Source organism: Perissodus microlepis, chromosome 23 (assembly GCF_051167445.1).
Source record: "Perissodus microlepis isolate ML-2025 ecotype Zambia chromosome 23, ASM5116744v1, whole genome shotgun sequence".
Classification (NCBI taxonomy): domain Eukaryota; kingdom Metazoa; phylum Chordata; class Actinopteri; order Cichliformes; family Cichlidae; genus Perissodus; species Perissodus microlepis.
This window is the reverse complement of record NC_140482.1, coordinates 13,547,973-14,086,261: the sequence shown is the minus strand read 5'-3', so window position 1 is coordinate 14,086,261 and position 538,289 is coordinate 13,547,973. Positions and strand designations below refer to the sequence as shown.

The window sequence follows — 538,289 nt, the reverse complement described above, 5'->3', positions numbered from 1 at the left end:
CTTTATCAGTTAATACTAGCAAGCTTGGTTAGCATAATGCTTTCATAAACTGTGGTTGCAATGCAGACACAACAACTCAGCCATTTAGTGCTAAATAACTGAGTAATAACATGGGGACATTTGACTCAAACATTTAACACAAATGTTTTGAATAGTCGCTACCACACAATAAGCTAGCTTCAGGGATCACCCGAAATCTTGTAAAGCATCGTGTAAACCTTGCTTTACAAGGAAGGATCCAGGCCTAACTACGTGCTTTATCAAAAGGGAATGTTTTAAGCCTGATCTTGAAAGTAGAGATGGTGTTTGCTTCCAGAATACAAACTGGAAGCAGATTCTATTATTTTGTGGGGATTTCAGCCCGCATTGTCTGTAGTGGGTGTTGACCTCATTCTAGGCCAGGGGTGTCCAACTCCAGACCCTGAGTGCTCGAGGGTGTCCCCCAGGTTTTAGATGTGTCCTTGATCCAACACAGCTGATTTAAATGGCTAAATTACATCCTCAACATGTCTTGAAGTTCTCCAGAGGCCTGGTAATGAACTAATCATTCGATTCAGGTGTGTTGACCCAGGGTGAGATCTAAAACCTGCAGGACACCGGCACTTGAGGCCTGGAGTGGGACACTCCTGTTCTAGGCAATGATTTTGCATGCAGTTGTGTTTGGGCAAACGTGTCATCATCAAACGTGGTTGCTTTTCAGCTCAGATCAGGTAGAAAGTGTAGTCTGTCCTTACACTTAGCTGGCCTGTGCTGTTACTCAGGCAATGAGTAGAATGAGTCCAAAGGGGGTGAGTGGGGTCAAATCTTTTGTACCAGTGCTTCTTGATTATGCATTATCTGTGTCCTATGGTGAGTTAAGGAATGAGCTGACCCGTCTCTCAAACAGCTGTTTCAGACTGTGCTCTATGCTGGGGGAGGTGAGAAGTCTTGTTAATGGATATTTACTTTGTATTTTTATATTTATTTTATATATTTTTTTTTGGAGCTCCAGTTTTTCAGCTAGTGATTCTGTAGAATCATGCTCATGATGGGTCAGGACACCACGGTTTCTGTAAAATGTATGGTAGGATTTTGCAGCACTTTTTCTGGCCATGTGTGAAGAAAGACACCTTTGTGGGACTTGTCAGCTGACTGGAAAGCCAAATATGGTTTTTAAACCTGGTACCCTCTAGCGATTTAAGCTATTAGTCAGCTGTTTTAGTATTTGCTCATTGACTGTGTAAGTCCTCTGTCCCATGCAAAGTCTGGTGGCATGAACTTTTGAGTGTGATATGTAGTTAAGGCCATGAAAAAGTTCATTAGGCATCCTCAGAGTGATCGGGGATCCAATTCTTCATCCTACTTGTTGGCCTGAGTTTTGAAACTGTTGGGGGTCAGGAGTAATCGGTCACCACCTTTTTATCCACAGAGTTAAGGTGTTTTGGAGTGTTTTCACAAAATGACTGGGAAGAGGCCCTGCTGTTCTTGCTTTTAGCTGTGGGAGTGATGATGTAGGAAAGCCTAAGTTTTAGCCCAAATGATCTGGTGTTTGGCCATGCCGTCAGGGATCCATTGTCTGTGTTTAAGATGGGTAGAATGAGACAGATACTCAAACAAATTTAATTGACTATGTGAATGGGTTTAAGCACTGGTTAAATATTGCAGGTGAGCTAGCAAGGGAAACACTGGCTGCGTCCCAGCCTAAAATGAAAGAGAGATATGATTCCCGAGCCGAGTTGCTTGAGTTTATTCCTGGTGACAAAGTCTTAGCTCTTGGCCCACTTGTTCGTTCACCTTTCCAATTTGTTAATTTGTTAAGACTTTATTATGAGGAGTCTCCTGGTTTGTCTTGTCCTATTTGTCAAGAAAGAGGTGTAGTTGTCAGTCCCGTTTTGGTATTTGGCAAAATGAAGGCCATCTCAAGTGAATGTACCAATGCTGTTCTTGTTCTAGATGAGGAGTTGCTGTCTGAATACCTGAAGAATTCAGAGACCCTTAAGAATTTAAGGTGTCTTCTGGTCCATTTATCAGAAACTCAGGCCTGGGAGTTTGAAGAACCCATTCTCCACCCAGCCCTGTTGCACAGAGTGTGTGGAGCATGACACTGAAGTAGCCTTTTTGCCAGTATTATTATAGTTTCTCCTGGAAGGCATGAATGTCTAGATACTGAGGCAGACTCCATGCTTAAGCGCAGTATTTTGGTGCCTTTGTCAATGAGTTTGACATCGGATTTAACCGAAGGGTTAGCACCAACAAACGCCCAGGTTCTGTTCTGATTTTTCAAGGGTTGAGAGTGTCACAAAGTCAGACTCTTGTCCTTTACCCCACATGGCATACTGTGTAGACCAGGGTGGTCCTGCCAGTTTGATGTGTTAAAAGGTTACTGACAGATTCCCTTGTCGAAAAGAGCACAGGAAGTGGCAGATTTATTTCCTCCATCTTGGCTGTATTCCTATAAAATAATGCCATTTGATTTGAGAAATGCATCAGCCACGTTTCAGCACCTTATGAGTCATGTTGTGGCTGGGTTGACAAGTTGTGCAGTATATTTAGATGATTTGGTGGTCTGTAGTGACTTGGTTTACTCACATGCAGAGGTTTAGAGTGCTGTTTGACTGCTTGTCAAAGAAAAAGCTGAATGTGAATTTACTTAGGCAACTGTGACATACCTGTGCTGAGGGCTGGGCCAGGGGTGTGTTGCTCCTGTGCAGGTCAAAGTAGTGGCTACTTGAGCAGTTTCCACAACAAAGGAATGGTGGGATATTATCTTGGCTTCTGAAAAAATGTCTCCACCATGGTTGTGCCACTCACTAACCTGGCCAAGATTCCGTTTATGTGGTCAATTGATTGCCAAGAAGCTTTTGATAATGGTAAGTCTCTGTTGTGCTCAGCACCTGTTTGACCATCTTTTTGTTTTACAGGTAGTTGCAAGTTCATGTGGGGGCAGGAGCTGTATTAATACAGGCAAATGAGCAGGGAGTTGACAGTCCAGTCAGTTTCTTTTCAAAGGACAAAGCAAACTTTGATTAGTATGTTTCATTTCTTGATTTGTTTGGTTTGCTTAAACCCTTCTTTGTTTAGGGGACAGAGATCCTATGGAGGACTGCGGTCTTAAGGGGGTGGTGTGATGACCCATGGCACCTGGTTTTCTTTTCCAGCTTGTTGGTGTGGCAGGTCTCGTTTGTAGGCACTGGAGAGCTGGTGTAGCTCGTTTCCATCAGTAGCACTGGCAACAACTGGGACTATTGTGTCAGTGTACTATAAAAGCCCTCAGAGCTGGGTGTGGTGACTCTCTTCCCTGAGAAACTTTTTTGGATTTTGGTTTGGGTTTTTGCACCAAACAACATTACATTCACCATTTATTCTCTCATGCACTCACCTACACCACTTATTATACTGATGCACACATGCCAAGGTTAGAAATTATTTAACTGTGGAAGTAGAGTCATACTTAGAGCTTTCAGGAGATACGATGGAGGAGGGGCAGATATAGGACATACCAGATTTTGAGGAGCCAGTGCAAAATGGGCAAAATAATGACACCACAAATCCATTATGGATTGCCGGTGTCTGCCATACAAGACACCTGCCTACGAAAGGAATCTTCTTTCCATGGTATCTTTTTAGGAGTTTATTTCTTTCCCACTTCTCAGAGACATCAAGATAATTTGTTACTTTGATGGCCTACCTAGTCTTGAAGAATCTATTTCAACTTACTGAATTTTGGCCAGAACTACAAACCAGTTAACTCAGATACTAGGTTATCTAACCAAAGATGTGCTGAATGTTTCACTTCCAGAATGTTGTCAGTTTTAATGCTACGTCCACTTATAAGCATCTCTCTTGTTTGTGTTCTGATTATTTTTCTCTAAAACCTGATTACCTGTTTTCTGTTTGATGTAATTAGTAGGGGTGCAACAATACTCGTATCGATATTGAACCGTTCGATACAGTGCTTTCGGTTCGGTACGCATATGTATCGAACAATACAAAATTTTTAATTTATTTTATCAACTTTCCTTCTGACGATTCTGACGATTCTGACGATTTGCCATGTTGCAACTAGCTTTGCGCTCAGTGGATCTGCGCTCCACAGTGCAGCCTAGGCGGAGTGGTCGAACGCAGATTCACTGAGCGCAAAGCTAGTTGCAACATGGCAAATTGAACCTCCCCCACCCTAATTCAGATCTGGCGTTTGGAACTATTTTGGTTTTCATGTGACGTATGTATGGTGTACGGTGGCCCCTAGAGACAAAGCACGTACAAACTCCAAAACACTTGCAAACTCCAAAACACATGCAAACTCCAAAACACTTGCAAACTCCAAAACACATGCAAACTCCAAAACACTTGCAAACTCCAAAACACATGCAAACTCCAAAACACATGCAAACTCCAAAACACATGCAAACTCCAAAACACATGCAAACTCCAAAACACATGCAAACTCCAAAACACTTGCAAACTCCAAAACACATGCAAACTCCAAAACACATGCAAACTCCAAAACACATGCAAACTCCAAAACACATGCAAACTCCAAAACACTTGCAAAATCCAAAACACTTGCAAAATCCAAAACACAACAGAAGTGCTCCAGGACGCTAGGGGCAGTGTTGAGCTCGATTTGCAAAATAAACGGCAAGTTTGTCTGTATGGGACGGTCTAGTCTCCGTCTCGCTTCCCAGGTTGCCTAGCAACCATGATACTAACCGCTGGAAACGTGTCATACAACTTTGTTTGACAGAAATGAAGGAGAACATATTTTGTTAATTTGTTTGTTTGTTTCTACAAGAGCTTTGTGTGATTTGATAAGTATCTGAGGCTGAGACCACAGGACAGTAAAACATGATTTTTGGGCTTCATTTCTGTACTGAACAGTCATTTAAGATTAGTTAGTAAATAACAATTAGCTAATGTTGTTCATGAGACTAAAGTCATATCACTTTGGTAATGTAAATATAATATGGCCAATATTATAGTTATTATATTAATCATTATTAGCTATTACAGCAGTGAACATGAACTCTGTGTCAAATACTGAGCCTCAGTACAGATTCAAGTTGCAGTTATTTATATGTCTTATCACCTTAAATCTTCACTCAAAGACAAGTATCTTTGACAGTGCATATATAGGTGTATCATATATAAGAGACAAATGTTGTTCCTTCAGTATGTTAGCATTACTAAATTTGACTCATTGCTTACATATATTTATAAAAAGAAAATGTACAAGCTGTGATAACTGTTTCTGATAAAATGAAGAGTAGACTGATATATTGAATATTCCTTTATTGGGTGAGAAAATCAGACCATGTCATAACTGCTTTAAGTCATACAGAATAGATATCAGAGCCTTAAACAGGCTGGCTTCTGCTAAATGGGTCAAACTGGGCAGAAAGTATACAAACACATAACATCCTTATAAAATATGATGTAACACTATAGATCAACTTACCTCAGAATATATAAAGCATATAAACAATTACAGCAATATGATGCAACAAACACAGCAGTGCTACTAATGCAAAATACTCAAAGCTTCATAGAAGTGAAACAAACATTTATTTTTAGGTCCATTCTGCTGCTGATACATACTTTAGGTTTCTGAATGTTAAACTTGTTGCTGCCTTTCATAGTGTGTAACCTGAAGGCCCTGAGTACTTTCTCCCACACTGAAAACACTGGGAGGATAAAATTATTTGAACATTACCTAATAAGACTGATTCAGGACAGACAATTAGTGATTCTAAACTTTTCTAGCAGTCCTTCACAAACAGGGAACAGTCTGTCTATTCTCTCCATCTGTCAGCTGCTGCTGGCTCTTCCTCCTCCTCTTCCTCACACACTGCTGAGTTTGTCCTGGTCAACCATCAGGGGTGCAAAGCCTCACAGATGATGTGCAGCAGTGGGTCCCTCAGTCTGTCCTCACTCTGGACAGTTGTCTGTGCAGTTGTCACACATGGAAATCAAATGTGTGATAAGCTGCAGGATTCAAACACAAGTGTAACTTATAAATGAATGTTCATACTTTTATTACACAATCAGAGAGAAAGAAAAAGAGAGAGAGTGCAGGACAGACAGACAGGTGACAGTCTCAGGTGTACACACTGCTACAAAACAGCACAAAAGAAGGAGGATTTAGTGTTTGTGTTATTACGAAACAAGAAGAGTTCCCAGATGGTACAGTGGACACATGTGTGACTCCTGTGATTAAAGCATCTTTCGTTCAGCTTAACGAGTGAACCGTCAGCTCGTTCAGACACACGTTAAAGTCCGTTTGGCTCGACACCACCGAACAGAGGCAGCAATATAACATAGCTAACATTAACAGTGCAGTGGATCCTGTTTGTGCCGTGATATTCAGGACTGCAAACCGAACAGCATCACTGACTTTCAGCTTGTTGTGTTTGTGGATATATGACTGACTTAAATTATCCATAAAATCATCACATTCTCTGTAAGATTAAAGTCAACTATTGAACGGCGTATATTTTGAAGTAAAGGCTTTAAAACCAAGTTAGTACAAACATCGCTAATGTCACATAACTTTCCCGACATGTGGCCAACATGTTTTAATGATCTTCATTATAAAAACATTTGCGCATAAATAAGTGACATAATATTCAGTACTTACTTCTGAAAGTTTACTCTTCGGCGGCTCCGCTTCCGCCGTTTTTTTCGGCAAAATTATCCACACCACCGCTGCGCTATGAAATCTGGGATATGTTGGGCCATGAAGGCTACACCGACCCATCCTTAAAATTCAGGGAAATGAAGGACGCATTTGAGGGCCGCATTTCGAGCAGCCTTTGAATTGGGACAGCCTTCGTCGTGTCGCTGTGACGTAATCGGCCTTAAAATGCGGCCTTTAAGGCTGCAGACCCTGAATTGGGATACAACCCAAATCCGGTCATTGGTACTTCCTGGCTTGTGTAGTTACTAGGTAACCAAAGCTCAACACTGCCCCTAGCGTCCTGGAGCACTTCCGTTGTGTTTTGGAGTTTGCAAGTGTTTTGGTGTTTGCAAGTGTTTTGGAGTTTGTACGTGCTTTGTCTCTAGGGGCCACCGTAAGTGGGAACACAACGAATATGACTGCACATTTACTCCGACATCATCCTAGTGCAAAGACAAGTGGAAGCAGACAAAAACAACAAGCAGGCATGCTACAAACTTTACCCGAGTCATTTAGACAGCCGTTAGCACATGATTCTCCTTATGGGGACCTGATATGTTTAATATGCTGCTGAGAATATAGCCCAGAAGAAGCGTATAGTATAGCTTTTATTTTGGAAAGAGCCATTTCTCTGTAATAAACTCTCTTTTCCAAAGATGAGTGATTCCTCAATCAGATAGATTTATTTTTTTATTACTTTGTTGTTGCAGCAACATTAAATTTAAAAACTGTACTTATGAGTTAAAATATATATTTATAATTTTAATAAATGACAAATTAAAAAGGCATGAACATTTTTTTTTTATCGAAAAAATATCGAACCGTGACACCAAAGTATCGAACCGAACCGAACCGTGAATTTTGTGTATCGTTGCACCCCTAGTAATTAGGGGAACACCCATTTGGTGGTTGCAGCAATGTTGTCCTGTGTTCATCTTTCATGGTAAAAAAAACAATTTCAACCCAATTTCAGTATACCATAATGCTACTTTCCATTCAGAGATGAGCACCACCGTATGTTTTGTGAGCTCTGACATGTTTTATAATTCTATAATCCAGTTGCCCATTTTCTGTTCGATGTAATCAGAGGATCACCCAGTTGATGTTTGTGGGCAGCATTGTCCTATTTTCATGTTTCATCATTTTCAAAAAAATTATCAGCCCAGTTTCAGCATGATTGAAATTGAATTGATAAAGACAGGAGAGGTATGGTTTAATGCATTTTTAGCATTAATCTAATTGCATAAATTGACAGCTGGTGTGTGTGTGTGTGTGTGTGTGTGTGAGAGAGAGAGAGAGAGAGAGAGAATTCAACTTAAAAGGTTCCCATTTCCCGTTCTAGATATCTTAATTTACAAAACTTAAGAGCCCCACATTCTTATTATTATTGGCGGTAGGTGCCGTGACTCTGTACCTGCTCCTACCTGCTCTGATGTCTGGCCCTCTACAGTAAGACTGACTCCCATAATCCTGAGTAAAATCAGTAAAATCATAAAATCTGCCACATCCTGGTCCCTAATTCCTGAAGTATGGACATTGGTTGAAAATGCAAGGTTGTAAGTCCTGCTCATGACTACAAAAGACACTGAATAAGTTATTATTATTATTTTTTTACAAGGGGTAAAATTACTGTACATTTCTGAAATCCTAATACATCAATTTTAAGTTTAAGTAAGAAACAATTAGAGCTCAAGCAATAGAATCATGTCTGCAAAAAAGTATCACTAGACCTCCATTTTGGCTATAAATATGGAATCTGTCTATGTGCTGTGCTTGCCCAGCACACACAAATGTCAAATCAATAGAAGGCCATGTATGTCCCCTTAATAGTAGAGTAGGAGTCATATATCTCTGGGAATTTGAAAACACCAGAACTTTTTGTTGAGCTGAATGCCCTGGCAATTTCAGTGATCAGGTGATCAGATGATGATCATATGATCAGTTCACCTATTGATGATGGTTATTATATGTCAGAAAAGTCAATTTATTTATAAATTTTATTGCTATGTTAATCTTTTCACTGATAATGATACGGTAACTGTTAGCAAGCATATTAAATGCCTCCCCACAGACAAGTGAGACCCGAGAATTTCAATTGGCATTTCATTCAATGAGTTCGAGTATGACCGGTACTCTTTCCTGTAGTGAGGAGCTCGAACAAGGAGTAAGACAATGCTCTACTCATACACAAAAAGATGTGAGTGGGGAGACTTTAACTTAGGTTTGACTCCATTAACAACAAACATCCACCCTCTTGAGCCTCCCAGAGCATGAGAAGATAATGAATTCCCATCTATAGACAAACTTTTTCATCAATAGAAAAAATAATTTCCCCCTTCACTGTTAGAAGTAAATTATTTTAAAGCAGCTTTGTCATGGAAAAATTAGGGATGCTGTCCACCTTTAAATAGCCCCCTTTCACTTTATGTGACACCAGATTGAAAGGTTAGGGTCTACACGGGGTTTATTTTCCATCTTTTGTGAGTCTAAGAAAGCTGACATGGGTTAATTACATGGACCACCAAGAAATTGGCAGTAATTTCCCCTGATGGTTGTAAAAGATCTCTATTACTATGAGATGGGGTTTTTTAAACCTCATCCCATAAGCTCTAGCTGCTGTAGCTGGTTCAGCAGTTATTAAATTAACCCAGAGCATCCTAATCCACTCAGTGTATGAACATTTATTTGTAAAGTATGCCACTCTACTTTGTCTCGATCCTTCTATTGGATATTATTACACAACAAGAAGAAGCAACATGTTTTGGGTTCTACACGTTCTTTATTACATTACATTCTTCTTCCTCTTCTTCTTTCAGCAGTCCCCTTTAAGAGGGTTCCCACATTGGATCTTCCTCCATCTCCACCCTATTTCTTGCAACCTATTCTGTCACCCCAACCCTTTGCACGTCCTTCTTCACTACTACTCTAACCTGGCAGCTCCACAGTCAGCATCCTTTGCACACTATATCCACTATTCCTCCCCTAACAAGAAGAAGAAAATAAGCTGTTCAGAAATTTAAAAAATGAGATGCACATGTGTTAACAAGAATATCTGCTATGGGTTTTTTGAAACATCAATCTGATGTTAGGGGGACTTGGGAAGGAGACATTAGAGAAAATGGCTGGGCTTTACAAACTGTGGCAGCATTCTTTAATGCACAGAACTTGCAATACTATAGTATTTATGTATGTATGTATGTGCAGATGTATATACGTGCATTTATTTGTCTGGGGTTTTTTTGTTTCCCTTTTTTTTCTTTTTTCTGTATAAAAATGTTTCTAAATAAAAAGTATCAAAATAATATCTGCTCATGTTTTATAATAGTTGTTCTGGAAAAAATTACAGAAAAATTGTTGCCTTTACTTGATTGCATTGTTGCCCTAAGTTAATTATATTAAAGAAGAAATAGATATAGTGAATGCAATTGAATAATAAAACCTTTTAAACGCTAAGGTGGCCTGTGCACATTTATGTTTTTGAGATAAATGCTAAAATTAGATGTAAACATTGGAAAAGAAGTTTGGGGAACCTCCTAAATGTTTTGAAGCGCACGAATGATTGAACCAGATGTAATCCAGCAGTTGTCAGGACACTGGACAAACGATGCAGCACAGGGAAATTCTGGCCAAAGAGGCATCTTGGTTGCACAAAGAAAGAGTGTATGAGTATTTATCTATCTGCATTGTGACTAAACTACAATAATTCAAAAAATGGACACAATTTGACATTTCCAAGTTTGTTGTCAAGCTAAACAAAGACCTATTTTGATAATAGATGATATTATTAATGTTAAATCAATGCCACTGATGAGGATATAATTGGGACAGTCCTATTTGTGTTTTCTTCTGTGAGAAAAAACATTCTTCTTTGTGTTAATCTCCCATCAAAACTTGCATCAAGATATAGCCTCCTAGTGCCGCCACTGGAGCTTAGGCCTGACTATCAGCTCAGTTGGCCCATTCATTTGTAGCTTAATCTTTTCAGTATGTGGAGCAATTTAGATCGGGCAGCTAGGCCTTGGCCCCTAATCCACAGATCACTCCAGGGCAAATGACTGCCTACATCCAAGAATGACCCTATCTCTTCCTATTCTCTTGTGATTTACCTCTGCCCATTTTTGTTTTTGTTGGCTCTTCTCTGTTCTGGCTGGCAGCCAGGTGAAGACATGGGGACAGTCAGAAAAATCCAAAGCAAATTAATTCAGACACAGTAAAGCAGAATAGAAGAATGCATGGCAGTAAGGTTAAGTAGGTAATGAAGCATTGCATTGGTTTTTGCTATGATCACCCATCCACCTTTTGTCACAGACTTTTTCCACAGCTGGCCCCATGCACAGATACATTTCTCACCTTTCCTCTCTACTATCTTGCTATCATTTGGTAACTGTGCAGTCCACCTTTGAGGTTCATGGGAAATACATACTTAGGATGTAGTGTGGGCATTACAACGATAACCCACATGTCACTCCAAGATACCCCTGACAGCTCTCTATAAACCCACAGTTTTGTTTTCTGTCAGTGTCACCATCCTAACTAAATGCCTGTGATTGCACAGCTCATTGCCAAAGAGAGGTGTCATCCCAGAGATTTATCACCCTACACATGACCCAGTCTCCTTGGTAGTCCACTTGAGGTTCCAAAGTGGACTGACTGTGACTCAGGGCTGTGTATATATCCATTTGTGAGTGTAATGCTGTGGCTGTCCTTGTAAGAGCAGATTTGAGTTTGAGGCAATTTTCATAAAAAGAAATGATTTTAGTGTGCTTTAACTGCACTTTATGGACTCATTGCTTGGTTCACCTGAGATCCCAGGGGCAGAGATTTGTGCCTCAAAGCTGCGAGAGTACAGACACCACATTTTAGATTGCAGTTATTTTGTTTTCCACCCATAAAACCATTCAAACAAACAATACTACTGGCTTTCTTTGTTTTATGCCTCTGTTTGTTTTATGTTGTGTGATTAACTTTTTTTTTTGTATAAAGCATTATGTTAGCAAAATAAAAAAGACAAAGACAAAGCACCCCATAGAAAAAAGAGCCTGGGTTTAAATCCACTGACCAGCTGGGGACTTTCTACGTGGAATTTGCATGTTTTGCACCAGATGACTGCCCCTCCCTGAGACCTGGTTCTACTAGATGTTTCTTGATGATTGATGAGGAACAACAGAAATGCTACAGCAAGGGGTGCCAGGACCTCAGGTCAGGAGGGAGATATCATCATCCCAATCCAAGATTGAGTCTACTAGAAGATTTGAATGCACCACAGGCCTTCAAGATGGCAGCAGTTTAGCCATTACTTAAAAAGCCATCTCTAGACCCAGCGGTCTTAGCTAATTATAGGCCAATCTCCAACCTTCCTTTCATATCAAAAATTCCTGAAAGAGTAGTTGTCAAACAGCTAACAGATCATCTGCAGAGGAATGGTTTACTTGAAGAATTTCAGTCAGGTTTCAGAGCTCATCACAGCTTTAGTGAAGGTTACAAATGATCTTCTTATGGCCGCTGACAGTGGACTCGTCTCTGTGCTTGTCCTGCTTGACCTCAGTGCAGCGTTGGATGCTGTTGACCATAATATGATTAGAGCATGCTGCAGGTATTACAGGTACTGCACCGCTGTGGTTTGTATCATATTTATCTAATAGACTCCAATTTGTTCCTGTAAATGGAGAGTCCTCTTCATACACTGAGGTTAATTATGGAGTTCCACAGGGCTCAGTGCTAGGACCAATTCTGTTCACATTATACATGCTTCCCTTAGGCCAGGGGTGTCAAACTCAAATACACAGTGGGCCAAAATTCAAAACTGGAACAAAGTCGCGGGCTAACGTTAATATTTATTGAAATATATTTATTCCTCCAGATATAAGAATGAATCTTTTCTTATGGACTCAAACACGCTTTGCTGAAAAACTGAATATGGAACAAGCAAAGCTTAATACTAAACAATATATATATTAGCAGTATAATACCAGTAGGCCAGCTCTAATAGTAATTTGGTATGGCTTCGCGGGCCAAATGTAATTAGGCTGCGGGCCAAATTTGGCCCGCGGGCCAGAGTTTGACACCTATGCCTTAGGCAGTATCATCAGAAGACATATTCACATTTTCACTGCTATGCAGATGACACCCAGCTCTATCTGTCCATGAAGCCAGATAACACACACCAATTAGTTAAACTACAGGAATGTCTTTTGTTTTTTTTGCTAGGATGATTGACTGATAAATACCTAACTGCTGTATGTTAATGTCTGTCTGTCTGTTCAACAAAGTATGCTGTAAAACGTGATATGCCTTAGATCTTTGTAGATAAATAATAATTAAGTTCATAAATGGGAAGGATTAATTGTTTACAGTCCATCATTAACACAGATCCCGATTCAAGTCTCAGATCAGCTTCTTGTGCCAATTCTTAGAACCAAATCCATGAGCATGGCAGTTTTGTTACTGCTTTTTGAATTTTTTGCCCTATAATGACGTCTGCTTTTGTAGTCATTTGTGAAATAACGAATATTTTCTTGTTCTTAGACTTAGCTCATCCTGTAAACACTCACTCATCCTACATGTATGGGTGAATTAAATGAAGCAGTGACTGCTGTTACAATTAGTGACAACTGCATCCATTTGTGATTGTAGCTGGATACTTCCCAGCTGCAGAATCGCAAACAAGTCACATTAGTCATCTTAATGGCAACAATAGTGGGCTGGTATTTGCATTGGAGAAATGATATTGGAACAAAGTCATATAAAAATATCACTCACTTGGCAGCAGAACTGGACAACATTTACTTTCAAATATAGCCTACTTTCAGTAAAGAAACAAGAATTGATTCAGAAATATGAACTTTAGGCTGCCAGTTTAGCTCACAGGGTGAGGAGGCAACCATATGCTGTAAGGCTCAATGCAGCGGCCTGGATTTAACTCTGACCTGAGGTCCTTTGCTGTTTGTCTTCCCTCACTTTCTCTCCCCGCTTTCCTGTCCTCTCTTCTCTATGCTATCAAGTAAAGGCAAAAAGAAGTGTGAAATTATACAGCAGTTTTACCCTGGTTTCAGTTTGTACTTGACATTGAAAACAAAATTATTCATGTCTATGCAGCTTAGAAAGTGCTTTTCTTAAAATGAGATGTATAGACGCATTACAGATAGAATGGGGATATTCAGCTGTGTACAATTTGTGCCTATATGTCTGGGAAATTAAAATACAGATCATTGTGCAGCTCAGTACAATGCATATCACATAGTAACAAATTAGACCAGCGGCATGATGTTTTGTGATTAATGTTGACAGAACAAACAGAGGCTGAGGTATTTTTAGACTTTGTTTACAAGCTAAATTACTTTTCTAATTTTTTACATTTCCTTTTTTCCCCATTATTATTAGGTTCATAATTTGGTGGACAGACAGCTTTTTTAATAGATTTGGCTCTAGTATACATTTTAAATGGACTTTAAATTAAAAAAAAATGTGATTGAAGTGCAGACTTCAATTAAAACTTTAATTCAAGGTGATTAGCAAAAAAATAGTACATTAACTGCTTGGGAATTACAGACATCATCTGTTTAGCCAATTTAATTAAAAACTTACACATAACATCTTTTTTCATAGTGTAATCTTTATGTTCTGGGTGCTGCTCACGTGATGGTGATGAATGGTAAATGGCGCTTTACTTAGTCCCTAAGGACCCCAAAGCGCTTTACACTACATTCAGTCATCCACCCATTCACACACTGGTGATGGCAAGCTACATTGTAGCCACAGCTGCCCTGGGGCGCACTGACAGAGGCAAGGCTGTCAGACACTGGCGCCACCGGGCCCTCTGACCACCACCAGTGGGCAGAGGGCCCTGGGGCGCACTGACAGAGGCAAGGCTGTCAGACACTGGCGCCACCGGGCCCTCTGACCACCACCAGTGGGCAACGGGTGAAGTGTCTTGCCCAAGGACACAACGACTGAGACTGTCGGAGCCGGGGCTCGAACCGGCAACCTTCTGATTATAAGACAAACTGCCTACTCTTGAACCACGATCGATGAGGAAGCCTAGCTCTAAACAGAAAGCCCGGTCCACCACTAACCCATTTATGTTTCTAACTGTTTTCCACGCTTGGCAACACACCCACTGAGGAACAAACTCTGGTAATTGTCATCTAGAACATCTTACTATTCATGACTGATAGAAAAAAATATGAACAACCCTAGGTTTCTCTTCAGTACTGTAGCCAGGCTGACAAAAAGTCAGAGCTCTGTTGAGCCAACCAATCCATAAAGTACTCTTCACACACAAAGGTTACCAATTATGTTTACAGGCAGTATCATGAGAAGGCATAGCATACATTTTCACTGCTATGCAGATGACACCCAAATTTATCTATCCATCAAAACACATGATAACACACACCAATTAGTTAAACTGCAGGAATGTCTTAAAGACATAAAGACCTTGACAGCCTCAAGGCATTACCTTGGCCTCCAGTAACACTGTGAGAAACCTTGGAGTAATTTTTGACCTGGATATGTCCTTCAGTGCACATACTAAACAAATATGTAGGACTGCTTTCTTTCATTTGTGCAACATCTCTAAAATTAGAAACATCCTGTTTTAGAATGATGCTGAAAAACTAGTTCATGCATTTATTACTTCTAGGCTGGACTACTGTAATTCATTATTATCAGGATGTCCTAAAAACTCCTCGAAAAGCCTTCAGTTAATCGAAAATTAGAGCACTTAGCTCTCGCACTGAAGGCTTACTTGTTGTTCCTAGAGTATTTAAAAGTAGAATGGGAGGCAGAGCCTTCAGTTTTTAGGCACCTCTTCTGTGGAACCAGCTTCCAGTTTGGATTCGGGAGACAGACACTATCTCTACTTTTAAGATTAGGCTTAAAACTTACCTTTTTGCTAAAGCATATAGTTAGGGCTGGACCAGGTGACCCTGAATCCTCCCTTCCTGAGTGAAAAAAGTGACTGAAGAAGAAACACTCAATGAATCATGGGGATCCCCCAGCAGCCTAGGCATAAGCAGCATAATTATGTGTTTATAAACCTCTCCACATTCAGTTGCTAGTTATTATCAATCCCTGTCTTTCTTTCACACAGTGTCTTTGTCCTGCTTTTCATCCCTCACCCGAACCGGTGGTGGCAGATGGCCGCGTCTCCCTGAACCTGGTTCTGCTGGAGGTTTCTTCCTGCTTAAAGGGAGTTTTTTCTTCCCACTGTCACCAAAGTGCCAAAGCAATTGCTCATATGGGGTCATAAGATTGTTGGGGTTTTCTCTGTTTTCTTTGAATTGTTGTAGGGTCTTTACCTTTCAATATAAACTAATCCGAGGACACTGTTGTTGTAGTTAGGTGATGCATAATTAAGACTGAACTGAATTGAAAAAAACTGAATTTAACAACATCTAACCAAGTAAAAAAAAAAACACTCTAGAAATGCCTTCATGAATGGAAAAAGCAAACAGCTATTTCGAGAAAAAAGTAAATGTATATTTCATCCATAGCCTTACAGACATTAAGCATCTACTCATGAACACTTTGCTCTGTTGGGCTAAACACTCAATTGAGGGTGAGACCAGAAGGCTGCATAAAGTCTTAAGGGTGGAGATGGACAGTCCACATACAATAACAGAGGAAAGCATGTCAAAACTCCAGAATTGATAAAGTCTCCTAAGGTTCAGCAAAAAAGAGAATCCAAATGCAGGACTAACAGGAAAGGCAAGTAGGAGTCCACGAGAGGGAAAAAACAATGTAAAACAACAAAAGTTTATTAAATTTCAATAACTTACAAAACATGAACTGACAGACACTAGGGACCTCAAACTGACACCACACATTCAAACATTGAAGGAAGACCAAGGCTATAAATACACGTGAAGCAATCAAAGAGTTTCAGGGAGAAACACCAGCGAAACAAGACAGAACTGAAACTAATCAAGGAAATAACAAAAGAAAGTAAAATTAAATACACACAAACAAACAAATGACTACCAAAATAAATCTGGTAAGGAAAACTGAAACACTGAATATGTAGAACTTGACTGGCAGGGAAAACAAAGGGAACAAGTCCTGGAACTGATAGAGTACAATAAAATAAACACTCGAAAATAAGGAGCCACCAATAATCCAAACTCAATTCTGCTCGATATTAGCTTTATCTCTTTATAAGCGTATTGGTGCAACCCTCCACAACAGTCCCAGTTTCATATGTGGCTCCTTGGGGGAAATTAATTGCCCACCCCTACCATAGAGTCTGGTGAATAAAAGAGAATACAACCCTGAGGAACAATTATACTCTAATAGAAATAGTATAAGTATATAAGTATAAGTATAAGACAAAAGACCATATGAAATTCAAAATCTTCAAAAAAAGAAAATAAAAACAGTATAAACTTTAAAAAATATTGAGAATTCCACACTCAACAATCTGAATCCAAAGTATAATTTGACTACAGCACATAGTTTCTGGATCAATGGCAGCAGCTGAGAACTTCAGAAATTACATATGTTCATCATTATCAAACCAATAGTTTGAAACTAATAGACAAGAATGTGTTTGGGTGACACATACATAAGGGTGTGTGTGTGTGTGTGTTTCTTTAATCTTACTATTTCTGATATACTGGAATTTGTTCTGAAAATGCATCTGTGGATATTTGTCTGTGTGTTGTCAGTCTTGTCACTGAATAATGGTTTCAGATGGCCTAACCATTAAGAGGTTATCCCTCTGGAGACCCCCGTGCGATGACTCCATCCCTCCTGTTCATTACTGCACTGCTGTCAAAACCTCTGGCAGCACTTCAGCTGACCGAAGGCACCCCACCTCCTCCATTCCTTCTTTCACCTCCAGTGTGACTCTTGCTTGCTCTCACTTTCTGTCAGCTCCAGTCGGTCTGACAGATCAGGAGGTAAGGTTGCCATGGCAACTTATCCATCCATGGATTGTTCCCTACTACCGCAAACTCTTTGGAATACAGAAAAACAGAAACAAATGCCAAGACAAAATAAACTTCAGTAAATTCCTTGTTTAAGCTGAACTATAGGAACAGACGTGTCTCTGTCAGATTTTGCATCATGCTTCTTTTGTTGGCAAAGTATTATAGGCTAGCAATAATGAAATTCTGCAGGGAAGAAGTGACATCTTCAGGTTTTTAGGCTATAGACGAGAGGAAGGGAAGGATTGTTTCCAGTGTTGTCAGTGTGTGACAGCACACACATGCAGAGAGAGTCAAATGTTCATGCAAAACTGCTGACATATATTACAGGCAGATCAGTTTTAGACATCTCTGAGGGAGAGACTTTCACTCAAAGCAGAGATACTACATTAGCCAAACCATTTATATTATTCACTTTATTCTCTGCTCTTGGCATTCAGGTTTGATCCCTGCAATTCAGTAACTGAGGTTCGTCCTGTCCCCAGAACAGGACTTTTAAATTTCGAAGAAAATATGGCTCTTGGCTGATCAAACAGCCATAAGTTGCCAGGTGATGTTATTCATTTACACAGTAATACATTTGTGGCAGTGAACGGCTTTTCAAAGGACAGACAGTGCTACCAGGTATATTAAAAGCGCTGTGATCACCACATCGCTTTGGTTTAGACATGAGAGGACAAGTGTACGTGCACTGGAGTTAACTCTATCAATTTACCACAACACGCTTTGGGAGTCAAGACACTCCTCCCCACAGTCCAAACTAAAACAGATAAGTTTGTGCTTGTTTTTCTGCCGACATACCAATTCACCTGGGGTGCCTAAAAAGTTCCTAAATCTGGAGAGTTTCCCTTCTTTGGAAAATATTTGCATTAGCCAGGACTAATTACACACAGGTTCACACCCCTATAATCACTGACTTTGTCTAATATCTTGACAGGACAATTAGTTAAAAAAAGATGTCATACAAGGTGAAGTTGGCCACTGATCAATCTCCTTCTAATCGATTTATGGATAACGACGTTGACTGATGACTGCAAAAAGCTCTTACAGGTAGCTTATTGACATGCTGTACTGAGTGAGTGACTGCTTACTGAGAATCATTTTCTAGGATAATCAACCTGCTTGCCGGCTTATTGATAGTATAAAGGGCTAAATATAGAATATAGCTGTAATGAATAGGGGTAATTAAAGCATGGCTACTGAGTGTCTCATAAAAAACAAAACAAAACAAACAAAAAACAAAGAGTGATTGTGACTTCTGTGTTACCAAACAATGAGGTGAGCTGGGATGGGAGCCTGTCGTTCAGCCAAATCAAATTTTTAAGTTCTCACAGTGAATATTTTAGCTTTAGCTCAGACGCATGAACACTTGTAAAGTGTTACACTGGTCACAGTGTAAAGAGAGTAAAGAAAAAACAACATTTACACCAGGTTTTAGTTCATTAAAGTTAAATAATTAAAATCAATTAATCAGAGCTGTCAGCAACTGATGGTGTCGAGCAATAAGTGGAGCTCATTTAGAGAGAGTATAACAGGAGCCTACACTTCTGTCGATGCCTATTGAGTGCAAGAGAAGCTAGAGATGGGCAACATCTAATACTAATTTTGAGCTTTGTCATATTTAATTTCATATATATATATATATATATATACATATATATATAAATATGGCATTTCATAAAACAAACAGATAAGTCTCTATCGCCCTCTTTTGGTGATGTTATTTAAACACACATCAAAAGTTGTATGGAACACTGAAACACAGTTTGCCATGGCAGCCACAAATGCAGGTTAAGGCTTTATCGTTCAAAGAAGAAACAATAGTAGTCCATCCATCTTCTCTGTTTCAAAGCTAATTTAACATGGGCTGGAGGAAGAAGAAAACTATTCTGTAGTCAGATGAAATAAAATTAGAAATTATTTTTGGAAAAGAGTAAGTTAAAAAGGGACCATCTGGAATTTTATCAGGACTCATATCAGGTCTGCATTTGCAGTCTAAGCAGCCTTTTTTAATACCTAATAATATATAGGTATAGGTAGGTAGATTTAGGCTGCCATAGCCTGTAGAAGTCTGCATGGATAAGCCTCACCAGACCATCACTGATCCACCACCAAACTGGTCGTGCTTAATGATGTGACAGACAGCATAATGTTCTCTATGAATCTCCAAAACCTTTTAGTTCGCTAGTGGTAGATTTTCCAATTCTGGTATTCACTGCAAATGTCATTCAGGTTTCACGGTGCCAGGCAGATAGCACAGATCTACTAGAGGACATCAGGCCCTCAGACCACCCTCATTAAGACTGTTTCTGATTGGTGAGAGACATTCACACCAGTGCTAGAGGCCATTTTGTAGGGCCCTGGCAATGATCATCCTGTTCCTGCTTGGATAAAAGGAGAAGATACCCGTTCCTCCGAGGACCTTAAGGTCCTTTGTCCAGTGTGAGTTAACACACTCAGTTGGACTTTTTGTGGTGCAGACTGCTGTCAGCCTGGCAAGTGAGAGTTCCTCTCCAGCCTGTGAAGAGAGCCCAATGTGAGTTTACACACTCAGTGCTTTCTAAAGTTTGTGTATGTAGACTATAAATATATTTATATATAAAAAATTCACATCCATTTAACTGCTACAGCCAATAGTAGTGGTTTTAATGCTCATTCCCTGTTATGAATTTAGCAAAGTAAAGTTCAGCACACGTTTTTTCCTGACCCTAAAGAGTACTGTTCTAGAAGCACACTCAACACTAGCATTCAGTAACTTGAACAGGACTAATTTCATTAATTGGAATCATTTATGAGTCTTGTTTTCGGGGGAGAACACAATAAGCTGTAATGAGGCCCGTTTGAAAGGAGACCCATGACTTTCATGCTGTCTGGAAGGGCAGGCTGTGTGAATACACAATCACAGGTGTAGGCTGACCCTCACTGTAAGGTCATGACTGAGCTTGGTTTCATGATATGACTCGTGTCTCGATCAATCATTTAGCACATCTTGTCAACTTAAACCTGGTGTTGACCTGGGCTCTCAGCCAGCGTAGCAGAGTATCACTCGCTCTCATTAACTCTATAACAACTAAAGTAAGAGCAGGAGTGGAATGAAACTGGAGGAGCGAACTTCACCAACAGAGTATAATCCCTGCTCGTTTGGCAGTCTATCTCTCTCTTTCTTCATCTTCTCCATTACAGAGCCTGAATCTCATGTGTGTCCAAGTGTCTGCATCACAGACCCCAACCAGGACTCAATATAAGAGAAGCTTTGTCACGTCTGAACCACTTAGAGGATGAGCAATAACCTCAGCTCCCTTAAGACATAGCATTCGACTGAGAATAAGATTTGGGAGCAGGCCTGTTTAGCCACAAGTAGCATCTCCACCTCTTCAACCCGGATTCCCAAGAGCCTCTTAAAAGATGTTGCACAGTTTTCTCTCTCTTAAAAACAGCTGAGTTTAGCATGTAGCAGTGGCTGGCAATTGTTGGGAATATATTTTTTAATTCTATCACCAGCTGCTGTAAAAAGGAACCACAGCACAACAGCAGATACCACACAAAGGAGTGCATTTTAGTAAAATGCTAAACCGTGTAATTACCACAGCAGCACAAAATATAAACAATCCCTGTCAACATAATTTCCCCCAGAGTCAAATGTTCAGTCATTATATCTGGTTATTTGTAACAGCGGCCATAGTAGGAGTTAAATTTGGCAAATTTTTGGTCCTTGAATTTACTCAGATGGGAATTCTAAGAGAGGATCTTTCCTAACAAGTTTATCCTGCTGTTATGCCAAAGCGCTGTTTCCAGCCAAGAAGTGATTTCTAGTCTTATAGTGTTATAAATGACTTGTTGGCCAATAACCTGTCAAACAAATCTCATGAATGATTTCACGTTATTTAGAGCCAAAAGAAACATTCCTATTACACGTTAGAAGCTATGAATAGTTTTAGGCAATGTCACTTTTCTATCCTTTGTTTATCCAGTACTTGTTCTTTTATCTCATTGGGATTAAAAACATGTCTTTCAAGAGACCTGAACAAGCAAAATATTAGAAATATTAGTCTTTTTGGCCACTGATCACTTTTTGACGCAACACTTATTTTCTGATGTTGCCTCTCATTTCAAAAGAGAAGTGGTAGATGCTATCAAGGCGCTGGGTAAACAATTGTCACCCAGCGCCTTGAACAGTTGTTTAATACTTTACAATCAATCCATGCTAAACTACCATCTGCTCCTTCCACAGGCTCCTCCACTCCTGCTTAGTCAGCTGTTCCAGTATCCACGACAACCTCTTGCTCTTGGAGCTATTTGGTGGGGGGTAGGTTGCTGTGGTGTTTTATTGCTCCACTGCTGGGGTGGAAGGGGTTCTGTTCTGCATTTGGAGCTAAGGTACATCTAAGCTCTGGGATCACAGAAAAAGATTGAATAAGGAGTTGGAGACTGCCATTCATTGTGTCATTGCCACTTCATTCTGGAGTTGACAGTTGTGCTGACAATGCCCATAACACATTGATGTCCTTTTGCTACTGGGCTGTTCAAGTTGACGCCATTTTCAGAGGTGCAGGCACACCTAGGAACAGACTAAGTTTGCCTTAATTCCACTGCTGACTACAACTGCTGCTTGGCTAACCAAGGCACTTTCTATTGTAAGGTAGAGATGCTACAATAATACAGAGAAACCCCCCCAACAATCAGATGATCTCGTAGGGATGGGAATCGAGAACTGGTTCTTGGAGAGTACTGGTTCCTAGTAGTCCAATTCCTCAGAATTATTAGTTTGCTTGCCTATCGATCAGGCTAATTGGTTCTTGCACTCATGGTACATTTAGCTGGTTTCAGTTTATTTGTCTGAGGAGGGAAATCGTGGCACAGTTGCTCAAAAAAAAAAAGAGTGCGATGGTAAAGTGCATCCAGGCCAGAAACAACTGCATAATGCTGCTAAGACAACTTTGGCTCATTGCAACTACCTGCACAGCTCTCTTGCACAGCATGTGGAGAAACATGCTAATGCTTAGCTAGCCAAGAGCCCAGAGTGATGTTAAAGCTCACTGTATGCTGACCCCAGTCCAGCAGCCAGACCCTGTTCATGTTTCTACAGTAGAATCACTGTGCCATCACTTTAAAGTCTCTTTGTGCTTTTGTGCTGGTTTTCATCTTTGGTTTGTGCTGTCAGCTTTGTGTTCTACTTGTGTAATACTAAGAGAAAGATCGTGTGTTTCATCATTAGGATAGGGATCTGTGTTTGTGCGTAGGACTGTAGCCCATAGCTTTATATCGCTGAATGGTTATTATGACACAATGCTTTCAGGTCATTTCACCGAGTAACACGAAAGTAATGTAATGAGTAGTATAACAAATTAATATCTCCTGGGAGTAACAATGTACTGCATTACTTTTAAGAAAAAGTACTCTGTTTAATATGTGTAACACTGATCACAACAAAGAGGGGAAATACTGCCAACATGAACAAACATTTGATTAATTAATTTCAAAATGTAATGTCTAAATTCTTATCAGTTCCCATCCCTACCTATGAGCAAGTGCTTTGGCGATAGTGGGAAGAAGAAACTCCCTTTTAACCAGAATAACCTCAGGGAGGAACGGCCGTCAGCTGCAAGTGGTTGAGGATGAGCGGTGGAAGAAAAACAGTCTTCAGTCCCAACACTCCCTTTCTCCATGAGAATGCATCACACATTTTATGTATAACAGAAAGAAAAAACCTTTCCAGCCCACTGTGGCCTCCATCCAATCACCCTCATCTTGATGTTTTGTCATCAGACAGGCATACCCCTGCTAAATGGCATCACAATGTACCAAATGAACATCAGGTTCTCTTCCGTAACATCTCAAACTAGTGACTGAGTCAATAAACTCATAACGAAAGTTGTTAAGGCACATCTTTAATTATTGGTTTCACCTTTGGACCCTCTATCTTTTATTAATAGTTTCTGCACTCAAAAAAATAACTCTTTGAATAAACATGAACATGATTAAATTGCTTTATTTTAGCGTTATGCAATTCTTTTATTCCAACTTAATGTACTTGAGTTGGACCAACTTAATTAATTAATGATGAATCAACTTATTTACTGCAGTTGAGTCCAACTTAATTTGACTGAATTGATCCAACCCATGCAAATTACGTTAGTCTGATAAAGATACTTAAGGCTAATAGAAAGCCATTCATTAATGTGGAAATCCTTTCCATGATTATTGTAAGTTTATTTAAAGAGTTATTTTTTGGAGTGTTCAACAAAGTCTAGAGTCTGGTTAACATAAAAAGCTGATGGATTCATCCATCCGATGGAGGGGTGCAGGGGCCTATCCCAGATGTGATAGTAAGGTGTGTCTATCACAGAGAGACAGATTACGCTTACATTCACACTTATGGGTAATTTAGAAAGAACCTAACCCTGATAACCGCATGATTTTTGACTGTGAGAGGAAACCCAGGACCCAGAGAGAACGCACACAAACTCAGCCAGCCTGTAGATTTGAACCCAGGAATTAGCTGCTTGCTAAGACTGAAAGTAAGAGAAATGTTAATATTACACGAACTGTGCTGTGTGCCGCAGGATCAACATGCTCTTCTCCGTGCAAGTCTCCTCACATAGTTCAACCTTATATGGGCTATAGGTTTACTGACACTAATACCTCTGGTTTATATTGAAACACCAGCGGCGTAATGATCTCAGGAAGAATGCTTATTGTACCACACTTTGTAGCATCTCTATTTTCAGAGACGGCTCGATTCAAAGGCACACAGAGCTTACCTGTCAGTCAGACTCACACAAGAACGATTTCTTTTCAGCTGACCTGAGGTAGCAGGAGTCACTTTCAAGTAAATGGAGCAGGAACTGTACTGGAGCAGCTGGTGAAAGGCAACCCAATCTGTTCTCTGGCTGGCCATGTGGTGTTGTTTGGGTTTCCTTGGGAATCTCATAATGAGGCTATAGTTAATGAGAAAAACCTTTAGGGAAGACATTTTAGTAGTTGAACAACTTAATGTACTTAGGTTTAGGTTTGCAGGTTTAACTCCTGCTTTCTATTGTACAAATTGGAAAATCTATACAAACTATAAATGGTATATTAATCAGATATTTTCAGTTCCATAGTTTAGTTTTTTAATATTTATATTGTGTACACTACTAGGGTGAAATCTAGAATGGACAAGCCTCCTTTTTAATCAAATTATAGCTGCTAGTTATGCAGAGTACAGCAGCATTTTTAACCCATTGTAGGACTGCCACAGTCTGTTATAGCCTGCATATCAGAAATGCACCTTTTCTTTTTTGCACCACATGTCTAAGTTTAAAATGATCGACATAGTCATGAATCATGGGAAATGATGAAATGTGTTGATAAAAGCAAAAATAGAACAGAGCATAGAACAGTGCAGGAAACACTGAATACATTAAAGGCATGTAAAACCATGTCAAAACAAACATATTGCATCTAATATTAGCACAACACTACAACTCATGTCTTAACATTTGCTTCTTTTAGTAAATATTCATCTTTCACAAACAGATTCCTTCCCGTATCCATGTTATGTAAGCTGCAAGTAAATATGAATTACATGGGTTTTAAACCTGACGTTGCTCATAGTGTTCAGTGCCAGTAGGTGGCAGTGTTTTTATATAAATGGTCAATCCACACAATTAATGATTCCATCTGTTAACAGGCAAAACCACTTTTATTTTCATTAATTTGTTACAAAAAATAAATATTTTAACAAATGAAATAATTTTATTCCCATCAGAATTTAAATTGAAAAAATAAATAAATAAATAAAATACATGTTCTCTGCGCTGTTGAAATGAATTCCTCACATTGTTTTAAACATACTAACAGCATCATTTAAAATAAATGCAAAAATGTGTAATTCCCTGTTACTAACATGTACACTACTTCTTATTTAATTAACACTCAATTATGAAAAGTAAGCTGAGATTTTTCACACTTACAATTATCTGTATTTACATTATTTTTCATTATTTATATATACTTTTTGGCTATATTTCTGTTACCACATTGTGCTTTGAATCATTTGGTAACATCCATTTGATAATAGCATCATATAGTCATTTTTTTAGTTTCTTCTTCGTGACACTGTCTAGTGAATAAATTTAGATATTCATAATTCAGGCACATTGAATTATGAATATAATTCATATCACTAAATGCAGCATACTTAAAAGTAGTTTATAGGTGGATTTCAGTGTTTTTTGTTTTTTTTTAAATATGTTTTAAATGTTCCAGTTTTGACATCAGTCATGTTCCAATTGCACATTGGATTACAACTGGCTCCAGGCTAGTTGTGACGTCACAAGTCCTGTAAGTAAGTCAAGGTTTTAAACCCAGTCTGACTTGTTGATGTAAGAACATTACTGTACTTTAGAGAAAAAAAAAACATCAAGTAACACAGATATTAAGATGACATTCAAAATGTAGAAGAGGATTGATGATGATGTGCCATTTATTAAGAAATTAATATTTTTTTGCATCAACTGTGCAATCACATTATTAAAATGATTATTATTATTGCCATGTGATTTACCTTTCATATATTGGATAAGTGAAGATCAGCTTTAATCTGATTGTTGGCAACAAAATATTATCAAATGATTTCCTATTTAGGTTGGTATTTAGTTTAAGGTGCTTTTTAAAATTACATTCATTTTCATGTTTTTGAAGCTGTGAATACATAAACATTCAATGTGCAAAGTGGATATGAGTGGCAGAAAATTAAATACAGATGGAGTAAGCAGTTACAGAGCCATTGTTCTATCTATCTGTGCTAACACATTTAACACCTTCATTTACTTATTGGCTCATAATACAGAAAACATAATATTTAATATTATGGGTGCCATAAATAGTGAATGAATTGATCACAAAACTACTTTCAGTAACCAAGCAGTCATCATTTCCCCCACAGAGCAAATGTAAAACAAGGATTTTTCCAGATCCTTCTTGTTAATGTTTATTTGGTAAACAGTTTTAATTTGGAATATTTTGGAGTAATATGATAAAACAGTATAACTATGTTTAGGATATATTAGTGTACATTATGTAAAGAAAACAATTCATGTTCCTATAATTGTTCCTATAATTCAACAATTCATCTTCCTATAAAGTCATAAAAATTTTGGATGAATAAATTAAATTTGTTAAATTTGTTCACTGAGGAAAAATTTATGATTTTAGTACTTGTTTTTAAAACGTCCTACATTTATTTGATATAAAGCATATAAAACTATCACTGTCAGTTGTTTTCTTTTTTCTTGGCTTTGTTTCTTTGTTTTTAGAGCATGGAGGTTGGTTATTGCACACTGAGCTCCTGCAGCATAATGAACTAGCTGTCTTAGTTCTCCAACAATTGTCTTTTCTGGTGACTTTTTTTGGTGGTGGTGGTGGGGGTGGGGGGGTGGGGGTGGGGGGCTACCAGCATCTATCCATATGTTTATAAACAATTTTTAAAACCAAGGGCTTTATATGTATTTATAATAATAATAATAATAATGGATTGCATTTATATAGCGCTTTTCGGGCCCTCAAAGCGCTGTACAATTCCACTATTCATTCACACACTGGTGGAGGCAGCTACAGTTGTAGCCACAGCTTCCCTTTGGCAGACTGACAGAAGCGAGGCTGCCATATCGTGCCATCGGCCCCTCTGGCCATCACCAGTAGGCGGTAGGTGAAGTGTCTTGCCCAAGGACACAACGACAGAGACTGTCCGAGCCGGGGCTCAAACCGGCAACTTTCCGGTTACAAGACGAACTGCCAACTCTTTGAGCCACTATCGCCCCACGATTTGTCTCCTCCTAAAAAAGATAACCTGTAATTTCCAACTTGACATTAACTTATCTCCAGATGAGACTGCTACAGCTTCTTTTTTTTAAGACTGATGCTCTGCTATACAGAATTAATTGAACAGTTAACTGTTCAGTGTAGTATTCTCATAATCTGCTGTGTAGTGTCCTCTTTACCCACCACCAGCCCCACCCTGACAGTGACTTACAGTGACCTGCAGTGCTTCATTTATCCATGCCAAATGATCCTATTTTAAGTATTGAAAAGGCCTTTCTCTACCACAACTAATGTCTTACCCAGCACGTCCACTAGGTGATGATGAAGCTCAGGAGACAAGACTCCACAAATAAGGCTGTTTCATTTGTGTTATATATAATACAGAAAAAAAAAAAAATCAGGCCTGATCCCTCTTCCTGTGTGATTAAGGAGTGGATGAAATAAGGAGCTGTTAATACTAGAGGCAAATTATACCTTTTTAATTCCTCCTTAAACTGTAGTCTGGTGTAAGGAAAAGGCCAACGAATTTAGCAGTGGTTACATTTGAATTATAAGGCAGGATGAATGTTCATGAAGAATATTTAATCAGATGAATTTGGTTTAAAGTTGAGATTTTACAGTGCAAATATGCATATTTCACATTTTCCCATTCAAAGATGCCATTAAACCTTTTTTTTAACCTTATGATGTGAAATCATCACTATTATGTTACGTATAATTATCATCACCTTAATGATGACCCTTCCACATCTTTCTTGATGGTATGGTGGTAGGTGCATTTTCAAGAATCGTCATATTTGTGCTGATTGCAGCGTCTTTGTATTTGCATTATGTGCCAGGGAAAGCAAGAACCTACAGGTGGGCTTCCTCTCCCAGAGTGCGGGAGTGAAGTAGGAAGTAAGGTAACTAAATCAATATCATGTGAATTATTAAGAGCTTCCTCCTCTGTCACGCAAGGTGGATCTCAAGCTCAGAGATTTACTCTCTCTCTCTTGCTCTCCTTCCTTCTCTTATTTTCTTTCTCTCTTCCTTCATTTCCCCTTGTAAGTATCTTCTTTAAATAATGCTGTATGCTCTGTACGACACATGCGTATGGCTACACCATTTACACACACGTGCACGCTCGCAGACTGGTCTTTAAGTTCACCCTTGTTGGAGTGCTCATTAGTCAGTGCAGTGATGCAGAGTAGCCCTGTCATTAACTGAGAGCTCTCTGTCCTCCACTCCCTTCCCTCTGTTTTGTTCTCCTTCCTCTACTAAGGATTTGTCTTCATTTTATCTTGGACACCAGGGGCATTCCAGAGATCTACATGACAAAGATCTTCCTAATCCCACTGAAGTCTAAATACCCTCTGCAGACAGTCTTTATTAGCAGAATTGAGATCAGGTATCCTAATTGCCTTTGCCATACATGTCACTTGTTACTGCTGAAGTCAAAACTGTTAAGGCAAAGAGTTTGTTCCACTCTGCCTTTGTTTTCTCCCTTTGGATGGTCAAAAAACAAAATCACACAATTATCTGTTATGATACAAATTTTTTCACCCTTCACATGCTGGTTACATGAACATATTTGGAAAACTACATTTACACAAAGACGTTATAAGAGAGTGACATGAGAAAATCTCAGATTTAAATCTTTGGTAAATCCCTAATTTCCTTAGGAATTAATAAAGTATTCTCATTCTTTGTCTGTTTCTGGTGGAAAATAGCAAAGAGGGTAGTAGAAGTAACTTCATCAAACTGTTTAAACATTGCTTTTCTAATATTAGATTTGTCTGTGGATTCTATGCATGTCCTAAACACGCTGAAAACTATGCTCACTATCAACTTCATTAGTAACACGTACAGGTGTGGACTTCTTTTGCCTTTAGAGCTTTCTTAATTTTTCAATGCACAGAATTAAAAAGGTCCAGGAAATATTGCTCAGAGATGTTGATTCATATTGAGGTGATAGCAACTACAAACTCATGATGCGAATCTTCCATTCCACCACATTACAAAGGTGCTGTAGCTGAGTCCTGTTAAAGACCAGTTTGAGTTTATCATAGCTTGGTGACATAACACTTTATCTGCTAGAAGCAGCCACTGTAAGATGGGTGCATTGTGGTGTACACATCTTCCAATAGCATTATTGCTAACCATGTCCCATGGCTAGCAATAATACTCAGGTAGGCTGTGATGTTTTATGATTATGATTATGATTTATGATTTGGTATTAAAGGACCCAAAGTGTGCAACATCCATCTACACCATCATCACCAGGAGCCTCAACTGTTGTTACAGGGTAAAAATTATCCATGCATGTTGTTTATGCCAAATTCAGAAATCAAGACTCACCAGACCAGGCTATGTTTTTCTTCTGCTGCTCATTGGATCTCACAGTCAGATCCATCCCATTCTCCTGATATGTTCTTTCAAAAACACAAGATAGCAAGGCTGAAGATGCTAGCAACAGGACTTTGCTAAACCATGTGTAACATGTGTGGTAGCTCCTTCTATATTTTCAGTAAAGTACGCTTCAAGCTAGCATCTACTCATTATTGCAGATAAATAACAGTTCACAAAATAAGGATTATCCCTCAGAATGTAATTTTATATTTGCCTACAGAAACTAGCAGTGTTTGCTGATGATTGTAAAAACACAATATGCATGTAATCTATCCAAGAAAATAATGTTAGGGCTTTGGAATAACTCTACAATCTCATTATTCAAATGCTGTGTGAGTGAATTTATCAGCAGCCTTAACATGTTTTGATGTAGTTGGAAATGCACTCTTTTTAAAGAAATAGATAAACTTACTGTATGGAATCAATTTCTTGCTTGAGTGGAGACCCTGGAACCGCTTCACACAACCTCAACATTTATTATTGTATATTCAAGCTTGCATTGAAAGAGCTGTGTACAGGTATATAGGTATTACATTATTCATTATTACAATTTCATTTTTGAAATGCTGAATACATTTCCCTGTCCAGGTGTGAAGTGTAACAATGAGATTGGTGATAACTGTTGGGGAAATTTTATAGCTAAGAGTGCTGTAGTACCATTTTCAAACCTCTTTCCCTTTGTCATGGTTTTATTTAAAGTGGACCTGTGCTTTTCTAGATTTTCTGTCATAAATATATATACAGATATAATTGTGCATGCTTGCATTAAACATAGGCAAAGTTTCAAATAATGAGTTCAGCATATTTCACATATTTCACGTAATCACCAAAAGCCCAGATTTCCAATTGCTTCAAGCAACAGAGATTCCAAAGACCGTAATACGCTCATTTCAGTTATGGCTATGAGCTAAAGGCCCAGTATAAGATACAGTGGTGTGAAAAAGAGTTTCCTATTTTTTTTGTGTATGTTTGTCACACTGTTGCAGACCATCAGACAATTTTAAATATGCAATATGTCGTTTCTAAATGAATGTGTTTACTATTGAGGGGGAAAATCCATTTATTCTATTCTCTATGTTTTCTATGACTTTTATGAAAATACTCTGTGGACTGAAGAGAAAAAAATGGAACTTGGAAAGTGTGTATGTCCCATTATATGTGGCATAAAAAATAACACAACATTTCAGAAAAGGAACATCATACCAACAGTAAAATAAGGTGGTGGTAGTGTGTTGGCCTGGGGTTGTTTTGCTGCCTCAGCACCTGGAATGGAACCATGAACTCTGGTGTCGAGCAAAACATCCTGAACAAGAATGTCCGGCCATCTGTTCGTGACCTGAAGATGAAGTGTATTTGGGTTCCGCAGAAGGACAATGATCCCAAACACACCAGCTAGTCCACCTCTGAATAGCTTATTGAAAACAAAATGAAGAGTGGCCTAGTCAAAGTCCTGACCTCAGTCCGATTGAGATGCTGTGGCATGGCCTTAAAAAGGCGACTGATGCTCGAAAACCCCGTGGCTGAATTACAACAATTCTGCAAATTTGGCCAAAATTCCTCCACAGCGCTGTAAACGTCTCATTGCCAGTTATTGCAAATGTAATCAACTGCAGTTGTTGCTGCTAAGGGTGGCCCAACCAGTCAATAGGTTTAGGAGGCAATCACTTTTTCATGCAGGGCCATGTAGGTGGATTTTAATTAAGTGCAAGTATACCATCAACACTGACATAAATACAAGAAAACGGCCTTTGAATAGCTGTCCACTGTAGTGACCACCATGCGTGAAAGGGTTAAATGTGACAAACATATTAAAAGAACAGGAAATCAGGAAGGGGACAAACACTTTTTTCACACCTGTAAATTCAATTTTCAAACTGTAAATGAATAATGAAATGTAAATATACTCCCATACATTTAGATTTATTTCAAGAATAATGATATGGAGCTAAATCAAATAACTTTGAATCAGCTGAACAGTCATCAGAGCAAATCTTTTTTGTTGACAATTAAGCTGCTTAAAGATACTTAAATGTCTGACTGCGTTCTACATTGTCAGTTAATACAATTTTGTCAAAGCCCTTGTGTGGCTCATTTACACATAAGGTGAACATTGCCATCTCTGACCCGAGGCACTGGTTTATAGCATTAATAAGATTTGTCATTTTTTTAATGTGCAGGATTTTCCCCCACTATGGCCTTTTCCTAACCAAGTGCCCAACCCTAACCATGCAACCTTTTCTTGCCAAAACTAAAAAACAAGCATCAAATATGATTCAGTTCAATTCAATTTTATTTATACAGTGCCAATTCATAACAAGTCACCTCAAGATGCTTTATATTGTCAGGTAGATCCTACAATAATACATACAGAGAAAGTCCAACAATCATATGACCCCCTATGAGCAAACACTTTGGCGACAGTGGGAAAGAAAAATTCCCTTTCAACTGGAAGGGGCTCTAATGGGATGTATAAGATACAGTGATATGAAAAAGCATTTCACCCCATGTTTGTCACACTTAAATGTTTCAGATCATCAGACACATTTAAATATTGGACAAAGACAACAAGTATACACAAAATGCAAACTTCCATGCCCCCCACCCCCTATTATAAATGAACTGTGGTGTATCACATCTTTGGAAGGCTGAGTTCTTCCAAAGACCTGACTGATAAATTTAAAACTTATGACACGACTACCAAACCTTGTAATGAGGATTTTTTTTTAATGTATCTAAAATGGGAACCACTCAGCAGCCAGCCATGCCACGCCCATTGATACACTGATGCCAAAGGACAACTTCTGTATAAGAGAGTGATGCAGGTGACATCTGGAAACTAAATTTTATTGGACACTAGGGAATATGAGGTTAGAATATCTTGAATACACTCATATAAAGGTTTAAATGTGATTAATAAAAATGACCCTGTAATAGATTAAATGAAACATGATCTTCTTCCTTACATAAATTTAAAAGTAAGAGGAATGAAGTTCTGGCTACATTTGCTGATTTTTCTTATTCCCACAGACATCTGACCTTGAGATATTTCCAGCGCTGCTATGATGTTTTAGTGTCAGTCCTTCACAATCAAAGACTAATGGCCTCTTTCATCATCTTTCCAGCAACATTCAGCAATCATACACTGAGAAATACATACACTAGAATGGAAGACATTAGTTACTGAATGTGATTATTGTATTGTATTTTATTATATGTGTGGTCCAGATCTAAATTGTTGGCAATATGTTGCTTGATTATCATGAACACACACACACACACACACACACACACACACACACACACACACACACACACACACACACACACACACACACACCTTTATGGGCAAAAAAGGGAGAACATAAGCAGAGCAAGCAGAGTAAGACAATAAAACAAACAAAAACTACCAGAGATTCAACAGTGGGACAAAGAGAGATACAGGGCTACACGCACAGAAAAGTTAGGAGGACATAGGAGGAAACAATTCATGGCAGGTAAAAACATATAATGATGAGACACTGAAGACTAACGCCATTGTGAAGGCTCACGCACGTAGGTGAACACAGAGGGGGACACTCGGATAATAATTCAAGAAAGCCAAACACGCTAATAACAGAAATAAACAAAGATGAGATTACTGTAGCTTAAAGGGGTTTCCTACTTTTTTCCATATGGATATGGCCTCTTCATCATTATGGTTACAATAATAACTTCTTTGTGAGGGAAAGAGAAGAGTGCTGGTTATGGGTCACTTCTCTACTCGCTCATCTCTTGTAAAGGAGAATTTTAGGAATTAAACATTTTGCATGGTTAGATCAGTTTCCGGGTCACATTGAGGAGGAATGGCATAGACTCTGCTTCTAGTCTATTAGATAGTCGTAATAGTATAGACTTTTAGTAAAGTCTGTAAACCTCCTTTCACTTGTAAGGACGCTGTTAGCTGTGGGAGAGACAAAAGAACAAAACGTAACAAAAACAAAGGTTACGTTCAAGCTCTCAATGGCACCAAAACAATTGAGCACAACTATTTCTCTGTTGAGGAGGAGAACGATGCTGATGCTAGAGCTCAAAAATCACAACAGCTATCTTTTAATTTGGCTAAAGCTTTGAGGGAAATAAGGATGCTAGTTTTGTGGAGGAGAAGATGCTATCATTATCACTGCACTATACAATGAGATAAACTTAATGCACTGTAAATGTGAAGTAGGCTCTGGTTATATAACTCTCTGGTTATATAACCAACAAACACATCTAAATTTAAAGCGGCGTGTATTTTTTTGGCAATGCAAATGTACTGCACTGTAATTTAATATAGTAGGTTACCTATAAATTGCACTTTTAAAAGTAAAAATAATCATCAACAACAATAAAAGAAAAAGGTAAACATGACTTCCTAATTTCAAACCATCTGATAGACTGATGACTTCATTATAATGACCACACAATGTTTCAAGAACAGCTACTTAGTGTGTTCTAAAAACGTGACTCGAAATAATGAATTTATCGGTGAACTTATCATGTAGCATATAGACACACTGTGAAAAAAATTAAGTCAACATCAAGTGATGATGAGCTAATCCTAATGTTTCTAAATGTGATAAGCAAGAAACAGAGATTGGTTTCATCCAATTCACAAGAAAAGGCAGCAGCAGGAAAAATTTTGAAGCCATATCATGTTATTAAGTTATCATTTCTATATTCAGTACCAGTTTACGTTTTGAGCTACAGTGCACTTGTGGCCAAATGCAGTAGCCTGATTGGTCAGATTTATTTATTTGTATCAAAAAAATGGGAAAAATTGATGTTCGAAAAAATAAAATGTTGCAAATCCATCCAGTGAAATTAGCGGTTGGTGTGAATGGCTGCATTATGAATAGAGTCCAAAAAATATTTTTAATGCAAAGGATATTTACATGGATTTCCAATGGTCTGTAAAGGCCTTTACTTGGTAATATGGGTATAGTCATGTCTTGTAGTCAAGTTTGTGTCTGATAACACAGGGCAGCTTCAGAGGTCCTATAGAATCCATGTGGCACACGGAGGATGAACAGCAGGGCAGGGTATAAGGTCGAGCTGGTCATAATGTTTTGGCTCATTAGTGGATTCCTGCAAAATAGAAACCTACCCAGTTCTACCCAGTTCAAAAAAAAGAAAGAAAATTACATGATCACAACAAAAAAAACAAACAGATTTATTCTCTCACATTGGGCACCCTGGGAGAGAATAAATCTACAACCTGAGACTGACGTGTCACACAGAAGGATGGGATACACTCATGCAGTAGTATCAGTCTTCTTCTATTTCTTCTGCTGCTGTTTCTTATCTTGGAATTGGCCTCTTGTTTACAGACACCATCAGTTAAGCACAACATCCTCTAATATCTGTTCAGCTAATGACTGGGTTGTAAAACCTATCAATCTGCAGGAAGTACAGGCACCCGGGGAGATGTTGAGGAATGAAACTGTTAAGACTAAACTGTAAAGTTGTTAGAAAACATGCCAGGTAAATTTCCCAACAGGCATTCTTTAACAAGTATGAGTTTCAATTCCTAGCAAAACCATATTTACCAGAATGTGGGCTATTTCTGTCGAATAAACACTCATCACATTCAACCTGCTGTGTTACCAGCTAGCCATCAACAATGCAATTAATGAACACAATGATGATAGCGCCAGGAGGACATTCCTCATTGCTCATCGTGCATTCCGCGCTGCATGCTATTACAAATGACCAAACACTCCATATAATAGCACATCATTTAGCCGATGTCCTTCGCTGGCTTTGCTCCCCACATACTCCAGACTGGCCATCAAAATCTCTCTGATAGAGCACATTAATTACACCCATCCAGAGACAGCTATGATTACAATTTCACACGTTTGAATGGACTACAGCCATTTGCAACAAAACTGCAGAGGCAGAGCAATGACTTTAGTGCGGGGGGGGGGGGTTTATTCGTAATTCTCAGACGAGATGCAGGATGCGTGGATGCATGGATGCTGACAGTTTTGGCGTTCAAGCAATGTTCTGTAATCTCATGCAAATAGACCTGAATCTCTATCTTAACACATCTTCATTAGCCAGTTCACAAGTGTCTGCAGCATAGATTGAGGGACAATGGAGGGTGGAAGTTAATGCGTAGTAGGCTGTCTCTGTTTTCATATTGGACAACTTTAATTAAGCGATAGATTAAGTTTTGAAGGGATGGTTTAATGCACTGAATCCCATGAGTGCTCTAATAAACAGCAGAATAGAACCAGTCAGTGGATCTCTAATGGGGCTGAAAATAGACACAGACATCTATATTTCTGCAAGTAAGTCACTTATTTAAATAGAGATGTTATATTTAATAATTAAAGGGGTTTGCATACAAACAGTATATATGTACTCGATGGAGTTTCTAAGGTCTCTAATAGACACATTTAATGTGATCCACAGAATTGTGTGCTTTACATGTTTTTGTCCACAGTAAACAAAGTGAATTTAGAACAGAGAAAGGCAGCTGTTATCAGTGAAAGTAGAAAGTTAGATTTAAAAAGAGCCAAGTGAAAAGCTGGGTGAGTTTAATTTAATTACTAAAGCAAAACTTTAAGACATTTAAGCTATGCACGCTTACATGTCTATTTACACATTATACTAATACACTGTTAATCTAACATTAAACTAGTGTAACTTTGTTGGCCCTATTCACACGTCTAACATGACCTTGAATTGTAGGCTGGATGTGTAATAATTGTTGATAGGAATTCTGTTTGTGGCAGCACATGTGATAATCATTCTCTACAGTAAAGCGTATGCACTGTTTATTTTTTTCCTTTCTTGTGTCTGGAATCATTTTGACCTGTAATCCCCAAGATTATAGTGGCTAAACTGCCCACTGTGTGTTTTCATGCTCTTTATCAACTCCTAGCATGCTAGGCTGAGATGACTGCTGGCCTCTGGGTGCCCTTAGCCTGACATTCAGGGATCACAGAGGTAGCTCACTGTGCGTGCGTGTGCGCACGTGCACGTGCCTGCATGAGCACAGGCGTCTCCAATGCCCTTGGGTCAGAGACCAACCCCTAGGAGGTAACAGTGGGTCAGGGGGCACAGCAATTAGGAAGCAGTTGGAACCATTAATTAGCTGATATATCACCTATACTTTTGTTTATATAGACTGTGTACTGGAAATAACCTCTGGAAAACTTTTCCTCCTCATCATATCCCTGTTAGGCTTAATTCATAAACATTATTACCGCTCATACTTTTAGTCCTCCACCTTAACTAACCCAAAAGCTAGACAATATGATGCAGCAGTCATAGAAATGATAATGGCAGGGAATAGCAAATAAGTAAGTGAACCTCAAAGATGATGTCTGGCATTGAGAAAGACTCTTGTGCCCCGTCTTCGGGCAACATGTCTCCTGAATTCACATCAAGATTTTTTTTCCTTTCTGAGGGTTTCACCTGTGATCCAAGCCTGCCTTGAGCAGTTTGATTTTCCTCTCTGTGCCTCCAAGCCAGACTGTGAACTTTCAAAGGCTGCGAGTGAAGTCGTGGTGAAAATTCAGAGAGGGGGTAAGTTAAGCCTGTGAGCTCCAGAGCTGTGCAGCTGAAAGGGATGCTGGATGGGAGGATGCTGCAGTTGTTTTAGAAACCATAGAAATGCGGGTAGTAATGGGGATTGACAAGGCCACCCACGTGAGGGAAAGACAGTGTGCTAAGACAGACATGAGCGGATGCGTGAGAAGAAAATGATGCTCACAAGTGTGATTGTGTGAGAAGACCCTTTCAGAGAAAGGGTCTTCATCAAACGCCCCGTGTGTGGTATGTTGGGGTGATATCCTTGTGAGCAACACACAGCCAACACTTCAGTTCAGTGATAAGGCTTTTCCTGCCATTGCTGCACCTCTCTAACCCACAACCAAAGGATAAGCGAGAACACAGCAGAGCTCCTCAGGAGCAGCAGAGGCCATTTTGCCAAGCCGCCGAGTGATTGACAGGGGCTGACGATAAAGGGAGAGAGGAGGGGCGTTGAAGGATAGCGGCCTAGGTGATGGAGTGCTCATAGGGAAGAGCAGCTATTGAATCCTCTTTTTAATCTGTCTGTCAAGGTTATTGAAAGTGCTGTCTTCGTTATTGCATAGCAGCCTTGGACTTGAATGGACCGTAAGTATAAGAGCGTGCCGTGTTCTGGCAAGCAAATAAACAAGCTGTAAGCAAATACATACAGACCAATAAATGTACAGAATATAAAAGCAAATAAAAGCAATAGAGGCTAATATGCATGGCTGAATTTGTAAATGTTCCCAAGTGGACAGATCTCATCCAGACCTGCTCTCTCACTTTGAGGTGCACTCTCATCCAACCAACGGCTATTCTTTTTGCCCTCAGTCAAAATCCACCCCCCCACCACCACCATGCTGCTGTTTGAGCTCCGGTTAGACCGAGGGGGCTCCACTCCAAACTGGACCCCTTTTTCAATCGATGTTCATCAGCAGGGCTAGCAATAAGTTGTCAATGGGATTCTCATTAGAATTCAAGTATGCTTTTGAATAATATTGTATAGTACTGAATCACACTGACAGATGACTTGGTGAGTGGCAGTTGAGAGCTAGTCATGGAGTGAATTTTAATCAAAAGAGGCGATAGTGTCAGGCTGAAATTGATGTGTCTGTATCAAACCACTTATACTGCATGTTCCTGTTTTGTTGAATAATCTTTAGAAGAACAGGGTTTACATAACTTATCGTACCCTCGCAGTAGTTTGAAAGGTTAAGACTTTCATTATTCTATACGTTTTTTGTATTGTTGATCTATCTAAAATATCTCCTCTTAGTTTCTACTCGAGATGTAAATTTTTGACAGTGTGTCAATCATAAAGTATCTGAAGTTTTACATGGTTAAGGTTCCCTGCTGTGCTTAGAGCGCTAATACTGGATTTTTGTTCATGGTTTCAGGTTTCCATGAGATATTAGGGACTTGGAGGCTGGTTGTAGCTTGTAACCACAATAAAAATAAATCAGAACACATTAAATATTTAAGAGGGTAATGATTTGAAAGCAGAGGAATCATAAAGTCACAGGAACCAACAAACAAACAAAAAAAATTCACACACTTGAAAAGCAGCAAAATCCAAAATACTTCAGGCCCTGTACTATAAAGCAAGTTTAGCATATCCAGGATATCTTTGTTTTCTGGCTTCACTTACTCGAAAACTGTAAATCAGGCTAAACAGTTACACAAATTTGGCTTTCAACTCAATACGTCAGCTCAGAGTGTGTGTGTGTGTGTGTGTGTGTGTGTGTGTGTGTGTGTGTGTGTGTGTGTGAGACAGAGGTCTGAGGCAGCTTCCCGCAATGGTGACGCTATCCGGTCTTTAAGTCTGACATCATTATCCATTTCCGGGTCTAAACTTCAGGTCCCAAAGTCAAACGAACACTGAGGCATCACTGAGAGTTAAAACTGTCTAAATTCTTTCATCTTTAATAAAATGATCAGCGTTGCTGCTTTACCAGGTAAAACAATTAAGTTTAACATCCAGGCATCCATGAAAACAGAATTTATGAAATTTCACAGAGTTAGAAGTTAGCAGGGAATTAGCTCGCTAGTTTCCACCTAAACATGATATACCATATTCTGACTGAGGGATTTCTGAAAAATTAAAATGTACAGCTCTGCTATCACTTCAGACATAAATGAAGACAGGAAACTAAACAGCAGTGACTTTTGTAGGTTTACTGAAGTTGGGCTAGCTGGTATATAATGATGTGCTATGTGGTGGCTAGCTACGCAGCTATGCATAATATAAACACAGTGAAGGTGGAGGACGAACGCAAACTTTTTTCCACTCGATGAAAGTTAACGCGAGGGTTCCCGATGGTTAGGGACAAATGTAATCGGGCAGGATCCTGTAAATGGACCAAACTTTAGTCGGGAGAACAACTGAGATAATCCATCCACAATAAGAGGTCAGTGCTGCATGGGCTGGGCTGTAGTTACATCGTAAGGTTTTAAAAAGTGAGAGAGGCTGACAGTGATCACTGACTTTTTTAAGGGGCTTGTTCAGATTAAATAGAACAAGATACAAAACATTAAAACATTATAAAAACACAATAGTCTTAATAAATGCAGAGTAGTTTGGACCCGGAAGCAGGGTCCATATGTCATCACTTAAAGACTGGATAGAAGAACTATTGACTAGAAAGAGGTGTTTTAACCTGCTCCAGAGCAGGTAAGGTTTACAGCATAAGTTGCCATGGTAATGTTCTCTAGTACAAACTGAACAACCTTCATATTTGTGAAAACCCAGGATTAGCGCTGAAGCTAACTGGATAAGTCTAAATCCCGCTTCATAGTACTGAGGGGTGTATTGCGAAGGGAGATTAATGGCTTAGTGAGCTATGTGAAACTTAAAAGTCAGAGCTTTCTGTGTCACTACAGTGGTTCTCTTGTTACCTGGCTAAATCACCATGGTAACTTATGCTGAACACATAACCTGGTTGAAAGCAGGTTATAATATAATAGTTATGAATACACTAGTTTGAGAGCAAACTATTGTTGTTGATTTTCATGTTATCGTTGATGGATTAATACTTTATGGCCAATTTAGTGTGTGTTCATGAGCGCAGGATGGTGTGTAATTGTATATTTGATACACACACGCTACTTAGCAGTTATACACATTATACAAAATAACATAACAACCCTTGTGTTTAAGGACATATTTATATAATGTTAGCTTGGAGTGGAAAATAAACTTTGTTGTAAGAAAAATGATCCCTACGTTCATCCGTAACATCCTGAGATGTGTGAAATGCATGACCAACCAAACGGAACTAAATGTAATTAAGATGTACTCAAGGTTAATTTGGTCAGTAATGGTAATACGTACGTATGGGGTAGCCCTTTTCTAAATACCAGCCCATTCAATCTGTGTTATTAAAAGCCAACGGTAAAATGAGACCAAGCATATACACATTAAAAATAATTAGTTTGTTCTGTATGTTTTCCTCCAGAGAAAAATGAGTGTAACTAAGGTAGGGTTTTAATGTTTATTATCAGTTCTCTTTTCTTCACTCATGCATGTTTTTTCCTCACAATTCCTTTTCCTCGTCATTCTGCGTGGAGTGCGTTATTCATGCGCTTTGGTTCAAATCGATTGGATGTCGTCCACTCATTTGAGCTCCTTTCAAATTACAAATAAAAGACAGCCTTTTTAAATGGAGCTACTTGAAAACAGGGATCTATCCAAGAGAAATAACCTTCTATTCTCTTACCCATTTCATTAGAAAACTTGGTCACAGATTGCCCTCATACAGAACAACTTTCATATGGCAAAAGTGTTGCTTTGTTATCACTGCAAGGCTAGCTTCTATCAACAAACTAGCCTGAAATTAACAAATAATCCATCAAGAGCCACTGGATTTCAGAGAGCTCTGCCTTGTATCAAAGGGTTACCTTGCCTTGTATTCAAATTTTCCTGCATTATTTGATTATTCCATTCTTTAGAATATTAAATACGAAATATTTATTCTGGTGCAGTTAAATCAGTTATTTACTCAGGGGAAGCCAGTAATTTTGCTGTCCCTGAACCATCCATGGCCATGAAGAAAGACATGACAAAGGGAGCCAGATATGAATACACTCTTACTCTATACAGCTCTTTAATCTGTCCTTTAGTAATATAATTTATTAATCTGCTGTTGACTGTTTAGAAATTATAATATTAAGCACACATGCATGGGGATGTTTGCTTAAAAGAGAGATTTTTATGACCATAACATTATCAGCTACAGTTTACACTCCAGCCACAATCAAAAGGCTGGTTTGTGTGTGTGTGTGCATGTGTGTAGGTGTGTGTGTGTATGTGTGTGTGTGTGTGTACACAGCCAAGCACTGGTGTGAATACAGTATGTGTGAGCACAGTCACAACATATGCTGGAGCCAGTTGGGAATAGTTTTCCCCAGAGAGTAGTCCACACAGCCCTCTAGTCAGTGCCTCAAATTAGTGAGAGCAGCAGCATAGCTGTGCCTCATCCACTTTAATAGCATTTTAACTGTTATTGGAGCTCTTATATATGAGCATTCAGTGATGCTGGTCATGCCGGCACGCCTATGAAAAGGACAGTGCCACAATAGCCTCCAACTGAACTATGACGGGCCAATTAATGAGCCTTCATTGGGAAACAGTCGTTACACAGGTCACCTAAGAAGTGTAATTAGAATGCATTGTAGATTCCTATTTTTATTGAGAGCGTTAAATTGAAAGAGGGAGCGCAATCAATGGCAAGTCGTTATAACTATGTGGGCTGATAGATTTGGGTGAAAAGTAAAAAAAAAAGGTGACTGTTTATGAGATGCAAAGCAGCTCACATGCAAGAGTGAGCACACACACACACACACAAACACACATAAATGTCGCCCACGAGGCTTGATAGATGTGTCACAGTGGGGATGTGAATGGGAGCCAATTACATTTATAATGTCAAACGTGGTGCAGAAATTAGCTCCAGTATTATTATGTGAAAGCTAATTGCAAGGAAATGCTAAAATGATTTAAATCACCAGGGCTATTTCAAGACACTAAGACATTCTGAAGATAGCAGCAGCACTAACAATTTGTACAACCCATTTTATAATTACATTTAATAGGTTGTCTTATCAGTACTCTAAAAGTGGATTCGGATTATCACAGGGTGGACCAGACCGACAGCACAAAATTGTATTTTTTTTTTTTCAGTGATGAGTGCTGCCCATTCTGCTCATAGAAGGGAGAGAGATAATATTCTGGGGGTTAAAGTCTTGGATTGCCTCTTCAAAAGGCAAAGTGGAGCAGAACATCACTGGCGAGGCCATGCTTTGTATTTTCGAGAAGGCAGACCGGAAGGTCTACTATTGGCATTCACCGCCACTTAACTTCCCACCGCAATAGATTTCCTACAGTATGCAAAGACACATGCAGAGCATGTTGCCCAGCCGTCCACAGAATTGACCCCATCCAGCGGCACTGACCTCACCATTGTTGGCGCTCTCAGCATTCAGATTGTATGCTAATAAGGGCGGTGAATCGAGGAAAGGGGAGCAGCAGACACGCTCTGTTATTAAGCATACGCAACACTTGAGTCGCTGTTGCTTATTAATGTTCAGGGTCCAACACTTTAGCAGCATTATGAATTGTTGTCGGGAATGTTGGAATGCCGCTCCAGAGGAGTATAATAATGTTCGAACATTATAAAAAATGTCAAAAGGAATGAAAGTCGTCTTTAAGGAAAAGCTTGACTTTTGTATATAAACGTTTTTCCACTTAAATAATTGTTCACAGTGCAGATCAGTTTGAAGGATACACATGTTAAACTAGAGCAGTTCACTTTCTCCAGGTTAGCTGTACGTTTGTTAGGTACACAGTTTAAACTGTGGCTTGGACTCACGAAATGAGCTACTAGAGCTGCTGAATTACAGCAAAGACCAACTGGCGAATAAAGGACAAATGATCAGGAAAGTTTGAAAGGAACCTGGAGGGGATGTAGATCTGTATTCTGTAAGCGTGGGCCACTGCAGGCTTAGGGCTCTCTGTCCACAGCACCTGAAAGCCTTATCCACAGGTGTATAATCAGCAACATAAGCAATAGACCCCTTTACCCTAAGACCACATCATCCACAGGCCAGCCGCACAGACCCAGGGTGCTGCTTGGAGCTTAGAGGGAGATTAAGTTGTGGATTTCATGAAGGAGGAAATGTATCATTCATAAAGCAACATTTCCTAATCGTGTATGATATCTAAAGCATGTCTTAAACATTTAACCTGTGGCTCGCATTACACATATTCCAAACATATTCACTATAAAAAGCCATATTTGAATCTTACCTCGTTGCTTTGGTGGACCACAGCTATATGGACCCATGGTGTCTTTCATTCAAACGTTAGCTGTCAGGCACATGACTGTGAATTACAACGATCTGGGCATCAGTAAAATGTGCTCTGATCTCAGTTACAGGGATTTTTATGTTTTTATGGAACACGCATTTACAGTACAAAACATCATAAAACCATCTTCAAGTGTCACCTATGTAGATGCTCTGGTGAGACGGAGCAGCAGGGACTTTGGTGGGGAAAACCAAGGGCTGGAAATGTGTTGGCCTAATCAAGCTGTATGTGCAGTTAATTCTATGATCCATCATGCGCTTACACGCATGGGCACATGGTGAATGATTGTGCTCATGTACACACACACACACACACCGAACAGATAGAGCTCTGCATGTGAAGCATCTCTGTCTCTCTGCCTCACTGTGAGTCATTAGCCATTCCAGACGAAGGGTGATCAGCAGAGCCAGCCTGGCCTGAGACAATTAGAGACCCCAGAGGTGGCTGCACATCACAATGAGCCCTGCGGCCATGATTAAAACATCAGCTGCTTTCTATGCAACGCTGACGGGAAGAGAAAGAAAGGGAGGGAAGAGATCACAAAAAAGATGAAGGAATTGAGAGTTTAGCTCTATCAGCTGTCTATGTTAATGGTTAAAAGAGTGGTTTGTTCATTTTATAAGCTCAAAAACGAGGGGTGGGTCTTCATTTATTTTTCTTATATATACATGCTTAATATCCCCCTACCCTCATTTACCACCACAAATATACCGCACACCCAATTTTCTATTATTACACCTGTTTCTATAATGACCTCGTTCTTTAAGAGATGTGAAAATTCATAGAGCTCAAACCCACAGACACACTTGCATAAGACTACAACAGCCAGTGGATTACCACTGCTGCAATGGTGCTATCTTCTTTGACATTTGTGGCTTTGATATGTATCTCAGTGAAGGCAGATTTAGAAAAATCCTTCAAGTGCTTCATTGAGCTGAGGTGCACACCATTCAAAAAGCTTGCAGACAACCAAAATAACTGGAACAACAGATGAAATAAGGCCAGTGCTTTAAAGCACCCAACAACAAAGGCAAATAAAGCTATATTTAATACCAGTTATTGACATTCTTAATTCCTTTAAAGGTTTAAAGTAAAGAAAAGTTATGTCATTTGATGTATTTATTCGTTTTGCTTTCTTTTCACCTAATTACATTTCAAAATATAAGTTGAGAAATGTGCTTATTTGGAGAAATTATCAAAGTAAACTGAGCTTACTACTTGTGACAGCTACCTCAACAGTGGTCACTGTCACATAACATTACAACACATTTCTTTATGGGTTTTTTTTATTTTTATTTTGATACCTAACTGAGTGCAGGTGGAAAGGAGCAGTAAATCATTTCTAAACTGTCTTTTGTCGATATAGAAGTGGATAGTGTTAAGTGCTTTGAGTGCTTTGAAAAGTCCTGTATAAGAACCTGTCATGGCACTGGGTCTGTGACCCAGTGCTTTTGTATTTGGACTCTTTGGATTCTGGTTTATTTAATAATCTAAGATTTAATGTATATCCCTGGTTCTGGTTCTTTTAGTTGTTTTTTCTGCTTTGTGTTATATTTGTAGTTTCTGGTCTTTAGGTTTTGTTTTGTGGGTTCCATGTTGCATGCTTTGTCAGCCTTGTCTTCATGTTTGCTTAACTGTTGTTTTCACGTTACCTTTCAGTCTCCCCATCTAGTCTTGTTTCCATGTCTGTTCCTCCTCCCCACCCAATCTGAGTTTCAAGCCTGTGTGTCTTAGTCTTTGTGTTATCGTACCACCTGTTTTATGTTGACAGTCTCTCGTCCTGTGTTCATTGTGTTCAGTTTTGCTTCCTTGTTGTTCTGTTAGTCATGATTGGTTCCAGCAAATTATGGTGTGATGAAGCTCCGTGAATGAGTTGAATCTTTCCAGCCACATAAAGCCCCGTTTAACAGCTCATTTGGAAGTGCTGACATCTGATGGCCATTCGATACACAGCAGCCCTTCTGTGATAATACATGTGGGCTACATACAAGTGGATATGGAAACATAATGATGTATCAAATGCAGTTACCCATATGAGGTCCTGTATAATATAAATATATATTATCTGTCTGAGGCAAAGATCTGTTCTCAGCAGCCTCCTGGTCAGCCTCCCAAGTGCCGCTGCCTGTGCCACCGGCCTACAGAGCTCCACCGTCTGCGCCGCTGGCCACCCGCCAGCCTTCTGAACTGCTAGTTCTTTTATTTTGGACTGTTGTGCTCCTGTTGCTCATGATCCAAAAAACAGCAGGATGTTGTTCTCATGTTTTGTCATCTGCTCATTAGGTTCTATTTCCATGCCTCCCCTGTGTTCCACATTCCATGTTTTGTCAGCACTGTCTTAGTCTTAAGCTGTGTCCCAAAACGTCGGCTGCATCCTTCAGAAGCCGTATTTGAAGGCCGATTACGTCACAGCCAGGCGACGAAGGCTGTCCCAATTCGTCGACTCCTTCAAATGCGGCCGACAAATGCTACTCAGGTTAAACATGATATATAAGTCACTTGGATAACTTAAAAATGTAATTGTTTGTCTTTTTTCGGTGTTTTATTTGTTCTGGAGTAAATAGGTTTGGCTGAGATCAAAGTTATTAGATTAGATTAGATTAGATTAGATTAGATTAGATTAAATAAAACTTTATTAATCCATCGGGTGGGTTCCTCTGGGAATTTTTCACACAGCTGAATAACCGTCAAACAGAAAACTGGTTAAACAGAAGTGTGAGATGGTCGAGAATTTATGCCAGTGTCCTGTTATATTTTAGATAGCAAGGGGCAGACGGCTGAGTTTATTAAACTCCACCGAGACAGCAGTGACGCAAATCTGAGGGCTAGACTGTCCCATTTCACAGCCTCGCACTTCCGGCCTTCTCGGTCTTTGAAGGACCCGGCCCACGTAGACCGCAAAGGCCGGGTCCTCCGAAGGATGGCCTACGTTTTGGAACACAGCTTTAGTCTCTGTGTTATCGTACTTTTATTTTGACAGTCTCTTGTCCTGTGTTCAGTTTTGCTTCCCCTGTCCTGTTAAGTCTGTATTAGTTCCAGCTGTGTTCCCTCCTGATTCCACACCTCTCATTATCCTGTGATAAGTGTTCCTGTGCTCATGATGTGTCATCCCGGTTTGCTGTGTGTTTCCTCGTGCTCCTCTTTTCCGTCGCAACTCCTCTTAGTTTCTGAGTTTTTTAATCTTGTATTTCTTTGTGTTACAGAGTGTCGTGTTGCAGCTAATAATGCTGCCTACCGTACTTTTTCCCTTTTGTGTCCGAGTCCTTCATTTGGGTCCTACCTCTGCCTGCCACACAGCACAACATGACAGAACCAGTCCATTTATCATTTACATTGGTTTAATGATTCAGAAGACACACACACACAAAATTTGGTTCCAACAATTCCCACAATACCCGACCCTCAGCTCCCCCACCACCCAGCTTCTGCCTATTGATTGCTACCGTGCCACCCTTCTCTGTCGCCCCTCAAGAGTCTGAACGTCCTCTGATCTGAAGCGACACCACCACTTACCCAAAGCAGCAGTCCTCCCAGAAAAGGCTGAGCTATCCCAGAGTCCCTGTGGTGGGCAGCCCTCTGTCCCTCTGTTCTTATGGTTCAGTCACCATTGAGCAAAACCACATGGGAGCTCCACTCCTGTGCCGGCCTCACCCACAGTGGTTCCACTGAAATCCCTAAACACCAACTGTGCAGTGTTTTGCTCATGTCTCTCTCTCTCTTTTTTTGCCTGCAAATCATGAAATAAGAGACATTACTCAACTGTGCAAAAAATTTGAGTTTTCATGGAATTCACTTTTTCAACACCTTGAAAAAACAATAAGATATTCCTAATTAGACGGCCGTTTTCTGATTAAACTCGAATGAAGGAAAAATAACGCTTGTCTAATGCAACGCCTTATCTAACGGGTTCAAGTTGTGTTGCTGATGCTGTCTCATTGCATTTGAGATGTTGCTGCATTCCCTTCCTGTTCTGACACATGCTATAACGGCTAATTAAATGTGATGGCTGATATTATTCAATTCGGAAACAGTCGTACCTCAAAGAGCAAAGAAAATTACAAAATTGATTTGATGACAGCTAAATTGCAAGAGAAGGCCTTGATTTAACCAGCCAATGTAAATGAGTCTAATTTAGAATCGTGTAATGTGGCCAGGAGAACGTGGCGGAAAATGATCAGGCTGGCCAGTCACAGATATTAAAATGAATTATATCTAATCGGAATTTTAGTCACGCTACATTAACTAATAGAAAGTTATTAACATTTCAAGAGTGTGGGGAGGGGAAAAAAAGCTTTTGCCTGCAAAATTAACAGTGGCTGGGCTGACCCGTGGGCCTGCCGATGTGAACACTGTAATGACAGCATAATGGCATATTTACATTTAAAACCTCGCTGGCTAATATTCCGATTCCGAATTAGACGTGAAGTCGAGGAATATTTGGTTTGGCCTTCTGGCCTTTCTGCAGAGGGTTTCTCCGATTTCAATAGTAAAGTCTAACTTTTAATTTCTTTCGCCATTTCTGCCTAATCTCTTTATTTTTATGCACCCTCCCGTCTTTGGTTTGGTTATAGTATGTCTTTTATCTGGCATGTTACGGGAAAGTGCCAACTCCTTCTCTTGTTGCCTTTATTCCTGCTTTCATCCTTTCATAAGAGTATATCTATAGAAATATTGTGTTTCTCTACCTGTGTCGTCTTTGTTCCCTCTCTCGTGACGAGCCCAGCATGTCTTTAGGCTAGAAGGCCATCCCTGACAGCTATTTTACCTCTGGCAACTGAGTTTTGTATTTTAAGTGTTTTACTTTTATATTAATTTTCTTTGCTCACCAATATCACTTCAGTCTCTTGTGCGTCTTCAATCCGCCTGGTTTTTTTAAGTTCAAGGACTGCTAAGAACACAGAGGAGTGCTTAAAGATGCACCTTTTGAGGCTGTTGATACCTGCCAGGTTTTGCTAATTTTCAAAGGACAGTGAATATCCATAATGAAACGGCGCCCACTAGTCAGCCAAGGACAACTTAGGCATTCAAAGATGTTTCATCACTTATCACACACACTGCCCACTAAGCCATTAGTATTCACAACACATTAGAAGTTTCATGGACATCATACAAGCCTATTCAGATTAACTCAAAGCATAGTCAATCCTTAATAAAGGCATCAAAATCTTTCAGTATTCACAAAGTTTGTTTTCATGACTGGGAGGTTATTCAAATTCCAGTGTTTTTCAGTAAGTGAATAGAACAATTTACAAGCACACAATGTGTATATGTGTCTGCATATGTGTGTGTATCTCCAAGTGTGTGTCTGTTATTGTTTCTGGGTTTCGCCAGAGTTGGGCTGACCTCTGGCTCGACACGTTCAGCGCCAGACATCACCGGTCCTCTGCTCTCCTCATTTCCACTCCTCCGCTCGTCTGCAACAACTCTGTTCATCCGCAGCAAGCGATGAAATTTTTACACTGAACAGACTGTCTTTTTTTTATAATTTAGCATGGCACAGGGATGAGCAGGAGTAGAATAGCTAGTGCGGCGTAGTGATGTGGGTTTAATGTTTGATAAAAAAAAATAAAGAGAGAACATCATTCAACAAGGTTTGTCATTGCGGATTTAAAAGCACTCTGGTTTCAGAAAGGGTTAGCTTGAATGCGTGCATCTGTGTTTGCATGAGGGAGAGATACATGAGGAGAGACAATACTGGGTTCATGCATGTCAGGGTCCAATCGTAAAATGTTCCCTGTGCAAAATGTACGATGGTATTTGAGAAAAACATGAATGCTCGCTTCTCTGTGTCCTTTTAGGTTGACACTTTTAGCTTTTGACATTCATATGGTACTCGTGTGTGTGTGTGTGTGTGTGTATACCTTGTTCGTGGCAGTGGTGGACTGTTTAAAAGGGAAAAAAAAGCAACAAAGAGCATCTTGGGCTCTGACGTCCAGCCAGCAGACCTTCCTCTCAGCCCACCATCTGCTCCCCAGGTCAACCCCCCCACCACCACCAAACACACACGCACCATTCTTGGTGCCTGTGAGCTTAGTAGCTGCTTTAGAATGCACTGATGTGTGAAGCACTAAGAGAGCAAGCTTGGATTTTCTGTCTACTACAACTTCCCCCAGCAGCCACTTTTAAACACCTCTTTTAAAACAGGAAATTCTACTGCCCGGCCAGTTTTCACACTTTAATGCAGAAACACCTCGCACTAACCTTGAAAGCAACCATTTGACTTTATTTTAGTCCTGCCCAAAAAAGCCAAAAACCCAAGAGACAAAGAGATCAGCAGCATCTTCAAGGGTCTGGATAATATTAGTCCCTTAAGGCCCTGATTTCTTGGCAAGTTTCCAATCACGAATTTGCAATAATGTTTCATTTAAAGTACCAGTTTACTGCCTTTTTGTGCAGTACCCGAATCACTACATCAGAAAGTTTTGCTTATCAAGGTGAAAAAGACTTGTGTTTTTATACTAGATTTAGCCATTAATGAAGCTGATAAAGTTTTAAGACATATATTTAACAAAAGTATAACTTATTTTTCCAACCTTTTTTGGCTTTTTATTTGAAATTTTTTGAAATTTGCTTTTTAAAAAAAAAAAAACTAATTCAATAGTTCTTCTGTGCATATGTTTGTTTGTTTTTTAATGCTCCAAAGACCACTGAAATGAAATGGCTTCATACTCATTGCGATAGGGGCTTCAAAGTAACCACTCGTAGACATAGATGGGAGTGGTTGTATTTACCATGCTGTTAACACTAAAATAGGGATTGCGATCTCATAAGTTTGGAGATATTTTGTTTTCAGAAACACATTTTTGAGCCTGTGGCTTGATAACATGTGTCTTCATGTTCCAATTCAATTGGTTAACAGAGTTCTTGAGAACCAACAACTCATTCTCTTCCACTTATCCTTGTCAGGGTCACAGGGGGGGCTGTAGCTCATCCAGTCTAACAGAGAGACAGACAGCCATTCACACCTATTTGTCAATTTAGAATTGCCAATTAACCTATCCCCACTAACTTCAGTCAGAGTATCCGGGAGAACATGCAAACTCCACACGGAAAGGCCCCGGCCAGGTGGTGGAATCAAATGCAGGACCTTCTTGCTGGGAGGCAACAGTGCTAATGCCTGTGCTACTACAGCAACTAAAATCACAAATGTAAAGTTCATGGTGTCACTAAAGGAGAAGTTATCCTTAGAAGTTATCATTAGAAATGACCACATATTGTGTGGGATGTAAAATTTCACCAATGATAAAATGGTAAATGGACTGGATCTTACATAGCGCTTTTCTACTCTAGCTGAGCACTCAAAATGCTTACCTACAAGCCAGGATGGATCCATACTTTTATGTTGTTTCCAAATACTGACCGTAGCAACTGAATGTTGCAGCCCAAATCAAGATCAAAGACCTGCCGACATTTTTCTAAACTATTATCCATTTTTGAGGAGCCAAAATTGTCGCTGATCGCTGTGGTCCTCTGATGCTCTATCCCATCTGCTTCAAGGGTTGACCTGCACTCAGAAATGGTCTTTTGCATAGTTTGGTTTTCACAAATGACTATTTGAGTTGCATTTCTATCAGCTCAGTCTGGCCATTCTTGGCATTTTTTGTGCCAAGAGAAGTGATTGTTTTCTCTTTTTCAGAGCATTCTCTATAAATCCTGGAGACGGTTATCCGGGGAAAACCCTGGTAGATCAGCAGCTTTTGAAATACTCAAACCAGCCTGTCTGGCACCCACAAGCATGCCATGTTCAGAGTCACTTAAATCCCTTTTGTTCCCCATTCTGATGCTCGGTTTGAACTTTAGCAAGTTTTCTTGACCATGTCTCCTTGCTGAATTGAGTTGCTGTTGATTAAATATATATATTAACAAGCAGCTAAACAGGTATACCTAATAAAGGGGCAGTGAGTATAATTTCTTTTTAGTGAATTATACATGCATTTTCTAGCGCACGTCACAAAGTAGCAGAAACCCTGTATAATTACCGTAAGAACCATAACTCATGCTTTGTGAGAGACAGCTGACAAGTAAAAAATAGCTACTTGTCATTGAAAGGACAAGACCTGACTATGACTATGAATCAGTACTACTGGTTACGTGATTGCAGAATGTGTATGCTATGCTATGTGTTAAATGCTCTTATATTTTGCTACAGTTGTCAAGCCAGCAGAGGACAGTGAAACTGCAGTAATGTTAAGTGTTAAATATGTGCTTCCCTGTGTCCTTCAAGCAACTGCCTGCATCAGTCTAAACTTACCAGCAAACACCTCTGAGATCTTCAAAGTAAATGTGTGTTTTTGTGCAGTCTCCAAGGTATGCCAAGCAATTTAATTGTTGTTTTCTTGATTTTCACGCTTTTAGACTGCATCGAAGACTCCAATAATTTTCTTTTACTACCTACCGAGTTAGTTTGATGTATGCACTATGCTGGCCTTGCTTTATATAATTAGGCTCATGGTGATGGTCAGTTAAGGGTCTGCATGAAAAAGACTAAGAGAAAGTCAACGAGAGTGCAGACATCTGCTGATCTTGTTTTTTATGTTTATGTATGGAGATATGCATCATAGAGACAGCATGCTTGTATGTGTTGAATTGGAGATCTGCATCTATGTACGTTAGTACATGTACATGTGGATAAAAACAAAACAAAACAAAACAAAAAAAACCAAAACAAAACAAAACAAAACAAAACAAAACAAAACAAAACAAAACAAAACAAAACAAAACAAAACAAAACAAAACAAAACAAAACAAACTAAAAAAAATTTTTCTCCCCCTACCACTTTACAAATGAAATCAGTGCTGTGAGGCGGTGGATTAATATCATAAGGAAGGCCAGAGTGGGCCATTAGAGTGGTGTAATGTTGCTCTGGGGCCTTCTGATGGATGGCCATCGGCGCTACGGCCCTATTTGCACACAGTCACCTCTGTGGTAGCTGCTATTAGCAGGACATGGGAGGTAAGGGCTAAGGGATGGTGGTGAGGTTGCTGTACCAAGGTTTTATTATTAGAGAGGTGTATGTGTTTGTTTTCCACTGTATGTGCCGGTGTGAGTATGCGAGTGTGTTCAGATTTGTGTATTTGTGAGCATGTGTTACTGCAATTATGAATGAGTGTGCGCGCGCATGTGTGTGTGTGTGCTTTGACTCTTTAACAGACAGATGTTGCGCTCCCCACTCTCCACTCTATCTAACGTGTCTGTCTCTCTCAGTGGACGGCGGTAGTAGGCAGCAAACACACTCAGTGTAATTAAGACAAATTAGCCCGGATGGCAGCTTTCAATAACACCAACATATGTTAGGAGGTTTTTACAGAAGAATACAATCAAAATCATCATTAGCTAATCAATTATAGAAAACAGAGTCAAATTTTCCACCTTGAAGCTCTTGTGGATTAATAAGACGCATTTATATTTTAAATAGGTTTATCTAATCCCTCTCTCCTTCGTGCTACTTTCATAACTCTTTCTTTCTTTTTTTTATTTGGCTGAAAAACGGCAAATTGGAATCAGAAAGCCTTTATTGTTATTGTACTTGGCAATACAATTTAATTAGGAGTTTTATGCCTATGTGCTGCTTTAAAATAAATAAACACATACAAGCATAAAGTGCAATATAAATTTTACAGATAAAATGACACATGTTAAGTTCATGTTTTGGTGCATGGTAGGAAACAAACAACTACTAACAGCCCTGACAGTATAAAATGTTTCTTCCAGGTCTGAAAAATGTTGACGTCTGTGGTTGTAAAAACACTTCAGATCTTATAGAAGTCTTCGGGAAAATAACTTTCTGGCTTGACTTCTGATTCTTCTGATTGCCTAATGAGTTTTCAGCCAAGTTGTTAGGTAGTGTCAGACCCACCCGGTGAAGACTCCCAATGTGAGTATTCAAAACAGGAATTCAGATATCACTGAATAGCATCCTGGTACCTGGATCCATCTTTCATACTGTCTATGATTAAAACACTATAGTTGCCTATGCCGCCTCCATACTTGGCTTCCGGTTACCAACTTTCTTAGAAACAACACGTTTCCAAACATCGAATAAACAATCCTGCTTAATTAGACATAGGGTTTTAAAAACTGCACAATAACATTCCTAACTAAAACTGCAGTCAGTTTACAGTGTTGCAAGTTGTTTTTGTTGTTGTTTAAAAACGCAAATCCTCCCATAAAATGCTGATTGTATAAACTGGAGGTGCACAGTACATAATGTAATGTTAAATGACTGACTCAGTTAACTAAACTTACTGGAGGCCTTAATTCTCTTCATGTCAGCCCTCCTTTGTGCTTTCTTTTTTGCCATTTTCTCTGATTATCTTCACTTTTACCCCCTCCCCATGTTTTCACTTTCGAAACTTTTTGTTCAGATACGCAGCTTACAGTACTACAAACAGTTAACAGTAAGTTCTGAACAATGGGTGCTTGATTTCAGACAAAAGCAGCTCATCATTTGTATTTGACCCTTGTGAAATGAAATGAAACAAATACATTGTATCATGTTGTCACTAGGTAAACTAATAACTAGTTGTTTGAAAGCTCTTGTTTAATAGATACTGTAATCCTAGAAGAGTAAAACTAAACAGTTTCATCCCTTAAGATTCTTTTAAATTTGCTCAAATTCACCTCTTTTTCCTCTTAGTGCCCCTTTTTTCAATGCTCTCTATCTCTTTGTTTCTTTTGCCTCGTTCTCTCTCCTTATTCTCCATCTCTCTGTCTTGCTCTATCACTCTCTATGTCACTCGCCTTCTCCTCACATCTCTCTCCATCTCCCGCATCATTTCAAAAGAATGAATTACTTTGGGCTGTCACTTGGCCCTGGCCGAGAATTCATTTTTGTGGGTCAAGTGTTTCAAACTGTCATTTTTGACAGGAACCTTCTCATATAATAACTACATGGATGGACCTTGACTTGTGGTGTTTTAGTTTCTCTCTCACCCTCTCTCACTCACTCTCGTCTCTCTCTCTCTCTTCTCTTCATATGCATTCCAAAAAGATCTCATTGTTGGTGCCAAAAGAAGGAGCTGGAGAGACGGGGAACGTGGAGAGTGAAGTCTTGAAAAATGTGGTGTCGGAGAGATCAGTGCCAGTATTTAACTATGGCAAGGTCTACAACATAAGTAAGTCATGGAAGAAAAGGAAAGTGCATAAAAACATTATGCTCACATGTGTGAAGTCAAGTAAAGATGGAATTGAATGAATTTAAAGCCTGTGTGTGTGTGTGTGTGCCTGTGTGTGTGTGTTTAGACATCTTTGTGAGGACAGAAAATTGGAAGTTTACTATACTTGTGGGGACCAACAGTCACTTATTGAGACAATATACCTGTCCCCACAAGATTGAAGGCACTTTGAGGCTCAAAATGTGGTTTTAGTGTCAGGGTTACAGTTAGGTTATAGTTAGGGTTAGGCTAAGGGTTAAGATTAGGCATTCATCTTTTATGGTTAGGGTTAGGGTAATTGGCTAGGGAAAGCATTATGTCATATAGATGTCCTCACTAAGATAGGAAAATTTGTGTGTGTGTGTGTGTGTGTGTGTATTTGGGTGTGTGCGTAGGTGTTTGGGCGTGTGTGTGTGTGTGTTTGCTGGGGACAGCAGGGCTTCAATGGCATTGGACTTGAGCAGACAATCTATTTACAGTGTGCTCAGGGGAGCTTATAAACAAATGTTGAGTAATTTCAGCCAGGAGTAATTACCCTTGCTGCTGACAAGGAGAGTGTGTTAGCACTCCCCTTCACCCTCTGCCCTGTCCAGAAGGCTCCAAGCTTATGTGCAAACACACACACATGCACACACACACATGCACACACATGCACACACAGAAACTTGCACAGATATGCACATTAGAACTTCCTTGCACATGTGTGGCGTTGTTGCAGCAGTTAACATGGAAAGCACCCACTCAGGCTCTTGGTTTATCCACCTGCATTCTTAGAAAAAGTACTTTTATTTTCCACTCTTGAGCCTGAATATTTCAAATTAATAAATTGTGAACTATATGCTCACATTAAGCAAGGCCAATATTTCAACCAGTAAGGTCAAGTATGTAAAGGTAATTCCAGTTACTGTATTTCCACAAAAAAAATTCTATATATAAGCATCATAATTTTTGCTGCTACGAATTTGTGTCATTTCCACTGAAGAACAAGAAGTCATTTAATGCAGTAGATTTCAAGCTTTCTTTAGATTCCTTTACACTGGCTACCACAGTGCTTTGAGAATCACAAAAATGGGCTTGTATTTGACATTTCTTTCCCTAGAATTACAATTCTCAAAGTCTGTGCTAATAAGACAGGGAAAGAAAACACAATTGCACATTTTATACGTCTGCAATTTATGTTACTATACAACCCAGTGGCATTTTGTCAGGACAAGCAAGGAAAGCAGTGCTTAAATTTTCAAATCTAAAAGCAGACAGAAATTAAATGTACCATAGTTTTGGATTGTTTGCCACATTTACATGTTTCAGAACAAATTACAACAAAGCTAACCCATGTAAATACTAAATGCAATTTTTGAATGATGATTTTCTTTATCGAGCGGAAATAAAATATCTGATTGTACCACCTTTGGCAGCAAGAACTACAATCAAGCATTTGCATGATCTGGCATAAGTATTTCATGTAGTTGTGAAGAAATTTTGCCCCACCTCATTTTCGCAGAGTTGTTTTGATTCAGCCAAAATAGAGGGTTTTTGAAGATGTCTGGCCTGTTGTCATGCCAAACCAACTAAATTGGATTTCAATCCTGACTCTGACTCCGCCAAAACCTTGTTTTTTGAGCAATTCAGTGGTTGACTTGCTGGTGTGTTTTGCATCATTGTACTGCTGCATAACCAGTGTCCCTAAGCTTCAGGACACAAACTGGTGGCTGGACATTTTCTTTCTGGATTTTCTGATAGAGAAGCAAATTTAAAGTTCCATTAATCATGGCAAGTCATCCAGGTATGAAAGCAGGAGACCCATACCATATTTGACTGTTGGCATGATGCTCTTTTTTATGAAATTCTGTGTTAGTTCGTGTGTTAGACATAACAGTCCACAGACTTTTTCCCCAGGTCATGGTGATCATCAAGATGTTTTGTAGCAGATGTGGGATGATCCTTTGTATTCTTTTTGGTCAGCAGTGGTTTTTACCTTGGAACTCTCCCTTCAGTGCAAGTTTTGCCAAGCCTCTTTCTCATTGTTGAATCATAAAAACAGATCTTAACTGAGGCTTCCAAATCTTTAGAAGTTCTGGGTTCTTTTGTGACCTCTTGGATGAGTCATTGATGTGCTCTCTGAGTAATTTTGATTGACCAGACATTCCTAGGTTCACATCAGGTCTTGCCCTGCATCACTTTGTAAGAGAGAGGTTCAATTTTTGTGACTTCTTGATTCTTGCTTGATGATTTGAAACATGTAAGTATAACAAAAATACCAAAAAGTAAGAAATCAAGAAGGGGACAAGTGCTTTTTCAAAGCACTGTATGTATGTTGAAACATCTATCCTAATTGGGCACAGGATAAATATGTTTAATGAGCATGAAAATTATGTGAATAAATCCTATAAAGTCACCAGATTTTACCAAATTCCCATCCAAAATCACACATGGTAAAATTTGGATGGCCATGTAACTGTGGAAATTCACTGGGTGTCTTAACATTTCTGTGACACTTGGATCACTGGGATGCACTGACACAGACAACAGTTCTAGGATGCTTCTGAAATGCACTGCAGTGGCTCTAGTGAAATCACAAGCACTGTCTTAGATGTGCATGATTGACTCAGGCGGTCCCATTGTGGTTGCAACATGACAGCTGGAGTGCTCTCTACCAATCATTAAAAACTCAAATTAAGAATATTTTATTGCAGCCATTCGGCAGAATTCCAGAGTTTGGGATAATCAATGCAAAGGTACGTTTTTGTAGTGGTGCATGGTGGCCCAACACTTGACTAAGACACACTACTTGTTTATTCCTTGTATTTAGCACTTTCCTGCTTCAATGGACACTTAATGTTAGCTTAAGAAAAAGATGACTCAAATTCAGATGAAATTCCTTATATTAGAAAAGTAAAATATTGGAAGCTAACTTCTCATCTGAGAAATGTTATTCCACAGAATACAAAGGAGATAAAAGAAATAAGAGTAATTTAGCTTTTTACAAAAATATATTAAACTAAATTCCTTTGTTAACACACAGTCCCTAGGTTTATGAAATTTAATATTTTGCCTGCAGACCTCTGTTAAATATGATTTATTTGAGAAAACCTTTACATACTATGAACACATCAGCTTGCTTTTGTTGATTAGAATTCTGCAGGCCTGGTCATCAGGCCAACAGATCATGTTATTGAATAAAAAAATAAAAAAGCAATCAAAGTCACATTCATTGTTCTATTGTTTTACATTTTAATCATTTGAAAGACTTAATTAAAGGATTGAAATGTAAATAGCAAACAGGCAAATTAATTTTCACCTTAACCTTTGAAAGTCAAGCAGGCTAGATACAGGCTTTATCCTGTCTGATCAATTACAAACTCTCAGCTCGCATGGAATAGATTCCCATGCAGATTGAGCTGGATCAATCTGCATTCCTCATCAATCGACGCAACAGCTTTTCCAGACCTTTGAGAGACAATGTATGATTAGGAGATAAGAAGATAATGACTGGAGGAATAACACACAGTCAAAACCGACAATTATGAATCAGAATGGGGCAAATATAACCAGTTCTGAGTCAAGAAAAGAAAATACACCACATGGTGAAGCGAAGCAAGAGAAAAGGTACTTCTGGTATTCAGCGTTTAAAATTCCAATCACTGGAGCTTTAAGGGCAATAGAGGAAGTCTTTTCCTCCTTCATCCGTTTCTCTACTCCCCCAACCTTTGATTCCCTTTTGATGTGAGAAAGGTGACTGCTTAGGTTTGGTCTCACGACAACTGAGCGTCACTTGTATTCTGGTGTAACAATTAAGCACGGTGTTGTGTGAAATAAATTGAGCCAAACCCAGTTGTGAAAATCATAAAAAAATATTGCTGTGTGCAAGTTCAATTCAATTAAATTTATACAGCGCCAAATCACAACAACACTTTATATCGTAAGGTAGACCCTACAATAATACATACAGAGAAAAACCCAACAATCGTATGACCCCCTATGAGCAAGCACTTTGGCGACACTGAGAAGGAAAAACTCCCTTTTAACAGGAAGAAACCTCCAGCAGAACCAGGCTCAGGGAGGGGCGGGGCCATCTGCTGCGACCGGTTGGGGAGAGAGAAGGAAGTGGTCAATTTTTGGTTTGGTCAAATCAGTTGTAATAAATGACGCTTTTTCCAGGATTCCTAAATTTGACGCCTTTCCACAAGGACATGCTGAAATTAGGATTACAACCAACATTTTTATGTTTTGTTTTGTTTTTTAATACCCTCACAAAGCAGTTGCTATGGTCCTGTATACATTTTTAGCAATGGAAACAAAATTTAACTGACAAGTGGGAACTGCAGGATATTCAATCAGTGTTAGATAATCACAATAATAAAGTTCGATTTTGGTCCAGTACAAGTCTTGAGAAATATATATGGGTAATTCAAGGCAATTTCACATTCCACATATATATTTAATGTAATAATTGATTATATCAGCTTTAACAATATTTTCCTGATATCAATAATATCTGTCTCAAAACTTTTTTCTTTGAGACAGATGCTTACCTAACAAATAGTTAAAGCATCCATATAGGCATCAAACATTGTTGACTGCCTACTAATGATTGCCTACTGACATATTTATTTATTCATTTTCAGTGTTAACAATTGAATATGGAAAATAGCTTCACCAGTGTATATATATATATATATATATATATATATATATATATATATATATATATATATATATATATATATATATATATGACTGGTGTGTCACTGTACAGTGTAAAGCTTTGTTCATGGCAGCAAACCTACATCCTTTATCTCTGCTGGGAATGAAAGTGGAGGTTATTGGAAGGAAAGTCACATTTTCACATTCCACTGAACCATTTCAATGTCAGACTTCTCTGCTGCATCCTTCACTTTATATATGGTGGAGAAATACATTCTATGTTTTTTGCTTTCCACTTATGGAATGCATCATTTGCATTTTAACACACTCTGCTCAATTGACATATCCAGCAGACGTGCACATTTGTGAGACTCTGCATGTATATCCTGCACCAGTATATCTTGCTGTAAAATACAATCTGTACTTCTTTGTCCTGTCTTTGAACATTTTTTCCCCCAGCTGATATAATATGCTGGGAGGGTGGTGGGCTACGTTAGGTGCCATTGTGTTGCTTTGGCTGCGGACTGCAAGAAGTTGTGCTTGGCATGAGGCCCAGAAGCAAGGTGAGGACAAACACTCCCAACAAACACTCAATGACGTCCACAAATTTATAGACGCAGCTACAGATTATGCAGTTAGTCTGTGTGTGCGTGTTAGTTTGTGTGGGTGGTTGGGTGGGTCGGTAGTAGGGATGAGTGTTGTGACACCTGTGAGCATGTGTTTGAGTGTGTGCACACATGTCTGAGCAGGTCCACCTTTCGTCTGAGCTGAGATTTGGAAAGGCTTCACTTTGCACAGGCTCCTTAATTCTCCCTTAATTCATTTGTGCTCCAGATTCACTTGGCTGCTGGGATAACCTGGGAATGATAATGAAGCGGGAGGGAAAAAAAGAGATAGAATGGGGCAGAGAGAAAGACAGAGAGAGAGTGAGGGACGTGAAAACATCACAGCACAAGGCACTTCCTTCAGTTCCCCCTTTGAATGTGTTCAGAATGGATTTAGGGCTTTTCACTGAGTCTTTTAAGAGAAGATGAATCTTATTAGTGTTGATTGCTAGTCATAGGATGCTTTCTGCCTCGGGAAACCACTTAACTTAACCCTTTCACAGATGCCCACAGACTGCAACATTAGTGGGGTTGGGGTTTGATAGCATTTTATCAAATATGAATCTCATTTAGACTCCATGTGTCAATTTCTTTCAAATGCCTTATCTAATGTATTATAATTAGGTACCACACATGGATGTTGGCAGTGTGTAACACCTCAGATTTTATACATTATTATATTATTAATTACCTCATGTAAATACTTGATGCCTTAGTTTAAAGATTTTACTCGTCAAATCAAATTAATTCATAAAGCACATTTAAAGACAATGTGCTATACAAAAGATGGAATATAATACATAAAAAATAAGTAAAATACATGTTAGTAAATGTTAAACAGATACAGTCATGGCTAAAAAAAACACAGAAGACACAATAAACAAATGAGACAGACTTAACTAAAACAATAATAATAATAGAATAAAAAATCATTTTTAAGTCTAGTTTTAAAAGACTCACTGCGGAGCAGATTTGACTGTTAGAGGAATGCTCTTCCACAGTTTGAGGGCCAAGACAGAGAACACCTCTGAGTTTAAATCTAGAGTGGGGGGCAGTGGAGGGACTGGGAAGCAAAGTAGGAAATCTAAGAAGGAGCCACACCATAAAGGGCTTTACTGAAGATCTTTAAATCAATTCTAAACCTCATGGGACGGACAGGATTGACTGTAAAATAAGTACATAAAGTAAATAAGATCATGGACGACAATTTTCAGATCTATCACAGAAAGAAAAGGCAGGATTTTTAGTATAGCGTATAACTAAGTATAACTAAAATTTCATAGTATGATGAAGCATTCGGAGGTCCTGTTTGAAACTAAGGGGCTGAGCCCAACTCCTGAAAAACAACCCCCATAATTCTGCCTCCAATAAACTTTATGTTTGTCACAATGCAGTCCGATAAGTACGGTTCTCTTGGCAACTCATGCATCGGAATGCCAGACAAAGAAGCATAATTTGTTATTCAAGTCCTGTCCAGTGGTGGTATGCTTTACACCACAGCATCTGACGCTTTGAATTAGACTTGGTAATGTAAGGATTGAATGCAACTGCTTGGCCATGGAAACCCATTCCATGAAGCTCTCTAGACACTATTCTTGAGGTAATCCCAAGTCCACGTGAAACTGGGAGGTCTGTAGCGACTGACTCCCCAGAAAGTTGGTGACCTCTGCACAATATGCAACTCAGCATCTTCTGACATTGTTCTGTGATTTTACATGGCCTACTACTAGCTGAGTTGCTGTTGTTCCCAACTGCTTCCATTTGGCTATATTACAACTAAGATTTGACTATGGAATATTTGGCCATGAGGAACTTTCACAACTGGACTGGACTTATAATAACAATCTGCAATTCACTGAACTCCTGAGGGTGTGACCTGTTCTTTTACAAATGTTTGTAGAAGCAGTCTGCATGCTTATGTGCTTGATTTTAGGAACCTGTGGCCACAGAAGAGATCGAAATACCTGAATTTAGTGATTTGGATGGGCGAGTGAATACTTTTGGTAGTATAGGGTAGGTTGGCTGCTGTTGGGTAAGGTCTTGGTCTCGGTACAAGGAGTGGCAGTGAATGAGTTGACAAGTCAGATCCATCTTTCTCAAGATGAAACCGGTAGGGTTATGTTGACTGAGGACACGTTTTCTCAGAATTAGATCCTTCCCAAATTCCCTGGAACCTTCTCTCTGGTGACAGGCAGAGGTGTTAACCCAGGGACCTTTAGTGTACTGAGGAGTAGGGAACGGAAAGGGCCATTTCTGACCAAATTCAAAAGTGTAGGAGTACATGAGAGACAATCATAGATTCAAGAGAGTTTGGTGGTCATAAACTATGACAACTCATACATCATTCTTCAAAATGTTGAATGAAAAGCAACAGAGGCAGCAGGCGGTGGCAGGCAGCCAGACACAGAGACCGGCCATCATCTGGTGGCTGTCTCATTAGGATGTTTGTTCGTTTAAAATCAACGAAAATCAAGCTGTGCCACAGACTGTGTTGAATGACAAAAACACACTATCCAGCAGGACTGGACTGAAACAAAAGTTCAGGCCAGGAATTTGACATCATCCCAGAACACTGTTAACTCAAATAACAAAGTGTCAATTTTATAGGCTAACCGTTTGTGTTGTTTGGGGATTGTGACTTCCAATTTTTGGATATTGCTTCATTTTACCACTGTCATTCCTCTTTTTTTTAAAGAGGCACAGGCAGCTGTTTTCTGCTTTAAAGGCAAAACTTATTTTCATATGTGTTGGTATAGGAAAAATCCACATACATTTAAACAAAACAATTTATCTATTATCCATCCACCAACTCATATTCATATGCCAGTGTCAATGCAGTTCCATTAGCCTGGAGTTCAGGGGTGGAAGAACACTGAACTGCCAGACCTGGAATTAACTGACAGCCTCCACCTGCTGAGGTAACATTGATTAGTCTAGAGCTCGTATAGCTATGAAAGACCTGATATACATATCATCAGCATTGTAGTTTATCCATAACTTAACTGACTTGATATGAGTACAACTGAGAAGAGATGGCATAGAATGCACTCTTTATGTCTAATATGGACCAAAAATTAGATTCATTTATTTCACTTGCACTCTTTAATTATGTTGGTTGGTATTTTGTGAAAATATAGATTCTCTGTCTCAGTATTTTCCATTTCTTTAAATCTTTAAATTGATTTTATCTTAAATACAAAGTAATTCATTTGAATTTAAAAGTCAATTATTTTGGGATGAATGTCCTGTCTAACAGCAAATCACCCAGAATTTTCAGGCTTTGCTTAATTGAGCTATATGCATGTCTTGGATAAATAAGTATTCCAAATTGGTTCACTTACCTCTCTGTAACTAATTGATCTTGCCTGAAACAATGGCACTAATAGAGTAGTCCCAGCAGGACACAGGCTTCCCGTCCAGGAAAGCAAATGCAAAATGCTGCCACTAATTGAAATCATTTCGATTAATATGAAGCCTAATCGAGGCTAACAATGTAGCATCACAACGGGTCATGCAGTTAGAATGTATTCCTGTTCGCTCTGTCTCTTTACTGTTTTGAACCTGCACCTCTGTTTTGACAGTCTCGCCCTCCTCAATGCACAAAGCAACAATTCATCCTGTAGAGAAGAATGAGCAGACGGGGCGGGGGAGCTCGGAACAGGGCCGATCGATAAGCAGAGTCGGAGCTGTGATTTATTTACCGTTGTGTGTTATGTTGAGGCGAGAGGAGGGAGAAGAAAAGCCTTCTGATATGGCCACGGGCAGCCATCATAATAGGGCCCTCTCAATCTTCAGTGAGTTGCTTGTTGCATTGTCAGGCAGGTTTCCGCCGCTGTTCAAAAGCGGTATCCGATCAAACCCATGAGACGTGAGCGACCAGACAGATGATTACTCACTGTAAACGATCCAGGAGGGGAAAAAAAAGAGAAATAACTACAGCGGATATTGATGACTCAATAGACTCAATGACAGACGATTCCATTTGTGTCTAGATAAAGTGTTGACTGTCTTGGATCAATCATAATACAGACCTGTTATTGAGCATAAAAACCATGTTTAATATCATTAAATCCAGATCAAGCTTTTCCCTCCCTCTGCCTCCTCCTCTGGCTTTCCCTTTCCTCCTTTCCTAGAAGCTTACACATATCTGGCAGCCTGCCTTCTACAGTACAACCATGTGAGCACGAGACGTGGGGGATGGGGATATTAGTTGTGTTGTTGGTGGTGAAGGCGGAGGAGGGTGTTCGTTTGTGTGTGTGTGTGTGTGTGTGTGTGTGTGGGGGGGGGGGGGGCATGGGTGCACAAGAAGAGATGGGAGAAAAAAAAAAACCTCCGAGGCAATCATTTCTGGAAGAGTGGTGGCAGTCAGTTTGGGTGTATGTGTTCTCTCTCTCCCTCCCTCCCCGTCTCTCTTATTTATTTATTTTGTAATTTCAGACAGTTCAGACATGGCCAACACTCAGCTAAGGCCAATAACAGTTTATAGACTGCTAATGTCATCACATTTTGACAAACTTCTCAATCTGAAGTGACCTTGTGGTGCATGCTCACCTCTGTTCTGCATCTTCTCTATACTCCCCCTCATTTCTGAGCAGGTCGCCAATAGCAGAGGTTATTTGTGTTTATTGCTGAGATTTGAGTATGAAAACTATGCTTTTTACATAACAGCCTGCTTTTCTATAGTAATGAGGAATATAGGTTCTTAGATAGCCTGTCGAATATAGTGAAGATGAAAACAAAGCAGAGAAGCTGTTTTGTGTGGTAACTTAAGCAAATAAATTCAAACTGAAGATGTGTGTATTAACTGTTTTCTTTTTCGTAGTCAAAGGAGCTTCCAAAATTCCAAATTCACTGTTTTTTTTGCATTTGTTAGTAAGTAACTTTTGTCCACTTCTTTTTAAAAAAATTTTGTATTTACTGTTTAAGCCATGTGAGTGACTCAAAGATTGCTTACTTTTCAAATCATGTATATTACATTATATATACATTATATTCAGTTCAATTCAATTTTATTCATACAGCGCCAAATCACAACAACAGTCGCCTCAAAGCGCTTTATATTGTAAGGTAGACCCTACAATAATACATACAGAGAAAAACCCAACAATCATATGACCCCCTATGAGCAAGCACTTTGGCGACAGTGGGAAGGAAAAACTCCCTTTTAACAGGAAGAAACCTCCGGCAGAACCAGGCTCAGGGAGGGGCGGGGCCATCTGCTGCGACCGGTTGGGGTGAGAGAAGGAAGACAGGATAAAAGACATGCTGTGGAAGAGAGACAGAGATTAATAACAAGTATGATTCCATGCAGAGAGGTCTATTAACACATAGTGAGTGAGAAAGGTGACTGAAGAAGAAATACTCAGTGCATCATTGGAATCCCCTGGCAGCCTATGCGTATTGCAGCATAACTAAGGGAGGATTCAGGGTCACCTGGTCCAGCCCTAACTATTTGCTTTACCAAAAAGGAAAGTTTTAAGCCTAATCTTAAAAGCAGAGATAGTGTCTGTCTCCTGAATCCAAACTGGAAGCTGGTTCCACAGAAGAGGGGCCTGAAAACTGAAGGCTCTGCCTCCCATTCTACTTTTAAATACTCTAGGAACAACAAGTAAGCTTGCAGTGCGAGGGCAAAGTGCTCTAATGGGGTGATATGGTACTACAAGGTCATTAAGATAAGATGGGGCCTGATTATTTAAGACCTTGTATGTGAGGAGCAGGATTTTGAATTCAATTCTGGATTTAACAGGGAGCCAAAGAAGGGGAGAAATATAGGAGGAATATAAGAATATAGGAGAAATATGCTCTCTCTTTCTAGTCCTGTAAGTACTCTTCCTGCAGCATTTTGTATTATAATTATTATATTATTATATATATATTATATTACTTATATGTTTTATATGTAGTATCTTACACCTCTATAATTCTGTATGAGTAAAAATTCATATGGAAGGTAGATCTAATCCTCAGACTGTTGGATGGTTTGCAGTTGCCTTGTGTTTTAAGGGTTTGCACTCCATCGTCACATATGTTGAGCCAGCAGTTCTTAAATCCTACAACTTGTAGAAAAAGATTCCTTTTACAAAGAAAACAAGGAAGTTTAAACAGTGTGCTACATAAGCTTGAAATAGATAGCTAAATGAAATACTGTTAAAATATTTTCTTAAATATTCTTAGTGAACAATAAAAACTACTAAAAGTAAGTCAAATTAGAGCATATATGGTTTTTAAAAAAGGGCTGAAAAGGTTAGTTTGCTGTTAAAGCTCATGGATAATTATTCAAATATGTAGCTAGAAATGAAACTTATGCAGAAGCTCAATAAGGAAGATCTGCAGTCACTCATCTGGCTGCTTTCCTGCATTAAGGATTTACATGATTAATGCTTTCTTAGCTGTCAACTGACATCACTACTTTAGTCCTAACATCTTCTCACCCGCGTTGTTTGAGCGAATCAGCCTGCGCTTTACATGGTTGAAATCTTTTGCTCTGTCATTTTCCCTTTAGACTCTGTTTCATGCAACCCACCTCTTCCCCATCTCGACATCAGCTCTATTGAAACCTCAGTCTTCATCTTTGCTACCACCAGCTTCTAGACTGGGGAGGGTGGTGTCCTAAGTCCTATCACCACTGGAATTCCTTTTTTAAATCTCCAAATACATTAATCCCTCTATCACAATAAATCATGTTTACTTCTTCCAAGTGATCTCTCCTTATTGAACTAATGCATAAATGGTTAGCTTAATGGATCAACTGTTTAAAAAATATGAAAGTTTTGGTTTGTCATTTGGAATGACTTCTTATTTCTTCTGTGATTGCTAAGACTTGGGACAGCAATTTTTTAAAAAAAAGTCTGATTGCCCAAGTTAAATAGGTTAATTAGGCTGATTGCCTAAGTTATGGTTAATTATCGCCAATGACAAATTTGACCTTACTGGGTTACTGAGATCTTATACATGCTAAAAGTAATCAAAGGGGAGGTAAAACAAAAATGAAAATGAAACAGGTAAATTGTTAAAATTTTTAACTAAAAGTGTCAAATTAACCTAATAACCTAATCGTAATGAAACAAACAGTGATAAAAGTCATATTAAGTTCATAGATGAAACCAGCTTTTAAGTAGCTTAAAAATGATAAAAAGCTAATGCAAATCCACTAAATCAATGTGTGTAAACCAGGAAACGATGTGATAAACCTGTGGAAAAACCCTGGGTTGACACTCAGCTCATCAGTCAGACCTTGTCCTTGCAAGCCCCCACGTTCCCTGTCATCTTTTCCCCATCCATCCAACCACCCCCACTGCTGGAGGCCTTTGCCCTGGGGCCCATCTGACTGGCAACTGTTGATTTGGATCTCTCCATCACTTGCCAGATAAAAGAAGGATTCAGGATTTATTCCAGCTTCTCTCTCCACTCCTTCCTTCCCTCTAGTCGCCACCATAAACACAATTCCCAGGCACCAGGTTTCTACAGGCCCTCCTAATGAAGTCATTCCCACTACTCATGATTTGGTGAGATTGCCACCACGACCATACCGCTCCCACTGTTGCTGCCACCATGATCTCCTCTTTTCCCCTCACACACCTCAGGTTTCCCATCCCCCATTCCCAATGAGTGCACTCATGTGGAAACAGCAAGTGGTTATATGCATTTTCTTGGTCCATTCCTTCCCTGCATGCATGTCTCTCTGTGTTTGTACATTTATGACGTGTTTGTGTGTATGTGTACATATATGGTCTTAACTAAGCTAACATAACCTGAGTGCTACTAATTGGATGTTTCCAACAGCAGTTATGCATGATGTGGTATTATGGCCAAAATAAAAATCACATAAGAAACTACATACTGTGGTGAAACAAAATGATTGCAGCAGTTATAAATTCTACCCAAAGTAAAGAAAAACACAAGATGATGAACAGATCACAGTTCTTGTACAGTATGTGCTGTGATAAAATCTGCCAGAGAGGTAGAAATCAAGTTATTTCAACCTGTCAATCACTGTCTGGAAAGATGAAACCCTTTGATGAGTAATGATCAGAAAAAAACAGTAGACAGCTAATGAATCTCTCATAATGTCAGCCACACAAAAAAAATCTCTTTGTGGAGGTCTCTTGCACAGCCTAATGCACATCACAGTCTCTGATAGTTCACTCAGCGACACCTCCTCAGTAGGAATCCTCCAGAGACAGCCTCACTGGCTGTCAGTTGGTCGGTCTGCCACTCACCACTATGCGCTCGTCCCCAAGTTCCTGTGAACATTCCACAAGCGCCGCCAATCTGACAACAACATAAAAAAAGCAAAAGAGTGTTTCTGAAGGTATTCTCCTGTGACGCTGGCAAAAGCTCGTTTTAAGTTTTTCTGCTAAGGGAAGCGGGCATTGGAGTGAGGATGACTCACATCTTACTCCCTGTTAGCAAGGGGGCCATGCGATCAAATGGATCAGATTTTGGCTTTTGAAAGTCGATGATGGCTGCTCAGGAAGCTTGTAAGAGAAGAACTGGACTGGTAACAGCCAGCTGTTAAAATTAACAAAGATCTATGATGTTGAATAGTGAATCATATCATAAGACACACAGGCCTAAAAGAAAGACTGAAAAAAGTATGGATAAACAGCCTACTCATTATTAACCAAAGTAAGGAATATCTGATAAGTGCCAATTAATATGCTTCTGACCTAGAATTTGCATGACAATAAATGCAATGCATTATCAGTATGCCAACATCATGCATTATTAAAGTTGGACACCATTAACATAATAATATATTTGCATAATCAAGACCAACATTTGCATGGAAGATGTTGTAGTGAACCATTGCAGAATCTCCATACTTCAGCGAAAGGTGAAGTTGTTTCTACTACATGTCCTTCTTCAGTCAATTCAGAGTTTTGTGACATCTCACATTAGTTCCAGTCCCATCAGAAGGACTTGTTGCTCTAATTCAGTGCCTCAGATAAGTCTACATTGCATACCACTTCACTTATCTGATGACAGCAGTTGTACAGTGGTTAGTTCCTTTCAAACCAACTACTGTATTAAAACACAGTCCTGCTATTTCTATTCTTATATATTTTAATATAATAATAATCATACATAGAATAAAAGATGGAAGTAGGTAGTACCTTAAACCTGGATTATATCTGAAGGCCACCAGATGCTGTGATTGCAAAAATACTTCTGGTCCTATCAAAGTGCTCAGAGACTGCAGATGAAAATTAGCATGTAGCTAAATCTGGTATAAAGCATTAGTGTGATTAATGTATTTTGTACAAAGAAATAACAAAAAAAAAAAAAACAACAACAAAAAAACCCAATAAATCAAACGGTTCACTGAATAACCCCTATAAACATTTACCATTGAGTTTATGGGCTTGTTCATTTTGGGTGAATAGAAAATTGTCAAATTGTTCATCTTGGTCATTCTATGTTTCAAAATGAGGGATTATCTGTAGTATGAAACTACATGCTCACACCTGTTAATCACAACTCGTCAGTTAAAGAGTGTCTGGTTTCACGCTCAAACCCACTCCTACTTCTCATATCTACTTGATGGTAATGGCGTAAACTGTTATTTTGAGGCTTAAAAACAGGACTTCAAAGACCAACAGATGGCATCGCAGTCACCATGTCCATCTGTTATACCATCTACGATGCTGTCATGCTTGGGAAAAAGGCAAATCCAAAGAGCAGACCCAGGGAAAAGTTGGAAAATTTAAATTGTTAACTGTTGAGGAGTGAATGGCTTGCTGATAGAGAGTAGTTGGTGGGAAGACTTAGCAGCACTACAGCTTTGCATATGGGAGCTCTGCTAGTTGTTGATGCTCACAAACCTAGAGATGGGTATACAAAGTTATCACAGTTTTTCCAAGTGTCAACCACTGGAGTGAGTACTATCACCAAAAAACTCAGAGTCACACATTACAGAACAAGCCTGAAAAGTAAAATAGTGTGAGATGTGTCTAAAGACACCAGGACAACTGCCAAGACAGTAGTGCATGACTTAGCCAAGTGAGGAATTGTGGTCACCAAGAAGACAATCACTAAAAACCTATACAGGAATAAACTGTGTTGTTGCAGACCAAGAAAAACTCTGTCTGAAAGTTCAAGCCAGACTCAAGTATGCTAAGGGCAACCTGGACAAACATTACGTGTAGTGGAAGCAAGACCTTTGGTAAGATTATGCAAAGCTAAAGCGCTTTGGCCATAGAGATATTGCATGTATTTGGAGGAAGAAGAGAGAGGGATTCCAGCCAAAAAACACTATCCTCACAGTGAGACCATGTGGGAGTATCATGCTGCAGGGATGCTTCAGTGCGTCTGGAACTGGAAGTCTTGTCAAAGTGGAAGGAATCATGAAGAAATAAGGATATGTGAAGATTTTGAAAGGAACTGGATCTGGGTCATCAATTTGTCTTCCAAAAAGACCCAAAACATATGTCGCTCCTGATGAAGAACTACCTCTAGAAGACCAAAGTAAATTTTATTGAATGGCCTTCACAAAGCTTTGACTTGGTTCTCATTAAAAATCTGTGGGATGAACTGAAGACCAAGGTTCATGCCAGAAGACCATTGAATGTGAAGGTGCTTGAGAGATTTACCAAAGAAGAATGGGCTGGGATTTCTCAGAAGAGGTGTGTGAGGCATCAAATGACTGTAGGCTGTTATCTAGCAAAAAGGATACATAATTGACTATCAGATTCAGGGACCTACAATCTGTAATAATTTTGACCTTGGTAGGTCTTTTGTTTTATTTTTGTGAAATTATTTTGTTTCTGTGTTTAAAATAGGATGTTTGGAAAAGCTGTCTACAGTGCAAATTCCTTGCACTGTTTAACAGCACTTTGGATATACTTTTAAAAAATGATATATAGGCTAATGATTCTGTACTCCACACTTGATTATCAGATGCAAGCACCTGCATCAAGGACTGCTCAAACTGAGAAATTCCACCCAGGCACAGACCCAGAGAGAAGAGCCAGCCCACTAACACCATCTGATACTCAATAGTAAAACGAGTTTAATAAAGAAGAAAAACAGATTTCCAGTCCATCCAGCTGCCCCACAATAGTGATCGCCTTTAAAGCTCTTGCTGGCTTGTCTAGGTGCACCCTGTAGAAGTCTTCAATTAAGAGATGGATCCAACAGGAATGACCAGGGAATACAACATCTATCTTCTGTTCCATATGCCTCCCAGTCCACTAGATAATGGAGTCCCCAACCCCGCCAGTGGATATCCAAGATCTTGTGGATTGTATATACTGCTTCCCCACACATGTACATGTTTGTTGGAGGATCTGTAGGGGGACAAAGTCAGTTGTAATTTGTCTGCAAAAGTTTAGACAATGGGAAAAGAAGGTTGATGTACTGCCACTCCGAAGTCTAAAGCAGCCACCTTGACTGCAAAGAGCTTATGAGGATCAGGTAACCAGGACAAGTGTAGACTTGACAGTCTCTTGAGCTCAGCGAAGGCTTTTTTGGCTTTGGGATTCTATTTAAACGACCTGGAGAATGAGATGAGAGAGGTTAATTGTGAAACAAACTGGCTTCAGTTTCTTATAAAAGATCTGTCTGCAACTGTCTACATGCCATTTCAAGACAGCTTTAACTTTCCCCGGGTCAGTCTTTATCTGCCCACCCTCAGGAATGTAGCCCAGAAAAGACACTTTTGTGACATGGAATTTGCTTTTGCTTTTTGTCACACATAGATGCTCTAATACTTTCATTACATTTTCTTTATGTTGTATGAGATCTCTGGAGAAAATTAGAAAATTGTAAAAATAGACAAATACAAAGTTGTTCAGAAAAACCCTCAGCATATCATTGACTAAACCCTGGAGAACTGCTGGTGCAATGATTAACCTAAAAGGCTTTATAAGATATTTAAAATGACCCGGAGGAGCACTGAATGCAACCTACACTCATCAGCTTCCCTTTTGTGCACCAGACAGTAAGCGTTGAGCAAATCGAGCTTAGTGAACACGGTTACATCATTCAACGGCACAGGTGATGTATCTTTAATGATGATCTAATTCATGTACTCAATAAACGGTCTCAGTGTTGTATTCTTTTTCTCAACAAAAATATAAGATGACCATATAATACTGATAGCAAGTGAGTCCTTGATGCAGGTTTCCATGGCTTCTCTTTCAGGACTTGAGAATTTGTAGAACCAGGTTGAAGGCAGAGGAGCTTCAAGCAACAGATCAGTGGCACATTCGTAAGGTCGGTTGGGAGGGAAAGAGCATTTTCTCCTTACAAAAAAACTTGTCCCAGGTCATAGTATTTGGGGCGCACCAATGACAAATCTGGCAGAGAATTGGCTGAATGGAAGTGAATTGGCAGGAGGCATAATCTAAGCAATGAGAAAGGCAGAAAAAACTCCAACTCTCAATTCTCCTGTCAGTCCAATTTATGTGAAGGTCATGAGTTTCTAACCAGGTACAACCAAAAACGATTGGAGTTTGTGGTGTGGAGAATCTATGAAACTCCAGGTACTCACAGTCATTTCCTGATAGCATGAGATGAACTCGCTTTGTTCGGTACAAAATCCTGATCAGCAACTGACCGTTTAATGGAGACACAGAGGGGTGAGGAGAGTGGTTCCAAGGGAATTCCTAACTGAAATGGCAACTGATCACCTAATATTACTCAATTTTTATCAGTTCCAGAGTAAAGTAATGTCTACAAAGGCAGGCTAGTTGCAGGAAGTTGCCCACCAGTACCACCCCAATTCCTGATGGACTTGGTCTTTTAGTGGCATGCAACATAATGCCTAATCTGACTATGGTACATGCAACATTTTTCCTCCCTCCTCTCTTCCTCCAGGGAAAGTTTGGTTCACCCCAGTTCAGCTCCTCAACAATCATGAGGAAGCGCATGAATGGAAAGGTAAAGGAGGTTTTGGAAGCTGAACTCGGGGCAACTGTTGTTTTGATTTGACACTATCTAAATACAATTGAAATTACTTGAAGTGTAGGATTTGTAGTTCTTTTCTTGTGCCTGTTCATGAAACTGGTTATCAATCTCCCTAGCAGTCCCCTAAATTCTCAAGGGAATCTTAGCTGAGTGTCATCCTTAGTGGCTCACTTACCCTTCAACTTATCACTTAGGAAATGATAGAAACCGTGTTTTAAAGCCTTGTCTCCCCAACCTGCTTCATCAACCAACACTTTAAACTTGACAGGAAATTCAGATACAGATCTATTCCCCTGTTAATCATTAGACACTTCAGATTCAGCTCAGAATTCCTTAAGGGGATTGTTAAAAACCTGTTAAAACTCATCAATGAACTCATTGTAGGTGACTGAACTGATGAGGTTTCAGAGTAAATGTAACTCCACCCAGAGACGATCAGAAATGCTTTTGGTGAGCGATTAAACAACAGTGGGCACTGAAGGAGCAAATCCCCGCAGCAACCCAACTCACCCCATGGGGAGAGCTGGAGTGACTACCGGACTTGGGTCTGGAACTGTAGATGAAGAAGCTTGAACAGTCACTCAAGGCTGAGTGATTTCAGCATTTACAATCTGGATAGCTTTGTGCCTGTATCATGAGTACTTCTATAACTGCGAGACAAGGTTAAAAATACAGTATAATATTAAAAAGGTAATATTATACTGAGTTCAGTAAACTCAGGTTTTTTTTACAGACTTGCTCTTATGTGACAAGCAATTAATATTAGCTGTAAACCAATAGTTCATTGATTTTATTACTCATTTTAGTTGGTTCAAGTGCTACATTAAGCATCAGAATAAAGCATTAATCTATAATTAGAATGTATGGCCACTATTGACAACTAGTACATTGAAATGATCAACAACAACAACAAACAAAAACAAAAAAGTGAAATTAATCATAGACTGTATATAATATATTAACTTCAGTGTTACTGTAAGTGTTAACAAATAGGAGGTGTCAATGCCTATACATACATAAATACACAGTGTTAGGTGCAATTTGTTCCAAAGTAAGGTGTTACTATAACTACATTTCATTTTTCAGTAACACATTACTGTACTGAATTCAACAATTACATCACAGTTACAGTTATGTTGTTGCTTGTGTTACAAATATTTTGTGCTACAATCAGCTGTTTTCAGTTCCCGTGCTGCAGTGAGAGAAATGGTCGACGGTTCTACAATTTTTGACGAGGAGAGATATGAATGTTACTTTTTTATCGCATGAAAGAATAAGAGTGCAATGGTAAAGTGCAAACTGTATCCGGATAACAAACAGCTATATTATACCGCTAACACTATTTCCAAGCATCTGCACAGACAGCATGCTAATGCAAAGTTAGCAAAAAAGCAGAGTGAGGTTAAAGTTGGGTGTATGCTAACTCAGATCAAGCAGCCAGAGCCTTCAACAGGTATCTAAAGCAGTGAACAGTCAGGCTTGCAGCACTGTAACCTTCTTGTAAATGTCAGTAGAATGACTTTTTGCAAATTGCTTTTCAGCCTCTTTGGGCTGGTTTTCAACTGTGTTGTTGCTGGTGTTGTGTTTATGAATAAAAATACATAAAAACTAAAAGAAAGATGGTATAAGTGATTTGTGCTGGTGTGTAGAACTGTAATTTAAGGTACACGGGTTGGTAATAAATTACAGCTGCTTTGGTGTTAATGAAATTAACAAAGGTTCCACTGCAGGGGAAAAAAATGAAACATGAGAATGGATTTTTGGAAAATAAGTCATTTATTATCTTAGCCTCTGCTTCTCTTGTATATCTCTTTAGCCTTGTGGGTAGAGCTATGAGCATTTGTTTGGCAGTTTCTCGAGCCTCAGGTATGGACATCTTATTGTACCTGTTTTTCATCCACGTTAACTGACCAACAGCCTCCAACAGGCTTCCCTGATTGTGGCTCCCAGCTTATGCTTCTAAGATTGCTATGGCAGTGGTGAATGTGGTGTACACTGATTTCAGTGATACTGCTAGTGGTGATGATGTGTAGAGCAATGTGCACATCTGATACAGTTTAGGGCTCCCTGTATATAGCCAGTGTGAGTTACGGGGTATTCGATTAGTTGTTTTCTGTAAGCTGACCATGAGATGATACTAAGGAATGGAAGTATAGACTTCATGATGTCACTGTTTTACTCAAGTATTAACGTGAATGACTGTTAATATAAAAAAAAAATTTTCAGCTTTAATGAGAGGTAATGTCATGGTCTATGACGTTTATTGTACATTTTTCAATTTTTCATTTTTCATAACTTTTTGTTCGACTTTCTATTATACTACATATCATAGTTTCACTGTATTATGCTTTAATGTGTATTTTGATCCACACTGCATGGGTAATTGTCAGCTACATATAGAAAATAGGCAGCACAATTAATTTCAATTGTATATTTAAATACTTGGTATCGTATTGTTATTTTTCATCAGATAATTTAAATTAGATAGGTATGAGTTTTCAAGTTATATTCAAAGTGAAGCAATGTGCCCCTGATAAAACAAAGTAAAGGCACTTAGCATGTGTTCGCCTAGTTAAGATTCCTCTCTCAGCAGTAATACAATGTTTCTAAGTGTCTGCTGGAAAACAAGTGGAAGGTCAAGAACATGAACAATAGATGTTGATTCCAATTATGTGTAAAGCATTGAACAAGATGCGCTAATGATGGCGTTGTAGGGAGAAAAAAGGTGTTTATGTGCTACTCTCCCAAAGCCTGTGAAACAGTTTATTAAGCAAAGGCTTTATTTCCATAAAGGCTGATAAGACTTCAAATGATTCACTGAAAAACAGTCCTGGCATCAGCACAGCAAAGCGGCGTGTGTATTTATCTCTCCCGACGTTGGGAGACAATCAAGACAAAGATGATAGCACATTTTGAAATGCAGCACAGAGACATAATGAGATTGCAGCTACTTCAGGAACAAACCAGACAAAATGTTTTTTTTTTCTTTTTCATAAATGACTCCTTGTTTTATTCACACGCACCAAAAAAGGGCCATCGTTTTCAATTAATGAAGCAGGGAATTGAGTCCGAGGTCCTGCGGGATATGGATTAACTACGATGGCTTGAGGGCCCAATCTCACACTGAGTCTGTGCTGTGGTACTGCGTGGAAGAATTTTCATTGAAGCCCCCCCCCCCACCTCCTACTTCCAACTCATCCATCCATTCCTCATCCTAAGGTGAGTTGCTTCAGTGCAGACCGCTATTAGTGGTAGGGGGAGATAAAACTGTAAGTGTTGCTCCCAATTAGTGCATCAATGACCGCTCTGTGCCTCCTCCACGGCGAAGCCTGCGAGGAAGGGAAGGAAGGAGGAGAGAATGAAAGATGGGAGGAAAGGATGGCAGGAAAAAAGAGAATTGTGTGAAGATGATGGCCGTGGAAAGGAATAAAAGAAGTGAGCTGGTTAAAGAGCTAGCGAGATAAAGACAAGACAAGAGATGAAACAAAGTGAGGATAGAAGAGAGTGAGTGGCGGTGGTGTAGGTGGAGGCGGAGGGAGACAGAAAAGTGACTAAAAATGGCTTAACCATTCATTTTGAGTGGCGAGACAGGTCCTATTAACATTTAACAGCGTTTGCGCAACTTGGTGTGGAGGTTAGGATGCAAATGAGGAGGAATTAAAACTGGCCAGAGGTTTGTCATTGATGGATTGCAGTCTGGCGGTACTCACCACTTCCTAGTGTCCATCACAGACGATTACTGTATAATTAAACCTTATTTCTGGACTCTCCGACGCATAATTACTTGTGTGGGAATGTAACCATCATCTAAAAGCTCCAGCAAAATGCTTTAGCATTTAGTCTGGCAGGCTGCAGTCATTTCACAAGAGCAGCTAGACAGATAGAGCCATCTGATGATCGGCAAAAGAACAGTCACTTTTAATAAGAGGTGGGAAAAAAATATTAGGCGACAGTGTGCTGATTATAGGAAAATTAGGCTTTCAACTGGTAAAGTCCTTTGTGTTATTTGCATAATTTATTCCAGCTTTACCCCTGTTCAATCGCCTCCGATTTTTTTTCTTTTTTTGTGAGCTGTGGGCAATTTCCTCTCATATTTGAATAGATTGCACATTTAAGACTACTTAAGGAAAATGATCACTTAACATATTTTAATTGTTGTGCAAAAGACTGAGCGAAGGTGTGAGGCACAGCTTATGGAGGGAGGAGGACCTTTAGAAAATGAAGAGGACAGTGTTTTGGCAGATAACCTCGGGGTACTAACGCACACACTGGAAGAATGTAAACCTTGAAATTGTGAGTAAAGCTCAAGTCCGGCTGCTGGACTTAATTTTCCAATAACGTCCCCTGCTGATCAACCATAGCGTCATAAATACGGGTTATTTCTTTGTGTCCGAAAAATCAGATGGGGAAATAGATGTATATACGTCATGAATTATTTATGATCATAGCATGTGTAGCATGTGCCAAAGTGGAAAAATAAAGAAAACGGCACCCCTCGATGCACTTTAACCTTGTGACGTGTTCGAGTTTTCAGAGATAATTACGGAGGCTACGCGGCAGCTTCCCACACTTCACCAGTAGCTATATAATGACACCTAGGAAATATAGCGGGTAAATGCACATCATTTTCTTTAAGAGCACTCACATAATCCAAATTCTTTGTGATGGAGAAACATAATTAATGCTTTAATGTTTTGGTCTAGCCACTGTTAGCATAGCAAGAGAAATGAATTGTTACATTTTAATGAGAGAAGCGACAGCGCTGGCTTCCTGTGCAACACGGATGATTTTATAATTGCACACAAGGGTGACTAACACAAGGCTCATTAAGGCGATTTTTCAGCTGGGCTATTTTTTGGCAGGACAATACATTTATTTTTCCATTTTACTGATAAATAAATTCAGTTATTAATCTTTTACCTCCAATTCATCCCTCAGAGCCTTAACTTTACACTTCCAATAAAAACAACAACAACAAAAAAAAAAAACATATACAAGCTGTAATTTCCCAAGAAAATGTCTTTAATGAATTGTTTGTTGCTGCTTGTATCTCAGATTACATGAAAATACATTTAAGTTGACTGCAAGTATGGCAACATATTCACACATATAAACAAGTGGTGCATTTGTATTGTATGTATAGATATGTACAACAGAAACACATTACACTCTGTTTTAAAGTTGTGCAAGTGTGTTATATATACTAACAATTTATAAAATTTAACACACTAAATCAAAAAAATAAAATAAAATAAAAAGAGTGTGCCCATGTATATACACATTCACACGCGCACAACCACAGTACTTCACAGAAGATTAAAGCAAATGTATTGGATTATACATTTCCAGGTCACATTTAGGTTGACCCCAACCATTCCCCCGCCCCCTTTACGAATCGCTTGTGTGTTTTCACATCAGTTTCATCACGAGTGCGTGTCTGTCTCGGAGAGGACACGTGGTAACACACACAAACGCGCACACGCACACTAGGCTATGCTGCAGCCTCCGGTCGCACCATCAGCTAAATGTTTTTAAGTACAGTCATCTGAGGTAGACTGCGCAAAACTTCATGGTGTTATTCTTTCCTCCTTTTTTTGTCTTTTTTTTAAAGTACATTTTCCACAAATGTCTGACATTTGTAAAAGACCTAAATCAAATACCACGTGTGTTTTGTAGCCATGAGGTAGAAATGCTTTAAAGAAGAACTCTATTTAAAGAAAGGGAAAAAAAGGGGAAAAGATCAGCACATCATGGAGAAAAAGACATGAAAAGAGGACCGCTAAACACGCAACAAACAAAGCGTAGCATTGACCAGTGTGTTTCAAGTGGTTTGTCGGTCGGCTTGTGGAGAATGGCGAGGGACAGAGAGAGAGAGGAGGAAAGGCCTGTGCTACTGTTGTGTGCTGTGAAGTGCATTAGTAGGTTTTTCTGTCCAAAGGGACTCTCTCTCCAGAGGATTTGCTGACAGAAGGAATTCTGGTACAGATTGTTTTGAGGGTGGTTTTCTGACGGACCACTCTGCTTTCCTCCCTTGTGCTGCTGCTGCTGCCACGCTGCCTGTCTGTCTCTCTTTTCCATCAGTTTGCTGATGCTCAGCAGAACTCCCCACCCCACTCCAGGTGCTGAACTGATGGTGCCTACAAGATAGCGACATGAGGCATACACAACAAGCAGCTCGTACCTTTGGGATATTTTTCTTATAGAAAAATCAGGAGGTACGATAAAAAGGGTAAGACTGATCAGCGGTTTAGATAAATAAAACACCAACTAAATAAGTGCTGTCAATGCCGTTGAGAAATTTCAACAACCCCCCCCCCCCAGATTACACACAAAACGCTTTAGTGCACGTGCAATAGACTTAAGTAGTCCCATGCCACAACAGCTCCTTAAACGGTGGCGAGGAAGAGACAAAAATACATTCCAACATGATACAAAGGGAAACAGATATTGTTCTGTGATGTAGGTCTTCAAAACTACTGCCAAAATTTCCCACTCATGTTAAACAGTAGGAACTCAAATGTATGTAGATTGTGTGCTTCATACCATCTTAGTAACTTGCAAAAAGAAAGACAATACGGATACAGGAAAAAAAAGCGCTGACATTGTTTAAATTGATTTGTTTTTTTGGGGTGGTCATCTTAGATAAAAAAAAACAAAAAAAACAGAATAAAACATATATATTCCAACTGCATATACCTCCTGGCTGACCGTATTATGGTTATGACAACTGCCGTGCAACCGAATTAATTTCTTTAAATTTCTACTTTCCACATATGTAATTTACATGAGTGGCATCTCATTCAGAAGCTAATTGAGTTCAAATACAGCTAAACATGGTAAGTTAGTTTCCCTAGATGTGGATTAAGCCTACAAAACTAACTTTTTTTTTTTAAATCAATGAAGATGAAGAATTTGTTTTTGTCTATAGCTAAGCGTCATCTGTGTCTTGGAAATTGAGCCAGTGTTTAACAAGCGGAAATTCCTACAAATGTATCTATGATACCAAAGTCCAACTGAAATCATTGTGTCATCTTCTACAGCACAACTATCTCTCAAATTAGATTTTTTTGTTGTCTGTCCCCAAAAAACGTCAAAGTCGGTAACATTACTCAGAGATCATTGCTAAGAGGGCCTTAGAGGTAACGTGACTAAATCACCAAGTTTTTTTTTTTTGTGTGCAAAAACTGTAACCATGTTCTTATATTTCACTTCTTATTTAATTTCATTTTCACAATGAAAAATAGACTTACTATTAATTTTCTTTTTTTTTTTCAAAATAAACACCAGTAATTGTTAAAGACCTCAATAAAATATAGCAAATAAAGCAATAATGTAATTTTTGTAAAATGGTGCACCTATACAGGTATGATATGACCCATGTTTTCATAGTGCTCCTATTTTAGTCACAGCATAATTGTTACAATGTCTGATTGGTGTTTATGGTTGTATGAGCATGTTCTGTTCTTTTAGTGATATCAAAGTTAAAAGTTAATTTAAAAGCATATTTATATACGACATTTGTTTATATTGCAAAAAATAACAATATGATTTCAGTTTGACTCGGTAAGGGCAATATCCAAGCCTCGCTTTCTTGATGCTGACTGACAAACATGCTTTCCTCAAAACCATGCAAGACAAAGTCAAACAATAATGTAATACCCACACAAAAAGACAGTATTTTTTCTTTGATATCACTGATATTTTGGAGAAATACAGTTATTTGTTCTCTTTATGAAAGATAGCCAAGTCTACAAACATTTGCCCGTTAGCTTAGCATTGCAAAATCCCTGCAAAAACACTGTTAAGTGTTTAAAAAGTTAACTGGTTAACTTTAACATGCTGCAGTCTAACAGGCTAACATATTTTATGCCAAGCTAACGTAAACAGCTGTTGGTACTAGCCTGATCTCTCGGTTAAAAAAGCAAATAAGTATATTTATATGAAGAATGATTCCTTCCATTTAAGTTCATCAAGATCAGAGAATACCTCGCTTAATGTATGATGAATATTTTGCGCAGGAGTTAGCTGATAACTGATGCGGTTCCATGCAGCTAAACCATATAGCCTAGATCATGTATTATAGACAATGTTGATTATGGTTGTTTTAATTAATGTACAACTCCCACCACCCCAACACCTGCCCATCTTTTAAAACCCCAAAACAACACAGTTTTATATTTTGAAACAGCAATGGGAATAAGCTCATAAGGATTGGTCAAGTAGAAACAGGTAACTAAAGCACCTGCAGTGAGGGGGGGAAAAGGACAAAATGTTTTTACTCTCACTATAGAATATGTTCCACCAATCCAGAACACATTTAGTACATTCATTGCCACCTCTTTGCTATTTAGCCTAGTCTTTTGAGGTACACCTCACACTGCCAGGTTCTCCTCTCAGGTCTTAGTGCTTTTCGTGAAGATGTCTTGAGGTACTGTACAATTCACAAACGCTTTCCTGAGTGTTGGTTGTTGGTTTGTTACGTTTGCTTGTTTTGCAGACACAGGATCAGAAACATGGGTGAGAGTCAGGGGCCCAGGCTACTGCAGCCCAAATGGATTTCTGCTCTTAGTAAGACAATAAAGGTCGATTGACCACCACCCAATGGTGACTGTTAGTCTGGGTCTTTCAGACATGCCGCTGAAGTTTTTAAAGCTCTTAATAATTATCAGCTCATGCCATGAATGTAGATTGTGAGGCAAATAAACAAATAAACTCAGAAAGCACCACTTCAGGCACTTGGATAGCCAACTAAATCTCAAGAACAACAACATAACAATATATACACAGACACTGGGGTGTCCTGTCTGAAGCCAACTTGCTTGCAACGTGTAAACAATCCCTGGCTTTCTGGAGTGTCGAGCATTCAAATTAAAACTCTTGTTCATTAACTGCAAAATTGCCAGTTGTCTCATCAAAGCGACTCTCTTGGTGCATCTAAACCCTGCTTGTGAGAGCTTGTGTTGGCCTTTTGTGTGCCTTTCCCCTTCAGCACAATGCTTCTGCCCTGAGGGGAGGAATTGTGGAAACCTCTTTTTCTCAAGGGCGGGATCTATCTTTTCACTGACTGCAACCAAACATTTTGTTCCACTCAGTATAAGTGTCAATCTCTTTCTGCGATATACTTGCTTGGAATTTACAAAAGACACTCTCAATGTCCTGGTAGGTGAGGGGCCTGATTTGTCCCCTGGGCATCATACCAGTCATGTCCACGCCCTGTGCAGAGACATGTAACAGACCTACAAGAGCCTCCTGGCAGAGTCTGGCCAGATCCAGTCCTGAGAAACCATCTGTACGCTGGACCAGCAGCGCCAGCTCCTCCTCGCTCAAACAGTATTTGTGCTGAGATTGGGCCAAGAGCTGGTTCATGATCTGGTGTCGAGCTGCGCTATCCGGCAGAGGCACCAGGACCCTCCGGGAAAAGTACCTGCGCAGTCCTTCATCCATATCCTGTGGTCTGCTTGTGGAGCAAACCACCAATACTTGGTTGCCTCCATCCTCGCCCGAGCCCATAAGAAGTGAGTCTAACTGGGCAAGAAGTTCACCTTTAAGTCGGTTGATAGGGCTCTCTTCACTGAGGTGGGCAGACAAGAGCATGTCCACTTCACTAATGAACAGTACTGAGGGCTGCCGGCACCGTGCCACTAGGAATGATGCTCGGATGATTTTTTCTCCATCTGCCAGCCACTTTGTGGCCAGTGTTGAGCCGCTGAGCTGTAGGAATGGTGCTCCCAGCTGACTGGCCAGGCAACGTCCCAGCAACGTCCTGCCACTGCCTCTGGGGCCAAACAGCAACACACAACGCGGGGCTGGTCCTAAACTGCTGAACATGTCTGGACGCAGAATGGGCCACAGGACCTCTTCCTTCAGGGTAGCCTTGGCAAGTTCTAGACCTGCAATGTCACACCAATCCACTGGTGGCCCCTGCTGTACAATTTCAGAGGTAACCATGTCCAGGAGGTGAGGATCACTGGTTTTTAGTTGTTCTTCAGCAGGCCGGGAGTTGGAAGTGGATGAGGAGGAGGTAGGTCCAGGTGCTGAGTGAGAAAGGTGGAGACGGTGGTCTTCAGGACCTTGCTCACTGAGGGAGGGGGAGGTAAAGCTGGGAATAGAGTCTGCTGAGCGGGAACCCCCCAGGGTGGAGGAGACGTAGGCTGGTGGAGTCAGAGGCCCACCAGTTGCCTGGCTGCTGTACTTCCTCTGCTGCTCTGATGCAATGGTGGATTGTTTCTGAGGATTAAAAGTTAAAGATGACTTCTCAGCACTCCTGTCAAACCCACCACCACTGGCACTGTTGGAGCCTCCGTTTGTACTGCTGCTATCTGCTACCCTGTACATGGGACTCTCAGCTGAGCTCCTTGCCTGACTGTAGCCAAAGTTACCATAAGAGGGGTCTATCTCTCCTTGACCTGTCATGTAGAAGGCTTTCCTCTTTAGTGAGTTGGAGGAGCTACTGTTGAGAGGAGTTGGGGCAATTGGGGTCAGGTTGTGGCTCTGGTATGGGTATCCAGGTAAAGCAGAAGAGGGAGCAAGGGGTGTAGGTGCAGCAATGCCTGAGGGAAGGTACGAGGAGGGAGGGGGGGCTCCTCCAGGGCTATATCCTGGCCCAACTGAGTTTTGAGCTGGGTAGCCTGCTGGGGGGTAATTATAACTAGACAAGTTGGGGGAGCCTCCATTGTAAGCTGGGACTATAGTGGGGTGGGAGGGTGGAGGAGGAGGTGGTTGCAGTAGCCCAGAGCTGTGCAGTGGAGATGGAAGTGCCGGGGCGGGGGTAGACTGGGAGCTGTAACTGCTGTGCAGGTACGAGCTGCTGTACGCTGGGCCATATTCCTGAGAGGGCATGGAGGAAGAGTGCAGGGCAGTTGCTGTGTGGCTCCCACAGCTACTGCTGGAGTAGCTGGGCTCACTCAGGGTGCTGGAAGCCAGGCCCGGAGAGCTGCACATGCCAGACACCACCTCTGAAGCTGCCGCAACCCCCCCTTTCCTGACGGAAATGCCCTCTGGGATGCAGCTCATGGGGTAGACACCATCCTGCCAGGGCTCAGATTCACCTTTCCGTCCATTCATCACTCCTGGGACACCAGGCGTCTCCGAATATGAGCCCGGCATGTCCAGAATACCAGAGTACTTCTCAGCGTACTTCTTGAGCAGGTTGGAGGCAGTGAGTGCCGAGATGTCGTCATTGGCCCAGGCATATTGGTAGGTGGCCGAGCGCTGCAGGTGGCCAGGTACTGCCCTGTATGCCTCAGCCTTGTGGGCTGGCGAGCGCGTGGTGGACGAAATGTCGAAATGCTGTTCGGCCCACTGGCTGTGCTCGGGGGTCCACTGCATCTTTACGCCTGAGGAAAAAAAGACAAAGATGCGTTAACACACTGTCAAGCTAACATCATTTGAACAATAATTAAAACTGTCCAAAAAGGTGATATTTATCTTGAGGCGTTTGGTGTGTTATTTGGTGTGTTATTATGGATTTGGATCCAACTAATCAAGATTTGTTAAATCCTACAGCTCACAAGGACTCTGAGAGAACATCAGCAGGTAAAGTGCGGTACAGAGAGACGCTGGGATGGCTGGTTACGGCAGCCTAATGCACCCTGGCCAGACCAATAAGACAGAGGCATTGAGGGTCACTCTATAATCCCCGGCTCATCTGAGGAGGCTGGAGATGGGTTTGAAAATGCGCCTCGCCAAGTGCCACAAAGCAACACACACACACACAAACACACACCTCTGCTTGTGGTACTTTCATTCAATACACACTTAAAGACAAACCTGTGCTCAGACACACAGGCGTTTAAAAAAGAAAAAAAGAAAAAACATCTATGCCTGCACTCCGGCGTGCAGACGTCCATGAGCACACGCGCACGCACGCACATCCACTGACCCAGACAGACAAACACAGGCACACACGCAGGAGCTGTAGCGAGCTATGAATTACAACACATTGTGTCTCAAGCTTAGTTCCTTTCTGCACAGCTCCACCTTGACCTCTCTCTCTCTACCATTCTCTTTACCATTCTGTCTGCCTCTTCTTCATGCCTCCCTGCTGCCTTGTTTTCACTCTCAGCCTCTCTCCTCTTTGCTTTTGTTTGTTATCCATTTTCCACCTCCCCTCCTGCTAGATCTGTCTTTATTTCTCTTCACCTCCTTTTATTCAGACTCCATCTATTTCGATATATATCTCCACTTTTCACTCCCTTTCTTCGAAGCCACCCCTCCTCTTATTTAGTCCCTCTGTGCTCACTTCGCCTCCCTCCCCTTCCCTCCTTCCTTTGCTCCTTCTCATCTCAGACATACTCACCTGGCTCTCCCCTTTATTGCCTCAGGAGGCTGGAGAGCCACTGTTTCCTTTAATCCCAGCCAATGCCATCTGCAAACACTGACAGTCACACAGTGGCTCCATCGTTGTCTCACTATCAAAGCCGTGGCACTATCAAAGGCTGGACTGGGCGTAATCACAGCAGCCGCACAGCAGATTGAACCCTGTTTGATTTGACTTAGTGCACACAAATAAAGGATAATATCGGTGTCATTTAAGCTACTTCCTCCGACTTATTGACTGGCAGCGGTTGCATGTAGAGACCCACAGCTGGGGGTCTAGTAAGCAATCCCTGTTTCAAAATTGGTTTATGTGTGTGTTTTTGTGCTTGTGTGAATAAAGCCGGCACGCACAATAAAATGCATTCACGGAGGAGCAAATCTTCCCTTCCTCCCATCCATTTATGCTACTGCAAACACATAAACATGGGGAAAAAAACGCAGAAAGCAAGCAGACACAAACAAATACACGTTCACTCTCTCTTGCTCTCTTTTCCAAGGCCCTGTGTTTGTTTGGTAACAACACAGGCAGGGGTGGGGGTGGGGGTATCCCTAGACTCCTATTTCCTCTCTGATTCTTCTCTCTAGCCATCTCTCAGCAGACGCCAGTGGCTAATTAGCAGAATGGCGATCTGCTAATTGTGTTAATTTACAACATTTTAGCCGAGGGGAGTCTTGCCGGGGCTGGCGTGCCCATCACCCTCCCAGTGTAGCGAGCAGGGAACACCTCAGATAGAGCTGGGTGAAGTTTTGTACTAGCTAAGAGGCTCTTTTAATATTGAGAATATATTAAGTGAAGGCAGCAATATAAAAAGGACAGTATTTCTAACAGGAAATTACATTTCCAAAAACAGGAGAAAATAAGAACAACGCTCTAGGCAAAATTCAGATTTCACACCAGCAAAGAAAAATTTAACAGATATTAAAAAAAATGGCTGCACAACTGCCAAAGAGCACTATTTGCAAAGACAAAACGCTACAAAGTCACATTCCTCTGTGATGATTCCAATGCTTTCATACAGCAGTGTAACCATTTTAATTTGAGTAGCTCAGAGAGTCCACAGAAAAAAATTAATGTGTTTCCAGGAGTCCATCAGAGGGTGCAGTTTTGTTATTTTTCTTGTTATTTTGTCAGTAAGCCAGTGTCAATGAGTATTGATCAATCCTTAATAGAACAAGATCACTGAAAATATTAAACAATTCAAGGCTGCTCTCAAGCTTGTATTCTAAACGTCATGTCTGATCCGTAGCCAGGAGCAAAAGACTGCACATAAAGTCTGTATAGTTCCAACATTAACTTTTAAGCATTACCAAATAAAGCAGATATGGATGAGGACAACAGATTCAGCCATGTCTTCAACTATCTGTAAATACATGTATATATTTATTATTATATTATATTTATTATTTATTATAGACCTTTTCTTACAAACGAACTGTCCACTCCCCATCTGATTCAGGGGCTATAATCACTGTATATACTTTCAGAGTGACTCTCCTCTCTGCAGTGACACAGACCTACAGTGAAACAGCATCGCTGACACAGGGTGATTCTGCAGCGTGATTCTGCCACAGAAAAATCCACCTTCAGATGTTTCTTAAATGGGCATTCAACAGTGCTTCAGTTGAAGATTATGGACATAACATAATATTAATTTGGTATAGTGCAGAGCAAGTGGCAGCAAATGTTATAAATATATAATCTATGATATGACACATATTCTTTTTAAAGAAATTAAATATATCACACTATCTCTGTAATAGATGACACCATCTGGGCTGAAATAAACATTTTTCTATAAAAACTGAACAGAGGCTAACTATTGACATCTAGTATATATTCATATTAATGTATAGAAAAAACTGTATTTTAAGGCTTTGGGGTTTTTTGTTGTTTTTTTTGCTTTATTGTTAATGCCTGAGTATATATGTTTAACTTTAGAGAAATTCTCATGTCCTCTTGCAGCCAGACAATAAGCCGAAGCACGAAAGCTACATCAAAAGAAAGTTAGCAAGAGATGACCCTGTTAACCTTAGCTATGAACAAAACAAAATACACATTTACAATAAAATAAAAATCAACTTCAAATGTACACTCAAAACATTTTATTTTCTTAAATATTGCCATTCAAAAGGATCTTAATGTGCACTTGATACAGTAAAACAATCAAATAGGTATGAGTTATATCAAATAAAAGAGCTAGCCAAACTAGCATTAGCTAGGTTTTTCTCTAGCCATTATCATTTATGAATGCCACATCTCAGGTATAATATATCAATCACATATACATAAATGATAAATTGCCTTCATTGTCAAAAAAAAGTAATGAATGCATTTTCACTGATGTAGTGTATGTGGTGAACCCCCCCCAAAGAAAAACAACGCAGCTAGCAAAGCTAGTGTAGCTTAATAAGGTGCCACACTTTTGGTGTTGCTACTTTTTAATCACATTAATTAACATAATTTAAATCTAACTATTAGCAGAAGACACAGAGAGATGCTAAGTACTGAAAAAAACTGTTCATTTTCTCTTAGACTTATCTGTTGATAATATTTAGGTAATTCGGCGTACCTTTTTATCTAGCTGTGTTATTAGCTAAAATACTCCAGCTTATCTTATTACACAAAATAATTCAAAAGAAGGTGAGGATAGAAAGACGTAAGAGTTATATATAAAAATGATGAAGGTAATAGAAATGAGGAATAAACACAAAAAACAAAGGCCTTCTAAGTCTCAGTCTTCACTCCCTGTAATCCGACATGCACCAAACTCTTATGTGCTGTGTTTAAAGAAACACGATCTTTCTAATACTGTCATTAATAAAGATAACATATATAAAAAGAGTATGTCAGGCTCCATCGGGGCTTTCATCTCTTCTATAATGAGGTTAATGCAGAGAAGCAGTGATTACCCCAGCAATGCAAATGAAGGCCAAACGATAACTTGCACTATTTAAATAAGGTAATAGCGATTACGCTACGTTATTCAAATGAGGACGGATGCTTTGAACTGAGCACTTTGAACTTGCTGCTCCTTCTCCAAAACATATGGAAGAGATGGAGGAGGACTGACTTTGGTATCATTCAGGGGTGTATCCTTTAATTCAATGTGATGTAAACCAGGGGCAGTGAGCAAAGCAAAGCGCCCTAATGTGATGGTGCAGGTGGGGTGGGGCCTTACTACACCCCTTTACTTGCTATGAATGACCTTGAAAGACATTGAAAGAAAGTCATTGAATTCACTGTCAAAGGGCGATTCAATATCCCTTTTTTCTCTGTGTTATAAAAAGCATCACACATTCATTTTCACAAACAGTCAAGGCTCTTTTCTTTAAAATATAAAATTGTTCTGTTACTTGTGGAGCACAATTTGGCCTTTGGCTGCAGAGGCCTTCATTAAGGTTACAAGATTACATGCGTGGGGCCTCCGGCTTAAATATTTAACAAGAAATATTTCCATTCATTTGTTTTTGGTCTCGTTACAGCACTTTGATCGAGCTGCAAGGCTGCAGACCTGGCAGACATATTTACAGATCATTTGGACAGACACATGCAATAAGGTGTGCAGGGTTTTTTTTGTTTTTTGTTTTTTTTTAAACCAAGAGTCGTACGCGTTGCAGAGAAAAAAGGAGAGAGAGAAATCATACACTCGGGTGAAGCATCCAGCAGAAATCTTCTCCACCTTCTGAAGCGTCTAGTCTGCCAGCTTTTTTCACCCCTCTCCTCCAGCCTCCACATAGAGAAGCCTAATAATTCTCATTACACTCGGCATCCATCTGCATCAACAGAACTGCCTATTACTCTGTGTGTGTGTATATGCAGTAAACAGCTCTTTAGAGAGAGCTAATGAGCTCTTTTAAGTCTGTCTGCTATGTGATTCTGCAAGCGGGGTGTCAGAGCAAACTGCCCATTTCGGTAACGCCATAATTAAGCCGTATGTGTATGTGTGCGTACGCGAAAAAGACATGCTGGCACACATGTTTCCACCGCGTGCGTATACACACGCCAAGACAAGGCATACAAATGTGCACCCCTCTTTGTCTTTCTAACATAAACACTCACCAGAGACCTTCAAAAACAAACTATTGTGTCGTAATTCTTTTTTTCCCCCTTCCTTTAAACAAATGCGTTTCGGCCGAGTGTTGGAAGAGAAAGAGGAGGACGAGGAGGAGGAGGTGGAGGAGTAGAAAGAGCTGCATGACAAGCGATAACTTCATCAAGAGAGACCCGTTTTCACGCACCACAGGGGAAATCTAACCAGCCAGTTATTCAAATCCTTATCAAATACACCAGAGGGCATCTTTTAACCCCTAAATCACGGCACAAAAAAACCTCAGTACACAACATACAGTCCGCAGCTATTGTTTAATGACATATGTGTGTGCATTTTTCTATGCACGCAGGCCTCGTGTGTGTTTGACAAATCTCCGGACTGCCTCGTTAATGAGTCCGGCACACTGTGACTAAGCCACAGGCTACGCTGTATTGGCACACAACCTACAGTAGAGAGTCAAATAATGTGATTAGGTCCTCCAAAAGCCAATTAATTATAAAATTAGTCATGAGCTAGTGTCTCTCTCACCTCGCCCTCTCTCGCTCACACATACATGTGCGCACAAAATCAAAACTAAAATCATCTTTATTCTTTGGAGCAGAAATTGCAATCCAGAAAGTGACAGAAATGTTATTATTAACAACCTTATTTGAACCGAGTCCAAACTACAGACAGAAGTGTTGCTTGCAGAAATTTAATTTCATTTCCATCCTCCATGACAGACTTTTTTTCTCTGAAAATAGCCTGAAATCACATCTTTGAAGCCTTCGATTCAAGTCCAGCCACAGCTTACCATTACAACGACTAGTCTGCCGCAAAGCAACGACAGTAACGACAACAACAACAACAGATAAGGAAGTAAACAGAGCGAGTTCAAAGTCTAGACGGCGAGCAGTGACCGGGAGAGATGAGCTGTCACTAACTCAAAGACGGTGGGTGGGGATTCTGTAAAGATGACAGCTCGGAGCTGCGATATAAAGATATTTGACAAATGACAGCAACTTTAAAAAACTCTAACACCCATTGTAATCAGCGATCTGTGACCTTGGGATAAGTTTGCACAGCCAAACCAGCAAACTCTAAAATATTTCTGGAGCAAAAAAATAAATCAATCTGTTTTTGACACTTTCAAAATATTAGGGCATGTTTAATGACGATACCAAGTTTAGCTTACAGGAGAAATCAGACCAAATCACCGTAAATCTCTAACTAAATTCCAGAGGCGTATCCTCGTAACCCCTGCCTGCCCATATCAGATCTTCCTTAAAGCTGTATAAATTGACACTGTCTAAATTTCCTTTTACTAGACAGACTATTGAATGGGTGGGTTAAATGGGTAGGGCGCAGTTAAACAAATGCTCTGGATCAAGGAAATTGTGCGTGGCTTCTTTTGTCATTCAGAGAGGAAATTGAGAGATATTCGGCAGGGGCTCAGCGCTGCTAACGCACGACATTCATCTATAATGCACTTGGCCTGTCCGTCAGATACTCCATTTCCTGTGACTAGCGCAGCGTGCCTAATCACCCAGCTCCATGCAGGGTTCCTTCCTCAAAGACAGCCCTGCACACACACACACACACACACACACACACACACACACACACACACACACACACACACACAGAGTCATGAAGTAAAAAATGAAGACAGACACATGCACAATACATGCACGCACACATTGAGCCCACTTAGGCAAAACAGATTATTCTTATCGTGTGAACAAAACATCTGTAAAGACTCTCAACACCAGTGTGCTGTAACAGTGTCACGACCTCAGCAGCATCTCCATAGCGCCTCTTTCATCAGAAAAGCCTTTCACAAGCATGCAGAAACCAGACACATCATCAATAGGTGGAAAGATATAAAGTATGTAACTTAAACCCAATTGTTGCTGATTAAACATCTTACAGCACCCTCTGCATTTATGCACACGTATTTGGTGAGAAAGCTTCTACTTGAGAAAGAAGGCAAAATCAGCCAAAAGTCATTTTTGTATCTGTGGCTCATTACTCATCCACAAGCTATTAATGAGTAAGTACTCCAATAAATCTGCAAATACAAATTAGCTTCTTTTTTTGCTATAAATTACATAACGTGACATAAACAACCTAACACAGAGTGAAAATTTATAAAGCTTTAATAACATGTTTCTACTCTCGTTATTGTGGTATCAGCTGCAATCATAATGATTTCACTGGTCTATAAAGATTTAACAGTTAACAGTTAATTTGATCATTTGTAAAAATTACTCACGTATTAAAAAAAACTAAACTTAGCCATACTGTGGTAGCTCTTACATTTATAAATCATTTACCATTAGCACCTATTAGTGAAAACAGTTTGACATAATGACTGTTAAGGTACTAAAGTCTGTCACAAATTCTTGTTTTATTACTCATCTATTACTAGCGTGCAGCTAATGGGGACACCAACAAATTAAAGTATTAACCCCAAAAATACTAAAGCCTACATTTTTATTAATGCTCTGCAAATCTTTAATCTTATTACAGATTAAATAAAAAACAAGCTCACTGAGTTTTAAATGCCTGAGTTTGGTGATGAATGCATGGGATATACACACAGACAACTTATCCATGTATAACCCTTATTAGAAGGGTTATACATGGATGCACAATCTGTATGGGAAGACTAGCAGACGCTGAAGCTGGCAGCTTCTGATTAATTGTAGTAAAATGTGACACATTAACACCGCAATGCAACAACTTGCTACACAATATGTAGACTTCAATCTGTTTCCATCATCAATGCGTTCTGACGGAAAGAGTGGTCGCGGAGCTACATCGGCATTCCCCGCTTCCACCTGGAGTGCAGCCGGCAGGATCTTTCAGAGCGGCCCCGAGGTTAACGTGGGGCCACGCGCTATCAATACTCCTCTGACGCTCAAATCCATACCTGTGAACCACCACCACTTTGTTTACCTGTGTGTTCAGTAATTAAAATAGATTTCTGAGAGGAGGCCTAATCCTTTCAGAAATGGCATCGATCTGACTACCAATGCACGAGAGGTGCGGTGTAATTTTGTCTGCTTTTTTTTCTTCCCTCCTACCCTACACTCTGTTCAGCATAACCGAGTGCGCTGAGGACACACTCCCCTGCCTCTTCCTCCTAGACGGAAACTTTGGAAAGTCCTCGACATGAAGGACATCATTTAGGGGCAGAGGAGGGAGGGGGCTACAATAGAGGGGTGGCAGGTGGAGATAATAGAGAGGGAGCCTCTAACCTCGTCTAAAGCTGTCTGTCTTCGTAAATAAAATGAGATAATTATTGAGTGAACAACATTATACGCAGACGACGCACTCTTTCTTCTACCCCCCTCCTACCGGCGCAGTTGTAAATCTCAACAAACACGGTGCTTTTGGACATTAAGTGCTCACTAAGCACAGTGGATGCATCATATTTCAAGAGCAGGCGTTGTGTGGGTGAGGAGCTGGGGAAAATGGAGTGTAATGGTTATCCATTATCTTATATGGCAACGGCAGCAATGATCATTTTCAAGTGACTCATTTCTGGAAGTACCTATCTATTGGCCACTTCGAGAGAAGACTTTGATGGCTAATCCAAAACAACTATTCAGAGGTCATTTACTGCGGCAGCGTGGAGACACTCTGCACAAGAGAACGCTCAAGCCTTCCTCATTATTCAAATACAATCCTCAGGAAGATCTACATGACAAACAGCAGCGCAGCAGCCCCGGAGTGGGTGATTACCTACACAGCACACTCCGAACCAGAGTGGAAACATTAACAGTGCATCAACAAATGAATATATCACAATCCAAGTAAGAGTATGAAAGCGGCACAATAGATATTTGTCAGGGGAATTAAACAGCGATACTGGAGCTGTATTAATACGTCGACGCTTGCTCACGGAGAAGCTTAGTAGTCGGTAATGTGGCCACGAGTCATGTCTGCCAGAGAACTTTCATATTAGTCAATCATATTCTATTCATCTCGCAAGGTAAATGTATTTTTATTAGTGTCGCTGCGCTGTTTGTTTGTGTGTGGTCTCAGCTCCACATGAATGGTTACTTAACACCACACTGATTTCCCCTCAGCAGTTAGAGAAAAACCAGCCTATGCTCAATGATGCATCACTGTGTTTGCTGCCGCCAGGCCGTGTGTGTGTTTGTGTGTGTGTGCATATGTCTTTGTGTGTTTGCATGTGTTATCGCTGCTGGCACGTAGACAGCCAGCCCAGGAGTGACTGCCGGGGTGTCACCATCTGTGGATGCATTTATGTCTGTCTGCACCGAGTTGTGTGTGTGTGGTTTGGAAGGGGAGGGGGGTTTAGGGGTAGGGTGGAGATGCACTCAGACAGTAGACTGGATGGCAATTGTAACATCAGTAGGCCAATTTGCAACCAAAAAACTTCAAATTTCAAATTCTTTTTTCCTATTAAAGACCACAGAAAATGCCATGATTTATAAAGCCCCCTTGTATCAATTACAGAAAGCTAACTGTAAACTCTCATTTTGTCACATGGGCAAAAAAAGAAGAAGAAGGTTTTAAAGCCTTTTCTACTCGTTACGATGGATTTTGCAGTGTATCAAACACTTGGCAAGCAAGCTAGATTAGAGTTCAACAGCAGTTGGTGGAGATTAACGCCCGCCGTGCTTAGCGCACGTGCAAGGCTGCAAAAGTGCGTGTGTGTGTGTATATGTGTGTGTATATGTGCCTGTGGGATGTGTGTGAATTACTGAAGAGGCCCTGGCTGGGATAACCTCTACCCCCAGCCTGTGAACTTGCAGGATCCTTCACGGTTCATGTTTGAAGTGTCAAATTCTGCACACTTCATATGGATTTTGGCACGATATGCCAACCCACACCTCTTACCGAGTCTGAAAGAGTCCAGTCTCACAGTCCAACTGTTTGGAAGTGTATTAAAACACATAAATGGAACCCTCCTCCTAGCCCCCCCAAAATGGAAAGCTTTCATGCCTGGCTGTGATGCTTTAGCAATAAAAAGGACATTAGTGAATAAACAACCTTTTCTATCATTTATTGGCTGTTGGATGGAAAGAAAAATTAACAAAAGTAAAATTGAATGAAACTAATTCACAGTTCGGTCAAAAAACGACATCAAGCACCAAAATGAGGCCTGGGAAAAGGAAGGTAAAAAGTCATGGCCTTCAAGCAACTGTGCAATCATTTTTCCAGATATTTGGGAACAGTGAGCCGTAAACAAATACAAGTCATTTATCTTAATCTCACACCTTTGCACACTGTGGGAAAATGTTATACATGATGTAGGGGCGACTGACAAGGGAACGATCGGACATGTTGGATGTTGGTGTATGGCGCTGGACTCCACCAATATCTGCTCTGAGCTACAACCTATAGCTGCTTATTCTGAACTCGGATGCACATGTGTGTGCACGTGATGCTCCGAGCATTAGAAAGAACGAGCTCTCTGGTATGACAGCAGGCATGCGAAAGACAGTACACGAATGCAAGGCAGTGCGGCCTGCACGTGCATCTTTAAATCCAGTGTGCTGCGCATTATGCTGGAATTCACACAGGTTGTCTAAACAGTCAAACAGCGGATCAATACGCCCATCGATCGGTGGCATTGAGACTGAACTGGTCGTGGCGAGGGGGCAGGAGATTCTCACTAGAGCTCTCTGCAGGCTGCCGGCTGGAGAACGTATACACACATACTCACACACTCCTTTACGGACACACACATTTACTGCAAAGGTGAGGATGAGACAAATATTTGAAAACATGTGTATACAGATTTACAAACGTTAAATTTCTTCCTCTCTGCCTACTTGAACAGAAACTCAAGCTTCCCTGGGACACAGACTACCTCCGCAACAGCACAACGCTGCTCATCTCATATGAGCAGATTCAGGTCCTGTCTGTTCAAGTCAGAGCAGTCTGCCAGCAGTTTGTCTCAAAGTGAGGGCATCCAGTCAGCTTCAGCAGCTGAATATCAAGCTGCCTGCCGCCACGTCTCCTTGCGCTCAACTGACACAGTCGATAGCTCTGCATTATTCATGGGGACGGCGGGGGCCGATGAGATGGCCTCTCACTGAGGGCTGGATTTCAACAGTTCCAAACTTTACACGGGCTGGCGGACGCGTGACACCTTCAACAACTGCTTATCGTCAGCGAAAATGACAACCTAAGGCACAGGGAAGGGCACGGACTTTAAAGGGGAGGCTCGGGGAGGAATTTGTCAGAGGCGCATCTGTAGGTTTTGAACGAGGCTCGAAGACTGACACCATGGTTTTAATGCGACCCTTTCACAACTGACTGATGTGCCATTTAAATAACAGGCAGCGGAGCAAAAATAGCCCCTCTCTAAAAAAATAAAGTACATACGACTTTCTTGTCAGCTCTTCTTGTTTGCTATCAAGTCAATAAACACAGATCACAAAGCTAACATGAAACCCCCGAGTATCTTTTAGCGATAATAAAAAAGAAAACAAATCATAATTTGAAATGTTGCTCAGCTACGTTTGCTTATTTCCATTACACAGACTCAAAACATCAATTAGCTAAACTGCGTCCGTTCAAAAAAGGAGGAGGGGAAAAAAAAGAACAAGTTAGGGGAAAAAAAAGAGAGACTGTTATTTGGAGTAAATCAAACATGACGCAAAGAGAACCAAAGGCAATAAAGAACGTCAGGCTGCTTGATATCAGATCTCGGAGGAGAAATTTGATGGGCACCGATGAGCAGAAGGCATCTCAGGAGGATTGGACAAGGGAGAGATTTAATGTGATCATAGGGGACGCTCATCTTTCAGGGAACGGGGTAATAATGAGCAATCAATAACATCCCTAACAGAGTTAGAGCGAGTGGCTGACAGCAGATGTAAGGCTCCGGCTAACAGGCTACGTCTGATCTCACATTACCACACTGGATCTGAGTTTAACACACACACAGGCGTGCAAAGTGTGTATAAATGCACAGACAGCATATGGATACCCCACCCCTCCACCCCCCACACACACCTACACACACTCTGTACTTCTTACACACTGACACATGCACACAGCGCACAATCTCCTTAGGTGACATCCAGCAGCAACGTGTCACTGTCTATCGATCAAGAGCTGTAATCACATTCACGGGTGATGAACACAGTTCGGTATTGTGAACACGGGCTTCTGTTTATCCGGTGACTGCAGATTTCACGGCCTAAAATGACAACCAGGATATAAAAAGTACCCAGTAAATAAAGCTCAATGTCCTGCTCACTGCTGTTGCCACCACTTAGACTTAGCTATCATGTGGACTCAGTTTGAATAGCTAGAAGTGACTTGACTAACACTTTACAAAAAAGCATTTCAGCATGGCTTAAGATTAAATGTTCAACAATCCCAGGATTTCCTCCAGAAATATTAATTTAACTGTGAAAAGTGTTATAGGAGAGCTTTAGAGGACACACCAGCGAGCCATTATTCACATGCAGCAATGCATGCATAAACTACCCCACTGTTATCTGCAATTATTTGATACAAGTGGACAGATAATGGTTAAAAAGTTAAAGGTAAGATAGTAGACTAAAAAAATATATCCCCTAATTTAATAACTGTAGCTATTCTATCCAGAGATTCAGCATCACAGAGGTCTAGAAAAATACTTAAGAGTCAAGAAAATGGCTAGAATAATAAAATGCCTAATCTTCTGTTAATCAAAGCATTTTAGCTGGAAATATTTTCTTTTGATTGGATAATTAATCCTTTTATGCTAAGATCTGGCCGACAGTTGATGTATTTAAGCCACACTGAAACAAAAGTCGAATCTACTTGTACATTAAGATCATCACAGAACAATGCTGCTGATGTAACTGGCAAATAAATTACCACTAATTTAATACAATACATGTTTACAAAAGAAACATAGCATTAAGGTTAGCTTCTATAGTTACGCTCATTTCTTATAGCCCGACTCAAGGAGCCAAAAGATGATTAAAGAATGCGTTCTCAATGACCATGAAGCTGTGAACCAAAACACCAAATACTATTTTCTCTGCCTATTTTGGAGTGACAAAGACCAGGGCCTTGATAACAGTTTGGATGTGCACGTTTGCATGCGATTTCACATATTTGTGCCACAGCATGTCTCACAGTGGCAAAACAGTTTTAGAAAATCAATTATTTTCTTCTTCCCATATTACTGTGCCGCTTCGCTGTCAGAACCTTTTCATGAGCATTTTCTGCTCCCTAAAAGAAGAGTCGGACGAGGAGGAGGAGAGAGAAAAGGGCACGAGGTATTTATTGAGGAGATGAGTTGGGACACAAGATAAGGAGTGACTCTGCTGGCCTGTTCGAAGACGAATGTCATTCCACCACTGAGGTCCCATGAGGGACATGAGTCAAGGCTGAGGAACGAAGAGGCTGACAGAGGAGCCAGAAATTCAGGCTGTGATATTTCCATTTTTGAAAGTTACGATATTTGTTACTGGAAGACAAAGCCAGTACGGCGGCGCTATATAACATCTGAATTCTGCTTTTACACTCATTTCTTCTTCACCTTGAGTTCTCTGCTCCGAACATCCACCCTGCATGCTTTTGTTGAAAAAGCTGATTGACACCAAGCCTATAGGGAGCTGCATTTTGTAAACAGTATCATGTTGTTGCAGATGCTCCAGCTTTTGTTAACAACTTGTACTAACAGCTGACCAGATGTGTCCGAGGGTTGCAGCGTTTCCTAGCAACAGTAAAATGTTCTGGCAGAATGGGCAAATCTGAAAGCACAAAACAGATTTCTATACTGTGTCTGTCCTTTACTGGCCAGCAGAACATCAAACAGTGAGGCCACTGGTAATGTAAGTTTAATCTGCGCTCATTCACTACCTGTTACACTTTGCTGTCCCTCGCACCCTCCTTAATCAAAGCTATAGCACAGCACCTCATCAGGTTGTTAGTCACTCTGAAGCTTTCAGAAGTTGCTATGGGCCTCTTATCTTATCAGTCAATCTGCAGCAGCGTGCAGGAAATGAGACACACAACAGCAATACTGCCAACAACACTCATCTGTCAACACACACTGGCTCAATTACCATACTGTAGCACAATTCAGGACATGCAGAACAGCAGCCAAGTGGATAAATTGAATTGCTGACGTTATACAAGCTAAGTCATTAGCGTATCTGTCACCGGTGTATCTGTGCAACAGTAAAAGTGGTAAACTTTTTGCCGCCCGGACGTAAATCTGCATTTTTCTAATCATTGGGAGTGTGCATTTGTTTTGATTCGGCATCCTCGTATTACCGACTTGTTTGCCGGCTCTGTCTGCAGACAGAAAAAGGCAGGGGGGAAAAAATATATATATATATATATAAAGAGGAAGGCGAGCAGATACACAGAGAGAGAAACAAAGAGTGAGACAAACCCATACAGTGATACGGAGAAAAGGGGAGAGAGATACACATGCAGGGAGATAAAGAAGGATGCCTGGTGTATGTACTGCATCCCAAGGGATCACTTACTCAGTATAGACACTTTCATTGGCCAAAACCTCTTCTCTTCTTCTCTTCACACACACACACACACACACACACACACACACACACACACACACACACACACACACACACACACACACACACACAATCCCTCCAAGCAATATTCCTGTAAGCACTTGTCCACTGAAAATCACTGCAAGTGAAGTGGAGAAGAGGAAGGAACGGAGGAGGCTGATAGAATACAGGGAAATAAAACAAGGGAAAAAAGGGATCAGGAGGAAGCAGGAGGACACCTGGCTGGTGTCCAGGGGAATTAAACAGTCTGTTTACTGCTCTCAGCGCCTCAGCACTGCTATGTTAGCCTAATGGCACGGACATGAAGCCAATTGATTTGTAGACCAATAGACCTCTCCCACAGCACAGGCAGATTACCTAGATCACTGGCTCTGCATCGAGTAGACATCGCTTCTCATTTGCGCCCCACAGGCAGTGGAATGTGAAGAGGGTTTTTGTGTGTCTGTGTGTGGGCATGTTTGCGTATATGTTCGCGTGCACCTGGGATTAGAATGTGTTCAAACTCGCAAACTCCATACACTTACAACCAGGTGACCCTTATTTCAATTATTTTCCTTCAAATTATGTAAAATCCTCTATGGAGGATTAGCTACATTATATATATATATATATATATATATATATATATATATATATATATATATATATATATATATATATATGGTTTAATTCTGTAAAAGGGTTAAAACAGCCACTGATGTGTAAGTGCTTGGAAATTGTTCAACCTGTACAGCAGGTAATGTCCTACAACTATATGGGATATTACTGTCATTGTAATTATTAAAGCATGGAAGCTTGAAGACAGGAGACGTGTACCTTCTAACATGTTATGAAAAGAAACTTTGGCCAAAATATTACCTAATCAAGTAATTTTAGTACCTAGGCATTGAACAGGTTTCATAACTGTGGTCAAAAAACCCTGAAATAGTAAGCAAACACACACACTCACACACAAAAAAAGACAATAAATAAATTTAAGCCATGTTCCCACACACAAGACAAACAGGTCCTCTGGCTGAAAGCCAAGCCACCACCACACTGGGGCTAGCGTTACAAATGTGAAAATGCCTCAATATTATTTCAGGTGCCACCAAATATCCAGTTATTGTGCCATATATGTCTAAGAAAACAATGATTTTTAGGCTTAAAGCATCAGCGCATACACTCAACAACAGGTTAAAAGCTAGCTCCTGAAAAACAGTATGTCTGATAGTGACATGAAAAGAAAAAGAAAGCACTAGTATGCAGAATGTATAAAACAGACAAATATCATGGTAGTCTTCTGTTTTTATTGTTCTATGCACAAAGTATAGATAGCAATTAGGTAAACACATCTATAGTTGAAATGCTAAGCTAGCTTAACTGTGTCTTGCTAAAACCATTTTTGCAGCCACAGTCAGGGACAATAGAAAACACATATGTAGCCTCGGGTTCTGAGACATGAAGCCATTTCCAAAAGGAACATAATAAATCTAAATCTAATTTTGGTTCATGATGAATTAAAAAAGTCTTGTACAACTTGTGATTGACAAGTTTTTAGCACAATCAGACTCGCCTCGCCCCGACAAACGACAAAAAAAAAAAAAAAAAACAACTTTCTGTAGGACAATGACAGACCACACACACTTGAAGCTACATTTATCCCTGTGTACAGCCGAATACTAAGAGCAATTCCACATTCTCCACAGTTTTCACTCATGTTACTGTCCCAGTTGATAAGCATGAAAATCCATTTATCTACAAAGGAACTGTATGGTCTGTATTTGACAATGTCTCTTTCATGGTCCCTTGCAGAACCCCTTTTTTTGTTCACAAAGCCACCCAACTGACTCCGCCACGTCTGTAATAGACCACACTCATTTGATATAGACATATCAAGCAACTTATTGCAGCAGTTTTTGCCGTGCATCAAGAGGAGCGGAGCTGGCCGACAGAAGCGGTGATACGCTCTGAACATAATAGAACAATGGGCGCGAGGCAGATGCAGTTAGACGAGAAAAAGACACAGTGGACACCATACAGGGCTGCACATATGTTTGCTGGCATGAATGCATGGACAGAAAACCTAATGGAGACATGCTAAGGTTCACTGTCATTCAGCTTTCTCCTCTGTGTGAGTCATTCTCCTGACTGCTGGGTGTGCAGGAGAACGGGGATCCAGAATTAGGCCTCTGGGGAGGATGAGGATGAGGAGGAGGAGCCGTCAGATTACTGATTAGAGGGTGGGGAAGTGGTGGGATTAAAATGTGCATAGGTATAGACGGTAGCCCGACTAATGCAGCTCACAGCTCAGGTAAGGGCTTCGTCGAGCTTAGCTGTGGGGATTATAGCGTGCTTAATGCACTGACAAAACTGCACAGGTGGAAATGTTGCAAAAAAGAAATACAACTCTCCTGGAGATTCTTATCGAAACACCTTCCTCAATGTTATTCATTGCTGATCTAATCCATATTTGTGTAAATGAGCTGCACGGAGCTTTACAACACAAGGCAGACAGAAAAACCTTTGAGACTTTGGTATTAACAATGATGCTACGTCGTAATCACCCTCTGGCTAATGCAGCTAATGAATGAGAAAACGCTAGCAGGCTAACGGCTCTAATTCTCCTTCACAGGCTATCATGTTGCAGCCCGGAGACAGATCAATACCATTTGCTCAACACACAGGAGGCCTGGGAATCTATAAAAGGGCTTTTATTGAGTAATTAAACACCCATTACTGTCCCGTGCAGCCAAACAATAAATTTGATCAGCCTCTCAGGCACAGATCCAGCCCGTGATTAATACACAGTGCATGCATGACATAAAAGACCGCAATGACATTTTGGCTGTTTTAGACCCTAGAACAAGAGTTTAGTCCTTACAGCGGTTGTTTTCAGGTTCCACGTTATAGTCGCACCTTTGGGAAGCTCAGAGAGCGATTTTGTGCCTGTCCAGCAGCCTGTCTGACCGTCCTGGCCTGTAGTTTGAATCCCACCAGTACCACCAGTTAGAGACACACCCTGCTTTTAAAAGTCCGGAAGTGAAATTTTAAACCTCGGTCAGTAACCCTGTAAAGGCAGTAATGTACTTCCAGGTGTTGTTGCTGAACAGATCCTGTAATTTTGAATATTTTAAAACATTTATATTGTGTAGAGGGTTTCATTTTTCCAAGAAAAACGCAACAATACACACGACTAGTTTGGAAAACGCTTGAATTGTCCTATGACTTCTAATGTCTCTACTTATTTATTCACCCATTTCAGAGTTACTGAAGGCTGGATACTGTTCTTCTCAACATCCTTTTCGAACACTTGCACAATTGAAAATCCTGTTACAATCCCATCCTTGTTGGAGAATATTTAGCATTGTTGAGCCAACAATATGGCATCTGGGTGATTCTCCTAAATATGAATGGCCCATTCACAGGGCTCAATGGAGTTGCTTGGCAAAGGCCCTTCTTCCCCTCCCTCCTCCATACGCAAAACAATATTCAGCGCAGCAGTCTTGGCACTTTTCCCCGAAATCAACAAAAGAGGAACTTGAAGCTGTCCCTGAAACCCTCAAAGCATTAAGCCTCTGTGAGATGCAAGTACTTGGCACAAGCAAAGCGATTTATCGACAATGGGCAAATCATACAGTGCTTTGTGAGATTTAGGGGATACAATAGCACTCCGTTTCCAAAGCACACATTAGTAAGCATGTCATTGGGACCCCCTGGGGGATTTGAGCAGCCTAGAGGATTGTGTAGTGAAGAGGATAAATATATGTTACTGGGCAAGAAGATGGACCATTGCCAGTGACTCCCTCCCTCACACAGCATACTGTGGATTACAGAGTGAGGAATACATTAATAGAATAATCTTCTGACCACATAAACTAACCCACCAACTGAACCCATTTGGCTTGTTAAGTGTATACATTGGAGTGCATCTAAAATCAATTTACAACCATTTAACAGAGCTCAAGAGGTGTAGATGAGGAGAGATTCTCGCCTCACGCACGCACGCACGCACGCACGCACACACACATGCATACCGAGGGCTTCTGCCATGATTGACAAAACAACAACAACAACAACAAAAAAACTTGTTATAAATGTGCAGCGCTTGCAGCCATGCTGATCTCTTAGTGCTAAACAAAACCAACAATGGACAAGCAGACGCCCACTCAAAAGTCAATACCATGCGTGCCTCCTCTTCCTCTTGTATGGTTAATGCATGATGCCAGGTAGGGGAGACAGACGGAGAGTAGGATCTCATTATACGCTGCGTGCTATCATTAGCCATCTACCACATGTGTCCATCCTGCCAGCAGAGTCATACAAGCAACATCCTAATGCTCTCGCCCGCTTCCAGTGGGGAAACTTGGCCACACACACACACACACAGTGCAAGCATGAAACAACATAATCACACACATTCCTCCTTAGCAGGCCTGAACACACACACACACACACACACACGCACGCATGCAGACGTTAAGCAATTTCTCAGCGACTGAGCTGCAGATCGTTTCCTTTTTTATGTCACTGGGAAAAAACAAACAAACATATGTACAAGTTTTTGATTGCTGGTCAAACAAAAGACAGTCAACAGTTTCATTTTGAAATTGAAGCTGAGGCAAATTTAGAGCCTGGCATTAGTGTTGATTGTACAGCACTTAAATGCAAATAAATGGGAATGTTAAGAATTATCGTCAAAAGCATGACAACAGTGAAATTTCTGTTTTAACTCATAACTCCTGTACATGCAGCTTGAGTCTTATCAGACCATGACGCTCAAGCTGAATTGATTTGATCATTTATTGATTAGCAGAAGCACAAACGCTACTTATTCACAGCAGAAAAAAAATGAGATATATAAATCTTTTGTGTCTCTTGCTTTGCTTTAAAAAGCCACATAAAGACTATAAAGTTATCACCTCAAGCTAGACAACATGTGACTCCCATTTTTTTTTCTTCTTCTTTTTTTTTTTTTTTAACATTTTACAAACCAAACCAGTAAAAAATAAATAGATAAAAAAATGTAGCAACCCTGCAATAGCCACAGTCAAATTTGGAGCTCTTTAGCAATAGAAGTTGTTTTTGCTCTCGCTCCCAGTTTGTGTCCATCTCCCTGAGGCCACAGGCAGCTAAGTGATGCTGTGCCACACGCCCAGCCACTCAACATCCTTTGTGTCCATCCCCTGGCAGCCTTCCAAGCTCACACAGACACCCATACACACATACAAATTCACTCTCGCGCCAAATGAGCCATTGTTCATTAACATGCACGCACACCTCAACCGCCTCAGACAAAAATAAGTAGATAAATAGATAAAAATAAAATAAAAATAAGAAGTGCTGCTGACTTACTTTCCATTTGCCACAGGTGTCCTACTAATCAAGATATTCAAACTGAGTGGCGGATTGGGGGTTTGTGGGGGGGGGGGTTGCAGACGGTCACTATCTGGCCAAGCCTCGCTGTTAGCAAAATCAGATCATCCAGTCAGAGCCGCAAAGGGAGAGCAGCAGCAAGGCATTACAGTCAGCTCCTGTCTTGCTCTTTAGCTGCTGTTTTCTTTGGGCCAGTGCTTTTTCTTTTTCTTTAAAAAACAAAAAAAAAAAAAAGAGGCTCTCGTCGGGGTCCTCCATCGTCAAACCAAATGAGCGGCAGCCCCTTCACAGACTTTAACAAGACTTCCATGGCAATAACCTAATTAGAAATGGTGCCTTCTCATTTCAAGGCACAATGTAAAGGATAAGCTGTGAGCTGCCATGTCTATTAAAGGTCTAATGGTGTGGAATATTTTTCCTTTTTTTAATAAGTCCTTAGCATATTTAACACTTCCAAACGCAGAATGCTTTAATATCTGCCAGAGAATCCGGGCCACGGGTGGTGGAGATTGCTGGTGAAGAGTAAAGGGAGGTGAACGGAGGTCTGTTTAAAATTCAGAAATAGGGGGATAGCGAAAGAAGGTAGGAGGGAGGAAAAAGTATAAAATAACTGTCGCTTTGATTTGATTAAAACCTATGAAAAACGATGCATTACATAAAATGAGAAACTTCAAACATTTTGTGGGGATTCAGAGTTCAAAGAAATGGAGATAATGCTTTTTAATCCTGGAATTAACATGGAAATGAATTTGACAGGATGTCTTTTAGAGGATGGTGTGTGTGTGTGTGTGTGTGTGTGTGTGTGTGTTGAGGGGGGGGGTAATAAATCTGTAAATTTGGTTACATTGGTCACAGATCAGTTTCTGCTGCATTTATTGCAATTCTTTCCTCATTTGTGTCAAACTTAAATTCATGACCTCACATCTTTTAACGTCTAACTTTTTCTTACATGTTTTTTCCCCTTTTATAATAGCACCAAAACCTGATGAACCACGTCTGGCATTTCAAGTGTAAAAGCACAATCTTAGCACTGAGCATCATAGGTTACAGCAGGATCTTTGGTAGTAAGCTGTAGGTATTACTCCTCCACTGAGTCAGTCTTATGTGGCTATCCCTTCACTTAAGAACACCCATCAGATTTTGACTGGATAATAACTAGTCAGCACTGAGAAGGAGAGATGCCAGGAAAAGTGAATAGGAATCAGAAGAGTGTGTAAAAAAGGTTGAGTTGCAACACGGGGAAAAGAGGAAAAAAATAAAATTTATCAAGCGGCAACTGTCAGTCACAAAAAACAAAACCCCCATGTGAAACTATGAAAAAAAAGATGCAGCCAGTGTAGCAGGGAAAGAGAGGAGAAGGGGGAAACATAGAAAGAGGAAGAGGAGGATAGAGTGGATCACAGTGTCAAGGATTTTAAGGAATTGGCGTCCACTCATCTACGGAGAAACACGGGCAGCGGCCCTACCGACAGCTACCTGCCGTCTCTGAGAAGAGGAACTTGGATCAGCGAGGAGGGGGCTGTCAGCTAGCACGCAGGGAAACACACAAAGACTACACAGCCTCGCTACAGTTAGCTGACACACAGCCCTAGCACTGTCTTCTGGGACAGAGAGAGAGAAGAACGAGGGAGAGAGAGGAAGAGAGAGGGAGGAAATAAGTGGACAAAGAGTGAAATAGATGAGAGAGCAAAGAGACAAGATAGGCTGACGCACTGTCGAGCAAATGCGGAGAAAAGAAGGGGAGCAGGGAGGGGAGGTGGAGAGATGGAAGAGAGCGAAACAGACAGACAGGTCCGAGAGGGATTTGTTCTATTTGCATGCACCAGGCTCCCATGGGGTCCAGCTCCGCTCGGCAAGCCAAGAGCACAAAAGATAACACTTAACATATTTGCTAAAAGATGACAACCCTGCCTGGATCTCATTTGAAGAGGCCCCTTTGTCAGGATGCTCAGACAGGAGAAATCCACTGATATGGACGTGGCAAAGACTAACAAATGTCTCTCTTTCTTTCCTTCCTTCTCCCTCTGTCTGAAAAGCCCGGTATTCCCCCCCCCCCAACATGCACATCCCCTTACATCTGGCAGGAGTCCCGCGGGGCAGACTAGATCGCACGGCGGTGGTTGCAGGATGGTAAAACAGCTTTTAATGGTAAACATTACATACTGATAGAAAGTGTCAGGATAATTTATTTATACGGCCCCGCTGGGAGTAGCTTAGCCACCCTCGCAGCACACCGACTCTCTCTGTTCATTTGAGGGAAAAGTCCACATTTAGATAGATAAAGTCAGAGTAAAGGGCCGCCTGTTTGTAAAGCACTTTTCTGCTATTCCTATTATTTCTCCACACTCTGTCCCTATTAGCTTTACTGTGAGGCCGTTGGAGATGTGAGACGATACTTTATGTGTATAATGAGGGGGATTATTGCGACTGTCACTGCAACAAGCTCACACAGTGGACGCAGATCTTACGGTGAGGACTGGAGCAAAGGAATAAACAAACCGCTCAGTACCTACATTATTTACAGTAGGCCACACACACACACACACAAATCAACAGCGCGTGCGGCTGCTCCTGCGTTTCCTTCTTGTGCACACACTCTTGCCTTTGGAAAAACTCATGCTACCCATCTCAAACGTCAGAGCCCGCATTTCACACGAGTCTCAAAAACAGCAACAAAGCAAGAACACAAGTGTACGCGAGCGCCCAATAAAAAGAACAGAAAAATCACATCTGCAAATCAGACCCGCACGTCCAAATAAAATCAGTTTGGACTAATTTAGGGAAAAAAAGCTGCAGAAACTGTTCAGTTTTAACTGTTCGCTGCAACTTACATGTGCATACCTGCATGCTAAATTGGAACAATGAAACCAGTATCAGGATAACTTCTACATTTTCACCAAAGTGTGAGAACATCAGCACGCGCACATATAAAGAGGAATAAAGGCGAGACACACGCAGCAGCAGGAGAGAGGAGGTGAGGTGAAGCGAACGACTGCATGTGTGAGCTCAGAGATCAGAGACGAAAGGTTGAGTTCTCACTAACAGCCACTAGAAAAAAAACAAGACTGTGCAGTTACAGAACTTGGCTGTCATCCATCCTAAAACTCTCGCCTTCAACGTGAACCTTCTTATTGTGCATCGGCACAACAGCAACACGCATGCAGGGCTGTTTTGTTTGTGTGTTTATGTGGCTGAAATTTCAAAACTGAATTTAATTTTGGAGCAAGGTGCGCTCTCAATGTGTCATCAGCGCTCTTCTATCACGCAAGAAATCCCTCACCTGATTAGAAAAATAATAACTAGCACTGAATGTTTCTTTAGTACAATAAAGGAAAAAAGATATGGTGCAACTAAGGGGAAAAAAAAATCATAAATATGTATTTTTCACTTTGTAAAAATGTGACAGAGGTCTCGCGCACAGTGACTCCAGTCACATCCATTTGTTTCATTAAGTGATCAGTGAATTTCTGAGCACATTATTCTGTCTCAATGATATTTTGAAATGTCAAGGAAAAAAATAATTAGCCTACTCAAACTGCTGTATTTAATCTGCAGCTCTGAGGGTTTTCAAGAACAATATTCCATTACAAATATGTCATTTATTTAATATCTTGAAAAAAATCGAATTAGAGCTGCAAAATTAAGCCATGTGTAATTTAGATGTTGCAGGCTTAGTCACCAAATATTAATTACCAGGTAGTGTGTGTGCTACACAAGGCTGTGTTTGTGTTACAGAAAAAATGAGTTTTTAAAAAATTAAGAGAAAGAAAATTAATCCAAACAACACAGCTACAATTTGGACATCCATCTCAAACATGAAGAATTCACTTTTTGAGTCAACACTGAAAACAATCTGAGGTCATCAGCTCCCCCTACCCCCAACCCCAGCTGCCCAATGTTATTTTAATAGTTTTACATACATAAATACACACACACACACACACACACACACACATATACATTTAAGTGAACAAGTACATAAGTTGATGGAGAAAAAAACATCAACCTACCATAGACGCTGCTGCTGCTGATCATGTCGTGCTGGAACAGAGAGAAGAAGAGAGAGAGGAAGAGGAGGAGAGAGCATTGGAATTAATTTATGGAAGAAAAGGCGGAAGGAAGGATTCCCTCTCAAAGAAAAAAAAAAGCTTTACAATAGGAGACACTTTCTGGGTGCAACACTGCTCGGATTTCAAGCCGTGTGAGAGTTGGGCCCTGCGAGTCTTTGGAGCAAGCAACTCAATAGGAGAGCCATCTAACCTACATGCATCTCATTAGAAAGTGGAGCCCGAGATGACAGGCAGCAGTGGAGGAGGAGGAGGAGGAAGAGGAGGGCGATATCGGAGAAAAATCAACTGGTGCGGATCTGTCATCCGAGTTAAATCCGCTCCTTACGGCCAAAAATGTCCAGTTTGTGAGATTCATTAATAGCTACACGTGCCGCGATATCACCGGATCCGCTGACTGCACACGCAACTTGTTGTAACCGTACCCGCCTCATGGAAGCTAATGGAGAGAGGAAAAAAGCCTCCGCGTGTGTGTGTGTGAGTGTGTGTGTGCACCCAAGTTGTGGCTTTTTTCTGTTCGGAGTGCCGCACAGTCGACACACACAAACAGGAAGCCAACGGTGCAGCCTACGTGTCCGTGCCTGTGCGATCCACGCGCGGCGTGGCGCAGGTGCGCTTCACCGACAGATGAATAAATAACCCGTTACGCAGAGGGCATCGCTCGCAAATCGGGAAACTTGTCAGATCACAAACTGCACATGCACTATTCCGAGATGAGCGGCGGGCTGCTCCGAGCTCGTCTCCTCCACACAGACTCACTGTCTGCTCTGACCGCTCGCTCTAATTGCAGATGCAGCGGATCCCCGTTCCTTACCTTTTTTTTCTCTCTCTCTCTCTGCTCTCCAGTGACAGGTCGACCTCTCACGTGTGTGCGTGTGTGTGTGTGTATGTGTGAGAGAGCGTGTGGGGGGGGAGTGTTATGGTCGCATCGATCCCTGGGAGGGGTCCTGCTGACGAGCGAGGTGCCGAGGTTAAGCCGGGATGCGTGTGAGCTGAAACCATCCCAAGTTAACGCAGTAGACACTGACCACAGCCACTGCCATGTTGGAATTTCACCAGCGCTGAACAGCTGCTTCTCAGACTGACCAGTACGCTCGCCAACGCGCATGCGTCAAAAGGAGGAGGCGGCGGTGAAGCAGGGAGGTGGTGGTGGGGGGTGGAAAAAAAATCCAATTGTTACCCATAAGGTTGTTGTGGGCACTTGATTTGTATGTTAAGTTTGGAAGTGGTGATGGGAGATGAGCCGAAAGAGGCAAACACAGAAAGAGTGAGGACGCCTGCGCTGAAGAAGAGGCGCCTTTTAACAAGTCACTTCCACTCAGCTGTATTAGGATATGAAAGGTCACACACAGACAGACACACTTTAAGCGCGTTTCTGACGCAAAAGAAACGCCTTTTAATCTTTGCACATCACCGATTGCTAACATGGACACTGATTTAAGCACAGTGCTTGCGATCGCTTAAAAGTTCTCACTGATGATAAACTTTAGCATTCACCTCTTAAACCGAGCAGAGAAGAAGAAGATGGAGAGAAAAAAACACGAGCGCACGCAGCAGTCGCAAATATCTCCCAGTGATAATTATAGCAGGCAATATGGAATTAGCAATTGAAGCCCTAATTAGAATGAAAATGTCCCAGTTAGCGCGTTATCAAAGCGTCAGCGGGGAGACCAGGTTTAAACAAGACATCAAAGATGGAAGACCTGTCACTTCATTGTTCCTAATATCACCCCACTAAGTAGTTAGCGCGCGAGGGGGAGAGAAAAAAATAATCGTTAATGTAGCCAAGTTTAAAGTGAGGTTATTAAAAATGTGCTTGAAACAATAATAACTCGGGGTTAAATGTGCATCCATGCTGAGGTCACGCACACCTCCACCAGTGGCTTCCTTCCTTCCTCCTTTCTTTCCTTCCTTCCTTCCTGCTTCTTATGGCTCGGGCCTGCGCTGCAACTTTCGCTATCAATAATTATTATTATTTTACAATTCCACCACTTCATTAAAATTGTCAAGCCGGCAATGCAATCAAGGATTAATTAAAATTGATTGAAACCTTAGTTAATCACTACGTAATGGCTTGGTGGAGGAGTGATCTTTTTGTTAGGCAGCGCTAATTATTAGTTAGAGGGAAAAAGGTTCCATGCATCAGGTCTGTAATGTTTAAATGGGGGAAAACAGGTCTCTGTGTTACATTACAGTGTGTAAGTACATTACAGAGCACCCCCCCCCCCCCCCCTTTGATATTCATACTGAAGGCAAAAGATATAATTCAAGTGTTTTGAATATTCAGTGTTGCTATAAAAGGCTCCCACACTGCTATGGAAAACCTTGTGTAAGGCTACTTTTGTGACGTGTAAAAGTGTGTGTGTGGGAAAGATTTAACAGCAACATAAATCTAAATAGATTTTAACTCATTAGCCATTGGAGAGGTAATGATGTAAGTCTGCCACTAATGAGCTTAAGCTCTTAATTGAATAGGAGGGGGGTGGAGAAACACAGTCGCACACACACAAATATGGACACCCACACAGTGCACAAAACACAATGCGCATACACACCTTCCAATACAATCCTGTTTCCTGTGTTCCTCCTCTCTGTCTTTCTCTCTCCATCTACAGGGTCATAAGAAGGGGGGGTTAGAGTCACATGACCAGCTAAATTTCAACCCCAGGGCCTGCAGACTTCAGTGTCGGCCCTCATCATTTCAACGCTACACTTTTTTTTGGTGAATTTTTCCCCTCCCTCCACCAGCCCCCAAATTAATTAATTAAATAAATAAAACCCAAAGAAATCTCTCGTGTTATTTATGAAATTACCGTGCTAAATGAAACACGAGGTCCTGTTCTTTAATGCGAGGCAAAAACAAAGCACCTAATCAAAGGAATCCCCGAACGTCACAATAATCAAGCTTCGGCTGCAAATGTATCATATTCCCGCTTATAAGAGGCAGAACATGCAACAAAACCCGTTGCTTTGATGTCACCTCCCTGCATATCATATTTTTCTTCATCTTCTCCAAATAATTATCAGCACTTAACCTGCCTTGTCTGCCACGAAGTAAAAATGTCAGAATCTATTTGGATAAAGAGGAAGGCTTATAGAATAAAATGTTTTTTCTTTACATTATGAATAGGCCATATTCCCTTGGTAATACAGGCTGAAAATGAAAATGATGATATCCAATTTCTTAGTGTCTTCTATCAAATATACCCTGATGTAAACAAAGCCCATGTGAATGGGGTACAATTGTAGGGGAATCTCAAAGGCAGGAAATCCAAGGGGAGAAAACAGAGAGATTAGAAAATCCCAGACAGTGTTTCCAGTCTCTCAGATAAAGAATAATAATATAGGGAAATAGAAAAAGGGATGAGTTGTCTGTGCTTTGAGGCTAGAGTGTGGCCAGTCCTCTTTTATAACCCAGACTAACGGCCTGATAGGACGTGGTGTAGATTTGAGCAGAGCCTATTGAACATAAGCTGCTAAATTTGGCAATAAGGGGAATGTGATTTACTGTAAGCTACAGTGGCCCAAGAGTGACGCAGCCACCTGCGCACACACACACACACACACACACACACACACACACACACACACACACACACACACACACACACACACACACACACACACACACACACCTGAGAGCATAAAAACACACACAAACAATAACTCAGTCACTCTGTTACTGTCTATTGCTCTCTCCCTCATTCTCCCTGACACACAGTGTGAACGGCTGGCCCGCTTTGCCTCTGAGCCCTGTGCACACACACATAGACACACACACAGACACGCTCGCACGACCACTCATGCGGCTCAGCAGCACTGACTTTGACAAATAACCAGGAAGTCCTGGTGTTGGCTTAAAAACTCCAACTTGTTCAGTTGCAATTCTGCATTTGTCCTGCTTTAATGGCTGTGGAAGTGGCTTTGGAGGTAATCTGTCAGTGATTGATTAGAGCCTGGCCAAATCCCCCCTCACTGAACGCATTGGTAAGCTGCAGGCCTGCCTGCTGCTGCTGCCGCTGCTGCTGCTGTGTGAGGCAGAGAGAGACAGAGCAGAGAAAAGACAACACGGAGACAGAGAGTTCTTCGATGTGCAAGTACATCGAAGAACTCAATAAGAATTCAGCTGGGAATTCATGTGTCCTTTTTTTTAAAGGCCAAAACAGCCACAAACTCATCTTGCATATATTTTGAAGCTGACAAAATCAAAGCAAGTAAGGGAATGTTTTATCTTTAGCAATATATTATTTCACACAGTGTCCAAAAATTCCTTATTTTATGTTTGGAGACAATCAAACCCCTAAACCACCACATTTCTTTCTTATTTTACTTTTTTATAGCATCATTTAATAAAAATGATGTTTGTAAGAATTCAGCTCCAATATTTTGCAGTCATTAAGCGTCAACCTGATGAAGGTCAAAGTCCTCATCAGTGGCGACCCCAACCCTAGTGCCACACACTAATCTAATCTTTTTGTTTTAGAGACAAACAAAAGGGACTTTTTTTGGAAAATGTAAAAAATATTTTTTGTGATCTCCTGATTGCTGAGGTGTTGGAGAGCGATACAAAAAAGTCATGATCTGATAGCACAGGGTTACATAAGGTGATCCTTTAACTATATCAAATTTATAGTAAACATTTTTTTCAAAAGATATTAAATATTTTATATAAAAAAAATGTTGATATGATGTTTAAGATTTCACTGGAATATATATACATATATCTATCTATCTATCTATCTATCTATCTATCTATATATATATATATATATATATATATATACACACTTGATGCCAAACTGTCAGTGTTAAAACTCCTTTAGGAGAAGAGGTATTTAGTTTATATGGAGTGCATCCTGATGTGAGAATATATACAGCATTACATTCTACTGTACCATGAAATATACTGTTGCCTACATACAGTACTGTGCAAAAGTCTCCCCCATTTCTCTGTATTTTGCTTCCATGTAGTCACTCTTTAATGGTAATTCTTAAGGAAGGCAAACAGGGAGAAAAGTCTGAGGTATGCTGAAGCAGAATGAAAATTAGTGGCGACAGGTCTCAGTGATGAATCTGAATTCATGAGGAGGCTCTGGTTTGGGGCTGAGATCTTGTCAAAAGTAAAAGTACAGTGGTTTCCCAGTTCAGGCTGTGTTCAAGAATAGACGTGATAACACCAAATATTGACTTTCAAGCTCATCAGAATGGTGCTAACTCTGTTTTTGCCTCATATATTGGATTCATTTTAAGCTTGCATGTATTTTCCTGCCAAAACATGAAGAAATGAGGGGAAACTCGAGACTTTTCCACAGTACAAAATGCTCCTCCTCCTCCTGCTTGAGTAGGCTACAATGAACAAAGAAAACTAGGCCATACATTTGTTGGCAATGAGAAAAGAAGCATCCAAAGATTGTGCGTAAAGAGATAAAATACGGGTGCTTGAAGCAGCCACATCTCACGGATGCATTAGTTCAGTTACAGAGCACCGAGGCCTCTGTCGACTTCACAATCGAATGAAATACAGTGTCACCATGTGCTGACATTAGTAAGAACTCTTCTTATGCGTCATAAAGAACTGTTTCTTGTAGGATTCTTCTGACAAATTCACAAAGCAAAGTCTCTTTGCAACTAAATGACCGTGTTATCCTCCTGTTATCCTCTTTATGGCTGCACAGATTTAATCAATGAATACACTTTATTTCACATGCTGTAAATGAATTAGTCCACTGATGGTTACACCTCTAACGATGTAAGCATCACTTTTATATACTGACTGGATGAGTGCTTTTGAATTTTACCATTTCGAACAAAAGAGGTTATGCTTTTCATGAAGTAATCAAAGTAAAAACAATAAAACAGTGCATTTAAATGTGTGTGTAATATTCCCATTTGGCATTTAAAACGATCTGCAACGTTACAGTCTCTGTTCTAATCAGTCACAACTCATTTCCACTTCTTTCTGCTTTTCTTTTATAATCAAAGACAAGCAAGTCCTTTTGCACATGCACAGGCTCTGACCATGAAAATGTTCAGCATGAATCTTAATATCACTTAAGTGATAATTATTCTGCTCGCCACAAACCTGACTAACAAAATGGAATTCAATCAGAGCCTGTGCATAATGACAGTCATTATGAAAATAATGAATAAAAAAGTAATAATGACATCCCTATCTGCATTCATACCTTTTTTCTCACACATCTCCATGGTGATTGGAGTTCTTTTTCTCTTCCCAACTCTACATTCTGGCTGCCCCATGGCCGCTTTAATCACATTGTTTATGGTAAACCAAGCGTAGTGTGCTAGCTCTGTGCGTGGACTCATTTAATTAACCACTTGAGAGGTGTAGCCGAGTAGTGCAGCATTGGCTCCTGCAGTGGTGAGTGCAGGGTTATTGTTGCTGACCGGTCTGTCTCTATCTCTCTCTGTTGCCTCTTTGAAATCAGACCAATCTCCCTCAGAGCAGGAATTTTCTTTTTTTTAATTTTTTTTTTTTTTTTTACCACTAATGCAAATCAACATGTGACAATCAGGAACAATATAATTATGATAAAAAAAAAATCTCTTCAGTGTTGTGGGAAGAACCGATGACACATGCTGGGATTAAATGATAAATCACAGGCTCCTCTGCTTCAATCAGTTGTTGAAATTAAAAAAGAAATTTACTCTGAGCAGATTAAGAATTGAAAGATTTCAAATGCCCAGACCGTAAATTGAAGTTTTTAAAACATATACATTTACAGTTCTTACACGTTCTTGGACATTGACGCAATTTTCACAGGTTTACCTCCGTACCACCACCCTATTTGACGTGATGCAGCTGGAGTGCAGACTCTCAGTTTTAATTCAAGGGGCTGAATAAAAACACTAGACAGCATTTTATCATTCAGCAAGCTGCTATTAGTGATGAGAGACTACCAAGTTCAAAGAGTGAATTTAGGGCCACAAGTTGCAAGCAGCAGTAGCAACTATATAGTATAGCTCTTCCACAGCATGTCTTTTATCCTGTCTTCCTTCTCTCTCCCCAACCGGTCGGCAGATGGCCCCGCCCCTCCCTGAGCCTGGTTCTGCCGGAGGTTTCTTCCTGTTAAAAGGGAGTTTTTCCTTCCCACTGTCGCCAAAGTGCTTGCTCATAGGGGGTCATATGATTGTTGTTTTGTTCTCTGTATCTATTATTGTAGGGTCTACCTTACAATACAAAGGGCCTTGAGGCGACTGTTGTTGTGATTTGGCGCTCTATAAATAAAATTTAATTAAATTGAATTATCGTGCAACAGTAGTGATGCAGCAATATGACATAACATAAATCAAATGTAAACACAAAAGTAGCTTAGGTACTGTTTTTCCTGGAAATTTTAAGTAAAAGCAGCTTCGTGTCATATGGCATGCAACCAATGAATGTTCAAGTCATCCTAGGTCGCGTCCTTTACTTCTGGGTTGCACTTCAGCAACTGCCAGCATCTCGGCTTCATGGCCCTTCACAGTTTGGTTGTACTTGACAATGTGTTTTTGCCTCAAAACAAGTCTAATATTTCTGCCTTAAGCCAGAATTGTCACGTCTGGCGTGGCAGACGCGTGGAGTTGTAGATAGGACCCAAGATGCAGCTTGTGACGAGAGTGAACTTTATTTAGTGAGGAGGATGAAAAACAGAAACGGCGAGGCGAGCATAAACTTAAACAACTAACAAAAACAAACCTAAAACCAAAGAAGTAGGGAGACACGGAGAGACAACAGAGGGAGATACACAGACCATAACACACCAAATAACGCAGACGAACCAGCAACAGGCAGGAGAACACACAGGGCTTAAATACACACAGCAGTAATCAGGGGATGGGAGACAGGAGGGAAGCACACCTGAGTGAAATCACAACAGACGAGGCAGGGGAAACGTAAACTGAACATACTCACATAAGACAAGGAGCTTCAGAATAAAACAGGAAACTAACAGACACAGAGAACCAGACAAGACACTGAACTGAACAGACAGACTCACAAGCAGACACAGTGACACTATAGACAGACAGAGGGAACACAGAGAAGTGGGAGCAGGCAGGCACAAAACAAAACCCTAACGAATGGCAAACCGAACCCAAAGACATCACAGAATAAACAAGAACACAGAATATTATAAAGAAACACAAAACACTGAGTCGTCAGACTCAGGACCATGACAAGAATGGATTTCTTGCGTATTTTGTAAACCATTGTGATGGTTCATCAACTGCTTGCACTCCGATCTCATTCTCAGGCATTTCTGGGCTTGTCTCATTGTAACATCACTGTTACAGTGTCATACTGGCATTATTGTGCACAATACGATATGGCACAAATGTAAATATGTTTAGGATAAATAATATGCTGATTTGTACCTCTTTGTAGAAAACCCCCTTTTGGGCAATAACTGGCTAAAGTCTGGAGCCCTTGAACATTGTCAAAGAATGGGTGTCCTCTTCTGTAATGCTTTACCAGGCCTTTACTTCAGCTGGCTTTGGTTGTTGCCTGTTTCTAACCTTTCTGGCTTCAGTTTTGTAAGTGAAAATTCCTGATTTGGCCACTTCTGTATGGTACACTTATTTTCAGTTGCGACATAATGCAATATGCTTCAGATCATGATCTGTTCTAAGCCTTGCCCAGATTTGTTTCCCTTCCTTATTTGTCACAGGTTGATCACAGTGTCATCTATCCTAAGAAAACTCTTCTGGCTGCTTTAGATGTGTTTTGGCAAAGTCTGAGGCTTTGTGGCGTGATCTCTGTATTTTCTCTTATCAAATCTTATCTCTTTTTTACACTTGGATAATGACAAGCCTTCCTCCTGAAACGTGTTTGTCGCTCTGGTGGAGAGTTTTCTGCAGCTGTGAACATCCACCATTGCTACAGTATCAACCATGGACCTCCAGGCCTTATTATTTCCTCTCAGAATGTACCAGAATGGCTTATATGGACACTCCTAATGTTCTCTCGCTCTGAGGCATGGCCTGTTTCACTTGTTTTGAGAGCTCCTTTGAATGTATGATCTGGATTAAGAACCACAGCTTTCCCATTCAAATGTCAGACTTGGAATAAACTACAGATCTTTTACCTGCTTAATTTTGAAAGCAGGTCTTCTGAAAAGCATTTCTAATTTCAGCAGAGCCCCTGAAAACAGTGGACTGTGTGTAAAAGTAGCTTCCTCAAGAGTTTAACACCTCCAATTACAGCTGAAAAGTCTATATTTAACATAGCACTTTGAGTTGAACATGTTTCAGTCCACAGCTGAGTAACAAAAACTTGTGTAACTGCCCAAACATTTCTAGGATAACTGTAAGTGTGTGCACCTGCTTAAAATTCAGAGGTTTTGTGTGTGTGCTGTCATTTGTAAGTGTGAGGATTTATCCTAGCTCACAGTGTGTGTGTGTGTGTGTGTGTGTGTGTGTGTGGTGGGCCATATCCTTGAGGTTTACTCTTTTGATTCAATAGCGCTCCACATGGATGGACTCAATCAGATACCTCAAACCCAGTGAAGAGTGATGTTCAATGGAGCTGAAGTTACACTACAGCTACTCCCCAGAGAAAAGACGGCCCGGTTTTCAGACAATGTTTAAATGTAGACACAGCAGAAAGCTAAATCTTAAGCACATAAACAAAGCTATTTTTACTTGTTGACATGATACAGCGCCGTTAATTTCCTTAATTGTTGCCACTGGTGCAGAAAATCATTTTATGCCTGGGAAAAGACAACAAGTTTATATACGGTTTCCTACTTCATATACTGTAGTTGTGTGATTGTCAGTGAATGTGGAGTCATTTCTAGCATGATTGGAGCATGCAAGAACCAAGGCCACATTTAAAATAAATTCTCTGTGGATTTTTTCCCCATACTTTTTTGCTGTCAAATCGGCTTTAAAGCAAAAAAAATTACAATGTGTATTTAAATCCTCATAGGAGCTGCTCAGAGATCACGTCTTTTACTACCACAATCAGATGTATGGCTGCAGTTGGCCGTGCGATTCCGTCTCTTCAAACACTTGCACACAGTTCTTGAACAATAACAACAAAGGTCTGGGCAAAGAACTTGAAATGGCCAATAGGTTTGTGGCCCTAGAAGCCATTACTCCTTGAATACCTTGTGGATAATGAAACTGGGCCAGGGTAGAGCGGAGATGGAAAACTGTGCTGTTGGAGTGCACTGAGCCATTGCAAATTTCTGTTTGAACCCATAACACTGTAGCCATGTGACAAATGATAGCAAACACAGAGCTTGAGCCACTTGGAGAAGACTACAGTCAGCTGGATTCATTCTGAAAGTCCACCATACAAACACATGTCTCTATGGTGAGGTGAAATAAGGGCTAGAGAAAATCAATGTGTGTTGCTTTGAAACCTTTTTCTATGTATCTGACAAAAAGTAAAAAGATTGTAAGCCAACACCATTTACTGTTATGGTAAATCATAACCTGCTGTTGCATTTACTTTTTTCCATAGAAGGTAGAACCTCAGTAAAAGTTACCCTCACATATATTTATGAATTAAAATATTAAATAAAGCGGGTCAGATTGATGTCAAAATTGATTCTAGGTTCTTCCATTGCCCATAACCCACTTCATAACCATTTTCATAAATTGAAACTGGCCATCAGAAAACCACTATTTTCCCATTGGCCATTTTAAAGTGGTGTGTGTGCTGAGCCAGACACTAGCTACAAACACTGTTAAGTGAGTAGCTGAAGAATAATTACTTTCTGTCACGGTCCTGGGTTGTTTGACCCAGTGTTTTGACTTTTCTTATATTTTTTTCATTTATTTCTTGTCCGGTCGTCTGCTATGTTCACGTCATGTTTCTAGGTTTTTTATGTATCCACGTCAGAGCTTCCTGTTCAGGTTCAGTTTCACGTTCAGGGTTTTTTCATGTTAGAATCTTAGTTCACCCAGTCTAGGTTATTGTTTAGTTTCACCTTTGCCCTTTTATTTTTTTACTGTTAACCCAGCCTTAAATAAATGGCTTGTCCTTAGTTAAATCAAAGTTTCGTTTTTCATGCCTGCACTTGGGTCCTCCTGCTCACTCCACACAGCCAGCTTCAGCCAGACTGTGTAGAGTCTGAGTGATTGTTGGTTTTTTCTCTCTCTATGTATTATTGTAGGGTATACCTCACAATATAAAGCACCTTGAGGCGACTGTTGTGATTTGGCGCTATATAAATAAAATTGAATTGAATTGAATTGAACTTTCTAACTAGCTGCTCTCACAATCTTGTTAATTTTTTGGCTTTTTATTCACTCTTTCCTCTGGCTCTAAGTTTTTACTGAGCTTGTTTAACTTTTTGTTTTAAATTTTCCCTGAGACACTGATTAGATACTTATCATCTTAGATTTAAATGCAGTATTCAGCTTAGACATGCTTCTATTCATTTTATTTTGTAGGAGCTGCTGGCCGAGTATTATATAGCATTGTGCCTAGTAAGCTATGGAAGGTTTACTTGAAGGTTTTTCTCTCTAATTTCTGCAAATGTCAGTTTTTCCAAACAAAATCAAATTATACCCTTTTTTTCTTGTCTGCTTAAAACTCCCCACATCATACATGACATCTTAGTTAAACTTGCAGGTGCCAGGCTAGCTGTTGTTCACTGCTTCCTGTTCCTTTGCTAACATTCTCCTAATTATAATGCCATAACTGTCAGTGGTGAAAGTCAGGTAATCTTTCCTATAACACTTTTAACGTATCATGTTAAACAGCAGTAAAAATCTCAATTTTGGCAATAGAAAAACTGCATTTTGTTGTGCTTACCGTGTGAAAGACTGACCATTCTGTTTCAGAATGTGAAGTCACTTGAATTTATACCAGCTCTAGCTCACAAATGAACACGAGGGAGGCACTTTGTTATTGGTCATTTTGAAGCTAAGCAGCATGTCTGCATGTCCTGACCTCTGCCTGTTGTTCTGCTGTATAACAAGACCTTCACACAGCACAGACCAGAGCCAGCTGTGTGCGTTGTCTTATCAGAATGGGCTGCGTGGAGTGAGGTGCCTCAACGAACTATCAGTAAACAACGCAATAGGGTTTCAGTTGCTATATGCTCAGGCGCTCATGCAAAATTCAGCACTTTTGCATGTAGTCTGAGATAGAGCCAAAGCAGAAGGCAGGGGTTATGGTTTAACTAGTGAACCTTCAGAACTCAACGATTCCCCCTCTAATTCTGACGGAAATGTTTGCAAAGTTGACCTTAGAGCATGAAATGGAAATATTAATTGCTGCACTTATACATGAAATTCAAACAGCTGCTGCTATTGCTAACTTCCAGCTCTATCCAGTTATCTCTCGCAGTCTCTCTCCATCTTCCTCCCAAGTCCTTTAATGGTGTGATCGCCCTTAACTCTGCAGTAAATCTCTCCCCAATGGCTTATGGTTCAAATTAATGGCACTGCCATAAGTGTTTGAATTTCATGAATTGTAATAATCCTTACATCACAAGACACATGAAGTCATGTCTCCCTCTCTACAGTGGAGATATGATACATTTTAGAGGGATGCACAAAGTGGTCCCCTGGTAGGGTAGTGATGTATTCTAATAGACTGTGCTGGCCAACCCCAGGGCGCAGATATTCATGATTCATATTTGAAGGCTGCAGAACATTTAAATGGGACATTAAGTGGCGAAGAAGATTAAAACACTGTTGGCTTTGTGGAACAACTGGGACATTCACTGGTGGGGTTATGTCTTTTTTATTTTCTTTTTTCTCTTTGCTTTTCCTAAGCAGCGAAAATATATCAAAGTTGAATACTCTTCACTTTTTATGTTAGGAAATATAAGTATTTATTTAACACTATACAACTTTAGTCAAAAACTATAAAAAGAAGAACAATTTTCTAACCTTCCAGGTGTCGGATTGTGCTGCTTTTCCAGTGGTGGAGATGTGCTGTCAAGGAGAATGTCATGAATTTTGGTACACAGATAGATACGAGTATCTTCAATGGCTATTAAAAGGTAATGATTAAAGTTTTTGTCATTACGAAACATTTATCATACTAATTATACTGATGAAGTCTAAAATGTGTTCAAAGTAGTAGCTGACCTAGGCAGGGTTAGGCTAGGATGAGGGTTAGGGTTTTTCACTAATTTTAATGTTATTAAGAGCTCGGTCTTCTTTTAAAAGCTGTCACAAGGAGAAAAAAATCAGCTCTTTGCTAGAACTTTTTGTTGTCATGATAACATAAAGTTTTAACCTTGCCCGGTTGCTAGCTAGTTGTTCGTCTATTCTAATGACTGTATTCTGATAGGATGTCAACAGCTGGTTTGTGAAGACGTCTGATGTATGTTGTCCATAACCATTTTTACATCTGACTGAGGACACTGCATGCTTGTATGGTAGGGCAGCCACAGCCTAAATCTACTTTTTGTAAGTAGAGGAGTTGCCCCCTGCTCGCCATTTGAAAAATGCAAGTTTAGGTGTAGTAAAAACAAAAATACCTGTGCCTCTGATAATTTGCTGCTTACATCAACACTTTACTTTTGTGCTTTAATTCAACTCCAATTAAATAAATGTTTTAATAGTGCATACCTGTGATAATTGTAAAATCCATGCAGGCATATGTCGTAATGATTTTACAACTTTATTATAGTAGGTGCATGTTTTGCTTTTAAGACATTGAGGACTTGATTGTGTGCAACGCAGTCGTATATGTGTGTGGTGGAGCAGGAGGACAGACTTGATGATCCCCTGTCTCCTGGTGGCTGTGTGGAGCCAGCCAGCCGTGGCGAGGCTGCCATAACTACCAGTTGAGCTCTGTCAGGGAGATGACCCACTCTCTATTCAACAAGACCTGCCACGATGACAGACAGACGGACTGCGAGATAGGCAGGCATGAAGGCAAAACACACAGCATGTGAATATTTTAACTCTCGAGTGATTCTGAGAACTCGCCATCTCGCTCCGAACAGCTGAAAACAGGAAAAAGCTGTAGGTGTAATTGAACCACAACAGCACAGGTCAAGAGTCAATAGTCTTATTTGAGGGCTAACACCATTTAAGACTAATTTGAGACTATGTGTTATTGTGGCTTTAACTAAGTTTCTAACCTGATCTGTGTAGAGGTTCATTGTGCTTTTAAAAGAGACCTGCTGCCCTGCAAAAGGCCATCTAATGGTTTTTTCAAACCCACAGTATTACTTTAATGTACTGCAGATCAAAGGATAAAACATCCACTTCTGCAGATGATGGGAAAAAAGCTCAAGTACAGATAAGATTTTAGATTTTCTGCATAAGAAGTCCATTTGGGTTCTCACTGTTAGGAATGAATTAGTCTTGCACACGAATAAAAGGCACTTAAGTAAAATTCATAACACATTTATTATGTATCATACGTGTTACCACAATTTAGAAATCGCCGTAGTTTGCATATAGTTAATGTAGAGTTGTATATGTCTTTGGTGTTCCTATGAAATGTGAAGAAAAAAACCTCCATCCCTATGTAATGGATATCATGGGGATGAAATCAGAGCAAAGATTTTTTGTTAGACTTTTCAGGCTTTAGTATAAATCTTAATTCTGATTTTAATTAAATACAAGTATTTATGTGTTTTGAGGCACTATTTCTACAGCACATGTGTGTGGGAATATGTGCATTAGCACGTTGGTGCTGTTGTTGATGTTTGTATGTAAGCGGTGAGGTCAGGACCTGGACTGGAGGCCCATCCCTGGAGAGCTCGCCTCCAGCATGGCCAACTAACACTACAAACAATTAAAAACCACTGCTGTCTCCCCCCAGGGCGTTCGGCTTTATCCAGCTCGCGTCGGAGAAATAGCTGCTCTGTGCTGCACAAGATTCCCAACCAAACCCTTCGTATCGGCTCTATAACGATGCCGGGCAACACTGAAGATGGAGAGGCAGAATCGATACGGCTACAGCCTGTGGACCAGTGTGGAGACAGGGGGCTATTATTAGGACGTCCTTTCTTTACCACCTGAGCCACTTACACACTTGGGTTAGTCACACATAAACAACTCTTCCTCTGTTGAAGGAGTTTGCATGTAAGAGCAAATGACAATTCTCCAGCAATATTACTATAGACAGGCTTCATTTTATAGCAGCAGTTCCAAATATTCCCATTCCAAAAACAAAAACATGCTCTCTGTCTGCTGTTTTGAATCCACTTGAATAGAGGCGAGACTTCTGCAAAATTAATCACAACTTTGAGAGCAAACAAATAATTCAGACTCATGGCCTTGCCTGATGCAATACAGACATATCAGCTTCACCAAGCAGGTCTTGTATACAAAGTGAAGTCTGGTTGAATTAAAAGATTTGGATTCATTAGTGAAGTGGACGCAGTCAGCACAGCGGCCAGCCTGTAAGATAACCAGTCAGCCAACCAGTTATCTCCCTGGGCATATGCTGTGTCCACTGCTCCAGAGCCCCGCTGTCAAAGCCATTGTGAATTGTAATGATCACAGTGCATCCCAGCCGCTCGCAACACACACATACGCACACACACACATGCACGCACGCACGCTCTCCAGTCTTTGCTCCAGGGGTCCTGACAAAACAGGAGACGGCAGGGACTCGTCAGAAGACAGCGCTGCCGGTGCGCTCCACCTGCTCACTGATTCTTACGCCTGGAGGAGCCTGAAGGCATTGCCATCGCACACCCTCCCTGTACATGGCACACACACTCACACAAATACACAAATCGATAGACAGACACAGATGCCAACACACTTATACATAGATCCACAACGCACATATACACCCGGCTTTTGATTACCTCCCACCTTTATTTCTTCCTAGCATCCTTTCCCTCGTGCCCCCCTCCAATCCGACCCTATCCATATCCTGTTGTTTGTCCTCCTCCCTCCCCCTCTACCTTACCCCTCACTGCAGAACGCATGTAACACTCACACACACACACACACACACACACACACACACACACACACACACACACACACACACACACACCCTAACCTGTCAGGTAACATCAGAGAAGGGGAGAGTTGAAGAGACGTGACAGCATGCTGAAGGAATCGAGTGCCAGGAACACAGACCTCTCTCTGTTCACCTCTGCTGTGCTGGAACACAACGAGCTCCAGCCCCTCACCTTTGTTAAGGATCAGACCTGTTTGGAGAGTGCTGGAGAACCTCCAACAGTCAGAGGAGTGAAGACACGCTGAGGAAAGGAGATATTAGGAAGTTGTCGAGAGGAAGTTCTGATAATCAATAGGCGCGGGGAGCGAGTTGGAGAAGAAGAAACAAAGGCAGAAAAAAGGAAAGAAAGCGTTAGATAGGGAGGGCCAACACATGCTGCCCGAAGGCCTTTTCACTATCCATCAAATTCAGCAAGTTGGCCTGAAAGCTTGCAGCTGCCATATGTGATGAACCATTCACACAGTGAAGTCCAACAAGTCAGCAACAACCCCTGCAGATGATTTGTTAGAATAAAAAAAAAAAATTCACTGTGAAAAACTTCAATGCTGTTAAGTAAAAGCTAATGAAGCTGCACTTTACATTTCTTGGCTGACATTATGTTTTAATTCCAGGAAGCTGAGCGTGAAACCTACCTATACTTTCAGGTATCGCACACATAGGATCAAAGAATCATTGAATACATGGCAACCCTGCCATTGCATCAGTATTAATATCCAATATTCAATAAACACACAGAGATAAATTTCAGCCATTGCTACAGCTGGCACCCAATATTTATTTAGTCTTAGCATGCTGAGGCTCCAGCTAAAATACTGTTTGCAGTCTGGGATGTTAAAAGGGGCTAATGGAGCATCGTAAAATTGATCTCAGTTTTAAAAAAAATAAAAAATAAAAAATAAAGTTTGAACCAAGTCAAACTGGCATGTAGTTTGTTTTAATCCAATGCTATCTGTGTGAGTGATACTTGCAGCACAAAGGGGATGGAGCATTTTCATGGTGCCCTTCTGATAAAAAAAAAAAGTAGAGGAGTTGCCCCCTGCTTGATAAAGATAAAAGATAAAAAAAAAATACAGTATATTACAAAGTATTATATAAATATATTATCATTATTACATATGCATTATACAAAAGGATGAGTCTGTCCCTGTGAATTAGTATTCGTATTAGAATATATTGCAAAGATTGTAAATTTGATGATTATCAGTTTTGCACCTCTTTGCTCTCAGGTGTCCTACATTTTTATTGATGAGTTTAGCTTATTTATATCTTATGGATGCATAATAAAATTCTGTGCTTGATGACAAAATCTCAAATATTAACCTTTTCATCAAGTTTATATTTCTAAATGGAAATAAACATATAGCAAAAGATTTTGATGTAGATTTATTTAGATTTTTTTGGAAATCTTAGATTAGCTGAACTTTTTACAAAAGTCAAAATTTCTTTTGTTGTTGCTAGAAGTATATTTGCCAGTACTGTTTTATTTTTTTGCATCATTATTCTGTATTTATTTGGATGATGCAAGCATTAAATAAAACTACCTATTTAATGGTGTATCACGGTATGTGCTATTACCATGTTAAAACACATACTGTGCAGGCCTGTAAAAAGTAACAGGTTTGGCAAGATGAATTTTGATATCTTTGGATCCATTTGCAATAGATCAATAGAATTCATAGACTTGCCAGTGACCGTACAACAAACTGATGACATTTCTGGTACACAGATTATTTTAGAAAAGACTGCATGGACTGCTTCCATGACCCTTGAGGGAGTTATGAACAAAAAAAGTGCTGAAAAGTGAAGACTTGGTCTATCATCACCAACTATTTTTTTCCCTGAGAAGTGATCACTGATGCCCACAGGCAATCTCTTTTTCCACGTCTGAATGCTGTATGAACAAAATGCCTGGTCATCAGTACAAAAAATGCCACTATTTATGCATCCAAACCACACTGCATACAAAATTCAATATATTCATGCAAGGAGAATGAATTAGTAATATGTGTGCATGTTCCGGCCTTGGGAAAACATCCCTTCTTTATAATTAAGCCAGTGGCAGAGTCAAGCGAGCCTTAGTGCAAACCTCTGTGTCTTATCCTGGTTGGTGGGGAATGTTGAAAGCTATTGCAACTAATTGGTTCCCCTGCCTCCTTTTTGTCATGGGAATGACACAACAATCAACACCCTCCATCATCTCCTGCAGAATTGAGAATTGAAACAACAGGGCAGTTGTCTCATGTCACACCAAACAGACTGTCAGTCAAGCATTAGTGAAGACTGATGTTGTGTGCTGTTTTCCCACTCTCTTCTTTTTGTTTGGGCCATAGCCAACAAGCATCATAAAGCAAAATCATCATCAGTTGTTTGTGCTTCCTGAAAGCACTGGATTAATTTCCTATACTTTACAAATCCTCCTTTTGTCTAATCTTGCTTCTTATTTTTGCTTTGCTTACTTTGAGGGAGCACTCCACAGCATTTGGTTTCAAGGAAAAGCCCTCCACACACATTTGATAGGCAGTTTGCAAGTTGGAGAACTCCACTTGAACACTAACTACCCATTTTTAGTGTTAGTTATCCTCTGTATTCACAAGAGCAATTTTCACCAAGGAGGGGGGGAATGATTTTGCTTCATCAAGAAGAAGCGGATCTTCTAAAAACAGTCATTCTGTTTCCTGCTTCTTCCCCCTCTTCCGCTTTACATCTCGAGAGACAGTTGCAGCCTGATTCTCTCGATGAAGTGGCTCTCCAAACTTACATCATGCATTGTTTTGCCGGCTGGTATGCTTTACGGGCTCTTGGCCCATTGGGGTGCTAGATTGAGTGCGTGTAGGTTAGTGGGTGGGCAGCAGAAGTGGGTTCTTGGTGAGGGGCAGTAAATGCTGGAATTCCTAATAGAAGGTAATTGAAATGAGCACTTAGAAGCCATTGGCTGGCATTTTCCTCGTGCACAGTGAAGGGCTGTGGTAATCATGTGCTAGACTCTGTTGTACTCTATGTGCAACAGAAGGGCTCATTAGTGGATACTATGCATTATATAGGTGTACATTTATCCTCGACAGCAAGAAGACAAAGCTCATGAGCTCACTCAGATAACTATCTCAGGATTTTTTCTCAGATATTGCAGTGAGCATTTGTCACTGGTGGGCAGAAAGCAGCAGCCTTGAAAAGTTTCACTGAAATGTCACAAAATTTGATGAGTAGGCTGCTCGAGTGTGTTAAGGGGATGTGCTTACAGAAAGAGCCTCCACTTCAGTATTCCTTCTCTTTCTGTCTGCCTTCTCTTGCTGTTTCTGTCCTTGGCTCTCAGGACAAATAGTACCCTTACCCTCAGCTACTTTTTCCACCCCTATACAGACTGGAGCAGTTGTTACAAGCTTTCAGCGGACTCTTCATGCAAGACAAGGCCTTGTTCCATTTGTTGAAAAGCATAAAGTAGACAATTCTCAGAATATGTTGAGTGTGAGGTATTGTAACTACAATGAATGACATGTTGTCAGGAGAGTGGTGAAATGGTCAGAAAATTGTGCTCTCTGGAAAAATAATGCTTCCATTGTGCTGCACAAGGCCATACAAGCACAGGGGCGACCTTGGGATGAGAACAACTTAATTTAAGAAAGTAGGAGAGAAAAAAACAAAAGAGATAAAGGTTCTGCCTGAGAAGCAGAGCATGTGATCCAGTTTTGATAATCCGCACATTTAAATGGTTGGACAACAACAACCCTGAAATACTGTAGCTGTGGACTTCGCTCAATCAATCGCAATATCTTTCATGAGCAAACAGAACCTCCGGTGCTGCTGCTTAGGACTGGGTTAACAATCAGATTAAAAGCTTGACAAGTGAGAGCTGGACTAATGCCAGGTGATGGGAGCAGTTTGTGGCCCTACCAATAGTGGGCAGAAGAACAAGGCAGAAGTGCCCCACTGCCAACAAATAGGGGGTCGGGGTGGAAGATGGAGGAATGTTGAAAGCATCCCAGTCCCAGAACACATCTGGTAATTCACCAGTTTCCATTATGAAATTCCATTACATCCCCCCACCTTTCTTTGTCTATCCTACATTTGTTCCCCTGTCCTCTTCTCCTTGTAATCAGCTACTCTCCATCTTCCTCACTTTCACTCAAACAAAACGATTGCTCAGCAGAAGCCCTTCTCGCTGTAGAATATTTCTGTTTCGCTTCACTTATGTTTCCACGTGCTCACCAAAGCTGAGGAAGAAATAAACAGAAGAAGGTAAGGATTTAAACACAGACACACACACATGCACACACAGACTGAGGAGATGTCTTTGTCAGCAAGAGAAAGACATGAGTGGGCTGGCGCACTAATCATCGATCGGATGATTAAGGCAGATGAGGAGGGCTTTTTCCCTCAGTGAAGGATCTGATTGTTGGTCTCCTCCCGCCTAGTGTCCAGGGAGCACGCCGGCGGCAGCGGATCAGGATCAATACACTCAATCACTGCTGAGAGGGCCAGCGTCAGTCACGCTGTGCCAGACTATTAGAACCAAGTAGGCAGACAGTGAATAAGTCCATGCTTCCCTGGTCCCAACTCACACCACAGGGGGAAGCAATGAAGTAGCTGGCTGGAGTGTGTGTGTGTGTGTGTGTGCACAGTTATCACACGTGTTTCTGTTAAAGGACCAGTGCAACATTTTGAGAATAATTGCTCTGTTTTTGTCTAGAATTAGACAAAAAGATTGATACATCTCTGAAATCAAAACTCAAGAGTCCTAGCAAAGAGACAGCTTAAACTACACGGTGTTAGTCGGGCTCTGTCAAAAGCAACATTCACCTATAAACATATTAAAGCCCACCGATGTGCTTAAGATTCTAAATGACCTAAATGCTAGCTAGAGCTTCAGATTTGTGCAGCTTGGGCCATAATTTTACAATTATGCACTCTGAATTTGAACCAACTGCAGTGGGCTTGTCCATCTGCAAGGTAGCGATAGAACAAACTAAAGTGTTGTGCCTTTTTGAATATTGATATTGTAGTTTTACTTGCTGTCTCACATGGACCGACTTTCCTATTGTTGGTATCAGTCCTGAATTCAGTTTTAGTTTAGTTTACGTAGGGATAAATATGTTAAATGAACAAGGCAATTCACAGCCTCACAGTTTGCAATGTCAGTGGTTAGTTGCCCATTTGAAACACAAGAAAATCAATGATGTGCTCAATCTTTATAATAAATACACAGATTGAAACACAACAAAATACTTGATAATACTCATTTCCAAATTTCAACCAACTATTTTTAGTTTTGCCCCTATCTCTCCTCTTCCATTTGCTCTAAGTCTATATACTGTGGTTTGAAAGAATAATAAAAGTACGATTTTGAACTAGCCTTGAAACACAATAATAATGGAAATTGTTCTTTTGATTGCCACAAACAAGCTCTCGACCCTATTTCTCTATTTCCAACAGTTGGTTGTGATGTAAAATGTAAATAAATGTAAATAAAACTATAATTCAATGGCTAGCAAATACTTTAATCTCTCTATATTGAAAATTTTACAAAGGTAGTATTTGAAGTGTAATTTTTTAAAACAAATTTCATTGCTTCTTCTTTGAATAGCATGCTAAGTGTTTTGGATCTGAGGAGAACCATCGACAGAACCATCCATTGTGAACACAAACCTTCCACTCCTTACTATGCCATTTAACTGTGGCTTGTGTACTATTGCATCCTGAGATGATAGATTTGGGTTTCTAACTGTTAGAAAAATAAAATAATTTTTTTTATAATTAAAATCACCAGACAGTCTTCCATGTTTCTCAGCTCTCAGTACAAATGGAATGTCCAAGGAACTCAGTGAAGACCAAAGAAGTAAAACTGTAGATTTACACAAGTTGGGAAGGTTTCTTGGATGGTTTAAAAAGTACTTTTAATTACTCTAGGAAAAACAAGTAGGCCCGCAGAGCGAGAGCGAAGTGCTCTAATGGGGTGATATGGTACTGCAAGGTCATTAAGATAAGATGGGGCCTGATTATTTAAGTCCTTGTATGTGAGGAGCAGAATTTTGAATTCAATTCTGGATTTAACAGGGAGCCAATGAAGAAAAGCCAATATAGGAGAAATATGCTCTCTCTTTCTAGCCCCTGTCAGTACTCTTGCTGCAGCATTTTGGATTAACTGAAGGCTTTTCAGGGAGTTTTTGGGACATCGTGATAATAATGAATTACAGTACACTCGGAAAAATTATGGTTCTTAAATGGTTCTTCAGATGTCTTCATGGTTCTTTAAAGAACCATCATACGTCAAAGAACCTTTTTATTTTGTGGATGGTTCTTCAGCTATTACAAATGGTTCTTTAAAGAACAAAAGGTTCTTCATCCTTAGCAAACTAAGTTTGATGGTGTAAATGGCATAAATATTTATTCACTATAACGAGGCTGTGAATTATACTGTGTGTTTTCTTTGTGTGCAACCCTCCCCCTTCGCACACACGTGTGAAGGGGGAGGGTGGGTTACCTGGCAATTACCCTTTAAGAGAAGATGGTAGGAAACTGAATATTCAAATAAAAGTTAGAAATATTTGCTTAAAAATATACTGGTGGCAGGGGTGGGGGGGGGAGCCTAAAGACCCTAACCCCCCCCCCCCCACACACACACACACACCCCTAACCCCGCAAACCCATTATGAATATGGTGAGTTAACAAACAGTAGACACAATACACACATTCAAATACTGTACTTTAGTTTTAAATTTTAATAAAGTATTACTATTTTCTACTCCAAGGCATTACTTTTGAGATTATTATATATTTTTGAAATTATAGCATAATGATAATACTAGTTATTGTAAACTTTACAAACAACCCAGCAGTATGTAAAGTCAAATTATAAAATACAAGTAAATAACAATTGCAGAACAGAATGTCAGTGTAATGAACACACACTTTGTTTTGACAAAGCACACTGCTTAGGTAAATGATCTGGGTAGTTGTTCATCACTGAGCAATTTGTTAATATGTGTTTCGAGCCAAATAAATGACAGGGAGAGAGAGAGTGACGTCAGAACACGTCATACTATAACCTCCCGGGAGCGGACGGAGGGGGTCAGTCGTTGGGATGCGCATGCGCAGACAGAGTGCGCGAGCGGCGGGCCTTGACCTTTCGGGAAAACACTTTCTCACAGCCGGTGACAGCGAGGCGGATAACAGTCTTCAGTACCTGCTGGACTTTGAAGCTCTGGATTCCGGGACTGTTGGAAAAGGTAAAACATTTTCATTAAAACCTTATTACTGTTTTGTTTTTGTTACTCGTCATTGTAGCTTGCTGTTAATGTTGTGCTAACAGTAGCGATTAGTTAGATACGTTAGCCGTTGACGTCAGCGCAATTTAGTATCCGGTATACAGAAACTGTTTTCCTAACAAAACCACTGTTATAATTAAGTGAAGGTGCTCCCAGCTATTTTGAACCTTTGGCTTCTAAAATATGTGGTTCAATTGCGTGCTGCGTACATAACCTAATGTCAGCTAGACCGAAATTAAAATTTAATATATTGTTAAAGTCACTAAAATGGCGCCTGAAGCCTGTTGTGATGTGAGCTCTGTGTCTGCTCTGGAAACTCTGAAACTCTGTAGATCTGAGCCGTACATTAAATACTCACATGAACCTGTACTTTGAATTCTGTATGAGCTGTATAAAATACAGCTATGCATAAGTGTTTTGAATGAATAATTAGATTAGATAACTCTTTATTGTCTAATATAGAAATGAATAGAAATGTGACATGAGAAGGTGTGTCTTTGACTGTTCCTGTATAACTTATTTTCGGACTAGTTGACAAGTTATGCTCCGGTCATTTTATGTTTCCAAGATAGATGTTCTTTTGTAATATAGTTAAATTTTCTTTGTATATTTCATTTATCCACCATCATACATCATACATACAAGCTAAGAAGAGGTCGTTATACTAACAAGAGGTATCAACGCTGGGCCAAAGTTCAGCACATGGTTAAAGTTTGTAATCCAGCCAGGGTGTAAATATCACTCAGCAGCCAGAGCTGAAGCAGGTAGCATCAACACATAAATCTACTCTACCCGGCTTAAATCACAAGACCACCTCTGACCAAAAAGCTGTAGATTTTTCTTGTTTGCACAAATTAATCCAGATTCACATTGTGTTCACAGCTCCAACAAAATGAGGAAGAGGAGGGGGAGAAACACCATTAGGTTGAATTAGAATTGGATGGAAGGCGAGGATAAGGAGAAGGAAGCTTAGGATGAGGAGGAAGAGAAGCAGCAGGAGCATCTTTAGGGATCCCTATGATGTCATTGAGGTTTGTTTCATTAATATGGTCCTCTCACAAAGAAAGATGACTTGTTTTAGTTCACCTACTTCCTGTATTAAATAGTGATGTGCAAAATGTTGTGAAAAACCATGGAGCAGGTACGTATAGTGCAACTGCAGGTAAATGAACATCAAATCTCTAAGACAGACTGAAATCTGTATATTTATCACCCTTATGATAAAACCCATGTCAGCCATTGGTTTATGGACTTTGTATTTTGAAGCCTCAACATTTTCTTTATTGCTGTTGCTATGTTGGGACCATATTAGGATGAGGGATCAGAATCTGGAGTCATGCACACTATTGTTTCATTTAGTGTGTATCCATAAGATTCGTACAGCAGATCCAAGTTGTGCCTTGAAAACAGGAAAGTCGTCTGCATAGAGGAGAACTTTAATAGCAGGCTTGTACAAAGTGAGGCTTTGTGCTCACATTTGCTGCAAACACTCGTTTTACCCTGTTTTGATGCAGAATTAATTTGAAATCAGGCAAGAACTGGACTTGTTTTTTATAATGTGTTCTTGTGAATTGATTGTGTATCGCATATGTTTGATTTGACTTTCTGCAAGACAACAGTCGTCCGCTGGCCAAAAAAGTTTTCCAAATACCTCCACGTGATCTAGCCTGGATTTAGAAAAGAATAGCACAAAAAATCTGCACCTCCTGCTTCAGATGCAATTTGTGTTTCTGTGTTCAGAGGCAGCGGCGAGAGGGGAGACCTCGGATCATCCAGCTGGAGAGCCTGACCAGGAGGAGTCGAACATTAACTCAGCTCTTCCAGGGCACCCTGCAGACTCGGCTGTTGGCATCGGCGAGGGATGACGTGAACGTCAAACTGGTCCATCACAGGTCAACTGCAGGTATGCGAGTCCGACCTTCTGAGGAGGGTTTCACTTTTCTCTCTTCTTTATAATTGACTCTTTTCTCTCTCTCTTTCAGCTCCTTGTCTCAGAGTGGGAGGGATTTGAAGCACAAAGGGAGGAACTTGTCATTTGGTTGGCTGATATGGATGTCCGCCTGAGTGAGGTTGACCAGCTGACAGGAAACACCAGTGAAAAACTGAAACAACTGCAGGTGTGGGCTTGTTTTGATATGACATATATTTGATATGATACATACGTCAGAGACATTATCCTAAACTGGACTAACAAAGGACCATGAGTACAACATGAAATGTACATTACATAGCGTAAGGCTGAAGTTCATTGATCATTTTAATCATAAACTTGTTGTTGAAATATTTTTATTGAACATGCAAGCATCTGCTGATGAAAATGTGTTGATTTATTGGTCTGTTATGAAGCTATTGCTATTTCTAATGTGTTTTATCACTTTCTGATGTTTTATTAATTAAACAATACATGTATTAATTGTTGTGTTATCTGTAGATATAGTATTTATATATATTTATTTATAGTATAGCAAATATATTTAATTATTACTGTTTAAAACACTAATATGTGACATGTATTAGTAGTGATGTTGTGCTGAGGGTTAAAATGCCTTTTTGTCTTTTGGTAACTACAAAATGACAATAAACCATTAATATATGTCTATGCTGTGCTCGTATTTATTTTACCCTACTCAAATTCAATTTATGATACATTTTATTTTGAAAGATTTAAAATGTTTTTTTAGAGAACCATTTGAAGGATCTTTTTAAAAATGGTTCTTTGGGGCACCTTTAAAGGTTCTTCAATGAACCACTGAAAGAAATGGTTCTTCAAAGAACCATTGTTTGAAAGGTTCTTTGTGGCACCAAAAAAGGTTCTTCTATGGCATCAGTCTAAAGAACCACTTTTGGTTCCAGTTGGCACCTTTATTTTTCTGAGTGTAGTCCAGCCTGGAAGTAATAACTGCATGAACTAGCTTTTCAGCGTCACTCTGAGACAGGGTATTTCTAATTTCAGAGATTTTGCGCAAATGGAAGAAAGCAGTCTTATATATTTGTTTAATATGTGCATTGAAGGACATGTCTTGGTCAAAAATGACTCCAAGGTTCCTCACTGTGTTACTGGAGGCCAAGGTAACGCCATCCAGAGTAAGAATCTGTTTAGATACCATATTTCTAAGATGAAAATCTTAGAAATATGGTATCTAAACAGATTCTTACTCTGGATGGCCGAGTAAAAAAACCTCAGTTTTATCTGAATTAAGAAGCAGAAAGTTAGTGGCCATCCAGGTCTTTATGTCTTTAAGACATTCCTGCAGTTTAACTAATTGGTGTGTGTTATCTGGCTTCATGAATAGATAGAGCTGGGTGTCATCTGCATAGCAGTGAAAATGTATGCTATGTCTTCTGGTGATACTGCCTAATGGAAGCATGTATAATGTAAACAGAATTGGTCCTAGCACTGAACCCTGTAGAACTCCATAATTAACCTCAGCGTGTGAAGAAGACTCTCCATTTACATGTACAAATTGGGGTCTGTTAGATAGATATGATACAAACCACTGCAGCGCAGTACCTGAAATACCTACAGCATGCTCTAATCGCTCTAATAGAATATTATGGTCAACAGTATCAAACGCTGCACTGAGATCTAGCAGGACAAGCACAGAGATGAGTCCACTGTCAGAGGCCATAAGAAGATCATTTGTAACCTTCACTAAAGCTGTTTTTGTGCTGTGATGAGCTCTGAAACACTCAGCTCATGAGCTTCCTCCAGAGGGTGTTTGGGCTCTCGCCTAGAGATACAGTGAGGAGCTGGGTCTTCGTCACTTCCTGTTTGCCATTTGTTTGAAAGTTGTGTTTTGATCGTGTCCTGTGGATTTTTGAAATTTGGCCATCAATTTCTGGAGCAAAGACTACTCAAATTGTTGGAACTTTGGTACAACCCTGTCTGGATTACGACTTTGATACAGGATATTGGACTGGACTAACGGAGTTAACGAGGTAATTGCAGGCTAGCCAACACGGTACCAGCCTAACAGCTGACTGAGGAATCAGCTGACTGAACCTGCAACCAGGGTAACCCGATAAAATGGGGCCGAAGAGGACACCGACAGCTGAGGAAGTCGAGGATATTAAAAAGTCTCTTGACTTCATAATGGAGGAAATTTCTACTATCAGGTTGCAGCAGAAAAATATCATTGAAATTGTGGAGGAGGTAAAGCTCCTCCGCATCCAAAATGCCGAAAAAGATAAAAAGATTGCATACCTGGAAAGTAAGGTCGCTAACCTGGAACAATACTCCAGGATAAACAACGTCATCATCACTGGGCTCCATATTAAACCCCGGTCATACGCTCAGGCGGTGACCGCAGACCGCAATGAGGAACCTGGAGAGCTTGACATTAGCTACACGGAACAACAGGTGGCTGCTTTCCTGCGGTCCAAAGGGATTGACCTGGACTGTAACTCTGTCGAAGCATGCCACCCTCTTCCCAGGAGGAACGGCAACATACCGGCTATTATATTAAGGTTTGTAAATCGAAAGCACAAGATTACGCTGCTGAAACAAGGAAGAAAATTAAAAGGATCTAATGTCTTTATCAATGAACATCTAACCAAACACAAAGGTGAAATAGCCAAAAAAGCGCGACACCTTAAGAAGCTGGGAAAAATCCAAAGCACTTGGACGACGAACTGTAAAATATTCATTAAACTAAACGGATCACCAGAGGAAGCCAAAGTTCTGACCATTAAAAACATGGCGGATCTCAAAAAATATCAGTGAGCAACACGATCTGGACGGCAAACAAGGTAATAGACAACCACACAGTCACTTATGACACACACTGGAAGGAAGAACTCAGATACATCTGGAAGAAACAGCTGCATCAGTCAGACAGTTGCGGAATATGATCAATTGGAACTGAAAACTATATGGATCACAATACACAGGACTTGGAATATGAAATAGATCCAGACAACAACTTCTCATCTAACAATAACAATTGCTGCTACTATACAAATAAAGACTACAATCAGAGGATTAAAACTGAGAATAAATTATCAATTATCCACTTTAACTGTAGAAGTCTCTATGCTAATTTTAATCATATCAAAGAATATCTTAACCAGTTTTCACATCCATTTAGTGTCATTGCCTTATCAGAAACTTGGATCAATATGGAAAAAGGAACAGACTTTGAACTGGAGGGTTATGAATTCACATTTATAACTAGGCGAAACAAAGTAGGAGGAGGAGTGGCCATGTATGTGGACAAATCCTTGAAATTTAATGTGGTGGAAAAGATGACGATGGTGATTGATAATGTACTAGAATGTATTACAGTTGAAATTTGTAAAGAAAAAAGTAAAAATGTAATCATTAGCTGTATATACAGAGCTCCAGGTAGTAGTGTTGAGACATTTAAAGACTGGATAGAAGAAACATTTATTGAAATAGCTCACAAAAAAGTTTTCATTTGTGGAGACTTCAATATTGATTTGCTAAACCCAAATAAACATATAACCACTGAGGAATTTATAAACACAATGCACTGTATGAACCTATTCCCTAAAATTACTAGACCTACCAGGATCACATCACATTGTGCAACTCTCATAGACAACATTTTTACAAATGACATTGAAAATAAGACTGTAAGTGGACTCCTGATTAACGACATAAGTGACCATCTTCCAATTTTTACAATCTATGATAGGAATTACAAGATCAATAAAATGGACAGTAAAAAAGAGTACAGACGAGTAAGAACAGAAGAAAGAATGAATGCATTTAAAAAAGATTTATTGAAAGAGAACTGGGGTGAAGTATATCAGGAACAGGACGTTAATAGTGCGTATAATGAATTCCTTAGAATATTTACATTACTGTACAATACCAACTGTCCAATAAAACAATATAGTAGGAAACATAAATATATGGACTGTCCATGGATAACAAAAGGTTTGCAAAATGCATGTATAAAGAAAAATGCTCTATACAGAGAGTTCTTAAGAACGAGAACTAAAGATGCTGAAATCAGATACAAAAGATATAAAAATAGGTTAACTAATATACTTAGATTTAGTAAAAAGGAATACTATATGAAAAAATTAGATATAAATAGAAATATTATTAAAAGATTATGGGAAATACTGAACAGTGTTATAAAATGTGGGACTGGACAAAAGAACTATCCCAAGTATTTCATTTGTAATGACCATGAAGAATACAATATGGATGTTGTGGCAAATAGTCTCAATGAATTCTTTGTAACTGCTGGACCAAATTTAGCAAGAACAATCACTCATCCTGGGAAAGCACATGAAAAACCAGATACACTGATTGACAGAAATCCATATTCTATGTTTCTCACAGCCGTTGATGAAAATGAAGTTTTTGAAATTGTCAAAAAATGTAAAAATCAGAAATCTTTGGATTGTAATGATATTGATATGATAGTGGTTAAAAGAGTCATTGAGGCTATTATAAAACCATTTACATACATCTGTAATTTATCATTTCAAACTGGTCGATTTCCAGACAGAATGAAAATAGCAAAAGTTATACCTCTATACAAATCTGGAAACAAACACCATTTCACAAACTACAGGCCTGTCTCTTTACTACCTCAATTCTCAAAAGTTCTTGAAAAACTGTTTAAAAACCGACTGGAAAAATTTATAGATAAACATAAACTACTCACTGAGAGTCAGTACGGATTCAGATCAAGCAGATCAACATCATTGGCACTATTAGATTCCATAGAATACATCACAATATAGACAAAAAGCAATATGTGGCTGGGTTATTCATAGACTTGACAAAGGCATTTGACACTATAGATCATGATATATTAATAAGAAAACTGGAACGTTATGGTGTCAGAGGGGTAGCTTTAGATTGGGTCCGGAGTTATTTAGGTCAGTGGTCCCCAACCTTTTTTGCGCCACGGACCGGTTTATGCCCGACAATATTTTCACGGACCGGCCTTTAAGGTGTCGCGGATAAATACAACAAAATAAAACTAGTACCGGTACCGAAAAAAAGAAGATTTATTCATAACACACGTGAAAAGACCCAGGAAAACCAAGAACAAAATAACGCTGAAAACCGATAAAACCCCTGAAATTCATACATTTCACACCTGAGCCTCAACTCTCGCGGCCCGGTACCAAACGACTCACGGACCGGTACCGGTCAGAGGCCCGGGGGTTGGGGACCGCTGATTTAGGTGACAGGAAACAGTTTGTGAAATTAAATGGTGGTTGCTCCTTATGTATGGACATTGCTTGTGGTGTACCCCAAGAGTCAGTTTTGGGTCCAAAATTCTTCAACTTGTACATTAACGACATCTGTAAAGTGTCCAAAGTATTAAAAGTGGTTCTCTTTGCTGACGATACAAACATTTTTTGCTCTGGTGATGATCTGCATAATTTATTGGAGGATATGACTAATGAAATAAGTAAAGTGAAGTTCTGGCTTGATAAAAATAAATTATCATTAAATTTGAATAAATCTGAACTTATGTTATTTGGAAATAGTAGTTTAAATACAAATGTAAAGATTCAAATAAATGGTGTTGATATTGAAAGAGTCAGTGAAAATAAATTTTGGGGGTAATAATAGATGAAAAACTTAACTGGAGAGCTCACGTAAGATATATTCATTCCAAAGTATCACGAAGCATTGCAACACTAAACAAGGCAAATCAGGTATTCGACAGAACATCACTTCATATTCTATACTGTTCGCTGGTTTCACCATACTTAAGCTATTGTGCAGAGGTCTGGGGTAATAACTATAAAACCACATTACATTCACTTTTTACTCTTCAAAAAAAAGCAATTCGAATCATCCACAATGCAGGTTATAGGGAACATACAAACTCACTATTTTTGCAGTCTGAAATATTGAAAATTGACGATCTAGTGAAATTCCAAACAGCACAAATTCTATTCAAAGCAAAAGATAAAGAACTGCCAGGTAATATTCAGAGTATGTTTTTTTTTTTTGAAAGAAGGAAGTTATAATTTAAGGGGTTTTTGTAACTTCAAAACAGGGAAGGTACGTACTACAAGAAAAGGCTTTCTGTTCATGGAGTGAAACTATGGAACAGTCTGAATATGGAATTAAAGCAATGTCCAAACATAAAACTGTTCAAAAAGAGTTATAAAAATATGATCTTCTCGAACTATAAAGAAAAGGAAAATATTGAAATTAATTGAATGTCTCTATTAAAAAAAAACAAAAAAAACCCTCATGTGATATTATAGTATATAGTATATCAGAAATCTGTTCACTATTTTTATTACAAATTATATCAGTAATGTTTTTTTTGTATGTATTTTGTATAGTATTTTCTTTCTCTCTTATTTTCTTTTCTAAATGTACCTGTGTATTGTTCACATGTTGAAATAAATTACCAATCAATCAATCAATCAATCAATCAAACCTGACTGAAACTCTTCAGATAAACCATTCCTCTGCAGATGATCTGTTAACTGTTTGACAACTACTCTTTCAAGGATTTCTGATATGAAAGGAAGGTTGGACATTGGCCTATAATTAGCTAAGACTGTTGGGTCTAGAGATGGCTTTTTAAGTAAAGGGTTAACTACAGCCAGCTTGAAGGCCTGTGGTACATAGCCAATTATTAGAGATTGATCATATTTATGATTGAAGCATTAATTAATGGCAGGACGTCTTTGAGCAGTTTTGTAGGAATGGGGTCTAAAAGACACGTTGATGGTTTGGAGGAAGTAATTATTGAAGTTAACTCAGAAAGATCAATTGGAGAAAAAGAGTCTAAATAAATATCAATGGTACTAAAGGTAGCTGTAGATAATATTACATCTGTGGGATGATTATTGGTAATTTTTTCTCTAATGATTAAAATTTTATTTGTGAAGAAGTTCATGAAGTCATTACTAGTTAACGTTAAAGGGATGGTTGGCTCAAATAGTAAGATGTTCTAGCTTTACGGAGGGCTTTCTTATAAAATAACAAACTACTTCTCCAGGCGAAATGATGATCTTCTAAATTTGTGACACGCCATTTCCTCTCCAGCTTACGAGTTATCTGCTTTAGGCTACGTGTTTGAGAATTATACCACGGAGTCAGGTACTTCTGATTTGAGCCCTTATTTTTCACAGGAGCTACAGTATCCAGAGTCGTATGTAGTGAGGAGGTAAAATTATTAACAAGATGATGGACCTCTGTTGGAGTAGCATTCAGGTAGCTGCTCTGCTCTATGCTGGTGCAGGGCATTGAAGATGATAACAGTGGGTGGATTATATTATTAACCCTTTAAGACCTATCATAGAACCAAGTCTGCCAGAGCTTATATTATATTTTTACATGCTGTGGAGCCATTTTTGGGAGCATTTCAAGTTGATATACATCAATACAACCATTATAGCCCAAATTTTAATAATATGTCTGCATTAAGTGCATAGTAATTACATACATTGCATACATTTTTGTTTTTTTTAACATATATTTCTAGTTAGAGAAATTTAAGAGGCTTATCCCTCAAAACTGTAAATACAAAAAAGTTGCACAAAATAGTTTCCCACCACAGGAAATTTATTTTAAGTGTCTTCATAGTTTTATTTTTGAAAAACACCAATTTTTATATACTGCAGGAAAAACAAAAATAAATATTATAATGCAAATTTGCAAAAAAACAGCATATGCATCAAAATAAACTATTTCCAGCAGTGCAATTTTAGTCCTAAGCATCCCAGAAACGACACAGAAAGTCATAAACTCAAACATAACTTTTAAAAACACCAGTATAGGCTCATAAGGCCCTGATGGTAAAAAACTACATTTCCGCAAAATGATGTCACTTCCTGTTTTGGGCAGGACATGGAGGACATGTGATAGTTCGCGCTGATGAACATAGGAAGTGTTACAAACAGCTGATCGGATCGGCAAAGCCTGTTTCTGGAATATTATGTTTTTGTTGCTGCAAGTGCTTTTTATGCAGTTTTTGCAAAGCTATATGTGGAAGGAAACCGTGACTTAGGACAAGCTGATGGCATAAGATGTAAGTACAACTCCTCCGGTTTCATATGCAAAAAAAATTATTGCTAACTTACGTGGTTGCAGTGCTACCGGGATTTAAAAATAGTTAGGCAAAACCAGAGCATGCCGCTCTGACCGGCTTTAAAGGGTTAAACTTAAATACAGAACTTTGAGAAAGACATCTACTATGATGAAGTCTACTCCCCACTGCTGTGTAATCAATTATTGTAAATGTCAATGTTCTCAGGAAATGATCAGACAGGAGAGGGTTTTCAGGAAATACTGTTAAATGTTCAGTTTCTATGCCATATGTTAAAACAAGATCTAGAGTGTGATTAAAGTGGTGGGTGGGTTCTTTTACATTTTGAGAGAAGCCAATTGAGTCTAATAACAGATTAAATGCTGTGTTGAGTCTGTCATTTTTAGCATCTACATGGATGTTAAAATCACCCACAATAATTATTTTATCTGAGCTGAGCACTAAATCAGATAAAAAGTCTGAGAAATCAGACAGAAACTATGTGTAAGGCCCAGGTGGACGATAGATGATAACAAATAAGACTGGGGTTTGAGTTTTACAGCTGGGGTGCATCAGGCTTTCAAATGAATTAAAAGTCTGTTTTGATCTTTGGTTGATTAATAGGCTGGTGTGAAAAATTGCTGCCACACAGCCCCCTCGGCCTGTGCTTCAAAGTTTCTGGTAGTTAGAATGACTCGGGGGTGTTGATTCGTTTAGACTAACATAATCATCCTGCAGAGTAAGTCAATTTGTTGATCAATTATTAAGTCATGTACTAACAGAGACTTGGAGGAGAGAGACCTAATGTTTAATAATCCACATCTCCTGGGTTTGAATCTGTGTGGAGTTTGGATGTTCTCCCCGTGTCTGTGTGGGCTCTCTCCTGGTACTCCGGCTTCCTCCTGTTGTCCATGTTCTAAATTGGCTGTGAATGTGAATGTTGGTCTGTCTTTTTGTGTTAGACTGGTGACCTGTCCAGGGTGTACCCTGCTTCTCACTCCATGACAGCTGAGAAAGGCTCCACCCCAACCGTGACCCTGAATTGAATGGATGGATCATTACCAGAGTTATTTTCTTGTAAAAAACCAAAAAAAACACCCGAAGGCATGATCTGATTTTTTTTGTATTAAAAACAGGAATGTCAATTTATTTTCTGTTTCCATCACTTTCCACAATACTTCCTTCAATTTGCTAAGTTCCACACTTTTACCACGCAATGTTCCACTGAAAATAATGTAATTTTAGCAACATTAAATTACACAGTAAGCTTAGCTGCTCTGGTGTGATGCCAGAAATACAAAGATGCAATGTGTAGCACAGCTTCACCTTGAAAACCTTGTGCATGGATAGAAAAAGCTGCCTGCCCTTATGGGGACTTCAGGCTATCTGGCGAATAAACTCCTTAGCACCATAAGAAAGGAGGAGAAGAGGGAACAACCCTTGTCAGACAGCTGTGTCCCTGACAGACAATAGATGGCCAGGATCCATCTGGATGCAGCAGCCCTGGACCAACATGATGTATACATCTTCACTCGCCAATGGGATCCATCAATCCCTCTCTCACCATGGTGACCAGGAGTGACACGTAGCCTATACCACCAGAGCCCTAATCTACTGAAAAAAATGAAATGCATTAATCTGGATGTGAACAGGTAATTGGTTTGAAATGTTTTACATTTTTTCTCAGTAGTGTTTGTGTTTTCCTTAACTCTGACCATTTCTTGTGGCTTCACTGTAACCAGGAGAATACAATGAGAAATTCAGTTTAAAAAGGCATTCACACACATTCATAGTCTGATAGATGCAATGCAGAGTTAGTATCTTGCCCAAGGATATTTGGCATGCAGACTGAAGCAGCCAAGGATTGAACTACCAACCATCTGAGTAGATGACCTGCTCTATCTCCTGAGCTACAGCCACCCCACCACTGGCTCTCGTGGTCAGATGTTCCCCTGTTTGACAGAACACAGTGACCTGATGAGTTTTTTCATAGTTATTTCTCTCAATAGAAGACTACAATCACCTGAATCCTGTAATAAAAGACAACGTCAATTTTGACATGACTTAATGTTATGAGTAGTGAACCTTTAAGTACATATGAGGAGTGTAAGATTGTAAATGAAAGGAAAAAAAATCAAAAGTGTGGAAAATGCTACAGTCTATGTGACAGGTGCTTTGCAGTGGTGATTCTAAAATCAGTGAGGACTTAAATGAGTCCCCCACAATGTGAAAAAGATTTATGCCAAGTAATTTTACACAGCTGGAGTAGCTCCTTTGAAACTGATTGGTAATTTTTATCTAAAATGTTGAGTTGACTTCATGAGATGACCTGTCATAACACAGTCAAACAAATAAAATCTCACTATTGTTGGTTTTAAAGAATCTTATTTAGTTGAATTTACTGAATAAATTTGTTTTATTTAAGTTTACTGTAGTCATTCGTGTTATTTAGTCATTTGGCAGGTTAACTCAGTGGCATGCTGTTAAGTCAGTTCATCATGTTAGAGTTAAATGCAACCAGTTTTTTTAGGCGTTTTTGGTGGAACCACTTGACATAACTTTTTTAAGTAAATACAAAAAAGTATATTGAAACACTGAGATTTTTCTGTTTGTTTCTTGTATATAAAAAGAAAATAAGACTGTACCAGAGCTGTGAGTGTGGTTGCTGGGTAGTGCTGATGAGTGGGAGGTTACACTTGGTCAAGCTGTCTTTGTAAGTCACATGACTTATTTGTAATATTTAGATTACTACACTATTTATTCAAAAAAGAATCAAACGACTTGAAATGAACAAATTTTATTGGAAAACTTCCAGTAAAACTGAATAAAAATCTAAAACTCTGTTCACCTGGTGTTTAAAATGGTATTTAAAATTTCATATCGTCCTTTAAAAAGACCCTAGTTGAGTGTTTACAGCATCCATCCCTAATCTTCTCTTTTAAAAAAAAATCATGGGCAACCTTGTCAGCCAAGCAGTGGAGATGCAAAGAGGAATTGGGGGAATGGCCTTGCTACAGCACCATTCTGAATATGTTAACAGTGCTGCTTCCCTTGAACTGTCACAACTTGAAAATCCACCGTGTTAAGAGCTTCACACGCAGGCAGCCATGAATATCTGCTGGTTTCCACAGACTTAGCTGGGGAGGCTCTTAAAAAGCACTTGTTGTAATACATGACCAATTTCCCGGCAGCGAGTGTAGGGGAGTATTAACATCTCCTCAGCCTGGTTCGGCTTTAATGTGATGGAGATGTTATTAGAGCCATCGCCGGCCCAAATGAATGGCCAGTGGAAGCACCACAGCGGGAGGGAGGGGGGAAGGGGCCACATCGACCTTGGCCTCACCAAGGACAAGGACACTTGTGCTCATAAAAAGGGGGTGGTCCAATTGTTCACACTAGCCATGACTGCTGAGCCAGGCCTTGGAGTCAGGCTTACATGTCCATATGCCCAGTTAGTCAGCTTCTATTTCCCACTTTTTTTTTCAATAAAATGCCATGACATTTTTTTTTCACATTTGTATTTGCCATAGCTCAGTCTGCCCAGCATTTAATGATCACAAGCCTTTCATTTGGCCTCTTTGTTCTATAAATACATCAATAAATGTCAAAAATTCAAGGATAAAATGTTTGAAAGTATATAAAGAGAATGATTTTGAGAAATGATAAAAACTATATAAAAAATATGGAATCACATCATTTAAGAAATCTTCATTAATACATAGTGACATATATGTGGATTGCTTTGTGAGTTTGGAGATTATCATATGCTATAAATTGGCTTTAATAGCTCTGGCGAGTCATGTGATTAATTTGGCTGTCCTGCATTGTTGTGGCAAGCTATTCTTCCTGTGTCAAGAGGTGCTCTCGTCTTTGAACATTTATCTTGCCTCCCTGCTCCTTTTAAGTGTAATTATTTCACCTTAATTAGAGGTGAATCATGCTTAGTAAACACAAAAACACGGTCTCTTCAGATTAATAAACCGAGGTAATGCGTTAGGCACGGGGAGTCGGTTTGAATGAGCTTTGGCTCTGCTCCAATTTGGGCATGATTCTCATTGTGCAGCAGCTCCCAGCCTTGACGAAAGTGACCAGTGAGTAGCAGTTGAGGACAGGATGGCTGGGCACGGTGAAGATACAGCAGAAAAGGAGTTCGGGCCTGTGTCCAACACTGAATTCTACTATTGTTTCAACACAAAAACATGTTGTTCTTTGGTGTCTGCTATTAATAATACATTGGCCAAAATCTGTAAGTCAGATACAGTAGAACAAGGCATGAGCCACCTTTAAAAAAAAAAAAAAAACAAATAGCTTGTGTAGTTTTTAAATGCTGTTTTATTATTTGTTTCCCTTTTTGCTTTTTATTTTATGTGGAATCAATTATACATATAAAATATACATACTAGTGAAATTTGGTTCAGTTCTTCAAAATACTTTTATTCTGTCCCTTAAGCCAGTCAATTTCATGTATTATTTCATTTTAAATAATCGCTAGATAAATGTAGACTGAAATTCTTGCTATCGCTCCTTAATGCATGTAACTATACCATCAAACTGAAAAGATAAAATGCTCTAATATTTACTTTCAGCTGCTATGTGGAGGGAGGGTGCAGAAGTAGGGAGGGGGAATCTACTCTCCCAGCAACTAATTACTTAAGCAGTTGTCAAAGGTTTGAAGCTCGCTCTTGAATTCCAATGAACACTGTCCATGGACAGCGGTGGTTTTGCATATATTATGAATATTTCAGCTTCTCCCAGTAACCTTGGTGTCGTTTGGCAGATAGGTGCTGGCAGAGAGCCATTTAAAAGCTTCTCTTTTGCAGAAGGGAGGAGACAGGGTATTAAGCTTTATCTATACTTGACATTTCCAAGCATTTGTAATTAATTCATATAGAAAATCTTTGCCCGCTTCATCTAAATGACTGACCATGAAAAGCAAAAGGTAACTATTTGTTGGCTTTTCATTATTGTTTCTGTGAAAGGACACTAGACACAAACCCAACTGGTGCACGTCAAAATTACACATCAAGACAGCCTCATAATGCAAATAAAAAGGAAATTATGCAAAACAATTTACCGCATATCTTCTCAAGCACATATAGATGTCTCTGTTTACACATGCTGTTCAAGATTCAAGGTGAGAGTTCACATGCAGTCAGGCTCTGAATACAGGCACAGAGATTTGAGATTCTGAGTGTGAATAAAGATGCACATGTAAACCTTATGAAAAGTTTAGTGTGAAAGTGCAGCTAGGTGGACAAAACTAGTCTGCATGTCACTATGCCTGGTTTGTGTGTATATATACCTGTGTATCACATCGTTTCTATAGTTCTTTGAGTACTGAGTACTGTGACATGATATAAGCCTGGGGATATCTGCAACAATCTGGCCTTGCATATACTATTTCTGTAGTGCTTGTATTCCAGAAATGGTCACAAGCAAGAAATCATATCCACTTTAACAGATGATAGCTAACAGTTTTGAAAACAGTGCAAAACATTCTGAGAAGCCTCCACAGCTAACATGATTTCACGTAAAAATGTAACTGGTTAAATAGCTGTTAATGTGTATACCAATGTATTACTTTTTTATTATGCATGTTTATCACCGGATAATAAACATGCATATCTGGTTTTTGTCACCTTGGTAAGGTCTCCCATGGCAAATGGATCCAGGTTGAAGGACCAGACAAAGAGCGATTCAGAAGACCCCTATGAGTGAAAAACCTAGGCAACAGTTGACCCTTCCTTGTGATGTTTACCCGGGCATTGCCCTGGAGCCTTTCTTTGTGATTTTTTTTTTTATGTTTAAGTCATTTTTAGTTTCTTTTTTGTCTGTTTTAGAGGGGGATACAGTCTCTGAGGTGATGGGGTTTTGAGGGGATAATGGGAGGAGAAAAGCTGCAGAGGCATGTAAGACTGCAACTCTGCTTCCTGGTCCCAACTCTGGATAATCTCGTTTTGGGGGGGTTTAATAAATTTGGCCAGATTTCTAGAAATGAAAGCTGCTCCATCCAAAGTGGGATGGATGCCTTCTCTCCTAATAACCAGGTTTGCTACAGAAAGTTTCCCAATTAACTATAAAAGCCACATCATTTTTTGGACACCGCTAAGACAGCCAGTAATTTAAGCAGAACATGCAGCTAAACATGTCACTCCTGGTTCGATTGGGGAGGGGACCAGAGAAAACTGCTTTACCCCACTTGCCGACACACCCACCGGGGATCAAACTCTGGTAATTGGTGATTCTGTTCTGAGACATGTGAAGCCACAAATTTAAAAACTGCTGGCTAGGGGTAAAGATAGATTCAGTAAAATTATAATGCTTAAAGGAATGCTTGAGGGTGCTCCACCTGGGGACTCTGTCATCCTACTTGGAGACTTTAAGGCTTATGTGGGCAAAGACAGTGAGACGTGGAGGGAGGAACGAGCTGCCAGATCTGAACCTGTGCGGTGTTTTGTTACTGGAATTCTGTGCAAACCATAGTTTCACCATGTTCAAACATAAGTGTGTCCATAACGGTGTCGATAAGTGGCCCCTAGGCCACAGGTCAATGATTTGTATTACAATTTTGTAATTGTATCATCAGATCTGCATCCTGGACACTCGGGTTAAGAGAGGGGCTGAGCTGTCAACTGATCATCAAATGGTGGTGAGTTCGGCGGTGGAGGATGCTGGACAGGGGCCCCAGTCTATGAGATCTTCAAGTCCCACCTCCAGCAAAGCTGTGACAGCATTCCAAGGGTGACTGGGGATATCGGTCCTTAGTAACTGAAACTGCTGTACTGAGCTGGCCAACACCGGAAGTGAAGGGAGCCATCCAACTGAAGAGAAAATCCCATTGGGCTTGATCTACTCTCCAGGAGTACTCAAAACGCTCTATACAACATGCCACATTCACCCAATCACACCCATTCTCACAAGCACTTTCTCTGTACTAAGTACATTCACACACATTCACACTCCCTCCGATGGATGCAACTTGGGGTTAGTACCTTGCCCAAGGATGCTTGACATGCAGAGTGGAGGAGCCAGAATCGAACCACCAACCTTCCGATCAGTAGATGACCTGCTCTACCTCCAGAGCTACAGCCACCCCTCTTCCTGTGACACTTTGTAAGCAGTCGATAGGTACTGACAGGCCAAGATGAACGTAGCTTGGCCAGTGGCTGAAGCAAAAATTCAGGTGTAAGAGGAGTTTGGAGAGTCCATGGAAAAGGACTGCCGCAAAGAGAATCTGGCAAACCTTCAGGTGACTTAGGGCAGGAAACTGGTGCTCTACCTGCATTGTGTATAGTGCAGGTGGAGCACCACTGACTTCACCTGAGGAGTTTGTCAAGTGGTAGAAGAAATACTTTGAGGACCTTTGTAATCCCACTGACACGTCTTCCACAGAGGAAGCAGAGTCTGTGAACGGTGTGGATGACTCCTCCATCACTGGGGGTGAGATCCTTGAGACAGTTATACAATTCCTTGGTGAAAGGGGCCCTGGGGTGGATGAGGTTTACTCTGAGTTCTTGAAGGCACTGGATGTTGTAGGGCTGTTTTGGTTGACACAGCTCTACAATTTTGTGAGGAGATCATGGGTGGTACCTCTGGATTGGCAGACCAGGGTGGTGGTTCCGATCTTTAAGAAGGGGGGCCAGAGGGTGTACTCCAACTATAGAGGCATCACACTCCTCAGCCTCTCTGGGAAAGTTTATGCTAGTGTGCTCGAAAGGAGAGTCCGTCAGTTAGTTGGACCTCAGTTTAAGGAGGAACAATGCAGTTTGCGTCACGGTCAAAGAACACTGGACCAGTTCTTTACCCTTTCGAGGATACTTAAGGGTGCATGGGAGTTTGTCCATGCGCCCTCAAGGGCAGCTGATGTAGTGCAGATACAGAGAAAATAAAAGGGCAGCAGATACAGGAAGACCTGAAGTCATGTAGACTTACACAGAAAGGTACAAGTATGATGTGAACCACTCCAGCGCAGTATCACAAATCCCTACACAGCCTACACAAATATTATGATCAACAGTCAAAAGAGGCTCTTAAGTCTAAGAAAACAAGGTTACAAAGTTCCCTGAATCTGTAACAAGGATGATATATTAAAAAGTGTCAGCAGCAAGTATTCTGTGCTATAAAGAGACTTAAAAGAGACAAAAAACAATAAACCTCAATTATCTGAAAAGACTGTAAACAATTTTCTCCAGAATTTTTGAAAGAAAGGGAAGTTTGGAAATAGGCATAAAGACAGTGGGATCCAGGGGTCCGTTCTTCGTACCTCGCTTACTACATCCAAGATCAAATGACACATCCAAGATCAAATCATCGCGCCAACTTTGAGCTCGCTATTCCGGTTCTCCGAACACACCTGTTGTTGACGATTAGTACAGCTGGATGAAGTAATGTGAGATCACTGGGTGGCTTAAAAGGGGCTACGCATCGATAGTAGAAACATTGATCGGCAACCCTTTGATTGGTCGGCGAAAATGTCGAAGGAGCGCGCTCAGTATTTTTCGGCAGCAGAGCAAGAACTCTTGATTGACGGATTTCAGGAGTTTCAGAGTTTAATTAAAACGCAAGGAAACACTGCAAAGGCTGCAAAAGCAAGGAGAGAGGGCTGGCAGAAAGTTGCTGACAAATTAAACTCGTAAGTAATTTAATAATAATAATAATAATAATGGATTGGATTTATATAGCGCTTTTCAAGGCACCCAAAGCGCTTTACAATGCCACTATTCATTCACTCTCACATTCACACACTGGTGGAGGCAAGCTACGGTTGTAGCCACAGCTGCCCTGGGGCAGACTGACAGAAGCGAGGCTGCCATATCGCGCCATCGGCCCCTCTGGCCAACACCAGTAGGCGGTAGGGTAAATTTATTATATTATATTACATTATATCATATTATATTATATTACATTATATCCTCTTTCACATTAGAGCCACAACAGGACCCACTAGAACATGGGAACAAGTAAAAGTGAAATATAAGAATATTCTACAGAATGGTAATATTTATCACTTATATTGCTTTTAGTCTCTTGAAAAGAGACCCTGAAATAATCTGTTTGTTTGTTTATAACAGCAACCAAGAAAAGGGCAGAGCAAAAAAAAGACAGGTGGTGGTCCTGCACCCCCTCGTCAACAAGTTGGTTAAGTAAATAATACCCTCACGGGAAAATCGATATCTCTCTATGAGCACACTGTCGTGCTGAGCTAAAGGATCCTGTCTGTCCCGCAATATACGCTGAATTCTGAAAACTCTCCTTATCAATCTTGCACCTTCCGCAATGGGTTGCTCGCGTACAAACGGACAGGACATGGCTGCGACAGACTTCCCAAATCCACCTTCGCTTTTATAGCCGTGGTCTCTCATCTTGATTACACGAAGTAATTTACTATTACTACTCTAAAATATGAATTACATCTGAAATAATCAAATACATGAAATAGAATGATTAATAGTACATTTCCTTTTTTTTTTAGGAAATGACCTGTATGTATCTGTATGAAATCAATAAAAGAATCAAATACTGCATTATCTTTAGTTACATTGATAATATTTATTTATGGAAAAACAGTGGAAAAATATCGCTGTTGCTTTCGTATAAATGAAGCGGACATACTGAGTGGCCGCGATCTAATCCTGTTTACATAAAGTAAGCCTGCTCCCAAGCAGGTTTACGCTTACGGATCTGTTGCTATGACAGCAAGTCCGGGATGAGCTTCGGAGAACCGAACGATCCAAGATCACGCGAAATCGTCAACAATCAAATCCAGCTAACTTACTTAGCGAGGTACGAAGAACGGACCCCAGGCCAGATTTTTTGTTTAGGCCTTGGTGTTAGCATTTCGAGCTTCTTGGATCGAATATTTACCATAGTTGGACAAAATATAGAGTGCTAAGATCAGAATTGGTTAGCAAGTCCCAGTTAGTGCTAAGTTACCAGACTATAGTAAAAAAAAATAAATTAAAAAGGCACCAACAACACAAACATGCTTGAGGGTTGTAGTTCAATGACTGTAGTTAGCAAAGTTGAGGCCTACCATAGTTGAGCCTACAGCTACCTGTGCGTGCATGCTCCTACCTTTAAGCGTTACAAGAATCAATCTGAATGGATTATAAAAAATAAATAAGTAAGTAAATCGCCCATTGTAGTGTTGTTATAAATGGGCGTTTTAAGATGGGAGTTTATGGGGACTGACTCAAATTTAGAGGCGACTGCTGGAGGAAAACCAGTCATTTGGCACTAGTGTTGGCTCAATATTTTGGACCCATGACTGCCTTTTGATTGGCACCCCAAACCATAATCATTTTGTAACCATGGAGGTTTAGTAAATACAGTACAAAACAATGTTTTCCCCCATATTCTTAAGTGAAAAGATTTGTATAAACATAATTTAGAAACACTCAGATTGGTTCTGGTTACAACAGAAGGAAAAATGCACTGATTTGTCTTATTAGTGTTATGCTAACATTTACTTATATAATCAATGGATATAGCCTATGGAAACAAACTGGTTCCCAAAGAATAATGTCGTGTTAAAGATTTAATTATTGTGAGGATATCAACTTGTTCTTTTTTTGGATGGGTCACAGTGGATTTTAGTATCACAGACATGATCTTATTGACCTAAACTGCAGCTGTAGCCTCATAAATTCTCTGACAGGAAAAGAAAGGAAAAAATAAAATAAATAAAACAAATGAACCACATTATCCAGATGCCAATTAGTGTGAAGCAAAGAAAGAAAGGCAACATGACTTAGAGCTCTTACAGAGATAAACATGAAAAGTTGTTTTTTTGTGCCAAAAATGGTGCAAATTTTCTTAAAAGTTCTGACTAGTGAATTTTTTTTTAATTTCTTTTGAAAAAAGAAGGCTGTCTGTTATCACAGTTTTAGCAGAATAAGCTGTTAGCTGCTATGATCTGATCAGAGTCTTGGATTTCCAAAAGCTTGGGCTGGTTTGGAATATATGGCTATTGCTGTGCTTAGAATTTTTCTGAGAAAAAATATACATCTATGTGTAGTCTCGTTTAATGGTCCTTTGTCGCTGTTAAATAAACTATTAGTACCTATAAAATCTGCACTGACACACAGATCCTCAAAGCCAAAACATCTTAGCCACAGTGGACTGAACTAGCCAACTGCTGGGTGGAATGCATTTTAGAAAGTCAAAATACAAAATCTGAAGCCAATGTATCTTTACTACACACTTTCCCGGGCTCATATTAAGTAGAAATAATATTCATTTTGTAAATATTGGTCCCAATTTAAGTCAAAAATATGGATAAACTATGGCATGTCCTATATTGATAACATCTTGTTTTAAAAAGCTAAGCCGGACAGGCAAAAACAATCAGTTTAAGCCAGGACATTGTATCTTCACCCAAATAAAAAAATAAATAAAATAAAATGGTTCATTCCTCTTTTATGTACGGCCAGTTGTTTTAGTATTTTTTTCTACATAATTTTCAATAATCAATAGATAATAAACAAGTAAGTTTATTATCTATTTTGCAAGCTAACCAGTGAACGTATTTGCTAGCTAGCTAAGATAAGATAAGATAAGATAAGATAACCTTTATTAGTCCCACGCGTGGGAAATTTGTTTTGTTACAGCAGTGGACAGTGCAAAGTTGCATAGAAAAATTAGAGAAAAACAGTGGAATAAGATATCAATAAGATACTGTACACAATAGAATAGAATAGAATAAAATACTATATACAATCAAATAAAATAGAATACAAATGCTATATACAATATGAGTATAATACAACGATGCCAGAAACAGTATTGCACTTAGTGTTATTTCTATTGCACATATGTGGATGTGTGTGTTTGATCAGTTGAAGTCTTTGTTGTAGACTACCAGCATTTAGCTTGCTGTGGCTAAAAACAAGGTGATCGGGAAGTATTGTATTTAATAAAATAATTTTACTCTTTCCAAAGAAATTTTAAATTTGTATTATAAACCAGTACAAGAGTACAGCCATCTGTTCTACAGCACTAAAATAAGTGACCAAGAATACTTACAAACATGCAGCAGACAAGATGCAAGGTCTGGTTCTGAGACAGTTTTAATGGGAAAAAATCAAAGTAAAGTCTGATTACTTATATCTCAAGAGCAAAAGTTTGGAATTATCTTCAGCTCTGTGTACTGAGATACAAACCCTTCTCAGTCTCCAGCCACAGGATCTGCGCCTTCCTACATCACTCCATTTTTCAGCTTCTCCATTACCTTAATCTGTTAGTGTTGCCTTAAGATATTTATTTGACCCATCCTCTTTGTGAAGAGCGGGTTCCTAGGAAGTTGTTTAGTGTACATCAGGATAAAAAGTAATTTTTACAAATCATCTAGTTATCTTCCAAAGTCTTTTTTGAGTATCCCTGAGTACATAATTTGTCTTTTGCCATTACAAATAATGTAACAAAACAAACACTGGCTGATTACAAATGAATATTCTGATTTTCTTTCTGTTCCAAATTTTACCAAAAAGGTTGGAAAGTGATCCCAAATCTTTTCACATATCCATTATCTTTGGGTTCTTTGGGTCATAGTTCAGCACTGATTTCCTCTTGTGGATAGAAGCCAAAGTTTCCTGCTCCTCAACCGGACCGCCTCATCAGCCTTAGTGTAAAAGGATCAGCTCCAGCACTCTGGCTTCACCAGATTGTCTGCTTCGTAAGTGTAGTAAACAGGCAGTTTTTTTAAAATAACTCATTAGTGAAGTTATATCCTCACTGTGCTAATGACATAGGCTAAAATAATGTCCTAATTTTCAGTGCCTTTCTACTGGTTGAAAGAGTGGATCACCTACCTGCATAACCAACCAGTTTCCATTGATCCGTTCCACTTCCACTGAAAAATCTTCTCTGGAACACTCATATGTTTGAGGGTGGGCAGCAGAGGACTGACCCCAAGAACATTAAATCTATCACTGAATCATCACTATCATGGACAGATTCTTTAAGTCAGCTCATTTCCTGACATTTTTAGAAACTCTGCCATGTTCCTTCCCATATCCGCGCCGGCTGGTGTATACAGTTATCATGGATAAAATATGCTTGCAATGCTCTAACCTCTTTCAGGTCTGCCTTCCAGAGAATTTGTCCCACATTTCCTCTGTCACAGGCGAAACCTTATTTTTCCAATCCTCTGGCTCACTATCTGACTGCTTATAGTGGACTCAAGTAAGCATTCTGGATCAGCTTCTTTTTTTGTCTCATCTGGACCAATTACTGTCTTTTTGGTCTTGTTGCTCTCCTGAGTCATCCTAGTGCCACTTCGGTTGCATAACCTCTCCAACTGTTAATAAAGACTTTACCTGGGTTTGCTTTGCAATTAATGGGGAGTGGAATGGAGCCTAAATTTCTGATTTAGGCTCAGAAATTGCTAATGACACGAGAGTATAACAGATATCCAAAGATCAGTTAATTAATATTATGTTGATTAAAATGCAAAGACCACAGAAATGCACATAATTGTTTTTCAAAATCCTGCCCACTGTGATTCAACCAATAGTATATCCTCTGTGCGCTCTTATAGAGGGTAAGCTCTTCAGTACCTCTGATTCTTGCAATAGCTCAGCCTCTTTCCTGGAGGTGATGTCAATCCTCTGAGATGACTACACAAGTGTAAAGACTTCAATCTGCGCCTCTGCCTCATCTAAAGCTGAACCCATCCACACCATTGTGTCCATTTTCTATGAGTGAGTGAGTTCGAGCAGCATGGGGGTGGCGAGTGTGTTTGTATGGGTGTGCATTTGTTTGTGTGTGTGTGCGTTTGGATCAAGTGTGCCTGTCCAAGAGGTTGCCAACTGGGATTAAGGGAATGTGAATCAGTGAAGGACCACCGTGGTAGTATCCAGTAGTGTTGAGAGTGTAACCCCACCACCACCACCACCGCCCCCCCACCCCCCACCACAACCTTCCCAACCACCACCACTGCTGCCATCACTTCCACCCCTGTGTTCTCTCTTTCACCACCCTGCTCCTTCTCTTCTCCCCCCACCATACATGTCCCTTGTCTCTGCCTCCAGCTTTAGCACTTCCTAGTTTAGTTCTGCCTGAGCGCAGAGCAGCTTTCTCTCCAATTTAGTGAGTGGCAGGGAAGATGCAGACTGACACCATACTGATTCAGTGGAGTGTTCACTGATGTGTGTGTCTGTGCGCGTGGGTTGGGTCTCCACACACACATACTCCAAAACCAGAGAAGAAAAAATTAAGAAGTAAACAGAATTAAAGGTATATGCAGTATATGGTATCTCTCTCTCTCTCTCTCTCTTTCTCTTTCTCTCTCTCTCTCTCTATATATATATATATCTATATATCTATCTATCTATCTATATATATATATCTATATATATATATATATATATATATATATATATATAGATATATATAGATATAGATATATAGATGTATGTGTTTGTGTGCATGTGTGCGTTTGAGAATGAAGTAATTTGTCACAGTAGCAGCTGAAAAGTACCTTGATCTTCCTAAAATAATCAGTACCTATTGGGACATGACCCTGTGTGTCTTTCCTAATTAGTAACCCATTCATGTTAGACAATACAAAGACAAAAAGAGGCTTTAAAAAAATCTTATCTTCGATCAGCTGCAATGGCATATCTCTAAATCCCCTCTTTTCATAGCGGAGACTGGTGTTTGCACAAGGGCTGCTTCCATGTGAAGTCTGTATGTGTAAAAAGCTATAGCTCCCTATGAGAAGGCCAGCTCTCAGTCTTCAGGGTGCCATCCTGTGGCAACATCAGAAGAAATGTCAAAGATTTTGAAGGCTTGGTTAAATACGACTGGATTTCTTTGCCTTAAACCTTCAATGACATTTTTGGCTGTTGGAAAGGTCAGCATGCAGCTCCTGTGAAATGCTAGCTCTTTTGGGGTGAACTTCAATACAGGATAATAAATCCCTATTTTTTTCTTCCATACTTCAGCACTGGCCCTGCCACAATAGTCCGTCACCTACTAACAAAACACACATTTGATGTATATATGTGTGTGTGTAATACTCTCTATGTGATAAATATTCTAGTCCTAAAGCAATTATGATACATTTTTGTGGAATTCTACCACTTCGCCAAAAAACTGAGATATTAATAAGTGAGCAATGTTTTTGTTTTGTTGTTTTTTTTTTAAAAAAAAAGATATTTGCAGCCAATTTTTAAATGCATTACCTGCTAAATAATGACTGTTTTTTGTCTGCAAGGGTTTATTCATTACAGTCGACACTTTTTTGGCTACGAAGCTAACCCTAAGCTGTGTTGACCATTTTTGTAAAATAATAAAATTAAGCCTTTATGTCTTTATGACTACAAACTGGAGGCCTGGGCCAGGCTCAGTTAAAGATTATTCTGTAAAATAGCTATTGTTAGGCTATATCATACATTAACAATCATTATTTAAGTATTGTAAATGGGACAAGCAAGATATTTTTCATCCTTAATCTTTGAAACAGGAGATTGGCCAGCTTGTTTCTGAAATTTTTATAAAATGTCACGAGGTTCCTCTGAGAGCAGAAAAGCAAAATGTTTAGTTTAGTTTACAGATTGTCTTTAAAAAACCATCTTTTGAGACAAGACGGATGAACTTCCCCCGACAGGACCATGAGCATTTCAGAGTGTTTTATAACTGAACTGGTTCCTTTTGACAGTAAGTGTAAGCGATCATCATTATTACATTATGATGATTAATTACAGTTTTAAAAAAAAGATGTAGGGGTGTCATTACGTTCCACAACAATGCTCCATCACCTTTTTATTTCCTATACTTGTAGTTTGGACAACCCAAGGGATATTTATATAAGCAAGTAAAGCAAGTAATGTCTGTGAAGGTCCTCAGTCATCCAGGTCATCGTTGGCATCCTCGAAAGAGTGTCCAAGGACACTCTTTCGAGGATGCCAATGTTCACATTTTGGACAGAGAGGACAGATGGTTTGAAAGAGGAGTGAAAGAAGCCATCTATGTCCACTGTGAGCGACCATCTTTGAACAGAGGCGGTGGTTTACGACACCAACTCTCTGCCATCTATAATCCAGTTTTGAGATCCCTTCCCAGACGCCTTAACGCCCACTCACATCCTGGGCCATCTGACCTCAGGAATTCGCATGATAAGGTGGGGCCAGGTTTCACAATGAACACACCCGAAACTCTGGCTGATTGGGACCCACACCCAGTTTCACACCTTGGCTCAGGCGATTAGAAGATCATCAGGGGGTCCTTTTGTCCCTCTGTGGGGGGATACTCCCACTAGGTTTATATCTGGGACTCTCCACCATTTGACCTTAGAACTGAAGAAGCTTCTCGGATGAGAGGTGAAACGTCTTCAAGTAACTTAAAGAAGTCCAGACGCTTTTCTTTGCAAGCTCCTTTGACTAAAGCAAGTAATAACATGTAATGTGTCCATTGGAGGAACCATTAAAATTGTTAAGATATGTTTTGTTCTTGCTCCAGGATCATTTCCATGGTTTACTGTTTTGTTTTGTGTTTTGCGTCACTGTTATTGCTCTCGCCACATAATGAGCACTAACTCTGCCTCTTCTCTTTCTGTGTGTACATAATCTAAATGTTCTTCACCCAATCTTCTTTGTCTGTGTCCTTAACAGTCACAGACTGTTTTCGTGTTGTTTTGGCTGATTGCTCCATATGTGCCAAGTCGGACTCAATTTATGTAGCGAACTCCCACTCCAGCTGACTAATACATGTAAACTAACCATGTCTAATAAATAAAATAAATGACACCACAACCCTGTGTGTGTATGAGAGAGAGATGTGAAAAATCTAAACATTTAATTAATACCAGAATAAGAAACCATTAATATCTTCAACTGAAAAAAATTGTTTAGATGTTGTTGTGCCTCTGTGTTTGTGTAAGGTTCTTGACTGGCTTGCTAAATTACATTCAGTACAGCTGTATTTACTTGCATGTGCAACTTGAAAACAACAGTTGTCTCAAGCCACTTTATGAAGACTCAACAATTGTATGATCCCCTGTAATCAAGCAATTGGCAACAGGGGAAGAAAAAAACTCCCTTTTAACAGGAAGACACATCTGACAAAGCCAGGCTCAAAGGGGGCTGCCATGTAGTCCAACTTCATGGCAGTAGATGAGGAAAAAGAGAAGAGAAACAAAGAAAGAGACAAGGACAATATATGATCTATGTCAGTGAGTCGACAGAGGTTCAAGAAAGTTGAAGTAGTTGAAAGGAAGAATTCAGGTTTATTTTATTAACTCTAGGCTGTTTGGTTTTGCTGCAAATTGAGTGAACATTTTAAGACAGCTCACTGTGGGGATTGACTCACTGTTTGGAGGCAGTCTCTAGTGGCCATCGGAAGAATTGCAGGTTTGGAAACTTTCACAATAGCTTGTTTTTCTGCCAGGCTTGCAAGTTGGTTTAATGTTAAAAAGACAGCATTGTACACAAAAGAAAAAAAATATTGGTGGCTGAAATTCTGTTTCTACTGTTTCAGGGAGTTCATATTGACAGACAGATTTAATTGGGCAAATTAAATTTTTGAAATGTCCTTTTTTAAATGTTTTGGTTACATTACATTACTTTTCTTAAAATTAATGCAGTAGATTACTTAATCAATCGTATGTATATGCTGGAATATGCAGAAAATAGGTTTACATGTTAAACATATTTCTTCCAGTCAGAGACTGTTGCATATAATTACATTTTTTGCTTGATGCAATGTGCTTTACTTATTCAGGTTGTGTATCATGTTTTAAAAAGTAACAAAGTAATAAAGTAACTAATTACTTTTGAAAATAACAAATCTGTCACGGGTTGCTCTGAGGATCCACTCGCAGGACTCCGGAGTTATGTTTTAACAGAGACGGTTTATTTACAAGATCTTCAGTGTCCAAAACTCCACAGAGAAGTCCGCCATACACCGTCTTCCTTGTTTTAAGTTCAGCAAACGGTGGCCCGCTGCGTCTGCTCCGGTGCCCCTTTCAAACACAATTTTAAACTTTGAGAGACAATCAGCATAGGCAATCTCCGGGTCGGTTCACAACACTGCTTGAGCCCAGTTTAGGGCTTGACCGCGGAGTAATTGTACAGAAAAGGCTATCTTTGCTCCATCACTTTCATATGTCCGCCGCAGTTGCCTAAACTGCAACGTAATCTGTGTTAGGAAACCAGCACACTTGTGGAACTCACCAGCAAACGGCTCCGGTGACGGTAGAGCTTGTTCTGGAGGTTCTGCGGAAGCGGGGGTTGGTGGCGTGGAGGGTTCCGGGGTTGGCGGCTGTGAAGGAGCAGACGGGGGAGGCATAGTGGGACCTGGCAGAGGTATGTGCTGAGCGAGAGCCTGAGTGAGTGCGAGCAACTGATGGTTGTAGCATCTGCTCGTGTCGCTCCAACAAGGCTTCAGGAGAGGGGGCAGGTTGCTGAGCTGAGTCCGCTGGATCCATGGTATGGCTGGATTGTTATTGTCACGGGTTGCTCTGAGGATCCACTCGCAGGACTCCGGAGTTGTGTTTTAACAGAGACGGTTTATTTACAAGATCTTCACCAAGTGTATTTACAGACAGTGCGAGGATAGTGCTATATACAAGATGTGAGAGGCAGGGTTCCAGGGCTCCAGGGAAAACAAGGGAATCACACACGTGCTCACTCCAACCTCTCTCTCCGCTAGTGACCAGTCACTCCTTCCACACTCCACATGGGGAAACATGGGGACACCGAGTCGAGAGCCAAACCTTCTGTCCAGGGGAGTATGCCGGGGCCGGGGTCCTGTGGCGATCCGCCAGCTGTTTGTTTCTGTACGCAGTGCGAAGAAGGGCAGCTCTAGTGGCCCGCCATGCACGCCAACATCGCCGCAGGTGCTGCTGAACAGAGGGCACAAAGTGCTCACCTTCGATTGCAGGGAACAGGGGAGGTTGATACCCCAGGGAGGCCTCAAACAGAGAGACGCCTGTGGCCGATGAGGTAAGACTATTGTGGGCGTACTCCACCCATGTCAGTTGCTCACTACAGGTGGTTTGATTAGTGGATGTCAAGCAGCGGAGAGCTGTTTTGAGTTCTTGGTTGGCCCGTTCTGCCTGACCGTTGGTCTGCGAATGAAAACCTGACAAGAGACTGATCTGGGCCCCTAAGGAGGTGCAGAACTCCTTCCAAATGCACAAGGTGAACTGTGGACCCCGGGGGTCTCCTGCAGACGGGGGAGGCATAGCGGGACCTGGCAGAGGTATGTGCTGAGCGAGAGCCTGAGTGAGAGCGAGCAACTGATGGTTAATGTGTTGTAGCATCTGCTCGTGTCGCTCCAACAAGGCTTTAGGAGAGGGGGCGGGTTGCTGAGCCGAGTCCGCTGGATCCATGGTATGGCTGGATTGTTATTGTCACGGGTTGCTCTGAGGATCCACTTGCAGGACTCCGGAGTTGTGTTTTAACAGAGAGGACAGTGCAAGGATAGTGCTATATACAAGATGTGAGAGGCAGGGTTCCAGGGCTCCAGGGAAAACAGGGGAATCACACACGTGCTCACTCCAACCTCTCTCTCTCCTTCCACACTCCACACGGGGAAACACGGGGACGGGTCCAGGGAATCTAGAACACAGAGACACACGTTAACTTTCTGAGACGGAGGCACGGGAAACTTGGGCTCGACGTGTACTGACTAGAGTCTTCACAACAATCCAGCGTTGAACAGCTGACCTCCTCCCTCTAAAATACCAGCTGGTCTGATGAGGCTGAGGTGTTCCCAATCCAGGAAGGCGTGGGCCGAGGGCATGAACCCACCATGAGTTCCGCCCCGGCAAAACAGGAGAGAGAGGGAGAGAGGGGGAGAGAGAGATAGAAAAGGAGAGCCAGGAGTGGGGAGATTATGATCAGCGCCTTGCCGATCCCGCAGGTCGTGACAAAATCAATTAAGTAACAGGATTACTTTCAAATCAAATCAAATCAATTTATTTATATAGCACTTTTCACAGGAAAAAACCACAAAGTACTTCACAGTAATATAAAACAGAAATACATAAAATACATTAATAATAAAACACACAGCACAAATCTAATTAAAAGCCAATCTAATTAAATGAGTCTTAAGTTGCTTTTTAAAAGAATAAATACAATCAAGGCAACGTAATGATGGAGGGAGAGCATTCCACAACCTGGGGGCCACCGCTCTAAAAGATCTATCACCTCTGGTTTTAAAATATGTTCGAGGGACTACCAACAGCCTTTGATTAGAAGATCTCAGGCTGCGAGAGGGAGCGTGGGGTTCTAAAAGATCAGAAATGTAAGCAGGGGCATCACAATTCAAAGCTTTAAAAGTCAGTACCAAGATTTTAAAATGAATTCTGAAATGTACTGGAAGCCAGTGTAATGAATGTAACACTGGTGTAATGTGCTCTCTTTTTCGTGTCTTAGTTAAAAGCCTTGCAGCAGCATTCTGGACTAACTGGAGACGGTCAAGATTCCTTTTGCTCAAACAAAGAAAAAGGCTGTTACAATAATCTAAGCGAGAAGAAATAAAAGCATGAATAGCCATTTCTAACTCAGATTTAGATAGCAAAGTTCGCAGTTTGGAGATGTTTCTTAGCTGAAAAAGGCAGTTCCTAATTAACTGGCGAGAGTGTTGTTCTAGGGACATGGCAGAATCAAACATCACACCAAGGTACCTGAGGCTCAGGTGAACAGATGAGCCAAGAGAACCAAGATGCTGTTTGATTAGAGATATCTGGTTGTCGGGGCAATAATTAATGTTTCTGACTTCTCAGAGTTCAACTGTAAGTAGTTGTCACCAAGCCACTGCTCAATGGAAGCTAAACATTTAATTAAAGAGGACAGTTTATGGACTTCCATCGGCTTAAAAGAGCAATAGAGCTGAATATCATCAGCATAGAAGTGATAAGACACCTCAGGGAACTGCCTAATTATAAGTCCTAGAGGTAACATGTACAAAAGAAAAAGAATAGGTCCAGGTAATCGTTCTGTTCGCCCGTGATGAAAAGCCGGGTAGGTGGTAACCGATCGGCCTTATCCGCGTCCTGGAGGGGAACCGGTACCAAATACCGGAGACGTTCTCTACCATGGAGCGGAGAAATCCCCTCTGTCGGGCACGTTTCCTTTTAGCCTGGACACCAGACCTACAGCCCCTTCTAGATGATCTCCTTAACCTTGTTTTTGCTCCTGGGTTATTGTTTGGAGCTAAGAACAGGTACCGGTAGTCGGGAGAGGGAGGAGGGCAGACAAACGGCGGAGGGAAAGCCTGGTGGTAGCTCTGCCAGCTGTCAAAAGTTTTTTCCATACATATTTTGATACTCAACAATGTATGTGAACTGTAGATCCGAGTAGCAATTAGACCTTCAGGATATATCACAGATAAGAAGACAAGATAAAAAACAATATACTGAAGCAGTCGACAAAAACACGGAGCAGCAACAGCGGCCAAGCCGAACACAGGCGCCATGTTGCAAGCCCCAAAATGTATTCCGTTACGTTACTCGATGAGAGTAACGTATTCTGAATACTTTGGATTATTTAATATGTTATCATGCTTTTTACAACTACGTGAATGTACTATTGCTGTGATTTATTACTGTTACTGAAGGTCCGCGGCTCCGAACCCGTAGTAAAGGGACCTCTGACTAATACGGCGGGTTCCGTGTCGGGCTCGTAGCCGAAAAATAGCTTTACTTTGTTGTCTGGGTCAACTTTGCTTGCGAGAGGCAGAGAGAGGCGCTGAAAGGCTGCTCCAACGGAACTTATTGTTTTGGAGGAAAACACGAACACAGTGTACAGTCGAGTCTTAATAGCGTACTTACAACTGGGCTCGTCAGGCACTCTTCTTGGCTGCAGTGGTTATTATTATATTTACATGCTTCCAGCTACCGTTTTTGCTCGATGACAACTCGTACTTTTCCACTCGCCTTTTTCTCCCTCCTCGCGCTCACAGACACATAACGAGTATGGCAGTCCATTCTCCCTGCAGCACGGACTACACTGCCCAAGAGGCTACATTCTTTAGAGCTATACCTGTAGCATTCTCCCTATTAGCTTAGCACAACAACAACAACAAAAAGGCGCTCTCTCACCCAGGAAACACGCAGAGAGAGAGCATCATCCTGTAACCATGGCAACCGTAACGCTGCCACCTGGAAAAACAGAACGTTCTGTTGTTCCAGGCGGCAGCGTTAAACAGCTGTCAAACAAAACCCAAACAGTCCTGACCCGCCACAATATGAAACAGGAAAGTACCGCCGTGTAATCCATTTATTTCAACAAAGTAACTGTATTCTAAATACCACCTTTTTAAACGGTGACTGTAACGGAATACAGTTACTCATATTTTGTATTTTAAATACGTAACGGCGGTACATGTATGCCGTTACTCCCCAACACTGGCCGCACGTCAGTATAAGCCGCAGTGTTCACAGTGTGGGAAAAAAGTAGCGGCTTATGACCCGAAAACTATGGTAGTTTTAAAAATGAGTAAGTAGTAAAAATATTTTTAATTAGTTTTTAAAATTATTTAATGATACAGTGACACACCACATATTTCTGTTTTGTGGTTTGAACCATAGGTCATGTGACAAAATCTCCAAGGCAAGAAACAAACTCAGTGAAATACAATGAAATGCCACATATCCCACTTCTGCGTGAATCAACATGTTATTGGTGAGGGAGCAGCACTGCAGTGCGTTCCACAAACATGTAATTAAAATATCGATCACGCACCTGCTCATTGGTTTACAGTCACTTTTCATTAGTTGCAGTTGTTTTCACTGCTGTGACTGCCGTTACTGAGTCACTTTCACTGAAAGAGAACATTACCACAATATTGTAAACAGCTTTCTCACTGGCAAGAAATGATCAGTAACAGTACTGCAACATCAAGCGACAGCTTCCCTCATCACTTTTTTTTCCCTTGGCTTTACCAGAGGACGTTGCACTCCACCATCCACAGTGATGCACAATTACTCCTTCAATATGATGCCACACAAAGACGATTTGGAGAGATGGAGAATCTGATGAAAAGCATTGAACAGGAATTAAATCATGTTTTCCACACCATAGGCTCAGAAAATGGTGCTTGAGACACTGGAGAGCCCAGCAGCGGATTCCAATCTGTGGACTGAAATTGGAAATGAACAGTGGTGGTGTCTCCATTCTGACAGCCTCGTGTCAATAAAAGTCAGTTTCCCTCCATTGCTTCCCATTGCTGACCACATAGGAACGTTTGTTAGCTTACTGTCAGAGCATTGGACAGTTAGCAGTGCGCTAACATGCATAAAATAATGATTAGATTCACGAGCAGTGAGAATTTAACGATTAATCTGAATGTACAGCTCGGCAGAGTAAGCGAGGGAAAGGGGAAAACAAAGTCTTTTAAACCCTCCACCTGTACCCATAAGTGCCATATTATACAGCGGTGAATTGGTCATTTTCTGCATTTAGCGAACAGCACACGACAACTGCACGGGCAAAGGAGATCATATACTGTGATTTATGGTTCTGGAGTGAATTATGGAAACACTGACCTTCCCTTTACATCCCATCAAACAGATAACTGTGCATGTAAGTTGCTGTTATGATCGAGGCTACACTGTCATGCCCGCTTACATTTCCAATATAAGCGAATAGCAAATAAGACTAGATTCATATCGGACCCTGCCTTTGATATTAAAGGCAGAAATTTGGCGGTGGCATTCCAGCGCATGGCACTATCATGTTTGAAACAATGCGCTAACAAAATGCCATGAGTGGTGGTATCTCACATTTTTCTTTTCCAGCAGAACATCATGACAATACCATCTCAGAGGGGTTTTTTTTCTTCATATTATTAAAAAAAAATCCTCTTCATCTCCCCCACCTTTGTTTGCACTTTCAATTTGCATATCAAAGAAATCCCATCGGGACCTGCTTTGCATATTTACATATGATTAGTAACTTTAAATGAACATGTCAAAAATGGTCGAATTTTCTTTTTTGAATGTGCGAGGACTACCTAGCTTGTATAATTAGTGCCAGCACATGTAACATAGCCAAAAAACAAAACAAGCTGATTTCAAACAACAGAAGAGGCACCTTTTATATTGCCTTTCATTAGGCGTACTCAAATATTCCTGTCTCACCTTGGACCTCGAAGCTTGCTAAATGATAACTCCCTTCGAATGATAAAGACAAAAATATGTACTGTATGTTTGTGGTAATATTTCTTTGCAATGACATTAGGTCTCGTAAATTCCATCAGTTTGCTTGTGATGGGAATATTTTTAGATGTACGGAGGAAGAGTTTGAAAAGAGAACAGCTGGGTTCAAGGTCACTTAGTTCTGTGACAAAAACAATCTGTCTGCTTACTGTCATATAGTTCAAAGTCACAATAGGGTAAAGTGATATTCTGTCTTCTTACCTGACAGCAGAGTATGTCTCAATGCTGACATGTTATTCCTCTCATTCTAGAGACCCGAAGTGAGATCTAAAACCAAATTTAAACATTTTATTTTGCCTGTGTTTTGTCACATGTGGGAGGGATGGGAGGGCCTGTGCCTTCTTATTTGCACCAACTTGAAGCTTGACATGTTTGACGCGTCGTGTGCTTGCGTGTGGATGCTGCGGAGCATTGTGAAATTGAAGCCAAACTTTTGCCTGCCGAAACTTCTGGAAGGATGAGATCTCCTGCAGGCCGCGGTGAGCGCACGGGGAGCCTAAAAATGAACTAACTATATGATTATTAATTGGAGCCTATTTTGATTCAGTATTCCACGCTGCATATCGTCACGGGTCCTCAGTGGGGTTGTGTCTGCGTATTGGCGTGTTGAATTGGGGGCTGCTGCAGCAGTCTGGAAGGCTCTGCCGTGTGGAGCGCTGCTCGCTACCCGCGCATCGGCATACCAATGAGTGGGGTTAAGAAGGCACCGCTCCTCACGGAGACACCGTTCCTTCAGCAGACCCAATACGCCAAGTCTCCACGGACCTATTTCCAAAAGCTGCTCCTAATGTGGGCCTGTGTCAATCACCCCCACAGACAGTTCCTCCCTCGCTCCCTCTCCAGTCCATATGAAATAGTCATACATTAGGAACCAGGGGAGTACACCTCGCTGTCTAGAAGTCCTCATGTATTCTAATGCTATTCAAAAGCTGTGGGTAGTTAAGTGAAAGACAGCTGCTGGTTGTTGCATCCATTCCTTCTTTTTTGGCTTTCAAAGAGTCGGATTTCGACATGCAAGATTTGGGCTGTCTTTTGTCTCTGTTTGTTTGTTTATGAAGAGTCATACTGTGCAGGCAAGAAGAGACTTTAACAGGAAAGACGTCGTTCTGTCAGCGAGCGGACGGGGGCTAGATATTGGATCTCGCCGTGACATGTTTATGTGACAACATCATTTGACAGCTTTGACACTCCATAGACAAACACCTTCAAATGGCTGAGCAGTATACCCACTCAAAAAATATAGGGACACCTTTTTGTTGCCAAATGTACACTAAATTGATGGGATAATGGTGTGTGTGTGTGTGTGTGTCTGTGTGTGTCTGTGTTTGTTTTCAACAGAATAGGGCTTTGTGTGCATTTCAAACATCATCAGGACTACAAGCCCAAACTTGTAATGTTGCTTCACTGACTGCCACATTAAAACGTAGTGAAGAATATTGAAGAAGATATTCACCTGGAATAAAATTATCCCTTCAAACAGATAATTAAACTTTAGGCTTGGGGCTTGTATTTTATTTTTATTTTAAATACAGATTGGTGCATTTAATATGTAAGAGCATTATACATTGTAAAATCATTAAGCGGTGGACGATACAAGTAAATAAAACATAAACCTAAAAAAGGCCATTAATAAACTTCACAATCTAGTAAGTAATAGGTGCTGTTAGTTATTTAGTCATAATTTAGTCCTGAGGAAAGGACAAAAAAATGGATGTTTAAATTATTATGTGGAGGCAAATGCAGAAAAAGGATAGCAAACAATAAAATATTATAAATACATGGGCCTAATATCTTTTTTCCGTACATGTATACACTGTAGTGGCTTTTTAAAATATTTACTGGCCATCAAAGCAATTTGTACTACAAGACACATTTACAAACACACTCAAACATCAACAACTATTAATTTATCACAATTAAACCCGCACACACAGACACTTTTTTGCATCAGGGGAAATGATGATGATATTTTCAGCCACATGTAGTCCATTATTGAATCATAAAAGCAGCAAGACAGTGTTGTGGGAGAAAATAAGAGTAGACTATAGTGCCCACATTCGATCTATATTTTTAACAACAATGAAGCTTCACTAATATAAAGCTCCAGAATCCACACATATTACTGCTAAGTAGGATAGATATGATGGAATGGGCTGGTGTTTATATAGAGCTTTACTGATCTTACTGACCACTCAAAGCATTTTACTCTTAAAGCTGTATTTACCTTTACACATATATCCTTACAGCACTTTATTCTATGCATTTACCTACCTTTGGATCCACACCTGGTCAGTTTAAAATGACAAAATCTGGCATACGTGTCTTTGGACTATGAGAGGAAGCAGGAATACTAGGAGGAAATCCATGCAGTCACAGGAAAAATATTTAAAACTTTGGGGAATAATACTGAAAGCGCTTTAAAACATAAGAACAACATAAGAACTTGAACTGAAAAAGTTGACAAAGTAAAGAGGATGATCCCGTCTATCCTGTACTGACTCCTGATTTATCCCAGGGTCTTACATTTCTACAACTAACACATTATCCCGCTGTATGGAGTCACGCTGCGAAGCCACAGAGGCAGCCGCTAAGGTTCTCTGCTACCAAGGATCCAATCTCCTCTGGGGTCAGAGTACAGAGGGTTTCCATGGCTGGTCCAATAACACCATGCTTGGTTGAGTGCGGCCCACGCTGGGCCAGAGGTATAGTCACAAGTCCACAGGACGTGAGGTAGGATGAGTAAACCACAGGGATCTGACTGGATTTATTCTCCTGCCAGCATCTTTTTTGGTCAACAGTAAACCTATTGTACAGTTTCAATGCGTTATAAGCAGCAATGTGACAAAAAGAGACAGGAAGTAAAGACAGGTGGAGAGAGGATGGTGCTAATAGATAGAGTCTGACAATGACTTTTTTATTTCGTCTTATTTTTTTGCAATTCTTTGTAAAACAGCAGGGAAAAAAAATCAACCACAACAGTAAATGTATCGAGGGCCTTCAAGCAGAAAATTATGAACACTTTGTGAATAGTTTTTGTGCACACTTCCTCATGTACAACTTATCTCAGAAGTTAGTTGAGCATACGTGAAAAGAAGCGGATAAACCAATTAATTGTAAAGATGTGCTATGTAGAGAATGCGGATTCTTTTGAATAGATTCGTTTAAGATACAATGCTGAAGGCTGTTCCTTTGAGAGTATCGTTCTACTCAAAAAATTTACTGGAGTATGCAGCTGGAAAAATTAAACGGCTCCCATTCATTGTTATGATGTGAAATTAAGTTTTAGTGCATTGACAGTGAAATGAGACATTGGGCTGGCGCTAATTCATCTAGTTATAGCGTGACAAACATATCTTTACATGAGAGAATATTTGATAGCATAAAAAAGAAGGGTCACGAGAAGACTGTAAAATGTTGCCTTTGAAGAAATTGCTTTGAAAAGTTGTTTCTTTAAGGTGTCAAATCCTGAAATACCTACACAAAGTGTCAGGAGAAACTTTGTTATTTCTCAGTTCCACAACAATTTAGACAATGGTTTGTAGGAAACTGTCAGACTTTAGCTAACTTCTGTCTTCACCTTCACCTGTTCTGCTGCTGTTTGCTTTTACTTTATATAAATATTGGTGGCTTCCTGCTGGCTTCCATAAAAGACAGTTAATCAGATTTACCTTCATCTGGTAGTTAGTTATATTCAGATAATACACGTTATTTTGGATTTGATCTCTTTTATTATTATTATTATCATAGTTAGACACTGCAGAGGAAAGTGTAAAGGACTGTCTGGGGGAGGGGTTGGATAGGTTTTTACCTGAATGTATGCTTTACTTCAGCTGCACAGTTTCCCAGAAAATTAGAGCGACTTAAATTTTGTGTAAAAAGGATCTGTAAAAGGTATCATTAGAAGTCACGGTTCCTATTTTGCAATAGTCATATGCAAGCCTCTCAAATTGCTTCTTGATTTAGAATCTTCCACATAACATAATAAAGTGAGGCAACAGTAATCCCTGAGTTAACGTAGGTTTTGCACTTTTCTTTTTTAAATTTTTAGACATAAATCTAGAAAAAGTGCAAGCAAGAAATACAACATTTTTTTCATCAGTCACCCTCACAAGACAAATCATTTTCCTATAGTCCTTCATTTGAATTTAAAGTTAAGTCTTTTTTCAGATATGCACATTGTCAGGAAAATCAATTCCCATAATAAGACCTTGAATTCCATCAAATAAGAAACAAGCCTTTCTTCTCAGTATTGGGCACAGTTACCATATACCATGAGGTCCAGTGGAGGAATTTATCATTACTGTGTGAAGCCTGATGGTATGTGTGCTTTTAAAATTAATGACAGAAGCACTCTGACTTTTAGTCCATCTAAAATTTTCATTAAATTTCATTATTCAGCTGTCTCTGTGGCTCTGAATTAATAAACTCCAGGTATCATTCCATGAATTCATATTACATTTGAGACAGATGGACTCAGGTATGCAGCATTTTTTTCCCCTTTTACAATATCCTAAAAACATACAATTAAAAGTAAGTAAGTTCAAAGCACTTTCTTCAATGTGCATCTTGGGTTCTTGCTTTGAAAATAGAACGTAAAGATAGAGCTGCTGCCTAGTAAGACGATCTCTCTTATAAAGAAAGACAGGCACGTGGTCAGGGGCTATTTTTGTGAATGCAGAAATCAGTGGTTCAAACATATATCAGTTAGCTGGAAAAATATCTCTTTTTACTGACACTGTATCTGCATAAAACCCAAATATCTCTTAATGGCAGTGTCGTTAACTATTTTCATCTATACAACCTGATTTCCAAAGTACTCTATATGAAGGACAAATGGACAATACTCCTTTTTAATTTGTGACAGTATACTGAAATAACATTACAGTGCTGTACAGATGCCGACAAAGTAGCAATTAACTGAAACCACTTAAATTTAGGAGGTGATAAGCAACTGCAGGAGAAGGGAAATTATTTTCCAAAGCGAACATTTAGGCTCAGCAAATCCTTCCTAGATAAAACAGTGTAACTGGCAAGAGTCAGACTCATGAATACAGATTTATCTCCCACGAAACAGTTTCTGACAGACATGTAGGGCATCTCTGCTTTTTTGTCATGTTTCTTGTTTTTATTTCCTTACATAAAACATCTGTATTGTTAGAAGCTTTCACATATCCTGTGTTTGAATCCAGAAATCTAAAAGTATCCCCAGTTAATGTGGAGAATTTGCATTGTGTTCCATTTGACTCTGAAGAGCAGATTCCCGCTGTGTTTAGGGTCCACATTTGTTTACCCTATATGATGGCACTGAGGTTAAAGCTCCCTCTGGCTCTATAGACAGGCAGAGCTGGAAGGCAGTGTGAACACCTGTTAATAGCACAGCCACCGACAGTTTTTCTTCAACAAACTCTTTAAGAGATTTTACATTACAACACGCAAAAGAAGAAAGCATCAATATCAAGCCACCTCTCTCAGGCTCTGAACCTTCCACCTTAAACTCACAGCAGACATGGATGTAAAGTTTGAGTACGTCAGCATATCAATGTACAGATAAGAAAGAAGCAGATGCTTTTGAAAAAAGAAAGGAGGTTCCATTTCCGCGGAAAAAGAAGGAAGGAAAACTAGGCTTGGGGTGGATTTGGGCAGTCAAGTCAATGTTCCCATCTGGTAAGAAGTGTACTCACGGAACACTTGTCAACACTTCAGGTGAGAAAAGTCATTAACTGCATTCAAAGATAGTCTTTTATCTGTTCCCCCTGGAAGTAAACTCTGTGGTCCTGCTTTCCTGAATGAATGGATTCCTGCCAGATCTTTATTTCTCTTTGCTTTTTCCATCTCGTTTCTCTTCGCTTTGTCTTCTTTTCAAAACTAAATTAAAATGCAGATATGTCAATAGTTATTTACGGGACATTGCAAAAAATGATCATGGGTTGGAAAAGATTACATCTAGTGTATCTTTTTGTCAATTTTTTTAAAAATATTTTCCACTTTAATTTAGAAACAGAATGCAACTGCATCTGCTTTACTTGGAGTGGAAAAATGCTTGCTCCACATGTGTTGATTATATTGTTTGGTCCTTGTTAATGTTTTCGCAAAACATATCGGTTTTTAATCATGTGCCTGATCAATGGATTGCCAATGTGCTCTTGCAGCTCTTTCTCTATGTCAGAGGGTACGCATGGGAAGAGGTAGTTTTAGACAACGAAATTGCATGTGTCCTCAGTGGGGAGTCATTTTTGGAAAAATAAAACATAACGGACCTCAGCTAGTTTTTGGAGACTCAAAAACAAATTTGTTGGGGGTGGCCAAGAATTCTGCCTCCACAGCATGCAGAATGTTTCCATTCCACATGCTGGGAGGATCACTTTGTCCACCCTCTTTTTAAAAGTTAGGAAAACAACAAAAGATCCACTCATTGCTGTGCTTTAAATAACACTAATAAATGCTGGTATGCAAAATAAAACATAAATCCCATGCAAAGCAATGCTAATGTACTATCATAGGGATGCCTGAATAATGTCTCCATTACACACTTGCATGGAGAAGAAAAATAAAACATAAACAGTAAGTAACGTCTAATATTTCAGAGCTACCCAATAAGTTTCTAATTATTTATCATACAATATTCTGAATTCATATCAAGCTGATTAACACAAATAATACCCAGCAAATTATTACTCATCTCAACCATCTTACACTTAAACAGAGGCAGTGAAAATATTTTTGTCTTTATTGCAGTGCCGTATTAATGCAGGTACATTAGATTGCACTGCATTTTATCTATGTCTCCATTTGTTGGTCTGCGTTGGAGTAATTTCCTTTGGTTGCCTGTGAATTCTCATATGCAGAATTGAGTAGAATATGAATGATAACTTATACCCCTAGTCGGTTTGCCATGGAAAACCCATACGGGGGCCCCAAAGGGAAAAACTGTTGTTGGCCATGTGTGAGCAAACCTACTTGGGGCCCACATGGGATAAGGATAGGTTTTTCCTGCCCACACATCCCCACAGTTGACCGTCAGTTACCCATTGTGGGCCCACACAGGTGTCTTCGCTGACACATTATTTCTAATACTGCGATTACACCATAGAAGATTTTTACAATCAAAGAATCAAAAGATCAGTAAAAGGAAGTGAAACTGCATCTTACATATACACTAATATACTGCAAAAGAACTCAGGAAGTTAAAGTTCAATTCAATTCAATTTCTATTCAGTATCATTTATATAGCACCTAATCACAACAACAATCATCTCAGGGTGCTTTATATTGTAAGGTAAAGATACTATAATAATAGATAGAAAACCCCAACAATCAGATGACCCCTCATGAACAAGCACTTGGAAATAGTGAGAAGGAATTACCCATCAATCAAAACTTCCTTTTAAAAGGAAGAAATGTTTGGCAGAACCAGGCTCAGGGAGGGGCAGCTATGTGCTCCAACCAGCTGGGGTGATGGGAGGAAGACAAGACAAAAGAAACACTGTTTTAAGCCTAATCTTAAAAGTAGAGAGGGTGTCTATCTCCCAGTTCCAAACTGGGAGCTGTTTCCACAGAAGAAGGTCCTGAAACCCGAAGGCTCTGTCTCACATTCTACTTTTAAATATCCTAGAAGTTATCAGGCCACATTCTATTTTATAAGACAAACTCATTTGACAGTATTTGAGTTTGGTACCCCACTGGGGCCCATCTGTGCCCTACATTTAAGGCATTTTACCCTAGTGGGGCTTGTTGTAGGCTGCCCATCCTGCGCCATGTGGATCTGTCCACATTGCCTCAATGGGCCCAAAGAGCGCATGTTTGCTGGGAAGGTTATGGAAAGCAATTTGAGACTGCATCATTGTAAAGATTTTTGCAGCAGTTTTCAACCCACAGTGTGCCTTTGCCTTTCTTTTTGGTACATTGCTATTTTAATGTAATATTTTAGGTAATAGTCAAAAACTCAATGCTGTAACTTTAACTACTCATAAACACTCACAATAATATTTATTCAGAAACAGGGTACATTTTTAGTTAGTTAGTTTGTTAGTTAGTTTTAGAATGTTAGTTTTAAAAATGATCTCTCTGAGACCTGTGCAGTGAGGCATGGGGTCCCTCAGGGCTCTGTACTTGGACCCTTGCTGTTTTCTATGTATCTGCTGCCTCTTGGTGTTCTTTTAAGTTCTTTTAATGTAACCTTTCATTGTAACTCTGATGACCTGCAGCTTTATGTTCCTCTAACCATTGGAAATTGTGCTGAAGTCTCTAAACTAGAATCTTGTCTATCTGCAATTAGGAGCTGGTTATCGGATAATTTCTTGCTCCTAAATACTGATAAGACAGAGTTGATGGTCATTGGACCACAAAAATTTCAGCACTTGTCCCAAAATGTCATCTTGAAAATTGATGACTATGTCATAAATTGCAGGGACAAGGTAAAAAACTTGGGCATGTGGTTCGACATGGTGCTGAGAAGCTGCATAAAAGACATCGATACACTGTAAAAAAAAAAAAAATTGTAATATAAAAGTATTTTACAGTTTTGTACTGTTCTTCTAGAATATCATTAAATTCACATATATAGACTGTGATTTTACATTTCAAATGTAAATTAACGTAAAATCCCTGTAAATGTAATAAAACATAATTTTCTTGTTTTTTAAATGTATCTGTCTGTACATATGCATATTTAGATTGTTAAAATACATTCACAAATGTATCATAATTTCACAAATATTTGTCTGTTATTTGAAAGATTGAACTGTTAAATTCAAATGTAATGCTATGGAAAAATATATAAAATGATTCGTATAAACTTTTTTCACATCAAATCATTATTATTATTGCTGCTATTGGCTCAAGAGTTGGGAGTTGCCGGTTCGAGCCCCGGCTCGGGCACTCTCGGTCGTTGTGTCCTTGGGCAAGACACTTCACCTACCACCTACTGGTGATGGCCAGAGGGGAATTATAAAGTAGAATTGTAAAGTGCTTTGAGGGTCTCATAAAGCGCTATATGCAATCCATTGTTATTTAAACCAACTGTTAACTGTATATTTCTGTACATTTAAGTATTATTATTCATATTGCCGCATTCATTGACCTTGTTTATAGGTAATTTCATTGTTTAATCACATTAAATTGTTCCTAATTTAATGTTTAAAAGCACTTGAAAAAGGCAAAATCCCATGTAAAATTAGGGCAACAAACTGTATTGTCATTACTGAAAATAACCGTATTTTCATGGGAAAGTTATTTTCTGTTATTTTCTGGTATTATTTTTGCGCTCCAGCTGCCGGAATATTACTGTTTTTTTAGGATTTTTTTTTTTTTTTTTTTACGGCGTAAGATTAAAAGGGATTTTGTTGGCCGTTGCTGGTTAAGCAGGCAACAATATGTCAAATCAGGGGCTCTCTGTCCTGTCCTACATCCCACATTAACCCCCCACATCCCAAAAAAAGCTAAATAAAAAAATCTTAAAAAACGAAGAAGAAAATCTGCTGTAGCTAAACCCTTCTGGCTTTAGCATCCCAACTGTAGTTTAGTTGTCTTTAAGAGGCAAATTGACTGCCAAGGCAATTTCTTTTTCAAATAAAATTCATATTTGAATTTTGAATAGTTTTCACTTTTTGTCTAAATATGTATGTAGGCCGTGCAGTGCATCAAAGCAAAATGATTCAGGATGGCAAGTTTCTTTGTATCTTTTTCCAAATAATGTACAATATGTCAGTAGGCAATGGCAATATAACAACCTGGAAACATTTCTCTGTGACATTCAGGTGCTCAGAAAATATACACTGCTTAACCAGTTACATGTTCAGCAACTTCTTTTCACTGTGGATGAATCCTCAGAAATCACCTCTGTCTGATTACAATAAAAAGAAAAAAAAAACAGCCATATTTAATAAGATGTCACAAAGAAAATTATAAATAATTGTCCACTGTAATATTTTCAATATAAAAACTTGGAAAACAGACAATTACAAGTGCCACTTTTCAGCTTAAATCTGGTAATTCCCATATAAGAATAGAGTGGGACAACCACGAAGACAGCCGAGACAAATGTAACTAATTGTGATATATAACCTCAAATTGGGGGCAAGAAAGTGTCTAAATAATGGCAGCTAATTTGGCTTGTATTGTGCTTTCTTGATGGGCTTAAATTGAATGAGTCAGGATCCATTCTGGCGTAATGTGAAAGCTGGAGCACTGGTTCACACCGGAGACATTCAAGGTCGAGCTACTCCGAATGAAGGGGTGACGGGGGAGTGAAGAGATTTAAAGAAAAGCAGCTGAGTCAATGGAGGACCACGGAGCAGATTTGGCACGGCGTACATGTAACCTTGAATTATTGTTTTTTGTCTCTCTCTCATGCATTGAAAGCTTTTCTACAAGCCCTTCTCAAAAATATATCCTTTTTTGTCACCACCATTAATGGCACAATCAGCCTGAAAAAATTGCAGTCACAAATTATTCATTGTAATCCTCCATTTGAGGACCCTAATGCCTCTAATTGGGCTTTTATGACTTACAAACTCTATCTTCCGCTCCCTTTTTTACATTTTTTTTCCCCTTCTGGCGTTTGTTTTTCTTCCTTCCCGCCTTGCTGCAGAGTGACATTGAGCCTCTCCCTGTTGGGGTGCTCTCTTGTCTCACTCCAGTGCACATTTTCGCTGTCCCCTCTCCTCCTCCCCCAGACAATGAGCTTTTGACTGAATACATTATCCGAGCTGTTGTTCTGTTTGTTGTTGTTTTAGCATCCAAGAAAAGAGATGAATTATTAATGATGACAGACAAAAAAGAGAAAAAAATAAGAGGAAAAAATCTATTATTTTTAGGATTGCTGCTGAGTGCTGCGGCTCCATCAAGAGGCCTGTGAATAAGACCGTAAATGCTGATAAACCTGATCAATTATTGCAAGAATTTTTGTTTATATTAAATACATGCAGGATGCAGAACTAGATAACAAATGTTGTCACTGCTTTGTTCTCACCATGTAATCAACAATTAAAAAGGATTAAAACTTTAATCTTTAATATTCAAGATCTTATTAAATGTATTTGCATGTTGCTTTTCCATGTTATAGGTCTTCTTCTTGGATCAAAATACAGCTTTCCATATCACATGCTGCTTGTAATTTTTTTGGAATCCCAAATTTAATTTAAATGTGTGGAAAAACGGATATGTTGAAAGCTCAATTTCAGATAGGTAGCCTTGTGGTCTGGCAGCTTGACCTGTTGCTATCTTATTGATCCATCAGTAAACTGAGCTAATAACTTGAAAGACAGACATGGAGTAAAGCAACCCTGATCACCCGGTCATTTAAGAAGCTTTAGGCTCTAGTCTGCAGTTGTCAACTAGTGGAATAATGTTAACTGTGCAGCCTTGTCAGACTCCTTTAAAGTTACTGTAGGTTACCTAATACAGGCTGTTGATAAGATAGTCTCTATGCATGCATGGATGCACAAGCATTGCTGGGAACATGTGATTATGTATTAACTTGCTCCTTATAATCTAAACATCTACCAGATCACTGGCCACCCATCTGAATTGGGGTTGGGGTTTTTTTTAACCACATGCTACTGTAAATCAGCAAAAGATCAGAAACTGGGAGATCCATTTTATTTATTAAAAGCTCTGGGTGTTCCAAACTGGGGAAATTCTGTTAAAACAGGAAGTTTACCAAACCTTTCCTCTTTTTCGATTCCTCAGTGGATCGCCATTGATCTGATGGATGTTAACAGGTAAAGTTTCACTCATATTAATTACATGAGTTTCTTTTGAATTTGAGTTTCGATGTTAGCCTCAAACTTGACTGTAAAGACCTCATTTTTTTTCCAGATCGCATGGTGATGTAGAGGACATAATACTAAATCCTACATGTGGGTGTAATAAGTCTGCCGAAGGCACAACTATAAAAATCAATTTCCTCACATAATAGTCTCAATACTCTGCTGTAAAATATGTTATACAGAATCTGCTTTTACTTCTCAGAAGTGTATCGGTAGGTTCAGAGTACTTAAAAAAATGTAATATCCCTTTCCTCAAAAATATGGCAGTGTTCCTCCATACATGAGCTATTTCACTGAGATGCATGTTAAAATGAAACACTTTTTAGGTCATGATTTCTACTTATTAAAAATAAAATGAGCAGAGTTCTACAAAGTTAGGTAAAAATAATAATAATAATAATAATAATGAGATTCATAATGGAGATAGTTTCCAGCAGTTTGAGTTGTTTTATTCTGTCAAAGTGAAAATCAAATATCCATCAACTTCACCAATCATCTGTGACTCTCCTGGGTTTACGTCTCAATACAACCATCAAAGTCAGCGCGTTCCTCGGATCCATCTTAATGGTACTAATCTGAATCAGGGATTACTGTGCCCCCTTTTGGTTGTGAATAAGCACTGCATGGGCATTACAAGCCTCACAGCACATTCTCAGTGAGCTCACGGCTAAGAGGTGTGATTATTAGACTGATTAGAATGAAGGATGCACTACACTGGTGATCATCAGGAGGAGGAAATGCATTGTTTTTGCATTTGTTTCACTAAGTAGAATCAGGGGCCAAGGGGCTTGTGTTTTGATCAAAGAAACAGCCACCGGTGACATATTATCTGCTGTGATTGTGTCAGTTTGTCACCGCGCCGAATCAGACATGTGGACCATTCATCACAGAAGAAAGCTGCATTTTTTCTCCCTCTCTCAGGTCTCAGCGATAAGAGGTGAATGAAGAAAAATGACGGCAAGATGGAGCTTGTCCACTATCTATCACAAAGCAATAGGGGCCGACCACTGTATGTTGAGCCGTCAAACGCTGCTTCTGCTTTTGCTTCTAGTTTGTTTTATAGAGAGCTGTCAAGCATCATTAATCAAATTGGTTTGACTTTGTGGTTTGTGTCAAAAATTGTTGCTGTGTCCTACAAGCAACAGTGGATCGTGATTTTAAAAAGACATCAGCTCAAGTAGAAAATTTCAGATATTTGATTGATTTTAATACCACCGAGCTCCGTTTCAGACGTCTATTTTTCTCCCTCTCGTTTGTATTTATAGCATTGCTTTTACTGTAAGTCCTTCTTCCCTCAAACGGGGGGGGGGGGGGGGGGGGGGCAGCCTGCCTGTTTGGAGTTTACAGGATCAAAGAAGAGGTAAATATCATTTCCATAACATTTGAACCAGTTAACCACCAGCACAATACAGAGAAACACTACTGTAAGCGCCTGACAATGCCAATGAGGCAGGAACTCTGTGATTTGCCGCTCCGCCAAAGAGGAGGGAAGCGAGCGAAAACATGGAGGAGGTGAGAGGTCAACTGCGCTCTCCCTGCATCATTTTCCAAGCAGCCCCTCAAGCACTGGTGATGTTTTAGGCAAGTGTACCTCACTTTGGGGGGAGGCCTGATGGATGCCGTTCCCAAGGTGAATGGAAAGAATAGCATTAAGCTGCACCACACTGCCTGGGGAGAGCTCCACTGCTTTGGGTGATTCATCTATTGATTATTTCTACCAAAGCATGGAGGTGCCATGTAAACACACATATATTAGTAGTCTACAATGCACATGTGCATCCCTTACACACATGCAGACGCAGCGGATCCAGCAAAGCAAGCCTCGGGCCTGCTCACTGTTTTATAATCAGATTCCGACTTTTACCAGCTCGTGGGCATCTTTAAACCACGAGGCAGATACATCAGATGGAGAACTAAATAGAGATGAATGAAGAGATGAAGGAATAAATAAATGATAAATAGCATTACCTCGATTTGTGTGGGCCAGCTATTATGTTATTGATTCCAGCTGGAGTTTTTTAGTTGTACTCACAGCGCAGTATGTGGGCCAAGTCAGATGTTTACACTTATTTTGTGTTGTATAAAAATGGCAGAATTTAAATTTTTCTCAGTGGAGTGCTAAATGCATTCAGGGTGTACAATACATCTTCAACTAAAGAAGAATTCATCAACTTACAGGATTTAATGCAAATGTAAGTGTATTTAAAGATGCTCCAATCAGGGGACGTGCGTGCTTTACAAAACTGAACACTTTTTTTTTTTTGAATAACTGAAATTAACTTGATTTATAAAGCACCAATTCACCTCATCAGTTGCCTCAAGCCATTTTATATTGTAAGGCAAAGACCCTGAAATATTAGAAAGAACCCCCAACAATCACACGACAGCCACATAAGCCAGTCCAGGTGACCAGAGGACATCATGCCACTAATTAAAACCCATGTCAGAGCCCGTCTTTGTGAATCCTGGAGCTTTTTGTGTTATTTCTTAGTTTTTAAAACCTGTTTTGTTTATTGGATCTTTTTTTTTCTGGCATCAGAGGCATTTTTTCTTAAAAAAAAAAAAGTGGTGAGAAATGCCAGGAAAATTAACAGATTTCTGTCTGATAATTGAAATTCTCTTCAGTTATTAAAACCAGTTTTATTCCCCACTAGATGTGATGCTGCTGCTGGTGCAGAACAGCTTTCAAAATCCTGATCATACATGATACATTTTGGATTTTTATGAACCTACTCTAACTGCCCATTTTCTCTTTATTAAAAAAAAATCATTTATTTTTCGTCGTTGTATAATTTTTTCAGTATTTTTTATAACTTTTTTTTATAATTTAAATATTTTTTTTATAATTCAGGAAGATCTTGGTGGAAAGAGCTGCAATAAGCAGTTTAGTGGCCTTCATATTGACATCAACATGATCACTGAAATCAAACATCAAAGACTTTTTTCATTTTTTAATTATGAATTTTGTGTGTTGTGTAAGTGATTGAGAGATTTTCCTTTGATTTTGAGGTTGTAGGGTGGAGTCTTGCCGTGTAGGTTCCTTTGTTGTCCATCAGTGTTCTGTACATGCACTCACTTTTCCTTGTTTGTTCAGGTGTGTTTAACTAAACCGATCCAGAGAGTGATCTTGCATTCATCCCAAAGGCCCCTCATTAATGTGTTTGAACCTGTGTGTGCTCATGTGACGGAAGTGTCCTCCAGGATTTCACTCACCTCGTCTCCAGAGACAATAATCAGTAAAACCTCTTTACGTCTGTTTTCTCTCTGTCGTTCACCTGTGCTAATAACATCACGGTTGTATGCTTGATCAGAAATGTAGTATTTTTGTTATACCACGTTATAAATCCAGCTTCGTTGTGTCTGAATAATGACGAATATTAGCGCTCTGGTTGAAATTCAACCTTTCCCTGCTTGGAAAAGGATAATGCCAGAGTTGTCACTTACATTGGATATCATTGCTTTGGGCAGGAGAAAGAGCTTCTCTCCAGCATGTGTGTTTCTTTTCCTGCAGACTTTTTTTTTTGGTAAACGTTAGACATGGCTCTTTCCCTTAGGGGCGGTAATGGCATTCTCCATGACAACGGCAGCGTGACATGGCTGTGCCCTTGAGGGCCAGGCATCTCCTCTGGGAGGAGCGCCGCAGAAACACGACAGGGTCAATGGTCACCTCCCATCATCCACCAGCAACCCATGCTCCTCTCTCTCTCTCTCGCTTCTCAGATGGAGCAAGGGATGTTAGAAAAAGAGAGATAAAGAGAGGGAGACACACAGAGAGAGAGAGACGAAGAGAAAGAAAGTCTTCAAGTGAGCCCACTCAGTCCAGGCCTGGCAAACAAGAAGCTTTAGCCACAGGCGGTTCTGGCTAGGTCTTGCATAGCTCCTTGCTGTTCCTTTAAGGCCAGGGCTGGATCAATACATATAGTAGTGCAGATTCTTTTGGCACCCAAGTATAGCTATGCAGTATTGCCCCGAGGTATGGGTCCATTAAAGACATAACTGTGTGTGCATGTGAGCAAAGTGGACTGAGTTTATTCAGGAAGGTGCGGAAATGCTTGGCATAAAACCCATGCTTCCACTAAAGATATTCTTTTTTTCCCCCCCTTTCTTTTTTCTGGAAATGCAAGAAATTATCTCATCTCTAATAAATATTACATGTATTTCTTACTCACGGCATGTCCCTGAATGGGTATGGATTTTTGAACAGCAATAGCCTACGGGAAAATAACTCTGACACTAAAAAAAAAACAAAACAAAACAAAAAACCCCAACTGAGTATTAGAATAATGTTCCATATAATTTCAGTTAAATATATAAAATGCTTTTTGTCTATTTTGTCTTTGGAAGCAGCGATTTTATAAAAAAAAAAAAAAAATCTCAAAAAGAGATGGTGTCAGGCTCATGCATTTTAAAAGCTAAGCTCTTCTGCCACCTGGTGACTAAAATCCAGACCAGAATATGAGACAGCTCTTTTTTACAGTATTATTGATATCTGGAAGCATACAAACGGGCATACTGAAAGAGAAAATAAATTTCAAACATACAGAAAATAAGCCTATAATTGCAATTACAGACAAAAAAAAAAAAAAAGAAAAAAAAAGAGAAGCTCTCGCATAGAGTTGTGTTTGTGTTGGCACATGCTGAATGAAAATGGTAAAAAAAAACCAAAAAAAACAAAAACAAAACACACAGGACATTTTCACTCATGTCCTATGAATTTGGCCTTCTTCATAACAGAAAATGTTTGTGCTCAACATGTATATAAATCATTTTGTAACATAAAAATCAGACATTTGACAGTGAGCACAAACCTTAAAAAGAAAAGAATAAAAACTGATGATGTTCTTAGAAATTATTCAGTCTGGTGTCCACAGTCAGGCCCAACTGTGAACCAGGACTTTCATTCAAACATCTGAGAGGAAAGCAGGTCAGGCACCTGTAGAAGAATAAGAGAAATGTTTCTAAGTCACAGGGCCTCTAGCAAGCAGAGATGTAGTGGAAGACAGTCAAACAGACATGTGAATATAATTATTAGTGAGTTCTAAAGTAAGTCATCACAGTAAAGAGACTTAACTAAACTACCAGTCGAGTACAGAACTCACCATACTGATATGTGGACCGAGGTGGTGATGGAAGCAAACCATGTGCACCACTGGAAAGTTGAGGACCTTTACTGCATTGAGATCTCTGGACAGCTATTGCTACTGCCTGAGCAAATCTGGAAGGGGCTGCACTCTTCTTGTCCAGACTGTTCTGTTCAGGCCTAGGTGAAGTAGGCTCGTCTTGAAGGGTCTCCCTGAATACATTAATTTGCCCATTCAGGGCAACTGTAGGGCTTGATATTTGGGAGGACAGCAAAGAGGGGGATGTAGTATCCTCTCTTTCATTCTCCATTATCGCTATGTCTTCATTGAAAAAGAAAGGTGGAGGAGGTGGAGGGAAACTGCCCTCCTCCTTCTCCTCTTCTTCTTGCACCACTTCCTCCTCAACTTTCGTCTCATCGGCGCACGCACTGCATTGGTCCGTGTCTGCGCTGGAATTATCGACAAATTCCTTCTGAGGTTCTGAGTGGATGTGATCTTCAGTATTAACCTCTCCATAACTGCACCCTGAAATCACCTCTGATGAGACCTCATACCCCACCTCTTCCCTCTCCTTTTCAGAGGTGTCCCTAGCCTCCGACAGAGGTGGACTGGGTAAGTTCTGATCAGTTAAATCATGCAAAAGTGGAGGAGAAACCAGGTTGTCAGGAAGCTGAATCTGCTGAGAGGAGGTATCCGGACTGGGTGCAGGGTCTTCACTCCCCGATGTGTCTGGTGAATATCGTTTCTCATCAGTATCTGCTTGATTATTCCCAACCTCATGAGAAGTTTTGTTCTCTGGGTTATCTTCCAATGATATACAGCACTGGTCTGGAAGATCTCCGGTAAGATCTTGTGTTTTCTTCAGAGGGATAACTTTAAAAGTGGTCATCCCCCTGTTCTCAGCTGGATACTCCCATTCACTCTCAGTTGGAAGGTTAGATTTGAAAGCGGATTCAACATCTGTGCAGAAAACTTCACTAGTCGGAAACCTTGGGGTCATGGACGTAAAAGAGGAGCCATTTTGAAATTTGGGGAAAGTGGCAGAGTTCTTCAAACGTCTGACCAGTGTTTCTCTAGAAACAGAAGACATCAGGACTTTGGCAAGGTTGCAGCGGGCGCTGGAGAAGTCTTTGCCTCGTAACATAGGCAGATAGGGATCAGCCACTTCGTGGAGATGAGCCAGTGATTGCTGTAAGGAGGATGATCCTGACTTTGGCTGTAAAGGGCGTGCCAGTGAAGATGGTGATCTGTTTACACACTCTGACTCATCACTTTCTTTTAGTTCCTCCAGAGTGTTCAGGGACTTGACAGTTTCTAAAGAAACAGGAAAGACTTAGCAACAGTTTTCATCTTAATTATTCATTTTTAAAAGGTCTTGGACCCAAAAATCTGTGTGCAGATACTTCAAAATTATTAAAAACCCTTACTTTTTTGCACACACATAGGAATAACTTTAAATGAAGAAAATGACTATAAATGGTTAATATTGTGGCACTCAACAGTTGGTATCAGTTCAGGAGAATAATGGTCTTTATCTGGAAGCAGATAAAGCAAGGACTGAGCAAACCAAACAAGAAGGCCTTTGGTAAACTCCAAGGTTTGTCTGAACATCCTTAGAAGAACCTAAAGATGGAGCTTCAAGGATGCTTTCCATCCTTGATTTGAATAACCTCGTCAAAGCCTTGTAGAAACTTACCTAAGAGGAGACCGAATTAAAGATCTAAATAATCTCATAGAGTAAAGATTTAATTTCTTGAGTTCTTCAGTTTTGCATTTAGGCTTTTTCAATGTAGATTGATGGGGAAAGAATGCTACATTATTAATTTAAAATGAATCTAAAAAACTAAGTAAAGAGGATTTAAATTATTTCTGAGGCAACGGTATATCATTAAGATGTAGGCTTACATAGTATACAGAAATATACATTAAAATATTGATATGATTATTAATCATTTTAATAATAAAATAAAACAATCTAGAAAAGTGTGCACATAAAACTGTTACATTTATCTTAAGATGTATTGTCTAAATGAGTAAGCAGAAGAATCAACTTCAAGGACTAACATTATACTTTAAAACACATAACTATATTATTTAGCAAAGAAAGAACTAAACATGCAAGATTTTAAAAAGTCACTTTGGAATCAACAGAATTAATAATTCATTTTAACCAAATGCTCTTCTTGGTGGCTTCTTTATCATTTAAAAGGCACAATAATTAACTCTAGTCTAACCCATTAATAGGAAATCACACACAAATTAGAAAAAGCAAAGTACAGAATTATCAGAGAAATATGGATCAGTAGTATAAGCAGGCAGCTGAACAGCACAAATCTACAGCTTGTAAATCTAGACGGCGTGAATACAGTGCCCGCCATAATCTTTGGGACAAAAAAAACACAGTTTGTTGTTTTTCCTTTGTGCTGTGCACCATCACAGTGGATTGTAAGGTGTAGATATGACAAATGAGGCAAACATAACATCTGAATCTGAAGCTTAAGTTTTGAATGTGTAATTTATAGCTTTTCATTGTAATTTTAATCTCATTTTAAATATGGGATGTGAGGAAGACTGTCACTAGGATAAAAAAATCCAAATAAACCTATCAGAGAAAAAGCAGAAACTCTTCAAGTGGTTAAATCAATATTCTGGTGTTAAAAATAATGAATGCACTGACCAGTTCAAAGGAAAACTAAAGTACACAACAACAATAACCCAAAGCAGGTTGCAAAAGCAACCCAAGAGTTCCTAAAAGTAAAGGCATATTTTTCAATGGCCAAGTCAGTCACCTGATCTGAACCCAAAACAACATTCCTTTCCATGATTAAATATCAAACTCAATGCGGCAACTGAAGGTGGCTGCAGTGAAGGTCTTTATATCTCAATTTATGTTAGATTCTCCCATTAGCTAACATTAACCTCTGAAAATGTCTAATTCTTTTTATAAAACCAACATTTGTGTCTTTGTCTCAAATGTTATAGAGGGCACTGTGTGTCCATAAAAGCCACCAAAAAGGATCTACAAAAGCCACTAAGATGGGAAGGAGGAAGAAGAGGCCAACGCAGGAAGAAGATGGAGAGGAGCAATAGGGTGATGGAAGGAGGAGAGCAAAAAGTGACAGGGGTGGTGGCAGCAGCAGCAGCAGCAGCAGCAGCAGCCCTCAATTACCTCCTTGGGATGGCACAGAGTCTGTAAGCAGGGAGGAGAAAAAGCTTCAGTCTAATAGCTTCCTAACTAACGTCCAAGATGTTTAGAACCACCTCATACTGAAGAGACTCCGTTAAATGCTCTGCCATGGATGCAAAAATCCTGTTTTGTTAAAGATCAGATTGTAGAGGATCATGTTTACGCAAGTGTAGGAGATCAGGAGTATGTTTAATGTCCATCTACCTTTGGCTGGGAGTTGTTTTTTCAGCATCACATTGACACTAGCTCAGCAGTGTGGTATGTGTCGTGGTTTAAAGAAAACGAAGGAGTGAACCAAGACAATGAGGCTGCTGTTCACAATTAAACTGTTATTTAGATCACGAAAGAAAGCTTTTTTTTAAAAAGTGATCAATTTACTTATTCTCACTTAGTTATTATTAGCAGCTTTTAACTAAAAATGAAATCAAGAGCCAAATCTGTAGCAGATCATTAAAAAGAAAGCATGTCCACAGAGAACCTGTAGCCAGGCAGGGGACACATTTCAGACAGTAATACAGGGGAATGAAAGCTTGAAGCTGAGGACAGACTGGAGCCAATATGTCTTATGAACAAGGCCCTGGGTCATATCACACAGGGTTCAACTGTATGGACCGATAAATGCTATGTTTTTTTTTGTCAGATTTAACTGCCAAATCTCCCATTTGAAGGCATTTTCTTTGATAATTTCATCTTAATTTCATTTCTTTCTTGAACCCATCTGAGGTTTTGAGGATTCATCTCTGTTTAAACACATTCGATTTCCAATTTGACAGCATTTCAGTAAAAATGACCTTTTACTGAAATGCTGTAAAAGGGCAATTTTACAGGGATTACTTCACAAGCATAGTTTACTTGTTTACTTGCAGACAGTCACCACTAGGTAGCAACATAAACAGCTTGCCCTATAAGAGATGAAGCAATGAGACTGACAATAATTTGTCAGTTTAAAGTGAAAGACTGGCTCCATTATCTCAATTAATGCCTGGAATCTTTTTTTTTCCCCAGCTCCACCATTTTGCATTCATGATTTTACCTTTAGTATCTGTCAGCAGCTCCTGGAGTGTGTTTGCACAGGGAGGTGGTGGGGCCCTCCTCTTGGTACTTCTTAAGGTAGATCCTTCAGAGCTCTACAGAGACACAATGGTATCATTGGCATATGTCCCAAGTATTTCCATTTATATAGTGGTTCCTTTATTCTTTCAAAGTTTGACCAGTGTTCTCATTTTTACAAAAAGATTTTTCAGGATGTTCTGGTCGTGTTCCATTTTCATCCCTGCCACCAACTAACCTGTGCTCCTCCTAAATTGCAGGTGCTGAAGTTACTGACACTCTGAGAAACAGCAACTGGTGGCGGGGGGGCTTGCCTCTTCTTGGGCTTTTCTATAGGCAAGGTGTTGGAAGATGAAATGCTCTCCGAATTCATACGGAGTACCGCTTGTTTCCTGGGTCCTGGAGAAGCAGGAGCACTTACTGCGCCCTGCTACACGTGAAATGTAAATGCTGGTCATCAGTAAAAGTTGATCAAAGAATAAAGCAAACATCGTTCTCCTCACAGACTGATAATATACCATTTCATGTTTCTTCTTCCTTCTTCTAAATAGGCTGAAGAATCCTTTGTTCTCCTTCCATTTCTTCTCCTTTTTTGGCAGGTCTAGGGAATGAAAAGGATCTGATTGGTAAGTGATGTGCAGTATAAACCCTGAATGGCGAGCCACTATATGAAATTGTTTGGGTTGGTTACCTTGCAGTGGAAGTGAGATGACTTCTGCTGGTGTGACAGTTGTTACAGACAGAAAACAAAGTTGCCAAAACAGATGAATTAGGTTAATATTTACACAGGAGCAGGTGTATTGCAGGAATAAAAGATATGTGACTACGACTACTAAGACAGCACACCACAGGATGTTAGACAAACTTGCTTGTTGCTGATGACTGCACGTCATATCTCTGAGACAGTCAGGTGCGCGTGGTCATGAAGCTTAACTACTGAATTCATATCAAGTGATCATGTTCATAAAACCAGTTTGATGGCTCTTGCTTTGTGCCATGTTGCATTTCCCAAACAGCAACCTTGGACTGTTGACACAAGCGGCTTGGCTCCAGGGATTTGTGCTGCTGACACCCAGTTATGAGCCACCATCTGCAGCCTCAACAGAAAAGGCCAAAGCCATGTTTTTCCAGTTTTTAATTGTTCCATTTTGTTTAGACTTTGTTTACTGCAGACTTAGAGTTTTGTGCTTCACAGGAGTGAAACCTGGAATGGACTCGTCCTGTTTAGACTGTTTGCTGAATCTGGCTTCTGTCATCAAACAGTTTCCGTCTGCTTCATGTTTTTTGCTTCTAAACATTTCCCATATACTCATGGGAAAAAAATCCACAGAAAGCAGCAGTGTTAGAACTACTTAAGGCAGAACAAACAGTGATACCATACTCAAAGTAATTGACATCTAATTTCCCCCCCACTTTCAGCCTTTAACTATTTATGTTAACATAAACAAAAGTTTCTGGTGTGTACCTGCTGTGTTTATGCTGTACAGCTTTAACATTATTACCCAACAGGGGGACAACAGAAATGAGGTTTTCCTAACAAAATAACATACACAAGCCAGTGTGACATTACCTGAATTAAATCGTGGTAAAGAACATCACAGGTCTTTTAAATATTTAGAGGGACATAAGATCACAGGACCGCTGACTAGCAGCTTTCACATCCTTCATACCTGTTTCTGCTGTCTTGGGCTGATGATGGTCAGTGAGGTCTTTACCCCCCGTGTCTTTGGCAAACACTTCCCTGAGTCCGTGGTCATTTAAGCTCTTAGTCAGGTCCAGTGGCTCTTTGGACTGAGAGTCTTTCAGTAATATGGTTGTTTCTACTTTAAACTCACACTTGTCACACACCGACGGCAGCAGCATCTGCAGCGGCAGTTTGGGATCGACTCGCACCACAGTCTTATGGGATTTATTGTAGTTGATCAACAGACGTATTGTTGCCTGCAATGAGAAACAACCGTTAACATATGCTCATTGTGATGAAGCGCGATGAAGCAACGTTTTACTTTACAACTTTTCCCCCTCCCTTTTACCTCAGGCACGTATGGCCCCTTGAGCTTTTCCTCCATCCCTTTGGGCTTCAGCACAATCTTCTCAGCTTCTAGCGAGCCAATAGTAGAGTTTGGTTTGAAACTTATGTTGCTCTTGTTGGGAGATAGAATATCAACAGTATAGTCCGAAGGATTCAGGTGGTTACTTGCACAGAAAGTGACTATAAAGTCCATCAGTGGTTTACTGTGAAGATGAGAATTTAAGGATTATCTTAACATGTTTTGCACTTTGTGAAAATCATTGCTGTTGCAGCAGTTATTTATTTTTTTAAACTGTGATATGACCCACCTTCCATGCACTGTGACACTCTTCTCCAGCCCACCTGGCAGAACCACGCACAGCAAATGGTCTCTTTGCAGTGGACCCACCTCCTCGCTCATCTCTGTGAACCTCAGAGGAAGTCACGGGGACGCACAAGATCTGAAGTTGTTCCCAGTGTCAGACAAATGACCTGTAAGCCATTTACATTCCTAAATATGATTAAAACATGACCTCCCACAAACTAACAGGAACCAAATGGCCACCATACTTCACTATTTGGCAACAGCTAATTATCATCTTTAAATTATTCTTGCATTTTATGAATTTATGACTTATCAATAAAATATAAACTGTGACAATGGTCTTTACTGTTTGTTATTCAGTTTACTGACTGCCAGCGACATACTGGGAAATAAGTTTATCTTGTATGGTGACCTACGTTTATGAGTCAGTCCATGACAAATTAACACCGTCTCTATTCTGACAGTGTTCATTTCCTGGTTGTATAGTAGGGCTGCCACGATTAGTCGACTAGTCACGATTACGTCGACTATCAAAATCGTCGACGACTGATTTAATAGTCGACACGTCGTTTGAAGCTTTGTAAGATCCCACAAGACGCAGGAATAAGTAGTAGGATTTAAGAGTGTAATAACGAACTGAAACAGAAGATGGCAGCACTGCATGTACAAGGATGCCAGCTGCCGTTAAACCCCGAAGAAGGGGTTTAACGGCAGCTGGCATTAAACCCCTACTGTCGTTCAGGCAGTAATGCTGTCCCAGAATTCATAGTGCAGTCCAGCTCAGTTTCCAACAATGGCGGCAGCTAGTTAGTTTTAATATTACTCTTATTATTCTTTCTGGGTCACAAAATAAACGTTTAACATATTTTCAGGCGAGAATGTTGCTGTGTAAACCTCAAATATCTGCTCAGTTTATCAAGACACCACATATTTTCAAAAGCGCTCCGACGTTTTCGGAGACGTCTGTTACCCATTAGCTCGATAGCTAGCCGGGGGCAAGGCTCACTGGAGCCCGTGAGAACACCGGACTCCCGGCAAATTGTTTTCAAACCCACTGCCATCTTTCACTACTCAGGTTAAACATATATAAGTCACTTAGATAACTTAAAAATGTTATTGTTTGGCTTTTTTTTTTTAGTATTTTATTTGTTCCTGAGTAAATCGGTTTGGCTGAGATTAAAGTTATAGTTTTTACACAGCTGAATAAATGTCAAGCAGACAACCGATTATCAGGAGTGTGAGATGCTCGAGAATATACTCCGGTGTCCTGTTATATTTTAGATAGCAAGGAGTTTATTAAACTTCACCGAAACATTCTGCAAATTTCATTAAAATTTTATAAACTATCATCTTGTCTTTATTTTTAGTTAGCACATACCTTACACACTTAAAGCTGTAAGCTAATGGTAGTTATATAAGAGCAGATGCATGCTGGTGCAATAAGCTGTACTTTTACGTCCAATGGATGCATGATCTGATTAGTCGACTAATTGCAAAAATAATCGGTGACTAGTGACTAACAAAATAATCGTTTGTGGCAGCCCTGTTGTATAGTATTTAGACTGTCATGTGGTTATTTCCTGTAACCCACTACTATGGACTTAAAGGGCCTGTAGATTGGACATTTTTCATAGTATCACATTTACATGGCTTCATTATGTATACTAAAGTTGAAACCCCAGCCGTTTCTGAGGATGTCAGGTGGAACACTTTCTCAGATTCAACTGACCTCATATGGAATTACTCTATTGTCACATTTACTTTGTAGTATTTATACATCCAGTCACATGAACTTGTAAGACTGAAATTGCTCATTCAAAGGTGAAGAACTGAAAAAAACGTTTGTGTGTTTGGGTTTTTTTCCCCGCCATTCTTAGAATTACAAGGTAAAGAAACAGGAAACATGAAAGCAATGATAAAGCGCTCTAAGAATCTATTGGCCCACATACGAACCCCTTAAGTGAAATATGACGAAAAATAAATAAAAAGGAGAGAGCCTGAAACCTAAATTGCGATTACTGCCGTGATTCCCTGAGATCCCACGTCTCAACCTCCGCCGTGAACTGAAGGTTGCCTATCTGGGTACATGTGAGGACACCTCACCTCCTTCATGGGATTCCATTACGCTCTGTCCTCACCTTTGACCTTGTGTTGTTCTCTGCCATTGCTTAGACGCAGTCTCTCAAATAGCTCGATTAAAAGCCAACGCCCCGGTGTGTGTTTGAAAAAGAGCTGCTCAGCGGAGCGTGCTACAAAACAGCTGCATGTCTCCGCTCATCAACACGCGCGTGTCATAGGCCGCTGAAGCGCGCGCACAGACGCTGGTACACTGAACAGCCAAACTAAACCTGTAGTCCTTTACTATACCCGAACAAAGGGATACCGATATACACACCGGACACCTGAATTATCAGTAACAATTAGAACGCTATTTGCATTTTAAGCAGTTAGCCTAATTATCTCGTTAAATTTAAACTATCTAAAGGAACAATTTATTCCACTATTAGCCTTCACCGAATAACCAACAGTTAAAAACTCGGTAGAAACTTATCCTACATGCACAACAAATGTGTGTGAATAAATACACAGTACATGATCCGCTCAGCCTGTCTGTCTTCAGCCATGTCGTTCAGGCAGTAATGCTGAGCACCAAATAAGCTTAGGCTACTCTGTTTCTTGAGTAAGAAGGATTAGTGCTTTTAAAAGGCTGCATCTCTACCCGCAGTCACATTCAAAGACACAGGAATGATTCATTGTATATGCACTCATAACCCTATTACACTCACCTGTGTCCAGACATTGGTCCCATTCTCTTTCAGGTTTCTCCTCTGTATTGTTAAGTGATGGGAGGAGAGAAGGAGAGGGGCAGGGGAATTCTCTCACTCTGTAATCCTTGTAGAGAGAAGCCAGCCACACCCACAGGCCCTGCCCAGTCATGTGATGGCACTTTGCATGTTTGTTTATGTGCATGGCTACTGTGTGTATGCTTTGTGGGTGTTGGTGTTGAGAAGGACAAGGAGGATTGATATCTGCATGGGCATGTGTGTGATAACCTGGTGAACCATTCTGCAACTTTAAAACTCTGCCCCATCAGTGCTGACTTTGCCACTCATTTTGTAAAAAAAAACCCTCTACTCCATATAAGCTACTGATCCTCTCTATAGAGTCGGGCTAAATTATGACATCTCAGCAAGAGCCCATCATATTGTATAGCATGCAGGAACCAGTGCTGTTCTGTATACACGCAAATAAACTTTTACCCCATTGCACAGAATACATGAAACAAACTTAAGCTACAGTGGTGATTCACCTATCATCAGTGTTGTACTGGCCTTTCACAGTGTTTTGCACCATTAGAAAATTGCATTTTCTTGCTGGTACTTAGTCCACTACATTATATAACTGTGCTATAAATTGAGTCAAGCTGGGTCAATACCCTCAGGGCTAATGTCTTCTGGGTAATGTAGTAAATCTCTTATTGAGTAGCTGTAGGAGCGTTGGACAAGGCATGTAAGCTAAAAATAACACAAGGAACACTTTAAGCAGTTGTTACCATCCTTGGGCGGGTGACAGGGCAGGATCTCCCAAGAATTAAAATTGACCAATTCTTGTGCTCCTATGCCAGTTCAATAATTTCTTAACACCTGTGCTGTTTACCTTGCAAATGAATTTGGCTCAGATTCAATAAAAATATTATATAGTTTTTTTGTTAACTAAACAAGGTTTGAATAAGGTTATATAAACACTTAAACCTAACCCTAGAGATTGTGAACACTGGACCCTGGAAACTTAGTCTGTGTGTAGAGCTTTTAAGCAAGTGTTAGCATTCTGAAGCTGAATTTAAAAGGCAAATGGTCAAACTTTTATCAGGTAAAAACTGTTAAAATGCTGGCATGTTATTACTGAGCCAAGATGGAAACTATTTCAAGCAAGTCTGTCTGCCTAGAAAGTTTTTATAATATATAGTAAGTACTTATGTCTTTGTCTGTTTATGGTCTACGCATGATTGCAATACTTTTGGACATAATTGTTGTCTCAGTCTACCAAAAATAATCTTGCATACCTACCATCAGATCTCTGTTACAGTCACAGTTTTGTATTTTTTTTTCTTTTTAAATGGGGTTAGGGTTAGCTATAAACCATTGCTTTAACTGACGGAAGGATTCTTGGATTTTCTTTTTCTAAATAATATTTGATTAGTCAAGCCTTCCTTACAGAGGATGTTTATAAGACAATAATGAATAACTGAAACTCAAGCCAGGCTCCTGCATCATCCCACAGAGCACTTTATTCATCTTTATACAGTAGGTGAGCAGGAACAGGCTGTTAAGTGGGAGTTTTAATCAAATTAAGAACAGGGAACACATGTCCACACTGACTGTAATCTTGTAATCTCATCACCAGTCTGTCAGTGGAGACTCAGTGGGCTACAGGAGCTGACTGCAGTAAACAGATCACCATGTGACTGTCTAGGTTAATGACTAACAGATGAATAGAAAGAATGTTTAATCACGTCACTCTGTTTCATCATTTAGCATGTTGTGAAATGGAAGAAGGCCATGTCGTGTACATATGCACTCTGCCTCAAAGCTTTAGCTCCACTGTGAGATAAACAGGCAGAAGGTGTCACATTGTTTCCATCTTGTTGCCTTACACTAAATGCTTTCACTTCATGTTCATGTCAGCAGATCGGTTAACTCTGGTATAGCTATGTGTAAGAAAAAAGGTGATGATGCAGACAACAATATGTTATCTTCTATTTGTTGGTAGGCTTATGTAAATGCTATTCTTGCATAAATTTATGTAAACCTGGGAAGCCTTTAATCAAGCAGTGTAAATGATGTGTGCTATTCAGTCTGTATTCTCTATTCATCTTGAAAACACACTGTGTGGGCACACAAAAAAAGTGTTTTTGTTTTCCTGTTAGACTTTTCCCAAATGTCTAACAGGAAGACAAGCAAAGAGAGAGGGCTAATTTGGAGCTTTACACAAAGCGACAAAGCCAAATGGGATCCTGTCCTTTGAACAAAGTGACAGGCTACAACCTAATTATGACAACCCACAGTCTGAACAAGGTTCCCAAATTCCTCACTGTGCCACTAATGAAACACGGCACACTCGCAGAGAGCTGCCAAGGAGGACATATTTGAACCCAACTTTGGAAACATTGTTTGGCGCTTCTTATGTGTCCCTGCAGTATTTTAGATTATTTATTCAATTCAATGCTTTGAAAGCTTAACCTTTTTAAACAATCTTCTCTAGTCTCATTATCTCAGTTAAGATTGTTTGCATGACTTGTCTTGATTACATCACTGACTGTCAGTGGAGTTTTATTCAAAGGCTTGTGCCATGTAGCAGCAATATTCAATGACCCTACAATCACTCTGGTACTTTGGTATACACAGGATTTCAAGGTGAATTCAATGGCAACAAGGATCTGAGGTCCTGTGCCTGCAAAAGAAGCCCAAACCGTCACCCCTCCAACATCATGTTTATGTTTGACAGCTGATGTGAGGTGTTAATGATGATATGCTCTCTTTTTAGTTTTAACCAACCATGGTGCTGTGCATTGTTACCACACATCTCTACTTTGGTTTCATCTGTTCAAAGGACATTACACCCAAAGTCTTGTGCTTTGTTCAGCTGCAACTTTATAATCATAAGCTGTGCTACAATGTTCCAAGGCCTTTTCCTTGCAACATTTAATATGCAGTCTGTGGGCTGTAGAGTCTGAGCATTGCACAGTTTGATCTTGAATGTTTTGCACTTGTGAAAAATGTTTCTAACCATAGAACGATGGAATTCTAATTGTTTGGAAATACATTTCACTTCCCAGAATCGATAGGCAGCAACAGTTGCGTCTTTCAGATTATTGCTGGTGGTTTTCCTCCTTGGCATTGTGTCTAAATTACACTTTAAAGAGCCATTTGATCAGTTTTTTCTAGGTAAGAAATTTTTGTTTTAAGTTTTAAGTTAGCCAAAATTAAATGTAATTATAATAGGACATTAAGTTACAAATATACTAGCTTGCCAGCAATATCGAAAACCACAACTTCCCAGATCTGTTTTCTCATGCAAATATATTTTCATCTGGATGGGAATGGCTTCGAAATGGTACGTGTTTTTTTGACTGCTCTCATTTTGATGTGTAAAACCTGACCTGGTCAGTGAGGGTTGGATCTGACTGTAGCCTGTATGCTCATGTGGTAGTGGCTAGCCTGCCCTGAAACCATACTGTGCTTTGTACTCCTTTGCCCTTTGTACTCATTTTTCACAAATTGTTATTTGTCTGTACTTATAAATATGTATAAACTCTGTTGAATCTAACATTATTCTAGTTCTGTTATGAAATGTTATGAGCTTGTTTATTTACATTTGCATTTACATTGCATATTAGCTATTTTGCAGCTGAGCTATAAATATTTCAAGTCGTGCTGGTTTGACTCAGCGGCATTCTGTCAGGACAAGCAAGGCAAGCAGTGCTTGCCTGGTCAAATCTAAAAATTAATATTGATTAAAACTTACCAAAGAGAAATCTATCTTTTATCTCAACCAGCATTGTGACATAAAGCCTGTTTTCACCAGTGTTGCTGCTGTCTTATGCTCACAACTGACTGTTGTTGCTGTAAGCTCTGCTTGCCTCAGATCCTATTAGAAACTGTAGCATAGCTCCATTTCACGTGGACTGAAATACACACAAACAAATTGATTTGCTACAATAACAGCAACATTTATGTTCCTTTCCGTTAACAATGGCCGGAGCTTGTCAAGCTGAGAGGCCAGCAACGTGTCCTTGTTGTCTGCGCCTGCACATTGTGGATAAACCTCCAGTCTTTGACAAGGAAAGTGACAGGATACCAGCATGTGAGGCAAGCTGCTGCTGGTTCTGTTTTCTTTGCTCTGAGATGATTTATTAACTGTACTTGGGGCTAGCTTTACTAAGGTGTTCCTCCATTGCAAAATGGGTTTTGGAGTAAAACAAGTACTGACAGTATTTACACATAGAGCACAGCAGAAAGATTGCATGTAAGAGATCGAAACTCAGAGAATTTTGTGATCCTGTTGAAAATTTCTGGGAGTTTGTTCCTCAAGGCACAAAATATAGGGAGAAGAATATTTACATCAAGTGTGCAAACCGATTTAACAACATCTGCGACCTTGTGACTTAACAGCAAAAACAAAAAAGCCATAATTTTTGTATTGTTTTGCATTTCCTCTAGGACTTTCAAAGTAGAATCTCTGAGAAACCACTTGGTTGACCAAATGTAAGTTTAACCAGCTGTTTTTCATACTACATACTACATTGACAGAACCATGCTACACTGTGTTGAAGCCTTGTAACTCAGATGGTTTTTTTCTCAATACATTTCAATACGCTTCTTTTTAAATCAAGCCGTAAGCATATTTTTTTTATCAGAAGTATGTGGTCCTCACAAGAATATGATCAAGTACTGTATGTTAAATAGAGTATGTTTGAAATGAGCTCCCCCTTAAACAACAGTAATGTTAATCAATACATCACCGATTGGGAACATTTTTCTGCAAAAATAATTATTTTTAGTTTTGATCATTGATTTACAGTAATAAAGTTTTATGTGTGGTGAAGTGTTCTCATAGTGTTTCATTGTTTCTTTTGCTAAATGATTGGTTCTCGCTTCCTCCACAAGCTAATAGCCAGCTTATATGAAATAATTTGTTGCAATATAGTAAACAGTTATTTAACTATCCCAGTAATAACATTTCACAATTCTTCAGCCAGGAATGAGTGCATGGTCTCTGCTTCCATTTATATAAAAGTCACTGCACATTTTGACCAGCTACTCTACTTTTAAAGTGAGTGTGAATTGTTGTAAGTCTCTCTGTATCAGATTGGCAACCTGTCCAGGGTGTACCCTGCCCCTCTCCCTGTGGTAGCTGGTTAAGGCTCCAGCCCCTGCCCCGGCGACCCTGATAAGGATAAGTGGAAGAGGATGGATGGATAGTCTACTCTTAATTTTATTAACAGAAAACAAACGTGACATTACAAATACAATAAATTTCCACATACTAAAAAGTAACTTAACCTGATTGTTAAAATGTGTTTAGAGCAGCCGTCAACTGTATTCGCATTGTGAAGTGAAACTCCCTGCATGCTACACTGAGCTCAAAGGTGTGTCCACTTCTGCTCATAGTGACTGTGAGGAGTGACTCTTTTTCATTTCCCAAATGGAGTCCACCTGTCTGTTCACTCAGCTATGATTATGCAACTTTCATGCCACCTAAAACTTAATTATAATGGTGGCTGTATTTCCTGTTGTGAAGGTGACAGCTTACACTCCATACTGTGATTACGCTCGTTTCACAAGGGCTCCATTTTATTCCAACAACAGAGGAGAGCAAACTTTCCATAATGTAGGCGTTACATAATCGAACCTCAATGTAATTACACAGTCTGTCCACCAGGTGTCATAAATCTACAAGAAAAACACACAGGGGTGTACAGGTCTGCACGTGAGCACGCACATGTCTGAAAAACCTAATCTCCGCTCCGTCTTCACCAAATTATCAGCAATCTATAAATATTTACCTTTTATATAGCGAGACAACAATCTGAACGTGAGCAAAACCTGCACATTACAAGCAGTAAAAGCACATTTTAACTTATGTGGCCAATAGAATTGAAGCCAAATTAAAAACGTGTAACCACTGCCGAAAAAGATAGAAACAAAGTCATAGAGCATTTGTTATGTTTTATTTTTTGCAGCCAAATAACTGTAATATGTCGATATAGCTTTATGAAAAATAACAATCCAAAAAATCCATACTTTAAAAAAACAGGCAAATTAAAATAGTACGAACTTAAATATAAAGCGTTGCTTTTACATTCTGAATCTCTATTTCAAATTCTTAATGTTTGTGGATGACAACAGGTTGCTGGCTCTCTCTTTCACTTGTATTTTCTAGAAGTGTACGCTCAGGCCATCTTGCGGCAGTCACAGCTTTCAGTACATCCATTCCCAGTCTGTGATACCTAACCAACCGGAAGCGCGGATTGATTCCTCCATGGCCAACAAGGGCGGATAGAAAAAAGGGAGAAATCAGACGAGTCCTTATTAAATAATAAGCCATTAAGCATCGACCGGAATTTGTCAATAGGAAGAGGAAAGCGTTCAAATCTTAAACTGAGTGATTCTCCGCTGGAAGAAGGGATTATTCTGAGCAATATGGGATCTACCTTCAGGGTCCTTACCTGCTGGGCACCGTAATGGTGGTGAGTGTTCACATCTTTTGAGAAGGGTCCCATCATTTTAGATGTTTCTTGTCCGAGGCAATAAGGCTTTTCTGAACTCTTGTGTTGAGCAGTCTGTGGCATCAACATTAATGTTTTATATTCCATTTTTGATATTCCTCCACTAATTGCCCGGGTGATAGATAGATATTAAAAGCCCGTGTTGCTGATATATATATATATATATATATATATATATATATATATATATATATATATATATATATACACATACATATGTGTGTGTGTGTGTGTGTATGTATGTATGTGTGTACATATATTCCCTTTCTTCAAGATTGGTTTAATTACGCAGACATGCAGTCTTCACCAAATATACTATTTATATTTGTCTTGAGCTTAAGTTGCGTATTTTACTTCCATTTCCAAACAAATGTGGACAGAAAAATGAATAACACATGACCGATAACCTTCACGTCGTGACAAACACGGGCTTCAAATATTAGCATCCTCACCGACGTGCTGGGAGGGACTAGCCCTCTTATTTACAGGCCCCTTCAGTGTGAAAATGTTGCTTACTCCTGACAGGGGTGACGCAAAGGGGTGACTGCATTTAAAGAGGTTTCATTGAGGTAAGCCAGCAACTGAGGTGTCAACCGACAATAACGCCGACGTATTTATTTTTGGTACACCAGAAACTGTCAGTGTCAGGGATTGATTACAAGGAGTAGACACACATCTGCCAAGGACACGCCCAGACTCATTCAGTGGATAATTGTGGATGTGAAAAGGAGCGAGCAAGAGATAAAAATATCTGATTAACGACTTTAAGTGATACCTGTTTGGCTTCGACCCTCAGGTGGGCCCCGGACTTTACCTGTAGGGGTGTTGGTCGGGTGGCAGGAACAATTATACACGTCAACCTCGGTCGGTCGCTTACCGTATCTGTGTGTGTTAAGATTTATTTTTATTTATTTATTTATTTATTTACTCATTTATATTCCCGGCTCCTGGGAATTGTGCTGCTGGTGGCGTATCTGGAGGGAGTGAGAACATAATGGCCGCGGCTCACTCGAAATATAAAACTCAAAGTGTCGTTTTTTTCCGGAGAGCTGGAGGTTATCATCAATATGGCGACGACTGCCGCGGCCCCCTCTTCTCGTTTTGAAACAATCAAGGTACTGCCTAACACCCGCCGTCTCTTTTTTTCTGGTTTCTAATAAGCTTCGCAAGCCACTTCCAACCAATGCCAGTCCCTCTACCAGTCGCCATTAGTGGGTTAAAAATGAATACGCAAAATAGCATACACATATCTCACCTATCTGGCCAATCACAGACGGTTAAGAGCCTTTTCAAAGGGCTATGAAGTCCAGATAAACACGCAGTAGGGGAGCCGTTGTGTGTTCATATAGTTATCATGTAAAAAAATCTCAGTGTTTTCTCGTGTAGTCGTTTTTTTTTTCTTCTTCTTTAAACACCACGGACAACGGACAACTTTTGACGCCAAGTCAGCTAAAATCATTCTATTTGAGCAGTCCAGGTGGGTTTATTTGTCTGTACAGAAGCTGTATGCTGCTTTCAAAATATCTCATACATTCAGGCAGGTTTCCACTTGTTTGTTTTCTAAGGCAGCTGCTCTAGGGTTTAGCACCATGGACAGTGAACCGTCTGTTCTTGATGGGGGGAGACTTAACATATTTGCTCAAGGGCATTCAGGGGAGCCATTGAAAGGCACCTTAAAGGACAGGTTCAGTCATTTTTCCGAGCTGTCCTAAAGCAGTGCTGGCACACCTATGTCATTTAGGCTTTAATAGACATTCTGGCTGATACTGGAGGAACTAAATCCTCAAATGTGTCTGGACTTCTTTAAGTTACTTGAAGACGTTTCACCTCTTATCCGAGAAGCTTCTTCAGTTCTAAGGTCAAATGGTGGAGAGTCCCAGATATAAACCCAGTGGGAGTATCCCCCCACAGAGGGACAAAAGGACCCCCTGATGATCCTCTAATCGCCTGAGCCAAGGTGTGAAACTGGGTGTGGGTCCCAATCAGCCAGAGTTTCGGGTGTGTTCGGGTGTGTTCACAATGAACACACCCGAAACTCTGGCTGATTGGGACCCACACCCAGTTTCACACCTTGGCTCAGGCGATTAGAGGATCATCAGGGGGTCCTTTTGTCCCTCTGTGGGGGGATACTCCCACTGGGTTTAAATCTGGGACTCTCCACCATTTGACCTTAGAACTGAAGAAGCTTCTCGGATGAGAGGTGAAACGTCTTCAAGTAACTTAAAGAAGTCCAGACGCTTTTCTTTGCAAGCTCCTTTGACTACGATGACCTGGATGACTGAGAACCTTCACAGACATAAATCCTCAAATGTAAAGAGCATTTTTGCCCACAGCAATGAGTGTCCAATACTAACCCTTTAAAAATCTCCTTTACATGCTCTTTTTTTGAATTGCATGACACACCTAGATGAGACTCTGTAATACTGCACAAATGAGAGCTTTCTGCATGTGAATCAGATCACTGTCAGAAATGTATACATGATGTGTTTTTGGTTTCTGTCAGTGAGTCCAGGGATGACCACACTGATAACAGAGTTCAAAAGTGGGTGTGGATGTTTTGGCTGTGGAGTTGGTAAGGCAGAACAGCTAACAACCCACCACCCAGCATCTCATGCTAGACAAGCTGTCAGGCCACATGTCACAACACTGGATCCAGAGGGAGTTTTTGGGACACAAGCAGATGTGTTTTATGGGAAGTGTGTGTGTGTGTGTTCTCTGGGGTTCTCTAATTCTCCTTTCCAGTAAACTGTGGAGTTTGAACCATTGTCTCTTTTGTTTTTATTAATGTCTTACCATAACAAAATATAATGTCTATGTGATTAGTTGAAAAGGCTTGTGATTCCTTTAGCTTTGGGGGAAGAATAAATAAATAAATAAAGCAAATGCTTCAGATTTAGACACCACACTGGCGTCAGTCTTCTTATCTAACCTTTCTAACTCTAATAAAGAAAGCAAATAACCCTGTATTGGTTTGTTATCGGGCATAGTTTGGATTTACATATTGGTTGTGATTTAGGTTAGATCTGGTTTGATAGGCATGAGTATAAAGTCTAAATCTGGTAAACTCATATTTGCTGACATCATTGGCTTAGTCCCTGTACTCTTAGTGGATGACTCTGCATTCCAGACTGTCCCCTGTTTTTAAGACCTAAGTATAAAAAATAAATAAATAAATAAAAAAAAAATTTTTTATACTTTTACCTCCTTTTAAAATGGAAGGCAAATTAGATGGCAGCCAAGTGTGGCAGTTTCAGGTCCTCCATTTCCATTTCGAAAAGGAAGAAAAGCTGATGATTCAAGGAGACCTCACTTTTGAGGTTGCCAGAGGGGAGGTTCCTGTTTTCTGTGGCAGTATAAGATCCCACAGGGAACAGGACCCACCTGTGAGACTGCAGCGACTGGGTGGCACCGTGAACCAGCTGATAATGGCTCATCAAGGTTTTTTTTTTGGCAGGGGAGAAAATCTTGTTTGTGTTTCTTCCCTTCCATTCTGTGGGAACAGGGTGGGCCTCTGGGTGTGAAGGGTGGTACAGTAGATGGTTGGCAGGAGGAATCGGGTAGTGTGGCTGATTGAGGGAGGAAGTAATAAAAAGCTTGTAATTAATGCCTGCTTCATTTGTTTCTGCTGAAAGTCACTGGAAAAACAGGCTTTTTTTTTTCTAATTTGAGGCTGTCCGCCAATTAATTAGCAGTAAAAGGACAGTGGCTCCTCTCATTCTGCAGATGCTGCTTTCTCCACATGGCAGAATGCAGCATTAAAAAAAGTAGACCAATATTCTCTTCAGTGACACTCTTTTTTCCTTTTTTCTTTTTGTTCCTTTTGCTGTCCACCTCTGTTGCTGCTGGCTACTTTTGTGTCCCAGTGAATCAGCTGAAGGCATGTCACTGACTTCAGTGCCACTTTTGACTGCCTCAGTAAAGACTGGGACCTGCTTTGCTTAAATAGTTTACCTTGTAGTCAGAGACAGTTGTTGTTTTTTTGCCTCTGTCTCAAAGTGTATTGATGGTTTATAACCAGATCATACTTATTATTTTCCATGTGATGATTGTGAGATGATTCCTGTTTGTCATTCACTGGTTATAAAAACTGCAAATGCCACACTATTGTGTTATACAATGAGGCACTCAATTTGGTATTAGTCACTCAGGACCATTTGCATGTGAAATGTGCTCTTTTCATACGTTTTCTCTCCCAGCCTTTCAAATGCTTCCAAATCTTTGCAAACTGGTTTCATGTCACCATATAAGAAGCATAATAGTGATTGCATGGTCAAAATATGATAGTCATATGTGCCTAATTGTGATGGTAATTGAACATGTCTGAATAAGAGTGGGGTTTTTTGGCGGAACAATGGCAGACTATCTTTTGGGTCAGACCTGCCACATTTTCCTAATGCTTTAAACACAGCTAAGTCTGAACTGAATGAATCACATCAACATGATTCCTTTCTGCAGGATCTTCTATGGAATTAATAAAACAACAACAATAATAATAATAAAAAGAAGAAGAAATCTCTGTAAAACTTTAGCAAATGTCTAAATTGGCTATCATTCTAACAGCATGATAAAATGATCGAGATGTGACATATATAATAAGAGTGGATGTTTTAGGGAAAGGTCTGCCTTTTATTTCTCTGCAGACTTTTCAACTGATGCCTGAATTTGCACCAGCTTTCCATTTACTTTATATGCCACCGGTCCCTCTACAGCTATCTTTTCACTAGTGCAAACATTTACAGAAATGTCTTCTAATAACCTAGCAAACATAGTTGAACTGTTAACGTCTCTGGCCAAAACTGGTTTTGCTACGACTGTAATGTAGTCATATGTGAAAATGGGCTCACTGCCCTCTGATATCAGTGCTGTAAACCCTGTGATGGCAGTTTATCAGTTAGCTTGGTAGCATAAGAACTGTTCAGCACATGGCACAGCTTTTACCTTAGACCTACTTTATTAACCAAGACTAGATGCACAAAAGAGACATGAAAAAACAGGGTCGCTGACAGTTATTCACTAGTGACATATGTCCTCAGAAGCCTTCTCACCCTTTTCCTTTTGTGTTGTTGAGGCCACCGAACACGTGAGGTGACGTCAAACAGCCCCAAAAGATAATGTTTTGACCTGTGTGTTTGCTGTTCGTTGGGTCAGACTCAGCATTTCTTTTCCTCCAAGACAGTGGGTTAAGTTGATTGCAATAAGCTCAGCTCTGGTTTCATCTCTTTTCTGCACTTTCTCCAGAGCTTCTTTGAATCATTTAGAAGTTTGCTGGCAAACAGTGAACAAGACAGTCCTGCACATGTGCCTCTTTGAGCAGAGGGACCTTGTGGGCACTGCAAGATTTCAGTCCATTATGGCTTAGTGTGACCAACGGTCTCCTAGGTGGCTGCGGTCTAACCAAGAAGACCTTTAGATTATTAATGAACTCATCCTATTTTGGCCTGATCCTTCACCTTTCTCATAATCATCATCACCTCACGAGGCAAGATTTTTGCATGGAGCTCCAGATCAAGGGTAACTGGTGGTCATTTTATATGTCTTCCATTTCTGAAAAATAATCACTCCAACAGCTCGCCCCTCGTCACCAAACTTCTTGCTGATGGTCCCAATTCCAGCCATTTGCAGGTTTGCAATCTTGTCCCTGTTTTTTGGTCTTATCCGTGGTGGTGGAGCAGTTGGAATGGAAGAAACTGGTTCTGTGGAACAGTGAGTTGAGATCAGGAGTATCTGCGATTGGTTAACTGAGACATTGGCTGTGGTACACAGATTGCAAACTGTAAGAGCCAGAATTCTAGCGGCCATAAAAATGGTGACTGTTCATTCCAGACTTACACATTCAGCAGAGATCAAAAAAATGTTTTTCTCCCTTTAAAGATGATATTATATAGCTATTATTGTTATAATCAAAATAAGATATTTCCGCATGAAAACCCAGATTAACCCAAGTCTTCCATATCACACGTACAATGAGTTATGCTTTTATATTTACTAGTATGAAGGTATAAACATCTGCCTCCACAGAAGCTGCTTTGATATGGCGTTCCAGTAACCAGCAGCCACCAGTTCTGCATCTATGTGTATTAAATAATATAAGTTGGCAGTCTGCCCAGGTGACGTACATGAGGAAATGCTGTAATTTGACTTGTATTCGGTCTGAACTCATCGAAGGGATCAGGATGTTGTCTGTTGCTAATTAAATTACTCCCTACAGAAAGAAATGACCTACTCTAGATCCTTCTTCTTTTAGCAAAGTATAGCTGGTCATGTTTAGTAAATATTAAAAATAGAGGAACTAATATTTTTTTTTGAGATGCTGTGTGTCATTAGTGTTTTCTCTTCTGCTAATAATCACAACAGTATTTGGGGGGAAAAGCATTTTGTGCTCATAATGCTTTGCCCTTCTCACATTCTAGTTACAAACTGTCAGTGATAAATCCAGAAATGTCACATGGTCCAGCTTCACACTTCATTAAAATCATTTACACAGGTAGCAGTTCCACCTGTTCGTACTATATTATAACATGTCCCAGGTAGATGACTTCACTCCTCCCACTGGTGCTTTTTTTAGGTCTTGGTTCATTTCTCCTTGCCTTCCCCCCTGCAGCTACCTATCCCAGCTGAGCACTTCGCTTCCCTCTGAAGGAGCAGGATGACAAGATGGCACAGCTGCTTATACCGCCCGGACCTGACAGCTTCCGCCCCTTCGTCCCCGAGTCGCTGGCCGCCATCGAAAGGCGCATCGCCGAGGAGGAGGCTCGGAGACCACGGGTGGAGCACCGCAGCGACAGCGACGATGAAAATGGGCCCAAGCCCAACAGCGATGTGGAGGCGGGGAAATCTCTCCCCTTCATTTATGGGGACATCCCTCCCGGCCTGGTGTCCACCCCTCTGGAGGACATCGACCCCTACTATAGCAGTCAGAAGGTGTGTTATTAATGTCATTGCTTCACGTTCCGCTGTAAAAGAATAACATCCAAATGGACATCAGTGGATAACTCTAACACAATTTCTTAGCTTTGCAAGCCTCAAAGTATCATTAAGTACACCAATTTAGCTTTCAATTACGGTATGACTCATGCACTGAATTTTGATACATTACAGGTCTACATTTTCTAGTTCAAGCTTTGCAGCTCATAAAAGCTTGAGGTTAATTGCATGATGCTCTGAACAAACTATTGTAAGTGAACGATTGGGCAGAGTTTCCTCCCACATGTCTAAAATCCCGCCAAAGTTTTTCAGGTTTTCTTCTGAAGGCAGGTTGCATTGAATCTGTGGCTCAGACGAACAGGGTTTGTTTTTAAATCACGCAATATTATCAAACTGTAGCACATTTAGCACATGGACAGACTGAACTGTAAACCATAGTGCAGCATTAATGTGCTTAGTCAAGCCAGAGTCTTTTAAAGCCTGGGCCAACAGAGGTGCTAAATGCTAATCTGAGCTGCTGTGCCAGTAGGACTGTGGTGCCAGACATGTCCTGCCTGCGGTGGACTCATCCAGCTGGACATAGCCTAACACGGTCCTAATTACCGTTATAACCAATCACACATGCACAGCGGTCTCTTAGGTCTTTTGAAAAAGAATGAGGTTTTTGTATGACACAGATATTAACCAGATTTCTTTTGTCTCTCTTTCAGACCTTCATAGTATTGAATCGTGGGAAGGCAATCTTCCGTTTCAATGCCACTCCTGCTTTGTACATCCTAAGTCCCTTCAATCCTCTGAGGAGGATAGCTATTAAAGTTTTAGTGCACTCATATCCTTTTAGAGTTTGCTACAGATGCAGCTTGATTTGGATTAAAGGGTTTATCAGACAAAAGAGGGATTTAAATGGGCTGCTGATGAACGCTAAATATCATGATTGGCTCAGACTTTTTAAGTAGACTTTTTTTTTAGTCCTTACAGCAGCTGAGCAGTCGAAGAAAAGATATAGTACTGTGTACTGTGACAGCGATGGATGAGGAAATATCAGTTTCAGCTGTTTAACTGTCAGAGCTTGTTGTATGTACCAAACAGAATGATATATGCTTCAAGTGCCCAAATACTGCATTGTCCTTGACTTTGTTTCCACGATGTTCAGCATATTGATCATGTTCACGATCCTGACCAACTGTGCTTTCATGACCCTCAGTAATCCCCCAGATTGGGCCAAGAATGTAGAGTAAGTTACCAGTTGTTTATTTTTGAATTTCTCGCTGTCCTTATTCAGTTAATTTTGGACACACGGAGACAACAATCTTCAAATCAGGACTATTTTTGCCTGGCGCTGGGTCCTGATAATTACTTAATTTGTGATTCATAAGATTCTATTGTTATCGAGGTTTTAAAATTCCCTCTTAAATATGAGTATGTGCCAGACCCAGCCCTACTCCAGTCTGCTATGTATAGAAACTCCATCTAAGAATCTACATATAAATAATACAAAACAGACACTATTTAGTGCCTGATTAGATTAATAATGGATTTTTTCGAAAAGTAAGCAGATTTTGTTAAATCCACAGTCAGAGGGCAAGAAAAACTAATTTCACCTTCTTTTCCAGGTACACATTTACGGGGATTTACACCTTTGAGTCCCTTATAAAGATCCTGGCCAGGGGCTTCTGTGTGGGGAAGTTCACTTTCTTGCGAGACCCGTGGAACTGGCTGGACTTCAGTGTTATCCTCATGGCGTAAGTATTATGACAAACACAGTTAGGATCAGCTTAACATGATATGGCGTAGATTACGAGGCCAAATGCTTTTAATTAGCCCAGCAGCCTAATAAGGCACACTGAATGTGAGAAAAAGAACAGATCAAATGGAGAGCACTGCAGTAATCTGCAGCTTATTCATGTACGCTTTAAAATCGTGGCCAAGAATCTTAACTCTGCTCTGTTATAATGGATGTGAGGCCCCAAAGCACTGTGTATCTCGGCCCATATTAGTCTCATGCCTCAATGACTTCTGCTATCTCCCTTAAAACTATAAAAGGCAGCCTTCGGCATTACAGTGCTATTTTTTTTTGTGTGTGTGTGTGTGACGTAGTATTTGTTACACGCTGAGCACGTAATGTAATAGTACTATAATCTTATTGTGTCTGAGAGAGTCTGTAGTTGGTAATGGTTGTCTGAGGGGCAGTTTTGTTTCTCACTGGGTTTGCCTGTTCTTTGCTGTGTAGTAACTGTGCATTTAATCCTGCAGGTATATAACAGAGTTTGTAAACCTAGGCAATGTTTCAGCTCTGCGCACATTCAGAGTTTTGCGAGCTTTGAAAACTATCTCAGTAATACCAGGTAAGGCCGCGCCTGCTGCCAGCACTCCTCCCTTTTGTCCTGTGTGTGACTGTTTGTCGTTCCCTCCTCTCCCCTCTTCCCATCCTACGACCCTCTTTTTGTCTTGTCACACCTCATGTGTGTGTGTGTGTGTGTGCGTGTGTGCGTGCGTGTGTGTGTGTGTGTGTGTGTGCGCGTGTGTGTTTGTGCCACACCTTTCCTGAAATGCCCCACATCCCCGCCCACCCCCTCCTTCCCGTCTGCCCCCTCCTTTCCCTTACAGATATGTCACAGAGTTTGTGGACCTGGGCAATGTCTCAGCACTGCGAACCTTCAGGGTTCTGCGAGCCCTGAAAACTATATCAGTCATCCCAGGTGAGAGAGCCATCAAGGCCCATGGCGTTAGGGAAATGCTAATGGCTAACTGGCGCTAACATCCAACCCCACCCCCCCCAAGCTCATCTCACTGTAGCTAAGCCGTCCCTCGTGCTGCCTTCGTCCCAAGGCCAGTAAAAGCTGGAATCTGGCTCCAATCTGCACAGATTGACATGATTCTTAGCTTTTAGATACATCCTTTAAGAATTCTTTTTGGTTGGAATCTATTCTTGCCTTGGGAGCCGTAAGAGTAGATTTCTGTGCACTATTTCATTTTCCTTTTTGCATGAGACATTGCAAAAGCCGATTTTCTGGTGGCAAGCACTTACGTGTGTAGGGTTCCTCCTTACCTTGTTTTTCCTGCGCATGTCTTGTTCAGTGTTGTCTGTTTTATGGAGAAATTGTGATATGGTGAGTGGTGGTTGGGTAACGGCATTCTTAACACTAACGCAATTCACAGCGCAAACTAACAAAACGTTCATATGCTAATCAACAACAACAATAGAACCCAGGACAGGTACAGACGATAACATTAGCTGATCATTGTCATGGCAACAGCAGTCTCCCCAAGCAGGACAATGGCCCTCATTTGTGTATATGAATGTTTAATGCACAAGTCAGGGATTTCTCAATAGTTTGTCCCTACATTTGTCATTTCTTTATGGAAAAATTAAATAATTATGAACTATCCCTTTAGGAAATTTAAACACAAGTATTTAAAATAAATACTGCTACTAATAATAATTAAAATAATTATGATGCCTTTTGGCTGTTATTTCCACTTTACCAAAACATCATAATCAGCAATAAAGTAAATTGCATATATAAAAATCAAAATACTAAATAGAAAGCTGTAGGCTTTAGCCTTTAAATCCAAGCATATTCGTATCCTGCATCTCATTTTATCATATCATAAAGTATTTTGGGTGTCGTCACTTCTTGGCACTATCCCAGAAATGCTGAAGAATAGGAAGGGTTTTTTTTCATTGCAGTGAGTTACTTGTCTTGGCCTGACAGATCACATGCTCCATACCCTCTGCCCGTTTTCTTCTTTATCTTATAGTATGTTATTCTTTTTTCATTTCCACTTTGACTCCATGCAGGCAGGACAAGCACACATGTCATAAATCTTCTTTTTAGGGGGTCAGGGCAAATATTAGAAAATGAGGCCCAATGTGTCCTGCCATTCCTTAAAAAGACAATGTGGAGCCCAAGGAGTTGACTTGGCTCCCAGATTCTAATCCATCAAACATCTGTTAAATGTGCTGGAGCAAGCCACACATCCACAGAGCCAGACTGGCTCTCCTGGAGGTCCTATGTCGTGCCCTGCACAGTCTTAGATAAATGGTTTTAATGTTGTTGTTGTTGTTGTTGTTGTTGAACGGTTTATGTGAACCGGTTTATGTGCCAAAAACTGGCACTGACTCTTTGGATAAAGACCATCATCTATTTCCCCTTTCTATTACTTTTTGTAGCTCTCATAGCTACATTCAGACTCAAGTTAAACACGGTGAGCTCATTCTTTTGTGACAGTGCAAGCAGTGCTGGTGCATGGTGGTATTTTTCAGGAACTGGAACACATTTTGTGATAAAGGGTAATAAAAAAGGCGGTTCTGTGAAAAAAAATGGTTGTTTAAAGAACGGAGATGTAAATATCTCATCAGTCTTCTATGTAATGCCACTCTGTTATGGGAATTTACTTTGTTAAGAGGTTTAACGTTCTCATTTTCTTGGTGAGAGTTAGATGAGCAGATATCATTCTCAGTTGTAGGTTAAGGATAAATACCAGGCTTTAACAGTCATGCCAGCTGACCTGGTGATATATAAATATCAAAAAACATATCAGCCACCAGGGTCAAAAACGTAAATAGAAAAGTTGGAGGTTAATTGTGCCAGATAAAGTGTTTGGTGTTCCAACGAAAGCCTAGGTTTGTTGTAGCAGAAGAATTTTGGAACTGAGCCAAGGGGTTTGTGTTATCATCATACAGTCTTTATGCATCAAACTTGATGTTCTACCAAGTTTATCAATCTAGTGTGGGTTTGCTAAACATTGCTAACATCTTCCAGTCTATATAATATAATTTTCATCAAGAAACTAAATAATACTACTTGATTCCACCATGCACAAACAAAATGTTCAAAGGTTACATGCAGAAATAATTCATCTCTGAAGCACATAAACAAAACTGTAGCTCTTCAACATAAAAAGGCTGGGGTGCAGTCTTCCCTGTATGTGGTGGCCCATTTTCTTTATGCCTTACAAACCAGATGTCTAAGAAATTCATGAGACCAGTTCTGTGTCTCAGAGGATAAGTCACTCTCCAATTTATACCGCACGCCACTGAGTGCATGTAGCAGCAGGTTTTCAATGATCCCATCCACAGTACTATGCACTGTCAAAAAAAGAGCTCACTTGAATCGTTTCAGTGACAGTCTGTTTAAAATAAAAGCTGAAAACGATCTTTTCCCCAGAGACCCCAAAACCATAGCACTGTGATGGGCATGAAATACATAAATTTCTCTAGGGGTTTATTCATGATCAGCAGTGGTCTGTGTCAGCTTGGTTCCAGTATGACTGCAAGTAGTTCATACAGGAACCTCCACTGCAGATCATTTTGGCTGCTTTCTCCTGTAAGCTGTTATTAGCTTCTTTACCAGCTAGTGGCTGCAATTAGCAGGCGTTAATCATTCTGCGATGTCCCACTCCTACTCCCGTACCCCCTTGCCTCCTCTCCCATTTAGGTTTGAAGACTATTGTTGGTGCATTGATCCAGTCAGTGAAAAAGCTGTCAGATGTGATGATCCTCACCGTGTTCTGTCTCAGTGTCTTTGCCCTCATCGGCCTCCAGCTCTTCATGGGCAACCTGAGGCAGAAGTGCGTGCGCATTCCTTTGGGCAGCAACACAACTTTGAACAACACACATGAAAGCAACAACACATTGGTGGAGAACATCACATTGGTGGAGAACATCACATTGGTGGAGAACGTCACATTCATGGAGAACATCACAAAAAACTCCTTCGACTGGATAGAGTACATCAATGATGAGAGTAAGCCAAATGAATTGGTGAAAGTGTTTTGTGTCTGCCAGGCGCTCATTGGGGTTAAATACAGTCAACTCTCCCACCCTAGATGCTGGCTACGTTATAGTCAGAGATAGGTCAGGGTGGTGGCGGTAATGGTCGAGTGGTGGGGGGAGGTCAGGCATGCTGACTTGTTGCCTTGATAGAGAGTGACAGCGATGGCTGGGAGCAGGCGTTGCGCTCTCCAACAAGAGCTGGTGGGAGAATGTGGCAAATGTGCCAGATAATTGCCACAACAATAAAACCCTCCACTTTCACCCCCTCTCTACCTCTCATCATTCTCCCATAGCCCATCTGTGTGGCATGAGCAGTTTAAAGTGTTAGAAAAGGGTGACTCACTGGTTATCAACAAGACATGCACCGGCTACACAACAATCACATAACAAGCCAGAGAAAAAGAAGATGGATACGGAGAGATTAAATTTGCATTTCTTTTAAGACCTAAAATGAAAAAGGGATTAAAAAACATTTTTGTTTTTAAAGATAACTGATATACTTATTACACAGTTAAATGATGACATGTGCTTACATCATGAAAAACCACCAAACAGATGAGTAGTGTAAAAACAAATCCTTTCCTTCAGACTTTTAAGCCATATGCTAAAACTGAAGAAAAACCAACAGGGTGCATATTGTCCTTCTTTGCCACCATTACTCATATCCACCCCTTTAACGCTTTGATGTTGTTGTGACTGACCAGCCCTCTATCTCCTCTACCCTCTAGGAAATTACTATTACCTCCCTGGCCGTAGGGATGCTCTGCTCTGTGGAAATGGCAGTGGTGCTGGGTAAGACTCAAAATGTTTTATTTATATGGCCAATTAGACTACACCACAAAGCTCAGTATACGTACACAATCAGTTTTGACACTCGCCACTGTGCAGAAGCATTCCAGGAATCTAAACTGCTGCTCTATCCTCGGGTAAACGTGTAAAATCTAAGGTTATATCATGCGTGTCAATGTGCTGTACTTGTGTTAGTAGATTACTTATCCTTTTTTTTCTTCTTCTTCTTTGTGATCTGCTGAGTAACTCTAAGTAGCTCTAAGTAAGGCCAGACTCCCTATTAAAGTCCTTTGAATGCTATCTCTCATATCATGTTAACTACTGCAGTATCTCAGGGGTTTAAAGGCAAATGTTTATATTTGTTTATGGAAAATTCCTCAGTTATTTTCAATGTCTGTCTCACACTTTGTTCCAGGTCTCAAGTCAGATTGAGCAGGTAGTTTTGTACTTTGTAATTGATTATTGAAGTTGTTTTTATGACAGTAAAGGCTCGTGTATAGCGTAGCATGGGGGTGGGGGGGTGGGGGGGTGGGGGGGGGGGGGGGGGGTGGGGGCTTTTAAATGGACAGTGACACTCTGTAATATGTCAGTGTCATTAAAGTAAATTGTCTCTATCTGTCAGAATGGAAATGTGAATGGACAGAGGTATGGACAGAGGTTTTGTTCTACTATACTTTGCATTGACAGTATGCATTGTGACAATAATAACTAAATTTCAGGGTTCTGATCCCTCAAACTTACTCTTATTACTTCTCTTTTAAAATAATATACAAAGTACATCTAATCCAAAGTGTTGTTTTCTCAAAGGGTCTGCCCAGAGGGCTTTTCATGTATGAAAGCAGGTCGCAATCCAGACTACGGCTACACCAGCTTTGACACCTTCAGCTGGGCCTTCCTGTCCTTGTTCCGCCTCATGACCCAAGACTACTGGGAAAACCTCTACCAGCAGGTGGGTAGGCCTCTACAGCAGGGGTCCCCAATCCCAGTCCACGAGGGCCGGTGTCCCTGCAGGTTTTAGATGTGTCCTTGATCCATCACAGCTGATTTAAATGGATAAATTACCTTCTCAACATGTCTTGAAGTTCTCCAAAGGCCTGGTAATGAACTAATCATGTGATTCAGGTGTGTTGACCCAGGGTGAGATCTAAAACCTGCAGGGACACCGGCCCTCGCGGACTGGTATTGGGGTCCCCTGCTCTACAGCATCACTGTGCCTTATTTCTGAGGACTAAAGGGTGCATATTGTGCCCGTTTCTTGTTTTCTTGTCTTAAAAATAATCCAGCTGTTTTGGATTTTGCAGACTTTGCGTGCAGCAGGGAAGCCCTACATGATCTTCTTTGTGCTGGTGATCTTCCTGGGATCTTTTTACCTGGTCAACCTGATCTTGGCTGTGGTGGCCATGGCTTATGACGAGCAAAACCAGGCCACCATCGAGGAGGCCCAGCAGAAAGAGGAGGAGTTCCAGGCTATGCTGGAGCAGCTGAAGAGACAGCAGGAGGAGGCACAGGCAGGACATTCATCTTTTTTCTTTAGAACTGATATACAAGTAACCTCCTCTCGTTAGCTATTTAATTATAATGATTATCTGAGACATTTTATTTGACATTTCTTTCATGTGGGCATTTATTGTTAAATAACTGTCCATATTAATTAATGTTTTTTCAAACTGCTGAGGAAAGAGAAGTTTGGGAGCTTTGTTTTTATTTGCCTTTTTGTTAATGAGGCCCAGGCAACTCTGGAGATTTGCTGTTGTGGTTGACTGGAAAATATTAGATGCCAAATTAAATAATGTAGTTGTTCGACTTCGATAAATGAACACACTTGAAATAAAACGGGTCAAATGGCTTCGTTTCTATTGCGTTGATTGGTCTCAGCACTGTCTGCAGCAGATGCATCATAGCTAAGCAGCCAGTGGTGCTGAGTTGAGTGGTATCTTCACAGGATGTTGCTGATTAGTTTGCAAACTACACTCTATAATGGCACTGTCATTTTTTCATAGTATAACTCTACCATCAAACATTGACCAATACATTAATTTTCATTTTTAAAAAGTATTTGTTTAACATTCTAATGTGCTTGTTTCTTGCTTCCTTATTATATTAATGTACATGAGTCATTTCATAGCTGCCTTTTCAGCGCTCCTCCACCTCTGATCTCTCCTTCAGTGGTTCTGCTCAAGCATTCAGATGTTTTTATTACCCCTCAGCAGTAAAAGGCTGATGGGGTATTTCTGTATCCCTGTCGGACGGGCAGGAGGGCAACACAGACACCCAAACTCAAGAGCTTTCAAAGGGACTTGATACCAAAGATAAATCTACTAGGAGGTTGAGGGGTTGCCACGAGAGACTGTTAAATTCTTATGCTAAAATATAATTATATGTTTTACACTGAAGTGTAGCACATACACATTTCCAAGACATTCCTATCCCAATAACGGTATATCCAATGAAACAGACAATGTGTTTAATTTCAAAAAGACTGTAAACTAAGTATCTAAGCATCCACACAGTTTGTTGTTTTTCTTGAAAAATGTTATAAATGCAAGAATGGTTTGACTGGAAATAAACAAAAGTCAATTTTTAGACGGTATCAGACGTGTTTGGCTGTTACTGTTTTTGCTGCTGCGCTCAGCTGCCAGGCTACTCTCCTCCGCTTCAGTCTGCCAGAGCCTCTGAGACAGTCGCTGGGTTGCTATGACAACTGTGTTTGTGTTCGGATTGGCTGGCAGGTTGCCGCGGCAGCAGCCACAGAGAGCGGCGAATACAGCGGGAGAGGAGGTCCTACCTCCGAGTCCTCCTCAGGGACATCTAAGCTCAGCTCAAAAAGCGCCAAAGAGCGACGCAACAGGCGGAAGAAGAGGAAGCAGAGGGAGGAAGAGGAGGAGAGGGGGTGCCGTGACAAGTTCCACAAATCTGAGTCTGAGGACAGCATCAAGAGGTCCAGCTTCCGTTTCTCTATTGATGCCAACAGGCTTTCTTATGAGAAGAGATGCTCTTCACCCAACCAGGTAAATAAAAAGAGTTCAATAAAATCAAGACAGTGTTGTCTAATATTTATTCGAATCAGTATGCAGTTTTGAAGATGTGATGTAAAATGAACAATCTTGCCTTTTCTTTGCAATGTCAAAGAATCCTTGAAAAATTCCTGAAATAGATACAGATCTGTATCAGCTTTCAAAGGTCATCCCTTGTAAGCTTGGCCAAACCCCACACTGGGTAAGATTTTTAATGAAATTATTATATAATTGTAGGACTAACCATACCAGCAACTAAATGAGCTGCAGACTGTGAACAGATCCATCTCTAATGGGGTAAAAAGACTAAACATTACTTGTTTATTATTGAGGCCTAGAGATGCTAGTAGAGAGAATATATTGAGACAGACTAACTATTTCATCTTTATGCTAAGTTAAGCTAACCTCATTAGTGTAAACTCATGTTGGCTGTAGCTCTGGAGGTTACCATTTTCCAGAAGTACACGGGTAGAAAATGCATACGCTTCAGTCAGGTTCAGGTAGATGCTGCATTTTCCTTCATGTCCTCTATAATTACTTTCCTTACTCATCTAACCCCATCTCCGCCCCCCCAGTCTCTTCTCAGTATCCGTGGCTCAATCTTCTCACCTCGGAGGAACAGCCGTGCAAGTCTTTTCAGCTTCCGTGGCCGTGCGCGAGACATGGGCTCCGAGAACGACTTTGCGGATGACGAGCACAGCACCTTTGAGGAGAGCGACAGTCGCCGGGGCTCCTTGTTCTTGCCACGCCGCCTCGAGCGCCGGTGCAGTGCCGTTAGCCAGACCAGCCTCGGAGCACCTCGGATAATGGTGCCCGCCAATGGCAAGATGCACTGTGCAGTAGACTGCAATGGTGTGGTGTCACTGGTTGGTGGAACTTCTGTAACAACCTCTCCTGTAGGTCTCCTGCTGCCTGAGGTGACTTAACGGTTTCATGGTTTATTTTCCCATTGACTTCCTCCAGTTCATACCTTTCCCTTTATTTGATTTCCTCATTCTTCTGTTGTTGAAAAATAGATATGAGATATCATATTGTCATATTAAATTCTCATTACATTGGTGCACATTTCTTGACAAGGTCTGTAGCTGTAAATGATGCAGGATTGTGCAACAGTACTATTAATCTTACAAAACCCAACACTACTGCATGAGAGATCAGATAGAACCAGAAGGAAGGTAACTGGGTACATTTGCTCGAGTACTTCACTGGAATGGAGATTTAAATTACTTTTACTTGTAGTGTAAGAATTTCTATGTTCTGCTGCTTTCTGCTTTCTCAATGCTTATTTTATACTTTAGTTAGCTAAAGATACTTACTAGTTTGCAGATAATTTGCTTTATTATTATCTAACATAAGACATTTAAGTAATAAGTAATTAAAATAAGTAATTAAAATCTTCAACAACTGAAACTTTAAAGAGGAAGATGCACATCAGCAGATAGTTGTGATCAATAATACGTATATAGTGCTGTGTATGATTATGACACTTAATCAATGTTCTTTAAATATTTTGATTATACAGATTTTGTGCTATTAAGCTACAAAGTAGAAATCTAAGTTGTAATAAGTTCAAAAAAAGAAAAATTGTTTAGCAAAACATTTCTGGTGCATTAAATGACAACGTGTATTGCAGCGATACTAATAAGACAGCCTCACAGTGTTTGTTTCTTTTTCTTGTATGTTTTTTATAGGGGACAACTACAGATACTGAGCTTAAGAAACGGCGGTCGGGTTTTCACCAGCCATCTATGGATTATTTAAATGAACCAGGTGGCCGACAGAGAGCCATGAGTGTGGCCAGTATCCTCACCAACACCATGGAAGGTCAGGCCATGCACATTTGTAAATCCAGAGAAATAAAACAAACTGCATTCTGAACCCATTAAAACTCATGAAGATGTTTTTATTGCACTCCAGAACTTGAAGAGTCGAGACAAAAATGCCCTCCTTGCTGGTATAGATTTGCCAACACCGGCCTGATCTGGGATTGTTGTCCTGCGTGGCTGAAAATCAAAGAGATTGTCAGCATGGTGGTCATGGATCCATTTGTGGATCTAGCAATCACAATTTGCATAGTCCTCAACACCCTTTTCATGGCCATGGAGCATTACCCCATGACAAAAGAATTTGATAATGTCCTCTCTGTGGGAAACTTGGCAAGTATTCATTGTGTTTCACTTAAACTTGACAAAACCAGAACCATTGTCATTATGAGTCGTCTTTTATAATCCAGATTGATTTAAAACTGCTTTTATTCCCCATTGTTAGGTGTTTACGGGCATCTTCACAGCAGAGATGTGCTTTAAGATTATCGCTCTGGATCCCTACTATTACTTCCAGGAGGGCTGGAACATCTTTGATGGCATTATTGTTAGTCTCAGCCTGATGGAGCTTGGCTTGGCTAATGTTGAAGGGCTGTCTGTACTCAGGTCCTTCAGATTGGTAAGATCACTCACAGATACGCTGGGTTCAGAACGCCTCAGTCTCCAATAACACCAAGATGTTTCAAAAAATTCTCTTTAATAATGAGGGAATGATGTAATAACAGCATATGAAAGGCATCACTGAAAGTTACTTTTGTCTTTGGTGTAAAGTGAGATCTCCCTCTTTCATCCGATTAGCTTTTTGACTTTTGCTAGTTGTAAAGAGAGACAACAAGTAGGTAATGGACTTGACTGACCACTCAGTGGTTTACATTACAAATCACATTCACACATTAACACATCACTTAATTTAATGCACTTTAAGTGCTATGTCTGCCTCACATCCATTCCCACTGAAATTTCAAATGACCACTTAGCCTAACATGCTTGTTTTTGGATTGTAGTTTCAGTAGATTATTAAAGTTATTGGAAAAACAGATCTGTTCATGTAATATGTGGCAAAAGACAAGAAGTAATTAGAAGCACAAAAACAACTTGTCTCACTCAAAATGAGGATTGCATATGAAACATGGACATGGCCACCCATTGGTTTGCAGACTTCATATTGAGCTGAGGATTTTCACTAAGAAAGCAGTGGATCTCTCTGAGAAACTGAGGGCACTGCATGTCTCAAGGCCTCAGACACACAGGCTAAGATACTGGTTGGTGACTTCTCATAACCCACGGTCACTACAAATGTGCATTCCTAGCCAGTTGGCAAGTCATTGCTGGCTGTCACCAGGTGAAATCTGCTGCAAATAGGGTGTTGCTCTAAAAACCTTCTTGTGAATGCTTTGGCTGCGAGCCGATTGCTGTGGTTGCCCAAGACACTGTCTTAAAATAAAATAAAAATACATGTCATTTTATTCTCCGAGCTGTAGTGAAACTGTAAGTACCATCGTGCAATCTGGAAGTGGAGAACAGTTGTTCCTTACCATTGCTACCAACACATTTCAAGAGATACAACTTTTTCTTTGAAGGCAAATGTGCTCAACTTCAGGTTGGCGTCCCACTTCTCACAGTATCACTATTGCTTGATGGGTAGTTTGCAAAACTTGCATAGAGATTGGCATTTTCTATAGTGCAATAACCAATACCACTTTCGACCAGTGTCACGCTAGCAACTGCCAGCAGCCTGTAGAAACTACTTGACAGCCATTCACAGAATACATATTTTTACCTAGGGGGTAATCAGGGGTCGCTGACCAGTCACTAACCTGCATTAATGTGGCTCTAGCAACCAGTTTCAGAGAGACTTCTAGCACGCTCCTGCGTAAACATTTGTGACTGGTCAGGGAATACATTTCTCTTGTGACCGGTGGTTGCCAGATGATCACTGATCGGTCTTTAGGGCTGTGTGACTAAACTCAATCAGGAAAATGTGTACAATGAATCACGTGAAAAGTAGATGGTAGTGGTAAATGGACTGGTTCTTATATAGTGCTTTTCTACTCTACCTGAGCACTCAAAGCACTTTATACAACTTGCCTCATTCACCCATTCATACAAGCAGAAAAAGCAGAAAAGAGTCTGTGGGCTGCTGGTATTCACTTCTATACAATCTGACTTTCAGAGTAGTCAACCCCTGATGGCCATCAGAAGGCACACACATTTAAACACGTGACTTTCTTTTTTGGACTAAGAAACTAGGCCTGTTGGTGATCTATGAATAAAACATTTGTCAGTAACTGATAAGATTAAAATCTGAAATATTTTATATATAGTTTTGTCATATATATATATATATATATATATGTGTGTGTGTGTGTGTGTGTATATGTGTATATGTATATATATATATGTATATATATATATATATATATATATATATATGTGTGTGACATATATATATATACACATATATATATATATATATATATATATATATATATATATATATATATATATATATATATATATATATATATATATATGTGTGTGTGTGTGTGTATGTGTATGTATGTATGTGTGTATATATATATATGTCTCACAAAACTATTTTAAATTCCTAAATATATTCCGTATTCCTAGACAGGCATCTGAATTCAGAAGATTTGACACACTAATTTCTTTTCCTCAAACAGCTGAGAGTCTTCAAACTAGCCAAGTCTTGGCCCACTTTGAACATGCTCATCAAGATCATCGGTAACTCTGTGGGTGCTCTGGGAAATTTGACTCTGGTGCTGGCCATCATCGTGTTCATCTTCGCTGTGGTGGGCATGCAGCTATTTGGCAAAAACTACAAGGAGTACGTGTGTAAGATTTCAGAGGACTGCATGTTGCCCCGCTGGCACATGCACGATTTCTTCCACTCCTTCCTTATCGTGTTCCGGGTGCTGTGCGGAGAGTGGATTGAGACCATGTGGGACTGCATGGAGGTGGCAGGACAGACTATGTGTCTTATCGTCTTCATGATGGTCATGGTCATTGGAAACCTGGTGGTATGGGCTTAATATTTTCTTTTAAGTTTTTCACCTTTGGACAGCCATTAAGCTACGTACACACTGGAAGCGATCTGCTCGTGGCACATGTTGTTGAATCTAATGAAACTGGTTGCTTGTGGACATTCTGTGCTCCAGTTGCGTAGGTGAGCTAACATATTTACTACCAGGTCATATATCAGTTAGCTGTATTCTTCACTCTAATTGGTCGTTGCTTCAGATGTTTGCTTGTAACTTGAGCAAGTTTCTTTTTAGGAAGTTTATCTCTAAACATCATTCGCTTTCTATGGTATCTAGTCGCCAGGTTGCTGCAAATCATTTCCGGGGTGTACGTAGCTGTAGAGTTTTTATCAAATGTCGACTTCATAGGGCAAAGAGTCAAACCTGTATAAAATAGAGTTTTTATGTTTTCCTGCCATGACTCTTTCCTAGGTTCTAAATCTCTTCCTGGCTCTCCTACTGAGTTCATTCAGTGCCGACAACCTGGCGGCAACCGATGAGGACAGCGAGATGAACAACCTGCAAATTGCTGTGGGCAGGATCCAGCGGGGCATTGCATTTGTCAAAAACTCAGTGCGGCAGTTCCTCCAGAGCTTGTGCTTTGGCAGGGGCGGAAAGGGCTCTGGTCTAGCTGAGGAAAGCAAACCCCTGGATGAACTGCACAGCAATGGCAAGGGCAACTGCATTTCCAATCACACAACAGTGGAAATCACCAAAGACCCCAGTGGGGTGTACATGAGGGAGGGCAACGGACGACCAGGAGGGCTGGTGGTTGGGGTCAGTGTAGGAGGGGACAGTATGGGAAAATACCCAGTTGAGGACTGTGACTACATGTCATTTATTCATAACCCCAGCCTGACAGTCACAGTGCCTATTGCTGTGGGCGAGTCAGACTTTGAGAACCTAAACACAGAAGATTTCAGTAGCGACTCATCTGACGTGGAGGGCAGCAAAGAGGTAAGATGAAAAATGAAGTGACTGCAGTATGTCAGATTAACAGAAATCTCTTGAATGACACAGCTTTTGCATTTGATTAGCTCCTTTATGTGTAAACTTAACACCCAATAGAAGTCAATCACTATATGAATAAGTCAAGAGATTGCCTTTTGAGAAATTTTCCAGAGACAGTCAAGCAGTTTTAAAATAACACACCTGCTGACTCATTTGTACATGCATCATGCCGTGTTGCTGATGAAATCTGCTCGAGATTTTAGTCAGACCTGCAGCTCTTGGCAGTAGAATAAGATACAACGTTACAAATAATGACTCAAATTTGCATTTTGACCAATGAAACAGTTTATCGTTGACCATATACATAAGGCTATGTGTCTCTGTAGTATTTCATGTAGACTTGCTTAATTTCTTGTTTTCTTTAGGGGACATGTGTGCCTGTGTGGAGAAAGACTTAATGAAGCAGCCGTATTATTAGAAATGTAGAGATGTTGCTCTATCAGCGTGCGTCCGGACATTAATAAAATGTTTAAACAAAACGAGTTACCTCACCCTTAAGACATGTTTTTCTTCTCTAATTCATTGCCTATTCTAGTAGAGCAGCAGCTACATTTGCTCTTGAGCTTTGCGAGGCTGACAGAGCACTGAGACTGTGCTCCCTGGTGATGTCAACCTGTTACTGTGGGTGTGGTGCCAATTATCTGTGATTCAAAACAACTCAGAAGACTATTTATGTCTATGTCCACTATATTATGTCGACGGCACCTCATCATCCATATATGAATCAGGCAATGGTGATCTTTAAACCCTGTATCGAGTAGTTGGTGAGCCATTATATCCATGCAGCAAAAGATGCTGTGTTGTCATAATATTTAATGTCATAAACTCAAATTATAGCAAACATCAATTTAAACATTAGGAGCTACACATGTGAGGGGTTGGTGGATGTTCTTATTGTGTATGTGTTGTGTGAGACGTGTCAACCCACTGTTTTTGCATTGCTGTTAGGAAATGTGTATTTGGGGACAGCTAAAGTCATATTCTCTGAGGATAAGTGGTCCCCCTGTTGTGTGTTGTGGGCTGACCAGTGAAAACAGATTTGAGGTTGTATGTTAGCTTTTGGTGTGTATGACTTACTTTGTTTAACCCCCCGTTTGTTATTGCAGCGGTGTCACAGGCGCTCTCAAGGTTTTCAGTGAGAGGAGAATTGTAAGACCTCTTTATTGTACCATAGCACTAACCATGAGGACTGCCTATGCCATTTACAGACAAACAACACACTTACTTTTTTGTCATACCTTCAATGGATTGCCCATTTTCGTTCTTTGCCTGGTCTGCCCTCCGTTCCCCTACCCCACCCTACCCTTCCTTCTTTGCTTTATCCCCTCCCTTTCCCAAACAGCAGGGCACTCACTGCTGTAACCTCTGAGTCCTTCTGTAACCCCCCCACCCCCACCCCCACCCCACCCCACCCGCCCCTTTCACAATTTATCTCTGAGCATCAGGCTGTATTGCAGTTCCAAACCATTAAGAATGAGCAACACCACCTCTTTTTCCATTGATAGATAAACTCATCTAACATGACGTTTGCTTTTGATTTCATTGCTTGGTTTTTGACTTGGTTTTGGGACTTGATTGGCATCAAACACTCCGAGCTTGAGAATGAAGGAAGAGAGGAAGAGGAGAATGAAGAGGAGTAAGGGGGAAAAAGATGGAATGGGGGAATGAATTTTACTTTAGCTGGACAAAATTCATTTGTCTGGTTCATAGCCCATGCATACATACATGAAAAACTTGTTTTCTGTGTCTTACTTGAGTAATAGTGGAATGATGAAAGATTCTTAACAGAATTCTTTCCGAGAAGAAAATAAAGAAATGCTGATGTGTAAATGATGACTTTTGCAGGGTGGTAAAACAGGTAACACATGGCTGGTTATACTGAATCAGAGTTATGTAAATGAGGGCAAATGCTTTATATATGAAATTGGCCCATACATGCTTAAGAAGCCACCTCTGTTGTTGGCGCTTCTGTCCCTGTGTTATCGACTTTTGTTACACTGCAAATATTTCATCACCTGATGATTAAGTCTACCAGTTATTATCCTGATAAAAATATGTTAGGTTAAGACTAAAAGCCTTGTATGTAGTTGACATCCAGAAGAGGTAACATGGGTTTCTTATTAAAGGTGAGAAATAGAGCGGGAGGAAACCACCCTTCCAGAAAACACTTGCAAGCAGCATGCTTCCATCATTCCCATGCCGTATTAGCTGGGTCCCACGGCAATCAGGGCTGCTGCACTGTCAGACCGACATGAGGAAACAACACCATCTCTGCCCAAAGAAAACAGACAGGAAGCCTTGCGTCACCCAAAAAGTCTCACTATATGCAGATGATTTTGTAATGGACATCACTGCATGTGAGGGTTTTAGAAAAGCGTTAGCAGTGTGCATAATTCACGGTAAGGAGGGCAGAGAGAAGGTTGAGGTGGAGGACAAAAATCTTAGTCCTGGATGTTTCTGGGTATGTGTGGATGCTAATTCCGGATGTTTTACAAATGGGAACCCAAAAAATACCTGCCAGACCACATGCTGTCTTATAAACAGTGCACAGTACTGGTTTTTGCTGGTAAGCTAATGTGGTTCGCCGTCTACTTCAACACAAACAGAAGGAGCTTGTACACTGCTTTCAAGGAATGGAAATAAATGGTGTTTTCATGTCACTGAGGAAAATTTTCAACGGCAGTTCTGGGCGTGGATTTTAGGATTGAGGGTGGGAAAAGAATTTCAGATCATAATTTTTAGAAAAGAAATGGGATAAATATCTTTAACAAATTGATTATGAGTCAGTTTCAGTGGACATGAAAACACTGGAGCACACGTTCTGCTTGGTACTATTTAGGCTTGGATTGATAATGCACTGGAATACTGCATGAACTATTCCTCGAACTGAGGTCACATCAAACGTACCCACAGTGCATTTCCATAACGCCAACTTCCCCATGCCACATAATCTGATTTGAGCCATCAGATAAATCTAATTCCTAAGCCTGTAGGTACATTTGATCGATGCTGCATGTGATGATGATGATACAATGACTTTAAAGAGCCCAACTCTGTGAGCTATTACAGTGCCTAGTCCTCACACTATGGTATACAATCGTGGCACTGGGGTACATGTGACTGGAGAATCACAATGATAACCAGCTCAGAAGGTTGGCTCCTATAACCAAGGGACTTCAGTGTGATGCATTGTAGTGTGACTTTGTCCTCTCGTGTCCTTCCTCGTCCATGCAGAAGCTCGACACAGAGCCCCAGCCACTAAGCTCATCGGAGGGGAGCACAGTCGATATCCGCCCCCCTGGAGATGGGGTTGATTCAGTGGAGCTGGAACCTGAGGAGTCACTGGACCCAGAAGCCTGCTTTACAGAGGGTAAGTGGGATGCAAGGGTGATAGGCAGGGATGATGATGGAAAGTGGGAAGGTGAACCAGAGCGAGGAAGATGGGGAGACAAAACACTTCCAGAGCACATTTCAAGACTTGGAGTAAATCGCATTAACTGCTTGTGCTTAGCACAGGTCTGTCTGACTAACAACTGAGTGACAGTGAATTCAAATGCTCAGCGGAACAGATAAAAATGTGGTCTGTGGGGTTCTGTTGTTTTGTAATGTAACCTGACATTTTATCTGACATACCTTTAGTACCATTAAAGCTACTTTCAGCAGCTCTGGTGTTCATAAAGGGGTCACTACTACGGGTAGCTCTGCATATTTAATTTGGGAGATTTTTATGTCGGTCGCATGGCCTTCCTGACGCAGCCCCAGGGGATTTGTGTCTCCTCCTGGGATCGAGGCAGAGATATTTTGCTTGTTAGGTGTGTAAACCACTACTGGAGCCACCTCCAGTACAATCGTGAATATGCATATAACAGATGTAAGCAATATATTATGACTTGCATTATGAGTGTGTGTAAATCATAGCAGCAGATGAAAGCATAAGACCCCGAATTAATTAACAACAAAGAACAACATATTTTAACGCTATTCTATGTTACTAATATGTCAAATAGAATATTAAGACCCTTTCAGTGAGCAATCATATTTTAACTTTCAGTGGATTTTCAAACAACTGCATGGAAAGATTTTATGAAATGTTGGTGAAAAAAAAATGAACTGAACTGAATTCTGTATGCTGCTTGAAAGTTTTGTGGGCTCCTTTGATTTTGTTTTTCAATTTTTTTTAAGCTTTTGCATTTTCATTAGATAGCATAGAAGAGAGACAGGAAAGCAGAGAGTGTGTGGGAGAAGACGTACAGCAAAGGGCCTTGGGTCAGAACCAACCCTGGGCCACTGCATTCAGCCTTGTGGCATCTGGTTGCCTACTCAGGTTGTGAGCTAAACAGGCATGCTTAACATTTGACTTTGATTTTAATCACTCCACTTTAATAGTTTGCAGTGAAGCATGGCTCACAGATCTAGAGCAGTAAGCTTGGTTGGTTTATCAGTTTTTGCGTAAAAAAAAAAGATTGAAATCAATAATTAACGACATTAGGACATTTCTGGATGTTTGGATATTTATTCCAGTCACTTTAAGGTTATTTACAAAATAAAACCCCTCAAACAAAAAAAGCTGACTGATTTCTTGTGGGTAATTTTGTTAACACATTCAGTTGGATCAAAAAGGGATTACATCAAAGCTCTTCTTTGGTCCCAACTACTAAACAGCATCTTCTAAGTTCACTGTTGCCATCTGCATACATAAAAATTCCCATTCACTACTTACATTCAGAATCGAGCCAGAACATCATAGGTCTGAAATAGATTTCCCAAAATTCCTCCACAAATAGTGATGTAGTTGCTACAGGATAGCGATTGCTGTTAAACTGTGAGGTGACATAAGTGCAACCTTGTTTTCGTATAAGTATACAGTCGTGGCCAAAAGTTTTGAGAATGACACAAATATTAGTTTTCACAAAGTTTGCTGCTAAACTGCTTTTAGATCTTTGTCTCAGTTGTTTCTGTGATGTACTGAAATATAATTACAAGAACTTCATACGTTTCAAAGGCTTTTATTGACAATTACATGACATTTATGCAAAGAGTCAGTACTTGCAGTGTTGGCCCTTCTTTTTCAGGACCTCTGCAATTCGACTAGGCATGCTTTCAATCAACTTCTGGGCCAAATCCTGACTGATAGCAACCCATTCTTTCATAATCACTTCTTGGAGTTTGTCAGAATTAGTGGGTTTTTGTTTGTCCACCCGCCTCTTGAGGATTGACCACAAGTTCTCAATGGGATTAAGATCTGGGGAGTTTCCAGGCCATGGACCCAAAATTTCAACGTTTTGTTCCCCGAGCCACTTAGTTATCACTTTTGCCTTATGGCATGGTGCTCCATCGTGCTGGAAAATGCATTGTTCTTCACCAAACTGTTGTTGGATTGTTGGAAGAAGTTGCTGTTGGAGGGTGTTTTGGTACCATTCTTTATTCATGGCTGTGTTTTTGGGCAAAATTGTGAGTGAGCCCACTCCCTTGGATGAGAAGCAACCCCACACATGAATGGTCTCAGGATGCTTTACTGTTGGCATGACACAGGACTGATGGTAGCACTCACCCTTTCTTATCCGGACAAGCCTTTTTCCAGATGCCCCAAACAATCGGAAAGAGGCTTCATCTGAGAATATGACTTTGCCCCAGTCCTCAGCAGTCCATTCACCATACTTTCTGCATAAGATCAATCTCTCCCTGATGGTTTTTTTTTTGGAGAGAAGTGGCTTCTTTGCTGCCCTTCTTGACACCAGGCCATCTTCCAACAGTCTTCGCCTCACTGTGTGTGCAGATGCACTCACACCTGCCTGCTGCCATTCCTGAGCAAGCTCTGCACTGGTGGCACTCCGATCCAGCAGCTGAATCCTCTTTAGGAGACGATCCTGGCACTTGCTGGACTTTCTTGGATGCCCTGAAGCCTTCTTAACAAGAATTGAACCTCTTTCCTTGAAGTTCTCGATGATCCTATAAATTGTTGATTTAGGTGCAATCTTAGTAGCCACAATATCCTTGCCTGTGAAGCCGTTTTTATGCAACGCAATGATGGCTGCACATGTTTCTTTGCAGGTCACCATGGTTAACAATGGAAGAACAATGATTTCAAGCATCACCCTCCTTTTAACATGTCAAGTCTGCCATTCTAACCCAATCAGCCTGACATAATGATCTCCAGCCTTGTGCTCATCAACATTCTCACCTGAGTTAACAAGACGATTACTGAAATGATCTCAGCAGGTCCTTTAATGACAGCAATGAAATGCAGTGGAAAGGTTTTTTTTGGGATTAAGTTAAATTTCATGGCAAAGAAGGACTATGCAATTCATCTGATCACTCTTCATAACATTCTGGAGTATATGCAAATTGCTATTATACAAACTTAAGCAGCAACTTTTCCAATTTCCAATATTTGTGTCATTCTCAAAACTTTTGGCTACGACTGTACAACCAGTTGACAACTATCTGAGTTGGATGGACTACTCCAACGACTTACTGTGCCAATAATATGGACTTATTGGAACAAACTGACTCCAATCTGTGTGAAAGTGAATCCAGTCGGTCCGAGTCAGACCTAAATGTTTGGAAACTGGTTGCCTCTCACCAGCTAATCTGAGCAACAGCTTTGCAATCAAAGTAGCACCCAGAAATACAACACAATACAAATACAACAGAATACAACACCCTCAACCCCTGGGCAACCATTTGGTCACCACAACTTACTGCAGTCAATCACAGAATATGAAAACTCTTCAATAAAAACAGTGTGTGGGGGGAGGGTCGACCCTGATCACAATGAAACTTCAAGAAGTCATGAACAGGACAGAAGCAGTGTTATGTGAAATAACAACAAAAGACTCAATTATTGTAACAGCAGTGAAAATTCAGTTTATTCTGGGATTTTGTTGGCTAAAATGTTAGCAACAACCTTTACCGTATTAAGGCATGCAGTTCGTATTCATATAACTTATCTGGATAACAGAAAGCAGTCCCGCAATATGTCATCCAGTGGGGCCGTGTTTATGTGTTGATTCACCATGGAGTTTTGATACCTGGGGTTCATTTCTCATTCTGTTTTCTCTGTGCCTGCAGGCTGTGTGCGCAGGTTCCACTGCTGCCAGATCAGTGAGGAGGGAGACAAGTTTAAGAGCTGGTGGACACTCAGGAAAACCTGCTTTATCATAGTAGAGCATAACTGGTTTGAATCCTTCATCATATTCATGATTCTGCTGAGCAGTGGAGCACTGGTGAGTGGGTGTTAGACGTCTTGATAAACACTGCTGGGGTTTGTCTTATGAACAGAGTTTGTTCTTCACTGCACTCGTTTGGCTTGCTTTTATATACTTTCTGTTTTTATTTCACAGTCTGAAAGCACCACATTTAGGACAGCTTCAGTTCTCTAAGCAGTTACTGTACCTGTTAACATTCTGAATAGATCTTTGATGAATCACTTATTTCACACTTCACTGTTTCTATCTAAAGTTTCTATAAAATATTCCATGCTGCACAGGCGTTTGAGGACATTTACATCGAGCAGCGGCGGACCATCAAAACCGTGCTAGAGTACGCAGACAAAGTGTTCACTTACGTCTTCATCCTTGAAATGCTGTTAAAGTGGGTGGCATATGGCTTTGTCAAGTACTTCACCAATGCCTGGTGCTGGCTGGACTTCTTAATTGTAGACGTAAGTATATTCAGTGTTCGCTCTTATTAAAATTAAGCCTCCAATCTGGTGTACAATGAGACGATAGAAGCAGAAAGCACCTTAACTTAGCATATGGACTGGTAACTGGAAGAGACCGCTACCATGGCCCACACCAAGACTTAAGTTAGCAAAGTCAGCTGAATCTTCTTCCCTCCATTCTTTATGATAACATAAGCCAGCTCATTAAACATTTAACAAGAAAGAAAATTAACTTTAATAACAGCCATGCTGACATAATTGTAGTTAACTTATTGTTCTGTCATTTCTTTACTTGAAGTTGTTTGTTTTTCTAACACTCATTATGGCACAGAGCAAGTGAAATCCTTTCATTTTTCACCCTTCACCCTGCTTATCTGATATTATCTCCTCTCAGGTGTCCTTGGTCAGCCTGGTAGCAAATGCTCTGGGCTACTCTGAGCTTAGCGCCATCAAATCTCTGAGGACACTGCGAGCTCTACGGCCCCTGAGGGCCTTGTCTCGGTTTGAGGGCATGAGGGTAAGAACAGCAGGAATACTGTTTGTGGGCAAGTTGAAAAAAAAAAAAGAATTAAGATCAATTCTCACACCAACCAATTACATCTTCCATATGCTTCAAAATGTCTAGGTTTCAGATATTCAGTTAAATTGTAAAATATGATGGAATTCAGTTTTACTTTTATCTGTTTATGTACCAATAGTTAAGGGAGAAAAATACCACTCTCTTGTTAGTTAGTACAGTCGACGCACAAAAATTGGAGGGTTATCCTCCTTGAGCATCTGCAAATTGTTAAAAACACACATTTCTGACATGCATATAAATCCCTATTTTTATAGTTTAAACCCTAAATATGCCCGAAATACGTGAGAGAGCTACGGGCAGTAAAATGTTACGATTCTGGAATACTGGACTGCCCGAGATGAATAATGCTCTTGGATTGGCTACTTTCAAACTTTCTATCACTTAGTACAGGGGTATGTCACGACCCCAAGCTAAGCTTTCCTCTACGATTGCTTCGTGTTGTTTCTACTAACAAGACTAAGAAGTCTCTACTTTTTAAAGAAAATTTAGTGTATTCTGGCTTGATTTGTCTGAGAACCTAAAAATATATAAATAACTAACTGCAACCTGAGTGCTGGCTGTGTCATGCAAAGATGATGACCTGCTCTAAATTTAAAAAAGCAACCTGAGATCGAACCACTAACTTTCTGATTAGTAGATGACCTGCTCTATTCAATTCAATTTTCAATTCTAATTTATTCATACAGCGCCAAATCACAGCAACACTTGCCTCGAGGTGCATTATATTGTCGGGTAGACCCTTACAATAATGCATACAGACAAAAACCCAACAATCATATGACCCCCTATGAGCAAGCACTTTGGCGACAGTGGGATGGAAAAACTTCCTTTTTACAGGAAGCTCTACCTCCTGAACTACAGCCACCAGGTTCTGAGCATGTGCTCACTGATTAATGACTTGTCAGATCATTAGTCAATGAGCACCCAGTTTCATTCCACAGATAATCCTCCATTAAGAAAAACAGTATGACCAAGACTTATAAAGACTTTTGGTAGCGATATCATTGCTATCATCTAACTCTGGGCAATGTAACGTAAATAGGTTTATTGTGCAAACGGTATGTAAAAATGCTCATTTGAACTTTCAGCCTACGTCTTAATTTTCCTTAAAAAGGTGAATTCTTATCACATTCTTTTTGTTCTCTGTATCGCTGAAGCTGTATAGACATTCTCAGTGTTTTTGTTAGATATGCTTTTAGATATGCTGAAGGGAAAATGCCCCCGTATTTTTTTTACTTTCGCGTTTCAATATTTTAATGTTACTTGATACATCTTTTTACAGAGGTATTGTAAGAAGGTTTTAGCTTTTTAGGGGGCCTGCCTGTGAGACTGCATGCTTTTAAAACTTCTGTAAATGTATCATTTCCTTACAGTTGGACACTGTAATTGTTCTCTCTGCATGACTTTCTTCACATTGTGTTAATGGATTGCTGTATATAGCTGTTCTCAGGCATTGTTTTTCTGGCATTGCTTGCGTGGTGCCTTTGACCTGTAATTTTTTTCTTTGTTGTGTGTCTTTTTTTCATTTACAGTCAAACAAAATGTTGTGACTTCATCCCGCCTCTCTAAGGTTTTTTTCTGTTTTGCTTTTTTACCTTTCAAATGGTAGCCTTTTCACCTATCCACCTTCTTCTTTCCAACTGTCATGTTGTTAAGTAGATATGTATGGTGTTAAGAGCTTTATGTGTGCAGATACTGTATATTAAATACAGCTCTGAGTAACACAGCTTCACTGTTAACTTTTGATTCAGTCTTGGTATTTGTTCTGAAAGCATAAACTTTTTGGCTCAATCCAGTCAGTTGACCACATGTGCTTCTGACAGCTAAGTGATAAGATAATTGTAATGGCCAGTTATCCTTCTTTAGCACAGACTTTGATTTGAGAAAACGGTGCGTTCTGAGTCAGACTGTGTGTTTTGACATCCCCAGGTTGTGGTGAATGCATTGCTGGGAGCCATCCCCTCCATCATGAACGTGCTGCTGGTCTGCCTCATATTTTGGCTCATCTTCAGCATCATGGGTGTCAACCTGTTTGCGGGCAAGTACTACTACTGCGTCAATGCCACCACGGATGAGCCCTTCCCTATCGAAGTCGTCAACAACAAGTCTGACTGCCTGAGCTTGAATGACAGTGCCCGCTGGAAGAATGTTAAAATCAACTTTGACAATGTGGGAGCCGGCTATCTGGCTCTGTTGCAAGTGGTGAGTTTAGCTTGCAATTGGCATTAAGAAGAAAAGAGCAGAAATCTCAAAGTATTTGGAATCATTTATGCCGAAACTGTCTGACTTCTACAGTTCTGTTTTGTGATTTGAGTCTGTCTTTAGCTTTAATCTTGCAGTTGGCGCCATCCATCCGTAAACTATATCCACTTATTCGTATAGATTGGGAGATTTTACTCTGGTCAAATTGAGAAAAAAAAAACAAGCAGGAAAAGAAAAACATGTAAACTCAAACACAAAGCCACCATCTGACCAGCACGCTTCAACACAGAACCATTTGGGGTTAGGTGAGAGGTTTGACAGGACCACTTAGTCAAAAGGTCATTTTGACGTTTGATGGTCATTTTTGGATTAGGTCATTTGTATTTGGTGGTATGTCTCAATTTGATGACCTACACACACAGTTCAAAATCCTAAAGCAAAGAGAGCAGACAGCCTGTCCTTCCATGTATAAAGAGAGAAGGACTGAAGAATCTGTAGCCCTATATTGCCATTATGAGAGTATAATGAAAAATAATTGTGCAAACCTTGTAGTTCCATTCCTTGGACTTATTAGTCTGCTTGCCTATCGATTCCACTTATCAGTTCCACTTGCACTACAGTCAGCTGATTTCAGTCTGTGTGCCAGAAGAGGAAAACAGTGGCGCAGTCTACAGCATGGTTATAAACGTTACTTTTATTTTTATTACATAAAAGGACAAGTGTGCAAACTTCAACAGGTAACAAATGTACAAGCAGTCAGGCTGCTGAAACTGTTTAGAGGCAGAAGCTGTTTGCTGTCATGCAAACATGTTCATGTTTCTAAACTAGAATCACTGTGGCATCACTATAAAATCTCTTTGTGCTGGTTTTCATCTTTGCCACTGCACTTAGGTGCCACTTGAGCTCCGGTACCAAGCAGAGTGAGCACAGGGGCCACTAGAAGATGCCGAACCCTAAGGCCATCCTCATGAAGTCTATTTTTGATTTTTTTCTACTGGAGGTCGCTTTGTGGTCATTTTTTAGGGTTTTGGCAGTGCTCAAAAGAGCACCTACAAGTCTTGACGATGGGTTAAGGACTTCTACAGTCTTGTCTAGCTTTCATAGAGAAACTGCCCATCTCCTGCTAAAATACTGTTTCTTCTGTTACCTGCTTTTAGGCAACATTTAAGGGTTGGATGGACATCATGTATGCAGCTGTGGACTCTCGGGGTGTAAGTAGATGTTTAACAGAGTTGTAGGTTTGCTTCCACATAGTGAAAAGTCCTTGCTTTTATATTTTAATATAATCTATTTTTAATATTTTCATCATATCTTTGTATATTACATTTTTATGGTAGCTGGTATAACTTTAAATTTGCTCTTTCTTGCTTTTCTAGTTGGAAGAACAGCCTAAATATGAAGTAAACTTGTACATGTACCTCTACTTCGTCATCTTCATCATCTTTGGCTCCTTCTTCACACTCAACCTTTTCATTGGTGTCATTATCGACAACTTCAATCAGCAGAAGAAAAAGATAAGTTACATCTTCATTTAAAAGTTATATTGACTAATGGTTTCTGTCAGCTAATGTAAACAGACATATTTTATAGGCTTCTTTCAGTTCGGGCATTTTAAGTTATATTATTTGTAAGGTATTACCTTTATTTATTGTATTTTTTTGGCTAGGTCTTAACACAGCAAAGGATTCTCATTATAGAGTTCAACTTAAGAGAGTTACCATTTTTATTCTAATGACTTTTTAGGATTCCTAATTGCAGCTAGCTAGCTAATTTGTGTTGTCAATCTCTAGTGAAATCTTCACACTGTTTAGTCACCAGAGACAATTCCTTCTAGTTTTCCTCTCCAGTTTATTAATTACAAGCAGATTTTGGACATGTAGCTCCTCTGTTTTTGCGTAAATGTAAAACTATAGTTTGCTCAAAACACCAAAAATGTGTTTAGTATGAAATCACTTTTTAAATAAACATTTTTTTAAGTAAAAAATGGGGATGTTTTTGCAGATTTATCAAATTTGATAGATGCATACAGCTGTGTTATGTTGTCTAGATATTATACATCTAGACATGGCTGTGCAAAAATAAAATGATGGATTATTTATTTGGTTTCTGGATTTATTAAATGTCTCGTGTTACAGCAGCAATGAAATTCAGACTTGTTAAATATGTTGTTGTTGAGTTAACTGCAAGCTGCCACCTTTGTTCTGTGTCTCATTTTTGTTGAGTAAATGTTATAAATGCTAATGTGGGGTTTATTTGTGGACCAAATTATATGGGCTACATTTTCAATTAAGGCAGATATAGAGATTTCTTAGATAACTCACTTATACATCCCTGCAGTAATATTTCTTAGAAAACACAAAATCGTGGATAAAATATAATAGAAGAGCGTGTCTCTCTTGAGCCACAATGCCACCTATTTTTATTAATGTTGACACAAATAGCTTTGGTAGTGCATTACAGTGTCGCTTCTCTTGAAATTGGAACACCAGTAGGAAGCAGTCCTGTGCCACACTGTGCAGAGAGCACACGCAGCCTGGGTACAAAGCAGGGCAAATATAGCTAAGGTAGACCCAGGGCTGTGTTAAAGAAAGCAGTGATCTACAAAATAATGGTCATCTAAAGCTGCTTTTGTAATCACGAGCAGTGTCGTAGCACATGCAGTGTGGAAATGTACCCTCCATTGAGCCATGCAGACTAACAAGTAGAATCGACAACACCCGAGAGATTTATGATGGAGAGGACGGGGAGGGGATGGGTCTACATTGACTGTTTCTGCATGATGGCCGGTCTGATTTGACTGACTGAGACATGTTATCGGCTGGTGTGGTACAGTGGCCCCAAAGCATCACACAGATGGTTGTTCCGTGCTGACACCAGCCACCCCCTGAGATATGTATGCAATCAGTGAGCAGCAATGAGAGTGGGATGTGTATAGTGTGTATGATGCAGAGAGGGAAATTTATATCTTTGATTAATAGAGTGTAGTCCTTTTTTGGCTGAAATTTAAAGCCTTTAGGAAAGAGTAAAATGATGTACAAAATGTAACAGCAAATGGAATCGCAACAATAAACAAGGAAATATATAAATATAATATAATCATCAAACAAAACACAAATGAGCCAAATTTCCAAAATAATAACAACTAGAATGCTGATTTTAAAAAAACTGAAAATTTAAACCAGATCCATTTTGGGTTTTTGTTTTGTTTTGTTTTTTCAAAGTATGTGGTTATAACCAAGTTTTTGCCCTCTTTACTTGGGAGGTCAGGACATCTTCATGACTGAAGAACAGAAGAAATACTACAACGCCATGAAGAAGCTGGGGTCCAAGAAGCCGCAGAAACCTATACCTCGACCAACAGTGAGACTCGGACTCCTAGGTCTTTCTAATCAACTGCAAGCGGAGTGAAATGACTCATTTGTTTTCATTCCTTGTCTCTCTTTTTTTTCAGAATGCGTTTCAAGGCTGTGTCTTCGACTTCATCACAAAGCAGGCCTTTGACATCGTGATCATGATCCTCATCTGCCTTAACATGGTGACCATGATGGTAGAGACGGATGACCAGACGAAAGAGATGGACCATATCCTGTACTGGATTAATCTGGTCTTCATTGTGCTCTTCACTGGGGAGTGTGTGCTCAAGATGATTTCACTGCGTCACTATTACTTCACCATTGGCTGGAATATTTTTGACTTTGTGGTGGTGATCCTTTCGATTGTAGGTAAGGAGATGTCCCAAAGTTCTTTTCATTTGATGGTGTTTAAAAAAATATAAAAAGTATATCAACACAAAAAAATCCAATGGGGCCTCTTTTTCCTTTGCAGGCATGTTTTTATCTGAAGTTATCGAGAAGTACTTTGTGTCCCCAACACTGTTCCGAGTGATACGATTGGCCAGGATAGGCCGAATCCTCCGCCTTATCAAAGGTGCCAAGGGCATCCGGACGCTTCTCTTTGCCTTGATGATGTCACTCCCTGCCCTGTTCAACATTGGCCTCCTCCTCTTTCTTGTTATGTTTATCTATGCCATTTTTGGCATGTCCAACTTTGCTTATGTCAAGCGGGAGGCAGGAATCGATGACATGTTCAATTTCGAGACCTTTGGGAACAGTATGATCTGTTTGTTTCAGATTACCACCTCAGCTGGGTGGGATGGCCTGCTGGCACCCATACTTAACAAGAGGGACCCTGACTGTGAGAGCCAGCTGGAGCACCCAGGCAACTCCTACAAAGGCAATTGCGGCAATCCATCAGTAGGCATCTTCTTCTTTGTCAGCTACATCATCATCTGCTTTCTCATTGTGGTAAACATGTACATTGCTGTCATCCTGGAAAACTTTAGCGTGGCCACTGAGGAGAGCGCCGAGCCACTGAGCGAGGATGACTTTGAGATGTTCTATGAAGTGTGGGAACGCTTTGATCCTGATGCTACGCAGTTTGTGGCGTACAGCAAACTCTCTGACTTTGCAGATGCTCTGGATCCACCTCTACGCATACCCAAGCCTAACATGATTCAGCTCATCTCCATGGACCTGCCCATGGTGAGCGGTGAGCGCATCCACTGCCTCGATATTCTGTTTGCCTTCACTAAAAGAGTTTTGGGTGAAGGCGGTGAAATGGACATGTTGCGCGGACAGATGGAGGACCGCTTTATGGCCTCCAACCCCTCTAAGGTGTCTTACGAGCCCATCACCACCACCTTGCGCCGCAAACAGGAGGAAATGTCTGCTATAATCATCCAGAGAGCCTTCCGGCGCTACATGATCCGCCTGGCCATGAAGAAGGCCTCAGCCCTCTACAAGGAGCAGTTGAAAGAGGGCATGCATGACCCTGACAAGGATGTGATGGTCATCAGCAAGTTCAATGAGAACTCCACGTCAGAGAAAATGGACATGACCCCCTCCACAGCCTCCCCGCCATCATATAACAGTGTGACAAAGTCAGATAAGGACAAATACGAAAAAGAAAATAGGGAAAGAGAAAATAAAGCAAAAGACTTGAAAGACCGAAAGAAATAGACTTCTTAAAAAGGAACAACAACAAAAAAAGAATGCATCAGAGACATGAGGGAACTTTGTTTAAAGCTTATATATATATAGGGGATATATAGATTCACATTTGTGTTGATTGTTCCAACATGAGGAGTCTGTGCCATGTAGGCATGGAATGGGAATGTGGTTATGTCAATATATGGGGAATACGAAAACAAACTATCCAGCAGACACTGCCAGAGTTTGAGTGGGAAACAGAACAGCCTCTCTGCAAAACGCTTGTGATTCTCCTATTGGTTGTTGTTACTGACACACTTGAGTGTACTGTTAAGTTTTCTGTAGCTAGTGCTGCTGCTACTACTATAAATCCAGTGTCTTGAATTTAACAATCGCTGTATCACTTAACAATTGCTCCACATTCTTCTGTGAATTTTCCTTTCCAGTTTCCAGTTTCGTTTTTTAATGCGAAAGAATGTTTTCTACTTTGTTTTGTTTCATTATCGTGAGAATGTGTCCACTGCTTTCACTGTTGTAAAATCACCAAGGGCAGACTAAGTCAATGCTGGAAAATACAACAACCACCTGAAACTCGTACAATGCAGGGTCAATGCCAGAATGCTCTTGGTTCATACGGTATACAAAGCTGAAATAACGAACACGCCACTAAAGTGCAATGAACAAACACATTGCATTTACTGATGTACCATCGCTGATTGTTGAAATCTGTATTGTTCCTATTTCAGTAGAAATTACAAGTCTCCAAATACAGAGAAGCTGAATGTATGCAAGCAAAGGAATGAGACGCATTAAAGGAAACTTGTACTTTGGGAAATACTCTTGATTGCTCTTTTATAGAGAGTTTGATGACAAAATTGCTACCACTCCCATTTCCATCTGTTTAGTATAAAGCTAGAGTCAAGGGATTGTTAGCTGAACTGAGCATGAAGGCCAGACTCGGGCTAAAAGTGTCAAACATCTAGATTTTTGTTTGAGAATGTATGTATATATAAAATTGAGGTGATTTTAGCACACTAATAAAATAGCAGCAGAAGCCTTACACAAATTCACGTATGGAATTGATAAAGTCTTTATTGGTAAATTTAACTATAGTCCCATCAAGCCAGAGCACAGTCACTGCAAAAAGGTTCCAGATGATGATGTATACACCATCAGTTATTCTCACTCATGAAGCTATAACTGCTAACTGCTGTGGTTTAAACAAGTGTGCCTGTCTAGTTTGTGCTGATCGGCATTTTGGGTACAACTGTATTCGAGGTGGTGTGCATTAGTCTTGGATTGGCACTGAAATAATAATTGACACTGGTTGGGAACACAGAAAACGATTTGTTTTATTTGGTCGTATCTTATTTTAATGCAAAGTTAACATTGTTTTAGGTGTCTTTGGTCCAAGACTAGGGTTTAATGGGCAGTCCAGTTCCTTGTTTACCACTGGAGGTCAAGGAAACATATTGACACAATTATGAATAGTTTCACAGCTGCCAATCCCAAGCCTAATCAAAAATGACAGTTTATGTTAGCACATATGGCTAATTAGCTTTTTTTTTACCCCCCTTTTTTTACGACGAACACTATAATATAGTTTTTATAATGGTTCATGTTGGATAATGTTAAAGGCTTCTGGAATAATGTCAGTGTCAGGTTAGGATTAAAATATTCTAAATGACAACAGTTGGAACCCTCATGTTCACGATGGGTGTCATCTTAGTTTTATGCAAACCTCTTCATATAAAGTGTTACTGGACATTGTTGACCTCCCTGATTACAGTCTTCATGCTAAGTTAAGCACAGTTCATTAGTTTTTGTTTTTACCTCTCCATAATATTACTTTATTAGTAAAAGATAAAGTTAAGTCCTGGTTTTATCCCTTTTCCTCTACACATTCTCTACACCTGTTAGTTCCTATCTGCACACCTATCCCTACTTACATGTTGAGACGCTAGTTCAACCCCATATGTCGTTTCACTAGCTGGGCCCACGTCCTCATTTTAGGTTTGGTTAGGTTAGGTTTTTAGTAGATAAAGGCGAATGACTTAAATAAGAATTGAGCTGCAGTTTGGGGAAGGCCTCGATGGGGACTGGCGGCAACTCCCAGGCCTGGCAGATCCCCATGTGAAGAAGTGAAAGACTTGGAAAAAAGGGTGGGGCACAAAAACAAGAAGGAACAGCTTGTAGAACTGGAGAGTCATAAATAGATAAGACCCGAAAGGGGCGTGTTTGGAGGGGTGGTCCCGCTCCTGAAATTCAGATAATTTATCTCCAAAATGCTAATGTAAAAACTTGGGTTTGAATCTGCCCCGGGTCATTTGCTCTGCCTCTTCCTCTGCTCTCTTATCGTCTGCACTGTCCTTCCATAATAAAGACTACAAATCCCCCTAACAAACTTCCATGGTTTAAATAAGCTAATTAGCTTCAAGCGTCACATTTGGCTAATGTACAGATATAAGAGTGGTAATAATCTTCTCACTGGCTCTGGCAGTGAAGCAAATAAGCACATTTTCGCAAAACGCGTCTTTGAGAATAACACTCAAACCTGCTCGTCTCACAGCGCAGTGTCTTTCACATACGTTTGTCGTCCTCCCTTTATCCTCCATCCCACTTCCTCCCAGAACTCCTTACGTAATGAAATATTCTAAAAAGATCTTTCTAACTGCTGTCAAGCTAGAACATTACAATATATCACATTAAAGGTTGGTTATAATATCACAGATGTTTGTATGCCATTCATGTTTAAATTGAGCGTGTGATTTAATGTAGTGGTTTGGTTTGTAAATATTATAGATATTTGGGCTCACAGTATGCATCACACATTTGATGTATAAGATGAAGCACTTTTTATCCCCACTGCTATGTAATACCATGTGTGACGGTCACATTTGTGTGTGCGAGACAAAGGGCGAGTGTGTCTGTATATTTGTATATGTTTGTCTATGTAAGAAAGGGACTGCGTGAATGTAGGCATCTATCTCTTTATGTGAGCGAGTGTGTCTGTGTGCATTAGGGTCTGCAGGTTGCTTATATGCTATCGATTATAAATAACATTTTCACTGTAGATATGAGTGCATTTTTCCAGTCTTTGACGTTGATTTACATTTTTCTAGAAGAGTTTTTTTTTTCATTCTGCACTGTAACCTTTGACAATATAAAAGATGGTCGTAACTACTGTGACATCAACTCAACAGTTTCCAAAGTTGCGATTTGAAGCTTTGAGATGAACGTTTCCACTGTTGCAGCCTTGGTTGCAAGAAATTGGATGTGATGACAAATGGGTGGGTCTGACTATGACACTGCTTGCTCATTGGCTACTGACTGGTAATTGACAATTTAACTGATGAGGTTTTTTGAAACATGGTATGAGCAAGTTTTACAAATTAATTCATTTTTATTTACCCAAATCGAGCGACTAAGATAATGAACTCAGCGACAAAGTGTTTACAGAGCTCAAGAAAGAGCCCTTCACGGGACAGGAAGTGTTTTTTGCAACCGCCGCTATCGTCATCTGGTGGCCTTCAGATAGAATACAGGTTTTTAGGCACTTCCACATTGGCTTCATTTTTTCTGACCAGGAAGCTATGTCCATCTTTTTTATTGTCTATGACTGTAACACATGATGAAACACATGTATGGTCCCCATATCTGTAGATACAAACCATGAAGCAATCAGTGGCCATCTTTCATTGCGCTTGTAGTGTTTTAGTGAACTGCATGCCAGAAGTGACTACTGTCCGCTCATATGGTAATATAATTTCAAAGCCAAAAGAATAAAGGACATATTTTTTGTAAATGCTTGTTTATTTTCTCCACTTCCTTCCTTGTCTTTTCTTTCAGGGTCTAAAAGTTTGCTCATTTGTGTGTGCCATCAGCTCTTTGATCTGTGATCTGAACCTGAAGTATGATTGCATTACAGGTTTAACAGGATCTTTCATGTGATTCAAGTACATGTTACACCTGACTGTATCGATTTGCAAAATGTGACAAGTGACTTTTTTTTTGTTATAACCAAAGATGTGGCAACTAAAAAGTAAACACCTAGATTTTCAAAATAAAACCTGTTTTGGGAAGCATATTTTGCATGCACAACACATTCATTTGGAGGCTAGAATGAAGATGGAAAGAGTTAAGTGGCTCAGCATATTTAATAGGCTTAAATAGAGACGTTGCTGCTGAGGTGACGATCTGTTTTCAGCTTAAGTGATCTGTGTTGAATGTAGACAACTGGGACTCTTGAAAATATTCTCATAGCAGTTCACATTTTAAAGTCTTAGAAAGCACTTATTAAATACAGTATTGTGCAATGGTAGTTTGCCACCACTCATTTCTTTATATTTGGTTAGTAAAACAGCAATTTTTGGAAATAAGTAAGCAAGTTATAATGAGCTTGAAGGGTTATTTAGTTTGACAACCTTTATTCATCAGCACAGGTTGAATTCTCTTAGGCTTCTCTGGGCTCCGGTTCACTTAAGACACGTCTTTCAGATACTATTAGATACTCATGTGTAGTCGATAGTTTGTTTGTTTTTTTTAGGCCTGCCACTTTTTCTTTTGTCCTCCACTTGTCCATTTTCCCCAGTTTTTCTCAGGATCACACACCTTCTGATTTATGCCAAATGTTTTGCCAAATAGCTCTTCGAGAATCACCTTGTTGGTGCAAAAAAAAGCTATTTTATGTGTGCAAAACTGTTATATCTCTGGCATTTCTTTTGTAGATTCAACTAAAGAAAGTGGAACAAATTACATGTTTTTCATGACAGGCTGCTATTAACTTTAACAAAGTGCCTAAAATTGGTTTGTCAGTTATACGTAGACACAATACTGGTTCACACTTTGAACCTATTATTCATAGGTCAGTGTTAAGTGGCATAGCAACGAAAAGGGCTTCCTCTGAAGAGGGGAAGATACAAGGACTGCACTGAAAATGAGTGAAAAAGCAGCAAATACCCAAAGAAAAACTTTGAGAGATGTTCAGAAAGCCTGGGTTACTGCTAGTTTATAAAAATTATGAAGTTGATCATATCATTCACTTCTTTCATATCAATAGGCTTCCTTCATCGATGTGTTCTATTCATCCCTTACATACATTTTTTTAGTAGTTACTTTAAACCTTTAGCTAAAAGTAACAAATAAATTAATTAGGGTAAAGCTTTTATTTTCTAGTTTTTATGCAGTCTAAATCCCCAAAGCTGTAGCTTTGATTCAGACTTAATCCAGATCCAACACTTGAAATCTCTGGTGTATGAATAGCCTCTCTTTTGTTGTCAATTGCTTGCATAGTGATTCCCAACCACACAACAGTGTCTTCCCCACATTACGCAGAATCAAGTACTACTGACTACAAGATCCACACAGACGTGTTTAAGAAGGAAAATCTTGTGCTCGGACCCACAGGAAGAAGAGGTGAAGAGCTGAGACAACCCCCACCCAGCAACCCCCTCCAGTGCTTTGCTGCTCCCTGCTTCTCCCTGCCTGTTGCCTAGCAACCTAACATCACAGCTCCCTTGCCTGTGATTGATCAGCAGTCTCTGGGCTTGCTTACCCACAATACCTTGCTGGCAAATAGACAAGCAGTCACCCCCTCCTTCAACCCTCAGCACACGTTAAATTATATTAGAAATGTGAGAAGTCACATGGTGGCCTTGTTCCAGCTCAGATCCAGTGTATTGTTCTCATCATTGTCGGAGGATCACGAAGGACTGCCAAATGTTTGTTTAGCCTCAACTTTACACAGCACCTGCTGCAGATGTTGTGTGTGCAGCAAGCCATGAAAATATTTCTATACATGAATAGGCTGGCCAATAATACAGAACTTCCTCTTTCTCCTGTCTGAGCTCAGCCTCACCCATAGAAGGTGTCAGTGAGTTGCTAGCTCACCACTGCTCTCTAGAGGTCCACTGGAAGAACTGGTGGGGTGTATTAAAGAAAACGAATTGCATGCATGATGACACAGCACTTAGTCAGACTGTTGTCTAAATGGAAAAGCACAGATGTGTGCTGACATCTAAATGTCCAGATTAACTTACAGATCTTTTTTTCAGCTATCACTGCAGAAGAAATTAGTTCACCTCGTGTTTTTCACGTTGACAAGGAACAAAGGTTCTTGGCTAAACCAATGTCACAGTTTATACTGAGGAAGAAAAGAACACACTGATGACGTAAAAAAAAATTATTCTAACACCCATCATCATGTCCAGATATATCAGCAGCATGCCAAGTGAAATAAATAGATGCCACCTGCTGGCAGCATTATATAATTACATAATTTAAATTTGATTTTATGAACTTTTTGAGTGTACAAAAGACAGAGCACAATTAATAAAGTACTCTTAAACTACAGTGGGTGTTAAAATTGATTTTATTCACACTTTCATGAAAATGTGCATTGTGTAAAAAGGAAGATACAGAACACGTGGCCCCCAGTTTTTGACAGTATTGATTATTCTCACTGGAAAAAAGCAGAAGTAGTTTCATCACTGATGTTCACAATTATCACTGTAAACTAATAAGTAATGCACAGACAGACCATTCTCTAATCTAAATATATGCTCTTTTAAGAGCTTAACTTAATGGTGAACATTTTGTGATAGTTTTAGGGGTGAGACATGTACAGTATATTAGCAGTGTATAGCAGTGCTTTGAACAAAATACTAAGATCAGCATGGTAACATGTCAGCACTGCTAACATGCTGATGTTTAGCAGTTAGGCTATGTAATGTTTGTTATCTTCATTTGGTTTCTTAGCATGCTAACATTTGCAAAATAGCACAAAATACAAATCAGAGTTGGTGGTAATGAAGATATCGGACCATGTTACATGTCTTCTCATAAGCTGTTTGCTCATTTTCTCTCTGTTGGCATGTCTTTGACTATTTTGTACAGTCAAAACAAATGCCTGCTGTAGCTGTTTGAGTTGTGAGGGTTGACTGTTATAGTAATCTTGAGATCTCTAACGAAAACCACAAAAAAGCTTTGTAAAGTTAAGCTGAACTACAGAATGAATAAATAATTCAAGATTCAATATAAAAAAAAATCGTCCTAACTGTGGCAGGGGACCTTCCTGCAACGTAACACTACATAGTTTGCTTTTTAGGATCTTAGCTCTTAAAATTATGGGCGGACTTGCCATAGGCTCCATTGCCTTGTACAGTACCACACTCAAGGACAGCTGTACCCCCTTAAATATGCCCAGGCACAGCACAGAGCGATCATACTGGCAATCAGGGTAGGAATAGCCTTGTGTTAGTATGCACTACTAGCGGTTGTGTGCATTGGTAATTTAGAGAACAAAGCTTTCTAATAGATGTTTAAAGCTGCAAAAGCCTGACCAAACAGTAGCTGAAAGTGAACGGTCACAAGATGTAAAACAGTTTCCTGGTCCAAAGTCACATGTGCCTGTGACCATACCCAGCCCTTTGGCAAGCTGCAAACACTCCTACAGGTTGTTCTAGGTATGCTAACATGGGAAGATCAACTCTCATGTTTCTCACTTGACAGATGATAAACTTCTTCGGTAAGCCGATCACATGCGATACAGACGGAATTAAACAATCATTACCATCAACAATAAGATGGTGGCACAACACAAAAAAACCCCAAAACAAAACAAGCACCTCCAAATCTAATTTTGACTTGTCATAGATGCCAGTCACAACCAGAATGACCAACATGCGGTAATGACCAAAGACTGTACAACAAGCCATAAACTGTATGCTATATAGTTACAGGTACAGAAACACTGATTGATTGATTGACTGAGTGATAAAGATGAACTTTTTCCTAAATTTTTATACTCTTTAGTCCAAGTTGACGTTCCTAGAACAGTTTAGAGACAACATGAACTCAAATTTTACAGTGCTGTGAAAAAAAGAGTATTTGCCTTCTTTCTGATTTCTTTAGTTGCCGCTGGGGTTTTTGTTCTTTGCATATTTGTCACACTTGCATGTTTCAGTTCATCAAACAAATTTTAATATTAGACAGAGATAAGCTGAGTAAATTAAATTTCAATTATTTAAATGATGATTTCATTTATTAGGATTAAAAAAAGCTATTCAAGCTTACTTGGTACCATGTGAAAAAATAATTGCGTCCTAAACCTAAAAACTGGTTGTGCCGCCCTCTGCAGCAAGAACTGCACTCACACATTTGCACTAACTGGCAATGAGTCTTTCACATTGCTGTGGAGGAATTCAGACTTGCTTTTCTTTGCAGAATTGTTTGAATTCAGCAACAGTGAATGGTTTTTTGAGCATTTAAGCTTATGCCAAAGCACCTCAATCACTCCTCAGCACCTCGGCGACTCCAAAAACATCATTTGGGGATTTTTATTTAGCCATTCAGAGTTTTTACTGATGTGTTTTGGATCTTTGTCCTGCAGTATAACCCGAGTGAGCCTCAGGCCACAAACGGATGGCCAGATATTTAGGATTTTTGGAGAAGTCGTCAAGGTCCTGAAGCAGCAAGAAGGCCCAAACCATCACTCTACCAGTACCATGTTTGTCAGTTAGTATGATGTTCTTTCTATAACATGCTGTGTTATTTTTATGTAATAGGACTCAAACCTCCAACAATTTCAACTTTGGTCTTGTCAGTCCACAGAGTATTTCACCAAAAATCACCAATCACGTGGTTCACCAAGATGTTTATTGGCAAATTCCAATGTCTTTTTGGTTAGCGATGATTTTCTCTTTGGAACTATCTCACAGATGCCATCTTTGCATTACTGTCTTTCTTATTGTTGACAATAAAGACCTGGATACCTTTTTTCCCTTAATAACTGAAATCATAATTTCTAAACTTTATTGTTTATTTACTGATGTCTGAAAAATGTGAAGAAGACAAATGTTCACAGCACTGTACCATCTATCTGTCTTTTTCTGTGTCAAATACGTGACTCATTCTGTCTTTGAAAGTGCGTTTATCATGAATAAAGCAAACTTCAATTCTTGACCGCATATTTCCACATGTTAACTGATCTCTCTTTTCAGACACTCTTTGATGATGTCATTTGACCATGTGTCTGCGGTCCTGTTTCCTCCTGTGCAGGCTCTGCTCTCTCCTCCCCTGTCTGCTCCTCAGACTCAGCAGGATGCTCAGCCTGAGTGTCATGACAATCTGGATTGTTCCGGAGGTCTGTTGAATGAGGTTGTTCATCAAGTACACCAGCAGGGGCAGTGTTAGCATCACGCGTCTCTACATGTGAGCAAGTTTGGAGTGGCAGGGACTCCGAGAAATGGCGAGGAGTGCTGTGCTGCTCTGTTTGGCAGTGGAGTTCTGTGTTTAGTTCTAATGCAGACTCTACTGTGGGGAGCGTGGGTGTGCTGCTGACATTTTCACTGTGGAAAGCAGGCGTGTCACTCACAGAGCTGTTTCTTTGATAGTGCTGCATGGGTGGAGTGGTGTGGAAGAGGTTACTGAGGTTCATGAGTGTGCTGTTAGAGTAACTCATCACAGAAGGAAGTGGAACAGAGTAGGGTGCAGGATTTGTTCCATGTAGTGAACAATCCCAGTCTTCCTCCTCATCGTCTTCTTCTCCTTCTTCTTCTTCCTCCTCCTCCTCTTCTTCCTCATCATCTTCCTCATCCTCCTCATCTTCTTCTCCCTCCTCAGGGTCAATTGTTTCCAAGCTGTGTGTGCTGCAGTCCGACAGCCCACTGCAAACACTGCTGCCATCTTCATCATAAGCTTCATCTTCTTCTTCCTCATCGTCATCTTCTTCCTCTTCTCCCTCCTCCGCCTCTTCTTCCTCTTCTTCCTCATCCAGATGTGACTCAGTGTCACCTGTGTTCTGAAGCTGCATGATGTGAATGTGCTGCGTGCTGCTCATCAGTGGAAACTGCAGGTTTGGCTGCTGCTGCTGGACCAAGGTGGAGTCTCCGTGGTAACTGTTGCCATTGGTTACAAGCTGCTCTGGCTGCTGATAGTGCTCCTCGCGGCTCTTCTCCAGCTCCAGCTTCATGATAGTGTGCAGGAAGTGGGTGCGCACCCGGACCGGGTTGAACTCCAGGCGTCCCGTGGTGTTGCTGCAGCCTTCCTTGGTGCAGCCACAAGGGAAGGACATGCGATCCACCTACAGACAGAGTGATACACAGTGCAGAACACAAGCAAATTAAAGTGAGCTGCCAATCAAAGCTGATCATGCATGAAGAGAAACAGCAGATTCTACTCAGAGTGTTATTAATATCATTAAACAAGAGCGTGCAGCCAAACTTTGTGAAGCCAGAACACCTTAATCACTCAAGATTTACTTTTATGTGTCTGAAAAAAAGACTACCATGCCTAAAGCTCCAGATCTTTTTGTATGAATTCAGTAATGCATAACACAAAATAACATTGCTGATGTTCTAAGATTCTGAAGGACGGGGCTTTAAAACGTCCACCTGAGCATGCACAGACTGTACATAAAAGATGGACACCGTGACAGCTCTCTGCCACTGGTCCCAGTTTTGTAGCCTAAAGCATTTTGATCAGCATCATCTCAGTTTTTTATTATGTGATGTCACAAATGTGGGGTGGATGTGACAGTGAAACGGTGGACAATGCACACTCATACTTTAGCGATGCATCAGTCATAGAGTTAGCCGTTGCTAAAGCATAACTTTATTTTTCTTCAGGACACAAATAAAAACATCATGTAGAAAATAAATATCTAGTTCTATTCAGTAAGACTTGAAATCAGCAACTTGCAACCACAAACTCATCAGAAGAGTGTTCACTGAAAACATGAACCAAGGGAACAAGGGACTTCTTACACTTTGACTTCTACACGACTGGCTGAAAGTGATCTGAAAGAATGTGTCATCCAGGGAAGGACTTTGTTTTGAAGTTGTTTTGCTTTGCATGTTTGCTGTGTTTTACTGTGTTTCTATGTGGAGTGTTTTATTCTTATGGTTTTATCGCATGTTTTTATTGTATATATTAACTTGTCCCGGTGAGACTCCGCCCACTTCTAATCACTAATTGGATGCATCTGGGAGGGCACAGAGGTGAATAAGAGGGCCTGGCGGACCACAGAGAGGAGGCATGAGAGACAGAGCAGGAGAGATGGCGGAGTAGATGGTGGCAGGCGGCGGCGTTGGTGCAGGTTGGTGTGCAGTACGTGGCGAGGGCATACGATGGCTAGTGCGTGAGAGGCAGAGGGAGCTGTGCTGCTGTTGGAATAGCTGGATGCCAGAGGACGCTACGGTGGGGAATTAGTTGGCAGCGAGACAGCGCCCTACCTCCCACGGCGAGACCACAGTGCTGGCGTGACACAGAAAAGCGGCGGGCAGAGTTAGGAGCTATGCCCATTTCCGGTGTAAGTCCCACGACATATCATACTGCAGTAACCCGGCTCACTAGAAAGAACGGTGACTGTCGCTGCCCCTCTCTTCTAGTATTCTGGAGTGGAGAGACAGACGGGACGGCTGGTGACGCTGCCGGGCTTTTCCTTGCCCCGCTCCGATTTCCTGGATTTTAACGTTGTGGCTGACGACACCGGACTTTTAATGCTTATGTTTTATTTGTTTTTATTGTGTGTTCTCCCTGGCCACGGTTGTTTTAATTCATTTTAAAATTTTAACTGTTTTTGTATAATAAATTATATTGTAGTGATACAGTTTTTATATAGTTCTATTCCCTTGGCTGCTCCACTGCTCCGTCTGTTTTTTGGAGGGTTTCCCTCCTTAGAATAACACCTGTTAATCCACCATTGCAAATGTAGGTATAAACGGCAATGAAATGGCACCAGAGACCGTTTTTCAAATAATTCTTAAAAATAACTGCTTAAATAAGTAACTTGTGAAATTTGAAAATGGTTACAGACTTGTTCTAGAGTCTGTACCCTGCCTCTCATGGTTTTTGGGATAGACACCAGGACTCTAAACTGGAAAACTGATGGATGGGTGGAAACTTGTATGCCAGCTTATGCAATGAAAATAGCCAAATTTAACATTTTACTGCACAGACAGACATTGACAACATTTTAGTATTATAGCTGGGCCTCACCACAGTTCCATTTACCTGGCACTTAATGCCGGCCAGGCTGCAAGCACAGGTCTCAGGATCACATATTCCCTGGCAGCGACACCCACACTCCTCCCGGGACATGCGCAGGGCACGCAATTCATGCTTCTCTTCCACATCAATGCGACGGACACCAGAGGCACGGAGAAGAGTACGGCGCCTTCTAGTAGTCAGAGGCTGGAGGAAAAAGTAATCGTCCACCTCTGTGTTGTCCACATCCAGGTCATCTTCGGAAATGTCATCGATTGTGAGTGTATCTGCTTCCAAAGATGACACAGTACCATTCTTGGTCAGCTGGAGGATAGGAAAACAAATAGAAACAAACAAATTAAGACTGAATCATGGATGTTAGCCCACACAGAAATTATAACCCCTGGGATAAATAAGGATTCACCGAGTCCTTGTACTGACTTTGAGTTTGATGGCATTAAGTTTCTCCTCTTTCAGATGGTCCCTCAACATCTTCCGGTGGCTCCGTTTCTGTTCCATGGCAAACTCCCTGAGAGTGAATTGCCTCACCCCACTGTGACGTGGTGACATCCCCAGGGTGCTGCCTCCCTGTGTGGGTACACTGGTAAAACCCTGCCGCCGGTTGAAATAGTAGACTGTGACACTTTCAAAGTGCACATTATGACCTCGTAGTCGCTTTGACTGCTGCTGGATGGAGGCTAAGATTAAAACCGAGAGGGTTGACAGTTACTAAATCAAAAAACAAACCAAAAAACTCCAAAAGATTTGTTGATAGAGGCGCTACTAAATGCTAGTTAAAGCATAACTTTTGCCAACAAGTTTCCATGACTAAAGCTTTAAACAGAGTTTAAATATCTTATTGTGTGACTGTAGGCTTTAAACAAGGGCATATTAAAGTGTAATGTAACCGTATAACAAATACAGAAAAAGCCATACTGACCAGGCTATACACACTAATTGCCTTTATTCCCCTTTGTTTCTTTTTCTATTTTTGTAACATTAAGTAAGACAACCTTGATGTATCAACAAAACTACTTATACTTTTGTGGTTATATGCTGGAGTGAACATAAGAAAAAGTGGTCCCAAACTTGATCCTTGCGGGACTCCACACCAGATGAAAGTATATGACTCCCTTCTTAGTTTAAACATAAAATGGTAAAGAGGACACAAACCAATTGAGATAAAACATTGTTTTCTTTACTCATAAATAAAATTGTCACCACATATATTAGGTTTAAAGTAGAGGATTAAAGGAGTCAGCAAATTGCAGATCACAACAGCAATTTCACTTTTTAAATGAACACAAAACAGAAGTCATGTGGTAGTGATGTCTTACCATCCAGCAAGCTGGAGGGGACAGAATGGTTGAGGCTGTCACTGCTGTTACCACTGTCACTGCAGGATACCTCATCATCATCAGACCCTTGCACTGACAAATAAGGGGCTGGGTCATCAAGCTTCCTCTTCAGGATCCCACTCATCCTGTGGTTCCTCCAACTGGTTAGACCTGAGCAAAGCACATTTAAATTTATAGAAGACATCAATTTAATTTGTACTGGACATGGAAATTATTTGTATTTTCAAACACACAAGCAAACTTGTTTTCATGGAGTCCTTTCATTAAAAATTGACCTATTAAGCTAACTTGTCAGTCATTTACAATTCAACAGATTTTTTTCTGCAGTTTTCACAAAGCTCATTCATTCCGTTTTCCCCTGGAATATTTTTTAATCTAATTTTATATCTTCGGCAAGATGAAATATAGACAACATAACCCAATATACTACATTAACATGTAGTAAAATAAAATATTTACATTAATGATGGTTCATATAGGTATTATATGTGAACTAAGTTGCTTATAGTGGCAAAAAACTGAGAATTTGCTCTAGCTTTGCATCTTCCCTAAGGGCTTTTCAGTGTTTTAGTATTTTTCACCTTTGCCCTGGAAGACTGAAACTGATATATAAGATGGCAATATGATGATATATTGTGTTTCCACTGTCCTTAATATGGCAACATTTTACAAACATACAAGTTTTTTCCAGCATCTCATGCAAAATTATTACATTGAAATAACATGGCAATGGTCATTCCTGTAGAAATTAAAAGCACCCTACACACTGTGTCCTCTGCTCTTTCACAGAAAAAATGCCCATTTCATGCATTTCTAATTTGCCAAAGCCTAAACTGCAAACTATAACTTCTGTAAAACCTAAGTTGCTATTAGTATTTCGACAGTACTGGTGGACTGTTACAAAAAACCTGTGAATTTTCCTTCTCCAGTAAGTAACTAATAAATATATTGTCAAGTATGGAGGGTTTTTTATTTCTTTGAGAGCTCATTTGTGCTATAACTTTGAATGTTTCATAATGTCATAATCTGTTTGTTCATAGTGCAGTTCTACATGTCAAATGTGACTAATTTATTGTGATGAAAAAACAATTTCTGCTCATATTTGCTTTTTAATATAATTTATTTATTTTCTTCTTGTAAAGCCAGGGCACAAAATTAGTCGACTTCATGTATCTTCATCATTGAACGATTATGACATCTAGACTGATCAAATTTACCTCGCTCTTTAATGATCTTGTATTTCTTTTTACAGTTTTTTCAAATACAGTTACTATGAACAGTTGGCTAGTAACTGGTCATCTCTTTCTTATGTTTACTTTATTTATTTATAATTGCTTCTTTGTAAACAGACAAAATTTGTTTTCTGCCATCGGGACGCCCTGCGCAATATGTATGAAATACTAAGTATTCTGTGGAGTTTAAATTTTGTTACTTAAACTTGAAACTACAAAAATAAAATCCTCTCATAGAAAAACTTACATTTATTCAGCTTGTTTTTAAGGCAGTCAGCTTGGATGTTTCTTTTTAGTAATGTCAACTAATTAGAATTTACAGCTCACTGTAAAGAGATGATCTGTGATCTATGTTACTAAATTTTACCATTTTGGATGGCTTGGATTAACTGAGCCACAACTGTCACGCATTTAGTGATGAAGACTAATGGGACTAAAGGCAGCAGTGAGAGAGCATAATGATACTTCAGTATTTCACTACAAGTGGATTATCGTTGCACCAAAAAAACTCAACAAAGCTTTGATGAGTTATGTTCACAAGTATGCTAGGTTTTCTTGACAAGCGGAGGTCATCATACAGAACAGGTCCATCACCATGTTCATAATAATGCTGGAAACTTGGAGCCACTTAGCCGTTTTTTTTTTGTTTTGTTTTGTTTTTGTTTTAACAAGTTGAATCCTTTCTTTCCAATGACCATGTTCAAACCAGGTCAGTTAGCACCATTCATTCATGTTTGACTTATTTTGGACAAAAGAATACTTTCCTCAACAAACCAAGAAGACGAGAACTTCTTGTCCAATGAGATATTAGGCAGCATGGTAGTGCATTAGTTATGTGTTGCATAAATAGTGCTTTGCTCTATTTGGCTGTAGGTGTGGGCATGCATTACATTATATACATTAAAAGTACTGCATGAATATGAGTTAAAAAGGTAAATGCACATTGAAGTATAAAACCAGAAAAGGGTGATATAAATCCCCGTCTTTTCCATTCATTGACAGTTACAGATGTCTTGGATCTGTGTTATCTTTGACACTATGAAATGGACACAGTACTGCTTAATTATAAAGAACATAATACAAAATGTTGTACTGAACATGTAAATAAACAAAGCAAGGAACAACGATTTTAGATTTCACCAATGTAAAACCTACATTTTAAACCTGCTAAGCTGGGCTCATTAAATATTTTTTTTCAAGAAATCCAGTCTAGTTATTTGGCTGCCTTACGCAGAAACTGTCTCCCCACCACTGGGTGTTTTCCAGTGACCTTGCCAAATTCTGTGATACCTCAAAAATGGGGAGAATTTTTCACAGATGATGTGTTGAGCTCATTAAAATTTTAATGAACTGATATTCCTTTTCATACTGGTTGATTCTATAGGAAATTGAAAGTACACCAACTCTCGAGGGAGATAAGAGGTTATTTTACACACTATGAGTTCTCCCCCACATACTGGAAGCACAGCTAATCAGGAGAGGGGTGTCTTTTGACAGTTGATGGTTACATTTGAAATCCATAAAGATTGTTGAGCTGACTGCTTGGACTGATGCTGGATTCCATCATATACGACATAGCTTAATGCTAGGCCAAGCTTTCCCTTGCTGACAGGCATTGTCTCCCTTCCCTTACAACCTGCTGCAATTCAGTTTTTGTTTTCTGTGACTTCTCCTGTATTCCCTCATTCCCCACCATTCTCTTCCCATTGGTATCATAAAATGTTCCAATTTCCATCTCCAGGCTCCCACGTATGCTTCTGTCCTCTTACTTTCAGAAAGAACAATGAAATCAAAGATTTGTAATAGAAGACACCGTGACATGTTTCTGTATATTTGATGCCACAGAAGGTTTTTCTTTCACCTTAACATCTGTGGTTGAGATCTGACAGAGTACACACACACACACACACACATGCACACACATCTAAAAGCCTGCTCAAACATCTGCATGCAAGTGCATCCTCCCACTCTCCATACATGTCCACATCCCAGTCCCTGACATGGGAATTCTTATTGACAAATGTAAATCAGCATTATCCTGTAATGTGAAAGCTCACAGAGCCCGTGTTGTTTGATACTATAAAGGCTTTTTGTGAGTCTGTATGACTGTCACTGACCTGTTTCCTTAGCTTGCCTTTGGTTTCCAGGAAGTCCTATTTGACTCTCTCCTCTGCATCACACAGTATTCACCAGCAGCAGCCAAACATCCCCATGTGTCGTGATGATGCAGTGAGCGTTGCCATGATGCCAGCTCTCTCTCTTTCTTTTTTAAAGCAGCTTCTGGCACTATTGTGCAGCACTGAGCACCTCTGTTTCTATCGCTATCTTATGCCTTCTTTCTTTCCGCATTCATTCTATATGCTCATACTCTGAGGTCCCTCACTGCCTGATTCTCTTCTGCTTCTGCTCATCCCTTTCCTCTCTCTCCCTCGCTTTCACCCTCTCTCTCTTTCTTTCTCTCTCCTCACAAATACTTGTTAGCTTGGTGCTGCTGCCGGCTGGAAGCACTGGAGCTTGACTGAGGTGAAGCAAGCCCTATGAGATCACAGAGAGAAAGGAGGAATAGTAGATGTGGTGGTGGGTGTGATGGAGTGGGGGTTGAACATGGAGGTTGTGCTATGTGAAATACCTCCTATTTCCATTCTTCAGCAGAATTTTTGAAGTAAAAGTATATGCATTAAATTTTACTGCTACTGCACAAGGTGATATCAGGTTGGCTACCTACCTACTATTTATACATTTGCTGGAGTAGTCAGAATGAAAATGCGATGTGCGTTTTGCTTTGTGTCATTTCTTGTTTTTGTTTCTAAAGCCCATTTGACTTACAATATGATAACGAGATCTGAGGATTTAAGAGGAAAAACAAGATTTTTGAAAGAGATGTTGATTTCAATGAGACTTTGACTTTTAAAATAATGTCATTTTAGTTGACATGGTAGTATATATAGCATATAATGTATCTTTCTGTCACTAAGAAACTAAATTGTTGATGGAAATAACATTTTTACCTTGCTAACAGATCCACATGTTTTTCCTATGCTAAAAGTATCGTGAGCATTGGAACAACAGTGTACAGAGAACACACTCATAAAGGTTAGGGATAATCTTATGGACAACAGTGGACTGATCTCTGTTCTTGTTCTGTTAGACCTCAGTGTATCTCTCAAAGTCATTGCACTGCAGTGGTTTGAATCATATAAATATCCAGTTTGCACATGTAAGTGGGGAGTCTTAGTCACACACTAAGGCTAATTATGGAGTTCCACAGGGTTCTGTGCTAAGACCAGTTCTATTTACATTATTCAGTATTATTAGAAGCCGTAGCATTTGCAGAAGATACACAGCTTTATCTATTCATGAAGCCAGATGCCACAGACCAACTGGTTAAACTACAGAAGTGTCTTAAACATGTTAAGGCTTGGATGACCTCTAATTTGCTGCTTCTAAATTTAGATAAAACAAAGACTATTATACTCGAAAAATCTTTCAACAAAAGGGTGTCTAATAGGATACACTGGATAGCATTTCCTTGGCTTCCAGTAAGACTGTGAGGAATCTTGGAGTCATGCTGTTGTTCTAAAATTTAGGTTTTAATTTTTATTAATTAAGTACTAGTAGGTACTACAAAAAACTGACAATAGCTAGTTTTAGAGGAACGTAGAAACATATTATACTGTATTTGATACTGTACCCTTTTTTCAGAAAGGAGACACAAAATTTACTTTGAGCATGTTTATGTAATTTACATGCAGGTATCTTTAGGGTATTTTAGGGGAAAGGGAACACAACTGATTACCAGAGGTGTGGGCTGTATTGGAGTATCATAACCTCCCCTTCTTACATTATAATTACAGACTTTGGGCCTCAGAGCAATTTTGGCAACTTGTCAGGTGAATCAGAGGGGAAAAGCAGTGCTCTGCTCAAACTATATAAAATGGGGATGGGTACTGCTGGCTTCAGCTGAGTCATTAATCAGACGGTGGAAGGTGTGTCAGTATCTCACTGTCACAACTTCTGTAAAACAAGCAGACTCTCTTAATTAGGAGAAAGACTAGGACATCACTGGAATACAGTCACTGTTAAAGGAAAAATCGCTCCTTGTTAGCTGAGATGTGCACAGATTTCCTTAAAACTTTAAATGTTTTAGGACTGTCTTGGTTGACACATCTCTGCATAGGGGTTTGGGTCGGGGACTCTGGATTAGCAGGCTTGAGTGACCGTGGCTCAGGGGGTTGGGAAGCGTATCTGTAACCGGAAGGTCGCCGGTTCGATCCCCGGGCTCTCTGTCCTGGTCGTTGTGTCCTTGGGCAAGACACTTTACCCTACCGCCTACTGGTGTTGGCCAGAGGGGCCGATGGCGCGATATGGCAGCCTCGCTTCTGTCAGTCTGCCCCAGGGCAGCTGTGGCTACAACTGCAGCTTGCCTCCACCAGTGTGTGAATGTGAGAGTGAATGAATAGTGGAATTGTAAAGCGCTTTGGGTGCCTTGAAAAGCGCTATATAAATCCAATCCATTATTATTATTGAGTAAATGTGGTTCCCCTTTTTAGGAAAGGCCATAGGGTGTGTTCACATTGAGAGGGCTCACACTCCTCAGCTGCCCTAATAAGGAATCTATCTGGGTACTAGTGAGGAGAGTCCATATGTAAGTTCTCGAATTTAGTTGAACAATGCAGTTTTCAAACTGGTGGCAGAACAGGTGACTGGTTCTTTATCCTCTTGCGGATATTCGAGGGTACGTGAGGTTTGCCCAACCAGCCAGCATATGATTTGTGATCTTGAAGGGGGCATTTGACTGTATTCCTTGTGGTTTCTTTTAGAGGATTTTTGAGAATATGAGGTATCTGGCCTGTTGTTACAAACTGTCCTGTCACTGTGGTGAAAGCTTAGTAAGTACTGCCAGTTGAAGTATGAGTCTGCCAGCACTGCCTTTTAAACAATGTTATGTTCATAGTTTTTATGTACAGAATTTCTAGGTGTAGGAAAATGGCTCTGCTTTGTTGGCCTTAGTTTCCCTTTTTACAGATGATGTGGTTCTTTAGGTTCATCAGGCAGTGACCTACAGATAGTAGTATGCAGCCAAGTGTAGGGTAGCAGGAATTAGCACCTCCATGGTGCTAATGGAGCCCGCTAACTGGTGCAGTTTGGGCATCTGACAAGGATGCCTCCTGGGCGCCTCCTGGGTGAGGTGTTCCTGGTATGTCCCACTGGGAGGAGGCTCCAGGGCAGACCCAGGACACGCTGGAGAGATTATATCTCTCGGCTGGCCTGGGAACGCCTTGGTGCTCCCTCGGACAAGCTGGAGGAGGTGGCTGGGGAGAGGGAGGTCTGGGCTTCTCTGCTTAGACTGCTGCCCCCGCGACCCGGTCCCGAATAAGCCGAAGAAGATGGATGGATGGATGGACAGATGGATGGTTCTCAGTACTTCTTTCAGGTCAGGGACGAGTTGCTGCCCCCAGTAGAGTTTTCTTGTTCACAAGTGAGCGGAGGGTGGTGCATGAAAGATGGATAGATTAGGTGTTGGCAAATGATTTACAAACAATTATTAAGTTGAAATGTCTAATAGATAAACTTCCATTGTTAGTGAACCTGTTAACTGTAACTGCTAACTATATAGTTTATTCTCACTTTATTTGGTGAAATCATGCACAAGCACAAAATGCCTGGGCAGAGTACAGAGGAGAAAACTGAAAGGGTTTTTTTTTGTTGACTAGTGCTACTGTGACTGCCTACCATGTTAGCAATTATCCAGCAAATTGCAGCTGTTTAGCAAACATCCCTTTACACAGTCTCTCAGTATGGATATATTCAACCCATGAGTAAATTCACTCAATTAGTAAGTAGAAATTTCACACCATTGCCTTTTTAAACCAGTTTATATTGTACCTTACATAGTGCTTTGGAAAATTCACATTATAATACATGCCAGTTGCTTTTGAAAAATATGATTAACTACCCAACCCCTACCCCACAAGTCCCTAAACATAGTTGCTATAGCAATGCCAGACTTTGAATGGAAAAATATCAGGAATAAAGCTAGAGCCTCAGCCTTGAGTTTGAGCACACAGCCAGGGAGCGAGTTAAAATGATTCTGTTTCATCAGTCGAAGGGGAAACAGTATGGATTCATACAGAAACCTATTCTTTAAATTAGCTTTACAATATTATGACCTGGATGATAATTATGGATGAATTTTAATGAGTGCATTTAAGGAAGGTGTGTAAAAATCGTAAACATGAATGAATAAAATGATCTGTCAGTTGGAAGATAATGGCACTGCGTTATGTGATCGAATAGCTGATTATCTCTCACCACGAGCCATTCTGATAATTAGTTTAAAGTGTGATTAAAAAGTGTGGGAGTTTGACATCAGTCAGGTTGTTTTTTGTATAGTTTCTTGTTTTAAACCAAAAGTGCAACACACACATTACAATATGTATCAAACACTTTGCATGAATTAATGTGCATGTTTTAAAAAGTTAAAACTTATAATAATAATAAGGTGTCATTTTTGAATATATTTATGTCAGAAACTAATACATGACCTGCACTGGTTGTTCCAGACGAATATTTCTTTTGGTTTTGTGTCCTGAATTGCCCTATTTTCTCCTGGCAAGGATAGAGTGGTAATGTGCGGGAGAGACAGAGTGATCCTTCCAATCAGCTTCCATGGCAACAGGCCACCGGGGGGAGGGAAGGGAGGATGAGGGACTTTGGAGGTGGAGGAAGAGGAGGAGGCAGCCAGAAGGGTTGTGGGGGGGTAGGGGCTGGGAGGTGGTAGAATCTAACGCTGTAGCATGAGGGGAAGGCTGCGAGAGGTCTGGTTTTTCACAGAGAGGAAAAAAAACTGTGTGTGTGTATATGTGTACTTTGAAATCTGAACAAAGGCGGAGAGTTAAAATAACTGCAGCAGAGCCTTCGTTATGTTTCATTCTGTTTAATAAAGGATATATATAATATATATAAGGATACATTGCAATGTCTTGTAATGTATGGAAAGTATGACATTTACAGAAACACTGTAATTGCTAGCTATCCCATCCACATATAATGAGTGACGTCTGAGCTGCTTTGCCTCCTAAGGCCACTAGATGGACTGTAATCATGATAACCCAAGCATTTTTCCATTCCCAATACTGTTATCAGATATATCACACACAGTATGTATCTGGTACTTTTCCCTTTAAGAGGCCAACAGTGTTCAGTCTGCATCTAATTAATGAGTTCAGGCTACCTATTTGACCTCATGGTAACTATGTGCCATTTCAAAAGACACAGTTACCAAAAAGGTGCCTGCATGTTCCTAAGAATCTAACAGCTTATTAGATTTCAACGTGCAGTATCAGGAGAGGGTCGGTACTGGTCAAAATACAAAAAGAATTTAGTTAACAGACATGGCTGTATTCTCTGATCTTAGTGGACATATATGGTTGCAACCAACAATAAATTTTATTTGTAATAGACAGCTTATTATATAAAATATATATATATATAAAAATCATGCAGACATATTAACAAAGCACTTTTTAAACTAAAAAAAAAATAAAAAAATTTAAAGCTGTTTTCTTCTCATGAAAAATGCAAAGTTTGAAAAACTGAGAATTTTTGTTGTTTTGCCTGAAGCAATGACATCAATGATTGATCAGCTGCCAGTCTGTCACAGTGATTTGTGTCTCCAACTGTGTGCTGTGTGTTTTTTTGACTACTGGTCGTTTTGCATCACTTTGAATCTCCTTGTACTCCTTTTGTCATGTCTTTTGGCAGGTTTATTTATTTTATTTTGTTACCTTCCCCAAGCTGATACTTTCGGTAGCATTTGCGTGTCATTCTGTCTGTAAACACAAAAGTTTTGAATGAATTCTGGTATAACTTTATAGGGATGTAGAGTGGGGTCATGTTAATAATCTATTAAAATTTAAAGTACAGCCACCAAGATCTGATTCATGATTCGCTGATTTTGGTCCTCTAGGTCTTTCCTGTGTAGACCCATTCAATGGCCTTAATAATAGAGAATGACCAAGATTTATTACCAAATCGGTGGTAATAGCAAGTAAACAAGTACTGTCTCATTATTCTGATGACAATTTTTCTCAGTGGCCAGATGACCTCCAAATGTTTTCATAGCCCTTCTGCTTACTAACCATTTAACTGAAGTGATTGCCGCAGCCCTCAGCCCTAATATATCATGCCATCAGTGACCAGCAGAGGGTGTTCTTTGTCAATGACGCCATCTTTTTACTGCAAATCTTTGCTTCAGCTTGAGTCAGGAGCCCATCATTAACTCTTTGTCCTGTTTTGCTGCCTGGCTGGGTGTAATTATTTCCCCAGCGACTCAGTCAAAGGACTCGGTAACCAAAACAGACCTCTACAATAAAAATACAAAATGAGAGAGCTGGTTGGGCTGAGGGAACTGGTTAACATTGGGCACAAAAATGTAAGAGAAATAAAAAAAAAAATTATAATAATTGCGCTGTAATTTAATTTTCCCCAAACATAAACATTTCTGGCTGATAGATCTGAGGAAGGTCAAAATCTGTGTATTAACAGATTTCTAAATCGGACATAAGAATGCTGGACATAATGAAAAGTGGTGTGTGGGGCTGAAAATATGCAGATGCATTGGAAAATATCATTCCGAGCAGATTAAAAGCCTGGCTCACAGTTTTATTTTCCTGCCTGGATCCCTCACTGAGACATTTTGGTATGGTCATTTCCACCCATAATATTCAGCTCACATTAAGTTATCAGTGACATACAGCATGTCCTGCTGGACATCATGTGGGCAAGATTCTGACAGAAAAACAGGATGTTAGCTGTAGAAAAATGTGCTGAGGGAAATCTGTGTACACGTTTCTACAGCTAACATTTGTTAGTTTGGTTTATTTGATTTTCTGGCTCAAGAATTGTCTGTTTATGAGAATAAGAAAATACAAAGAGGAACACATAGCTTTTTCTTATCTGTTATCAGTCTGCATCAAATCTATTCTTAGTATTTTGAACAGTGGGCTCCAGCTCCAGTATGGTTAAGGTCCCTGGAATGAACTTTTTATCTTACAGGTGGTTAAAAGAAGAAGAATATTTTTTAGAATTTATCAGAACATATTTAAATGATTTCTTGGGGGAAAGAAAAGAGATGATTAAGGTTACCTACAACCACTGCTATTTTCGTTTTCATTTCAATCTATTTTCTGTTTTCCACAGTCTTGTTTTATCATAATTGTATTGCAAAGTAGCGAAATATAAGTATCATTAATCTACTAGCGGTAACTAGCTTAGCAACTGTTTTAGGCAGCCCAGCAGTACCAGTAGGGTTTTTAAAGAAACAGTGATTACAAAAAAAGTGCATTTTTTTTAAAATGTTTTTTTTAAAATAGCTAATAGCTCCTTTGTTTCTAGTTTATTTTTGTCCACCATAACATACATGATATAATTCCCACTACAAACTCTGGAGAAAAATACAGATTTTAAGTGACTTTTTAATGTCAGTGTTTTGCAGGTTTTTCACTAATTTTAAGTCCAGTCACAGGAATCTCTGTTAATTCACAAATATGGTGATTTCCAAAGAGCTATTAGCCAAAAACTATAGTGTGCAGTCCATGCTGGGGTAATTTAATGAAAGTGAAAGTCGAGGACAAAAGACCAAGTGTCACCAAAAAACCAGATCCCATCTATACCAGATGATCGGTATCTGAATGTCATTCCCTAAAGAAATAGGAAAAAATCCAGCAAAGACCTGAAACAGGACCGGGGAGATGTATCTGGCCCTTCAGTGAAACCATCTACTTTCACTGACACCTTATCAGAAATGATTCAGCGGAAGAGCGACTGTGAAGAAGTCATTCAAGGAGGAATGTTAATTGGTGACAACCAGTCTTATGTAGTGATGAATCTAAAGATTTAGGTTAAACCCCTCATCACTCTGTATAGAAGAGGTAAAAAGACAGGTACTGTGTCTACAGCCATCTGTAAAATATCAGTACATTTCTGAACAACTGCAAATACTCGCCTATTGTGAATCTGAAATTAAAATCACTGACCTGTCACGGTTCTGGGTCATGTTGACCCAGCTTTCTGTTTTTCATGCTTTGGTGTTTTTCTAGATTATGATTTGATTTATCAGTGATACTGTTTTGATTATGATTATTATTTAGTTGGCTTGGTCAGTGTCAAGTCTGTCTCTCTCTGTCTAGTCCGTGTCTTAGTAAAGTGTGTTTTGTTTCCTGTTTTACTTTGAAGGTTCTTGTTCCTGTCTGATGTCAGTGTTCCGGCTTTGCTCTCCCTGTCTCGTTAGGTCTTATTCCTCCCAGCTGTGTCCCCCTTCTGTCTCTAATTCCTTGATGACTCCCTCAGTGTATTTAAGCCCAGTGTGTCTTTTTGTCAGTGTCGCGTTGTCCCTCATGCTGTGTGGATCTCCCTGTGTCTCTCTGTGAGTTTAGTTTGTGAGTTTCCAGTTTAGTTTGCTTTGTATGACTTTCTCCTGCCAGCAAATAAAGCTGAGTTCTTTGTGTTTAAACCTCGTGCCTGAGTGCCTGCATTTTGGGTCCAACTCCTGCCTGCCGCACAGCGATTCATGATTCATGACCTTTTTCCAGTTTCCAGTTTGTCCAATTTTTCATGGACTGGCTGGACCTCAGATATTACCGAAGCAGTGGACGTGTAGAACATGAAGCACCCAAGATCGAAAAGAAGCTTTGGAACGTCCTTCAGTGAGCCTTGGAGTCTAATACTGAAGACTAAAAGAAATGACAAGAAAGCCTGAGTACAGACTGTGCTGAACAATAAGCAAAACCTTCAAGCTCATTAGATTTGTACACTTGATTTTTGCTGTAGATGCTGTAATTCTATGCAGTTTGCATGTTATAATAAATCACTGCGATCCCATTTCTCATTTTTCTTAAAAAAAATAATAATAAAGAAAAGCGTGTTGTCTTGAAACTTATACAAAGCACCCACCCTATGATTTGTAGTTGCACTGCATTTTCTATCCAATATAAGCCTCTGTTTTTTTGTGAATGAGTTTGACCTCACCCTGAGTAAATGACCTCACCGCCCATGATTCCTCTGTGTGTTTCCAGGTAGTAAGCACCAGATGGCAGACTTCACCTTTAAAACAGACTTATTATGTAGCCATTAAAATACACATCCAACAACTCTACTATCAAGGTTAATGTCACCAGTAACAGCATATTTTGGCTAAATGTGACAAAATAAATATTTTTACTGCCCAGTATACATGTCAAAAAATGGCACTAAATGTGATGTTTTGCTGGAAATATATCCCTGTAAGAGCCCATAAGGTGCCTGGATCTTACTTAGTTAACCTAGTGGCCCATTAAAAAACCTGTTACAAGCAGATACAAAGTATTTCACTGTTTATGCTCCCATTAAAACACAGTACAAGTTGCAGCCAGCTGTGGTGTGTGAATGTGAAAAAGATGAAACAGTCATTTTTTTCCAAGTCAGAAGAGGAGGAGGTGGCTGAGAGCCAGTCAGGAGAGCAGATGGCATCTCCATCTGTCTGGTCTGTTTAAAGAGCACTGCAGGCGAGGCCCCAAGCCAAACAAGCCAGCTACACGGTCTGGGATGATCTCAGAGCTTTCACTCTTGCATTGCACCCTAAAGCTATCAAGATTTGATCCTTTCACAGAACTCCAAAATCACTGCACTTTGCAGTGCAACTCAACTTTAAAGACTCTAAATGAACTGATTTGCTAGAGACAATATTGCAAGTATACGGATGTATAAATCCAACCAGAGGAAATGTAGCTATTCACAAAAAGTTGAGTTTTACTTCTTTGCACATTCTGTTGCTTCACCTTCAAAGACCGTGCATTGTGCTGCTTTCCTTTTTGATAGACACGGTTGTTAAGATTCTACATTGCTCTCCTCTAGCCTGCTGTATCTTAATGGAGGCACAGCAGGAAGTAAAAACCTCAGTAATAGGAGAAGTGTTGCTGTCATCTGATACTGAATGCTGTGTCTACCTGTGTCCCTAGAAAGTGATCAGAAAGCACATTCTGAATAACAAAGTAGAGCTCATAATATAAAATTGGCTGCATGTTTCAATTTCAATTTTATTTATATAGCGCCAAATCACAACAAAAGTTGCCTCAAGGCGCTTCATACAGGCGCTTGTTTCTTTTAACAGCTTTTTTTTGTTATATAACACTGAGAAATATTATCATTTCATAAATTCTACAGAAGCGATGGGGAAGAATACAGTCTTTTCCACAACACTGACTAGACCAAGGAGCTTATCCTGGATTTCAAGAAGAAAGCTCCCCCTCTGGAACCTGTGTGTATTAAAGGTGCTGAACTGGAACATGTTTACAATTTCAAGTTTCAGAGTCTGTCAACCGCCAACAATCTGAGGTGGTCGGAAAATATTTCAGTGATGCTATTTCATTAGGTCAGTAAAAGAAGCAAGCCTTAAGTTGCCAGTCCGGCCTTACAGAGAAGAGGTACTTCACAAGACTGTGAGGAAGCGCCACACAAAGAAAAAGCTAGACCTTGCTCAGATGTATTAAACTGTAACAAGCATAATTGGCACACAGCTCCCTTCCATGGACATGTTGCAGGGTGTGTGAAGTCAGGTCAAGGAAGTCACCAAGAAAAACAGGAAGCATTAGCACAATAATATTAATCATTTGAGACATTGTAGAAAAATAGCTTCAATGTTTTGATTTCTGTGATGAAATTATGAGTATAAGGTTAGAAAAGCATATGTTTCTGATTAAGTTTGTTTGGTCCTGAGAAGACAGTGTAGAGTAGGTTTGTCAGAATGTTTGTCACATCTTTATCACAGTGCCCAATAGTGCCTGTTTATTCTGAAATTCTGTATCTGAAAGGCTAAAACATGCCAACACTCAGTAGATGCTAACACAGGTCCTAATTGCCCATGGGTTGATCCAGCTTATTTTACATTAAACTTAGAATTCAAATTGAAATATTTAGTTTTAGATTAGAAGTTAGACGTATATTTTATTCCACTATAAATTTGTTAAAACTGTACTAATTTAACTGGCATTAAATACGAGTTGGTCAAAGGCATAGATTATCATCTGATGAAGTTTTGCCTTGTTTTGAACATATCCTAGCTACAGTGGCCCTAAAAGCTGCCCATGGGTGCCCAAACAGCATAAGTTCCCTTTCCTAAATGTAGTAATCTGGTGTTAAGGTAAAGTGAGTTCATTGCATAAACCAGAGGTCTGTTGTGTCGGGGGAAAGGTTTTCATGCAAGACAGAACCAAACTAGTATAAATCCATGAAATTAAAACAAATGGCTAAAAGAAGCCAGCAGCTAGAGAGGTACAGATGATAACTCTCCAGGTTTAGTCACTTGAATCACAGTTTATATAGTTTATTTATGAGTATAATAATGCAGGATAAGCCAGGCCTTCCAAAGGCCGTTTATCTTTAGCTGAAAAGGAACATCACAATCAATCAATAAATGCTGGGTGTTTTAGGCATTCTCTGCAACATGAAGAAACTAACAATAATAAATAATGAGCATTGAAGTGACATTTTTAGCAAGGCATCAGGGCTGTGGGATGCTGCTACATTTCCAGACTTTTCTTGAGAACCAGAAGGACCTTTTGACCCTTTAAGTGGTGCCGTGTTAAACTATGCTAAGTGCTCGTATTTGGTAGCAATATTATTCAGTGGTTTACTGGAATATATGACATCTGTGTCTAGATATAATTTGTGGCATTGTAGACAAAATAAAATGTGAATTGCTGCTTCCATCTTCTTGTCTTATCAATAGAATCATATTTCAGCCTGTCCTCTAAATACAGTCGTCTGGAGTGCTTGGCCAAAAATCAGCGAGGGAGCCCACACACAACCAGCAGCATCTTTACTTTAATAGAAGCAGACAGTGTTTGTACCCTGCTGAATCTTCACCATAATGTCTCTGTGAAGGCCTGGGCTAAAATATCACCTTATATCATCTGTTAATGAAGAAAATCCTCTCTAAAACTTTGTGTTAGGGGACTTTATGTGTCCCCTTCTACTTATCCCTGCACTTCAAACAGTGTGTATAAGCTTGTGCATATGTGAGTGTTTCTATCTGTTTTGACTATGCTACACATCAAGATGCATATCACAGAAAATATTAACTACTTCATTAGTCCAGAACATGTTCTCAGTGGCCAGTTTTCTTTAAAACTGACCTTCTTCGCTTGCAGAAGTGAAATAACGTTGGAAATAGAAAGTGGCTTAATCAGATACAAAACTACACTTGTAGTTCTTTTCTTCTGTGTATATCAGAGTACCTGCAGTAAGCTGAGTGGCCTCAGTGGACACAAGATCCAGCAGAAAGTGACACACTCTGGCCATTTCTGAATAATGTATGTGCTGCTGGTATAAATAGAGTGATACTGTGTCCTCTAAAGTACTATCAAATGAATATATCATGACCACTCATTCATTAAGACTGGATTATCTGGATTGCTTCTCGATTCTTTTCTCTCTGTTTGTGTATTGATGTTTCTGCTGTGGCTGTAATTCCCTGTTTCAGCCACATAACTACTGTTTTTCTTTCTATCTAGTCCTGTAACTAAGCTTTTCTCGTGGCTCTTCCTCTCTCCTCCCACTCTGTTCTTCACCATTTGCCTCCTGCTCAGCTTTGCCAGCTCATGTGAGGTGAAAACAGTGACTCCAGGTGCTTCCCTTGCTCCCCGTTAAGAGTGTAAACATGGTACAACATAGTGGAAATCACACTTTGACAGGATGAGACAGTTGAAATTAATTTTTCAGAAGTTACATGTTAGCAGTGCAAGAGAAAACTGAGTTAAAATGTTCATTTCTCTCTTTGTGTTAGTAGTCAGTAAAGGAAAACACTCCCCAGGAAGAGGTGGTGCAGTTGTTGAAACATTAACAATATATTTGCCTTCATGGATGCAGCGTGGGCCATCAGCTTAGGTGTTAAGGGCCTTCCATCATTTGTTCAGAAATAATAGGCTCTCCTACCCTCCCCGGACCTGGTGTCAACGGGAGGATGGGTGAGGCAAAAAGCTGTTAACCTGCTTCCTGGAAAACTGCTGGGGTTGGTTTGTGGTCCCACAGTCGTCAATGGTGTGTGTTATATCTATAAAAATAGCAGGAAAATCAACCAGTTTGTCTCTATGGTTATCTGGTTTTCTTCAGAACTTATATGAAATGTCACATTTGATGAAGGTTACAAAGGAAATGTTACACACAGCTCAGTGTTAGAACATTTGTTAGTTCAGGCTATATACAGTTTAACCATCAACAGGTGGCTTGAGGCCAGCCGCAGCATGTGCTTCTCAGTTATTAGCACGAGCATAAAATTTGAATCAGTGACTTGAGTGACCAGTGAGGAATCTGAAGGATTGTGAAACAACTAGGAGTAAACCTACCTGGAACCCTTATGTGATTCCAGGAAGCTTTTATTTTGGAGGAGTTTCTAAAATGCATTTGCAGCAGCTGCAAGTTTTGTGAAAACCCACAGTCAGTTTTCAGGTTTTCACAATCCCACTGTTTATATTTAATTAGTAGTAGTGCACAACTACAGAAATGAACAAGTGTAAGAGAAATTAAATTGCTAAATGTAGCGACATGGATTTATGCATTTTCACAGAAATTTCTAGCTGGACCTCCTTCTTGATGACAAAACGCACTTCATGACGGATGGCAAATGTGAGCCCTGGAAAAGCACAGGTGTCATTTCTAACATTTACTGTGATAGCATCTAAAACACCAGAACACAGAAGCTGAAACAGCACAAATGGTTTAGCTTTATATCTTTGCCTTACACAAAAGTCTGTTTCATATGTACAATCAACACGAGTCAAATGATACATTTGCCATAAAATGTATCTAAATATAACGTAAATGTATGATTATGAATATAATTAAGGAAGCCTTAAGCTATTTGAACATTATTAACTATATATTTTAAGCTGTTAAAGAGGAAACTTAACAGAAGGTTAGGGTTCCCTGTCCCATTTCCCGCTTCTTTATTCTCAGGCAGACAGCTTCTCTTTTTTGTAAACATGTGACTTTACCTAGTCTTCTGTGAGCATGAGTGATTTGAGGGCAGAGGAGAAAGGAAAAACTTTCCCTGTGAACTTTTGCTATTCTCCTCCTCCTTCCTCGAGCCTCTTACTGTGCCTGCACAACCCAGAGCGCTCTCTAGACAGAGAAGGACTCGAGTAACATCTCATCTCTGTCCCTCATCCTCTCATACCTCCCTCGCTTCCTGACTCACCTGACACAATAGACTTCCCCTCAGTGCATCAACCTGAAGAGAAAAGAGGTAGTGGGGGTGTACGGTTTCTTTACAACAATGGAAATTCAATCAGGAAATAGAGAGGAGGTGGCGAGTGTGACCTCGGGCTCCGTTTCTCAGAGTCCCTCTGGGCTACAGGTAGAAGCATCAGATGATCCGGTGCTCAGAGAGGACCTACAGACTGCTAAGAGGATCGAGAGGTTTGACATCCCGCTCGATAGCCTGAAGAGGATGTTTGAGAAGCCCGCTGTAGCAAACACAGTAAGTACTTTGACTGTGAAGTTTTGTCGTTATATTTCAATGTGAACTGCACTTTTGTGAGCAGTGACATCCGTTTTTCTCCAGGGGAAATGAGTGGTATAGGTAACTGCCACTTTTTGCTGAGTGTGTCAGGTAGATGGATGGCTTTAATGCAATGCGCATTTGAACAAATTGAAAAGCTCTTGCAACCTTCAGAAAAATGTAAAGTCAGTAGTGGTAACATGACTATGAAGTCATGCTTCAGGCAAAAGCCATCAAGTTTATGTGGAGTGAAAGTGTACACTATGCAGATTTCACTGCTGCAGACTGTAGCTCTCTTTCTTTATGTATTGGCAGGAGCTGACCTTTACTGGTGACTTATTTTTGGATATAATGGGAAAGAAAACACACAGCGCTGTTTATCTCTCTATTTACTTTAGTACAGTTATCTTGCTGGCAGTTTGGAGTTTTCCATCACTTTGTTGATTCTGGGGGAAAATGCTTCTAGGACACGTCTCCTTACCCGAGAGGAGGACGGCCTTCTCTCTCTGGCTTTGTTTTTCCATCCAAGCTGGCTTCTCTGAGGGGAAAATCTAAGTCTGTTGGAATTGAAGTGTTCCATTATGAGACAAGCTCCCATTTACCAAATGTCTGATGATGGGACAAAAAGGCCCAGATGACCTACTTTTTTGTTCCTAATGTGGTTGAGAGACCAATTCAAACCCCTTAAATTATTCCAAACGCATAAAATAAAAGGCAACAAAATCCAAAACAGTTGATGAATTATGGACCATGTATTTTTAAATATACAACGGTGCCGAGTGGTGGCAGAGATGCACTGATATTTGACACCCTGTTATTTAAGACCTATTTTGGGGGCTTTATGGTTAAGCAGGATTTTAAAAATAACCCTGTAATTGGTATGTCGGCTGCTGCTGGAAGCAGCGTGAAGCTTCTGTGTTAGACTGAGAAGAGAGAAAGAGAGGAGAGAGGTGGGTCCATCAGAATTCACACCTGGCTCCTGAGATGAAAACATTTTATGTCTGTGACTAATGAGGTACATCACTAAAGTCAAGATTTAACCATAGCATCTTCAGACGTTTTCTTTTGCTTTTAAGTTTATCTTTTAGTATATCCTATTTTTTTCTTAATCAGAGAGGTTTGGACTACACTTATCTGACCTCTAACAATCTCAGGAATTAACACCTACACTTCGGCTTTATTTTGGCTCTTGCATTTCAGTTTCCCATGTATAAAACTTTGTTATCTCACCACTAGGAAAATGGTGCTAGGCTTTGATACACAAAGAAATGTTGATACATGTGTTCTCAGTGTTATCAGTCAGTCTTGTAGTATTTGGCTTAGTAAAGCTGTTTCAGCAAAGAGTTTTTCTGTAACAAGGCGTAAAATGAGTCTTTGTAAGGTGAGAGAAGTGACTTGTAGTGGCAAACATGAAGAGACACATGCTTGCTTTTCTTTATCCATACAAAGCATGTATGTAAGTATGTAGCATGTAGCATTACTGCTTCAGTTATGCTTATGTCTACCGTTAGCACATTTTACATCTGTAGCAGGATATTGTTTTTGTTAATAGCTACTAGCTAACATTAGCATTCAGCAGCTAAAGAGAGAAGTATTTTTTCACTGTAGACCAAAGCAGAAGTCATTTTTAAACATAATCAATACATTCATTTGCAGTATCACAAAGCAGGAGGGGAAACTGTGATTTTCTTTTAAATTTACTGTCATTTTATTAACTAGCTTAAAATGTCAGTATTGTCTTCATGGCTTATTTTTCTGCTCAAAGAAAGAGTGTGACATAAATATTAATGTCATTTTATTAGACAATTAATATATACAAGTTTTCTAAAGCGGAACCTCAATTAGAGGTAGAACTGCAATACCAATCAGCCTTCCTAATTATTAACTGCTGCTTAAAAAATAAAAACATGTTAGGATTTGTTATGACTTTTCTGTATGAAATTTCATATTTGGTTAAAATAATTACTTTCCTACATGACTGCAATATTAAATACTGGGTAAGTGTGCTAATATTATTGCTAAATAATAATTGCTCCCGTTATTTTGTGCAGTAAAACTAAAATTAATGTCTAAAATCACGCTGTAGACGCACCACACAAACTGAAATTAGCTGATTGTAGCACAACTGTAGAATTGATAGGCACGCAGACTAAAAAATTCCAAGGAATTATTGGAATTCTTAGTTTCTTCCCCACAAGAATCAGTTGTCATCCCTAGATAAAAGAAAAGAGTTTTTAGGACAGAGTTTTGCATATTTTACTGTATTTACAGTCTACTTCCAGTAAAGACTGCTACCATAATGCTTCTGGGAAACAGTTACCTTTGTCTTTCTTTGTTTCTTAACTAATCAGGTTACCACCTTGCAAAATTTTCTATCAGACTCAAGTCTTCTAATGATGAGTTGGTTCTTTTTATATATATATATTCGAACGTATTTCTCTCTTACGTGTGTCTCTCTAAGAAAACAAAAATAGATCAGTTATTTATATTCTTTTTAGGTAACAATCTGTACAGCTGGTCAAAAGTCTGGGTGTCATAAGCTGGCACTGCTACACATGCTGTATCTTGGCACTGTATCATGAGTGCTCATAGTCTGCTCCGTAGAAAAAAACAACAACAAAAAAAAAACAAGCCTGTAGTCAGTGTCAGTGGAGCATATGGGCAGTATTCCCAGATTCCCAGAGGGAGTGAGGACTAGCACTCTGCAACCGGCTGGCTATAAAACCTGACCTCATCTCCAGCTTATCTGTATTGTAGTGCTTCATATTTGATGATGCACAGCATTTTTCTATCTGCGCTCCATTTCATTTATTTAAACAGCACAATGCCATTCGATGGTCAGCAAAAGCAATGTGTGATGGATTCCCAGGTGGTCGCTCAGCCGTGGCCAGAATCCACAGTGTTGGTGGGGAGAGAGGACTGAGAGGATTGTTCGCAACAATCGTGGATTTGAAATGATGTAAGGTTTTATTGTGCAAGGAGTATGTTTTTTTGCAGTTGTGTAGTATGTGTGGGATACTGGCTTGCGTTTACAACATCTGCCTGCCCTCCTGGTCATGACTGTGCACACAAGGAAGAATAAACACATGCTTTAAACAGATGTGGTGGTGCTGTGTCATGTTTAACTCTTTAAAGCTTGAATGGGCTCTGTATGTATGCACAAATGTAGGCCACTGACCAGGACACTAGATGGTTAAAATGTATACACATGGCTTTCTGGCGTTCATGCCATGAGTTGGTGCTCATTCATGATGCGATGGCCGCTGTTTGCCAGTGGGTGGCAGTGTAACATCTGTTGGACTGAGGAGGTAAGCTGATGTTCACAACAGTCACAGTATAGGTCAAACTGTGTGCAAAGGAAGATAAATAATATGGTCTTAATCAGGAAGTTATCACAGTGAGACAATTGCTCATCACCTATGCTAATTACAGTTGATTCCTAATCCCAGAAGATGTCTTAAAATGGCCTTTTTATTTGTCTAAGGCTGTCAGATTATCAGGATTTACATAAACGGTGAAACATTTAATTCTGATGCATCTGGTGGATTTTAAACCCAACATAACAGAGTTTAAAAGGATTTCATACTATGGTATAATCCTGGTCACAGCTGGGTAACAGGATAACATGGTTAAAGATAGAGAGCCATCTAAGCTTTTTTAGGCAGAGGTCTCATGGTCTCTGGTTTCTGGCTCAAACTGTGTCTACATAAATTCGGACAGCGGCACAAGAGGTCTGGAATGTTCCCCCAGTTTATTTTCATAACCTAAATCATCGCTGTCACTGACTCACTCTCAGACATTTGGACTGATTCAAGCGATAGTTGGAAATATTTTCTCTAAAGCTTTCACGATATACTCTTGACGAAAGACCTGTATTCAAAGAGTGTTTGATATGAAAGGCAGTAAAAGAAGCAATGCATTAGGCTTTTCATATAGTTCATTTGCGCTGCTTTTTTAAAGTCATCCTTTGCCTGCTTTTAAGTGAGTGGGATTTTGCCACTCTGTCACACTTAGGAATCCCATTGTAAAGTGCCAGATGACATGCTGAAAGCTGAAAAATGAGACTGCCTTTTGCTTAATTGTGAACCATTTTCCACAAAATAAAAAGACGAGATCAATCAATATGCACCACCATACCTAAACGCACTTAATTAAATATTAAATAAACTAAGAGCCACAACATGTCCCTGCAAGAAATCAATCCAGACTTAATGAGGATGCTAGCGTCTTTATCAAGTGCATTGGGCTCGTAAAAATTCCATTAACACTTTACCAGGCATCTATTTTGTCTCTGATTCGAATCTTTTAATGGAGCTGGTATCACAGGCATGTGTGTGTGAGTTGCTAGTCTTGCTGCATGATGATGAAGGTTTGTTGCTTGTCTCCTTGGATGTGAGAATAGTCACGCGCTACCAAACAGAAGCTCTAAATCGCTCTGCTTTATTTGACTCAAAGGAGTCTTTTTCCTAGCGTTGTTTGGTTTGTTTATGGAGTGTACAAGTATAAAATTTTCTGTTTATTTAAGTCTGTGGTTGTTAAGGTTGTTTCTATAGGTACTGTAATGTACCATATGTACATTTCCAATATATGATAATCAATTTCCATGTGTGGGAAATGAATGCATATCTCCAGTTCTCTGTTTTTTCCATACAGATTTTCGTGTGACTCACATGGTCTTTTTTTCTAAACCAGTATTATATGCACAGCCCCACAAAAGCATGTGCGTTAAACAGTCCAAGACCTCAAGGCTCATTCTTTGAATCATTCAGTGTGGCGTTGCAAGGGCACCACTGCACATACCCCAATCATTGTTGCCATAGGGAAACAAAAGAGGAAGTGCTCCTGAGATAAGGCGCACAATGCAAATTAGGTGGTTGTAAACCTGTTGACTAGAGCATTGAAAATGCAGAGAATAAAGAGGAGGTTACAGTTAAGCCATAGCTGTGCTAGCAGCTCTGTAAATCTATACTTAGTCACACGAAATCTTTGACTGGAAAATATAAACGACAAATATAATGGCAAACATGGCCATGCTTACAAGTAGTAGAAGTTTATAGTCAGTATATCTTCTGTTAGTTTAAAGGGAAACAAAACTCTAAGATTTTTTTTACTGACTTTCAAAAAATATAAATCTGCACAAGTGTGTATAACACGTAGGACTCCATCTGTAGGACAACCTCAAAAAACCCAGGTTTTATTTGAGTTTTTCTTTTTCTTGCAGAGATGCTGATACTATTATATAATGCAACCTTTGTGCTAATATGTTTGTAAAGTGTTACTCTTAAAAAAACAGGATTTTTGATGCATGTAAAAGAAACAGCTGGTTGTGGTAGTGACTGATGTCACAAGGGCCGAATTTCAGCTTTAATTCAAGGGGTTTAAATAATTTTTTTTAAAAGATACTCCTCAGTTTTTAGAGAATAATTGGACAGTTGACTGGCAAATGGTTTGATGCCCAGGTGAGGCTCGTTCTCTCATTATTTCATGACAAATTAAGCAGATAAAGGATCTGGAATTGATTCCAAGTGTCGGAGTTGTATTTGGTAGATGTTCATTTAAACTCTCAACATGAAAAGGAAGAAGTGAAAAATGCATCATTAGTCTTTACAACTGCAATAACCCTATCAGAAAAATAGTATTATCTTTTTAAGTGGCCAAACAAATAATCTCTCAGCACTCAATCAAAAGGCTCAGAAGACTATCCCTACTACACACTACTAGAATGGCCAATAAGCACTAATTCAATTCAATTTTATTTATACAGTGCCAAATAACAACAGCAGTCACCTCAAGGCACTTTATATTGTAAGGTAGACCCTACAATAATACGTACAGAGAAAAACCAACTATCATATGACCCCCTATGAGCAAGCACTTTTGAATTAGTGGTAACGAATGTACTGTACCTAACATTCCAAAGCCTTCTTATTTTGTTTACAGGAGTGATTCTGATAGACTGGCGAGATATTTTTTTCTATTTTCATACAAAATCCAAATTTCACAGCGTATGGATATCATGTGGAAGAAGGAACAGATCTGTGGAGGAAAAACAAACAAAAACCCCTACTCACAGATGTAATTAAAATTACAGGGGGGCAAGGGGGTTTGCCGAAAAACAGAAGGTAATTTTATCTGTAATTATTACTCCAGGAGGGATGAAAATTCCTTCCTTACACACAGTCTCTAGACTGGATTAAAATCACCAACCAAGGAAGGCAAAATTAAAATCAGCCCACCTACTGTTGAGAAAGTCCATATGCACGGAGCTTAGGTGACTCTTGTTTTAATATAGCAGTCAGTTTGCTCATCTACATGATCTTGTGTGACTCGCTCACATAATTATAGAATTAAATCCCCAAAATATGACCTAGGCATGTAGCCTATGTCATTTACATGGTTCAGTTTATATTTGGGGGAGCCTGAAAACAGACACAGATCCCAAGCCTCTTTGGAAGTCAACATGTATAAATAGTAGTGCCTGGTGATGTTGGAATTGCTCAGTGAACATTTAGAGAGCCAGGCGCCTGATGAAAGAGACTGAAATATGATTTACATTCAGCGAGCATGGGGCCATATTGTGAAAGAGAGGACTGCGAGAGTGCATGGGAGGGGCAGGCAGAGGGTACGGAAGATGAAGATGGATAGGGAGCAATAAAGATTCAGAGGGAATCGGTGGGGGGTGGGTGGGAGTTGAAAGAGATTTCAAATGAGTGAGTTCATATTTTAGCAGGTGAAGCAGAGTCTGATTAACAAATTATATTCATGTTTCAATAATGATTAGCTTCATCAGGGCCCACTTCAGGGGTGCACAATCACTGACATAACAAGGTTTTTTTTTTTCCATTTCCTTACATCTTTTTCTCTTTGGACACGAGCAGATGCTTGTCAGGTTTCAGCTCGAGTTAGAGAACACTGACATTCAGGGGAGAAAAGCCTTGATTGCAGAATAAAGATTTCTGCTGGCCAAGAGACAGAGAGACTAAATGGTGACTACATACTGTATGAATGCATACACAGCATGAGTGCACTTATGGCAGTGCTTTGCAGAGACTCTTGTTCTTGTTGTGCTGTTAATGATCCTTTAGCTTAGCCTCTTTTGTAGAAAAGAATTGGTAACATACAAAGAACTACTTTATAGTTGCTGGGTTTCCGTCAAGTCATTTCCTGTTTAGTTTTGGTATCCGTGATGTTGATATCTTTATACCCTGCCCTCATTAGTCTCACCTGTGTTCTGTGAGAAACACTTTTTTCCAATAAGTCCAACCATCGTTTACTTTCTTTGTTTACTTGGCTTTCTTCTGTATGACCTTGTGGACCTTTGGATTTACGCGTTTCACCTGTTCTTTGCTAGACTGACTCCCACTGCCTTCCTGCGTGCGTACGACCTCTGCCTCTCTGAATTCAATTTGATTTAAGATTTACATTTTTTAATTTTATTCTGCTCCCTGGTCGTACTCTAGGGAGCAGGATATTTCTTTCGCTGTGGAATTATGAACACGCTGAATTAAAACTGAGTGTTAAAATCACTGATAAATATTCACTGAAGCTTTTGTCTGCGTTTCTCATCCATGACTTTATAAAGGTTTTGTTTTTTTTCCCAGTTTTTCTTCATGGTGAACTCTGCTGTCCCTCCCTTTTTGTGTTTAAGATGACTTTTGAACCAATCACTGACACCATGATCTTTTTCAGAGAAATGGAAGAAAGTGAGTGTCTTGGCATCTGTGTAGGTTGAACGTCCACAATCTCGGTGTCACCCATAGTCAAAGACCTACACATATGCAAACAAATATAGGAACATACATCTTATAATCACTTTTTAATGCAATGTAATGACCTATAACTGCCGGGTTAACTGTATTTATTTTTCTATTTGTATGTAAACATACAGATTTGTTTCCCAGCTAAGTCTCTGTGAGCCATAAGTCTTTTCTTATGGCTTCCATCCCACAGTGACACTAGCTAATAACTGTTGGAACTGGATGCTAAATTACCCACACCCCAATGTACAGCTAGCGGTTTGCATTGGGGGCAGCAGAGTGCAATTTGTCTGCAATTCAGATTTGTTTGTTGAAGCTTGGTGCCTACTCTTAGGACCTTCTCTGCCAGCAGCCAGGACATGTTAGCTCTAATCAGTCACATTAGCCCCCACAATTTTTTTTAGCTTTTTGTATGTGTCTGTGTTTGTGTCTCAACCTCCGCCCCATTTCCCCAGGTATTTTTTTGGAATTGACATCATTTCATTTAATTAAGATTTATTGGAAAGGGATAAGGAAGCAGGAGTCCTCAGAGCTAATCAGTGTGTTAGCTGTCAACCTAGTTTGGTCACTAAAAAGTAGTAATGAGTTGCACACAGTTTACTTCCTGGAACCCCTGGCTTTTTCTTTTTAGATTGGCTTACACACTGACAGAGATGGCAGGTGTAGAGCAGGTCACCTACTAACTGGAATGCTGGTGGTTTGATCCCAGCCCTGCTCCAGTCTGCATGCCAAGTTGGGCAAGATATTAACCCCATGTTACTCTGATGCATCCATTGCAATATGAATGCGTGTGAATTAGAATGAGACATCTAATTCGATAGGAAGAACTTAGAAAAAAGCATAGATAAGGAAGTGCTGGTGTACAATGATGTTGTGTAAAGCTCTTTGAGTGCTCAGATAGAGTAGAAAAGCGCTATATAAGAACCAGACCATTTACCATATAAATAAAGGTTAAGTAGATAAAAAGAAATGTGACAGACCAGCTGTGGAAGTGACAAGCTAACAGTAAACAGCTCATAGCAAACTTGTTTCTACCACAGTATTTGAATCGTGTAAATAAAACTTGAGTTACTCTTTTGTTTTATTATTCTACTTCCTGTTCCGCACATTACCATTCCCAGGTTGTGACATACTAACACTAGATCATAAGTGCTTCTCACTGGATACCCTTTTGGCAGCAGCACAATAGAAAAGTATTGTCAGATGAGAAAATATACAAACCCACCAAAGTCCACACTGGGCTGTGTGTGGGGTGGCAGCACCAGACCTTCACCAAAAGACACAAACTCAAGACTGGTTTAAGTGGGCAGTTTTAAACTTTGGTTTTGGCTTATATTTTTAGTGGCTTTTTAGATAGGGAATGGAAAATATCATGGTTTGAGATAAAAGAGAAATAAATCTTCATGTTAATTACATGTTCAAAGGCAAACCTCTTACATTGGCACCGGGAGTCAGACAAACATTTCTACAGAGAATATTTGGCCAAGAGTCCCGCCCAAATGGCAGTTTGTAAAAAGCTGGGTGTGAGACTCGTTCCTATCAAATAAAAGTTCCAAGAGTTCCAAAACAATGTTTTTTGCAGGTGTTCCAAAGAGAGCTTATTATCTGTTGCTAGTAACTAACCATTGCCCTTGTGTGTTGTGGGTTTTTGCATCCACAACAAACAAAAAAATAACATTTTATGGTATTGAGTAACATACATTGTAGACATGAAACTACCAACAATAAAAAAAATGGGGAAAAATCAGCAGTAACAATTAAATATACATAAGACGATACAAATTCAAATATGTTATGATAAAAAATTCTAAGAAAATTATGTGTATAATTCATTAAAATGGCTTAAATCTGATTTGCAGATCTTTGGCATTTACTGTGAAATATTTCATCTCTGTGTAATTTAATTTCAGTTGGTAGCATGTGCTCCATAGATGACAGGCCTTTATGGAGAATCCTAACTGGTAAAATTTGGATCTACAATGTACAGTCTCACAATATGCTACTTTATAGTTGCTATCCACCATTCTCCTAGTGTCTTATCTATTAAATTCAATTTCAGTTAAATTCAATTTTATTTATCCAGCGTCAAATCACAACAACAGTCGCCTCAAGGCGCTTTATATTCTAAGGTAGACCCTACAATAATACATACAGAGAAAAACCCAACAATCATCTGACCACCGATGAGCAAGCACTTTGGTGACAGTGGGAAGGAAAAACTCCCTTTTATATATCTTTTATAGATCTATCAAGAAAAAGGCCTTGTGGCTTGACTCTTTACATTACATTACATTTAAAAACAATTTCTTTTTAAAAAATGAATGAAAATCTATAATTTCATCAAAGAGGTTTTTTATTAATTTTTTCAAAGCTTACCTGTTGTGTTCCATACATACATTAATGGGACAAAGAAATAATAACTTAATTTTTGGATCCACATCTTAAAAGAACAAAGAAAAAGACTTTGTAGTAACCAGCAAATCATTTAACAACCCAGTGTTGTTTTTAATATTTCAGTCAGTTTTGTGTCCAGTTCAAAATTTGTGCCGTTTGGTGACAGTTTAACTCTCTGAGTTGATTACCATATGCCACAAAGCTCAATGCAGCAGCCTGGGTTTGACCCAGGGACTTTGGCTGTTGTATTACAAATTGTCTTGTGAATGTACGGTCTGGCTAAATAAGCTAAGTTTACAAGCTAATGAACCTCAGCGGAGTCTCGCTCATTAGTTACACCCTTACTTTTACAATTTCATTGAACTTAATAGTTCATCTGTTCTCATATCATCATCTCAATGATCTCATCTGTTCTGTTGTGGTGGCTGTGGCTCAGGTGGTAGAGTAGGTCATCTACCCATTGGAAAGCTGGTGAATTGATCCCCAGCTGCAGCAATCTTTGCAGATACTGAACTGGTGCCCCTGATGCAGCCATTGAATTGTCTGTGAATGTTACATGAAAGTGACTGACACTTATAGTAGAAAGGTTCTGTAGTACCAATCCAGTTAGTAATATCTACATTAATCTTACTGTAGTACTAAAATAAGACAGAATGTGTCACACAATATACAAAGTGATTATTCCAAAAAATGTCTGATCCTGTTTTTATCTTGCTGAGTGAAAAAATAGAAGCTTAAAAGAATTTAAAAAAATAAATAATTTAAGAAGTTCTGCACATCAGACAGACAGTGAGGAAGAAAATTTTGACAGGACCCGACCGCAAATACTGCAGAGGGAAAACTCTGACTTAATGTTGCATCATGTAGAATAATAAAAAAAAAAAACCCAAAACAAAAAAAAAACAACAACACAGGATGGGATGAAAACACATCACTGAAGTTTTGTGTCAAAATAACTTCCAGAGAGAAAAATGAAGCATATGCTGCAACCAGAGCAGCAATATATCTGAATGTGCCCTTTCCTCATATATCAAACCAGAGAGCTCCAATCTGAAAATACCAGCTTGTTGCAGTCTGTTCTGTCATCATGAATGACGATCATTTGGCCCATGTTTTATTTATTACATGTCTTTGTATCCTTTCTTCTTTTTTGCTGCATTATTTCCCCTGCCTGTCTCTCAAAATCTTTCAATTTTACAGTTGTCCACCTCTAGCGTTTCACTATGAGCAAGTCTGTGTGTTTGCCCTTTACTTAAGCTTTTTGGTCCCAGCTGGCCCTGGTGGAAAAACTTCAATCATTATTACAAACCAGACCCCTGTGGTCTCCTTCTCTGCCCCCTCCGTTCTCTTTTCTGTTGTTCATCCAATGTTTTTATGTTCCATGCGGTGCCATTCTCAGTCTATGATTTACTTTTTCACTCACTCTCTTCTGCCTTTTTTTGGTGCTCTTCTTCAGCCCTCCCTCCTCTCACTCCGTTTCTGGACCATGTCTGCTTTGTGCCCATTTTTGCCCATGAGTGCCTGAAATATTGATGTGGGTGGGTTTCACTGTGCCTCTGTTTCGTCAGGACGAGGACAGTCATAGAGGATAGAAAATAAAATAAATTGTTTTCATACCTCTTGCAGATTGCAAAAGGGAACACTTATGACACCGAGACAAAAGCACTGGTGAAAAGAAAGCAGCAGCCAAAGAGAAGAGAAAGAAAGAAAGAGGGACTGATGGGAATGGTGTTCTTTAACTAAAAAGGAGAAAGCAATAGATGAAGGCCATCTGAAAATCAAAGGACAGGCATTATATCACTAAAGGGACCAGTAATATCTCAGAAAGTCTACAAGATCTTCCTGCCATTTGTTTTTCTGTCTTCAAAACAATGTACAGCTCATTCAGGTACATCTTTTTTTTTTGGGGGGGGGGGCATTTTAACTGACTTTATTGGATAGATACACCCCAAGTAGACAGGAAAGCAGAGGGGAAGTCATGCGGCAAAGGGCCACAGGTCAGACTTTGAACCTGGGCCGGCCACCTTCAGCTATGCGGCATATGGTCGCCTGCTCACCCGACTGAGCTAAGCCGGCGCGCCAGAGTCGGGTACATCTTAGATGAAGTGCAGCAAACGTCATTTGAAGACTCCATCGATGCTCCTTTGTTTTCATTGGAGACCAAATGAACAAGGACATCAGGCATTTTGAACATTTGTACAATTTCAATTCAAGAGGAGATTTCAAAACTAGTGTTTTCAAGGGAAGGAGTTGCCAGAGAAACACTTATGCAGACTACAGTCAGAGAATACACCTGTCTTCAAGTTATTAGAAAAATGTTTCCTGTGTTATGCTTAACTGAGTTTTAAATCCAGTATTGAAATGATAAGACCAAGTTTGTTTTTGCTTAATTATTATTTAGACTCATATTCAATACCTGACTCTGTCAATATAAAAATTGAATAAACCTGTTTATCAGGACTTTTCGAGAACATCATTTTATTGGATTTATTTTAGGAGAAGTATGTCCTAAAATGTCTCAGCAACTGTTGATGTTCCATACATTTTAATACACGTCCTGATGGATATGTGTATTAAAATACATCGAGATAAATTCTCATTACCTTTTTGATCCTTTAAACATCAGCATGCTGACACACTAATTTTACAACACTGTACCTGTATGGCAAACACACATGAGTTTAATGCGTAGTTCCTGTAACAGATGGTATCATTTGTTTGGCATCCTTTTGGATTCAATAACTAGATAATAATAAAGTTCAATCCAATCCCTGTCAGATCTGAGAATGGGGAACTCTGTGGCACTTTTGGCAGCCTGTCTTGGCATGGAGCTGCTTTTTTGCATTTCTCACACTAATTGTCTCCATCTGCTGTCCCTTGGTACTATTTCCAGCTGCTGATGGCTAAGCATTGGAGGTTGTTTTTCACACAATCTTCCCACCTTTAGACAGTCTGTCTTAATCTTGGGAATTTCTTGAATTGGCTACATAGGAGTTGTTTTGAGATGCTGTTCTCATTTATCCTGGTTTTCTCTAGTTATCATCTCTTATCATTTCTTCCTCTGGACAGGAAATCTTGACTGGTAAGATCTGCTGTTCATGAGTGATGCTTTTTGTTTTGATGAACCATGGTGGCCCAGGGATCACTGCATAGGAGGAGTGTGGAAAGTGACTTTGTACACTGCCAGGTTTGATGAAAGTTTCTTTTTTAAAAAATATTATTTTACTATAGCTAAATTGAGTATTCAAATTTCTCTGGTCACTATCAATTTTCCTGACACTCAAGAATAAAAAGATGCCTTCAGAAATTCTTATAGCCGTCCTACAAGCTATTGAAACAGTGGAACATTTCTGTATGAAAAAAATGAAAGAACAAAAAACAAAACACAAACTGCTTACCCATCAGAACTTCATCTCTCAGACTTTGGATTTGAGAAGTGTTGTCAATTACTTTGCTAAACGCAAAGTCCTGGCAGTATACTCAACCTGCTCACTCCTCCATTTTATTCCATTTTAACACAGGAAACGGTTTATTTGTTTTTCAGACAATATCTTGTCTGTTTAGTTTAATGCAGTTTTATTTCAGTATGACTTTGAGAGTTTAGGTGATTTGTTTCTTTTTTTAAGTTATATAAATTGCTTGTAACACCTTTTATCAATCACTTGTATTGACCCACTACTTGAAATCGTGTAGATCTGAAATCTGACTAGCTGATTGGGAGGAAGGTAAGATTTTCTCAGATATGGTAGAATATCCCAAAACATCAGGTGAAAGTACAATTATTTGTTAAAATAAATAAATAAATAAAATAAACATTCAAAGAGAGGGAAAGTAAAGTATGTTAAATATATTGTTGCCCTTCCATCCATCCATCAGATGGCAACCATCTGTCTCTTTTCTTAACCATCTGTCCAGTTCACACTCATGGGGTATGGCTGGACCCTATCCCAGCTGTCATAGGGCAAAAGGCAGGGTACGCTCTAACTGGTCAGCAGTCTGTTGCAGAGCTGTGATCTGAAAATTGTTAAAACTGAAATTATATTATAATTTTAGTGTGTTAAACAATACAACAACTACAGAAACTATTTACTCGCAAAAGTCTTGAGTCACCCCCCATTTCTCTTGAAATGATTTTTTTTTCATGAATCATTAAAGCATAAATCTTCATCGTCAAAATTAATGGAAGCAAGTATATAGAAAAATGTCAGATTTTGATCCATCATGCAACACCATCTAGAAAGCATCTGTTTGGCAGTTGCTATATTTTCCAGCATGCCAATGATTCCAAAAACACTGCTAATGTAGTAATAGCATACCTGGATTTATAAAATCGCTCTAAAATGGTTTGCAGCCGAGTGTGAAGCGGTGAGAATGAGAATTAGCACCTCCAAAAGCGTGGAGTACGCACTCCGGGTCAGGGATGAGTTCCTGCCCCAAGTCGAGGAGTTCAAGTATCTCGGGGTCTTGTTCATGAGTGACGGGAGAAGGGAGCCGGAGATCGACAGAAGGATTGGTGCTGCTGCTGCAGTGATGCGGTCGCTGTACCGGTCCATCGTGGTGAAGAGCAAGCGGAGTGTAAAAGCAAAGCTCTCATTTTACCGGTCAAGCTACGTCCCTACCCTCACCTATGGTCACGAGCTGTGGGTACAATGGGCTTCCTCTAAATGGGCTTCCTCCAAAAGGTGGCTGGTCTTTTGATATGCCAGTTGATATGGTTCGGGCAAGTGACAAGGATGCCTCCTGGGAGCCTCCTGGGTGAGGCGTTCCAGGCATGTCCCACTGGGAGGAGGCCCCGGGGCCGACCCAGGACATGCTCGAGAGATTATATCTCTTGGCTGGCCTGGGAACACCTTGATGTTCCCAGGCCAGCCCGGAGGAGGTGTGTAGGGAGAGGGAGGTCTGGGCTTCTCTACTTGGGCTGCTGCCCCCGCGACCTGGAGGGCAAGTGGAAGAAGATGGATGGATGGATGGATGGATGGATGGACGGATGGATTTATAAAATGCACAATGGGACATGATCAGCCTTGGATTGGCCTCACAAGAGCTCGGACATCAAACCCTGGCTAAGCAATGTGGGAAAATCTTGACGGGGAATGGAAGAAAGGGCATCCAAGATCCAAAGAAGAGCTCTGGGATGTCCTTCGGAAAGCTGCTAGAACTACTGTAGTCCTGAAGATTATTTAAAGAAACTAGATAGATAGATAGATAGATAGATAGATAGATAGATAGATAGATAGATAGATAGATAGATAGATATCTTTCCATATATGTTTGCATGTTCCAATTAATTTCTGGCAAAACATAAACAAATGAGGGTTTAAACCAATATTCATAGCTGGTGCTTGGCTTGGGTTCCTTCCTACAAATGTCTAGTGGTGCTCGTTACTTCTTATCTGGGTCTGCTGAAACAACACACCAGGGAACAGCAGGCTTTACCCTTTTTTTACTGAATAGGCACTCTTTTTTAATTGCATAAAGTAAACTATAGCTCACTTTATTTTTTAACCTCACTGGCATAAAGGAATATCATCACCAATGTTTTCCAATGTGTTTACTTCACTTGTGGTCCTGTTGATTTTGCTTGTGTGAACCAGCCATAAACTGTAACACAGCTAAAAATTGGACAAAATTAAACTGAAGACTGAACTTCAGCTGTAAGTTCCACACATTTCAGCAACTGCAAAACAACCCCCCAAATCCAGGCTTCAAAATATCCATTGAGACAGCTTTGTAAAGCTTTTCCCTTAGAATTTGAAATGACTGCAACGACCTCTGGATCAATGCTTTTACTTGTTGGAGAAGCTCATGTATGTTTAGAAAAACACGTCCAAAGCAACTGATTGGCTTAGTCTTGACCAGTGATTTGTTTTCTGTTGTTGAGCCTTGTGAGTCATGTTTGAGAGCGGCCACTTGTATGTTATGCCAGCAAACCCATAAGGCAGCTTTCACGGCCAGAAACACTCAGTACGGAGCATTAGAGCAAGTGTGCATGTGGCTGAATGGTAGGTGTAAATACAGTGCACATGTCTTTGTGCACAGATTCACTCATGTGTGTACCATTTGCCGTCAAAGAAATCTTGTAATATAAATTGAAGTACCCAAACAGTGAGTCATGTGTGACTGGCTTGTTTTCTTGGCAGGCCCCTAAACCGACTCGCTATAAACCAGGCAAAAATACAGCACTTTGTAAGTTTTAAATGAGCTATTCTGTTTCATTTAAAACCTAGAGGACATGAAACACAGAGTTAGGGGAGGGCACAGAGTCTCACCTTATACTTGCTGAGATGGAAGCTTTTATAGATCTTGGAAGCACTGGTCCCAGCTGTTGTAGCACAACCCTGACCACCACTGACCTCGTTACAATTGGGATAACTAGTAAGCTGCTGACATACTCAGCTCAGGCAGTCCAGAGAGCTGTCACAACCCCAAGAAGGGAAGAAGAAAGAAAAGAAAGCAGAATAACAGTGAATAAAAATGACAGGTAGGACAGTATAGGGAAAGCGGGCTGAGAAAAGAAGAGAACAAAAGCGAAGAGGGAGAGAGAAACGAACAGCGAGCAGCACAAAAACAAGACATTTAAAGGAGTTTAAGGAGTACTTTCTGTTTAGGTAGATGACCTCTCTCCTCCAACGTGTTACATCCGATATCGAACTAGCTGACCTGATCGATCTGAACTGCTGCTGTAGCTTCACCAACTCCAGCAAAAACACTTGGAGCAATTTCTGAGATAGTCAGGTGCAGGAGAGGCGCAGAGCAGCTCTTAGTTTTGGCAAAGTGATGTTTTCAGCACACCGTAACCACGGTGATTTGAGAAAACTGTATCGACCACTGTTACTTGTAACATTTGTAAAGGACAAGATAAACATTTTGCACAATAATGTCTCAAATCAGGAAATATTATCAGCACACGCTGTTTAAAATATTACACAAATCCTAGTTATTTCTTGGATAATGTGACAGTATGTGTTTACTCTCACAACAGCTCATGGATTACTCATTTATGGTCTGGTGACTCTTTTATCAGCTGCTTGTTGTCTTTGTGGTATTTCAGACAAGTGCAACATCAACACGTATAACATTGTTAAGCATGTTTTTCCTGTGTCATCTTTACTTTTTTCACTTTCATTAAGGGGATGGAAAATTCAAATTTGGCAATACCATTATATACATTGAGATCATTTGGCACGTCTAAAAGCTAGTAAAACACTCTGAAAACAGTAAAAAATAAACACAGTGGATTGAGGTTCAACTACACCTCCACCATCTTGGTTATGTTCTCAGGAGAGTACTCCTTATGATCAGATTTTCAGATTTGTTCTGTGCTATTTATGTCTACGCAAAACTACACATTTTGCATCAAAGGTGTTTCTTTTTACCCAGGTGTGTCAAATATAACTTACTGTTTAGTCATTAAGCATCCAAAATGAAGACCAGAGAGCTGCTTTTAGGACGAAAGCTTACCATTCTAAAGCTAAGCAAAGGGGGAAAATCCATCAGAGATATTTCAAAAACATTGGGGATAGTCAGCAGCACAAACAAACTGGCTTTGCTGTTTCAACACTTTTGGATGGCACTAAATAAGAAGCAAAGAGCAAATACTGTTTGAAAAGAAAAACTGTCCTGCATGGATGTTTTGGTTTTCCTTCACATTTTCTTTGTTTGCACTAGTTTAACATTGTGTTCGCATTTGGTTAGGCTTAGAAAAAGATAATGATTTGAGTTAAAATAGCACACAATCACAACATTACATGGGGAAAATAACTGTGAAAGGATACCCACTACTCCCTTGCAATGTGTCCAAGTCTCCATATGCAATGTGTGTGTGGACAGGGTTGTAATGCAGGGTGATAAAGCTTGTTTTCAGACAGTCTTTCTTAAGAGTCAAACTGTGTTTAAGTTTTATCACAAAAATGATGATTCAAGGTATAGAACCTTCGAGCGGTTTGTTAAAACACTTTTTGGTGTGAAAGAAGCAACTTAGCAACTTAAGCAATTAGGGACAATCTTTCTTTACATAGAGGAGATGGTGCATTAGATATAGTTTTACAGTCCAACAAGACCTTTATAACACAAAGTCAGTATTGTTCTTTTAATTTAATCCTTGGTTCATGCCCAATTATCTCCAGCCAAACCCTAGTTGAAATCCAAACTGGAGTGGAGAGCTGACCTTTGTGAAAACATAAAAACCCTCGTGATTCAGTTTAAGACTCCATCCAAGCTGAAATGATATCAGTTTGTTGCTGGGGTACAGCTGAGACAATACCCTACACCCATGCTGTCTCTCCAGGGATGTGAAAAGTAAAACCTTTAGACTCCAGTCTTAACTGACTTTTTGAAAGGGTTGATTTTCACAGAGGGTATGCCATCGAATGGAGACAGGCAGAGGATAGCTGTTGAAGAGAGCGAGGTGGACAGCTATCTAAAGAGACTCTATGTGTCTTGACACATCATTAAAATCATATGAGCACTTCTTGTTAGAGGACATAAATGTCAACAGCAGATGTGAAGGAATCAGTGAAAAATGTAAAGAGTCCTTACATGTGTGATGATGAACTCACAGTTTCCCCACATGCTCTATGCTCAGGTGGTGTCTCCCTCTAATAGGCACTGCTGTAAAGGTGCAAGGTTACACAGTGTTAGTGTTTCCAGTTGCCATGGTTTCACCATCACAGGTCTGACTGTCCCCTTTGTCAGCGTCTGTCACATGTGAAATGGTCCCAGATGGCAAGCACTGATTTCATTAGCTGAGACTCTTAAGAGGATCCAGTGATTTTTTTTTCCTACAGGGATTATCTCTTGCGACAGGCTGGCCGACCACATTTCGACAGATTTCACCAGGCCCTGTCCCTTATTAACTCTATCACTCTGTCAGATGCCCAGAGAGGCTCCCCCACCTAATATAACTGCTATCATTATTCCCTCTTCCTCCTTCATGTGTAGCAGCCTGTGCCAAAGGGAACTTATGGTGGGGACTTAAAGCTACATAGCACTTGGTTAAAGCTGCATGAGACATTGTGCTATAGCACTGCTACTGTTCATCATGTTATTGTATTTCAGAAAATGGATAACAGCAGTCCTCACTTCTAATTCCTGAGGTCAAAATTTTAGAGTTCATTCAATTTCCTATAGCTAACAAATGTGTTCCTTTTCCTATAAATCTTGATAGCACCCAAAGAAAACAAATATATGATCACAATTTATATTGCACTTTTATGAGACTTTACCAGTTTTGTACAAGTGAAGAAAAAACATTAAATAAAAATATACATATATCCATTTTATGTAAATCATATTTCATATTTCTTATGTATATGTACTGTATAGTATGTATCTGGAGTTCAGACCATAGGATGTTATCAGAAACAACATGCAATCGACACATTACTGACAGAATAAACTCAAAATGCACTTTTGTTGAGTTGGTGGGTAGCTCATACAAACAAGAGTCCATGCAAAATCAAAACAGAGAGATTAAAAGGATCCAACAAACTTAGCAATAAGCCAGGGACCTATTCAGGTTCAACAAACCAAGGAATAATGCTGACAGACTAATGATGAAAAGTAAAGCAGACCCTAAAACAATAATCCATAACATCATGAACGACCTCCAATGAGGAAGGGTGGAAAAATCACATTCCACTGTTTAAAGGAATGTCATTTTTCCACAGTGTCTTTTGTCATGTCTCCTTCTCCTCACCCCCAACTGGTCATGGCTGGTGGCGGCCCTCAGCGAGCCTAGTTCTACTGGAGGTTTCTTTCTGTTAAAAGAGAGTTTTTCCCTCCTTACTGTACCCAAGTGCTTGGTTTTCTCTCTATTATTGTAGGGTACAATAAAAAGTGTAACATTGTTGTGATTTGGCATTATATACATAAAGCTGAACTGAACATAACTGGCTGCTCCAGTCTGCAGGGCAAGATACAAATCCCAAGTTGCTCTCTAATGCGTCTATCAAAAGTATGAATGTTCGACAGAAAGCTTTTCATAGAGAAAGCAAAAAAAGTGTTTGCATGAATGAGTGTGAATGGATGAATGAGACAAGTTGTATAAAGTGCTTTGACTGGTCAGATAGAGTAGAAGAGCACTATATAAGAACCAGTCCATTCACCGTTTTGGAACAGACTAAATCATTTTTATTGATGATGTAATTTATGACTGTCTTAGCAGAATGAATACAGAAGCCTAATGCAATCATTTTGTCTTCTGTCTTCTGCTACATTAAAGAGAAGTACATTCAAAATATTTGAGAACACACTCAACAAATAACTTTTTCAGGGGGGAAAAAACAGAAGGTTTTGGACTGGCCAAGTCAAAGACCATATCGGCTTGGCTGTAATCAATATTCTGTTTAAAAGAGTTAATTAACTCTGAGGTCAACAACTGACTTTTCAATTCCAAAAAGGTGATCAGGGTTAGTTCAAGCACATGAGTAAGGAAAGAACGCCATCTCCATCAGAGTCCAATACTAGGATTCACCATGGCAACAGGTAAGTAAAGAGCAAACCCTCCGTTTGAATCCAGTGGATCTAGGAATATGAACATGTGACAGACCTTTATATTTATCTTAAATAGGAGGGCAGGAAGGAGAACCCACTTTTACTGAGTTACTGCTATTGGTAGTTACTGAACTAAAAAATGCAGAATGGCTTTCCAAGTATTTAATGAATGTAATGTTTTATCACTAAAGTCAAATGTTAAAAGAAAGGCCTCAGCTTTTATAGATTTGAAAAATTTCAGCATAATTTTGGGAGGATGAACCATTTTAAATAAAGAATCTCTGTTATCCTTTTCCATGTTGGATCCATCCTGATATGCAAGTGGACTTGAATCAAATACAGTTCGCTGCACCATTACACAGTCTATGATAATTTTGGGTGGTTGGTCCAGTGGTCGACCCACTGAGACTGATTTAGATGATTTTCAGTGGAAAGTATGCAGAGAGTCAGACTCTGAATTTCAGACTCCGTACTTTTGGTAATGTTGACAGCATAATGACTGAATCTCAATTTGTGAGCAGGTTTCAACATAAAATGCTCAGATCACAGACTGTCTGCAGGCTACATTTAGACTGACATCAAAATACATTTCGTTCTATTTTTAATGTTCAATATGTGTAACATATTTTTTAATAAATCATAAAAAATTACAGTCTTGCAATTATGATTAGTGTTATGATTTTAGTCATAATACTATGTACAACAAATGGCTTTTAATCAGCTGAGAAATACATCTTGATTTAAAAACATATCAAATGTGTTTATGAAAAAAATCTGCACTGAATTAAAAGGCTTGAGTGTTCAGTGAGTAATTAACTGCTAATATCTACAGTGAGATTACGTATTATTGAAATTACTATGAGTCACCAGTGCTACTTCTTAGTCGCCTAAAGATGCACATGTGGTATAAATGTGAAAATCTTGGATGACTTCTTTCATAAGTTTTCACGTGTGCAAATCTTTCAGAAAACGTGACCTCTGACCTTGGTAGTAGGTAGTAGATGCACCTATTGTTTCAATTTGAAAATCCTATCTCGCCTCGTTCTTGAATTATCACATTCACAAAGCTGGGTGTGCACAATAGCTGCCCACCCATCCAACCTCTTACAGCTGAGGGGTAAAAAGGAAGATGGCACATAAGAAAAACAGCAAGTTAAACTTGGTGTATTTAGTGATCACCAACTCTCTGGCACCACCAGGAACTCCTGCCATGTCCATTAAACTGGACATGGCAGGAGTTCCTCATTAAAGCTTTTATGACTAATGTGTTAAATATGTTATTAAAACTTTCTTATATCACACATGTTGACTGACGTAGTTAGGAAGAGAAAGCTCATCTGTCATTAGGATAAATGTTTCCACACTAAGCACTGCTCATAACTGTAATAGCTGATAACTCTCAGTGGAAGCAGAACCAGTGGAAGCTAGAGGTTTAGCTACATTGTGAATGTACAAACAATTATCTGCAAGCTGCTGGCCTCTCAACTTGATAAGCTCCAGGCATTATGCATGAGACAGAGATACACCCTTGAGGAATCTTAAAAAATTACAATGACTCCATTGTCAAGCTGCATCAATTCTGCCTCCAGAGACAATAGCGAACGCCAGCCACAAGATGGAACAAGAACAGATGTGTGAGAAGCTGTGTGACACGCAGCTGGTTGTTTACACATGTACACTATTTAAGATAAAAGGACAGAGAATGCTTTACTTTGGTATGTTTAAGTGCTCTCACCAGCTCACCATATGTATTCACAGTTTATTGAAGAGTAAACAAACCCATCAGATAGTCAAGACAAGTAAATGTTTAATGGCTCCTTCAGTGGCATTCACTCCTGCAACCACCAGTAATGAAATCACACCAGCACACATTTTTCACACAGTGGCCTTTAAAGCATACAGTTGCACAGTACATCTTCCAGTGAGCAAAATAACATTGTGTTGTAGACAACATACTGAGTATAAAAATCAGCAGTCAAAGTTAAAGCACTGGGGAGCTGCACTTTCTGATTTGAGCTTTATTTGATGTGAGTGCTACTTCAGCAAGCCAGGGACAACAGCAGTGACATAAAGAGGGAGATTATGCTTGCATCCTTGTATTCCCATGGTGTGTGTCTGTGTATGTGATACCGAAGGAAAATATGCAAATGACCATGCATGTCTTTCAGGGATTTGCTAAATGAGATTTTTGAGGACAATGTTTTGTCCTTTGCTGCATGTACTGAAATTATGGTTGACACCTTCAGCACAGTGAAATGAGAATAAGCAAGACAGACACAGGTTTGCATGCATGTGTATATGTTTCACACGGTTTTTACGTGTGTAGAGCTGAGAGTGTTTATTGTCCTTCTGTGTCGACGCCCGACTAGATACTGTCGAAAAACCGCTGTGGGAGATATATTTGATTTGCAAATGAAAAAAACACACCCGCACATTTGCAAAGAGAAGAATACACACACTCAGACACAGGTGTGCTTGTTCTCCGTGGGGATGATTTGCAACTGAATAGGCATGTTGCAGTGGCTGACTTCTAAGTTTGGACAAAATTCTTCCTGGGGAAAAACAAGCACGAGTACACCAAGGACATGCTGCTTACCAGTGTACCTCTTATCAATAGCAGCCTGTGAAACCACTTGTAGTTAGAGCGAGAGTGGCTCCATTAAAATTCAACCAAATGCTGTTTACACTAACTTTCCAGTCAATGCTTAATGTTTAAATTGTGTTCAAGGTTGGGTCTGGTTGCACTCAGATATCCGTGTGTAGTTGTGCATATGTGGAGACTAGATGTCAGTACCTCGGTCTAACTGGAGCTTAAATGTCACTTTGACTGTATCATTTCTTGTATTTGAGGTATGTATGTAAACATGTGTTTTTCTATCTGTGTGTGTATGTGTGATAGGGTGTAATGACATTGCCATGCCAGCTGGTTTTGATGACCTGTAGAGTCACTTCTCCAACTTGCTGTTGAAAAAGCAAGGTGTTTCCTCTGATAGTCCTCTGTCTCTCTCTGTCACTCTGACCAGGAAGTCCCAGCCATCCACACCTCCCCAGCCAAAAGAGTGAGTAGCAGCCTCGCTCAAACTGACCTGTCAACAGATCATGCCATGGACTCACCCCAGGATGCTAGTATTAGTGAGTATTTTCTTATTTTTCATTTGCAAAGCTTTAAAGTTGCTGTTTGTTTGTTTTTTCATAAAGCTTTGATGCAGTATGAGATTTGTTATAACTCATGATAGCTCTGGAATTGCATCATGCTTACACTACTCTGTCATCCAAAGAACCGAGTGCAGGATGGTTAATGCAATGTTTTGTCCTATTTGTTCTATGAGATAAACATTTGGCAGAAAGCAGCTTTTTATCTCATTTCCAGATAAGGCTGCCTCCTTGGCAGCTTTTTTAATGGGGAGCTTGGGGCTCGCTAGATGTGTTGCTTTCTTTTCTGTGATAGCAGTAGTATGGCGGGTACTTGCACTTTGCCTTCCACCGATAGCAGTGAACACACACGTGGAGCTTGCAGTAAGATTTACAGTTGCTTGCAATGAGATTTAAGTGTTGCTGAAGTGTTAAAGTATTAAAATGAAACTGAGCAATTTAAAAATTCAAACACTGGATTACAGTAGAGCGTGGAATCTGTGACACTTTTATTTCACAAAGCTGAAATGCTCTGCACACAAGAAGCAAGCTGTATTCAGATGAGATTAAAATCAGTGGGAGTGGTTGGTCATTTTACTAAGTGTTCCTGTTGGAAATGTAAACTTTATCAAATTACAGAATTGGGCAATATATAGCAGGACAGCAAATAAACCTGACAAAAATCACCTTTCTTTCATACACAAAAAAGTCTTATACAACTTGAGATGCTATAAACTCCAATACTCCAAAGTAATTCTGCTGATTATTATGTGTTACCCATAACCCATATAGTAACCCATAACAGAAAGCAGAAGCTGTGTATGCAAAGTGACATATAAAGATAAGCCTATAAAGTAAAGTAATCCAGTAAGATGTCTGAGGCTACATTACAGACCTGACTTGCTAATGGCTACAGCAACTAAAGATTTCAAGGCAATGTAAAGAATTATATGTTCAAAATGAGCCAGAAAATCAAGAGCAGTATATCCCTGCAGCAGACGCTACTGTTCTAGCTGTAAAATAGTGCTCTTACAAGTGCTCCATACTAAATAAAAATTACTGACCAGTGCAGTTAATATTGCAAGGCTCCCAGCTCTCTCAGCAAAAGATCTTTCATCCATGCTAGCTGCTCTGTCAAGTTGAATTTAGGTGGAGCAGAGCTTTGATTTTACTGCTAATCAGTGATGGGAATAACGGCATTACAAGTAACGGCGTTACTTTTTTCAGTAACGAGTAATCTAACTAATTACTGTTTCTATCGTTACAACGCCGTTACCGTTACTAACAAGAAAATGCGGTGCGGTCGCGTGACTATTTTTCAACAAACAGACAGTTGAAGCTGTCTTCAGCTTACTGCATTTTATAACAGTTGCACGGAAGTAGCTGTCTACGTAAGTAATCTGGGCGCTACAGCTTTAAGCTACGGAGCCCCTCTAATGACATGGTCCAAAAAATAAATAAATTGTAGCCACAAAATACTACTTCGTGCCCTCGAAATAGTATAACCTGCCCACGAAATACTTATTTGTGGCCACGAAATACTATTTCGAAGGCACGAAATAGGTATAACGTGCGCACGAAATGCTAATTTGTGGGCACAAATTGGGTATAACGTGGCAACGAATTACGTATTTGTGGCAACGAAATAGATAACGTGCGCACATCATATTGATACAATTCCTGGACAGCTGCGTAGAGACATAAGCATAAGAGTAGGCTAAACCTATACACCATGGACAGAGACAGTATGATTGAGTTTTATTTTAGGCTGGGGATGAGCTACAAATGCATTTTGAAAAGCCTGGCAATGCAAGGAATCACTATTACAGAGAGACATTTAAACAGGATATTGAGAGCCCAGTTGCTTTACAGACGTAAGTACGACCTGGACGCCGGGATAGATTTTATTGTCAGCCAACTGCAAGGGGAAGGATCACGGTTATCGGTAAGTGTTTCGTGCGCACGTTATACCTATTTCGTGCCCACGAAGTAGTATTTTGTGGCCACAATATATTTATTTTTTGGACCATGTCATCAGAGGGGCTCCGTATTAAGCAGCTGCACGCGCTCCCAAGGAGGCAATCACTTTCTGGCCGACTATCACTTTTTGGCACAACACCTGGAGCTAGGGGGCAAAACAATGGCATGAGTGCTGCTGTTTGACTGAGGAACAATAAAGTAGTCGTGGTAAGCCAATCACATGACCACTTCAAGATGACAAAGCAACAAGGTGATATATACCAGTTTTTAACTTGTGTTGATGGGCCACGTAAAACCAGAGTCATGATAAACAATATATCCAAGTGTTTTTTCCTCAATAGTTTCTTCACGTTTACTGTCTAAGGACAGCGCTAGCAAGCACTCCCTGCTTATGAAAAAAAAAATTTAAAAAAACAAAACAAAAACAGCCCTTTCGTGTTGGTGGAAAAATGCACCATGTTGACCAATCAAAAAAAAAAATGATATGGCAACATGACATTTGGTTGTTTAGGAAGATGGGAAGTTTTAGGACTGACGGCGAGAGAGAGAGAGAGAGAGAGAGAGAGCAAGACACCAGAAAAAGAGAGAGAGCAAGTTTTGAGATGTAAGAGATTTGTGACGTTTAGCGTGTGTAGTTCATGTGTTGTCTTGTGTAGTTAGTGTGTTGTGTTGTGGATAGTTTTGTGTTGTGTGTCAGAACAATGAGGCGACTGCTGTCTCCAGGTAGAAACAGGAGTGATACACCTGCTGCTGTCAGACCTGCAGGTATCAGGCTGTGATGTTCTCCTTTATAGTGGACAGAAATATTTGGAGTGGCACAAATAATTTGTGTGGCATCTTATTAAATGCAGAACACCTGATTGTTATGTAAATAGTTTGAAGTGGTTATTTAAAAAAGGGTAAAAGGTAAATGGCTGCAAATAACTTTGTTGTTTGCAAAACTTGTGCGTATGATTTTAAAATTGACCATTTACATTTGCATTTAAAGTTATGAAATATGATTCATTAAACATGTTTGTGGTTGTTACAGTAAAAAATATAACTTTTTCTACTCGGATTTTATGTTTTTTGTTAATACAGTATGTCAAAATGAATCCATAACTGTAAATTCAGACACGTGAGGTTGTGCTGAAAAGGATGATACCAAACAAGGCAAAGTAAATAGTTTTTAAAGGTGAAATGTGGAGGGAAAATCAAAGTGGTTAAAATGGCCAATTCTACCCTGGACCCCAGAGGGTTAAACATTTTTTTTTTTTTAAGTAATGCAATAGTTACTTTTCAAATAATTAATTACTTTTAGAATCTTGTAACTCAGTTATTAACTCAGTTACTTTTTTGAAGAAGTAACTAGTAACTATAATTAATTACTTTTTCAAAGTAACTTGCCGAACACTGCTGCTAATGTACAGAAATCTGCAAAAAGGATCCCAATAAGCATTTAACATGCTTAATAGCAACCTTAAACAAACATTGTGCATTGCTTATCATATGCACAGTGGTAGGTTAGCATGTTTACAATAAACTAAATAAAATTTAGCTAAGGCTAGTGGGAAGTTTAAACTTTGCATAAAACCATAAACCAATTTTAATTTTTATCCATCCTGATAGCTCCCTGAAAAGCCTTCAGTTGATCCAGTGCACCATAAGACTATAACAAGAGTAGTAACTTTCTTTAAGTGTATATTTGTCTTAGTTTTAGTTCAGCTGTGGGTTCTGTTCATGGTTATATTTCTTGTTTCAGGTTATCCTGCCACCCTGTGTTGTTGTTAAGTTTTTGTCTCTCTGTTCGGTGTTTTAATGTTCGATTTTGGAAGTTTCTTGTCTTTTTACTTTCTCTATCTTGTAATGACAGCTAGTGCAAACTGACACTATAAATGAGATTGTACTGAAATGAATTTTAAAAGAATCAGAATCAGAACACTTTAATAATCCCTAAGGAAATTATGTGGGTTACAGTTTATCCAAGACAATAACAGTACCAGACTACAGTGCCGAACTAATTAAATAATGCAGTATATTACAGGGTTTACAAAGTACAAGATGAGGCTGATTAGAGGAAGAGTGTTTTTTGTTCATCTCATAAAGGAAACTTAAACTTAAGTGCCTGAACCAAACCTACTGACAGTACAGCCTGTAGTATTTTGAGACATTTTTGTCAAATTTTCAAATGTGCAAAAATTCAAGATGCTTAAGGAAAAGCTGGGAAATCATCCAATTTATTTGGTTTGGTCTTTTGGGGTCCATGGGTATTTGTGCCACTAACCAGTAGTTAATCAAATACGTTTAAGTTGGTGTATTGGAGAACAGTGGCTTGTTTATACACGGATTAGTTCAAGAGTAATATTAAACTTAATTTGGAGTTGTGCTTCTGTCCATATGACTGGACAAAATTTTATCATTTTCAGTGCTGGTTTTAGTCACTGCCAACTCCCACGACAAATATCTGGCAGAGCTTTATAAACATCTGCCTGCTTCTTCCACATATAGCAGTGGTGAGTGAGGAGCAAGAAAGACAAGAAATTTTGCAAAACACTTTGCAGAAGTACAGAGTTTATGATTCAGTTACTTGGCCGTTCACGTTCTAAATGTAATCCACAGTTGGTATGAATGCAAAGAGTGTAACCTAACTTATTATTTTCTTATGCAACTATATTATTGATCTGTATAAAAGCTACTATTGTTGGGGGGTTTGTTTTCTTCGTATTTTTAGTGCTTTAGTGTGTCACTGACACTGAAAAATTGTGTCCAGAAGCATGTAGAGGATACAAATCTATAATGACGGATGTGTAGACGCGCCTCAGTGGTATCAAGGTGTATGCAAACTCAACCTTCTGAACTCAGTCTTGCATGCTGACACTCAGCATATTCAAGTAGGCAGGCTGAGAGCCTCTCCATCTCCACCTTAGATCAATGAGGCTTTTGTGTCGCCCTGCACGTCTCTAAATCTCGGCGCCACGTCTAAAATTGGAACTTGTTGACGATCCCCAACGTTGTCCTGAGTGATCGACAGCTTTAGTCTTGGCTGACAAGTTGACGGTGAAAACAGTGACAGATCAAATGATTGACAGTAGCGGTGAAGGGTATTGGTACTGAAGCTGCTCCCTGCAAAGCCGCAAAGTTTAAATAAAGCACAGCAACAGCGTAAGTGTGCTTTAAACAGATGCAAAGCTCACCTCTAAGTCCCCACACTGGTTCTAAACAAGCATGCTTGTTTACATGTTGCCTCTCATATTGCACGACTATGACACTGTTGCTGTCTTTGTGGCATACAGAGTAGTGCAAAATAAATAGGATTTTATTTTTTTATTGTTAAATTCTGGTACTTATTCTATTATTTCACAGTTTTGTACGCGTGCTTGTATGTATGTATATATATAATACACACACACACACACACACACACACACACACACACACACACGCACATATAATCTCTGGCTGGTTAAACTTGTCAGACATGTGCCCAAGAGAAACATCTCAAAATGCTGCCAGTTGGAGGTAGATTTGCCAGAAGACTGTTTTTGTTTTAATTAATCTCTCAGATTTGCCTGGCAAATGGTGATGTCTTTATATTATCATCCTGAAGGAAAAGCAAAGATTTTCTTCCTGCCAGTTTCAGATTTGATCCCCTTAGTGGCTATTATGTGTTGCAGATTAAAATCAAATGACGTTTGGCAATTGAATATTGAGGTTTAACTATCTCGTGTATGGATGTGAGGTTGTTTCATGTTTATCAGTACAGTTGTAGGTTTGATATACAGAGAAACGTATGTAATTTTTCTTTTTCATTGGCATTTAAATGAAACCATTTTTAGCTGTCTTATAGTCATATAGTTGTAAATGGTTATGATCCACAGATGTTTAACAAGGATTACACTAATAAAAACATGGCTCCTCTCTTCACTCTTTGTGAATATGTGGCTTATCCGACATACTTTTGACCAGGACACTGAAGTTCGGTCATTGTCAAGGTATGCTTTCACTTGCTGTTGCTTTATTTATTTATTTATTTTTTACAAGATCAAAGTAAGTGTTGATGCATATATATGTATGTATGTATGTATGTATATATTAACACTTACTTTAAGTTTTTGTATACTTGTATTATTTTGACAAGTATGGAGCTTCTGCTTTCTTAAATATTAAATTTACATACTTCATACCGTGTACATTATAACATACCATAATAGACCCATTTCTGTAATATACTTACATATCTATATTATTGCTAATATATATTGTAATATATCTATATCACTAAAGCACTTCTGGATGGATGCAAACTGCATTTCGTTGCCCTGTACCTGTGCATGTGCAATGACAATAAAGTTGAATTCTATTCTATTCTATTCTAAATTTACGGAATGTCTCATTTTTAAATGCCTCATTACGCTGTTGTAAAGACTTTAAATGATGCTTTTGAACACAATTAACATTATAATAAGGTCTGTTTTTATTTTATTTCTTTTTAAATTGTGTAATTTTGGTGCCTATGATATCAAGTGAAAGAAAAGCAAGAATCACAACTCTACATGTAAAGTCAAACAATATAGATGAAACTATAAGGTGAAATCAGGCAGTTATGTTTCACAAACACAAAGAAAGTTAAAAGTAATCATATGTGAAATAGCTCAAAGATTTAAAGACAGTGCTTGGCACCAAACTGCATATTGACAACGCAATCTAGCATATTCAATTATATGACATTATAATTAACATAGTTTTTATACTACAGTAAACAGATAGTCAAATCTCTGAATGTATCAATCAAAAAAACAGGAAATGAAGTAAACATATTATTAAAGAAGTGGTGGACGATTTACCTCATAGTTCAGTCCTGGAAGTTTAGTGACCTGCAATGTTAATTTTTTCCTGAGATGTCAAAAATGATCAGTACTGCATTAGAACCACAACCTTTTTAAATTATCCTTCGAGTTCCAGAGGTTTACCGAAACCCAGCAACAATTTCATCATACCAAAAGAATGATGTTCATAGATATCACTGATGGAAACACCAGTGCCTTCCTCCAGAAGGTGTCTCCATGGTTGATTTATGCTTCTCAAAGTATAACTTAATTTCGATGCCTCTTACCTTACACGCAAAACTTCCTGATCCGTAATCTGAACTGATCCTATCTTGAGACCAGTGACTGGTGAGTCAGTATGGGGGAGGGGACAGGGAAAGTCCCTACAAGCATGGCCTGGAATGATCCAGATTAAGATTATGGCACCTTACATTAACAAGTAATTTGATAAACAGTTAAGTACAAAATACTCTCAAGTTAATTTTTCATGATTTTTTTTTTTTAAGTATCTGTATGCTACCCAGTGCAGCAGAACTTGTGGGAGATTTTGCCTTTCTTCTGCACCAGAAGTCTGTAGTGTGATGGTTTGAATCTCACGCAGGCCCAGGTCATTAGCTTCTCATGGCCCTTCAGACTCCACTTACATCCTTGGACAGATTGTCATCGTTAGGGTGGGTGCCAGTCTGACATCTGACCTGGTAAGAGGTCCTCTACACTCAACCTCGACAGCCTTTACCAGCATGTTCATGGTGAGAGAGAAAAGGATTACAGAGAGGATACACCCCGTGGCCATCCACTTCTCAAGCTTTTGCCATGCTGAGGTTGTTGTCCCAGCAGAGAAGCTACTGTAATAGTTGAGAATGAGGTTCTTGAAGTTTCCTGGGATTTAGTACCGATTAGCTTATGGGGTATGGACCATAGGTGTTTGGGACAAGCAGAGTGACTGTGGTGTTCATGGTCAATGTTAGGTTACATCGAGTGTAGCAGCTTTTTGTGGAAAAAGAAAAAGATGGTTTAAAAACAGTTCAATAAGGAAACAGGATCAGTTGGCTAGGTAATGAACTCTGATGATCTGTAAATAGAATTATTAGGAGTTTAGAACATCTTGACATTGTGTACCTCTTGAGTCTTAGTTGATGAAGACAGCCCATATAAACCCAGATACAGTATATATACTTCACTGGCTTCATCAGTAAAGTTCTTTATTGGCAAATACATGAATTAAATATATATTTCTCTTTCTTTCATTTAAAGCTCTTTTGGGTGTGGACACACTCTGGATTTTAGTTTGGGGATGTTTGCAGGCCATTTCATTTGGTATTCTACTCGAGTATGTTTATTTTCCACTTTAGGAACAGGAAATCCATGTGCGGTTGCAGTGGGATTATCAGCAGAGTGCAGCTTTCTCCCAAAGCCTAATAACGACACACTTTTCTCTTGTCAGTATGTTGCTAAACAACACCTCTTGGGGTGGGCCCCTATCGAACACCTTATGTTTCATATATAATGTTAGGAAACATGAGGTCATGATCACAGGCAACAGTACAGACAGAAAAGGCATGGAATTGAGTACTGCAGCATAGTATTTTCTAAAGTATTGTGATGGATGTAGGTTTAAAAAGATTGAATTGATGGCCTCAGGCTGATCAGACCCAAACAGGAGGTCACTTGTTTAAGAGAGGAGCTGTGCCAAACCTTTAGGGCAACATATGTCCAAGAAAGAAGGGAAGGGGATAAGGAAAGAAAGGACAGAAAAAAGTGCCTCGATGGTTACAGATTTCTTGTTCAGTCCTTTGGGCTTCTGCTCAGCAGGCACTGCACTGAACACCCTTACACTGCATTAGCCGTAGTGCCTTTCTGTCCATTTAAGGTGCCTTCTTTAAAAAAAAGGTTCAAAGCCTTGATGGTAGGCAGAGTGTACAAGATGTGTTTTTAAAGGGGACAAAGGTTTCACCTAGAAATGCTCTCACAATTCAACTCTGTACAGAGTTTTATTCCATTCAGCGCATTGAAAACATTCAAGATTTGGCAGCATTTTCAAGCAACATTTAACTAAAGATCACCATTATATCTAAGACCTGTGTGACAGCAGGCTTCTAAAAACAGTGAACTGAGTGTAGGACTAAATGTTAAAAAGAAAGAAAGAAAAGGAATGTGATGTATTTCCATGAAAATGTTATTCAGTATCATAAACCAGCGGTCCCCAACCTTTTTTGCGCCACGGACTGGTTTATGTCCGACAATATTTTCACGGACTGGCCTTTAAGGTTTCGCAGATAAATACAACAAAATAAAACAAGTACCGGTACCAAGAAAAAGAAGATTTATTCATAACACACGGGAAAAGACCCAGGGAAACCGAGTTAACAATAAAAACTGTAAAAACCCTGAAAACCATAAATTTCACACCCGAACCTCAACTCTCGTGGCCCGGTGACAAACGACTCACGGGACCCGGAGGTGGGGGACCGCTGTCATAAATAACAAAGGCTGTTGGCTATAAATTGCTAATGCTAATGATGTCATACGCAAAGTATTAAGGACAGTGTGGGACACAAATTTCCATGCAACAGCATCAGGTTAGACTGTTGAGTAATATAACAAATTATCAGTTTCAAACTGATGCACATGATCCTGTCTGAAAACCAGACAGTTTTTATTCCTCTCTCTTCTTTTAAGCCTCACTTTAAGGCAGTTTTCATGTGATTGGCTTCTCCTTACTTACAAAAGGTGTTAATGACAGGTGGGTGGGGCATCGGTGCCCACGGCTGACCACATTAGAGTCAGTTGTGATATCTCGTGCCAAATGAAGAAATGCTGTCGGAAACCAAGCATTTAGAGAAGTCTGAATCCTGACCTGACGTGTACACACACTACCTAATTTAAAACTCTGGTTTTACAATGACAGAAAACAGCCCAGGACATAAATGCTGGTACTGCAATACCAATTTTTGCAGGTTTAAGTGCTATTGTGTGTATTGAGTTTTTGAACTTTAGAAAAAGCCAGACTTTGCTTTCAGCCTTTTAACTACACTAGACTAATCTATTCTCAGGATTGCAAGCAGAAGGTGCTCGTTTTAATTGGTTAAACCACATCTCTTGTCCTTAGTTGCATGAATTGTGTTTATTAGGCAGTATGTATAAAATATATCTTTCCTGTTTGTGTCAAGTCCTAAAATGCCATGATATTTAGCCTGCTAACAAGCAGTGATTCAAAATGCCAAGTGTCTCCCTGCTCTCTGGTGCGTAATGTAGGACGTACCAAGAGTGAGTTTTTCAGCTCATGTGGTGGGACGTCTGTCTCCATAAGTCTGCTGTGACATAAGGCTGAGAGCATGTTGAGTACCTTGATACTTGACTCTAAAAAAAGCCACATCCACTTACCCCCTTTCCGAAGTCCATCCTATTTTTTACGAAGGGGAACTGCTAAAATAAAATCAGCTGTCACTGGATGCCTGGGCCTCATTGAGCTGGGGAACACACTGCTGGAGCTGGTCTCCAAGCCTCACTGTCTGTCTCTAACCAGGATTGACTTTCTGTGCTGGGTTAAGGCTGGGTAACAAAAATTGTTTAACTTTCTGGAAGTCCCAACGTCTCTTTCACTTCCATTGGATTCTATTGTTGTTTCACTTAAACGCAACATACAGAAGGTAAGTGATATATGAAGACTATCAGCATATCAAAGCTGGCTCTTGTACCAACAAAAAAACCACTGTCAGCACAGCAGCACAGCTCTTTGTAAGTGATTTTCCACCGGAGCGTGAGTGGAAGGAGACAGATTGGAAATGGGAGATGGCATTTTAGCTGATAATGAAACAGTTTGATATAGCTGGGCTGCACAGACATGAGACATCTTTGGTGTGAAATCAAGAATAAGATGAAGTCGAGGGGCTCTTTTGTGTTCAGGTGACGGGAGCTTCACAAAGAATGAGATGAGATATTGTAGTATGTTTCTATAATTCCACTAGGATTTGTGCTTTGCCATAAAACATGCATGGGCCCTTCCTGTTTCCACCAGTCATAACCGGCAGCAGTCTCATCTAAGCTATTCTAAAAGCATAACAAATTGGAGACAAAGTGCTTAGCATGGCATAAGGAAACACTCGAGGGTAATCCAGTCTCCTTGTAAAGAAGTTATTTTGATAGATTTGACAGCTTAATTATTCTGCCTGTTTTGCTTTTGTCGGTGAGGAAGAAATCGCCCTCCATGGCTGACATTTCAATTAGTGAAGCTAGTTTTGGCTCTCCTGTCTAGCCTCACCAGATAAGCGCTCTGGTCAGTAAGCACAGAACAGAAATTGTGTGGCTTAAAGCTACTGTTGTGAGGAGAGGGCAGAGAAGGAGGTGACACCGTCGTGATTAGGGGACGGCTTTGGCCTGCCACACATCTATGGTCCCTGATTTCACTTTGAGCTATGAAGCCATGCCATATTCTCTCACACCCTTAACCACCAAATTCACTCTCATGTTCCTTTTATTTCTCCTCTGACGCTTCCCTCACTAACACCCCCTCTCCCTTCACTGTTTCACTTCTAACCGGCCAATGGTTGCTTTAGAAGAGGCAGTGACAGAAGGTCACCGACCCTCAGCTCAGTATTGTCACTGGGCCATGAATACTGCCAGTAGCTTGGCCTCTTCTATTGACTTTACTTTCTTCCCCTTCTAGTACCTCCGAGCTGGTTCCATCACTTGTGCTGCCGCTGTGGCATTGAGAAGATAAGACGCTAATAATCTAAAAGGAAGAAAACAATAGTCAGTGTAATGGATAAATATGCCTGGAAGCATCCATCAAAAAACAAATCACACAGGTTACAAGATTAAGCCTTTAAAAGACGCTTGTTCTGATATGAATACCACACTGTAAACAGATATTTGGCCCTCATTATGCTGGGGCATCTTAAACAATGAGTCTGTGTTCGTAAGCTGATATTAATACTAATTAAACATCTACTGGTGTCACTGTCAATTAGTGGCAGCATGAGGAGAGAGTTAAATGACTAGGAAGTTTCTTTAATTTCTAGAATCTTCTTGAATTTTTCTTAGATGCACATGTGCTCCCCGGCACTCACTCCTGCCCTTTAAATCTCATGTTACAGAGAAACACAACACTGCAGACAAATCTGGATTATAAAAGGACTGGGGATATTTTTTCTTTGGAGTCTGCTGACCTCACCTCCATGCTGCCATAGCTTTACATAGAGCATACCCTTCTCAAAAGCCAGAGATACCTAAAGCACTGTTGTCACTGCTCTCAGTCGTCAGAACCGTCATGTCTCTGCCTCTCTGACAACTCCAGACCATGACGTGAACATTTGTCTCTGGTGATAAATGAGGGCATTATCCTTGGGTTTCTGTCATCAGGCTGGCACCCAGTAACATTGCAGCCTGAGGTGTAGGATTTCCGACCCATATTTATGGGAGGTAGCAGGTTTATTTTCAGATGCTGCTGTTTGGGCAGCTTATTTCCCCCAGTGATGTGTTACTGGCTGCACTACCATGCCACACATAGCAGAAAGCTAAAATTGGTGGGATGAGGAGAGCATGCTTTTGTCACATGTCATCTGAATGAAAGCTTGGTCATGCCGGTATGTGGCACAGCAAAATTCATATGTGTTTGCAACCCGTTCTCATTTTGAACTTGTCACAAACAGTTAGGTGCAGGTTTTAGAATTTTGTTTCTGTACACCACCACAGTGGTTTTTATTAATCATTGTGGTGTTTCTGTTTTGATGCAAGTTATTTAACAAAAATATTGCATTAATTGTTTAAGAATTGTAGCCATTTCTATACGTAGTCCGCCATTTCCAGAGACTGATAAAAATAGGCAGCTAAAAGGTCTGGAGCTGATTTCAACACTGAACTTACATTTGTTAGCTTTTAGAGTTATAGCAGACAATATGAGGTCCAAAGAGCACGTGAAGTAGGTCATTGCTAGGCTGAAAAACTAAAAGACACCAAAAACATCAATGAGAGATTCAATTCAATTCAATTCAATTCAATTCAATTCAATTCAATTCAATTCAATTCAATTCAATTCAATTCAATTCAATTAGGTTTTTTATGTAGTGCCAAATCACAACAGCAGTTGGCTCAAGGCACTTCATATTCTAAGGTAAAGACCCTACAATAATAGAGATAAGCAGGCAAGAAAAGGAAAGGGGAAATTCCCCTTTAAAAGAGAGAAACCTCTGGCAGAAACTGGCTCAGGGGCAGCCGTCTGCTCTGACCGGTTGGGGGTAAGAGGAGGAAAACATGATAAAAGACACACTGTAGAAAAGAGCCAGAGATGAATAAAAGATAAGATTAAATGCAAAGTAGTCTATAAAGATATTCAAGTTACATCAATTTAATTAAATTTTGTTTATATAGTGCCAAATCATAACTACAGTTGCCTACAATAATACAAAATAGTACAAAGAAAACAGAGAAAAAACAAAAAATCACATGACCCCTTATGAGCAAAAGCTTTGGCAACAGTTGGAAGGAAAAACTCCCTCTTAACAGGAAGAAACCTCTGGCAGAACCAGGCTTAGGGAGGGGCGGCCCTCTGAGGGGAGGAAGACAACCTTTGTTTTCTCAAAAGGTGCCTGCTGGTCCCTCTCTAGTCTGAACAACAGTTGTCATTTTCTATTAAAAGCAGCTTTACGGGAAAAAACAGCCATGTAACAGTTGAGGCTGAACAGAATGAATGAATCAGTGGGATTTACTGCCTCAACCTAATTATCACCAAACGAGGCGTGGTTCAAGACTTTTCCACAGTGTTCTACTTCCTGCTACCAAGAATGAATGACAAAGACATACTGTGGAAGAGAGCCAGAGATAATAACTAATAATTGAATACAGAGTGTATAAACACATAGTGAGTGAAAAATGTGACTGAAGAAGAAACACTCAATGCATCATAGGAATCCCCTAGCAGCCTAGACCTATTGCAGCATATATAAGGGAGGACTTTCCTTTTTCATAAAGCATATAGTAAGGATCACTGATCCAACCCTTACTATATGCTTTATCAAAAAGGAAAGCTTTAAGCCTACTCTTAAAAGTAGAGATAGTGTCTGTCTCCCAAATCCAAATTGGAAGCTGGTTCCACAGAAAAGGGTCCTGAAAGCTGAAGACTCCACCTCTGTCCAAGATAGAGTAAGCATCTGGTTATATATCTAAGATTTTTAGGGTCAAGTACAATTTCCTTAATTTTATCTGAATTTGGAAGCAGAAAATTTACAGTCATCCAGGTCTTTATGTTTTTAAGACATTCCTGCCATTTAACTAATTGGTGTGTGCTATCTGGCTCCATGGATAGATAAAATTGGGTGTCATGTGCATAGCAGAGAAAAAGCATGGGATGCCTTCAAGGGAAACATCTATAATGTAAACAGAATTGGTCCCCCCTGTGGAACTCCATAATTAACCTCAGTGTGTGAAGAGGACTCTCCATTTACATGAACAAATTGGAGTCTATTAGATAGATATGATACAAACCATTGGAGCACAGTACCTGTAATACCTATAGCGCTGCACTCAGCAAGGGTCAAGCGGGAGAACCACACTTTGTAGGGGATGCTGCTCTGCACTGTTTTGGCACAAGGCATTGAAGAAGATAACAGTAGTTAAATTATATCTTTACAGCACTTTCAGAAAGACATATATTGTGATGAAATCTATTCCCTACTGCTGTGTAACACATTATTGTAAATTTAAATGTTATTAGGAAATTATCAGAAGGTTTTCAGGAAACACTGCCAAATGTTCAGTTTCTATGCCATATGTTAAAACAAGATCTGGAGTGTGATTAAAGTGGTGGGTGGGTTCTTTTACATTTTGAGAGAAGACAATTGAGTCTAATAAGTGCCATGTTGAGGCTGTCATTTTTAGTTTCTAAATGGATGTTAAAATCACCCACAATAATTATTTTATCTGAGCTGAGCACTAAATCAGATAAAAAGTCTGAGAAATCAGACAGAAACTCTGTGTAAGGCCCAGGTAGACGATAGATGATAGCAAGTAAAACTAGTTTTTGAATTTTTCAACTAAGTTGGACAAGGCTAAGCATCAGTCGTTCAAATGAATTAAAACTCTGTCTGGGTCTTAGGCTGATTAACAAGCTGGAGTGGGAGATTGCTGTGACCCCCGTCTGCCTGTGCTTCAGCTAAGGGGTGTTAATTAATTAAAACAAACATAATCATGTTGTAACAAGGGTCTGTAAGGCAGAGTAAATTAATTTGTTGATCAATTATTAATTCATGTACTAACAGAGACTTAGAAGAGAGAAACCTAATGTTTAATAATCCACATTATAGTTTTTTACTCTTTGGTGCAGTTGTAGATATTATATATTGCAATTTAAGGAGAACATGCAGCTAAACATGTCACTCCTGGTCCGACTGGGAAGGGGACAAGAGAAAACTACAGAGTTGTTGTTTTGGCAAAGTTACACACTGATTGAATATGAACTTCAGTTACTTCCAACTGTTGTAACCTGGTGTCATTACTGCTGATGTCAATTATAATTTTATGGAATTCTTGTTTACCTTTAGACAGCAGTTTTAAATTTCCCTTAATGTCACCTGCTCTGGCCCCTGGAAGATAATTGACCTATTGTTGCTGGTGTCTCTAGCTTCACATGTCTGAAAGCAGAACTGCCAAAACAGTTAAACACATGAATGGGTTTGTGGTGTACCTGGGGATTCTATTTAGGACTACACTTTGTCCTTACCATCACCCATGCCAGCTTGTTTTCCTGGCTCCTCGGGACAATCTGCCGGGGTAGAGCTAATGGTGGCTACACTATCTTCGGCTACACTAACTATAGGGCCTGGCTAGCTACTGTAAGGATTTTTCAAGGTTGCGAAGTGGGGTCTTCAATTCAGTGATCCTGGCCTCCAAAGCTGGAAACAGGCTACATTTATTACTGGTATCATTATTACTAAAGGAAGCCGAGGAGTAACTAAACATCTGACACAATGAGCAAGAAAGTCCAGGAGGGACAGGTGAATAGGGCATGCTGCTAGTGGGTCGGCTACGAGCTAAGCTAAGTCAGCAAATCCCTAAAGACACAGTGAGAGAGTACTATTGTGAATATAATTAGTTTTAATTCTGAATTTAACAGAGAGCCAATGAAGTGAAGCTTGCTGCATTTTGAATCACCTGAAGGCTTTTTAAGGAGCTTTTTGTACATCCTGATAATGGTGAATTAAAATTGTCCAGGACATAAGTAACAAATGCATGTACTATTTTTTAATTTTTAAGTTGAAATATTGTGCCAATGCAAGAAAGCAGTCCTATATATGCTTATAATATACACATTGAAGTACATATTCTGTTCAGAGATGACTCCACAATTCGTCACAGTGTTACTGGAGTCCAAGGTAATGGCATCTAAAGTGAGTGTCTACTTAGATATCCTGTTTCTAAGCCTTTGGACAAGTACCGAACATAACCAATTGCAAATTATGACAAAAGGCATACTGGAAAACCCAGAGACTTTCCCAAGTCTAACAACTGGGATATTCTCTAATGGCCAAGCAGTCACCTGGTGTCAGTCTAAGAGAGTTTGCTTTTTAGGTATTAAATACAAAACTCTATATTCAGACCCAAAAACAAGCTGCAACTGGACCTCAGGCAGTAATTGACTACAAATGATTTTCATCCTAGTGTTCAAAACAATCCTTATATTTAGAATTATCCTAGTTTGTCCTATCATTTATTAGCCTTTGAAAATTAGGGACTGTGTATAAAAATGCCTTCAGTTCAAAAATAGTTACAGCAATACTTATTGAACCATTTGAATTGTAACGTCTTTACACTGATTAAGATTTTTACCTAGTCTTTCAATGTGCACTGTAATCTCACTGTAAGTGCCTCAGTATCTGTCAGATGTGTTCTGCTGGTGTCCTCACGAATGCTGAAACCATAATAGTAGTGGTTTTATGGTGGAAAAGTAAATTGTGGAAAAGCTACAGTAATAGACTGGAAATCGCAAAGCATTCTGGGTAGTTGCCACCCTGGTCTTCTTCACGCAGAAGCAAAACAAAGACATATGCCAACAGGTAATAAGAAAGAAAACACACTAATGATAATGAAAAAAACTAAGGAAATGACCCGTGAGAAGATCAGCAGCATGATATGATACAGAGAGAAGCTAAAACAATGAGGCAAAGGAGTATAATTAGGGCCCATATGAAAACAAAGATTCGTCACTCTATTTTTACCCCCAAATTTTCTCAAAACCTGTTTGCAATTAGTACAAACATGTCAAACAACATCAGAAATATAAATGGCTTCAAGTTCACATTCAGGTGTCGCAGTACTCAGGCAGGCACTCTCACCCACTGATCTGCAATACATGCAAACAGTTTTGCATCTGTTACCCAGCAACAACACTTGTAATACTTTATACTGTACTGAAAGTTTTGTTGTTTTCAATTTTGCATTTCAGTTTTTAGTGTAACATCTCACAGCACTACATACATGCTTATAAAACATATGATTTTACTGGCATTTAATACTGCACTGTAATAATATAGAAGTTACACGTAGTTGCAATAAACTGTAGTGTGAATCTTAAAAATAAGTCATTCAGATGTGAAGTAGTTTTATGTCTTTTCTGATGGCATGATGTTTTATTTGTAGCTTGCTGCCTCTTTGTTCTCTGTTGATACCGCTCTCGAGCAGCCACAACTTCCTCTTCTGTGTGTTACGATGTAACCCTGTGATGATCACACTGTCGCATTTCATAAGCTGATTTGCCTAAAACTATCCTGCCGCCTGTGACCACGTAACAGTTTGATGTGGGCCTGAAGTATAACAAAAGTATCCAGGATCACATTCCATTCAGGTCATAGGTACGGCTGTATCAGTCTACAAAAACATAGATAACCATTCTGCTGTGTTTCACCACAATTTTCGGCCACAATTTAACTTTCAAACCAAAAAGCAACATCTAACTCCATTTATTCCATTATCAGCACTGGTGACATCATAATTCCAAGCTAATAAAGGAGCATCTCTTTTACAGAAAATGTAAATAGTTTTTCATCCGTGGAACGGTTTTTATTTGTTGTTCTGTTTTTAGCTTCAAAGAACAGAAGTTAAAAAAGAAAGAGAAAAAAAAAACATTTTGACATTATGCTGGAAAATGTTGCCTTCAGGAAAGCAGAAGAGTTGACCTTGTTCAATAAACAAATTCCCATTTATTTTTTGCCTAAACACCTTAGGTCTTATCACTGCTTACTATGTTTATCTAAACAATTACTGAAATTAAAATTCTGAAGGTTTCTTTCATATCTGCATATTCTTACAGATGTGTTGTTCCAAGCAGCAGTTAGGTTAAATGTAACCAAAGTTGAAATTAAAAAGTGGGGCACTGACCAAGTCTGCATGAGTCTTTTTTTGTAATGCTGAGGGGAGCATTGAGACTCCATTGATATGTTGCTGTGGTTCAATAATAGAGATCGAGCTTTAAATGAATTCATTTGGAAGACATAGAAATGATGAGTGGAATATGATAAGCCACAGCCATTTAATAAATGGGCATTAGGATAGATAAGCACAAACACTATATACTCTACAAAGCAGTGTGTACTTTACATGGCTCTTATCTGTATACTACAGAATCACCAAAGGGAACATTTATTTAATCCATCCATCCATCCAACCATCCATCCATCCAACCATCCATCCATCCATCCAAATGCATTGAGGAAGCAACATTTTTCAAATATTTTTTTCCTCTGTTTTGAAGTCAAACTTCCTGGCATCCACTTTTTGCCAAGTTATACCAACATACATGTCGAGAAAAAAATACTAGCACCTAATGTGAAAGTACAGCCAGGAGGAACATTTCAAAATGTCAAAAGGTCACAGCATGAGCATATAATAAGGGAGAATAATTTCTGTTTAGGGTCTGCTTCATCCCACGGTGTTGTTGGCTGAAAACATGCCAAGAGCTAAAAGGTCCGGTGTGGGCGTATTTTGAGCCTTATTGGAGCCTTCTCTGTTGCCTAATGATGCTTTGTAGCACAGAAAAGTCAAATCTAAAATCAATGGTCCTCTCTAATTGGCCATCCACAGGGATGTTCTGTGCACCATGTAGGCTGATGAGTATCCTGCTTCTTTTATGTGTCAGTATTTGATCAGGATCATTTGACTCTTACGATTTCTTGGTTAAAATATCTGCGGTATGTTGAACTAAATCAGATGTCTGTATCAAACTCATAAAACTCAATCAAAATCGTCTTTGATTGATTTTTTTTAATTGCTAGTAAACAGCAAAAAGAAGAGCTTGAAACCCAACCAACACCTACATATGCTATGTATGTTTTAATGTATTATAGTGTTATGTAATATTTTAATGGGTGCTATTCTGTCTAAACTGCCGGATAAAAATAATCTATTCCCTCATTCAGCTTCTTCCACTGTAACAGACTCGTCATGCACAAAACTGTCCCTTATGTCCAATTAAATGGCACGCTCTGTCGCAGCAGTCACTGATGTGCCAGAAAAGTAATGAGTAGGTGTAAATTTTCTGCAGATTTCTTGAGAAGACATATCCAGCAATAGGATAAAGTTCAGTTTAGCTTGCTGGGAATTTTTAAATTTTAAATAAGCATCTTAATGGTTACTATCTCTTTGTGTGTGTAGCTGCTGGCAGCACAGGTAGACATCCCAAGGAGAGGGCCCCGAGCGCTGAGGACCAGGAGGCTGAGTCTGTGTCGGTGAAAGAGCGGCTGGCAATGTATCAGGCTGCCATGTCCAAGAAAGAAAGCAGCAGCTCCTCCTCTGCAGTGGTAAGATTATACTTGCACATGCACATAACGAAAGATGAAGGTGAGGATGTGTAGGCAGCCACAGAGACAGTAGACAATCACCCACAGGAAATCTACTGTCCTGCTTGTATTGAATCCATTACAGGATGGGAAGAACAAATCTCTAGAGTGAATGGAAGTCAAGAGGAATCATCTAGTAGTGTTTTCTTACAAAACTGGTCAATCTGGAAGTGAATCGTTTTTTCATTCCAGTTTATTTTATTACATATTTCTAATAAATCAGCAGGCATTTGGCTGTCAGCTAAATTCTACACAATTATGTAATGATTAAATAAAAATTGATGGAGTATTTTATTTAAAAAAGATCCAAATCATGCATTAGATGAATGGAAAACAGTCTATTATTATTGTAAAAATTTCAAGAAAGAAAAAGTGACATTCACAGAAAATTGAGCATGTAAATTATTAAGCAAATATTTAAAGAAAAAATTAGATGAGCTTATAAAACATAACATATTGTAAATATTTTAAGCAAGGTTTTTTAACCCCTTTTGCTTGTTACCACTAATGCAGGGTTCAAATTACACAATATCAGCCTGATATTAGCCAGGAGAACAGCTCAGCAAAGCTGTAGACTAAAGCACTGATGGGCCATGCTGTTCTTTTACTATGATCCAGAGACTGGTGCAAAGTAGGTTTTTCTTTCTTACAATGATGGCCAGTATTGTGCGCGCACTTCAGATGAAATTGTTACACAGAGTGGACTCTGCCATCTCCTTCCTGAAAGACATGTTGACATTGGTCATGTTTTACAGCCAACTAAGGCTAAGAATTTATGACTCTAGAGCAGTAAATTTATGCCCCCACCCTGCACCCCAACAGCACACAAACATACTGTTTGTGCTGCCTGTCTGCACTCTACATGGATGTCTGCACCTTTCTGCACTCTTTCCTTGCTGATTAATTTGAGAGTAAATATTAATCTACTATATTACCAAAAAAATGTACTATTAGCTGACAATGACAAGCAGTGGAAGAATTTTATAAACCATTTCTTTAAGAAGGAAACTATAAAAAACTGAAATCACCCATCGTAACTGATCCTAGCTCGCTGAAAGCAGAGCCAGCAGCAGCTTGCCTCACACGCTGGTCTCAGTTTACCATGAATGACCAGAGGTGTATTAACAATGTACATGCCAAAACACCAGAAGACACTACTTGTCCGTCATCTTGCCCAGCTTCAGTCATTGTTAACAGGAAACGGACACACCTATAAAATATATACAGCTAGTTTCTTCTGAGTATGAAAACAAGCTGAGGGTTCAGCAACAGCAACAATTACTAACTGCGGCTATAAGACGACAGTAATATAAAGGATGAATAACCACAAGGGGCCTTAGTATATTTTAATTTATGTCTATTTTTAGATGTAACATTGTGTTGTCTAATTAGATAAGGTATTGTGTAGCATGAACCATGCAATACAAACTAGTATTTAATTGGCCCATGTGTCACTCCTGGTGTATGCAAAAAACATCAAAATATACAAAATATAAAAGGTACTTCTGCGTCTTTTTAAACAAAGGTGAACAGAAAAAAACAGCATGATAACTGGGTTTTTTGTTTTTTAATTAAAAAGGACATCAGATAGTGAAATGACCTCATTGGCTGTCTATTACAGGCTTTGGTAACAATGTAATAATACAACTGATAATAGATTTCCAGCCACTGTCAAGACCATGTGGCCCGTTAGCAAATGGACCCGAATGCAGAACCAAGAGAGACTCAGTGAAAGGTTTACAGTCTTTCTTATGAATTTGTTACCATGGGGAACTGAGCAAAGGTAAACACTGGGAATTTCATCTTAAAATTTCATCTCGTTCAATGATTATAGTCGTCCCACTAGGTGGCGCTCTAACCATTACTGACAAATTATACTGGTATATCAAACTTTTCCGAGCTTGACTCTCAACTGATGCCTGCGATGTTTGGGAGAGATTGGACATTGTGTTTTTGAGTGACAGCAGATTAATGCTTTTTGGCGAGTGATTGAAACTCCACGTACCGCCATGACCACCCCGTTTCGCCAAACATAAAAAGCTTCTCAATTTAACATCACAACAGTCTTTAGGTTCCATGCGTCCATTTCATGAGATTGTGTCGATATGATGAAATCCCTAGGAGGAGTTTGTCAAAGTACGAGGCCTGAAAAGAGGGGAAAATGTCGCCAAAATTACACTTGAATTTTAAAATGGCTGACTTCCTGTTAGATTTGGGCTATTGCTCCAAGAGACTTTTTTGTACATCTTGATATCTTACATAAGCTTACCAAGTGTTCAGACTCATAGATGAAACATAGAGCAGGGGCTGGTCTTTTGAAATTTTGTAGGGGGCGCTGTGGAGCCATTTTGAAATATTACATGAAAATAATTACATGTCAAGAAAGCTGTCCTCACATTGGAGGAGTGTGCAAAGTTTGTGAGCTTTCCAAGCCTCAAAAGCTTCTTCCTGTTTCAGGGTGAATTACCTTGCCACCTGGGTGCGCCGTTCAACTTAAACTCACAATTTTCTCACTGAACCATCAAGAGGGACTGATGTTTATTCTCACTGCTTTTCAGGTTGATCTAAACCAGCGGTCCCCAACCCCCGGGCCGTGAGTTGTTTGGTACCTGGCCGCGAGAGTTGAGGCTCAGGTGTGAAATGTATGGTTTTCAGGGTTTTTATCGGTTTTCAGCGTTATTTTGTTATCGTTTTGATCGTTAACTCTGTTTTCCTGGGTCTTTTCATGTGTGTTATGAATAAATCTTCTTTTTTTCCGGTACCGGTACTAGTTTTATTTTGTTGCATTTATCCGCAACACATTAAAGGCCGGTCCGTGAAAAATATTGTCGGGCATAAACCGGTCCGTGGCGCAAAAAAGGTTGGAGACCGCTGATCTAAACAACCTGTGAGGAACAGTGCATCAAAGTATAAGACAGACTGGATTTCTTTGAGTTATAGCAATTTCGTTCTTCATGGCAAAACATCAATGTTCGCCATGCTGCTGGGGTCACACCCTGCAGTGAAAACTCAGTTTTCAATGTATTGCCAAGTCCAACCCCTTAATGCTTTCCTGGAGAAATTTCAGGCTACGTGGGTCACCCACCTCTATAGTGTACCCCAAAGTGTAAAACATGACATTTCCTGTTCCCACTAGGTGCCGCTGTTGCTGCTGTCAAATATAGCAGTTGAAATATGTTCAGGGGCGGAGCCTTATCATATGTCAGAAGCAAATAAGAATTTCATGGCAAATGATTAAAATTCGCCGTGGTGCCACGGCCACACCCTTGTCCGAAAACTCAAAAGCTCCGCAATTTAATATGGCCCAGGTGTGTAGTTGAGACTGACCAAATATGAAGCTGACCCGATCAAATCTTTATGAGGAGTTCACAAAACTTGGAAAAAAGGAATGGAAATGGTTAAATCACCTTCAATCCAAAATGGCAGACTTCCTGTTGGGTTTGCGTCAATGGTCCCACTGACTTTTTTGTTCGTCTCAGCATGATACACATGTGGGCCAAAGTTCATTCATTCATTCATTCAAATTATGTATTCGTAGGACTTCATTTAACAATGCATAGGTGGCGCTCCAGAGTCATTTTCTACCGCCCATATGTGAAACCATTACAATACAAAACTTTTCACCAGACCTGACACTTGTGCAAAATTTCATGAGTTTTTGAGCATGTTAAAGCCCTCAAAAAGGCACTTTGTTTTGCCTGAATAATAAGAAGAAATGGAGCAGATACAATAGAGCCTTCACACTCTCAGTACTCAGGCCCTAAATATATGACCAGGAAATCAGAAGTTTAAACAATGAGGTTAGATTTGGCTTTGAGAGAGGCAGACTATCTGGTGAATACTGGATGGATCAGGTGGTCGTGTTATACTTGGGCTAATGATGATGATCAGCAACACTGTGTCAGGCTGAGGAGCGGGAACAGAGAACGCTGCCCACTGGGGAGGATAATGCCTGCAGGAAGGGTAACCAGGAGGAAGGACAAACTGGATCAACCTGGATTTTTTATTCTATATGTGTATTATAGTTATAAGATTTATTTTGATCACTTTTTTATCAGATGTGAGACTAAAACCTTTTCAGTAAACTATTTCAGTCAACATTTAACCAGTGGATTATGTAAAAATCAAGGTCTAACACATTTGTTCAATTTGTTACTGTACAAATTGATAGAGCAAAAAAAAAAAAAAACTACCATGGCCTACTCATTGTAACTATAGGCATAATTTAAAGAAAAATAGTCATCATCAGAGCTTCAAACATTATTTCTTCTTTAATTAAACCCACAAAAAATGGAAAAAAAAAACTTCCAGAATATCCTTGAGTCATTAGTCATCATCAAGGACAAAAAAGTCTCAAAGGCTTAGAAGAGTCAGCATGTAATTTTAAAAATCACTAATTCAACTGTGGGAGCAGTTTTGTAAGCCAAGGCCAATACGGTAAGCCTGCTCTGTTTCTAAAACAAAATCGTACCTGCTGGAAATCACATTTTCCGTATTTGTAAAATATGCTCTTCATCCTAAAGCACATAAAAGCCTATCACTACTTCCCACCATTTAAATGTTTTACAGTAAACGACAAGGTTGAAGCAGCTGCAGTGAAGTCTGTTAATGTTTTCTTTGCCAGACAACATAAGAGGGGAAGGATGGAGGCTTCAGTTTTTCATTAAAACCATCGTCAGCTTTCATCTGAAGGTGATAAATAATCAATGTGGAGCATTCATCTGGCCACTCTGGCATGTTTCCAGAAGAGAACCCACCTCCCACTATCACCCTTTAAACTGCACATGACAAACCAGAGCATGCAAACTATAAACACACACTAATAGAAAAATGGCTCAAATAGCTCCATGATGGTGATTTCCACTGCATAAACTCATTGCTCGTCAGGGGTCTGCAAGGCAACAAGCAAGGCAACATCACTGTAAAGCACTCCAACCTTAGCTGACTCTCACGTGGTGTCTACTGACAGCTGCATCTGGATGTGTGTGCATATGTGGGTGTGAGGGGAGCGGGGTTGTGGGTCAGTAGCTGTGAATACGAAAGGAAGGAGGCTGATGGAATTTCACCAGATGGAATTTCCACGGTTTTTTGCTCTCCACCTTTTACAGCTGTTTTTTATGTCAATATACACGTAACAGCATGCTTAATAATAGCAGAGGTCTTGATCAAGAGTATTCATTAATAATATAGCAAGGCTGTCTATTCAACGAGTCACAATACATAGAGTACAAAAGAATATGCCCTGTACAAATTGTAATGACACCCTGATTACATTTCTATCAACACAAAGTCCGTCTATTCTTGTAGTATCTAAATTATCGCAATTTTACCAATGTAGGTACTCATAGCAGTTATTAAGAAGGGATCTGCCTAAAGACCTGCAAAACATCCAATATGCAACAACAAAATCATCACAACACATCTCAGGCTCACTTTTTCAGGTTCAGTATCTCATTTGTTGACTTAGAAATATGAAAATGTCATTTTTGGGTTAGAAATGGGTCACAAGAAGGACCATTTCTTGTCCAGGAGCAGTGACTCCTGAGTTACCAAGCTAAAGGAGTAATATGTAAACCGTTTGCAAAGGAAAATGCCACAACGCTTTGACTTTATATGAAAGTAGCAACATCAGACATAACAGCTTTGCATAAATGGTGTGTTATATGCTGTACCAGTCAGCAAACGCTGTGAAATACACATTCCTGAGCAAAACGTGCGGTGCAGGTGTTACCATTTCAAAGATAAATCTTAGTGTAGCCACTGTGAGATAGAGCAGATCATCCACTAACTGGAAGTTAGCCTTATCTTAGCTGCTATGATGCCTGACAGATGCTTCCATTAACCTGCCTCAGCACAAAGCAGAAGCTCCTGGTAATCGAAACAACTGAGGCCGTGACCCCCAAACTGGGCGAGTGGTTTATCAAGTGATCCCAGGAGCAACATCTTTGTCCAGAAGAGTGCAGTCCTAGGAACAGCAAAGATACCCCGCAGGACCCTCAAGCTCCCAGGTCTCTTTTAGAGGACCTGAACATAAAAGACTACCCGCGGGGCAAGTGTGGATTTTTTTTATTTGGAAGTTAGAGCAGGTCATCCACTAACTGGAAGGTTGGTGGTTTTCTCCCTGGCTGCTCCAGTCTGCATCGTGAAATATCCTTGGGCAAGAGGAAAGGGTTGCTCTCTGATGTGTTCATCAAAGTGTGAATGCGTGTGAATGTTACATAGAAAGTACCAGTCCATTCCTACACTGTCAATTTTACAAAAGTGCTCTTCCTACAGGTATATAGTAATTCGCAATCTAAATGGCTCGTGACTTCACTACATCTTTCTGATTCTAGACGTCAGTTTAAAGGAGACATATTCAATACATTCCGAATGTGTCTCTAACATACTCACGTGGCCATGTGAATGATTATAATTATCAATATCTGTTGTAGCGACCAATAACTTGCAAATATCACAGTAGCCCTCATTTGTATAAAAGAGGGAAGGTGGCGAGTCAGTATGTTACAAATACATTCTCACACACAAACACAAATATCAACAGCCACAAACTTGGCTGTGTATGCAGAAGTCAACATATAAATGTCTTACTTAGGCTGTAACTAACAATCCCAAAAGGAGATTATTTTATCAAAAAGTCAGATTGCATTCTTACCCAGATCTCAGAGGGCGAGAATGCTTTCTCGATACAGATGTGATTTACTCAGTGATCATCAATCGTCCTCCTTTTCTTTCTTTGCCAAGAAATTGTTACTTTGTAAGCTCTAGTTTAAAGAATAATTCCTTCCTTGCGTTTTATTTAACCGAATAATCTGAAAGACTATATTTTCCACTGCTGTTTTGATCTCTGTTGCACTATATGCAAAAAGCAAATGAATTCCTGCTGGGTACCTGCATGTTTCTCAGGTTTATTTGAAGATACATCCAATCTTTACAACCTAGAGTTCTAAAGAAAAATGAATGTTAATGGCACAGCAGTGATTTCTTGGTTAAAAGAGCACTTATAGTGCCTAGGATTCTGAAAGTATTAGCATAATGCAATTTCTTTCACTTTTTTGTACTAGCATAATGCAAACAAGTATAACATAACACAAACAGTGAGAACAGAGTTTAGTTTATCAAGGTCAGATCCAATCCTCTGAGAGAAACAGCAGGTTGACAGTCTGTCCAAATGGAAACGATAAGGCTTATACAAGGTATAATGGAATTTAATCATAAAAGTGGCCACTTTCATTCAGTAAATATTATTTTTTATGAGCAAAAATACATACAAGTGCCACAAAATAAAAGTCTTACGAAACTTGTTCATGCCAAACATGGAGAAAATGGGATATTATTACCATTTGACCGTTTTAATCTATAACACCTGTGTAGATGGACACTCTGGGGTGATTTTTGCCATCTGCTTTCTGCTGATAGATGATGCATGAGTCAGAGGCTTGTTCGCTGCCTGGAGGGCTGGCCAGTGTGAAGAGACAGTTTGAGAACCAGGAGTTTGCCTCCTCCTCCTCTCAGTCTACCATCACCCAGGTTCACTTCCAGCAGAGATCTGTCCAGGTGAGACCATAAGCATGGTCAATACATATTCTATGTGTTGACAAGCTGTGATGATTTTAGATAAAACAAAAGATTAGTTATAGTTGTTATTTTCCAAGGAAATATATTTCATACATTTGCTTTTTATGATCAGATGTAATGGTGCATTTTAAGCCGTTTCCTCATCATAAGGGGGTAGTTGAAGGCACACCAGGTATCTGTCCACATTTGAATGTGGCAGAGTTTTGCACCAAACATCCGAATCTATGCAGTCCCAAAAGGGATTTCGGCATTTTACTGGTGCTGAGCCAGCAAAAAATAAAAAAATAAACCACTACACTATGGAATTATGTCACAAAAGCAGAGTGGAAAATCTGAGGCTGGAGTAAGTTTGTGATATGGACTGCGTAACCTTTCCTAAACCAATGAATTGTTAGAGATAGTGAAGGTGGCAGATGAAAGGGAACATTTTTCTTCTTCCTACATAACTTGGAAAACAGAGCTGCGCTGTCCTGTCTGATCACAAGCTCCGTGTAACGTGAGAAACATGTGAAAGCGACTGGATAATTTCAATTCTACTGTAGCGTTTTATTGGAAAACCTTGGCTGGCATTGCTGAGGTGTCGTGGCCGGTCAAATCAAAGAGGGCACCTTCAACTTTGCTTGTCCATGTGACTCTGTCATCCAGTGCGTGAGGAAAATGCCAGAACGTGTTACTAGCAGCTTGGGACAGAGGCCGGATCTCAGTGAAGTAAGGTCAATTCCGGCCTTTCATACATTTTTGCCCATCTGCTCATTCAGGCGTGGAAGCAGAGTGGATTCATCGAGCCATGAGGACCTTGCTGAATGCTAAATTTTACATAGTTGTACATGAGGGGAAATGTCTGAGTGTATTTCATCGAGTGGTTTTGCCTTTGCTTCTATGCAGCAAAGGCAAAACCACTTTCCCCTCAAGTTTTTTTTTTTTTTGCACAGGTGTAATATTGAATGCGTGTTTTGCATCAGGAAAGCTCGCATTATGACATAAGTGGTTTTTGAAGGGCAGAACCCCCTCCCTCCATGTATCTTTCATGTTAACAGCAGAGGATACAAGCTCAAATATCATCCATCTCTTTCATCTCCTTCAAAATTGCATGAATCACAGTGGAGGAAAAGGCTGATTCAGTTTTATACAATTTTTGTAATCTATTGCTTTTTCTCTCCAACACCAAAATCCTCCTATGGCAGCATTCAAACTTAGCAGCTCCTTGAGAAGTAGCATAGTAATGGAAAAACATTTGTTACCGACCACAGAGGGGCTTTATTAACCCTTTGCATGGTATAAAAATTGCTTCCGTCCCGCTGTTTCCAACAGCTCGCAGTCATGAGGTGATAAAACCTCTTTCTTAGTGTGTATGTGGCTATTTTTTTTAGCTGTGGGAGTGTGTTGGCACACTGAGAGAGGTTCAGCATGTCCACATTCCCATTTTTCTGTTTGACAGGAGATGTCAAGCTCCTCTGAGGTGACAGCGAGAAGCAGTGCCAGAGAGCTCACCCCCAGCACAGCCCTCTCTCTCGAAGAGGTATTTGTCATAAGTTATAGGGTAGCATCTTACCTGTAATACACACAGACCTTACTATTAATTCTTTAGTAAATGAGCCTTATACCAAGCCTTTTATATCTCATTGACTAAAAACAGTCCAAGGCTTGAGTGCAGTTGCCAGTATACTGTTGATTTGTCTTTTCACAGGCGAGCCACAATCAAAGAGTCCACCAGAACGACGCGGCTGCCAGTTACGGGAACCATTACAATGAAACAGGTTATTCTGCTCATGCCTTTTATACTGTGATTTACAGGTTTTTATCACAGCACCCCTTACGTCCTGCATATTAATGATTGTTCTCACTACACGCTGAATAAGGGAAGAGCTCTGAAAATGAGATGGAGTTCTGATGATTTTATATTCAGTGCATAGCAGCAAATCTAATCAGGGCAAAGTCAGGAAAGTAAAATATTGGAAAGGGGAAATTGGGCAATCACCACTGCATGGTTTCAGAAAATGAAAACTACTCAGGTTTTTAATGAAATGATTTATTTCTCATTCCAAACCCCCTGAGCTTCCTCACTACGAATGACTTAATGAGGCAGCCTTCTTCTTGTGTCTAATTCAGTTATGCTTGTCAGAGGAGAGGACGTACCAAAGGTTTCCACTCAGGCTTTGAAGCAGCAGTATGAAAAAACGATTGAGGAAGCTGCACCAGCCAAGGAAATTAAGGTAATGATGCTGTCTGTTTATCGAAATAGATGATAGTTTGGGTTGTTTATTAGGTATCAGTATGAGGATATGGCCACATCATGAAATCATCAAAAGGAAATTGCGCATGCCATGAGTTGATGGGGAATAAATTGGATTGGATAAAAGGCCTCATGTCATTACACAGCTGAAGTCTGACAGTTTCTCTCACCGTTAAAGAGAAACCCCAGAAAAACACACACAAAAAAGAACAGTCGCATTACTGTCTGCAGTTCAATGAGTATTTCAATCAAGATGTGTCAGCTTTTGTGCATTTACATCCAAATTAGAATTATTTGTGTCTAGCTTTAACTTTTCCAATCATTTTCATTTGAGGTGTAAAATGTACAACTTCTTAATTCCTGCTCAGCTTCAAAGCTTTCCTCTCCACTACTTTTCATGCCACAAAATCAACATATTTTTTCCAAATACGATTCTAACCTCACTGTTCCTCTCTTTGTGATGAAAACATCTTGTGAATCATAGGTTGATGTGGATTTTGACAAGTTTCAGTGGGCACCAGTGAACCAGTCCTCTAAAAAATCTGCTATGACAAGATATGAAGCTTCTTCCACTGTAAAGACAGCTTCTGCTTCATCAGTGGCTTCTGAGGTGACAGACCATTTCCCTCCTCCACCCGCAAACCTGCTGCAGGTGTCACAAAAAGTCCCAGACCACATTGTCTCTCCTCAGCCTCAGGAGTCGACATCTCAACATAAGTATACTATTAACAGGGAACAGTACTTAAAACACAAGAGCATGGCTGAAATAAAGCGCCTCTACAAACACATACACCCAGAAGTGCGCAAAAACCTTGAAGTTGACATTTTAAGTCAGCTCAGTGAAGCAGAAATGACAGAGTTGGAGAGCAAGGAAGGGGTGGGTGACGTCCAGCAGGTGTGCTATATGTTTGAAAATGATGGCAACAGCTCCAGTAAGTGTTCGAGCCCTGACAGAGAATACCTGGAGTGGGATGAGATCCTTAAAGGTGAAGTGCAGTCCATGCGCTGGATGTTTGAAAACAAGCCCTTAGATACGATTAAAGACGATACCCCTGATGAGAATGATGAGAAGACTATTGCCCAGCAGGAAATCATTGCTGGCAAAGATGTCAGATACACAGCTTGGATGTTCGAGACGCAGCCTATAGACACTCTGGGCGCAGAAACATCCGATACAACTGAGCAATCGCAAAAACAGATCGATCTAGCAAGAGGAGATGTCCGTACTGCGACGTGGCTCTTTGAAACGCAGCCGCTTGATTATCTGAATAAGATCTACCAAGAAGATGAACAGGAGACAGATGCTTGTGTGACTAAAGACATTACTGGTGGAGATGTGAAAACCGCCAGGTATCTGTTTGAGACCCAGCATCTAGATTGGTTGGGTAAAACAGAAACAATCGAGGAGAGTCACTTCCTCAACCTGAAGTCTGAGCTGGAAGAAATTAAGGGCAATGTGAAGACAACGTCCCGCATGTTTGACACACTGCCCATGTGTGTCATCAGAGGTGATTCAGGAGAGATGCTGGAAATCACTACCATTCGCAGAGAAGAGACAGAAAAAGGAGATGTGAAGACATCACGTTGGATGTTTGAAACCCAGCCTCTGGATATGATCAACAGAGACCCTGCCAAAGTAAAGCTGATATGTGGGATTTCCATGGAGGATAACATTCAAGGTGGTGTGAACAAAGGTAGATGGCTTTTCGAGACAAAGACACTCGACACGATCAAGGATGAAGAATGGGAGAGCTCAAAGAAGGAAAAAGATGAAATAATTGGAGCTGATGTAAGGAACCACTGTCTTGTTTTCGAGACTCAGCCTATGGATACTCTGAAAGATAATGCCAATGCTCGACCTTTACCCTCTGAGGAGATTGTAGGGGGTGATGTTCAATCAGCCAAACATCTGTTTGAAACAGTACCAATGGAAAATCTGAAAGAGCTGGTTGAAGTAGGAAAACTTAAGAAAACAATGGCAACAGAAGAAGAAAAGGGTGACGTGAGGCATCAAAGGTGGGTGTTTGAAAGTCAGCCCTTGGAGAATATAAGGGAGGAGAAAAAGGAGATTACAAGAACTGTGAATATTGAAGCGCTTGACAAAGGGGATGTGACAAACTACAAAGAAAGGTTTGAAAGCATGGATTTAAGTAAATGTGAGGGAATGCAGAAAATTCAGGTCGAAGGTGTCACGAGTGGCTATGTCAAGTCCAACAGAGTTCTCTTTGAATCAACCCCATTGTATGCTATGCAAGACAGCTCTGGCCATTACCATGAGGTAAGGACTGTGAGGCGTGAGGAGATTGTGAAAGGAGACGTTCGCAGTTGCAGATGGATGTTCGAGACGCGTCCTATTGATGAATTTGATGAAAGCATTAGTAAGTTTCAGATCATAAAGGGCATATCTAAACAGGAAATTGAGTCAGGGGATGTCAAAACAGCCAAGTGGCTGTTTGAAACCCAACCACTTGACACCTTTCAATTTTTCGGTAATTTTGAGAATGAAGATAATAAAACTAACAAAAGTATTCAGATTGAGAAAGGAGATGTAAAGACTTGTAGGTGGCTATTTGAAACTCAGCCAATGGATGTTTTGTATGAAAAAGTGGATAAGAGTGAGTCCGATGTTGAAGAAGTGCAAAAAGGTGATGTGAAAACATGTACTTGGCTCTTTGAGACACAGACACTAGACAACATACGAGATCATTCAGAGTCAGAGACCATCCTGAAGACCTGCACTGTAAAGCAGGAGGACGTTCAGGGAAAAGACGTGCGGCTGGCTCGCTTCCTCTTTGAAACAGAGAATCTGGAAAACATCACTGGGGAGGAGAGCAGCTCTTTCAGGAGAGTCACAGAAATCGACATCCAGTCCGGTGATGTTTCCAGGATGAAGTACATTTTTGAGAATCGCTCCTCTGACATTATGAGCTCCACCTCTGAGGAGACAATGCAGAAGCTGAAGGCGCAACAAGCTCAGGACCTCCAGAGGGGAAATGTGGTCAACTGCACTTGGAAGTTCGAGAACCAGCCGATTGATGCGATCCGTGATGACGGCACTGAGGCAAGGGAAATTCGCACGGTAACTGATGTTCAGGGAGGTGATGTTGATAAAGGCCGCTTTATTTTTGAGACATTCTCTCTGGATCAAATTAAAGAGGAGTCCACCGAGACTGATATTTCAAAACTCTCCAGTATCTTTAGAGATGAAATAGAGAAAGGGGATGTGAAAAATTACACCATGATGTTTGAAACCCAGCCTCTCTATGCCATCTGTGACAAAGAAGGCCACTATCATGAAGTAACTACAGTTACTAAAGAAGAAATCATGAGAGGAGATGTGGTGGGGGCCCGATGGCTGTTTGAGACAAAGCCTTTGGATTCAATTAGAGATTCTGAGGAGGTGTATGTTATTAAAGCTGTGACTGAGGAAGGTATCAGCAAAAAGGATGTTAGCTCTGCCAGGTGGAGGTTTGAAACGCAACCTCTGGACGAAATTACAGAGGAGATAAAAATGAGGTCAAAGACAGTTGAAGATATCCAAGGCGGCGATGTGAAGAAAAATAAGCAGCGTTTTGAGACTGATGAGATGTCTCAAAAGTACATCAGAACTGTTAGCATGAGTGAAATCCAAAAAGGCGACGTTAGAGCTGCCACATGGATGTTTGAAACCCGCACGATTGATGAGATACGCGGCGATGGCGCAGAGTATGATGGCATGGAAAGAGTGACAAAAGAGGAAGTAATGAAAGGGGATGTCAAGCAGTCTGTGTGGCTCTTTGAGAAGCAGCCGCTTGATAGAATCAAAGAGAGTGATGGCACAGATCTTGTTGTGATAAAGGAGGAAATCCCACAGGCTGATGTGAAGACGACAACATGGCTGTTTGAAAGCACTCCATTTCATGAATTCAATGAGAGCAATGTGGAAAAGACAGAGATAATTGGTAAAAGTGTCAAAGAAACACTTGAGGAACTTTATTCCCAGAAAATGGTGGACTCACAGGGTATTCTTATTGAAGCGGATGAGATTGGGGATGTCCGCATGGCAAAGTATAAACTCATGAACCAGGAGACTCCTCAAATCCAAAAAGAAGAGATTATTAGAGGGGATCTGAGCAACATAATGATGAACCTCCTGAACCGCAGGGAGACCACTGAAAGGGTCATAACTATCGACGAGGAGGAGCGTGGGGACATCAGCACCACTGTGATGCAGCTATTCAACCAGGAAAGGGGAATCAATGTTGAGAAAAAGGAAATTATCCGTGGTGACATTCAAGAGGCCATGAGCAATCTCCTCAAGAGGGAAGGCTCCTCCAAGCGTGGCATTCTGATTCAAGAGGATGAGAAAGGAGACGTTAGGATGACTATCTACTCTCTTTTAAATAAGGAGGAGAGGGCTGGCATGGAAAAAGAGGATATCATTCAAGGAAATGTCAGCAAAACTCTTTATCGCCTTCTCTCCAACTCAGATGGAGAAGACTCTAAAAAGATAAAGGTTTTAGACACGGAGCGGGGTAATGTCAGCTTTTACTCCACATGCATTGAGTCCGGAGCTTTGGATTACCTGAGGCAGCTCCAGTATGAATCGGATGAACTCCAAGAAAAAGTCCAAAAAGAGCGCATCATAGGCGGCGACATTGAGGAGACCAAAATATTGCTGCGGAAGAATCAGCAAGAGATCGGTCGCACAGTAACAGAGGATGATATAGTTCCTGGTGATGTGCACAGCATTGTTAAGGTTTTTATGACAGAGCCTACTGTCACATTCAGAAATCTAGAGAAAAAGGACATTGTTAAAGGCAACCTCAGTGCAGCTTTGGATTCACTGACCCAAGCCATCAATCAGAAAGTGGTAATAGAGAAAGAGGAGGTGGTAAAAGGAGACATACCCACTACTTTGAAGTCTCTGGAGGAGGCCCAGAATCAAGCCAAAGAAATGGAAAAGCCTGAAATCATCAAGGGAGACATCAGGGGTGCTCTCGAGTCACTGGAGAAATCTGCGTCCAGCAAAACCGACGCAGCTGTTGAAGATTTAGTGCCAGGTGATATTAAGGGCACCTTGAAGTCCCTCGAGGAGGCAAAGCAAGCTGTGAAAGAGGTGGAAAAACAGGAGATTGTTAAAGGAAATATCCACACAGCCATGCAAAGTTTACATGAGGCATCAAACGAGAAAAAGGTTTATCAGCACCAAGTGAGCGAGCAAGGTGATGTTAAAGCCACCATCCAGCTCTTGCTGCAGCCAACAACGTCCCCAAGAATGCAACACAGAGGGAGCCATGAAGGGGATGTGAAAACATCCATTAAATCGCTTTATGAAGGACAGGAGATGACACAGGTGGAAAAAGAAGATGTTGTGAAAGGTGACGTTCAAGGGACAATAAAGTGCCTAATGCAAAAAAAGCAGTATTCAAAACCCAAACGCATGTATCCTGCCAAGAAGGCAAAAGCGCCCATGCAAAACACATTAACTGTAAAACAAGAGAAGCATGAATGCGCACATGAAGTTAAGAGCGAGGGTGTTGCAGTCAGTCCAGCCCCCGCTGTGAAAAACCTCTCTCTGAGTGGTGAGTCACAGAAGCACACACAGAAGCAGCATGAAAACAAATCGTTGAAAACACAGGTAATAACCCAAGAGGACCGCTCTGTTACTGTAGCCAAAACAGACAATCCTGCAGGGGCCTCTCAACTGAAGAGCACGAAAGAACAGAAACAGAAAATACAGGCACCCAAGCCTGTTATGATAAAGAATAAACAAATGATTAATAAAGATCAAACAGATGTGAGGGCTGCTGATGTGTCGGTGGTGAAAGAGGAGCAAAGCACATCACAGGCGAATATTTCAAACAGGCAAATGTGTGAGACAAAGACGATCAAACAGGTGCACACTACGGTGACGGAGAAAACTGTTGTGCACAAGCAAAATGTAATGGAGCAGGTGTCAATGTGTCAAAAGCAAACAGAAAATAAGGCTCTCGTACAAAAACAGAACATAAAGAATATGAAGGTGGATAACCATAGCCTTGACATGAGAGGGAAAGGTGTGAATAAAAAGCCAGTGAAGCCAGAGATTCACTTTCCCCCTCCTCCGTCCTCGCCGCCTCCCCCATCAGAGTCTGAGCTCTCCCTCCCTCCACCGCCTTCACCGGTGACTGAGAGCCCAACACCCCCCATGTACCGGCCTTCGATGATGAGGCAAGACAGCGACCTCCCTCCCCCACCTCCACCGCCTCCACCTCCTATGGAATGCATAAAGTCTGAGCCTGAATTTTTCCCTCTTCCTCCACCTCCTCCACCACCACCCTCTGCGAGCACACAAGATTTTCTCCCTCCACCTCCCTCACAGCAGGAGCTTAATGCAATGCCGCAGCCTTCCCCTGCAAGGCCAGGGAAACCCATTAGCAGACCTTTATTCAAAGTGCCCAGGCAACTAGAACCACAGCAACCCATACAAGTTAAGCCCAAATGGCAGAAAAAACAACCCACTCCTCCGCCGCCTCCACCTCAGCTCCCTCCTGAGCAAGAAAAAGCTGTGTCAACAGTCAAGAAAGTAGAAGCTAAAGTTAAGGAGGTGAAACAGGAAATAACCCAACAGGTTGAAATCAGCAATCAGACTGAGTCAACAGCAATGTCCCAGACAAAAGTATCAAGCATTCCAGTTGCAAAATCAGTCCAAAAGCAAAGCCCACAGCCACCTAAAAAAGTATTTGTTCCTCCTGTTAAACTGCCTCCAACTCCAGACCCTGATTCAGCGTCCAAAGCTAGACCTTATGCTCGCAAATTTAAAACCCCACTCATGTTTGCAGAGGAAAGGTACCGCCAAGAAAGGCTGGAGAAGGATGAAATGGAGAGGAGTAAAGTGAATACCCCCACTTCTCCCCCAAGTAATATTCAGTCATTTGATGCTAATGCTCAGCATCCTGCAGCAGAAAACACTGAGAAAAAAGTAGATATAGCGACAATAGAAAAGGCCGAAAAAGCTAAAACTGTTTCCAAAGAAGCAATAGCGGTCCAGGACATGCCTTCTAAGAAAGCCACTTCCCAGATCCCTTTGAGCAAACCTTTGATTTCAGTGCTAAATAAGAAAGCAGCTGCTGGATCTTCAAATGTTTCCAGCCAGCAATCCTCGGAAAAAAATCTAGCCTTTGCCGAAGTTAATAAAAAGGGACAAACTGCATCCGCCAATCAGACTGCTTCTGTTTCTCATGCTCACCATGAGGTTTTACAAAATGAAGTCCAGTTGTGCTCGAACTTGGCCACTTTTTCAGTCCAAGAGCAGCAGCAGATTATTAAGAAATCTAGCACCAGGTCTGTTACTGCCACACAGGGAGCGGCCCATGAAAATGTAGATCTTCAAGGCCAGGTCACATTGAAAGCCGAAGATGTAAGGAATATTAATGTGCCTTTGACTCAGGTGGAGAAAATTAGTCCCCCTCAACCCACTAAAATTCCAAAGGTGACTCCAAGTTTCAAGGTAAAAACCTTTAAGATGCCGGTGGAGAAGAAAGAAGAGAAAAGTGACAGGTTGGGACAAAAGAAAAGTGAAATGAATTTACAGCAAGAGAAAAGTAATGTGTCACAGAAAAGTGAAACCAAAGTGAGTCTGGAAGGCAACCAGCTAATTTCCACGAGAACTGAGGTGAAAACAGAAGTGAAAGGAAAAGAGAAAAAAAGCCAGGTGACCCAACCTGTGAAGGAAGTTGAAGTAGACGTTCACACAAGAAAGGGAAAGCAGGTGCAAAAACATGAGACAGAAGTAAAACTGTCGCCATCAGTTACTGTGTTAACACCCAAGGTGGCTAAGATAACATGTGAAGCAACCCAACGGGGACAAGGCCATGTAGCTGTCTCCCACAGTCAGCAGAGCGTGAAGACAGAGGAAATTCAAAGACACGAGGAGGTGGTTGTGACTGAGAGTGTGGTACAGCAAAGGCTTCAGAGGCAAGAGGCTGTTCAGATGCAAAAACAGCAAATGAAGCTGCAAGCGGTGGAGATAAATAAAACTCAGATCAAAGCAGGAAAGTCAAAAGGTGAGCCTAAGGATGTGTCTGTGAAAGGGGCAGGCAAAATTTCCCACAAAGGCGAGGCTTACCATGAAGATATCACCGATTTAGAGAAATGCACTGTAACTCATAAGCTGCTCACTCAAACGAAAGAGCTGGAGGGCGCGCCAAGCAAAATAGACTCCAGCACTGTCAGGACGATTTTAAGTGAAGTCCCTGACTGGATAATGGGCTCAGATGAGAAGAAGAATTTAAGTGAAATTGCTAAGCAGCAAAGCAAGAAAAAGTTGAAAGAGATGATGGTTTATGTCAAAAATATAATTGAAGCAAAGCTCACACTTTTTGAGAAAAACCTGACAACAGTGGAAAAGGAGTTAAGAAAAGACAAAGACAAACAGCCCGTGCCACCACCAGTGCCTCCAAGACCAGAGAAGAAAGTTTTCGGTGGGGCGACTGCAAAGATATCAAAGATAAGCACTGGCTCATCCAGTGCTGAAAAGAAAGTAGTGGAAGAGAAAAAGTCCCCTCAGGAGAACAGAGTGCATAAGGAGCTGAGTGAAGGAGCCGATCACAGGGTGTCCTCTCCATTAGCAAGCATCCGCACTCCATCGCCTACTTTTATTAGTATTGAGTCCAGGAGAGTTGACTCGCCACTCAGAGTGACACCTTCTCCTCCACCCTACAAATCAATTGGAACCCCTCCGCCACATCATGGCAAGTCACATACGCCTACATCTACCTTTAGCAGGGCCACACCTTCTCCCACACTAAGTCACTCAGAGAAGCTGGTGAAACTGGGGGATGCCACATCAAAGCTTTCTCACATTATCACCCTTCCTCCTCTCGTGCCAGTTCCCGAATGTTTTGCTGCTGAAAAAGAGCAGACATCCCCGTTTAGCGACAGGGAGACCCTCATTGAGAGAAACGAGCAAGGCTTGACGGATGTCGCAGAAATGGTGGATTCCATGATGACAGTGAAGGATAAAAAGTCTTTCTTTGAGGAGGCCCAGAGGGCAGAGGTTAACAAGATGTACATCCGGAAGGATCCAATAGATATCCCTGAGCGGTTGGGACCTGATAGTGAGGAAGTCACTGAAACCGTTGCCATAGATATTCTTAAAGAGGATCTCCCTAGAGTTGACTTGTCAAAGCTCGTAAACAGATTTGAATCTCCGAAACCAAAAGTTTACACCAGAAAAGATCCTATTGTAATAGCAGAGAGGCTGGGGAGTGACACAGAGGAAACAGAGACTGAACCACATGCGCCAAGAACCGAAGACATCCCCACACTCAATGTCAAAGCAATCAAGGATGTGTTCGAGACGGGAGAGCATAGTTCTCAAGCAGCCAGAGAGCTTAGAGAACAAATAGAAAGAAGAGAACCTGAAGCAGCCTGCTCCGGGCAGGCGGGTCACTCTGAAGCGACATCAGTCACTGAGCAATTCTGCACCATTGATAACTTTGGAAATATGACAAGACAGATGAGGAGCGAGGTGCATTCTGGGAGTTCCCTGACCCGTGGTAACCCTCCGTCCTACGCAGACGTTGTGAGGGGAAGAGTTCCTACTGTTGCTGTGCCCCCTGAGGCCTCCTCCGAAGAACTGCTGAGAAACTTCCAGCAATCATGGGCTGAAAGCCAAGGAGTTTTCCAGAACCTGGGCTTCAGTGTCACGGAGCAGAGGACTTCGCAGATTATAACGCACCAGCAGCAGAGTGTCGTGACGGGTAAACTGAGCTGTGGCATGAGGCATGATGGGGTGGTGAACATGCTTTGTGTGGGGAATTTTTAAGGAATCAGCTGCACTGTGTGGAAAGATAAAAAGCATTAACTTTCAGAATGTGTTTTTCTAACACTTGATTTTCTTTCATGTGTTTTCATTTGTCAGAAAGGTTAAAACTCACTGTTTGTATCCTGGCAGTTTTATGCTTTTTAATATTCACAGGTTACATTTTGTTCCTGTTTATCCACATGTCTGCTGTGTGAAACTGGCAATGATGCTAATATATTGAGCTAATATATCTCCTGCCTGGGTGTGAGATGCTGTTTTTGTCTGTGAAAGAACAAAGAACAAAGAACCGCCTGAAAACTCATCAAGGAAAAAACAAACAACAGCTTTAATGTGAATTCTTTTCTTTTCTGAAATGGATTCACCACATGTCAGTGTTTTCTTTTTCCAACATCGTTTTTTGAATCAACATTTTTTCATTTCACAGCATAAGATTCCCAAATAATCAATAATAATAATAATTATTATTATTATTCATATTGTGATATATTTATTGTAATCATGACATCTAACACAAATATAAAATTTCTCTCCCATTTTGAGAACTCTATTAATATTCTATGATTAAGAAGATCGGAAGAGTTTTATTAAGTTTTATTAACTGTTCAGTTTATAGTTACCAAACTCAAAACAATCAAGCAGAAACAAACAAAAGGATTTGGACTGCGTTCAAGTAAACACAGTCGGGTCCGAGATAAATCTGAAGGATGACTAAAATAATTATAATTGATAAAAAAACATCTACTTATTAACTTTACGAACTTTGCTAAAAGTTTTGCTTTCTGCAGCTTTTCCAATCCTTTATTTTATTATCATTTGTTTTGTTGAGACTACTAGAAATCATTTCTCTATTATTAGTTACAGATTACAAATTAAAATGTTTCCTTCTCTTTTGCAGAAAATTCGAATTCCAGAGTCCGAACTGTGCAGGGCATGTCGGAAGAGAGTGTACCCCATGGAATCTCTGATTGCGGACAAACAAAACTTCCATAAAAGCTGCTTTCGCTGTGAGCACTGCAAAGGCAAACTAAGGTGGCGCTACTTCACACAGCAAACGCATTCTTTGTCTTTTTATTTTCCTCTGTTTTAACTAGTCTACTTTCTTTAAAAAAAACAGCCTTGGCAACTACGCCTCTCTCCATGGACGCATGTACTGCAAGCCACACTACAAGCAACTGTTCAAGTCCAAAGGAAATTATGACGAAGGATTTGGACAAAAACCACACAAAGAACTTTGGAATAATAAGAACACGCAGAACTCTGTCATGAAATCACCGTCACCTGAAAAGAAAGTCATGGATTCCAAATATTCCACTGCTCACAGTACCTTAGCCACCCAGGATTATGATGGAAGCAAATCAGCTGATGAGAGCAAAAAGCCCACAAATAAGATTTCCGTAGTGTGGCCTCCCCAGCCAGATTCCCCTAAAAAATCCTTTGCAATCGAGGAGGAGTTGAAGTTGGTTAAGCCATCATGGCCCCCTAAGGAGGGCTCAGCTCAGGAAAACGAGCACCTAAATCAGCCTGTGAAGTCCTCATTAAAAGACACCGTTGCTCCTTCAGCTGAAGTACAAAATGGACTCCAGGAAAATAACAAGGTGCGTGAGAGTGCCTGTTTAACAGAGAGTGTAAAAAAGCCCGAAGAGACTCCAGCACAGTCCGAGTTTCTGACCTCCTCTGTAGCAGCCGCTGAGGAGCCAGCGGGTGTCAGTCACACTCGAGAAAGTAAAGAGTCAAACAGCGGCTCGGAGGCTGCGGCACAAAGGGATTCTGAAATGTACTCTGAAGTGCACCCAGGAGTGGAGGACAAAGAACAAAGTGAAGGGAATGATGGTGGAGATGGAGAAAGCGTTAAAGTGCCAGAAAAGAATGAAGAGAAAAGTGCAGGAAGAAGGGAGAATGTGAAAGTAAATGGACATGACAGGCAGGTAGAAAGTGCAGCATTTGAGAGTGAAGGCCAGGAGGAGATAGATAAGGTAAATAATGAAAGCATGAACAATGGGGATGCAGTAAAGGTCACATTAATAGATGAGCAGACAACAGCAGGACAGGCACTGAATGCTAACTCCAATAATAATAATAGTAATAATAATAATGACCAGACATTGTTTGACCATGAAACCCTGCTCGAAGGGCTTAACAAGGCTGAGGGAAATAAAAATCATCTGCAGGTTTTGACAGATACAGCTAGAGCAACAGATTCATCTCAGGCCGATCCCTTTAAAGAATCAAAATGGATGCCAAGTGAAGTGTTGCAGTTGGCACAGACAGATGATGCTTTTGTGCCAGAGGGTGCCAAATGTCCTGAAGCCACAGATTGCTTTTCAGATACAAATTTCTTCACAGAAACAGGCGAGGGAATGCTGGCTGTCAAACACGAGGCCACCGAGCCAAAGATTAGCACATCAAGCTTCCTGGAGGACATTTTCGCCGGCTTGAGTACCAGCAGCTCCAGCCTGCTATCTGATTTCAAATCTGACATCTTCAGTCAATCTGCCGGGGAGAGGCCTCCGGCCTCAGTGCTGGATGACCTTTTGGATTTTGGGATGGACCCGAGAGATGTGAGGGGAAAAGATGAGAAGAGCGACAGCTTTGCCACAGACTACAGTGCAGTAAGGGACGGTATTTCTCTGTGGGCAGAGGAAGACGACGAAGACCTGACAGTGGAGGAGCAGATCAAGAGGAACAGATACTACGATAGTGAGGAGAGTGACAATGCTTAAATTTTGGGCCCATTCAGCTAATAATGACAACATGTATTTTCACCTGTCCATGGAGAGATGAACAGCTCTGATTGAATTTAGCGTTTTTGTACTGAGTTTTTTGAATCTAGTCTTGTTTGATGGAGACTGAATGCACCCGGTGTGCAGAGGAATGGATATCTGTTCTCTGTTTATGTTACGTTGGATCTATATATTTGCTGACTGATCTAAATAAAGCTATATTTTCAAACTTTGCAGTATATTAGGTAATTACAAGCAGTTGATTTTCTTTAAATCAGTATAAGGAGGGTTTTTTTTTTTTCATTTCTATTTTGTCTTCTGTTTGAAATAAAGCTTCATAAACTTAACAGTATGTGACTCCTGTAATGACTTATTGCAGAGACAAGCAGAAGCAGTAGTGAACCATATCCAAATCCTTGTCTGGGTGGTCAGTGCGCCTCACCTGCTGAAATTTCCTTGGTAAAAGGCGTATTGATTTTCACTGATTGAGCAGACCTGCTGTACGAGTTACAGATTTTTCCATTACGTGGCTTTTGTCATCTCCTCAGTTACAGTTTGAACATGTGAGGTAATTAGCTGGCGAGCGAATATATACTGCAGTGTTAATTACAGCAGCAAAAAAAACAAAAAAACACTACAGGACTTTAGAAAAAAGTGATGGCTTCACAAATTTTGTGCAGGTCCCATTACATTATGCTGACAGATCCTTTAAGTTGAGGAAGTATTGTTGTTGCTTTAATAATTCAGCATCCTTTCCTGAAAGGCTGTTTGGCATCTTTTTAATTGGGGTATATTTTTTCCAAGTAATGTTTTAATGGACAATCCAACAAGAATGCCATTTTTACAGATGGGATTTGTGGGCAGAAGGTAGTAATAATACCAATAAAAAACCCAAATGGTATTCAATTTTGCAATTAAAACACATTTATCTATAAGGGTATTCTGAACTCTTGGTACTCTGATCTTAGCTTAATACCATAAATGCAGTTGTCTTCTATTGGTCCATTAGCAAGTTCATGGAAGGTAAACTAAATTATTCTGAAGCAACAGGACCAATTCCTGATTCAGCTTATTTAGTTACAACAGTGACTTAGTCTGCAATAAGTAAGTGAAGCTGGGTTGAACTGGATGATTCTCAAATTTTTATATATTAACTGATTAAAAAGGTCTCAAGAAAAGGTAATGTACCGCATAAATCTGTCATGAAAGATGGCCAAGAGCTTCCTTTAAGTTATCATTACCATAAACAATCATTGTTCTCATTAATATCATTCATATACTTACATCATATGGGGAAAAAGTATGTAATACAGGCTATTGGTATCAATAAAAACTAACTGGGACTCTTGTTTTGCACATTATCAACTACACTGTTAAAAAAAAAACATCTTAAAAGAACGGTAATATTCCGGCAGCTGGGGCGCCAAAATACGACCGTAAAAAAACAGAAAATAACTCCCGCATAAAAATACGGTTATTTCCAGTAATGAAAATACAATTAGTTGTGCTAATTTGACATTGGATCTCGCCTTTTTCAAGTGCCGCTAAACATTAAATTAGGAACATGTTAATGTGATTAAACAATGAAATCATCTATAAATAGGAAAAAAAAAACATCTTAAAAAAACGGTAATATTCCGGCAGCTGGGGCGCCAAAATACGACCGTAAAATGACAGAAAATAACTGTCCCATAAAAATACGGTTATTTTCAGTAATGAAAATAGAGTTTGTTGCGCTAATTTTACATGGGATTCTGCCTTTTCCAAGTGCTTTTAGACATTAAATTAGGAACATTTTAACGTGATCAAACAATGAAATTACCTATAAACAAGGTCAATGAATGTGGCAATATGAATCATAATACGTAAATGTACCGAAATATACAGTTAACAGTTGGTTTAAATAATAATGGCTTGCATGCCCTGGGACAGACTGACAGAGGCGAGGCTGCCATATCGCACCATCGGCCCCTCTGGCCATCACCAGTAGGCGATGAGTATCCGAGCTGGGGCTCGAACCGGCAACCTTCTGATCACAAGGCGAACTGCCAACTCTTGAGCCACGATCGCCCTAAATAGCAATGATAATAATACTTATGTGATGTAACACAAGCTTATAGGAACCATGTTATATACTTTTCCATAGCATTACATTTGAATTCAACAGTTCAATCTTTCAAATAATGGACAGATATTTGTGAAATCATGATACATTTGTGAATGTATTTTAACAATCTAAATATGCATATGTACAGACAGATACATTTAATAATCATGAAAATTATGTTTTATTACATTTACAGTGATTTTACGTTGATTTACATTTGAAATGTTAAATCACAGTCTATTTATGTGAATTTAATGATATTCTAGAAGAACAGTACAAAACTGTAAAATACACAGTAACATACTTCTATAGTACAATTTTTTTTACAGTGTGGCAGATGGTAAATGATAATCTGGCATTTCCTCAGTGTCTCCATTTTGTCACTATTTATGCCTATGCATCCCAGAATCAACCCTCTACAGACTCCATGTACTGCACCTCAATCTACAGTCACACATATGAGTCACTCAAGACAAAGTGTGTATATGTCAAGGAGCGAAAAAGTACAGAAACACTAATAAACTGATATAATTCCTGTCCTTTTCTTTCTTGTTAGAAGCTGCAGTGAAGATCTGAATGTTTGTAACAGTTCTGGTGTCATGCTTTGCCAAAAGGTGGATCCAAAGAGCAAACCCAGGCAACACTTGGCAAGTTTAAAGTAGTCATAGTTAAGAAGTGAATGGTTTACTGATAGAGAGCAGTTGGCAGGGAGATTTAGCAGCACTACAGGTTTGCATATGGGAGCCCTGTCAAAGAAGAGATAAAGAATTACCAGGAGTCGAAGAGGAGAATATGGTCCACCTGCGATAGTCATTAGTTTTATTAGTTATTAGTATAGTTAAGAGTGAATGGAAACTTAGAGATTGTTTGTGGGCAGCTGGTGGATATCCAAGTTTGGTTAATTATGGAATTAATAATGACGACCATGATCTGTCAGAGAAATCTTGCAAACTCCGGCCGTGTATACTCCATATTTGATTACTAGACAGGTGTACGGAGAGCTTCTTCAATGGAGAAACTCCACTCAGGATGGACTCAGAGGAGCCAGAACAACTACTCTACATGACACTTAATAGCAAAGAATATTAAGAAAAACAAGATCTTTCATTTACATTTGAAATGTGAAATCACAGTCTATTTATGTAACTTTAATGATATTCTAGAAGAACAGAACAAAACTGTAAAATGCACAGTAAAACACTTTTATATTAGGATTTTTTCCTACAGTGCTGCCATACCCGCGACCTTGTGGTTGTTAGTTCACATTCATTGGCCGATGCTTAGCGTCATGTTATTATGTGTCCCAACATCCAATGGCATGTCACATTGTTTTTATGGCCACACCCTCACCCCAGAGGCCTATTTCTGTTCAGGAATGTTGTGAATACTTTGAGATTTATATTAATTGCAATTCCTACCTCTACATTTATTTTTTAAAATATATAATTAGCACAGCGTGGCTGTGCAATGATTTATGTTTTTTTTAGTTTTTATTCCTATTAATTATATTTTCACTTGTTACCTCTGAATTATTGAATCAGACCTAGATGACATGAAATTTTCAGCAAAATTATAATTCAAATATTCCTTTAATTGTTGATTATTCTCATTAATTTTCAATCATTTTATATATTTTTCCATAGTATTACATTTGAATTTAACAGATCATTCTCTCACATAACAGACACATATGAAATTATGATACATTTCTGAATGTATTTTTACAATCTAAATATGCATATGTACAAAAAAATATATTTAAAAAACAAGTAAATTGTGTTTTACTATATTTACAGTGCTGTTATGTTATTTTACCTTTGACATGTAAAATCACAGTCTACTTATGTAAATTTAATGATATTCTAGGAAGACAGTACAAAACTGTAAAATATACAGTAAGATACTTTGACATTACTATTTTTTGGAACAGTGTAAACAAAGGGCTCTTATCTTAGATGTTTCCCATAGGTGGCATCTTCTCTCAACAAGTAGTCTCAGTATGTCTTTATCCACTCATTTATTGGATAGATTAGTGAAAAGATGCAGAAGTGCATTAAAAGCCTGAACAAGGGAGCTTGACTGTTTGTAGTGACATGAGTATGTTGACTTTCATCCAGGTCACTCGAATTCAGGTGTTATCTGATCGAGTTGTTTTCTCTTTTTTCTCCATCTTAGTGTTATTCTTGCCCCTGAATGGAAGGAGTATGTAATCAGTTCTGTTTGTTTGTCTGTCTGTTTGTTAGTTAGCAGGCTGGCATCTACAGTTTTCAAGATATCAATTTTAAATTTTGTGTGATAATAATTTATAATAATTTGCCCTCCCCAGCTTAACAACAGCCTCTACTACTCATGTCTGTGATGTTGATTATTGCAACAAATACATGTTAGTAAGTGCTAAACATACACAATTATGGCTGAATCAGACAGTTCAAATGCTGCTATTAGACTGTGAGGGAAATGCTGTGCCACAGTTTGGTGAGAAACATAAAGAACACTAACCATTCATGAAAACAAACAACGTAAATATTAACTGCTTTTTCCAATTCATGCCATAACTTGCTGATGAACGTCACACTGCTGGAATAAAAACTACTTCTTGTTGACTTGATGCCTTGCATCAAGAACATAGATTTATATAAGTGCTCTAAAGAGTAACTACTAACCAGCAAGGCAATTCAACAGTAGGCTGAAGGACAATTAATATGGTTTTGATTTAAGGGATAACTCTTCTGATAGAAATCGCTGGAGCGCACAAAGGGTTCTGAGGATTAACATTCAGGTGGTCCTCACGATTTATTTAGAGGAGAGGTGCATTATTACAGAGTGTTCTACTATGTGAACCGGAATGTGGAACTGCTAATTGTATGTTGTTCATGAAAATTCCAGTATCCAGTATAAGTGGCGCTCACCTCTAAACACTCAGAATCAGGACTAAATCAAAAGTTTTAGAACAAAGACTTTTGGCACTTCAAACATATTTTATTTATATAGCACCAAATCACAACAACAGTTGCCTCAAATTGATTTTTTTAAGACCCTACAATAACAGAGAGAAAACTCGTAATAATAATCATCAACAACCCCTTCTGAAAAAGCACTTGGCAACAGTGGAAAAACTCCCTTTTAATAGGAAGAAGCCTGCAGCGGGACCAAGTTCAGAGATCTGGAAATTCATGAAAATTCCCTGAATTTTCTTTTTCAGGTCTACTCAAGCAAACATGTACACAAAGCTAAGAAACCAAATGGGAAACAAAAAAACAATAGAAAACAAACCAAGTGAAAAAGACTGACCAGCCAATAAAATACTGTGCAATTGTTCTTGAAATTTTACAGTATTTATAACATACTACACTTAAACATCCGGTGCATTTTTTACTGATGAAATCAATTCAATATGGAGAGATAATTAGAAGAAACTGAAGATGATATATTGATATATAGAATTCAATTAAGGTATCTGGCAGTTAGACTCTGATGGCCCATTACTGCAGAATGGAATCCCAGCGGTGATGGGGATTAGGACAGAACCTGCTGGAGTGCAGATACTGGTGGTGGAGATGAAGACGGAGGTTTGAATGGAGCCTGAGGAACAAGGGAGATGGGGGCAGAGGTGGGTTGCACAAAGGCGTTTGAAAGGGTGAATGACAGATGAGCAGTGAGATTTAAAGTATGCAGAGTGCAGGCTGATTGGCCTAAAGAAGGCCAGCAGAAAGACTATTGGACTAGACTAATTATGTTACAATGAGCTTGATAGCGTGGGAAAGTGGAAGCAATGTAAAGCTTAGATTAGTGACCAAACATGTGGGAAGCAGACAAATGTGTGACTACAGGTCTTCCTTATTGAGCTTCATTAAAAAATCAGGTAAAGGATGGAGGGCAAAATCTGAGTTTTCTGGAATTGTGTATTCAAATGTGTTTGTTTGAAGAAGTCTGAAGCCCAAAAATAAATAAATAAAATGGGGCCGTATTTCAATATTAATTTTAAAATATAATAACTTTTAGGCGATATACTGTTTACATTTGATGTGTGCTTTAAGCCATAGCTTCTTTATTCTTACGTTTTTAATTGGGGCAATAGACCTTTAAAACGTAAATCCAACTTTATTTATATACACTGTAAAATCTAATTAGTTCCCAGAACTCAAAAAAATTGAGGAAACTCGTTGCCTCAAAAAAATTGAGTAAAGCTTAGCTAAAAATGACTAAATTAGGACAACTTATTTATTTTGAGTACTCTGTACAAGCTCATTTGTTCCCAGAACTCAAGAAAATTGGATCAAGTTTACGTAAGATGACCAAGTTAGGGCAACTTACTCATTTTGAGTACACTGTACAGCCTTGTTAGTTCCCAGAACTCAAAAAAATTGAGGAAATTCGTTGCCTCAAAAAAACTAAGTAAAGCTTACTTAAGATGACTGTTAGGACAACTTACACATTGCAAGTCTGCAGTATTAAGAATAACTTGATATTTCTGACTGTACAATTTTAATTGTTTACCTACTGACAAACATTTCAAGTTCAACTAAATGAAAAAACTATTTGTGGTAACCTGAATATGATTAAAAATAATTAACAACACTTTTTGTAATGATGTTAAAATCAGCCCAACTTTTATTTTCAAACACAACAAAGTATAACAGCCAACATACTGGACACTGTTCTGCTGAACAACAAACGATTATATTGCCATCACTGTTATTATCTTACAATGAAACAAAGTCTCAGATGTAATTATTCTGAAAATAAGTTTACGCCTACCACAAGTTTGTTTTGTACTTGCATTACTTATATAATCAAAATAAAATATTTATTGTTCTGTCACAAGTGCAGTCTCTGATTTAAACAACACATTTGTTTTTCATTCCAACACAGGAGCTGGAATGTTGTAATGTTTTAAGGATGGCTTGTTTCCAGTCCAGGCATTACTGCCTGAATGACTATCATGGATCAAGGTGATCCAAATGTAGGTGCAGAAGAAAGTCTTTAACTTCCCTTAAGTACAGTGGCAGTGGATGTGGGTTGGAGATGCAATGAGCTTGAACCTGCAGGCGACCATCTTCACTGACCACACCATCTGTGACGGAGGACTCATCTCTCCTGTTGTCCTGCAAGCAAACAATCATATTTTTTGGAACATGAACTTAATTGCTTTCTTAAAACATTTTTTTCTGCATTTGGTATAAAACAGACTCCAATTTACACAATCTCAGGCTCCCTCCCCACCGGAGAGGTGACATTCAATGTCCCAATTGTCAGTCTGGATAGCCGTAACCACCACCCAACACACAATAATGTCATGAAAGCATCATTTTAAAAAGGGCTATGCAAACATGGCCAATAACTTTCATTCTAATGATGTGCAAAATGATTTGGGAACAAAACAAATTTTGCTGTTAGAAAACTTGCAGACTTCACTATATACAATGTAGACTAAGTTTGGGGGATGTGATCTTTCAAGAAATGCAGACCAAACTGTTGTTGTTTGTTTACTTACACAGCATGTCTTGTAGAATTAACTGGAGTCACCAGCAACAGCATAGTGCAGTCATATCTCAAGTCTAATAACAGAAGACAGGAAAAGATCAGTAAAGAAACAACTTCCCCAAACCAAAGCACAAATAAAACAATAAGTAAAACAGGCTGATCTAAAGTATGATTAAAGTTCAGCCTGATTAATATAAATGTCACTAACAGTTGCTAATATATTGGAAAACCAAAATACTTACCACTGAGTTGATGTCTTTCTGTCCAACAACAGGAGTGCTGGTCCCGAGCCTCAAAGACAGTAAGAAGCAAGCAGAGGGAGAAAAAACAGCATTTTTCAACATTTTTCAGCATTTTTCAGAAAGTGATTTTATCCTTAATGGCTGTGCAATTATTGTAACATAGAGATTGCTTATGTTTTTAAATAAAGGCTAGATTTTACATTAATAGATGCCACAGATGTTCAAAAGCTGCCACAAAGCATGAAAAAAAAATGGACGTCTCCAAAAACGTCGGAGCATTTTTGCAAATATGTGATGTCTTGATAAATCGATCAGATATTTGAACTTTACACAGCTACATTCTCGCCTGAAAATATCTTAAAAGTTTATTTTGTGACCCAGAAAAAGTAATAAGTTTTTTAGCCACGCTCTTCCGCCATTGCAGCGCTTACAAGTACGCACAGGTTCCGACAACCGGCAACAAATGCAATCCTCCTTTTCCCCAGACTACCCTTTCTGGGTCACAAAATAACCTTTTAAGATATTTCCAGCCGAGAATGTAGCTGTGTAATGCTCAAATATCTACTTAATTTATCAAAATATCACATATTTGCAAAAGTGCTTCCACGTTTTCGGAGAGCTCTGTTATCCACCAGCGTGATAGCTGACCGGGAGGTCAAGGCTCGATAGACTCCAGGAGCACAGCTAACTCCTGGCTTATTGTTTTCAACCCCCCCTGCACTCTTTTGCTACTCAGGTTAAACATGATATATATATAGTTAGTTAGTTATGGCTATGGATTGAAAATACCCCCCACACCCCACCCTACCCCTAACAGCTATACCTCCCGAAGAATTTTGTCTGGGCTCTTATCTCACTTTTTTATTTCAAACAATCAACAGAAAATTTCACACACATAGTTTTATGTAAGGTTTTTAAGGCAGTGGTGTTAATTTTTAAGTAACATGAGCCCAGCGGCAGCAGCAACGCTAGGCTAACACTAACTAGCTAGCAAGATTATAAACCTGGTGCTAAACTAAGAGAAGCCACAAAATCAGTTTGAATAAGAGTAAACATTTACTCACCAAGTCAGTGTGTCAGGTAAAGATCCACTGCAATGACAATAATCTCTTGAGCTGACGCTTCTCCAGGTTTGCTCAACATATTCCATAACAAATGCTGGCACCATGAACATGCGGACTGATCCGAGAGGGAGGAGGACGGTAGTCACGTGGCATTTTCAAAACACATCTTTCATCCTTCCGCCCTGAGAAGCAAAACTTCCAGCTTACTTAGTTTTACTAAGTTAAGACAACTCAAATAAATTGAGTTTATCAGCATTTTTGCATAAAAAGTACTGGTAACTTATTTAAATCGAGTTCTAATAACAAATTGTTAAAAATTGAGTTCAGCCTATTTAATATTTTTAATTAAACACAATATTACATTTTACAGTGTAGTGTCAAATCACAGGAACAGTTGCCTCAATGCAGTTTAAATTGTAAGGTAAAGACCCTACAATAGAAAACATTTCAGTTATGCTAAGAACATATCCCTACAGCTCATACACAAATCTTTACCTTTAACTTACTTTTCTTCTCAACTTTTCAAACCTTTGAACAAATAACTATGAATTAACAAAAGAATGTGAGTGAAAATGCTTGTGGCCATTCCAGTTTACAAGCCAAAGAATCCACTGCTTCTATCTTAGTGCCAGAAAGAAAAGAGCTTCTTCAGAGGTTTTGTAGAACTCAGGCATTGGTCCTTTTCAGCAACACATAAAGTACCAAAGAAATATTAGGCAGCAGTTGTTTGAATTTTTTTGGCTCACCGGTGATTTTCTAATGAATAGCAGGGTTAAATCCAGCTCAGGACCTTCCATGCATGCCATCCTCGGCCTTTTTCCAAATTCTGTAATAAAAATCATAAAATGACCAAAAGAATTAAAGAAAGATCTTGCCTGTCTTACAGTGTCTACATTGCGTCTCCCTAGGGAAACAAGAAAAATGGACAGAAAGGTCAATAACTTTGGATGATGTTTGCCAAATTGGTCCAACACAGGGTGTAGATTTTATTAAACTTTAGAATGCACTGCTGCACACAAAGATTTGTTCTCGTTCTCTTTGCTAAGAGAATTTCCCAAGCCACTAAAAGGAGAACAGATTTTATACTTTATCTAACATCTACTTTCTAAATACAGTACTGTGCAAAGGTTTTGAGCCACCCTTTATTTATTTACATTTTGCTCAGAAAATGGGAAATAGGTAGTGTTTTATTGAAACGTGCAAACATACATGGAAATACAAATTATACGGCAAAAACATACAAGCTTGAAAGTCATTATTTGGTATGACCACCTTTATTCCTAAACACAGCCTGAACTTGTATGCAAGCTTTCCTTAAACAGTCTTCAAGAATAGTTCTCCAGGCTTCTTCAAGGACATTCAATTCAATTCAATTCAATTCAATTTTATTTATATAGCGCCAAATCACAACAAAAGTCGCCTCAAGGCGCTTCATAGATACAGAGAAAAACCCAACAATCATATGACCCCCTATGAGCAAGCACTTTGGCGACAGTGGGAAGGAAAAACTCCCTTTTAACAGGAAGAAACCTCCGGCAGAACCAGGCTCAGGGAGGGGCGGCCATCTGCTGCGACCGGTTGGGGTGAGAGAAGGAAGACAGGATAAAAGACATGCTGTGGAAGAGAGACAGAGGTTAATAACAGATATGATTCAATGCAGAGAGGTCTATTAATACATAGTGAGTGAGAAAGGTGACTGGAAAGGAAAAACTCAATGCATCTTGGGAATCCCCCGGCAGCCTACGTCTATTGCAGCATAACTAAGGGAGGATTCAGGGTCACCTGGTCCAGCCCTAACTATATGCTTTAGCAAAAAGGAAAGTTTTAAGCCTAATCTTAAAAGTAGAGATAGTTTCTGTCTCCCGAATCCAAACTGGAAGCTGGTTCCACAGAAGAGGGGCCTGAAAACTGAAGGCTCTGCCTCCCATTCTACTTTTAAATACTCTAGGAACAACAAGTAGGCCTGCAGAGCGAGAGCGAAGTGCTCTAATAGGGTGATATGGTACTACAAGGTCATTAAGATAAGATGGGGCCTGATTATTTAAGACCTTGTATGTGAGGAGCAGGATTTTGAATTCAATTCTGGATTTAACAGGAAGCCAATGAAGGGAAGCCAAAACAGGAGAAATATGCTCTCTCCTTCTAGTCCCTGTCAGTACTCTTGCTGCAGCATTTTGGATTAGCTGAAGGCTTTTCAGTGAGTTTTTTGGACATCCTAATAATAATGAATTACAGTAGTCCAGCCTGGAAGTAATAAATGCATGAACTAGTTTTTCAGCGTCACTCTGAGACAGGATATTTCTAATTTTAGAGATGTTGCGCAAATGGAAGAAAGCAGTTTTACATATTTGTTTAATATGTGCGTTGAAGGACATGTCCTGGTCAAAAATGACTCCAAGGTTCCTCACAGCGTTACTGGAGGCCAAGGTAATGCCATCCAGAGTATGAATCTGGTTAGATACCATATTTCTAAGATTTTCAGGGCCGAGTACAATAACCTCAGTTTTATCTGAATTAAGAAGCAGAAAGTTAGCGGCCATCCAGGTCTTTATGTCTTTAAGACATTCCTGCAGTTTAACTAATTGGTGTGTGTTATCTGGCTTCATGGACAGATAGAGCTGGGTGTCATCTGCATAGCAGTGAAAATGTATGCTATGTCTTCTAATGATGCTGCCTAAGGGAAGCATGTATAATGTAAACAGAATTGGTCCTAGCACTGAACCCTGTGGAACTCCATAATTAACCTCAGTGTGTGAAGAGGACTCTCCATTTACATGCACAAATTGGAGTCTATTAGATAGATATGATACAAACCACTGCAGTGCAGTACCTGTAATACCTACAGCATGTTCTAATCGCTCTAATAGGATATTATGGTCAACAGTATCGAACGCTGCACTGAGGTCTAGCAGGACAAGCACAGAGATGAGTCCACTGTCAGAGGCCATAAGAAGATCATTTGTAACCTTCACTAAAGCTGTTTCTGTGCTGTGATGAGCTCTGAAACCTGACTGAAACTCTTCAAATAAACCATTCCTCTGCAGATGATCTGTTAGCTGTTTGACAACTACTCTTTCAAGGATTTTTGATATGAAAGGAAGGTTGGAGATTGGCCTATAATTAGCTAAGACTGCTGGGTCTAGAGATGGCTTTTTGAGTAAAGGTTTAACCACAGCCAGCTTGAAGGCCTGTGGTACATAACCGATTATTAGAGATAGGTTGATCAGATTTAAGATCGAAGCATTAATTAATGGCAGGACTTCTTTGAGCAGTTTTGTAGGAATGGGGTCTAAAAGACACGTTGATGGTTTGGAGGAAGTAATTATTGAAGTTAACTCAGAAAGATCAATTGGAGAAAAAGAGTCTAACTTAACATCAATGGTACTAAGAGTAGCTGTAGATAATATTACATCTGTGGGATGATTACTGGTAATTTTTTCTCTAATGATAAAAATTTTATTTGTGAAGAAGTTCATGAAGTCATTACTAGTTAACGTTAAAGGGATGGTTGGCTCAACAGAGCTCTGACTCTTTGTCAGCCTGGCTACAGTGCTGAAGAGAAACCTGGGGTTGTTCTTATTTTCTTCAATCAGTGATGAATAGTAAGATGTTCTGGCTTTGCGGAGGGCTTTCTTATAAAGCAGCAAACTATTTCTCCAGGCTAAATGATGATCCTCTAAATTTGTGACACGCCATTTCCTCTCCAGATTACGAGTCATCTGCTTTAGGGTACGTGTTTGAGAATTATACCACGGAGTCAGGTACTTCTGATTAGAGACCTTAGTTTTCACTGGAGCTACAGTATCCAGAGTCGTACGTAGTGAGGAGGTGAAATTATTAACAAGATAATCGACCTCTGTTGGGGTAGCGTTCAGATAGCTGCTCTGCTCTGTGTTGGTACAGAGCATTGAAGATGATAACAGTGGGTGGATTATATTCTTAAACTTAGTTACAGCGCTTTCAGAAAGACATCTACTTTGATAAAATCTACTCTCCACCGCTGTGTAATCAATTATTGTAAATGTAAATGTTATCAGGAAATGATCAGACAGGAGAGGGTTTTCAGGAAACACTGTTAAATGTTCAGTTTCTATGCCATATGTTAAAACAAGATCTAGAGTGTGATTAAAGTGGTGGGTGGGTTCTTTTACATTTTGAGAGAAGCCAATTGAGTCTAATAACAGACTAAATGCCATGTTGAGGCTGTCATTTTTAGCATCTACATGGATGTTAAAATCACCCACAATAATTATTTTATTTGAGCTCAGAACTAAATTAGATATAAAGTCTGAGAAATCAGACAGAAACTCTGTGTAAGGCCCAGGTGGACGATAGATGATAACAAGTAAGACTGGTTTCTGAGTTTCACAGCTGGGGTGGACAATGTTAAGCATCAGGCTTTCAAATGAATTAAAAGTCTGTCTTGGTCTTTCATTAATTAATAGGCTGGTGTGAAAAATTGCTGCCACACCGCCCCCTCGGCCTGTGCTTCGAGGTTTCTGGTAGTTAGAATGACTCGGGGGTGTTGATTCATTTAAACTAACATAATCATCCTGCTGCAACCAGGTTTCTGTAAGGCAGAGTAAATCAATTTGTTGATCAATTATTAAGTCATGTACTAACAGAGACTTGGAGGAGAGAGACCTAATATTTAATAATCCACATTTCACTGTTTTACTCTTTGGTTCAGATGTGGATACTGTACTGTTCTTTCTTTTTGATTGTTTATGTTTAAGTTGTTTGTTGCTGGTTTTTAGTTTGTTTTTGTCTTTTTGGAAGCTGACACAGTCTCTATGGAAATGGGTTTTTGGGGGGGTAGCAGGAGGAGAGAAGCTGCAGAGAGGCGTGTAAGACTGCAACTCTGCTTCCTGGTCCCAACTCTGGATAGTCATATTTTGGGGGGTTTAATAAATTTGTCCATATTTCTAGAAATGAGAGCTGCTCCATCCAAAGTGGGATGGATGCCGTCTCTCCTAACAAGACCAGGTTTCCTCCAGAAGGTTTGCCAATTATCTATCAAGCCCACATCGTTTCTGGGACACCACTCAGACAGCCAGCAATTTAAGGAGAACATGCGGCTAAACATGTCACTCCTGGTCTGATTGGGGAGGGGACCAGAGAAAACTACAGAGTCCGACATTGTTTTAGCAAAGTTGCACATCGATTCAATATTGATTTTAGTGACCTCCGATTGGCGTAACCGGGTGTCATTACTGCCGACGTGAATTATGATTTTACTGAATTTACGTTTACCCTTAGCCAGCAGTTTTAAATTTCCTTCAATGTCGCCTGCTCTGGCCCCTGGAAGACAATTGACTATGGTTGCCGGTGTCTCTAGCTTCACATGTCTGAGAACAGAATCACCAATTACCAGAGTTTGACCCCCGGCGGGTGTGTCACCGAGTGGGGAAAAACGGTTAGACACATGAACGGGTTGGTGGTGTACCTGGGGCTTCTGTTTAGGACTATGCTTCCTCCTCACCGTGACCCAGCCGCCCTCTTTCCCCAGCTGCTTGGGGTCTGCCGGGGAACAGCTAGCGGGGCCTACGCTATCTACGGCTGCACCAGCTACAGGGGCCTGGCTAGCTACGGGTGAATGAAGGGTGCGAAGCCGAGTCTCCAATTCAGTAATCCTGGCCTCCAGAGCTGCAAATATGCTACATTTGTTACAGATATCATTACTGCTAAAGGAGGCCGAGGAGTAACTAAACATCTGACACAATGAGCAAGAAAGTGCAAGAGGGACAGGTGAAGTAGCCATGGTGCTAACGAGTCGGCTACGAGCTAAGCTAAGCTAGCGAAACAGTACAGAGACAGTGAGTGAATACTTTGGCTATAAATTAGGTAGTGAGTACACAGAAAGTGTGCTTCGGATGAAGCACATGAAGATTATACTATGAAAGAAGAATGTATTTAAAAGTTGTTAATTAAATTGCTAAGCAAATAAGCTACTCAGAAACACCACTGTGTTTGAGCAGGAACAGGAAGTGATACTCTACCGCAGAGCGAGCGAACACCAACACCAACACAAAGAGCCTTTCTTTGGATATAGGCTGCCTTTTCATTCTGCTCTGTCAAGATGATACCACACTGCTTCGTTAATGAGGCCTGGGCTCAGGGGAGGTCGATCCATGACTGTCATTATGCATTCTTCTATTCATATGTGCTTTTACTGCATCTGGAATGTCTTTGGAATCATTGTCATGGTCAGAAATGCCAATTAGAGACTTTTTTAGATATTATTGTTTGGTGAATCAAAATTTTGCAGATATATTTTTGCAAAATTTGCAAAAAAATAATATTACCAAAAATCTCAAATTGCATTACTCCATAAGCCCTGTTGGCTCAGATTTTCAATCCATTTGTTTAATTTGGCATACATTGGCCTTTTCTTTTGTTTTCTCTTCATTAAGAATGACTTCTTTACAGATACTCATCCAGTTCTGTTCAGGCTTTGGTGAAGAGTAAACAGATTAACTGAAGGGCCAGATGCATCTCTCAGTCCTGCAACAGGTCTTTGTTGGATTTCTTTAGAGCAAGACTTTCAGATATGATCATCAGCTGTAGATCTTTTTTTTTTTAGGCCTGCCACCTATTCTTTTGTCTTTCACTTATCTTAACTTGGCTGAAGTATAAGCTGGACACAGTGGTGGGAAATAGCAAGTTTATGATTGGGAATAACTTAGTCAGGGCAAAAAATGTGACTATTTACTCTCTGTGTGATAACTGTTATTGTTGGGATGATTTGCAAATTCACCAGAAGAAACTGGAACAAATTACATATTTTTCCAACAGGCTGCTAGTAACAAAGTGTATAAAGATGCAATTTAAAACTGTTTCTATGCTAAGTTATCTGTTATGTTTAGATGCAAAACTCATTCATCCCTTGAGTTAAGCTTGAATCATTTATTAGTTAGTGATTTAATGGCTTAAAACAATTATTCTGAATATGGTCAAATACAAAGACTAGACCAATTTTTTTTTTATTTTTTTTTTTATTTTTTTTTTTAAAAGCAGCTAATTTCAAGGCCACTTTAAAAATGACAAGAAAGTCTGCCTCCTTGGAAGCAAACTGTAATGAAGCCACTTCACTTAAAAAACAAACAAACAAACAATAAAACAGCAAAACTGCTGACATGCTTAATTATTTAGTAATTATATTGTTGCAGGTGAACCTGCCAATCAAATGGATCAGCTCTAGCGATGAGCAAAGAGCATTTCCACCATGGGTCTAAAAAAATATGAGGCATGGACTGGAATGCCCATTAAACAATATGGACAACTTGAACTGACTCGTGTTTCAGTAGGTCTGTTTCATGACTTAATGGGAACATAATGGTGATGGCTGCATACATACTCAGTTCCCCTTCAATGGTTAATCCATGTCATTAATGGTGTCTCAATTAAATAAAGGCGTTCTTTACGGAAGCAGCTGGAAAACCTACCCCCCCCCCCCCCCCCCCCCCGGCAGCAGCTGGAAAACCTACCCCCCCCCGGCAGCAAAACTAGTACGCATGCTTATTTTCGTCCAGATGCCATCACATCACAGGCGCTCGCGCTCTGTTGCTTGAAAGTCAATCTCCGTTAAACAAAACGGCATCACCCCGCTCTCTCTCTGCCGGGGCAGATTGGCCGCCATCCCTCCTCATCAAGGCGGCCTCTGATTGGACAGTCTCCTCTCCTCCGCTGACAGCCCCCCGCCAACCCACCTCCATCTCCATGAGCGCAGCGTGCAGCTCGAGACGCTGAGCAGAGGAGGTATCAGCGCTGTGTGAAGCGGACGGATCTTAGGTTCCTGGACAACTGGTAAGGACGGGACGCGGACGACAACACGGGTGGGTGTTTTCATTAAGGGTCGGAAATGTGTGTTTTTTTTCCTTCGGTGTGTTATGTGTCGGGGATTTTTTCTTGCCACTAAAAATATTCGTTCGCTTCCAGCTCCCAGGGATGCTGTGTTTGGAAGTGACATTGAGTTAAAGGCTTGCCAAGTCCATCACATGCAGTTTTGTTTATGACTACGCCGTTTGACCCTTGTTGTGGTTGTAAATGTTTCCTACTGTGGCTATTTCTTGTTTCTTTTCTTTCTTTTCTTCAGCAGGCATGCGCCGAAGGTAATACTGAGATTTAAAACTTGCTACTGAAGGTGTAGTTTGATACATTTTCGTCTTTTGAAATGGCACGACTCGGTGCTCGGAGCTGCTTTCTACTGTGTAGTTCGCAGGAATAACTGCGGTTTTAAGTGCGTGGCATCATTTCAATAAGAAGCCGGTTCACAGGTGTCGGGTTTATTTGCGTTTATTAGAATCATAGAAAAAGGCGAGCAAGGGCAGAGGCAAAATAAATCCAGATAAGTAGATGAGAGCATTGTGCATTTCATAATGCTTTGTACTTCATAGCTTGATATCAGATATAACGGATTTATCTGGCCTCTAATCCATGTCAATTAACATGAACTCAGAAAAGCTGTCTGCTCTCTGTTGCACAGCATAAAGGAATGTGTGTCACCTTGCTGTCCTTTATCACCCTGTCAGATACTGCTACATTACACCAAGAAGTCAAAAACTGAAAGCGAGCCATATAACCCTCAGTGGCAAGCTGCTGAATAGGATTTTACCTTGTAATCTAAGGGTCATAACACAGTTCTCGGTCAGTGTCTATACTAAGCCTCCCAAAAATCCATTCCTATAGATTTACTTTGACAGTTTCTTTGAAATATAAACACCGCACACGCACAAATGCTTCTCCCTTCCACAGGACTGATCCTCTTTCTGGAATTGTACCATGCTCCTTGAAGTGCTTACATCAGTACTTCTTGACACTGTTTTTAAGCGGTGGAGTGTAACCATCTCTTTTGTGGGAGCACAACCTTTACAATGCCGCCTGGGTCGTTAATACGATCATCTCTGCCAGATTCTCTCATTTAAGCCTGTGTACTGGCATGCGACCAGACACTGGAATTGTGTGAATGACGGGAAAGTTCCATTTAATTTCAGAAATGTCCCGCGGTCCTCCATTTGTCTCCTGTGACACAAAATGCAGTGGTTTAATCTCAATTAGGAAATGACATCTGAAAATGGGAACCAGGACGTGGGTTTGGAGGTCTAGTTTGATGAAGTAAAGTATAGAAGAACTCATTTCCATTCTGCTGCTGTAATGCTGTTTAAATCCTCTGTTTGATTAAGCTCAAGCTTGATGGAAGCAATTTTTCTGTCACAAAAGCTCTGACAGATGTTGAGATTTAGAAACTGTTTCCACAATTGTAGGTGCTGCGATCACAGCTGCTAGTCCTTCTAAAAGTCATGATGACATTGATTGTGGATCAATAAATTACTGGTGCAGCGCTGGAAAGAGCCCCTCTGATTTTACTCCTTTTACCTTCCCCCATGAAACTAATGAATTTGAGTCCTTTTTCAAAAGCTGTCTGTGCTAAATCATTATCAAACACTCCTTCTTCAAAACTCAGTCGTTATATCTGCAAATAGGCTGTTGACATGTGCTGCGTTGTAAACTACATCTTATTGGCATCCTGTGAGAGGAAGCAAGTCCCTGGGTGTGCATCTAATAGGCCTGTTTTAACTAATTTAACCCTCATGTGGGGGTTTTATGTGCAAAGGCATCCTGCCTGTTTGAGTTATTGGACGAATGCAATGCACAAAATCGATCTTTTGAAACATTTGCTGTTTGCAATGCAGGAAAATGAAGACTGTTTTTTATGAATCTGCAGAAAAGCCCTCTTAATTACATCATATTTTAGTTCCGGATGTTATTGGAGCTGAATTTATGGAACAGCATGGGCCCTCCTGGATGAGATAAACTGCACGTGACATTGATGAATAGCATTTGTATAGAGCACAACAGAAAAGTGTATTACAGAACGAGCTTATTAACTCGTTTACAGTTTCAATGCACTTACGCTTTCCTTGTCCACACGATTTAAGGGGAACTCTGTCAGCTTGTGGATTACTGTTTGTTACTGCACGCAGTGGCATTTTGGTGCCCTTGGGGAACATATTCCTTTAAAGTGTACAGCGTGGTTTGTCAAATGTCAGTTGGATTTTCTTTTTCCTTTGGCAACTGCTACTTTACGAAGACCTTTACATTGAAATGAGCCCATTTTAATGTCATCAGCTTCAATGTCTTATTATGTTTGGAAACACTTCATCATTGGGATTTGACGTCAAGTCACCATCTGACCATCATGCAGGAAGGAATCCACACACCGATGCTTCAGTTGAGGGCGTCAAGGCTGCAATCATGGATACTTGGGCTAGTTTTTGAGAAAGCTATGTTTGCCTGTGATCGACATCATCAGGTCCAGCCACATTTTCCAATTCCTGGAAAACAGATTTTACCGTAGCTAGGTGATGCTCAAATATCCAAGGCTACCCCTTTTTTTACACTTGCACGTTAACCCTGCACATTGCTACATCCTTGCCTTCTTTCCTTGTGCAGTCAGGCAGCTGCTGTGCTTCTTAAGTGACAGTAACTGTGGCAAAATGCTAAATATACATAGTGGGATATCTGTAATCTGTGGCGGGGTCCATGATGCGAAGCTGGCATACACATCATGTCATCCATACCAAATTCACATTGTCAGAATCTCAGTCTTGCACTTTTATTTACACTTTCAAGGTGCTCTCTACACTTTCACATAAGCAGCCTACTATGTGGGCGGTATAAACGGTATACGGTAGAAACGATATAAATTTGGCCAACGGTAGAGATTTTGACTATACCGCTCTACCGCGATAGCGCATGTTGATGGTGTCATCAAGCTGCGCCTGCTTTGGTCGAAAGCATTGCAGCGGCTAAAAACAACATCATCTGCAAATTATGCCGGGCGACAGTAATACCAAAGAGACGAAGCACTTTTGGAACATGGGGAAAGCCAAAAACTGCGCTTCCTCCACTTCCGTACCATTGAATCATTAATGCTGAATTTTCTCGCAGCTGCTCTATTCCCATGTTGTTGCAGTATGACTAACCTCGTATTGTGCATGAATAATCTCAGTTGTTTTCCTAAATGAAGTTTGGTCCGTTTACAGCATCCTGCCATGCAATTGCATTTGTCCCTAACCACCAGAAACCCTCACGTTAACTTTTATCGAGTGGGAAAAAGTTAGCGTTCATCCTTCAGCTTCACTGTTATGCTAACGTAGCTGTTTTGCTAGCGATCACGTAGCACATCATTATATACCAGCTAATCCAACTTCAGTAACCCTACAAACGTCACTGCTGTTTATTTTTCTGTCTTCATTTATGTTGGAAGTGATAGCAGAGCTGTACGTTTAAATTTTTTCAGAAATCTCTCAGTCAGAACATGCTGTATCATGTTTAGGTGGAAGCTAGCGAGCTAACTTCCTGCTAACTTCTAACTCCATTAAATTTAATAGATTCTGTTTTCATGGATGCCTGGATGTTAAACTTAATTGTTACACCTGGTAAAGCAGCAACGCTGATCATTTTATTAAAGATGAAAGAATTTAGACAGTTTTTAACTCTCAGTGATGCCGCAGTGTTCGTTTGACTTTGGGACCTGAAGCACACGGAGTTTTGGACCCAGTTTGGATTACTCCGCAAGGCCCCTGACTACGGCAGCCGTAATGCTCCGCCAATCCATCAAGCGGTGCGCCTTCATAGCTTACCAAAGTTGTACTAAAACCTTTTTTGACAGATTTCTGCGCGCCGTACACTGCATAAAATCGGTTCGAGGTCAGTAAGCACAACCAGAATTCATATATAAGGCACACTGTCGATTTTGGGGAAAATTAAAGGATGTTAAGTGTACCTTATACTGTGTAACATACATTATACAGAAGAAAAGAATATATTGCGATATATATCGCTACCACACATGCTTCAAATTATACCGTGATATGGATTTTAGGCCATATTGCCCAGTCCTACAGCCTACATTGTTAAAAGTGCCTTAAACAAGCTGTTGCAAGTTGATTTCACCAGCTATAATGATGAGTACATTTACACACTGTAACTAATTAACATTAGCCCTATGACAACAAAAAGGAAACTGTAGCCTGGTCCTTGGTTAATGAGGTGTGCTTAGATTTATGTTAGCTAAAGAGGCTTTTGTCAAAGAAACACATCTCTATGATTTTTGGTCCTTGGAGAAATAATGAGTGGGTGGTGTCTTTTTAGTGGTTTATTCCCCAAAAGAGCACACTACCCTAACCTTAAAATCTGACAGACACATCAGTTTTATTGATCTCGGGCTATACGTTAATTCACACAACATGCTTTAATCTGCTCGTTTGTACAGATCAATTGACTGACCAGAAACTGTGGAGCTCACAGAGGAGGTAGCTCTCCCCCACACAGCCCCCACACAGGTTATGTCTGGTGACAAAATCTGTTAGCGCTTGTCTAATCTTATTGACCACTCAAAGCACTTTATACGACAAGCCATATTTACCTTTGTTGCTCATATTTATACAGCACTTTATGCTCCGGACTTTATGCTTCCTTTGGGAGGAAGGAGGAAACCTATGCAGCCACAGGGGACAAAAAACGCCACAGAGAACCAAACTAAGACCTTCTAGCTTTGAGGCATCAATGCTTCACCAGAACTATTTCTTTTCAAGTCTGTTTCCAGTTTTACCTCCTCCAGCTTGTCGGGGGAAACACCAAGGTATTCCCAGGCCAGCCAGGAGATATAATCTCTCCAGCATGTCCCGGGCTGCCCTGGGGGCTCCTCCCGGTGGGACATGCCTGGAACACTTCACAGAGGAGGCGGGCAGGAGGCATCCTTATCCGATACACCTCAACTGGCTCCTTTTGATGTGGAGGAGCAGGGGCTTTACTCTCAGCCTGTCCCGGATGGCTGAACTTCTCACCTTATCTCTAAGAGAGAACCCAGCCACCCTTCGGAGGAAGCTCTCTATTATGTCTCTGAGATCGCCTAACCCAGGGTTTGGCAACCTTCAACATGAAAAAGAGCCATTTTAGCCCCTCCTACCAAACAGTGAGAAGAAGATCTGCATTTTTTATATATATAGTTTTCCTTTTTTATAAAAGCCTGCAGCAGCCACAGCTGAGGGGCTAGTTGCTGTCCTCTGCGCATGTGCATAATACAAACATCATAGGATCCCACAAACAAATAATGCTTCATTGTGCTTCTAGAGATAAGACACTTCTCAGGGTATCTTTGAGCAGAGCTGTCAGAAAAATCAGAGGAAGCCCAAAACATGGTCACTGACTGGCCAAAGAGTTCTTATCATTATTTGAGTGATTCTAATTCTGCTAATAATGTAGTATTTGCCTAAAAGATGATGCTTCTTTGACTCGTCCCAACTCTGTGAGGACACAACTGGCAGCATTATTCTCTGTGGTCTGATTTATTTTAGAGGTGAGGTGAACATTTATTTATGCTGAAGAATCAGTTGGCTGTTTTTTCCTAAATTGTTGGGCCCTAACTCTACTTGCTTGATTAAATTCTTTAACTATTTTGTACAGAATTCCACTGCATCCAGACCCTGTAATTGCTGCTGTGTTGAAGTATCTCTCTGCAGGCCATTGGAGCTGTTGCCTTTGACCTCTTCTTGGAGCAGGGCAAACAGCAAAGAGCATTTCCCTTAGGGGATCAGTGACGTATCGGATTGTTGTTGTTCGCTTGGCCTTCTTTCTCAGTAATTAATTGTCAGTTTAATCGCAGCACGAGGAGGCAAACCAATGGAGAGAGCACTGCCCAGTTGCCTGTTCTCATGCAGAATTAATGGTTTCTGTGTAACAACTCATAATTTACAATGCATTAGATTTTATGACTGTCTGGCTACACTGTAATTACTGATAGGAGGAGGCTGTAACTTACAAGGCTGTCATCTTTTATAAGCCCTGAATTTTGCGCTGCTACAGCAGTACTAGTTTTCTCTGATTCTTTTCTTTCTCCGAGGGTGTTCACTGTTTTTCTCACTGATGCGCTGTGACCCATGTAGTTCCTACGCTCCCCATCTTGCCCTCGCTCTTTCAGCACTGCTCTCTCTGTGCCTCTCGGTGGAGCAGGCTTTGGGAAGCGGCACAGGCGACTCTGTTTTCCATCGAGCTTAGCACCTTGTGATCATGTCTGTGACTATCATCCAAAGTTTATTGGATCATTTGATAATCTTGTTGGCTAGAGCTTAGCCACACGTCGCACAGTTCTGCATATGACCCTGCAGGCGCAGATAGATTTGAATCCAGTAGCCCAAAACTGTGGTTACACTGGGTTTTTTTTTTTGTTTCAAACACAAGTCCTTTCAGCAACTTGGCACACGAATAGAACAATAAATGGCCTGGTTATTTGTCAGTGTGTCTGGTTGTTTTTACAGGATCTGACACAAAAACATGCATGCTGTAGTGATACTACAATAATGGCACAGCGACATTGAAACTAAATAACGTGTTGTCATCTGTGTTTTTCTCGTTTTGTTTACAAAAATGATGAATGACAACACAGTAAGCTGTTAATATCTCAAATGCTCAGTTGGCAGATGCCTCCTATTGTTTTCTTGCAGACAACAAACCAACAAAAAATGAAAAGCCTGAGCTGAAACAATGTCACATTTTCACTGCTGGTGCAGTTAAGATAGGTTAGTCATCTCTAAAGCCATTGGGGTGTGTTCTAGCACCATGCTTATGCTGAATCTTTCCCTGGCAGCTATAATATCTTGTAGAACCACATTTAGCAACAGTAATCATTTTCTGACAAGGTCAGAGGTCATCAGTAGAGGAATTTTGGGTTGATGGCTTTGATTGGGCCATTGCAACACTTTGGTTCTTTTCTTTTTCAGTCATTTTGTTGTAGATTTGCTGATGTGTTTAGGATCATTATTTTGTTACATTGTGTTACAGCTTTCAGTCCTCGAATTTGATTTTAGGGTATTTTTGTATATACAGGAGTTTATTGGTGACTCAGTGAGGTCAAGGTTCTGTGGCCCACATTATGAGTCCCCAAGGACTGTAACTTGACAGTTGGTAGGTGTTTGTACTGATATGTTGTGTTTGATTTTCGCCAGATGTGGTGCTTTGCATTATGGCCAAGCATCTCCACTTCGGTCTTGTCTTTCCAAAGGGCATTGTTCCAGATGTTGTGTCCTTTGTTCAGTTGCAATTTTGCAAACCTTCTGCCGTGTTTTAATTAGAGAAAAAAAAAAGCCATACTTGTTCCGTCTTTTTTCTAATTATACTCTCATAAATGCTAACATTTAACATGCTAACTGGCCTGTAGAGTCTGAGGCTACGTCCACACGTACCCGGGTATTTTTGAAAACGCAGATTTTTCTATGCGTTTGCACCTTTCGTCCACACGTAAACTGCGTTTTCGGTCACTGAAAAAGGAGAGTTTTAAAAACTCCGGCCAGGGTGGATATTTTTGAAAACGTTTTTGCATTTACGTGTGGACGAGAAAAGCGGAGAAAACGCAGAAAACGCAGCGTCAAAGGTGTGCGCCTTTTTTGACGTCACACTGTGCGCCACGTTATTGTTTCGGTGAAATGAATTTCTACAATACTGTTACTGTACTCTCTGCAGTGTTTAAATGCTTACATATACACACACAGTTACTGTCCCTCCACACATACGACTCGGTTCTGCTTCTATGCCCCATCCTTGTTTACTATTTCCCACCGAGGCTTCTAGACTTCTGATTGGCCAACATTTCTACACGGCTAAGAATATATCGCCACCTGTTGCTTTGGCATGTTCCTAGCAGCGTTTTCCTTCATTTCTGTGTTTACGTGTGGACGGGATTATTTTTGTCAACCAAAACGGAAAATCTCAAAAATACACGTGTACGTGTGGACGTAGCCTGAGATGTGGCTTCTGGGTTTTGCTCGTCTGAGATTATTACTTACTCCTTGGAAATGTGGTAGCACACACACCTGAATGCTCCAGGCCTGCAAACAGCCAAAATATCTGGTTATGTAGAGGTGCACACATGTGCTTATAATCAGTTTAGCGGGACCCGAGTGCTACTTGCCATCTTAATTCCTATGGAAACAGCAACAGTTAATGTTTCACACCTTGCTTCTGCACGCTTGCTTAGTTTTTGTTAAAGAAGTAACGATTTGTCAGATGACTCCTTTATGTGAACGCATATAGAGGCTGAAGCAGAGATACCGGATTAAGAAAGACTTATATGTGACTGGGGTTTTAGGTTTTATCACACCAGCGAACACAAAGAAAGCCTGGCAATGTCTAATGTCCTTTGCAGCAATCCTCTGCAGTCTAATAGAACAGCTTTGTGATTACATTGTTGAATTAAAGTGAGTTTGTATGAATCACAGTGCTTATTTTTTTTTTTGTTTCTTTGCTCACACCTTTGAGGGTCAGCTCACATTTCTACCAGTTGTGGTATCACAAATCAGAGCTGTGTTTCCCAGCACCCTCTTATCTCACAGTCTGTCAGCTCTGGCTGCATGTTGGCTGTTTCTGCCTTCCCATTTCCACATGTGAGTCTGCTGCAAAAGCCTGCTGAGCCCCTCCCCTGCCACCACGCTTAGTGTTGGAAGAGTGGAGATCTAAGTCTCCTAGCCCCGGGTTTTTTTAATTAGGTTCTGATGATGGGACTTTTGCTGGTTTGCCAAGCTGGCTGCTGTGGCTTCTGATGTCTCTTGGTTCCCCTTTGGTCAAGTAGATGATTGGATTTTCATCAGAGTGGTCAAATAGCAGATGGATAAACCTCTCTTGGTCCAACTCCAAAGATTGTTTAACCTCCAGTGCAGTAGGAAAGCAAAGGTTTGTTTGGGTTAGGGCATCTTTCTGTATTCTGCTGCCATGCAAATTCCTTGTCAAACTAAATTTGAGGGTCTAAATTTAAAATTTATGTAGTCCATTATGTTGAGAATATTTGGAAAAACCTTGTGAAAGAATTTCAGAAATCATCCATTTCAAAATTCATGCGTCAAAAACAAAGCTGTTTCCCACATTGGAAATGGAATGCATGTTGGACTTGTATGCCTGCTATGGCTTCCAGATTCAAATACAAATGCTGGTGTCACTAAATAAAGTAAAGCAAGTTTTGTCTGATTCCTCTTTCCTCACTCTAATCCTCTTTGTGAAAGCCCAGCATGGTTTCATACTGATATTTATATCCAGCAAGCTTTAGGGGGAAATGGGATGAAGAGTCAAAGGCTTGCTGTTTATAGTTCTCTCAGCTCAATTAATTAAATACAGAGAGTTCAGCTTGGCCCTCAGACACCACATAGGAAATTATTTAATTTTACTTTCTGAGGCACTGTGTGTAATATGTTGTACTGCTTTTTGGCATAATCCTTTAGGTGATATTAATATCTCCCTGTGTGCACGCTTGATTTCAATCAGCATCTGCTCTCAATGAGCACATATTCCTCAGTGGACCCGACTAACCCATTTGAATAGTTGTACATTTGACATCTAGACCTAATTATAGAATATGCACTATTGCATGTGGACAAGCACCATCCAGAATATTGTCAGTCCTTGCCAAACTAAACATAGCACCAATTATTTTAGGTATATTTGATGCACTTGCGTGTTTAGGTGTCTTTATCCTCTGAGCCCAGTATGTAAATTTGACATTTGCTTCTCAAAATAATGTCTCCCAAATTGATTTTGGGAGTAGGCAGGTAAAATGTGGAGCAATCTTATTCTCATCTTATCCCAGTTGGTCTTGTTAACAGCCTTCGTTCTCAGTTGTTGGAAGATAAATATATTTACATGGGACAGACATATATACGTATGATAACGTTTCTGAGCTGACCTTCTGGACTGAACAGGTGCTTCCTGTAAAATAACTGAGAGGTTCATTGAGATCACTTGTGGTAGCGGTTGCAGCAGGTTACTGTATACACAGTATTATGATTTGCCACTGGTGCTTTCATTCTGATCAAGTATTTCTCTTTAGATCGTATAGGTAAAGCGTTTATGCAATCTTAACACTATCCTTTGCTTTTTTTTGGTGGAACATCCCTTAGATGTTTAAGTGTAGTCAATATCCACCTCTGGCTGCTTGTGGGATTCACTTAATATTCTCAGTTGAGGAGTTTTCTTTCAACTCTCAATATTGATAATTGTAACATGAGTGAATCACCCCCTGAAAAGTTAGAACAGTTTGGAAAGTAAGCCAACAAATAAATACTGGGAAGATATACCTTGAACTACATTCATGGTGAGGCTGCCCTTGCTTAAATGATGCTGTGAGTATTATTTCAGACAATCATCTGTAGGGTTGGGTTTTGATAGCCTGTTCAATTTTCAGTTCAGCTTAACAGTAGCAACTCCATCAGAGATTTCCTGTGGATGCTAATGAGTCACATTGGAAAGAAAGAATTTTAGATGATTCCTCCTACATATTTTCAGTTCATTAATATTTATGACATGCTTTAATTACACAGCTCTTCTTAAGTCATGCCACAGCATCTCAGTGGTCTTCTCTCATGGTTAAGGTCTGGACTCTGACTTAGCCACTGAAAACCATGTATTTTCTTTATTTTCAACCATTCTGATTTGCTTTGGTCCATGCACCCTCTCCTAAGTTTCAGAAAGCATGGATTGTTTTGAACGTACCAGTAACTGAAGAATCACTAACCATGTTTCTACACACTGACTGCAGGAATATTTCCTCATTGGCAGGAATACACAGTAGGAATGAAATGTCTTTACATATTCAAAAGTTCCTTTATGTTCAAGTGAAGTGTTCAAGAATTTTCTCTATTCTCTTCTTGAAATAAACGCCTCCTTTTCAAATGTAAATACTTGCTAATTTTCTTATTAAGCAAACTGAGAAATTTTAGGCTTTTCCCCATTGGTCATATAAAAGAATCAGATTTAAAACATTTATTTAACTTCAGGAACTTGTGAGCCATTTGTTACAGCTTTTTTTTTTGGTAGTTTCAGACAATACAAGGAGATAGATTACAGATCAAAGCTTCTTCCTGTTGTAACAAACTGAAGCCAAAACTAGAAATATGCTGTGCCATTCTGTGACTGGGGTGTGGAAACATGGTATCAAAGTCATGTCTGCTATCAGGTCCAAATGCAAACACCTTTGAACTAGGGCTGGGTGATACGAGGACTCTAATATCGTGATATTTTTTGGCTATATTGCGATACTGGATATATCGTGATATGTTTTAATAACCTCCAAAAACAGATGTTATATTTAACCAGTGCCTAAAATTCCTCTGGTGTACTCATTCAAATCGACAATTCCATATTTATATTACAAAAAATCGGAATGAATTGAAATGTTTTATTTGAACCATTTTTTAACCATCCGTTGCACACAGAGATTTTTCACAAATGACAATACTGTCACAGTAAGCTTCTTTCTGGGGTCAACACTAAACCTTTAACAAACATCACAGCAACAAAAAAGTACATCAAGTAATAATTCATGAGAGAAAATAAATAAACAACTGAAATTAAAAAGGTGCTTCTAACCAATGTTCCCTCTAAGTTTTCATGTGTCTGAGAAAACACACAAACTCCCTGACCGGTCCCTTGGACCACTGTGAGCAACAGCAGATGTGTGCACTGTTGTCACGCCAGCATCGAATCCATCTAAGTTACATGGTTTATTAAAATAATCAAATTACAGCATTTACATCTATGTTAGACTACTTTTAATTAACTGCTTTAGGGTACTTACAATGAAAATTAAAAAAAAATCTTGTTCATGACCTGTTTAGTATGTTAACACTATTGGAAGTAAAAATAACTTGAACTCCAATTTTGAAAACACAACTTTCTTTTTTTTTTCTTTTTTTTTTTTTTTTTTTTTATAAAGCTCTGACTTGTATTATGAGTATGAGTCTGTAGTCTGGGAGAGAGTCCTGTAACTCTCTGTCTGCAAAATACAGTATATAATGACTAGAGATGGACCGATCCGATATTACGTATCGGTATCGGTCCGATACTGACCTAAATTACTGGATCGGATATCGGAGAAAAATAGAAAATGTAATCCGATCCATTAAATATCACGAAAGCACCTCACAAAACTTGCAACACGCCGTAACTCGCCTCAGAACGTTAGCACGTCGGAGCAGTATGCATCACGTGATAGAGCGGCTGTGGCATGCGGGACCTGTCGGTGGTCTGGATAGCATTTGGAGCTTCGCTAGCAACCCGGCATTTCATCTCTGACAAAGTTATCCCCGAGAGAAGTAAAGCAAGTGTGTAAGTCCATCACTGAATGTTTGTAAAGCATTCCTGCGTTAAGCTTAACAAACGATATATGGAGCGACAGCCTCTTCTTGCTGCTACTTCAATCATGAAACTGATCAATGATTAGCTGATCGGCTTTTCTGTCGCGAGTCCGTCTCTCTTGTTTTTTTTTTTTAAATAAACATTTCAAATTATTTACAGAACAATCAGGATCAAATTTGATGCCACACAAATTATTTGTGTCACTCCAAAAAATAATTTCTGTCCGCTATGAGATAACAGAAAACAACAGTCTGATACATAGCCGGACTGGCCATCGGGCATGATGGTTTTTCGTTTTTATGGGTCGATGTTTTTTTGTTGTTGTTTTTTTCCCCGTAACGGTGTAAACAGTGAAAGGTGGCGGATTGGACAGATGCTGGCAGATGTGTAAAAATAACTCAACTGTTTGGTGGTGGCTATGGTGGAGCTTTCACACATTCAGTAAAATTAGCAAGTGGTGGAGGCCAGCAGGTGGATGAGGGAAAGGGGAGGTGGAGGAGGAGAGATCCGAGGCGGCCGCCGGTGCGAGTGTCAGGTGAACTGAACTTCAGGTAAGAAGTTATGACCTGCAGTCTATCTGGGTCAGATATAAACCAAGTTTAGATATAGTTTATTTTCGTTGTGCTAACCTTTTAACGTCAGTTACAATAACTCGTACTGCGTACTAGCTAGCTTGACGGAGTTTCTATACTGCTGGGTGGGTGCTATGATGTTACTGATAGTGAACTTTATTTTATTCATAAGGTTAGTTAGTAGAGTTGCCAACCGTCCCGTAAAAGACGGAATCCTCTTGTATTCAGAGTTAATATTACACGTTTCATATTGAGCTGAAAATAAACGCGATTTGTCCCGTTCTTCAGCTAGAGTGAAAAAAAAAGACACAAAGCTGGAGTTATTCTGTCTCTTTACGCTGTCAGCTGCCTCTTCTTCTCTCTTCTCTACCCCTCCCTCTCCTGCTGCTACTTCAATTACAAAACAGATCAATGATCAGCTGATCGGCGTTTCTGCCGCAAGTCCCGTCTCTCTTGCTTATTTATAACCCACTTTGCGCCAGAAAGAGGAAACTAGCGGAGGTCGTGTTAAACAACAGAAGCACCCTTAAACTTGATAAGCTGTTGTTAGAATTGATTTAATATCACTTTCTAGTATCAGCTGATGTTTGCTGGAGCCACAGCTGTAAAAGCTGCTGGTCTTGATATCAGTTGGATATGTGGTGAGAGGGAAACACGAAGATGAAACCTTACTGAATCATCAGAGCTGAACAGGTGATGGAGAAACAGGTTTACCTTTTAGGTGACATGAATGAGTTCAAGGGAAGTTATGAACTCTTTCTGAGAGACATATAACACCAGGATCCTTTTCTAAGCAGCTGACAGCTGGTAACTGTGCAGGGGCGGGTCTAGCAAAGTTTTGCCAGGGCACAAAGAAATACTTTTCTTTCTTATTCTCATTTAAAATTTCTAGCTTTTAACAAATAATTATCCGAATCTTACAACTAGGGCTGGGCCATATTATACCGTTTACGGTAATGCCGGTACAATGTTAGGCAACGATAAGAAAATGAAATATCGCGATAGAATATGGGTAAAACGTGCATGTGCACATGGCCGAAAAAGCATGTTGTTAACGGAGAATGAGAAGGGAGAAAGCGGATCGTTCAGTGAAACGGATGAACCAGAATTGGTTTGTAAAAATGGTGCCACTTCAGTGATCTGGAACTGGTTTGGTGTTTGTCCGTCAGATACCCACCAAAGCACTTTTTTATGTAGAACATGCAAGCAGGCCGTCGTTGTTGCCGTATTTATCGGACTAAGGTGCTTGTAAATCTGGGTGTAGTCTGGGTCCTAAACTCCGTCAACTTCAGGTCCCAAAGTCAAACGAACACTGCAGCATCACTGAGAGTTAAAAACTGTCTAAATTCTTTCATCTTTAATAAAATGATCAGCATTGCTGCTTTACCAGGTTTAACTATGAAGTTTAACATCCAGGCATCCATGAAAACAGAATTTATTACATTTAACGGAGTAAGAAGTTAGCGGAAGTTAGCTCGCTAGTTTCGCTAGTTACCTAAACATGATGTAACATGTTCTGACTGAGAGATTTCTGAAAAAATTCAAACATACAGCTCTGCTATCACTTCCAACATAAATGAAGACAGGGAACTAAACAGCAGTGACGTTAGTAAGGTTACTGAAGTTGGGCGAGCTGGTATATAATGATGTGCTACGTGATCGCTAGCGACACACAGTGTTGCCAACTTAACGACTTTGTCGCTATATTTAGCGAGTTTTCAGACCCCCTTAGCGACTTTTTTTCTAAAAAGCGACTAGCGACAAATCTGGCGACTTTTTCTGGTGTTATTGGAGACTTATTTATGACGACTTTTTGACGTGAAAGCGCGTATCGTTTTTACTCTCAACAAGCAGCGGGTGCTGCCGTGGGCACCTCGCCCGTTCCAAAGCGCTCACGGGTGGAGGATAGTCCTCCCCCAGCTGCTATCAGGGCAGGAGATGTTCACACCTATGCGTCCAAACTGAAAATGAATCGCGCATGAGCAAAGCCGCTGCTCCCGCACTGACTGTAACGCAGTCAGTTCTTCTTTTACTTATGCTGTTTTGTGGATCACAAGGTTTAAAACTACTTATAAAATCCCGCGATGCATCGTGTGTATTTGATATATTGCCCACCCCTCCTTGGAACTTCACATAGCTGGCTGCATCCTTGATTGTTCTGGACATTTTTTCCCATAGTGTGCTTAACTTAGAGCTTCACACTGTGCAGTTTCCTGTAATCCCTGAAAGGGAAAACTTTTGAAATAGTCTTGTTTGCACAAAGAACAGTGTTGGACAATGGAGAAAATGAGGTAAGTGTGGAAACTCTGCATGGAAAAAGAAGGCAAAGAGGGAGTGTTAGAAACAGTGAACGTCAGACTAGCATTCACTCAAAGGAGAGAACTCCCGGACTTGAGAGGAGTTCTCGGAAGTGACATAATTTTCGCGGAAAATGTAGTTTTTTTAACCTTCAGAGCCTCATCAGCCTATACTGGTGTTTTTAAAAGTTATGTTTGACGTTAAGACTTTCTGAATAGTTTCTGGAATGCTTAGAACTCAAATTGCACTGCTGGAAATAGTTTATTTTGATGCACATGCTGTTTTGCAAATTTGCATTTTAATATTTATTTTCGTTTTTCCTGCAGTATATAAAAATTGGTGTATTTCAAAAATAAAACTATGAAGACACTCAAAATAAATTTCCTGTGGTGGGAAACTATTTTGTGCAACTTTTTTGTATTTATAGTTTTGAGGGATAAACCTCTTAAATTTCTCTAACTAGAAATATATGTTAAAAAACAAAACAAAACAATTTTCAATTTTTATGTAGTTTATAGCACTTTTTTTCAATTTATGTAATTACCATGCACTTAATGCATACATATTATTAAAATTTGGGCTATAATGATTGTATTGATGTATAGCAACTTGAAATGCTCCCAAAAATGGCACTACAACATGTAAAAATATAATATAAGCTCTGGCAGACTTGGTTCTATGGTAGGTCTTAAAGGGTTAATGCAAACACGACTTGTTAAACCGAAAGCAATCAGACACTGGGAGAAGAGTTGCATTGTAAGTTTTCAAATATGACTTTAGTTTGTCAGAAATCTCATTTCAGAACAATTTACTGTAATTTTTTTTCTCCAGTTTTTCTCCTGTTCCATCTGCTAACATGGAGGGAGGTGGCTGAGGTTTTATCAGCTACCAGGAAGCTGTCTTGATTTCAAACTGACATGAAGGGTTAGACCAATGCAAGTTACCCAGCTACACAAATGTAAAAACTAATTTTATAGCATGGTGGGCAGCACTGTTGCCTCATAGCAAGAAGGCCCTGGGCCCACCATCTGGCTGGGTCCTTTCTGTGTGGAGTTTGGATGTTCTTCACATGTCTGCATGGGTTCTCTGGCTGTCTCATAGTCTAAAGACTATGGAGGTTAGGTTAATTAGTGATTCTAAATTGAATACTAGTGTGAATTGTTGTCTGTCTCTCTGCACCAGTCTCTAACCAATCTTTTGCAAATCTATGCAACAGATTTGTGACCTGTCCACACTCTACAAACTATTGTTTAAGCTCAACAAAAAAAAAATTAACACAACATTTTCCATTAATCTTTTTGAGTTATGTTGAAATTATATTAAACCAACAAACTAGAGTTAGGGGACTTAACTTTTCCTCCATAATCAAAGGTGATTTTAATTACCACTTAAAAACATGTTTTTAAGTTGTTTACTCATAAAAATTATGTTTCTCCAATTACATTTTCCACATTATTTAAAATGATTTTTAAGTGTTATGTAATTAATAATCAATTACAAAAGCAATTTTTTTCAAGTTAATCGTTTAAAATATTAAGTTGCTGATTTTCTTCATTATTATCATCATTTTAGCTTTTTCTTATTTTTTTATTGTAATAGCTTTTAAAAAATGAATTCATTCAACAATTTTTTAGCAAATAACTTTTTTATTTTTTAACTGTAGGCATTCAACACTTTATATTTACGTGAAAATAAATCAGAAACTTAAATTTATACCATCGCAGCCAAGTTAAACAATATGCCTTTATGTATTTAAGACCACAGAAACAAATGTGTTCAACTGGTAAAAAAAAAAAAAAACAACACTTAGAAAACATTTTGTTGCAGTAATACTTCCAAGCAAGTGTTCAGTAAATGTCAACTTTCAATGCCTACCAAACTTTACAAGATCTTGCATCTTTCTTTTACACAATGCAGCAAACACCTTTAAGGTCAATGTTACACCTACAGGATTCAAAACAGTTAACAATTTTTGAAACAGAGTCAGCATTTTTAACATAATGCTGGTTCCATCAAGGTCAAGGAACAGCTTCTGAACAACTTCAAAAGTGTATTTCAGATCCTTGCATTAGCTCAGATTGAGAGCATATATTATTCCCATGAGTAACACACAGCACCTTGGGAAATCCTGGCCCTCCAGGATTTTTGTTCCCACCACAATGGTTGCTACTTATGGTCAGATCCAGGGGTGTACCGGTCACCGATGATGGCAGTTTTCATCACCTGCCTTTCAAGGTTGGCGTTGGCCCTAAATTCTTTGGTGTCCTTGTAAAGCAAATAATAGGAATAATAGGTTAGTGGATTATGCATTAGACTTTTATACTTACTGAATCTTAATGAATTCAGATGATCAGTGGAATACACACACACACCTACACACACACACACACACACCTACACACACACACACACACACACCTACACACACACACGATGCTGAATTACTTACACCAAACTCCATGAAAAGGTCCTCTTCCGTCTCTCCAAGGTATGTGATAAGGCAGCAGATGGCTACTTCTCTAAGTATTTCAATTCTATTGTGAAAACCAGAAAAAGATATGAGTATAAACTACATGGGTTACTGCCAACAAAGTGCATTTCAAAGCTACCCAAAGTCTAAATAGTTGTCCTACCTCAAGAAGCATGTCGTTGATCTGCCTGATTCTCACTCCTTTAGGTCCTCCTCTGAAAAAATTACATCCATCAGTTGCAATGGTCAAGTGTAGCCATTCAAGGCTTACAGTGGTTGAACTCTTGAACGTCTCCTTTATCTGTAGACCACACAAACAGAAGAATTCAATCTTGCAGACTATATTGCATTAATTAATGCTCTAATACATTAGTTAAAGATGATAGATGTGATCTAAGGCTACCCCAAGTTTTGGAGGGAACAAAAACAATCTTAGTGAAGACAAGAGAGACATTCCCCACCATAATCATGGCGTAATCTGTAATGTTTTAGCAACCCTGTTTTTGTAGAGGTTTCAAATTTACACATTGTTCACTCCCAGCCCATTTTGTAAAAATATGTCCCAACTTAACAACGCACTAATGATCCTAGATTATCACACTATACTAATATACTAATGTAAAGTCTTAATGTTAAGTAGATTCACATAGCCAATGCAGAATGATGCTATCGGAATGACATTAACAATATTTCACACAACAAAGATAAACAAAGATAGCTACAGCTCTTAAGATCAAGAACAATACTTACTTTAAGCTGTATCACAATAGTAACCAAAATCATTTACAATGTGATATTATGTATAGGTCATGCAAGTTTTATGAAGACATAAAATAGGTGAGCCAGACAGAAAAAAGGAGCCTCTATGGTTACCCCTCTGACAAAACTATTCACAGCTTAAAGGCTTCTAATTTTGTTAAAAAGAAAAACAAAATCAGCCTATGATCGAAATTAGATTGCATTGTGTAGCAAAACTTGCTTTTCCTAGCCACAGCAGCACTCTCTAGCTGAAGACCTTTGTCAAATGAAACTTTATAAGTCTTATCCTCTCCTGTGCTAAAGTTTAGAATGGCTAGCATTACCTACATGTGGTAGTGCAAAAAATGTCCTTAACTGTATGAGCATAATATCATACACAAATCCACTACAAGTGACTAGCACAAATGCTTTGCTTTGTTTGAACTGTTATTTGTAAATGAAGTGTTACTTACCTTGAAATGTCTTTTACATAAGCTTGCAAGTCCACCATGCCATATTCACAATATGTGAATTTGCCTGGGCTAGTTAAGTGGGCAGGGGAGGGAACTTGAAATCAGAAGTTACAGTGGAGAAAAAATAAGTTACCTATTCAATTTCTTTAAGTAATTACAAGTTGAATTTTATTTTGAACCCACTAACATTGGGATTTAATTTTAAATTACATATAAAACTAATTGAATGTAATTACCAACATTATTAATTCAACACAACCCCAAAAAATAAAGTTTGCAACTTAAAAGGTCTATCTTAATCAGTAAATTAGAATGTTTATCTTGCAGCCATGGATTTAATCAAGTGGTGGTAAAAGGCCTGATGAATTACTTTTTAGAGTGCAGGGTGTATCCAACCTCTTGCCCTATAGCAGCTGGGATAGGCTCCAGCCCCATGCGACCCTGAAATGGATAAGTAGAAGAAAATGGATTGATGGATGGACGTGTGGATAAGATAAGATAAGATAAGATAAGAGACACCACCAAAATGATTTTGGTGCATAGTTCATCAGGTGCATCACAAGTTGCCTTTCTATTTTAACTCTAGTGTGGCTGAGCCATTAAACAGCTCTCTGAAGTTTGTATGATTCAGCCAGGATGCCGGCCACCAGGGGGCGACAGAGATATTTTGGTTTCACTTTCTGGTCAAGTGTCATGTTGTCTAACCAAACACCAAGCAAACGATCGATCAAAGTCAGACACTGTGGTACACGACCAAAATAAAAACACCACCATAAAGATGTGTTCTCTGGGCACGTGGACTACAAAACCCCATGCGTCTGAAACATTGAAAAATGAGTATCAATATTTGGAGTATATCTAAGCAAGTGTGCACACTCAATTCTTCTCTTTTATTTATGGCACCAGACATGGTTTATTTGCTGTTTGACTGTGCTCTCATATTGGCACCGAGGTAGGGGAAAAAAACAATTCTTCCCCTTGAGCACCCAAGAAAACACTAGGAGAGGCAAAACACATTTGAGGTTTGTTTGGTATAATCATTTCTTGGAGCGTGTTTATTCTCAGGCATTCAGGGCACTTTTTTTTTCATTATTTTTGTTGTCAAGACAGGCAGCGCAGGCTTATCTTCCCAGAAAAGCCCATGAATATGTTCTTTATAGATTTGAATACTGTATGTTGCACTCCATTACACCGTGACTTTAGAGTGCATGCATGCTTTACAACATGAATGCATGGCTTGTTTAGAGCTTTAGCTCTAAAGATGCTTTTATCTGCTTGGATTACTTCAGGAATGTGTGTGTTATCTAGCTGCCTTGAGAAAAATAATAATGTAATATGGCTAGGCTAATATGCACCGTGGTGAGATAAGCAGTACGTCCTCTCTTGATGTATCTTTTAAAAATGTGGTTGATTACATTGTCATAGTGGGTTTTTTTTTTGTTTTTGTTTTTTTTACAGTTAATCAACTGCAGGCTTTGGAATTTACTTTGAGTGGACATAACTATCCAGTATATCCATATAACATTGCATTTGATTGCATACGCTGATATGCTAAGAATCTTCATCGAATCATCCATTCTCTGCTTTTAATTTGTTCTAGTTTTTATAGACCAGAAATGTGAAAAGTAATCACGTATTTAGTGATTCTTCTTCAGTTAGCACAGATTTGATCCTATTTTATATTGAAAATTCACAGAAAAAAAAGCAAAGAAGTAAACGATAATGAGGATTGTAATGGCACCTGAAAGCAACAAAACAAACATATTGTAATAATGTGGAAGAAAAGTCATCAGCTAGAAGTAGAATACGTTCAGCTACTTTGTATGATTTATACAGGAGAACAAAACAGTTTAGTTTTTCTTCATGTGGCCATGCAGTCATTAGATGTTTGTCTACTCACCAGCTCTGTGGATAATCTTGATATTTGGATCATTTGTCATTCATTCAGCTGTCATCATTACACTCTGCCCTTAGGAAATGGCAGTATTGGGTGTCTTATATACACCTGGTGACCTTTCCATCAATGAAAAATTAGAACCTAAGTCATTTAATATAGCTGGCTTTACACTGACTTAAAGCTACTCTCTCAGCCGCTGATAGCTGGGAGAGTAGCTGTCACTCACTTTCCATCATGTTTCCGTCATGTCACAAAACTCTACTGATAAAAGATGTGTTCACCTGTTATTGTAGAGAGGAAACAGGAAGCCATCATATGTGTGTTGCTGCTGACAGTCCTATTCACATCAGTATAAACAGCCTTTGTGTAATGAACCAGTGGATGGTAGTCCTGCTTTGTGGTTTGACTTTGCAGCTCTGCCTCCCCACAGCCTGTGAGATTTGTTTGATGTGCTATGATGCCAAACAATGCTACAATAATCCTGCAGGTTCAAAGTCAACCACACAGCTGTTTCCATATGTAACATACATAGGAGAGTTTTATGACAGTAAGATGCTGTTTTCAGTTTTGTCATTTTGGTAAATACTGTTGATTACAAGTAGACTAGGCCTTGTCTTTGAATGTCAGCAATTCAAATGATCAGACACTTCCAACTGCTGTTAGTCATTTGTCTCACTGATAGGACTTATGTGACATTTAGCCTTGGTTGGTAGCTTACTTTGTTAGCATGCATGTCACAGTAGATGGCTAAACTGTTCCTTACATTTTACAGGTAATATGACAATCTTGTTTTTATATAAAAGCTTTGTTTGTCAAATCTGGCACTTGATGTTTTTCATGTGCCATTTTAAATTCATAATCTTGTTGTAGTAGTTGTAGTATTAGTATTATCAATGTTAGATAAGAACTATCTAAACTTAAATATTCTTATCTGGAAATGAATAATAACAATAAATGTATAATGTTGATTGGTATTCATTATGTCATGTGTCAGGCCTGCAATGGACTAGTGACCTATTCAGAGTATGCCCCGCATTTTGCATTATGGCAGCTGGGATGGTCCCCAGCCCCACCATAAGCATTTAACCCTTTCATGCATAGTGGTCACTACAGTGGACAGTTATTCAAAGGTTGTTTTCTTGTATTTGTGTCAGTGTTGATGGTATGCTTGCACATAAACCACTACATTGGACACTGATGTATCACTGGCTGACCACCCACTAGTCAGCCAGTGGTCCATCTAAGTGGACATGTAAAAAACTCTTTGAAAAGTTCATGTTTAAAAAAATGAAGTTCAAAAATCTTTTTTTCATGCCTAAAGATGAATAAGAAAAAAAATCCTGATTAAGGTTGCATGAAAGGGTTCAGCAAATGGATGGGCTGTCATGAACTCTTGCATTGATGATGACTTTAATTACTATGGAAATGGACAAAGCTTCAAAGCATTTTGGTAAGCCTTAGTTATTGTACTGTACATAGCCGTGGAATATAGTGTAACAGGGCAGAGGTCAGGAATAACAGGTAATGTTGCTTCTATTTTTTGGCTAGGTAGGCTGATAAAACAAGGCATCCATGGCTATGCTAGCTGTTCTAGAAGACTTTGAGCTAAATGATAATGGTAAATCTAATCTTGACAATTGCTTAACATCGATAAAACAAAATAATATAAAAAAAAAATACCATGTCCTTTCCTTTGTACACATTTTTGGCCTTATAGATAACAGCAAACAAATAGAAGAAAACAGAAAACTGCAAGAAAATAGTTCAGTGATTGAGAGCAAAATCATATTACTACAAAAATTATTCCAGCTTTAGTAGTTGAGTAGCTGTTGAGGGCAGTGAAGTTCCAGTGCCATTGGCACTGCCATCTTGGTTGCTAACTGTGAAACTGCATGGTCTTTGTTAATGGATGTTAAACAGCAACAGATTGTTTGCCAGAGATCATAATGTAGATAATTCTCCTTCACTGAAGTGGCCAAAATTCACCAAATGAACATATTTTTGTATCCAGACTGACCTGAAGCCTGAAACTGAACCCATCATTGGGGTGGCTGTAGCTCAGGAGGTAGAGCAGGTTATCTACAGCTTATCTGAAGGTTGGTTGTTCAAGTCTGCATGCCAAAGTATGCTTGGGCAAGATACATAATCCCAAGTTGCTTCCCAATGTGCTAGTCAGAGTAGGCATGTGTGTGGATGTTTGATAGGAAGAAGGTGTTTGTTTGAATGTTTTATAAAATGCTTTAAGAGTAGAATGTGTAAGAACCAGTCCATTTAGCATCGATCCACATTTTGCGTTGGCTTAACTTTTCAGACCTGACCTGGAAGATATGCCCATCTTTATACTGGTGATTTACTGATATTGTATTATGTATTTTTATTTTCCAATAAGCATAAAAACAAACTACAGCTAAAGTTGATGCTAATGGCAATAGTTTTCAGGACTACAGACTGCTTGGCATCTGCTTGGCAGCAAGTGGTTGCTGGATGCAAGATTAGGTTTTGCAATTTAGGAGAAGCTGTTGAATTTAACTCACAGAGCTAAAAGAATAACTACAATAAGAAACTTGCCACATAAAAGAGTTTTCTGTACAGATTTCTATATTATTAATAATAGAAATTATGTCATGTTGATCATCTGTACAATTAAAGGAAGAATCTCCACAAGAGCTGCCTGGCAAAAAAATGGCCTCCTTGTGTTTTATGGAGCTGAGCAGGAATAAATAATCTTGTTGGACATTGCATGTTACACTGAGATAAGCGAGACAGGTGAAATAATGTCACAATCTATATCGTTGCATACAGTATCATTTTCGAAGTGTAGCAGACTGCCATAAAGGCCTGGTGAATTATACCTTTTATCTTTTCTTTTGTAGTGCTGAGACACTGCTCATCTATCTAAACAGTAAACAAACGTTGGACCATGCATCAAAGCACTGAACACCCCCAAAGAGAAGGACAAGATAACGAGGGAGGGAGGTCTTTTAGCAGTAGCATTATGTAAGCTCACTGGTGTAGTGTGGCATTGTTTCATGATTCAGACTGGCATGCTTATTTGCATTAATGGTTAAATCTTGTTTATAATTTTTTTCTCTGCAAATGTTTTAATTGCCAGATTTTTTTTTGATAGAAACAACAAATTGCATCTTCTTTTTTGTGGCATCAGTGAGCACAGCATTAACCAGTTCTCAGTACTTTCTGGTTAGTAATCCTCTTGCCTGCTGATCACTTTTTTCAGAGAATCAGTTGAATGAAGTACTTAGGAGGTCATTAATATACCTGGTGTGCATATGGGGAACATTGCATTGATTTGCTGAGGATCAAAAGAGCAGGAAGTTTCATTATTTAAAAACGGGACTTTAAGTTGTTGTTTTAATAAGAAAGAATGTGAATAACCTTTAAATGTAACCATTTACATCAAGAAAATAAGGCACAGACAAAGTGTTATTTTAAATCATCTTAAAATAATATGTTGGTCTTATCAGGCAAAGCTGTGAGCAGACCCCTTTTGTTGGACTTGGTTAGTGTTTCTTTGATGACACTGTGCATTCTGTGTAATCCCATGCCATGTTCACACTAGAATGGTCCCCATGATCTAGAGTTATTGCTCCCTTCAATCACTGCATCTGTGGCAGTAGGCCCGCCATTTCCTCTGCATTCATCACCATTACGAAAGCAATCAGCGGTGGAGGAGGCCAGCCAGGCTATAGGAAGCATGCAGTGTAGATGGCAGGACCAGATTCATGCCACCCCCTACCCCCAACCCACCGAAGCCACTACCACTTTATCGAGCACTGTGATCTATTGCAGGAGAAAGCTGGAGCAGTCTTCAAATAAAAGCAATAACTGTGTGGCTGTGGAGAAGGAAATCAGGAGGAAGAAGTGTCCTAGCAAGCCAGGCACCACACCTCTCCCAACTCAGCCGTGTATATGAACATACGTTTCTCATCTCTCCACCTACCCCACCCCTAAACCCGACACCCCTTCTGTTGCTTCCTTCTCACTCAAGTTTATTATGAGCTGCTCGCCTTATTGCCTGTTCACACCTCATCTGTCTGGCTGGCTGAAAAGGCCTCCCAGGAAGAGATTAGCAATCCAATAACTCGTGGAGCATCCACCTCAGCAGCAGGTGCGCCCCAGAGTGAATGCTGATGAGAACAGCCAGGACTCTAAAATAGAACAGGCCAGGCAGTATTTGCGAACAGCAAATACTGCTGTCACTCAGAAGCATTAACCTGTTGGTGAGCCTAACTTGTTGTTAAGTTATAGCAATTTTTACATCATTAGGAGATACTGCGCTCAACTAGAGGTTTCCAGATTTGCCGCGTTTTATTTTATGCGTATTGGTTGTTTCTGTTTTGCAAAAGAAGAAGAAAGGGGCAGAGTTCAGAGGCACAAGAGACACAGGATTAACAGAAGATGAAGTCAACTGACTTGATAACAACTTGTTATTCTGCTGTAATCCATGCTAATGGATTTCAGGTCTTTCTATCCCACAAGAACTCTGTACCAAGAGTTATGAACACATTTGTCTTCCTCCAAATTGCTCAGCGATTAAGCACCTGAATGGAGGCTCAGTACTGTGAAAGAAAAGTGAGGTTACTTCTTCCTGAGTGATGATTTTATTTTTAAACACAGACAAAATTCATTATTTGACTTATACTCCACAAATCTCAAGAAACAAACACTTTGCGCTTTGCAAAGTTTAATATCCAAGAGTTACGGGACTAACCCATGCCCTCTAGAGGCCTGAGTGTGCACATGGCCAACAACACAGATTGACTTCTTTTCTTACTTATTCAGTTGCATCAAGTCAGCAAAATAGAGCTGTTATTTTAGTGGTGAGTGTGAAGCTAGTGTTGCTGTGGCTCATTTCTTTACTGATTTTCCTTACATGTTCACTAAGCTAAACACAGCTAAATAGATGTGAAATTATAAGTTTGTTACTGGTAGTTTTCCTAAGCATTGTTACTGACATTGTTTCATACAATACTATTGTTTCATTAATTTCATTAATTAACCTCATGCCACTGTAGTGACTAGCTTTGTTTGACAGTATATAGAACAAACCTGACAACATTAACTCACAGAAAACATCAGTTAATGAAATATTTATTTCCAAGTGCTTCAAAGTCAGCTAAACACATCAAATATTTGAGGGTTTTATTCCAAAGGTGGCAAGCACCTTCTCCAAAAACGGCAGAAAACCTTTGTGGTTATTGTAATAAACATTACAGTCTATTCTCAATCTCAGTCAGATCTCTCCAGAGATGTTTAGTGATGTTCAAGTCTCGGCTCTGACTAGGCTACAATTCACAGAGTGGTCCCAAAGCCACTCCTTAGTTGTCTTTGTTGTGCTAATAATTGTGGTCCTGTTGGAAGGGGAACCTTTGCCCCAGTTTGGGGTTCAGGTCACTCTGGAGTGATAGATGCCTGGCATTCAGACCAGAGTGTTCGATCTTCATTTCATCAGACCACACAATGTAGTTTCTCGTGGTCTGAGAGTCCTTCAGGTGTGATTTGGTAAACTCCAGGTGGGCAGTCATGTGCCTTTTACCATACAGACCTGGTTGGTGGAGTGCTGCAGAAATGGTTGTTCTTTTTGACGATTGTCCTCTCTTCACAGAGCAATGGTAGATATCTGTCAGAGTGACCATTGGGTTTTTTGGTCAACTCCCTACCCCGACACACAGGTTGGTTGCATGGCCAGTTCTAGATGCCTTCCATTTATACATGATGGAGGCCACTGTGCATACTGGGATCTTAAATACTGCTTCTATACCCTTCACCACATCTGTGCCTCGATACAATCCTCACCCTCAAGGTGAGGGTTTGCAGACAACATTGTGATCTGTAGTGAAAGTAAGTAGCAGCTGGAAGAGAAGTGGAGATATCCTCTGGAGAGAAGATGAACGAAGGTATCTAGAAACAATACAGAATGCGTGTGTGTGAGAAAGAGACAGATAAAAACATGAAGAGGCATGGAGGCGAGATAGTGGAGGCAGAGTTTAAATACCTGGGGCTATCTGAAGCAACGCACAGTGCACAAGAGCGGTGATGAAAAGAATGCAGACAGGGTGGAGTGGGTGGAGACTAGTGTTGGGTGATTTGTGACAGAAAGATATCAGCAAGAGTCAAAGGAATGTTTTACAAGATAATATTGAGATCTGGTGTGATGAATGGCTTGGGGACAATAGCACTAACAAACTGTAAGGAAGTGGAGTTAGAGATGCCAAAGTTGACAATGCTAAGTTGTAAAATAGTGCTGAGAAAAAGTATTTACCCCCTAAACCTAATTGTGCCACCATCAAGAGCTACAGTCAAGAATTTGCAATAGCTGACAATCAAACTTTGACTAAGCCACTCCACAAGCTTCATTTTATGTGTCTTAGTCATTCTGGAGGTAGACTTGCTTGTGTGTTTTGGATCATTGTCATGCATAACCCAAGTGTGCTTGAGCTTCAGGGTATGAGCTAATTGCTGGGCATTCTTCTCCTCGGCAAAGTGGTACACTACCAGCACCATGTTTGACTGTTATGTTCTTTTTATTAAAGGTTATGTTAGTTTTTTACTACATGTGATGGGATCCAAATCTGCCAAAAAGTTAAACTTTTGTCTCGTTACTTCACAGAATGTTTTAAGTCTTGGAAATTGTGAAGATGTGTTTTGGAAAAAATAAGAAAAGTCTTAATGTTCTTTTTGGTTAACAGTGGTTTTTGCCTTGACGATGATGTGTTTAATCACAGGTGATTAATTCAATTTCAAAAGGGGAGGCAATTCTTTTTTCACATATGGCCATCTATGGACAGCTAGGTTTGAATGGCTCTTGTCCCTGAATAAATAAAATGACCATTTAAAAACTGCATTTCATACAGAAGCAGAAATTATTTTCCTCTAAAGGGTGGATGGGCTCTCCCTTATACGTGAACATCTTTTTTAGTAACATGTTTTCATATAATATAAATGTTCTTGTATATTGTCTGTTTGAAGTATAGCATGCGATGTTCATAATTCATTATATGAGGTGCCGCACAGTTAAGCACCATGATCCATTATTGAAGAATGTGAATGATGGTTTCAAGTGCCTTTACATTTTGAACTGTAGGCAATTCTTAAGTTTAACTTAATATCTGAGTGTTTTTTACTTTTAGACAAGGTAAAAAATTAGACTAGTCGCCAAATTAGTCTCCAGTAACATGCGTACTTGAGACATGTGTTTATTTTTAGGTGGTACACTTCCAGCTGCTAGTCCTTCTTCTGCATTAGTAGGCTGGTTGTACTCCATTGGGTCCCCAGTGTTATATTTTGTCATGTTGCCAAGTCTTTGTCTTTGTGTTAGATTGCCCCGTGTATGCATGTCATTTTTCTTCTTGTGCTGTTTCCTTAGTTTTACACTCTTTGTCCCTTTGTCTTTGACAAAAGTGACAGTGTATATACTGAGTAGAGTTGTTAAAAAAATCTCAGTTTGTAATTGATCCTAAAAATTACTATTGGGTTTAATATTAATTTGCAGTTAATATTAATACTAATAGTAAAGTCTTTCCCTCCTCCCCTAGACACACAGACAGACACTCACAGCCCCTCCTATCGCTAGCGGCAACAAACTCCATAGAGACTGACATCCTGGTCTTTAAGGAAATTTGTGAGGTCAGTAAAGCTCGCATTTCAACAACACTGAAGTATTAAACAGTTACCATAAATGTTAACCTGGCTGCTGCACACATTAACAATTAGCCATCTGTTGAGTTATTTTTAAGGTAGCATGTAGTAGCTATATGGCTAATAATAAAACAATAATGTTGAAGCTAGACAGCAAACATCATCAGTCCTGCAAGCCTCTAATGTTATAACAGGCGCTGTTATTTTAACAGGATATTTGTGTGTGAAGTGTTTTATTGCTCTTGTTGTAAGTTCCTGATTGAAGCTGAGAAGTAAAGTCTACCAGCACCTAGACAGAAACAGCACCAATCTACATTAAAAACTCAATTTAATCGACAATAAAAATATGGTGCCAAGTCAACAGAAGCATAGGAAATAAACAGGCCTGTAGCAGAACACATTTTTATGAGTCAGCACAACACCAAAGATGCCTTTGTAATTTGTTCATGCTTTTCCCTCATCGTATTGAAACTGGTGTTGAGTATTTATGGTGTTTCTGGGTATCAGTATTGCATTTGAACTTTTCTGATCACCCCCCGTGTCTAATTAAAAGCCTCTGTAGCTAGTGTGTTGTCAGGGTGTCTGTAGCCTGCCTGTTATCCCATGTCACGTTTGCCCCCCTGCAGCTCTAGTCTACTTTGTGTTTTTTTTTTTTTGATAAATTTTGTAAATCAACTTCTGCTTGCAAACCAGAAAAAAGTTCTGTGTTAATATCTCACTGCAATAGCAAAGTTCTTCAGGAAGTCATTTTATTGTCATCAGTTTAATTTTATCTTGTAGTGTTGGCCTTTTATATACCTTCATACTTGCTTTATCTAAGTTCATTGTGTATGGGTTATTTTATCTCAGCCACTCTCTGGCTCAGCAGTTATACTAGCACCTGCGGTTTTATGGAGCTGTTTACTACTATTTTTACTGTGCCGTTTTGTTGTTCATTGTTAAAGCCCATAGGTGTAATGTAGAGACACTTATGGTACATTCTTCACTCTGACTTTAAAAATTACACGTGTTGAACTGTGAGCTGCACCCTATGGTATGAAAAGAAGGTCCGTTTTAAGAAGAAAGACTTAGCAATTCTTAAAAATCTAGGGTAGGGTCACTAAATAAGATGAAATGAGTGTCGCTTAAATGATGTCTAGCAACATTAAGCAACGAGAAAGTATTTTTTATGCAATGTGGATAAAAAAAGTTACATTTCCACTAAAGTGTCTTCTGTGATGCTGCCTCGGCTTACCCAGCTTTTCTCTTACTTTATTATTCTTGCTTCTGATATCAATCCTCCAACAAAAGACTGCACAAACACCAAGTCAGCATAAAACAAACTGTGGGTGAGTATTTTCTTTTCATGGGGAGCACAAAAGAGCTTAAACATCCTATAGTGTCACTGCAAGTCATCTCCGTTGTCCATAAATCCCTTCAGGCTTTTCTGCTATGTGGCGTGGAGTGAATTTTTGCGCTCCGCTTGTGTTATCTGTAGTTTGTGTTTTGCTCAATTTCACGGGGGCTTGTGTTTTCGTGATAAAGAGCCAGTTCCTCAAGGCCAACTAAATGTGAGAGGCCACTGTAGTGTCGTTATAATGTGTGAATCACAGCACAGACGAGGTCTTTTGGCAACTTCTGGCAGTCACTGATGGATAATCTGTAGAGAGAAAAAGGCTGCCTTTCTGTTTTTTTTGCAATGTGGTTACAAGGGTCAGCAGGGATTATTTTTAGGAGTATCAAAATGCCCCCGAAAAAGATTAGCAATAGCACACACACACGTTGATGCCTTCTGAAGTCGTGTCCTTATCTTTTTCACAGTTTTTCAACCTGACGATTGATTCTCAGAAAGTGGCAGGCTGAGATCGTTCTCAGGTGCTGCAAGAATCATTCAAATATCTATTTTTGATAAGTGTGAGCAGAGGAAACATCTGAGAGGCAGAGAGACACACAGTGAGAGCTAAAAGGAGAGACGGTGATAAAAGGCTTGTCTTTGCTATGCTGTTGGATGCTTGCCGTCTTCAGTAAGAGAAAGGGCATAATCGGGCTGCTGAATGGGAGGCACAGGTGCAACAAAGGATCTCTACTAATTGAGTAAAACACAGAAGCCCACAAGGGCCGGACCAGGTTGTGTGATACCAGTCAGTGTTACTGTAGATGAGGTCTACAGCTAACGAAGAGAATCCTCCCCTTCGCCGTTTCCCTTGTAATTGCGGTTAGTCTAATCTGTACCCCGACCTCATCCTGTCTGTGAGGGGGGAAAAAAATCTGGAGCTTTGAGCAGTCATCTGGCATGAGTCTGCGCTGCTGGCTTTGCATTCAGCAGCCCACAAGAGGAGGAACAAATGAAAACTGAATTACTATGCTGGGAGATTAATGGAGTAAAATGAAGAAAAGACGGATTGCATCATACAGGGATGCCGGCGTTACAGGTGTCTGGAGAGCAACGAAGGATGCCAGGCTTTCAGACTTTGGCACCCAGAGTTGCCTTGTGTTCCAGCAAATGATAGGCCCGTGTCATAATAAAATAGGCTGCTGAAAACCAGCGTGATATTAATTGCGACAGGCATGCCCGTCTCCTTCATCTGCTACCAGTGAAAGCATGTCTACCTAACAAGGAGAATCCGTCCTACAAGAGGTTTTTTTTTTTTCACCTCTGTGATTATAGCAGAATTGAATATCTGTTAAAGCTAGTAAAGACAGGACCTCATTGTGCTCGTCTGTTTTTGAGCAGGGGACTTTTCACAGAGGGAGGAGAGGAATTAGCTGCTGGTTCATGCTCCCTCTTTTTCATGTATGGGCACAGTTTTGCTTTAATTTACTGTAGATTAACAGCTGTAATGTTGTGAAATTGCCATTTTCTGTATAACCCCTCTTGTGTATCATTTGGTTGCCCTCTAGTTTATTATTAATGAGGACATCTTGGCTGTCTGCATTTGGGCGAGTGCAAAGAGAGTTTTGTCTTGCAGTCTCATAATACAGAATTGAGCTTTATGTTATTTTGCTCACCTTTGATCTGCTGTATTTTTTTCATTCCAATCGATACAGATCAGGAACCTTCTTCAAAAGCACCAAGTCATGTTTTAAAATGTCTGGGTACATAGTGGAAATTAACTTTTTTTCAACCAACTACACATGAAAAACAGTCCTTTTGCTGTTTATTTTGCTGTATTTTTATATTTGTATGACAGCTGCCCGATTCTGCCAACAATAAGGAACTCTCTGATATGCATTTGTAGAACTGTAACTCTAGAACAGCCTAAAAATTACATTACTCTGTTAAATTAAAACACCATCATCTAATATTTAATGACTTTTCCTGAAATGAGTTTATTCATCACATAGTGGATTTTGGGGTGTGTTGAATAAAAGGAAAATAGTGTGTGATAGAAAACATGGAGAATGAAACATGTTTTGTGATTTGTGATACTGCAAACTTTGGTCTTGATCCAATACCATTTAAATACAGGGCCATACCGACACTTTTAACTTAAATGCAGCTCACAGTATGAAGGGGAGAGAAGTGTGTCATGACTTATGAGATTAATCATCAGTCAGTTTGGAAATTCTTCGCACGCTTTAATGACCACTAAATCACTGTGATTTTTACTTTCCACAATAATTAATGAATGAAATGAAATTAATGAAATAAACCTGGAATGGAATTGTACCTGTCTCACTTTGGACCAATCTGACTTTGGATCAATGTCTTTTGGTTACATTTGGTTTTAGATTTTTCATAGAGCATGTTGAGTTATATTTTTCATTTCCCAAAAATAAATAATTTAACGCAATTCAGTGGGCTACATACTGAACTTAGAGAATAGAAACAAAGTGTCCTATCATGCTAGTATCAATTTAATACCAATACCAGTGTTGGTGTCAGCACAATTGATATTAGATCTATCAGCCCACAGAGAGTCAAGAGTGTGGAGTACTAAGTCGAGCAATAAACAGTGAATTGTTGAGCCGAGCAGCTGAATCGGATGGGTTTAAGGCCCATCCGATGTGTTTCTTATTATCTTGTAGCTGTGACATCAACTTTAAAATGTAGTCAATGAGTTGGTCAAACGTAACTAATACCACATATTAGCCAAAATTCATTTTTAACTCTTCTGCCATATTCTTCTTTTACAATAATTAAATTATCTAGATGTGTATTATCTAGGCATTGTTTATTGTACCCTTCAGTTATCAGTGAATTTTAATGTAATAATATATAATAATTCTAATAATACTTATTTTGTTACATATGACTTATAATTAGGAAAAATTGATTGAAATTATCTGTGGTTGTTGCAGGATAGGGTTAAAATGACTCTTGTGGTTGTAGTGTTAAATATTCATGTGATGTATAACATATATATATCTAAGGAAAATGGAAAATGGTGCTGTTGTATACTGGGATTTCCTGTGAAAACTCAAGCTCACAGCATGGTAGCTCACTTAGTGCCACACGACCTTGTACTCAATGAATTCTGAATTGAAACATCGGGGAATGTGCAACGGCAACTTTTAGGTATAACAAGCTTTTCAAATCTTTTGAGGCAAAGTCAGCAAATTGTTTAGGCACTTATATTTGATCAAATTTGACAGGTGACTCTATACAAGTAGTTACTATATCCAGTAAAACTAAAGGTAGTTTTAGAAATTAAAGTAGACACTGATAACAGTTAACAATACTGCCGCAAAACAGTTGCCTTGAAGCATTTCAGAATGATTGCTGATTGAAAAGACTTGACCACAGCTTTGTAGCTGTGTACTTTACTAGAGACATGTCAAAAATTGTGGAATAGGTGGTAATGTGGGCTGCCTTTGTTTCCTATGATTCAGTTCATGAGGAACTTGGGTGTATTTTCCTTCGCTTTAAATTGGACTTTTCAGCCAGTCAGCATACCATCTGTGCATAGCATCATAGCTGTGGAGTTATTTGATGTTGACTTTTTTGGACGGCTGCATGCAAGTGCCTCAGTATTATTTGAATTCCCAGAATCCCTCTGAGTCAGAGCAACATGGGACTGTAAATCCCTCATTAGGCTCTGACTAGTGGCGTTTTTCACACAGGCAGCCACCGGCTCAAGACTTCACCGTGTGAGTTGTGTAGATGCAGATGTGGGCATGCCTTGGGAAATCGGCATGAGAGACACAGTGCAGGGTTTCTGCAGGTTCAATACAGAAACTTTCATTTATATAACTTTTACTTCCTCTGGGTGGAACCGGTTTTGGAACAGAGGTTGTTTTTCTGTCTTGTTGGCTTGAGCTAATTTAATAGGAGTGAGTTTAGACTAGAGTGGCAGAAAAAGGAGAAACTAGAGTTGTAACAAGACAAAATAAGAGCATCATTGTGACAATGAATTCAGCTCAGTAATTCTTTTACTGTTCTGTGTTTGTCTTTATTAAAGGCAAAAAACTGAAATCAAATCTGATTGAGCTAACAGCCCTAATGTATACATCACAAGTTTGCTATGAGCTGTGCTTATCACGGCTCCCAATAATGAATGAATGCTTACAGAAGCTTTTCTCTGCTGAGCCGTCCTCTCTTTATGCTTTTGGATTATAGATTGGGCTCTTAATAATCAATGACAGTGTAGTTGTCAGAAAAGATTAGCAGCATAATCTCCAGTGTGTGCCTGTGTAATACTCTACACTGTAACTTTCAGAAGCAGCAGAAAAGCCACAGCTTAGTGCAGCTGCATCTAATGTTTGCCACCATATTGGTTTCCATTGAACGGCATTGTTACGTTGGTTTCTAACCCCTTGGTGTGAGAATTGCTTTCTTTGAGGGATGTTATTTGAGGTAATCTTTGAAGTGACATTTTTGGAGGAGGTTGACATTTTGATCAAACTGATAAAAAAAGAAAAAAAAACACCTGAGTTCACAAATAAGGCTGAAAGAAAACATTTCATAGGCAGACAGGTGACTCATAGCAGTAAAAGCAAAATAAACAAACATCTTATGAACTCCTCACAGCCTTTTGTACTGTGATGCAGTGCCTACCCACCATCTCCGTACAAGTTTTGGGAGGCAGTAGGTCACCATCTGTTGTAATCACACAAGAGCAATGCCATACCCATTTGTGTTTTCCTCTGTTTAGTCAGGTGTGAGACACTGGCGTGCAGAAGCCATTATTCTCTCAGTGCCTGGCTAATTTCCCAGGCCTTTTGGCTGATAGAGGTGAGCCGACAACAGCCCCGGTGGATGACGAGCTGCGCTTGTGGGCAACAAGTGTGACACAGTAATTATGAGAAATGAATGGCAGTCAAGCCTGGACGTGAATCTTCCGATACATGCTGTGTGACATCACAGTTATATTTAGTAAATCGAGGGGGGAATTGCTCTTTTTATGTGAAAAGCTGTCTGAGGGGGATTGCTGCTGGATTGGCAGTCAGGAATTAAAGTCTGAGGTTCATAGAAAGAGTCTTGGTGGGTTTAGTTTGGAGGAACTCAGGTTGAAAATACATTTTGACTCAGTTGCGCTCTCTTTAAATTCATCAAAACAGCACTTGAGGATTTAGAAATAGAATTTCTTCAGTTTCTTCAGTTCAAAATGAAGACTTTGTGGTTAGACGAACTGAGCGGCTGTAACTGAGAGGTATAGTTGTTGAATCTGCTGGAGTTTGTACATATTAGTATCCATTGCCAAGCAGGCTACTGACCACTTAAAAACCAGAAAATTTCACATGGGCCACCCAATCTTAAATCTTCACTGTAATAAAAATACAACGGAAAGTCATATATTGACGTGAAATTTGTATTTGTGACAAAGTGGATTGAATTCATTTACCATTTGTCACTTCCATATATTGTTAATTTGTCTTGTGTTATCTTATAGTCAATCATAATGCTTTAATGTAGACACTGCAAATGTAACCTTGGCTCTACATACTATCCCAGGTCTGTTACATTCACTACATCTGTGCAAATGTTCTTAAAGCCAAATGTCACTTAATCATTAGTTGATTTGAATCTTTCATTTTTTTATGTAGTTTGGTTATATTTACCATTGTGTGTTCCTTTGTGCAAGTCCTATATGTGAAACAGGTATGTGGGAGGGGCCGCCCCAGTACTTCCTGTTTATATAGGGTATGATGTCACTGATCGAGTCAGTTGGGTGTAACCAAATGAAGGGGTGTTTCGTTTGTGTAAAATTGTTTATTTCCATTTAAAATAACCTCATGAGTCGGATTGTGTGAAGAGATTAACTTTTCAAACTGTTTAGTTGGGTAAATGAGTTTGTTAAGTGGAAGAATGATTTTATTCCTGTTTCTTTGTCTGAATTTTATTCCTGTTTTATTTGGTCTAACCTGTTTTCTCAGTGGTAGGGATTAATGAGGTTCAGCTGTGGGTGGAATTCTGTATAAAGCAGGTGGGTTCTTATGTTTGAGTGAAAGAATTGTTGACTGGCCACACCAGAAAATAAAGGACATATAAAAGAAGCTTTGAACAGTCTGCTGATGCTGTCTTCCTATCACTTTCCTCGCTGCTTACGTTATACTACCCCACAGTATTCAAAAAAATCAAACAAAGGGTGTTGGCTATAAATTGCTAATGCTACCCAGTCATATGTTTGACCCACTGCTACAGGGAGACGAGTATCAATAAAAGAGCAGGAAATTTAGTGTAATGACTAACATCATAAACTACCCACATTTATTTAAATATATAAATATGCAACTGTACATATTTGTGACTAATTTCAAACTGAATTTCTGCAGCCCACCTGCAGAACCTTTGCTGCCCACCAGGGGGCATTGGCCCACACTTTGGGAATCACTGGTCTGTTGGTTCTCTGCTTGGTTTTCTACTTAATTAATGGTCTACAAAATGCCAGATAATAGTTTTTGTTGACATTAAAAAATCCCAAATACTCCTAAATTTTCCGTTAATCAATTTTTAGTTATCATCTAAACACTACTCCATAATTTAATGGAAATAACAGGCACAACTGTGTAGTGTCTTTGTTACATCAAACTGTAAAGCAGTCAAGGCCTACTGTTACATTATGGTTGATCTGACTGGTTATCTGGTTTAACAGTGAACAGTAGTTAGTAGCGTCACAAACTGGCATCACAACAAACATAGGAAGCATTTCAGTACATGGTTGCAATAAGAGTGAAACACTTGCTGCATTATATTGGTAGCGATCCTTTGAAATTTGTTGAGCTGAATGTGCAATAGTATCAGCGTTTAAAGGTTAAACCATTTGGTTTTCTCTGACAAGCACTTATGTATGATATTCCATTGCTCCTAATAAGAAAAACAGTTAGCATGGATCCACCTGCTGAGACACATCACGTCTTCATGAAGTCAGCATGAGATTTTAGTCTGATCGAGGTGAGTTTATGCAGCAAAATGGGAGTTTGTGAAAACCCAGTCATACAGAAAGCTTCATTTGTTGCCTGTCTGAATGTTGCGGGTTCAGGTTAAGTGGCCATGCTGGCTCGGGCTCAGAGGAATAGCTTGTTTGTTTTTCTCTGTTTTATAAGAGCAGTTGAGTTCAAATCCTGTTGTGTCACAGGCTTTTCATACAGAGTATGCTTGGAATAAAGCTTCTCCGTTGCAGTGGAAATACAAACTTGAATTGAACTAATGTAAATTTCTGTAGCATGTACAGATTGTCCAGTGTTGTCAAAAATACGAATTTTCTAATAGATAATAACTCTTTGAAACTGATTCAACACTAAAGCTGCTCGAGTAGAAGAAAAATTATATTTACAGATCTGTTTATTTGGGTCCTAAGAGGTTTTGGGTCGTCTAGACCAAAATACTAAATTTTGCTCTAAGGGCCTGATATCCACTTAAGAGGACATCATACTGCCACTGTTCTATCGAAATTTAAAAAGAAAGTCCTTATATGTGGGTCTCATTTTTGTCAAAAACAAAAATCAGGTAAAAAATAAAAATCAGGTAATTCTTTGTTTTTACATCCATCGAGTCCCAATCAGCCCAAATAGCAAAGAGAAATTAAAAATGCATGCCATGAAAGAGTTCGGGTCTTAGGAGGTTAAATACAATTAAAATGACACAAATAACTAACTAAATTAATAAATAAACTGGAGGATGTTTGGGTTGTTACTAGGGGGTGTATTTGACCATAAAGCCCATCTCGCAAGGGTAGCATTGCAAAGTCTGCCAGGTGAGGCTTGCATGTCACAGGTCTGCCACAGCTGTGCACAGACATTTGAGAACAATCTTTGAAGAACAGCTGAATAGGCCCAGTGAATACCTAATACAGTTTTTGCTTGAAATGCTCTTAAACCAGTAACTTGCAAAAAATAGGGTGTCACACTGCACATCTTAATGGTATTAAATCCATATTTGGAAATTTAATAAAATTGAACCTCCTTACAACTCTTGTCCTAATTAGAAATAAAAAAAACTGTGAAGACAAGAGTGGAAAATTATTAAAAGAACAGTTACGAGTAAGTGGAAATTACAAATGACTCTCTTCTTCTTACTCCTCTTTGAAAAGTGAATGTCAAGGGAACTTTGTTAGCAAAGGTTAACATGGTCATTAGAATTCAGCCCGCAGTGCCTCTAAATTATTCCCAAAGTGATGTCATTCATTTATGGATCTGCCCATATTTAGGGTGAAGGTGATGGCAAGATTTCCATTGTAGAATGTCATTTCGAACAATGCCGTGTCTCATAAGAGGCACTGAACTCAGAGCTTTTGTATTTGACTTGCAGGTAGTGAAACATGGAAACAACAACACTTGTCAGCCTGATGCTCATCTCAGGAAAATGCAAAGGCATTTTGTGGCGTCTACGTCTCTCCCACTGATTAATGGCTAGAGGTGGAGGACCCATGTTGTGGCTTTGATGAGGCAATTTGTACAGTTCTGCAAGAAAACAATGGCAGTTCATTTTATTGCAATGTGTCTCCAGGGATACATCAGCATGTCGGCTACTCCATACGATGAAGAACTTAGCCCAGTAATAAATCAAAAGATGCCAGGGTGCCAGGGAGTGGCTGTTCTACAGCTCACTCTTTAATGGCCCATGAGCTGTTTGTAGTTCTGTTTGGATGCAGAATCTGAAGGCACCATGTTAAGGATTCAGTTTTGACTACAAATTCAGGGACTGTTAACAGAGTAGTTTTTCATACCTCTCTCTGGGCGTGCACAAAACAAGCAGTTTATCATTTAGCCATTGTGTTCTAAACATCACATTTTCACATTGACAAAACAGTGGCAAAGCCTGGGAGTTACAATTACAGCGACGCCGGCAAACAACTTGATGCTCATCAATAACAGAAAGTTATCAATAAACCACAGTTATGTGGATCCCAGCCTTCATTATGTAGCATAAGCCTTTTGTTAGCATGAGGACAACATTTACTTCCTCTCTCATATTTAACTGTTTATTTATTGGGAGGATTGTAGAATTCTGCCTCAGTACTGGCCGTCCTTTGCATGACTAAGGTCATTATTGATTTTAATTTCTGATAAGCTCCTTTAGATTATTTTGAAGGTACTAGTTTAATGTTCCACTCACTTCATGTAAATTATCACCCTGTTGTAACAATATTTGATGCACTTACAGAACAGTCAGGCTCTTTTTGTGCTGTTTTTCATTTGAGCCATGTCCAGCCAACCAGCCTAAACCTATGTAGCACCTCAAATAGCCAACAAAGTTAGCCAGAGTAAAATAAAGCTACACTGACATCACTGTAAGTGGAGTCATCTTATATGCCTATGACTGTCATTGAGTCCAGTAACCAATAATAAGCTGACAATAAACTGGTGCATCCCAGCTCCTAATAAATAAGTCACCTAATGTCATGAATATACTGTTTATACATCCAGACATCGAACTTAACAACACTTGTGTAACTTAACAATGCCTTCTATTTTATTATGGTTAAGACTGCACAGTTTTTAGAGATAAAAAGATATCATAATCCTTTGATTACAGCACATTAATTTAAAAAATTGATTTTTTTGCTAAAAACTCAAAAAGTCATTTTTTTGTCAGTTTATATCAGTCTTTGGAGCCTCTTAATGTGAACGTTGTGAAGTGTCTTAGAATTATATGAAGTGTCTGTCTTTACCTGTCTTTAGCTGGTTTACCTTGTTTTTATGAATTTAATTTAGTTGACTTTAGTTAAATTCATAGCAGCTACTTGACGAATGAGATCAAGATACAATACAAATCTAATAGTTGCAACTAAACAGAAACATTGTTAGAAACATTGTGACTACAGAATTAATTTCTAGGGTACATCATAGAGAGTTTCAGGTGTTTGGAGTAGAAAAACTAAAAGCTTAATGCAGATTTGAGAAATTTGCAGTGAAAGCCTGTCATTAGTATCGACTATGATATGTGCAGAGTACAGGTCTAGCATGTAAGTGTTTTACAATGACTGTTTCCCATTAAAGAACTTGAAGATTAAAAATAACGTATTCAGATCATGTTTCTCAGACAAAAATACCACCCAACCGTTTCATATAGGATGCAGTGATGAGCACTCTGTAGATTACCAGTAATAAATCCCAGAGCAGAATGATAGACAGTGCCCATGGGTGTAAGAGTAGAGGCAGAGTCATGCCTATAAATCACATCAGCCTAATCTGAAACAGAGGGAAAATGGCTTTTAATGTCTTTTCCCTGCAAAGTAGAATGAAGTTGTTTTTAATACAGTATAAAAACAACAAACAAATACATTTTTAAACTGTTTTAAGATGATGGCCTTTGATATTTGGTTAGAAGTATTCATACTCTGTAACTCTTGATATTCATTCATGGTAGTGCGGAATTGTGATGTGTGTGATTATTGCTGCCATCTACTATGCTTCTAGGCAAAAATCACGTTTCAATCGGCCTTTTTCATAGAAGACATTTCACATTGTGACATATCACAACGAAACACATAAAAGTGCTTCTTTAATTTGCATGTTGAAGGACATATCTTGGTAAAAAAAAAACAAGTTCTGAGAATCCTCACACTGGTACTTGAATAATGCCTTATCAGTACAGTACAATAAACTCTTTTTGTCTGAATTTGGCATTGTGGATAAATAACGCAGGTATCATCAGCATAGCAATGGAAATATATGCAGTGCTTTCTTTTATCTATCTATCTATCTATCTATCTATCTATCTATCTATCTATCTATCTATCTATCTATCTATCTATCTGTTTTTTTATTTGTGTAATAATATTAATTCTCTCCATTACATGAGCATGTCGGAGTCTATCAGATAAGATTCAAACCATTTCAGCATGACTGCTTTGATAGATGTGGTGTGTTCTGGTGTTGGTCTAAATTTTGCGATCAGTATGATCAAATGCTGCATTGAGGTGCACAAGCATAGAAACAAGTCCACTGTCGGAGGTCGTATGAAGGTCGTATGAAGTAACCTAGTGTTGTTTCAGTACTATGGTGCACTCTAAATCCTGACTGAAACTACTCTTTTAAGAATTTCTGGGAAAAAGCAAGGTTGGAGATTGGTCTATAACTAGTTAAGACAGATGGATCAAGTAAAGGTCTATGATATATAATGGGCTACTTACAGCAAACTGTGGTACATATCATATTCATAAATACAGATTGATCTAGGTCTGCAATTATCAACTATCTATAGTAATCAAGTATGCAATCAATTATTCCATCTTTTAATTTAGTAATCTGAACAGAAATTTTATTAATGAGCAAGTATAAATATTCAAAAGAGAAAAAACACAGGTCTTTCAAAATAAACTGTTCATTGGTTTCCACTTTAGAAATTGCAGTGTTTTAATAATTGAACTGCAGACAGCATCTGTCAAAAAAACCCTGAACCCTTTAATTGTAGTTTTCTGTCTTCTAGATGAGGTAGACTTCATGTGTGTTTATGCTGCTGAAAACAAGATGTTATTATGGTCTATATGTCTATAATAAATGTTTATAATAATTCAGCCCCAGTCAGTAACTCAGAGTTTTACTGGCCCCTGTTAATTTTTATTGGCAGTAAAGACTTTTATATTTACATTTTAAAAAATAACACAGTTTTATTCAAATTGTATTCACTTTCACTTTAAATCTGAAAAACAATGTGACGAAAGCCTTAAAATATGGTCTAGTACACCCCATGTCTCACCCCTAGTTGCTGCAGGTATCACTGCGATAGAAAGTGGGACGGCTACTGTTAGCCTTCAGCAAAAGCTGCCTAAACATCCTATCAGACTAAGTTTGTCTGCATATTTGAATGTAAATTTTGTAGCTTCACTGTAGATTTTTGCTGTATAAAACAAAGACACATTTTGTAAATAAAAACACAGTCACAAGGACGTTGAGTGTCCCGTTTATCATGTCAGACCACCACACAGCCGGTCCAGCTGCTGGTCCCATAGTTCTGGTGGATTATGCAATGCCACATCCAGAAGGAGTGCCGCTGCACACCATTTCTGCAAAGAGTGTAGCGCAGGTGGTGTTTCAGGTCATCTCCCAAAAAGATACTGACCGACCAGGGCACATCGTTTGTGTCTCCCACACTGAAAGAGCTGTATGAATTCTTCTTCATCCTGGCATTGTTACCGCTGGTGCAGGGTCCGCTCTTCGGCAAAGGTGTCTCCATTTGGTTCTGTCCAAGGCATCCTCAGGTGATGTGTTGACAGTCTTAATGTCCTCCTTAATTTTGTCCATCCACCGTTTCTTCAGTCTGCCCCGAGGGCGGCAACCTTCTGGGTCGATCATCACCACCTGTATGAATTATTGGGGATTAAATCTGTAAGATTGCAAGTTAGACCCTCTGTTGTTTGCAGTGCATGAATTACCCCAGGCCTCCAAGGCATTTTCTCCCTTTGAGTTACTGTTTGGCAGAAAGCTGATAGGAGTGTTGGACCTAATTAAAGAAAACTAGGAGGAAGGTCCAAGCCCAGCTAAAAATGAAAATCAGTATGTTCTGGACCTGAGAGCAAAGCTACACACTTTGGAAAGGTTGTCACGCGCCTGTACAACAGAGGAGCAGTTTTCACTGGGAGGCAAAGTGGTTGTATTACTACTTTTTTCTTCCTTAAAGTTACTTGCCAAGCGGCAAGGACCCTTTGTGGCCACACAGTGAGTGGGGGACGTTGATTATTAAGGGGTACGATTGGACAGGGCAGGAGCCACACAAATATATCACCTCAACCTCCTCAAAGCTTTGAGAGAGGCTGAAACTACTTATCTGGTGAGCATGGTTAAGGAGAGAGATAAGTTAGAATAGAATAGAATAATCCTTTAATTGTCCCACAAGGGGAAATTTGGTTGTAACAGCAGCAAGAAAAACACATATACAAACAGTACACAGGACACAGAACAGAAACATACATCTTTTTTACATATTTATATCAAGGACAATAGTTACCAAAAACAGACTACTGTACAGTTATTAAAATACTGGGGTCGGCAGTGCCAAATTCCAGCATTCCCACCTCCTTCCTTTGTGATGGCCATCTTACACAGGAACAGAGAGTGGATGTTGCTGCATTGCAAAAGCGTTTTGCAGATGTGTTCTACCCCCTGCCCCACGTCGACGAGAAACACACATTTTGTAAATAAAAAGACGGTCACCAGCACACTGAGTGTCACGGGTCGTTACTGGGGTCACATGGATATTTGGGGATATTCTTTGCAACAGTTCACACTAAAAACAAGATGTGAGCAAGATACACGCATTTCAGTCAATATGTCCATCTGGTGTCTCTACCCAGAACTAGCTGTCTGTCAACATTGCACAGAAACTGAGGAGAGAATTACTTGACAGGCTAACTAATAGTAAAGAATTTAGTAGATAGGAACAGTTTATTTTGACTGTGCAAGAGGAAAAGAACAATGTTTTTATGTACAATTTGATGGAGTTGTATTGATTTTCCCCCACTTTCTCCAGAGGGGTGGATGAAAACAGAAATCTTGTAGTGAAACCCAGAGCCATTAAAGAGTTTGCAACACATGAACAGCAGGAGGTTTGTGTAATTTCAGCAGCTCTCTGTGGAGATTACACTTTACAAAGAAAGCCAGAGGGAAAAAATAGGGTAAAATGAAGTATGGATTGAAACATTTAATAGAATAGAAGTCTATTCTGTTCTAGGATGTCAGCATGGCCATGGGAAATTTAGGTTTTTTCCTTTTCTAGACATTTTATAATTAATTGGAAAGAATATTCTGTACCTGAATCAATTGTAAAAATAATAGTTTGTTCCAGGCCCTGTTATTGGTATTGATTTGTTTTTCTTAAATTGATTGATTCAATGTCAGTGTCCACATTTTTACCATTTCCAAATTTCCACATCACATCAAGTATGGCCTAGTGTTATATTGACTGTTTAACGTGCATCAATATATTTTTAAATCAAAAAGAGGATAAGACCATTTTTTTATTACAATATAAATTGATGTTGCCCCATTTCCTTCATTAGAGTCATTTCAGTGGCATCTCCTCTTTCTCTCTACACAGTCTAACTGATGCAGCAATGCCCCCACACTCTCCCTGCATCTGTGGCCCCACCTTATTGAGCATCACTCCAAAAATAAGTCATATTTTAAATTTTGAAGGTATACAGTCATGTAAAAAAATGTTTGAAAAATTGAAAAATTAAGTACACCCTTCCTGCTTCCACAGGGCTTAAGAGGGAGAGTAGCAGCCAGGTGCTGCTAATCAAATACACCTGATTAACTAATCGTCAGCAAGTGTGACCGTCCCTATAATACCAGACGTTTTGGCAGTTTGCGGATCTGAAGCATTCAAGTGTGCGTGAAGACAATGCCCAGGAGGAAAGACATCAGTAGTGATGTTTGAGAAGCAATTGTTGCTTCCCAGGTGGTGGGGAAGAACAGACGATCATTACCAAACAAAAACAATTATAATTTTACAGTGAGAAACATCTTTCACAAGACTAAAACATTCAGTTACAGTTCCCAAACTTCCCATGAGTGGATGTGCCGGCAAATTCACCACAGTATAGGTACAACAGCTCTGCAGCATTCAGCTCAGAGTGGAAAAGGTCCCCTTGATTGTCTTTGTAGAGTTTTCTTTTTGTGGTCTGTTTGGCACTCCAAAAATCACCAGTAGTTCTGAAATGCTCTTATCTCATTGGATGTGTGAGAAGAGAAGTCACAAAAGAAGCCTCAAAGTGCTGCACATAGAGAATTTATAGCAACATTGTGATTTCAGAAAGTAGCATTCACAGTTTCACAATTTAATGAGCATAAATTTGCCTTGAAAGGAAACTTCAAGATCATGTCTCCTTGTAATGTGCCTGTTGTGTCCATAATGGTCATTCCGCCTTAATGCTGTCTACCTCCATGGTAGGAATTCAGGAAAACTTGCTGGTCAGAACAGGATATAGTGGCAAGGTTTTTTTGTGTGTTTTTTTTTGTTGTTTTTTTTTTACAAAAAAGATATTGTGTTTTTATTTGTGGCAGATGTTGCCCTGTCTGTTTTTTCAATTACATGGATATGTAATCGTAACTATGTTGAATGGGTGTACAGTGAATTAGTATTCGGACTAATTTGTACATCATTTCACATCAGTAGGCTTATTTTGTTGAATGTGTTATAGTTTCTGACTGAGAAAAAATAGGAAATACATTGCAGTTTTCTCCCATTTTGATACATGTTCAACTTGATGTGAGTATGAAATGAACAGTTTGTTTATTCATCTTGACAGAAAGGCTACAAGCTGTGTTCTGTTTTTTTCTTGCTAATGAATGTCTGACCTCTGGGAATGTTCTCACAGATGCAGGGTGATTACCGTGGAGGATCAAGTCCAGTATTAGAATATTTTCTTCTCAAGTTTCAAAGCCAAGCAAATTATGAGCCACTAAGTTCATGTTTTTGTAAATTAGAAGTGCTACTTTACTAACTGAACATATGCAAATTTTCCTCCCCTTTTTGTTTTCAGTTAGCTTCACTAATATAGGTGAGGCACATTATTTATAAACAATCATCCTTTTAATGCAGATAGGTGTGATATGTTGCCAACACAATCAGCACATCACCCTCCCTGAAAAACTAGCTCTATGTATAGTTGTTTGATGCATGCTCAATCATCCAGGTAAGGAAATCCCAAAAAAGTTGATTGTGTTCATCAGGAGGTAGCGTTTTCAGTTTCATATTCTGCTTCCATTCTTGTCATTTTTTAAGTGGTCTTGAGCAAAAATTCTCCAGGCTTGCTTAATGACATTCAAAGTTTTTTCTTGTTTAGTCCAGACCTTGCACCTGAGCACTTTCAGAGGAATGTCCTTTTGTTGTTTGAACCACTTAACACTGACCAAACGCAAGGAATAAAACAGGCTTGTATCTCAACAAATCAGACAACAATCAAATTTGTGCCTTCAGGCACTTTGTTGCTAGCTGCCTGTTACAAAAATATGTAATTTCATCTAATTTCTTTAGCCAAATCTACAAGAAACACGATGAAGATAAAAATAAAAACAGCTTCACTGGTATTTTTGCAAAAGAAGCATAATTCCCAAAGAACTTTGCATATCTCGGCATGGTGTGATGAAACTGGACAAGTGTCGACTACAAGTGCCATGGCTAAAAATATCTACAGCAGATGAAGAGTGTCTGAAAGTCAAGGCAGTAAAAAAAAAAAAGGAGAAAATCCGGAAAAGACCCGACACGGTACCTGAGAGATGCATCTGGCCCTCCAGTTCACCAAAGCCTCATCAGGAACGGTCTCAATGGAAGGGTGGCTGTCAGGAAGCCACATTTAAGGAAGGCAAACATGGAGAAAAGGCAGTTCTTAATGGTCTGCATTCAGCCAGAACAACTGCATCTGTCTGTTCACACAAAAGTATGATAGCTTTGGTATAACAGTATCATGCTTACTTTAGCATTATACCTTTTGGTTAGGGATGGGTTCTTGTTGAGAACCGGTTCCCACTGTTTCAATTCCTTGGAATTGTTTGCCATTTTCGCAAACGATTCCCTTATTGATTCCAGTCGCCCCGAATGACATCACCACGTTGCGGAGCGTCATTTTGGCCTCAAACGCTCAAAAGTTTGGTTATACTTTACGAGAACGGATGACAACAGGGCAACTTGCAATACTTGCAAAGTAGATATTTCATTTAAGGGAGGAAACACTACGAATATGCAAAAGCATTTGCTCACAAAACACGCGATGACCTTAAATGAATGTCGTGTTTTTAATTCCGTTCCAGATTCGTGAATCTCAACCCAGCAGCAGCGGTAACGTTTGCACGTCCTCTCCCGTTAATAAATAATCAACTAACAGTGCATATTATGTCTGCCATATCACAAAACCTGCCATTACTGTGCGCTGCATTTAGGTGACCATGATGAGACAGACAGAGTCTGGTTGGCTCAGATGCTGGCAGTTCTCGCTGCAGTCTACCGGTAGCGTCTCCTTTCAGGCCAGGATAGATGAATGTCACCGAGCAGTGACTAAGTTTGTGGTCAAAGGCTTGCACCCGTTTGCCACAGCAGATGCCCCGATTTTCGGTAAGTGAATGTGTTTAATTGTAGGCAGGGACATTACTGGATATTCTTGCGTAATTGCTACAGAATAATTTGTGATAGACTTTGTTATTGCTACAGAAGAATATTTATTTTATTGTTTTACATTTACAATTTTTTTTCCTGGGGACCCTGTGACACCCCATTGAAGAGCCGTAGGCTGTGGATCTCTTTAAGATCTTACTGTTGGGTTTGTAAGGCCATGTTACTCCTAAATTTCTATCGTGTTCAAAGAGAAGCTATAAAACAAAGTTCTAATCTAATCGACCTTAGTGTTCTCCTTTTTTAAAAAGAATCGATAAGAGATTCGATAAAGAATCGAATCGTTAAACAGAATCGAAAATGGAATCGGAATCGTGAAAATCTTATCAATACCCATTCCTAGTTTTGGTAGAAAATTACAACCGTATTTCTAAAAAAACTGCAATTACATGTTGCCTATCTATCAGTCGTGCCTCACTGGTGTCTACCATTAGGTGTTAAAAAAGAAACTGTAGTTGTGAACAAATGTTCAGACATATTCATATTAGGACTGGGCGATATATATCGAGTTTTTAATTATATCAATATATTTTTATACGAGATATGATATGTGACAATATCGTTTATATTGATATAGTCTATGCTACGTTATAATTATACTTGTGGAGCTGCAAGTTTGCCTCTCTTTCGTCCACTTTTGTCTCTAAGCAACGTTACTCTGCCTCGCCTCTCTCCTTCACTGAACACAACTCCCCCTCCCCCATCGCTTCACCTGCAGGCAACGACAAGATGGACACGGCAGCTATCAAAGAGGAGCTGGTCGGTAAAAAGAAAACATTTGGAGATTGCTATTTTAGTGCTGATAGCATTACTCTCGTTAAAATGACGTTAACGCCATAACTGAATTAACACGGCAAGTCTCCGTTAACGAGTTAACAGCCCGTGCGTGGCTGCCTGAAATCCTTTCATTTTCTCAAAAATCCACAGTGCGCCTTATGAATTCTTGTTGTGCTTACTGACCGTGAACCGATTTTATGTGGTACACAGCGCTCAGCAATCTGTCAAAAATGTTTTAGTACGACTTTGGTAAGCTACGAAGCTGCACTGCTTGATTGATTATCGGAGCATTACGGCTACCGTAGTCAGGAGCCTCGCGGAGTGATACGTACTTTCTTTAACGTAATATTACCGTACTGTGTGTGTATAAGGACCACAAATGGCACCTGTTAAGAGACATGGTTACGAAGCAGATTTTCACGCAGTAGAACTTGGGAACAGAGCAGCTGCGAAATCTGTCTGTCTTTGTTATTATGCTCAGCGTCTTTTAGTTTACATTTTGACTGCACAATTATGAGCTTTTTGTTATGCACAAAAACAACATTGTTTTATTTTATTCATGGAGCATTATTATTTAATAAATGCTGATAATTTATTTCTGAGTAATTTCTTCATGTACATCTACGCTGTATGTTAATAAAAGTGCCTGTGTGAGATCTGGGACACAGCTTTGACTAAGAACTCTCCTTTTGTTCTTACTTTATGGCTTTAAAAAAATATCAAGATATATATTGTATATCGCCATCCAGCTAAAGAATATCGAGATATGAATTCATATGTTTCTCCCTTTTCCAAATCAGCCTGGAAAATAAGGCACATGGATGAACAGAGAGGGGAGTGATGGCGGAGAGCCCGATGACCATGTGCAATGCCCAGCAGTTTGCTTTCACTCAGATGTTTTGCTCCCTCTCCGAGTCATTCAGTTATTATTCCCAGTCAGACTGTTCCTCCACAGTAGGTGGACACATGCTGGCTTTAAAAACCTAAAAAAACAGCATTGTACTCCTTTTAGTCTAGAATACAAACACAAAAAGAAAGACAAAAAGAAAATTCAGAAACATTTTTTCTTATCTTAGAATGTTGAACTGCAACTGTGAAGCGAGTGAAGACTTGAAAAACAGAAGATCGCATTAGTGAGAGCTGAATATTGAGGAGACAATATAGAGAAATAGAGACCATATGTAGGAAAATATATTTCGTTTTGCACACCGCTCGTCATTCTCAGTCACTCTGTGCATAAATGAATACAGATAGCTATGTGAAATCATTACAGCTAAGAAATAGCTTGGCACAAGATGTTGCTGCTAATCAGTCTCCTCAGCTGTAGTGCAACCCTGCATGCAAAACCACCTCATACACACACACAGACACACACATATGACTCTGTCTGGCCTGAACAATCGCTTTGCCTGATATTTTTTTCACAATCTCTTTTCTCTAGTCATTCATCATCCACACAGTTTTAGTGGAAATATATGCTCTCCAGCTTATTACAGAATGCACACACAATAAAGTTTTGCATATTGACAACATTGGCTCTGTAATGTTCTTCCCTGACATGTTTAAATCATTACATCACTTATTTCTGAAATTAGCAGAGTTGTAATTGAGGTATTTTTCCAGTCTGCCAGAATCTAATCAGTGTTGTCAAGTCAAGCTATCCCATCAATAAAAGTGGAGAGTGAAAAAAAGAAAAGAGAAGCTGTCACTCCATCAAAATGAAAAATCATTTGCGGCTCGTGAGTATATAAGGAAGGATAATAAAGGTGACAGAGAACACCCAGGAGAATTTCCTCAGGATAACACTATATTTTCTGTGTAAGAAATTGTAATGCTGCCACTAAATGAAGCATATGTATGCATGAAAAGGGCTGTATAAATGAATAAAAGAACCATCTTATAAATGCACAAATAAACAGCCTTTCAAATTTGCATTAATGCCTGTCGAAACAAAAACAAAAACTCTAAAACAGTGCAGATAAAAAATAGATAAATGACAAAAATGTCAGCAGCAGGCCTCTGCTCTGAGTACTTTCCTATCAACAGCTGATTTCAGGCTTATGTAAAACAGTGTAAAACAATGCTTAACTCGTAAGCTGTCTCCATCTTGTCAGCTGCCTCATTGTTTCCGTCCTTAATTCGAAACCTAAAGTGCTGGTGCGCAACAGACCTTAAACTTGCTCTGTAAAGAAACACCTGATTTTCACTTTTGCCTGTCTTGTCACTTACTTTGTCCTGTCAGCACTCGAGTTGAGCTCACATCACCGTCAAGTGTAATAACCCGCAGAAAAACCTGCTGTTCGTGGTGCTTGGAGGAGAAAAAGTCCTTTCCAGGTGTCATTTCTGAAAAGTGCAGCACAGCTGGAATCGTGCTTCTGTTTTGTCCTTGAGAGGTAATTTGCCGAGCCAAAAAAAGAAGAAACCCAGAGTGCCCCTTTGCACTCGGTAAGTAAAAGTAATTTTGAAAAAGTAATTGAAGAAGTCACACTGAGTGCACAAAGGTGCTCTTTGAAGTCAAGGTCCACAACAAATGCAAACAGGAAATAAAATCTCAGAGTACTCAATGTCCTGCATGTGAAAAACCTTTAATATGGCCTGTACATTTGCACATAATTTTCAGAATCCATGCTTTCCCTTTAGAGCAATACCAGAGTAACGGTACAGGAAATTGATGGTTTTCTATGTACCTCATTTTTCAGGTCACAGTTTTTCAGTGCAGCAACAAAACAAAACAAGTGTGTGAAAAAACATTTTCTCATTTATTTTGAAAATTGAAAAGCACTAGACACCATCCCCCAAACCCCCTCCTATATCTCCTGAGCCATTCCTTTTAAACCAGTGGTTCTTAACCTGGGTTCGATCGAACCCTAGGGGTTCGGTGAGTCGGATTTTAGGGGTTCAGCAGAGCCTCCGCCGTCACATGCATGGCTCATTTTGTGCACCAGTAAAAAACATATCTATGTCTTGAATTTGAAAAAAAAATCACATTTTATTTTTCACTAAAGAGGGGTTCACTGAATGCGCATATGAAACTGGTGGGGTTCGGTACCTCCAACAAGTTTAAGAACCACTGTTTTAAACGAAGGCAAAGGAACTTTTAGAACAAAATGAAAAATAAGAATATAAAACAATATAGAAAATTATAAATGCAAACATTAATAGAACTATTTTAAACTCACTCACTGATTGGCCAATGAGAGTTGGCTGTCCAGGCTCTCATCTCCCAGCCATTGATCACAGTGTATTACTACATTTGTTAATGTTTATAATGATATCATTTTTTACCTCGACATCTATACCATGGCCTTTACATGACCTATGGAAGGTTTTGCCTTCAAAACACCATCAGTCCATCCATCCACCATTGCTGGTGCTTATGTGGCTTCGGTTCTGACCAGAGAAGCCCAGACTTCTGTCACCCCAGCCACCTTCTTCAGGTCTTCTAGTGGTGGGATGTATAATCTCGCCAGCAAGTCCTGGGTCTGCCCTTGGGCTTCTTCCCGATAGAACATGCCTGGAATCACAGCATCGCATCACCTACGAGACGCCCAGTAACTATTCTGTTCAGATGCCTGAACCACCTCTCGAATGACTGAGTTCCTCACCCCATCTCTAAGAGAGAGTCCTGCCACTTTTTGAAGGAAACTCATTTGTGCTGCTTGTATTTATGCTTGTATTTTTTTTTTGACCTCCTTGCAGGGGGTCCTGCAAGGAGGTCAAAAAAAGCTGAACGCATTCTGTACTGTACAGGAGGCATGGAACGGAGGAGATTGATTGACAATGATCTACATCCAATCAGGCTTTCATGTGTTCATATTTGGTTTCCAGTTGGTGAAAGTTACAGACTACAGGTCAGCTCAGACTCTTGAGTCTTCTGCTGTAGTAAATGCAGAGGTTTAGTTGTTTTCCATAAAAAAAAAGTAACATTTTGATTCGATATGGCCACAGAACAATTTTCAAATTTCTTTACCTGAGTCAGTTTGATGAGCTTTGCCAAACCCAAGTTGCTTTCCAATAGATGAATGTGTGTGTGGATGTTAGATAGAAAGTCCTTGTATAGAAAAAGTGCCTGTATGAATGGGTAAATGAGGCAAGTTACATAAAGTTTGAGTGCTCAGATAGAGTAGAAAAACTGTATATAAGCTATGTCCATTTCTGGAAGTGTTTTTCCATGACAGAATAATACCTGTTTTTAATGCAGTGCCTCCTGAAGGCCTGAAGATCACAGACATCCAGTATAGCTTTGTCCTTTGCACCCAGAGATTTCTCCAGATTCTTTGAATTTCTTGATAATATTATGTATTGTAGATAATGAGACATTAAAAGTGTTAAAATTTTAGGGTGAGAAACATTGAAATCAGCTCTACTTTCATTAAACCGTGTCTGTAAGATGGATGTTGTTGCCCTGGTCCCAACCTGTTTTAGATGAGCTAAAGATTTAATGGAAAAAAATGTCTCCCTTCAAACATTTGGTATGTTTTCCATATTCTACTGGGATTAAAGTATGGGTTTATGAAATCTGCAAATCAATTAATATTGTTTTTATTTTTTATTTTACACACACTAACATTTATGTAACTGGGTTTATAATGTATACTGTATAATTATATAAGTGTTTTAAAGAAAGTGCTGGTGTGCGTGCAGATATACAGTACATAGAGACACACACATACCCAGCAACTCAAACAGTACAACTCAAACAGTGTGTGGGAAACACTTGAAAAATGGTCCAATTATTTGAAAAGATTATGCACTGGTTTGAGTTCATACGTTTTTGTGTTTGTGGCACTCTTACGATATTCTGAATCCTATAGCTGCCAATGTCAGCAACCCCAACTCTTAAAAAGCAGTGATTTTTAGTTTTTGAGCTTGTTTCCTTTTTATTTTTCTTCTGCGTATCCTGATGCTTTATTAGTATGGTATAGCTGAGACATACCGACAAGAATGTCAAATGGAAATTCATGCACTTAGGCCTCATTATACACACTGGTTTCCTTTGGCTTTCAGCTGCTATAGCAGTGAAACCAGGTATTAAATTGCACCCAGGGACTAAAGTAAGAACTTTACTTCAGTAATTCAGCGATAGTTTCCTCACTTTGCTCCCTCTTCCTGTTCATCCAATCAATAGGACATCTGACCATACACCTTGTGAAAATAGCTTTTGAGTTAGAAAGGTGTTTCCCCTCGAGGATGTGTATTGAAAGAAAAACATTGTAGGTGATTTGTGATTATTAAACATCAGAGTGGCAGCAGATGAGGAAGAGATGGGCAGATAGAATGACACACTTTCATTCACTCACACCCGTTATTAGCTGCTCTTTAGCTGTAAGCAGAGACAGACAAATGAGAGAGGGAGAGGGAAAACATTGACACTTGAGTGCGCTTGGGTTTTCCCACATGCCTGCTTTGCTTAAGATAAATTATTTATTAAAGAGATAATGTTTGGTGTGTGTTCAGGTGTGTATTTTTGCCCTCTGTCTGTACTGTACCAGCCACCACCTCACCTGGTCCACTCCCTTGTCAGTCTCATGCACACATGCTCAGTTTTCCTTTCAGAGGTACACCAACCACCTGGAGATGGGAGAAATGCCTGGGTGGCATTTTGACATGCTGTTTGCAGCTGACAGCTTCAGGATAATCACTTCAAGACTCCCGTGAAATTTCCTAATAAGCCTTTCATTGATTGTCAGTCCGGCTTTACCTGGGTGAGGTACGACTCCCCACCCCCACCCTCCTCTTCTCATACCATCTTCTTTTTCCCCTGCTCATTTCGCTTGCTGATTTGACAGCTGTTGTTCTTAATTTTCTCCCCGGCTATTTCCAGAGGATCCATCTGGTGCTGTTGAGAGTGAGGGGCTGATGGGAGCAGTGCTCACACAGACATCTAATACTCGAAAACAAAAAAACACACCTGGGCAAGAGTGGTTTTGTTTGTCGGTGCTTGGGGAGGCTTACATATACTGTCCACGTGGATACATTGTGTGTGTAGAAGCAGAAAAAGGAAGTATTAATAACAATGATAAGCAGCTGAAAAATAACCAGCATGTAAACAACAATTGCGTCAGTTTGCAAGTGGGGAACAAATAGAGCTTTTTGCAGTGTGCTCTCTCCTCTGTAATTTACCTGGAAGCTGCAGGTTTAATAAGACCTCACCCTTCATGGATGCAATGGGCTGAAAGCAGCTGAAAGTGGATTTGATAGTAGGTGCACCAAAAGTAGCCAATTATCTTTGAAAGACAGGGCTCTCTGCAAATATTGAGGCCTGTTTCTCTTTGTCTCTAGATGTGGAAAGGGAAGATAGGTGGGGCAATTATTGTCAGTGATTTTTCTATTTGGAAAAAAAACTTCCTCCTCCATCATATTTTTTCTTGATGTTGTGCAATTGGCGGCTTTTTTCCTGCTTCCAAGTAGAGATTACTGCTGCTCAGAATAACTGTTTTTTTTATTGTTTTGTGTGTGTCTTTGTGTCTTGTGTTTTTTTCTTCTTCACATGGGAGCTGAGACAGCCATAATCCTGTTGATCTTGGATCCCTCCTAATCCTGTAACAGCAAAGTTGGGCATTGTGGTGTCTAACGCCGTATGATACGATTGGTAGCTTTATGTAATGCTACTGACTGTCATTGTTCATCTCAACGCTGCTTCAGATTCAGAAAATGCCTTTACTGTAAAGAGGTAGTTCTTTATGAATCTGTTGTATCTGTTAAGGCCCTTTTCAATGTGGTGTTATTAGGACTGGGTAGACAGAGAACAGAAGGCAAAAGAGCATTTTCAAATGAGCCGTGGGGAATGAGTCAGCCCGACTTCACTCGCTTGTCTTTATTCTGCTTCCCACTCTGCCTCTCACTTTCTCACTCCGTGTTGTGCGTTCTTACTCGCTGTCTCTCATGAGTTTTACTCTTGCTCTTATACAACCTTTCAAATCTATGCTCGTCTCTCTGTCCTTCCTTTTTTTTTTTGTCATACTGTCTCTTCCCTTTCCGTTTCTTATGCTTTTCTTTGTCTCCCTCCTACCTGCCGTCTTTCCTTTGAGCCCTGCACCAGTTGCAGCTGTGTGATGGCAAAAGCATGTGACAGTACCCTGCCACGACCAACACTCATCCGTGCCAGTTAATGACACTTACAGGCATCCCACGATGCACATCACCATGGTTGCCAGGCTGAGTGCCGGCTGAATCAGCGGTAAAAAGTCGCACTTTGGCAGCGCTCCCGGTGCAGTGTACAGTAGAGGTGACATCAGCGACTCTGGATGACACTGCTCTGGCAGACTCTGCCACCTACGCTCTGTCACTATCATCGATTTTCACAGTGGCTTTTGTGAGAGGAAGAGGGAGGGAAGCGGAGGAATGGGAAACGTGGAGAAGATAAACTGGTTATATTTGGAAGTCAAAGTTTTCTTGAATGAAGGGGATGGATGTTTGAGAAGAAACACTGTTTTATTGTCTCGCTCCATAAAAGAGGATCCCATATCACTTTTCCCTTTTTCCTCTTGCTTTTTCACTCACAGCCCAAAATATTTATCTGTACTCATTTTTCAGGTTTTAAGGCAGCAATTTGTGTAGAAGGCGTATAAAAAGATCCAAGCACAAACAGCATTAAGTTATAAAATCTGCCCTTATTTGAGTCAGTAGCCTCATACTGAAGGATAGAACAAGTGTGAAATGATGATGCCCTCAGACAAAAACAATGTATTTAAGCCATCTTCAGTGATTTATTATCTATATTATTATTTCTTGTAATGCTAAGTAAACTAATGTAAAACTCTCCACTGAGGTGCTTGATTACTATAACCACATCACTACTGATATGACTACAGTGGCTGAACCTTGTTTTCCATCATCTGTACATTTAATCAGCGCGCTTCGGTCATTTCGTTTACTATTGCCGCAGACAAAGTGCCTCCTCAGGTATCAGTGTGATTTCTAGCAAGTGTTCGTTCAGTTTCTTTGAGCAAATTACTACCACTTAAGCCAAGGCGATATACAGGCTTCTCCTCAGTGTATTACAACCACACTAATGCCACAGCATTTAAAGCAGACTCTCATTTATTGTCAGGTCAAAGCTTGAGCTATCGCGAGTGTGGGGAAAAGCAATTTAGGCTCGCCTGAGTATGTTAGTTGCTCACAATTTTAGTTTTTACACTCATTTGAAGCCATTGATTCCTCTGAACTCGTAATGGCTTTGCAGCAAGACAAGTGGTAACTGTGGAGTACAAGTGAATAAATCCTTTTCATGTGGAGTGTAAAGTGCAAACTGTTCCCACCGCTTAGAGGGTTCCTAAGGCAACCACTGGTTGGCTCCTTTTGTTTGGTAAGGTGTGAGTCATGGTCAGCCTCCTGTTTCAGCATTGCTTACAAATTACATTCAGGATTAAATTACTATTTTGTAACTGACAGATTTTAGAAAATATTTTCTATTTATTAACAAATAGGAGACCTGTGAAATCATGATGCTTGTGCTATGTGAATTCAATAATATCTCTGCATCTTCACATTAAGTGCAAATGACTGTGGAAAACCAGACATACATTTATCAGGCGTTTGGTTTACGGGTATAGCATCTCAGTTTTCTGGAACATGGATTTTAAAAGTTTATATTGAGGTGACATATGAGTGATTTCAGACAAGTGATAATAATATCAATTATTAAATCTTTCTTCATGACTGCCATGATCCCTCATAGCAGGATGATCACTCTGGAATTATCCACACAGTTTTTGTTGGCAACTTCACATCAAATAATTATGAAATAGATGTTATGTTGTGTTATTTTATGTTATATTATTTTGTTTCTGAAGACATTTCAGCTCAATTTCTTGTCATGCTACCAAAAATCCTAAACATGGATTACCCATTAAAAATAGTTATCATAATTATCATCCATATGTCAGAGTAGTATATGGATATGGATATATGGATAATAAATTTGTTAAGCACTGTAAACACACAGTTTGACCAAACTCAGACAAAAAAAATGAACAAAAGGATGACAAAACCCCCAAAATAAAACACTACACGCCAAAATCTCATTCCTTCTATGAAACATGGTGGCGGGAGCATCATGGTGTGGGGCTGCTTTGAAACCTCAAGGTCTCGATGGCTTGCAGGCCAATATAGTTTATGCAATTGGATGTCATCTAAAATGAAAAAGCCCTTCTTGTTCTGAATGTATCTGTACTTCTCTGACAGTGACGGTAAGGTATACACTATAACATCTGGCTCTGTACCTGTAAATATTTGGAATGTTAGAATTTCAAGTCATTTGGTGGCATCTGCCAAAACACGCAGAACTCTTACTATACCAAATGTGTGATTGCTTCTCTCTTAATAAACTTTAGTTATATCCTTTCTCTAATGTTAGTGTTAAGTCCAGGCTGTTAGTCATTACATCAAATGATTACTTTGGTAATTTGTGTCACTGTGCCAGATAAGACATTTAAACAGCATTTATATAATTATATAATCACTTTGGACTGTTTGTTACACAAATTGTTGATGGATGGGAGCAGGTGAAAAGATTGTTTGTTCTCTTTTTTAAACTTTTGCAAACCTGGTTTGATACAACAATTATTGGCTTTTTACCTGCAAATGATTTGATTGCGATTACAGTACAGCTGGGTTCAGTGTTTCAGTTACAGGGCTGTACGTATGGTACACAGAGCGTAGAGGAGACTGTACCTCCACGGTAGCAGCAGTTTCTTCACTGTTGTGTTATCGAAGCTGTGTTTTATATTACATTTTGCTTGCACACCTGCTCTTTAATGAATTTCACAGTCTGCATTCTTCTATTTTTAGTGAGTGCAAGTGAAACACTTGGACTGTGAAGCTCTGCACCACCATGTCACCTTTGCTTTTTCTATTATTAGCCTCATGTGTGCTTTAGTGTGAAAATACTGACTTTAAGAAAAAAGATACTTGTTAGTGAAGGTTTCCTTCAGATATGAACCCAAAACTGTGATTACTGGAACTTGCCTGACATTTCGTTATCTTGGCTAGAGGTCATCAGGCCATCAGGCATGTGAAAATGTGGGACTAGAGGCAACAAACCAAAAGAGTCTATCCAGAACTTTTACTGTTTTTCTGGGGATTGTTAACAGAAAGAGATGTCCTGATCATCTTTTGATCTTATGCAGGCCTTCTTGTACATACTGAACCTTCCGTTTGCCTTTGAAACTGCAAATTGTGGAGGCCTAACAAAGCGTTGAGCGTCTTTCTTGGAATTAGTCGGTTCTTCATTTGTGTCGTTTCTTAGCGTGCCAATTGCGCTGGCACTGAGCAACATCTCATTTAGAACTCTTTGTCCTTGTAAAGCATTAACCTCCACCAGTTTGCCCTGCAGCTACGAGGGATCCAATCAACTCGCATGCTTTGTCAACTCCCAATGTCTCCTTCATCTGAGACTGTGACACAAAGAAATTAACACGCTGCATATTCATCACCATTACTTGCGAGGAGACTGTGAATTTAATTGAATATACAATAGCACAAGGGAGTGAAGCAGGCCTCGGCTCATTGCTTTGTTAAAGCATGGCCCAGTCAATGGATCTCTTCATGGGAAGATAACAAATGCTGGGCTGCAGAGATGTCACATGCAAATTCCTCAACGGGAGCTCCGAGTCCAGCCATTCTTCTGAAGTGAAATTCTGCTTCGAGATCTGCGGAGCGATGATAAACAAGGAACTCGGAGGACGTAGTGTAAATAACAAGATTAAATCATGGGCCAAGCTGTGATTGAAACGCTGCCCTCTGGCCCTGACCGTTTTAATAAATAAACATAAAATGAGAGTGCCTTTACAGAGCTGGATGTTTAATACTGCAGGATCACTGTTCTTCACACTTAGATACTACACTGCTGGTGCTTCAGTAGAGTGATTGCAACAGCTAACTGTTAGCAGTGAGGAATGAGCCCTTAATGCCAGCTAAAAGCTGTACTGACTGAAAGAAAAAGCCCACTACGATTAACTGCAGGGCTAAGTGGAGGGAGGTGGTGGCTGCTTGGCTGAGAAAAGACTTTGGTCCTTCTTGGACTCGAGCCCTTCGTGAAGCATTGGAGCGTGAGGATAAAAGAGGCCAGAGACTGGCCGGATAAGGCAGCAGAGTGCGGACCAAGGCTTCAGAACTCTGACAGCTACCCAGCAGAAAGGAGGAGGAGGATGATTGGAGAATGAAAGGAGGAGGAGCAGAGGTGCCTCAGAGAGATCAAAGGTGCGCTCATCAAGGGGTTGTCTCTTCTTTACTTTGACAGGGGCAAAGAGGTGTGAAGGGGGGAGTGGGGGGCCGAGACGCCATAGAGCTGTAATAAACCCGGAGAGCACCAAGTACTCCCATCTGTGGCTCAGTCTCTCTATACTTCTGTCAGCATATTTATTAATTATAATATTATATAATTTACATTCTATACACCCTTCCTGAAGGCTATATATATTTATATTTATGCATGTGCAGTTCAATAAAGCCTAGGCTGAAAACCTATGGATTATGTTCTATAGAATAGTTTGATAATAGAGCGCAGTCAGCTTTTTACAGTTATATCAGTTAGTGTGTCAAACTTGAGTTATATAGCAGAATTCTACATGTCTGTGCAGTTCAAAGTGTTTTACAGCTGAGTGACCACCAGGTAATGAGTTTTAATTTTTATATAAATATCCACAAATCTAGATTGAAAAGACGAACAGATAAAATAGCAGTCTAAACAAAGGTAGCTTTGAAGTTTGCATTTGAAGGAGATGTTTTATGGCTTTCCTTTTGTCACATATACACTCTTAAATTGTGGACATTCACATTAAACGTGGTTAAGGTTTCAGGCCAGTGTATCTGCAAGTAATCCCTCTGAGCCCTTTTTCTTTTTCTTCTCTGTTGTTGACTCTGAAAAAGAGGGCATATCCCTGACATGGTCATTCCAGATACAGATACATCTGTAAGCACAAAAGCCCAATCCACCTGCTGTCCTGGTAAACCTTCTGACTGGCTGCCCCTCATCAACCTTGTGTTTGTAAAGCAGCCAGTCAGAAGATATTTGGCTTTAAGGGAGAGGCAATGGAGCTAATATGGCTCATTTCAAGGTGAACTAGAAGGCTGTAGTAGAGTTCAAGAATAAAAATGAATCTGGGAATAAGCATGATATGTCCCCATTACTGACAGCAATACTTGCAGCTGCTGCTGAGTGTACGTGTGTACAGCAATTAATCTGAATTGAAGGTGTGCCATCTCTTTACTTTTCCTTTCACTAGTTTGTGTAATTTATTTATTAATTGATTTTTAGGGGTTTGCTGAAACTTGAGGGAGCAGCTAATTGCACAATACTAGAATTATTATAATTTATACTGATTAGTTTGATGTGGGATTCATACTTTGTCTGCACAGTCATGTGTCAGATGCAGTGTGGTCCACTAATGGTGTTTAGATAAAAACTTATGCATCTCGCAGCAGTACCCAGGCTTCAAACTGACAGGCTGGCCCCTCAATAAAACCAGAAGAACACTCAACCCATTGCACAGTGGGATTGGGGTAACTTGCTAACTTGTGGTTCCTGCTGAAAGGCAACTAATGTAGCGTTGTAACAGGGAAGCTGGCATACTTCCATTTTCCATGTTCAAGAATGCCTTGGAGAGTGCCTCGCTCATTAAACATGGTCATTATGAACTGAGAGGTTACAAAGGCGATCTGGGGCGAAATGACCCATTTCTTTCTCCCAAGTGCAGCTTGTCTGCACTGCAACATTGAAGGCAGAGGGAGGAGGAGGAAGAGAGTCAGGCTGACAAATGTGAAATTGTCTTGATTTCCTATGCATCAACAGTTTTGAAAAATAGGCAGACTAAAGAGGGCCATCTCTAACATCCACTGGTAAAACCATCTATAAGATGTGAGCACAAAGTGTTTTATGAATACTGTAGATGGATGTTGAGCATGTCTTCATCTGTGTTCTCTGTTGTGTAACTCTGTTCCATAACTTCACATTTTTCATTTATTTTGCTCAGACCGTTTCTCAAACTTTGTTTTGAAAGTTTGCTTTTGACTGTCATTAGCTGACATTTGATGGCTGCTGAGGGTTTCTAGAGAGACCTAAATCTTTGTGTTCAAGGACTTAATTGACGGGATCTCAGATTCTAATGGGACTCTTAATTACAGCTTTGATAATGCCATGAGCTTTAAAAAGGTCAACCAATTAAGCATATAATTAAGCAAATACTGGGTTTAAAACAAGTATACTGTGTGTTGTCTGCTCCAAGAGCATAATTAGAGTAATTAAGATCTAGGCCATTTCCAATTAGATCCATGTCATTTCCATTAAAACTGAAAGTCACAAACATTTCTAATCATTCATCGTATGAAGCTCTTAAAGTAACAGCCACAGTCATAATGAAGGTGGATTCTAACAGACACTTGTTATCAAATTCATCAGGAACTCTATCGCCAGTTTGATTGCCTGAATGAACTTGTCATGGTCCTACGTCTGCGACCTAGTGTGTTGTGTTTTTGGTTTAAGTTTTTTTCTGTGAGTTGTGGTTTTCTGTTTGTGTTATATTTATAGTTCCTGGGTTTGGGGTTTCTGTTCTGTTTCTGTGCCTCCTCTGTGTTCTTGGGAAAAGTCATTGTGTTTAGCTTATGTGTCTTGAGTTCAGCCTGAGTGTTTCCTGTTTTACTTTGATAGTCTTGGTCCTTTGTCAGTATAATCTGCTTTACTTCCTGTGTCTCGTTATGTCAGAGTTTTCCCAGACTTGTCTCCCTCCTGTTGTGCGTTTCCCCCTCATTACCTGGTATGTATTTATTAGGGGTGCAACGATACACAAAATTCACGGTTCGGTTCGATACTTTGGTGTCACGGTTTGAAATTTTTTCGATACAAAAAAATGTTCATGCTTTTTTAATTTGTCATTTATTAAAATTATAAATATATATTTTAACTCAAACGTACAGTTTTTAAATTTAATGTTGCTGAAACAACAAAGGGATAAAATAATAAATCTATCTGACTGAGAAATCACTCATCTTTGGAAAAGAGAGTTTATTACAGAGAAATGGCTCTTTCCAAAATAAAAGCTATACTATACGCTTCTTCTGGGCTATATTCTCAGCAGCATATTAAACATATCAGGTCCCCATAAGGAGAATCATGTGCTAACGGCTGTCTAAATGAGTCGGGTAAAGTTTGTAGCATGCGTGCTTGTTGTTTTTGTCTGCTTCCACTTGTCTTTGCACTAGGATGATGTCGGCGTAAATGTGCAGTCATATTAATTTTGTTCCCACTAGTGCTGTCAGCATTAATCTGAAATGACGTTAACGCCACAACACGGCAAATCTCCGTTAACGAGCTACCGCGGATCGCCCCGTGCGTGGGGCTGGACGGCGTCAACACGTTAACGAGCAAACTGCGCTAATGCAGTAGTTCCCACCATGTAATTGACTATGTGCACGTTAGCATATGCTACTTCCGGTGCGGAAACTCCTGTGGGGAGCTTTGTTCCGGTGTCCTATTCGCGCCCGGTTTACGGTCCAAAACAAGTTAAGCAAATGAATGAATCAAGCGACGATTTACATTTCCATAGATGTCTTGGGCATTTACCCAATATATCTGTAAATGATGTTCATCGACTTGTCAATATTTTTTCCCCGCGCCTCAGAGCAAAAGAGAAAATGGATTCAAATGTTATATTTCTCAGCTGTCCCTCGTTTATCGCTGGTGTTATGTTCTAAAAATAACCAGCGATAGGTGAAATCAAGTAGCCAATTTTATTTTTTGACGGTGCAAAACGTTTCGTGGACATCGTGGACATACAGTACTGCACTTCAGAGTCACACTGCTAACGATCGATGCAGTGATTCTGTACTGTACAGGAGAGACGTCACGGAGGAGATCGTCTGCAGCGATCAGGACGCAGGACACAATGTGACGTAAAAAAAATAAGCATGCAAACTTGCACTAAAAAATCTGCGAAACAGCCAGGTGAAAGGTGAACCGCGTTATTAGCGAGGGACCACTGTAATTTTTAAGGTAAGTCACAACATACCCTTCGTACATACTAATGTATAGAAACCCTTACCAGCAATCATTAATTTTTGTGTGGCTTTTTTCACGGTTTGTTAACATGCTGTGTAGGTGTGTACTTGACTAGCTGATATCGACATAATGGGGGAAACATCTGGTTTGACTATTCTTCACCTGTACTTTGAATGATGAACATTTGCCTGTTTAAATCATAAGACCAGTCACTATACAGAGATGTGCTTCTGAATGTGGACGATGTGTCTTCTGCTGCAGTAATGCAGTTCTGCTTGTGTTGAGTGATGTAAACAACTGATCATCTAAACTCTTTAAACGTCAAAATTGATCATTAGATTTTTTTTTATGACACAACAGTGGTGAGTGTTCCCACCTTCTCCTCTTTGTAACTTAACGCGATCTTTCCGTTTTCGAGTTTTGGACATGATTTTGGAGTATATCTTCGCAGTAGCGATTGACCGCAAAGTAAAGCTACCGGAAATGTACAACCCCACATCCGGTCTCAAACCAGGAAGTTAGCATTTTCTCGTGCACAGGGTCAATTGAGTATTGCGTGGCACATCCGACATACTGTTTTACTTTTGTCCATGACGCGCTTACCTTCAGGGTCATACTTCACATGAAGACCAAAATAGTTCCAAAGGCCAGATCTGAATGAGGGTGGGGGAGGTTCAATTTGCCATGTTGCAACGAGCTTAGCTTCTGTCTTGCTAGCTTGCGCTGCGCTCAGTGGATCTGCGCTCGACAGTGCAGCCTAGGCGCAGTAGTCGAACGCAGATCCACTGAGCTCTCAACACAGACAGCATCGTCAGAAGAAAAGTTGATAAAATAAATTAAAAATTTTGTATTGTTCGATACATATGCGTACCGAACTGAAAGCACTGTATCGAACGGTTCAATATCGATACGAGTATCATTGCACCCCTAGTATTTATAGTGCGTGTTGTCCCTTACTCTTCGTCAGTCTGCCTGCTTGTCTAGTTTCTAGTTTTAGGTCCATGCTATTTCATGCTTAGTTTTTCCCAGTATAGGTTTTAGTTAGTTTTCCCTGTTCTACCTGTTTGTAGTTGTGTACCAGCCAAAATAAAGGCTCGCCTTCTGTCATTATCCATTCTGGTCTCCGTTTGCCTGCATTTGGCTCCACCCCTCACTCTCTCCACACGATTTGCCTTTGCGAAACCCGACAGAACTCTTATCAGGTCCAGTCACAACTGTGTCCTGACGTGTGGTATTTATCTGAGAGATATTTCAATTTTTCAGTATTCACTGTGGCAAAGGTTTTGATTATGTGTTGAAGCATAACTGCAGAAACAACATTACAGTAATCATTGATCTGTTGTGTAATACATCATAAAATATTTTTAAATATAATACTCAAACATTAAAGAGCTGTGAATAGGTTAAATAGTCTTTTAAGATTGTGTATTAATTTTGTAGTCTTGTGGTGTCATATACTCTGATGCGTTCATCGGAGTGTGAATGCGTGTGAATGCAGGTTAGTTTGCACTTGTGTATAGAAGTGCTTGTACGAGTGGGTGTGAATGGGTGAATGAGGCATGTTGTATAGAGCGCTTTGAGTACTCCAGGAGAGTAGAAAAGCGCTATATAAGAATCAGTCCATTTACCATTTACACTACAAGACTACAAAATTAATACATATATATATATATATATAATTATTATTAATAACAAAATGCGTGTGCCTTTCTTTATTGGGTTTTGTCTCTTTGTCAAATTACTTAAACTACAAATGCAAGTGTGTGGAATCTGTAACCATGTAACCATGAAATTATACACAGCAAACAGTTGCATAATTATGGATGTTAATACCTTAATGGCACTGTTGTATGGTGGCCTTGAGGGGTAAAATTAGTGCAACTTAAGTAAATACCAGAAATTAGAAAAACCCTGCAAAAGCAAAAGCTGAATAACACAAAGGAAGCAGAAAAAAATGCTGCGAAAGCTAAAAATGAATCACAAAAGAGAGACAGTTACCTAACGGAACAGCTGTTGAAGTGATAAGCACACACCTAACTTTGCACCTTTTTCTCTCTCACAACACTGACGAACCCTCTTCTTTTACTGTAAGCTTGTTGCCGTGGAATCCTTCTGCAGCTGGTCCGTCATGTTAATGTGTCCCCAGAAACACCTTTGTTATCTTCTGTCTCATTTTAGTTTTTCTACTTCTCTTGTGTTTTGTTTATTTTTTTTCTTTTGTGTGCGGAGCTGTCTGGTTGTCATGACACCTATTTTAAAGTCTTTTACGCCTGTAGTTTCGGTTGTTTGGCCGGGACTAAGAATACTTGCAGCGATTGAGTCCACATGCTGTCTAGTCACTCTCAGAAGTCTGATATGATCATAGGTAAGAAAGGAGACATTTATGTAAAGCTGACAGGTGCTTATATGAAGGATAGAGCTTTAGTTTGACACAAAACTATATATGATCTGGATATGTGTCAGACTTTCAATTTCAGAATGAATTCATTGAGCAGAGGACTAAAGTGTACCTTGAATTTCCTGTCTCTTGGCACAGGTAACAGTAGTAAGCAGTAAGGGTTGAGCAGAAGCTATCAAATATAAGTCCTTCCATTGAAGTCCATTTGTGCTTGAACAACTGTGTTTTTATAGATTTAACTAAGGCTACGTCCACACGTACCCGGGTATTTTTGAAAACGCAGATTTTTCTATGCATTTGCACCTTTTGTCCACACGTAAACGGCGTTTTCGGTCACTGAAAACGAAGATTTATAAAAACGCCTGCCAGGGTGGATATTTTCGAAAACTCTATTTTTGCATTTACATGTGCACGTGAAAAACGGAGAAAACGCAGCGTCAAAGGTGTGCGCCTTTTTTGACGTCACACTGTGCGCCACATTATTGTTTCGGTGAAATGAATTTCTACAATACTGTTACTGTTAATTGTACTCTCTGCAGTGTTTAAATGCTTACATATACACACACAGTTACTGTCCCTCCACACATATGACTCGGTTCTGCTTCTATGCCCCAACTTTGTTTACTATTTCCCACCGAGGCTTCTAGACTTCTGATTGGCCAGCATTTCTACACGGATGGGAATATAGCGCCACCTGCTGCTTTGGCATATTCCTAGCAGCGTTTTCCTTCGTTTCTGACTTTTACGTGTGGACGGGATTTTTTTTAAAAACGAAAACGGAAAATCTCTGTTTTCAAAAATACCCGTGTACGTGTGGACGTAGCCTGAGAAATGGCGCCAAATGATGCTGCTAGTAACAACGTGCATGAAGATACAATTTCAAGTTAGTTCTTTGCTAAGTTGTCTCTTATGTGTAGACATGATATTGGTTCATCCCTTGATTTAAGGGGTTTTTTCATGATAACTGACCAGATTGTGATGTCATTCAGTGGACTGTTTGCATAATTTTACTCTCTGTGTTTTTTTAGGATCTTAATGCTTTCATCTTGTCAGACCATACACAGGCACTCTGTATTATAAGCACCTGTTTCATGGCTAGCAGCACCAATTATTAATTAGGATTGTCAATAGGATGAGAAGACAAATGATAGTGATTACAGATGTGTCTACTGGCCATTAGATCATTAGCAGAGAGAAACTGATTCCCTAATGAAAACATTACTCTGTTTTTCTGTATTTTGTGGGAATCATCTCTCTGAAGCCATTTCACTCTTTTTGTTAATTTCCTTTTGAAGGGCAGCAGTTTATAGCTGTGAATCATGTCTGCTGTAATCACCATGTCTCCATTAAGACAAACTGAAATTTGATTGGCAGCTCATTCTGAAAGGTCAGAGAAACCCTGAAGTACTGGCGGATTTGTGGATTCAGCTAAAGCTTTTATCTCAAGAAAAGTCGACCATAATGAGTTTGACTTTGGCAACCTCAACTTATGATATCCAGATATAATTTATGTTTAAAATATATATTACATGTCTTCCAGGGCGGGGATGAGAGATGGAAAGACCAATTGAAACACGCTTACAGGAATAATCTGAGCTTAGATCATTGGAAAACAATCAAAAGCAGTGACCCAGGGCTTATTACAACTAACAGGAAATGTGGTGCTGAATACAGCAGGTTTTAATTGGCATTAATTCCTCTGTTGTTTCTTTCTTCCTTGGTTGCTGAGTTTTTAAACAGTTGGGCATTCGTGTCCAACAGTGCTAGGCACTGCTTTTCATATATGTCCTTGTCACTTTTGAGGCTAATTACTGTTGACTTCACCATAGTGCATATTTTCACATGCATATTTGCTTGACATATTTTACCCTAAAAATGTGCAAAGAGCTAATTCTAAATGACAGAGAAAGTTAAAGAATACATGAATTGTAGCACAAGTGGAAACAGTCTAGTAGTCTGGCATGATCAGTATAGTACTTTACTTAGAAACCACAGCCTATGAAAAACAGATGTAGTCACTATTTTGACCACAGCCATTTCTTTTTTTATTAATTGATTTACGAGTTAGAAGTGACTACATTTGGATAACAGTTTTAGTGAATGAGAGCAGTCATGGTTGTCAAGCTGCACAATCCCCTGAATGGGGAACGTAACAAGCTTTTTAATGCTATTTGGCTGGGCATTTAGCTGACTTTGATGCCCTTTCATGGGTTTTGGAGCCAGCCTCAAGTTAGGTTTAAGTTAGTGTAACTTTGTCTTCCCATTGTCTTCATTTTTCAGCCCAAGTTGCAACTTGGTTAAAACTTAAATATTGGTGCTATGTTAGTGAATGTTTCTCTTAAATCTCTTAAAGACCCTTGAGTATCATCTATCCCGATAGCTAACTTTTGGTTCCTAGAATTTCTAAAAGTAGAATGGGAGGTCATTTCCTAGTTTGGAGACAGACACTGACGCACTTTTAAAATTAGGATTGAAGTTTTCCTTTTTGACAAAGGTTGTAGTTAGAGGTGAATTGGGTGACCCAGAACTATTTCTTATGCCTGAAGTATGCTTCAGTGGGAAATTTTTTTGATGTCACCAGAAAACTCCTTTTAACCCATCCATGTAACATGACCTGCACCACTGGAGGGGTCTCTGCTTACGTCGTAGGTTACAACATAGATTTTAAACACAAGTATAAATCAAACTTTTGTTGTTCTGCTATAGGCTAAGGCTCCCCATGATGCACTGCATATTTTTTCTTCACTCTCCTTATACATTTATTTAACACTACTGCCTCAGACAACAGTCGGCTTGGAACTACGTAACCATATATTTCATCTTTCTTACTGCAATATACCAAAGCTTTTTTTCTTTAAATACAACTGTTGCTTGTGGACATTTCAACTCATCCTTCCTCTATCCTTGGAAGTAAGTGAAGTTATGCCAGGAACCCTCAACTAGACTGTCACTGACTCCAGCTGGTGGTTCTTGTTCTGCTTTGCAGTCTCTGTTAACTTAGCATAGCAACAGTTCTAGTTAGAGTAGCTCTTAACTTACAGCAGCCCTTCAGAGCTGAACAAGCACTATGGCCAGCTGTATTCCATGATGATGAAGTAAAGTCCACAGTGGACTCTATTCAATTCAATTCAATTCAATTTTATTTATATAGCGCCAAATCACAACAAAAGTCGCCTCAAGGTGCTTCATAGATACAGAGAAAAACCCAACAATCATATGACCCCCTATGAGCAAGCACTTTGGCGACAGTGGGAAGGAAAAACTCCCTTTTACCAGGAAGAAACCTCCGGCAGAACCAGGCTCAGGGAGGGGCGGCCATCTGCTGCGACCGGTTGGGGTGAGAGAAGGAAGACAGGATAAAAGACATGCTGTGGAAGAGAGACAGAGGTTAATAACAGATATGATTCAATGCAGAGAGGTCTATTAATACATAGTGAGTGAGAAAGGTGACTGGAAAGGAAAAACTCAATGCATCATGGGAATCCCCCAGCAGCCTACGTCTATTGCAGCATAACTAAGGGAGGATTCAGGGTCACCTGGTCCAGCCCTAACTATATGCTTTAGCAAAAAGGAAAGTTTTAAGCCTAATCTTAAAAGTAGAGATAGTTTCTGTCTCCCGAATCCAAACTGGAAGCTGGTTCCACAGAAGAGGGGCCTGAAAACTGAAGGCTCTGCCTCCCATTCTACTTTTAAATACTCTAGGAACAACAAGTAGGCCTGCAGAGCGAGAGCGAAGTGCTCTAATAGGGTGATATGGTACTACAAGGTCATTAAGATAAGATGGGGCCTGATTATTTAAGACCTTGTATGTGAGGAGCAGGATTTTGAATTCAATTCTGGACTTAACAGGAAGCCAATGAAGGGAAGCCAAAACAGGAGAAATATGCTCTCTCCTTCTAGTCCCTGTCAGTACTCTTGCTGCAGCATTTTGGATTAGCTGAAGGCTTTTCAGCGAGTTTTTTGGACATCCTGATAATAATGAATTACAGTAGTCCAGCCTGGAAGTAATAAATGCATGAACTAGTTTTTCAGCGTCACTCTGAGACAGGATATTTCTAATTTTAGAGATGTTGCGCAAATGGAAGAAAGCAGTCTTACATATTTGTTTAATATGTGCGTTGAAGGACATGTCCTGGTCAAAAATGACTCCAAGGTTCCTCACAGCGTTACTGGAGGCCAAGGTAATGCCATCCAGAGTATGAATCTGGTTAGATACCATATTTCTAAGATTTTCAGGGCCGAGTACAATAACCTCAGTTTTATCTGAATTAAGAAGCAGAAAGTTAGCGGCCATCCAGGTCTTTATGTCCTTAAGACATGCAGTTTAACTAATTGGTGTGTGTTATCTGGCTTCATGGACAGATAGAGCTGGGTGTCATCTGCATAGCAGTGAAAATGTATGCTATGTCTTCTAATGATGCTGCCTAAGGGAAGCATGTATAATGTAAACAGAATTGGTCCTAGCACTGAACCCTGTGGAACTCCATAATTAACCTCAGTGTGTGAAGAGGACTCTCCATTTACATGCACAAATTGGAGTCTATTAGATAGATATGATACAAACCACTGCAGTGCAGTACCTGTAATACCTACAGCATGTTCTAATCGCTCTAATAGGATATTATGGTCAACAGTATCGAACGCTGCACTGAGGTCTAGCAGGACAAGCACAGAGATGAGTCCACTGTCAGAGGCCATAAGAAGATCATTTGTAACCTTCACTAAAGCTGTTTCTGTGCTGTGATGAGCTCTGAAACCTGACTGAAACTCTTCAAATAAACCATTCCTCTGCAGATGATCTGTTAGCTGTTTGACAACTACTCTTTCAAAGATTTTTGATATGAAAGGAAGGTTGGAGATTGGCCTATAATTAGCTAAGACTGCTGGGTCTAGAGATGGCTTTTTGAGTAAAGGTTTAACCACAGCCAGCTTGAAGGCCTGTGGTACATAGCCGACCATTAGAGATAGGTTGATCATATTTAAGATCGAAGAATTAATCAATGGCAGGACTTCTTTGAGCAGTTTTGTAGGAATGGGGTCTAAAAGACACGTTGATGGTTTGGAGGAAGTAATTATTGAAGTTAACTCAGAAATATCAATTGGAGAAAAAGAGTCTAACTTAGCATCAATGGTACTAAGAGTAGCTGTAGATAATATTACATCTGTGGGATGATTACTGGTAATTTTTTCTCTAATGATAAAAATTTTATTTGTGAAGAAGTTCATGAAGTCATTACTAGTTAACGTTAAAGGGATGGTTGGCTCAACAGAGCTCTGACTGTTTGTCAGCCTGGCTACAGTGCTGAAGAGAAGCCTGGGGTTGTTCTTATTTTCTTCAATCAGTGATGAATAGTAAGATGTTCTGGCTTTGCGGAGGGCTTTCTTATAAAGCAGCAAACTATTTCTCCAGGCTAAATGATGATCCTCTAAATTTGTGACACGCCATTTCCTCTCCAGATTACGAGTCATCTGCTTTAGGGTACGTGTTTGAGAATTATACCACGGAGTCAGGTACTTCTGATTAGAGACCTTAGTTTTCACTGGAGCTACAGTATCCAGAGTCGTACGTAGTGAGGAGGTGAAATTATTAACAAGATAATCGACCTCTGTTGGGGTAGCGTTCAGATAGCTGCTCTGCTCTGTGTTGGTACAGGGCATTGAAGATGATAACAGTGGGTGGATTATATTCTTAAACTTAGTTACAGCGCTTTCAGAAAGACATCTACTTTGATAAAATCTACTCTCCACCACTGTGTAATCAATTATTGTAAATGTAAATGTTATCAGGAAATGATCAGACAGGAGAGGGTTTTCAGGAAACACTGTTAAATGTTCAGTTTCTATGCCATATGTTAAAACAAGATCTAGAGTGTGATTAAAGTGGTGGGTGGGTTCTTTTACATTTTGAGAGAAGCCAATTGAGTCTAATAACAGACTAAATGCCATGTTGAGGCTGTCATTTTTAGCATCTACATGGATGTTAAAATCACCCACAATAATTATTTTATTTGAGCTCAGAACTAAATTAGATATAAAGTCTGAGAAATCAGACAGAAACTCTGTGTAAGGCCCAGGTGGACGATAGATGATAACAAGTAAGACTGGTTTCTGAGTTTCACAGCTGGGGTGGACAATGTTAAGCATCAGGCTTTCAAATGAATTAAAAGTCTGTCTTGGTCTTTCATTAATTAATAGGCTGGTGTGAAAAATTGCTGCCACACCGCCCCCTCGGCCTGTGCTTCGAGGTTTCTGGTAGTTAGAATGACTCGGGGGTGTTGATTCATTCAAACTAACATAATCATCCTGCTGCAACCAGGTTTCTGTAAGGCAGAGTAAATCAATTTGTTGATCAATTATTAAGTCATGTACTAACAGAGACTTGGAGGAGAGAGACCTAATATTTAATAATCCACATTTCACTGTTTTACTCTTTGGTTCAGATGTGGATATTGTACTGTTCTTTCTTTGTAATTGTTTATGTTTAAGTTGTTTGTTGCTGGTTTTTAGTTTGTTTTTTGTCTTTTTGGAAGCTGACACAGTCTCTATGGAGATGGGTTTTTGGGGGGGTAGCAGGAGGAGAGAAGCTGCAGAGAGGCGTGTAAGACTGCAACTCTGCTTCCTGGTCCCAACTCATATTTTGGGGGGTTTAATAAATTTGTCCATATTTCTAGAAATGAGAGCTGCTCCATCCAAAGTGGGATGGATGCCGTCTCTCCTAACAAGACCAGGTTTCCTCCAGAAGGTTTGCCAATTATCTATGAAGCCCACATCGTTTCTGGGACACCACTCAGACAGCCAGCAATTTAAGGAGAACATGCGGCTAAACATGTCACTCCTGGTCTGATTGGGGAGGGGACCAGAGAAAACTACAGAGTCCGACATTGTTTTAGCAAAGTTGCACATCGATTCAATATTGATTTTAGTGACCTCCGATTGGCGTAACCGGGTGTCATTACTGCCGACGTGAATTATGATTTTACTGAATTTACGTTTACCCTTAGCCAGCAGTTTTAAATTTCCTTCAATGTCGCCTGCTCTGGCCCCTGGAAGACAATTGACTATGGTTGCCGGTGTCTCTAGCTTCACATGTCTGAGAACAGAATCACCAATTACCAGAGTTTGACCCCCGGCGGGTGTGTCACCGAGTGGGGAAAAACGGTTAGACACATGAACGGGTTGGTGGTGTACCTGGGGCTTCTGTTTAGGACTATGCTTCCTCCTCACCGTGACCCAGCCGCCCTCTTTCCCCAGCTGCTTGGGGTCTGCCGGGGAACAGCTAGCGGGGCCTACGCTATCTTCGGCTGCACCAGCTACAGGGGCCTGGCTAGCTACGGGTGAATGAAGGGTGCGAAGCCAAGTCTCCAATTCAGTAATCCTGGCCTCCAGAGCTGCAAATATGCTACATTTGTTACAGATATCATTACTGCTAAAGGAGGCCGAGGAGTAACTAAACATCTGACACAATGAGCAAGAAAGTGCAGGAGGGACAGGTGAAGTAGCCATGGTGCTAACGAGTCGGCTACGAGCTAAGCTAAGCTAGCGAAACAGTACAGAGACAGTGAGTGAATACTTTGGCTATAAATTAGGTAGTGAGTACACAGAAAGTGTGCTTCGGATGAAGCACGTGAAGATTATACTATGAAAGAAGAATGTATTTAAAAGTTGTTAATTAAATTGCTAAGCAAATAAGCTACTCAGAAACACCACTGTGTTTGAGCAGGAACAGGAAGTGATACTCTACCGCAGAGCGAGCGAATCTACAGAGTGGAGAAAAGGTATGATTGGTCAGCTGGTTAATAGGGAAGCAGAAGATGGTGTTTTATTGGCCACAGAAACAATCATGATTACACAACAAAGAATCTAACACGAAAATCCTATTTCAGAGGACATTTTCATTGGGCCCTTATTCTGACAATTTCTTTGCTGAGCTTTCAACACAAACAACATGCAGAGTATATTCAGGTAGGGTCGGGGCATTCTCATCAGTCACATGACCTTAGAAATGATTCCTACAACAGAAAACCACAGCTGAGTTGTTCTCCCAAAGGGGGAGAGAGATATAAACTGAAATGGTTGTTGGCAGCACAAACTAAAGGTGCATTTGCTTTCCCTTTATTATTCCTCGTTGTTGAATAATTAAGACCCACTGTTATTTCTCAGCCACCCACTGTAATGATAGCAATAATTCATATTATGCTGATTAGCACAGTGACGGGGGGTGGTAATGCATTCCAAATGGCCCGGTTTTTTTTTTCTTCCCAGGCATCAGAAAAATTATGTTAATGGAAAGCAGAAGAATGATTTCACAATGAGGCAAATGTATTAGAAAGAAGTGTGAAATAGCTTCCATAGTAAGGCACAGCTCCAGCAGTAGAGCATATATAAAAGGCGATAATAAGTGCATTATTATTATTGAAAGGTACAAGGTGACTGCTAATCAGCTGACCCACTGGAACTACTGCAAGCATGTTACGTGCGTGTTTGTTCACACTGTGAGAGACGGTTTTTTGTGCATAAGCGGCTTGTTAATGGAGGTATGCGATTACTTCAGAGCTGAACTGACAGCTCGGTGTATCTAAGCTCCTATCGGGTGACTGACTCAACGCGACGGCTGAGACAACCCACTCAGCTTTGAGGGCAGGAAGTTCTTCCCAATTACTTCTACTGCTTCCTGCCTGTTAGCAGTGGTAGTGACAGGCCTCCATCCTGACTTTGACGTGGCACTTCCTTGGATGTTGCGCTAAACAACAGTGGCACGTTTAAGCTTGATAAGCTGTTGTTAGAATTTATTTAATATTACTTTCTAGTATCAGCTGATGTTTGCTGGAGCCACAGCTGTAAAAGGTGCTGGTCATGGTATCGGTTTGGATATGTGGTGAGAGGGAAACATGAAACCAGGATGTCATGGTCCTGGGTCGTGCGACCCAGTGTTTTGAGTTTTAGTCTATTTTAATGTTTATTGTTTGTTTAGGTTCATTATGTTATTCTAGCTCATTTGTAATTATATTACCCTTGTGTTAAGTCTCCCTTGCCCTTCATGTGTTTATGTCTGTGTGTCTTATGTTGCCAAGTTCATGTTGTCGTTTCTGTCATCTTCCCCTGTACTTAGTCTCCCTGGTTCGTGCGTCTACCTGTCATGAGTCATGTCTGCGTGGTTATGTTTAGTTCATGTCATGTCTAATCTCCATGTTTCCTGTTTTACTTTGAAAGTCTGTCTTCAATGTCAGTGTATTTAGTTTCACTTCTCCTGTCCTGTCCTTAGGTTCATGTGTGTCAGCTGTGATCCCATGTGTGGCCACTTCCCCTGATCATCCCTCATGTGTATTTAGTCTCTGTGTTTCATGCAGTCTGTGTCACGTCGTCTGTGTTCCCACCTCCATGTTTTCACGGTCAGTCTTTGCAGTTATCACCATAGTCTCTGAGTCTTCTTAGTTTGTCACAGTACTCGTTTTCCCAGTTTAGTTATAGTCTAGTTTAGTTGCGCTATCCCTGCTGTGTTTGTACACTTTGTCTTCAGCCATAATAAAGGCTCGCTTTCTGTTAAGTTCACTCCCGTCTACTCACTTGTGTACGCACCTGGGTCCATCACACACACCACCACATGGCCTGTCTCCGCAGACCGTGACACAGGAGATGTCCTTACTGAATCATCAGAGCTGAACAGGTGATGGAGAAACAAGTTTACATTTTAGGTGACATGAAATCAAAATCAAATCAAATCACTTTTATTGTCGCATCACATGTGCAGGTACACAAAAAAAAACCCCAAAAAACATGTGCAGGTACACTGGTACATGCAAGTGAAATTCTTGTGTGCAAGCTCCACAAGCAACAGACGTGTGCAAAAATACAATAACATAAGAACAAGTAAAATATAAGAATGGGTAAATCTGAGAATTATATGAATAATATATGTACAATATAAGAGTGTATGCGCATTACTGAATGTGTATACTAAATATGTATATCTACGTGTGTGTGTGTGTGTGTATCTATCTATCTATCTATCTATATTTTTTTTAATTAAATGGAATAAACAATAAAATAAAATATACAGAGGTTGGCAGATGGAAATGTGTAAAACAAGTGGCATTTATATACAGTATGGAGTGCATAGTGTTGAAGTTCTGGTAAGTGAAGGTGAGGTGTCTATGAAGTGTTCAGTGTGTAGTTCTGTAGTGAAAAATGGAAATATCTCAGAGACCACCAGAGAGCTGAAATCATGAGTTGATAATTAACTAAAACTGAACCGGAAGGGATTTTAATTTGATTTGAAGTTTGATTTTGGCATGCTGTTTTAATAACAACAAATAAATACATTTGAGGACATCACCTTATGTTCCTGGGCTGCTTCATGGGGAAATGTTGACAATTCTATGGATGTAAATATTGACACGATAAAAGATGGACATAGAAATTCATCCATTAGCTTGTTAAGTCCCAAAAGCACATGCTGTGTTTTCCTGGAAATCCCACAATGTGTTTGGTAGAATATTGCCATCAACGCATTTTACAGCTGTCAGTCCTGCACTGAGTCATGAGTATACAACATACATGGTTTATTTTCACCATGTAGTACCTGCCTACTAAAATGGGAGTGATGAATGTGGTGAAGGAGTGATTTCAGACACAAACTTAGTTGTCTTTTTACCACAACAGGAGGACATCCAAGCAGGTCATACTGATGTCCTGTGACTGAAATATTTCCTTTTCACATAATTTTTAAATTAGGCTACTTGGTGCTGCACACCGGGTAAAAGAAAACATGAAAGTGTTGCAAAATTTGCCATGTGCAGGCTCAGCATGTGCCACTGAGGCTTATTAATCAATTGAAAACCTTAATTTGATACGAGAGAATTCCATTTGACCTTTTCCGGGCGTGAGTGGGTCTTGAATGATAAGTTCTCATGAAAGAGCATATGCCGATAAATCCCTCCACCTTCTCCTCCTGTTTGTTGCCACAGTTAGGGGAGATAGTGGCGGTGGCTGCAGCATACTGATCAGGCATTGGCTGATTACACTTAAAACTCACGTCAAGATCTATTTGAGTTCAGCTGAGACTTTATGCAGTTTACATGAAGGAAAGCGTTTGTGTGTGCACAGTTTAGAGAAGTGCAAGCTGATTCTTTGTTTTATTTTCTGACAGAATGGGTTCAGCTTTTAAGTAAATTAAAATTCATTTATTCAAGTTAAAGAGATTCTTTTTAGAGATTCCTGGTGATGTTTCAGCCTCAATAAAACACATTATTTAAAATGTTAAGACTTAAGTCTGAAAGCCACTCATACTCCATGCGATCTAATCTGCCATTGTCCTCTCCTGTATACTTTATTTCTTCAAGTCTCATTACATCGTCTGACCTGCCTCTTTCTCTCTCTTTTTTGTTTTTTCATTTTAACAGGGATGTTATGAAGAGACGGGGCCCAAATTACATTGGATGAGAGCCAGCTGTGGCAGGTACCGTGTGCTACACTGACCTCAGCTTCCTGTCCATTTGTCAAATTGCTGCTCACTCATGGGTGTAGCCTGTTTCTGGTTTTAAAAGGGTTTTCATAATAGGCAGACACAGTGGTAGTGTATTTCAGAGCTTTTTGCTGGAAGAAAGCCAAAGGGGGTTGAGAATTGAAGTCTTGAATAAAACCTATTGTTGCTTCTGAGGTTCACCGGGCCAATCTTGTTGTTTGATGAAGCAGAGGCTTTATCACCCCTGCATGCATTTAAGTCTCTTGTGTTCTCTTTGTCTTCAAAGAGAATGACTAAATTAATAATTGAAGAGAAAACACGGTGTGTGGTGCCTCCCAGTATATCAATTTCTTTCTCAAGACATTCTTGTCTCCCGGTACTGTGGGGCCAGAAATATTAACGCACTGCATATTATAGTGATGCATATATGGATAAAAGTACAAAATGTCAAAATGTTACAAAACAAGTAAAAATGTATTTTGTTACTATTTGTAGGTAGAAGTTTACATTACTTTCTACTCATCAAGTGCATGAATTACACAGTGATTTTGGGCTTTTTCTTTGATTTCTTTGAACTGTTCTTTTTCATTGGTCAAATAGCATACATCTTTAATGAATTAAAAAAAATAATTTGGTGCACAAGTTTGAATTTATTTAGGATTTTCTCTAATACATGCAGGGTAAAAAGACTTCAAACAGCTCAGATATATGCTACACCCTTCTACAATGTCCTTTAACTTGACAAGGCCAAGGCTTCTTAACTTCTCATAAGTGATTATAACTGTCTACATCTGGTAGCTTCTCTCTGTCAAATAAAAAAAATCCAAACATTTGTTTGACAACACTTATTGGATTGACAAATACTCAGTACAATGTATCAATGTATGCACAGGGGCGACCGTGGCTCAGGGGGTTGGGAAGCGTATCTGTAACCGGAAGGTCGCCGGTTCGATCCCCGGGCTCTCTGTCCTGGTCGTTGTGTCCTTGGGCAAGACACTTTACCCTACCGCCTACTGGTGTTGGCCAGAGGGGCCGATGGCGCGATATGGCAGCCTCGCTTCTGTCAGTCTGCCCCAGGGCAGCTGTGGCTACAACCATAGCTTGCCTCCACCAGTGTGTGAATGTGAGAGTGAATGAATAGTGGCATTGTAAAGCGCTTTGGGTGCCTTGAAAAGCGCTATATAAATCCAATCCATTATTATTATTACAATGTGAAATCCCAAGCAACTCAGCGAAGGTCTGAAAAGGAGACCTTCCCTACTTGCGAAGGTCTCTTGGAACCATTTCTTAAAAAAAAAAAACCCTGCAGATAATCAGTTCAAACAACTGCATGTAAGGACAAATTTTTGGATGTGATGTGTAACCACTTTGCAAAGGTCTGGAAGAAGACCCAAATTGTCTTCCTCAGATGAGAGGAAATTGGTGTGGATCTTCAGGAATAGAACAGGAACCACCACTGAAAGTGAGGCTTTTAAACCTAAAACTACTGTACCACTGTCAAACGTGGTGGTAGTAACATCATGCATTGGGGCTGTTTTGCTACCTGTGCTACTGATACATTGCACAAGGTGGATGAACACTGAAGACGGAAGACTACCTCCAAATTTTTCAACTGCACCTCAAATCAAAAGCTAGATAGTTGCATGAACCAACAGGGCAGTGATTCTAAAGCACACAACAAAACTAGTTTTGGAATGGATAAAACATGCCAACATTAAGCTTCTGGAGTGACCTTCCCAAATCCCCAAACTCAACCTTGTTGAAAATTTGTGGTCTATGCTTAAAAACCAGGTCTATGCCAAAGAAATCAGCCAACTCAAACCTTCTTCTTTTTTCAGTTTCTCACTTTGCGGATTGTTATAGTGTTTCTCATTTTCATTTACCAACCCTTTACTTTGAATACTTTCCTGTACTTCCATACTTTTCTTATCTTCTTTCCTCTGTTCAGAGGATGCAGCAAACACTTTCTTGGCAGTTTCTCTCAGTACTACAGGTTTACTTCCCTAGCTATCTGGTAATTCTTTCCCACCACCCACAGGTACGAACCTCCCTGAACTCTGTGCCACATTCTTCTCTTTTCAACTTCCACCATTTAATAGTAGCACAATTTTCACCGGCACCCTGTTGGCCAACAGGACCGGAGGTGGTCGTTGTAAATCCAGGCCCAGAAATCACATTCTTTATGATCTGCATGACTGATGTAGCTGAGATTTTGCACCAGCTGCCCTTCCTGATGCAATCCTCCCCATTTTACTGGGTCTGGGACTGGCACTAGGACTACAGTGGTTTGTGGGCCAAAACAGGGCTAGGTTAAACCTGCCACTTTAAATGACCTCTACCAATGCTGCCAAGAAGAGTCGTTAAATATCCAGGCAGAATTATGCCAGATTCTTTTGGATAGCTACTACACGTGCAAAACTCCAACTAGTAAGGGACCTGTATGCATAGTTTTTAATCTGTGTGGATTTGAGAAATCCAAAAATAATTTGAACTTTTCCACCCAAACTATGTAGAAACATCCCAAAGAGTCACCACAACAGCCTCTAACTTTAAAAAAATGCTAAATAAAATCATGGATAGAAATCAGCCAAAGGTATAAAGGGTGATATTTACCTGTTTTATTCATGTTGTGTCGCACAAATCTTTGGCTGTATAAATATTTTGCCATTGTCACATCCAAAATCCAAAATCCAAAAGTCCATTGAAGTCATTGAATCTACAGTAATATAGTTCTAGCAAATTATAATAATGGATTTATTTGCCCTTCTTTAAACACATCCCAGACTCATACAGGCATCCCTCCAAGAGAGGGGCCTGCTATCAAAGCTAAATTTCGAGGAGCAGGTTTAAATCCTGAAAAGTAATTTGATTTGATGAGATCTCAGCCATCCTAGGTGATAACACTATCCTAAACCCATTTTTTTTGGAGAAGGCCAAAATAGATGTTTTTTTTGTTTTGTTTTGTTTTGTTTTTAGAAAAAATATTAATATTTATTGATTGGTTTCAGAATTATTCTCCTCTAAATTCAATTCAATTCAATTCAATTCAATTTTATTTATATAGCGCCAAATCACAACAAAAGTCGCCTCAAATGCACAGTAAATTTAGTAAATTTAGGGAAATCACAAAATTTCCCCATGAAAGGTAGTAAGGTGGAGTATATCGGAAAAACACATCTAAGCCCACAGTTTGTAACTGTAAATTTTAACTGTACTGTATTCACATTTACAATACTACTACTGCAGTAATAATGCGTGAATGTCATAGAATATCATGGCACATCTGAACATCAGGTTTGTTCTATACCTTTATTTTGCAATTTGTCTGGTGACAATACAAAGGTCTGGATCAAGGCTCTTGCTTTGAGTTCTTACTACTGGGCTGTGCACTGCTGATGTGATACACACAATGGGGAGTGAAAAGTGAAAGAATGAGGAAAGTCTTGTAATAAGAAAAGCAGAATGCTTCTGAGTGCACTGAAGTGATGGGAAATATATGTTCCCATCTGTTAAGTACTCAACAGATGTAAGTAGTAGTGCTAAATTAATGGAGGCAGTTGAGTTAGAAACATCTTAAAGAGGTGATACTTCCTCCGATGTTCATTTTGTTATTAGCCATCTTAACCATCACACTTTGTCTAATAATTTTCATTAAGTTTAAATGGTTATGGTATAATTAGTCATAACATAAGGACTTTAGTAAGTGATGTAATTACTTTTAATGTGGCCTCCTTGAAAAATCAGTGTGCAGCCCTCTTGCCATCACTGTTTCTGCCTTGTGTCTTTTTAAAAGAAAAATAGGTTTGAGATTGAAAGCTTCTTCAGAGAGAGTGAGTGCAGTAACAAAAAGAAAAGACTGGGAGGAAATATAGATGCTAGTATATAAATGGTGTCACTTTAGAGACAATGTGAGGTTTATCTGAAGTTCACTTTCCTACAGTTTGGAGCTATGTGAAATGGGGAGCTTTTACCCATCTTCAGCCATAATTGTGATGAACTAGTCCATACTGTTACTCACACTGGGTGAAATCAAGGCTACCTTTGACCAAATAAAATAACTGTTGTCAAATATACAGCTAGAATTATTCCAGATGCTTGTTGATGGAAACCAAAACTGTCTGATTGAAGTGTAAAATACTAAGGAACATTTAGCCAAATATTAGTGGGAGTATATATATATACTTTTGAATCTGTATGTATAGTTTTGACTTTGTATGAATGAAATTAAATCCAAAATAAAATCAAACTTGTGCACCTAATATTTGCTTTTCAAAATCATTAAAGATGTATGGTGTGCAATCATTTGACCCTACAACAATTCAAAAAAATATTAAAATCCCAAACTTACCGTGTCATTGGATGAGTGTCTGAAAACCTCAACTATAAGCCAAGGAATGAACCAGTTTGTGCCTACACATAATAGACAGCTTAGCATAGAAGCTATTTAAATGGCATCTTTAGGCAATTTGTTAGTAGCACCTTGTGGCAAAAAATCAAAACAAATTTGTTGGTATTCATTTAAACACAGAAGACATAAAATAGTATTTTTGCACCAACAGGGTGATTCCCAAAGAGCTATTAGCCAAAGACTTGGCTTATCTCAGCATGGTGTGCAGTGTGTCATTAAAAAATCAGAGGGAACTAGTCAAATGGAGGACAAAGGAAAAAGATGCAGACCTAAATTATTTACAGCAAATAAACAAGTATCTGAAAAATAAAATGTAGTGATACCAAACACACTGTCTATACAGTAAAAGAGTAGCTGGATAAGAACATACACTATTGGAGACAGAGAGCAGAAGAAAAGTAAACCAAGATCCAAAGAAGAACTTTAGAAAATCCTTAAAGACGCCTGAAGAATTATTCCTGAAGGCTCCCTAAAGAAGTTGTAATGAACCTTACCTAAGAAATTTCAGGTACTGAAGAATAAAGGGTCATACCACATAGGGACTTTTATAGAGCTAATAGGCGTGAGCTTATTATACTTTTATAATCTTTTTTTTCTTCTGTACTGTATTTTTTTGTTTGCACATTTCAAGAAATTGACGCACCCATTTCCCATTTTCTTGAGAAAATATAAATGGGATGACTCGGGACTTTTGCACAGAAGTCCTGTGCATGTAAGCATTCATTGTAGTCTTTAACTGAGATGAGTGAGCTGATGGTGTAAAATCCAAATAATTAAAAAATCTGAATAATAGGTCATAGCCTGCGACAGATTGGTAAACCTTCCAGGGTGTTACCCTTCCTCTGGCCCAATGTTAGCTGGGATAGGCTCCAGAGGATGGATGCATAGATGGATGGATAAATGGTCTTCCCAAGTCCAGTTAGTTTCTGGTTATCAAGACCCAAAAGAGGGCCTGTCTGAAACTAATTAGGTCAGTATGAGTCCTGCTGTTGTTGGTGTCTCAGCTTTGATCATGTGAAATCTCAAAACCATTGTGAATGGTGAAGTGGGTACATTATCATAACTTGACTGAGAGGTTTTCACAACCTTCACAGACTTTACTGTCTACATATAAAACATAATTATAGCAAAGCAGAGGTCTTCACATTTCCAGTCATTTCTGAGGAAGCAAGACCCTGATCTCGATCCAAAACCCAAGAGATCACAGGCCAGGCAAAAAGTATATTTGTGTGACAATTTTGGATGGATTACCAATACTGAAGTCTAAAAATGTTACTTCATGTATGAAAAAACTTTGCAGGCTGCAGGTTTTTAACATGTCAGAAATATTCTGATTCTGACATGTTAAAAACCTGCAACCTGCAAAGTCCACTGTGTATTTTTAGACTTCAGCACTGGTAATGCATCCAAAATTGTAACACAAATATACTTTTTGACTGCCCTGTAAAGGATTTAGTGAAATTATTTGAATAAACCTTTTCCAGTTAAAAAAGAAAGCTACATTTTTGCTGGCGACTAGCACCCATGTACTTCCTTTTTCTATCTCAGCAACAGTACAGCCCTTCTTTTAATTAACAGTCAGTCTGACGAGACTGCGTACTGTAAAACAGAACAGACAGGTTGCTGACATAGGATTCAAGTGATTGCTTCAGTTTTTCAAGTCCACTGGGGCTTTTATATCAAAGGCAGCAGTTACTCAACTCTTGCAATTTCAATTTTTAACTAAATTCAACTTCATTTCAATAAAAATGGGCACAAATTAAAATATTAGATCAAATAAAACCAGTGTGTTTCATGGCCGTCTTCCCGGCTTTCTTCAGAGTTATTGATACAATAGTTCAATAAAAGCCAGATTTTAGAAAGCTGCTGTGCTGACTTCTAGAACTATAGAGCTAAGAATGAAAGGTCTATAGAGCCTTCAAAATGTGGAAAATCATTTTAACTACTCACTTCATCTGGGACTCAAGAGACCTAGTGGAATTTGTACTCAGCTCAGGTACTGTAGGGTTGACCACAGGTTTTTGCATCAGCTATGCTGGGTTTGGTCTGACAGTGCTGAGATCACCCCGGGTCTCATTTTTGATAATTTGCATTGGTTCGGAGTAGTTTAAATGAAGTCTAACATTTTATTTTATTTATTTTATTTTCTTTAGCTGTGACAGTTTTGCTGTGCAGTGATGTTACCAATGATGGTGAGACAGACACATATTTTTGTGTGCTTCGATTTTCTTTCTTTCTTTTTTTCGTTACAGCTTACAAAAGACAAAAAAAAATTTTCATAATATGTTTAGACTTTTTTAAATGTGCGTACATTTGGAAATGCCATGGCACTACAACAGAGCACTGTCAGGTCGCCAAAGAAGCACATGAAATGAAAAAAAAAGTTATGATTGATGGATGGAATTCAAAATAAACGTACTCTTTTACCATGGATCCTTTCCCATAATGCAATTCAGCAGCACATTAAATATACAGCCACTTCTTTTAAAGAACCCCCTCCCCTTAGTCTGTAATGCAGCCTAAAAAACTCCCTACATATTTCTAACTGACATAAATCTAATACCAGCTGAGTTTAAAAAGGTCCTCCGCAGCCAAAGGAGACATTATACAGCTGTTTTCACAGGCTCAGTAGGCTCATGCCAAAGTGAATTTCAGGATGTGAGATTTCACTATTAACCCCTGCCACAGTAGCTACAAATTCCACAACGCGCTTGTGGCCAGTGGATAACATTTGGCAAAATTTTGTTTAAATAAGACATCGCTATCAGCCGTCATCCTGTATGTTTTTCTTCACACTATGCTACTGTCTGCAATATCCTGCAGAGACTTTAAACAGTTAGCATACATATGCCAGATGCTCCATGGAAGTTAAAGTTCAAATCCCCTGCATATGTGCACTTCCCTTAGCGCCGCAGGCAGGGACTGTGTGAAAAGGTCAACTCTCACACTGAGTAAAAGAAAGAAATGGCCGGCTTTCATTTCCCCTCACCCTTCTGTTTTTAGACGTTGATGCAATTCAATGGCTGCTGCTTACTCCTACTCATCTAATCACCACCAAATTAATAAATTAGTCGTATTTCTAACCAGCCTATATTTTACAATTTTCATCCTTGAAGATTATTTTTACGTTACGGCACGTTTAATTGTAGCAGTTTTTCAGCTGGACACATTTTGTTTCTTGCTGCATTATGATATTCCAAGCTCTAATTACACTGAAATGTCATTTTCTAAACCCATCAGTGAGGACAGCTCCAAGAAGAAACTCTACTCAGTAATAGTAACCTAATTGAAATACAGGAGATTAGAGAAACACATCTGGCTGTGGTGGATGTTGGATATTTTTTTTTTCCAGTGCCTTGTTTTTATGGCTACAAGGGAAAAAAATGGCCTTCAAAGCTGCTCTAATCTCATACTTCAGAGGGCTGGAGAGAGTTTTTTTGGGCAGCAGACTGTATATCAGGAATGTAAAATCTGAATGCACGGGCTCGTTGTGAAATATTTAGTGAAAGGGACTGAATGTGATGATGGGCCATGGGGTGGAAGAGACTATATCTGAGAGGGCTCTTTGAGCTTCTTCCCTTTTTTGCAGATTAGGACTGTGGGAGTTACAGTGGATTTGGTATGAATCTGAACAGCAAAATTAAGTAAAATTAAGTCTACTTTAGAGCACTAGTCCATAACTCTCTTATCTAAACTGAATTTGTTTAGATAAGAAAGCTCTTGGGATCTATATCTCATACACATTAGCAGTGTTAGCGAAGCAGTTCTCTGTAAACGATTCAAAGACTAGAGAATGTATGTAGTTGATGTGTTAATGAAGGTCACATGCACAAAGTGTTAATAAGGGTTTAATCTCTTATTTAGGTTTGTACCGATCTCCTAAATAGTATTTCTAATTTAATCATAATGTTCGATATCAAGTTATCATGAATTTCAGTAATAAATGGATTCATTGCTCATCCAGTCCAAGTGCTACACTACCACCTCAGTGACAGGTTAATTGAACAGTACATGCCGAAGATCCAGCTGCTCCAGGCACTATTTGCATAGCTTCATCATAATTTATCAAAGACACCTCAGCAGGCGCTTTATCACATCTCAAGACCAATTTCTCCATCCTTTTCGCTATGAATACATTAAGTCCCCAGCTCATACATCTTTCCAAGCTGTCCTTATGCAGAGCAGTCGTCCCCTGAATTAAGTGTGAACGCAGGGCACAGTTTGTCACGCACAGTATCATGTCAGCCAACCACACTGAAATATCAGCCTGCACCTGGCCAATGGCAGTGAATTATTTAACTGTGCAGTGAGATCGGTATGCTTAATAAAGTCGTGAAGCAGCGCATGGCATTATCAAGTGCAGAGGTTGCTAGTCATTAGATGATTTTCACAATCAGTCGTCAATCAGTTAAATTATTGTTGGTCATTAGGAATGTAAACTTGAACTCGCTGCCCTTAGAAGAAAATCTATTTTCAGCTTAGTGGCAGGTGGAGGGCTGATGAGTAAGAAAGGGTGTGTGTGCATGTGTGTGTGTGTATGTCGCGCCATGGTGCCTAGTAATTAAATACCTAGATTTTAAATTTCAGTGATCAAATCCATTTAGCAGAGAAATGGAAGAAAACTGGGTGTGTTGAAATTCTACCCCTATGTAAATAAATTATGGATACAATATAATAGTAGTAGCCACTCACACCGTGCACATTCTTTTTCAAGACACACAAGCCCCAAGCACTTCTTTGACAGGGTGACATTAAATCACAATTAGTATCACACTAGTCAAAATTACTAGACAACAACACAGTTAGGGGACACTGTGCTGTTATTTACTATCGGAAAGAGTTTTTGAAGCAAGGTTAAGAAAAGAGGTGACAATCAGTGACTAGCAGTATAGCTTCGGCTGAAAGGCAGCACTACAAATGTTTGCTTTGAGAGTGCTGATAGAGATGTATGGAGAAGGTCAGGAAAGGTTGCACTGTGTCTTTGTGGATCTGGAGAAAGCATGAGCGGGTACCAAGAGAAGAACGTTTCTAGTGTATGAGGAAGTTAGGAGTGGCAGAGAAGTATGTGAGGGTGGTACAGGATATGTATGAGGATGGGGAAATCATGTTGAGGTGTGTAATCAGAGCGAGAGATGGATTCAAGGTGAAGGTGAGATCACATCAGGGATCAGCTCTGAGCCCATTCTCGTGCACAGTGGTGTTGGTTGACAGACGACGTCAGCCAGGATTATCGGTGGACTGTGATGTTCACAGATGACACTGTGATCTGTAATGAGCAAATGGAGGAGAGCCTGGAGAGGTGGAGGTATGCTATGGAGAGAAGAGCAATGAAAATCAGTAGAAGGAAGACAGAATACATGTGTATGAATAAGAGGAAGACAGTTGGAAAGTGAAGATTCAAGGTGTAGCGATAGCGACAATGAAAAGAGAGGTGAAGAAGAGAATGCGGTGAAGTTGGAGTGGGTGAAGACAAGTATCAGGGGTAATTTGTGACAGAAAGATAAATAGTACAGTGAAAGGGAAGGTTAACAATATGGTAATGAGACCTGCTGTGATGTGTGGGTTGGAAACGGTGGGTTGGAAACAAAAAGACAAGAGCTAGCACCGCTGAAGATGCTAAAATTTCTGTTTGCCAGTGGCCAGGATGGACAAGACTAGATATAAGTGCATGAGAGAGACAGCTAAAGAGCTAAGCTAAGCAGTAACTAAAGGATGCTGAATATGTATCTACTAGGCAGGAGAAAAAGAGGAAGACCACAGATAAGGTTCATGGAGGGATAGAGTTAGATGTAGGCAAATGATCTGGTGTGGTAAGCTCTAAAGCAGCAGCTGAAAGAAAAAGAAAAGTAAGAAGAAGAAGTGTATCAGCAGGTGTGGGTGCTTGTTTCCTAGTTAGATTACTATGTAGCAAACACTATAAAATGATGAGTGAGTGAATGAATGGACTGTTTAAACACAACCACAGATAGACAGAGGCAATGCATACAGCAGGCCTGGCCAAAGTAGAGGGGAAGTCCCATGTGACATAGAGTGTACAGACTGTAATTAATGAATTGAATGTCAGTGTGAATAGTAAATTGTCCAATTACAGATTGGATTTTATAGCACATAGCAGATTTTTGTGGTTGCATCAAAATGAGTTGTACTTAAACGGCTTGCTGTCCACCTATCTATGTGTAACACACATAGATAGGTGGACTTTGCAACAATAAAACCATTAAGTTTTTATTGAAAGGTTGACTTGCCTACTGACGTGTGTTGTTTGGCACTATTCTGTTCCAAGAGGTCTAGTTGTGATTGTGGCGTGGGAACCACAATAAAGCCTCTTAAAGTGTCTTCAGATCAATGAAGTGAGTCTTTTATAAGCTTTCTAAACATCACAGTGGGAAAGGGCAATCTCAGAAGATTATACTTGTCAGATTAAATGAAAGTGTAGTGGGGTTTCAAATGGAGAGCAGCAAGAGGCTCCTGATTGGAACAATAACGCCTCATGGCTGTGAGAAAACAAGCCAGAGGTGCGTGAATTCATCTGACGGTTTAAAATTGGCCATGTGTGAGACTGTGTGTGTGTGTCTGTGTGTGTGTGGAGGGGGGTGGGGGTGTTCAGGTAAGTCCTGTGTAGGAAACAGTGAATTATTCAAGACCCTCTTGTTTGTTTTTGCTGACACGTGAATCACAGCGGCCTCATTGCACTACCTTACCTGCTCCTGGTCTCTCAGCTGACATGTAAAATTTCAAATCATATGTGTGACCTGTCAGGTGAGAGTCATGGAGTCGAAGTAATACAAGATGGGATGGTAAAGTCATCATAAAGTAAAAAAAATAATAACAATAATTTGTCTGATTTCCCCTTTAAAGTTGTGTTCTTGTGCAACACTTTTAGATCATTCCCTGAAAACCCTGATCTGACCAGCATGTGGAACTAAAATGTGACTTTTGTGACTCTTGCATATGCGTTTCTGGGAGTTCCTTTCTTTATGTGCAGAATATAGAGAGGACTGTATTTAAATCAAGTATGCAAAGTGATTATATGTAATTTATCGCTATTTGTGCCAATATGTAATGCTTTATTTATTTATTTATCGAATGCTTTATAATTTTGTTTTATTATTTGGACTTGATACACAGCAAATCCAGCATGTCCAAATTAACACTGTCGGATTTGATTTCAACACTATTAAAGTGTCTATATGGGTCCACACCAGAGAGTGTTAATTTAACTCTTTTTGGAGAGTTGGTACGTTAACTCTGATTTAGTGTTAAACACCAAATCTGTCTGGAGTTGATAATTTAACACTTGGTGTTAAGAGTTTATATATTAACTCTCAAAGAGTATTTTAGTTTAACTATGTAAGAGTTATCTTCTAATTAATTCTAAAAAGCAGGAATTTTCCTGTTCTGAACTTCTAGAAATTTCTTTTGGAAATAAACATTTACTAAAAAGACGCAATGGTTTTTGAAAAACATTTATTCTGAACTGTGCACCACAATTTCAAAACATTTTCTGAAAGATGTAACAGTGTACATGTCTGTGAAGGTTCTCAGTCATCCAGGTCATCGTAGTCAAAGGAGCTTGCAAAGAAAAGCGTCTGGACTTCTTTAAGTTTACTTGAAGACGTTTCACCTCTCATCCGAGAAGCTTCTTCAGTTCTAAGGTCAAATGGTGGAGAGTCCCAGATATAAACCTAGTGGGAGTATCCCCCCACAGAGGGACAAAAGGACCCCCCGATGATCTTCTAATCGCCTGAGCCAAGGTGTGAAACTGGGTGTGGGTCCCAATCAGCCAGAGTTTCGGGTGTGTTCATTGTGAAACCTGGCCCCACCTTATCATGCGAATTCCTGAGGTCAGATGGCCCAGGATGTGAGTGGGCGTTAAGGCGTCTGGGAAGGGATCTCAAAACTGGATTATAGATGGCAGAGAGTTGGTGTCGTATCTATAATCATCTATACCATCTATAATCCAGTTTTGAGATCCCTTCCCAGACGCCTTAACGCCCACTCACATCCTGGGCCATCTGACCTCAGGAATTCGCATGATAAGGTGGGGCCAGGTTTCACAATGAACACACCCGAAACTCTGGCTGATTGGGACCCACACCCAGTTTCACACCTTGGCTCAGGCGATTAGAAGATCATCAGGGGGTCCTTTTGTCCCTCTGTGGGGGGATACTCCCACTAGGTTTATATCTGGGACTCTCCACCATTTGACCTTAGAACTGAAGAAGCTTCTCGGATGAGAGGTGAAACGTCTTCAAGTAAACTTAAAGAAGTCCAGACGCTTTTCTTTGCAAGCTCCTTTGACTAACAGTGTACATGTTCTCACTTTCATTAGAATGTTGTTTATCAAAAGGTCTGACATAGGTGAGCTGGCAAATGCAAATAACAGCATTCTCATCACTTATTTCTTCAATACAATATGCATGTCCTTCATTCATCACTTTGTGGAACTTCAACGCACTTCTGCTCTCCCCCATATTCCATCTTCACAAGCATATCCTATGTGGAGATTGAATAAAAATTAGTTGACACTAATTAATGGCACAAATAATCCAGTAATCAATTGCACCACAGTAAAAAAAAAAAAAAAAAAAGGAATCCCCTTTGAGCCATTACTTGTGTAAAGTATTTTCCCAAAAGACAAGGACACAGGCAACAGGTAATACTGAACTAAATGTAAAACCTCAACCTTTTTCATTTTTACCTAAACCGTGTGCACAAAACTCTGGAGGGATCTAAATGCTAACGTAGAACCCAGTCAGGACATCTGCTACTGCTGTTTGCTCGGTTTTTTATGGGAGATCGTTTTAAGGCTTCAAGTAGCACCATTATACCAACATTTCACATTCTAGACACTGTTTTAGGTGTATTTGACCAAAAGTTTGACTGAAAATTCACATGCAAGCTTTTTTTCAAGGCTGTGGTATTTGCCCGCAAACAATACCTTTCAGCTAGCTAAAACAGAATATTATGCTATCAGCGAGCAACATGGCTAATGCCTTTCACACAGCTTTGTCTCAACTCCAAAGAGCCACAGAAGTAAAAGCTAATAATAATAATTGAAACAATCTTTGAAAACATGACTTACCAAGCATGGCAAACAACTCAAATATGTAGAGCAAAATGTTCTGAAACGGCTTCACTTCAGCTTCGATTGGAGCCTATGGTGCTGGGGGCGGAGTCTGTGAATTTACTCTATTGGTGTCATAGCCCCTGTAGGAGTTCAGAGTTAAGAGGTCAAGAGTTAATGTTTCCATTGTAACACCTCCAGATTTGACATAGAAACACTCATTTTTAACACTCGATTTTAACTACTATCATTTTACACCTCAGAGTTACATTAAAAGAATGTGACTCTACTTAGAGTAAAATTAACTCTACTTTTGCAAGAAGACTACTAACACCAAAACATTTAACACTTTTGAATTTGCTGTGTATGATGGCAGTTATTGCTTGGAGGAGCTATTGCAGAGATTCAAGAGAGTGTGCTACAATCCACTCATGCTGACATTTTTGGAGTGTCAGATGAAGATGTGATAAAAAACGTACAGATTACCAAGCCACCTAATTCTAAATTTGCTCAACGAACTTAGAGATGACCTTGAACCTCCAACCAAAAGAAGTCATACTAGCAGCAACAAAAATTTTGCTGCTCTTCAGTTTATGGTATTGGCTCTTAGGCTGTGTACTGGGGTTCAAAGTGAAAAGGCTGAATGACAGAGGAATGAAGATATTGACTTCGGACCTGATCTTAAAAATAATTGGGTCTTGAATGAATGTCAATTAATAGCGGCCCAGTTATTTTTGAACTGGTTTGATAGGTTGTTTGTTTTTTTGTTCAGAGGAATGCATTCACAATCCATTCAATCCTTAAAAAAATGTTCTTAATAACATTTCAATTAAACATTTCTAAATTAAACAAACTGGTACCATTTCAGGACTATGAACAGCACACATGGTTTTCACCATCTAGTGAGCTTTAATCTAACGCATGAGTGTTAGCCCTACACAAATTCAGCATGCACTTTGATAATACACACACAGATGAACACACACACACACACACACACACACACACACACACACACACACACACACACACACACACACACACAATCTGCTAATTCAGTTTTTTCTTAAACAGTCAGTTAACACCACCAGTAGTGAAGTATAAGTATAATCTTTTGCAAATCAGGCATTTCTGGCTTGTTTTATCCTTTGAGGTGATGTAAGTTGTCTTAATACAAGAATGCTATGGAACACAATGTAACAACATTGTTGCACGGCTTATAGTCCTGCATTAGAGCCTGTCAGTTACTAACGCCTGTTTCCATTATAGCAACTCTGTGTGCCAGACAGTTTGGTCAGACAGTATGTATGACCATGTATGACCTGTATTTATATGCTTTTCTGATTACAATTAACAAGCTGCACCTATTCAGTTAGTAAATTACCCGCAGCTGAATATCATCTCTAACTTTGCGACCTTGCTCTAAATTGCGCAGCTCTTGGCAGATTGGGCCCTTATATTGAAATGAAGTGGCTGCACCTGCGTTTAGAAAAAAAGCTCAACTTCATAAATTAACCATGAAACTAACCACATTACTATCAGCGCTATTTCAGGATTGTGCTCACATGCTATTTTGCCCTGTATAATAAATCTGGCCTTGTGTGGGCAGTCAGTTCACCATTAAACTTTTTCATTTAAATCAATGAATGTATTTCATTGTAGCCACTTTGTAATATTTTATTCCCACTATTTGAACATGTTTAAGCACTAATTTGCTTTTTTGTGCACTTTTTTATTATCACATACTATGAATTAGGCCCCAAATGCAGACTCCAAGGCAGACTGAGTTAACATAAGGAAATAGTAGGTCAAAGCACTGAAAGTACAACAATTTAACATGTTTAGATGAAGCTCACAAACATAACAAAATATTTCATAGTAAAAGAAAAAGTAGGACACATTTTCTTAACAGCATAATGAAATAAAAACTGGCCCCATCGTAAATCTTTTTATTCTAATTCTGTCAGATCTACCTGTTTAGGTGCTTATGGATTACAAAAATCTTATCAGCCAATCGGCAGACGGCAGCAATTCAGTGCATTTAGGCATGGTAAAGATGACATCCTGAAGTGCAAACTGAGCGAAATGTGGATGAAAGGGAATTGAAGTGATTGACATTTGACTGGCTGGTCTGAGTATTACTGTAGTATGGATGAGGCATGTTTGGATGGGCTGATGAATTTTGATTTCTCCTGCAACATTCAGATTGTATGGTCAGAATTTGGCATAAACACCAAGAAAGGATTGCTCTGTCCTCCCTTGTATTAATGCCTCAGGCTGCTGCTGGTGGTACAATGGTTTAAATTTCAGTAGCACAGCCCGAGTAATGCAATGACCATGTTCATCAAACTATGACTGCAGTGTACTGAAAGTGTGTTGTGATGGCTGTTTAAGAAGTTAAAATCAACTCAAACTGGTTTCTCAAACAAACATCTCAATCTAGTAGAGCACCTTTGGGATTTGGTGGAGTAGGAGATGTGCAGCTGACAAGTCTGGAGCGGCTGTGTGATGCTAGCATGTCAATATGGACTAAAATCTCAAGAAAGTTTCTAATATCTTGTTGAATCTGTGTCAGTTCTGAATGCAAAAAGCGCTACAGCCTAGTACTAATAGGGTGTGCCTAAAAGTGAGCTTAAATAAACCTGAAAACTTCCGCTTGGAGGATAAAAGCCCTGCCAGCAGTATTAGAGATTCCTTCTAATTATTGCCTTTATTATATTTCATGATATAGGCCACTTGTGGATTATTGCTCTGTTCATCTTTTTTTTTTTTTATAAAATGTAGGAAACCAAGCTAACACTAGCCCTGATTCATGGGTCCAGTGGGACTCAGGGAGTAAAGCAGTGAGTGTGAAAATCACAGCTGAGACAAAGCTGTGGCCTCCAAGCTCGAAAATAATAGCCTGTGTGGGTGTTGAAATTGAAATGATATTACAAACTATTTTTACTGGCCACCTACACAGATGCTGCACCAATCAAATTACAGCACTGACATTGTTGGACTGTGTCATAAATTTATGTCAGCTGGGGGGAAACTAATATGTGGCTCGTGTCAGTGCGGAAAAATAAATAATACAGTTCTTCATTTCAGTAAGCGCTCTTTAGACACCTTAGATCCAGCACAGAGCACAAGACTGAAGGATACATTTTTTTTGTTCCACATTCCTATTAATTATCGTATGCTACTTGTATATAAAGAAGAAGATTGTATTTTCCTTTCTCTGGCTGCAGTTGTGTGCATACTGACGTGGCTTTGCTTTCCTTCAGGCTGCTTTGAACACTTTGTTGATCTACACTTATCTCACTCTGAGCCGGTTAAACAGATCTAAAGCAGGCCTTAGAAATATCAATGAGATCGATCTATGAGTCTGCACTTACCCCACCTCTGTGATGGCGGTGTGTACCTCAGCTTCCAGGCTCTATAACTCCAGCGTTTAACCTTTTACCACAAAGCCATGGCTATGTCTAAAGGCTGGATGCACCTTACGATTTCCCCTGGCAGTCCAACTATGGTCACCTCTAGTTTGCAGGGTTAATATCTGTAAGAGGAGAAGAAATTGTACCAGCAGTGCCGGCTGAACCTGGCTTAGTGCTATGAAGAGCAGTTCATTTTATGTGGATCATTTTGGTTTTTCAACATGTGATAATGCACGCCTTCAGTGCCAGTCAGAGAATTTCTTGACAAATTACAGTTTCATCTTAAGTGAAGGTCGCAAGCTGTTTTTCTTTTTAAATCAGTTGACTGACACCCCACCCCCGAGTTTTGTTTCAGTTTGCTGCTAATTTAAAGTTTTTGTCCGACACGTCCTTGTGAGCAGACCGTAAACAGTCAGTCACAAGGCCGAGCTGCTTTAACTGCTTCTGCTTTGCCAGAGCGTTGCAGTTCTGCTCTCACTTTAGCAGGCACAAAAGCAGGTGTTTGTTTTTACCCTCGTCCACAGAGGCTTAAAGGTGTCACAATGCTTCTTTTTCTGCTCCGCCTCCCTCCCACACACCTCTTTAACAAATTGTTTTAACTTTCTGACAACTCGTCAAGCACGCCCAATTCATATAGTTCACTGGGTAAGTGGAGGTGATAAAGAGGTCCTATTAATTAAACCTTTCAAGGAAAAGTCCCAGAAACAAAGTGCTGCTCTCCTAATATTTGAATAATTATTGCAGTATTCTTTAAAAAAAATCAAAAACTTATAGTAAACAGTATTGCTGCTGGTAAAAGTTTTAGCTAGCAAGCTTAGCATCAATTTTAGCTAAAATTCTGCTAAAGTTAGGATCGAAGAAATGAATCACTCTTCTTCTACTATGATAAAAAAAAAAACACTGACTTATTTGCAACAAGGTTTTTATAATGACAAACCTGGAAAAGTCATAGAAAGCCCTAACTATAGAGACTGTGAGTGCTAAAGCAGCTAATTACTAGCAGCATTAAATTTACTGGTATTCTGAGTCTGTGTCTGTGTGTAAGAGAGACACTTACTGTAGTGGGAAATGTGATAAAGGACAGTTTGCTGTGAACTGGCAGGTGTTCAGATGTTCATGTAACTGTATAATATAGTAACAAAACTCCCTTGTTGGTGCCAGTCGATGGTGAGTGGGATGGTCTTATTGACAGGCATCCAACTGGTGGGTGTCCTTCCAGTTTTCTCTGAAGCTACAGCTTTTTGAAGTTGATGAAGTTTCTTATAGTACTTAATTTTTGCAGTTATATAAAAAAAGATCTCAAAAGATCTCAGCTAGCAGTAACATTAAAAAGTGGCTACTAGCCTAGAGTTTTAAATCGGTTGTAAAGAGTCATTTATGTTTGGTAAGTCTAGCATAAATGCTGATTTTTAGTCCAAGAAACAATGGTTTCTATAGCACTTTGGTTTTTTTTTTTTTTTTTATGACTGTTTCATTCATTGGTTTAAAATATTTTAAAGGCTTTGTCTGTAAGCCTGTTGAAGACTTTAAAAAAAGCCTGTGAGTGGTTTACTAGAGGAGAACCTGGTGTTTGAGGTTGACTGTTGATGGCAAGGTATCAAGATGAAAGCACTTGAAAATGAAAATGTTTTCCAAAGAGACCAAGAGGCGCTGCTACCTTCCTTGTATAGCCAATGCATTTTTCACTCTTCACTCCTTTTCTATGGTAAATCTCTTTTGCTCACCCTGCTTTTGACCATTTACCCCCTGCCTCTCTCTTACACTTGCTACACTTTCCATTTCCTGGAGGTGTTTTACACACACACACGCACGCACATACCATTCTTTGAACAGAGATGTTTGATGTTAGAAATGAGCTGCCGAGCGCGGGCAGCGATGCTTTCTCCTTACCCAAATCCTTAAGTCTTTTGTGTATTCAATGAGCGATTGCATACACTTAACCATGCATGACTTTGATAAAGCTAAACTCTGTGTAGACAAATAGGCCCTCCCTCCGTGCGCTGACAGCACACTTCATAAGGGGGCTTTTATGTGCTATGTTGCCATTCCTCCAGTGTGGAGGAATGGACTTTGGCACAATAGTGTCTTGATGCCGCATAACATTAAGGCGAGGTTCAAAAGGCAGACCTTTCGATGCCCATATATCACGTCTACCTTTATGAACTTGGTCATTTTTCATTTTTTCTGCCTTTATTGTGAGATGAATTGAATGAGAGGAAGTAAATGGAAGCAGCAGAATAGGGCACTAAAAAGTTCTGTGAAATTTAGTTAAAATAAGAAAAGGAAAAAGTACAAGTATACTCTAGATTGAGTGTGTTCATCTTCTTGTCCACACTTTTCCTACTGTGTCCATCTGTTAGTTTCAGTTTCACTGAAGTGTCTCGGCAAACATGTTGACATACACTTTTACATTTCGGAAAACAATTTTGTTTTGCTGCTTCCACTGAAGTGAAAAAGACAACTTGAACTTTCAAAGTTGTGCCCAAAACTATTTCTCTGGACGTAAGCACTCTGCCACACATGCTTACTCTCTACTCCAATCCGTGGGAGTGCAGGCTTTGTAGCCGTCTCTGGTGGTTCAAAGTGGGTTGCATAGCATACTAAGTACTTTGTGTCGGTGGTATGTTATGTAAAGTAATTCTAGGTCTAATTTCAGTTTAAAGGGGAACTGCTGTGGCACAGTGGTGGGCTGCAGTAGACTGCGTGCTCACTTTCAGTTGAAGTGACACTTTTCTTGGACTAATTTAAATTCAATCAGCAAATAGAAAAAGGAAAAAGGAAACTTGCTGCAGACTACACTGAAAATTCAAATGATCCATTTCAGTGCAAAAAGTCAAATAGTAGTTAAATTGAAACAGTCTGTTAGATTTTGTACTTTTACAAATAACTATCTTTATAAAGGGATAATACAAATGATGTAGTATGACATTTCTCCAATTAAAAGATGAAAATGTAAATACCAGTTTGACAGAATACGACTGTCTCCCCCTGCCTTGGACTGCAGTCACGCATTGAGACATGCTTTGGGCCTGTTTTCTGCTAAGTGCACACTGTATTGTAGGGCCAAGGACAGGGCTATGTACCATAACTTCTTGCATGAGAACTTTTCTTCCCTCAGCTAGAACACTTAAGATGGGTCGTGGATGGAAACAAGGGAATGGCTAAATTTTCCTGGAGTGGCATACCCAGTCTCCAGACCTCAATTCTCCTGTGGAGGGAATTGAAGCTTCGAGTTGCCAAGTGGCAGCTAAGAAACCTCAGGGATTTACAGAGTTTATGAAAGAAGAGTGGACCAAAATCCCTCCTGAGGTGTGTGCAAACCTGGTGACAAACTAGAACAAATGTCTTCCCGCTTGTGCTTGCCAACAATGGTTTCTCCACAAAGAACTAAGTCACGTTTTCCTTGTGTATCAAATACTTATTTCAGTTGATGACATGCAAATCAAAATGTTTTACTTTCATGTAATATTTTGTCCAGATTGTGTCTCTCTTTATTTCATTGAAATTACCAGAAAAATGAGAGACTATTCTGAATGAAATGCAAGATATTTGAGTTGATTAGCTAAATTATATAATTCTGGTTGTTGAAGCTTAGCTGAGATAACAGGCTGATTAGTGAGTAGCAGTATGGTTTCATGTTGAGAAAGAGCACTACAGATGCAATGTTTGTGTTGAGAGTGTTGACACAGAAATATAGAGGAGTCTGAAGGAGTCAGAATGTGGCTTTGTGGATGCAGCATGTGATTGGGTACAAAGTGTGGATCTGTGGTACGTCCGGAGTGGTAGAGAAGTACGTGAGGGTGGTTCAGGACATGTATGAAGACAGTGATGAGATGTGTGGTAGGAGTGACAGATGGATCCAAGGTGGCAGTGGGATTACATCAGCGATTAGCTCAGAGCCCCTTCTTGTATACAGTGGTGATGGAAAGTTTAACCGATGAGGTCAGAAAGGAGTATATGTGGACTGTGATGTTCACAGATGACCTTGTGGTCTGTAGTGAGAGCAGGGAGCTTATGGAGCAGAGCTTACAGGGGTGGAGGTACGCACTGGCGAGAAGAGGAATGAAAGTCAGTGAGAGGGAGAGAGGTGTAATGTGAAGGTACATACATTTAAATGTCTGGGGTCAACCATACAGAGCAACACACAGTGTAAATAAGAGCTGAAGAAGAGAGCACAGCCAGGGTGGTGTGGGTGAAGATGAGAGTCAGGGGTGACACAGCAAGAGTTAAAGAGAAGATGTAGAAAACGGTAGTGAGACCTACTCTTATTTCCTCTTTCTCTACTGTCTGACTAATTTAGATGTAAACAGATAGAGATGAGACTTCAAAGATAGATGACTTTATCATCTAAACATGCACTGTATGATCTTCTGGTCAGTTATTACTGACTAATTTGCATTTCTCCTTGATCAGGTCTCAGAAACAAGCTCCAATTCAACTTTGTGAATGTGAACATCATTGGTGCATTCTGCTACTTAAACAAAGCAGTACAAAAGAGTACTTTGTTTAAGTAGCAATGATTTAATACAGAGCTACAGACTAGATGATGCAGAGATTATATTTATGATCTCGTTACAGATGCCCAGTAACATTATACCAATAGAAATAAAGGGTCGTTGAAGCATTTAAAATTTGGTATCTGGAAAAATGCAAACAGCACAACATTGATGACTTGGGTCTATCACAACTTTGCATCAGTGGAGCGATCACATAAACGATTCCAACACTTTCAGTCTCATACAGGGATGGAGTTAATTTAATATGCACTTGATTTGCGCATCCTTTTTACAGGCTGATTGTGGATATAGCGGCTTTTCCGCTGCTGTTTTTGGAAGCGGTTTTATTCCAAGTAAAATTAAGTCACACAGCATCGTTTTCTGTTAATCTGTAGCTGTGATGTCTTTATTATTATGGTTTATTCATCTGACCATTGTCAAAAGACACAAATGTAATGTCCAAAAGTACAATATGGGGTGTAGTGTGTTATTACTGTTATACCCACATCACTGAATGAAAATAATATTAGATAAGGTAATGTAATTATACATAATATGTATTAGGCTAAATACTTACGATTTATAAACAGAAGTGGACTCTGTGGAGTTGTATTTTAGAGAAGCGTTTATTTCTGCGTGTGAGTGGCCACAGAAGACATGAGTTCAAGGACTCAGCAAGGGCTCAAGCCCCTGGAGCTCCCTCTTCCCCACCCACTCAGCCACCCACAGAGACAATGATGGCTCCTCCTCCCACCTTCTCACTCCCACCTACCTCCTTTTCCTGTCCTCCATTTTGACACTGAGCAATGAGGCCCACACTGACCTTGCAGCCACTTGCAAATATACACCTGAAATATGCTGCTGAGCTCACCGCTACAGGAAAAGAAACATCTGCAGCTGTGCAGCTGACGGACCAGCACTGGCACAAACACGTCCTGGCAGACACATTCAGTTATGCACACACACACACTCACACACACACACACGTTTTCATATCATAGTGAGGACATCTAATTGACATAATGCTTTCCCTAGCCACTTACCCTAACCCTAACTATCAGAAATTAATGCCTAACCATAAGCTAATTGTAACCCTGGCAATAAAACCACATTTTGAGCCTCAAAAATGCCTTCAAACTCATGGGCATGGGCATTTGGTCCCCACAAGTATAGTGGCATGCCAAGTTTCTGTCCTCACAAAGATGTCTAAACATGTACACACACACACTTACAAAGAGTGCATTTGCAGTGGGAAGCTGTTTCTAGGTGCCCCGTCTTCCCACGGGGCCTTCCTATCATCATAAGGGCCAGCAGTCAACATAACCTGTAGGCAGCTCTGCCATTTATTTTTCCTCTTCTCTTCTTCTCCACCTACTACACCTTTGGCATAATAAGTACTTGCAGCAGTGACATCATGGCACTGTGTGACCCTCTCAGTCATCAGCGCTTATAACCCCGACCCATTTCCTAGGCATGACCAATTTATAACCTGCCCGCCTCACTGCTGCCTCCCAGCTGTCTGTGATGCCGCACTGCCGCTCGCACCAGTGTTTGTTTATGAACCCCTGGTTTTCCAGTGAAGGGCATTATGAGAGGAATTACACAGCCAAACAGCTTGGCTCGGACCCCAATCTCATTCCTCACAGCTTGTCCGGGAGGATAGCGGCAGACTCAAACAGGGAGCAAGAGATTATTAAGGTGCTGGACTGTTTGATCACTCTGTAAAGTTAGCATATATGCTCTCACCAGGAAGAGAAGTTTTGTCATTCAAGGGGCACCTGAAAATGCGCAGTGCAGTCGGGGCTCCCTTGCGAAAGTGGCTGCAATTGAAGTGGAAATGACAAAAGGGACTCTGGAGCCCAAGCTGCCAGGAAGGACTGAGAGCCCAGAGAGAAATAAGAAGAGCCACTCTGTAGAGGAGGAGGAGGGATGGTGATGCAGAGTTTTTCTCACCTTGGGGTACTCATTCACCTTGCCTGAGCAGCATGTGGTAGGCATAATAGGCATAGGCATAACAGAATATTTATGTTGTAATCTTAGTTGTTTATACCGATTATGTCCATATTTAAACCAATGAATGAAACAGACCAAGGCACATTTAGCTTTATGTTTTTATATTTAAAGAATCCATCCATCCATCTGCTTCCGCTTATCCTTTTCAGGGTCGCGGGGGGTGCTGGAGCCGTTCCCAGCTGTCATAGTGCGAGATGCGGGGTACACCCTGGACAGGTCGCCAGTCTGTCGCAGGGCTAACACACAAGGACAGACAACCATTCACACTCACATTCACTCGCACATTCACACCTAGTGGCAATTTGGATTATCCAATTAACCTATCCCGACAAGCTAAAGAATCCTTAGAAAATAACCTTAACTAAAAGGCTGCTTGGTACTCTTAGAGTTTATATAACCTTAGTCTTTTCAAACATGTTTCAGAACCCAGAGGCTGAGTGAAAAGTACATGGTGCTCAAGGCTGGAGAAAAATTTTGTGAACTTTGTGAAAAGTTGACATTTTAGAAGAACACTGTTTTCACCTGACAGGGTACACAAAGGAGAGTGGCCTTGTACATGCTGGCAGATTTTCCTTTAGGAGCGTTTCCAGTTTAGCAGCTTTTGCACATGCATACATGCACACACACACACACACACATGCACACACTATTATAATTTGAAAAACAATACAACACTCAGCACCACGGTGCTAATGTTGGTAATTTATGCATATTTGAAGTGAGATTTGCTACAATCGTCAACCTCCAAGACCTTTTTTACATATTTATATTATTTCAAAGGATGTGCGTGGCTAACTATTAGGGCAGCGAAAACAACAAAATCCCCACATTTGTTTTGGGCTGCATCCAAAAGCAGCAGCTGGGCCGATTCTGGTGATAGTGAAACAACAAGCAGCCTCAAAACTTTTTCGGTGTTGTCGTACAAACTTTTGTGTTATGTTGAATACTCTGCCATTCAGCCCCGATATAAATATAAACCAGGAGAAAGAGTGATGTTGTATGCACATTCAGAGATTAGAGAGATCAGAGAGACTGACTTGTTAAAGGTGGTATATGTGGGTGGCTTGCGGTGTGTGCTGGCATGATTACTTGCAGCAGGTGGGTGTGTGGAGTACAGTAACAGTACATAGTCAATTTGAGGACATGTCCAACACTTTTCAATTCTTCTTGCTGTAATACAGTCATTCTTCTAACCTATTGCTAAAGGATGCTTCATGTGGGTTTATGAGCTTTGTGTTTCCTGTGGAACGTTGCCATGGGACCCTCCGCTGACAGCAAGCTCAAGGACAAACCTCAGTATTAAAGCACAGAGGAGAGTGCTGTAGTTTCACTGTATCTCTGTCTCTCTTCTTTTCCTCTCCCTTTTCTTCTCCCTCTTTTTTTGGTTTTTTTTTTGGTTTCATATTGCTCAGAGTTCAATTCATGATATTAAAGGAATGACTCACCAGGTCTGGCTTTGCCAGGAAATAAAGACAAGCCTCATATTTTTTCCTGAGGGTGATCAATGCATGCGTGTTTGACCTTCAGCTTCCAAGTGCCCACCTCCATATTATATCATGCAGTCCATAATGCCTCTATCCACTTGTTAAGTAATGATGTAGAAACCCTTTTTATCGTCCAAGGGTGTAACGTATTGGCTTGAGGCTTCCATACAGAGCTTGTTTTCTTGTTTTCAGCTGTCATTCCACAACTATACATTTTCTTTTTTAGAAATACTCGAGCTAGGCCTCAGGATCTCATCTCAGTTTTTTCATAGAAGTTATACAACTATGTGCTATTTTGGAATTAATTCATGATTCTTTGAGGGGATACAACAAAAAGATGCTGTACTCTTCATTGTGATATTGTTTTCCAGTCAAAATATAAGGTCAGTGCTGTAGTCTGTGCTAAAAAAGGATTGCAAGTGCTACAGCGGTTATGATAAATGCTCCAAGTAGAGCTGCATGAGGAACTGTGTTGGTTTAGATATTCTGTTGTGTTAACTGAGATGCTATTATACATTGTTGCATAACCTGCATGAGACAATAATATAACGTGCAGAACATATTCACAGACAAACAGTAACAGTCAAAAGTTTGGACACGCTGTAGAAGTGCTGTACAGTAGATGTGGGCGTTGTTGGGATAGTGGGCCAGTGGTGCGTCATTGATAACAGTAATGCTCAAAACACACATACAGTATGCCAGGGGTAAATGCAGCAGGAGCAGAAGAAATCTTTCTGTTTAAAAGTCCATTATGATTTGCATGTGCTAAAAGACGTCAAGTTCCATATTTAGATGTAAGTACGGAAGATTGCAATATATTTATTTATTTTCTTATGAGGCTGCATGTGCATATTTCACTTCCATTACAGAATATCTCCTGAGACATTATGTGTACGCAGTTTATGTCTACATGAGGTCAGCATGTTTTGATTGTAGAAGCCAGCGTGTTTCTATATCTGAATGGCTTTGATTAGTGCTGATTAATAAGTCATGTAAAATGGCCAGACATGATAATAAAACAATTCATTTACTCCCTCTTCCACTTTGCACATCCTCCGATTCGCTCCTCTGCCCTTCTTTTTGCACTTTGATGAAGAAATTGCAATGACACACCATTTCATGAGAAAATAAATTGGTTTCAAACAAGAGTCCGCTTCATTCCAGGCCGACTTAATGCCATGCTGACCCTGATAACACTTATGAAATATACACGGCAGAGAGGGAAGATGAATAGATGGTGAGCTAAACCTCGGCTGTGCATATGTGATCCAGGTCTGGGCAGCAGCTGTCTAGGAGGCCTGCGGATACTGCCTGTACTGGTCTGGACATGGAATGTTTGCAGAGTAACTGTGTAAAAGGTGTGATAGAAGACAGACAAAGCAGGGGAAAAAAACATTTCATTTTGGAGCCATGAACATATCAAGCCTGGCTAAGACAAGCCATTAAATACATAAGGATGATTAACACCAACTCAGTTATTATGTTTCCACAGCAGAACACTAAAAATTCTCTAACACATCTTTGAATTCAAACAGCCTTAAGCAGTGTAAACATGTTTACATCTGTGTCAACAAACCTGCCCAAAGGCTTTTGATTATGATATTTGAACAAAAATAACTGGAATGAATTCAAATTACTGATCATAGAATCTTCTGATGTAAGTGGTTACAAAAAAATCTCTAAATATCATCCCATTTAAAATGTAATTAAAAATTTAATATGGAGTTGCCATAAAATATTCAGTAATAGTTCATGCGTTGTATCATTCCTGCTGTAGGCATTCCATCTAAGAGAGTTATTGTGCATGAAATGAGAGGAGGAGTAAAACAAGGCTCGCTGAGTAGAACGGAAAACGATCTGCCATACAGCGTAATGACCTGCCTTTCACTGCCTGTGTAATTTAACGCTGGCTCTGCAGGACACACTTCGTGGATGTGTAACGTACAGTGCTCTACACGTGGGGTCATGTAAGCCTTTAACGAGATAGGCAATGATGAGGATTTGAAAATTAATGAAACTTCCTCCAAGGAAAAACTTTCTGTTGTCTGTCACAACATTCAGTGTATTAGATGAGTATCCATCTAAATTTATAACCATCTATGAATTTATAACAAGTAGGTGGTGGCAAATATTTACTTTGATTAATTCTCTCTTCTGGACAGCATGGGTTTGACCATTGTATTTCTTTAAGTAGAAAAAGAACCTGTTCTTTTCTTGTTACACATTCAGTAACAAAAACAAAAACAAAAAACAAAACAAAAAATTTTTATTGGTAAAAATGAAAAAAATGCCATACTTCTTTCTGGTGTACTCCACCACCAGTAAGGATACGTACTACTAGAGTTCACAACACTGAACAATGCTTTAGGAGGAATTTCAAAAGGTCAATAAAACTCATGTTTCAATAACATTGACATATTAAAGTTATAAATGTTTACCTGATGACCTATTAAGATGACCTCAAGGTGTCACAAAATAGTCTACTCCTAGTACTAGTGCCAAGCCTGGAAACTGGAAGAGTTATATGAGGAAGAGCAGCTGGCATAAAGTCTTTCCTAAATCAAACATCAGCTGTGGTAACCTCTGTGCAGAGGGAGCAAGAGAAAGCATCTTTGTCTGGTACCCACATCAGCCATCTGTTAAGTTATCATTAAGTAAGGCATTAGCGCTTATGCCTAATAATAAAACAATAATGTTAATGTTGGAGCTATGCAGCAAACATAATCAGTCCTGCCCATCTGGGATATAATAATAGATGATGTTAATTTAACAGGATATTACAATTATTTGTGTCTAAAAACTGTTCTGTTTCACTTAAGGATTGTTTGAGAAAGTCTGTCAGTAGCTAGACAGTCTACAGTGACAAAAATATGTCGAGAGGTTACCACAAACACAACACTACACCTTGACTTTTTGCACTACCAAAGAAAATCTTAAAATATTTGTTATTTAATAACAGGGCCGCAATAACCACAAACTTGGTCACATCATAGATTACTCTGCAGAGAACCAGACAAGGATTTTTTAACTCAGTGCAGGAATGTGACAAAATAAAAACTAATAAAGTAACACTAGATGATAATTCACAACACAAAATCAGTTTCTGTGCAGACCATTTAATATTGTACCTAAAATACCCACAAAACTCATTTCAGGAATTTTCAGTGCAATCAACAAATTCTTCAAAATCTCAAACGAGACAATAAGCTGGAATAAAGCAACCATACTTTGTGATGATGCATGGGACTCTACAGCTCAGCACCCTGCCCTCCCACTTCATACTCACAACATTAAATATCTTAAATATCTAGGTATTTCTGTTTACCCCAGGCTGTCAGAACTTTACGACTACATTGGATCGTTTCCCAGTAGCATTAATTGGCTGAAACAGTCAAAATCAAAATCCTTCCTCAAACTGTCAGTCAAACTTTTAAATTACCAGTTTGACTGACAGCAGCCAGAGATATATGGTTGAAATCACTCATTTCATTAAAGACAAAATTCTATTGAAAAAATAAGAAAGGCGAAGTTGCTAAAAAAAGAAAACAAAGAGTTAGTGATTTTCTGACTGCCTGGTTGAAAGCAAATACAGGGAGTGCAGAATTATTAGGCAAATGAGTATTTTGTCCACATCATCCTCTTCATGCATGTTGTCTTACTCCAAGCTGTATAGGCTCGAAAGCCTACTACCAATTAAGCATATTAGGTGATGTGCATCTCTGTAATGAGAAGGGGTGTGGTCTAATGACATCAACACCCTATATCAGGTGTGCATAATTATTAGGCAACTTCCTTTCCTTTGGCAAAATGGGTCAAAAGAAGGACTTGACAGGCTCAGAAAAGTCAAAAATAGTGAGATATCTTGCAGAGGGATGCAGCAGTCTCAAAATTGCAAAGCTTCTGAAGCGTGATCATCGAACAATCAAGCGTTTCATTCAAAATAGTCAACAGGGTCGCAAGAAGCGTGTGGAAAAACCAAGGCGCCAAATAACTGCCCATGAACTGAGAAAAGTCAAGCGTGCAGCTGCCAAGATGCCACTTGCCACCAGTTTGGCCATATTTCAGAGCTGCAACATCACTGGAGTGCCCAAAAGCACAAGGTGTGCAATACTCAGAGACATGGCCAAGGTAAGAAAGGCTGAAAGACGACCACCACTGAACAAGACACACAAGGTGAAACGTCAAGACTGGGCCAAGAAATATCTCAAGACTGGTTTTTCTAAGGTTTTATGGACTGATGAAATGAGAGTGAGTCTTGATGGGCCAGATGGATGGGCCCGTGGCTGGATTGGTAAAGGGCAGAGAGCTCCAGTCCGACTCAGACGCCAGCAAGGTGGAGGTGGAGTACTGGTTTGGGCTGGTATCATCAAAGATGAGCTTGTGGGGCCTTTTCGGGTTGAGGATGGAGTCAAGCTCAACTCCCAGTCCTACTGCCAGTTTCTGGAAGACACCTTCTTCAAGCAGTGGTACAGGAAGAAGTCTGCATCCTTCAGGAAAAACATGATTTTCATGCAGGACAATGCTCCATCACACGCGTCCAAGTACTCCACAGCGTGGCTGGCAAGAAAGGGTATAAAAGAAGAAAAACTAATGACATGGCCACCTTGTTCACCTGATCTGAACCCCATTGAGAACCTGTGGTCCATCATCAAATGTGAGATTTACAAGGAGGGAAAACAGTACACCTCTCTGAACAGTGTCTGGGAGGCTGTGGTTGCTGCTGCACGCAATGTTGATGGTGAACAGATCAAAACACTGACAGAATCCATGGATGGCAGGCTTTTGAGTGTCCTTGCAAAGAAAGGTGGCTATATTGGTCGCTGATTTGTTTTTGTTTTGTTTTTGAATGTCAGAAATGTATATTTGTGAATGTGGAGATGTTATATTGGTTTCACTGGTAAAAATAAATAATTGAAATGGGTATATATTTCTTTTTTGTTAAGTTGCCTAATAATTATGCACAGTAATAGTCACCTGCACACACAGATATCCCCCTAAAATAGCTAAAACTAAAAACAAACTAAAAACTACTTCCAAAAACATTCAGCTTTGATATTAATGAGTTTTTTGGGTTCATTGAGAACATGGTTGTTGTTCAATAATAAAATTATTCCTCAAAAATACAACTTGCCTAATAATTCTGCACTCCCTGTAGAACTATCACCGTATAAATGCATAAACATTTAGCACAGACCAGAATTCGTGTTATACAATAAACCTGTTCACTGTACCATATCCATCATTTGTATGAGTATGAATGTGTGTGCGCTTGCGTAGAAAAAACATTAAAAAGTGTTTGTAAGAATGGGTGAATGAGCCAAATAAATAATTGGGTGATTGAGTAAAAAAGCTGATGTGCAACACAAACACACCAATTACTAATTTTGATCAAATTTCCAAATATTTTCTTTATAAATTAAAAATATATTTCATTTATCATTTATACACATAACAGTTATATTCATATATATTATTTTCAGCCATCTTGAAAACAGTGGTGTCACTGATGTTGTTAGGTTAGATTAGATTAAATTTATTAGTCTATTAATCCCTCATTTGGGTTCCTCCAGGAAATTCAGTTTCCAGTAGCACAGCACCGACAGAAGTTGCATGTTACAGATACAATAAAGGGGAATGAGAGTAAGGATATTAGCATAAATATAGCATATATACACAAATACACATGTATAAATACAGAATATATAATAGGGATAAAAAGGAATACCAGTGGATTGCATAGTGAGTCTATTTCACAGTGATTATTGCACAGTCGAATATAAGGAAAAAATACTGCAAATATTGCACAGTGAAAAAAAGCACTACAGCTCAGTTGTTCCCGCCCTCCTTTGTCCTCCTGTTTCCCCTCCCTCTCCCCTCCAGTGAGGAGTTAAACAGTGTGATAGCGTGTGGGACAAATGAGTTTTTAAGTCTGTTGGTTCTTGACTTTGGGAGAAGCAACCTATCGCTGAATAGGCTCCTCTGATTATTTACGACTGTGTGCAGAGGATGCCCAGCATTGTCCATAATGTCCAGCAGTTTCTTTAGTGTCCTTTTCTCTGCCACTGTCACCAGAATGTCCAGCTTCATGCCGACCACAGAGCCAGCCTCCCTGATTAATTTTTCCAGCCTGGATAAGTCCTTCTTTGCAGTTGTTGTTTGTCTTTTTCTAATCTTTATTTCAAAAAAGCCTCTGAAATTTTTGTGTTTACAATTGTTTTGTCCTTATAGAAAATGGTGTCAAATATTGTTTTCCTGGGTATGAGTATCAAGCTTGAAATTTTAATACTGTGACAACCCTAGTGGGATTTATAGTCTTGTCTCAAACTTATGAGAGAAATGTAATATTTGTTAAGTGGTTTGACAGATATATACAACAGTTTCTAATATTTTACAGTCAGTTTGTGTGATCTCTCTCCTAATGGATAAATTTGAGTATCATCTGCATAGTAGATAGCTCATAATATTAGCTAAAGCAGTGCTAATATTTGAAGTTTTTGTGTCTTGTCTTTTTTTTTAACTTCTATTGCAAGGCCAAACGCCCAAAGCATGGGGTTTGGCCTTGTTAGTCAAGTGCTGGAACAAGAACTCTAGGTCATGCTCACAAGCTTTAAATATTCTGCTAATTTCTAAGATAGAGGAAAAAATGTAGAATCCATCGGTAGTGCAAATTGCTTCAACCTGAAAAAGAACTCAAGTGTGTTGAAGTTCAATAGTGGCTCACTAATTGGTGAGACACATACACTGGTACACTGATAGGAACAGTTGGATGCTTAACAATGCAACACCCACACACCCACACCTACAAACCACCTCTCACTTGTTCTATGTGCATTCGCACGAGTTTCATGTCAGCAGTGAAAATGTACTTGGGTCTGTACCAGAGATGAATTCTTGAATTCTACATCATGTATGCAAATACCCACATGTTGAAATTACACAGACAAAGCAAAGAGAAATGTGTGTGTTAATGCCTTTTGTTTGAGTAATACGGTGAATCACAAAATGAGCTCAGGAGTGCAGTCATCCCTCTTAGTGATGCTCGGTTTTGTTTTCTCTCTTTATGCACAGGTAAACAGGCAACACTGACATGCACGCAGGGAATAAAGATGCTGCTGCTCTGCAACACGAGATCACAAAGCCCCTCAGTGGGGAGTCGCAGGGGACTTTTTGGTTTACAAAACAAATTTTTTATTGTCTGAGGTCACAGACTTGTGTTTTTTTTCTCCCTCTGCTCTCAGTCCCTTGTGACACCGGCAGAAACAAATCCAGTTGTTGTTTCGCTTTACTTCATAGCTTCTTCATGTGATATTTCCTTCTTCTATCATCCAATTCTTCTACAACCTTGTTTCCTTTATGATTCAATTGACAGTTTAAAATACAAGTTTTGTTTAGCACTCATGCTTATCATACGTCTCCGAGGACTCAGCGACTGCTGCTGCATCTGGAAACATTTTAACTGGTTCTCTATTGTCATTTTGTGTCAGGACACCAGCATCAGGGATATTATAATTACAATCCATCGTGTGTCCTCAGAATCCTGTTCACTCTGTACTGCTCCCTGCTGTTTGAAAAACAGGAGGATGTGGAAATTGTGTCGAGCTACAAGTACAATTTACTGTTATTTTGTTAAAGTGGAAACTGTTATTTGTGCATTTCGTGCTTGTTTTAAAGTTTGACAGCACACAGGGGTGCTACTGACATTTCTCATTTAAGTATAAGTGCCAAAACTTTTGAGGCAAAGCAATACCAGAATCACAAGAATTCAAACTTAACCTGCTGAACACTGGCAGCCGGAAATAACAACATATACAAATGTCAGAAATCCTTCACAGACTCTCTTTCCATTCCTTTAACTTTGGCTCTCCAGCACACACACACACACACACACACACACACACAGCTCTTTGATTTGTCTGTGCATTGTGCTTGTTTGAGGCTTTGTCACCTCAGTGTGACGTGCTGTACCTCTCAGCTTCTCACGTATTCTCTTTGATATCAGTATGTCAATGTTAGTCCAACCTGCAACACAGCAGCATGTTCAAAGACAAGTCAAACATCCTGTGCAGCTCTTTGGCAGCTAATGCGCAGAACATGAGCCAAGCATCATTTCAGTGTTTTGTGTAATGTGTTCAACTTGGGGAGAGACATACTTGTGGTCAAGTTTGTGAAAAACTTGGTCAGTTAGTTCTTCTTTGTGTAATTATTAATAACATATATATATTCTGATTAAACAGGTCTGTCACTACACTACAGCTTCCAAAACTAGACTGGGAGGCAGAGCCTTCAACTATCATGCTCTTCTGATGTGGAAGCAACTCCCAGTTTACTTCAGGAGACAGATATCCTCTACTTTTGAGTGGTAGCTACTCTCAGGTGCCCCATTACTCAGAAAAGATCACCAGAGCAGGTAGTGCTACATGTTTGGGGTAGAAGTAGAGCAGATCTTCTACTAATCGCAAGGTTGTTTGATCCCTGGTTGCTCTAGTATCCATGCCATACTAGTATCCTTGGGAAAGATACTAAGTTGCTTGCCGATGCTTTTATTAGAGTGGGAATGTATGCAAATGATGCATATAGAAGCACTTGAGCACAGAAAAAAAATACCTGTATGAATGTGTGGATGAGGAGCGTTGTATAAAGGGCTTTGAGTGCTGACATAGAGTAGAAAACTGCCATATTAGAAGCAGTCCGTCTACTGTGTTTGATATGGTGGATGAAACCGCAAAGGGATTTCTGTCTCCTCCCAGAACTAAACAAAGCATCATTCACTTGTTTGGCAAATGTGTAAACCCCATACATTTAAATGCACCATTGCCTTTCTGTGTGTTCTAGTCCATAGGATTCACTTTGTCCTCTTCTCTTTCTGCTCCATCCTTGACCATGACAGTTTACATGGAACAATGTCTTCTCATCATAAATCATTGAATTTTTCCACACAGTTGAACATCTTTAACATTTTATTTGTTGATTAAGCCTATTATGGCCGATAAATGTGTATTTTTGAGTATACAAGCTTTAGATTCGCTGTCTGTGGCTGGCAAGTGATCCATATTGCCTCAGCAAGTAGGTTAAAACAGTTAAGACTGTGGTGGCGTGGTGCATAAGCTGTGCTCAACCATTTGGCTGACGTTTCTGATGCTCAATGTAAAAATCAAACTCGGTGATTACAGGAAGGATGACAGTTTTAAGAGACATGAATATTGATATTGTTGGGTTGAAATTTTAATGTATTGTTATAAATAGGAATAAGAAAATGACAAAAACTTGTGTCCTTCTCTTTTTTTTCTTTTTACACTTTTATTGATAGATCAGTTTCTATAACTCATGACAGCACACATTCAAACTGACAGTGATCACTGCACAGGCCTGTGGCTTTGACGAGTCTAAGCTCCTGTGTTAAGTAAACAAATCCAACTTGTAAAAAATAAAATAAAATCCTTAATAATTGAATCTGGTTGTAGTCATCGTATTTCTGCGATACAGAGGTCATGGCGTTTGGTCCACTTACTTTTAAATTCGGGTAGATTCTAGTTTCAGTGTGAAAAATGTATGTGTCTGAGCACCAGGCAAAGATCTTTCTGCTCTGAAGTTGACCTGCAGTCAACCTGAAGCAATTTCACTGGTATTAGATTTAGTGAAGAGTTTTAGTGCAGTGGTGTCCAGCTAGTTTCCTAGGCCTTCAGTGCTACAATAAATTTCAGTGGGAAACAATGCGCTGGAGATATTGAAGAGGTACCAGCTAAGAACCAGGATGAAAGCCAACTCCTATTTAAATGGAAAGAGAAATACATATACTTTATTAGATCCTACAAATGTCAGTGCTGCAGAGAAGCTGTGCTGATTGTGGATGAACCCCATCTCTCACTAGCTGCCCGAGCATTCTTCTTCTACACAAAGCTATCATGAAGCAACATAGTTCGCAGGACAAAGTCTGCTGGGTATTTGCGGTTTAAACACTAGCTAGCTTTACTGCTGGAAAATATCAGAAATAATTGGCCATTAGTGTATCTGTTGTAAAAGAGCATAATGAAACATTTTTTTTCAGACAACACTGTTGTTTGTCTGCATACGAGTGTACATGTCTCCATATCTGTGTTTGTGTGTATGTTTGAGGAAGTAGCATTAGAGAGTGACGTGCACAGTGATTACTACACAGTGGGTTACTGACATTAGGCATTAGGCTCTCCTGTGGTGGAGGCTGTGAAATTGGGCTCATTATGGTGTCTCAGTTCAGATCCAAGCCCGACTGGCTTGCCTTTGCATGGCTCCTGGTTATCGTCAGCTGAAGCAGACGGAGAATCAGCAGAACAAATCTCATTAAGGGAAAGGCGAACTTAGAATAGGAGCTAAGATCAAACTGTGAGCGGTAAATATTGACAAAGTAAGGCAGCATGCCAAACAAAGTGACGCCAATCACATTTGTTTGTGACCAGCAGTTTGTCTCTGTTCAGTTGCATTTAAATTGTACTTACAGGTCCATACTGTTCAGTAAAAAGGGTTTCTTAAGATAAAAATATGTAAACTTTTAAATCAGAATGAACTAAGTTACAAACAGTCAAGATGTAGATGGTGAAATTGTGGCAAAGAAATGAGATCTCTCAGAACTTGCAACTTTGATGTCTGTGATCACAAGATTTGACAAGACCTGTACAGAAACCAAGGTGACAGCTAACAAAAAGCACATCCTCAGTGACATCGACTGCAACATTAACTAATCCTGGAACATTTGGAGTCATGCTTCTTGGAAGTTTGCACAATGACAACTGAAAGTGGAATAACACTGCTGATAATATTCCTCATCAGACAAGGAGTTAAGAGAAGCTAATTCATATGGACAAATATGAATTTGTATATCTTTAAATATATAAAAGCACCCACACATACACACAAACACAATCACACACATGTGGATATATCCAATTAAACGTAAACTAATATTAATTCAAAAACATTTTTTTCCAAATCAGGTGACTAGCATAATAAACAACAAATCAGTTACTATTGCTTCCGCTTAAGGGCTAAAATAATGATGCAGCATCCTTTTTTTCATATTTTTTTATTTACCTTCTGCTCTATGTGATTTTGTAAAAGTCATTTGGAAGCAGTTTAATACGATCTGATATGATTATCTACCGTATCAGGATGCTCAGTCTGTCTGTCTTTATTTGCCATATTCAGTGAACCACTTATTGCAGCTATCTGTCAAAACATAAACATTGTTTGAATCCAATCCCAAATCATAAACTATAAGATGCAGATGATTTATTACTTTACCTGCAGCCAGGATCTATTGTAGTCTCTGCCTGCAGCCACCAACCTTATAAACACATTTACCACCACCTCAGATTGCACTATTAATTGGTTAAAGTTTATTGTTTTTCCTGTGTCTCATCATCCTTTTCTCTTCTGTTCTCTGCATGCTGGCAATATGAGATATCCTCGTCCTCATCTCCTAGAGTCAATCAATCTTAATTTCAGTTGACTTCTCAAAACTATAGAGTAACCTGAAGACTTTCAGCATTGAATAAATAAATCTACCAATATTTGCCATAGGAAGAATTCATACAGTTAAAATGACTGTATTATCTATAATTGACTCTCTTTTCCACAATAACTAGCCTTCGCATTCCTGTTTCAGATTTTTAGACTCTATTTAGAATTATTAGACTATTATTTTGAAGTTCTATTTGAAAAACAAAACACCTCATATCAAATGAAGAACTTTAAAGAAAGCTCAAAGCACCACTTCTAGGCTGGACTACATTAATTCATTATCAGACAGTTGTTATAAACACCGGAAAAGCCTTTAGTTGATCCAGAATCCTGCAGCAAGATTACTGACAGGGACTAGAAAGAGAAGGCATGTTGACTTTTCTTCATTGATTCTCTGTTAAATTCAAACTTGAATTTAAAATCCTTTTCCTCACATACAAGGTCTTGATTAATCACGCCCCATTGTATCTTAAAAATCTGTTAGAAAAAACATCTTAAAAAAACAGTAATATTCCAGCAGCTGGGGCGCCAAAATAATACCGTAAAATAACAGAAAATAACTTACTCATAAAAATACGGTTATTTCCAGTAATGAAAATACAATTTGTTGCCCTAATGTTACATGGGATTTTGCCTTTTTCAAGTGTTTTTAAACATTAAATTAGGAACATTTTAATGTGATTAAACAATGAAATTACCTATAAACAAGGTCAATGAATGTGGCAATATGAATAATAATACTTAAATGTACAGAAATATACAGTTAACAGTTGGTTTAAATAATAATGGATTGCATTCATATAGCGCTCTTTGAGACCCCCAAAGCACTCTACAATTCTACTTTATAATTCCCCTCTGGCCATCACCAGTAGGTGGTAGGTGAAGTGTCTTGACCAAGGACACAACGACCGAGAGTGTCTGAGCTGGGGCTCGAACCGGCAACCTTCTGATTACAAGACGAACTGCCAACTTTTGAGCCACGATCGCCCTAAATAGCAATAATAATAATTATTATTATTTGATGTAAAAAAAAGTTTATAAGAATCATTTTAGATATTTTTCCATAGCATTACATTTGAATTTAACAGTTCAGTCTTTCAAATAACGGACAAATATTTGTGAAATCATGATACATTTGTGAATGTATTTTAACAATCTAAATATGCATATGTACAGACAAATACATTTAAAAAACAAGAAAACTATGTTTTATTACATTACAGTGATTTTACATTAATTTACATTTGAAATGTGAAATCACAGTCTACTGATGTAAATTTAATGATATTCTAGAAGAACAGTACAAAACTGTAAAATACACAGTAAAATACTTTTATATTAGGATTTTTTTTTACAGTGTAGTACCACCTCAACAGAGCACTTTGCTCTCAGACTACAGGCTTACTGAAGGCAGAACCTTCATCTTTCAGGCTCCTTTTATGTGGAACCACCTCAAGCTGCAGTAACAGAAGAGGGAGATATTGTATTTCAAGCCAACATAACGTTTCTGACTATTAAAGACTCTGGAATGTACTTAGTTATATAAATATGAAGAAATCCTTGTAGAAATATGAGTGGTATTGAGTGACTGCAGAGAGTTTAACTGCTTTATGTCCCACTTCATCACTGCTGCAGTAGCAGCAATAAAGCAGAATTCACAGCTCTCACTAAGTGGACAGTCAAAAGTGAGCTCTGACCTCATGTCTCACATGGCTCAGCTGTTACTTCCAGCAGATCGTCTGATTTCAGTGAAAATGTCCTTCTGTAGGCTATTGGACTATATTTCCTTATATATATATATATTTTTTTTTGCTTTTATCAGCAGACACAGTAAAAGTATTTAAAAATACAGGTGTGCCATTTGACTGGGTATACCTGCCTCCATCCATCCATTCTCTTCCGCTTATCCAATGAAGGGTCGCGTGGCGGGGTTGGAGCCAGGACAGGACAGGTTGCCAGTCTGTCTAACATATAGAGACAGACAACCATTTGCACTCACATTCACACCTATGGCCAATGTAGAATCACCAATTAACCAAACCCCAGTACCTACCATACTTCCTTCGTTAACACAAATACCAAATCACATGGCAGCAACTCAGCACATTTAGGCATGTGGATATGGTCAAGACAACCTGGTAAGTCTCAAACTAAACATCAGAACTGAGCAGAAAGATGATTTAAGTGACTTGGAACGTGGTATCTTTGTGGGTGCCAGATGGGCAGATCTGAGTATTTCATAAACTGCTGATCTACTGTGATTTTTCCTGGGAGAATAGCCAGACTGCTTAAAACCCATACAAAGGCAACAGTAACTCAAATAACCACTCATTATAACCATGGCATGCAGAGAGCATCTCTGAATTCCCAACACAAACAGGAGATGGGCTCCTGTAGCAGAAGACCACAGGAGTGCCAACCAAGTCAGCTAAGAACAGGAAACCAAGTCTACAATTTGGACCAGCTCACAAACATTGGGCAACAAAACACTGTAAAAACATTGTTCAGTCTAATGAGTCTTGATTTATGTTGGGACATTCAGATGGTAGGGTCAGAATATTACATAACAGCATTAAATCAAGCATTAAATTCCACAGCTTGTATGATCACAGTGTACCCATCTTCTGATGGCTGCTTCCAACAGGATAAAGCTCAAATCATAAAAATGGTTGTTGCGCATGTCTCTGTACTAGGATGGCCTACACAGTCATCTCATCTCTAGCCATAGAGCAGATTTGGGATATCATTTAATGAGCCAGGTGTTCCTAATAAAGTTATGTTCTCATTTCACCATGTTTGACTTTTTTTTTATAGTCAGGTTTTTGTGAAATGAAGAAAATATCATAAGAATCAATGGCTGGAGAAAGGAAAGCCATACACATGTTTATTGATATAATATCCCACATTAGAAACAAATGTCCCACATTAGAAACCATAATTACCAGTGCGGCCGCATCATCATCATCATCATCATCATCATCATCATCATCATCATCATCATCCTTTTTTTAGCAGCGGAAATATTCAGTTCCAGCTCTTTCTGTGGCCTCTGTGCAGGCAGGTGTGCGCTCACGTTTGCATACTTGAGTGCTCTTGTGTGCTAAGCTGCTTTATTATAAACATATTTGGATTAAAAAGGAAGACATATGCACATGGCTCCTGTTCAATGAATGCTATTCTTGCATGTCCTTTGGAATCAGGAAAAGGTGCTTGAATAAATGGAACAGCGTGAACACGGTACTTTACTTTGATTAACAATAGCTGACATCTTTTATGAATGAACGACTTCACACCGCTGGACATGTTATCTTGAATGTATACCACCTCTATCTATAAATAACATTCAGATGACAATGGTGATAGGAAGAATGGGCAACGCAATGCAGGCATTGTGCACTTTGTCACTGTGTGAAGACTCCTCTGCCTGCAGTCGGTGATAAGGCAAACATATTTATGTCTGCACACATTTCCCTGCAAAAATTGTGCGTATTTGTTATCTACAATACGAGGGAGTTAAAGTACATATATGCATTTTAAAACAAATGCATTTTCAATACATATGGATTCTTTCTGCAAATGCACAAAAAATCAGTCTTTATCAGCTTGCTTGTTTTTTCTTTAATGTTTTCTTATTCAAACTCCACAACTCTTGAATCAAAGAGAGATTCACACAGGACTGATCTGCTACTTTTTATTATTTTTATTTTTCCCACTGCAACTACAGTTCAGGCTTAAGTGAATTGAATGGGAAGACCTGAAAATAAACAGCACTTCAGGGCCTCAGGACCCATCACAGGATATACACTAAACTAGGAGTAAGGAGTGGGGCTCAAAGGTAAACACTGACTACCATGTGAAATATCACTTTTCTAGTCTGTGTAGTCACTCAAAGTCCTTCAACTACAAGCATTTTTATTTATCTAATGTATGCACATTCACTGACCAATGGATGCGTGTGGTTTAGTATCTTGCCCAGGGTCACTTTAATATCCAGAGTTAGGCTCTCTGAATGAGCCAGAGATTAAACCTTTGTAACATTCTAGTATTTCACAAAGCTTCATAAAATATAGTAAAGGTATTGTACAAAACAGCTGATTCTGGGGGTCCAGAGGGAGGCCCGGATTGTTTTATGCATGTAAAGAATAACAGATCACCATAACATTAACAGGCCAAAATCAGTCTTATACCTCTAAAATGGACATGGTTCACTTTTGCAAAGTTTTTTTTTAATGAGGAATGTGTAATTTGAATCAAGTATTCCTTTTTGTTTTTTTAAATATACAAAGTTTATTACAGTATATTTACAGAGTTTATTTGTTTTTAAGACCCTTTTGCATGTTGCATAAGTGATCTAAGGGTAAGTAATGAACACCTTTGATGCAATAATTCTTGTAAATGACTTGCAAATAGCAAGTCATTTGCAAGCCACAATTTACAAAAAGAAAAACACGCAATTAAAAATCACATTATAATTTAGGACACAGAGTGCTGTGCAAAGTCATTGAATGAGTGTTATCGTAGGAGACACAAATCCCCTGCAGCTTGTGTCAGGAAGTGCATGTGGTTTAAAAACTTGCCAAAGCAAATATGCAGATCCGCCTACTTTGGTGACCCCTTGGGACTAAAACAGCAGCTGAAAGTAACTTTTAATCTCAGATGATATGATACGGCTTTAGTGCAGATATGAATGGAAATACACTCCAGAGCTTTAAAGTCAATATTTGGTATGACTACCTTTATTCTTCAACACAGCCTGCACTCTCTTAAGCCTTTAGCTTTTAGCAGTAGTTCTCCAGGTTTCTTGATGGACAATCCAAAGCTCTTCTTTGGACTCTGGCTGCCTTTTATTCTGTTCTTTGTCAAGATAATCTCACACACCTTAAGTAATGTTGATCAGGTACAAGGACTGGACTGAAAATGAGTGAAAAATCAGCAAAAGACAAAGAAAAACTTTAAAAGACCTTCAGAAATCCTGAGAATTGCTAGCTCAAGACCAATAAAAAAAGACAAGAGATTGATTTGGAAGAAAAATATAAAAAAGATGAGGGATGGCTCAAAATTTTTCCACAGTACTATATAATAGCGCTCCATATTGCACGGCGGTGATGTGTACCATCAGAAAGACTCATGGGTGCTGAATTTCAGATATGTTAGCACAACTATTTAGAACAGGGTTACAACAATGATAATTCTTACTTAAGAATAATTAGTAATTATTTGTAATTAATGAAATATCAGAAAACATTTTTTTTAAATGTCAAAAAGAAACAAAAAAAAAAAGAAACAAAGTATTGAATCCTCATATTTAGAAGGCAGAACCAGAAGATGTTTGGAATTATTGGCACCCGCAGTGATTCCAACTCTGATTTAAATACATGAATAAAAATAAGACACAATTTGCATCAATCTCCTTGTGAAACTTAATAAATCTGTGATTCATCTTTGTTGCTGTACAGCTGATCAAAGTTGAATTCAGGGAAAATTGTTGGTTACGACAAACACAAATCATCAAGCTCTCTCAGTTTGTATAATAGCCTTGTTCTGTATCTGCACAAAGTCAGTGACGTGTCACACCAAAAGCAGCACCTTTTCAGATGCTCAGTTTGGTCAGTAAACATTAAGTCCCACTGAATGGACACTGTTAGACCTCCACCTTTTCTAGAGCACTTCTGGAGTTCCCATTAACATCAGTGCCTGGCAGTTGTGTATTGGGTTTATTGGATTCATTATGCAGCTGCAGTGCAGAGTCTGGGACAAATGTCCAAATTAGAATTTATCCCAGCAGCTTCTGTACATTATGAACTCTTAACAGCAGTCACGCAGCGTGCTCCTGCTTGAGGGGAAAAGCACTTTCAAGAGTTCAAAGGTCAGAACGATCTTTAAACTCCATTTAAGGATTCCAGTGGTTTTGCCACAGTGAGAAACAGCTATTCCATGTCTGTCATTTTGTGGTACTTTGAGCTCAGCTTTGCATTTTGCAAAAACACTGAAAAGCAAATCAGATGCTCTAATGTGGTGATTAGCCAGTGCCGCTGAACACAGTACTCAGTTTGACCTGAATTTGGGTCCTGGTGAGTACTCCTGTGGGGAAATAAATGACTCCTCAGCTTTTTTCACTGATTTGTTACAGTCTGATGACCAAGGCAGAAAATAAGCTCATTGCTCAATCACAAACAATGCACAGGCAAAGCAAGGGTATCCTTTTAGTTAATATAAAATGATGAAGAACTTTTACACATGGCAGCCAATATATCAACTTTTTCAAGTTCTGTGATTGTGGCCATTTTTGCTTATCCCCCCCCCCCCCATGAAAAGTATCTAAAAATGTTTTTTACGAGGTGTCTAAGTCACTACTCTCTTTCTGTTTGACCTCATACCATCAGTAAAACTTTTTATGTCAAATACCCCAATGGTTTTCAAGGGCAGTTCTACAGTGAGGTAAATTGTCGGTCCAAACAACAATAACTAACTTCCCGCTGTTTTCACAACACCAGCATTCACTGCCTTTTTCACATAGCATATACGTATATTTATATTAGTCGAATACTGTAAGTTACTATACATGCCTTACCCTCTCCACCAGCCTCTCCTCGCTTCACAGTGTGAAAACCTTTTCAGTTTGTTTTGATTGTTGCCTCCACATTCATGTTTAAGTGCCTGTGTGAAGGTGTAACATGCAAGACATCCCAGACGGCAGCTAGAGTTGTTTTTTTGTGTGTTTTTTCCTTTCGAATATCATACCTAGAGGTCTCCAGTTCAACCTTTGGTGATGAGTCTTTGATGAAAAATAGAGGAGTTAGCAGTCAATGATACATCCTGCCTGCAGTTCTGAGGAAAACTCTGTCAGCTCATGAATACTTCAAACTAAATCATCCCTATAGACATTTTAAAGAACAGCATTTGTAGAGCTGTCATTTCAGTGACAGCTTTATTACTGTTGTTTTTAAAGGAACTACATTTTCATGTTTGTATACTTAATTTTGTTCAATACATTATAGTAATGCTGTTTACATTTTGTGTACTTCCACCCATTTATCACCTATATGAGTATTTTTTTCTAGTTTATTCCATACTCGCTGTCTGCATGTATTTATATGGCCTGCTCTCGCCTTTGTATTCTATTTCTTCGCTCTGTCTTTTTACTGTTTGTGGCTCCATTGACCCCGTTCCAGGGGGATCATTAAAGTTTCATCTTATCTTACATCTAAAAGCCAAGAAGGATAGAAGAAAAAAGCCATCAGAACTGAGAAATGATGGTGGATATCAGAAGTGTTAATCACAGTTGACATCTCGTCCTGTTGTTCCTGTGTGCACCATCTGACACGGCAGGCAAGCTTAAGCAAGTCTCCATTTATATTGAAAACTTGATGGAACAGTGAAATCAGGGCACAGTGATGGAAATTCTGGCCTCTATGTGAGAGATGTCTTCTTCTGTCTATTTTAGTTGACCTATCAGTTAGGTAGAAGTTTTAAGGAGTTGACCCTTTATTTCTCTGTCCTTAAACCTAAAGTACAGAACAGAGAAAAAAATCTGACCTTAGCCATCAGTAAAACTCTGCCTTCATGTTTTATTTCATATGCATTAATAGCTTTCGAGACCTGAAAACATCTGGTAAACTACTATGTTTTTCTTGTCCAAATACTTCTCACTCACCATTTGATCCTAGACAAAAAGGTTTGATCTTTTTTTCTTATCAAACAAAAACGTGCAGAATGCTTATTTATAAAGTTTTACTTCAAAGAATGCCCAATTTCCTCTTCTCCCTTGGTACATTTAAATATAGTACTTACAATGTCAGGTCACAGGACATTTTAGCACAAGCTGCACCTCTTAATAACGCTAAACTTAGCCAAACTAGGTTAAAAAAAACTTTGCTTTATACAAATAAAATGAACTGAATGAAAAATAGAAACTACATTCTCTCTTTTTTAATCAGAATATTTTAAAGGTTATATTTGCAATATACCTGCAGTATGTATTTGTGTTTTGTTTTATGTCTGTCTAGTCTCAGATTGTGTGTTTTCTGTTCACAAAGCAATCACCATCTCAATGAGGTTTCATTTTTAAATAAAGAATTTTAAAATGTAATAATAATTTGCCAAAGGCCAATAAACTGAATGCCATTTCAGCCCCTTTTAACATGCACTCTTTTTCATTTCCCTATTAAAATATGAACTGAATATGACTATTTTAATAGAACAATATCGTGTCTCTGCACCTTCAGTTGCTCACCTCACTAAAAGATATGACTGTTTTGGAGAATGTCCTAAACAGTGAAAACATAAGGGGGAAAAAACTGCTAATGGTGATGGAGAGGAAGCCTCTAAGACATTAAAATGGGATCCAAACACAGACTCACAGTTTATAAACTATATTTTGATCATTATGTGATATAATTAAAAAGTGGTGGTTGTGTCCCCATAGACCATAATTACCCAAATATTAAGGTAACTATCAAAAAAAATAGTCAGCTGACTAACCTGCATTAGGTTCCATTCATTGTAGGGTCAAATCTCACACATAAAGTGGCCGATGTCTGAATCACTAACAAACTGGGGAAGCAGCATGTTTCACACTGCCCCTGCCAGTCTAATAGCAGCAGTAGCTCCTCCAAGTTTCATGAAATTAGGTGGTATTATCAATATTAGTTTAGTTTAATCATTTTTAAGACTTGATTGACTAATAGCATATGTTTGGGGTTTTTTTTTTCAAGAGATTTAAGAGATCCTTCATCTGATGTTTCATTTAGGACCTTTAATTTTACACGTTACCAACAAGTTTAATAAAATTCAGCTTGAAAGTTTTTATGTTATCCTGCTTGAGTCAGATAAAATGGAAAGATGACATTGAAATCTTACTAATGTCTCGGTTCTGACTTTCCCTGAACTGAAGCATTATGAGTTCTTCCTTTAAACATATGGCTTGTTTTGATCTTTTAAACATCATACATTTTTTCTTATCACATTCACAATTTCTGCTGTGTTGCTAGGCAACTTCTACCTAATTAAGAGCGGGTTTAAAAGGCGCAGCCATGAGTTTGAGTTTGGGCAAGTTTTTAAACTAAGAAAGAGACATTTTATTGACTGTTGTCAGTTTGTAGTGAAAATAAGGCACTCTCGTTAAATTGTCTTTAGTCCTGTTATTCTTTGTAAACATAAACTTATTTTTGCTTGTGTTTTTTGGTTTTTTTGTCTTTAAGACTTAAAGGTCTGTATCTGAGGCTTAGCTGTTGCTGCCTTGACCAACAGTAAAATAATACAACATACGTACGACATTAAACAGCAAACATCGCATTTTCTCTCCCACGCTGCTCTGTACAAATCACATAGATTTGTTTAATATAAACATTTCATCTTTAGTTAAGAGTGGAAAATCCTGACAAACAGGTAACAGTAAATGTAAAGATACATAATGAACTGAACAATGCTTTAATGCCGATTAATAACATCAAATGCAAACACTGCTTCTTATGGAAATAACAGCAGTGAACATTTTCAGTTAAAACATTACTTAGACAGCTCTGAGAAACTGGGAACCACAGAGAAACAAAATTATGCAGTTTTCATCAATGTGACATGCAGAGGTCTTAAGCACCACTGGGTGATCTGTGTCAGTCTTTTTCCTAATTGATATATTAATATTTCACAGGTGAACCACATCCTGTACCATGGGGCCTGTACTATGAAGCAGCATCAACTTACCCTGTGTCCTGTTATCTGTCTACACTATACTTAATAAGAGCAATCAAACTGAGTGGTGTCACAACGTTCTTTATCAACTCGGTAAGTCCTATTTTTTTTTTCCATGTATCCGTTAAGGGTTCCCTCGCTAGGCCCAGAACTGCATGATGCCCAGCATCTAGACTAAGGATGAAAATTGTGGTCCAGCTGACAGGAGCCACTCAACCAAGAGCATTTGAGGAGACGCTTGCAGATGTGAATACTGCTCTATGCAACATCCCCACTGCCAGTTTCACTCACTGAAACCAATGAGCTCATATATGCTACTGCAACAGAGGAAAAACCCCATGGGGAAGAATGCTGGAGGCTAACTCAGGTGCAGAAATACGTCATAAGAAACAGGTCCTAAATGGAAAAGAGGTACAATGAGATGTCCATAACTGAGGCTCAAGAAACTGCTAAGCAAAGACTCAGAGCTCTGGCTACTGGGCTAAAGAGAAATATCAGAGAGGCAGAAGCCAAGGCAATAAATAATGTGTTCTCTAAAGAACCATCCATGGTTTACAAGTGAATAAAAGCACAAGGAGATAGCTGAAACTGGGCAAAGCTGGAAAAACATCTGGGAGAGTGAGATGAAGAGCATGAACCAGTCAACATCACAAAGGCAGACATCTAACCAGTCTCTGGAATGAAGAGATGAACAGCACCATCACCCAACATGACCTACATCTATACTGTACCTGTTTGGTATTTCTATTTTTGTCTTTTTTGGATTTAACGTGAACTGGTGTTTGCTCTAATCATAATTTAGCTGAGGGGACCTCCCCAAGGCATTAATAAAGTTTGATTCTATTCTTCTATTCTATTCCTAAAGGAATAACAATTGTAATCATGATGGATCTTTCCAACCGCAATTACCTCTCTCACCACAACATGGAAACTCCTCTTAGACATTACATCAACCACCTGAGCAGGAGCATAAGACAATACAACATCAGAGGTCTGTGTAACAAGAGTGCAGTCCTAGGAACAGTTAAGATACTGTGCAGAACCCTCAGAGTCCACGGCCTCTAATCGAGGTCGAGTTTAAGGAGCACACATGCCACCTCCAGGGAGTGGGACTTTTTTGTATACATATGAGCAGTACAAATCCAAGTTTTAAAAATCCCCACCACAACAGTGGATGAATTGTACAATTTAAAAAGTATATTTTAAAAAGTATTTAAAAAGTATTGAAATATTGAAAAGTAGTATTAAAAAAGTATTGTATAATACTAATCCATTTATTTAATTGTTAAGACAGTAGCGTTATTCTTGTGACTGCAAAACTCTTGTTCACAGTGGAGGAGATTAAAGAACAGGAAAACAGAATTTGAACTGAGGAGGCTCTGGTCACCAAGGACATGGCTTTGCTGTTGTAGAATTACTATATGAAAGAAATGCGCCCTGCGACAGACTGGCGACCGGCTGCGACCGACAGCTGGGATAGGCAGAAGAGAATGGATGGATGGATGGATGGATGTCACTCATGGTCAGCTATATGTCCTCTTACTATCCACAAACTGGGATCTTTGATAGACTGTAACACTAATTTCCAGAGAAGTGTTTGATCAGTAATCAGTGGTTTCTTAGATCTTGAATGGATATCTCAAACATAATCTACCCTGGAGCAGAAAAAAAGCTACATTGATGTTGTTTCTGTGAACGGCCATAGTGATCAGTTACAGCAGTGGTGGTGGGTAACACTGTGTTCAGATATTTAACGTCGCAAGGCACTGTAATTGTATCTACATTTCCCATATCTGTGTGGCTAATGTAGGCTTTCGACATATAATTACGACACTATTGCATGTATACAAATGTTGATTGCTGGAGTGTGTGATTGTGATGACCTGACTCTGTCCAGATACCGATTGAGGCTGAATTAAAAGACCTCATCATCCATTGTCTCAGGGGTACCTTTCGATGCGTAGCCCGGGTCATCAAAATGTCCCTGTCTGTAAATTTCTCAATCCTTAGTATCAGCACTACAAGTCTTAATGAAACACCTGCTATCATGACATAATAATACCATCTGGGTATTATAGAAACAGTGAGAATTGGAGATGAAAAACAACAGATGATATTTAGGAAATTGAGAATACAGTGTAAAGAGAGACATATGAATGAGAAGCTTTGTAATTAAACAAGAGACTACAAATAAGCCCTCAGCATGCACAGCAGAAAATCTTTATTCATGTTCATTCCCATTCCTGCCAATATCTTTAGCCTTGGATATATGTGTGTATTTCTCAAACAGTGTGTGTGCTGGATTTATATCCACAGTCGCTCCCTCCACTGTGAGACCTGATCCTCTCCTTACAAGAAGCTATTGGACTGGTTGTACTGAGAGATATTGAGTGTCTGCTGCTCTTCTCACTTACTCATCAGAATGAACTGTGATTTCACTTCTATGTGACTGTGTAAAATGCAGAGGTATCTATGTCTTGCATTATCTAATCCTAAATGTTTCTTATAAGCTCCTATATAAATAATTAAAAAATGCAGTGTCTTGTTACAGTTATATATCTTTTTCTTGTCTGTTTGTCGTGCCCGCATGGCAGTAGGAAGATACATCACTGCAAGCTGCTTTCTCATATGTATCAGCAGATACATGGCTCATAAAATTCACAACACAGGGGATGATACAAATGTGCACTGTAGCTGTGTTGACTTTAAACAGATAGCAGATCCTTCACTCGTGGCTGTAAAAGCTGACAGTGAACTACATCTTCCTGCACTGAAGTATGAGTGATGTGAGTGACGAAAGTTCTCGCACTGCTGTCACGTGTCCAGTTTTCTGTTTCATAATGAATGTCATGGTTACAGGTGTGTATATATGCTTGTTTGTTCCCCGTCTCCCGCGTGGAGCCCGGGGGCTTGCTAGTAGAGATAAAACCAAAACAGGTTAACTGATAAAAAATGCCTCCAAAGGCATCAACAGCACAGATATAGTGGAAACTATCCACAGAGCAAAAAACTATTTCTGCTGTTGCGTTGTGGTAATTTGACATTTTAAATACTTTTTAAATCAGACAAAATTCAATCTTCACAATTCCGAGTTGTTTTTTTTTTTTTTTAATGAATTGAACTGAACTGAATAAAAGAAAAAAAAACAAGCTGCGTGAAAGCACTTGGGTGACAGTGGGGAGGAAAAACGTAATTTTGTCAATGTGTTTCATTTTCTTTTAGGGTTTTTTCTTTTTCTTTGCTTCCCCACTTTTGCTTGTTTCTCTGCTATTGGCTCCTGTCCTGTCTTATTTTGGTCCTGAGGATTTTCTAATTCAGTAATGCTGGCCTCTGTTTCTTGTTTTTTTCTTGTCTCTTGCAGAGACTGCAAAGTCTGCCGCAGTACGATCTTTTCTACGTCTGTTTCTCTGTGATGTTTGCGTTCTCCTATTTTTGCTTCTCTACAATTTCCAGGTAGGAAGCTTTGGTCTTTTCCAGCTCTTGTTTCAAGTTCTGTGTCTTCAAATCCTTTTTTCACGCAGGGCCTCAGTGGCGCAGAGTTTGGCTTTGAGCTCTGCGATCTCACAGCGGATTCTCTCTTCTTGTTCTTTGCGTTTTGCAGCTTCCTCTTCCTGATGTTTTTGAATTTTGAGAAGCTGTTCGATCTCCTCATGCTGCTTCTTAGTTGTTTTCAGCTCTGTGGAGTCTGTGTGTGGAGCTTCTGCTGTTTGTGTTGAGGTCTCCAGACTCAGCTCTGCAGTGGTGTTAGCTGTCTTGCTGTATTCAACAGAAGCTTCAGTCACCTCAGGGGTGAAGTTCTCCTCAGTGTTAGACTCGGGTCTGCTCCTGCGAGCCTCTCCCAGCTGTTCTTGAAGCTCTTGAATGGCTTTTTGTACATTTTCTCTGCAGTACTGTTTGAAAGTTTCAAGTTTAACACTTCCCAGTTGGGATATTTGGTTATTGTGTAGTATCAAACTGGAAGTCTGGACTGGGTACGTTTTCATGGGCATCCACTCTGGACAAAAATGAGACTAGTCATTAAAAATTAGAAATGACTTAAAACATTTATTTACAACATCATGGATTTGTGTATTTCTGACACCGACTTCATTGGCGTGTCTAGTTTTTGTTCTTTTTTTGTCTGTCTGGTTTCTCTGTTTCTCTGTCCTCATTCTGTCTTGCTAGTCTTGTCTCCCGTTCCCTGTATTCAGTCAGTCTGAGTCTGTGTGTTTTCCATGTTTTCCTGTGACTGGCCTCTGTTTGTTTCCTGCTTTATTCTGATAGTCATTTGTCCTGTGTGCGTCATGTTCAGTTTTGTTTTGCCTGTCTCATCAGTTGCATAATGTCCAGAGAGGGTGGTTAAATTCCCTCAGAAGAATGATGGTCTGTGATCTTTTAAAGGAATCTTATTTATGTTTTCGACTCCATATTTTTTCTTAGGCTCTATTAGAGTACCTGTGCACAATTCATAGTTCAAATTAACCCCAACTTCTTATACTGGGCCTTGGTGCAGCTTAGTTCATCCACTATCTAACACAAAATAGTAATGACCCCTTAAAGGGACGGAACTTCCCTCCGTTTTAGGTAATTCAAGTGGTCTAAAGATGGGGCATTATAAATGAAAACTGATGTAAGCTGATGTTTTCTGATATACCTCCAATTTTCAGTGAATGAATTTTTGCAGACGTATTTTGACTGTGAAAGACTGCAAAAATGTGCCTTTGCAATAATGAACTATTCCTTTGATTTTTTTCAGAAGTAGGCCTTTGTTTGTTTTATTTTAGTCTGGTCTAACTACATCTACAATATGAATTAAAATACCAGCTCTTCTTTTCATCAAGAGTCAGTCAAGCTTAAGTAACCAGCAGAAAGGTCTTCTTCACAACCATTATGATTCTCGCCATCTAATAGGTCACCCCTTGATTAAATGTAATTACAATGAGCAATGTTTCAAATAGCAATTAATTAGCCTAATTAAACCAATGGAAAGATGATCGCTACGCTCTTAAAACTGACTATGGGTGCTTTAATTGGTGATTTAATGCACGCTGCAATGCAGGCCTGGTCACTGAATGGTAAAAATTACATTTCCACATTATTGCGTATTGACTGCTGTAATTCTGGTCAGAGTACAGTGCGGAGAAACAGTCTACTCTAAAATTTGTCGCACTGTAACGTATTTCATAACCTTTTTTCATGTCAGCCTCAGCTAATTTAGTTTGTCTATGTACTTGTACAGTATATACTGAGTCTGTATAATCCCATATAACATTTTCTATGCTATAATGTATGTTGTATTACATAGTCCATAATTTCCGATTATGCACTGTGCCCCTGGCAGTAGACAACTGTTCGAGTTTTGCATGTTAAGGCAAAAATAACTAATAATAATAATAACCATTATTGCCAGTCATTGTCCAAAGCCTGCAGCCAGAAATATTCAGGGGGTACGCCTAACTCAAACCTCTCATAAATGTGTGCGTGTGTGTGTTTGTGTGTGTGTGTATGTACTATAGTGCAGTCTGGCATTAGTCACATCATTGTGATCCTCTTAGGGTAAAGTTTGAGATTTTTGTACAGTACAGTACAAATTTCAATACTGATTTCAAATTAGTTTTGCAAAAGAATGTGCAAAATGTGATATCTAGATATCTTTAGATATGAAACCAGAGGGAGACAGGGAGATTTTGTTTTTTAATGTGTAATTTTGTTTGCTTCCCCAAATCCCACCCAACAGTTTATTGCAAAAAAAGGCCAAGCACAAAAAAAACAATCTGAGAGAATGGCTGGTTGTGGTTGTACCCATTTAGTTTACCATGGTTCTGCTGTTATATTCCAGCAGCTTTTAGACATGCTCCTTTCAAGGACAGACAGAAAGCAGTATTAGAAGAGAGAGGCGGTGAACAACTCTGTTGTCTGTATTGTAGCCACAACAGTCTATCCAACCATAGCAAATGAAAAAGTATACTTAGAAATCAATGAGAGGGTAACAACACAGTCAATTACAACTTAATTGACACATCCTAACAACTACACACTAAACTACTCATTTTCAGAGCATTGGGTGGGTGTAGAGTTTGTTGTTATTGTTTGTTGTTTTTTGAGTGAAAGGTGAAAAAGGACCTTCATTTAAAAGGATGTATGACCGTGAGCTCAGGAGGGAAGGGTAAACAAGCCTTTGTGCTCGCCGTTTGTGAACTTTGTTACTTTTGGCATCATCATCATGTGTTGTTCTGTCAGAATAAGATAAAAGTCCTGCAGAGAATACACCGACCCTACCAACGTTACACATACACAGAAAGCAGCCTTGAAAGAAATGTAGATTAAAATGGTTTACTTTGTCAAAATAAGTGTTACTTTGATAAATAGCACTTACAGATTAATCATATTTTCATTGTCATTGCGAAATGAACATGCATGAAATACACACCATAAAAGAGTTCCTGAAACATATTCAATAGGAAAAATCCTTTCATTTGAAAGCAGGGCACATCATATGAACATTTGACCACTTATATTTAGCCCTGTTTGGTAAGACTTACACAAATGCACAAAGGCAGCAAAGGTGTGGCAATGTGAGGGAAAAAAGTAAACCCAAGTGAACTACTGCTGATACAGATGACGTAGGTGGAATCAAAGCATTTGCAAAAAGCCAACAAGAGTCCTTGCTTACACATTAATAAAGCTGAAAACTGTATAAAAACAGCTCTTTCAAGTGTTCTCATCCAGTTGTTTTAAACAACCAACGTGTGCTTGTAAGGTTGATATGAGTTGCTATGGACAAACTAAATGAAAAGTTGTCTATATGTAGCATAGTTAGTATATAAAATATCACGAATGGCCATCTATGTCCACTGTGAATCACCATTTTTTAAAAAGAGGGGGTGGCTTACGACACCAGGCTTCTGCCACCTACATTGCAATTTTGACCTCAATACGTCAACATGATAGGGGAGGCCTCATTCAAGGTGTCACAATGGTTTTACCCGAAACCTCTGGCGATATTAATCCAGGTCTTTTTTCACACCTTGGCTCATGTGTTTAAGTGCATAATTAATACTCTTACGGAACAATCCCACTGGGGTTTAAATACCTGGCACTCTTAGAACTGAAGAAGCATCTTGGATAAGAGGTGAAACTTCTTCACAAAACTTAAAGAAGCCCAGCAGCTTTCTGTCAAAGCTCCTTAAAAATTTAGAGGTTCTTTGTTTTGTCATTGAGCAGTTTTATTTTGATCAGTGTTAAGAGGGTAGGTTTCACTTTGCTGTATTCAATTCATGTTGTGACTTTACTGCTCTAAACGTTAATGTTGCTACACTAGAAACAAATTTGTAAGTTTTTCCATTTGGGTGTTTCAAATAGATGATAATGCTTCAGAAAGGACTCATCTTAACCAAACCCTAATAACCAAACCTTATAATCTGGTGAATCTGGTGAAGGTTTGACTATATGGAAAAGTAGAACTACGGAAAAGAAAAGAGCAGCAGGTATAAGCTCAAATGTCAATAAATGTAGACAGATGAGAGAACTTCCTTAGTGGCTAAAATGTCCAATTTCAGGACTTCACTCTTGTAAGGCCTTCTTAGCTGATATCCTTGACTTGAATCAGGCTCATGTTGCCATCTGCTTCAGAGATGTTTTTGTCATTCATTCAGTGAGACAGCCAGCATGAGACTGAGCAGGAGTCTGATAAAGAAACTGAGAACCATGCAGACATCACTCCCCATGTCGGTCAAAATCTGAAGAGCCAACCTTATTGCACAAAGGAATGGGGTAATGAGAAATACTGTGAGAAGAGGACCTGGTTTCAACTGTCAGGCTGCCCTGCAGCTGAATGTCCATGAACCAGAGGTTGTTTTTGGTAGAGACTAAACCGTAGGGATTTCTACAAGGAGCTGACTGATCCTGCTTTGATGGAAGCTGTTTTACATGTGGTCTAGGACAGACGGGAGAAGATACTAGAGGACTAAAAAAAAGGGGAAGGGAAAGTAAGAGAGAAAAGCAAGTTGAGGAGAGATAGTAAATTGAAGGCATGCACTTCCCTGAAACTGTACTTTTGTTGGCGAATTGCACATATTCGCACACATGCACAGCCATCGTTTTGTGGTGGGGTGGAACGGGAGTGGTGGTGGAGCCAGAAATTGATCCTTCCCAGAAGAAGCCAAGCAATCCAGCAGGTAATCTTACAGATAGATCTGCTGTCTGATAACCATCAAAAACAGTAAGACCACTGCTGGATAACTTCCTGTCGTCACTGATACACTGCAACACAAAGATGCAGCACAGAGTGAAATAAAATTCACTGTGTGCTGTGGCTTCACTTCGTGATGTGGGAGACTGTCCCTCATTAAAACAATCACTAAATCTATAACCATCAGCTGGAGGGTTGAGAAACAAGGAGTCACTGAAATGACAATGAGAATAAATCCGAATAAGAAATATGATATCACATCAGTGTGTTTATTTTCGAAATCGACACAATCTAATCTATAAAGTCTTTTTCAGTGAATTAACGTTCTGATCTGTAAATATCATTAATTTTCCATTAAATATGCACTTGTGACTTTAGAGGAATGTCTCTTTAATAAACTTGCATTAATAATGGATGTTGTATTTTAATGGCACAAATCCCCAGCAGTGTTGGAAGAAAGGGCATCTGGCATAAAAAAAAACGATCTATCCACGTGTATGTAGTAGGAAGTGTATGTAGTGTGTTCCTTGTTTTGTTTTGCTTAATAATTTCATTCTTACTAACTTAGTATCATTTGTGTAATTTATTTTAAAGCATCCTGACAGATACCGAGGTTTTGCGGATAATAATTATCCAATTATTTTGGAGTGAAGAAAATGAAAGATTTTCTTACATCTTACTTACTTTCTAAACATTATTACTTTAATCGGAACAGTTTTGAAAACATCAGTGTTCTCATGTAGATATATGATATATATTGTACGATCTACTGTACAATATAAAGCACCTTGAGGCGACTGCTGTTGTGATTTGGCGCTATATAAATAAAATTGAATTAAATTGAAAATTGAATATTTATTTATATATTTATACAAAGCAAATTCATTATTGTCAAATTTCATAGTGATAGAAATTCTAGAATTTTTGTTTGCATTTAATTAAATAAGATTTATGTCTTATAATTGTGTGAAGCTCTTAAATGATTTTACGCAAACTAGTGGTAGTTCCCTAAAACTAGGAAAATAAGCTGTTTTGGTCTGACAGTGGCAGTTTTTATGAAACAGAACTAGCCAATTCTGTGTTTTTCTTTTTGATTGTTGCAGACTTTTTACGGGTCTTCTTTGGAGTTTTAATGTTGCTGAGTGCACTTGGTGTGTTTACAGTGTTTCAGGGTCGATCAATACAAAACCTACTTGGTTACTCCAGCTTAACCTGCAGGAGATTGTGCTTGCAGTGTGCTTTGCTGCTACACAGGAGATAAATTCATGAAATGCAGGAATAAAATCAGCTATCATAGATGATGACCTCAAAAGGCGGTGCTTTGATTATTGAGCATGGAGGCATTTGTGTTAGCCCTTTAAATCGCAAACGATTAAAGAAAGGTGTTGTACTGCTGCAGAACCTTGTTGATGTGACACAATCAGTTAAACTGCTCTACTTACTTGGTCTGTTGAGTAATGGAAACGGCAGAAGTCTTGATTGCAAACTGAGGTTTCCTGGTGTGTCTGAGTCCATTTCATAGGAACTCTGGGAGATGAAATTAGGTTAGTGCATGATTGCTCAGTTCAAAACCACCTTTATAAAACGAATAAAATGCATCTGCATAATTCTGTCCTCATGTGCACAGTAAGGCAGCACCCTAACATTGGAAGCCGCAAAGCTTCAGTCAAACATTCCAGTGTTTGGTCAGCAGATGCAAGAAACCTAAATCTGAGGTCGTCAAAGATGGACAAGCGCTTATTGATTGAGTTGTTGCCAAAGTCTTTGCCAGGTGGCAATGTTGTTCTGGGGGAGTCTGCCAGGCGACTTCTCTTGAAAGAAGTGGCAAGTAAAGAGGCCCACCGAGAGGGCTTCATTCAGAAGCGCTCACGTATGTACTGTCAGTACATATGGCCCAAATGTTGATGACCCCTCATTCTTCAACACTTTTTACTGCACTGCCTGAACACCTAGACTGCTCACTTGTTCTTGGGGGCAACCTCAACTTTGGACTAAATGAAGTACAGCTGGAATTCAGTGCAATAGGCGATCCACAAATATAGTTAAACACTGGACTTTGCGACGCATGGTGTTTTCTTCACCCTAACCATAGGGAATATACTTTCTTCTCACATGTCCATCAGTCTTTCTCACGTCTGGATTATTTCCTAGTCAGCAGCTCACTGTTGAGTGACATTTCAGACACTGAGATACAGCCTATAGCTGTCAGCGATCATGCTCCTGTGGCTTTAACTGTAGTAAATAAGGAGGTCATTCCTTATTTTATCAAGTTTTATCAAGTAAAAACTGGAGATTTAAAACATTATTGCTTAAAGATGAAAATTTTATTAAATATTTTTCAAAAGAATAGACTTTATATTTAGACTGTAATGACCTGCCTGGAACATCAGCATCTGCTCAGAGATTCAGGAATTAGAGGGAACCATTAAATCCTTAGAAGAAGTCTACATGACCACGCTGGATCAGCAAATGCTGAGCAAAAGCAAAACTAGAATTACATGAAATTATTGATAAAAGGAAATCAATTCTTAGTAGTACAAAGACTTTTTGAACCTAGTAACAAATCAGGTAGATTTCTACCTAACCAGTTAAGGATTAATAAAGAAAAAACAACTATATGTTCTGTTAAAGTCTTTACTGGAAATACAGTATATGATCCTGATAGAATAAACAACTCTTTCAGGGACTCTTACAATACTTTATATTCACCTCAGATAAACCCAAAGACAAAATTGATCAATTCTTTGATAACTTAACCCTTCTCAAATTATCAGACAGTCAAGCAAGCAAGCACTGGATTTACTGTTGACATCAGTTGAACTCCAGTAAGCCCTAAAAAATATGCCCAATTAAAAGGTTTCAGGCCCAGATGGATTTCCAGTAGATTTCTGTCAGTCAGCTTTGACCACAACTTCTGCTCCCAGATATGTTTAAAAACCTTTAAAATAACTAGAAACCCCAATCTACAATTAATACAAAAACAAAATCCTGCATAGAGTGTACTATACAGGTCAAGAGATGATCAGGATGGGTTTCCCTTTGCTCTTCTAGGAATGGGGGCCGCGGTTGTCCCTGTGATGGTCCTCCTGGCGCTCTCATGCTCTGGGAGGCCTCTGCATGTCTGGGGCCCGGGTCTTATCCATGCTTGCTTCAGGTCCTGGGGAGTGGATCACCACACCCACTATTAGACACATATGTGTACACACAAGTGTCCACACAGGTGTAATGCCGTAATGCTCCACTTGTGAAAGTAAATCTGTTTGACGTTTTGCCTTCAAACAACAATTCTGATTGCTACACAGCTGAACAGAACAGGAAAAAAAAGTCTTTTTATTTAAGTAACTGTAATACACCATATCATGTTTATTTTAAGTTATTTTTAGTGTAACAGTGGTAGGAATGCCATGTACTATGAGTTCACTGGAAATATAAAATCCTGCTCCATAAGTTATTTCAGTGACATTTCTCAAATCCTCCTCACCACGCAGAGTTTGTCCAAACGATAAAGAGCTATATTATCCTTCAATTCAGTTCAATTCAATTCAATTCAGTTCAATTCAATTCAATTCAATTCAATTCAATTCAATTCAATTTTATTTATACAGTGCCAAATTACAACAAGAGTCGCCTCAAGGCGCTTTATATTGTAAGGTAGACCCTACAATAACACATAAAGAGAAAAAACTCAACAATCATATGACCCCCTATCAGCAAGCACTTTGGCGACAGTGGGAAGGAAAAACTCCCTTTTTAACAGGAAGAAATTTCTGGCAGAACCAGGCTCAGGGAGGGGTGGGGCCATCTGCTGCGACCGGTTGGGGAGAGAGAAGGAAGACGGGAAAAAAGACAATCCTTCAACAACAAAGAGTAGGACAAACTGAAATAGTTTGTAACACTTCTCTGTGACCACAGTCAAGGCACAAAGGACACAAAGAGATTTTTTGGTGCATGTTTATTTACAGTGATAGCTTTTCAGCTGCCCTCACATACACAGCCAGCACAGCTCCAGCTTTGTTGCACAGCTGCAGCCCCGTCTCTGTCCTCCTCTCCTCACCAGGTCTCAGCACGCTACTGAAAAAGGGGAGGCACAGTTGTATAACCATCATCAGCTGTGTCCACCAGCCTTCCCGTGGCACTGCCCCTCAACCCGCTGCACCACCCTTTCCCTGCAGCTGAGCCAGAGACCACACCCCACCACATAGCTATATTGCATAAATGAGAGGCATTGATTATTTAATAATAATTAGAAGGAAAATGCATAAATTCAATTTTATGACTTCATATGTTTAGGTTTTTGCATTTATATGTTTAAGGTGATGTAAAGTTAGGCCAAAGTACTTTAATTTGAACTGAAATATATATGTACTAAATTGTTAACAAAAATGTATTGTCAAACTATCACAACAAACTGCTTTTTAACTGCTTAAAAATTAGGATTCTTGAGAAGCCCTAGTGCACAGAATGTGTTTTCAAGAAGAAAAAGTGTTCTATCAAAAAAAAAACTGTTCTATCAGAGCAGTTATCCTGTTCTATTGTTCACATTGCTTTTTTTCACCATACTGACTGGAATCCACCAAAAACAAATTGAGCATTTTCAGACACATGGCCTGCACTGCCCTCTGAACACCCAACCTGTCAGAGCTTTGCAAAAGAGCAGCTAAACTCCAGTCACAGACCACACTGATCAAACACTGGTCTAAACTTTAGAGCCTTAAAAAATAGCCTGAGATAGAGCTAAGTTAGTGTATAAATGAAGAGAGAGGGATGGGTATTTGTCTGTGTTACAGAGACATATGACATTTGATAATTATATTCCTGGTAAATATTTCTGCTATGAAAACTACTTCCATAGGAATCAATAAGATAAGTAGCAGCCAGGTGCTGTTAATGAAATGCACTTGATTAATTGATCATCAGCAAATGTTACCACCTCTACAAAACCAGAATTTTAGGCAATTTGCACATGTGGAACAATCAGGTGTTTGTTAAGGCAGTACCATAATCTCTGTAACCATTGCGAAGCAAACACATCCCGATGAATGGGGGAGGCTGAAGCTCAGATAGTAGAGCAGGTCATCTGCTAATTGCAAGGTTGGTGGTTCGATCCCTCCAGTCTGCATGCTAAATATCCTTGCAGGATACTAACCCCCATTCTAACATGAATGTGTGTGAATGTTAGATAAATAGACAGCACTTACATAGAAAGAGCATAAATGAATGGGTGAATAAGGCAAGTTGTATAAAGTGCTTTGAGTGCTCAGATAGAGGAAAAAAAAAAAGTGCTATCTAAGAACCAGTCCATTTACCAATCCTCAGAGACTTTGGAAAAAAACCCCAGCTGTATCTCAGATTCTACAGTTCAAGTTCAAGACAGGAGAGTTAGAAGGCTTGTTTGGTTGAGTTGCCAGCAGGAAGTTGCTTCTCTAAACACGGAGGAGGCTCAGGTTAACCAAGTTCCCACAAAAAATGGGTGTTTGTGTTCCAATGTTGTACCTCCACCAACGCTGTGGTGGGACCTTAAGAGACCCATGCATAAATTAATGACCACAATCTTCAATTAACTCAGACCTTCCCAAAGTGTGGGGCCCGCACCCTATGGGGGGCGCAGAGCCATTGCAGGGGGGGGCGCGGTATGAAAAGGAAAAAAAAACGCTTGGACACTGCTTGCATAATGGAAAGGTTTTTGACGGGGCTCCCACACAAATGCAAAGCAGGAGATGAAGCATCGCTGAATATGCTTCCAAACCAGCTTCATTCTAAGCCAAAGACTAGAAAATATGGTGAAGCATATCTGAAAAAAGGCGCATACATTTGACGTTACGTGACCAACTCTGTATTCATCGTCCACACCTAAACGCAAAAAAGGAGTTTTAAAAAATCTCCGTTATCGGTGATTCGAAACGCCGTTTACATGTGGACGAAAGGTCCAAACACATAGAAACAGCTGCGTTTTCAAAAATACCCGTGTAGGTGTGGACGTAGCGTAAAAGAGTTAGTAGTTTATTTTCTTTCTTACTACCTGTCATTTATTGCAGATTACTTGTATTTAGTTAATTGTTTACTAAATGTTTGAGGTGTGAAATGTTCATTCACATAAGTGCTTGCTATCTAACATTCACACACACGTTCATACTCCGATGGATGTATCGGAGAGCAACATGTGGGATATTTGGCACACAGACTGGAGCAGACTGGTATCGAACCAACCTTCCGGTTAGTAGGTGACCTGCTCTACCACCTGAGCTACAGCCACTCCACATTGTAAAGAGAAGTGGGCAAAACTCCCTTTACAGCAATGAGAATGTTTGATAAAGTCATGCTGAAAATGATTACTTCAGCTTATTGCCATTAAATGTGATTTCCAATAACATCTTTGAGATAAAAGCTGATTAAAAAATGTGTGACATGTTGTCGAGGTGCAGATCTGCAGGTTGACAAATAAATGTAAATGAATGAATTCATTCATCATAACATGAACAGTCCTCAAATGAGGACATGATGTGTATGCATATTAACACAAGTTTAATATTAAATTCAGAAATGTAGAATGCAAGATAATACATATTTGACAGCAATCTTTGAGCTTGCTTCGTTATACTTAATTTTGTTTAATGTTTTTAGATGAATAAAGACATTTCCGCCAGTTGTTTATAAAATATCACCAGAACCCAGAAAAATGTGTCCAGCAGTATAATTTGCTGTGAGCACTTTGTGTCTGAAATAACAGTTTATTTGTTTTAGAGATGCTGCTTATAATATACGTTGTCAGGGTAAATTCATTTTGTAAATGATTAAGATATTAATCATTTGCAGCTGTGACATCAGGTCACAATATAATCTGAAATCTGCCTTCTATTCATTTAAATTATTCAAACTTTGGGAAATATTAACAACATAGAGTGGCAATAGAAGATCCCACCACCCAGGCTTTAGTGGAGGCTATTGAAAACCTCTAAAGCCTCCAACAGACTACGTTAACTCTCCCAATTGCTTAACTTTAAATGTAGCCTCTTTACGTCTCCTTAATCCTAATTAGAGAAATTCTTTAAAGGGGTGTTAAGTCATCTAATGGGTGTTTTATTTACAAGGCTTGAAACTTGAAGCCACAGAGGGTGGCAGAATAGTCTTTGAGTCACTGGTATTGATCAACAATCCCATTAAAGCCGCTGTAGATATTTTATGGCTTCTACCGATTTCTTTTTCACTGTCCTCCCTTTACCTTTACTGCCCTCCCTCTGTGTAACAAAGGCTAATCTGTCAAAGTCTGGCCCAGAGGTGGAAGCGTTTGAAAAGCTCTCATTAAAGTGGCATTCAAAGATCCAGACACGCAGCTGGAGGTACAGTGAGCCAGTATCCATACCAGTTAACCCTGTTTACCTCTTCACAAAAGAACCTAATCTTTCAGCAGGCCTCTTGCTGGTATCATTTACAATCAGTGTCCTCTTTTCTTTCAGAAGTGCACAGATGCTTTCAAAATTATATCCATCCCTCCCTGCTCACTGCCCCAAAATGTCACTGGGTTCATTTTAACATCATGGCTCTTCATTCATATTGTTAAAATAAATAAAGAAAGAAATCCACAAATAAGTACACGCTCCACACAGCCATTCACACTCAAAACACTGTACATAATCCCTCTGATCTCATAGCATTTCCTTCGGGCTGCTCTGACACAAACAAAAGCACAGGTTAATATAATTTTCTGAATACACCTTCAGCCAGCACCGATGCGTTATGAGGTTAGAAGTTTAGAGGGCTGCACAGTGTGAGTGTGCACATCTCTGTATGCTGATATATGTGAGGTTTTTAAAGCCAAATTGTGTCTGACAGGTTGACAGAACAATGGAAAGTAGCCTGTGTACTTCTGTCAGGATTTATGTCAAACTCCAGTAAAAGTATCCACACTCTGCCCTCTGTTGCTCATCATGCTCTTCTTTCTCTCACACACACACACACACATACACATAAGCCCAAATAAATAAAATTAACTCAAAGACATGCTTTCACCCTTGTGAAGCTGAATTTAGCAGCTGTGACAGGTGAAATCATTTATTTACTGGGGGGCATACTGAACAGCATGGCCTCTCACCAGATCTCTTGTTGGCTAGAGATGGCAGCCTCACCTCGGAGAGCCTGTGACAGCTGTGGGCAGCTGGTCAAAAGGTTATTGTGCCTTCTGCATACACACACAGAGGGAGGCACACAACATCATAGTGGTTCGAGCACCTGCTGTTTTTTTGTTGTTGTTCAATTCAGTTCAGTTTTATTTATAGAGCGCCAATTCACAATAACAGTTGCCTTATGGTAAATACCCTGCAATATTAGAAAGAACGCCAAACCATAATACCCTGTATAAGAAAGCACTTGGTGACAATGGGGAGAAAAAAAGTCCCTTTTAACCCTTTAAGACCTACCATAGAACCAAGTCCGCCAGACCTTATATTATATTTTTACATGCTGTAGTGCCATTTTTGGGAGCATTTCAAGTTGCTATACATTAATACAACCATTATAACCCAAATTTTAATAATATGTATGCATTAAGTGTATAGTAACTACATAAATTGCAAAAAAGTGCAATAAACTACAAAAAAATTGAAAATCGTTTTTGTTTTTTTAACATATATTTCTAGTTAGAGAAATTTAAGAGGCTTATCCCTCAAAACTGTAAATACAAAGAAGTTGCACAAAATAGTTTCCCACCACAGGATCTTTATTTTGAGTGTCTTCATAGTTTTATTTTTGAAATACACCAATTTTTATATACTGCAGGAAAAACGAAAATAAATATTGTAATGGAAATTTGCAAAAAAAACAGCATGTGCATCAAAATAAACAATTTCCAGCAGTGTAATTTGAGTTCTAAGCATCCCAGAAATGATACAGAAAGTCATAAAGTCAAAGATAACTTTTAAAAACACCAGTATAGGCTTATGAGGCCCTGAAGTTGAAAAAAAAAACTACTACGAAAATGACGTCACTTCCGGTTTCGGGCAGCTAATGAGATGATGATGAGATAGCCTTTATTTGTCAGTTGCAGGTATTTTGCCCACAACCGAGATGACAGACCCTGCCGACTGTACATACAATACACAAACATCACATTGGGGAGACAGGTCAGGCTAGGTAGCGAGGAAAAAAAACATCGAAATGTGTAACACAGAAGGATAATACAGGAATGCACAGATATCAACACACCATAGCACAAAAAACACAGGCAACAACATGGGAAAGAGTTCCAGTGTGTACATCTGATCTGGGACCGCTGCAATCTTTCGACTGCGCCTCCACTGACCCGATGTCCACATCAGAGGGGAGGTAAGCGTTGGAGGTAGCGTTGGATCCGGGGTAGGGAAGGTGATGCGTCAGTGAGTGCTTATCAGTATCAGTATATGTATGTGTGTCCATAGTTCAGCTGAGACAGTGTCCTTCGCCCTGCCAGGCTAAGTAAACAGTCTTCCAGCCAACCCAGGTGGCCTTGCATGGAATGGGAAGGAACAGACTCAACACAGTCGTTATTAGGGAGTTTTTGTTCCGGCCTTGAGCTCTGGCCTTGAGCCCACAGCTGGCGCCGAAGGGGTAGCCGGATTATGATGGTAATTTTTCTTTGCGACAACTCATGAGAATTTCAAAGCTGTTCTTTAACACTCCAACACTGGTCTCTCAATCTCCTGTTGGAGAACCGCGAGCTTCCCGATGATGGTATCAAACTTGCTGGTGTTTTCATTCTTTTGCCCAAACAGCCAATTCTGAGAACTCACAACTGCAGTGAGCTGTTCCGCGATGCAATCCAACTAATGGCAGACATGCGATAGTTCACGCTGACGTCTATTCCAATGTAGGAAGTGTTACGAACAGCTGATCGGATCGGCAAAGCCTGTTTCTGGAATATTATGTTTTTGTTGCTGCAAGCGCTTTTTATGCAATTTTTGCAAAGCTATATGTGGAAGGAAACTGTGACCTAGGACAAGCTGATGGCATAAGATGTAAGTACAACTCCTCCGGTTTCATATGCAAAAAAAATTATTGCGCTAGCTTACGTGGTTCCAGTTCTACAGGGATTTAAAAATAGTTATGCAAAACAGAGCGTGCCTGCTCTGACCGGCTTTAAAGGGTTAAGAGGATGAAATCTTTTTGGAGTTTTTTGGGCTCAGTAACATGTTTTGGATCCTATTGAATAAAAAACGAAGTCTGTTTTATAATTTTTGATTATAACAAATTGGAGTTCATTACCGTATTTTTCAGACCATAAGGCACACCGGATTATAAGGCGCATTAAGCGAAACATAACAGTCAGTTAGTCAGTCAAACTTTACTCAACTCATTCTTCTTGCTTCCTCCATTTCCGTACCATTGATTCATTAATGTTGAATTCTCTCACAGCTGCTCTATTCCCATGTTGTTGCAGTATATTAATGACTAACCTCGTATTGTGGATGGATTATCTCAGTTGTTCTCCTGACTGAAGTTTGGTCCGTTTACAGCATCCTGCCATGCAATTGCATTTGTTCCTAACCATCGGGAACCCTCATGTTAACTTTTATCAAGTGGGAAAAAAAGTTAGCGTTCATCCTGCAGCTTCACTGTTTATGTTATGCCAACATAGCTGTGTCGCTAGCGATTTTGTAGCACAGTATTATATACCAGCTAGCCAAACTTCAGTAACCCTACAAACGTCACTGCTGTTTAGTTTTCTGTCTTCATTTATGTTGGAAGTGATAGCAGAGCTGTACGTTTTAATTTTCTCAGAAGTCTCAGTCAGAACATGCTATATCATGATTAGGTGGAAACCAGCGAGCTAACTTCCTGCTAACTTCTAACGCTGTTAAATTTAATAAATTCTCTTTCCATGGATGCCTGGATGTTAAACTCAATTGGTAAAGCAGCAACGCTGATCATATTATTAAAGATGGAAGAATTTAGACAGTTTTTAACTCTCAGTGATGCCACAGTGTTCGTTTTACTTTGGGACCTGAAGTGGACGGAGTTTTGGAGCCAGATTACTCCGCGAGGCTTCTGACTATGGTAGCAATCCAACCAGCAGTGCGGCTTCATACTTACCAAAGTCGTACTAAAACATTTTTGACAGATTTTTGAGCGTCGTGTACCACATAAAATTGGTTCGAGATAAGTAAGCACAACCAGAATTCATACATAAGGCGCACCAGATTATAAAGTGCACTGTCTATTTTTGAGAAAACTGAAGGATTTTAAGTGTGCCTTATAGTGCGGAAAATACGGTATTTATATATCTTTTAGCTTCATAGTGGGCTCGTTTGTGAAAAAGGCTGTTTAAAGGTCTGTTATGTTTTCTTCTTTTGGCACGATAAGTAAAAATATATTTACTACCAACACTGAATTCTTCAACTTCATGTCTTCAAGTCTGTTCAAAAAATCTAAATACCACATATGTGTGTAAGGAGTAATCTTAGAAATTAAGTTTCTAATCATTCAGAATCTGAGTGTACATCACAGACCTGTAGCAATGGCACAATTGACCTAAATTTTACTAACTTAAACAAGAATTCATACAGACTAACTATGTAGGCCACAGTAAGTCCAGTGTTTTGAACTTTCACTCAAATTTTTCTACATTTTTTGGAGAAAGAACATTTTATTTCAGAAAACATATAGATGAGAATATTCTTTTAGGCTGGTACTGGTGAACTAGGCAAACTATTATCTGTACTCAATGTAATATAATCTATTAAAAGGAAAAGGAAAAAACACCCCTTTATGGTAATGTAAAATATTTAATGTGAGCCTGCAAATGTTGTCTGAGCAACATTACTATGGAAAAGCCTGTTCAGTTTTGTGTCATGCATAAGGGGGAAGAAAGCACCAAATCGACACATCCAATGCACTATACCAAAAAAAAAAAAAAAAACAGTTGGTATCACCTACATTTAAGAAGACACTCAATTAAAGTTTCAGGAAGTCATATTCATATTTTAAACTTGGCAGCTTTATAGACTTTATAATTGTAAACCAGCAGAAGCAAGGTACTTAGTAGGTGCAGAGTTAATGTAAGCACTGCAACAGTGTAGTCAGATACCTGTATGTTTAATTAACATTTAATTTTCAGCTTGTAGTTGCAGGTGTCAACATTAATTAGACTGCCCTTTCCAGCTGTGGCCTTCACAGCCAATATAAGCGGATTATTATATTTAAGCTCAAGTGAATCATTTTGAGTTGTAGGTGAGTGCAGTTTATTTTAAATGTTATTTTATTCCATAGGGGATTTTTCTTTACCAAGCTCTTTATCAGGAACACCATGCTAATAATAATAATAATGGATTGCATTTACAATTCCACTATTCAGTCACTCTTACATTCATACGCTGGTGGAGGCAAGCTACAGTTGTAGCCACAGCTGCCCTGGGGCAGACTGACAGAAGCGAGGCTGCAGTATCGTGCCATCGGCCCCTCTGGCCATCACCAGTAGGTGAAGTGTCTTGCCCAAGGAGACACACAGGTGCACACACAGGTAAACATGGGTATCAAGAAGCATTTAAACCCCACCCACCACCCTTGAAATTGGATTTGTTTGGTACTTATTCCCAATGAAACTTTTAAATGACTGTTTGGTCATTTCCTGCAAAGAAGGATGTCTTTGGAAACTCCTTACACACATGATTATTGAAAAGTAACAATATCTAATAGACAAATAACAGGAAAGTTAGTTAATGTAAAGTGTAAAATAGTGGCCTTGGCCCATTTTTTTTTTTTTTTTTTGAGTTGGACAGGGTTTTGTGTTGGTGCCATTACATTTAAAATGAGTCCGTTTAAACATTTAAATATTGGTTTATAAGATTTGCAAATCATTGCTTTCTGTTTTTATTTGCAATTTACACGCAGTAGAAATTTTGTGGAGTTGGGTTTATAGGTGTACTTGGAGACAGCCACAGATCTATGGAAGAAATATAGTGTCATCAGAATTCAAGTATTTTTAGACATTGAATTTATAACACTGAATTTTTATCCTCCAAATTTCCCTGCAAAAAATTCCCCTGCAAAAATTCACCTGCAAAAAATTCACCTGCAAAAATTCGCCTGCAAACAATTCACCTGCAAAAATTCAACTGCAAAAGTGGTGAACTTGAATGACCCAAGCCAGAGCAATCAGCACTAGATCGAGTCGAGCGGCTCTCAGCCAATTAAATTACGCTGTTTGATCACATGACACCGTTAGCCAGCAGTGTGTCTCCTAAAAGAGAGCTGTTTAAAGGTGAGTGATTAAGTTTTTCTCCTAAATAGAGATCATTACAGAACGCCTAGTCCTACTTAAAATCCCATTTATTTTTATTTTATTTTATTTTATCATCTACTCGAACTAAGGAAAACGTTTGACTAACTCAAAGACAATTTCCACGCCTCCCCTGCCTGTCTGCAGAGACAGTTTTGAATTTAGGAGCAGCAAGATGGAAGCGGCAAACCCTGGCGATTCTCCGGTAAGTATATTGTTTTTTATCTTCAAGTTTGTCTTTTGAAACGTTAATTTTATTTAAATCCGTTGCTCACGTATAAAGTACACAGACGGGGTCTTTGCTCAACTCGTCTGAGGCGTGTCTCACTAAGCGCTACATGCTAGCATCCTGCTAACCGAGCTACCCTTTACATGCTGTGCTTTAGAAAATAGGATACTCGTTAAAAAAAATACTCCGCAGATATTGATAGATAGACGAACACTGCAAATATAATGTTGGAAACGAGAACGGCCTTTGGTGAAGGGGTAAAATACACCATGAATAAAGCCATAGAGTGAATGGCTGCCATGGTTGCAGAACGGCCTGATTTAATGACAAGAAAGGGGAAGAGTGAGGTGAAGTGAACCAAAGCCACAAAACACGGTCAGACAAGGCGGCAAAAGGGCAGTGATCTGTCCGTCAGTATGAAGTTGGTGTGTGCTTTGGTGAACAAAAACTCCAGACCGGTAGCAGGAAGATGGGAGACTCGTGTTTCACTGGAATAGTGGTGAATTAAAACATCCTTTGTTGGAGACATTTAGGTGTAAATGCATCCATACAGGCAAGACAGAGGCAGACCAGACAGTGAAGAAAACAAGGCAAACATTAGAAATATTAAAACGGAAATATAGGATTAATATAACATACAATTAGGGAAAATGTAAGGAACACAATGTAAATGATATTGTAAAGTCATTAAAACAGCATACTCTGATTAAAAGAAACATGTAATTGGGTAGGATAATAATAATAATAATATTAAAAAACATGTACAAGATGGGTATGTATACTTGTACCCAGAATTTAACAACTATAAAGTTGTAGCATGCCAGACCATCTTGATTGAATGTAACTTCGCTCCACACAAGTTTTATGGTAGACATATTCATATTGGTATCTAATAAATGATTAATCCTTAGATTTTATCGAACGTTAATTTATAAATTGTTTCTGTCTTTGTGTTTGTTTCAGATTATGCAAGATGAAATTATTCAGTCAGCAAGACACTTGCTGCAGTTGCTGACATCATCCAACTGAACTGCTGCTGTGATGAATCAGAATACAAGGTACTTTAGCAAGACTTATGAGTTAATGCTACATTTAACTAAATTGTTATATATTTTGTGTCCAATATTGTCTCCATATGATTTTGTTTGTTGCAACATCTTGCAGAGAACAGAGTCAAGGTACCAGCTTGGTCAACCCTGAAAGACCATCCGTTCATCAAGAAATGACCAGGTGGAAAAAGTCATAAACTAAACACTCTGCATGAGCATGGAATTTAGGATGCAACTTTATATCTTACCTGCTCTACACTCAGGGCTTGAATTACAACAACAGTCAATCACATAAAAAAAAAAATACTTTTGGTAGTTCTGTGTCTCTGTCTCTCTCCTCCAAACCCAGATGGCTGCTGGTACTGAACCGGGTTCTGGTTCTGCTGGAGGTTTCTTCTTGTTAAAGGGGAGTTTTTCCTCTGCACTGTCACTTCATGCTGCTCAGTGTGAGGGATTGTTGAGGTTGAGTCCATATGTCCTGCGAACAACTGCTGGGCAATGACACCATGCAATCATCTGGGATTCCTTAGATAGAAAACCTGTGAACTGCACTTGTCCTTGGTCTTCACAGCTCACCTTTTTACTGTTTATTGAGTCAAAATGCTCCAGTGACATGGATTCTACATTGTAACTGATGTGATGTTCTATAAAGTGGTTTTAATAAAAAAAAAAAGGCAAAAATTAGTTTGTTTCTTTATTCAATTTTTGAACAGTGATACTCACTCAGTAAATGCAAATTATTTACACAGCAGTGTACTACAGGCATAAATCTAGACCCCTAGATAAAACATTATGGCATTATAGCAGTGACAACTCCTCCACAGTAGCAGGTGGGATTTTTCTTCTTTGAGGACGGCTCCTTTTACCTGTCACTACAGATGGTCTGTTTGTTTTGATCAAGAGCCTTTTTTGGGGCAGCTGAAGTCTATCTTATGGCCAACCTCTGGCTGTATCTTGGTCATATTACCCAGCAAAACCCAGTATGCAGGTTCATCTGTAACAGTCCTTGTGCCACAGATCAACACTGTTGCTTCTACATTAAACAAAAGAGCAGTGACGTGGGTGCAGTGGGCGGCTTCAACCTTCCCTGTGATGCTCACAGTGATCCATGGCTGCAATGGTGGTTCATTCAGTCTTTGAGAGTGCAGGACCTGAAACACACACAGACAAAGTTAATTTAAAGACAAGAACTATGAGCCAAGGCCGACATAAATGTGTTTTATCTACTTAATCATTAATGTAACAAAGTGTTTAGAAAGTAAGCACATGTAATTTTTCATTTCTTGATGTGTCCATCTATAGAACGCTGCATGTTATAGTGTAAATCTGCCTGTTCTCTGTCAGAAACCTGCCTGCAGAAAATGAACCTAAAGTATGTAATGCAAGGATGTCATCACTTTAGAGATGGAGAAAGCATAAAGTGACAATTATGAATCACTTAATATGATGAGGAGATTCTGCAGGTCATTAATCAATGTATAAAATTAAAATAAAATGTATTTTTAGTGACAAGATACAAATATGGAAGCAAGATGTATAATCGCTCAGTTTGGGGAAACTGTGGGTAGCCTGCAAGGGCCTCAACTTCTCCATTCCCACAATGTGCAACAAATGGGCACAGCTGATCTTCAACAGTGGAACATCGGCCAGTTACTTCCAACTTTAACGCAGCTTGTAGTCTTGGAGAGCAGCACACCAAAACTGCATGCACAACTTCTGCTAACAGTGGAAACGGATTAAGAAATCCATGCAAACAGATTCATAAACCGAAAGAATATTATTTTACAGGATTAATGATCATATCAGCCGCTGGCTGATCACAAACCCTGAGGGTGTATACGAGAAGTAGAAGAAGCAGAGGGAATATCCCGTTTAAGTTTAGATAGTATTTGTAAAGATATTGACCATATCCTTTTCTGAAAGTGTGGATATAATGGATGGGGTAAGGTACTGACATGCTACAACTTTATAGTTGTTAAATTCTGGGTACAAGTATACATACCCATCTTGTACATGTTTTTTAATATTATTATTATTATTATCCTACCCAATTACATGTTTCTTTTAATCAGAGTATGCTGTTTTAATGACTTTACAATATCATTTACATTGTGTTCCTTACATTTTCCCTAATTGTATGTTATATTAATCCTATATTTCCGTTTTAATATTTCTAATGTTTGCCTTGTTTTCTTCACTGTCTGGTCTGCCTCTGTCTTGCCTGTATGGATGCATTTACACCTAAATGTCTCCAACAAAGGATGTTTTAATTCACCACTATTCCAGTGAAACACGAGTCTCCCATCTTCCTGCTACCGGTCTGGAGTTTTTGTTCACCAAAGCACACACCAACTTCATACTGACGGACAGATCACTGCCCTTTTGCCGCCTTGTCTGACCGTGTTTTGTGGCTTTGGTTCACTTCACCTCACTCTTCCCCTTTCTTGTCATTAAATCAGGCCGTTCTGCAACCATGGCAGCCATTCACTCTATGGCTTTATTCATGGTGTATTTTACCCCTTCACCAAAGGCCGTTCTCGTTTCCAACATTATATTTGCAGTGTTCGTCTATCTATCAATATCTGCGGAGTATTTTTTTTAACGAGTATCCTATTTTCTAAAGCACAGCATGTAAAGGGTAGCTCGGTTAGCAGGATGCTAGCATGTAGCGCTTAGTGAGACACGCCTCAGACGAGTTGAGCAAAGACCCCGTCTGTGTACTTTATACGTGAGCAACGGATTTAAATAAAATTAACGTTTCAAAAGACAAACTTGAAGATAAAAAACAATATACTTACCGGAGAATCGCCAGGGTTTGCCGCTTCCATCTTGCTGCTCCTAAATTCAAAACTGCCTCTGCAGACAGGCAGGGGAGGCGTGGAAATTGTCTTTGAGTTAGTCAAACGTTTTCCTTAGTTCGAGTAAATGATAAAATAAAATAAAAATAAATGGGATTTTAAGTAGGACTAGGCGTTCTGTAATGATCTCTATTTAGGAGAAAAACTTAATCACTCACCTTTAAACAGCTCTCTTTTAGGAGACACACTGCTGGCTAATGGTGTCATGTGATCAAACAGCGTAATTTAATTGGCTGAGAGCCGCTCGACTCGATCTAGTGCTGATTGCTCTGGCTTGGGTCATTCAAGTTCACCACTTTTGCAGTTGAATTTTTGCAGGCGAATTTTTGCAGGTGAATTTTTTGCAGGCGAATTTTTGCAGATGAATTTTTTGCAGGGAAATTTGGAGGATAAAAATTCAGTGTTATAAATTCAATGTCTAAAAATACTTGAATTCTGATGACACTATATTTCTTCCATACAGATCTAACTAGTAAACTTGTCTCACTAAGAAATTAACCAAAATGCCTTGTACAAATTACAGTCTAAAATACCAATATTAGGTAGCGTACAGATACTCTGTTTTATGTGTCTGTTATATGTACATGTTACAGTATCAATTTTGGCATTTAAGTTTTTATTGATTTTGCAAGTTTTTTGAAAACATATACTTAAACCTGTATAAGAGGGGGAAAAAATACACAAAAAACACAAGAAAACTGCTGGTGTGCACCCCTCCTTTAAAAGTCTAAGAAAAGGAAAGAGAAACTAACTAACAGTGAGTTCCAAGAGAAGAAACACAGAAACGAGCAAATTAAATTGAGAGTAAAGTAACATTTGGACCGGTGGTCACAGTTAATAATCCTTCAGATTATGATATTATGGTCATGATTTCCTGTTTGCTTCAGATAGCTCCAAGAGTAGTCCCAATGTTTATCTTTTTCTTCTGCATCATTTTTAAGTTTATTCAGCATGGACTCATAGGAAGCAGTCTCTGCCATTACTCTGATCCAGTCTTTCAGCTCAGGACGTACTATGGTCTTCCAGTGCCAAAGGATAATCCTCGATGCAATTACCAGTCCAACCATAACAACCGTAAAAATATTATTATGAATTCTTGGAATATGAGACTGGTCTCCTAACAAACGCAATTCAGGAGTTAAGGGCACTTCTAATCCTGACCAACCTTTTAAAACTGTGACGACTTTTAATAGTATCAATTTAGAAGTTTAGTAGTATCAGTATAAATTTTTATTAAACGTTTTACATAAATACCCGTCTATTACAGCTCAGAGATTAACAGAATGAATGTAATGAATATGAATGCAGACAAAATAGAAAAATATGTATGTTTTTCTGTGTGTGAAAGAAAAATAAAACAATAATTTTCTTTATCATCTTTTTTTATTTTACTCATGATAGGAAAAGAAGTTTGTTATAATTGCACACTATCAGCAGTAATATAATGAGCATTACTATCTCTATTTTGCTCTCTCTCTACTTATATATGATGATATATTATGATAAAATATTATGATGATATGCCACATCATTTATCTTCTCTGTTGTACTAATATATATAGCAAAGTAGTCTTAATGACCTTATAGTACCATATCACCCCATCAGAGCACTTCGCTCTCACACTGCAGGCTTACTTGTTGTTCCTAGAGTATTTAAAAGTAGAATGGGAGCCAGAGCCTTCAGTTTTCAGGCCCCCCTTATGTGGAACCAGCTTCCAGTTTGGATTGAGAAGACAGACACTATCTCTACTTTTAAGATTAGGTTTAAAACTTGCCTTTTTGCTAAAGCATATAGTTAGGGCTGGATCAGGTAACGCTGAATCCTCACTTAGTTATGCTGCAATAGACGTAGGCTGCCGGGGGATTCCCATGATGCATTGAGTATTTCTTCTTCAGTCACCTTTCTCACTCACTATGTGTTAATAGACCTCTCTGCACTGAATCATACTTGTTATTAATCTCTGTCTCTCTTCCACAGCATGTCTTTATCCTGTCTTCCTTCTCTCACCCCAACCGGTCACAGCAGATGGCCCCGCCCCTCCCTGAGCCTGGTTCTGCTGGAGGTTTCTTCCTGTTAAAAGGGAGTTTTTCCTTCCCACTGTCGCCAAAGTGCTTGCTCATAGGGGCTCATATGATTTTTGTTTTTTTCTCTGTATGTATTATTGTAGGGTCTACCTTATAATACAAAGCGCCTTGAGGCAACTGTTGTTGTGATTTGGTGCTATATAAATAAAATTGAATTGAATTGAATAGTACTAAAATCACTGTGTTTTCCATCCATTTTCTTCTCCTTACCAAATTCAGGGTCACTAGGAGTTCGGGCCTATCACAGCAGTCACAGGGCAAGAGGCAGGGTACGCCCTGGACAGGTCAGTGATCTGTCGCAGGGTTAAGAGCGGTCTCTACGAAGCAACTGTTGGATTTATACACTGTTGGAAGATAATTTAGACTTCATCTCTGGAGAGAGTACCCGTGTATGTGCGCGTGTGTGTGCACGTGGTGTTCTTAGTGCCCCTCAGTAGGAGTAGTGTTATTTAGCGGAAGGAGTGCTGAAGTTGCATGTCCTCAGCCTGTGCTGCCATCAGCAGTGGCACGGACGTTTTTGTGTGCAACCGTGTGTGTGTGTGTGCGTGTGGTAGACAGGCTGCGAGACAAGGTAATTACCACAGGACCCTTCATCTGGCTTCCACTCACCCCTCAAGTTCAACAGAGCAACAAAGAGGAGCTCTGTCAGCTGAACTTGCAGTGGAGATGTGTGAGTAGGCACCAGTGTGTGCACAAAAGCTTAAAAAAATGAAGCCCATAGCCTTTTTTTACATGAAGAGAAACAGGAAGGCATCTGTGCATAGGCACAAGTTCAATAAAAACAAAAGAAAAGATAAAAACAACCCCACTAGTATATTTGTCTGCATTTATCAGCCTTGTGTGTGTGTGTGTGTGTGTGTGTGTTCTCCCCCGGCATCACTGGAGTGTTACCTAGGCAGGTGCGGTTGTCTGCACCCTGCTGTATAATGGGATGTGTTCAGTCTGTTCCATGCTGTACTTGTCTGCTAGGTCTGAGATGGTGTTCCTGATAATTCTCAGCCCCCCTGATAGAGGCTGTGATTCTGCAGCTGGGTGAAACACAGTGAAAGACAGCAGTGGACAGCAGCATTGCATTCATGTTCTTATCTATGTCCACATTAGCGTTTCCCACATGTTTAAATAGGTAAGTTAGTTAATATGAAGAAGAAATGTGGTTGTTCTGACACCTAGACATTAATTAGCTGCATGAAATTAAACATGGCAGCTTTTCAACCAAAAACTGGAGTCTTTTTGTCTGTGTGATGATTTGTGTCAGTAGTATTTGATGCCCATAAAGTCCCTCTGGTAAACAAATGGACTTTTAATGTTAGAGCCACACTACTGAGGCAAACACACGTTTTAGTGTGGTAATGTGTCTATATTCAACATTTAGTGTGGTTGGTTTAATTAAACATTCTTATTATAGAATATAATAATAATATAATAATTAGTTATTGATCGAAAACCATTAAACTTTTTTATTTGATGCATATGTATTCCAATAAACCATGGGTGCCTGGCTGCTTCTTTCATTTCTCTGTGGTTCAAAAACCATTTCTCCCCCCGCTACACACTCTGCAGATCTGCTGCAAGCTCTCAGAAAACAAAGAGTTACAGTCAAGAACAAATTACAGTCAAGGTGGAGTTGGAGTCTATTCAGTTGGGAGACAGGAGGCTTTCAAAGGAGGGTGAGGGTTATTGAGGACTGTCACAATAATGACATTCAGCCTGCCAGTTGGAAAGTAGAAGACAGGAAGGCTACCAGTATTTAAACTAGAAGTTGGAGCAAGGGAGTTGTTCCATAGAATGAATTCTCCCTGATGAATAAACAAATAAAATTGATTAGCACTGGTCTGCTTAAGGTTATATAAAGATTCACTCAGTGAAGCAGTGGGCAGCCACCAACACAGCACCTGGGGAGCAGTGTGTAGAGACGATACCTTGCTCAGGGGTACCTCAGGGTAGAACTTCAGTGGATTAGAACCCTAAACCTTCCAGTCATGGGGTGAACACTCTACCTACTGAGCTGTCTCTATGGATGAGATGCAAAAAAGAGCCGGCAGGTACTCAAAATAAACCTTAGACTCAAATGTCGGAACAGTTTTTTCCCACAGCATGGCATGTAATAAATACTCACAAAGAAAATGGCGGCCGTTACAACTTATAGCCAAAAAGATATAGTTTCATGCATCTGTCAAAATACTTGCCTCAGGTCTCTCCTCCTTCTGCCTCACCTTTCCCTCAACCACCACTTGCTAATGTTACTGAATCTGTGGAAGCGCCGCCATAGCCACCACCAAACAATTGAGTTATTTTTACACATTTGCCAGCACCTGGCCAATCCACCATCTTTCATTGTTTATACCGTAACGGGGGAAAAAGAGTCCAGCTATGGCTGCATATGTCTTTAGTAGTAATTTCTTTTTGTAGAGGGCTAGCAAAACAAATGTTTTCGCGGGCATTGCCGTATTGGAATCCCGACTTCTCTGACGAGGCTAACCAAAACTCCGTTTACTCAAGTGTGACATTATTCCCAGGTCCGTGCTCCAATTTCCGAGGTAAGCAAACGCAACACGCGAAGTAACGAAAAATTACCCAATCTAAATCCCAGTAACAATTAACGTGTTCCTGATTTTGGCATAATAACTAGTTACCGTGCTCGTTACCACAATAATAACGTAGTTACTGTTTTGCGTTACTTAATAACGTTAGTCCCTACACTGGTCATGATTAATTGAAAGTTTGCAGCAGCTCTGCAGGAACAAGAAACTACATGCATTCATACAAAGTCATATTGGCTTTGTTACCAAAATATTTCCTCTCCTACCCTTTACACCATCAAGAAATACTTACTAAATTATGATCCTCAATTCATTTGAAAGGAAAAGACATTTTTCCCTGCTCTGCAAAGCACTTAAAAACTCATCTAGAAAAATGTCTCAGTCCACAGACCTTCCTATCATTAGTTTCAGTTTAGTGAAAATCTGGTCAGTATCGAAAATACTCATAGATATGCTCATAGAAAAACAAAAAAAGCGCTAAAGGATGCTTCCACTTCACTTTGGCTGATTTAATGCTTACCTCTAATCACCATTCATTATAGAAGAGATGTAGCAGAAAAGATTGTGAACTTAAAAGAAAAGTAATTTCATCACCTAAGTGCTAAATTACCCATTTGTGTGCACAATGGAATATTATTTAAATTAATATGTGCACTGCCCATCGTGTGCTCAAGTGGCACTTTTTTAAATTGATAGGTGCTCATTTTTGGAGTGAATGCTTCATCTGAGTAATGTAATTCATATACCGAATCTTTGATCTTTTTGCACTCAAAGCTGCCATGTGGTCAGAGGAGCATGGTAGAACAAATGTGATCAATGGTACAATGGTAATTTTAGTGGTGATTTCAGTTATAAATGCAATACTGTGCACAAGTCTTAGTTCCCCCAATTTCTTTTGCCATATTGAAATGGCAACTCAATTTATTGAAATGTGCACAAATACAGGGCTGCCATGATTAGTCGACTAGTCACGATTACGTCGACTATCAAAATCGTCGACGACTAATTTAATAGTCGACACGTCGTTTGAAGCTTTGTAAGATCCCAAAAGATGTGGGAATAAGTAGTAGGATTTAAGAGTGTAATAACGGACTGAAACAGAAGATGGCAGCACTGCATGTACAAGAACTTCAGCTGCCGTTAAACCCCGAAGAAGCAGCAGCAGTGTCCAGTATCGTAGCTGTGTCCAAATTCAGGGGCCGCATCCTCCTATGCCCGCATTTGTAAGGCCGATTACGTTACAGTGTCACGACGAAGACTGTCCAAATTCGAAGACTCCGTCAAATGCGCCCTTCATTTCCCCAGATTTGAAGGATGGGTCCGGTGTATACTTTGTGGCTCAACCTATCCCAGAATTCAAAGTGCGGCCCTGCTCAGTTTCCAACAATGGCGGCAGCTAGTTTTAATATTACTCTTATTATTCTTTCTGGGTCATAAAATAAACGTTTAACATATTTTCAGACAAGACTGTAGCTGTGTAAACCTCAAATATCTGCTCAGTTTATCAAGACACCACATATTTTCAAAAGTGCTCCGACATTTTCGGAGACGTCTGTTACCCACCAGTTCTAGCTAGCCGGGGTTCAAGGCTCACTAGAGCCGGTGAGAACACCGGACTCCCGGCAAATCATTTTCAAACCCACCGCCGTCTTTCGCTACTCAGGTTAAACATGATATATAAGTCACTTAGATAACTTAAAAATGTTATTTTTCAGTATTTTCTTTGTTCCTGAGTAAATCGGTTTGGCTGAGATTAAAGTTATAGTTTTTACACAGCTGAATAAACGTCAAGCAGACAACTGATTATCAGAAGTGTGAGATGCTCAAAAATATACTCCGGTGTCCTGTTATAATTTAGATAGCAAGAAGCAGACGGCTGAGTTTATTAAACTCCACCGAAACAATCTGCAGATTTCATAAAAATTTAATAAACTATCATCTTGTCTTTATTTTTAGTTAGCACATACCTTAAACACTTAAAGCTATAAGCTAATGATAGTTATATAAGAGCAGATGCATGCTGGTGCAATAAGCTGTACGTTTTACGTACAATGGATGCATGATCTGATTAGTCGACTAATCGCAAAAATAATCGGTGACTAGTCGACTATCAAAATAATCGTTTGTGGCAGCCCTACACAAATATGATATATGAGACAAAAACAGAGTCTAATGAGCTTGAAAATAAATATTTCGTATGACCACATTTATTTTTCTTTATTTTAACTCAGTGGTTCCCAAACTTTTTTTGCTAGGCCCCCCTTTGTTTTACAAGAAAAATGTTCGCGACCCCCCCCTCCCGCACGCACGCACAAACACATCCTCCAACCACACACACCCATATTTTGCTCCATTGCGGTTTATTTCACACCTCAAACTTTTAGTAAACAATTAAGCAAATACAGGTACTCTAACTCGTAACTCTTTTACGCTATGTTCACACCTACACGGGTATTTTTAAAAAAGCAGGTGTTTCTATGTGTTTGGACCTTTTGTCCACACATAAACAGATTTTTTACAACTCCTTTTTTGCGTTTACGTGTGGACGAGGAATAGAGCTCGTCACGCAACGTCAAAGGTATATGCCTTTTTTCACGTCATGCTGTGCGCCACGTTATTGTTTACATGAGATGAATTGCAGAATGGCAGTTACTGTCCCTCCATTTAGAAAGGCAGAGGCGTCACGGTGTAATTATTTTACGTGTAGTTGTTTTTTTCCTGTGTAATAATATTCAACATTGCTATCAATACATTTTTCAAAAAATGCCTCTCTGTGCAAAATGGGTTCAAAAACATAAACAACTGTAGGATAATGTTTGTCCGTGATTTGAACCGGGGGAACAAATCGTGGCAGGATCAGCCTGATATTATTTGTATCCCACTGTAACTTTACTGTATAAAGAGCTAACATCTCCAAAATGTCAGGAGTAGTTAGTCATTACAACAAGTGTTTGTGAACTAAAAATCAAGAATGTGGAATACTGTTTGTCCGTGATTTGGAGAGCCCAGCGCTGCTCCCGAGGAAGGGAAAACCAATTATGCAGGGCAGACCTACCTCGGCACTTGTGCAGGTGAAACCAAAGGGAAGATATGCTTCACCATATTTTCTAGTCTTTGGCTTAGAATGAAGTTGGTTTGGAAACATATTCAGCGATGCTTCATCTCCTGCTTTGCGTTTGTGTGGGAGCCCCGTGCTAGCAGTGTCGAAGCATTTTTTATTTTTTTTCCCTTTCATACCCCCCTGCAATGGCTCTGCGCGCCCCCTAGGGGGCAGGCCCCACACTTTGGGAGGCTCTGATTTTAACTTAAGGCTGAATGCTAGCTTTCTTTCCTTCTTCACAATAATTCTACAGGCTTCCTGAAAGAAAGAAGATGCTCTTCTTTGGATGCTGGCTGCCTTTTATTCCATTCTCTGTGTCCCATCATTAAGAACGGCTTCTTGACAGCAATCCTTCCATCGAGACCATTTCTGATGAGGCTTTAGCAAACAGTGAATGAATCAACAGAAGGGCCAAATCCATGTCTCAAGTGCTGTGTCAGGTCTTTGCTGGAAGTATTCCTATTACTCTTGCTTGCGTTCTGATATTATTCTTCTAGTGTATATATTTTTTTCTTGATCTGCTTCTCCTTTGGATTTCCATTCTCCTGGTTCCTCAAGTATTTTTTAGGGCACACTGCACAGCATGTTGACATATACCAGTTTTTGGCTAATAGCTCTTTGGGAATCTTGTTGGTGCAAAAGTACTCATTTATGTCTGTCATGCTGTGTTATCTTATAATTTTACACAGTAGTATGGATTTGGTGCTTTTAATAGAAGTTTCCATTCCAAGATACTGTACTTACACAATATTATATTAACAATATTATATAATATTAAGTCTGATTAATTGCCTGGCTGATGGATGTAACTGAGGGAAAATAAAATTATAGCCAATCACTCCAACAGACCCTGCAGAACTGGATCAATAGCAGAGAATTTACAAGTTCATCAGAGACTCACCACTGCTGCTTCTGCTTGTAGACACTCACAGGTTTAAGGTCATTGTTTGAATGAAAGGGGGAGGGAGATTGCATAGAAAGAAGAGGTGTTTAAACGACAGCCAAAGAAATGGCTATGTGAGGATGATGATGCCAGGTGTGTCTTTACGTCCACCGCTTGTTGCGGTAGTATCGATTCCTTCTTTCACAGAGGTTTCTCTTCATCTGTTGGATTGATGAATTACATTGACCTTACCAAGGCATTGCGGAAGTTGTCTTATTTATTGTATTTTTTTACCGACTAATACTTTCTTATGTTGCTCGAGGTGATAAAGTATACACTTTATTGCTCATCGAACATGGTGTCAGTGGTGTGATGTGTGGTCAACAGCTCTGCGGCACTTTCACATCAATAAACAAAGATTTAAATATAACTTGCCCCTGAATCTGGTACTTCCACTTCACTGCAGATGCCAGGTGCCTGTAGGTGGAAAATTGTGCTTGCACTGTGGGTATAGAGATGTGAGGCAGGCCACTGCTGAAGTGCAGAGATTATATGCACCCGGATAAAGGCCTTGCCACTGGGCTCTCTAGTGACTACAGCTGAAATATTCCATCAATACTATAAAAGTCTGTCATCTTCAGGAGATCTCTGAAGGTTATTCCCATCATCTTCACCTTTGCTCCCCTGCAGCATGGTGATACATGGTGAAAAAGTATTTGCCCCCTTTCTGATGTCATGCTTACATGTTTGAGATCATCAGCCCATGAGCAGCATGGCCCAGTGGTTTGTACTTATAGCAAGAGGGCCCTAGATTCACAGTCACCATCTCTCTGGTCCTTTTTGATAGATTTTTCCCCCTCCATTAATTAAATCATCATTTAAAGGCTGAGTTTTAAAAGCTAATTTTAAAATTCCTTTGTAGTGAAACATATAAGTATGAAAAATATGCAAAAAAACCCCCAAAACAAAAACACTAAAGAATCAGGAAGGGGGCAAATACTTTTTTCGCAGCACTGTGTCTAGCCTTGTCCTTGCTAGTCAAGCATTTGTCCTCACCAGCTGGTGTCGTAATGTTTAATTTTTGTTGCTGAGTATGCCTCAGTGGTATTACCATAATTCCAACATCCTCCCTCCGCATCGTCCCAGATCTTCAATAATGTATAACCGCAATGTCACCCAGTCGGACAGTAAAATGTATTACCTGCATGAATCAAGTTGTCATTTACAATTTATGAGAGAGCTTAGCATTCAGAGCACAGGTCTGGCTGGTGTGGGGAGCACAGTGAATCTATTTGGAGTAAAAGCCTCTTCCAATACCCAGCACTGCAAAATAATAATAAAAAAAAAACAACTCACCTTGTCTTCTGTAGTAGCTATTTTTTTCTCAACACTGTCATGATTAAGATGCAGCTGTGTTTTGGAACCAGACTCCATGTTTTTTCTCGCCTTGTCATCCAGCAGAAACGTCACTTTAGCAAATAAGTCCCCAAGATGGGTGGGAGTCAGAGTTCACCGCGCACCACAAAAGATTATCTGCTACATTTCAGGCAGTTTGGGAAACTAACATAAATAAGTGTGAGTGATCATTAGAACGTCCTCTGAGGCAGACATTAATTCTCCGGGTAACTTAAAACAAATGCTGAGAATTTTCTGCAAACACTGCTTGTCTATAAACTGATATGCCCCAGCACAGTTTGGGCTCAAGTCAGCACTGAAGTGGAGCATCAGGCTTCTGAACAGCAGCCAAATCTGTTGGCCGCTATTGATATCCCATTTCCTCTGGCACTCCTAAGCTACTTTGCATTCTGAGGCTTTCCACTAAGCCCACAATGTCCAGCCTGTGGACTGTAATACTGACTATATGTCTGGTTGTGCTGCTCCTCAACAATCATTGACTCCTTTATTATCCAGGAAACAAAAGCGGAGCTGGTGCCACACTGGGAGTCTTCCAGCCCTGACATTTTAATTGCGTCTCTTTCATATTAGGTGGGATGCAAACCAATTTGGCCATTGCTGTTAAATTCTTCCCACATTAATTCCTCTTTTGAATGTTTGAAGCTGACATAATGGATTTTAGACTTGGCAGAAGATTGGAGGAAAAGAGGATCAAACATTAAACAGAAGATAGCTTTTCTTTTTTTGTGACTGACAATTATAAACCTCCTGTTGAGCTTATCACATAGTGAACAGCAGGAGCGTGAGATAAGGTGTTGAGTTATGTGCTGTGGACAGCCCATTTCAGCATCAGTGAGAGAAATGTGTATGTGCATTTGAGATCTTTTAAATTTGCAGATTAAAGCCACGATTATAACGTCTGCCCAAGTCCCTGAAATTTACTGCACAAACAGAATAGCACAGCCACTTGAGGATGGCTCCAAAAGTGAGTCAATCCCTATAGACTCCCATGTTAAAATGCTGACTTTACAGCATTAGAAGCATGTTTACAGCTCCTGTAGCAAAATATATACAAACCTATGAGGGGCATAGGTTTGTGCGTGTGCTGTTTAGTGTCTTTTGGAGCATTTTTGATGGAATTTTCTGAGAAATGAATGTATGACACAGACCTTCCAAGAAATTCCTACTTCTGTTTTGGGTAATGAAAGCACTAATTAACTCACTAACCAGTTAGCAGATATGCGTATCTGTTCGTTGCACCCCTAAACCTGCATCTTGTCCAAACCCATTGAGTGACATCGCCATGACTACATTCATCTTTTATACACAGTCTGTGGTTTTAATATCCACTTCATACTTATTCACTCATCCATCTGGCTTGCTCCTTCTTGCTATGTCTTTTTCTATCATGACATGAACAGGAGACACATTCACACATTCAGCAGGAATAATATTAAATCATTAAATATTAAAAAGCAGTACCACCATAATGCAAAACCAGCCTGCACTGCTTAAACCAGCCTTCGTTTAAGCAATGCAGAGTAGCAATTGTGTTTTCCACTTCATTGTTCATTTGCGTTGAGCTATATTTATAGGTCATGTCTCGCTTTCAAATGGTATTTCCACATCGTAATGCTACGATGTAAAGAAGTAAATGTTTTGACAGCATTGCTTAAATCAGCAGTCATGAAAGCAGCCAGTGGTAGAAGCTGCTTGCTGTTTTTCCCTCTGTCAGTCATTAAATTTGTAATATGGGAGCAGGCAGCAGGAGTGTAAGATGTCAGCCCAGCGCTGGGAATATGATTTATTTACCTTCAGATGTGTCTGCCCTCTGAGCTCATCTCTTACATATGCGTACCTCCAATGCAATGAAGACACACATTACAGTCTATTAAACCACTCGTGTGCTGCCTTTGTTTTTCTGTCTTCCTGCAAAGTCACCCCAACCCCCTTCTTTCCCGTAAGCAAGGTCACTCTACGCGGCACTAATGATTGCAATCAATTACCTGGTGCAACATTGAACGAGACTGAAACTCCCACATCTACATAGCCTTCAAGCTTTTTTGCTCCAGCGTATAGAGGTCACTTGATTAGAAAGACAACAGAGCTGATGATTCATGCTTTTCAAAAATTATTTTTAACCACCCTACACCCTGACAGAAACACCATATATTATTATATATATTAATAAAATCCCATTCTTGTCTAGATTTTTATTCTTAAGAATGTATTTGTTTGAAATTAATTCTTTATTAATTTGTTTGTCTTATGCTAGGATAAGCCATTTCAGTTCCCTTCATTTTCAAGCCAACTTTCTGTTGATTGGCTTCTCCAACAAACAGAAGCTCGCCCTCTATACTAATCCATACTAATCCAAGAGTAGAAAGAAGCCAGAGTTTTAGGCTCATAACTTGTACATATGCTGATATTAGGTTCATAAAAGTCAAAAGCATTACCTGGGATTTCACATCCAAGGTCATCCAATCACTCCCACTAATTGGACGGTCGATGGTGTGATCCCTGACTGTTGCCATAGTATCCTTGGGCAACATATGAATGTTTGTTAGAAATCACTTAAGCATAGAAATAATGGTGAGTCCAAAGTGCTTGAGTAGAAAAGAGGTATTTTAGAGCCCGTTAAGATACATCTCTGGATCCTTTTTTAGCACTCGTTACTTATCTCAGTGAAAGTCCTATTATGGTCAATTGCACAAGTGTCTCTGTGATGGGAACAAGATTTGCTCCAATGTGAACCTTCAAGCTGAAGTTAATTTTTGTTTTTTTTTCTGTATTATTGTAGGTTCTTTACCTTCCAATATAAAGCAACTTTAGGAAACTGTTGTTGTGAATTAAACGGAATTGAATTCTACTTTGATAATCCCTTCACAGTCAATACACTGAACAGTTAAAACAAAAAGCTACTCACATGATGCAGAGGCTTGAAAACTCTGACTCAACTGATAATTGTTCAGTTGGAGACGCCAGCAATGATCCTTCACATGAAATTTGGGTCAGTTTGAAAGAGTTATTGACGTTTGAAGTGCAAGTTAGTGAAATCTCAGAGTGCACATTGTGTATGGGCAGAATAAGAGTTTCAGTAGTCATGATAAAAGTTGTCTGAACATGCCAGGATTTTTTGATCACACGTCATATATGTTATAAAAGAAAACTGGATTTACACATTCTTGTATACAACCCTAATTACCCCAAAATTGGGATGGTGTGTAAAATGCTAATAAATGAAACTATGCTAATCTCATTCAAAACCATATTTGGCACATAGAAAAAATATTTTTTTGTTCTGCTGTGAATAAAATAAAATGTTTAAACTGAGACATTTTACTATTTAAAGGAAAATATTAGCTTATTTTAAACTGATGGCATCAAAACATCTCAAAAATGTTCCAGATTGTCTCATTCTTGCCTGATTTTTCTTGTCAGACTGGTGAACCTCCAATTACTCACCACATACGTGTTCAACTTTTGTTCCCCCATGTCCCAGATTTTTGCTGAATACGAGCTTAAAGTTTCTATGAAATAGTAAAATGTTGCACTTTAAAGATTTTCTATGTTTTCTATGTTCTATTGTGGATAAAATAAGGGTTCATGACATTCATTGCTTTCTGTTTTTATTTACATTTACATTGCGTCATAACTTTTTTGAGAGTGGGCTTGTACAACAAGTATATATGCTTACTTTTCACAATTGCAGATGAAAAAAACATGATGGCATCCTCACAGCTAGAAGATCTAGGTAGGTGATCGAATTTACGTCGTACTTACACGATGCAAATGCCATGAACAGTTGTATAATGTAGCTTGTAGCTATAGAGGAGCCTTCAAAACTATCACAGTAATGACATAAAGGTCATCTTGACTTTGGCTGCTGACATCAGATATTTTTATCTGAAATTCTGTAGTGACACGTAGGGGCTGGAACTTGAGCTTTTTTTAGACTTAGTGCCTTTAAGTACTACGTGGGAGTTGTAGGATCCAGCTGTTTGACTCTTTACTGAAAGTTGGATTCATTACCTGGTTCTCGTTTTGAGCTGGGTTTACATATGAGTTTGTGATATAGTAGTATCAGTTTTTTGTGAGTTCTCCATGAAGAAAAGAGCTGCCAGTTGTCTCTGAAGAATTAATCATGTCAATGGTGCCAGGTCAAACTTAGAAGAACCTTTGAGTTAAACTTTAATCACTATCAATATTTCAAGTTTTTCCACTTAATAGTGCATTAGAAGCTTCAGAGAGTGAGTAGAAATAGCTGGTGGAAAACATAAAAATGGCCTACCCCTTTTATTCCACTGTGAAAGACACACACACACACACACACATATATATATATTTCACATCTTCAGAATTCTCATTGAATGGCTGCATAGATGCAGATTAGGAAGGTGAACAGAAATCAGTTTTTGCCTTTTCAACCCATATAACAGTGTTTTCTTTTTATTTCAATTAACCCAACTCTTTACAAATTCACAAATTCTTTTTCACTAATCATGGTCACAAATCCCAAGTCTGTTTTTATTAAGATCAGTAGATTTGGTTTCACAGACTGTCACTGGGGCTGTGACCCAGTGTCTTGTGTTTTTGTAATTAAGATTCCTTAAATATTGTCATTCATTGTCTTAGTTCTCTTGATGGTTTTCTGTTTATGTTATATTCATAGTTCTTGCCGTTGCTTTCTGTCACCTTGCCTTTCTTTTTTTCATGTTTTCCATCTAGTCAGTCGCGCCTCAGTGTCTGTCTTGTATTTCCTGTTTTACTTTGATGGTCTTGTGTCTTCTGTGAGCGTATCTAGTTTTGCGTTCTTCCTTTCTCCTCTTGTCAGATTTGGTTCAGCTGTGTCCCCCTTTGGTTACTCCCTTCCTCGTTACCATCTGGCTATATAGTGAGTGTTTTCCTTTGTTCCCTGTTGGATCGTCTGTGTATCCTCCCCGGTGTATTTCCCCCGTGTCTCCAGGTTTTCAGGTTTCTTGTTCCAAGTTTTCAGGTTTCATGTAGTGTTTAGTCTTCCCAGTTTAGGTTTTGTTAGCTTTGTGTAGTCGTTCTTTGCTTCTGTTTATTGTTCAGTTCCACCATAATAAAGGCTCGCTTTCTGTTCAACATCCATCTTTGTCTTCGGTGTCTGCATTTGGGTCCTCATTCTCATCTCCGCACGGTCTGCCAGCTCAGGCCGTGACACAGACCAAACTTCACTGTGAATGTTACCTAGGAGTATGCTTTGCTAGGCTACATAGATAATAGTCTTCCCTGCCTTGCTCATTTGTCACCCCTGATTTGCAGCAACTATGGAGGACCAGAGATAAAGAAAAGGCAGTTTCACCAACATTGAAATAGAAAATGAATACAGCTGCTTAGTCAGCACAAGAATAAATTGACTGCCAAGTAGTCCAGGTTGATAATAAATGAGAAGCAGTCCAGTAAAATAAATAACTGAGCCCATAAGTAAGTAAACCACCTCAGTTCATTTGTTTTTGCTTGTTTTGTAGCAGTGGAACCCATCAGTATCAGCCAATCACTAATGGCGGCTAAGTTCAAATAGATGTGTCCTACAGAAGTATTGCACTATTGTACTGCTAAGTTCTCCAATCACATTACTAATCACTAATCAAAAAAGTTTTTTTCATATATAGGTCTGTTAAAGCTGAAGGTAATGCCTTATTTTTTTATATCAAAACTTTACAATTCAACTTAGACTCAGTCAAATTCAAAAAGAGACAAAACCTTCACCCTTCAGAATGTTGAGAAAGAGAATTTCGGGTATTTCTGGTTGAAATATTAACTTATTGTAACACATTTTACAGCACATCAGATTTGATAAGATAATTTGTGCCAGCAAAGTTAATGTACTTTCTTTAAATTTCTATATTGTGAATTAATTAGATGTTGGATCACTGTTGTAAAGTACTGTACTGTCTTATCTGCCACACATAGCGAGCAGCGAACAAGGCAGGAGAGACTTGTGTGAGGGAGCTAAATTGACTTCACGGCGCGTGGGGGGTAAAACACTTTAGCACTTAACACTGGCATACATCAGACTGACTGCAAATCTCCCCACCTATTTCCTTCCAATTTCTCTTTCTCTCACTCTTTGTCTCTGTCTCTTTCTGGCCTGTCAACGTGCTGTCATGACAACCAGTTCATATTAGCAGATCATTAGCACTGGGGTTTTTCATTTGGGTTTTTTTTGTACAATACTTATCTTGATGCATCCTTGATTATGAAGGTTGTTAATGAAACCTGCACTCAGCTGAGTCTGAAGAAGTCACTTAAATGGGTGATTAAATATTTCTCCCAAATGAAGAGATTCAACTTTCTGGGATACATTTATTGCCGTGTATTTATTAGTCAGTCATTAGGAACATTAGTACTTCAATGCATGAAAAGTTGTTATGGAAGAAACAGTGCTGCTATAAGGACCTATGAATCCTTAACTAACTGTAATGTACCTGTTACCAGTTCTAGCTGTTGGCACCAAAGGCACATTGCCAAACGCATTCACACTTGCTTAGTATGAGGTTGAGATGAAAAAATATAATTTGCAAGCCTGATGGAGATATCACATACCATCACCATCAAACAGTACAGTGTGAGCTGTTTGCCTGAACTAGCATGCAGTTTTCATTATATTACAGTACATCTGTAGTAGCGTAGTAAGTATTTAATTTCAGCAATTCTGAAGCCAATACAAAACAATCGTGTACGATACATCACAATACCTGTGTTACTAATGAAGATAAAATAAAGTATGAAATTGGGGGCTCGGTGTTAATGCACATTGTATGGATTGCATTACTATATGTCAGTTTAATGAGTTAAATCTCTGATTTACTGTCCTCCACTGTAGATTTATAATTTTCCACCACTAATTTTGTTACATCTGCTCTCTTATTCTCTCATTCATTGGTTAAGCTTTACTGCAAGTTTTTAGCAAATCATTCAGGGCAACTTCATGTCCTTAGCAATTGTCATAGTGTTTCTCTTGTAATACATGTGTCACTGAGTATCACAAGAAGAAACAACACTATATATATATATATATATATATATATATATATATATATATATATACTATACACTGCAATATGAGCATTTTTCATAGCTCCAACTCTCAAAAAGAACTTTTGCTGCAGGGTTACAAAAAGGCATGTCTTTAATATTGGCAAGTTCATCTTCAATAGTGGTTTATCAGTTTTCAGCAGATTTGACGTGTAACGCAGCACGAAAAATTGGCTCTTATATTTCCCTTATGATCGAATACTGAAACAGAGCAGTGGAGTGATCTTATCTTGGATCCAGTTCACCAGTGCAGAATTTAAGATTTCTCCCACTGTTTGTCACACACACCAAAAGCAAATGTGACATTCAGTTATGGTATGCACAACCTCATATTATGGACAATTTTGGGTCATTAATTTTATGATTTTGAAGGATAATGTCCTTCCAATCAAAAAGAATTGCAATCAGTGATTCCTCTTTGAACTTCATTATGCAGAATGATAAGTCCTTTGGGTTTGGCACAAGAGAGTTTTCAGGTTCTAATCTGCAATGAGTTTTAAATCCTGCATACAGGATCACGTATCGCAACACTACAATTTATTATTCAAACAGAATATTTTTCTTAGCATGCCTCGAGGAGATCTTTAACCTATGTGATAAAATACAGTTGAATTTCTTTTGTGGTGGTAAGGGAGACCATACCAACTATATTCTCTGGCATAACCATTATCACTCACTGTGGTAGTGGTTATGTCATTTAATCAAAAAAAGGTAAAAAATGAATTTTGTTTAAATCAATGTTGTATCCATGAACTCCCATAGAGTCATACATTTGTGCAAATGATTAGGTATCCATGGTAACATATTTTCCTCGATATTTCCTAATAGAGTATTTTCAGGGAGATTTCTTAGTGTAAAATTATATTTAAAGAATGACTGCTTTGGACTGATTCAAGGAATAAAAGCAGAATGATCTCTGAATAAACAAACAATAAATGAAAAGGATTTTGATGGAATAAGAAGTTGGAAGGCTGAGAAAATTAAAAGAGAGAATAGAAAGATGATTGAGCTTTTTGCCAAAGCTTCATTAAGTGGTCATTACTCATAAAATAAGCACCCATGTGCTCTCATCAATATTTAAAAAAGCAAACAAACTTGTATGTGCTGATGCCTTATACTCTATGCTTTCATGATTACGTTTTCAACATTTTTTACTAATAAAAGTCAGTGTTACTAGAACTATAGGACAACAGCCTTCCATTTGCCATTTCTATTTCCCAAGTAAATGAAATTGCAAGTCCAAAATAATTCTTTTGGCCAATTTTCAGAATGCTTTTCTTTCTCAAAACACAATACATTCATTTTCCCTTGCCTCTAAAGTAGAGGTTTAGAGGAAATTACAGTATGTCTCTAACTATTTAGGATATATAATCGGTTGAGTTTCCAAAATGCTTTGGTTTGTCCCTGTACTCCACTAATAAAAACTACAAAGCCCAAATTCAATTTTATTTTATTTATACAGCACCAAATCACAACAACAGTCACCTCAAGGCGCTTCATATTGTAAGGTAAACCCTACAATAATACATACAGAGAAAAAACCAACAATCATATGATCCCCTATGAACAAGCACTTTGGCGACAGTGGGAAGGAAAAACTCCCTTTTAACAGGAAGAAACCTCCGGCAGAACCAGGCTCAGGGAGGGGCGGGGCCATCTGCTACGACCAGTTGGGGTGAGAGAAGGAAGACAGGATAAAGACATGCTGTGGAAGAGAGCCAGAGATTAATAACAAGTATGATTCAGTGCAGAGAGGTCTATTAACACATGCTGAGTGAGAAAGGTGACTGAAGAAGAAATACTCAATGCATCATGGGAATCCCCCGGCAGCCTACACCTATTGCAGCATAACTAAGGGAGGATTCAGCGTCACCTGATCCAGCCCTAACTATATGCTTTAGCAAAAAGGAAAGTTTTAAACCTAATCTTAAAAGTAGAGATAGTGTCTGTCTCCTGAATTCAAACTAGAAGCTGGTTCCACAGAAGAGAGGCCTGAAAACTGAAGGCTCTGCTTCCCATTCTACTTTTAAACACTCTAGGAACAACAAGTAATCCTACAGTGTGAGCGCGAAGTGCTCTGATGGGGTGATATGGTACTATGAGGTCATTAAGATAAGATGGGGCCTGATTATTTAAGACCTTGTCTTATTTAAGAATTTGTCTCCCTATTTATCTCTGCACTGCGTCCAGCTCCTGTTTCCTATGGATTACTCTCTTTAAAACCTGTTCATGCTGGATTTTTCTATTATATAAAAAGCGCTCTGTTCAACTTGAATTACATTTTGGTGAAGATCATAGAAGTGATCTTGTGGTCCCATGTCATCATTGGTCAGTTCAGGTTGTTTCACTGAATCTTTTTGCTCACAAGGCTCAAGACATTTCAATGATGCTTGTTGCTAGCAACAGGAGATGCAGTAGTCCTCCGTATTCATTATTGCATCTGTTTTGTGATATGTACTAGAACCCATGGCAACAAAACAGATCCAGAGCATAATGTTACAACCACCACTCTGGTCAGCTGGGACATTTTTCTTAGCTCTGAAGGCCTCACCTTTGCTCCTCCAAATATTCTTGCTCTTGTCGTTGTGGCCAGATAGCTTAATCTTTGTATCATGTGAACATAAAATGTTTCTCCAAAAGGCATTTGGCTTTTTCATGTTGGCGGCTGCAAATTTCAGTCAAGCTTGAAGGTTTTGGAGCAGGGGCTACTTTCTTGCTCGGCACACTCACAGTCCATGATTATGTCAGACTTGTGTCACTGTGAACAGTGAAGCTGGTGTTCCAGCAGTATCCAGCTCATGGAAGGCTTGAGCCTTGGTGGTTCCTGGGTTGTTTTTAACCAATTTCTTCTCATCAGAAGTTGACCATTTGGTTTTTCTTTCAGACCTCGGCAAAGTTGTGACAAATCAAGATAACTTGTACTTAATGTAGAGTTGTTTGAAGTGATGACTGCAGTTGTTTAGAAATAGTTCCAAGCTACACTATATTGCTAAAAGTATTTGCTTGTCTGCCTTCACATCCATATGAACTTGAGTGACATCCCAGCTATAACACCTTCAACTCTTCTGGGAAGGTTTTCCACAAGGTTTAGGAATGTGTTTCTGGGAATTTTGGGCCAATCTTCCAAAAGTGCATCTGTGAGGTCAGAAAGATATTGAATGAGAAAGCCTGGCATGCAGTCTCCACTCTAATTCATGCCATTGGTGTTCTTTTTCTAGTCAAGTTCTCGCACACCAAACTCATTCATCCATGTTTTTATGGATCTTGCTTTGTGCACTGGTGGGCTATCATGTTGTAGCTAGTGGGGTGAGTTGCTTTACACCACAGCATCCAATGCTTTGCATTGTGCTTTGTGATGCAAGGCTTGGATGCAATTGGTCGGCCATGGAAACCCATTCCATGAAGCTTTTCACACACTGTACTTGAGCTAATCTGAAAAAAACAAAACATTGTAGAACCTTCAGCACCACATAAAAAGACTTAAATAACTGCATGTATATATTTAAGCCTGTATGTATATTCAAAGAAATTATTAAAAGTCTAAAATGACCATAATGAGTGTAAGTAAGCTTTTAACCACAACTGTATGCATGACTGTTGGATTGGACTGCAATAGTTTTAAGTAGGTGTATTTGATTAACATCAGCACCTGAGAGTATATAATTCATGTGAGCAGGATAAACAGAAGTACAAAACAAAGTAATCCACATGTCCAAATAAAGTTTTTATGTTTTGTGACTGCTACTATTATCATCCAGCATTCTTTGTCTGGTAATAAGTTGGTTGTATCAGTAAACTGCGTGAGCTGTTTTTGCCATTCAATATTACCTCTTGCTAGCCACAAATTAACACTGACACTGGTGTTAATGATCATCACAGTTAATAACTGTTATCCCAAGCATCCAATACTGCTTTAGAAGGGTAAGATAATTTGGGAAAGAGTGTATTCAGATGCTAATGTAATTTTATGCCGCATAGCATCATGAAACGATACAGCCATCATTCAGTTTACTCTGAGGGGAAGTTAAGTGTCAGGATTTCATGAGATGACTCGCTAAAGTGGGATATCTGTTATTGTGAGCATAAAGTCGTTCTGGAGGATTATGAAACCGACAGAGCTTCCTCAAGGTGAAAAGAAACCGACGTGGATGGGAGAGGGAGGAGAGGGAAGAAGGGTGAGCGAGGTCGTGGCAAGGGGATGAATATGATGATGTAGTGACTTTGTCTGAGTGAGAGGGAGGAGGCTGTGGAACTTGAGTGGCTTTAGGTAGACCGATTGCAGTAGAAGCTCCCAATTAGGTGGAGTTGAACTCTGATGTGATAAATATTGCACCGCACCAAAAATAATGATATGCAGAGAAGGTAAAGGTTCATGGTTGATGTGAGGAAAGAAACAAGATGGTGTGGGAAAAGTGAAACCAGACCAAAAAAATAATAAAAAGGCGAGAGCGGGAGGCAGTGAGACATATAAAGATGGATCAAGCGCCCACTGAAGTAGAGGAAAGAGTGATTGAGTGGATGGAGAGTGAGGAGGTGTGGAAAAGCAGTCATGATGAGATGGATTCAACTGGACCGTGAGATTGATGGCTCTGCTTAAGAAAGAGAGAAAAGAGATAGGGGGAGGGTGGAGAGGGAATAAGAGAAAAGTCCTGATGAAAAGAACCATCAGGCCCCACAACACATTCCAAAATCTTGGCTTGATAAAAGAATAAGCTGCTCTTATCGTAGGACTTCCATCTTAAAACAGAGCGCAAGAAGCATCTCTAATAGGATCTGTAGCACTTTCTCTGGTTCATCATGAGTTATGCACAACACAAAAATGTGTTTCCTCAGAATAAAAACAGAAGAAGGCTGTTTCGATATCGTAAGAGATTACACCTGGATCAAATAAGTCTGTTTGTGAAGGATTAGGTTTTTATCTGGTTTTCTTTGAATGAATTCTGGCATCCAAATAAATATTCCATGTTATATTCATCCTTATAGCCCATGTCAGCGTGCCCAATTACAGCGTGTATTCTTAAAAGAGTTCCACAACATCCAACTAACGAAGCTCATTACAGGGCAAAATCAAGCTGCTAAGTTGGTGGTGACATTAAGGTGTGGAAAGGGTAGCTGGGGAGGGAATGGTGAATACAACCACGGGAATGAGGTTACATTTTTACCGTGAGCTCATTACACCTTCTCTGCCTTAATATCACCATCTCCTCCTGCTCCGCCGTGACTGCTCTGATTTGTCAGTCTGTGTCTAGTTCACTGGGATGAGAGGGAGATAAACTGTTTGCAAACAGAAGATGGTCAGAGTCGAGGCAAAGTAGGGTAGTGTTTTGTGGGATATTCACTTTCTTCAGCTCACGGCGCCTCTCGTCAGAGGCAGCGATGGAATGATGTGCTGTGGCACGTTTCTGCTTGCACAGTCGCTGAGTTGATGTTATAGGCTATAATGAATAGAGAATAAAAAATTGCTGCTAAATAAGTCACACATCTGGCCTTTTCAAAAATGTAAGACACAGGATGCTAGATGTCTCACCTTGTCTCACTCCTGCTGTTTCATTATGTGGTTCTGATTTATGTCTGTTTTTCTCATCTTTTTTTAGATGCTGTCAGAAAGAGTTGAAAGTCGTCCTGTGAGCTGCGATGGGACACAGTAAGGGCATGGACATGATGAGAAATCTCTGCCATTCTGCTTTTCAATCACAATAGTAGCACTAGACTACAGAGAAGTCTTGAAATTAATGTCAGCTGCGTTGCAGAGGCAGCCTCCCGCTGCGCTGCAAGCTCTAACAACCCATGGAGGCGTGGCTTCAACATTTCCAACCCTGTTGCCACTGGTAATACCAGCCAAGTGAACAGAGATGCCTTCTAAGGTTTCCTGCTTATACTTGCTGACAGTGGTTTGCTGGGCCAGCGCTTTGTGGTACCTGAGTGTTTCCCGCCCCTCTACTTCCTACGTGGGCCAGGTGAACATCCCAATACGCAATACACTCAAGGTGAACAAGAACTCCACATTCAGCAACATCCGCACACGCTCTGTCAACCCACACGACTTCGGCTACCTCATCAACGAGGACAAGAAGTGTGAGTCGGAGCCCCCGTTCCTTGTCATCCTCATCAGCACCACTCACAAGGAATTCGATGCCCGTCAAGCCATCAGAGAGACATGGGGGGATGAGAGCACGTTTCAGGATGTGCGCATGGTCACGCTCTTCCTGTTAGGCCGAAGCACTGATGTCGTCCTCAACCAGATGGTGGAGCAGGAGAGTCAGATCTTTCATGACATTATAGTGGAGGATTTTATTGACTCATACCACAACCTGACACTCAAGACTCTTATGGGCATGCGCTGGGTGGCCACCTTCTGCTCTAAAGCTCAATATGTCCTCAAGACAGACAGTGACATCTTTGTCAACATGGAGAACCTCATCTTTAGCCTCCTGAAGCCTACCACAAAGCCCCGAAGGAGGTACTTCACTGGTTATGTCATCAACGGTGGGCCAATCAGAGACATGCGCAGCAAGTGGTACATGCCCAGGGATCTGTACCCAGAGAGCAAGTACCCCCCGTTCTGCTCTGGCACCGGCTACGTTTTTTCAGCAGACGTGGCTGAACTCATCTACAAAACCTCCTTACACACCAGGCTGCTGCACTTGGAGGACGTGTACGTTGGTGTGTGCCTCCGGAAGTTAGGAATTCACCCTTTCCAGAACAGTGGCTTCAACCACTGGAAGATGGCCTACAGCCTCTGTCGCTACCGCAGGGTGGTCACCGTCCACCAGATCTCCCCTGAGGAGATGCACCGCATCTGGAACGACATGACCAGCAAGAAACACCTGAAATGTTAGCAGGACTGTTGGCACCAGTACAGAGTCAGCGTGGCGTTGAATCCCCTCTTACCACTTGTTTCTCTGTTACTGGTTGTATTGGCTAACACTGAATATCGACAATGAAGCTGTCAGTTCTTTAACCATGAAGCTCTACAGTGCGAGGCCAAAGCAAACCCCTCTGTATTATCCTGCCTGCTGTCACTCCAAGTTGTTTGAGTGCTCATACATTAGGCACAAACTTGGGAAAATGCTTTCCAGAAATTTGCGAAACAATCAGGTGGTTGGCTATGATTGCCAGAGTGATTTTTATAAGACATTACAAATCAGGAAGCTGAGGGGTTTGTGTTAAACTCCTCATTTACACGAGACTCAAACTGTCCCAAAATTGCCAACTGCAGATGGAATAAATGCTGACATGCTTGTCTGGACCCGGAAGCTCTCTTCTTGGGTTCATCGCAGGCTCTAATTATGAATGTTCCTCTTGTATTTTCAGCTGTTGTGCACTTCTGAATAAGGTGTTAACGTTTGGATGTACTGTCTGGCACTGCAGCACCCACGTCATTGTGAGGACCTCGATGAGTTTACAGTGTGATGACTCATTTAGATCATATTGCTCTCCCTCTAGCAAAGCAGATTAGGGGAATTAATGATCAGAGTGTGTAGTGCTCTTTACAGAATTAGACATATTTTCTTACAAGAGACCAACAGATCTTATTGTACAATGAGGAAAGATAAAGAAACTATACAGAGAGAAGATATGGGCTGCTTGCATTCCCAAGTGAATGTAACTTCTGTTGATGTGTAATGTGCAGTTATTTGTCTCTGACAGTACTGGCAGGAGGCTGCAGATCATTCTATTTTCTATTACTTGAACATGAAGGAGAGCAGATGTACTATAGGAGCAGCAGAAGTGTATACTGAGAACAAATATTGCATTTTTGATTGCTTTCTTCTTTTCCATTACTTGAGATTAAATAAAGGCTTTTATAAGACTCCATGTTGCATTTATTAAGGCAAATAATATGAAAGTTTATATTCTTCAGATTTATACACATAACCCGGTAGTTAATATGCCTGTGAGCTTGTAAGGGACCTTATTTGGTCTCTGAAGGAAAACACTGTGGAAGCTGCAGAAGTGAAAGCCTTTCATTAGTTGTGCAGCAGCTGTGCTCCAGTCGAAGCAGATCCCAGCTCCCAACGCTTCGCTGATGGGCGCAAGCTGAAATCTCGGCATGGTTCTGGAAACGACCTGCTGTTCTTTTCCATGCAGGTGAGTAGGCAGGCAGACCATTGCAACTTGTAATTAAATAAGATGTGTAATTAGCAACTGACTGGTTTTTTTTTTGTTTGTTTGTTTGTTTTGTCTGAATCAGAGGAATTACTGCGGTAGATTTATATGTCCAAATGAACTGACCCGAAAACACTTTCTTAGTTTTCACTTTCTCTCATTTATTCACACTGGGGAACTTAAACGTTTTTATCTTGGGGTGTGTGATCAAGTAAGCACGATAAAAGTCACATATGCAGGTGAAACCACGCACTGTAAATTCAGTTTAATTGTAAATTCTGTTTTGTTAAAGACAGTGAAAGAAAAAAAAATTCAGGTGAAAAGACAAATGTTTATTGGTTTTCCTGGCATGTTTTACTTTGCCTTTTTGCACAGTCTGTATCCATAGACTCATATAAAAATGTATATGACTATTCATTGATTTTAGACTCTGCATTATAAAGGCTTAAAGTGCAAACTCACTGACTAAATGTGAAGGAAAGTTTAATGGAGTTTATGCAACTCCCTCCCTCTCAATGAATCTTGGCTGTTAGATAACATGGGGGGAGGTGACCTCCTTCCTCTGAAGAAATATACAAATACACACAAACAGTAGCTTTGACTCCAAAGATATTGAAAATTTACGCATATGAAAAACAATCTTTCAATTATGAGGCTGTGGGCTGTCAAAGAGACCAGAAAGGATGAGGTTCAGGGGAAAAGAAAATGTAGCATGAGGTGAACCAGCAGAATCCTGGGCAAATGTCTCAGTAAAGTGGGAAATTGGGGTTCAGCAAGGGTTGAAAATTAAAAGTTGCTTTAAAATTGGTAACTGTCAGCAAGTGGTCACAGATCAGATCCCTGTTTTTGAAGCAACCATTTAAAAGGCAACAAGGCAGTGCACAGTAATTTTGGTTGTGCCATGGTCTCAAACCAATATTCCCTATTTTGACTGTAGCATAAATTACATACTGTCCTTCAGACCAGTGTTTCCCAACATTTTGGAGCCACGGCACATATTTCACATTAGAAAAATCACACAGCACACCACTCACAAAAAGCATATTGATCATTTTTCCCCCACGCACCAGGCGCAGCGGAATTGGCTCCATTTGTCCCCAGTATACCTTTTTTGCTTTCTTCTGACCACTACTCATGCTAGGGACTTCATCTGGGTTAGAGTTTTTTCCAGGACCCGGGTCAGATTGACTATTTTTTCATTTCAAATATTTATTTATTGCTATTAAGCGCTGCGTTGTCTCACTATTATGTCATTTCTTCTTAGCCTTCTTCTGTTTTTCTGGCAGTTGGCACCTATGTAATTAGAGCAGGTAGTTGTAGTGCCCTCTTGTGCAAGAGAATGTAATTGTTCTCCCCGTCACTCACGCCAGTCGCTTACAGTACTAATCAGGTGGAACCAGATAATCTTCCATGGCTCACCTGATCCTTTTTCACGGCACACACGCCGCAGCACAGTGGTTGGGAAACACTGGTTTAGACAATATGTAATTTATGCTACAATAAATACTGTAAAGTAATAATACTGTAAAGTTACATCTTACATAATCACATATGTCAAAATCAGTTTTTCACTGATGTTAAAACATTAAAGAAACGATATTAAAAATCAGTGCAGGAGGGCGAGCTGCTATCAGTCGTATCGCAACGTCTGACGTAAATCAACATATCTTTACATTGTTTGGAGAGAGTGAGTGAGACATGATCCTGATACACTTTGCTTAATAGGTACTATGTGGGAAACGCTACAGACAAGTCACCAAGTGATTCTGACTCCAGAGTTCAACTATTAGCAAACCAAAGCTACCAATTATGTTTTATGACTTTATGCCAATGCTATAAGATTAAAACAGTAGGTTTATAGTACATTTTATGTTTTATTAATTTCACCTATCAATGAGGATTGCATCCACCAACACCCATATGAGAACCTGCTCGTGAAGGTGAAAGCGAAGGAACCGAACCAGCTTTCAATTTCACACAGTCGTGGCTTTGAAAGCCCGTCCAGATCTCCAACCTATATGCAATCTTCTTATCCAGATGTAACAGTGTCCTGTTTCACAAAAGAGCTAGCATGAAAAAACAAAAAGCACAAACGTACCACTCAGTATAAGTCGGTACTGCAGAGAGAGCATAGACAGAGGGCAGAGACGTCCTCCTGTTGGTGGATGATGTATGTGGAAAAAAAATCTTTTCAAGAGTTTTGCTTTAAATGTATATGTATTTGAATTTGAGCTTTTATGTTTCACAAAACATATAAAATCACAAATTAGCTTTAAAAATAGTCGTTTCCAGATATTTTGAAGGAAAGCACAGGTCAGAAGTTTGGAGATCAGTCTAACCTTGACACAAAAACAATCCTGGAGAGCGAGTTTACACAATTTTGTGTCCTGTTTTTTTTTTCTGTGCAGTGCAACAGTTGCTAGCAGGAGATTGCTTAGCAAAGGCAGTTGAAAACAAACAGTCAGCATTTCCCTCCTGCTACACCAAAAACCTTTCTCTGTATTTTTGCAAAAGTTTTTAACTCAACGGCAAAACATGAAGTGCTGAGCTGTCACGACAGAAGGCATCGTCAATCCTTTGACTTCTCCGTCTCTCTCCCTCACTTATTTGATTTCATTCTCATTATGAAAGACATGATATGGGCAGTGTTACCAGCTCTCAGGCTTCTGGCCTATGACACATGACTCACACCCAAAATAAATCTCACACCAGATAATGGGAAGAATCAAAGCCACTGCTTTATTTCAATTTCTTTCTTAGTCTTACCATCAGCTTTGGTGTATCTGCTGGTATGCAAACACTGGATAACTGAAAACAGTGTTTGATTTGCCTGAGGCGCACAACCTCTCAGTGAGAGACGATTAATGAGTTTCTCTGCTGAGCCTTGTCCCCATTTGACCAAACATTAACAGGAACTGAACCTGTTTTTGTTGTTTCCAGCTGTTTGAGTTTATTAAATCCCTGAAGCTTGTTAGGATCCATAGAGTATGTCTCCAAAGCAAGCAAATTGCAAACATCTTTACATATATTTACACTTTCACCTCAAAACTTTGTAAAGTAAAAAAAAAAACACTGACTCCACATGAAAGCTGGCAACCCTGGTATAAGGTAGAAATTAGAAGGACTTGGGAACCTTTCATTACACCTACAGTAACATGAAGATTCATGCCTATAGTGATTGTTGTAAGTGCATCATTTTGCCTAGAGTTGAAACATGTTGGATTCTAAAAAAATGAGCTATGGCTATGGTCTCTTTAATCAAAAGCAAGATGAAAATGTCCAAAAATATACATTTGGGGTAGCCAAAGGGACATATTCATTCTGAACTATGTGAAATCCATGTTAGCTTTTGATTTAGGCCACAAAATGCTGAAACTTCAACCCAGTGGGTCATGGCTCCTCTCTGGGATTAGAAGGTTATTTGAACAGTCACAGTGATTGTGGTATCTGGTGGATGTAATTGCACTTGTGTTTTGTGACGTGTGGACATATTTATTTGACTGTTTAAAGCGTTAATGTTAAGAGACACTGGAGACCTTCATGAGTTACATGCAGCCTATTGTCCTCCAACATGGAATTATTAGGTTACAAGTTAATTATTTCATATTATAGAGAAGTAAAGCCTTAATTATACTGCTTGCATGGGTGAAAAGCTATGCTTTGTGCATGTCTGAAGCTGACATTTCTCTTATTTGTCTGGGCAGCCTGCACGCTCAGATCAATTCGTAATCTCACTAACAACATCAAGGCCGTGGTAAGACGCGTGGGGGTACTCTTTGATTCTGGATTCAGTCTTCACATCAGTAAACTCTCCTCTTTTCGCCATCTAAAAATACCAAGATTTAACCAGATTTGTGTTGCTTCTCAATTCTCTGTCTCATCACGACTGGATTACAACACAGGACTTTTATTAGTCAGAAATTACTCAGCGGGCTTCAACTAATTGTTGGAGCAGGGAATCACATTACAGCATCAGTACACTGCTTACAAATTTGTTTTAGGACTGATTTTATGGATTACATTTAAGGCTTTTTGTGGCCAGACTCCAAACTATATTTCAGAGGTGCTCTGCCCTGTCAGCCAGTCACAGCCTGACAAACGGGAACTGCTGTCTGTTCATGGGCCCTTACAGTTATTATATTTGACATTACTATTATTAATTTTTTTACTGTATGTTTTTGTTTGTTTGCTTTTCCCATTTGCATAACCCTAATTTAAAAATTAACATCATTAAGGTATTATTAATAACCCATAGAGAGAGGCTCCTTTTTTAGCTCCTATTCCAAGATTGGTTCTGGCACAAGACGAAGCCAGTGAAAACTGAGTACAAATGTGAGGAATGCAGCAACAGCAATACAAGACAGTAAAGGACCATGCTGATTGCATGTGCTTCACACAATACAGTTTTTCAATTCAGTTCAATTCAATTTTATTTAAATAGCGCCAAATCACAACAAAAGTCGCCTCAAGGCGCTTTATATTGTACAGTAGATACAGAGAAAAGCCCAACAATCATATGACCCCCTATGAGCAAGCACTTTGGCGACAGTGGGAAGGAAAAACTCCCTTTTAACAGGAAGAAACCTCCGGCAGAACCAGGCTCAGGGAGGGGCGGGGCCATTTGGGTTGGGAGATGGAAAACAGGATAAAAGACATGCTGTGGAAGAGAGACAGAGATTAATAACAGATATGATTCAATGCAGAGAGGTCTATTAACACATAGTGAGTGAGAAAGGTGACTGGAAAGGAAAAACTCAATGCATCATGGGAATCCCCGGCAGCCTACGTCTATTGCAGCATAACTAAGGGAGGATTCAGGGTCACCTGATCCAGCCCTAACTATATGCTTTACCAAAAAGGAAAGTTTTAAGCCTAATCTTGAAAGTAGATATAGTGTCTGTCTCCCGAATCCAAACTAGAAGCTGGTTCCACAGAAGAGGGGCCTGAAAACTGAAGGCTCTCACTCCCATTCTACTTTTAAATACTCTAGGAAGAACAAGTAAGCCTGCAGTGCGAGAGCGAAGTGCTCTAATGGGGTGATATGGTACTACAAGGTCATTAAGATAAGATGGGGCCTGATTATTTAAGACCTTGTATGTGAGGAGCAGGAGTTTAAATTCAACAGGGAGCCAATGAAGGGAAGCCAATACAGGAGAAATATGCTCTCTCTTTCTAGTCCCTGTCAGTACTCTTGCTGCAGCATTTTGGATTAGCTGAAGGCTTTTCAGCGAGTTTTTTGGACTTCCTGATAATAATGAATTACAGTAGTCCAGCCTGGAAGTAATAAATGCATGAACTAGTTTTTCAGCGTCACTCTGAGACAGGATATTTCTAACTTTAGAGATGTTGCGCAAATGGAAGAAAACACTCTTACATATTTGTTTAATATGTGCATTGAAGGACATATCCTGGTCAAAAATGACTCAAAGGTTCCTCACAGCGTTACTTGAGGCCAAGGTAATGCCATCCAGAGTAAGAATCTGGTTAGATACCATGTTTCTAAGATTTTCAGGGCCAAGTACAATAACCTCAGTTTTATCTGAATTAAGAAGCAGAAAGTTAGCGGCCATCCAGGTCTTTATGTCTTTAAGACATTCCTGCAGTTTAACTAAATGGTGTGTGTTATCTGGCTTCATGGACAGATAGAGCTGGGTGTCATCTGCATAGCAGTGAAAATGTATGCTATGTCTTCTAATGATACTGCCTATGGGAAGCATGTATAATATAAACAGAATTGGTCCTAGCACTGAACCAAAGTTTTGTTGGTATAGAAGATTTATGTGGCAAGTGAGCCAGTTGCCCACTGGTTGTCAAGCCTGAACCCTTTAGTTGAATGATGTCACCATCTTAGGTCATTAAAACCAGCCATTATGACAGAAGGACACTCTACATTGAATAGCTGTTTGCCACTTAAAAGGTAAGCCAACCCTGTGGAACAGCCATTGATAGAAAAGGATAAACATAGGAACAGAGATGTCACCCACTTGTTTGTAAAGTCATGCTTCGGAGCCTTGAGATTAACTTTTGTCCCAATCATGGTGTCTTGAAACTGGATGTGATGAGAGGAACTATGAAACCTCATTCAATCGTCAATTACAAGTCCGTACCCAATAAGCCAAGTATGAAAAATGTCCACTTGTATAGGACCAGAAGTCGTTTTTCAAATACATATATTGTCCCCTAGTGGCCATGAAAAAAAAATCCAGGTTTGAAGGACGTACACCATAGTTGATAATAGTCACATAATAGTCACACCCAGCTTTATCATCCGTCTGCACATGAATCAGTACAAAATAAAGTTTATGTTGTATTTGATAAGAATGCATGTCAGTGACTGAGCCTGTAAATTCATCAGGAAGTGTTTACTGAGGTCACAGACTGGGCCTTACTTTGGTACTGGCTTCACTTGCCAGACCTGGAGCTTTACTGTACGTTCAGTGCCTGTGCCACATGTAGCATAGTCTGAACGTTAAAGGATGATGTAACAACCAAGTTTTTTCTTCCGCATCTTCTGCAATTTGATGTTTTGTCCTTTGTCTGTAGTCATTAATTTTATTTGCTCCTTCATGCACTATTAACCCAAAGGATAGACATTCTAATAATGCCTATATGTTGCTGATGATGCCTCTACAGGCCCAGACTTTTCAGCCGTGATAAGGTAATGATCTTAAAAAAGAAATCATAAATAAGACTTTTTAAATTTTTCCTTTCAGTTATGATAATCAAGCAGTTAAACAACAATTTTCCCATTTTCCATTTGCCTGACCAAAAAATAAATATATAAAAAGCTGAAATATTGATCTGTTCATTCATTTTCTTTGCGTGCAGCTTCAGCACAGAGCATTTTTGCAGTGTGTGTGTGCGTCAGTAACACACACACAGTCGGTGTCAGTGAGTGAGGATAAATCAGCATCAGGCAGCATCACTGTAATTAGATGCCTACAGGTGTGGGTGACTATTGGGTTTGTGAACTCCTTGTTTCAGGCATTCTCATCATCATCTGAGGGAAGTGCAGCGCTCCTGTGGGATTCAGTGCCAGAGAAATGAAAAATGTCTTCTGTTCTGCACTTGCAAAGTCAAACATGAAAATGTGGGAAGCACTAGTGGTGTGGCTCTTTCCTCAGACAGTTTCACTGGTGATCCTTGTGGGAGCTTGTAGGCAGAAAACACCAATGCTGTTATAATTTCTTCATAATAAAAGTATTCCCGGTTGGTGTCTTTGCATCAAATGCTTCTTTTGATCACTTTCTAGAACAGTTTTCCAAACTAAAACATAATTGGAGCAGTTTTCTTATGCTTGATTAGCTTATGATGCCTTTTGGAAAAATGTGAGTTCATCCTCCAGCAGCCGCAGCGTGTTATCACTTAGTGACTTTATTTTCTTCTAAAATGTACACACACATTATGCCCAATAGTACATGTTAAATAATTGTTATTCACAGCTTCTTATCCTCGGTGCTGTGTTGTGCATTTCTCTGATCACCCCCTATGGTATATGCAGTTTGATCTAATATGCTGAGTAATATAAAGGCTGCTCTGTAATTGGCCAAACAACCCAGTGTTAGAGAATTTAAAAGGCTAAAGCTTGGGGAAAATGAAAAGCCAGTGATTATTCTAGGGCTTGTGGTAAATGAAGCTCATAACGAGCAAGGCAGAGTGCTAGACAACTGGGAACGCTCAGCGTTCCAAACAAAGCATTGGAATTCAGCCCTCTAGAGCCTGGAGGAGAAATGAAGCACTGTTAGGGCACAGAGTAGACATTGGTTTGGCATTGTGCTCTACATTATGCAAAAACTGGAGAACATTTCTTAATGCAGCGTAATCCGTAGCTCATGAAGAAGCTGCTTCTTTTATATATATATATTCTATATAATGGATGCATTTATGAATTTTCTGTCACCCTAAAGCCTTTCAGCTGATGTGACCGCATCATGACCTGCCCTTCGAGACACACAGGATGTGCGTTTACGAGAAAATAGCCTTGGAAAAATGGGCAGTGAGCAATCTGCCACCTGCGCACTCACAATTCCACCAAGGTAAAAGGAAAAGGGCTCGCTGAGAGCTGCTGGGGAGACACTGTGCAGCCCACTGGGGGGTTAACAATTTTGGTGTATTTTAATTGTCAAATTTAAAAACTTTGTGTTTGGCTGAATGTCAGTTGCAGAGAAAAAGGAATTCTGTATGGCAGCATAGGATTGCTAGTCTGTAGCATGACTTTGGAAACAATAAGAGGAAGCGAGTGAAGACAGAGGCCAGGATTAAATGATGAAGAAAAGCAATTGTAAATGGACTGCCACTTATATAACACTTTTATACTCAATTTGAGCAAGTGCTTTTATTGAACACACACACGCAGTGATAGGTAGGGGGTAATTTGGGGCTCAGTATCTTGCCCAGAGATAAGTTGAGAAGCTGGGGATCAATCCACTGACCTTCCATTTGCTAGGCAACCTGTTCTACCACCTGAGCCAAAGCTGCCTAAAAAGGCAAATGTATAAAGTACATTGGAAAGACAGAAGTGGTAAAGGCAAAAGTAAGACTTATACTGAGCTGTATGTGAGACTGGATACTAAGGAGAGAGAAAAGGAATTGTATTGATTGGCTGGGCAGAGAGATCGAGCAGGAAAGGATGTGGAGTGGGTTAGAGTGATTAAAGACAAAGATGGAAAAGTACTAATGAGTAAAGAGTTTGGTGAGAAATGGAAAGAGTACTTTGATGAGCTGGTGAATGTAGAAAATGAGAGACAAAGGAGGAGGGATGGTTCATATATCAGGAAGTGCAGAGGATTAGAAAGGAGTGAGGGCAGCTGTGAGGATGAAGAGTAGAAAGTAGTGTCCAGATGTGGAGGTGTCTAGGAGAGAGGGCAGTGGAATTTTTTAACACAGTCTTGGGAGAGTGAGAGGATAGCCGAGGAATGGAGAAGTGTGCTGGTGCTGATCTTCAAGAACAAGAAGGATGTGCAGAGCTGTAGCATCAACAGAGGGATCAAAGATATGAGAATGAGCTGCTAAAGCTAAGTTAACCCTTTAAAGCCAAGTGTGCCATATTTGATCACATGACTTTTTGAGACGTTTACATCATCAGTGTAATTTTACCCATCGAACCAGACTAAATGTTTACTCTTTGGTTTGGGGAAATGCTTTTCACGCAGCAAAATAAAACTTTTGTGCAATTCTGACAAAATTCTGAATTTCACTCAGGATTCTAAACTGTTCTGTAACGTTCAAAAATATTCTTTTTTTTTATTCATTCATGCTGGTGGGTATTGACTTTGACTGGGTATTAAACTGTTATTCACTTAGAAATGGGTGAAAAATTCAATTAAAAATGAAAATCCATTTTCTGACTATGCCTGTGTCTGCCTATCAAACAGAACTGAGGTTCCATGAAGCCACAACAAAACAGGATATTACAAATAGATACATCATACAGCTGAGACATTCATCTAAGCTGAAGGTCACATCACTGAAGGAGATTATTAATTAATTATGCTATTTTTTATTACATTTGCATGTGGACAGAGATATTATTCTAAAAAAATTCCTATGTACATGTAGAGACAGCCCTAACGCAGACAAAGAACACCTAATTGAACTAAAGGGAATAAAATGGTTAAGAAAAGTGGAATTTATATAGAAAGGAGTATTAACCAGGAACATGAAAATCAGATCTTCCAAACCGGTTAAGAAAAATTGCACTACTTGTTGCTGTACATCAGGCTAGAACTCTACCAATCCACCATAAAAGGGCTTCTATAGCACTGTTATATTCCCCAGGAGTGGTTGACCAACAAAGAACAGTCTAAGAGCGTGGCATGTAATACTGTGCAGGGTCTCCAGTGTATAATGTAAACAACTGAACTCATCGATAACAATGAGAACAATGAGCAACAGCAGTGTGCATACCAGGGCTGCAAGGACAAGGCTGCTGCTCTCCAAAAGCAACACTGGCCACAGTTTCCTAAAGAAACCAGAAGACAGTTTGAATGATGTCTTATGGATGAATGAGACCAATATAGAGCTTTTTTGAAGAGAAAAGAAAATATGCATTTCCCATACAAGGACGGCTTACCATTATTTATGGAACAATTTATCCTGAATTAACACAGTGATTTCTAAGAGAAAATATCAGGAAACATGTCTATGAATAGAACCAAAGTAAAAAATGGCTCATGCAGCACGACCCAGTCTTGCTGTCTTTGATTTTTCAGGCAGAACTCAAAAGAGAATTCGATTAGCAAAGCCGAATTCAATCATCTGACTTACTGCACACTCTTGTGGTCACAGTCTAGTGGGAACATTACTGGAAACCATGATCAGCAACTATGTAATTGCAGGAATAAATAAAAAGAAGCCCAAGTTGTGGTCTAACATGAGCTTCTGAAAAGTTGTGGAAATCACTATGGCAGGAAAAATAACAAAGAAACGAGTGATATGAAAAACAAAGCTGGCAAAACAGTTAGTTAAACATCAAATATTTTACAGCATAAATATCAGCAAGAAAAAATAAAACAAAGGACAGAAAAGACAAAATAAAATTACCAAAGCAGAATACAGTAAATTAACAGTGTAGTGTTCTGTTGCAGAGTGTAGCAACTCTGATTAAACACCAAGCTAAACCTCTGTCAATGAATACACGAGTCCGAGTAGAGTTGACTTTTTACTCAGTCTTCATTTGACAAGCGGTGAAAACTGTAGTTGAAAAGAAATACAGAATAGAAAAAATTATCGTTTACATAAATATTGCATCACGAAATAACTCAAAATGTGACCTTACACCTTCGTGTTAGCTTTAGCAACAGTAATGATCATCAAAACTGCCTTTTTTAACATGTACAAATCAACCTCCATGAATCACAAATAAAATATAATTTTTAACAAATACCACTATTTATGCCTTTTTAACACCTTCATCATGAAATATATACACTTACGGCATTGCCTGAACAATGTTCCCAAGCGGATGGCTGTGGATAAGCCTCAGAGCGAGACCGCATGTCACTCTCCCTCTTAGAGAACCAGGAAGAGGACTTAAACAGGAAATGAAACAATACAGGTAACCCACCAGGAAGTGAGGTTATTAGCAAGTTCACCTTCAAAATTAAAGCTTCTTAACATTTTTAACTCTTTTTACTGTTCTTTTTAACTTAAATACATACAAAAGAATTATTTTAAAGCAAACATTAAAGATAAATGACATAAATGGCTTTGAGGCATCACACTCCCCGCCTGGCCTATGTGAGGCCACTATGAACTTGAATGAGTCCAAACAACAGTCCTTAAATCAGTCCTTAGGCAGAAGAAGAACTACTTCTGCAATTGGCCTAAGGAAGGTTCTTGTGTCACCTTGGTCGGTCGTTTTTACTTCAACCTTTCTCACATGTCCATCCTTCCCAGGAAAGGTTGCTGTGACTATGGCCATGGGCCAGTAGTTGCGGATGGTCTGCTTGTCCCTGAGGAGGACCAGATCCCCAACTTGAAGGTTTCTGCGTGTCACTGTCCATTTTTGTCTTTGTTGTAAGGATGGTAAGTATTCTTTGCTCCAACGGGCCCAAAACTGGTTCGCGAGCGCTTGAACCTGCCTCCATTGTTTTGTGAAGAGGTCCTTATCTGTGAAATCTCCTGGAGGAGGTGGAACTCCTGATTTCTGTGTGAGGAGCATGGCTGGCGAAAGAATGAAAGGTTGGTTTGGGTCTGTAGACACAGGTAGGAGTGGACGTGCATTGATGATAGCTGTAATTTCTGCCATTAGTGTTGACAGCACTTCGTGGGTTAGGCGACTCTTTTGCTGCAAGAGCATTGAATCAAGGATTCTCCTGGCAACACCAATCATCCGTTCCCACGAGCCTCCCATGTGGGAAGCATGTGGAGGTCTGAAGTTCCAGCTACATCCTTGCTTGCTGAGGTACCCCTGTACAGTATTATCCATCTCCAACTCCTTGCCAGCTCCAATGAAGTTGGTCCCACAATCAGACTGAAGTTCCTTTGCAGGGCCTCTGAGAGCGAAGAACCGCCTGAGAGCATTTATACAGCTAGATGTGTCCATAGACTCAATCAGCTCAATGTGGATGGCCCTTGAACTCAAACAACTAAACATCATGGCCCACCGTTTGCTCTCCGCCTGTCCTCCTCTGGTGCGTCTGGTTACAACAGACCAAGGTCCAAAGACGTCAAGCCCAACGTATGTGAAGGGAGGGAAAACCTTGAGACGTTCCGGCGGTAAGTCAGCCATACGTTGTTCTTCCGGTCTCCCACGCAGCTTCCGGCAGATTACGCATTTGTGTAGGACTGAATTGATTAGTCGCTTACCACCCAAAATCCACAGTCCAGCTGCCCTTACTGCACCTTCTGTGAGATGTCGACCCTGATGTCTCACCTGCTCATGGTGATGTCGTACGAGCAGTAAGGAAACGTAGCTGTTCTTGGGTAGGATTACTGGGTTCTTTTCTTCACACGTTAGTTGAGAATGTTTCAGTCTGCCTCCAACACAGATGAGACTACTCTCCAAAGTTGGACTGAGTTTATGCAACGGGCTGTTTGTGGGCACCACTTTGTTTGCTTGGAGGGCTGACAGTTCTTTGGCAAAGGCTGGCCTTTGTGCTGCTTGCAGAATGACATGTTTCGCTTGAGCTATTTCATCCACAGTACGAGGTAAGCGGCATGTGTGCCATCCTGTACACCTGCTGTTTTGGTTTGAATGTTTGTGAGATCTTGCCACATGGATAAGGAAAGCCACAGCTCGCAGTAGAGAGGTAAAGGTGGAGAAACGGCGAAAGCGATCAGGGGTAAGTACAGGTTCCTTCAGATGAGTAGTGTAGGTGCGTACCTGTGGTCGAATCTCTGAGTCATTTCCCGGGTCGATGAGCTCAAACGTCTCACTGGTTTGTGTTGTTTCTGCAGATAACTGATGCAGGAATGAAGGTCCGGTAAACCAAGAACTCTGTGCCAGATGGGATGCAGGCAGAGATCTAGATGCATGGTCCGCAGGGTTTTCTTCCGTCCACACATAATGCCATTGTTCTGGTCTGGTAGATTGTCGGATACGTTGGACTCTGTTATGGACATATGTGTAGAAGCGTTTTGTCGTATTACAAATGTACCCGAGTACCACCTTACTGTCCGTGTAGAACCTGACAGCATCCAGTTTCAGATCCAGCTCCTCTCGGATGAGATCCGCCATTTCTACTGCAAGGACAGCAGCGCAGAGTTCGAGCCTCGGGATTGTTGGTTCAGACTGGGGTGCTAATTTGGCTTTGCCCATAACAAATCCTACTTCCACTTTTCCATCCTCCTGGATGGCTCTCAAGTAAGCGATTGCCCCAATGGCCATAGTTGAGGCATCTGAGAATACAAACAACTCTGTGTGCACAGCTTTGGTGAGCGAGGTTGATGTGTATGCACGTGGCACATGAAGCTCCTTTAGGACTTGAAGAGAATCTCTCCAGGTTTCCCATTTCTTCAGCTTGTCTTCTGGGAGAGGTGCATCCCAGTCAGTCAGTTTCGAACTAAGTTCCCTAAGAAGAGCTCGTCCCTGGATTGTGACAGGTGCCAGCATACCCATCGGATCAAAAACACTATTGACGGTAGAGAGGACTCCACGTCGGGTGAAAGGTTTGATAATAGTTGATGCAGAGAATGTGAATGTGTCTTTTCTGATCTCCCAAAGCAAACTCAGGCTGCGCTGCATGGGTGCTGTCTCTCCGTTCAAATCCAGATCCTTGATGAGCGGGACACAATCTTCTGGCGGGAAAGCTCCAGTGACTGTTGGACTGTTCGACACAGACCAAGTTCGACACAAACTTAAAAATATAATTTTTAACAAATACCACTATTTATGCCTTTTTAACACCTTCATCATGAAATATATACACTTACGGCGTTGCCTGAACAATGTTCCCAAGCGGATGGCTGTGGATAAGCCTCAGAGCGAGACCGCATGTCACTCTCCCTCTTAGAGAACCAGGAAGAGGACTTAAACAGGAAATGAAACAATACAGGTAACCCACCAGGAAGTGAGGTTATTAGCAAGTTCACCTTCAAAATTAAAGCTTCTTAACATTTTTAACTCTTTTTACTGTTCTTTTTAACTTAAATACATACAAAAGAATTATTTTAAAGCAAACATTAAAGATAAATGACATAAATGGCTTTGAGGCATCACAAATAGGATGTTCTACTGCCATTTAAAGCAAGCAGGAATAACACAGAATCAGGCCGAAACACTAAAAACCAAAGTGACTGGTATGTGACCACATGGCAACTACTGATTGCGAGAGAAAAATGTATGTTGCAAGTGGTTCCAGCAAAGTAAAAGGTGCACCTATGGTGGACTGCAGCAATTTGCCAGCAACCTAAGCAACCACTATTGGGTTTTAGCTGCAACACCCTTTTTTTGTGAGCAAATTCACCAATAGATGGCAGTTAGTAACAATCATTTGCAACAGGAAAAGCCAATTGGGAACCTATTGCCAACTAGTCTTTAGGTCTGTCTGACTGAGATGTAGGAGTTCTCGATAATGACACAATATTCCATCCGTTTGAAATGTAGAATTATCAGCTGACTCCTGTCATGAGAGTGCCACAGTATGATTGGACAAAAATGTTTAAATTTGTATTTTTTTTTTTTTTGGGGGGGGGGGGGGGGGGTTACGTTGCACAAAGCTCCTCCTAAGTTGGTTCTATAACATGACTGTGACAATGTAACATCTGCTCTAAAGAAATAGGAAATTGGAGATAATGAGAAAAAATGTGCATCCACATAAAATGTGTCCCTGGCCTGCATGTAGACATTTATTTTCATGGAACATTAGCTGTTGCATACGAAGGAAGCAAGGCAGGAAAATTCCCTTCTTTGCCAACTTCAAAAATCAAACCTTGATGCAGTTCATCTATGAAAAGCACATAAGCTATTACTCTTTGTTCTATATGCCAAGTTTTAAAAATTTGATAAATATGCATCAAACCAAAGTCGATTTTGGCCGCCACCGAGACTGAACATTCAGATCTGTTTTGAAATAACTTTACTCTGCAAAACAAATCAATGGCAGAAGAACAGAATGAGCTCCAGACTTCCCATTGTGTTTACGTTTGCATCACTCCATTAATGATGGATTTGTCACTGTGTGTTTTAAAGGCAGCCACATTCGCCAAGCTATTCATGCATGTCCATAAGCAAAAAAGTTAACCCCTGCTGCAGAGCGACTCAGATGTGTAAAACAAGCCTAAATATTGATATGTGGCATTAATAT

The 538,289-nt window shown here is 39.7% G+C and overlaps 6 protein-coding genes and 1 long non-coding RNA gene across 24 annotated transcripts; 4 read left to right on the top strand and 3 right to left on the bottom strand.

Moving 5' to 3' along the window:
• Positions 1–77,991: 77,991 nt before the first annotated feature.
• Positions 77,992–109,418, bottom strand: LOC146361038 (fidgetin-like). Its single transcript, XM_084922159.1, has 3 exons — positions 109,112–109,418; positions 108,241–108,271; positions 77,992–84,326 (listed from the first exon to the last, which is right to left on the bottom strand). Exons 1-3 carry the CDS (start codon positions 109,403–109,405, stop codon positions 82,048–82,050), a joined length of 2,604 nt encoding a protein of 867 aa, XP_084778285.1. The 5' UTR covers positions 109,406–109,418; the 3' UTR covers positions 77,992–82,047.
• Positions 109,419–131,333: 21,915 nt separating this feature from the next.
• On the top strand, positions 131,334–133,483 carry LOC146361037 (uncharacterized). Its single transcript, XR_014799467.1, has 3 exons — positions 131,334–132,489; positions 133,199–133,361; positions 133,441–133,483. It is a non-coding gene; the product is annotated as an uncharacterized LOC146361037 (long non-coding RNA).
• Positions 133,484–179,950: 46,467 nt separating this feature from the next.
• On the bottom strand, positions 179,951–192,038 carry LOC146361036 (uncharacterized). 6 transcript variants are annotated; one of them, XM_084922165.1, is made up of 11 exons: positions 191,825–192,038; positions 189,043–189,205; positions 188,736–188,937; positions 188,373–188,643; positions 187,394–187,420; positions 187,221–187,303; positions 186,941–187,129; positions 186,686–186,779; positions 185,635–185,655; positions 182,484–183,779; positions 179,951–182,317 (listed from the first exon to the last, which is right to left on the bottom strand). In XM_084922165.1, the coding sequence occupies exons 2-11, from the start codon at positions 189,132–189,134 to the stop codon at positions 182,310–182,312; spliced, it is 2,283 nt and encodes a 760-aa protein (XP_084778291.1). In that variant the 5' UTR covers positions 189,135–189,205; positions 191,825–192,038; the 3' UTR covers positions 179,951–182,309. The 6 variants fall into 6 exon arrangements, with proteins under 6 accessions (XP_084778291.1, XP_084778289.1, XP_084778287.1 ...); XM_084922163.1 differs by having other exon boundaries at positions 186,941–187,132; positions 189,043–189,174; XM_084922161.1 differs by having other exon boundaries at positions 179,952–182,317; positions 186,941–187,132; positions 191,825–192,037.
• Positions 192,039–198,008: 5,970 nt separating this feature from the next.
• Positions 198,009–239,946, top strand: LOC146361035 (sodium channel protein type 2 subunit alpha-like). 5 transcript variants are annotated; one of them, XM_084921401.1, is made up of 27 exons: positions 198,009–198,288; positions 204,929–205,248; positions 205,962–206,080; positions 206,396–206,485; positions 206,865–206,993; positions 207,859–207,950; positions 210,693–211,001; positions 211,759–211,822; positions 212,627–212,768; positions 213,121–213,327; positions 214,549–214,827; positions 215,409–215,729; positions 216,525–216,657; positions 216,751–216,989; positions 217,102–217,275; positions 219,341–219,697; positions 220,130–220,654; positions 223,943–224,078; positions 227,780–227,934; positions 228,198–228,371; positions 228,766–228,888; positions 230,881–231,153; positions 232,311–232,364; positions 232,530–232,667; positions 234,409–234,513; positions 234,605–234,875; positions 234,979–239,946. In XM_084921401.1, the coding sequence occupies exons 2-27, from the start codon at positions 204,982–204,984 to the stop codon at positions 236,169–236,171; spliced, it is 6,069 nt and encodes a 2,022-aa protein (XP_084777527.1). In that variant the 5' UTR covers positions 198,009–198,288; positions 204,929–204,981; the 3' UTR covers positions 236,172–239,946. The 5 variants fall into 5 exon arrangements, with proteins under 5 accessions (XP_084777527.1, XP_084777523.1, XP_084777524.1 ...); XM_084921397.1 differs by having other exon boundaries at positions 215,409–215,750; XM_084921398.1 differs by lacking the exon at positions 207,859–207,950 and adding an exon at positions 207,505–207,596 and having other exon boundaries at positions 215,409–215,750.
• Positions 239,947–242,492: 2,546 nt separating this feature from the next.
• On the bottom strand, positions 242,493–253,268 carry LOC146361034 (uncharacterized). 2 transcript variants are annotated; one of them, XM_084921402.1, is made up of 5 exons: positions 252,834–253,268; positions 249,464–249,634; positions 248,568–248,824; positions 248,139–248,450; positions 242,493–246,222 (listed from the first exon to the last, which is right to left on the bottom strand). In XM_084921402.1, the coding sequence occupies exons 2-5, from the start codon at positions 249,606–249,608 to the stop codon at positions 245,137–245,139; spliced, it is 1,800 nt and encodes a 599-aa protein (XP_084777528.1). In that variant the 5' UTR covers positions 249,609–249,634; positions 252,834–253,268; the 3' UTR covers positions 242,493–245,136. The 2 variants fall into 2 exon arrangements, with proteins under 2 accessions (XP_084777528.1, XP_084777529.1); XM_084921403.1 differs by having other exon boundaries at positions 248,154–248,450.
• A 13,615-nt stretch (positions 253,269–266,883) lies between these two features.
• Positions 266,884–334,414, top strand: xirp2a (xin actin binding repeat containing 2a). Of its 3 annotated transcripts, XM_084921394.1 has the most exons (10): positions 266,884–267,229; positions 290,919–291,027; positions 310,455–310,600; positions 318,059–318,196; positions 319,656–319,736; positions 319,905–319,974; positions 320,327–320,430; positions 320,935–330,175; positions 331,136–331,269; positions 331,355–331,467. In XM_084921394.1, exons 1-9 carry the CDS (start codon positions 267,026–267,028, stop codon positions 331,228–331,230), a joined length of 10,188 nt encoding a protein of 3,395 aa, XP_084777520.1. In that variant the 5' UTR covers positions 266,884–267,025; the 3' UTR covers positions 331,231–331,269; positions 331,355–331,467. The 3 variants fall into 3 exon arrangements, with proteins under 3 accessions (XP_084777520.1, XP_084777522.1, XP_084777521.1); XM_084921396.1 differs by lacking the exons at positions 331,136–331,269; positions 331,355–331,467 and adding an exon at positions 331,494–334,414 and having other exon boundaries at positions 320,935–330,165; XM_084921395.1 differs by lacking the exons at positions 266,884–267,229; positions 290,919–291,027 and adding an exon at positions 300,940–301,462.
• Positions 334,415–349,418: 15,004 nt separating this feature from the next.
• LOC146361032 (beta-1,3-galactosyltransferase 1-like) lies at positions 349,419–522,745 on the top strand. Of its 6 annotated transcripts, XM_084922516.1 has the most exons (6): positions 349,419–349,692; positions 426,184–426,239; positions 472,272–472,405; positions 474,629–474,778; positions 475,674–475,765; positions 520,527–522,745. In XM_084922516.1, the coding sequence occupies exon 6, from the start codon at positions 520,785–520,787 to the stop codon at positions 521,769–521,771; it is 987 nt and encodes a 328-aa protein (XP_084778642.1). In that variant the 5' UTR covers positions 349,419–349,692; positions 426,184–426,239; positions 472,272–472,405; positions 474,629–474,778; positions 475,674–475,765; positions 520,527–520,784; the 3' UTR covers positions 521,772–522,745. The 6 variants fall into 6 exon arrangements, with proteins under 6 accessions (XP_084778642.1, XP_084778644.1, XP_084778641.1 ...); XM_084922518.1 differs by lacking the exon at positions 474,629–474,778 and having other exon boundaries at positions 349,419–349,663; XM_084922515.1 differs by lacking the exon at positions 474,629–474,778.
• Positions 522,746–538,289: the final 15,544 nt, after the last annotated feature.

Excerpts from the sequence above, each read along its gene's own strand:
- LOC146361038 (XM_084922159.1), bottom strand. The coding sequence starts at position 109,405 with ATGCGCGTTGGCGAGCGTACTGGTCAGTCTGAGAAGCAGCTGTTCAGC. Across the intron at positions 108,272-109,111 it reads GAGAGAGAGAGAAAAAAAAG|CACGACATGATCAGCAGCAG; the intron begins GTAAGGAACGGG and ends TCTCTGTTCCAG. Across the intron at positions 84,327-108,240 it reads CAGCAGCAGCAGCGTCTATG|GCGTAAAGATGCAGTGGACC; the intron begins GTAGGTTGATGT and ends TTTTTTCCTCAG.
- LOC146361036 (XM_084922163.1), bottom strand. The coding sequence starts at position 189,134 with ATGAGCGAGGAGGTGGGTCCACTGCAAAGAGACCATTTGCTGTGCGTG. Across the intron at positions 187,421-188,372 it reads GCCCAAGACAGCAGAAACAG|CAGAAGTCATCTCACTTCCA; the intron begins GTATGAAGGATG and ends CTGTCACACCAG. Across the intron at positions 186,780-186,940 it reads GCAATTTAGGAGGAGCACAG|AGCTCTGAAGGATCTACCTT; the intron begins GTTAGTTGGTGG and ends GTGTCTCTGTAG.
- LOC146361035 (XM_084921397.1), top strand. The coding sequence starts at position 204,982 with ATGGCACAGCTGCTTATACCGCCCGGACCTGACAGCTTCCGCCCCTTC. Across the intron at positions 213,328-214,548 it reads GACAGCAGGAGGAGGCACAG|GTTGCCGCGGCAGCAGCCAC; the intron begins GCAGGACATTCA and ends ATTGGCTGGCAG. Across the intron at positions 216,990-217,101 it reads TCCTCTCTGTGGGAAACTTG|GTGTTTACGGGCATCTTCAC; the intron begins GCAAGTATTCAT and ends CCCCATTGTTAG.
- LOC146361034 (XM_084921402.1), bottom strand. The coding sequence starts at position 249,608 with ATGAGTGGGATCCTGAAGAGGAAGCTTGATGACCCAGCCCCTTATTTG. Across the intron at positions 248,825-249,463 it reads CCCCTCCAGCTTGCTGGATG|CCTCCATCCAGCAGCAGTCA; the intron begins GTAAGACATCAC and ends TTTTAATCTTAG. Across the intron at positions 248,451-248,567 it reads TTAATGCCATCAAACTCAAA|CTGACCAAGAATGGTACTGT; the intron begins GTCAGTACAAGG and ends CCTATCCTCCAG.
- xirp2a (XM_084921396.1), top strand. The coding sequence starts at position 267,026 with ATGGAAATTCAATCAGGAAATAGAGAGGAGGTGGCGAGTGTGACCTCG. Across the intron at positions 267,230-290,918 it reads AGCCCGCTGTAGCAAACACA|GAAGTCCCAGCCATCCACAC; the intron begins GTAAGTACTTTG and ends CACTCTGACCAG. Across the intron at positions 318,197-319,655 it reads TCCAGCAGAGATCTGTCCAG|GAGATGTCAAGCTCCTCTGA; the intron begins GTGAGACCATAA and ends TCTGTTTGACAG.
- LOC146361032 (XM_084922520.1), top strand. The coding sequence starts at position 520,785 with ATGCCTTCTAAGGTTTCCTGCTTATACTTGCTGACAGTGGTTTGCTGG.